We start from the raw sequence: 576,716 nt of genomic DNA, 5'->3' as shown, positions 1-576,716 counted from the left end.
TAACATACTAAATAAGATTTATTTGTCAACTATTAAAATAATATTTAATAACTCATTGCTTTAGTCAAGACCATCCAATGATGAAATATCTGAATCTATGTCCAAAAATACGTCGGCGGATAATTTGTGATTTCGTGTATCCATTAAAAATAACTTTATTGCATCCCTGATATCCCAACTGCTGAATTTGAGACGCCTGAAAAAATAATTATATAAGAAATATTAAACTACGCAGTTGTACATATCTTTTAAAAGTTAAGGTGTGGCCTCACGCAGTCACTTGTCGCTCGTTTGCGACATCTGGTCATGATGCACCCCTGTGTTGCTGATCTCCTAACCTCATTCGTACCCCGTGGCAGTGATACAAATGAAAGAAATAGGAGCCTTATCTTGACTTGTCTCACTGCTCACTCTCGGTCTTTTGCCATCAACAAAGCTCAACATTTTCAGATTTGTAGCTACATATCAGGGCTACAAACGAGCGGCTGCATGAGGCCACACCTTTAAGCATAAATTGTTTAAAAATACTTACATTTCAGCTTCTGGTCTTCTGAGATTTGTCAAATGTTGAAATGCTGACAGTAATGTTTCAACTTCGAAAGATGATGGATTCATCAGAGTTAGTGCATTCATGTTTCTTACAGGATGCTGAAAATATGCATTCAAAGATGTGTTGAAATGAAATAAATTTTGCGCTTTCCATCCATAGGCTAGCTCGACGCTACGAGCTAGATTTAAACGGTAGCTATCAAGTTGGCATGATACGTAAACTTCAGCACTCTTACAGCAATAAATAACATTTACAGGAGCGAAGCCGCAGGCAGAAACTGGCAAATGTAAAAAAAGGAGATACATTTATCTCATACAAACCAAAATTCAACAACGCCTAAAATCTTCTCGTCTAAACCTAGGAATCAAAGCCAGGGTAAAAATTCTTGATAAATTTTACCTTGAAATTACGTTCAATCTGTTCTGTGGTGGCATGTCTCAAGTTAAACATTTCATACTTTATTTGATACACAGAGTTATCTCGTATTGTGTATATGCTGAAAACAAACGTCCGTCGAAATTGGAAGTATAGTTCTGCATTTCTCTCCCTGAACAACCCGTCAATTATTATGTAAAGTGTATTTTGCTGGAACGAAAAATATTGAATTTGAAAAAAATATAAAAGTACAAATTATTAAAATTATCTACGAATAGATGAATATCTGCTTATAAAGTTTAATATTATAGATCTCAGGTTGGTTTCGCTTTTACAAATAAACTGCAGAATGAATTGATATATAATATATAATAGGGATAGCTTGAATTATAAGACGGAATATATGCTTTTACTGGGTTCACCAACATTCAAGCAAGCAACAGCGAAGACAGGGGCACAGCAAATATCACTTTAGTATTATTAAGCTCAAATCGATGGTATTTATGTGTGTTAACTCTTATATTTCGATGAAGTAAGAGATACCTACGACTAACACGTCGGCGACTATTTACCCTACAACACGGGAAAGTGCGTAATGTTTTTGTAGCGTAGAGGTGAAGACGAAGACAAAGGCTAGTTATATTTCTGATAATAATTTAACTTACATCATGTATAAGTACATCAACGGTAAATGTACTCAGATCGTGGTCAGATTCAGGGAAACTTGATAAAACGTTTGCTATTATTTGACTAGATTTGTACGTTTTGTGCATGTTACTGCTCTGGTTAGTCAAAAAGTTTCGGGCTGCTTTCGTATAAGATAGGACTGATGTATCTGATTCTGAAAATGAAAGGCGCAATTATTCAAAATTTTAAAAAATATGTATATTTTCAGACCGCCTATGTGGATAAGATTTAAATATTATTCTTTATTGTACACCATACAATTACAGCAGTGATTCTTAGAGTGTACCAGACAAACTTTGGATGGACAGAAAAGTTAGAAAGCTATTTTGTAGTTAGAAATATTAGTATGTTTATCTGTTGAATGGTAATCACAATACAAGCTTTGCTTATTTAGAGGCTAGAGGGCGTTGTGTGAAACTAGTGGAATATAATTACCTAAAAAGTCGCAACTAATAGTCAAAGTAGCTTTATCGTCATAAAGCGTTACAATTTTATTCCTCCGCATTTTAGGCGGCTGATCATAATTCGCAAAATATAAAGTCACAAATTTCTCCACAACTGACTTTGTTTTACTGTCTGTGGACACCAAATAATTCCTGAAGAAAGGAAATGATACCACACCATGTTGGTTTAATTTTATACCATCCTGTAAAAAATAATATTATTTTAACCTAACATATAAATATTAACTGTATTCATAAAATAATGAGGTTCTTTATTTTAAAGTTCTACTTATAAGCTGTAAAGTTCTTATTTTAACAATAATTACTTTTTTTGACAAAAAAAAATAAGTTGGTTAGTACCAGATGGGGTGGGATAGATAGGTTGCAAAAATGCAAAATCAAAATTTAAAACAATGTGAGAAAAATTAAACTTACTAGCTCAATCAATCTAGGGAATTTCATTGTCACAGTCTTAACATAAGTAATTGCATCTAAGTTCTCACAGAGTGGATTGCCTTCTAAATACAGCTTCTCAATTTTACTACTAACTCTTAATATTTCTGTAATTGATGGTATCTGAAAATAAAATACAAATTATACTTTGGTAAAATTAAAATAAGGAAGCTATAGTTGCTGGGGACTGACACACATTAGTATTTGAATTGGACTTTAATTAATTACATTAATAGAAGTGCACTTACATTATTGTAGCTTAGATTGACAGTTGTTAAATCTGCCTTAATAAAAAAGTTTAGTACCTCAAATGGTACTTGGCTGAAAATTAAATACAGGTATTTAAAATTTATGAAATATTTTAAATTAGTCATTTTAGTCAGGGGGCGGATTTTATGTTGGTTGCCTGTAGATCCATGAAAAATTGCGGTCCCCTTTAAAAGTATAAAACTTACTATAGGACACATTAGTTTTATACATTAGTAGGTGGGTTCACAGAAGAAATTAGTAAAACAAAAAAATATACCAAATTTTGGAGCTTACCCTAGAAATCTCATAATAAAGTGATTAAAGGAATTCTAAAGTTGTGTTTTACCTTAAATTATTGTGGCTTAAATTCAATGATTTTGTGTCTCTTCCCATCCTTATCATAAGTATTTTGAACTGTGCTAAAAGTGTTATTTTGTAAAAGGTAATTTTCTTCTTTACAAATTCTGAAAAAAGAAATTGAGCAATGTTAACATGAAATCAATAATAGTTTATTTCCAGTTAATTTGTTTCACTGTTTTAGCAGTAATTGAGTAAATATGAAGGTTTAATTTTTTAAATATTTCAAGGGTATTTTACAAATAAATCTACAAAGTGCTATACAGACCTGGATCTTCACAGAAATTAGATAAGTCCAATTCACCGTCCTCTCTGAATCTACGACTGACAACTCCACTGATAATGTCTTCTAAAGTTGTTGTTGTACCAAAATAATCTACAGCATTTTTATAATTGAACAAAACATCTACATTAAACATACTCCTACAGTAGGGGAACAAAAAGTCCTGTTTAATTAATCGTAAAATAAAATTCAAGTTTGATGTGTAGAAGGTTGCAATTTCACCCTGCATTGAGGAGTTGACTGGGATTATGACTGCACCAAAAAATGCAGATAGCCTGTCAAAAAGTTGTGGCAATGTATCCTGCCAATTGTGTATCTGTAACAGCAAGAAAAAAGGAAGAATATTATATTTTTGTTTAAAAAGCTATTCTAAGATCACCAAATACTTGCATTTGTTTTTTTTGTAAGGAGAAACTAATTTGACCAAAAAATATTATAAAGGAAAGGTAAGAAAAAGTTATTATTACTTTTCTATTTAAGTACAGTTTAATGTTTACAACAAATTACTATTCCCAATAGAAAAGTAATTTATACAGATCTAATGGCAATAGGAGGAAACATTCATTTTATTCACAGCTATAGTTGTATATCAAAGCTTACCATTATTTTATGAAATAATTGTTTAGCAGGTTTATCTTCAGTAGCTAAACAATTTTCAATGGTCTCAATCATAGCTGAAGAAGTTGTTGATCTATTAAGTAAGAATCTTTTATATTTTTCTAACTGTAAGGTTTCAGTAGCCATGGTGTAGTTTTGCTAGTCCTATTATAACTTTAGTATTGTTTACACAGATTGTTTATTTATTTCAGAAAATCTGATTAACACAATTGACATAAAATCCTGACTGACAGTCATATCCATAGACCTATCAGAATGAAATCTTTACTTTCTGTTTAATCTATGCTCACAACCACCAAAATTTCATTCATTCACTCACTCTCCTCGCACTCGTTGTCGTTGTCACAATAAATAATTCATTATTTGTTTTTCAAGCTGACTTCACCTATTGAAATTTTTAATCATCATAAGTGATTTGTGCAGAGCTAATTACCTTATTCAACTCCTATAACAATCATGTTGCCTAAACTTATTACGATTTGCAAAATTGCACTGTTCGTAATGGTCTTTATGAGTGTAATTTCTCATGTTGTTATGTCGAACTCCGCCCCGAAAAAGTTACAAATTGGAGTTAAGAAACGGCCCAGCGAGTGCCCTACAAGAAGTAAAAAGGGCGATCTCCTTCACATGCATTATACAGTAAGCATTTTCCTGTTTTTTTTTTTTAATAATAACTGCGCTCTTAACCTATATCTTCTATAAACTAAACAAAAAAAAAACAATAATAAATTGTAGTTACAAATGGTTTATTATTTGTCTTTTAATTAAACGGAGTACTAAGAAAGTTATTAGTAAAGAAATACATGACCACAACAAAATATCTAATTCAGGATTATTGGTTTTCAGGGAACATTAGAAGATGGTACGGAATTTGATAGTTCAATTCCTCGTGGTAACCCACTGACCTTCACTCTTGGTTCTGGACAAGTCATCAAGGGCTGGGACCAGGGTTTAATTGGAATGTGTGAAGGCGAGCAAAGGAAACTAGTCATTCCACCAGAACTAGCTTATGGTGAAGCCGGAGCTCCTCCCAAGATACCAAAGTCTGCTACTTTGACATTCCATGTAGATCTAGTCAAAATTGAAAGGAAGGATGAATTTTAATAGTTACATATCCTGTAAAACTTTCAGCATAATTACTTGATTACTTTAACTACATTCCATGCAAATGTAATATTATTATGAACCAGTGATATTATGTTTATTCAATTTAAGTATGTTACTTCTACAATTCAAAATATGACAAAATTATAAAATAAAGACTGCTGAAGGAGATTATTTGATGCATTTTATTTCTTGTAACAAGAAACTTGACCTCCCTAAATTATTCACTATAAAGACTTGAGAGTATCTTCCTCATGAAGACAAATACTTTGATCTTACTTTGTTCTGTATATAAGGAAAGCAACTTTAATGACTGCAATCCACCATATCATAATCGTAAATGTATGTATTGAGTTTATTTAGAAACAGCTACATAAGGAATACTAAATACCTTGCGTTAAATACTATTTAGAATTCTCCTTAAAACTTGTCAAAAATATTTTACGTTTATTAAATTAACGGCAACACTAAACGTTAGTTACGTCAATCGTTGTATTTATATTCCAGCTGTCAAAAGCCAATATTGAATTTTCTCTGCTCCGATTCATAAAATTTGCACGCTTCAATGAGTTTTTAATTACGTAGAGTACATTTCCGGTGTGATAATGGTTAAGATAATATTTCTTCACCCGGATTTGGGTATTGGTGGAGCGGAAAGGTTGGTGCTCGATGCTGCTTTGGCTTTTAAGAAGAATGGCCACGAAGTAGCATTCTACACGAACCATCATGATCCTACACACTGCTTCGCGGAAACGAGGGACGGGACCTTCCCTGTGTCGGTCGTCGGAGATTGGATCCCGCGCTCTATCTTTGGCAGATTCAAAGCGGCCTGTGCCTATGTGCGCATGGTGTACGCGGCTGTTTACATGGCATGGTACGTCATACCGGCAGAAGAACCAACACTTATATTCTGTGATCTAATTTCTCTATGCATTCCATTTTTAAAGTTGGCTAGAGGACCTTTCCGTGTTGTATTTTACTGCCATCACCCTGATAAACTATTGACCTCTGAAGGTGGAATACTAAAAAAGATATACAGAGCTCCATTGAACTGGTTGGAGGAGCTGACAACTGCACAAGCTGATAAGGTGTTAGTAAACAGTAAATACACTGCAAGGGTGTACCAAGATGCATTCCAGAGGATAAAGGATATACCTGATATCTGTTACCCTTCCATAAACACTGAGTATTTCAAGTCCACAACACCAAAGCCTCTAAAAGAGATTGTACCAGTGGGTGCAGACAAGTTTGTTTTCTTGTCTATTAACAGGTATGAGAGGAAAAAGAATCTTCAGTTAGCTCTGAGAGCATTTGAGCATTTAAAACATGAGTTAAATGAAGCTGATTGGAATAGGGTGCATTTAATCATGGCTGGAGGATTTGACCCTATTAACTTGGAGAATATGGAACATTACATTGAACTAACTGATCTGGTGTCCGAGTTGGACATTGAAGAAAAGGTGACATTCATGAAGTCACCTAAAGATGATGAGAAAGTGTCATTACTCTATAATTGTAAAGCATTGGTGTATACTCCATCTAATGAGCATTTTGGAATAGTGCCATTAGAGGCCATGTATTTCCAGAAGCCAGTGATTGCTGTGAACAGTGGTGGACCCACAGAGACAATTGTCAATGATGTCACAGGATTCCTTTGTGAGCCGAACAGCAAGTCATTTGCAAGGGCCATGAGCAAGCTTGTATTAAACCCTGAATTAGGAGTAAAACTTGGTGAGGCTGGTCTAAAGAGGTTTGAAACAAAGTTTTCATTTGATGCCTTTACAAATCAATTAGATGGTATCTTGACAAGGGAAAGGCAGTTGGTATCGGAAGCAAGAGCTATTGATTATGAGAACAGAAAACGTAAATAACAGGATGCCAGCACCCCAACAATATGTGATATTGTTTGAGTGCTAAAAAACCTTTAATCCATAGTACAATCATTGTAATATGGCAACAATTTAACAATTGCTTAAAAAGCATTTGTATTCAAAATATTTTCTGAAGCTATTGCATTGTTCTGTAACATAAACAGCTAAATGTTATGTAAATATTTGTGTGTACATAGAAAATATTGTATTCTAAGTACATTTCTTGCAATCTTTAAATATACTACTTGAAATGTTCCATATGGCTGTATTCTTAAGCTTTCATTGTTGTTAAAGTTATGATGCAGTTTACCTATCTATACTTTTTTTTTCTCATTTTATTACCCTCACAACATATGTAGTTTGTTACATACAGACATAAATAAAAATTCAAACAAAATGTAGACCATTTTAACTCTTGAAGAGTTTTCTTTGAGCAAAACTTGATATGTACTAAAATTCTGCTTTCTATATATTACTTCTTAAAGCCTATAGCATCAGCTTGTGTCCGGTTTTCTGTAAGTTTAATCTCTAGAAATCAGAGGTCAAGTCAACATCATTTAATCATACCAGTATACAGATAATTAATATTTTTATATAGTGTGAATATAAACATGTCTAAGCTGATATTTACATTGAAAATTACTTTAATATTGTATATGTAATACAAATAATTGTATTTAAGAGTTTGAAAGGTTTCTCTGTCCTTTGTATGACATTCATCATCTTTCATAAAAAATGGGTAATTACTATTGCGCATATGGCGTTGTTCCAAACGGTTGATGTCAAAAGAATTACACTAAAATGCTAATTTTATGTCTGGCCTCAAAGATGCACGTCTATATTGAAAATTAACTCAAAATTTCATGGTTTGATGGCCTTCTGTAAAGCGTGGCGAGAAAGTACGATTTAATCAGTTTCACATTAAAATTTTGTCTCTTATATTATGCTTTGGTGTGATAACAACAGCGTGAAAGATCAACTTTATACCGTTAAGTCTAAACGGGATAAAGAAGTCATTAAAATAGTTGGCATTTAGAAAATAGTTAGCATAGTATTTCGAATTAAGGTTGCAAATGTTTAGTGTATGTATGTTTAAAAGTAGGAATTTAGTGGGAACTGATTTATAATAGACTGAATGAAGACTGCATGCCCGTTAATTGATCTACCCATTTTTGAAGATCGTTTTTGGATAAGTTTCGTAGCCGGCCTCTGCCACGCTTCTTACTTATGAGTTGATTCGTCATTTTTTTCAAGTTAAATTCTATACGTGGCCTTTTTTTTTCAATCTTGTTTTGGTTTAATTATATACACTATAGTTTTCACGTTATTTTTGTATTAGAGAAACGAATTGAAATTAAAAAAAATCGTAACTATAGTAAGAATGTAGACAATATAAATGTTTTCTTGTTTATAAAGTAGGCATATTGTAATATTTAAGCAAGATAATGTAAAAAAATACCTTACCTGCTGAAAAAACAGCTCAGTCTATTTATAACATAGAATTATTGAGATTTATTCAGAGAGATAAACTGTGATTAAAAGCCGCTACCTCTTCAAAAAATCCAGCATTTAATAAAAAAAGCTTTTGTTTGAATTTAAAATAGAATTTATCTTTTCATAGCAATTTTCTTAAAGCCTTTAAGAACTTTCTTAATACCTATGTAATATAACTTGATCTTGTTACATAACATTAAAATAATAAGTAGGTACCTATGTATAAATGTAAAGTGTAGCTACTAAAACAGTAGTGTTCTGTTTGTTGTTGTTTGTATTTACTGGTGTAAATAAACGGTAAGATTAACACCTGTTGTTTCTTTTTGTAAATGTTTACCTACTTACCTGTCCCTTTGTAATCAAATTTTGCAAGTAAGTTTCACCCTCTTCCCGGTTTCCGATCGTGCTGAAATTTGACTTACTATGTATATTTCGTAACAGAGATTAGGCGGTATATTATAACATTAATTTATGATACTAATTTGACGATGGAGCTTAAGGTGGCCATTGGAGTTCCTCAATTAAACGACACAATCCGGTTGAGGTTACCACGGCAAACCGTGAGCGCGGTGTGTCGCGGGTTCGATCCCGGCGTAGGACAAACATTTGTGTGATCCACGAACGTTTGAATCTGGGTGCCTTTGTGCTTGTGATATATTATGAATGTTTGTGAGAACCCCGCAATCTTAGAATCAAATTCCTTAAAGCCGTATCAGTTAAAATTCCTGTCGGTTTTGGTTCCCTTGCAAGAGTCGAAAGAACGGATGTTCGTTTTGTTCACGAAAATAGCATAACAAAGTAGGTAATACTGGTAATATAGTTCCTAAAGAGCAAAAGTAGACGAGCATTCTTAGTATTCTTACATATTTTGCCAGAAGGTAGGTTACAAGTGAGTGTGAGTGTACAAAGGGATTAAGATGTCGCAAATTTTGTTAACTAGCTCAACCTTTGTTTCATTGCCAGATTGTGTTAACCGACTTGTTGACAACCATACGTACGATGATATTTTAATGAATATTATGTTTAACATACATCATACGGCGGCTGTTACCGAGGTTAACCTGTTGCACCGAGTGCCGTGTCCTAGATTCCCTAAAATCGATACAGCTCCGGCCGGCACTGGAGCGGGACCTACTTCTATATCAGGATAGATCTGTATGAACAATTAGTGCTTATAGTTTTTGGTTGTATCTATACAACCATAATATAACGAATTATTTATATTTTATTTTACTATTACAATAAAATAAATAATGGATGCTTAATGAAATCATATCATAAGGTTACTAATTTAAATTTAAAAACAAAAATCGTTTCTTATTCTAGTTTGGCTACATAGTACCACTTTTTGAATGCCAAAGAATAAAAATACTCCGTATCGTCCAGTTTTCACCGCTTCCTAAGTGCTCTGGCTGTGCACACGTACTTTAGGTACTAGCCTTCCCTCAATAACTAGGTAGTTTGATTGCTGCTGCTTGATTGCTCAAGTGCTGGTCACCTCATAAGGTAGGTGGTGTATGCGGTCAGACGGGGGAGGTAGACTAATTACACTATAAGACGTCGTTTGCGTCTTATCAACGGCGTATTAGGCCGTATCATCACTCACATACCTCAGGCCAAGACTAGCACTGAAAGAAAGATGTAGGTACTATAAAAAGTACTAAGACATATCCCTTATTTTAGGTAAAATAATTAGCCTGCCAGGGCAGCGGGTTTTTCCAACAGGGACACCGTGGCTCCGGTAAACGAAGGGCAAAGGAAGGAACATTGGTTTCAGTCAGTAGAAGGCTGACACTCTCTCCGGCTCAACCAAAAGCATAAGGAGTCAATTGAGGATTTCCCATCCGAAAAAAGGGACAACTAACTGCCTAGGACCAGAATAATCAACAATCAACATAGTAAATAAAATTTTAAAATCCGAAAAAGGATTCGAATTTTATGAACATGGAAAAGTATTGTACCGTGGTCTTTCATTTGACATCCGACTTGGGCACATGTTTAATAAGATGATCTACGTACCATTTATAATAACCACTCTTATTGTCTCTGTTTTGTTTATCGCTTTATTGATATGACACGTTTAAGAACCACCACAATGAATGTCATTCAATTTTGAACCCCGCTTTTTCATAGGTTAAAGAAAGCAGTTTTGTGAACGTTCTTAATATAAACCTATTTATGTTATTCTTGTGAATGTGTAAACAGGAGTAAACCTGGCGTAAATAGTTAGGTCACTATCTCCCACATATTTTTATCTACCAAATGATTTATAATTTACGGAGCCACTTTGCCTATTCCTTTTGTTATTTAACGATACGAAATTATACCTATCTGCTTGGTTGCTAGGCGTATTACGTAACGTTGTAACATTCGTAGGCCACCTATATACGCACTTAGTACAATATCGTTCGTTATAGGTATCCTAAAGGGGGGAACGAATGTTCTAGAATGTTCCATAGGGATGGGGGCGCGCAATCGCATTGCATACTGCAGTGGAAATTGCCGGAAATCAATTGCTAGTACCGCCCACATTTGTCTACATCGTCATAAATTGTACAGGCTCTTTGCAGATTTTATGGCGCAGGGGAGTTGTGACCTGCGCGTTGCATCTAGGTCATAAGATAGGATATATAAGAGCCCCCTGCAACTGCGGTCCTGCGGTAGTGCGGCCCCGACTGTGTCCCGAGCGAGATGAGCGGGCCTCCAGTCCATAGCCAGGGGTGTGGGCGCCTTTATACTTCTCCTCCGTAAAGGTAATTTGCTTCTTGATTTACATTCCTAACCCTTTTAATTCAAGTGCGTCAAAGTTTTCACAGTGCGGTAATTTTTAATTTTTGCTTGCAGGCGATCCAGACTCACATAACATCTGTACCCAAAGCAGTGTCATGAGCGGTGCTAAACGAAACGAGAGACGGGCCAGAATTGCTATGGTTCGCTCTCCAGTTCAGCTACTCTTATGACACGGGTATGATATCCTTACTATCTACAATACCTTATTCGCAAGATATCCCTAAAAGATGTTTAATCTCCGCAATACTATGGTTAACACAGTTCCCATATCTTCTTAAAAGTAACCGAAGGAGAACTAAAATATTTTCTAATCTTTCCTTTTTGTTCTCAGCTTCTCGGGTTGGCTGGCGTTGTCAACGCTTCGCTGTTCAGCGGGGCGGGGCTGGCGGCCGGCGGTTCACCTAGCTCGTAGAGACAGTCGGACCATGCTAAGCTCTTTCTTCTTCTAGGCTTTCTCAGGTTATATAATGAACGTTCATATAAGCTGAGAAAGCGGACCAGAAATATTTTGATACATTCCTTTTCCGTTTACCCTTCTTATTATTGGGCTCTTTGGAGATTGCGGGGATTGATGGCGGTGATTTCGTGTCCTGCTATCAACCCCGTCCCTTTCTTCAGCCAGCCAAGAGTTCAATTTAGGTCCTCAATCCCCTCTCGAAATATTTCTGGTCCTTCACTTCCAAGGAAATAAGTATGGGTTAACTTGTATGATGGCTGGTTCGGGTGTGGCCTGAGGAGTCGTCCTTCGGGTCGGTGCTCAGTCTCCTCAGCACGTACCAAAACCAGTTTACGAGCTAGCCGTATTTATTTCTTAAGTACTTGCAACAACAGTCTGCATTAAAGTTGCTTAAGGTCTTTAATGTAGCTGTCGTTGTGACTACAGAGATATACATTTGTGTGACACCATCTTACACAAGTGTATATGCGCATGGATGTTTAATTTATCAGTTATCTTAAATATTCATGCTGTTATTTTTGTATACCAATATTAAGAACATTTTCAAAGAGCTGGAGGAAATAAAAAAATAATAACCAATATTGGACTTTTATTTCTTATCCTTTATTTAGTTGAGGGGTATCTATGTTGATCATCCCTTCTAAAAATAAAACGTTCAGTTTGTTTTGCCTTTCCAAGCTACTACAATAAATGATCATTATCTCAATTAACACAATTAAGCTACAGAAGGAACTTTTTATAACCCATATTAATTTAGTCGGAATACTATCTAGGCTTAGTGAAAGGCGGGTCAGTTTTAGAATCAAATAGGTAGGACCCCTAGTTTAGAAAACTAGAATGCTACATTTTCCCCTACTATTGTAAGTACTGATCCTATCACTAATCTTACGTGGCTAGTAAATATATTGCTTAAAAAGAGACAAGATACACTTTGATCTTGTATAATAGCTATAATATTCTAATTGCAACTTGCCATGGCTAGGACTTGGGGATAGAAACTGGATTCAAAACCATTTGAATCTTTTGATATAGGAAATACTTCAAGGCAATGAATGGGTAAAATAAATACACAAAGCCTTCACAGAGATAGTAACAAAAGCCTATCAAATAGGAAACCTATTTTATTACTAAGTAATTCAGCATTTCGGGACATATTCTGCCTCAAAATTATCTGCATTGATGGAGAGAAAAATAGGTCATCTAAATAGTCTTTTAAATAACCTACATAGATTCTGTTGCGTAATAAATTTCAGGTAACTTAAATATCGATCTGGACATGCGCGTTGCAACTGACGTTACATAACTTCCGCAGTGCGTCATTTGATTAAGACCGTAATTTTGAGCTGGTACAGCTAGCAGTCAATGTCCTTGAACTTTTATGTACATGGTCCCTGAGTAGAATAAAATACTGCATCTTAATTAATAGTTTGTTACTGAAATCTTGCTGAACACCAATACTGTAGATGGTTTTAATCATGACACAATTATTAAGCTAAAGAATATAATTATGTGGGTCACCACTTCACAGCCGCTGAGCACGACAAGCCCTGGGTTCAATCCCCGGGTAGCAAGTCTGAGCCATGAAAGCATGTCCTGAGTCTGGGTGTCATAGTGCATGTGACTTCAATTGAATTATTCGTGAAACAACCGGCGGTAAGGATTAAATTCCTCACAAAGGGCTTTCTTTAAAAGCAAAGCTTTTTAAGAAAAGTAACAATTGGTAGATCGTTAATCAGCGTTTGTTTCTTGAATTTCGTTGTTGATGTTTATTACCGAGTGGTGGGCGGTCAGGACCGGCTTGGCTTTGCAAGGGTGGCACAGTACTACATAGGTATACCTGTTATGTAGGTACCTATTTTGGCTATGTAGCTGTGTGACCTGTACTACATATCGCACGGAACCGAGAGCCCGCTGAAAATTATTTAGCTACACGACATTTTATATTTACAAAGTCTGAAATCTGTTTTTTAGGGCAACTAACATATTTATTTAATTAAGAATGAATGTTGTATCGTTGAACATAGCTTTTGAGTAACTTCTGAGCTACGTAAAAAGTAGACAAACATCTCCGCGATTTTCTTGTAGGCTCATAAAAATCATTACATATTTTGACTAAGTATTCCGATGAAGCTTTGATAATAGCTTTATATCCCACGTTTTTAAACGGTTTTATTTAGCTCACCCCGTTTGTTTTTATACACTTTGTTTGTTGTCGTTCCCTTTCGTGTTGGATTTTAGTAACTAAATTTTGGGGCACTAATATAGGCTAGCAGACTGAAATTTTCAGGGTAGCTTCAAACCCGATGACCATGCAACTTACAATTCTAAAAATGGCTGGACCGATTTTGATAAAATTTGAGCGGAGTGACTTTTAAAAGCGTGGGTTTTTAGATTTTTTGATCTATGGGCTGGGTTTCGTTGGATGCGGGTTGCAATGAACCGGAACAAGTGGACAGCTATATGCTGAGATGATGATAAAACTCGGATTTTTTAAATGTTGTTCTTTCAGAAAAACATACGGCCTTGGATTTCGTTATACGTGTACCGAAATAGTCACAAATTTGGAGAAGGAAGCGAATCTAATAAATTTCTTGGGTACATCCGGGTATTTTTCTATTGCACCTATATATTTTTAATAGTCTGATGCGATTTTTGATATTAGGACAGTAAAAGCCAAAAAAAGACAAAGTGAAATATAAAATAATTTATTTATATCGATTATTCTAGGAATACTTTCTCGATATCATGATAAACTCGTTCGACCTTCTCTTCCGGTAGTGGGGGTAAGATCTCAAACTGCATGTCGTACTGCTGGTCTAGACCCATGTAGCTGTCGCTCATGATGTATATTGTGTAGATTATACGGCCTGGAGAAATAAAAGAAAACTCTTAATAGTATAGTTCACAAGAACAAAGGCATACTTACAATGTGTAATTTAGGTTCAAGTGAGTTTTGGGTACTTTACTTTTATACATAATACTGTTAACCGTATCAAGTTTGCCTTAAATATGCATTGAAAACTTAATAGTACAGTTAGCAAGAAAGGTTTCAAGACAAAAGCATATTTATAATGTGCCAGTAAGGTTCAATTTTGGGTACTCTACTTTTCAATCAGCAGTCAGCGTCAAGTGAGTCTTAAATGCGTATTGCGGAAGGATTATTGTTAATGGTACGTTTTTACGTAACTTCAGGGCTAAGGACCCAAATATTTTTGCCTCCTCAGTAGATTAGGATAGGTTGATATTTTGGGGTCAGAAAACTAAAATGCAGAAACGAACATAAGGTTCACACATTTTCTACATGGTAGTCTTGAATTTTTGCCAAAAAAAAAAAGAAATGAATACCCTTTTCATATACTCATTCTGGCAACCTTTCTATTTATCTATCCTAAGACGTCTTATTACCCTCTTACCTAGTGTTGAAGGCGTGTGTAGGTTGACCTGTGGATTCCCCTTGGGGGGTACACGTTTGAGTGCATGTAGTTCTCCGTCGTCCACAGTCCCGACGGTCACGATCCATCCTTCGTTCTTGCCGCGCGGGAAGCGGGGGCAGAACACGTTGTTGGGGTTACCGCCGCGACGGTTTAGTTCCAAACGGAGGGTGTATTCCTTGGATAAAGAGGTATAAATGTTATAAGGTTATGAAAACTTTACAGAAATTAAGTAAGTAATCTCTTTACAATCATTATTCTGCGATGTTGCTACATGATGGATAGGTAGATTGAGAAATATTTTAAGTTGGTAGTTAATGTTGCCTTTTTCAGAAAATATAAAGAACGGTCATAACAAAAAGGATCATCAATCCCAAAATAAATTTCAAATGCCCCTAAATATATTATAATAGATCCTGTGAAGATTTTTTTTCAACTACCACTAAGTTATTTATCCTTTATATCACGGAGACTTCACAAACATTCAAGTCACATGCACAACAAACATTGGTGGATCACACAATGTTTTTCCTAAGCAGGGTTCGAACCCGCGACCGTTCACATCCACTCGTGTATCCATAAAAATGTGATTCAATTGGTTATTTCTATATACCTGATCAGCATGTAACGGCATCCAATTGTCCTTTGAAGGATTTTCATGAATAAGTTTTTCCTGTACATTGTCGCGGTCCATCCATAGACCGCGTATACGTATTTTTATGTCTAGAGTAGGCATATCGCAAATAGCCTGAAAAAAAATACAGTAAGTAAGACTTATATTATTTGCTAGTAATGTCAATAAAAATTTATAATAAACTGCCGGAGACACTAAGAAATTAAAAACAGATGCATATATTTACAAACAAGCTAAAAAAACTTCTTTTAGAAAAATGTTACTATAGCGTCAATGAGTATTTAGAAGATAAAACCATAGCGTAGATAAATAAAGCATAAATGAATAAATAATAATAAAAAAACCTACTAACTTATAGCATATAATTAATATTTTATATATTATTGAAACATGTAATATAAATTTGTAATGCCCTCTTTTGCTGTGCCCTAACAGGGTCCATAACATTGTACCTAGTTTTAAGCATCTTTAACATCTTTTGTAAAATTATGGAATGCAAATAAATATATGAATATAGACTTGGAATTACAGGGTGGCAAGTTACTTCGATGACAAAACATCTAACAGAAATATATTTTGTTCAGTTTGATTACATAAAATATTTAAGAACAGTTTGTGTATAAGCTTGTTTTGTGATAAAAAAACATCAGGAGCATTAAAACATAAGTCCTGAAGTGTGTTAGCTTATGGTGAAGAGGAATATAACAAATAAAATAAGTTTCAACAATCTACTCACGGTATATATCTGCTCAATTTGATTCTCCTCAAACTCTTTCCTTAAATACTTGGCTAACAACTCATAATTCCTAGCACAGGCCACTTTAAGTCCATTCAACATCATACAAGGCCTATCCGTATCTCTAGACATGTGTGAGAACATGTATAGGTGTTGGGAGTCCACGTATGGGAGGGTTGTTAGGGGGGATTCCGTCGGCCATCTTGCCTGTACAATGCCTTGCATTAACATCTGACAGGAGAGACAGACGGCTAGCCAGCCGTTTTCTGCTGATGTGTCTATCATTGCCTGTGGAGAAAGTAATTTGTTTGTAGATTTATAAAAAAATCTTCATTAACACTTTTAAATAGAATTGAATTCAAAGAAATAAGGAAAAAAATATGTAAACAAACTTCTTTGACTTTCTTGTTGCTTGAATACGCAAATACGCGAATACGCGGCGGTGCCGGAACACACAACCACGAATATTGGCAAAACTTTATATTATTTTTTTTAAAATTAAAACTGCCCTTTTTACTCAATTTACCGCACAGCATTTTAAAACGTTTTTTTTCTGTTATGACCGGAGGTCACTTTATAATATTAATTGTCTGACATACCTTTATAAGAATAAAAGTAAACAAATATTACCTGTAGAATCCTAATAGTCTGATCCAGTACTGACTTGGTATCAGTGAGGTAGTCGGTGTTCGGTAGCAGTAACCTTGTCATGTGGGCTTGCAGTAATAAGAATGCTTTGACGTTCGACGAGTCAAGAGATAGAGCGTCGACAGGCAGACGGCATTGTTTGGATAATTCACTGGAAGATTACAAAAGAAATTGAGTCCAGAAAATTTGTGCGCTAATTTAACAATATGCAAAATATTCTTAAAATTTATCACTATAAAAAGAGGTTTTAAATGTAAATCATTTCAAACATCTTATTGGCGCCATTATGCGTGCTTAGTATGGTATGGTACTATGGTGGTCTATCAGAAATTGAGACAAAATAACGAAAAACGAAACCCGCAGTAAGGAATTTAATCTTTAAGTCGCACGGAGTTTTACAAACATTCAAGTTAGATCTAAATCTCTCATCAGCAAAGAAACCTTGACTCAGAAAAGCATTCGTCAATCAGTCGCGCACAGTGGGTTCAGCCTGGTGACCTCAACCATTCGGCTATCAGTGCAAGAACATATTATTATGAACTATCAAGGTTCAATTACATACTCACCCATTAAGCAGATCCTCATTATGCCTAACAGGCAGCGTCGCGTACTCTTCACAGTCAGATAGAACTCGTAATAACTCATCGATGTTCATATTGTACTGAAGATTCCTTGTGAAATGCGCCATAGTTTTGTAGGAGAGGTAGTAATATGATGCTATTCGACCCATCCAAGTGCAGTGGACTGTGCGAAGATCCTGTAAATAGGTGGGAATAGTAAGATCGTTTTTACAGTTAATTGATTTTGGCTACCGTACGCATAGGGGAAAGATATAAAAGAAAATGAAAAAGTTAAGAAATGTAGGTTATTTCTGAGGAATCTTTTTTAAAGAAGTTCCCACATTTCTACATAAGTAAAAGAAGTACGAAGTCTTTTGTGGCATTTAGAATTTGGGATAAGTAAAGATTTATAACGAAATGAGAAAGATCACTGTAGTTTCTCAGAAGGTTTTAACTTTGATCCTTATTAAAAGAGAGCCGATATATACTTTTCAACAAACTATTGTTTTCACATTAATAAACATCAACCAAAACTTGATCGTTATTTTCAGGTAACCATATATCCTCAAAATTACCATGATAAAATAGCTGTGACTTCGTCCTATAAAAAAATACTAATTAAAAGTAGTTTTTTTTAAATCTGCTTGTATATTATTTGTTGTTTAAACAATACTTTTAATCAAAATCCACAATAATCACATACCTCTTCAATCTCCAAGCAGTTAGCATCGGCCAACACATCTAAAGAGCTCTGCACCAAGTTAGACAGGTAATAGTTGACGTCCTGAGGCTCAACACTCTCCAGGTTATAGTAAGACGGGTTCTTGAGGAGACGCCGGAAGAAGTACGTCCATGTCATGTAGTCTAGGATGTCTTGTTTGGTTTGAACGGTACCTGTTTTGGGATAAGTATTTGAAAGTGAAGTATTCTAAAGTGTTTTTTTAAATAAAATTTTAAAGGAACTCTAGTATGAACAATGATGTAGAGGATTTTACTTCCAAATTGTGATAAGTGACAGTAATGAAACGTTTTGAGCAATTGCATTGTATATCTTAAACGTAAAATATTTAGTTCAGGTTAAACAATTTTGTTCGTGTCAAAAATAACACAAGAAACCATATGTTTTCGATACCTTGCCTATCTTCTAAAAACTCCCCACCCCTGTCTCATTGAATACAAATTTTAAAAATCAAATTTTCCACTTCATACTTTACATTACCTATAATTTCTCACTCGGAATAAATAGTGCACACATGTAAGGAAACATATCCACTCACCAGCCACAACCTCAGCGTTAAGATGATCAGGCAACACGTCCAGTAAACTAGACTCTACCGGGAACGGCTCATACAAGAACTTCTTGTAAAAGTTCTTCTTTTGATCGTGGACTAAGACAACTGCTACTCCTTCGTTGTCATACTGTAATAGATATGTGTGCGGTATTGATAACAAGTAGTTATTTTAATTATAATATTCATTATTACTAGGTCATCCGGAGAACTACGTTCGGACGGGCTGATTTCTGAATCTAAGCCGTGGGCACTATCAAAACGCATGAGAAAAATTACTCAGATTGTTCCAGGTGTTTAGGAGTTTATTAACATACGCAAGTACGATATAATTTAATTATTATTGTAAGACCTTGTTTATGTCATACGCAGAAATTAGTTTTCTAGTATCTAATCAAATTGTTAGGTCAGACCTTAGTCTAACTTATTTCGTCTATTTTTTTTTTGCATGAATCGATCAGTTTTATAACAATTTTACATCTGTGTACCTGGCCGAAAAATTAACACTTTGATCGAAAATGAGTATTAGGATATAATGGCCCTTCTCTAAATAATATAATCAGGATTGTTCCTCATACCTGCGGCCGCCCCGCTCGCCCCATCATCTGCAGTACATCAGTGATGGGCATGTCGACGTATCGCTTCTGCTTGCCGTCGTAGTACTCCGTTCCTTTGATGACCACGAGGTGAGCGGGGAAGTTCACGCCCCACGCTAGTGTTGCTGTGCAGATTAGCACCTGAAGAAAGGGAATGGATAATTTATGTTTTTATTATATGTGATAAGAAATTTATTGAGGGTTTTGTTTCAAAGAGTGCCAAAGAAAGTGTATGTAACGCTCAAATAATATTTATTGAGATGCACTATAATTTAGATAAAATTGCATAAAGAGGACAGCTGGGATGGTTTCATGGACAATAAAATTATAATCATCTTCCTTACAAATAATAACTTTTTAATGTGCCTTTCAGAACACATGTATGGATCACATTAACGTTTTTCCTACGCGGAGATCGAATGTGCGATGCCTTGCCCTCCTTGCTTTAGTGACAAATACATTAAAACATTATCTTTCCTACCTTTTCAAAAAAATTGTCAGCCCTTTCTGACATTAAGTTTAACGCAATGCATAAACTCTCATTAATCTCTCTTTCCTATTCTCACCTGTATCTTCTGATTAATAAACAACTCTTCAACAGTACTCCTGTCTCGCTCATGCAGACCGGCATGATGTATGCCGATGCCGAAGGCCAGGGTCAGTTTGAGGTTGGACTCGCGAATGTTAGCGAGGATCTGTTCCATCTCTGATTCATGCATGTGTAGCCATTGCTTAGGGTTGTCTTCTGCCGCTAGGTATGCGATGAGATCAAGGGCTGTTAATCTGTAATGTAATAAGATGATTTGAATTTTGTTGCCTTTTTATAGTATCTGTTTTTAGTTAGGAAACTTCGATTTCAGTTGAAAGATGTTAAAATCGCTAACTGTGTTCCAGTTTTAAACAAAAATTTTCGAAGCAATTAGGGATTTTGACTTTGGTAAAATTTTTATTTCTTTAGAAACATGAAAACCCACACATAAATTGAAAAAAAAAATCCTCACATTAGAATCATAAAAATGGATGTGGCAATTTTTTTAGACCAGTTGAGCAAGAAAAATGAACGTTACAAACTTTCATTATTTCTACCTTTGGCAAACCCAGATATCCTAAACTAAATTATCGCAAACCTACACAAAATACTACTTTTTACATACTACTAAAAACTAAAAAGCATTCTAAATACTTTACATACCTGGTCTGCCGCCTACTGGACACGAAAACTAGTGCGGGCGCGCAGGGCGAGTGCGTGCGTATCGCCTGGAACGTCGGCTTGTTCATAGTCATCATGCGCGGGCAGTAGTGGCGGCCAGGGTGGCCTGATATGTGGACCTGGGTAAATACATATAAGTATATAGTGTGGTGCCGAAAATAACGAATGTTCGTACTTTTACACTGGTAGGTGTATTAAGAAAAATCAGTTCGTCTTTGGACGGTTGACAGACGTGATAATTTCAACTAGTCTAAGTTGTGTGGAAGGAAGGGAAACCGGACAAAGTGGTAGCGTAACGTGTTACGTTACGTACCGTTTACCCATCCATAAGAAGTTATCGCTTGAAAACTCAATAACGGAATCAGAGATAGAATTGAACCCAGAGAAACCATCAGTATAATAATGTTGTGTGAATTAGTTAACGTGTAGGAAAACTGTAAGTGAATAATATCCCTTCATCTCTCATCATGTATATACGACCATAGAAAGATACTATTAATGAAACAAAAAAATGCGTTGGTCAGAAAATAATTTGGTTAATTAACTTATTATTTTTATGAATATTGAAATAATCCTAATATAGTTTTCTTCATTAATTATTTTTGTTACATACTTCCAAGGGCACAGGTCGTACAGACGGCCTGAAGTTATACAGTCCCATCTCTCCAATATTCAGCCAGTTAGCTAGATCCTTAGCGTTGGCTAAAGCCGTCGATAATCCTATGATGCGCAGGCGCCGTGACGTGTGAGACTCGATGAAATTTGTTCTAGAAGAGGATAGAAAAGATAAGGACTACGCTCTTCTTTTATTGCGCCTTGAATACTTAAGGAGAAAAGACAAAGACTATCGCAATGTAAATCAACTCTAATACATGTAAATAAGGTTGAGTTTGCAACAAAATTTCTGATAACTTTAACTTTTGTTCAGGTTGTGTATGGTCTGATTCTGTATTTTAGTGCTTTATGCCGTTTACCTTGAGACAATAACTTCCAAAACCGGTCCTCTATCCTCACCGAGCAAGTGTATCTCGTCTATAACAACGAGAGCTACGTCTTGCACGTAGTTCCTGGTTTGCCACGACCGACTGATACCGTCCCACTTCTCCGGGGTCGTCACTATCACGTGCGAGTTCCGTATAGCTCTGATGTCAGGGGATACATCACCTTTAAGACAAAAGTTAAGAAAAATGTTAAAGAATAACAGATTTGCAACAGAATTACATTATTTGTGAAAATTGCAATTTCAAGACTGCAAAACCTTACTCATGGGGTTTTGTTTTTACCTTTTGGGTACGGAACATTAATTTTAAGTTTGCTCTTAAATAAACTTATGCATGTCTTCGGTAAGCCTTAATTGTGTGCAAATTTTTCCTTAAGTATATACTACATAAACTTATCGAATGTGACTTACTTCAATCCGTCGAAATTTAGTCGAGTAATGCTACAACTCTTAAATTGTTATATCAATGTGCTAGTTTAAAATAGACTTTGCTTGAACCACATTAGGTACATAATAAGTTATTAAAAAAAACTAAGATATTCTTAGCATGAACTTACCTGTTAACTCTACGACGCGTTTTCCCAAATTTTGTTCGAGTCGTACCTTCCAATCTTTTATCCTTTCCTTGACAAGAGCTTTAAGTGGAGCTATATAGACGACCTGAAATAGAAATAAAGTATTAATCATCGCATTAATTAAACAAAAAAATAGAATAAAAATACAACTACTTTGTCCGTCAGTTCGATTACAAAAAATATTAAAACATTAGACATATAATATGTATATCTTTCTCTGAAAAAAAAAAAAACTAGCTAGTGACGTAGCGGTGTGGAAAAAACTTTAGCCAGGAATAACGTTACGATTTTTTTTATTTTCATAATTATCATAATAATAGTACATTTGTATGATGAAAGAAACAATATGAATGCAATTAAGCTAATCAACCTCTACTTACTAATACCCTTATAATCTCATACATAGATCATAGAGATGATATAGAGGATAACACTAATAGGGAAGAGAGATATAAACTATGCTATCGAGACATCTACTTGACGAACAATCAAATAAATACAAATACCGTCTTAAAACATACCTTGCATTCCGGATACTGATTAAAAACTCTAAACATGGCGACTTCAGCTACAATAGTCTTGCCCGAGCCAGTGGGGGCGCCCAGCAACACGTTATGGTCGGTGTGGTACAGGCAGTGGAAGATCTGAGTCTGGATGGGGTTGAAGTGGCTGAAGTTGTATAGCATCTCGTATGACGGGTCTTTTAGAGCAGTCACCGGTAACGGTTGTAATTCTAGGAGGTCTGTGGAGAGAATATTGTTTAAAATATTAGTTTTTTTAAAAGAATCAAGAAAGAACTGGACAAGTTGATCGATCATAGTTTAAGTTATGATTGACAGGGTCGGTTCTTAGATGGGTGAGAGTTCCTCCATGTTTCGGATGTGCACGTTAAATTGTGGTACCTGGCTGTTATACATACATCTTTGACCGTCGTTACAGGTAGTTAGAAAGTCTAACAACCAGTTAAATTAAGGGGTATCGTGTTGCTAAGGTACAGTTACCTTAGCAACGACGAGCGACTGTGTAAAAACTCCTAAACCACTGGGTTTAGGAGTTTTTACACAGTCGCTCCTTTCAGCAAAATTAATTTATATTAATGGCCTCCCACCAATGCTGCTTACAGCTTACGATAATTTTGTGAGGTTATACAAAAAAGAAATCGTTTGTTGAATACCTGTGTGAGGTGGATGCGTTTCGGGCAGAATCAAATGTTGGAATGTAAGTGGCAACACACTTTCTGATCCTAACCATCTGTAAAGAAATTTTATCGTTACTAAAACATTCGCAAATGGAATGATTTTTATATAATCTACCAATATGATGAAAATATTAATCTTTTTACCTTTCCGAAGTCGCTCGAATGTAGTATTGAGGCGGCAACGGTTCGCTAATCGGTATAGTTATTACTAATTCTTGTGGTTCCCTCGTAATTACCTAAGGAAACATAAAAGAACTTTTAGGTGTGGTATAAAGTACGATTACAAATACCTTATTCACTTGACATGGGGTACTTTCACATAATAAAGTTATTCCTGTAGGCTCTAATAGATAATAATTAAAATATGTATAAAATTAACTTTACGATACGTCCGGGGTTACGATATTGTCATTGATAATAAGTCAGATAAATAAAAGAAAATAAAAATGGGTAATATAAATTGGCAGTCAAGTTATTCCACAACGTCCAATATATTTCACACATTTTCCGCGATAAAAGATATTTAGAACATTATATCGGTACTTATTTCTCGATTATTTCTAACCATAACGTTTACAATGGTAGGTATAGTTACCTGTTTCTTGGTGATAAGGAAATATTCATGGTAGTACATGATGTCTGTGTCTGGGTCCTCCACCCAAATCCAGAATGCCTCGGGCGCCTTCGTGTGGTACTTGTCGTTCCATCTAGATTATTATAAAATATTATATAGGGATAACAGAATAATAACATCAGCTCTTTGAAACCGTTTTGAACCTTATGTGTTTCAAAATAACGACGTTAAATACATCGACCATGCCAATACTTATAAAAGTGCTTGCCTTTTCCTAGCGTGGTAAAAACAACTTTAAGACGTCTACGTAAGGTTGATTTTAGAAAAAATAAATAACTACCAGTGTTATTTCGACACTCGTTTATACTTTACTTAGTAATATCTAAATTATTATTATTACATATTGGTTGTAACACTATCTATACTTACTTGAAATTAGGTATGATAGTCAGTCGTATCCTCAAGACGGTTCTAGTGATTGGATGTAAGCTGGCTTCCATCTCTAATAGAGGAAACTCGTCGGCGCATTTCTTTAGATGTCGAGCGTTCTTTGGGTTCCGTATCAGATCACCTAAAGAGAAAAAAAGATAAATATTATATCATTTAATTTAAAATGATTTTTTAACCCAGTTTGGAATATTGCTTTTCCAAATCTCCGGGAGTCTTATTTTATCGAATTACATTATTGCAAGAAAAAATATTGCCATAAAAAATTAACGATTCCAATTAAATGTTGAAATTAAACATTATGCCACTGAAGAATACTTGCAAAACTCGCTTTAAATTTAAGAATTTACTGTGGTTTAACTATAACTGGTTTCAAGCCACCTTAGTTAGATTAAAGCATAGTAGCAACAAATCTATATCTATACTAGTTAATATATAAAGCTGAAGAGTTTGTTTGTTTGTTTGAACGCGCTAATCTCTGGAACTACTAGTTCAAATTGAAAAATCTTTTTGTGTTGTATAGACCATTCATTGAGGATGGTTTTAGGCTATATACCATCACGCTGCGACTACTAGGAGCGAAGATACAATGAAAAATGCGGAAAAAACAGGGAAAATTATTCATCTTCGAGGGCTTCCGTGCAAAAATTCCTTACTTATATCTTCTAACTACGCGGACGAAGTCGCAGGCAACAGCTAGTTGAATATAATTGTGATCAGTTTTAAAAATCTGATTTCGTTAACCTTTAACAACTTTTAATAAGTCTTACCAACTTCCTTCCAATCCATATCTCTAATCTGGTCTGGTTTCAACATCGGATACTCAATGTGTTTCAAAGTTTCGATAGTGAAACAGTTGAACTGCCTCATATCGCTGTAGAAGTCCCATTGTTGCAGTTCTAACATTTTGGCCATCTTTAGGTATAACCCGGCCATGTAAGCGTTGTTCTTACGTAGAGTGATTTCGAAGAGAGCTCGGATTATTCGAACGGCATTCTGTAATTGGACGTGTTATACTTCAGCGCTATGGAAGACTGCCTTTCAAAACTTAGACTAAATTGATATAAGTTTATTAAACCTTTAATAACAATAATCTATTTGCTTTCGTTTTTCTTTGAAATTTGCTCAGTGTTTTTATCAAGATTACCAAAGCAGCTTTAGTTCTTTTATTAACTTATCGTTGCATTACCGAAAATTGGCCTATACAAATTTCAATAATTTAAACAATCAGTTAGAGGAATACATCATAAGAAAACCTGTATTTCAAATATTGCAATCTGAAATCGCCCGCAATGAGCTAGCGTGGTGATCAAGATCTTCACTATACGGGTAGAAGCCTATGCCCAGTAATGGGTCGTATATAACGTGCATAGGGTGGCCCTTGTTTACGACCCACTATTAGGCATAGGCCTCTTCTTACATCTTCTATTATAAATAATACTATACCTGACTAATATAATTAAGATCGGACTGCAGCGAAGACCCAGACACGCGTCCCCTAGACAGGTATGTCTGCAGGAGGATGTTGATCTTCCAGTGAATGTCCTCTGGGGGGTCTTCTATCCGAAGCTCGCAGAACTGGTTCTTCAGGTTCCAAAGCTCTGTTAACTCTTCTTTACGAATCTGGGTAAGTGGGGATAGGTTAGAAACGGTAGCCAGTGTAGTGAGGACCAATAATATATTTGGGTCTAGATTAGAACTGAAATTGAACAGGGCAACGGGATACCAATATTTTGATATGAGTCTACTGTGCGTCGTTTCAAAAAGACGTTGATACGAGACAGCGCATTATACGGTGACTCTAAAAACTGCAATAGTTTTATTCTCAAGGTCATGGAAGGTCCACTGGTTTCTGCTGCCGGTTTGATAATGATATCAGAATCATATTTTTGTACGTTTAAGAGATAATGTTAAATTAGGAGAGTGACTAACCAAAACTACCCGAAAAGAGTATAAAAACATGTAAAATTAAAACTACTTACTTTGAGTTGTTGGAATTCAGAACACCTCGTCAACATTTCTAGCACGTATCCTTGGGTCATAGACTTACGCACCATAGAGTTGAACACATCCATAGTTTCACTGGTTATGTAGTAGTGACTAGCTGTGCGACCGAGATCTAGGATGATAAAAACTTACTTTAAACAAAAAGAACGATTAAATAATTATGGACTATTTACCTAAAATTGTAGGGGAGAGTACGAATGTGAACTTTATTATTTAACTAAGTAAGGTTTAGAGTTATATAGGATACAATTAAAAAATTCACGATTGAACCTCAACGGAATCATCATCCTAGCCTTTTCTAACTATGTGGGCGTCGGCCTCCAGTCTAATCAGTGTTTTACGAGTGACTGACTCTCTAACTTGAACAACCCAGTTACCACGAAACTCTAGCTTCTGAATAATATACTTTCTATGATCAAATTAAAATATTAATTCATCAATAAATTAATTTAAGTGAAATAAAAAAATCATAATAGGAATTATTGACTAACACGATATTTTATACTGCTTATTCTTTAAAAATACATACTAACAACTCTTTGATATTAGCACTTTGAATAAGACTGTATACCTGTAACATTAAGATGCCCAGTCCGTTCATTATATCGTATCATCTGAGTGTTATCAAGCCGCATGGCAGCACTAGTGATCAATTCGCGACGTTTGGTCTCCAACATCGGCTCTTCTTGAACGTCAGAGTATGTAAGACCGTAGACCTAGAAAAATAAATTAAATGTAGCTACGCAGCGTCGGGCATCGATGACCGATAATTGTGGTCGGTCACTGGTGCCCCATAAGGATGTTACTGATTAGATTTTCTTTAATACACAAGGAAGATGTGGTAGTTTACTATAATATAAGTTCGTAAATAATGGGCTTTAATTTTTTATGTGTTTGTTTGTTAGTACAAAAATTGTAAAAGACGATTTAGCCAGGTAATAAATAGTATCGGTATCAAACTTTACTCAAACTTCCTTACATACCTGGGGGTTGATTCTCATTCTCACGAACAAATATGTATAACTGAGCCATTCCACTGCTTCATCAATATTAGTTACTGTTCCAAGGGCGACCTGCAAAATTTTCAAAATCAAAACTGAGCTTGTAAAAGAAACTGACATCAGCTGTAATTTGTAAAATAATACCAAAATAATTTACAAACTTTTGAAAAAAGAAGTGAATTTAATTCCTGTATCGCGGGGGTTTCACAAAAATTTAAGTCACATGCACAAAAACACACAGACTCGTGTACTCGTGTAAGTACTCGTGGATCACACAAATGTTTGTCCTAAGCGGGGATTGAAAACGAAAGTCGAATTGCTTTAGCGTTTTTTTCTTGATTTTATAGTATAAATGGGCTTTGATGAAACATTTCATAAAGGAAAAAAGTAATCTAATAAATTGAAAACGCTATACAAACCTCAGCATTCAAATTATCAGCAAGTAAATTAATAAAGTTGCTCTCAATAGGGAACTGGTTGGTCATTGACTTCAGGTAATGTGTTAGTTTGTCATGTGTTGTTATAATGATGCCAGTACCGGAGGTGTCGAACTGCGGCCGTCCGGCTCTACCGAAGATTTGTAGGACGTCTAGTATACTGAGATCCACGAATGTACCGTGGCTTTGGTCATAGATTTCTGTGCCCTGTGGAAAGATAAGGATTTAAATTCGTTGAAAAAATACATAACTAAATTGAAGCCTCAAAACTATATATACATATACACGTGAATTATGAAAGTAATAGTTTCAAAATAATGTTAATTCATATTTATATTTATCATTTTAGCCCTTTCTCAATAATGTTAGGGTCGACTACCAGTCTAATCGGATGCAGCAACCTGCGCAACAAGATACCCCTTAATCAGACTGGTTGTCGATTCATACTAATATTATCAACACGAAAGGATACCTTTACTAGTATGATACTGTCAAAAGAAAATAATAAAAATTGTGGATGTGTGTTGTGCCTCTTACCCTAATAATTACAGCATGCGCCGGTAAGTTGACACCCCACGCCAGCGTGGAGGTACAAACTAGAACCTTTATGAAACCTTCCGCAAAGTATTTTTCTACCATATTTCTGAAAAACAAAAACATATATATCTTCAAAGTTAAGAAGGTTAGGTACAGTATTATACATACGAACATTTTTGGGTCAATGACGAAAAGAAAAACGTTTTACAGAGTAATAATCGAACATCTTATGCCCGTGATATTTAGAAGTGGAGCTTACCAGACCGACAACAAGAGTCAAGTTTAAATGCAAAATAATTCACCAAAATTCGCATCACAAAAATAGGATAAAATAATTACCTATCACTCCTCAGCATACCAGCATGATGACAGGCAAAACCACTAGCAAAGAGTTCAGCTAACAATTTATTAGGGCTGCTACCAATAGACTTCTTCGCCTTAAGAAAGGCCCCTGTATCGTCAGGTTCAAAGTGTTTTAGATGACCTTTCTTTTGTGCTAATTCTTTAAGAACCATTGCTGTTTGGTGCGTGGCGTTACGCGCATGTACGAACACCATTACTTGGTGCCCTTTTTGTACCATGTCTACTGCTTTGTCGTAGCAAATCTCGTTCATTGATTGGATCTGTAAATTGTTATATTAGGCGTGTTGTTTTTATTTATTATGAGAATCAAGAAATGAAGGTTATGTATCAGCATAACTTACCATCCTAAGATGAGCGCCTCCACCGCTGCCACTTTCCTTGACCCCGATGAACTGTTGCTCCAGAGGCACGGGCCGGAAGCGAGAGTCGAAGTAGAACAAACCTATGTTCGGGTTTACGCGAAGGAATCTGTTGGACAAACGAATAATATATTTTTGGTTTAGGTTTATAAACCATATGGGTTTATTGGAATAAACAGTAGAAGAAATATTTAGAAGCAAATTTTAACCTTTGCTCTTACAAGCACTATAAGAAAGTAATTGTATGTAGATATAAGAAATATAAGTTGATGATATTTCTGTATGCCAAGGCTTTTATTGCAAATTTTCTATGGATTTTAAAAAATAATTTCTTAAATTTCCCTCGCAAAGCAACATTTAAAACACAACCACTCATTTCTGTTACAACCTTGCATAGTCCGTCGACTCAATGAATTGTGATCACATACAAAAAGGTACAAACTAACCTGGCGACATCAACATAGTTAGGCAGCGTAGCAGACAGCCCGACTATCCGTATCATGTTCTGCGTGGACTCGACTTGTCGCAGCGTCCTCGCGACAATCGCTTCGACTATCGGACCTCGATCGCCGTGCAATAAGTGAACTTCGTCGATGATGAGCAGTTTTACGATTGATGCTAGTTCTGTGTCGGCTGTGGAAATATGGTGTGTTTTAGTTTTGTGATACATGTTTGTGGTTGGTTGAAGCTATCGAAGGGAAGAAATTATTGAAAACGATTTGGAACAGAAATAGGGTATTTGTCTAGACCTGAATAGCCGTCAGACAGATTTCCAAAAAATATTAATACATATTTTGCATTTTATACATCATTAAAAAGTAAGGAAAATAAAAAGAACTTGAGTTTGATAGTAGACCCTAAAAACATTACCTACTTGTTACTAAAAACGTAGGAACTGGTACTTTATTTACTTACTTACTTAAATGATAAATCTTTAAAACTAGAAAAATAGTAATGTACCTATAATTTTAATTTTGTCTAATGTTAATACTAATGTCTGTATCCTTAAAATAAGTTAAATTAATTATATTTCTGAAATGATAAGTCCTCTCCACTCACATTTATAATTTTTATCTTTGCTGTGCCCGACAGGGTCCACGATTGTTACCTATCAAAAAATGTTTACCACCTAAGCCTACATTGTAGAATGCAATAAAGAATTGAATTGAATTGAATTAAGTGACGCCACACGAGATTTTAAATCACTGTATCCCCTTCATTTTTTTCTTATGAGTTTTTTGTGTCAATTAAAGTATTCATGTTATTCGAAGTTATTTTACTTTATTGACTTACTTTTATTGAAGTACAAAAGTTTCTCTAGTTGGAGTCAAAATCAAACTTTGGATTTGAAGAAATACATGCTTTATAATATACATCGTTCTTTTTCGAAGTCAGTCAAAATCACATCATACTTACTGGCACCCTTCCTAGTAACAACATCCCACTTTTCAGGCGTAGTCACAATCATTTGCGTCTGTTGCACTTCAGCTTTAGTCAGTTTCATATCTCCGGTCAACTCCCGTACCAATATACCAAGACCCCTAAGTCGCCTCCCGAAGCTTGCTGTCATTTCTGACGCGAGAGCTTTCATAGGTGCTATGTAGATAATCTGGATAAAGATACATAATATGTGCTGTTAATAAAAAAAGGGTTTTAATCTTAAAAAACTTTTTCTCCGTAAGTCGGATTTCTAAACCGTCTTCTTTCAAAAAATTGTCGGATGGCTATCGACTGTTTATTATCATACTACGACCAATAGGAGCCTGAAGAACCTGACGATTGCGGGTAAAACCGTGAGGCTCAGATAGCCTGGGGTGGGCGAACAAAACCCGTTAACCGCGCGTGACGTCATCGCACACCGCCATATTGTTTTGGAGCGTGGGTACCCACGCGTATTAATAACTTGCGCCCGACGGACCGAACCTGAGTACTACCAAATCATGAGCTAAAAAACTCGAAAGTTACATTAATAATGTATATGAAATACCAAAACTGACCTTAAACTTATTTTTCATGATCACATTATTCTCGATGTGTTGTTTGATCTGATGCACGACTGTCAACAGCGCTATATTAGTTTTGCCGGCCCCGGTGGGCGCGCAGATCAGGAGGTTTTCATTCGTATGGTACGCAGTTTGGAAGACCACTGACTGTATCCTGTTGAGTTCTTTGATGTTCTCGAAGGCCATTTGACCGATCTGAAAGAGGATAGATGTAAATATTTTTCTTGCAATTAGTTCTCGACCCAGGGCGTTTCGAGACACTATAGTTACTTTTTAATTGCATTTTTTATTCAAAGGATAAATACAGATCCTTATTGATAAGGCTCAACTGTCTATCCGTCTGTCACCAACTTGTGCTAAGCTAAGTTCATAATAGCTAGATAGTTGAACTTTTTATTGTTCTGTTGCCATTTTATAATACACAAATAAAATCGAGGCTTAGCATCGATTGGTATTTATGTAAGGCCAATTTTTTTCAGCCAATTTCTACGGAACTTCCAGTGTTGTAACTTCGACTCGCTATTGACCGGTTTGTTCTCACTCACCTCATCTAATTCAGCAACAGGAACTCGCTGGTTTCCAATAGTAAGAGGGGGCGGGTCGTTTTTAGGTATAATGATCTCCTCATATTCTTTAGAGTCCTTCTTGATTGCATTTTCGGGTAATATTAACTTAAGACCTGACACAAAACCTGAAAACGAAACAAGATGTGTATAAAAGATATTATTAAGCTATGAAACATGTATTAGTTGTCGGTTACCGGGTGTTTGTCAGCATCACGTTAAAATCAGTTTCTTTTAGGAAGTTTTAAACACACGCTGTATATTTTTTTGGCAAATAGTAGAAGATCGTTCTATTTTACAACTGATTAAAATTTTGCCGTAGTAAAATAAAGCGTTACAAAACATCATTAGCTGGTAATAGACACTATTAAATAATACCCACACCAAATAAAATTAAAATATATATATATTCTTCTAACCTGCAGAATTCTTAGCTTCTAAAGCAGAATCATAAACATTAGGATACTGCACTTTAGTTTGGAAATACGATATTTTCTGTAGAATAGGGTCTATGTTGGCTGATCTGGATGTAGAAAATGGTACCACTGGTTTCGATAATTCAGCTAACCTGAAAATTATAATAAGAAATTATTATATGGAAGGAGGCTGGGTGAAAGGTTTTTTTTAATGGTTGAAAAGAGGAATAATAAGTGGTAAAAGTGAAGACTTCACTGTGAGAAGGTTCTATGGCTGAAAACGTAAATACAAGCTTAAGTGTCGTGCTGTATCTTTTACTTTAGGGTGAAGTCAGTTTTAAGAACCCCACACACTTAAAGATATACTCTAACTTGAGAACTTCCTCCAATTTGCGTAAGTGCAGGGGTAAGTAGATCTTCAGCTGTTCCGAATCCAACTAATACAATAAACATAAAAGTCTCAAAGGCTGGACCAATTCGTTAAAACAAGATATCGAGATAGCATACAAACTAGATCAATACGCGTTACAACCATGCGAGCGAAGCCAGGGGCAAAAGCTAATTTATAACAATACTAGCTGTCCCGGCGAATTACGTACCGCCTCGGTCGATGGTAATAATAATGCAGACAAAAATACAATAATTTTAGCAACTTTTCCACATTTTATCTTCCCTGGAGTTTCAGGAATATTTCAAGACTAAAATAAGCCAAATCGGTTCAGCCGTTCTTGAGTTTTAGCGAGACTAGCGAACAGCAATTAATTTTTATATATAAGATTACGGTTCACATACCTCTTAGACCTCAACTGCGCGATATTAATCTCCTGATCCTCATCATCTTCTTCCACCTTCCTGTTCTTTGCTTTCTTCTCTTCTTTCCTCACTAACTTAGCTAACATCTTCTCTTGCTCTGACAACACTGATACTTGGCATAGATACTGTGGCATTTTGTTCTCAGGAAGTATAGCAGCAACTATAAAAAATAAATGATATTTTTGATGTTTTGTGTCTTTGTAAGATGCTCTTTATTACCACAATATTATCTTAGCTCTTTATTAATTTTCATATGTGTTATAGGTTTTAACAATCATAACTGCCTAGTAGGGGTACATTTTAATTGGCATTAATTACCGGTGGATGCAATTTTTGCTTCAAATTTACTGCTTGTGCAAGACCTCCGCATTTTAAAGAATATATGCAGCATTTTATACGCTATCAGTAATAACGTTTCACAAAAAATTACAAACAATTAATTCTACTTAATAAATTTTAAGCTACACTTAAAACGGCTGTTATTCCTACATCTTTGACACTCGTTACAGGTAGTCAGAAGCTTGAAAAAGTCTGACAGCCAGTCTAACCAAGGGGTACCGTGTTGCTCAGGTAACTGGGTTAAGGAGGTCAGATAGACAGTCGCTCCTTGTAAAACACTGGTACTTAGCTGAAACCGGTTGGACTGGTAGCCGACCCCAACATAGTTGGGAAAAGGCTAGGCCAATGATGACATTTTAAGCTACACTCTTGTATTGGAGAGCTTGTAAATCGAAATAGTCAAAAAGAGATGAAAATCAACTTACTTTCAGACAACGTGGGACCAGGCGGCGGCGCCTTCAAACTATTAATGATATCCTGTCGGTGCTCCAATATGTCTTGTATAAACTCAAACTTATCGAAGCCGAGTAACTCGAACAGATCGTTCTGCATTTCGTCGTTGGTCCGGGGCGAGTTTAGGAGTGTTATAACGGATTGGAGGATGTCGACGCTTGAGATGCCTGAGGTATTCTCGTACTGTTCCTTTACTTTCGTTTCTAGCCAGGTTTTACCGAACTGCAAGAAATTATTAGTTATTTAAAGGTTTTTTAGCGCTTCATTTTGGAAGGAAAACAAGTTGTAGAAAAACTGTTAGCTTAAACAAAGGGGTAAAAATGGAGCAATACTAATTTCTAAGGCTTTATAGTCTGTCTATCCGTCAGCCACCAGGCTGTATCTATGAGCTATGATCGGAGTTTTCATAGCTGTTGCATTTGTTTGCTTCTATAACAACAAATACTCCTAATTGAGGTTTAGTAACAGTTTGTATTGGTAGAGTCAAGGCCAATTCGCACAGTACTGGATTAAAAAAAAAGGGATTTTTTTTATCTAATTTTCGTTGCTGAAAGAAAATATATCGATGTCGACGCCATACGCTAGCATAAATCTTTAGACATTGATTAATTATAAATTATAATTATTTCCCGTATTAGAGTCGATATTTGTAAATCATGTTATTATAAAAATTTGTTTAATGATAACTCAAATTATATAGTTCAGAAAGACTTAGTGTAGTGTGTTGACAACGCACAAGACCACAGCGGGGGTGCGGGGTCCGGGAGCGCGGAGGCAGTCACGACAGCGCCGAACCAGACGGCCAGTACGAGTTCACTCACCGACGCGGTGACATTTCACGCGTCAAATAAATAAAAAATGTCAAATAAGGCAAAAATGTAATACAAGGCAATAATAAAGACAGACATTTGCTTATTAAGTTAAAACGAGTAAACTGCAAAAATGTCTTTATTATTGCCTTGTATTACATTTTTGCCTTATTTGACATTTTTTATTTATTTGACGCGTGAAATGTCACCGCGTCGGTGAGTGAACTCGTACTGGCCGTCTGGTTCGGCGCTGTCGTGACTGCCTCCGCGCTCCCGGACCCCGCACCCCCGCTGTGGTCTTGTGCGTTGTCAACATACTCCCCCCCCTTGGAAGCTGAGGTTCCAAGGAGCTCACGGGAATCTCCGGTGGGCAGAACGCAGACCTTTGTCAACGCTCTTTTGATGATGCCCTTTGACGTAGCAATGTCAACAACTCTGCAGATTCCGTCAGGTCCATTGTATATTTTGGTTATGCGCCCCAGGAGCCATTTCATCGGCGGTAATTGATCATCCTTGACTACGACCATGTCTCCAATTCTTACATTGCTCCCACAGGATCGATGCCATTTAACTCGCTGCTGAAGTTCAGACAAGAATTCTTTTGACCATCGAGACCAGAAGTGTTGTCTCATTCGCTCCAGTTGCTGGTATCGGTTTATGGAGATCTTGGTTGTTGTTGGAGACGGTAATGACGATAAAGGACGCCCGATAAGGAAGTGCCCGGGTGTTAACGGCGTAAAATCTGAAGGGTCCGATGACAAAGGTGTCAACGGACGCGAGTTCAAAATCGCCTCAATTTGCGCAAAAAGAGTACAGAGCTCTTCGAAAGTTAGGCTTGTATTTCCCGCTATACGTTTTAAATGAAATTTAGCCGTCTTTACGCCAGCCTCCCAGATGCCACCAAAGTTGGGTGCATAGACCGGACTAAATTTAAAATCTATGCCCTCACGGACACCGAAATCAGTGACGGAGCCGTTGGCGGACCGCAGCATTCTGCCTAACTCGTTATTCGCTCCTACGAAATTTTTGCCATTATCGCAATGTATTGTTTGTGGCTTACCGCGTCTAGAGATAAATCGACGTAAACATAGAATGAATGCGTTAGTACTCAATTCGCTTACAACCTCTAAATGCACTGCTTTAGTGGCAAAACAAACGAAAATACACAAGTAACATTTACTTGTTTTCGCACCACGACCCTTGCGACTTGAAATTAGAAAGGGACCGGCGAAGTCGGTGCCACACGTCTCAAATGGAGGAGCCGGATTGACACGCGAGATAGGTAAGTTACCCATTATTGGTTGTACATTTTTACCCTTTAACCTGGTACACGGAACACAATTATGTATAGTTTGTGTTGCTAGAACTCTACCTCCGATGGGCCAAAATTCTTCGCGAATTAGTGACAATAATTGTGTTTGTCCACAGTGTAAAAGACGTAGGTGTTCATGCTTAAATAAAAGCTTCGTAAACGCATGTTTGGAATCAATAATAATCGGATGTTTCTTACTGTAGGATACAAGTGCCCTTTGAATGCGACCTCCTACACGTAAGACCTTATTGTCGTCTAGAAACGGATTTAAAGACGAAATTCTCGATTTACGATTAATACATCCCATTTTCTCTAAAGATTGGATTTCGTTTTTAAACGATTCTCGTTGTGACATCTTGCCCAACATAGATAATGACGTCCTTAATTCACTAACTGTTAAATTGCCTTTAATTCTATTTGTTTTAGATTTACAATTTTCTTTAAACCGTAATATGTACGCCAAAACTCTTTGCATTTTATAAAGGTTAGAACAAGTAAGAAACAAATTGAAACTAGAATTATCTTCGCTTTGTACAGTCAGACTAACTTTTGTTTCAGGTAGTATCGTATGTAACACCTTATGTACTGGCCATTCTTCCTCAGGTTGTGTCAAAAAAGGCGCACCATTCCACCACAATTTATTTCCTATTAGGTGTTGCGGTTGAACTCCTCGAGACGCAAGGTCAGCTGGATTGTCCTTCGTAGGTACATGCCGCCACTCATATTTCGAGGTAAGTTCACGAATCTCCCCTATGCGGTTACACACGAAAGTTTTTAGTGTCTTTGGCTCTGAATTAATCCATCCTAAAACTATAGTCGAGTCAGTCCACAGCATACAACGAGAAATATCGAAACCTTTAAGACGTAACGACTGCATAACCTTAGTAAGTAGGCGAGCTCCCAATAAAGCGCCCATTAGCTCCAGCCGAGGTATTGTTAGCTCTGGCTTCAACGGGGCTACCTTTGCCTTGGCACAGAAAAGATGCACTGTAACGTTTCCTATCTTATTGACAGACCTAAGATATAAACATGCACCGTAAGCTGCTTGCGAAGCATCTGAAAAACAATGTATTTCTATATTGATTGGAGCCTCACCAACAACGTGCCTAGGAACCTCTAAAGTTGATAAAAAATGCAGATTTGATAGAAACTCCTGCCATTCGTTAGAAATATTATTTGGAATAGGATCATCCCAGCCGTTTTTTAGCAACCACAATTTCTGAATCAACATTTTAGGAATGATTATAGTGGCCGACAAAAGTCCAAGAGGATCAAATAATTTTGACGAAGTCGACAGAATATTCCGTTTGGTCACCTTTGGAACACTCTCAAGTGTGGAACAAAACCGTAAAGTATCAGTTTGAGGAGACCATTTTAACCCTAAGACCGTAGATTCTTTACAGAAATCCTGGCTTTGACTAATTATTGGAATATCATCGAAAATATCCGGTACATTAGTACGAAATTTGCGCAACGGCAAGCAAGCTTCCGAAAGTTTACAGATCACTTCTTTCAAGTTCTGCTGTAACTCCTTCCGAGAATTTGAACCCGTATTCAAGTCATCTACATAAAAATCGTGTTGAATAATATTCGCGACATCCGGGTTATTACATTCTTCTGCCAACTTTAGCAAACATCGCGTACTTAGGAATGGAGCCGAGGCTGTTCCATAAGTTATTGTATTCAGTTGCAGAACCTTTAGTGGCTGATCTACATTGTCCCTCCAAACTATTAACTGCAAGTGTCGCTGTGATTCATCCACTTCAATTTGCCGGTACATTTTCTCAATGTCACCAGTAACGACAAACGCATTTTGCCGGAAGCGCAACAGAATTGAAAATAAATCATCCTGCACCACCGGCCCTACGAGCTGAATGTCATTAAAAGACTTGCCACTGGTAGTTTTACACGACGCATCGAAAACTACGCGCAAACGTGTTGTCTCACTATGTTCACGTATCACAGCATGATGCGGCAGATAATAACCAAAGACAGGACGATTGATGGGTGATAAATGACCCAACCGTTCATATTCATGAATGAAATTCTTATACTCTTCCTTAAGAAGTGTTGATATATTAAGTTTTTTCTCTATAGTAAAGAAACGACGTTTAGCTATATTATAAGAATCACCCAAAGACCCTTCAGGTGACTCACTCAAAGGAATTTTTACTGAGAAACGGCCTTCTTTAGTACGTTTTGCATTTTCAAGAAAATGACCTTCACAGAAATGTTCTACCTTTGAGAAATATTTTTTGACTGGAGGTAGTTCCTCAATGTCCCAAAATCTAGACAACGAAGCTTCAATATTTTGTGAAAAATGACAAGCTTTAATATGTGGTCCAGAACTCCTACCAGTCGGGCCGGAAATCAACCAGCCTAACTTAGATTCCTGAAGAGTAGGCTTATTTCGCCCGAGTCTTATCTGACGACCATGCACGATCTCCCAGAACACATCTACCCCCAGTAAGACATGAATATCGGAGGGACTGAAGAAACTCGGGTCAGCCAGCTCAATATCAGCAGGTAAATTTAGCTTCGAAGTGTTTATTTCAACACCAGGCAATTTACCTGTAATTTGTGGTATAACAAGACATGACACTGTCAACTGAAACGAATTAATTCGAGAATTAATTCTAAAGTTACATTTCTGTGCAGTTGCATTTACATTTTTGTTAATACCCAATATATTTATAGGAGTAATCTCAGAGACAGGCAAACTCAATTTTCTTATTAGAGTTTCTGATACAAAAGATGATTGACTCCCGCTATCTAGAAGCGCCTTAACGGTATAAGACTTCTTCGATTTTGGTTCTAAGATTTCTAATTGAGCAGTACACAGTAACACTTGGCAAGGCATTACGGCAGACAGGGACACCTTTTTATTGTCACTATCGCCTTGAGAGCTACCTGGTAAGTTACTGAACTCATTATTTTTATCTGACAGTGCATGTAATAGTGTATTATGCTTTGAATTACAGTGCTGACAACCCTTCTTAAAGCAGCGAGTGGAACGATGGCCTGGCCGGAGACAGTTCGAGCACAGTTTAAATCTGGCTACTTCACTCGATCTCGTTTCCAGGCTCATATTTTTAAACTTGTCACACTCATGCAAGAAGTGATCTTTATTACATATAACACATGACTTACTACCTTTCTTTTCATTTGACGCAACAAAAGATTTAGTGACTTTATGTTCTTTGCCGTGAGAAGTTTTTTCAAACTTAGAAGTATCAACCTTATTGAATTCTACAGTTTCCAAAACATCCGCACGATTACGTAGAAATGTATAAAAATCATTAAGAGTAGGCGACTCGTACAGAGAATTCCTGTGCTCTTCCCATTTGCGACATGTGGCGCCATCTAGTTTACTTGTCATCATAAAAATAATCAACGTATCCCACGCATCAGTTGGTTCATTTAAAGTACTAAGAGCTCGTAAATTTCGAGTGAAATAATCAATCATATAACGCAATGCTTTGTGAGATTCCTTTGCAAGAGATTGAAACGAAAATAACGCTTTTAAATGATTATTAATCAAAAGTCTAGTATTATTATACCTGTTGCAAAGAAGCTCCCAAGCTACCTTATAGTTTTGAGCCGAAAAGGAAATTGATTTAATAACGACAGTGGCGCCCCCTTCCAACGACGAACGTAAATAATGGAACTTATTTATGTCGGGAATACACTCATTCTCATTTATTAATGAATTAAACGTATCGCGGTATTCCAACCACTTTAATGCATCTCCATCGAAATGAGGCAAATCTATAGTTGGCAATTTTACATTATTGAATAATTTGGACGACTTGGTAGAATTATTATCTTCAAAGTTATTTTCATTCTCCTTATGCGCCTTCGAATAACGTTGAATATAGTCCTGCGCTTGAGCAATTAATGAACAAAATTTGTCTTCTATTACTTCTCTCTCGCTGACCTGTTGTTCAGGATCGGAAGATAATGATTCTATATTGCCCTGAACCTCGTCAAATTGCGATAATAACGATTGAAGTCTAGTTAACTTTAACTGAAGTTCGTCAACTTGAATTTTACTAACGACCTTAAGGTCAATAACTTGAACATTATTCAAGTATTTTGAAAAAGTAGTAATTCTCGCTTTAATCGTACCGCGAATATGAATTAAAGCCTTTAAATCGTCTGCCATAGTTATAAGTTAAATACCCTAACGTAACTTCTAGCGAATAACGCGTTATGCAGAACACAGCAATATGAAAAAAGCCAAACCGTGCACACCGCTATAGCTATGTAAAGCGGGTCAACGACCGCAAACTGCCCGCCAGCTGATCCCGGCGCCGCGATGACGTAGCGAGGCTCAGCGTACTTGTGCACCGGACAGGCTGATCCGTCTCGTGGCTCGTAGATTCTGGTGGCTGTCGCAGTGCCGGCAGCTGAAATAGTCGGCATATGCCTTTAAACTAACTGCTTAGCGCATTCGTGCGTATATCCTTATTATTCAAAGCAACCGTCTGCAATTCGAATAGCTAACGCTGTCACTAGCTGTATATAGATGCATAAACAAACCCAAGCTAGCGAGCAATATGACTACGAATGCAGGTTATGTATGACAAATGACTCAACTAATTCCTAAGAATTATCGAGCAGAACCATAACACATATAAGGTATATTTGCAGACAGACAATACGTGCAGACAAGCCTGAAATCTGTGTGCAAAACCATTATATTCGCATGCAAAGCGAGGCAAGTTGAACTCGGAATTATAAAATAAATTTTACGAATTTTAAATTGAAATATAAGGAAAAAAATGGCTACTTCCTTGAACGAGCTCCAATGCAGCGATCGCAGGTATATTGTACACCGTCACAATAACTGTCCGTCGCGCTTGCGGTGCAATGGCCGCCAAGCGAACAGAGACGTCGTTTCGTCGCGATGATACAATACTCGTCGATTTCTCGGATATATCTTCGCGATCACGTCGGGGTCACCAAATGTTTACTACGTTATTAAGTTAAAACGAGTAAACTGCAAAAATGTCTTTATTATTGCCTTGTATTACATTTTTGCCTTATTTGACATTTTTTATTTATTTGACGCGTGAAATGTCACCGCGTCGGTGAGTGAACTCGTACTGGCCGTCTGGTTCGGCGCTGTCGTGACTGCCTCCGCGCTCCCGGACCCCGCACCCCCGCTGTGGTCTTGTGCGTTGTCAACATAGTGTTAAAGTATCAAACAGGTTTATCAATGTTTTTAATGCTTATCAAAACACAGATAACTATCTATTAACAATATAAAAGCTTCATAAAGTGATTACGCACATCCTTGCATTCAACAATGAACTGTAAAACTATCTCCATAAAGTTGATATTCACTTATACTTAAAAATGCAAACAAAACACTTACTTTCGACTCAATTGGGGCTATAGGAACTTTCGTTTGATTGCTTGAACTAGGAGCTTGGCTGTTATACTTCATAGAGAAGTCAGTAACAAATGCGCTGGCCGTAGCAGGCTTGCTAGTCAACTTAGCAAGTGGTTTCTTGGCAGGCTTATACGGTATATAGTGACATTGTATATGTTCACCCCACAGCTTGATATTTTCCTTATTGGATTCTGACTCTTCTTTGCGAATGTATTCTTTTGTTGTCTCGTTTAGTTGCTCGGAGATTTGTGTTACAATCTGCAATTGTGTAATTTATAAATGATGTGCCAAAATACCTAGAGTATGCATTTGAGAAAAAAAACTGGGAGAATCGAGTTTCCTTGTAGAAGCCTGTCAACATATTTCTGTTAGGATTTCCTTGCTGGAATGACTGTCCTGTTAACACCCATATGTACAATGAGGTCTGAAATGTGGACAAGGATGCAACACCAATCCCAACAGTGTAATTAATTCAAGTATTTTAGTGTAAGTGCTTACTACATTCATATTTTATGTCTACATATTTTAAGGAACAGAAACAGTTACAATATATATTGCCACTTTGAAAACACAAGTTTATTTCCAGCAAAACACCAGCAAGTTTATAACTATCAACAGAAACAGTTCTCAAGTATAAACATGCTACATACCTCACAAATTTTATTAGCCGTAGTCGACATGACTTGTCCGAATGTTTGCCTCAACTGTGACATATGCTTTAGCATCACAATATCTTGGTCCAGGAACATCCGCAGAGTGAGTACTGCGGCATCATCTATAACCTCATCCGGCTGGTCTTTTGTAAGCGGTTTACATGCCTCTTTTAACTGATCAAAGAGTGTTAGTATCTCATTTGAGTTAGGCTCATTCTCTTTGACATATTTGTATATGTCTGTGTATGATTTAAACCTGGAAGATTGGTTTTAATAATTAGTATTGAATGTACTTATTAGAGGTCTAATAGTTATAATATATAATATGTTGTAATGGATATTTTATGGATAATTTCCAATTAACCTTGTGTTAAATTGGTAATTTTAATTAAGGTGTATTTTTTTGGGAAGAAAGGAATGAAAAAGGAATGAACTACCATGTGCAACTCCACCATAAATGTGGGTGTGGTGTAGTAAATGTTAAAAACGTGAAGTTTTGTACTAGCTTAATTGGCTAAACAGATGTTAGGATTTGCAAAAATGTATTACTTGAGTCAATATATTTTATTTATATAAGATTTATATTTAAAAATACTAGAAAAAATTGCACATACCTCTGTAAGGACTTCTTTTTTAATAACACCGGCTTTGTGGGGTCAGCAGTTGGCTTTAAACATCGTGGTTTATCGAGTTGAGTGTGAGCCCTTAGGGCTCGCGTAATCCGTGGTAGCTCTATCATTATTACCTTTACCTTGTAATAAAAAGAAAGATATACAATAGCACGAAGTCTAAAGAATAATAATAGTAAGAATTGCCATTGCTTGCGATTATAAATACCTTATAACAGTCGGTGAAACAATGTTGTGAAATACACCGTAATTTGTATTGTTAAACAACACTACTTGATCTTTAAATCTAATGAATATACAGTTGGTAAGTATATGTACAAATTTATTGATTAAATTGGATGTTATTAGTTAAATTATTTATAAATATACAATTATTTTGGCTGCACATATGATCGACACGTATCAGTCGCAATGTTATCAGCAGACATTGACAGTAGTGACATTGTAAAGTGACAGCCGAATTTGGCGGTGTTATCATAATGTTGGTCACACTGAAAAGTGCGTCGTCCATATATTACGTGTTGTTTAAATAAAGGTTTAATGTAATGTTGAATTTAATCAAGTGAAATAAATAGTGTTTTCTTAATACATTAAAGTGCAATAATATAATAAAAACATACTTTAGCATGTCAAGATGTGGCATTCAGAAATGTTGACCTTTATAGGCTCGGGTTTCTATGACTTTCGGGAGTTGTGCTGTTGGGGAAGTCAGTACCAGAACTGAAAGTGCATCAAATTTCTAAATGGTTTTTTTTTTTACAGAACTTTGACTTTAATATGAACACTTCAACTAAATACATAAAACAAAAAAAACTGCCGGCTATTTGCCTATATGGCTAGCGGCTTTGCCACGTTAAGTAAGTAAGTAAGTAAGTAAGTAATGTTTTTTTTTTTACCAATGAACTTAGCCTAAATACATCAAAATAATAATACAATATTGTTTCGGGCTTTCACAATAGGTTTGATCCCTGCCCTTCAAACTAGGAAAACCTGTATCTTGAAGGACAGTGCTCTTGTCGGGTACCACCAAGCATTGTAAAGAAAAGCACTAGGATTTTGATGGTTACTAAACTAGATAAAAATAGTGATTAAAAATTAAGACATATGTATATAGAAAACAATTAGCGTATAACTTAGAGTAGCAGTATGAGGATGTATGTATGTATGTATGAATGGGTGTGTGAGTGAGTGGGTGTGTGTGTGTGTGTGTGGTGTGTTGTGTGTGAGTGGTGTGTGTGTGTGTGTGTGTGTGACAGGGTATGTGTGAGGGTGTGTTAGGGTGTGGGGGTGTGTGTTCGTATCAGGGTTTGAGTGTGGATGTATGTTCGTAGTAAAGGGGCGTCGGTGTGTATTAATGAGAGTATTTTAGATGTTGATGGGCGAGATGAGTTCTTCAGTTGCATGATAGTTTAATGTTTGTAGCCAATTAAGTAATGTACGTTTTAATTTATAGCGGTTTAGCTTATTTATATTTAATTGATTTTGTAGTTTATTATATAATCGAGAACTCAAGATGTAATATTGGTGGCCGGCAAATGTTGTCCTATGACGTTCAATTTGACATATACGAGCCGGTCTACGCTGGATTTGAGACATGTCACTAAATGTGATACTAGAATGTTTTCTTAGAGTGGAACGATACACGAAGAGTTGCCTGACGGTAAGCAATTTGCAGTCTTGATATAACTGTTCTGTTGGATACCTGAAAGGTTTGCTTAGCATTACTTTCAAGACACCTCTTTGAGCTCTCTCTAGTGGGAGAAGTGATGTTTTTGTTGCTCCTCCCCACGCAGGTACACAGTACATCAACAGTGACTGACACAGCGCAAAGTAGACAGTCTTAAGAGTTTCGATGTCAGCTGAGCTCCTAAGGAGTTTGAAGATATATATAATTTTGCGTATTTTAATAGTAAGTGACGTGATGTGTTTGCTCCAGTTCAGGTTCTCATCTATTACTACTCCGAGGTACTTAATATGACTAGCTCTACTTATGCAGGGGCATTGACAGTCACTCCTAGGGTCACAGGTGTGTGATTGTAGAGAGTACTCTTTATGAGGTTGGCCTTTGGAATTTATAGAAAACGGCACAAATTTAGTCTTATCAAGATTAAGAGTGAGAAGATTACTAGAGAGCCAGTTAGAGACCGAAATCAGACTTTCCTCGGCGTATCGTTTTACTTCATCCCAGTCTGAACCATACACGATCAAGGCTGTATCATCTGCATATGAGAAGACGTCACAATTCCTGAAAGTTGGGGAGCACAACTGATTCACGTATATGAGGAATAGAGTGGGACCCAGGATACTTAATAAGTAGTATACGATAAGTAACAATGCTTATTGCTTACCCCTGTGCGAGGTTAGAGCTAGCCTTTGCGTCACGGGTAGTGTCAACAAGACGGTTAGTTCATCTTCAAAAATGTTTTGGCGCTCTGCTCCCACGGTCCGAAAGATTCGACCACACAGCGCTTAAAGAACTATCGACTAAATTACTATATTAATTCTTAGCAGCCGCGGCAGCAGCCCAAGAACAGCTCGACGAACTGGGAAGATGAGATGGTGTAAGAGTACCCACACAAGTAGAGTTCCACACTAAAGGCCCACTCACCTTCCAAGGAAATAAAGACATATCGTCCGGTATCTTGCTATCGTCGCGTACCAAATCATTAGGTTCTAATACAGCTGGTACATCGATAGCAGCTAGAGCGTGAAGAAGGTTTCCGATTAATTGTATTGACGGTGAGTTTTCCAACCCGCACTGAATTTCAAATAATTGTGTTGCGATTACAAATGGCATATTTGGGGCTCTGGTTATATTGAGTAACAATAATTTATTAACGGAGAGAATTTAATCCACTCATGTCGACTTTCTTTGAGGTTTATAGCTTTTTGTGGGATGTTATGCAATTAGAATTGAGAGTAGAGATACAGTAGGTAAGTAGATTTGATTAATGAAATAAAAGTCGTCTTCAGTTACAACATTTTTATTTAATTTAATTATACTTTATGACCATAATGCTTATAGCTATGGCTGTCCTACTTATTAATGTTGTTTAAAATGTATAGCGTAATGCGACTAGTGTCATAATTACGTGTTATAATCAAACAACGTTATAAGCAACAGCCAATTTGTTATCTAATCCCATAACATACATTCTGGTGTGTTCGCATTTTACCTTACAGTGAATGTTTCTGGGGCCATCTTTTTTGAAACACAATATAGTATTGCCATACCGAAAAAATCTCCCCTAACTTGGGCTATAAACTAGTGTAAAACAAAAGTTAGGTATTGTTGTAAAGTTTTATCAAATATTTAATTACTAGATATTTCTATAAAGTTTGTAAATTCAGATATGTTATGTAACTCAAACAGACCAGATTACGGTGTTGTTTGCTGAAAGTTCGGAGTTTGATGTGCTTGGGGTGTTTGTAGGTAATTACGTAGAAACACTCGCAAAACAAATATTTGCGTTTAGACAAACTTCTCTCTGTGATGATATTTGCGTCCTGAAGTACCTACCAACGTCTCAATGTCTCGACAAACATCGGGTATTGATAAAAATACATGTTATATAATCTTCTTGTTATTCATATTTATCAAAATTAGTACTAATAGGTCTGTATAGAACCAAATAAGAAACTCTTTAAAACTACAAATTAAAAAAATATTTTCCCCCCAATTTTATCGTTCAAGATATTGTGTTTCAAAATGATGACGTCAAACTTACATATCTAGGTTCTCTCCCTACTGAGACTGTCAACAATAACGATGTGCAACTTACGTAGTTTTATTAAAAACCGGTCGCCATACATGATATGAACCGATCTTAATATAATGCTAATGATTTTCCACATATTTCCACCTATATTATGTACTGGCCAATCTTCTCAATACTATTTCTATATCGTAAAAGTAAAGGCGCGCACATTCGGTCGTTAACGGCACCCCCTCAAGCAATGACATTTCGACAAATGGCAATCGTTAACGTTGATAGATAACGCTCGAATGTATGAAGATGATAGGTTGAAGTCACGTGACTAGTCAAAACGAAATGTCATTGCCATACATGATCAAAGTGTCACTTGGCTAGAGGGACAGTCCGTGCAAACATTATAATTATAGGTAAACGTCACCGCGAACGATGGTGCATTGCAGTTTACAGTGAGAGAAATGATATACGACAATGTCAACGGTACGCAACGACCAAATGTAAACGAACCACGAATACATGATTAATATAACTAATGAGTGGCTATTTATTTGAAACATCTAATTACCTAGTGTGAATTTTTACAATTTCTAACTACAAAGCTGTTTTTACATACATTAATACACACACAGTAAAAAGATATTTAATGTAATATTTTTTTGTAGTACATACACAGGATAGATTATATATTTTTAAAAATATTGGCCAGTTACGATTATAATTTATGTAAAAACGCAAGATAGCACAAGTCCTTAACATACTCTAATTAATTATACTTAAACAAACAACAATTTGAATAAGTACAAATTTTCGTTTCAAATAGAGATCACGGTTATAGATAACAGCTATAAAAGCGATTAAAACATACAAAGTAAATAATTTACTAAACCGCCGTAGTGCTAAGATGGGCCCAATACACGCTATGCTATCAAAATTGTTAGTACATTGTGAAACTTGGAACTTTGAATACATGACAGAAATCAGCCCGAACCGATGTCCATTTCATAAACGGACCGATCGTTAATACATTGTAAATATCTATTCGTTATAACACCTATAAAGAGGCTTAGGATTTTACAAGCAGATAAACATATTTGTATAGGTAGTACATATTATCAAAGGTCAACAATTTAAACGTTTGAAAAAAGTAGATACAAAACAAATAACCCGAAAAAAAATGCTCAAGAAACTTGGTCCAAATGGAAATAATACCATTGCAATTACTATAAACAGCCTATTTTCGAAAAAGTAAAAAATATTTGAGAAATTACTGTATTTTTGATAAGTCTTATCTAATAGCAAATATTAATTTCTGTGGTAAAATTTTAACAAAGAAAGATCATCTAAAAATACTATATTTGTATTTCACCGAGCATTGTGTGATAAAAAGGAAATCATGTCATAGGACGCGTGATTTCGAAATTTACAAAAAGTTTTGATAGGATAAATAGTTGATATATAGTAGGCAAAACATCGGATATATTTGGTGATATTATCCACAGGACATTTAATAACAACACTAATTTCTAGCAAAAACAAAAGTTGTTTCAAAGTTCTTTGCTGGTGTTAGGGCAGCTGGGATGTTGTCACCTGAAAACGAAAACATAACACTGAAAAGTGATACAAATGTTACATTAGGTAGGTGTCCAAAGAAATTGTATAAAAGTGACCTTCTAGCACTAACACTTAATGCAGTGTTCGTAACGTAAACATTTATTTTTCATCATTGTCCAAAAACATAAATTCGCTTCAAAACAAATACTCTTTCGATAGCGTTTTGGCCACGAGCAACCCCGAGTCAGCCCTCAATAATGCTAATTTTGATAAAAACGAGGTTCTCCAAATTAGGAAATGCGCACACAATTATAATAACCCTTGGTTCACAAACTAAACAGCAGTATTGTTTGGTTCACTAGTCAAATAATACAAGCTGATTCCTAAAACAAAAGCTAAGAAATAAACCTGTACCTGTAATTAATCCATACCTCGGCCTCAATCCTCCAAATAAATGGTTTACAGACCTAGAAAATATAAAACAAGTTTAGCAATCACATCCCAAAGTTTCGAAAAATTTGCGTACAAGACGAACTCACAATATGTACGATAGTTCATAAAATAATTGTGCATTAACAAGTGATTTTATTAAAAGGCCGGCACATGAGAACAAATATATCTGTGATCAAATATTTTGTTTCCCTTTGTCATGCAAAACAATTTAAATTTCCATAATAGTATTGTAAATAGACCAGAATTAATCAAACCATAAAAATCTCTAAAGGTTGTGTTCATAAGATTCTTTAGTATTTTTTGCATCGAACCAGACTAACGCCCCCAAATAATATCGATTATTTATGTACAAGCTAACAATATTGTGGCTGGCAATACCACATAAATATCAAATTGTTCAAAGCGTTAGAAGCACCATTGAGCAATTGTTACATATGTTTTAAGCTTTTGTCCAATTTATTTTGCATCCCCACCAATACCAATAAGTCGACAGATTGTTAGAACATTATTTTAATCAGTTAACACATAATATTTTATTATAAGCATAAATAAAGGGGGTTAAATCTGGGACAAGCAGGCATTCTTGGATAAAAGTAGAAACTTTATATCAAGCAATTTATAAGGTCTAGTAACTAATTCTTCACAAACTTCTTTGCATAACGTTTTTAGATATATTAAAGAGCAATCCCAGACACAAGAGTAAACACATTTGCAAAATAAAGCTGAAATTCATTGATAAGTTACTTTTCACACCAGATAACAGATGATGGGAAAGATTTTCCTTGCCACGGTACTATAGGGTTGATGACTCAATTTGTAAGGCAAACAGCAGTGATTTCAAATATAGCCTCCACAGATCATTAGGTCGCGATGTCATAATGTCGCTGTCACTCTTGTAATCAATAAACAAGGCATTATAAAATGTCCAATGTTTTTGTATAAAATTTATAATAAAAAAAAATAGTCATCAACCCAATCAAATTACAAAGCTACCCGTGGTAATGATCTTCTGATGTGAAAGCAAACTAACAATGAGCTAGAAGATGTCGAAACGCATGAAATCTTCGATAGAGACAGAACGAGGTCACAAGAGAACAGACAAAGCCAACACTCATCATTAACAACGACAAACGATACGTCTTGCCCACTTACCAAAAGAGGCTTAATACCAACGTAATCATAAATTAACAACATACTGTATATTACTAAGTATTTTAACATTATAACAAGTAACTTCTAAATTAAACTTCGGTTACCGAAACTTGTTCACACAAAGTTGGCTGAAAATGTGGAAAAAATTATGGCATGATTAGTCTAAAAATAATAATGTGTAACAAAATAGAGATGTTACTAGCATGTTGATAAATTAAGCATGTTATTTTTACTTACCGATGATTAGAGCCAAGATGATGATTCCAATGACAGCTGCGATTATCATCATCTGGAATGTTAACAGACGATATTATTTAGACTTCTTGAAAAGAGTGTTTTTCCGGAGTGATAAACTTAATGGATTCACCCCAAGTCATCGTGACTTGAGGTGAATTCATTCATTCATAGACTTGACAACCTAACAGTAAATCTTAACGCAAGGCTGATAAAAGGCGGCGAGAAAAATAGAATGAAATTGCCAAACAATATTAGTCAGTTCATCTAATGGGAATAGGTTTGAAGAGTCACGTCACGTTTTAAAATATTATCTGTAACATTGTTGCAGTTGTACTTAGGTAGTTTGTATCCAATCGCAACATACGGTATTTTAGCTGAGGTCAAGAGCGGATGCGGGCATATAGCTCAGGAAAAAAGGCAATAGAAAAAAACATTAGCCATTAGCTAATTTAGGATCTGATCAAAATTAAACTAGTAAGTAACAATAATTGTGAGTCACATAAGTTAGGAAGACTGACACAATTAAGTACCAACCTACGACGTAGAACCATGTTGAGGAGAAAAACGAGTGACTGTATTAAATAGTTACTGTCTTATTACTAAGTACTTACTTCTTACTAAACCCAAATTTGGACGACGAGTTTTTTTTTATTGAATGGAATGAAACACTTCTATATGAAAAATTCACTTTAAGCTCGCTGGAACTGTCAACATTTCCTAAGTCGAACCAAACCCAGACCAAAAGCCATGGAATTAATTCTTGGTGGCCAGTTTAGAAGAGTTTTCTCGTTAGTTTGTTTTTCCTTTTCGTTATTCAATAGCAAGTTTATTCGTTACCTTTAGATTTTGCAGCCAGAATTTGCTTTTCAGTTTCCCGGCCTGCTGTTCGAACTGTGATGCACCTTGCTGCAGAGCATCTGTAAGTAGAAATACCTCATTTTATACTTGTAGGTCAAGATTTATATCTCCGCGTAGAATTCCATGCAGCATATAGTCAAATGAGAAGTCACTTTAAAATTAAAATCCACTGCAGATTTGTAGACAAAGCCACAAAAGCAACATTAACGATATTTCTTAATTTAATACATCTAATGGGGTTTATAAAATAGCCAAGTAATTTGTAGGTTGACCTATAATAAATAAAATCCATCATTACTATGTTGCTTATAAAACCAATGCAAAACCGAAATATTTCATCGATCTTCCAAATACCTCAAGCTAATCTCAGGAGAAACTGCGGGCTTTAAGGAAACCCAGTACTTTCTCATGAAGCTATACATCGTAATTCATTGCCATATTACGCCAGCTATAAAAAATGAATATCCTAAAAGCCTCCTATTTTACGGTCTTTACCTGCTCGATCATCAAGTTCTGAGAGTTTCTGATCTCGCTCCAACACTTTCTCCACATTTGTCTTCATAATATCCACCACCTGCAAATGTATTTTTGTTTAGTATATTAATAGTGTATCAAGTTTTCGATGAGGAAGCTTAGTCGTAAGACCATAGAGCTGCCAAGTCAAAAGTCTTGGATTCCACCCCAAGGAATGCACTGATGTTTCGAATGTTGTGGGCGTTTTAAAAATAAGTACCATGGCTGTCGTGTTTCAGAGGAAATTTAAAAATGAGGAGCCTACGTTTGATATCTCTTTGGTCGTGTCAGATTGCCGTTTGAGCTGCGGCAGTAAAAGGATTGTGTGGCCCACATATGTCTTGCGCAGCTGGCTGATGTCTCGGTGACCGAAAATCGGTCAGGACACTATTATTGAAACGTGAAATTATGGTATAAGAATGTAAATATACATATTTACACAATTTCATTACAATGAACTTAATAAAAATAGTTGACTATAATATATCATCCGCCACCCCAATATCATGAGCCATTTCTCGACTGATGACGTCATCCACGCGCAGACACAATGACGTCACGGACTGGACGTTACAAATGGTTCTAGTAGTTGTGTAAGGACTATAGAAACTTTAATCTCGAGATAAGTGCGGATTTATATTATCTTGTGTTATTTGGGGACGGGGATAAAATTGCTCTATTTTTAAAGATAGGAGTTAGAAATAACTGTTACCAAGTCTACAAAGGAAGTTTTAGGATATTTTGAAATTATTCATCGAATAGCTTCTAAAGGCTATTAGAGAACGGTTAATCTTTCTACTTCCCGTTGCCGGGTCCTCAATTGTTACTCTTTATATTTATAAGTATCGATTGTGGAGAGCAAATTATTCATTGAATCTTTGACAAATGAGAAGCGCAAGTAAAATGGTAAATTTATAGATTTTACACCTAGAGGAGCTCGTGGCTAAGCTGCACAAGTTGATCGATCACAGGTTAAGCTACGCTTAACACGGTCGGTCCGTTGATTGGTGACCGTCTCTGTGATAAACGGAGGATATAGGCTAAAGATAGAGGAGATAAAGGGTAACTACATTGAGGTGGTCAAATAGGCAGTCGCTCCTTACAACCGAAACTCAACTCAATTCCCTATAACCGAAAATCCATCGTAGAATAGAACTAGAATTAGAAGCATTGTTTTAAATCCAATCCTTAAATCTCAATTAACAGCTAATACGTATAACATTACAATACACGCGTTCAGAATCATCCAAGCCATACAGCTCGGTCATGGACGTGATGGCCGACGGTAAATAATAATCCGCCCACGCTTGAGTTCAATTAATGTCACCCCCAAATGACCCTGAGTCACACCCATTTGTATACGTTTATTGCTTTGAAATATGTTGATATGTAATGTACGTTTGAATAGCTTTACCAGTAACAATTATTTTCGGCTGTCTTTAAATATTTGTTCTCTTTCTATTTTCTGTGTTATTCTAATAGCTATACTTAGTCACCGAGCACATATTCAGGATAGTAGTGGGTCGTTGTCGAAATTTAGACGGACGAAACGTAGCCGTTTTTCCGTCGTCGAAAACGGTTGCAAGAAACGGTTGTCGTTGCAACTGGTTAAGAGTCGAGACGAAATGAACGACGGGACGAAACTTGTCAAAAAGTTACGGTTGCAGTTTCTTGCTACTGTTGACGAGTTCAGTTTCATAAAACAGTTTCGTTTTTTTATTAATTCACTAATGACGAAATTATTATTACCTGTAATATATTTTGATCAGTTTTGTGAACGAATGAACTCGGAATTACGAAAGACGTCGTCGTGACTAAGACTAGTTTCGTAGTTCAAATTTTTAATTTATTTTTTACTTATTCAAAACATAGACATACAACTAATATCAATCAAAAAATCGCCAAGCTGTGAGACAGTTGAATTATTGCAGTCCGACATTCACGACTATATTTTGTTGGCCGCAAAGAACAACAAATGAGACGATGATGACGCGACAAGTGCGCCGTCGACTGGACAACAAGACTTGTCTGTGCAACGAAAACTGTTTTGCTTAAGTTGAGAAAACGGTTTCATCGTTGCAGATAATAAAACGGTTTTATAAAACGGTTGCTCGTCGCGACGCCCACCGCTAATTCAAGATCGATACCGAGCAAAATGCAATGCTTTTTAGCGCCGGACGAAAAAAGAGGGGTGTTATTCAATAAGTTTGATGTGTCTGTCTATCTGTGTCATAATAGCTCCCGAAAGTATTGAGCGATTTAAATTTTAAAGGTTTGATAAAAATTGGTAGAGCCGTTTAAAACTCGGGGGTGGGGGGGGGGGTGGGGGTGGTAAACTTTTACGTCGACGGTTTTTAGGTTTTATTTATCCTTTTAATATCGAACCCAAAGAAGAGTGAACATTATAGAACGTCACTTAGAAGTTTTAAAACACTAGATTAAAAACTTTGCCCGTTATAACCGCTGGTCTTCAATTCTTACTTTAACATCTCATGTTACAGGTTTCATTCTCACCTCATCGACTTGCGCCTGCGTCTGCTGCAGGCGACGCTGCGCCGCAATCTGCTGCGGAGTCTTCGGTCCGCCCACCGGCATGTCTCCATCGCCTCCAGGCGCCAGGCCGCCCTCCGACGCCCTGTAATATAAAATCACGTTATTTGTGGTTTGTGAGGAAACATCTTAAAGTAAAAACCTGTTCAAATCTAAGAGAAGAAAGAGGAAAAGAGACGATGCCCTTAGTTGTGGATTGATCCATTTTCCTTGAAGTACGGCAATATAAAACTATGAGAAGTAATGGTCCTCGGTGACGTCATTATATATTTAGTACGATATTCATTTAGTAAGTGAAGTGTGATGACGTCAACCCCTTCTTTGTATAGTTCTGTCATGTATAGAATGAGGAATTTGCAGAAGGTAGTAACGTCATCAAATATTTTGTGTACTTCTAGTGTTTTGGGTGGTGTTTTTCATAATTTGATGACGTCAAATATCTAACTTACTTCTATGCTTATAACTTATATATTTATCTATATACTATATTTATCCACGATTGCTAAGATGTTGACAAAACCAGGTAAAATAAAAATTACCAAAGTTAAGATAAAATATTTATGCATAAAAGGTCTTTATTAATGAGTGGCACGAATATTTGTTGCTCTAGACAGAAGATAGTTACTACCCTTATAAACAGATTCCTTTCCCAAAAGTCGTGAAATGAGTATAAATATGAAGCCTTTTGTATGATAACTTATGCCGAGCTACAAAAACATTCTAATATTCTGTCCCCGAAAATGGGGCAACGGAAAACGGGATCTCAAATCTCAATGAACAAATTCCGAACAATAAGTAATGTCAAGATCGCCGTGAATGGAAATTCGTAGTACCCGTTTCCCCTCGGGCGAAGATACGGAGACAACATATAAGTAATAAATGGATCTTGGAAAGAAATATTAGAAGACATTAATTTAAATGAGGTTATCTTTATTTAACCTCTGTTACCTAGGCGATACTACTTGACACTCTTTTTTTCCTAATTTCTAATACCCTTGAAGCTAAATTAAATTTCGTAAGTGAAAACCGCTCGAATGTATGAAGATGACAGTTCAAAGTCAAGTCCATACATTATAGAACTGCCACTTGGCTTGAAGTGCTGTACATGGTCTAAACAGTGGGGTAGATAATTTGATTTAGGATGTGTTAGTATAGCCTTTTTAAACGTTAAAACCAGGGAGCATGCCATCACTTCTTTGAAGTAGCTTTTACAGTTGTGAAAGTGAGAAACTACTATATATATCTACTTTATGTTGTAGTGCTGTCCTGTTTTCACAACTGTACCCAGTTTTGCGTATGTACCACGTTATCATGCTTCCTCTCTAAGCAGTTCTTTTGTTTATATTATGGACATGAGAAGAACATTACTTCAAGTGTGTTTACTATGAACGCTGCTAAGTTAACCTTCCCTAATTAAGAAGTTTTATTAGTTATAGGGCTACGAATCGATAAAAAGGACGCAAAGTTTAATCATTTAGGCAATTTTCTTCATCACTGGTCAAAGGAAACTAATGAAAGGTTCTTAGAAAACCACGTCATTAGAACGGATATTGGGATCAATACTTAAAATTCTTTCTTAAATTCGCAGAGTTCGACTCGCGATCCCGCCGCGTCTGCTCATGATTAAGGACTCCGGTTGGGTCCGAAACTAGTCAGGCTACCCCGATAAATACGCGTGAGTAAACCGTTACATCATTTAATAATGAATCAGTCTCACGATAGTTATTATTAAATTCTTTCTTTTAATACAAAACAAAAGAGATTGTACCTCAGGACACAAACATTGGAAATAGAATGGAAATCATAATACAATAGACGGTGTATAGAAAACATCAAATGTATGGAAATGATTTTCTTTTCAATAACACGTGATTTCGACTTCTATGCACTGTAGCATTCGGCAATATGAACTGTGTACAGATCTCATTAATAAATTGATACGATTTAATAACGTTGATATTAGAAAATGCGTTGTATTCATTGCTATACCTAATTTAAGCTACGTAATACCTTGTGAACTGCAGTGCGGGAGGAATGGCGGCGGATTGTAAAGCTTGCCACCACCCCTGACGTGACGACCACGTCCACTCTGGCAAAAGTGTAACGACAAGGAAGGAAGGAATACCTTGTGTACAGAGCAAAAACTCCAGACCTCAAGACACACGGAAACGGAACTTTCATCAAATAAAGTACTTGTAATCAGTTTGTTTTTTAAATGATCATCTTGTATATACAGTAAGCCGACTATTGACTTGAAAAATCATCAGACTAAGTGGTCTACATTGCTAATTAATTGAGTTCATAAAAATGATAGATTGCGCGGAGATTGCCGGCGGGTGCCACTGAAAGGTTGTTCCCCTCCGAAAGCGAAGAAGGACTTGTCAATAAGAGGCAATGTACTACCAATTTAGACTTAGGGCTGACTAACATCGTGAATTCGACTTTAATTAGTTTGACTTTGCGTTGGTATTTGTCTACGACCCCTATTTGACATGTTTTTCAAACCTTGCTGACTAAAAGGTAGGTATTGCTTAAATCGTCAAAATGTGTGTATCAAAAATGATAAGCGGAGAACATTTTTTATTTCTACTTCGAAAGAAGAATGAAAACTTTCAGATTTTTCTAAATGAAAACTAGAACTACCCAAGATCAAATCATTGTGTTCCTTTTTGCGTTTTTTTTTAAAGTAATTTATCTATAATATGTATGTATTTAGAAATATATAAGTAAGTTTATCAGTTGTCTGGTTACCATAACACAAGCTCTGCTTAGCTTGGGATCAGATAACCGTGTGTGAGTTGTCCCAGGATATTATTATTATTATTTCCTTTATTTCATTAAAATACATATAAATTACATTTTTAAATATATATAAAAAACAACATACATTTAAAAATATAAAAAATAGTGTCCAACCGGCAACGGGTACAGGGCCCAAGCTGCCGGTGGTCAGGGCTCCAGAGAGAGGAACCTCCTCACGATGCGCGCCGTGTCCAGAAGTACCGCTTTCTGAATCAAACCCTTGACCCAGACGCCCAACGAGAGCCTCCGAAGATGTTGATCGAGGCTCTTGGCTATTAAGCCATTGGCACTTACGACTATCGGGACAATGATTGCCGAGTCCACCTCCCACAAGTCGACAACCTCGTGAGCTAAATCCAAATATTTCAATTGTTTTTCTTTTTCTGCTTTTACGAGGTTCTCGTCATGGGGGATAGTGATATCAACAATCATTGTCCGACGCTCTGATCGATCGATCACCACTATATCAGGCTTATTGGCAACAATAGTCCTGTCAGTGATGATAGATCGATCCCAGTACAGTGTGATATGACCACTTTCGAGAACTGGGTCGGGCACATACTTATAGTACGGCACCTCAGATTCCACAAGTTTGTATTTCAGAGCAAGCTGCTGATGGATAATCCTGGCCACTTGGTTATGTCTGTGCAAGTATTCACCGTTAGCAAGACGAGAACATCCCGAAACTATATGTCTCAAGGATTCACCGGGACAGTGACATGCCCGACAGATGTCAACTGTACCATCCTTAATTATATATTTTCGGTAGTTATTCGTCATGATAACTTCATCCATAATTGCACATACAAACCCTTCGGTTTCTCCAAAGAGATCTCCGAAGCGTAGCCAGGCCACGGACGCTAAGAAATCTACATCGGCCCCGTGAAGGGTCCGATAATAGCGTCCGTGTAGCTCCTTGCTTTGCCATACATCTTTGCGGTCTTTGACGCTTAGTACGATAGGTTTGTGCCAGTTCTCTTTACCTAGAGAGAGCGGAGTGAAGCCCTTATCCACTGCCACCACATCTCGGTGCATCCCCACGTCCACTCGGAGGAAATACTCCCTGAGGTTACATACCTCGCGATTATGGAGGGTCTTGGCATTTAGGAAGCCACGACCCCCACACTTTCGCGGGATATATAACCTCATTACCGATGATCGCGGGTGGTGCATTCGATTTGCGGTGAGCAGTGTGCGGACTCTTCTATCCAAGGCGTCCAGTTCGGTCTGTGTCCACTTGAGTATGCCAAAGGAGTACATTATCACTGGCATGACCCAACCATTAAAGGCACGCACCTTGTTACCGCCCGATAAGGAACTTTTTAGTACCTTATTCAGGCGGCCAAAGAAACGTGTCTGTAACGATTGTTTCATGTCAGCGACATTAATGCCTAACGCCTCTGACATACCCAAGTATTTGTAGGTTTCCGTTGAGGAGAGGGACCTAAGGTTTATAGAATCCGAGAGCTGTATGCCCTGGGATTCTACAATCCCACCTCGTTTTACATGCATGACTGCACATTTGTCAACACCAAATTCCATTCTGATGGAATTACTGAAGCTTTCAGTAATCTTCAGTAACTTCATCAGTTGCAACTTGTTGGAAGCAAACAATTTCAGGTCATCCATGTACAACAAGTGGGAGATTACCTGGCTTCCTCTCCGCAACGAATAGCCCAGCCTTGAATTCTCAAGCAGAGTGCTAAGAGGATTCAAGGCTAAACAGAACCACAGGGGACTCAAACTGTCACCTTGAAATATTCCCCGCTCAATCCTAATAAGTTGACCGCTCTTTTGGATATCCCGACATCCTGGATAGTGAAGCACCGTAGTCCATTGCCCCATACATGACTTCAAAAAAGTGCGTAGAGTTGTATTGATTTTATACAACTCTAGCACCCTCATGAGCCATGCATGTGGCACCGAATCATAGGCCTTCTTATAATCTATCCAACATGTCGACACACCCTTTTTGGAGCGGCGAACTTGTTGGCAAATAGTCATATCAATAAGGAGTAGCTCCTTAGTACCACGTGACCCATTCCTACATCCATTCTGAGAGGCAGACATGATAGAAAACCGTTCAATATGGTCATTAATCTTTTCTCTCAGAATGGATGTAAGCAGTTTGTAGATGGTGGGTAAACATGTAATGGGTCTATAATTTTTGGGGTCCGTGGTACTACCTGTTTTGTGGAGCAGATGGGTGGAACCAGTAGTGAAGAACTGTGGGAGCACGCCCGAGTCTACGGCAGATTGGAATTGGGATGCTAAGCAACCATGTGAACTTGGTAGCCATTTCAACCAGAAGTTATGCAGTCCATCCGGGCCCGGGGCTTTCCAATTGGCCAACGGACGGACTGCATTGGCTACGTCTTGGGGACTAATATCAATAGCCCCCATTTCTTCTATTCGTTCACACGATTGCTCAACATCACGTATCCAATCCCCCTCAGAGTGGGTTACAGGCGCCGACCAGATGCTGCGCCAAAACAAATTTGTAGCGACATCATCCGGCAGGCGTCCGGCACCCTCCTCCGACGCAGGTTGCTCCCAAGATCTGTACACCCATCTTTGGTCTCTTTGGAACATACGGTTCTGGTGAAATCGGTCCACCCGAGTCTTGTACCGTCGAATACGGCTTGCCCAGGCACACACCTTTTGCTTAAAAAAGTCAATGCGTTCTGTAACTCGGGCGGTGTATTCGCTGGGGCTAATATTAGTCCCAGCAAACGCCCGCTTTACAAAACGCATGACCCTAGGGCGAGTGTTTCCGCCCCGAAACGCAACAAGTTTGGCTATGAGTGTCCTGGCCTCAGCAACACGCTTCTCAATCCTGCACTGCCAGGCTGGTGCCGCTTGCTTAGGCCGTGCAGCTGTGTTATCTCGAAAGGTAACACCAGCTACACGACACGCCGCAACAGCCGCACAGTACAGAAGCGAGTGCGTGTCACCGAGGTCTTCGCTGTTCCCAAAATAACTGGATAGCAGCGAATCCAGGACACCCATTAGCGCCTTGTTTCGGTTGTGCATGGGCAAGCGAGGTAGTCGCGGTCTCTGGTCCCGGGGTGTTGACCGATACTCCAGAACCGCCTGTTCCAATGTACTCCTTATATGATCACTGCACTGGGTACTTACAGTTATAGCACCGTCATCATCTCCCCCGTCAACAGGGTTGGCAGGCAGCGCGCTTGCAGCTGGCGCTTCCGCTATTGACGGGGTAACGACGACAGGGCTAGTCTGCACTTCAGAGCGCAATCGATCAAGCGTCGCGTCATCCAACCTGTGATTACGTTGGATAACTCGCACTTGATCCGACAAACGTTGTGCCGATACGTCGACGTCCGGTTCAAGGGCCCGAAACAGAGAGAGCATTCTGGCACGGTACGCAGTGAGGTTAGTTCCTCCCCCTGTCGCCCCATAGTAGGCGCGCATGACATTCTCGTTCATGGGTCGAGTCCACTTCATGCGCTGCACTACACCACCGGGAGCGGGAGCCCTGTTCGAGGCCGGTTGGCCTGAGGGCGCCAAGCTGCTCGGCGGCCGGCGCCTCCCCGGCCGACGTACAGGTGTTGGCGACGTCGGCGGGGAGTAGTACTCGTCGCTGGAGCTCGACGCGACTGCAACTGCCGGCGCTGGACCTCGGCCCGGCGGCAGCTGCGAGGCGGAGCTCGGCGACGAACCCGGGGATGGAAGGCGTGCTGCTCTTCTTCGTGTCAACATTTATCTATTCTTGTTTTCTGAGTCGTTATTATTATTATTATTATTATTATTAAAGTCAGCGTAAACATGTTTTCATTGGCTATTTATACACATAAAAAACATAAGGCAAAAATATTGAGTTAAATGCCATTAAAGCTACCTTTCATTAAAATACGTTATAATATTGTCTTTTGATAGGCCTCACTCCGGAATTATATTCTCAAAAGCATCAATGAAATTCGGCAAATTGCGGTCGAAATCCGGAGCCTAAGGGCGACACGATACTGAAGTGCCAACCCTACTTTATTAATATATTTTACGAATTTTTGCTGATACAGCGCTCGTGAGAAAGCATTTATTCTTTGCAAAGTACATTATGTTTAGTTATTTGGAAGATATAATGAAGACAAGCCGATGGCTTTTCGGAATTGAGTTTGGAAGGTCTTTTTTTCTTTGATGGAAAATTTATATCCAGACCAACAAAGCTGAATACTTTTTTTGAAGTTATACTGTACTTTTTGGTATCACGGTGTTCCTTTGACTAAGATTCCGGTATCTGTATCTGTATCTGTATTGCATAAATTCATTGATTAGACAGTTTAAATTATCATTGTTTGTGTATTCCTGAGGTTGCTGTGCATGCATGCATGATTGATGAATCTTCACCGATTCATCAATCATGATATTTGTGCCGTTTTTATAAATGGTACAAAAATCTATTTCCAGCCAGTTTTATACAAAACATTTTAAAATAATCTCCACCTTTAAAAGGAATATAAAAATGTACCAATTTGAAAATAAAAATAATAGGTATCCGCTTTGTACTGCGAAAAAACTCGAATTAATATTGTTTCCAGTTTTTTTCTTTTCCATTATCGGGCTTTTGGCTTCCTGTCCGAAAGGAAATTCAATTTATGCGATATAGTTTCCAGTGTTAAAAGGAAAATTCTTTGGGCTTTTCATCAACATTTTTGGGAGGTAATGAAACCCGGTGGATGGCATAGATAAAATTATTATCATCCTATATTTTACTGGCATTTATATATTCATTCTGAAATAAACTTTATGGGCCAAATAATAATTGTAAAGGGTAAGAAAGAATTATACATAAAAATCATGGTCATTTTAAATAAAAATAATTAATCTTTAAAACACGAGAACTTTTAACATAAACTATAATAACTATGTTTCTTTTCTAAAATGTAAAGCCATATTGGTATTTACTTTTCATGTAATTTGACTTGACGGTGTCTTCATTTTCCTATTTAAAGAGCCTTCAAGCAAGCTTTACCTGTCTTAATTAAACTTGTTACAATATTTACCTTTTCATAGCAATATTACATCTACCTACATAAACGTTGCTTCATTTCAAAACATATTCAATGAAATATAATTTTAATTTTTACAATCGGCGTGGGTGTTTAGAAGAATTAATTTATCGTGTGTTTCGTATAATATTTAAACTGTTTCAAACGAAATAGTATTACACATCCCACATGAAATCAGCTGAGGTTTTGCAACTGCTCTCCTAGAGGTTACGATATTTTCCGAGGTAAGGTCAAATTCTGTAAAACTGACAATTATCTAGAATCTTAAGTTCTTATAGATTTATCTATAAAGACAGACAAATCAACGAACGCAAGGTAAACACTTATGGTGGTTTTTTTTTTAACCAAAACTGTACGCCTGATATTTTAGGCGCAATCACACGTCGCAAACGATTAGTTCGCGAACTTAAATTACATACACACAGTTTGTCTACACCTTTCTAAAAAAAAAGGTTTTAAAATCGATGTTTAAAAAGCGGTATAACAGACTCTTGAAAAAGGATATCAGTGATACTGTCCTATGCCTTGGTAACGGCTGTGTTTATATATACATATATGTGCGTTTTATATTTTACGATCTTTGCAGAGCCTCGATTTTATAGTTGATTTTCCAGTCACTGAACCTTTTTTACCTTTTCTGAACGTCGAAATAGAACCGTCCTTCGTAACCGATCAATGAAAACCTGTAAAAACTGAAGCTTTATTTCAGAGTGAATGGAATTAAAAAAGGCGGAGTACTGTATAGCATACATCCCAAAGTAAAATTGTTTTCAAATAATATGAAAATATTTCATTAAAGTGATTCCGAAGCATTGCCCAAAACATCACGAAAAACAAATTAATAAAATTTAATTTTTGTTGTTGTTAAAATGTCACTTAACGTAATTTCAAAAGAGTATAGTTCAATAGGCAAAAATAATTAGTTATTGCACATTTACAATTTAAATAAGAAAAGACTTAGAAAAAAGCACTTTATAGATAAAGTAATAAAAGTATATTCAGCTTATTAAATGATGTAACGGTTTACTCACGCGTATTTATCGGGGTAGCCCGACTAGTTTCGGACCCAACCGGGTCCTTATTATAAAAATATATTCAGCTTAAATCGCATTTAAATCAAAAACAAAAAAAGCTAAAACAAAAAATCCAGATAACCTTTATACAGTGCATTAATAAATACCATAAAAGCGATTTAAAAACGGCTGTGCGTCCCAGCAAGTCTTGTGAAACGTAATTTAATTCAGCAAATGAGATTTGCTGGCAAACTGGATTCATTTCCTCTTATTTATGCTTGTATTACTTAAGTCTTTTTGATGTTAATACTGTTTTTTTACGTTTCTAATGTTGGATTATAAAATGATTATTCTACTAATCTGTTAAAATTTTTATTGACAAGGAGGAGCTTATGTGCTAAATGGCTTATCAAAACAATTGAGAATGGCACAGTTGACGTGTTCTAAGAGAGAAGAAGAACAGAAGAAGACGAGTCTTCAGTTGCAGAAGAGAGAAGATGCAGCTTATTGGACATGATAATTAAAAAATACATTTATTAAATAATGTTCAGAATTTAGAAGACTTCTCAAATGTCAAAAAAGTATTACTTGAGTCTAAAAAACACTTTAAAAGTAATTCTTTTATATTCCGTATCTAGAAAAGTGAAAAGTGTCCGTCCGTTACTAAGCTGTAGCTCATGAAACATGGTAGCTATACCGATGATGTACTTCTGCCACCGGAAATGCAAGATTCGAAAAAGAAAAAGAAGCTGAAGGCATATATTTGATGATGGGTGACAAAAAAATTGATGAGATTTAGCCTATTACGAAGTCGTCTTATCACTAGTCCGACTCACATTTGAGGGGTTTTGTTTTATAACAATTAAATGTTGAATTGTGACTAAAAAGTAATTTATACAAATTTTCACAAGCAGGTCTTTAAGTCACAAAGGTTTCAGGTCCATTGATTCAATATTTTCTTTTATACTTTGCTAAAGTCCTCTTTTTCAATGAAACCTCTTTCATTTCATTGTCAAAGAAGTAACGATGGTATTAAATCAGGAAGTTGTCGCTTTTATAACCTTCTTTTTATCCAGAGGGACATTGTTGAAGATAAGGCTTTAATTTAATAAGAGCGAACAATTAATTCATAATTACTCTGGAGGGGAAAGGCGTTAATCGGTTTACTGTATGTGGGTTATTGGATTTTAAATAGCACTTTTTTCTCGTGGTAGTCTGCTGTGTTTTCGGTTGGTCCTAGTAGGAGTAGAAGGAGTAGTAGGAGTCCGGTACGCACCTTTTCGTGTTTTGTTTTCAGTCAAGTCGTTTACCGGTTCTCCAAAAAGTAGTACTTTTACTTTTACTCAACTCTTCTTCTGTTACTACTGATAAGTAGAATCTCCTTTACCCTTCTTGGAGTTTCTTCTCCATAAGAGTGACACTTTGGAACTAGAGCCATCATCTTAACGTTTCAAAAGTGCCTGGAAAACGGCCTACTTGAAATAAAAACTTTTGATTTTGATTTTGATCCATCAGCTTTCATCAGACAGACTTGCATTATTGTTTATTTTGTTGCCCGTCTAATCAATGTTGCCAATCCATGTCTACTATTGAATCAAAGATCCTCTGATCAAATCAAACAACCAAAGATAATACCTGATATGTAAAACTGTGCACTTTATATCAACCTCCATGCTATCGTTCCAAGCTAATATAAACTTTACAAATTTATAATTAATGAGAGTAATTAAACAACATTGTCTCATAAGCAGATTGTATTCAAATATACTTTATCAAAGGAGCTGTCGTCAACAATGCTTTTAATTATGTTCTCAAAGTGTTTGTTGTTTAATGGCGAAATTTATGAATTAGCTCGTGACCTTGGAGGCTTTAAGCTTCTTGTTCTTGACATTGATTAAATATTTATTAATGAAATGGGTACCTATATCAAAGGTACGGATTTTTTTTTGACAAAATAGTAAATATTACATAGAACTCCTTTTAAGTAAGTCTTAACCTGTGCTAGGATTATAATCCTAAATATAGATATAGATAAAGTCTAATCTCAAGTGTCAAGCCGTGTTAACAAGTTAATACACTTCAAGTAATAATACCAGTCATAAAGTCCTACTCCTAGGCATTGATTAGCACGCTAAATAATACTAATATACACGGACAAGAACGGAAAAAGGTTCATATTTTGACTTACAAGATCCATATACCAACACGCACACACCAATACCTTCTTATTGAAGAAAACACGCCCAGATTGACCAAACAAGTTCAAGAAGATTTTTATTATTGCAAAAGTTTAAAGGCATGAAGAATATAACCTACTGTTAGATGTTACATTATTAGAAATTGTCGGGTAAAATGTTTTATAGCTATGACAGGGTTCAAGCGCGTACTTAAAATATGGGAAGTGGTTTGGCTCTAAGCCAAGCTTTGCATTACCCATGCAAAGCTGTTATCGGGAAAACGTTTACAGAACTGTAAAAACCGTTGGAGAAATTGTAATATGGGCCGCTAAGTTATTTGCATACAGATGTGATCTGCGTTTTACGAGGTTGGAAGACTGAGAATACATTTTTAGTAGCCATTCTTATTTGGACTTACGGGTTAATAATGTGTAAAGGATCCTAATTTTCGTTCGGATTGGTGACCAAATTTCTGAAAGCGGTGCTGTTGATTAAATATTTAATTCCCTTAAATATTTAATTGAGACATTTGTTTTTGGCTAGTCATAGCCGTAATTTAATCGATTCTTTCAACGCTTATGCTTGTTTAAATGTCAGTTATCTGGGAAAATGGTTTAAGTGCTTTAATATCTTCTGAACGGTGGAAAAAAATAGAGCAATTGCATAGTTTTTTATGAGTCCTGATATCAGGGTTGATATCCGAGTTCGGACACAGGCACTATAACACTGACCCATATGCCTTAGTTCCTTATAATTAGTCTCAGCGATGGTCCGATGAGAAGTGGAGCGTTCTGGTGAATGTTTTCAGCCCTAACTGTAAATCGGACGACGATTTTACAAAAACTGTAGTCTTAAAACTTGAATCTAATGTTAGTAGGTCAGTTAACCATTTGTTAAGTCTGTCCAGTAGTGATGGACTATTCAGTCCATTAGTCCCTTTGAGTGCCGCAAGTTGGACATCAGAACAATACTATTGTTACAACTTCCTAGTTTCAGGAAACTTTCTATGTAACGTTATCTGAACAGGTTTTGAGATAATTTCGATAGAACTTCAACCTTTGTAACAGTCTACAAAAGTTTCGAGGGAAAGTTTTTAAACAGGGTGTTTGCGTTCACAATTATGTTTGTTTTTAATTATTAATTCATGGGCGAGCTTGTAATTGGGGCAAAGGTATTGTTTTATGTTAAAAAGTATTGTTGAGGTGTTGTTGTTTTTGTTTGAATTAACTATTTATTACTGAAATATTTTTATAAATTAGGCATATTGATTTTATTCGATTCTGAGTTTTGTCTTACACTGATCAGATAAAGAAGTTTCAATCTGTTTTATTAATCATCACATATCCTTTGCAAACGCCTGCAACAATTTTTCAGATAAGCGCATATGCGCACTTTTGTTATCACCTAAAGTAATGGTTAAAACCTTGAGAATCAATTAAAAATGATACAGATAACAACTTCTATTTAATTTAAACTTTCTGCTATTTGCATAAATAATATTTTATTTAAAATTCGCAAAATTAAACTCACTCAAGATATTTCTGTCATAATTTATTAGTACATCTACAATTATACAATGTAGGCATCATATTAAATGGAAAACTAATGGATGTCGGTGTGTCAGAATGGCATACATAGTACGGATAACAACCAATCACAATATCAATCGAATTTTAATGGTGTGTGGCTAGACAGTTATTTGTTCTACCTAATGTATATGTTACTTAAATATTATCATTAAGATTTTATTATTTTGTGAGATAAACGGGTCTATACAGCGTGGCGCTAAAACGTTGACATTATTGATGTCACCATTGTCACATGGCACCATGCCATATGTTATTTTCATATTGTTGCCGTCTTTTGGTATCATCAAATAAGGTGTACGGAGGTTTGCCGGTCAGTTGTAATATGTATCTTCAAATACAGCGTGATCATTGAGAAAAGTTTAGAAATTAACTCATTACCGTTTAGAGTGTTTCATATCATAACAGTGTTGTAGAATTAAACATGTACTAACATGCCCCATTTTTTTATATTTTCTTATTTTGAATAATGTTGAACTTATTTCGCCTCTAGTTTATTTTTTGTTTACTGACACAAAATGAGCAGAGTTACATATTGTTCCGGAGTTAAAAATCTAACATAACCTAGTTCAATTATAACTTTTAAAACAGATTAAATCAGAAGTTAAATATCACTTAGCAAGCTTCATCGTTATAGGTCAAAGAATTGCAACTTATGACCTTATGATCTAAACATTAAAGTTTAATATTAAATGTCAATGTTGTTTAACTTCAATACTTATAGTTTCACAAACTCTGCTTTAGTTGTGTTATATTTTTGTTGCATAAGGAATAGGTCAGGTGGTAGGATGGCTTTTGACCTTTGAATCAAAGGGTATTTAGGGTCAAAGGTCAACTTGAGGTGACAGTTTAGGTAAATAGAACACCGGAGTAGGTACAGCTAAACATTTATAAGCTAAATGTTTTCACTACTGCTGTGGCATCTGAGAAGTTTATCATCATCATCATCATCATCATTAAATGATGTAACGGTTTATTCACGCGTATTTATCGGGGTAGCCCGACTAGTTTCGGACCCAACCGGAGTCCTTAATCATGAGCAGACGCGGCGGGATCGCGAGTCGAACATCGTTAATAATGAATCATTCTCACGATAGTTACTATCAAAATCATCATCATCATCATCCAAAGCCTTTGTCCTCCCACTGCTGGGCATAGTCCTCTCTTTTCTCGTGCTAATTTCTACGGTCCTTTGCCATTCTCATCTAGTAGTTAGTATTGTTGATTTGTTACCAGAGATTAGCTGGTAAATTTTGACGACCTCCGTGGTCGAGTGGCGTACGCACCGGTTTCAAGGTGTCGCTAGCTCTGAGGTCCCGGGTTCGATCCCCGGTCGTGTCAATGTAAAAATTAACATTTCTACATTGTCTCGGGTCTGGGTGTTTGCGGGTGTTTGTGGTACCTTCGTTGTATCTGAATTCCATAACACAAGTGCTTCAGCAACTTACTTTGGGTTCAGAACAATGTATGTGATGTTGTCCGCATTTATTTATTTAAATGATATCACATTTTTTGATTGGAAGAATACTAACAAGTTCATGTTTTAATTTGAGTAGATATTAATAACGATTTCATTTTAAATCAGGTTTAAATCTTGTAAGTCTCTACTTATTAGTTGTTTCAGGGCCTTTGTATGTGAATAGGCCAGTTATTATGTGTGCCACATATAGATATATACTAACTAGGCTGATATTATTATAGTTATGCCAAATTAAAAGCGAATAAATTAAAACATCAATTTTCAACTAAACAATGTTCGAATAACAAAAGTTAACCCTCCAATACCGATGTATTTTCGCAACCCGATCTACAGTGAAAGCTAAGTACTTAGATAACATCTGTCGGTTCGAAGCCCGCATGTTCGATACTCGCTGCGTTCGTGCTTTGAAACTTTAATGTATAGTGCATGGTTGGCCAATGAGGGCGGGTTGCCGACTTTCCGATGACGTTGTTTGTTCGTAGCGTTTTAGGGTTAGTTCATATGACGTCAGCAGTTTTGCTAGTTTTTTTCCATTTGTTTGTTATTCGAGACTTTTGACAGGCATTTGTTTTGATGTCTTTATTATTTTTGTGTTACATATATTATGGTTAGTTTATTAGCGACTATTTGTCAGTCAGATATGATTTATACACAAACAATTGAATTCAGCAAAGACAGTGTGGTAATGTCCCTTTATCCTAGCGCTACTCAAAGGGTGTTGCTTTAGATTCGAGAGATTGAATGAAATTGAATTTCTTGAACGGGTGGATGTAGAGTCGACAGAGAATATTAGTTTATTTGACAATCGCTTAGAGAAGTCGAGAAGTTTTATTAATTCAAGAAAATCTTTGGTTGGGGAAGTAAAAGTTTCTTTAATGTACCAGTAATCAGGAAATGCTGTAGCTCGTAATAATTGTATACCTTTTACTAATATTATACTTACATTGTATGCCAAATGTAGCCCCGTTTTTTAATGATTCCCTAGTTAGAGCAATGTTGATACAATAATTTTCAAAGAAGAGAATTTTATCATTCCTCTAAAGAAGTCTCGAAGTCATGGACTGTGAATTAACACTTCAATTAGTCTTCATTTTTTTAAACATTTCTTATAATCATTCTCAGTATTATTACATTATTAGAGATACACTACTTTAAACCTTAAAACCCATTCTATTTGGTCCAATTTGAATTGGCAAGAGTCGCGAACTCGTTTCTCAATTGGGATGCATTATACGACCCTAAATACGTCACACAGACATACACACTTAAATATGCAACCCTAACTACAGCGAACCCTTAAATGAAAGGGTCGTCATTACTCGGTAGCAACTGACTGTCTGACAAATCAAATGAAAAAGTTATCTCCAAACACACTAAAAGGGTGATGTTTAACGACTGAAGTGTACAAGGGTGGTTTCAAAAAAAGGATTATTACCGCGTTGTAATAGCAAGAAGCTCAAAGTTATAATATAAATCGAGCTTTGCTCATCATCATCATACAAACCAGAATAGAAGAATCGCTTTCTACATTGTACAGCTCTCTCCTTTTCTGTCACTATTTTCTATCCAGCACGTCTCTTATCCAAGTAGTTATTTAAACATAATGCATTGACTGCACGGATAGCCGAGAACCCACCCAAACGCACTGAACGCGATTTGTCGCAGGTTCGATGACCAAGAGTTTGTGTGATCCACCAGTCTTTGTCCGGAATCTGGGTGTCTTTGTGCATGTGACTTGATGTTTTTGAAACGCCCCGCGACATAAGGAATGATTTCCTTACTGGAAGTCGTTTGAAAAAGCTTCGAATTGAGCTTGGTTTCATTCTAGGTTTTATAAAGGTCCAACTGGATAATACTGTAAAGCGAATCCTGCTCCATACTCCACACCTTCAAGTTTCAATAGAATATAACATCAGACGAAATGCTATTTACCAAATACAGTCAAAATGTCAACCAACTAGTCTCTTTTCTTTTGTTACTGTGATTCGAGGTTGAACCTGTCCAAAGCTGGGCAAGACGCCAAGACTTTTCCATGTTATTTTTATTGTTATTCTGTATGTTTGATGGTAACTGGTTGTTGAATGTGGAAATGCAACAGTTAGATCCCATACTCTTCAGTGAAATTGTTTTCTTTTATTAAATTATGGCATTCCGATTTTCATTCATGTGTACTTAGAAGATAAACGGCAGGATACCAGAGCATAGTAAATGGTAGGTGTGATATCGGTAGAATTATGGATCATAAGATAATAATTTGTTTTGTTTTATTTTTATTATTCTTATTATGTTTCTTGGGCGTGCAATTGACATAGGCCTCCCATGTCAAGTGGACGAATACGGGAATCTTCCTTGTCCGAGATAACTTAAATATTGCATATGGTACGTAAAAATAGTCGCAAAAAGATGACCCGAGGATCAATAGTGAAATAATCCAGGTTTTATTACAGCTCTGAATAAACAAAGATGAATTTAATACAAGAACCCAATATGATATCTATACCTAGATGTACATATGTTGAACCAACTATACTTTTCTTTTGTTTTCGATAAATCTGATACATGTCAACTATAATTAATTACACGTCAATGAGTTAAGTTCCTTAAGTTAATATTGTAAAGAAAATCGTTTATACAGAAGCATCAATGGGTGCGTGACTAGGGTAAGCCAATGTCGCTGGCAGCCATAATGAAATGCCGGAACGAAAAGGATCAAAACCATTCGTTGCTTTACGATTCGCTGAAACGATTATATTCTTTACTTTTGTTTAAATAGCTTTGTTTTTAAGCTTGGATTTGGCAGTTCATTGTTATATGATTATTAAAGATTTCTAAGCGAAAATCCATTGTGAAGCGGTGACCACTTGCATACTTCACTTTGTAGATGAAATTTTTCATAAAAGCGACTTTATTCGCCTGGATTTGAGTATCAAATAACATACAGTTGAATTTCGTATAGTATATGTGAGAATAAAGCCAAAAACTTACATTTTTTCTGCTGTCCGCTGCTCTTTCTTCAAAGACGAATCGAATAGGTGCTTATCGATCTACGTCAGCACTCGAACGTTATCACCAACTGATACAGTCATTCACCAGTTATATCGGCCCCAACAACTGTATCACTTCACTGCCCGACACCAAATGAACGTAATTTATGAATGGAAAGCTCTCACTAGATTTCCCTACAAGTATATCGGGCAGTGATCTATTTTTAGTTACACCTTTCCCCGACGAAAAATCCCTTATGAAACGTAAATTCTAATCCCATGAACACACACAGTGATTTGACGTACGAACTAGTGTAAAAAGACGCCGAAACTGTGATGTAAAATGTGGATATTTTTCAGAAAATATAGACAGAAAGTGGAAAACCTTCCGCGACGAGGTTTCCCGATTTGTATGAGAGAGGGCGCGTCTATACTCCCTATAATAGACACGTATTGTCTAAAAATACCAACTGTCCCTTTTACCATTACAAATTCAACCCTGCACCAGTCGAATAAGGTTCAAATTCTGTTACTTACAAACGTTCGATGTGTAGTCGTTTGATAAGGGTGTGTGCGTTAAGTTTCGCGCATGCGCCCTTCGAGAGCGAGATGGTAACAAAAATCAATCCGCATCGGTAGGTGGGAGTTACGTAATGAACGAGACATGAACAGCAAACACGTAGACAACAGTACTTGCCCCTAATTGGTATTAATCTTGTAAAAATGGCATTTTATTACCACATGCCTTATAAACAAGTAGGCGGAAATAATTCATTCGAAGTACATTTCAAGTTTCATACATTTTTGATATGCTTTACTGGACTCGTCGTGTAGGCGAAAGCGTGGGTTGAAAACGATCTATATTTCTAAGACTAACTATAAAACCTTTAAAATAGTTGTATTCTTGAAACTGTTAAATAAAGCTAACCTTTTTAAATGTTATAATTCTTTGAGATTCGCTTATAATATGAGAATTTCATAGAAAGCTGTGGGCGTTGAGTCCTGTAGCTAGGTACTTGGTATTGCACACCCACGCGCTGTAAATTGCTTCACAAGCTACTAATTACTGGCTTATTTCTATGTGAATCATTTTATGAATCCTACGCGTGATTTAGACAAGTTGATATCCAACAGAATATAATACAGATATATTATACATTTTTCCTTAATATAACAGTATGGATATGTTAAAATACCATTGTTTGGTTATTGTGTTTTAACACGCATGTATTTAACTTGAAAGGGAAACGCCATCGGTTTTCTACTTTGGTGTCGCACTAAAACAATTGGTGTTATTTGGGATGTAATATGTTTAGTTTCGATTTTTATTATGTTTGTTTTTGTTTAAAATTTGTTCTTGTAAAACCTTGAAATGTATAATGATGCAAATATTTATAAAATTACGATGTGGATTACAGAAAAAGAATTTCAAATAGATTTTGTGTTCTCAAAACCAGCAAAAACTATTGAGTCTATAATAATACTAACATGATTAGTTACGTGAAATATAACCTAAAGCAGCGAGTTTCACAGCAATCATCAATTAATCACAGCTACGGAAACTGTCTGGCAACTGGCAAGAAAAAAAATATGGAGTCAAAAAAATATTATAAAAAGTTAATAGATTTAATATAAATAAATATTTTTTTAAATTGGCCCAACCCTTTTTATAGTTGTCAATTGCATTGTCATCGGGTTTGAAGCTACCCTGAAAATTTCAGCCTGCTAGCTAAAAGGGAATGATTCAAAATTCTTACAAACCGCAAAGCGAGTGTATAAAAACGTGTAAAAATACTTTTTCTTGTGAAGCAAGTTGCAATTAGTAATTATGAAATGCTGGCAAGTAGCAGCTCTATAAAAAAACATTCATCACTTCGTAAAAAAACAAATGAATAAAAAATATTCGTTCACATCGTGACAAGTTGGAAGTTTCGTCACAACGAATATTGACTTGTTTATCAACTTGTAATAGGGGCTAAAGGTCAGAATATATAATGTACTACACTTATTACGTTTGAGGTTTATTTTTTTTTCAGCTGTACTTGTCAAAAAATATATCAAAGGACTTAACTAGTAGGTTACAGACAAATAACATAAAGAAGCGTTAACAATTATGAAAACTTGCACCTCTTAAAGTATAATTGCTTTTGTGGAGGAAAGAGAAAGAGAAAGAAAACGCAATATGGGAGAGATTAAGGTTTCTTTCTCTTCTTTAAAACAACCTTTAGTGCTTGTAAGTACTCTAAATACTTAGAATTAAGTTTTTAATATAAGAAATCAGTTGTAGGAAATTTCCTAAAGCCAGTATCAATGCCAATAGTCTGGGCAGCCAGATCTACAACGAGAATAAAATGGTGCTTTACCTAATAAAATATGTCCACTTGTGGGCCATAAAAATAGGTGTAAAATTTAACGTGCTCTTCAACCTATAAAATATATAGATGCCCTATCCCTAGAACCAATAGAATATTTAGGTACCTACTTCTTATGGGAGTCTTCTGTTTTCCGGTCTAAAAGTCTCGTGAAGTTTTATCCCGTGCACCTCGTATGAGTATGAAGCTAGGCTGGAACCGACGTGGAAGCAAGACAGAGCTATATACTGCATATATAGCTGCATCTTGCTTCTACAACGACAACTTACCTAAAGCTGCTACGGAGAGTTTAGAGTACTGGTAATAGCTTCAAAAGTTCCCAGTCTTGTGGTTCGTTACTTTTAAAAACGGGAAAGCTACGAGAAAATATATTCGCATTGGGAACATAGTGTGCAATGAAATATTTAGAGCGTCTGCTAAGGGGAACCCTGTTGCCGATTTGTCTTCGACGATAAATGGACATAGCGGAGCAAACGTGCAGTAATGCAGCTGACTTAGTGCTGTTTCTGTATATGTCAGGGTAAGGGGCAATAGATTACGGTGAAGAAAATTGCATATTCCAATTTTAAAGTTAAAGAGACTTTTGAGGTGTTAGAAATGGACCTTTTTGCTCGTTTATTCTCCAAAATAAGTTCGAGCATCTAGATTAAAGGTAGGTACCGACACATAAAGGTACATTGTTATTTAATAGGAAGAACCTCAGAATAATCATTTGTTAAGAATTACTTTTGCAGGAATAAAAACTTCAGGGACGAAGGTCGTCTTTTTAGATACTCTTTCTATCGGTTTTTTAACAATTACGACTACAACATTACAACTTTGGTAATATTTCAATGTTAGATACAAATAGTAGAAAACATACAAATTAATAGTATATACTTTTTTGCGCAAATGCTTTAAGTTTATTCATTTCTAATTTGTCTTTATGTTTCACAAAGAAAATTTCGAAATTTCTGTATCCTTGTGTTATTATTTTCAAAATTAAAAATGCAAAATCATTGAATCATGACGTAGCCTTAAGCGTTTGACTTTCTATTTCTTTACTATATTTTTAGTAAAATGGGCTACGTAGTCAATTTTAAGAAATAATATCTTTTTTATTATATTTGCTGAAAAAAATTTTTTTAAACCCCAGCTTTAATAAACCATCAAGCAATCTTCTTCTATCAACACTTCCCATTCGAGAAACGCAAGTTATCAGTTGAGCTAAATTGAAACGTCCATACAAGGTCCTCTCGACTCCGCTTCCTCTTCCGCTCCGCTTCCGAAACAATCCTGAAGTTAGTTGAACATTATATATGTTTCAACACTAATTTGACGGCTGCAGGCTACAGGGGTCGTGCATCCTGGGGCATAATGTGTCTTAGTAGATTTACTTGATGTTTAAACTTAAGTGTTTGTTAAGTGTTATTTATTATTCCCATTTGAACTTCTCTGTGCAACAGATCATGATGTTACCAACATTTTTTTTAATAATACCTATATCAGTCTCTTTCGAGACTGCTAAAAATAGTCTGCTAAAAATAGACTAGATACGTAGTCCTAAAGCTTAATTATTGTGAACGAGAATTTTTTTCATTGTTATTAAAAGAAACTATATTTATTATGTACTTATTTGACGGGCCTGTTGGTCTAGTGGTTAGTGACCCTGACTGCTATACCGGAGGTTGTGAGTTCGATTCCCGCCCAGGACAAATGTTGTGTAATGAGCATGATCATTTGTTCTGGTGTCTGGGTGTAATATTTATCTATAATAAGTATGTATTTAGAAATATATAAGTAAGTTTATTAGTTGTCTGGTTACCATAACACAAGCTCTGCTTAGCTTGGGATCAGATAACCGTGAGTGAGTTGGCCCAGGATATATTATATTATATTATTATAAAAACAACATCTGCACAATTCCGAAATGCCATTTTAAACGTAAACGATAGTTCAAATTCTCTTAGAAAAACCACGGGCTAGATAGCTGATGAATTGAAATTTTATGAACTAGTTAAAGAAGGCTTAAACTTTGACTAGAGACTTATCTTAAGAATCGAACGATATATTTTGTTGTACAAAAACGGACGTACTCTACTTTATATACTATTTAATGGAAGCTAAATGTTTGGTTTGTTCGAACGCACCATGTTTTAAAAGTGTTATTACAATTTAAAATAATGTCTTTCATTTGATGACCCTTTTTAACAGAACTATGCAGTTAGCCAGAATAATTTAAACTTACGGTATTTGGAAACCTTATTCCTGAAAATGATTCCTATCGCAGAGATCCTTGAATTTCTCTCTCCTATAAGCTATTTTATTTCACACCACGTAATCTGCTTTTCTAAAAAAGCATGACAAGTGAACCCACGACACGCAATTAGTCTAGTACGATCAGTAATTACCAGTAATAAATCTAATGTGCGGAAGTTTGACGGAAGTATTACGGATCAAGCTATGTCGGTATCGGTTCCAATGTCAATTCCGAGGCGAACCGGATTGTCAACGTTCGGAGCAGGTCTGATGCAACTTTTATTAATGCGTCACGATTAACCGTATGCGTAATAATGTTGTGATCTCTTTAGTTAGGCAGTTGGTTTTATTTCCTTCCTGAACTATTTCCGATAATTACCTATCGCAGCGATTTTTTTTCTTTTAATTTGAAATATTTTTGTGTCATATTGCAGGCACCTTCGAAACGTGAAAGTCTTTCGTTCCCAATATGTTCTAAAAAAAAAAAACTTCAAGGTGCCTCAGAAATGGATGAAATTTATTGTAACCAGTGTAGATGCACCCGCTCTCTATTTTCTTCTTTGTATGAATACTTGACTTACACTTAACTTATCCATACACATATCTGGTTGATTTGAATTTGGAATGGACGCGCATGAGTCGATCTGTGCAAAGATTTCGTACTCACGCGTACTTTGACGTAAAATAGTCATAAGACATACCATTTTAATAAGTATTCGGAATGCTTAAGTTTACAACAAAAAAGCAAATCTTACGATTGGAATTCTCTAAATATTTACTTTTCTCTAAGTCCGGAGGCTCACCGCCACTCATCAAAGGAGACGACGTTATAAGCCTCGTAGAGTGCCTTCTCGCTTCCACGAATTTTCGCTCGTTAAAAGTCTTACTTTAAGAAGAGGTAGGCACCCTGATCTTTCTCAAGAGCTTCGAGAACATTCATGATTGTCAGTGAATGAATTCTTGTGCAACTGTGTTTGAACGTGGCTGAGGTCGTAATGACCTTGACATGCACTTTGAGCATCGACTTAATCGATTATTTGTTGTTATGCGTAAAGTATTTTGTAATCTTTAGTGATATAATGCAATACGTCCTTATTAACTTTTTAATTCTGTTTACGGCTAAAATGATAAACTGTGCTAAACTGTTTCCCAAATTACCTACCAATCCCTTATCATGGTATAAAAAAAAAGCTAGACTAAAACAAGAAAGACTTTATTCTAAATTTAAGAGACAGGTAACAATTTCATACCACCGGTATATAAAACTGGGGCAGTGCGATGCACCCGCTGTGTGCTGTATTATCTTGTATATTCGATATCCTATTTTCGGTCTACTTAATTTACACGTAGTATGCTAAGTTACTACTGCCCCTCTAGACAAGTGATTTTTCGCTAATCGTCAAGTTGATAGGAAACGTTGATTGTATGAGGATCTCAAATTACAGAGAAATCTGGGCCCTGTATTGCAAAAAATGACAAAGTCTTGCTTGAATAGTTTTTTCCGCAATATAGTGATAGGCAAACATACAGAGTAAAATTGTAAATGCTGCGATCCAGGTTTCAATATTACAAAATTTCAGGACATAATAAAATGTTCAGAATTTGAAATATGGAATGAAATTCCTGTGAATTTACGAGAATCGGCGAAGCGTGAATTTTTGAAGAATTTGGGTTTTAATAAATGTGTTGCGTAGCGTAAATTCTGAATACTTAATATATTCGGAGCTCTGCGTTCCAACAAGAAGTTATGTAGCTATATTGAATATTGAAATATTACTGATTTTTCTTTTTGAATCCAACTAGCCGTTGTTAGTTTCCATTTAACGCATTGAATGTAATACTAAGGTTTTATATTATTTTCATGCTTACATCTTTCACCATAGAACTATTACTAATATATTCCATGTACTTAACTGAAAACTATTGCTGTCTATCGTTTAGAAATAAGATTATTTATAATATTTTCGTAAAGTGGATTCATAATCTATTTTTTATCAACGATTTTCTAAGGCGTATTATCGAAATTGCTCGACTAGTTTCGAACCCTACAAGAGTCCATGACTAAGACACTGGACTACTTAATCGACTCCCGTTAATTAAATTAACGTTTATAATGAGTTCTAGCCAAATAAGTTTCGATAGGTTTTCATACGTAGCTACTAGCATAACATTTGAACAAGTGTGCACTATTGATTTTTAACTGCCGACTCACCAACTCAGCCTCAATCATGACAGGTCACTGCTGGACATTGGCCTATCCCAGGTTTCGCTAAAGCATTCAGTTCTCCTTTCACATACATTCTGACATTTCCAACTCACCTATTTTAGGTTCGTCGTTCCTTCGGGCGTAGTGGCGTTCCATTCTGCGTTTCACGATACGCAGTTTTCACTGAAATGTTCGACTTGTCCATGCATATTTTCAACTACCACATTTAACATTGGCACTATTGTGTAGCTAAAAATCATTTCGTTTTTTATTGTATAGTACCTACATAAATCTTTCTGCAAATGACAGTTATGGGTTTTGTAGTAGGATTTCGAATGTATACCATAGTGCATGAACATGTTTGTACGTTTTTGTACAATTTATAAAATAAACATTAAAAATGGACGATGATTATTGTGTTGCGTTGTAGCATATTGGCAGGTATGATAAAAATAATTAAGTTAAATTATATAGTTTTTTACTTATCTGTGTCGAACAGGGTTCACAATTGAACTCATATTTTCATAATATTAAGCAACGAGTCTTACAAAGTCTAAGCAAAACTATAATTCTCTTAACCGATATGATAGTGTTTAATTTCAAAAATAAATTAACATTTCTTTTTTCTTTTCAGTGATCATCTTTATACCGCTTTCATCAATCCAACATTTTATAGAGGTAAATCAATTTATCACGTGATTGTCTAGCACTGCAAGCTAAATTTCTGGTATTTACTGTTTTATAAAGATAATAAAATGTATGGTACAAGTATACTTTAGGGATTTAATTGTGAGTTATGTCCTATAACAAATTCTTTTGACGTTGACGAAGGAATTTTACGTAGAACTCTACATTTAAAAAGTAACAAGTATTAATGTCTTGCTTAAAACAACTGACGAAAATAGGTAAGCCTTGTAATAACAGATTGTTTTACTCCACAAAAATATACAAGTGTAAGTTTAAATAATATAAAAATATTCCACAACTTTCATACAACGCCATCTAGTCTCAAACTAAGCAGAGTTTGTATTATGAGTACTAGACAACTGATAAACATACTTATATATTTCTAAATACATACATAATATAGATAAATTATACCCAGACACAGAACAAATGATCGTGCTCATCACATAAACATTTGTCCTGGGAATCGAACCCACGACCTCCGGTATAGCAGTCTGGATCACTAACCACTAGACCAACAGGCCCGTCGAAATGAACGAAAGGACGAAGTAATAGGTCTTGTATTTATAAATTGTTTTGCTGTATTGAAATATTCATATACAGTTTATCGATACATGTACTGCCATTGCCGTATTCAAAACTATACCTAAATTAGAACTGTCTCAAAATCAGTATTTTTGGCTTGTCTGTTAATGATATTTGCACGAATGAAAGATTTTTTTGTTTTTTAATGTTAAAATATGGTTTCAGGTTCAAATACGTTCAAATGGGTTTAGATTTTGGGTTTGAAAAAACTCTACCAAAATATAAAACCGATTAAAAAACACAACAAAAATATGGCTCTACCGCGTTTAAAGAGGTTTTAAAAATCTCTTCATGTTCTTTGTTATACTGTACATTAATATTTCCCGGACCCACTGCCTATTTTAATGGCACGATGGCACTTTAAAATTCAAAAGGAAAGAGTGGAGCGAACTATAGGCAGCGTCGGCGACGACTCATCTCATTAGCGAGATTGCTTTTATTAACATTACGAGACAGGTAGAATAGTCTGGTATAGTTTGGATTTTAATTCGGAATTTTACGGAATTATTTAGACGGTAAATTGATGTATGCTGTCGATGTTTAATGTTCATTGACCAGAACGACTATTTTTACAGTTTCGTATCCAATGGGTAATATGAATATCTGAAATGCCTACCCTCAAATTTATTTAGAATCAATATTTTTTTTTTTGGCTATTTGTATGGGACTCACAGTGTGGCGTATCATAGTCATCAAAGTATATTGTGAAATTAGTTTACCGGGAATAAAACCTGTCTTGAATGATTTTTGCCAATATAGAAAGCACCAGAAACCAGTGAAAAAAATACTGAGAATAAGGTTTGGTTTCGCGGAATTTCCCATTTGAATTGGTAAACGGAATTTTTCTATTAGTCCGCTCATGTAAAGAGCAAATGCGTATTAGAAAGGGTGGGTCCTATTTGTGTTGTTGTTATCCAATATTAATTTGTACCTGGTTTTGTGCTATAAAATGTTACACTGAAATGAATCTAATATGAGATTTTTCTTTTCTAAAACTTTTCATTACCATTAACTCATTAAGCTTAATATAAAAAGTAGTCGTATGTGAAGAATGGACTATATTTTCCAAAAAATGTACTAAGTTAAGGAAATGATTATATAAGTTTGTTCTATAGTGAGTTCTATGTTTATTATTGTATTCATTTAACAACTTCATTTCTATCGTTCACAAATAGATATACAAATATAACGTAAAATGCACAATCTACAAAAGTTATTATCTTTAACATTCAAATATCTCGAAAACATCCCAACAATAGTTTAAAACCATCGCGTTCCTCGATCCCTGGCGTTGTTACGTATCTTGCAATAACACAGCGAAGAACTGTAATATCGTTACCGTCTCACATTACCAAGTCTACTCTTATGCCAAGACTGTGGCCATTGTGGAAGCAGGGCAGCGCACTACGCATCGTAGCGCCGTCTTTTTCACAATCGCAACGGATGTACTATGAGACGTCGTGGCCCGTACTAAGATATGGTTAAATTTTTCAGCCTCTCAGTGATTGCTTGCTAGCTGATATTTGTAATCACACCTGGATACCGGAATGCGCGGAAGACCAAGAGACAGCTCACACAAGACTTTTCATAGACGAATGTGATATCTATGAGTACAATTGTGATTATGACGTCAGTAAGTAACTTTCCTGGATCCTACTGAGTTACTTGTGACTCGTACTGATTTTCATTTTTCCTTTTACAGATTAGACTTGATATGAGTTTAAATAAATAGCATGCTCAGATGTGTTCCTTTTCAAGCCTTCCAAGAAATTTGATTCACTACCACAAAATCTTGCTTAGTTTTAAAACAACATGCCTTACGCGTTGCTTAGTAAACTTTCATGAATGATTGTAACCTTTTCAGAATATTTAATAGTGAACTACTCGGACTGTTTTGGCCCAATGACATGTCCAACACTTCCACCACAGAAACAACTTCTTCGTCAAGGAAACTACCTGTACCGAGGAGATGGCAGACTCATTTACTCACCAACCAGAAATGCGGGCACAGAGCGCTTTACTCACACTAGAAGAAAAATGAAAACAGCAAAACATTTTGACGGTAAGCGAAGATATACGCCAGAAAAAGGGAGAAAAAAGAAGAAGACTACGCCGTGTGGCCCTTGTATGAGAGCCAGGCAAGCTTTGACGCCGATGCCTGATTTGAAGCCAAAACCGAAACCGAAAGCAAAACCGAAATCAGATCTTCGTCAGGTGAGGCCCCCCAAGTTACTGGGCACGACGAAGAAGTTCACAACTGTTAAAACAACGAAACAGGTATGTTTAATTTTGTTTGAATTATTTTTATATCAACAGTAGTAGTCGTCCCGTTGAAACCTTTTTTTGCTGTCATTACGTAAAACCAATGTCGCAAATAGACGTCTTAAAATTTCGCTTGGCGTCGTATGGAATTTTAATGTTTTTTTAAAGGAGTAATAAAATAAATATTGGTTAAGTTAAAAAGTAATTGCCTTCTGTTAGTCATTAGCGCCTCGACCCAGATTTATCGAGGGTTTATAGCTTTCAACTGTCGGTTAGTAAAGTGCTCCAGTTGTCGACAGACCAATTAACTAAAGACGGGAACGGACAGATTGTGGAAAACTTAAAAAAAGATCTTTAAAATTAAACTAGAAAATAGACCTGGGTGCTTGAAGTAAATGTATTTAAAAGGCTTTAAAATAGGCCTTTCTTAATCTAATGTTACTCAATTCAGTCATATTAAAATAGGGTTCAATATTCTACTATCCAAAAAGTATAATATGTACGGCGAAGTGTGATTTATGACTGTAGATCAAAAGTGTATATCACCTAATTGTACCATGTTTCTGGCAAATAAATATAATTTCATAACAAAAAATACGAAAGTAATTGCCTTGCATGTTTTTTTGAAATAAGGAACATTTTTTGACAGCATGTTCTTCACTGCCTCACAGATAGACATAGACCTTCCTCTATACTTACATTTTCGGTTCACCACCAATTCTTAATGAAAATATCCATAATGTCTACTATATAGTACACAATCTAATGAGTGCTTTAATTAACAGGTTATAAAAACAGCAACAATCGGAACTGTAATATTAAAAAAGGTAACAGTCATCAAAGATGGGAAGAAATATTATAAGGTGGTCAAAGGATACGCACCGAAAACAACCGCCATGACGAGAGCAGACTCGGATTATTTAGAATAAAAGTTACATTCGATTTTGTTTATAATTTGTTTTACTGATAGTTCACTTGGGAAAAATAATGGACACTTTTTGGAAGACCACATCGTTATACTGTTTTTTTTTTGTGTTTGATGTGAGTTGAGCTAGTACAAAAAAATATCTTGGTATATATCGGTTAAACCATTTGATGGGGAAGAGGAAGAAAATATAAATATGGACAGCTGCAAACTTTCAATTTAATATGTTTTTTTTATACTGAATCCTTTGTTCTTTTCATCAAAAGTAACTTTGTAGTGTATCACATAAATTAAAATAGATGTTCAATTGATTACAATCAGCGGGGTTTCTTTCGCAATTGAATAGTCTTAACGAAACTGCACATGGAGTTCAATTTATAGCTCACAGTACAGACAGACTTGAATAGGATGCTAATGAAGTATCAACGCAGTTCAACGAGAAGAAACCGTATAGGAAGACATATAAGTGTTCAGTCTTGGAACAGTTGACTCAGAATTGCGTAATTCATTTGTTTAATAATTGGCAAACAATAATATAATCTCAAGTAGTTTTGTTTTCTTTAAACGACTCCCGCACAAAGGAGTTTAATCCTTGTGTCGCGGTTTGTTTCAAAGACTTAGAGCCGACATTCGTGGATCTCACAAATGCTTGTCCTACGCTGGGATCGCACCCGCGACACGCCGCGCAAAGTGGGTTTGGCGTGATGACCTCAACCACTCGACTATCCGTGCAGTCAGTCGAGAAAAGGGACTGAATTAAAAGTGATGGAAACTATTGGTTATCGTTTTTTTCGAATAATGGAGGTGGAGAACAGTGGATAGATGAGGAAAAGGACGAAATAATTGAAGGTGTCATTTTGGCGATGTCAAAGTTTCAATCAGAACTAAGTTTCAAGAACGGACTAAGTATATAATGATTGATTGTAAAAGTTTACACGTGTCCTTATTCAAGATGACAATGACCTTGGCAAGTTTAACTGGTATATCACTATAGCTATTGTAGGCGTTTTGAACAACATGTGATTTTTTTTCTTGTTTCTTATCAGCTTCACTTGGGAACCGGTGAAATGTGGGCGAATAAGAATAATATAATAATAAAGTACTGTCTAATGTCGACTTTGCTTTTCAAAAAGTGCTACTTAGTAGTCTAATATTAATAAAGGATATTAAAATGTGTTTTTTGATTTTGAAAATTGACTTAGACAGCAAGACGGCCTTTTATGCACCCAGGAATTAGTATCGCATTTCGAGGGTAGTTTCGTAGAATCTCTTCATTGATCTAGTCTTAGAAACTTGTTGATATAGCTTCACAAATAACATTCCTCTTTGAATACATACTTAGTCGAAACTGAGGCAAGAGTCAAGAAAATGAAGGTTCAAAATCGAGCTGTTATGTATATATGTTATGCTCTTTCCTAAAATATATTCTTACTTATCACATTAGTTTTGTATATGCTTATCAAAAATCACGAGCCTCAAAGGAAACATAAGTTTTGCCTGACATATAACAATATTTTATTACGCGTAATAAAATCACTATTTTCGCACTAAAACCATACTGGTTCATTCGTAACGGTTTTAAAGTAACGATACCACAGAATCGATTTCACACAAACGTGATGATGACGTAATTTAATGGACAAAAGTATTTTAATATTATTCGGGATATGACAACAGGCCAATTGAAGAAAATAAGCTAAAATGTGGCGTGAATTTATTGTAGCTCTGTGTAAGTATTATTTTAACAAATGGAGGACAGTTAATTTTCAAGGACACAAGGACAGTTAATTTTCGGTACACGGGCGTTACGTAGGCATAGCTGGGCATTAAATAGTTTGGGTATCTTAAACTTGCACCACGTATCACACGAGCACTCATGAATAGTGAGAGGAATAAAACCAATTTCAGATTAGTACACATAGTCAAATGCCTTCAACGTTACAATCGTAATCGCTGGAGTCCTTAAAGAAAATTTTTTTTTTACAGTTTTCGTGTCGATTCAACTAACAACGCAACACTTTATCGGGGTACGATAATCAATCTAAAATAGTTCAGTAGAACGTTAAGACACAATAATTCTCTTAATTACTTCCTTTTAGAATCTTGATGAATGTATATTGTCGAAAACCTGCAACCATACGTGGACACCCTCGTGTGGGTATAATGAGAATGATACAAATTGGAGATTATTTTTAGATGACTGTGATATGCATGAATACAACTGTGATAATAATAAGTGTGAGTATTGTAAGAGTCTTCATTGCTAGGATATTTTGCTTCGTTTAGATTCTTTCTGGAGGTAACTTTTACTCATACATCTGATGATGTCTCTGTCTCCATGTGTGCTTCACACATTCCAATTGCCTGTTATTTGTAAATCTATGAGATTAAAAGTATGCATTTTTGCAGTTGCAAGTACAATTTAATCTGTATAATCAAGGTGACGCTATCCTAGTAGCAAAATTTTTTGGCTCTCTAAACTTCATACCTTTTTTTTAGTAATATAATAAAATTGATATGACTGTCTTTTATTTAAGCATATAAGGAAGTATTAATTCAGGAATGTAACGGCCGCTGTACACAACCGGATTCCGATCATCAAATGCCGTCGACGGTAGCAAGCTCGACTGACGCACCTGTGACAGTGGCCCCAAAGCAAGCAGAAGTAACTACTACCATTATTAATTCTAAAACAACTTTAGAAGTTACTGAAACAACAACTGATAAAACTGATACTTCCACTATATTTGTAGCGTCGACGACCAAAATAGAACAGGAAGCAAGCAAAAATACAAACGAAGTCACAACGCAGACCACAAGCGTTCCTGATACTTCAACTGCTATTCCTTCTTCTTCATCTATTGTTAGTTCAGCAGTAACTACAACCAGTCCAGAAACAAATGAAAACAGTCAAGCTCCTTTTTCTACCACTGTTACCACTGAAAATCCAGCCTTGAGATGTCATCTTGGGAACTGCACTCTGCCATCTACCTGGGAAACTACACCTGATGGGGAAACAAGAGATTTCGTCCAAATACTAAGGGAACGGTTTGGTGACAGAGTCAAAATAATGCGGGATACCACTCATTTTCCCAAACACACCACAATGTATTATAGAAAATTAGGTGTTTTTGTGCCAAGTCGTCACAGGGAAAGACTGAGATTTGGATAGGAAAAGAATGAATATTGACGATAAGGGATAGAAATGTTGATTCTATTTTATCCCATATGAAAATCGAGCTGCAGAATATGAAGCATATTTGAAGGATAAGCCACGTATTGAATCATCCAAGTGGATGTGTTAGTGATTTGGTGTAAATTTATTTTAATTTTATTCATATCAAGATGCTAAATGACATAATTTTATTAAAAGATGTGAAGTCATGGAATGCTATTTTAAGACTTCAGATAAGATTTTTACCTAGTAGGTCCTAGTTAAATGGTAATGTCTTGGTTCTAGTATTAATGCCAGAATATTATTTAAGAACACACAAATCCAAACTAATATTATAAATGCGAAAGTAACTCTGTCTGTCTGTCTTTCTGTCTGTCTGTCTGTCTGTCTTTTCTTCACGCCTAAACTACTGAACCGATTTGTGTGAAATTTGGTACAGACATAGTTTGAAACTTGAGAAAGGACATAGGATAGTTTTTATTACAAAAAATAAAAATAAAAAATAAAATTTATTACGGACATACTATATAATAGTGCCATCTATTGGTCAAATGTCGAGCTGTTCCTATGCTCCGTAGATAGATGGCGTTAATCGCGCAATGGTGTCATTACACGTGTTCGGTTCATGTTATTGTTTTAATTCATCGGAAAATCCATCAGAAAAATGTAAATAAACAGTAAAAAGGTGTAAAAAAAATAATATTAATATAATAAAAGTTTTACTTCAAAGAAAATGCTCTAACGGAGTATAGATAATTCTATTAGTACTACGCGCAATGGTGTCGATCGTTACACGAGTTCGGTTCATGTTGTTTTAATTCATCGGAAAAAAGTAAATAAATAGTAAAAAGGTATGAAAAAAATAATAAAATAACATATAAAAAATATAATACTACTTTTAGTACAAAGAAAATGCCCGAACGGAGTATAGATAAATAATCCGAGTTGTCACTATGGTCGATAGATGGCGTTGGGATCGAAATAGATCGCGCTATGGTTTCGTTACACGCATTTGGTTGGGTATCGGCCGAGCGCTTCGGTACCGTCGTGGTAAAATTGTATTGTCGGTTGTATGGTCGTATATGTGGATTGGTCCTGTTTCGTAAATTCTAAATTGGTTCAAAAAGCTGAAGATTTTGTTTGTGTGTTTGTTTAAGCGCAATAATATCAGGAACTATGAGTCCGATTTGAACAATTCTTTCAGTGTTAAATAGAAAATTTAATGAGGAAGGCTATTGGATATATAATATCACGCTATTATTGATAGGAGCATAGCTGTAATGAAAGGTTACGTAAAAAAAAAATTTTTAAACTTTTAAGCGTTACAAGTAGCATACATACATATTTGATTCCGAACAAAGTTGCTTTTTACATAATTAAATAACAGGGAATATCTTAGGAGGAACTTCGCATCAAAATAATTATTGTTGTTGCGAAGAAACGATTCCAAATAATTGATTAAAGAAAATCTACTTTATAACTATGTTATATCATAACCACGCGGACAAAGTCGCGGGCAACATCTAGTATTTAATAAATCTAATTTAACAAATTAAAGTGGTAATATTTAATAAATATATTTTTAAATACACAAATCTTTAATTTTGTTACAAGATTTTTTAGACAAAGGAAGCAATGTGTAGGCCGCTTATATTAAACAGAACAAAACCTAAAGAAAATTGCACAAGAACTTAATTGGTATATTGTTTTTTGAAACAGATTATCTTGATTGGCCTTCAATTATATTGTAGGCGTGAGATCAGCTTTTGAACACAATACTAAAATTTAGTAACAACTTGTCTACGATACCGTCATTGAGTTGTTCCCATTTAGATCGAAAAGATATCAAAAAATTTTAAGTGCGAATTTAAATACCAAATGGTTTACGAAGGACTTAAATAAGGTAAATTCTGCTTAATGTTTAAGAACGGTTTATTCATATTGTACTTAACGCGATCGACATAATTAGTTACGGAACCAACTAGAATCATAAACTGACATGGCTTTTAACGAGTTTTTTCGACTAATCGAGGAAAAAACATGCAACAGTGAGAAACAGTTGCGGATACTAGGATAGAGATTACGAAAGTTAATGAAATATTGTAATAAATTCTGTTGTTTAGCATAAAAGATGTAAAACAGAGGCGAGGTACTTAACTTTAGAAGAAAGCTTTAATTTATTGTGTTTCTTATACCAAGCTTCTACTTTTCCTAAGCTTGAACTGTCCCATAGAATGTTACATAATTGATTTCCCGTAAAACACAAAAACACAGTTATTGCTAAATTTAAGTCAACCAATACACTGATTATACTCCGCATAATAACTCTGAGGTGTATATATTTGAGTAACATCAGGTAATGTACCAGTACTTTATAGCAATTCAATGATACATGCAATACTAATGAAGTAATCTCGCTGCAAATGATCTTAGAACTTCATATTACGAATAAAATTATAAGATTCAACGGATTGCGATATCGTTGTGTAAATTGACTTTATGCAGGTCGGTATTTTATGGGATTAATATGATAATTATAAAATAAACCTAGATTTGAAACATTTTCCAGCTACTTCTCTCGCCTAGATAATACTCATCCTCTTTCTGCTGTCGGGTTAGGTTATTTGTTTATACAGAATCGACGATAAGTCCATATCCTATTTCATAAAGTTGATCAATCATTTTGAACGTGAAGAGGTACTAAAATACTAACTCAATCTAAATCTATCGCCTTAATAACAAAATATATGATGTGATGTGATGAATGTCATTAAAAAATATATTATCAACGGTCTTTACACAACAACCGAGTCTGGAGGGATTACCAGCAGGCACGCAGCAGCTGTGGAAGCGTGACAGCGCAATATACCGTGTATAGCGGCATCTCTCTTGCACACCGGTAATGTTATTAAATACTTTGCGACGTGGCCGTAGGGCTCATAGATTTTTTTTCAGGGCTAAAATAATCTAAATATACTTTTATAACGGAAACAGTATCGAGCATTAAGCCTATCACGAACAACATTTTCAAATCTCATGATCTAAACATTCCTACAAATGTAAGGTAATGTCAAGGCTTCTATAGTTGCAATCATCAGATACATCGCGTCGAAGGTGATGCAACTGTTATTCACATTACTGCCTTATGATCAACGATCATTATCTCAGATTTATGGGCCCTTTGAAAACTTGTGTATTGCATTGCCAATGTGCTTGAAATGTTGCCGATAGTAAGCAATTAAAATAGTTAAATCATAGCTTGAAAATGTATGATGGTATAATGTATCCAATTCATAGCAAAAAACTTATTAAAAACGAATACCGAACGGATACCAAATGTTGACATTTGGAATTGGAACCCGCAGGTCGCACACCTGGTGCCCATTGCTCAATTGTTCTTTATAAGGAAAGAGATTTTCGCTAAGCACTGGGATGTAACAGTAGTGCTCCTGCTGGTGGTGGGTAAGGAACCCCACCATTCGATCCACCAACAGACCAAAAAGAAGAGGAAACCGTCGTCCAGCGTCGTTGCTTGAGAGAAGTGAGGGTTGGGCTATTTACTCTCACTTCTGAAGAAGGAGTCCATACCAAGGCTTTCCAGAGACGCCCAGAGCTTGTGTGTCAAATCTCCACATCGTACTCACAGCGTGGGTTTAAGTCATTAGCTTTTCATTCTGTAAAAAAAATATATTAAAGTCAGATAATTAAACTTGTCATATCTGTACACTCAGTACTGGATGGGCTGTATGGCTTAACAGAGAATGAAGATGGAACGCTGTGGTTGTGGCATTTGTAATCGGAGAACCTTCCGATAATGGTAACCGCGTTAAGCCGTTTTGCGTGTTATTATTTGACTGCAGATACTGCCGTTTTTTGATGCTAAACTATTGTTAAGCCTCTGTAATCAAGTCGGAAAGATATTTTTGTAAACAAAATGACTTGTCTTTTATTTATTGTTATGACATTTAAGAAGCAGTGTATAATTATATAGGTGTAAATGTTACTGTATTAACTCCTATTAAAACGTCAATTTTAAACATGATTGATGGCTTAATAAATAAGGTTCATTTAAATTGTTCTCGAAGAGTATTTAGGTTGGATTACAAAATAATTGGATGATTGTTGCTTTGTAACGTTTGAATATTTAGCTATAGATCTATTTTGCGCTTAATTTTTTTGAAGCGGTCCTGAAAATGATATTAAGATTAAACTGTACTAAAATAATATAAGCTTTTGGTTACTGTTTCATTTTCATTTAAAAGGCTTATCTTTGTCTTAACATGACTTCAGAAACTGTTCATCTGAAAACATCGTCATGATATTAATCAAAATAAAAGCTTTGAATGAATTGTATGTTACCCCTCGCGACACAAGGATTAAATTTCTTATCGTGGGAATCGCTTTTTTTGACGAAATAATATGTTGAACGACAAAAATTAAATATTAAAGAATATAGAAAATGAAGAAAATTTCACCTCTTTCCAAGCAACATTGTCAAGAATTTGAATTAAAAAGTGAAGGTATTGTTTTATTAATAAAACTCGGGAACCCACTTTTCAACTCTCCAACTTGTATTAAAAGCTAAAGTTGGCGTGTTCACGGAACTTTGCTTGATTTAACTAACAACAATTATTTAGATCAAGATTTTATCATGTTACTTAAATAATTAAATGTTTAAGAGTACTTTTGAGATAGGAATTGAGATTAGGAATTTCAATTGCGTTATTATGAAATTGTGACGTATTTATATACTTCAGATTATATTAACGGATGCTTTATCTACTTTATACTATTTCCTTGTTTTATCTGAATAATCTTTTTTAAGTATTAATACCGATTAAGTGTATAATGTTTATTTTTTGATAAGCAGCTTATATATGGTGTGTTTTAATTTTTATTTAAAACAATTGTTATTTTAAGTTACAAAGACAAATTCTACAATATTATTTGCACCTTGTTTTATTCATTCATTTTTTTTATTGCTTTCATACCTTGGGCTCAGGCAAACTGCATATCAGACATCAGTTATGCGTACCTTTATTAAAAAAAGGTAAATATTTCAAGATTAGAACTTAAACTTAATAAACGCTACATGTATTTTCAGTAGGTAGCAGGTTCATCGTTGAAAGAGTTTTCTCCTATATACACGGTGATTTTTAGTCGTCTTACAAAAGCAGCCCAGGTCATATATCCCACGTAAAATACCCCTAGGCGCGATTTTTTTTTAATCATCAACTAAGATAATAAGTACGAAGAAAAATTAAACAAGAGAATCCTGAAATATACTCTTAAAAATGATAAAAACACCGCCGCCCGTGCCCCTCACCATTGTTACAAGGCTCGGACCGCGCTCGCAACAGAGCTGTGTTTCTAAAAAACTACGAATTGCATCATAATATTGAATAAAAATTGCATTTTAAATTTATTCAAATCTCATAAATACCTATTTTTTTATCATGAACGTGTTCTAGTCATTGGATACATGAACTGGGCTGCTTTTGTAAGACGACTAAAAAATCACCGTGTATATTACTTTACTCTCTAAACAAATAAAACAACAACTAAAAAGGTAATCAGTTATCAAGTTATTATTAATATCGGTCAGGCTCGCCTTCGTCCCACTTGTTCTTATTTCCGCACCTCGACACAGCTTCCGCTCACATAATGAGCTATATCCGTACTCCGTAACTCTGTAATTGATAATTGACCTTTTATCAATTGCATGCAGTTTAGTATTTATAATTGATAATATAGGAGGTATTGTCAGGACCTTGATAAGTTTGAGATTATTCTCTTTCTGATTATGTTTACGTCTGTGAAAGGCTGGGTTCGTGAAAAAAATCTATAGTTTGGTATTTAGACACACACTTTTTTTTTTAAATTGTCTAAGTTTATGGCCTTAGTTTAATTTTTTCTTTTTTTAGACAGACTCCCGCACTATGGAATTTAAAACTTGTGTCGCGGGGGCTTCACGAATATTCAAGTCACATGCTAAAATGCATGCTGTCAAAGAAATCCAATTTTAGGACATTCATGAATCTCACAAACACTTGTTTTAGACAGGGATCGAACCCACAGCATGTTACGCACAAAGGGTTGTTATCTTAATCACTTGGCTATCCGTGCAGACGTAACTTATTTATATATAGGTAGAGTATCTTGTATAACCAAAGATTTTGTCTTCTATGATACATAAGTTAAAGTAGCTATACACACTCTTTGGAGTTACGTGAATCTCTATTTCATTACATCAACACTTCCATTAATTGACAACTTATTTTCATTTATCACATCACAAATAATTTCTATCTATGTCTACCATAGGGATGATGACTGGGTATAAAAAGAAAAAATCTCATTAGTCCCTCAGTTAGATAATTGAAAAGTATGAGACACGTATTTTTTCCTTTTTCAGAAAAACTAGAATTGACAAAGATTAACTACTTTAAAGTTTAGGAGAGGGGGCTTGTGACGTAACGATAGAGTAAAATTTATACTCAATCGTGACGTCACGCGTAAGTTTCATTCACTGTAATTTGGTCAATTTATGTTTGCGGGACAAATCAAAAAATACGTATCCATTTTTATACAAAAAACTACAAGACGGACACTGAAAAAAATGTCATCATCCCTATTCACACAGCTACCGACTTCGGCTCTGACGCGACCGCTCCCACGTCATAATCGATATCGGTTATAAATTGGGAACGAATGCACGTTTCAATGCAAACCGCAACGAAAATAAATCTGAAAACTGTTAACTCTATTAATAAATGCCATTCAATTGTTTTCCGACCACAATGCCCACAATCTATATTTACACAGGCCGAAAATAGAAATTTAAAAAACGTGGCTTTCAATGGGGATGATGACGTTTTTGTAATGTGCGTCAGAGAGGCTTCCAGTGACTTTTAAAGTTATATTATTGCAGTTGTGAAAGAGAGAAGCCTTAAGACGTTGCCACCCTCTGGTTGTTTAATGAATAATATTAGACCATTATTTGTCATAATTTTTATTTTCTACTTATAAAAATATAAAGTTATAATATCTACCCAAGCAACAGTTAATATTACTTTCATGTGACGTCACTTCGAAGTACGTAAAACTCTTGTAAAGCTGTTACATCACAGGCGCACACTGTGTGAACTTTAAAGCAGTTAATCTTTAACATTTTAAATTGTTTAGAGGAATGCGAAATAGGTACTACGAGTATTTATATAACTGGCATGCTAAATAGATAGTTAAAGTTAAGTACCTTCCAAAGCACGGAGGAACTCGTTATGACATAGATGGTCACTCGGACCAACCGTATTAAACTTACTTAACCTGTGATCAAACAACTTGCCGAAATCCCAACAATAACTCTTCAGCTTTATAATCTTCTAATATATAAAATTCCCGTGTCACGATGTTAGTTACCGTACTCCTCCGAAACGGCTTAATCGATTTTTACCAAATTTTATATGCATATTCAGTAGGTCTAAGAGTCGACAAACAATCGGGTTGCTCACACTAAAAAAAATGTTTTATTTTTTGGACGATTTTTTTTTACAACTAGAAATAATTTATTATTCAAAACAACGTTTGCTGGGTCAACTAGTATTAGTATAGAATATACTTATCCATCAATTTAATCGTTTTTCTATTTCTCGTCTATATATTCCAGTTCCAAATTAGCAGTCATTACAAGTACACTCAAAATAAATTCTATAAAAGTACATTTCGTATTGCAGTTTACGTAACGTAGATATACAGTGGATTTACGTGGTACGTGCTAGGCCAATGCCCGGCTGCCACTCGAATGCAGGTCAAACGATGTACATTGTATGTGTATGAGTCTGTATGTATGTGAGGTATTACGACATGTTACGTGTACGCGAACTTCAAGGAGAATATTGTGTTTGTAAAGTTTTAAATAAGCTTGTTTTTAAATTCAACTATTAAGAAAATCCTAGTGTTATTTTAAATATTAGTTTTATATGCAGAAATCAAGGTTTTAATTTAAGTATGTCCTTCGATGCTAACTTGCCTATCTGGCATTAGTTTAGTTAAAGTTTAGCATTTGGGATGTAAGGTCCAAATATATTTTTTTGAGAAATTATTTGGTTACCATCCAAACAAGAAGTATTAAGAATAAGTTTAAGGCTTTTTTATACAGGTTGATTAAAAGAAATCATCAATCAATTAATATCCACCATTGCTTTGAGTAAAATGACGTCACTTGTTATACAATCATACTTCATGCAAATCTACCAAAACCAACACTCAATTCGCCAACATTTCCCATGATCATTTCGCACGATCTACAAAGAGACAAAACTCGGATTCACCCAGATTAAATAAGAAGGTGTCCGTAATCAGCAAGTTTTTAATTTTTTGACCCAAATTCTTGCACTCAAACAGATTTAATCTATTTGCACATCCTCAGACCTCAAAACGTGATGTAAATAAAAGCAAGGGGCCTTAACTTAAGGTAATATTATTGCAGTTGTGAAAAAGAGACAATGCTCTACATCGTCTAATGCGCCGTCTTGCTCACACAACTGAAACAATTACTTCTTACTTGAAATGTTTGTGGTAGTCCCCCTCCCCACAAATTTTGCAAAATCCCCGTTTTGCACAAACATTGAAGTAAGTTTACTCAAACTCGTTGGATTGTTGAGAAATGTGACGATGTCAGATTAGCTGACGACAAAAGCGAAGTATGTTGTATTGCGTTAAAATGTAAGTACATTTATTATGTATGACAATTACGTTACTTAACTACAGTTTAAAAAATACTCAGTGCTATGTGCAATTTTGTGATTTTATTTTAATAACAGAATGCTTTGGTTTGTTGTGTACGCAATAGAAGATGAATCTTTATGTTAAGTTAGTCCTAAGTTGAACCTTTTTAATTGAGTATCAAATACAAATTTCATGTACTTTGGCAAACTTAATTTATGAAATTCCACGCCAAAGTCCAAGTCTAAGTGTTATTATGTTTATTTTTTAAAACGCAGTAAGCAATTTAATCCTTGTGTCGCGGGGATTGTACGACATTCAAGTCACATGCACAAAGATACCCAGACTCTTGACAAGCATTAAATACTTGTCCTACACGGGGATCAAACCCGCGACACGTTTGACGTAGTGACCTCAACCACTCGGCTATCCGTGCAATATAGGCTTTAGACATAGCTGCATTAGTCAATAAATCTATTTGTTAGTTGTAATAGCTCCTATTGAACGGATATAGATTGCGGTTATAGGAAGCTGTTGGCACGGCGCGGAAATGAGCGCCTCAGGCTGCGTCGGAAGGCGAACATCTACTGATTCACTGCTTGATTGGCTATTCACTTAGATATACGACTGGAATAGTCGTATATCTAAGTGTATAACTAAATGTCTATCTAAATGTAATATTCGTTTATTTATTAACACTCTTTGTACATGAGCAATTTGCGGTCTTAAGTACTTGGGGCGTTCTTTTAAAGTCAAGTGTAGTGTGATGCAGAGACAAAAAGAGGTACCCGGTTTAAACCTAGACTGTTTCTAATTTCTAAACAGTTTCTAAACAGTTTATTTTTAAACAGGTAAAGGTAAAAGTCTAGAAATGACAATACGACGTTACGTGCTCATACAATATTAAGCATTGCATCAATTCGTATTTCCGATTTATGAAGTTATTTTTTTTGTTCATTAATATGTACATAAACTTCTCATTGAATATAGTATTCAATTGAAAAAATACATATAAAAAAGTTATTTATTAGGTGTTTATTACGTAATACGATCCGGATTTGTGAATCTAAACCATCCAAGGCGTGGTGCCTTGGATTGCCAAAAGCATACAAGAAAAATAACTTACAGATGAAAGCTGCGAAGCGTCGCGCACAATGAATTTGGTGCGGATTACTCATCTTCTGCTTCAAAATATGAGTAAAAAATTTTTTTAATATAAGGTCAAATCGATAGTGACATACTAATTGCTCTTTTAAATGTAAACCTTCAAAGTAAAATAATAATATTTATTAAATCAAAGTATCGAAATATGCAGAATAATAAACAAATGAACGAATGCTAATTATTTAATTTTCATTTGATATACAAATTATGAACCTTGAAATTCTGATGCGTGACCATTCTTTATGATATTTTTCTTCTTTTTTAATTTTTAGGGTTCCGTACCTCAAAAGGAACAAACGGAACCCTTATAGGATCACTTTGTTGTCCGTCTGTCCGTCCGTCCGTCTGTCCGTCCGTCCGTCCGTCCGTCTGTCAAGACCCTTTTTCTCGGGAACGCGTGGAGGTATGAAGCTGAAATTTATATCAATTACTCAGGTCTACTGTCCCTTGAAGCTGTGAAAAAATCAAACTTCTAAGGCAACGCAATCAAAAGATACAGCCGTTTATGCCGCAAATTTTCGACACTTGCAAGGGAATCAAAACCTACAGGGTGCTTCCCGTGAACTCAGAATCTTGAAATTTGGTACGAAGCAACGTCTTATACCATAGATAAAGGAAAAATTACAAAAACCATAAATTTTTAGTTACATCACATAATATATTTTTTTTAATAATTTTAAACTTACTACCTATTTCCTCATAAACGCGTAGAGGTATTAAATTGAAATTCATACCAAATACTCAGGTCTATAATACCTTTAAGCTGTAACAAAATCTAACTTCTATGTCAACGCAATCAAAAGAAACAGCAATTTAAGCTGCATATTTTGAAACTCGCAAGTACTCGCAAGGGAATCAAAACCTAAAGGGTACTTCCAGTCGACCTAGAATCTTGAAATTTGGCACGAAGCAACGTTTTATAGCACACATAAAGGAAAAATTCCGAAAACCTTAAATTTTTAGTTTCATCATCAGGTTTGTACGGAACCCTCGGTGCGCGAGTCTGACTCGCACTTGGCCGGTTTTCTTTAGTTTATATGTACGAAAACCTCTGTCTCGCGAGTTCGGCTCGTACTTAACCGGCTTTTTTCCTTAACATTGATTTTTTAAAATAAATATTAAATTAAAGTTAAAGGCTTAAGAAAGGGCAGAACATAATAAAATCGATGGAATTTCAATATGACCTACGAATTGAACCATGAACCTCACCCTTGACAGTGCGAATCGCAGTGAAGACTCGTTTGGTGATGAAATAATGTTGAAAGAAGGTCGCATATCAAATATTTCGTATCTTAAAAAGTATTTTTTATTGATGTATTGATTTCAAACTACGTCGAACTTGATAGAACCTCAAAAATTTCGTTTTAATTTGAATCTCATAAAACAAAGTCAGTACATTTTTCTGCATGGAAAATAATTCAGATAGTCTAGCATATTAAAGTGATCCTATGGACATATTGTTTTTTTTTCAGGTAGTTTCAAAGTTTTCTAACAGGGATTTCATTCTTTGTATAAAAGTGATATGTTTAAGTGTTATATATCTAAAATATGATGGATTTAGAAATGTATAATCCTTTGTATCAGTTATCTAGTACTAAGTCTCATACACTATAACTGGGATAAATTGTATAACAACCCTTCTTCTGAAGCAGTCGGGTAAAAAATATCACCGGCCTAGCCTTTTCCCAACCATGTTGGAGTCGGCTTCCAGTCTAACCGGATTCAGCTAAGTACCAGTGTTTTACAAGGAGCGACTGCCATCTGACCTCCACAACCCAGTTACCGGGGCAACACGATACCCCTTGGTTAGACTGGTTGTCAGACTCTTCATGCTTCGTCGTCACAGGTAGTTAGACCTGTGACGACTGCCAAAGATGTAGGAATAACAGCCGGGATCGGCAATTTAACGTGCCTTCTGGTAAAATATCTACGATTAAATATTGTTTCTTGTTATCTTCAAATTTCGATATACCCTAACATACAACATATAAGTTATTTAGCAGACTACAGGTGTGTACATGTGTTGGCAGGTCGCCAAGTCGGTCGCTTGTACGTAAGCACCAGCTGCGCACCCCGGCGTGCTTTGTAGGATAACTTCTTAAGTTGGCCGTAATACTATGTGTAAAAGATTTTAGTGCTCATATTTAGTGTTAGCTTTGCCAGCAACTAAGTTTGCGTGAAATAGGGGCTGTGGTCAAAGTTTGCATTTTGAAAAAAAAAAATTGGATAAATATTTTTTCTTTTATCTCGTTAATTAGAAATGAATGGGATATAGTGATTTAAAATCGTGACGTCCCTTACCAGTACGCTTCTCACTAGCAAATAGTGTTTTTATTTTTCTTACTTTTTAATATGTGTTAATGAAAAACAGGTTTTTTTTTTTGGTAATCTATTTGAGGCTTCCGTCAACTGGGACCGCAATAAACTCGGACCGCGGTACCAGTTTCCAGATTCGTAAAAATTTAATATGTTCCTTTCTTGTTTCTTTAAATTCAGAAAGTAACTAGAAGACAAGACTACTATAGGTATATCTCAACGCACTTCAGTCGCGCAGCAATATCTTCCACTAATCTAATTGCCTGGTGATGCAATGGAGATCAATACCCAGTAGGCGTGCTGACGCAAACATCTTCGTACTATTACACTAGCATTTCCCCGCGGAGCCACCCGCTTGCTGGTTGGTTATTATGGGAAAATGTAGCTTATGGCCTTTTATGGACCTTTTTCATGAGTTCTTTAGTATGTGAGGGCTTCTGGCTAAAGATAAGAGCGTAATTTAAATAAAAATGACTTTAGATATAGTAAGATGTGACATATACAAAACTCTAAATATTTATTTGGTAAAGATTTTCTTACGCGTATTTATCGGGTCCAAGTAGCGACTCTTTGTTAAGGTTGGGGTGGACAAATACGCGTGAGTAAATAAATAATCCCTACTTAATATTATAAATGCGAAAGTAACTCCGTCTGTCTGTCTGTTACGCACGCCTAAACTACTGAACTGATTTTAATGAAATTTGATACAGAGATAGAGTTAACCTTGAGAAAGAACATAGGAGAGTTCTTCTGGAAACGCGATATAACCGACATCGGCGCGGGCGAAACCGCGGGCGAAAAGCTAGAGCTTTTTTTAGAAATAACATATGAAATGAAAATATTCTTTGTTAGCTTCTTAATAAAAGAAAAGAGAATGATTTGTTTATGCCATATTCTGAGTCTCTACAATTAGTTATCACATAAAATTTAATAACATACAGATAAAAAAACCATTCATTCTTTCCCGTGTCAAAATCGGTTCAGTAGTTTTGACTAAAAGTGCAACACTCATACGAAGTTTTTTTTACTATTTATGTTAGTACGGATTACAGAACATTTGCACAGCGGGTAACCTTAGACTTGACCGGTTGAATGCCAGCATCACATGACTGGCTACCAAATGTTTTGCAAATGACTATCACGAACCTTGTGATTTAAATAAACAATATTTTGTAGTATTGTGCAACTTGCGTATTCACACAGAAAAATCAAGATTTTGAAGTTTTTGAGTTCGCACAATGTTTTGATTTTCTTGAGGATACTCTGGTTTAGGTATAAGTATAGGTACCAGTTGCATTTCATCATCATTTTATTCATCAGTCCAAATTCGTCTATTGTTGGACTTAGGCGTTTGCAGTTATTAAAAATTTGGTGTTTCCAGTTGCATTTATTTGCAAGGGAAAAAAGAATAATTTCCTAAAACGAAGGTTTAAAAAAATACAGAACATGTTTTGGCCTAGAAACCTAGGCCTAAAACGTGAACCACCTTGCATTGTTATGAAAAGAACTTCCATTATTTTAAAGAACTTGAAGTATTTAAATTCTTCAATGGTAATATTAGAATGGCAGAGGTAAAATAACAGATACGTATCCCATATTTTTTGTATATCTCTCTCACGTACTAAACAGTTTTTTGGCAAATATTCTATTGGTGATTTTATACTTTGACTATATTTGGTGTTAAGCTGAAGGCGACCCCAAAATAGTTGGGAAAAGGCTAGGATGATGACTAGGTGTCAAGACTCCTTCGTTAACTAATATCATGAAGGAATCGCATTGAATTTGTTGATGACGTCATTCCTGTAGTTTAAATATTAAACTTTTGTAGTTATACGGTTGTTGGTTTAATTGTATTAACAGCCTTGCTTTGTTGATTTCTCACGTGATATATTATTATGTCGAGGATAAGACGATATGATCGTATATGTAATAGTGTTATGAACTTATACACATTATTTTTGTTGTTTTATAGTTGTTATATATTTTGTTATTTTTTTTGTTGCAAGTTGCATAATGTTTTATTAAGATTAATATTTGATTAAACAGTTGTTTAAATGTGTGAAGTATTGTATATTTTAATGAAATTTATTGTTTTAAATTGAAATAGCTGGATGTAAAAAAAAATACATTAATAAAAATACTTACAAATTCCAAAATAAAGATCGAAGAAGCAAGTCATTAATTTTTCTGTTCCCATTGCATGCTTTAAGAGAGAACGTTTTGTACCTTTATTTTCAACCGACAGTAATGGCTCCCCGTATAGATTTCTGGAGTAATTATAGACCTTTGCCTACGCAAGTGGTTTTGCGAAAGCACAGCCATTTAAAATTAATAAAACTACGTGCAATTAAACTTTATACATTGTCTTTAATATGAACCCGATTATTTTCAATCTTTTTTCAAAAACTCGTTTGACAATTTCCTCTTTGCTGCTATTATTGTTTTTACTGGTTAATTATAGTTTATTTGTCCGGTATGTTTAAAATAAGAGCAAAATGTATAAGAGTACTTGGCCGTGGTAAAATAATAGCCAGTTAGCAATGTACTTGCGAGGCTGTGTACAGGGTGTGCCGGATATCGTTAGTGTTAAGTATTGTATGAATAAGTGAAGGTTGTTTTAATATTACATGCACTTTGTAAGGTGTGGAGAAAAAAAATTTATCTTATATTTATACTTTTGTTCGCACTTTGTATAAAAAAATAAAGTGTGTTTTAAATGAAAAGATAATCGCGATTGCGGCAACTTCACGCGGATAGGATTTTATATTGTATTCTTTTTTTTTAACCATTACAATAAATTTTTCAAATGAAAAATTTCATTAAGATAGCTATCAATTTATTTGAATCGCATAGTAATATATTGAATTATTGTCCACAGAGATTGATCAAATAATAGATGTTTAGTAAATAGACCAAAGCCTGATATTAGGCTGTTTATCTGTGAACACGTCAGCGGCTTGTGTAAGCCATAGTACTTTAATACGCGGTGCACGAAAGCTTTTCCAGGGCTGTGTTTGTTTCGAAAACTACAGAAAAATATACCTTAAAAAAATTACTGTTTGTAAAGCGGTGGTAAATAATAATAATTGTAAATAATTGTAATTTCTTGGAAGCATATTATGTTACAAATATTTTCCAATCCCTAAATACAAAATAGGCATTACAAGAAACATAAGTTAATTACAATATTATGAAATATTATTTAGATTTAAGAGGCTTTATCTTTAAAGAGGTTAGCTTCAGCGTTGGCTAGAGTTGTCATTGTTTTGCAATTTCTTACTCAAAAAACTCTTGTGTTAAAAATTTTAATCTTACAAAGATAAATGCCTGCCATAGTGCAGACAACATTTCGCCTGATTACAATACCAGCATAACCAAATAATTTAGAGACAAAAAAGCGATGTGTGCGCCAACCCTACAAAAACTGCGTACAAAATCATTCAATCCGTAGTGATGTCTTGCAAGAAATCCTTGTCGGCATCGTTCTTACGTTCCCAGCTGGTCTCTTGTCCCGGAAGCGCGCAGAAGGTTACCAGCCCAAGCTATATATTGGTTGAGTTGTATGCCCGCGCGCAGTGCCGTCCGCGCATGCGCAGTTACACTGACCGTGAAATACATTGAATTGTAAGTTGTGTTATGTGTGTGTGAGTGTGTCTCGGATTTGTTTTTAATATGTGGATAAGTAGGACGCTGTTAAAGTGTATTCAAGTGAAATCAAACATATTTTTAAAGAATTGTCACGTTACATACATGTCACTTACTTTTACTTTATAATGTTTTTTTTTATAATTGTGTAATGTTGACATTTTGGTTTTACATTGCGGTTTAAGATTACTTTGTTATTGAGATAATGACAATAATATTCAACAGTGGCGTTGTATTACTAAATTATTGTAATTATATACAAGACGTTTTTGCCAAAGACATTCTAAGTCGTTTCATCTTCATCAAAAAGTGTGCATGTGAGCGTGTAAATGCAAATGCATTCCATTAATAAACGAAAAAAATAATAATTCAATAAAAAACACACACAAAAGTTTGACGATTCCATTCCCATTTTTTTTTCTAGTCAAAAATGAATTCGGCTTTCGGTCGTAGATTCGAAATACCTTCAAATGTTTATTAACTAAAACTACTTAAAACATTTTCAGAAATACTATTTTACTTACAAATTATGTCTATAATTTGTGTGTGATCCACAAACACTTGTTCCTTGAGATCCAAAGTATTCTTTGTGTGAGACCGTCGCGATTTTGTGATTCGTTAATAACTTTTTTTCTGGCGATATATTATTAAAACTCGAGACTAATATTGCCCTTTATCTGAATTAAGGTTTCATTTGTAGAATTAATTAAAAATGCTGTACCTACCTATTTAGCATATTGAAGAAAAAAGCTCGTAACACGATAAAAACCTTTACTTACGATATAGGTCTTCTTCCAACTAACATTAAATTTTCCAACTTCCAGACCAAAATGCGTTTCATCATAATCACCACCGCTATCCTCGCGATAGCCCAGGCCAGGCCCGGTCTGCTCTTCGCGCAGCCCTACCAACCACTTGGAGTGGAATACGTGTCGGGTACACCTTCAGTACACCCTCACCCCGCAGTGGAACTCAACGCTGCAAGCGAGGCCCTCCTACCACGAGGATTACTCAAGTCCAGGGACTTTTACGATAACCCCCACATCGCTGCTGGTCTTGCTAAGGAGTCTTGGTTCACGAACAAGGAGATGCAAGTCGTCGAACGTGAAGCGGAGAAGATTCCAAGGGAGAGTATTTACCATATTGTCAAGAGTGCCGGGTTTTTGGACAGGCATTAATCAATAAACTGTTGATGTGTTTATCATATATAGGTATATATGTGTGCAAGTTTTGTAAGTGTTTGTGTAAATATGTATAAAAATATGTTTAAATTTTCAAGCGACGTCGGTGTCTTCCTGGCTCAGGGCGTCGGTGTTTGTCTCACCGGATTCAACTAAATACTGTATATTATATTGAGTGTTGTTCTGACCTCCTGAGTCCCTTTACTTGCTAACTTAATGTTTCATCAATATTAATTTACCAATTATAATAAAAATGTAATATTTTTAGATCATAAAATACAGTTAGACTTAAGTTAGTCGTCACCTTAAACTTTGTAAATTTATTTTCTTTCAAATAGATAGTAATTTGTTTGTTTAATGTGTATATTGGTTAAGATTTTGTAAATAGGTTTCATCGTAATTTAAACTACAATTCTAAGTCATGTAAGTCTTAAGTTATGTAATTTGTATCGGTTTATTTATAAACATGTTTTGTAAGCCAATTATTTATGTAAATAATGTTAGTACGTAAAGGAGTGCCGGTTTAGCCTTAAATTTAATTAGGTTTAAGAATTTATATAAATCTGTGATCTCGAACAATAAGTACTTAGCGTAAGTTATTGTTCAATGTTTTTGTAAATGAATGTAAATAATAAAATGTTTGCATATAAATTGGTTTTAGATTTTTTTGTAGTTGCAGTCTGCGTTGTAGAGAGGTTTTTTGAAACTTCGTCCCCTTTTGCATGTTACCCAACATTCGTGAGCTGGTTTTTGGATGAAATCTGAAAACAAATGTCATTTTAGTCCATATCTAACTCGCTGGTTTACGAAACCGTAACCATAACCGTTATTGTAAATAATAACCGTTAAATGAAACTTTTAAGAAAACCCCAATCAAGTATCATTTAAAAATAATTCGCGGTTTGAATTCTAAAATGTCAGTTTCTCTTCTTACTTATTAAACTTAATTATAAACACTTAGATATTTAAATAGGGTTCTGGTTTTTAAGCTATCTTTATAAACTTGACCTGACCTAACAATAACCTAGAATTAAAATTCCAAGGCAAAGGTATCTTCATTCATTAAAATTTAAAATATGATCGATGTTGTGTGAACTGTTCTCAATTACATAAATTACTCAATTCGTACTCAATATTAAATTGAAATCACATTAAAATATTACCAAGCATTGCCTCAAACATAACGACAACAACGTTTGCGTAAGTGATCTGATTTTCACTTTTTTATAACGTTATATATCGTTATATATCATTTGAGCAAATAGCTTGATTACATGGTGTTCCTAATAAGAATTTTATAGGCAAAGTAATAATAATACATAATATCTTATTTCACAACACCTATTACAATTTAGTATGGACATTTGAGATAAACGATGGTTGAATAATATCTACATAAATTAATCGGTCATGGGTTAAGCTGCGCTTGATACGGTCGGTCCGTAGATGGGTGACCGTCTATGTCATAACAAGATTGATTGTATTTCGGAGAGCGCGTTAAATTGTGGGTCCCGGCGATGCTTTAGACATGTTTGATAGTCGTTACGGGAAGTCAGAAGCTAGAAAGTCTGACAACTAGTCTGTCTAAATGGTATCGTGTTGCCTAGGCAACGCGGTTGAGGAGGTTAGGTTGGCAGTCACTAATTGTAAAACACTAGCCGACCCCAACATAGTTGGGAGAAGGTGATGATGATTTGAAATAATCGATAGCGTTATCTTAATAAATTGCGATATTCCGGTAATTGCGATAATTTTATCGGATTAAAGAATTGCAATTTCAGATAAGTAAGACAGAAACGCTGCTCTACACCATATATAGCGCTATCTCGCTTACACATCTACAAAAGTCTTATTTTAAAAGGTGTTGCTTAGACAAAAGATAAATTTCGCGAATTATTTAAGAAATCAAGTAGTAAGATTTTGAAAATACAGAAGTAATAAAATATGTAAATATTATTAATTACAAATTGGGTACAGGTCAGATATCAAAACCTGAATACCTATGTATATTAAATTTGTTTTTGCAATGCGGTCGCTAATTAGAAACATAATTGTGGTTACATAAGGAACTGATATAAGATATTACCTATATTATTTAATGACACTAGTGCAGTTAAGCAAAAGGTCAAACGCATCTTAGAAACAACCAATGTTGCCGTTATAAAAGCTTCATTAAATATAATTCTTTAATTTCCCCATTTTGAGGATTTTATTAATTGCTAGATCAACTAAGCTATTCAAATTAAAAGTCATGACTTTAAATGACTTTTTACTGAGCTTTTGATATCTACTAAACTATTTAAAACATTTTTTTTTATAAACCAACATATTTAAAACATAAAATAGTTTTTTTGGTTCGAAAAACAGTTTCCTATGTCCCTTGCCAGCCTGGATTAATAAGAATCTCTTCTAGGGACACGTTTAGGTTTCTTGAAACTGGTCAAGTACGAGACGAACTTACAGATTTGCATTAGGTGCTCTGTAAAAATAGACTAAAAAGATATAAAAGAACGAAAAGCAAAAAAACAACTTTATTGTGAGGCAAATGCTTCTCTAAAACAATAATATTATGTAATAAAACTACGTGACTAAATTCCTACACGTTTACGTAGCTTAAGCATTCAGACAATAGTATTGGGTGACTAGTGAGGATGTCAAGGACCACTTAACTGTGACCCCGATTTGCCAACAAATACTCGTCATGTGTATAAAGCTGAGGTTCTGCTTATATTGGATGCGAGTACTTCACTGGAAACTGATACGTATGACGCAATGATGACGTAAGCCATGAGATATACTTTGAAAGGAGATAACTAATGGTATGTTAAGTAAGGGGTTGGCGCCATGCATGTAATTATTTTACAGTTTACTGTACACAGGGAGATGGAAGTTGTATTAGATATGTGTGGAGATATTTAAGATACTGATTTTAGTCACTGTAATGAATTCAAGTCACGTGTAAAGTTAATTTTAAAACCTCTAGACAGCATTCCGCGTCAATCAATCAAGTGGCCTTTGTCTGGGCCTTCCCCGAGCTAAGCAGTCCCAGTACAGCTTCTTTTATTAGGACAAAATCGTAACATTAAAAAAATCTTGCCAATATAGAATTAAGAACTTTGTTAAGATTATATAAATATAGTTCAGTATCAAAAACAATTAATTTCATGTTCGCATTCATCCTCAGTTTAAGTACAAACTTTTTCAATAACTTAAAATAGAAGTCGAAAACAAGCAATTCTAACCATACAGCCAAAGAAATCTAGACTCTACTGATCAAGATAAGATTACTAAAATACTAAAAGTTTCACATGAATGGAGTCTCAAATGAAAGCGGAGTTCACAATAAGAGGGGCTTGAATTGAGCTTGATTGTGGGTTATTGCCCCCAAGTCTGGGCACGTCAGCAAACTGCTCAAAATAGAAACGCTTTCCAGACTTAGTTGGTATTTATAAAGGCTTGCGTCGGTGCATTTACCTTAATCAATATTTCTTAGAAAGGACGGCTGTGTTTTGTTTCGTCTTTGTACTTGAGAACAGATACAACACAATCAACGTTCTGTTTTTGTTATGAAAAATGCAGTTTTGAAAATAATTCAACACATTTTATCATTTGAAATCACATACAAATGATTGGAATGTATAATTTTTCATGAACTGACTACTCCAACGCTACAAAAGCTTCTTGTTATTCCTAAAATCTCTATTTAACGCATATCCATTTTATCAAGTGGTTTTTTCCTAGATTGAACCTAAGAAGGGTTTGTTTAATTCATTATTTATTTAGTTTAAGCTTCCAATTCCCTCTGCCTAGCTATTTCCTCGTTCCTTTTGTGTTATAGTTTGGATATCTCATTTTTGTTACTTGTTAGTTAAATAAAAAGTTAAGTTTTACCCTTTTTGCTATCACAATTAAACTCATGCATATCACAAGTGTCTATAAAGGTTCTCATTTCCCCGCAGGAGTCTATACCGCAGATTGGAACCTGATCGTGATGACAGATGTCCGCTATCTTGCATTCCGCTTCTAGCTAAAATTAAACACACAAATTCACATTTTAGCTATATCTATAGATTATACGAAGAATACTTCGTAATCATCATCATTTTATTATCTACTTATTGCAGTATATATGTCCTCTCCTTGTACACTTCGCTGTCCGAAGCATTATCTCAAGACACCAGCTTTTTAAAAGCCTCTACCACAAGCAGTCGGTGCGTAAAATTTTTGCTTGCGTGGATCACCTCCTCGCTTCCTAAACCATTGGTCAAATTGTGATAATTCTTCCTTAGGGCCGACACGTCAAAATTTTTGACTCAAAAGAAAAACTAAACACTTTACCGGATGGATGGATATAGCCACACATACCAATATCTCTAGTATAAAAACAAAGCTTTACACACGTACATACCTTTTCACTATCAACGTGCGCATCAATATCCTTAATTAAACAAAAGAACATGATTGCATTCGCAATGTAATCGAACATTCTAGAACAAATACTTTTTATGAACAACCATTTTATTGAATTCCTATGTGTATGTTCACCACCCGAGTTGCTTTACGAGATCAGAAAATATTAAAATGAAATTCTATTTAATAAAAGTTCTGAACATTTTATAGCGTTGCCTTGGAGCTGCTGTAATAATAAAGTTATAGTTAGTTATAGGAACTTTGCTATTAAATTTGTGTCGGCGTTAAATTTAGTTACAGCCTAGAGTGGTTGAGAAATGGTATCAAAGAAACTATTTTCCTGCGGATATTGAAAGATGGTACTAAGTGATGAAAGGTCATAAAGACTGCCTATTGAAAGCTTTTTTATTTTATTAATTTTGAAAGGTTCTATTTTAATGTAAGGTCTACATTCTTTTTAACTTCAAGGAGAAGAAGGAATTTTGAAATTAGCTTTTACGTTAGCTGTGACATTGACTTTGCTGACGTAGGTGGCAGTAATATCGACGAAAAATAATTAGCTCTTTTTCTTAAATTCATATCTTCAAAATCTTACCTGACGACACACCTAGAACCAGAACAAGCATTCGTAGATCACACAAACGCTTGTTCTACGTGGGTAGCGAACCAGCGACACGTCGCGCACAGAGGTTACCTTAACCACTTCTCTATCCCTACACCCGTGGATTTGTGATGAATTTAGAATTAGCCCATGATAATTAATCATTTCCCTGGCAGCCGACCCCAACATAGTTGGGAAAAGGCTAGGCCAATCATGGAATTAATTAACCATTTCCCTATCCCATGAGCCGTATATGAACATCGCTTTTGTTTAAATATTGCCTCTATCGCTGTATCAACGAACATTTAAAACAAGGATAGGTATATTATCGTAGAAGTTTAAATAACGGTACTCAATACGAAGCTACAATATTAAATTGATTTACCTTCAGAAGTATATTTACATACTCAATACAGACTCAAGTATGAATATTTTATTTCTACAGAGTTGGTAACAGGGAAATGTATATAAAAGTAAAGTGCCTGAATTGCAGACAGCGAAAATTTGCGGGATGTATTCCCTCTGGAGAACTGGCGAAGTTCTTGAATTTATTATGAAGAAATACGAGGAAATAAATAAAAACTCATTAAAAAATTACAGTCTATTAGGCTTTTGGTTAATATTACAGTCAGTTCTGTATTCCGGTTTCTTGAAAGAACGTCCTCTCTTGCACGTCACCCAACATTCGTGGATCGGTCTTTGTTTGAAATCTAGAAGAATAAAAAATATAGTAGAATGTTTTAGTAGGTTCTAGTAGGCTTTTTATGACTTCCCTAGATGGGCATATTAGTGAGTAAATTTTTAGGAGTTGTAACTCTCGTACGTTAACTTTGTCATGCCGCAATTAATAGCCTGGACCGTAGAAATCTCATGAGGCAATTGACAGTCGTTACTGGTAGTCAGAAGCTGGAAAATCTGATAACCATTCTGAGAGATATCGTGTTGCCGAGGTAACTAGGTTGAAAAATCAGTCGATCCTCGTAAAGCAGTGGTTCTTAGCTGGATTCGGTTAGACTGAAAGCCGACCTCAACATAGTTGGGAAAAGGCTATTACGATGAGTTACCATTGTATGGAATACCTGCTAATTAGGTATTCAACTGAGTCCAGCCAGACTCATTCCAAAATATTTTTCAAATAAGTAATGAAAATCTTTGAAATAGAAAGAAACTGCAGATTGACTTCCAAATACCTGTCCTATAGTTACCTTTTTTGCTGTCACAGTTGAACTCGTGCATGTCGCAAATGTCAATGAATGTCCGCATCTCTCCGCATGAGTCTATAGCACACATCGGTACTTTGTCGTGAACGCACAGGTCTGCCACCTTACACTCTTCTTCGTTCTGTAAGAGGATATGGAAAATAAAATAAAAAGACGTAATTAATTTCTTTTGAGAAAAAAGGGCATACAGGTTCAGGGATAAATGTAACGATGGAAAGTATTACATCCCGATACTTTTAACAATATTTTCATTTGGTAGAGCTGAGGAAACAGCCGCAAGTATGGAAAGCTTATTGCTTCATTGGAATAAATTGTGTGTTTTTAACTTTTCCCAAGGATATACCTCCAAGATCACAAAGAAAAAAAACACTTCAGCTGCTTTCAAAAATTTATATTGTGTGGCAGAATGTTGAGCCAGAAAAAAAAGACCAAATTCCTCTTCGCAATAATTGATACATTATCAATACAAAAATTAACATTGATCGCTGATACGTTCATTTGTAACATAAATATCATTAAAAACTTCTACTTCCATATAAATAATAAGGTACAAACGGAATAAAAGAGATCCGAGAAACCAATGAATATGTAAAAGGGTCGAGAATAACGTATTTATAAGATGTTTATAACACGCGTTTCAATTGTTATCCGGTGGAAAAAACCGAATGAATGTAATTTCATCGGTTTCATTCAATCAAATGTAAATAGGATTTTGACGCTGAATAAAATGTGATGGAAAATAATAACTGAATAATTTGACGAAGGAAAGGAATTTATTTGACATGCGTTATGTAATTTCAGTTATTAATTTCTTTTTGTTGCACTAGTAAGGCGAAAATGCTTTTTCTGAAGATTTTGGATGTGTAGCACTAACTGCAGCAGATAAGCTGGATGGATATTGAAATGTGTACGACTGGGTGAAAAAGTAAGAACAAGTGAATTCGCCACATTGGAACATAATAAGCTGATCGACGGATTTTGTAACAAAAGTCTGCAAATGGCATTGTAACAAAAATATCACGTTCTCAGGATGCTGGTAAAAAACTTACTTATAAGAATATGATCAAAAGGAATCCAGGCATGACATGTCAATAAAGCAGGATCGGCTTTTAATAAAATAAAAAGCAGTCCATTGACCCTCAGCAGCCTCAGAACCTCTAAAAGCGACCACTTAGAGATGTAATCCGCTTTTCTGATGGGATTACGAATGTTATCGGGAAATGTATTTTTCTGCCATGTTTGAAGGAAAAAAATAATATACAGTGCTCGTCACCCTCACCATGTTTTATACAATTTTTGGTACATAAAGTGCTTTTAAGCATAATGGAATATGCGACAGCGTTATACTGAAAATTTAGCTTTTTGTATAGAATTTGGTTCCAAAAAAAATTGGGGATATTGGATGATCAACTTAACCAACTTATTGTGATGCAGATATTTGCCACAAGTGATAGCTTAGTATTTGACAAACTGTTTAAAACCATTTCCTAATCTAAATAGATATTTCATATTAAGAGATATGACCTAGTCTTTGAACAAGCATATTCTAAAAAATATTAGAGTTTTCAGGAAGGTTAAACTTAGATTTCCTCATTTTCATGTTATCAAGATTTATTGGTAAATGTACTTACTTTCAGAATTTCGCTGTGGGCGTCTGCTGATGATATTAAATATATGAAAATAGCTGAAATAATATAATGTACATGATAAAAATAGTTTCAGGATCATTACAATGTTTACCAAAAATATTTTAATACATAAAATGTATGTAAATAACCAAAAATAAGTGTGTGTACTGGTTTGACTGCCACATCGATAGCTAAACTAGCCTTTCATAACTTTGGTATTTTGACTTGAATAGTTTATAAACCAAAATTGTCACTGGACAAAGGCCTCTCCTTTTACTTGCCCCTATTTTTGGTTTGTTTCTGTCCATATCAGGTCCTGAAACTTTCGTTATATCATCTACGTTTAACACCCGGGAAATTAATATTTCTTTCTTAAATATTAACTTATCATTATCTAACACAATTATGATAATATGTAACATGAGAAGGATTCGTAATTATTTATTTAAAACGGTTAATTCGTGCATTTATTGGGATTGCCCGACAAGTTTTTTACCCAACTTCTTCTCTTAGTAGGAATCTTGAGCTGCCGCTGAAACTAGTCAGGCGATCCCGATAAACACGCGTAGGTATACTGTTATTGAATAAACTATTATCGAACACGATTAATAAATCAATAAACTTGCCTAATAATTGTATCATAATGATACATCATAGTATGTTGTTGCTGTGCGTTGTATGCATTGTCAAACCTTGAAGTAATTCAAAAAGTTATGCCTTTCCGATACGTTTTACTTCCATAATAAAAATGTTACAACTCTTTTATCATTTGAGTAATAACAAAAGGGAAATATAACATTAATAAACACGTGATTTTTATAACTTTATACGTATGTAGAATAAATTATTAGATTGAATATACAGCTACACTCATACGTTTCGTATCGAAAGGTTAATAAAGATTTGCTCTGCTCGTCCATCTGCCCCAAGCTGTGTATATTATGAACGTGACATTAAAATTTACACAAATAAGATATTTTTTTTTGCTGAATTTACAAAAAATAATACAGGTTAAGCAACGGTCAGTAATTCCACCTTCTGCATCCAATCAGAAAGTTATATCACAAAGAATTTAAGTTTAATGATTTATTTAATAGGAATGGCTATTTATTTTATTAATTAATGAACGAGAATAATGTTAAATATATTATTCAAAATAAATAAGACAAAGATAATTTGTGACATTAAAATCATGATTCTAAATGTGAGCTTTTTACATGTTAACGTAGCTAGTGTATTTTAAAACTCTTTAATACAATAATTTAAAATAAAAGTATTAGATTATCATAGTTTTTTATTTTTACATACTTGTACGAATAATTAGGTAAATAAATTTTCAATATCAATTAACTCCTGTTACTTTCGTTCTGCATGAAATTTAACCAACTCCCGGCGGCAAATCTCTTTGGTTTGGACACACGTCTTCTTCTTCTTTGACATGTCTGAAAACTAAAAAATAAAACAAATTTACGAAAAAAGAACGTTCGATGTCTACCTAGAATTATTAATAAGTATTTGTTGTATTTACGTAAACAGCTTAATGTCTTTAAATATGGTCCATAAGCAGCAAAGAGACAGTATTGTTTAATTATTGGCCAAACTTTCACTCTCAAAGGCATGACCTCTGCTCATAATGAAGGACACCGGTTGGACCCGAAACTAGTCGGGCGATTGCAATAAATGAGCATGAGCAATTTCATTGAGGCATTTATGCATTGAGATAGGCAAATTTATTTTAAGGACTTCTTTTTTGTTTTTTTTAAAAAAAAACGACTTCCTCAAGAAGGACTTAAGGAATTTAATCCTTGTGTCGCGGGGGGTTTTACAAACATACAATTCACATGCACAAAGACACCCAGACTCAGAACAAGCATTCGCAATTGACTGAGATTCTCTTAGACAAACTTCTTTATTTCACTTTACAAGAAAATTGACGGATGGTAATAAAAAACTGGACTTTTTCGAACACAGCGGTATCCGTTTATGTATTACCCATGTGGTATTCACAGGAATATTCGTATAAGTCGCAGAGATCCAGGAAGGTTCGTGCCTCATTCACAGACTTGCCACAAACGATGATGGTGTCGTGAAAACAAACGTAAGCATGCTCACAGATTTTCTGTAGTTCACTCTGGAATTAACAATAGGATTTAGAAATTAGTTAATTCACTAGTGTAGAATTATGATAACTTTAGACACACAATAAACCAGGGCTCAGCTAACTTTAGTAGTAGACTATCACGTAGGAATTCGGATAGGGGCAGATTCTAACAGCAGGTACTGCAGGTAGTGTGATAAAATAAAAGAGTCATAGTTACAAATATACAGTTTCACACCGCATTAGAATAGAATATTTGGAATCCATGTGTATTACGTTCTTTCTGGGCCCCAATACTGCTATTTGCAATGGCCGATGAATTAAACTTAGACTTTTCGTATTCTCAACACAATAATTGGAAATTCAGTGCGGGATGGTAAACTCACGGTCAATATAATGACTTTAGAAATTAATAAGAAAACTTCAAATTTAATTCAATTGCTATTCATTCATCGGCCATTGTAAATAGCAGAGTCGGGGCCCTGAAGGAGCGACGTGGCTATGACTTGTCAGGTCAATGTATTTGAGCTTTTTGTTCAGCACTTGGAGAAACGTAATTGATGTATGGATTTTTTCAAAAAAGTTTTGTATTTTTGTTGTTTTAATGCAAGCTCTCTTTTTAAAGCCAAATCTCAAAAGCCTCTCTTTATAAATCTTACCAAATGTGATCTATCCCCAATTAGATGTCCATTTACAACCACTTGATACATCAGCAATAACAAAATGGATTTAATTACAAACATTCTACTTAATTATTAATAAACACTAGAACTAGTACTAATATAAACGTCTGTCGTCATTTGGAACTTTGTATCAATAGGGTATCAGAGCATTGAACAAAGGCGGGATGTTTGTCTATCTGTCTATTCAAAGTTGGTGTCAAATTGTACCTTATTGTGTCGATCAAAACATTATCGATCGTAGGAAATAGATTTGTTGTGATAAAGATAATAATTCTTGTTAACGATGTCCCGGCTAATGGTATGAGTTTGGAATTCCTAGTTTTTGTCGTAACGATGTTTCTAGCTTTTTTTCAGAACTAATCTGACTGAATGTGATGTCGCAATTTTGGAGAGGCCTATGTTCAGAAAAATCAATAAGCTGAGTTTATTAATTGAATATCATGGCTCTAGACGTCGTTACAATAAATAGCAATGATGACCCTAATTCTTTAATCGAACAAATATACAAAGATGTTAGTTTGAGAAGATATTACACACTTCTCGAATGTTCATTTTATTGTTTAACAACTCAACTTGTGTACCATGCCGTTCGCATTGTTTTGGTGTCATCAATTCAAAATCTTGACTTTAATAAAATACTTCGACAACAGTCTTTGTGCTTGGGGCTTTGATCGCGGAAGATTATCGAATGTTGTGAAATAGTGAAAGGGAAATTACTTATAAACAATGTTAAGTATTAGTAAACGATGAAGATGTTATATTAAATCATACTTATATCGGCTTGTGGTTCTCAAGCTATAATTATTGCTCCTCAAAATTAGTCTAAAATAGTAAAGGTTTATAATCACCTTGTTTACACTTAAATAATAAAAAGAATAAATAAAACTAAGCGTCAATCAGTGATTTTAAGTCATTGTTCAACTGGAACTAAAGCGAGCGATTACATCCCACACTATCGTTCAAAAGATATAAATTTAAGACAAATCCTTGATAATGTGACTCAAGCCTTCAGTAAAGATATAAAGGTTCATAAGGATATATTGTGGTCACTTAGTACTAAGTCTCAGATTTATCTTTTTTCTGTGTATTGCCTACGTCCGGTTACGTGACTCGCACGTAAGAGCTAATGAATAAAGGCCCTGGGGGTCTACCATCATGTTTAAAAGTAAGATTGGTGAGAGGATTGAAAGAAATTGTTTTATGTTTTGTATTGCGTCATATTTCTTCTACACGAGCTGATATAATGTAAGAGCAGTGGTAGGCCTCTTGATAGTCTAGAAATTGACTTGGAATAAGCTTAGATATTTGCATATAGAAAATATCCGATATTTATTTATTGCCGATTCTGTTTCGACATAATGATCTTTGTATTGTGTCGGATAAATGGTTGCGATGAAAGAAAACCAACTACAATGATTTTCAATTGTTTTTTTTGTAGAGAAAATGTTTGAAGCAAAATTATTTTAATTTAAAAACAGATTTTAACGCTTCCTTAAGTCAAACTTCCTCGCAGATCATATGAGCCCTTATAGTAAAATTCAAACCCTTTAAGACACTTGACCTCTTAAACGGGGTGGGTAAAGGAGTAATAAAAATGTCAGCATTTTATCAGAATTTTGAAGAATTATGGCCTGGTCATCGCTTATGTGGCAAAGGACTTATGGCAAACATTTTGAAATAAAACGATCCTAACCATAGTAATACACTTTCATTTAATCAAACAATTACAATGAAAAACTAAGTATAAAAAGAAAGAAATTGGAATATTTGAATGGAGTAGAATTTTAATTAGAATAGCGATCAGTCATCGAAATAACTGTTAGTAGGTCGGCGGGACACGGAGAGGACCGATCTATCGTCCGGGCAGGCAGTCTGCTTGTAATCTGAAATTTATTTAAATTAAATTAGTTGGAAATTAATCTATAGCATATTAACTGACGTCTAAACTAAAAGGAAGTTGGTTGAATATATGCAGGTAGTTGGACTTTGATGTTTTCTTAAAGGATTTGTGTGCAAGCTTAGAAGAGACCACAAGGCCTACTATCATTTTTTTTCCTCAAGCCTGTCATCTGTCAAAGGAAAATTATAATAGCAGATGTGAATGAGAGAGAGTCGCTGCCTAGTGCCTTGTCACGCTTTCACAAAAGCCATTACATAGGTATATCAGATGGTACCTTCCTTCTGCAATGGGTTGCCACGTTGGATCATACAATAGGTTCATAAAAAAACATTACTGAATAGACCGCAAGTTTCTGAAGTATTTTAGCCTCATGTTTCTTCCACATCTAGAGAAGTTTATAGTTTGCGTAGTTTCAACTTCTAACCATTTTTATCCAGTCTACCTTTGATCATCTATCTCTAGGGTTTTAAAATTTGCTCGAGTTTTATTTTCCCGACCGATATCAACGATGTCTTTGACGTATATGTCAGATCCGAAGGGATTAAGGTTAAGTTGTAAATAAATAATGGTGTTTCCCGGAATGGGCTGATGTAATTCGACGGTCGCTTAATGCGATAGAATCGAGTTAAATTTTTTACCGTTAACCTATCATTTTGCACTTTGTGTCTCAACATTATGGCCAATAGTCTTTTGTTTTTAATTACTTAATATCACACAACCTAAAATATTACACGAGCTTAAAAGTGACGTTTATCAGTAGACTTTAAAACATTCTAAAAATAGAAAATCTTACAAAGTTTTCTAAGACAGTACAGAAGAAACTACAAGCGATTGCAATTGACTCCTAAACCTGTAATATCAACTAAAACTCGCCTATCAGCGTCGTGGAAGCGAGACGGCACTATACTACACGTAGCAGCGTCTCTTTTTCACATCGGTAACAGTACTACTGTTAGACCTCATGGTACAGGGTGTGAATATGTGTGATGTAGTGCACTTAATCATGTGTCAATCAGTCTGATGTGTTCAGCACTCCATCTGTCTATGTCTCAGTTGCAATTCCTGTTTTCCGTGACAGCTGATGCGACCTATACTTTAGATCCATGAGAGTGCTTTTGAGTAATGAAGGGATAATTAGTGAGGTCTTCCTTGTTGTTGCGAATTTGAATGAAAACTGAACAAATCCGATCGTGAATTGGGATTATTATTTTGGTGGAAAATACATGAAGAATATCTGTTAAATTAGGGTTTTTATTATTTAAATTCCGGATCGATGAACCGTCAGAGAGTTTGTTACCTCAGAACGTCAAACTGGATGAACCGATTTTGTTGATTCCTTCACGTATTGAGAAATAGCAGTCATTTGGACTTAAAAAAATATCATGAAATTTCGCTCAGTAGTATTTATTGGAAATCGGTACTTGTACGTTTTTTTATTTTAGTTTATCTTTATATAAGAGGACTTTTAACAGCAATGTTTTTGTTATTTATTTTAAATCATCCAATTTGTCTTACTATTCTAACTCGCCAAACTTTTAGGTTTGAAGACAAGAAGCGCTTGAAAGAGTTGACGTTTATACTTCCTTCATACCTTCCTCCACTTAAATACTCACTCCTCCTCCTAATACAGTTGTAATCGAACATGTCGCAGAGGTCCCTGAATCCCATGACGTCACCAGCGTGGCTCAGCCCGCAGATCGGGACGCGGTCGTGGTTGCACACCTTCGCCATGCTGCACCACTTGGCACCAGTCTGTATCAGATACTATTTGAGATATGTGATGTTTGGTGCAAGGATGAAAAGCAAGTAAGCGAGCGAATTGGTAGTACTTAAGTGTTAAAGATTTTTTGATGTGTAAATGATTTTTTCTTGAGTGTTTAAGAAAAGCTACGCGAATTATTATTTATTGTGATTTAGTACCTAGTTGAAGTATGCCCGGAATTAAAAAAGACAGCTACATTATGAAGTCATCGAGCCTGTTTTTTGTAGAATGTTAAACGACATTTACATGACATTTTAAAATTTAGTTTTTAGTTATTTCATGAACGCAAGTCATAGAACATTTTACTTTGTTACGGCTTATGCACACTACCTAACTTGGATTTTCTCCGTTTCCAAGAATAAAAGTATACTTGTTACATCTGGAACAGTAAACCATATTACAAGCTTCGTTATGTGGTTGTCATGGCAACCGGCCAACGTAGAGCGGACCATTTCTACAGAATTACCGTTTACCGACACATGGCTTCTTAAATAATGGCTGGAAAATGGATGTTTGACACGATTACTGCCAAATAAACTTCTGTGACTGCTTAACATGTTTTACTATGTAAATAAATGGAACTAGTTTTTTTGGTATGTCTGGCACTATCAATGTTCATTAAGGGAATTGCTGCTTATGGAACTGGTCAGTTTAGGCTAGGCAGAAACTAGCCAGCTTTCGTTTCAAATATATATATATAGGTTGATAGTTTGTACAGCTTTTCCAAAAATGAACTTATAAAAGTAAGTAGTAAGATGTATTTTTATTCCATTTTAGGTTTGGAGGATCGGGTTAACCAGATCTTCCAAATCCGATTTCAATATTTTCAGCAAAACACGTAAACGTATATTGAAGCCTTCATCACACCTTCAAAATAAATTAACGCGATTATCCTTTGGTTTTTCTTAAAAAGATGACTCAAAAATATTTATTAATGAATTTGTCGCGATCTTCTTATTTTTCAAGGCTTAAACCTCGGGCGAAAGTATTAATAAAGATACTTTAACGGTTCGGCGTATTTATAATGAAATGCAAGAAGCGATTCTCGTAAAAGTTTAAGAAGGGAATATTACTTTTTTTACCTTCCTCCCCATTTGGATGTCTTCGCTGTCTCGGTCTTTAGGGGGACCGTGACTCTCCACCAGAAATATTATGGAACAGAAAAGGCAGATCACTGGAACAGACACAATTAAGAAAAAATAAAGATTAAGGGGAATTTTGGAGTCAAGAAGAATGATTGATCAAAATAACTGGAAAATTTATGGAATCCATGTTTTTAAATAATAATGAATATACAACTTATAGCCGCATAATCGTTATCCAATCCTGGTTTGCTTATGCCACTATTGGATTACACTTCTAATCATACCGTGTTCAGTAATATGAAATACCGAATAAGTCATTAAAAATAAACACTGTATTTTATTAAAAAATAGAAATCCACAAAATAGGTTTACTTTGTGTTTCTTATTGTTAAAAAACTACATAACACAGCTGTTGCTGTTGCACCACAGATTAAGTTGGCTGTTTGCCATTGCACGTTCCGCAATTTAACTTCGAGAAAAATGTTATATATTTTTAATTGGTCTATTTTAATGTTCATATTTTATATGAATACAGTCATAGTGATTAAACATATATCATGAATGCTTTTCAAAAAATATCACATTTGAAACTATCCTTTCAACTAAATAATCCAGTCAGATGGTTTCTACAAATGACTTTGGTGAAAGAAATTAAATATGTACGTTATAGTAAAACTATTCCTATATAAAATGATATAAAAATATCTTACCTAATACATTTTTGGAAGCCATTTTGGTTGACAAACTTATTCTCACCACGGTTCATCTAGTAATGAGTCCTTGCCATGTTTACTTACACCGCCGAGTGTAGAATGTTCTATTGTCTTCGTGTTTAGCTAAACTTCCTTCAATACCTCGAAAGCGGCTCCATTTTGTAAATATTAGGAACAAGTTGGTTCGTCTGTACAATAATATGGTTATGTACTTTAGTTTTAACTTTATGATAAAGCTAGCTTTTGCCTGCGGGTCCGCTCACTAAAAAAAACGAAAATGATGCGAGGAGAACATAAAATCGGGGTACAACTATCTTATGTGTTAATGCTGGTTATAATCTACCTGTGTACTAAGTTTCGTCTAAATCCGTTCTGTGATTTTTGCGTGACAGAGGAACATACATACAAATTTTCGCGATTCTAATATAAGTAGGACTTCAGTGCTAGCCTTGTTTGGATAGGTTTCTTCAGGTTCAGGGAGTCTTGTTTAAGGTAAAGAAGCAAGACACGGCTGTTTATAATCTAGCTGGCCGTCTCATTTCTGTTTTACCATCACAGAGCCGGCTCAATTGCAGATTTAGGTTGGCTTTTAGCCTATTAAGTACACTCCATATCTGTTTTAGTATGCATACAATGAAATTATGCAAATATAACTTTAATGATCCTAAATTGGATGAAAATTTATATTATAGTTGTAAATCATTAAAATTGTCGTTATTAGGAAAGAACAGGTATTTCTCAAAGAAGGTTATAAAAATTCTTACTGTAAATTCTTATTTATCTACTGAAAAATTGCGACCTTTTCTTTATAGATCTCGGTTAATCTTACTGGTCACATTTTTCTTCATCCAAATAATTTTCGGGACTTTTGCGAACTGCATTTACAATCTACCACACTCTTTGGGAACTAACAACACATAGGCATCATACATTTTCAGATAAATGTAGAATATTCAACCTAACTCCAATGTACTGCCTTGTAAATTCTTGCATATGGTTACCTTGGTCCAAATTAGCAGTACGGTTGTGAATGTATCACATGATGGTCTAACATTGTTATTAAATGTAATTAGCATTCTGCATTATAATATATCTGTAATTGGAGTATGCAAGGACGGTATTATGTATCGCTTAGGTCTGTGAGAGGTTATATTATAACTAGCTGTTGCCCGCGACTTCGTCCCCGTGGGTACTAGATATAAGTTATGATTTATACCCGCCCTGTTTTTTTCACATTTTCCATTGTATCTTCGCTCCTTTTAGTCGCAGCGTGATGGTTTATAGCCTAAAACCTTCCTCGATGAATGGTCTATTCAACACAAAAAGATTTTTTTCAATTTGGACCAGTAGTTCTTGAGATTAGCGCGTTCAAATAAACAAACAAACTCTTCAGTTTTATATATTAGTATAGACTAAAGCCTTCCTCGATGAATGGTCTATTCAACACAAAAATATTTTTTCAATTTGGACCAGTAGTTCCTGAGATTAGCGCGTTCAAACAAACAAACAAACAAACTCTTCAGTTTTATATATTAGTATAGAGTATAGATTAGTATAGATATAGGTAAGCTATTTGTAATTGAATTTTTGTTGGATTGCATGTATAAAGTATGCATCTATGGTAGCTTTATCAGGTACTATAAAAAAATTAAGACCCAGTGTATTGGCAACAGAAATCAAGTGCCTAATAGGGATGATGACTGGGTATAAAAAGAAAAAATCTCATTAGTCCCTCAGTTAGATAATTGAAAAGTATGAGTCACGAGTAAGTTTCATTCACTGTAATTTGGTCAATTTATGTTCGCGGGACAAATAAAAAAATACGTGTCCATTATTATACAAAAAACTACAATACGAACACTGCAAAAAAAAATTGTCATCATCCCTATTATAAACACAGTTCTTGAGATGCAGTCTGGTGAAAGACGGTTGGATACAAAAAGAGCATTTTCGTTCATTACTGTCCAACCTATAGGCGATTGGTTTTTTTAAGGTCTAATTGTTAATATTTTTTTGTTCAAAAGGAATTATTACTATTAAATATTTATCATTAATATGAGCAATGGGACACAGTGGGCTAGAGAAAAAAAAAGAGCAATGTAATTTAATTATACCGTCGCGTTGGTCTCAGTTTATTTTCGATAAATGTGGTATAGTTTATTAATGCAATTTGTGTATAGTGTAACCTTTAGATAAAGATTCAAAAGACAAAATGTCCTTTTTTAGAAGTCGTTTAAAAATGTATATTATTAGTTCAATAGTTTTCTTGGATTGTACATTTTCTTCTCTCTGTAGCTTGGTTGATTGCTTAAAAATAAAAACATTCTTAGAAACCAGAAGTGAGGACGGGTTTTTAAAAAGAAAGCACGGTTACGTCACAAACAATTAAACCAAATCATTACAAAGATAACTTAAAGTTAATACATCAAACTCTAATTACTGCAAAGGAATATTAATGGCAATTATCGAAATAACAATATGGCTGCTATGCTGAACAAATACAACGAAGGTCACGGAGATGTTCCAGCGAGGCCAGCTGACAGTGGAGAGAGAGCGTTGCTTAGGGCGCTCCGTCTTTTATAGCGGACTGCTTGTCAAATCCCAGGTTCGAAAGAGGATTCACTAAGGATCTTGAAGGAGGTTTCACTTTGAAAAGGAGGTTTCGTTAACAACATTTTAACCATTTTAATTGAAACTATTTCCATTACAGCAGAAAATAAATGCAGTAGTTCTACGTATTTAATCTCAAACAGTCGGATGTGACCTACATGTTCTATTGTGAAGCCTGCCCTCATACCACGAGACCTTGAAACAGAACTGATGTGATTGTGGAAGCGAGATAGAGCTATACATTTGCTGTAGCGGCATCTCGCTCGCACGACAGTGACTGCGTTTCTTTTTGATGTTATGGTACAGGTTTAGTTCCGAGAGTTCTAAGCTCTACCTGAGTGGAAAGATTTGTACCGCCGTGTGTTCTATATTAAAGTATTAAGGCTGTAGAGCTCTTGTTTACTTTGAAATTGGACTTTGTTTAAGACTGGTTGTGTTTTGCGGTTTCACTTCCCTATTTACCTCCTAAATGTTAAGGTGTTTAATAGCCTTAAATCTTTCTTTGGAAATGCTAAAATACATGTCTAACTTAATCCTTTATAATCCTTTTCTTTATTTTCTTAATTCATTGTTTAAGACAAAATTTCATCACAATAAACCTGATAACAATTTACCTGTATGTTTTTCTTAAAATTTAAAATACTTTCAGTAAATAGTAATGCGAGTACTGAAATTTTCATCTGATTTGACCAAACGGACTGGAACTACAAAAGCTAGTGCTCTCAGCTGAAATGAATTGAACCGGAAATGAAAGCGTCAAAACACAAAGAGCTTTCCAGTAGAATGTGCATACATTTAACTGATGTAAAGCTGTCTTAGTTATTTTTTGGGCTTGTTATTTTTATTATATAATACCGGAATATATACTGCCCACGGCTGGGCACAGGCTTCTTTCGGCCTCTTTACTGCGGGTTGGCGATTTTACATTTCAGTGTGGGAAAATAGGTTCTCTCACGATGTTTTAAATCACGATTTGTCAGTGATGTTTTAAGATAAATAAGAAAGTACATTAAAATGTTGGAATCGAACTTGCACCTCTTTCATGCAAATCCATACACACAACCGCAAGGTCACCACCACAGAAGTATGTAGTTCTCTATCTCCAAATAAAAAAAAAACGGAAACAAAAAGCTTATATGTATATAAACTCTTTTTATAAATCTATATTGACCTATTTAATAGCCCATAAATACCAGCAACCTTCAACCTTTAAGACTAGAACTAGTAGATCTTTACACAAAGACAGTGTCTACATTAATATCGTGCAAATAATAGTTATTCCAGCAATGATTCATTGAATCCATATATTAGTATATTATCTTGTTTAATATAATATTTGACATTGTACCTATTATTTTATTTAAAACAACAATATGTTCGGCGCCAGCGTGGGTGTTACATGCCCAATATAACAAGACCCTCTTGTACTCTTATTGCGAGCAAATTTCTTTATGTTCTTGATATTAAAAGGTCTTTGTAAATTGGGAGGTGTCAGTATACTGCTTCAGAGAATTTCGGGTATGTAGGTGCGAGTCAACGAAAGCACAAATAACATTATTGCTATGTTTTTTTAATGGCCTAACTTTTTCTCAGAGGGCACGCCATATCTCGAAAGGTCAAATGAAAGTGTTTTTAATATTACAATATTTTCATAAGGTACTATTTAATTTTGAATTTGAAATTGAAAGTAACCGAATTACTATCTTACAGTTCTGTATAACTTAATTTATTTTTGTTTTTAGTAAAAAAATATCGTTTATGTGTTCTGTTCTAATCAAGTAATGTTTTTTTTTAATTTATTAATTATGCTCGTTGTTTTAAGAGCACAAAGGTACTGTTTTAAAGCTTAAATGATTAAGTCTAAATATTCGCCGCTTGTTTAACTTCTTTATCAACATTTCTAACAAATAAATATTTTCTTGGTTCATATGCCCTGGAAATGTAAGCTAAAAGATAGCAATGAACTTTCTTAATAGATTACTCTGGAAACCACGTCATCATACATGAATCATGGAATTAATGGAAAAAGCGTGGGTTGTATTCCTAGACAAATGACACACCGGTCTAGATGTTAGGGTGAGTGGCTTTATTTGCGAAAACAACAGTATGTGATAATAACAAAATCGTTATGAACGACCATGACGATATCCATTTAGGTATTAAACTTTTGTTAAAAAGGATAACCAATAAAATAATTGACTGCTATAGAACCTACAACGAAATTAAATGGAGATAGTAAAAATTTAATAAAGAGCTCACTTGGAATTTTCCTATCGTTTGGCAAACACCTCGTCTTGTATCAAGAGGTGATGCGTATTAAGGCTTTACAGTTTATTTTAGAATGCCAGGTTTCTTTTGCAGGTTTTTAGGTGTCCGAGGTCATACACGGCGAAGGTGTCGCGATGATCGTGTTAGTGCGTATGTCCCCAAAAATCGTGAATGATAGAGAGGTATGGGGGAAAAAGGGGAGACTTTTGCTCAACTGCGGGATATCCGTAGACTACCTATAAAATAAAAGAATTCTATACGATTATGATATCTCATATGTAATTTACTATTGTTAAATTAAAAAAAGTTTTTCAAATATCAATATAATCATATTGAAACTATTTGATATAAATAATAATTAATTATATATCAATTAAAGTAATATTTTTTTACAATGTCTAGTAACTCTTTTGTTAGAGTTTCGACAATTTTTTTATTAATAATCTTTCACTTGGTACTTATTCATTAATAGTGAATGGCGTGCAGAATTCAATGTAATTGAATCTATGAGAACCGTATTAACGCTACTAATTCAATCGCAACATGCCTAATTACTATAAATCATATTTGAGAGGTGAACTACCAACAATGAATCTTGATCTTTTAGGAATGTGGCTGTTGAATTGAACGCCAGATGGAGAAATAAATAAAATAATTCTTTTCAGATACGAGAGCAAAGATTATTTTGAAAATTTATTTTTAAAGTAGTGCTCTAAGCGGTCTATATGTAGAAGGGTCTTAACACGTTCATTTTGCCCATATCACAACGTGGAATAGTTAAAAACTACCAGACAATAGAAATGCACCAAAAAGGTTATTCATTATAATTTATATCTTAATACTTGAATAACTAAGTTAAACTTCGATATAAATTTCCATTGAAATTTTAATATTAAAATTTAAGCCTATTTATTAGCTCCAAATGAAAACTCCCACTCAGTATTATTAAATAAAGCGTTTAGACTTGTGACCTTTAAGTAAACAGAATTAATTAATTTGTGCCAGTAAATGCTAAATGAATGTATTAAGGATGTGACCAACGGTTTGAGATGTTGATGAAGCGGTAATTGCCAATATACCATAATGAGAATATTCTACTACGCCAGGACGAATTTGTCTTGTATCTTGAATATAGGCAAAAAATTGTGAACCTTTAATAATCCCCTCGGCAAGAATGACCTATAAATGGATCAAAATAACATTTGCTAAGCCTTTTTTTGTATTGTAAGCATTAATATAGTGCGGTAATAAAGTTATACTACTTAGTTGGTAATGAGCCAGCGATTTATTTCTAAAAGACTACTTTCACTTATTGAGTAAATTCACTACGACACTTTTGGAGTTTTTGCCTGTTCTTCTCTATAGGAATGACATTTTGGAACCGCTACAACCGTACGTCTTGCCATATTCTGATAAAATACGGTGGCGGAAAAAGCGATTCTTTTATTTTAGTCATTTCAACAGAAAATCTAGGACGAGATATAGATATTACTGCACTGGTTTCATACCACGTGCAAAACATTCGTAAGACATCGCTTATAAACTAGAATTACAATATCTCCTATAAAAAATAACTCGTCACAAAAATATCAAGTATCAAAATCGTTTACAAGTTGTAGTCAATTACCAACACTATAAGTGGAGCGTTCACCACGACCGACCTACTTGTTGTGCCCTGAAGCTCCAATACGCACCATGCGACCCTTGACAACTGGTAAGAATATTTTTTTACTTATCATTTCATATCATTTTAGGTTTTAGATGTAAGGGATAGGTAAAATTTTATTATTTCCCAAATAGCGCTGTTTTGGTGCTTGTACTAATACTTAAGAATTTTTCAGTTGTAGAAACAAGACGGCGCATTCCATTTTGGTAGTGGCGTCTCGCTTCCACGATTGTAACGATTTATTTTGAGATCTCATAGTGATCATATATTATAGATGTCGCTTCTAATTAAATCTTCTAATCTAAAAAAGTTAGTACAGAAATGATGACCGTAATAACCACATTTAGTATTATTTTTAGCGTTTGTGCTCCTCATGATTGCCTATGCTAATGGGGCAAACATTGTTGAAGCTCCAATGGATGACATTATGTATGCAAAGGGAGAAACCACGGTAAGTTGACTAAGGAACCTTTTCAAAACTACACTAAGTTACTTTAGCGATAGACGCAAAATAAAATCACTGTTATTTACAGACTATACAAAAGCGAGATACTGAAAGATCATCCATGGAAGCATTCAACAGTTTCATAGAAGAGAAATTGATGCAGCAAAGTCAGGCACTGGAGCATCTTGTCAAAAAAGTTGACGCCAGCGGAGATCTGATCAAGAATTTGATCGATAACTTAAGTAGAGGTATCGAAAAGCCAAGATTGCCAGCCAAAGCCGAACCCGAAGAGGTAGCTATAAACAAAGATCCGAGTTTAAGTGAGGATGGATCTGAAAATCCATTAGTAAGGCTTGGGAAAAATATTCCAAAGTATGGGAAGTTAGCTAAAGATCTAATATTAAAAGATATGCAATCTGGAACGGATCCGACGCCACTCTTAGAGAAAGAAGTGGACCCGCCCACTTTTCTAGAGGTAAGTGCAATGTGAATCTCTTGAAATGATTTTGAACAATCAGATAATGTAGAAAAATCGTAGTCATTTTTGTAGTTTTTTTCCGAAGTCACTTTCAAGAGATGAACATTCACTTGCCAATGAAACAAAACATGCTCACTACTATTTATAATAAATAAGTGATCTTGAACATTTTCGTTTTTATAATTTATCTCAGAGATACTTTTGAAATGATAGAAAATTTTATAGAGATCGACCTTCAAAGTTCTGCTTACTATAAAGTAATTGTGTATTATATCGATTTTGTTTAAAGTAAAGTATTTAATATTTATATTGGGTTTGCACCACGATTCAGATATGAAATTTTCTATCTTTTCAGTTAGGATCGCGACGTTCGAACGGAGTTAATAACGTGCTTATACCAAGTCGGAGAAACGATGGTAAAGACGTTAATCCCTGGTGTCCATTGGCTTTGCTCTGCCAACAGACGGTTGATCCCATTTGTGGGTTTGATGATGAATTCGGCTACGGGAAATTCGAAGACTTGTGCCACATGCTTCGTGTAAACTGTTACTGGAAATACAGTAAGTACTTTGGTCAAACCTTTTAATATTTCATTCCAATAAATTTTTGGTTTTTTTTTGGGATGTGGATTATGTTCAACATTGATTAATTATAATTTGTTTTGTTTTCCAGACTTTTCACAGGTGTATACTTGCAGCCCAAAATTATGAATGTAATGTAAAATTCTTTAGTTAGTTAAACAATTTAATTTAATAATTGTTTTATAGTAATAAATGTCGTTTTTCTATTGTTTGACTTTTTCTTAAGAAATGGATAGGCAAAAGTGACTCAGAGAGTCAAACGTCAAACTTTGCATAGATCTGAGCAAATACTTCAGTTTTTTTTTTGTTTTTGTATGTGTGTTATATCATTGGCACATGTCTGCAATTTTTCTTTATCGTTTTCTTGAATCCTGAAATACAAAAACGAATCAGAAAGAACACGAAACATTTAACTTTGTCAACTGTATTGTACTAATTAGCATGAAAAAATAAAAAACATTATTTTTTTCAATTAACAATGATTAAACCGAATTTTGAGCATTATGTAAGTACCAAGTTATGCCTGGTTGTGTTTCAGTATTCGGGAGTATTTTTTGTTAACAACTGCGTTTCTCCAGCATATGCGGGATGTGACCATGACGCATTCGGGACAACGCACCGAATGCGTCATGACCTCGCATTTGTCTTACAGTCAAATAAACGCTGCCTTAACGCGGTGCTGATGCTAAGTATAACGTCTTCGCTAGCGAAACAGTAGTATGAAGAAGCACGAAGTCTCACTTCTTTTATATGCACAGTTAAATTCCAAGATGTCACACTTGTCTAGGAACCATCGCACTTCGCCATTAGATACACTTAAGCCACATAGCCGTTTCTTGGTGTGAACACAACCTATTGCGTCAATACATGGTATCTGGAAAGAGTTTTATTAGCTTCCTATAGTAGCTACAAATCAGAGACTAACATTTCCTCTGCAATATTGATTTTACCTACTTACTACAGCCCTGTTATTATTTTCTTGTAGTGAAATTGAGTAAGGTATGCAAGCGAGAATGCTAGCAACACATCGAAGAGCGATTTCTCGCTTCTACAACTGCAATTGTCTAACTTAAAGAAGCCTTAGCAGGGGTACGCTCTGCGTAGGTACTCCAAATATTAATAATATTTAAATTTATTTTAAATTTTTAAAGGATTGCTAATAATTGGGTTAAAACTTATTTTATATAAAACTTATTAACTGTGTTAAATGAAAGGGGTTCCTTTCAAAACTATGGAGTATTATAATGCCTAAACACAAGATAATGAAATTTAATTCCACAAAATTTACTAGTACTGCAAGTAACGGCCAAAAACTTACCCCATACTTCTTCGATTGTATTGTGTGCAGTAGCAATAAAACATTTGACAATAAGGTCAATGCGTAAAGCTGCATCTATGTTGTAGAACATTAGTTAAATTTGAAACGAATAACTAATAGTTGTGAAACGGTTTCGTCAGTTATTAATTTCATAAACTGTTACACTGAGATCGATATGAGCTTAAGAAATATTTGTTAACTGAGATCGATTTTAGATTGTTTTTTAAAGATATTTTATGACATTAAATTAATATATATGTCTTCGCAATAGATGCCAATAAAATTGTATCGTTACACATTGTAATTTTCACAATTATAATATTTATTTTGTGAAATCGAATCACGTCGCTATGAAAATTGTTTTATCGAAGTTGCACTTAATATAATGCAATTTTATGTGGAAAGTTCTGTGAATTTTATTTGCAAGAATAATATATAAAATGCATTTCGTCACGATCGCGATAGGTGAGTTTTGAGAAACGTTTTGTTTTTGATAAAAATATTTTATTATTAATTATTATTTATTACGAAGTGAAGAAAAAATGTAAAAAAGCACTTAAATTATTTGTATAATTTTTGCAGTAGTCTTATTTTTGGTGTTCGTCGTTTGGCAATTAGAAGCAACAAAAGTAAGTTGGAATTTGTTTTTAAAACAATTGACTGCGATTTAGAACAACATGATTTTCTCCAAAACATAATAATATGTATTGTTTCACAATTGATATTTTTTCAAATTCGAACGTCGTTTTGAGCGTCAAATATTTTGTGTTCAGAGCTCTTTTTAAAAATGCCTATTAACCTTTAAATAAGCTATAATTGGATGCGGTCTGATTTTGGGTTGTAGGGATAAGGTCCTTGAAAATTACTATACCGACAAGGGATAAGGTTTGACATTTTGGGTCTTTCGATAACGTTTGAAGTTTAGAATTTTTCCTTGTCCATACCTTTAGGGCGTTAAACTTAATTTGTAAAGGAGGCGTATAGGTAGAATACGTATCATACATATGTGTAGAATAGAACCCAATGTCAGCTATTTCAATTTAAATAAAAAAGAATCATCAAAATCGTATTTATGTAAAAAAAAACAAAATCCGAACGAATTGAAAATCTTCTTCTTTCTGAAGTCGACTGAAAAGTATTTTGTGTAAATACTTTTAATTAAAGATTCTTTAGCTGGACTTGATATCTGTGTCATGTGTTTCATCAAAATATTATGAGTTGTGATAGAGAAATAAATTGGATGTGAAAATATTTATGTTAAGTACTATCATGTTTCTAAATTTTATTGTCATAGCCCATAAACTTGATCAATAAATTCAACTCAATGTGATATTATTTGAATCATTAGTACGCTAGTAAAATTGCATAAGGTTTCGAAAATCTTTAGAAAACGACAAAAACCCTCATATCATACACTTTTATACATGTTACACTACCAAGCGATAATTCAACTGTTAATATAAATTATTAGCTAACATTTGCCATATTCCAGGCCTGTTATAAAGCGAAAACATGCATGCATGACGCAGTGGAGAAGTGCGGTGTAAACGATGCTGGCCAACCAAGGAGGTTCCTTGATACCTGTGACATTTTGGAATATAACTGTTATTATAATGACAGTACGTGAATTTTCAATAGAGATTTTAATACCACCACCTCAAAAACTAATATTGTTGCGGTAATTTAAGATGTGGCGTTTACATTAACACTAGCTGATCAGTTAAAAATAGAAAATGATCCCACGAGTACATAAATCGGGATTAAGAAAATCCTGTGTTAATCGTGATTATAAACTATCTGTGTGCCAGGTTTCGTCTAAATCTGTTTGCGTGAAAAATTTACAAAGATCCATACATACATCCTTAAGCGATTATAATAGTATATAGATATTAATAGGATAGTAACACATATTAAAGCATAAGAAGTAAGTCATTAGGCAGTTGCGACACACAAGATCTTAATTTATCATTGAACTCATTTCTTGAAGGAAGACTCGGTAAAATATGTAGGTCTTAATGTTTTGTCTTCTAATATAGACGTTACTCAACAAGAAGTTCTTATTTTTTAACGGACTTAAGAGACTTAAATCAAGTTGTGTATATTGAAAATACACATTCAGTAATCTTAGTAAAAATATATATTAATTCTATATTTCAGCATACGGAAAGGCCCCAGCGTCGGATTGCGAACACTTGCCGCCAATAGAGAAGGAAAATGAAAAGACAAAAGTTCATAAAGAAAATAAAGATTAGAATTGAAGTCATTTTTGTTTTATTTCAAAAAACCTTTGAATTTCTTTAACCCCTAAAGTTAATACAAAGAATATTGAATAAACGATACAATACAACATACTTATAATATCTCTGAGCAAAGAAAAAGTATTAGATTGAGATAAAGTATTTATTAGTATTTGGCTATAAGAGTCCACAATGACAGAGCCCACATAGTAGAGGCCAGAGGAGATTCTCACTGTCTTTATACATACCCTTCTTTATCCGACTTCTTTCCCACTCCTTCTTTACCAGAATCCATCTGGGAATACGTAGTAAACTATAGTAACAATCCAGTACCTGTCGACAGATTACATTCTTCGAAGGCTAACGCTGACAAATCGCTCCTATGTACTGAACTGAAAAATTAGTCTCTAAGCTCTCAGAAAGCCCAAGTATCGTTACATCGCCTTAGAATACAAAATCTCATCTCTGGGAATGATGCCATTTCTACTAGTGACGTGGCTTAGTTTTTTCAGTTTCATATAACAAATCGATAAGTCAGCGCCAACGTTGCGTAAATGCACACAGTTCCATTGCCTTTTAAGATCTTTAAGTATCTTTGAACATTTTCTTTAAGGCTAAGACTAATAAGCGTACAAAGAGGACAACAAGGAGGTCAACTACGCGCTTCGAGAAAGGTCACTCAAAGGTCATCATGGAGCACTGGTGTTGGAGATCGAAGTATTGCCATAACACCGGCAAGACTGTCTGCGGGGTAGACAGGAGACGCAAACAGAGGAGATTGTTTCAGACAACTTGTAGCATGTATAAGCATAACTGTCACCAAGGACATGGTGAGTGAGAGAGATGCTCTATGACGTGTATTGTGCGGTCTCGCTTACACACATGCAACAGTCTTAAAGCGGTGATAGTAGACTGTTTAAGTATGCTGATGTTGATGTCTGGTTTTTGATGTAGGATAAAGATGAACCGCCTTCATTGTTTTATTTTATAAGTAGATCTTAAACAATACGGACAAGAGAATGAAGAAGATGAGAAATAAAATACAAATTTTAAAACATAAGACATAAGATCTTTGCAAATATTTTGAAGTTTAAAATAAAATGACATATCAATGTTATTTAAGATATAATATTGCCATCTAAAGTGCTCCTATAGGGATGAGAATGATGTTAGATCATTTTTTGAGATACCCGAGTAGAAAAGACCTCTAATCAGCAGTTAATGAGAAATATTCAACATTCGAATGGCCTTACTTACAATTTGTATCGAAGAGCCATAAAATAATCCATTACAGAAACGAAATTGAGTTGCAAATTAAAGGCATGTACAAAGTTAACTAATTACCTTTTAATTAATTTACAGATTTCGTGCTGAAAAATTGGAAGGAATGCACTAAAAAGCCTTGGATTGCTAAGCGAAAGAATAAATAAGCATTAAAATTTAAAAAATACATTTAATTGTAATGTTATAAGTGTAGTTAAGAATGTTAAAAGTTTGGTAATGCGTCCTATACTGTTTGCAATATTTTTATGTAAGTATGAATGATTGAATTCTCACTTTTTAATATAGTCTAATAAAAACTGTTATTTTCAGCATTTATTATATCTTCAACCCATATGCTATCGAAGCGCAAGCGTCATGGAGTAAGTAACTTTTAAATTGTTTTAAACAATAAATGGAATAAAATATTGCTACGTCTTGTTTATTGTGAGGAAAAAGAAAAGTAAATGAATGATAGAGTAAAAATAAATGTAAAAATTACTATACATACAAAAGAAAAAGGTAAAAAAACATAATATCAGATCTTTTCTAACTTTTTACTCTAAAATTATTTTTATTAAATGATACAACGGTTTAATCACGCGGAGCCAACAGTTGTTCAGGCTCCAGTTGGGCTCGAAATAGTTCCTATGAACTATGCCCACGATAGTAAAAATGAAAAAAATATTTTTTGTATTAAAAACCAAGTGTTCAAAATTGTCGTGTTTTCCTAGCCTGAAGATAAATCGACGGTGGACCGCGAAGCAGAGTTCTACTGTTACAAGCAGAAGATCTGCACTCCTGGTGGCGAGAAGGTCTGTGGATTCGACCCCGCGATTCCGTGGCTAGCAGTCTTCGGTGACCTCTGCACCCTGTACAAGGCGAACTGCAAACGGGTTGGAAGTTAGTAAACGTTTTTATATTTTTGTGGATTGTTCGACGAAGTCAAGAATTTTCATGATATTGTATCCAAATTCACTTCCACATTTAATTTCTATGATAGATACATAATTAGCAAGTCATCGTCAAATTGACTACTAAAATGGGTCTAAGTTGTAGTATCACTTTCCTCTGAAATAGCCGCCTGGGAAAAACCCAAAAAATATGTTAAGGTAGTTTCTTTTTCCTGATAATGGTGTTGTTTATTTTCATCATTCGCTCACACCAACATTTATAATACCAGCCTGTATACGTCTCACTGCTGGTCCCAGGCCTCTTCCCTTATCTTATAGAGTTGAGCATCACCACGCTAGCTCACTGCGGATTGGCGATATCAGATTCCAATAATTTTCATCCTGATTTTCTCACGATATTATCCCTAACCGTTTGACAGTGGTGTCTTTGAATAATTAAGAAACGACATATTACTTTGAAAACCTCACATTGGTACTTTGACTGCGATATTATTATAATTTGACTTTGGGATAGATCCTGCACCTCATGCATACAAATCCATGCATACAACCACAAGGCCACCACGACATTATTACCGCAATATTTTTGCCGAAAACCTTATTTATCTACATTTTGCAGTGTTCACCCTCGTCGCCCAAGTAGTTTGTGACACAAGAATGAAATACGACAAGGAGCATGTTAACGAAACGTTCGAATATATACATTTAAATATCTCAACAACTGAGAGGATTAGGACAACACCATACCGTCTTTTCAACTACAACTCAGTTACAACCAATTACATGGTGGATCCTAAGGCGAAGGTGCGATTAGTAGTATAGAATAAATGTCTTTTGATTAAGTTAGCGTTTTATTTAAAAATCAGATAGTTTTAAATTCCTTTTAATCAATAGATCCATAGGAACTAACTACAACATTTTGTAAATTAATGTACTCCTTGCAAAAAAGCTAAACTCTGAAAAAAAAAGATGCAGTTTGAAACGGTGGTTGCCCAAAATTTGCAAGTGTTCCTAGAAATGTACCATAACTTTAAAGATAGATTGAATTGTTATTGGTTGGCTTCAACATTTTTGAGATGTGTACAGTAGATGGCTTGCGCATGAACCCATTTGTGTTTTTGAGAAATTTAATCGAATATTGAGAACAAGGCTGAGTATTTTTGCTTGAAACACAATCTGGTGGAGACGTGGCATTGCAATCCCTTGTAATATTCGTAAATGTACACTTTCCCTACAGTATTTTCCTTCTCATTTTTTGGCAAGCGATACTTCCTCTGTGTTGCACATGAATTTGAAAGACCATGGGTATGATTTGAACCTACAACCTTTGATTGGACATTCCTACTTTAATACCACTAGGCCACTACTGCAATAAATTGAAACTGAGTTATTTTTATTTTAGAGACGTGTAGACAATTTTCCTGCCTTCTTTTGCTACAAGAAATGGCTCTGTACTCCTGGAGGAGATTCTGTGTGTGGAATCAACATAGAAACGAACGAAACAGCTATATTTATAGACCTATGCACATTATATGGAGTCAACTGCTTCAAACAGGGACGTTAGTATTTGTTTAAATTCTGATGTTAATATCTCCGCTTTGTAGTGAGCGAAATTAATCTATATTTTCATCAGACTTTCTTTAGGAATCAATTTTAGGTTATCCCTTTCACCAGAGATGTGCGATGGTAATGTGTCGTGCGAGGATGTCCGCTGAGCCGTTTCCATATGAGCTGTGCTGAACGAGGCGAGGTGAATGAAGCGATTCTATTGGTTCTTTACAAACATAACCTTCGCTACGTATCCTCGCATATCTCAGGTGGAAACGCAGATTTAGGCTTATACCTAATGATCGTTTTGTAATCAAATACCCTAAATAACCTAATGCACAGCTACTATTATTAATACATAATCTGTATCAATTTTATTCTGAATCCCTTCAAGACGTTTGACGCTTGAAAATACTTTACTTTTCGATTGATGTTGAAGCTCATAATAATGACGAAGATACTCACAGAGCTGATAAATAACGTGGCAAATTGATTCCAGGTTACTTTCCAGTTAAAAAAAAGAAATGCAATGAATCAACACTATTCTTCGGTAATGTCATTACTGGTCCTTATGGGGTGACATCCCCCGCTTATGAAACATTCACGGCAGCCAAAACAACTGTAGAAGCGTCTTATGAAGATTTTACTGAACCTGAGAGCTTTAATGTAACTGAATCGCCAGCTACAAAAATTGAATCAAGAACCATCAACCGTTTTCTAAAAAATATTATAGGCTATTTGCGGTCTGCTCTCTTAACTTGATCTGTTTTGTTTTTTATGTAATTTGATTATTTAGATATCAATAAATATTTGTTAAGTTAGTGCAGTCTTTGTTGTGATCAAGTTCATATCCACTGCTGTTTTCAACTCCTACTTATTATTATAATATTTACCTATCTCCGGATAGTTTTCCTTAGAACCTAAAAATACATTTTTTAATTCAGCTCTATTTATAAATCTGGAAGCTAAAAAATGCTATTGAATTAGATTTATAATCAACACATAACATTAAACAATCGGAATATACCTATCTTTAATAAATTGAAATAACCAAGTAAATGTGAGAATTCGTAAGACTTTTTGGTACTCGTAGCGCCATCTGTAACTTAAGGCAAACACTAAAGCTAAGTTACGGTTCCGTTCACTTTGCTTTACGTGTTACCTCATGTAACTTCATTCAGCTATGTCACACTTTAGTTGCCAGTTTAAATTGATAGATGTCGCTACAAGTATGGTTTCGAATAAATCAATACTGATTGTTTGTACACAATACTAAACATTTCAAACATTGTATTCGTTCTTCGAAAATTTTAGTTTCTTTTTAAGAGGTTTTATTTCTCGTAGCTAAGATTTAGAACACAATTTTTCAACAAAATATTGGCCATAAAAATTAGTACTTAAAAAAAAACTTACGGGCAAATCAAACTTGTTGTTGTTATTGCAGAAAACCCTAATTGTGACAATAAATATAACACACAAGTAAAACAAATAAATGTATAATGAAATATTTTTAAGTAAATATAACATGCTCATGTTGGTAATTCAATTAGTGTACAGCCTGTTTAAATATTCCGCCAGGTTTTCAAAAATGTGTTTGCAGCTAGTGTAGTTCCACTGAAGATAATCTTGGCCCTCAGACAAGCTTTGCTTCAAAATATATAATTTGTATCATTTTATTAAGAACGTCCAAACTGAAAACAGGAATAGGAGATCTTCACTGCATAGGGTCAAATCATGGCCGATAATAATAATAGGTATTCACAGATACAATCAAACTATTCTCCAAAGGAAGTGCTTTAAGTAAAAACACCAAACGTTATAATTGTAAATGCACATGAATTTCAAGTTCCATTAAATAACGGCACGGTGCAGATAGCTGGAAAAACGGACACGACACTGTGACAGGAATGTAAAGAAAAAGACTACCGTAGCTATTGATGAATATGGAAGTGGAGCCTCGGAAATACTTAAGTTTGAAGTTACGTCAGGTCACGACCACACAGTTACGGCTAATTACAATTTAATTAGAATTTTCTTTGTGTCTAGCTTACACTCTTCGACTCTTGGAATGAAGGCCTTAGGAAATGAATGTTTGTACGGTAGCACACAAGCTGTTCTTTTGTTTAATTTAAGGGCTGGTATGAGAGCTGTGGTTCGGACTAAATAAACAGTTTGATGCTGAAGTTAAATATGAAGTCGAGTTATGTTTGTCGAAAATTTATTTAAAATTCATAGTTGCTGCTTTAAGCATCCATATTACAATTACTACAAGAAGGTTTTCCAACTGTTATTGAACTGCCTGAACTGCTACAAAACTCTTTCCTTTAAGTACCAATTACGCCTTTGAAATATCTGTCAAAATGAAAACTAATATAACGGTTCCAAAATGTCCATTCCCATGTTCAGAGTTTTGAAACGGAAAGCGTAAAAACAGCTTTCATAGGGACAATGCCTCAAGTCCTGGAATACTCTAGCCTCTGCTTTAAACCCAGTAAATCTTTAATTATTCAGGACAATAACCCCTTTAACAAAAAATAAACAAATTAAAATTGTGACCTTAACGAGGGTAGTTCGCGAAAAAGTAACTGCTGTCCGTCTCTCCGTTAAGTACCGTTTAGTCACATTATGTTGATTGAGATAAGATAGCACGCCCACGAGTCCACCTGTTGTTCCCACGATCTCTTCTAGAAAAGAGTTTTCTCGTGACTTTGCTTGGGGTATTTTCATTAACACTTACATGATTACATTGTCAGTGGGTCTTCTTAGGGGCGGATTTTTGCAATTAAATACAATAAAAAAGTGTTTTTTATCCTGGTATTGACGACGTAAAAAACTTTTCATTTCCACGTTTGTAGAGTCAACATCCTTATTCTTGTCTAACAGCGAAATACAACCGAGTCTCTCAGTTTTAAGTCATTATTAACTCACATGCGCTTCTTATATTAAATATGCTTTATGTGAGTATCGACAAATCGATGTTTCTAATGATAATTTTGTGTAAGTTATAAATATAAGTACAATACTTGCTCATACTCTTGCGTAGTCGAAATAAACTGTTACACAAACAAACATACACTTATTGCTATAATATGCATAACAAATGTGTTATTTCATACCCGTTTTTGAGGAAAATAGTCAACGTAAAGTCTAAGCAAGCATAATTAATCTTTTAAATTAATCAGTGCTCTTTAAGCGAAATGTTTCACATTTTTAATGAAAGTTTAATGTTCTTTTGTTTTTGCGAATTTCTACGAATATGGATGGAAAAGGAAGCAAAAATAATATTATTTCCTTTTGCGTATTTTTGCAAGTGATGTTATGATATGGAAGTTGAATGTCTGTCGATAAAAATGCTTAAAAACCTGTTTAGGAGTAGCTATTTTTATTGAAATGAAACTACTTTCACGGATTTTATCGCGGTATCAGGTGAGGTATCATGGTCACAAGACTGATACCTGCAAAGGTGTCGAAACGTCGGAAACTAAAATCAAAAATTAAACCGCGATAAAATCCGTAAAAGTAGTTTCATTTCAATGTCTAACATTCGCGTAAACCTAAGAAACCGTACGATTTCCGCACTAAGGAATTTTATCATTTTGTCAGGCGGGTTAATCGGTGGGGGGGGGACATTACAATACAAGTTCATTGTTTTCTTGCGGTAATGAACAAAAAACTTTATCACTGAATCATATTTCCTTCCTTTCGTTTCATCATCCGCGGAGATTATCAAAAACAAAGCCGCTACTAATTCGATTGTTACGTCCCTAACGGTACCAAAAACATCGATGTTATCGATAAACCGTTATCACACCCCTTTGTATTTTAATCGATAACACTAAATTTAAATCGATTTAAATTCAGTTGCGTATCACGGCACGTGTTATATAATGCGTGCGCTTAAACAATTACAATTGGAAAGGGTAAAAATGAATAATATTGTTTCACTAATTTCTAATTCAGGGAGTACGCCTAAGTCGTGTATACGCGGTGAACACGTGGCAAATGACATGAAAATCGTGCGTGCGTATGAATGAATAGTGACAGGCCGTAGTATCGATAAACGTATGGCTAAGCTAGTAAGCCACTCAGTGTGATTTAGTTCCATTAAGAGCAAATCGATTTACTATCAAAAATGAAGATTATTCTGAGTGCATGTTCTTTTTGTTCAAAAATCGAAAATAAGTCATTTTTTTTAAGTTAATTATAAAGAGCCATGGTTGGAGATATGGTTAAGGGTATATGAAATTATAAAAAAAAATAGTAAATGTTCTTTAGTCCCAAAAACGTCTCAAAACAATGCAAAACACAATAAGCGTATTTGTTCTCAATTAGTTGCGTAAGAATTTAAACCTCAACAAAAAATCAGAACTTTTAACAAAAAATATAAATAACTCGTAATTACTTATCGACAATTCGCCATCATGTCACAGCCCTATAATAAAGCTGTCGAGTCGTGCACTAACCCTGTCGATTGTTTTCAATATCGGCTTCATTTCGATTAACACGAATAAAGGAATCGTCGTCTTTGATGGTTATCCACTTAGTATGCTGAGTTGACGCCATGTGGAGTAAGGGGCAGCATTTTTGCGCCCTAATTATAATTATTATGAAGTTTTTGCTGTATTTTTCATAGTAATTATGGCATCAATACGTATATCCGTTATAAGTAAGGTATATGGCATTATTTCAGTATTTTTGATATAAATAATTCCATTTAGTATCTTATATAAGGAAGGCTTTAAGTAAAATATTCACGTTAAAAAAGGATATAATAAGGACTTTCAAGGAGACCCTTTAAACTTGTCTTGAAATCAAACTCGTAAGTAACAAAGCGATGGATTCGACTAATACACGAAAATGACGATCTCGTTGTTATCACTAAAACTGATGAAAAATATTTTAAACAAAACTTCTTTCAAGAAAGACTACTTTGGAGACAGTCAATAAATCTAGTCAGCCTATCGCTGCCTACGGCTGGTTATAGGCCTCTTCCAAATTGCGCCACAACTCCCGGTCCTCTGGCTTCCGCATCCAATCCGAGCATGGCCCAAAAAGAGTATTTAATTAAAAATCTCCTTATTCATTGCTACTCTCCATGGTCTATAATGCAGTAAACTACACTACCCAGCTAAAGAAAAAAAACTCATGCCATTCATTCAACAATCCTCTATTACACAATTTCTTTTTGCCTACGTGACTATTCGTACCGCATCACTCAGTGCAGTCACAGTTCCCACTTCCTTACATATTCACAATGAAATGCCGACATATTTATAACACATCCCGAGCCACTTAATCTATAAAATGTCCAATGAACGAGTCACATAATCCGTTCGCGTTGATATTTTCCTTTTTAAAGGGAATCCAGGATGTGCGGATATATTTGCATGAATATTTATTGTAGATATTGTCGTTCAACTCGTAAACAGCATTTTAATACATTTTTATCTAACACTTTTGTACGCTGCCGGTTTTACATTCATGTTTATAGTTTGAAGTTATTTAAACTGTGTTATTGCTTTGTGATAAGAATGATTGTTGTGTGGTCTGAAGGACTTTAGACTTCGAAATTCATTTGAACTGGGTGTCTTGTTATTTAAAGCCGGGATTAATCTTGGGAGTCGTTTGACGGACAGTTCGGAAACCCGGGCGAATTCATAAAATTAAATGTAAAATGGAATAATGTTGAATGCTTCAGATGACTGCTGGATTGATTTTGTGAGACTTCCAGATTAAGGAATCTGCTTTATGTATTTGCTGATAATAATTCCCTTCGAATAGTATTGTGTAATGAAAGAGGAAAGCTTCAAAAATCTAAGAAGGATCAAACAACATGTTGTAAAAGTTCTTGCGGTTTACTGCTTAATGTATAAATTCATATGTGTAACGTGAATGTACTTTTCTTATACCGGTTAATTATATTCTAGACTAACTGCTGAAATATTTCACCTTTTGTCCCTGAATATTTGGCAAGCAGCCAGCTTCCTGTAGAAGACACATTCCTTGGATTAGATTTACCAACGTCATTAACTTTTTAGTATGCTTCCACTTTTCTCAATTTTTCTGACTCATCATCATCTCTCTTATGGCCTTATTGTCTGAGTATTTTTTGCTTTTGGGGCCTACGTCCGAAGATGGACCCTTGAAAGACCAACATAAGGAACTTTAGTACAACCTATACTTACAATGGAATTATAAAACTTTTAAAGCACTTTTTCCATCATCATCATTAGCCCATATTCATCCACTGCTGAACATAGAACTTTTTAATTGGCGTATTTTTAATAAGGTACAATCTTAACTAAAGTTCTTCACCACATTTAAGAGGAACTGAAGCAGTTATATAAATGCATATTTCTTGTCACTTACGACGAATCTTTCTCATTTTGGGAACATAAACATTGAACAAAATACCAAATTATCCAAATTCACTTAGCAGTATTCACACCTTATTACAATGCAACAAGTAAACTAATTTACGATATACTCCTTGAAATTCACTTTGAATGCACTGAGCAAAATCTGTTGAGTTTCTAAGTAAACGAGTAAAGTTATAGAGTAATAAGTTACAAGCAATTTATTTCACACTTTACGATATAAAATTGCTTATTCTGCACCAAAAATGTGTCATAAATTGTATCAGGGGCCTTCTACTACAATTTAAAGTGAGTTACTTGCAAATTTAAGACAGAGATGCCGCTCTACATTCTATAGTTCTCTCTCGCTTATACATCTGTTACAGATGTACTTAAGAGGTGTTTGTAGTCCCAGAATTTCATTTACGTATTGTAAACATTCTTTCTACGTACGTATCATATAAAATACTCAATGTCACATTGATTAGGTTGCATCCGATTTCGTCTGTATTGAAGTTTTTAGGTGCATACCAATTTTGTTTTGACCTTCAAATAACAGTTTTGTAAATCGTGTGCACTGACACTTGCTAACTAAAGTTCGATCCCTGACAACAAAAGCGTCTATGTGATCCACGAACGCTTGTTTTGAGTTTAGGTGTATTTGTGAATGTGATTTAATTGTTTGTGAAACCCATCGCAACAGGAGACCTTAATGCGTTAGCCGTTTTACGAAAAAAGATAACTGCAAATGTGTTTACTTACCTAGTAAGTAATAGCCAAATGGAGTAAGTCTCCTTCCATAAGATTTTTCAACTTTGATAGTTGTTGTGTCCTAACTAAAAAGTGTTAACTGCTTTACACCAAAACAAAACTTGATTAGAAAAATGTGTAGCACGGTTGATCATAACGCTCGACAGATATACAAAATTGCAAATAGGCAAATATCTAAATATTTGATAATGAGTGCTGTGTCTGCCTGTCTTCAAAAGCCTCCAACTATTGTATCTAATTTCATTCTAGACACTCGGCGAACTAAAATCACAATAAATTTTCTTTTTTTTTTCACCATCTTCGTTCACAATCGACCACCAAAGATAGCCATTACCCCCCACTCTTCAATTGTTTACGGCCCGTTTAAATATATTAGCCGAAGCCTTCCCATTTCCCACGCGTAGTGTGATCAGAAAGCTTGACTAAGGTATAATTTATTAATTTGTTTTCCACTAACGAGTGAGCTAATGCGAACCGGTGTGCCTCCCTAGCACGCTATGTTTTATGCAGTAATGAGCAATGCTTTCATTATTGATCTGCGTGCTTTTAATATCTCTTTGTTAGTTAGTGTAACGGGATTTTTGGTTGACGTCCTTAAAGCTAATTTGAATTTAGGAAGGTATATCCTACCAAGATCAGGTTTTGGATTAGATGTTATAAATGTTTTGTTTGCAATGCAAAAATGTTTTAAAAAGTACTTCATTTTAGTTGAATTATATTCCCTTAACTAATTACGTAAATTTTAACAAAAACTTGATTTAAATTTAATGTACTGTAATGCAAAGTTGATGTAAGCGACATCACTTTTAAGTAAAATTAAAAAATCATCGCAAATATTTTGACGAAACTATTTCACCATTTTCGAATAACACCATTCACAATAAGAAGCATTGGACTATTATTAATTCTATAACTGAACATATTACCCACATCTTGATATTCATGCAATCATAACATTACTCGGTACATAAATAGCGCAACCAACCTCCTTTACAACCAAAAACAAACTCACTTATTTATTTTTATATTTAACTTGTAGTTTAAAAAAATGAGTTCTAAATTATTTAAATTTATACTCATTTTACTTTAAAGGTGTCTTGAAGTATTGTACCTCGTTATAGTGCAGGTTAACTTAGGATATAGGATCACGTATATATCCTAGGCATCAATAATTCATCTGGTTGCAGTCCGACAGGCTTGAAATAACAATGGATCAAAGTTTTACTCGAGCTTATTGGTTCAAGTTATGAGAGCGAGCGATTTGTGTTTTTAGCTTTATATTTTTAAGCTGCCAGACTACAATTTGATTGCTCGGATCACATTAGTTGCATGGACAGTGATCGCTGGGCACAAATCCCTCCACAATGCGAGTCGGATGGACGCCAGTGGAGTGGTCGGCCTAAGAAGCACATGCGGGATGAATTCATCACATAGCGTGTGGTTTCAGGCAGCTTCCTGAAGGCGGTTACTATACTTGATGGTTGATACAAAAAAAGTAGGTGTAGTGATAACGAGATTATTTACAAATACGGGCTTTGATTCAGCATAGTGCTAACTGACTAAGTTGGACGCTGATTGGATCTGTGAAATTATATGAATCTAAAATATAAATGAACAACTATTTTTAATTGTGTTTTTGTTTCGAAACCAGACTCATACAGTTGTCGCAGAAAACTTGCTGGAGATCGGAAACCTGATATTTTCAGTCACTATCAATATTATCGTCCTCTTTACTAGGTTTTAATTAAGATTATTAAATAATGGTTCAGTCTAAGGGAAATTGAGAATTTCTGAGAAGATATTTTCTTTGAGAAGAGAATTTTCAGAGAATTTCTAAAGCTTTTATTTGTACCACACACTATTTGGCTTAGCTTTTGCCTGATTGACAGCTATAGCGCCACCGCTATAACTTGACCCTCCTTTCCTTTCCCCACGCTACTAAAACAGGAACACATCGGGGAAAACTGCAGCTCCACCGTAGTTCAGCTTACACTGGTTGTTTGCTAAGCGCATTACATCTATTAAGAACTTCAACGCTTGTATCTCTAATGTAATTCGCACGCATTAGACATTTAAATATAATTCGTGTAACTTATGCAAGTACTAAATGTGGCTAATTTGCCTTTGAGTTAAAATTTTAACCGCGTATGTGTCGTTTTACATTGTTCGTGGAAGGATGGTTCTCTGAGTATAGGATCGCGTCCTTGGGTACAAATGGTTGACGGGAATAACCTACAGCTGTCGATGGATTAAGTGGTCTGATTGGGTTTGGGATGTGATTTTGTTTTTTTTTTGCTCATTTTGTTGAAGAGGTGTCATCGAGTTTTGTTTCGAGTGCATTAGGATGAATCATGAAGGTAATATTAAAAGCTACTTAATGATGACTTTGTTATAAATGTCGAAAGACGTCACATTCCATGAAACATTGGTATTCAGGTTACGCAGTTTGATGAAATTCTTATATGGTTTCAGACTAAAAATAATACGACTGAAGTAACTTATCAACTTCTTTATTTAAGTTTTTTGTCATTTCTTCACAAAAGACAATAAAAATAAAATAAACTTAATATTTACATAAATGCCACTACTTTTACAAAGATATATTTACATCGAAATACTAACTTAACTATTCCTTTGGAATGCAAAAATATTTGGACGGAACCATATTCCAATGCTTAAGTTTTACACTAACTTAAAAATACTTAATTTAAAAAATACTGTAATAGTTCTTGTAATACCCAATATGACCAACAATGCCAACATTGTAACCAACATAACTTGAACTGCCTTTCTGAAACTGACATGTTTGTGACAAATGTTGGCTTTATTGGCTAACGTCATAGGCATTACATATTTGAGCTTAAATACAAAACAAATTTTAAATGCATCGAAATAGGAAGATGTTTCTACAACTACACAGAGATAGAAATATTTAGACAAGGCATTGAATAGAACAATAATTATTGATAGACTCTGAAATAGAAGAAATTCGTTTAGAACCAAAAATTATCTCGAAAAAAAAATTATTACGAGTAAGAAGAATTAATTTCATAACCTTACAGATTTGATATGTATATTTGCACAAACGCACTAAAAGACACGCAATCGACGTGTTCACAAAGACAATAAAAATAAAAACACTTGAACACTGACAAATTGACCGACAACTTTAAAAAAAAAAAACACTTCTGGCTTTCAAAGAGTCAATTACACAAAACCTTAACTTAAAACTGCACACCAACTTTTAAAGTCGCTCTCTTTGTACCTACTACCTTGGTTCTCCACCATTAGGTGACCATTGCTCTCTCTGGGGGCATTGGTACCATGTGGTTGTACGTGAACCTCTGGCTGTAATCTGGTACTTTGAGGGTTGTGTCCGACCAGGGAGGGCTGGGGTTCCATCGGTCCATACCATCAGTTTCTTCTATAGTTAACGGGGGTGGAGCTAAACGCATTCGTTTTGGGCTTGGGTAGTCCATACCTAGAGAGAGATAAGTGAGGTTAGATAACCAATTATTTAGTTACATGGTTGTCTTTTCCACATCTCTTGTTGAGGGAATTCTCTGTGTAAGGAACACAAGACATATTGATTGATATTTAATCATCTTGGCAGAAATGATTACCAGGATTCAAAATCTCGATGTCTTCCCAAACTGTCATGACAACTTAGTTTCTAAATTTTTAAAAGAGCAGTCAACGTAAGTTTGTCGGTCGACAACTTTGACTGACCCATTCTGCGATATTCAGCTTAATCAGCTTTAAAATTAAGGCATCAAGTAATGTACTGGAAAATGCAAGAGTTTAAAAAGTGTTACTTGGAATGAATTGTAAAATTACCGTCAATGGCCGTGCTGGGACAGGCCTCCTGCACATGGTAGTTGACCCTGGGGTACTGCTCGTAGTACTCGCGCTTGCCGTGGTGGGGATACATGTACATGTTGCTGTTGACCACGATGTCCGGTGGCGGGTCGTAATGGTGGGGGGATCTGGAAGCAATGTGGTCGTTAGGTTCTGTGAAGGTGATGGATAGGGCTTTCGAAGTGAAGGCGTTGGAATCCCAAACAATGACTGATCTGCTTAATGCGATTAAGTATTTGGGATAAAAAACAGAACGTAAATTTTCGAAAAACTTTTTATGGTTTTAGACGACAACTTTAAAAGAATTGGAAATTAATAGGTACCTAATGACACACTATCAATAGCGTGTGTTTTTTTTCCTAATAACTTATGCTTTTTAAGTTAATTCAGTCTAACCTAATTGATTTACACAGGCAGCCATACCAGTACCAAATGTCAGCAAGACTCGCAAATATTTAGGTTGATCAAAATAAATCGTTCGAGGCATTGTACGTTTCCGAAGTCAAATTCGATTGAACCCAATCGTGACAGGAATGTACAAACTAATACAACTCCTAATCCGACCCTTTGTGTCTCCACATGAACTACAACATCGATGCGTCAGGATTTGAACTCACGATAAACACGTGTTTGACATTTCAACTCTTTTAATCTTTGAATGATGGAGGGCTTACAGAGAGTAAGTAAAAATGTAATTCTTTTTGAAGATTCTGAGATCTCAGATCATGGAACGTTGGTATTTGAATTCAGCTTGATGAAATTCTTTGCCCTTTTAAGTGCTGTCGAATATTACTTTTTTTGTATTTAGATCTAATGTTTTACAAAAGTAATGGAATAAATAAAACAAGTTAGAAAACGTTAAAGAGAAACTTATCTACAGAAATACTAGCACGTGTAGGTGATATTACTTATCCTGAAATGTATGTGTTTACAGCTGAAGAACTAATTTAGAGTTAGTACTTAATTACTAGTAAAAGAATATCAATAAAAATTACATTACAACTCAGTAACAATTACTCTCAACATGGATGAACGTCAAAACCAATATGGAACATCATCAAAATTATAAACCCTTTCTGACCCAGCCTTTCATATTTGGTTTACAATCCTTAGACCACAAAACAGAACCACTATATCATTCAAAACTAGACCTTAATGGCCTATTAATAAGATGCATTGGTCGATGATGGTTTGTAATAGGGACTTACAATAAATATGGTAATGAAAGGTGTCAAATTACGCAGTTGGACGGACGGACCGACGTGGTGATGATTTTCTTATTTATATTCCCTACAGTGTGACATGACGGGTACAAATTGTATGAGCTGACCTTGACTTGCTTGTTTATTTTTGATATACTTTGATTTATTATTTTAATGTGTGAAAATATTAGCGGGGAGAGTTTTGGTAGATCTATAATGGTTTTTGAATTTGGCTGAGTTGAGATGCGGTCCATAGTTGCTACGCGTATACCTACATCTTATCTGGACTAATATTTTAAATCTGTGATAAGTAGTATTTTTTACTTAATACAAAAATGGTAGCTGTTTGTAGTACATTCAATATCTACCACAAGACCTACGTCACTATAATATATTCCACTATTTACTGGAAAATATTTGATACATTTATTTTAAATGTAACTCACTTTATTTAAAAATACTTTCGGGTGGATATTTAACTAAAATTCAGTAAAGCTTCTCACCTTTCTTCACTGACAGTTGACTGCGGCGAATGCGTCGAATAGTCCACAGGTCCTCGGTCAACGTACACTCGTTCACAACCGCCATAGTCTGCCACAACCTTCGGCTGTACATACGAAGACACATGGTACCCAGGGTACTCCAACTCCTGGTTCTCCAAGTAAGGATATTCCTGATACTCCTGGTAACATTGGTCCCGTCGGAAGAACTTCTGGCATCGGGGATCCAACATCCCACAAGGCTGGTTCTGGTAACCATAGTATTGGTACAGCCAAGAATTTGACAGCATTATTGTTGCCTCTTCCTCACTAAAGAAAAAAAATTGACAATTTAGTTTCGGAAATGATTAGTGAAAAGATGTCTTTAATTTATTTTTTGCGATACAATATCTCACGAATTGGCATCAGTATTTAATTAAGTACCGGTCAAGTGCTAGAAAATGGCTATATGATTGTATATTTTTTTGGCGTTTCGGAAATTATACTTGCTATTAATAGCAAAATTTTAAATTCATTGGACACTGGGCCGGAAGAGGAAAGTTAAATAAGTACTTTACATAGATGGTTGACTGAACCAAAATAGCCTAAATAAACGGGTAATTCCTAAAATCGTGATCAATAGAATCTATTTCCTTTTTAATCAATCAAGTGTAAAAGTTTCGAAATTGGCATAAAAACTAATTAAATATTTCAACAGACTTCTTATTAATCATGATTGATTGGTACTCTTTGGAGCAAACTTCAGGAATATTTAAAATAGGTAATTGCGCCTGTCAAGTGGCTATCACAGTAGATGACTGACCTTTCGGAGTGGTTCGTAAATAAAAATTAATGTTAAACTTGTTTTGCTGTTTCGTTTTACTCTAGCTTGGGAGGAGCGGAGAAGAAATTATATAACGAAAATTGCAAAAAAATACTCTTTGTAACTTTGTAACTTATGCTTTTTTGGTTAAGGATGGTGAAGAGAAATGTGAATTGAGAGGTCAAGAGGAAACAGAAATATAGTTGTTTCGGGTGCTAAAAGATTTTATAGGCTAGTTGTAGACAAATTTCGGTATGCAGCAATGTCTTTTCGAAATTCATAAGTAACTAATCATCACTCGCTAGAACTCAATACTTCAAAATCACGTCAGGAGCCTAATAGCAGAATAAAACCTCTAAACCATATTGTAAATCAACCATACAAAAAAAAAATGGACAGCCGCTGAAGGAACAGCTAACAAAACAAATCATTGTAAGTAGTGTAAGGGCTTACCTTAAAATTTGATTAGTAGCCACTATGAACTGTCGAGGTGTATCCGTCGCATCCTTGACTTGTAAAACGACGTGCACCCACAAGAACTGGCCACTCCGTTGTTGCAACTTCACTAGTAATATGCAACATTTGTCTTGTTCCGTTTGTGTTACTGTAACAAAGACAATTTCATTATCATTTTACTCTTCAAGTTTAACTTCATTCTGTTTTTTTGTGCCTCGCGTAAAACTAACCAAAAAAAAAAGGTTTTGTGCTAAAGCGTCTTTTTTTGTTGAGAACTGTCAAACCAATACAAAATGTACCTCGCAATCAAAATATGAAACGAGCCTCAAACCTGTAGATATTTAAAAAATCTCTTAAATCAGCTGTACAAACTATCTAGCATGTAAATAAGGCAACGAAAAGTAAGTCCCTTAAAGCATCACAATTAAAAAAAAAACTCCTCAAATTAACCTACAGCTAAACTAGCAGTCTAGAAGATTTCGCTGTTAACAATAAGACTGCCCTTGCACTCATAAACTATGTGATTACACATCAGGGCCCCGATTCTGCTGCTACAATGGCCGATGAATGCCTGGCAATTGGATTAAAATCTGAAATGATTGATATTCTCTTAAGAATTTTGCCAACACAATAATTGGAAGTTAATTGTTTCGATCTTGATTGTTTTGAGAATTTTCAATTATTGTGTAGAGAAGATGCTGAAGGTAATAGGAAAAGTGTCCTTTTCATTCATTCATCGGCCATTGTAAATAGCAGAATTGGGGCCCTGATGTAACTCTATGATGATGTACAAAAAAGAATATTCTAATTCATTTCCACTTAAATTAATTTAATAACCTAATTATTCTTTTCATCTTCACCACTGTTTACTTAACCTTAACAATAGCCTCCAGCATTAAAACCTTTTTGTAAAATATTTTTTATCCCGAGCAGTGGTAACTTAATTAGCATCTCATAATTGTGTTGAAGAGATTGTGAATAGGATTTTTTAATTTTGCTGAGTTCTTTTGCTCTGTCCTAACTACATCATCTTGACGCCTAGATTGTCATGTAAATTACCTACTTTGAAACAAAGACCAGACAAACTTAGTTCCAAAGAAGTTTCAATTTTAATGTCTATGAACATTCTTTGTCCTATTCATATCATATTTTGTAAAGTACCTACAGAAAATGTCCTTCCGTCAAATTCGCGTTGTACTTTTGGTAATCTCAACAGTCTTGCTACGACGGTTCATAAGACGGTAGGAAAGACCTTTACGCTATAGTACATTTTTCCACTTGGGATACGAAAATCAAAAAAAAAGAGACATATTAGGACTGTATCATAAGATCTTTGCCTCTTACTACTAAATGTTCTGTAATCCGATAATTTTATCCGAAGCTTGTTATGGCTCGTGACTCTATTGAGAAAGGATCGGCTAATAATATTTATTAATCAGCTATCATATTTCAGAGGAGTGAAGATCTTGTTTCATTACTTTATCTATATTGCCTTAATAGATCAGTGTATTCATAATCATTTCGTTTGCCCTTAGTCTCTATTTGACACTTATTTCTAACTTAGATAAAATAGGTTCTTGGTAAAAAGGATCGTCTAAAAAACTCTGATTTTTGACATAGAAATTTGGGTCTTAAGTCTAAGGCATTTAGGCATTAGATCTGTCAGGGTTAATAGACTTAAATATTGATGTTATTATGTACTCAATTGAAAAATAACTTCAATACTTACCTAATCTGTGTTTACTCTGTGCCTCCCGTAAGCTGTCCCAGTGTATAAGTTGATACCAAGATACGTCAGCTAATTCAGATTTTTTCCATCCTAAATACCATTCACCGCTGAAACAAAACGAAAAAGTGAAAATACTGAAAATTGAATTTTGGAACACTATGCTGAAAACGTAAACACATTTTTTAAATTTCAGTAATGTAATTAAACGCATGATGATTAATTTAGGATCAAAAATAAAGTTGTTTTTTTTTTTGTCTCAACTCGAACTTTTTAGTTCTTAGTAGTTACACGGTATCAATTTATCTTAGTCACAAACTAGATTAAAATATACCGCTATTCGATAAATTGGTCTTATGAATTCCGACTGTAGCAATTTTTTGTCTTAAATATTTGACTCCGAATAAGTAGGTATTTAGCGTGTTATAACTAAGAAAGCTAAAACATGGTCAATGGACTCTACCTGAATATTTTATATAAAAGAAATAAACAATCTTCTACAATTCCCACTTGCAATAAAAAAAAATACCAGAGGAATAATTAAAGTAGAGCAAAACATTTTTAAGTCCTACTTTTTCCAACTATAGACCGCGATAAGCTGTTTTGATTGGTTAGTTGGTTACTTACTTGGCATCAATATGTAATATCTTCATATCCATGGCGTGTACGGTGGTGAAGACGTTGGTGGCGCCGTGCACGACGCACTCACGCGTCTCGGGCATGGCGAGCGGCGTGCACACCGCCAGGAACACCGGCTCGTTGCGGCTGCACAGCGGCAGGTACGACACATAGTGGCCTCGGACCAGAACTACCTGAAAATATGCTGAAGTTTAACATTTGCTCCATATTTTAAACCATTTGCAACTAGTTAAAAGACTTGGTCATAAAAAGGTATGGCAATATTTTGCCTCGAAGTTCTATAAGACGACTTAGGTTTTGTCACGTTTTATGCGCTCAAAACGATGACTGAAAACTAATGTAAAAAGAAAAGATTAAAACGAAAAAAGATTTTGTAGCATCTGAAATAATAATCGGGAAAAATATTGTAAACCTACCATTGGCACATAATATATATATATATAATGATAATTAAATACCATTACGACAAACACTTCAAATTATAGCTAGTTCTATGAAGATCGATTTAGTCGTATCCGGTTTTGTAAAGCGACAGTCTAAACAGCAATAACATCTAGGTTCAGAAATAACGAGACTGCGAAAGTTTGCATGATGTTGCTAATATTACTGGCTCATAATCGTCGGCAAGTCAATAAAGGCGCTTGACTTCTAGTTGCGAATTGACAATATTTGTCTTCAATTACTTTTTAGCACTGTCAGTCATGCTTGTAAATCAAAAATGAAATGGTATTATATTTTTTGTAATAGTCAGGCTTAAAGTTGTATCCTTAAGCAATGTTAGTATTAGATCTATTGTTATATCATTTTAGTCGAATACTTACTTTTTGGTCACCAAATCTCATTTGTCTTCTTGCGTTTCTGGACACGTTCATTCTACAGAAGAAATGTCTATTCTTTGGTACGTTTTCAGTCTCTCCGTTGCCTCTGTTTAGTTCCATTTGGACTGTCTGGTGGTCTTGTCTGTCAATGATGTCATATACACTGTCCCCATGTATTAGAAGGTCCTCCTGAAATATAATTGCAAATAAGTTCTGGTGTCCAAAATTTCAATTAAATAATCAAACATTTACGATCTTCTGACATACCATCGAATGTCCTAAGTATTCAGCCGCGTTTTCTGATATGTACAACAATTTTCCGTTTTGTGTCATCATCATCATAAAACCGTTCATTGCCTGAAAATACATTGTAATGTTAGTTCATGTCACGTCAAACGCTCGTAAACTAGGTAAGTACTAGGAAAAAAACAAACCTTTGAAAATCCGATATTAGGTGTGGGAGTTGGTTGTTCTTGATACTGATAGCTGAAGTCGTGACTCTTGAGCACTAAAACGGAAAGAAAGACGGTATTATGGGTGAAGTAATAGCAACGGTAGATAAGATAGCGAACTAAATGCATTTTAAACGTCTTAATATGCCTTTTCGTGACTGAAGGTGAGCTGACAAAAAAGTTGGGGAGACGATGCTTCGAGATCAAGGATAAATGAGACGTGATGAGTTTGTCCAAAGATTTGGGCCATGAGAATATACCGGAGGAAATGTCACATGGAAATGAAGACGGACTAGACGCACGATTTCGTTATGAAACGGGGGTAGTAACTGTTGATAGTAAAGGAATTGAGGACAAAGAAATGTAGCACTTTAATATTTTTGGTGTTGTAATGTAACTGTTTTGGTTGCTTTATAAACGCTGACTGTGTTTAAATACTATGTAAGGTCTTGTGCGGCCTAGTTTGTTATACGTACAGATTTGGAAGCACGAGTGCCAGGTTAGAACTCAACGCAGACAAATACCAAATCGATATTTTCAAAGTATGCATTTACTTTCTTTGCTATGATAGGCTACTGCTTAGTGATAATGAAACCCAGTTTATAGGATTAAAATTGAAAATCGGAATCAAGTGGGGCGATCAGTGTACAAACCAGCCTTTTATTTAGCTTGGCCAGCAGTGATACATTTATAGGTATATTATCAAAACAAATGCTTCTGCACTATGAAACCGTTTAAAATTACAGCATACTGATAGTAATACGGATAGCAAGTTAACTTCAACTAAATCACAACTCCACTGTTTTCCGTTCTATGAGATGGTAGTAACTTTTTTTTTTTATTAAAGTTGCAGCAATGCTTGTTTAAAATAATCATGAAGACCGTTAAATTCCAAACTATTTTATGGCGATATGGTTCATATTCTTACGTGGATATTTACTTAACGCATTAAGAAGGAATGCTTTGTGGTTTTGAGTATCTCCATGGAAGCTATTAAAAAGGAAAAGTGAGGCTTTCACCGAATTATATGTTTTAGTATTAGAAGCCGATTCCAACATAGGTGAGAGAGGCTAGGATGATGATAAAGCTGCAGAATTATGACATTTTTGGGAATCAGGCATGGCTTATGAAGATACTCTTGTTTAAAAATCTGGAATAATTTCTACCGTTTTTTACAAATAGAGCTAACCTTTTAATTAAAACAGTAAATTGTAAATTAGTACCTGGAGAGAAACGGGATAAAAAATCTGATTCCGTAGTTTTTGGAACTATCAAAAAGCCTAGCCCAATTCCTATTGGCATGAATCATACCATCAAACCTAAACGTCATCGATCCAGTTACTCCACTGACCTACAGTTACATAATGGATCACAAATCGTCGTGTGGGCGTACTGGGAACATTCTGTTGTAGTGACTAACGCTGAAAGTGCCTGTCTTGGCGAACTAGACGCTGTCAATGAAATGCTCTTGACAGAGGCCTAATAAATGCGGTATTGAATCTAAACTCGTTTATCGTTGTACCTATTGGGTTGTGGGTATGTATTTAGAACAAAGTTCTTGTTTACTTAAGCTTAAGATTTAGAGCTATTTTATAGTGGCCTGGTTTCTAACCTTGCTTTATTTTCATTTGATAATAATGCCATTGAATTTACATGTAAAAATAATGGTATGTATTCTGCTGCTAGATTGACGGTTGACATAATTACGAGTTAAGAAAACCCTCGGATAGCGTCAGGGTCATCAGCAGGCTTTGATTGTACTAATATCATTGGAAATGGTTTAAAATACAATAAGCTACAAAATAACACACATTTAGTCTACCGATACCTTTACAAACTGCTTTAGATACGTTCTTTATAGTTTTCCCGTATTTCATTTGACCTTTTACTGGTGTATTAATATAAGTTGTTAAGGTAATGCGGAATATGGTTCACACTCAACCTACTTTCCTAAAAGTAAGTTCATTTGAGTAAAACGAACAAAGAATAACTATATTCTGGCTTTGTGTTTTAGACAAGTTTCAAGATAGTAATAAGTTCCAAGTTATCCGGTCTTAAACAAGAACCTTGAAAATTTTCTTTAAAATGTTGATGTTTACTTAAGCATTAAGTAAGCAAGCACGCTGAAACAATAAACCTTCAACTTTAGAAAGATTTTCTTCTAGGGACCCTAACACCTAAAAATAATTAACAGAATAGTGTGGTGTTGGAGTGATTCAAAAGTATGAGAATCGAAGTCTTAACCAGTGCAGTACAATAAAAAACGAGCAGTTCTGACTCAACCTCTATTCATTTGTTTTAATCGTGTACTTTTGCTTTTGAGTAAACGACCAAATTAAGGCAATTTTAGTAGCGTCTCCCAACAATCGTGCCTTAAACTGATGAACTCTACTGAATGAATCCTTCACTAACCTTGTTGGAAGTAGTTCATCTTCCTGACGTAGACGCAGACGAGCGCCATGAGCTGCAGCTGCGAGAGCCGCTGCCGGGTGGAGGGCGGCAGCGGCAGCAGGTCTCGGAGGTTCGATATCTCCGCGTTAATGAGGTCCCGGCGCATCTTGCTGGCACCCTTCGTTGATTTGGTTGGCTCGAATCTGCGCAATGGAGAAATTGGATTAGAAAATCGATCAACCAATCGAAGGTCTTTGTTATTTAAACGAACATATAAGACATTCTTTTCCTCCCTTGGTTTGACTGCGGGAACTGACGAGTTGTAGTATCAAATTGTATTTAAAAAAATATAGTTATTGATGCGGACAGTATCCTGTTAATATCTATTCTAAACCTACGTATTTGGTTATTTAAAGCTATGTCCAAAATATTGATGACGATGCAAGTTTATTCTACTTTTTTCTAATAGTATCTACTTGTTGGTTTGAGTGATTAAAAAGTGTCTGAGATTTGACATATTTTGAGAGCAAAATAACTGAGTAGGTAATTATGTTGCAATTAAGTCCTTACATTTGTACAATGAAAAGTTGAAAGTACACTACGAGCAATGCAGTGCGCGTACTTAATGTCTAAGTTGACTAGATTTAATTGCTTGCGACTCCAAAAGTATATCATTATTGAAAAAAATGGCATTGCCACATCCGGCTAGTGAGATTTAAAGTATTTATTTAGTAGATAATATAATTTATAGCATTATTGTAAACGGTACTTCTAGTACCAAAATCAACCAACACACTTCTACTCCTATATTTCTGTAATATTTTCCTTTAGAAAACCTCACAGTGATCTCATACTGAGGAAACAATAAAACACCGCTCACCAGAAAACATCTAACTTTTCCTACTTAGAAAAATTCATATTATTATAGAAAGCATTCCAAGTTCTAGGATGCAGACAATGTGCGGATGTGATGTTCCGGACAGGTGTCTCAACATCACATTAACATAGCGATCTCGAGTTGTGTAATATGCGCAAGCGCAGGATACCTTGATTTATCGTTTTGACGGATTCGCTTGATGCTTTTTTGTTTAAGTTTTTGTTTGTTTTGTGTCTTTGATTGTTTTATTTTGTTTGATTATGTCAGTAAAGCGGTGTGTGCTTATGTCAAAGGATTCTTATTCATAAGTCACTGTTTTTAACATATCTTACAAACGGATTTGTGTTTATTTATCTTACATGATAAAAATATTTGTATTTTTTTTTTCAATAATGTAACTGTCATTACAATTTACAAGTTTTACACAATAAATGCCGTCCGACGCTCTCGCAGGATATCTCTCTTATATATTTAAACGTTACCATTCATTGTTTTTACTTTTCATCCCAGTTTCTCTTAAATAAATCTTTTAATCATTTTTTATTTAAGCATATTTTTTCATAAAAACTTTTTAACAACCTTTCCTAGCCGATCTTAATTTGGACCATAAGGGCTCTCTGAATAGTAGTTTTTTGCTTCATATTTTTTAATTATACCTTTTAAAATTATCACCCTTATAGTTAGCACACTAAGTTAGTTACCTTTGAGCTATTATTTCCTTACTCCTATCATTCTATTAAAATTCACGACGTCTGCATTAGTTAGAAGCTGTTATAATAAACATTTGCGATTGATACGATTTAGATAGCTAAGTAGAGTTCTAGTGCGTATTATAGCGTTTTTTATAATCTGCGCACGCGCAGGATGCATTGATTTATAGCTTTGAAAACAGAAGGCGACTACTGTTTTATTTATATTATTCTCTTGAAATAAGAATTATTAGAAACTGTGTGAGAATTTCAATTTATGAGAAAGTTTTATACTAAGTATGAACAATTTGATTTGTTGAATGAGCGAGTCAGTGAATGAACATGTTGCTATACCATAGTTAGTCTGTAATTAATAACATTGTAATTTTAAAAATCTTTTTTCTCGTAATTAGATATGATTTTTTACATTGTAAATATTACATTTTCCTTCAGTAAATTGGTATTCAAAATAAATTGATAATCAATTCAATGATGTGTATGATTATTATATTTATAATAACTTTCGTGAGGTTGAATAGTCCGAAACTAGTGGGACAATCCCGATAAATACACGTGAGTAAACCGTAGCATCGTTTCATAATTTAAATTAATTCTTACTTATATTTTACGTGATGTATTAATTGCCCTTTAATTTCGTTTTAACCCAAATCTAGAAAATACTACCTACAAAAGTCATATGTCATCTTTATCCTAACTGCATCACACACCTAATAAAAACCAGCACAGATCCGAACACGCAATAAACAATCTTATTACATCATAATTAATTCAAACAAAATAAATTGCCTACAAAACATAAAAAAAACGTAAGGAAGTGTCTTTCCGTCCGTCCGTGGCATGTTAACATGCGTTAGCGCACCCGACGCGCTGCGCACGCGGCCCTTTCATCTCACCTGGGAGTCCTTTTTATATCTATTTATCCTTTTTTATTTCTTTTTATTCCTCTGAGTGATTAGACTTTTTTTACAATCGTTAAGTATGATTGTGGGAAACGAACGGCCAGTTATTTATAATAGTCTTAATAATAATTCGATTGATTTTTATCGATTGTTTGTTTTCAAAGATCGATTGGTAAGCGAATAAATTTTTATTAATCGATATTCGTTTGTGAGTGATTTGATTAGCGTTTGTTCATTTGATTGTATATTGTTTTAATACGTCATTTGTTTGTTTCAAGGTGAAGGTTGAAATGAGTGTTTTATTGATTCTAATTGATAATAAATTATCTTGTGTGTGCGAAATATTAATGAAATGAGTTACAACATGGTTCAGGATGAGTTTTTTTTTCAATCTTCTATTTCCTTTTAATACTTGAATGAAACAAATCCCAAGTATGTACTTGTTTTTAATTCTCGACAATGACGTCACCAAAACCTCTTGACCCGAGCCTTATTTTTTAAATATATCAAATCAAGAATGTGTCTGTAAAATCGTTTACACGTCTAGCCACAAAAACTGGCATTCCTTACATATTGAGCCGTGTAATGACGTGGACTGTTCACGCTGAATTTTGGTGGTAAAGCGTTAAAATTCTTCCGTAATACATTACTGGACATCTGGTGAAGGTGTTGATGGTGTGGTGTAGTTATTCTGGTCGGTATTGTAATTAGTGGTCAATGTAGGTACGTTATTTAGTTGATGGATAAGTAATATGTGTTGTTTGGAAGATATCAGAGCAGTGATTTTGTAGGCAACTGATTTTACTGCAGAACATTAAATTTTTGAAGTAACTGTTAATTTGTGTTCGTGTTTTATTCACCCTTCTTTTCGAAATTAATATGAAATAATTATTATTTAAATAGAATAAGGAATGAATACCGTTCCATCTTTCCTTTGAAAATGGTATTGTTAAAAGGTTTTTTTTTTAATAACAAATCGGTGTCGTAACTTCTGTTTTGTAATTAACATTAAGCTTTAAAAGCGTCAATTAATAAACTATTGTTCACAAAGTCTGCTTCTACAGGATAAAATATTTTAATTAATTTTCTTGAATAAGTAAAGGAAGGTTTAATATTTTTTTATGATTTTCTTATAATTAAAAAATAATGTATGGTGAATTATAATGAAAGCGATGTTTGTAAGGAAAACAAACCCGTCGGTACTCGTAATTTTATCAAGAGGGGTCTAGTTTAATTTTGAGATGCTGAAAAATATTAGTTATGTTGACGTGTATAAGTGTTTTTTTTCTATTAGTTTTCAGCCCTTCAAAATAAATATTAATTGAGTAAGATATTTTTTGTAGGAAAAAACAAACTTAGTTGCAATCATTTTCTGTCGTTGTTTTTAGCAACCCTTTCTTCCTCCAGTACTTTACCGTTTTTCATGTAATAATGTAACTCTATGAGATTCTACGTAATATGTAAAAAGAAGTTTTATGTTTTGATACCAACATAAAATATAAGTGTTAACGTAGAAAATATATTCTTTTTCTCTCTCTCCATATCGATCTCTCTCGTCTGAGGATCGTGGTCAGCAAAATATCATCGCAACTTTGAAAAAAAAACTTTACATTAAAACTTTAAAAAGACTTGATTAAATTTTGTTACGGTAAATATTACTTTGAAAAACAATGCCAAAAATGTGACCTTGTTTTTTATACGTTTCTACGTAGAAATAGGAAACGTTATTTTTAGTACGAATATGTAACGCACGATTATCTTCGATCGCATATTGTTCTATTTTTATTGAATTTTTTTTTTTTCATTGAATTGCCTTTGTTTTTGTTTGACGTCTTACTTTTTATTTTGCATAGCTACACTTACCTAGTACCGACATGAAAATCAATGTATTTTTTATTCGATTAATTATAATCGATTGCGCAAATTTGACTTTACAAAAACATTTTTCCTTTAAGTAAAGCCATAAAAAACTTGCAATCTAAATTATTTTATTTGTATATTAAAGTATTAAATCACGATAAATTGTTTCTTTTTACTTAGGATCGGTATTGTATGTTTTTATCTCCAGTATCTTTTAACTGTCTCAAATAGCTTTATAAGTTTAAAATATTTATATCTAAAACATTTACGTAAAAGGAAGGTCCAAAACGGCAATTGTACTTTAATTATCAAGTCCTACACGTGTCGATCAGACAAAAGCACGTGTCACGAAAAAATCCTTTTATTTTCAAAATAGCACATGCTTTATTGAGAAATCACGAAAATACTACGTAATATTTAGACGCAAATACTTGTCCATACAAGGTTACTAGCATACGACATTACCTAACTCTAGTACATACAGTGTTAATAAATACATAATATATACACACAATAAACGCCTTTATAGCTAAAATAAATAATGGCGATAATTCTGTGAACAGTAATTTTGGCTGAAATAATAAGCACTGAAAAGTAATTTAATTAACATGTATGCAACAATAGATCAAATGTTTTCATTTTCAGTTATTTTTCTTTGCTCTAAAATATTATTATGAGACTGATTTTTTTGTAGGTATCTAATCATATAGAAATAAAATATAATTTAAAATACTCAATAAATTAAGTCTTCTGGGGTTATTGTTTTAAATAGTATATTCTATAATTTCATCTATTTTTTTTAATTTTATTACTTATACATGTAAATGTAATGAGGATACTTTATAGTAATTTGATCTATGATCAATTTCAAATAGGTAATATACTTTTATGATAACAAATATTACTCCAGAAAGTTTGAATATTCCTTTTAATAATTAAGCATACTAACTAAGTAATATTCAAATTCGTCTTACCTTAAAAACATCTTGAAAATTTCAAAATAAAAATCTCCAAAACAAATTTACTATTTCTAACACTTGAACCACGATCAATCAATTCATAATTAATAAAATAAAAAGTAAACACGACCACACAGCCCGAACGTCGAAGTCTTAATGATAACTTAATAAAAACAACCCTTCGCACTTTACTTCACAAAATTAATGTTAATTGTGACAATAAAAATAACGATAAACAGCACGTGTCCGGCATTATTCAACAAACGGACGATATCACACGAATTTTCATCTTCCACTAATAAAAAAACTATTATAATTTAAATCTAATGTCAGCGCGTCAATTTATGCGTGAGCTTTTTATTAGAATGAGATTAAGGCACGATCCTGAAGCTCCGATACTTCCGTGCGCCGGCGCACCGGGAGAACGACTATAAAAACCAACTAAGCCTCTCTTTCCCGCGAGCCTTATTTTCTTTTTTACGTTGAAAAAACATGCGCGAGCGCCTTAACGAATCCCTACGGGTGGAGGGGAGTGCTCCAATTTCAAATTTTCGAGACACTTTCGTCTTGTCATTTTGGAAATGTAACTGTGGTGTAATTAGGAAAAAAGTGGACTTTGAAGGTTTTAATATAAGCGCTTTAAGATGCGAGTGCGAGGGAGACGAACGTACATTTGTGAGACGCGTTTTTCCAGCATCGTTCGTTGTTTCGCGCGAAAGAAATGGAAAGAGTTGTACGTTACTTACCTCGCTTCAGATTAATGAGTTCGAAAGAGACGTAGGTAATGGCCGGGTAATTACTGTTGTTTCGCGTAAACGAGACGAAACTATAATGATTGGGCGCAATGACAGTTATTGATATTGTCGTAATAAGCGTCGATTTGTGGCTCGGAGATTTGCCGTGTAGGAGGGGTGCGCGAGCGCATCTAGATCGCTAATGTTAATTAGAATTTAATGACGGCTTGTTGGGATTCGCTGTTTTTATGGTGGTATATGGCGTTTTAATTTGTGTTCCAAAGAGTTAGCGAGTTCTTGTTATGTTTAGGAGCTTACTGCTATTTGCTGTATAAATTCATTAAACACTACTTAGAGTGGTTCGAGTTAATTTCATGTTCGTGCATATTAATTGGTGTCATGTTTCGTTTTGTTCGCATTTGTTTGTCATTAATTTAGTTTAGATTTAAATGGAACTGTTTACTTGCTGTACCTACAAAACATTACAGGGGTAACACAGCTTCAACTAAAATACTGTAGCATTTGTAATCTAAATCCTACTACTATTATAAAGGCGAAAGATTGTAAGTATGGATGTATGGATGTTTGTTACTCTTTCACGTAAAAACTACTGAATGGATTTGAATGAAACTTTACCACAATATAGCTTATACATCAGAATAACACAAAGGCTACAATTTTTGAGGTTTCTAATGTGAGGTCGTAAAAAAACACATTTTTTGCGCTTACGTTGCAAACGCTGACTGAACCCTACAAGATAGATAGAAGGCAGATAGATAGATAGAAGGCAGGTATAAATTATAACTTATATCTTCTAACCACGCGGACGAAGTCGCGGGCAACAGCTAGTTCTTAAATAAGTTACGAATTTAAATTGTTTCTAGAAACTCCGAGGAGTAAAAGTTTTCTAATAATCCTCATAGCATCTACAGCATAAACTTATCAAATATGAAACGTTATTAAAATTTTGTTGCATAACTTTATACATTAAGTTGAGCGTGCTATCATAATATGTAGAGTTCTGAACGATGCTTCATCTGATTTTTTCATATTCATGATATTTACCTATGTATAAAAAGTTAATTTTTTATTTGTTTTTTGGATTCGATGTCATTGTAGGTTTTGACGCGACTCTATAAACAAGCAAACATTCAGTTATTGATTTATTTTTATCAAGTTATTAAGCATGTGATTGCCGGCACGCAATGGCCGATTGGCTTAGGTCACCACGCCAAATTCAATACGTGCACCGTGCTACGGGTTCTATCCCTACTTGGGACTAGAATTAATGCCTTTTTGCTGTTAATTGTATATTTGTGAAGCTCCCGACATGAGTATTAAATAATTTTGCAAGGAAGAATTTTTTTTTATAAAAAGTTGAAAAACGTGATACATATAAATTTTGTCATTACAACACTATTTTTATGGTTCTGAATAAATAACAATCTAATCTAAATTCAAAATTTATTAAAAAAAAACATTATGTAATTAATGTACGTAATACCAGCTAATTGAACAACTAACATGACCGTTTCTCCCTATCATTCACTCAATCTTCAAAAAGTTCTTAATGAAATTCTCAAAGAACACAAAATCAATGTGTACAAAATAAAAGTTTGAAGATGAGTGGTCGCCCCGGGCCGCGTGTTACGCAGATAACCGAGTAATCTCTACATCAACACTTAATGTGGGAACCTTATACCCGTAAGCTTTTTAAGTAATTACGTTTAACATTCAAATTATTTTTACGGTATGTTGTGTCGAAAGTTTGACTTGTAACTGGTGATTAGTTTTATGGTTTAAATGTTGTCACATTGACATCGGTGATAAGCATGTTAATTAATACGTAGATTAGGTAAATAGATTAAAAAAGTCCGGTTAAGTAAGAGGTTAAAGAAAAAGAAATAGGTTCTGTGACAAATAAATTCGTGGGTGTTCACTCTCAATTTTATTTGTCACCCACTAAAACTTGACAATCGTAGCTTAATCCATCTTTGTGTTAAGTATTTTCATTTGTTTAAGCGGCAACACACATACATCATCTGTGAAAATTTCATATTATTATGTCATGCCAACACGGTTTGTGAGATGCAGTTCGGTGACGGCCGGAAGGACAGACAGACGGACAGTACTTGGACAGCCTTATTAATATTGTTTGTGGAGACCGTCACAAATATGCAATGATATACATAAAGAATAAGCATTTCTGGATTCACAAAATACTTTTTCCCATCTATTGGCATAGTGACTCATCACACTACACTAATATCCATTCGATGTTTCCCCTATTAATATCTTATCCTGGATTAAAAACCCCACCAAACCATCCACCCAACACAATCACCTAAATCCGTTCCAGGAAATCCAAGAAAAAAGCTGTCCTCTCATGTCAAATGTCGGAAAATATGTGTCCAAAGCCGTTAGCATTGACTAAACTCGCTAAAAGGTTTTGTTCGGCGTGTCTGTCGGTCTAACTGTACTGTTAATAGTGACGACTTCTCGTCACCGTGTCGTAAAGAAGTAAGCTACAGGTGATTTATTATGATTCGAGGACGAAAAACATGGACGAAATTTTCGACAGAGTGACGACAAATGAGGATAGAACAATAAGTATATGAACCGATTGAATTTCAGAATTAAAGTGTAAAAAGATTGTTTTCATCACAGTTTTTAATTGATTTCATCAAAGTTTTTAGGACAATCTGTGGTCATCGTAGAACTGATTATTAAATAAAAAAACCAATTAAAGTTACAGTTCTTAACTTAAAAACAAGTACGAAGGACGTGCAATCAAGTATTACTGAATGGCCGCACACTTCAAAAATGGTAGCGTAGGATTCAACGTACAGTCAACAAACAGCTGCCTTTAGTTCCGAATTAATTAACAATAAACCTAATTCTTAGAAAAAACCTAATTAAACATACATAATAGATAATAGGGCGGCATAACGTCCGGCGCGTTCGGCGGCCGGGAGTCGAGTGACACGGTGTCATTAGCGCGCGACTCACGCGCAGGCTAAACTGCGCCACGTGCTGCGCCCGCGCCGACAAAAGCAAGCGCGCACCCTTGCTTCACGTACAGGCTGTTTTTTTAACTATTTGAAAACCTTTTTTGTTTGGTTAAATGTTTCGGGCGTTTGTAAAGCTTTTGGGTAAAGTTAAACTTATTTTTCGTTGAGAGCAATGACATAAGGTTTTATTTAATGTTGTGTAAATAATTATAAGAAAATTATATAAGAGTTCAAATTTTACGTTATTTTATGAAAAGTTGTATGGTGTTACGCATTGTAATGTAAATGTTGATGGCATAATTTTCATATTGCTTTTAGCATTAGCCTACGCTTTTATTGGTTTTGCTAATAATTTAATTATCAATACTCAATAGTTTCTTGCTATTTGTCCAAATACTTAATATTTTATATGAAGACAAATGGATCAATCAATTTCCAAACACGCTGTATACATATCAGAATGACGACGTATTTAACAGTAACAGCAGGGAGGTCCAGGCAAAGAGGCCGGCATGACCACCGAAATCACGTAGCCAGCCACCCTAATGTAAACAATAGACAAAGGACCCGACGGTTATTAGGATACCCGATTATAATCATAGTTAGTACAGGTGGGGACTATTCTCAAGGAAAAAGGAAGGAAAAATGATTTGATGAAAAAACCGTTTAAAACCTCTTTGTTAACTGACTCTTCGTATTTCTGTAGAGTTGTTTCAGTAATTGCATTGTTGAGGTGCTATGTTTCAAATTTTTATTTGCTTAAATATAAGAGCTGAAAAATGATATAGTTGTAAAAGTAAAAATTAAGCCTGGTATCTTGCCTATTGGTGTTAGTATTTAGCTAACTCGTTAAGTTGTGTAACTCAAAATTTCTGAATATTAAAATAATATAAAACCACACCAGATTTAATTCAGATATCAATTTTATATTTTAAATTCCTTATATTTTGGTTCTATCTCTTACATGATCAAAACACCTAAAATATTAACACGATACACATACAGTATTATACCTATCAAAAATAATCCTTAGTGAACCCACTATCTTGAACTCACCAATATAATTAATTCTCTGTTAAAACTTCTCGACTCGCCAGTCCGGCCCGATTTACCGGGAATCCCGAGCCGTGTAGGGTGGTGCACTGATTTTGTCAGTTCTTTTTCACTAAAGAGGTCGTTAAGATCTCATCGAGTCGTAGATTACACTTCGTAAGGCTATTTTCGTATGACAATGTTATTGTAGAGTTTTTAAGTAGAGTTTTAATTGGCAATCAGTTATCGTTTATAGTATAGTACTTATGTGCCATAAAATTATTTAAGTATGACTGTACGGATAGCCAAGTGTTTGAGGTCAACCTGCTAAATGCAAAGTGCGTGTCGCGGGTTCGATCCCGGTGTAGAAATAGCGTTAATGTTATTCAAGAATGTTTTCTTCTGAGTTTTGGTGTAGGTTTGTAAAACTCCCTGCGACCCAAAGATTAGTTCCTTAGTGCGAGAGCCTTATTTAAGTTTTGTTTTAATCGTTTTCAGTGTAATTTTAAGTGACTGTTGATACTAGAAAAAAAAATCTTAATTGAAAAAGCAACATGAACTTAATAAAAAAAGAGAAAGACATATCAACGGAATTGGAAACCTCCTTCTTTATTGAGTTGGCTAAGAATTCACACAGCGCTTTAATACAATTTTCAAAATATAATTACCAGACGGAAACAAAACTCACATTTCAATCTTTTATGTTTCACTTACCTATTTAAGTATTCAATCAACATCAAATTCAAAATCAGTCAACCTGGCCAAATTAATTAACCTTCACTAAATTACCAACAGTATTCTTTAATTAAAACTGTATCAGACCTAGTATTATCTAGAAAGAAACCTCTATAATCCATATAAAACTATTTATTATCATAAGTTTATTAAGCTAACTAACACAACCTGTAATTTTGTTATTAAAATTACACTCACCAATTTTTAAAGTGTTAAGATCATTTTTGATTCTTAATGTTTATTTTTTTCGTAAGCCGGCTTACTTTTAACTCTTTTGTAAATGACTAGGTTTCGCCCCTGACTTTGGTTGCGTTATTAATTGGTAGTATTTAATTGCTATGCCTTTTTGTAATAGCAGTTTCAGATATTGTTTATGGACAAAAAAGGGGTACAATGAAAACTAACAGTTTTTAACACAATTGCTCGGTTTGAAAGGTTGCAAATACTTTCAGCAGCGTAGGAAAAAACCTCCTTTTATTATAAATAAGTGTTCTGTAATCAATGTTTGTAATATTTTTTTTGACTGAATAGTCTATTTTAACCCTATAAAATTGAATGCAGCGAAATGTATTGTCTCTACAATTACTTGTAAGCTCAATATATATCTTTGTGTCTTGGCTGTCGTCCCATATGAAATATCTTTGACGCCATCGAGTAAATTGTGTACTTTTTATAATTTTTCTTAGAACACAGAAGGACGTTCCGACGATCACCTGTGTAGGGGATAATTTTATAATCTTTAACTCAGGCCGTTAGTTACAAGGTAAGTAAAACGGACCTCACTTAAGATGCATTTTTAACAACAGGGCTGTCGACTCTTGTAATTTTATTTGTTGAGGCAAAATTGAAAGATTACAAAGCACGGATTAGGATTACTAAGTTTTGATTGAGACCAATTTCAGGGTATAGATCGTTCACGGAATATTCAAATTCGAGATGATTCATCTTTTAATGCCTGCTTTAAATTCGTATTCGAGTTTTGTAAGTTTTAATCTAATGTGGTATTAAGGATTGCGTGTTGAGCTCTTGCAAAGTAATGCTTTAGGTTTTTGCTTTAATATGCTGTTAGATGATCGTCTAAAGGTTTTGATACGGATAACTTAACGGAGTTTAGATAAATTAGTAGAAGTGCTTACGAAGCGACTACTTATGAAAAAAATCCAAGACGTACTTCTCAATACTTTTTAAATGCAACGGTTTGCTCACACATATTCATCGGGATTGCTCGACTAGTTTCGGAACCAACTGGAGCTCGTAATCATTCTGACCTGAATTTTGCTTCTTTGGGTGAAATATGCTTCAGTTGCAGTCCACCTCGTCTTCCACTCCATCAGAATTGCCCAATTGTTGCATCTGGCCAGCCCTTGCAGCGGTCGCGGGGTCGTTGGGCGTGGTGCGCAGATGGCGCGATTGCCGGCCGATGCGTCCGTCCTGTTTACCTGCCTGGACTCCGCAAACAAAAGCTACACACTCTTTACACCTCCCGATACTCACTAGCCAAGAGAAAATCGTATAAAACAGAACATTTATCACATGGAAATACAATTTCCCATCCCATAAACTTTTACTGAATCCTTGCTTTCGTTCATATTTGCTTGATAGAGTCGGATCGGATAGAGTAAAGAAGTTTATTGGTAAAGCCTTAAACCAAAGTGATCCAATTCGAGTTTTAAGATATAAACCAACACATTTAAAATTAAGTCTATTTTCTATACTTTCTCTAGCCGTTGCAGCGACTCTACTTTTAAAGTTCATCTGTATCGATGTTGCTAAGTTTTAAGCTGAGTATTTGTTTTTAGAATAGATTCAAGGAGAGTGAAATATTAATCATGGTTTATTGCAAAATGTGGAGATTTTCACCCTTCAAACTATACTCCTCAATTATAATAATGTTAGGCATTCATACAGAGACTAGGCTGACAGAGTTTAGGCTGAAACCTGGAAGGTTTCCGTTTTGATTTATGTACTTATGTACTTTTTATGTTCCTACCTACATACTAATTGTTGTATCATTAAGATTTTTTTATTATATTTATTGGTCACAATAATTAGAATCTTTTAATGACCTCCCATAAGTATCTACGCGAACTAATTATTTATAAACGAGATCTTTGCTCCTTTACGTACGAAAATAATATTTTTAATAACTTTAACGAGGTATATAATTTAAACCTTTATCTAGATCAGCGAGACATATAATTTCTCGTGTCCTTGACCCTACAATTCCACCTGTTTCGAAGTTGACCTTAAATCGGGCTAATCGATGGAATCGTTGCGAACGGGCCGGCGCCCGCGCACCCGAGAAGGGGGGCAAGGGGGAATCCATGCCCGTGATTTAATACCCCACTCGCTAATTATGGCTTGTTCAAATTGTAGCTTTCTCACGGAGAGCGAGACCGGTTACACCGCCGGTTAAAACTTTGAGTTACACAAATTTTTATAAATAAAATTTCACATAAAATACACTATTACTATTTTATTGGATTATAATTATAGAAACGTTATGAAGGAAGTTATTAATGTTAATTGGCTTCTTAATGAGGTTTTGGTATATGTAACGTGTATTACGGCGGTATTTTTTATAAAATCTCTAGTTACTTGTTGGTGAGAAGGTAAAGTGTATTTTTGTTATTTCTTAAATGCTAACGGTGTCAAATATTTCAAGACGGTAAAAAAATCTGTAGCTATCGTTTTATCACCCCTCGACTCATAGCCAGGAATAATGAGTGAATTAACATGATTGATGTTTCATTTATATAAGCACACGTAAAAATATTATTCAAAACCTACTGGTATAATAAGCAACGAAATCTCCGTCAAAAATAATTTATCGCGATAAGCCAGAAATACAATTAATGCAATTAAACCACGTTTAATCCTAAGTTAAACTCAGATCAGGTGCACATCGTATCTAAGATGCGCCGATCCTGTACCTTACTGCATTCGCTATACTTATTCTGTCTGCCCCAACCTGTTACCCGGTCAACCTTCGAGCTATCGCTTTCTCACTCCCCCACACTTAACCTCTCATACATCTCTCCCGCTCCAACGATCTCAGGTCAGGCCGAAGCACATTACCGTAATGATACTTAAACACATATTTAAGTTAAGATTCTTTTTCTCTTAAAAAGTTGTATGTGAGTGTGTAGTCTGGTATTTTATAATTTGTAGTGTAATTCTGCATGTTTTTGAGATTGTAGACGTGTTTTATTGTGATATACTTGTTTCAGGCGATTATATTGTAATGGGAATTACCCTTATTGTCTTTTTTTTTAAACAGGTGGTATGGGTAGAGAGGTAGGTTTTACTTTTGGCATGTGATATTGGTTTATTTGTCCTCTTGGGTACTGTGCGTACACTTATGTCACATTTTTATTAAATACTAGCTGTTGCCCGCGACTTCGTTCCCGTGGGTAGAAGAAGATGTAAGTTATGATTTATACCCGTCCTGTTTTTCTTTCACATTTTCCATTGTATCTTCGCTCCTATTAGTCGCAGCGTGATGGTTTATAGCCTAAAGCCTTCCTCGATTAATTGTCTACTCAACACAAAAATAATTTTTCAATTTGGACCAGTAGTTCCTGAGATTAGCGCGTTCAAACAAACAAACAAACAAACTCTTCAGGTTTATATATTAGTATAGATATAGATATAGATTAGACCCTACTCTCTATTGTGTTGCATAAATATATGTGAACAAGGTTGATTTTCCCGTAGCAACTTTTTGCGTTTATTTTAATTACTCATGAGAAAATCGATACTTTAGCTGAATCTCATAGATTGACTTGTTACCTTATAACGTCAAGATGAGATGAGGTACATCCGTCTTCACCGCCAATTACCAATCATGTCTGTTTAGCTAGCTATTATGGTATTAACCACCCAAGATACGATGTAAAACTGCAGTATTATCTTAATTAAATACAATAGGTATATTGCATTTGTTTTTGATTTCTATTGCGTAATATTTGGAGATAAAAAAAGTGTAAAAAAAACCTTATCCTTCGTTGTATCTGAATTCCATAACACAAGTGCTTTAGCAACTTACTTTGGGTTCAGAACAATGTATGTGATGTTGTCCGCATTTATTTAAAGGAATCACTGTTTGGAATTTTCACTTATTTCATTTAATGTCAAAGAAATTTTCTAGATTCTACACGATTTACGTAGAAGTAAAAAAAAACAACGAATGATATCTTTAATGATCAGTCTGAAAGGAGTAAATCTGATGACATTTTATTCTTGGATAAGTACTTCTTAGGACTTTCTTCGTATATAATAGTCATCTTCCTCGACTTCTGGACAACCTGGCATGTCGTCGACATGGGAGAAAACTGAAAAAATAATAATTATATAGAGGAAACTTTCCCTGGCAGACTGTAAAATCACGAATATATGTAGAATACAGTAGAATATCAGTTAATTAAGTTACACTTATTTATTTAATACTGTAGGGTAACGAAAACAACCTCATTGCATCAAAGTTGTGGATTTTAAACCTTATGGATTTAAAGTTAAGTATCTTTTTTGCCGTGTATAATATTTGATGTCCTGGGGACCACATCCCTCTTTGCGTCTTGCTTTTAAGAGCAATAGTCTAACTTTAAAAGCTGGTGGTAGATTTTCCGCGCCAGTAGAGAAACTACAAAACGCTAACAAGCCTTTTATACTTTTAAAAACGTCCCCCGCACTAAGGTCTTTAATCCTTGCGTATCGGAGAGTTTCACAAACATTCCAGTCACATGCACAAATACACCCAAAATCACCCAGCCTGTCGCGGGGATCGCACCTGTGACACGTCACGCATTCCTGATACCTTAGGTAACTCATTCGGGTATCCCTGATAAAGTCACCTTGTCAAAAAGAAATATCAATCCTATATTCGAAGTTTTTTATTCTATTGCGATGCGACATTGTCTAAGGTTTCTGCCTTCCATATTCCCTTTAACTATAGCTTGTTATAGAATATATGAATTAGAGATATATAAAAATGTTGTTTACTTTGGTTGTGATCACAGGCGTACTCCAGCAGGTCACAAAGGTCCAAGAAGGTTCTTTGTTCTTCACCCATCTTGCCGCAGACTGCTATCGTATCATGTATACAAGCTTCTGACAATTGACAAAATTGTTCTATTTTATTCTGCAAAGTCACATAAAAAAAGAATGTTTATTCTAATGTCTATGTAAACACTACTAAACATTAAAAATATGTAATGTGTAAGTAAAAAAGTTTATGTAAACTTTTGGCATTAAGGGAAAAAGACTTAGGTTATCATCGGATTTACCTAACCCACTCACTAGATACCGAGCAGAAAAATGCTTCTATTCACAAAAAGTTCAGTTTTTCTTATTTAAGAAATATTATTTATCCTGTTTTAAAAATAGAAACTGCATTACCGATGGAGTCGACGCGTAGCTCGGAACGTGGCAGGTTACTGGTGAAATGTTAATGAGGAGAAATACAATATCTGAAAAAATAAATAAAATAAAACAATTATATACGTATACGCTAAGAACCACCGAGACGACTAATACTCTTGTTATTAATCAAATCAAGTTCTTTAGAAAAAACCGTGGCTTTATTACTAATATATCGCTCGCGTCGCGGTTTAATGCCACAGCCTAAAACAGGACAATATTACTAATTCTTAGTTATCTGTTTGTCTGCCATAAGGCTTTATATTGAATAAAAACAGTTTGGTTTGTTCTTCAGCCAATTTGTATAAAATCACAGAGTTGGTAGTCCGACTCCTTTTTAATTAAATTTAACCCTACCATTTGATAGTGACAATTAACTCACGAAATAGTATTATTTCAGCAATTTTCACCCACATTCCGGTGCGACTAAACTTAGGAGACGCTAACGTTGATACGTAATACTTCATGAAATAATAATGAACCACTATAATATTGTGTAGGTAGGCAATGCTTTATTAAGGGGTATGCAACATTTTGGCAAGTTGGTTATTGTAAAGATAGTTGTGTTTCTTGCAGATAATTTATAGCTTAAGCTTATTTAAATTCATATTACGGGCCTTAATAAGTACTACGTAAATAGTTATTTATTTTAGTTTTTGATAATATTGTAATGTATCAGGAATGTCTTGTATCCCCTAAGCGATGTATGTTGTTTAGAATAATAAATTTATGGTATAAACTGTAATTAAGATACTTAGATTGAGTTTTTGTAAATACTTTTTAAACGAAAATGGGGTTCTCCATCCGGGGGTTTTTGAATGTTTAATAAATTTTCTAAAGTTGTTATAATATTACTTAAAATATAAAAGATTATATTTAGATCTGAAAATATTATCACCTAGATATTTACTGGTTTTAGTGTAATTTAAATTATTATTAGCAAGAATTTCTTGACCGTTATCCAGTTAACAAAAAATGTTATCAACTCCTGCAAGTAATGTGTCAATCTAAAGCATTTTGAACCATAATATTGTGTGTTGTATAATAATTTCCTGTCCCACAGACTTAGTTTTGCTTTACAATGTAAACAAACATAGCTATTGTTAAATTAGATCGCGTCTGTTTGTTTGATCGAGTGTTCGTGCGCGCTATGATATTTAGAAAAGTTTTTACTAGTAAGTTCATTTATATGCAACTTTAAACATTTATGTAAGTAGTAATAAAGTTGCAGCGATAATCTTACAAAAAAAAATATTATTACAACTGAATTGTTTTTTTCATTCCGTTTTTTTTTTTTACTTTTATGCTACTGAGCTACTTTAAATACTTATATTTATTATTTATGAATTACAGCAGAGTTTGTTATTATTTTATTGTCGAATTTTAATGGTTTAGGTTAAAAGTAAAAAAAAATAATAATTTAAAAATAAATAAGCTTATTTATCTTAATAATATGTTATTTTTTCAGGTTTACTAGTTATTGGATTAGCGGCAGAAGTTTGGTCTCACGTTGAAATCGAGTCTGAAGATTACTTTTTCCCCCTAGAACCGGTAATATTATACGAAATTCATTTTGTTTACTATTCCTTTTCGATTTGTTTGTATTTACTTTGGTTAATTGTAATTGTTTACTTTACTTTTTATTAACAACAAAGAAATATTTTGTAACGTAAAGTTATAATGTTCACCCATCATAGAAATAACAAAAAAGGTTAAATAATATATATTATGTAAGTATTATGGTTGAACCAAATGTATATTTTCTCACGAAGTTCTTAATACACTTGTACTTAATAATTCCTACTACTATTAGTTTGCTTAAGCTGTTATTCCTACATCTTTGACAGTCGTTACAGGTAGTCAGAAGCTTGAAAGTCGGACAACCAGTCTTTTTTTTTTTTTCGCTGGGAAAAAATGCTATTACGCATCCCCTTCCCGCCGGGGGGCGAGAGAGGGGTATGTGGGACTCCCCGGTAAACGACGTTCCCGGTATACCCACTAAAAAGACCCAGCGGCACTCCGACCTCGCCTGAGTGGAGGGGGCCTGGGAGTCCATGTCGTCCAGTCCCCCACCGGCGACTGCCTGCCTTGCGGCAAGCCCCTCAAGCTCCCCCCCCAGAGGGGAGGGTGCTTTATAATGGCCGGAGCATGGGGGGTGATAGTTGTGATGCAGGCGGTGGCGCCCCCGCGCCTGTCGCCCGCTGATCATCCCCTAGGGCAGATGAGGACGGGCGCTGTGCTCTCCGTCTTCCGCCCCTTCTTCGTCTGCGGAACGCCGCCGCGAGAGGGTCGTCCTCCCGCATGCGCTCCGCTGCCTCCTTTTGTGACATGACGACCTCACAGAAGGAGGCTACCGCTTCCCATGCCTCCGCACTCCCCAGCATGGCAGCAATCACGCTGGGGAGTGAGAGGTCGTCTCCGACCGCTGCCATCAGGGTGCGGCGGGGTGCGTCCCACGATGGACACACCTCCAAGGTGTGCTCGGCCGTGTCCACCGCGGCTTCGCAGTGGTGGCACTGCGGAGTCTCCTCCCTCCCAATCCGGTGCAGGTAAGATCCGAAACAACCATGCCCGGACAGCACCTGCACCAGACGCAGGGAGAGGCAACCATGTCGCCGATCGAGCCAATCCTTGAGGACGGGCCCGATGGCGTCTGACAACCAGTCTAACCCAAGGGTATCGTGTTGCCCAGGTAAATGGGTTGAGGAGGTCAGATAGGCAGTCGCTCCTTGTAAAACACTGGTACTTAGCTGAATCCGATTAGACTGGAAGCCGACCCCAACATAGTTGGGAAAATGCTAGGCCGACGAATACTACTTTGCTTAAGCACCTTTCTTCTATTCCAGGTTATAAATTTCTGCCACATGGCGGAGCAATGCCAGCACGACTTCGTGCCAATCTGTGGCCAGGACTCGCTCGGCATCACCAGAATGTTCTCTGACAACTGCGACCTATATGAGTACAACTGTGATGAAAAGAAACGTAAGGAAAGCTTTAGAATACAGTAGGATACCTATTATCCGATAAACCGATTCGGATAATCGGACAATAGACTGGTGACAACGAAAAACGAACTGTCACACATAAAAACTGTCCCTACAACCTTCATCGTCCTAATTCTTAAATCTAAGTATGTGTATGTACTATATCTTATGTATTAGTATTATTTTCCTTAGTATGTAAATAAGTAAGTCTACATATTGCACATTATGTATGTCTAATTAGGATATATATATATTACCTTACCTTTATTTATAGGCAAACCTACCTCTTGATATCTCTGCATCACCCTATGGTTGTAAGTCCGCCATTGTACATTTAATGTATAGAAGTGTAAATAAATAAATAAAATAAACTTTTTAAAATTCAACAAAAACATTTCTACTATACGCAAGGAGTACACTAGAGATAGAGAGTGAGAGAGAGCAACTGAAACGTGGCAAAAATTTAATTACTTAAAGTACTTGTACACTTTTCTTGTTTGCTTGTCGTTCCGGTTGGATTTTAACTCAATTTTGAGGCACTTCCGAAAAGCTAGCAGGTTGAATTTTTAGGGTAGCTTCAAACCCATAAATGCAATTTACAACTATTAAAACGGCTTGACCGATTTGAATGGTTGTATTTGACTGGAGTGACTTTTAAAAAAGTGGGGTTTTAGATTTTTAAATTCTATTATTTTTTTCAGAATACCGCCACGTGAAGTTAGACGCTTGCAAATACGAGGCGGCTGCTAACGATGAACCATTCTAACTCATTGTTACATGTATATAAATTATTTGTACTAATAAATATTACTAGGCATAAAATACAGTGATTACGCAGATATTTTTTAGTAGAATTAGTTTATAAAAAAACTTATTTGTCCTTGGACGATATACGTTTGTAAGTGGTACAGAGTATCAAGAAGTATTTCTTGGTCAAATTGGCGATTTGTAACATTTCACGTCCTAAGTTTTCTGTTGCATATTATGTAGAGATACTAATATTATAAATAGGTGAATTTGTGTCGTTTTATTGCTTACCTACTTATAAACTTCAGAACCGAAATTGAAAATTATTTTAAGTAAGGATAACCACGCTGTTTGTGGGTGTCATTTACATCATATTAACAAGGAAAATACTGCCAATAGATTTTGTGACAAATGAAGCTAGATTTTTAACCTTTATGTTTTACTTACTAAAGTAATGTGTTCTAAATAGTAATATTAGATTTTTCTCTACTTTTTTCATGAACTTTTTTATTTCACAGTAGATCTAAAACACACTTATAAAAATATTAAAACATCAATAGCACATATTCTCAGCAAAATAGACTTCAAACAGGAGCAGAGGCAGCGATGCGCACGCGCAAACAACAGCCCGAGCAAACTTCACAAGTTTGACGTCACAAGCCGCCTACGCGTGTTACATATTCCTAGAATTACTTAAACAAATAATGTTGTTAGATGAGTCGACCGACAACCAGGCTTCAGTAAATACTTCTTTGAATGCAATAAATAATACTAGTACATCTGTCCAAATATAAAGTCTAAACCTCTTTACGTCACAGAAAAAAAAACAACCCTTGGAGACTACATAACAGATATGAAATGGAGACTTCTATCAGCCACTCCACCCAAACGAAGTTTCCACAATCGTCAACGGAAACAATAAAAACATGCTTAAATATATGGATTTATTTCCGACAGGTCACGTGACTGATCAATCTTCTCCATACATTGATGTGTTTTCTAATGACGATAACGATTATGAAAATGGCACTTAGATAGAACGCAAGAGCATATTGGGAATTTTTAAATTGGAATACTTAATTTAAAAATCCGATTTCATATTCTATAAATACCAGCTGTACTAAGTTTAGATGTTAAGCACTACCCATCGTTCAAAATTTTTTTTACCTACGAAAGATGTAATATAATGTATATAATATGTAAATTGGCTATTTTAATAATTTATCTATGGCATTGTACTAATCTCCAGCAAGTAAACATTACCATGGTGACACCGTGTCAAGAGGTTTAAGTATTTCAAGATATAATGTATTTCAATATCGGTCTTTTGAGACAAGGTTGACGTACTGTGACTTTGAAAAAAGATTGGTCTTGATAATCTACACATTCTGTGAAATTTTGTTTTTAATATGTGATTGGATAAATTGCAGATTATTTTCATTGTAATACATGATGACATTTCTTCTCTTTAATTAAAAAGGCAAGTCTATGCATTTCTTGCAAATATTTTTTTTTATTTTTTATTTAAGTATATAAAATTTGCAGAAAATAAATACGAAACACTAGATAATGTCGTTTTTTTAGCTATATTTCATAAAGAAAACTATTAAAACACCTTACATCCCAGGCTTACCTTCATACCTTCCGTAGCGCATGCGTCTTCATAAAGATAAAACCGAAGTGCTCTTGCGAACATCCCATTACGCGTGTACAATGCTCAATTAATAACTTCGGCAGATATCGGCTGTCTTCGGCAGACATCGGATGTCTTCGGCAATGTTCGGCACGTCGCGCGTCGTAGCCACTCATTTTACAAGGCTGATAAAATTGAAGAGTTAATTGGATCTAGTAGGCTTGAGTTATGATTGGTGCGGTCGGTGTATGATACACCGAGTGGATGTGTTGGGTTATCCTTCTCTTTTAAACCGATTTAAAAAAGAAAGAGATTCTTATATTAGAATTTCATATTAGATTAACCGATTTTTTTTATTAGTTTTTCATTTAACGGTCACATTTAAGTTTGGCCCAATAGTTTTATATTTGAAGTCGGTTGTATGTTTAAGTTGTGAAAAAACAATATGTGGCAACAATTATGATGAACGAAAAAAATGCTAATAGCGCCGTATATACTATATACTAGATATCTACTATACTACTATTAATACTACTATTAATTTATTAATTCTCAAAGACCTCCAACAAAGTGGCGCGTGCGCAACTAATAACTCTTACAAAACAAAGCGGATGTTTTAAACTGTGAATGAAAGTAAGTAGTGTCGGTCTAGGGACAAAGGCACCATAGAAGCATATTAATGATTTAATTATTACTATATGAGGTCACTTTGTTGATCTAGTCGTATTTGCGCGTTAGTAGAGTCTTGATAGACTTGTTTTTCACACTCAGTATTTGAAATATTAGTATGTCTTGTTCATATTGTTGATATCATCATCACATCATCGTCTGCTGTCCTGTACCATGAACTTTTAAAGTATAACAACTGCATGTAGAAACGAGACGGCACTACACAATGCATGTAACAGCGTCTCGTTTCAACAATGAAATAAGGAACTAAGTAGGTCTCTGAGCCAAGTGACATTTCGAAAATGTTTAGCATTGACAGAGAACGTTCAAATGCAAAAGCAAATCTGCGTCACGTGACTTATCGGAAGAAAATGTAATTTTCATACAATTTATATTTATGTATGTATGTACATATATAGAATTATGATTACCAGTTGCCTGGTACTCATAATACAAGCTATGCTTAGTTTAAGACTAGATGGCGTCGTGTGAAAATTTTGAACTAGTATTAACGCAAGCAACTATAAAAATATAACGTGGCTAAAGCGGCAGACCTCATTAAATCCATTGCACTTGTTGCCTACACAAAGTTGCATTATTTAGAGACATTTCAAATAAATGTTTAAGTAGATATCGGCTGTAAGATTCCAGTTCCTTTCCTGGTAACTAATCAGCTAGTATCGTAATAGCATTGTCATCACCTATTTGTCGTTTTAACAGAACACAAGTATTGAGTTTCTGTGTTAAGATAAGATTTGCACAACTTAATGTTTCCGATAGGCTACGTATTTATTGTTCCGACCTTTTTGTTAGAAGAAAGGTTAGGTTTTAATGTCGAAAGGAGGTTGTTTACGTTGATATTGACAGTACTGGTGTGTTAAAGGTTTTGTATAGAATCGAATATCAGAATCTTATACAAGTTTTAAAACTAAATCTTTTAAATTTTTTTGTTACTTTTTATGCACAAAAATAATGAAACACCTTCGTAATTTAAATCTTTTAATTCGTCTTTAAGTACTCATAAGTCATTAGGCAAAGGCATCACTTTTTTTTGGACTAACAAAATTCCAAAGCTTCAAAAATCGCGTTCTATTTTTGATACAGTTTCGAGTCTAGTTTGTTTGGTGTTCGTCTGTTTGCACAGATGTCGGCGCGCGCATCCGTGCCTATTACCATATATGTGATAATGTTTCCAGACGAAAATGCCGAATTTTGACTCAAAGCCGACTTCAGGTGACATTGGTCACCATGTGTTAAATTCAATTAGACAACTCGCTCTTTCTCTTTCTTTACCGTAGATAGTAAAAGAGATGCGAGATTTGTGCCGCTGTTGACATAAGGAACCAGTTCTGTCAATATTTATATGTCAAAATGAAAAGGTTATGTCAGAAATTACAGTAGCTAGGTCTAAAAGGTTTTGAGGTGAAGTTTATAGTTAGGCTACGTATAGCATTAAACAAGATGCTAAATTAACATAATTATTAATATTATGGTAATTTTCAGACTAAATATACTCTGTACTACAATGTTTTGTAATCTACGTCATCAGTTTTTCAGGTGTGGTCTAAAATATAGGCTAAAGGAATTATATCTTACAACATATCTATTGAACTTGATTTTTTTTTGCGGAGTGATGATTTCAACGTATTTTAAGCATGGTTGGCTAAAATTATTCTGAACCTTCTCATAGTTAATTTTTTTTTCTGAAATATTTGAAGGCACTGCAATGATGATAGGGAAAACAAATTAAGGATACTTGTATACTGAAATAAGTTCAAATCAACAACACGCAAATGAAGAAATCGTGCAAATAAAAAATTAAATTCTTCTCCAGATGTAGAGATGAAAAATAATCTCCTTCCTGGCGCGATTGTCTTTTTTTATTTTTATGTATAACATTTACACTAAATCATTCTTTTATTCTCATCAAAGTACTTACATATACACGCTTCCGCGACCGCTTTCGCCCCCGCTCACTCCTACACCATACCCCAAACACAGCAGCAAGGCGCTACCTCCTTGTACCAACAGCAGGCAGCGTAAACAGCGCGGTCGCCTTGTTAACCTAAAACGTTAACAAGGATCGGCCAGCACTTAGCTAAGCCATGTTAACTTGGTGGACAAAGCAGGGATTTGTTTACAACGCCTAGTTGCGGGTTAAGTGGGCTAATTGTTGATAGAATGTTGTTGCGACCTCGATGTAACCCTTGAGGATCCCTTGATCATGTTTTTTGGATAAAATAATGTCGGAGTATTTATTCATAGGCCGTCTTAGCGTGAATGCTACCGGAAAAGTATTTTTTGGAGCATCGTAAGGAATACCGGTTGTCCTTAAATTTAATAGTAACTGTATCTGCTTAAGAAACCAATAAGGCTTATGAGGAAACGTTTTTTTTCAATTACAGGTTTTCGTTTTTACGCATTTAGATGACGAATACTTTTTCGATAAACTTCATGCTATGAGCTCTATAATGATTGTGTCTTAAATATCATTCAATCTTAAACTCTGCTCTTCATTTTACTTTTAAAAGTTGCTACTTGTATGTTAAAACATTAACTAAATTTACCCAGCAGTAAACAATTTGCGTTATAGTTGTCTGACTTGTTTTAGATTTTCCCTCTACAGTGGTTCCCAACAAACTTGTATACCCAGGATTAAAGTACTTGAAAGTTTAAACTTATATTACAACATATTACCACACTTACCACTGATTTCAAAAGTTTTCCGAAAGCACTAGTTAGCTGCGTTGCGGTTATTCCAGTAACTCTACCATGAAGTTTTAAAGCACGACTTTTCTCATTGTGCAAGCGAGACAACGATAGCCTTAGGCATAGCGGCATCTCGCTTCCACTCCACAAACTGCACCTATTTAAGAGGCTATATTGCAGGTGCAGTACTAGTTTAAACTCTGGTCCGAAGCAATGTTCCTCGTGGCTCTATATTGAAAATAGAGTTTTAATCAAGAGCTTTTAGTACCCAGTCATGTATGATGTGATAGGAGTTTTTGGTGTACCTTAAACTGTTAGGAATATCAAGTCAGCTTTATAGTCCGAATTTGAACAGGATTCTGTAAAGACAGATTAACTTTATTATGAGTATGATTTATCGCAATTTTAGATAGCGAATTTCGTTGTCAATTACAATGTTAAATGATTTAACATTGTAATGAAAAGAAACAAGGTTTTTTTTATTTTTGTTATCATTAAAATAGATTATTTCTGCGAACAATTTTGTCAGATATGCGAATGTTTACAAAATTACAAAACTTTCATTTGTCGTCATCCGCAATCCTACAAAAGGCCTCCCTTTTAGCATGCTCTTGCTTTTCATCCAAACAATCGCACTATTATCTAATGAGGTTTGAAATAGCCTTCAGGATGTAAACCTGCTCGATAAACATCTGTAATATCACCGTTCCAATTGACGGGCCACCACGAAGGTTATATATTTTAAATGAATAACAACTCGTAACCTATGCACACACATCCGTACCTAGACAACCTCTCCGATCGCAGCCTCTTTAAACAAATACTAAATGCTAATATCTCACTGTGCAGTCCCACGGATTGACGCTCGTTAATTTTTAAGTCCACGTAATTAAAGATATGGTTGAAATAAATAAATGCATTAGAAGAGTGAGTTACGATGCCTCGCGGAGTCCGGCTAATAAAATAAATGAAGAGTCCGCACTCGGATCGTAGTACCACGATTGGTGAACGAAAATGGTATAACTCAGAGAGTTCATATTTTTCTTGATAGGTTTTTTTTCTGTAAAGGATTTGGAGGCCTTTGCTTGGCAGTGGGCTAAGATTAGCTTGCTAAGAAACTGGATTTGGTTCTTTTTTAAGCTGATTCGAAATCTGGTTAGTAGAAGTTACTGACGTGGATAAAATATGTTAGAGTATAAAATTAAATTAAGATTGTACAGGAAATCATGAACTGACAAGATACTGTTGAATATTTTAAATATTCAAAAAAATCTTTGTATAATTCAATGCTTATCTAATTTTCTGTAAATTAAATAATGATGTCGTGGATATTTTTAAGTTTTTTAACATTTTTGAGAAGCTTTCAACAATTCAGTGTATACACCAAAAAAGACAAGCCTATACAAACAATTTGCATTATTGTAATTTACTGACGCCTAAAACAAACACAACCAACCAAAAACATGAATTCATGTCTTACGTCACGTGTGTTCGTGTGTGGTGCGCAAGAGTTGGTCCGAAGCAATTGATTAACCGGCGTTCTTTGTGCGCCCGCGCCGACGCTCACAACAATTTGCTCGCGGCCCGACCGCCCTAATTTTAATGGCCTTATAAAATTTATATTTAATGTATTTATCATGCGTTGGATTTGTATGGATATTTTTGATATTATGATTCAGTAGACAACGAGAATTAAGATAAAGGAATGTTAAAATAGATCAGTTAATTACAAGTATATTGTACTTACCTGCTTATGGAAAAGCCTTCTCCTTTGTCTTAAAAACATTTCATTAATTCGATGAAAAAATGGCTACGTTTTGGATTTGACACCCTTGAAAACTTCATATCTCTTTTCAAACAAAACTATATTTAAAAAAACACTACAGGTAAAAGAACAGCTTTATATCATGAAAGTCATGTCTATACAATACTTTCGTATTTTCGATAACCATATTATAGTTTTATTGTGAGTACACATTGAGTACCTACTAAAGGCATAGTTAGGTCTGCAGTCAGAATCTAGGTGGTATCTGTATAAGCCTTAACGAAATCACCAGCCTATAGTTTAAAATAGATGTTTGATTATAATTATTCCCCTGCCCTCATCCCAATTCGGTGTTACATGTTTTCTTCTGCCATACCTTTCTATCTGACGTCATCTCACAAGAAACACTCTTTCCAGCTGTTTTATAAGCAAAACATTATTTAAAAGCAATGTCGGCTCGCTGTACCGAGTCCCGGCACCAACCAATGTCTTTCCTTGTATGTATACAAGGTAATTATTGCTTGCTCAAAACGGTGAAAGAAGTGAAGAAAGATACAATTGAGCTTTTTTAAGAACTTAACACAAAGTTGCTTATAAAAGAAAAAGAATTGTTTATTTATTTATTTAGTCTTCAAATAATGATAAAGTTAAATAATAATAATGATAATTTAGTCTTCAAAAAATATCAGCTTGTTAATAAGTTTATATTATACCATGGGAAAGAGTTTTCTTTGCAGTTCGCGCAAAGGAAACTTGCTATTGAACATGTTTTGTTGAACTTGTGATTTTTTTTCTATTCAATATTAAGTATTTTGAACTAAATTTAAAGAACATTGCGCCTTGTCCTGCATTGAAATAAACCTGCACCTCGTTCGTAAAAAGACACCTACATAAAAGCATTTTTTTTTTCATTTTGAAACTTCCTCACGAAAGTTTAATACAAAGGAGATGTACGATATGTCAAAGCCTAGTGCGATGTTTGGCTCCTACAAAACAATCCTATTTTCAGAGATCATAGTATTCCCCTAGAGTTCTCACCACAAACACTTTAACAAAACACAATCTACCACAGCCAGATGGGTTACCCCATGATCATTTCTGCCATATCTCGTAAACTGCTTTTATAATGTCCCACATTTCCCAAAACACTTCAGTATGGAGGTAAATATACTTTACAGTCCAGTCACGCATTAACGTGCCCTGAAAAACATAAACTGCGAGCTTTATATACGAGTAAATCACCGGCCTGTACGCACTTTGATAAATGTTACGTAAACTGAATATTTTAAGTGAAAATAACAATTGGACTAAAGGCTGAACATTTTTCTGCCTGGTTTGTCAGCGATAGTTATTAATAACGCGTAAGTATACAAAATAATACTTGGAGGTTTTCTCCTTTTGGAAATGAATTAAAATTAGAGATCGTTCAAAAACTAAACATACATATGTTTTTATTATTGTCAGTTGATATATTGATCAAAAAAATGAAATTGAAATACAATTAACCCTTCCAACACCTCAGATAGAAATCCATTCATAGCCAAGTAGCAGACTGAATGATAACTCTACATTTACGTAGACATCCTATATCTTGAAGTTAATGATAATACATTCATTGATACACGTGCGCCGGGCGCCAGACCTACCCCACGAGTGGGGGAGATCGATGGGGGTGCACACACGCAGTGCCGCGCATGCGTCGTGGGTACTCCGGTTGATGTACAGGCAGCGACAGAGGTTGTTTGGTCACTTGTATTTGTTTTTTTTGTTGAATTGTATGTGAATTAATTTAAAAATTTGAAATTTGAATTCTTTTTCGTTTAGAAAATTATTTAAAAAAACAATTACATGAAATCAATAATAAACCTATATTAAGAATTTTAAGATATAGTTTCAACTATATTTAAAGAATTTTTAATATGCTGTTTTGAGTTTTATCATTAATTTCGTTACTTTGATAAACTACTTTCAATAATTTAACGTTGAATATTTGATTAACCCAATAAAACAGTTATATTTAATATGGCATGATCTTAATGTAGTTGATCTTTATTAAATAGGTTAGCAAAGATAAAAATGAATAAATGACCCCCAAAAATCCCTTATAATTTTTCCTCACTCTACGCCCTAGAAAGATTTCTCTCCCGTGCCAAAAAAGCTTCTACAAAAGCGTTGTGTGCGCGACATTACTGCGGCCGACTCCAGTCGCACTTTGCGGCAACAACGCTGCTGAAAGCTCGCCTGAACGCTGAAACGGACCGCTGAAATAATTGAATCACTTCACAGTTATTTAATTGATTCGAAATTTCAATTCTATTTCCAAGTTCATTGAAGTGCGTGTGAAGAATATAAAATGTAAGTTGAAATTTTCATTGATTTTGTATAGTTATTTTGAGTTATCATGAACTTTCTGCGTTAAAATCATGATTTATGATTATTTTTCACTAAATTTTTTCACTTATGCTAAACTATCATGGAATACTATAGAAAAACCGAAAAAGGGTTAAGTTTTGCTCAATTTTCATAGTAATGTTACCATTTGCCGCATACTTATTTATTCCCGGCCGGCTTGTCAAACAAAAGGACTCGTTGCGTGTTGAGGCAGACTAAAACAAATGAATATCTTAGCAGCAACAGTTCAGTAGTCAATCATACATTTTATATGTATGATTTACTAGATATGAATTCTATGCTAATTTTTACATTATTCCTATTTCGGTTGTCTTGCTTGGCAAGTGGATAATTTTTGTATTGGATGTTTTTACATTACACCTTTGATACTCTCAAGCTTTTTTAAGCAAATTATGTATTAAATAATTGTCTGTGAAGTTTTTATTAAAACAATCATTTGACTAGTTCGACATTGAGTAGTAACGATAATCCTCTACCCCAAACCTTTATTTATTTTCCTAAATGTAGATCATTTTTCCGAAATAAATCGAGCTCGTTTTCCAGTCTCGCAATATTCATCCAATACATTAATTTATTCAAATAAACTACGTGGCTTCCGTAATACTTCCTAAATTTTAATCAAAGTCACATTAAATTAAAGTAAATTAATTTTGTAATATCCTTGTCAAGAGATCTCGTGTCGAAATGTAGATTTAATATCAGTTTCCCTTTTCCCGACAATCTCGAGCTGAGGCAGCTTAACTTGAGCCTCGTATAATGAAAGTAGCTTTCTTAGCTTTACATTTTGATTAGCTTGAAACTCTGAAAGGAAACCTTATTAAAATTCATCATGCGACACTTTTTGCGTTGACTTATGTCTCACGTTTTCTATGTATTTGCTCTATTTTCCGAGAAATTTCTTCAAGATATATGGGTTTCTCCTTATGTTATGTGACGTTGGTTTCTTTTATATTTAAGTTTTCCTTTACAATTAGAAAAACATCGGTGAAACGTTCAGAATTCCGACCGTAATTTTATAGAATACTTACTAAGATAGAAACCTGTGTATACCTGTGTACTGATCATCAGGCTAACAAAATAAGGACATAGCTTAATTTAGTTACTTATAACCTGAAGTTTATGAAAGTAGTGAAAAATAAACTCGTATTAAATTCAAAATGTCTACAGTAAAATTATTACGTTATTGATTCTTTATAGTATTTCTTACAAACCAAAAATCATCTCTCTTTTATTTTTTTATTTAACATTCACATTCAATTCTCAAAACAATGCATATTAATTCTATTTCTCTACAAAATAACTAATTAAATTTAAATCGCGATCCTACCTTAACAGTTAAATAATTTACATACACATAAATAATTGCTGCATTCTATACACATTTCTCGGTAAACGGTTTGGAATCGTGACGTCATCTGGCAACATGCCATTTTTCCATCGATCGGTCTTCGGGCGAGTTGTTATTAAGTGAAATCGATATGCATAAAACATTACTGATAAAATCGATATAGTTTGAACGTCAAGGTGAAAAGTTTAACGTTTTGATGACTGTATTAGGTTTGTATTGAGATGTTGTTTTCTTTAAGTTTTATGTGATTATGACACGAAGAATGGAGGTTGTAGCTTCATGTTATTTAGCTGATTGAATTCAGTTTTGTTTTTACTAAATATTGTACGATTGATTGGGGAGCTATTTCACTTAAGAATGTTTGTTGTGAGGAATATGTTTAGTTAAATTGTCTTAAATGACACAGAGTAAAATCGGACTAAGAAACGAGAGATAAAAAAGCTTTTGAAAATTAAAGCACTTTTATAACCGTTTATTCTATTAGGCCGTGTCAACCAGTTTTAATTAGAAGTAATTAAAAGCGTGGCCTTGTATTAAGGGCAGGATAACAAGGGTTTAACATGGCATTGATATTAGAAGGCATCGGTGTTACTACTGTCATTAGATATGTGTAAATGTATGAAAATCATTTTATAATTAAATTTTTTGTTACGTATGATATAGTCATAATTCGCGAGGTGCACATGGCCAGAAATTTCAGAAGATCAGAAACAGAAAGGGGGAGGCTTTTGAACAGCTGTGGGGTTTGACACAGGATAAATGAACATAAAATATATAATTATAAAAAATAAGGATCTGGTCTACCATTCCAATGAGAATACCTATAAAATTACATTCCTAACAATCGTAAAATGGGCACAAGAAATACCTACATTAAAAAAAACAAAGCCTCGTGTTAACAAAATAATCATAAAAAATAAACAAGCAAAATTTAAAGTTCAGTACAACTACCACCCTGCCAGCATGAAGACAGTTTCTGTAACTTGAAAGTAAGAATATAAAGACACTGGTTTGAAATGCCATTAAAACTCGACTTTTCCGTTCATGAGCAAAGTAAAAGTTTTAACAGCTATTGTTCTCGGGTTATGTAAACTTTAGAATTTATTTACATTTGAAACATTTATACGTACAAGAGAAATTTTTAATTTTTGTAGATTTAACATTTTTATCTAGGAGGAAATTGTTTTATTGGTGTTAGGTGACCCAAAAAAAAAGATTTATAGTTAATTTATAGTCTGTCCATAGAAACGATCTATGAAATAGTGGTTAAGGTTAAAAACAAGTTTCATGGTCAATGTTACATAATAATATATTATTTATTAAATGTTCTATTAAAGTTTCTGCAAAGTCTGTCATAACTACTAAAAAGAAAACCTTTTCAAATACTATTTACTTCAACGTACAAAAATTCAAATTTCGTAATAAATTTACTTGAAATTGGCACCAGCGACGTAGTAAACAAAATGTATGGCTAAATAAAATCACCTCTTTTTTCTCGACTGCCGCGACTTACGTAACTTATCTGTATACTTAAAGTGTTTGCCAGTGCTGTTTGGCAAGTTTTCAACCCTCAAAGTAGGTGGCTCTGTCAGCCATGTATCTGTCTAAGTGCCTTATATAATCTCTTGGGGTTGACCGACTTTGTATTTCAATACCTTGATCCAATTTTTAAATTGATCGGGATTAAAAACTTTTCGTGATTCACTTGTTTTGTTGTTGGAATTTAGGTAAGACCTAGCTCACGAATGATGATGATAAAATGCATTTAAATAGAGTGCTTGTTTAAAGAAATCAAAATCATTTTTTTTAGTTTTTTCCACCCAATGCCTACTTTTATGCCTTCAAATACCTAGTACCTTTTGAAAAAAACTTATCAGTATCCTAAATATCCATTTGATTTTTAGGCTAGATATATGATTTTTGATGTTTTTATGCCTTTTTTCTAACTTAACTCAGAATTATTTAAATTTATTCTCGAAAATACTTGTCTATATTGACACATTTTTAACCTTGATCCTTATCACGTATTTCAGGGCAGCAGAACCAGGTAATGCTCAAACTGGGCTTGCGCCTCCAGAACCTGAGACCGGTCCAGATGGCGAGATCATTGGAGGACCTCGCACGCCTCAGCAGATCGCCGCACAACGGAGGCTGCAGCAGACACAGGCTCAAGTCGATGAGGTAAGTCCACCGTATAATCCGTACAATAGTATGTCTGCACGATAACCAGCAATAAGTATTTATTGCCCTGTAGATGGTATTTTTTCTACCAGTATCGCAGAGGTTTCACAAACATTCAAGTCACGTGTACAAAGTCTCCCAGACTCAGGACAAGTATTTGTGGATCACACAAAGTCAAACTCATGCGGGGAACAACCTGCAACACGGCCCTCTCAGTTTGACGTGGAGAACTCAACCACTTTATGTTGAAAATTTTAAGAAACTTCATCGTTTTCCTCTCTTTGCATCGAGGTTCAAGTTCTAAAAAAGAGGTTCCTAGATAGAGACCTCTAAATAGGTTTATACTTAGTTCCAATTATTTTTCAATAGTAGACAGTTTGCAAGCACTGGGTCCTCTGTAGTTCTAAACGTTACCTAATGATTTCAGGTGGTGGATATTATGAAGACGAATATGGATAAGGTCCTGGACAGGGACGTGAAGCTGTCAGAACTTGATGATAGAGCAGGTACGATCAGGCAAAAATTTAAGGGCTCATTTAGACGATGCCAAAACTTCACGTGAGTTGCGAGACTTACCGAATTAAAATTGAGTCTAATTCAGCTTTAAGTTGGTATTGCAATGTCAAAAATAAAACAATTCCTTGTAGTGCTTTTATTTCTCGGTTTCAATATAGTTGGAAGCAAGTTTAGGAAGTCCAACAAGTAACACCAAACAAAACTATTTGTCAGAATAATAGATCTCAATTATTAGGGTGGATGATAATAATTTTATATGTATAGATGCGCTGCAATATGGCGCATCACAGTTCGAGCAACAAGCCAAGAGTTTGAAGAACAAGTTCTGGTTACAAAACCTCAAGGTAAGTTTTAAGTAACACTGAAAATCAAAAATAAACTTCTTAACTACCGAGGCAAACATTAAATCATACTCTATAATATTTCGTGGATAAAAAGAACATCACGTGTCAAAAATAAATAACAGACTTACAATAAAAACTAAACAATAAAAAGAAGACATAATACTGCACCATAAAACAAACTATTTCTACTGAACAAAATATTCATGACATTAAACAGTGGATCTTACCAAGACACCTTATAGCAAAACTCATTTCGTCGTGAAAGAGGGACGCTGTTATGTGTATTGTAGAGCGCTCTCACCCTTCCACAACGGTAACAGCTTTGCTTTAGGGTTTCATGGTACAGGTGCGACTTGGTTTTAGAACCATTTTATTAGTTTAGCCGCACAGCATAGAGAATTTAGTACCTTGTAGCGTTGGAAATGCAAACTAGCGGGATCTAGTAATCCTATAGTGTAAAAAACTGCACTGTCATGAGAATCGATACAATTGTGTTGTGTCATGAAGCTGAAAGAAATGTTTATTAGGTCTACGTCTGAATGGACTGCTGACGAATACTGACATAGTATGATGGTCTAGAAAATATTATAATACATTGCTTTTTGGCTCTTGCTGTGGTAACTAAGTCCAAAAAAAAATAAAAAAAAACAATGTCATGATGGAACTTTGATAACTAACGTATTATTCAAAATAGGTATTGAATTAAGAATAAATTAAGAATCTAATAATTTCCCATTACAGATGATGATTATAATGGGTGTGATCGGAATCGTTATAATAGGCCTACTGTTTGGTAAGTTTTAATGATTTTTGTTTTCATTTCTCTCCATACTCGGTGTTGTTATATAAAGCTTAGCGGTCTGTTATAGAACGTGTTTGAAAAGTAGGGAGGGATGGAATTTGACTGATCATCTTCAAATGCTGGAGATCTATGACACATTCTCTATATTATATCATCACCGTCATGAACAGCCTATATTTGTCCGTTACTGGACGTAGCACTCTTCCATATCCTTCTATTTTTTGTATTGTGCCCTCTGCAATCAGTCTTAATCTGCTTGTCTATATTATTTACCAAACTTTAAGTCTTCATCTATCTCATGATGAGATATGCTTTATGATTTCTTTCCACTTGATTCGCCGATTATAACCTATTAATTTTAAAGTCGGTCGCAAAAGGCATCACCATTTTACTAGTATCGTTAACTACATAGGTATGTTCATTACTTATTAAACACTTCTCACTAAAAAAGATTTCACTACACAGATTTTACTTCTCCAACATCTCAATTCAGTTGTCAAACATAATTTCACCACTGGTTCATTTTGGGGTCATATTTGGTCCACAAAGGGATCATATCAGGGCGGTATTAGGGCTCAGTCATCTTGTATCTCTCCCTACTTTAACATTAACGCAAGTCTTGTGATTGGCTACGTCTTGTTAGTTCTGCATCCGAAATCTTCTTGTTCTGAATGTTTAGTACTTAACCACGACCGATGTTTACTGCAATTGGCTTCTTAGCTCTTCCAAATTCTGTGAATTCTGTTCTTCTTGTTAGATAAGTCCAATGTTAGATGTTAAGCACATGTTCTATGTATACGCGGTGGAGTGGGGAGTTATTGATCCATTAACGTAACTTAAATAAGCAATTAAAAATATGTATCAAGTTTTTTTTTCAATTCAAGAAAAAAATATATTGAAAATGTTAGTGTTGTTATTAATAGCTTCATACAATACATTTTAAAGTATTTAAATTGATTTACGCAACTTTAATACGAACAGAAATTATGTAATAGCACCAAGATCGAGCTTTTGCTGTTCAGAGTTAAGCTTTGTTAAACGTGGCAGTTAACTAATTCCAAATACCTAGCGGTATTTTCCCTACATAATTATATAATTTTAATATTAAATAATTTATCAGTACTTTGGTCTCCTTTAACAGTTTTTTACTTGACGCCGACAATCACTTGGAAATTTTAAGGTATCGATCATTCGGCATGAAATATAAATAATTTAAATGTTCCACACTTGCTATAAACAATGTGTTTCAACAAAACCAGACCTTATTAAAAAAAAAGTTTTTTTTTTACCTGGAATTGACGGATATCTTAAAAGTCTATCCTATCACAGATATAAATGATAAAAAGGTGGGTCTACCTAGCACCTAGCTACCTAGCCAAAAAATAATTGTCATTAACTTTTAAAACTGCACTATTTGTCCACATGTATCTCATCAACCGTGATGGCTAGACATAGAATACCTGCTATAAAAACAAACAACAAAAAAATAATTTGGTGGGTGACCTTTTTTTGCAAATTTGATTTTCTTTAAATTATTTTTACCAACTATTTCTAGTTTTGACCGATTTTTTGAACTAATGAAAATTATTTATTCGATTCAAAAATATGTATATATTTAAAATGTTTGTTGAAATACATTGTATACACTGTACCAGTAAATAAACAAAACGCGCATTGAATAGGATATAAAAAATAGGAACATTTTTGGCCAATTGCGTCAGAAGGACATTGCATATATTCTTACCTTGTGTAACTGACATGTTTACTAATGCGTAACTCTGAACATACTAATTTTGACTTTGAGCAATTAATAAGTACCTATTCTAAAGTATCCAATTAGTTAGAAGAGTAAGATAGTGCCTTTTCAGGCCTCTTCAAAGGGCTTTCACGTATGTGCAAGTGGGAAAATACTCTGAGAAATGAGACAGTTTTGGCTAAAAGCTTTTAGTATAAGTTCAAGGTTCATAAAAAGCCTGCCATTTTCGATAAAAACATATCTTTACTAAATATCCTAACAATCCAATCTAAATAAATAGAGCGATCAGTAGAAAGTATTTGAGACACTGAAATTGGTGCACGCTAATTCCAAATAAACGTTTGTGTCGTGAAAAAACTATTGATAATCCAACCCCCTCACAAGCACATGTGTGTAACTGCACTACATTCCAAACTAACACACAGTGGCTTAAAGAACAAGGATTTTTGAGTACAAGTGCACTGGTGTGCTGAATATCTACACATGTACAAACACAATCAAAGCATGTCAATGTGTTCATGTTCTTGAACTACAAGCAATATAAAACAAATGACTATCAATGCACGTGAATCTATTGGTGTATATAAGCACAAGCTATGAAACAAATGAAGATCAACGCACGTGTGACGAAAGAATGCACGAACACCGTCCCGGTTCTTTGGTCCCCCCTCCACTGGAAATATGCATGTATGTGTAACCCCTCTACCACGGTGCACGTCTGTTAAACCACGGCTAGTATAGAGGGTAGTCGCTTCGACGCATATGTTCTGCTTACCGCTCTTTGCAGGTGATAACATTAAACAAATGTTTGGTTAGTTCGGTACCGAGGCACGCCGACAGTGGCGGCCCCACCACCGATAGCGGCTGGCAATAGCACTATGACAGCGAATACTAACCATTGTAAGTAATCTAATTCTTCTTTCAACCCTTTGTCTTTCGCATTCAGCATTTTTTGAAGTAATTTTGGGTGAAAATGAACTATATTTTGTTATCAGTCATTTACATAGTTTGATAAATCAAAGTTTCGACGACTTTTCTATTTTGTCGCATGTTTGCCAAGAAAGAAAAATAGGGAAGTCTAAAGTCGAATATCCCTCTCAATATATCAATATGCTCTTTTAAGTCTGAAAAATATAGTTCAAATTTATCAAATAGTGTTATGTACATTCATAGGCAGCATTGCATGCGCTACGCAGATGCTTTTTATCGCAAATGTTATTTCCAAAGCCTGGAGATTTTAGACTAAGATATTTATTTAAAATTATGATATCGTTTCATAGACCAAAAACAAGACTAGAAAAAAGACAAAGTTTTATATAAGTACATAGGAATATGTTCCAAATATTAATGGTCTATAAAACGATTTATTTTGTGTGTATTAACTCCCTAATATCCCAATACCCTGTAATATCAAAGCTATACACAAAAAAAACGCAGCTTTCCACATCACTACATAATATGTAACGCTTTCAATATTTTTACTCATAATACATACTCACTAAATCCATACTCAGTCCTCACTCAGCATTCTCACAAATACATCGCTAAAGTGTCTCTACTCACAATACATTGAGTGAACATTGAGTAGATAGGCTATTTTGAATTCAAAGCCATTTACACACATTCTTGTTTGTTTAGTACACGTTTCAATTTTCAGACTTTTTAAACGGCACTTTATTGACTAATCACATACTCACAAATTACACATCACATCAAGTGTAAACATTACACACATAACCGTAACTTTCAATACTGTAATTTAACTTTGAGACGTTCTTAAGTATCTATCCGTCTCTACTTTTATTCTGTGTGGACAAAGATTGTATAAGACTTCATAAATAATAGTATTAGCCTTGTTATACGCTCCATCGCTGAGTTTAGGCCTCTTTCCATACATAAAAGATGCCTATGTATCGTGCTGCCTTTATCTCTGAAACTTTGGACGTAAAAACAAATAGATACAAAAGAACGTTACAAAGCAAATTACTGTTGCGTACGGCTATGTGTATTACACACAAGCACTAAAGAGTGATATGAGGAACATCTCTACATGGTATACACTTGGTGTGAGTAAATGTGTGTTACCTTTTGTGTGCTGTTGTGTACGTCTATTTAATAAAACATTATTTTCAGGAAAATATATGTAATTTATTCACTCCGCATCCGTTGGGTTCCACTTCAAATGAGAAGCTGATTTATTATGTAATAATTTATTAATAATCTATTCTATGTACCTATTGTTATAGTTAAATATAAATCTAAAAAAGAAATTTAAAGGAACGAAATATTACACAATATATTCGGCTGTTTTTTGAATAATTCAATTATTCAAAATGCTAAAATAATTTAGATATTAACTACCAAACGTTTTTTCCCTTCACTAAAAAGTATTAAAATAATATATAACCAGTGTTTTGTCCCTTTTACTCTATCCAAGTAACCAATTGGTGTGATAGAGAGAGAATATTGGTCAATGTGTTTAAAGTTGTGAACAGAATTACAATAATATTAAGTGTGTTTAAATCATAAACTATCCGCATACAAGGTGTAGACTAAATTTTAGCAATACACTTTTTCCTTTTTTCTCATTTTAGATTAATTAATAATAATGAAACGAAATTTATGGCTGTCTAAAATTTGTTTGCGTGCCTTTTAGATACTATATTTAGAATTCTGTATCTACTAACTCACATTGGGCACTAATGTATAAATATTATGAATGCATAACTACATCGGCCTAAAGCTAAAATAATGTTAAAAATACTTTCAAATGTAGTGGAATCTATCTGATAATGTAATATAGTTCTAAACACGTTATATTTATCTAAATTCCTGACACTAATCATTTCATTCTTGTATTACACGTAATAACAGCAACAGTAGGATAATAAGGAATTGAAAAATACGAAATAAACAAATGAAATAACAATAATACAAATAATTTTGCTTATTCAATTAATTAACCGATCTTATGAATAGAATCGTAAATTAATTAATTAGTTATTTTGAATGTCCAGTACTATATATTCATAGCGTCTTAGAAGTCAATTATTTGCAATTTACACAAATTATTTACATTATAAATAAAATATATATTTTAGTGACATTGAGATGTCAATTAAAATTATTTTATGGAATGAATATTATTATTTATGACAGTGATTATTGATTTATTGTGTCGTCAATTTAAATTAATTGTATAAATAAATAAGCTGGAGATGATATGAAAGCTGTAAATGCTTACAGTTTTTATTGGAGTGCCATTTAAATTCTATGTGATACTTTATTCATTTATCTATAAATTTATTTGCAATAATTATACATTATCTATCTATAGGTACTGTAGTTACCTAGATAACGGACAGATTGAGGGGAATGAGGTTGTATTTTCTTCGTAGGTAGGTACAATGTGAAATTGTAAGCAGTTACAAATCAAGGTGCCACTGACAATATTAGTTCTTTTATATAATAAACGAGTGTGATAATTAAAATGAGAATTTGAATTATATAATTATAATTATTTGAACTATTCGATGTTGTGCTAATCGCTTGTCTTTGCAACGTAGTTAATGATAGTACTTAACTACAAGACTTAAGAGGGAAGGTATAAGACAAAATTCTATTATACACACAGTAGGAAAAATATATTCTGTCTATTTCATAGAGTATCTCATAGGATATCTTATAGCATTCCTTATAAAGTGTATACAAAATATAACATGATAAAATCTTTATGCCCCAATGGGTTCTGAAGCCGGTCTCAGTGAGTGTTGTGAAAACCGAGAAATACATTAAATGTTATTCAATTGTTTATACAACACAAACTAAGAACGACGTCTAAATCTTATTACAAAAATAATAATAATTAAATATTCCTTAAAATTTAATCTTTGACAGTTGCAATTTGCGACTACGTTCCAAGTTTAAAATCGTTTGTTCAACGAATGAATTTTTAAAACAATTATAATGTAATTCATGTTTAACTCTATTATTTATTTATTTATTATTATTGTAGTTGAATAATGAACTAGTTCATTATTATAATTTCAAGTTACACGTACATATTTCACGTGTTATTTAAAGTCACAGATTTTAACATTATAAATGTTGTAATTATTTGAAAATTTAATGTAAATGGAATTATTGATTATATAAAATGTGATGAATATATACAGTGAGCTACATTGTTTCATTTCAAACCCAGCAGTCGGTTCTATTGAGTACTCCCTGACACCTTCAGTAGATCTATCCATCTAATTGAAGTCTTCCCACGCTCCGTTTTCCAACACGTGATTTCCGTTGTTATGATATCAGTTTTCCAGTTTATATTTCTCGATCTTGGTTATTGGGACAATAATATCAGAGCTTTAAGGGAGAAAATTGGACGGTAAGTCTAATTAATTACGGGTAAGTTAGTCCAAAGGAAAATCCATAGATTTTTCCATTATTCAAAGCTTTAGTTAGTGTGACCTCAAAATACCTAGAAAGTTATGGGTCATTTAAAATCTATAAAATGGTGGCATACTTTCCAAAGACTCTTAAAACGTGCTCTAAAGATTTTCTCGCTGAAAGTAAATTTCTCTAAATATAATACATTGATTAACAACGCTCACAAACTAAGAAGTTAGCTCAATCACGAAGCCATTACGGCCGCAGCAGAATATGTTATCTGTGCACTAAGAAACGTCAATAATTTAATATTTAGCAACGATATCGCCACGAGACACGAACTTAACGTGTTAATAGCATCGAACAATCTTCGTAAATTGATAAATTTAGTCCTGTCACACTACCTTGGTTGGCACCAATGTTGGTTATCGACGATGATGATCAGCCAATGTTGGCACATCTACAGGTTAGGGATTTTGAACTTTTAAAAGTAAGCGATATTTTGATTTTATGTGATGACATTAACTGAAAAAGATGATTAATTAGCTGAAACAGATAATTTATTGACTGCCTTGTACACTAATCGAAGTTTTGTAAGAAGCGTTATGAGAATAAAACGTTGTTTCCAAAACTACACGCATTGTCCACACAATATTGGCACGCGTATCTTCCTAGCATTGGCTCCAATATGTGGAAACATCTTAAAAACGAACGAAATAAATTCAAACCTCAAGGAAAAACCATCCCTAAACAATTTAACATAAAGCCTTTACTCCATCGTTTTTAATCTGCGCTCGATTTCGCAAGTCGTAGACTAGACCATAGAGAATGATGTGAGAGCTCGCGAGCTTTCTCTTTGATAGTTGGCCGCCATTTTGAGTTACAGTAATGGTTGGTATGACGTGAGTTATGCGCCCGTGTCATTTGAACTTAACTAATGTTGGTAGTGCCAGTGCCGTTAATGCAGGTTAAATCGAAAAGTAAATAACATAATTTATAAATCGGCAAGATAGCCTGATTGATTGTTTACCTGTGCCAAGTATGAATTTTAAATGGCGCTAATTTTGACAGCTGATTTATTTCAGTGTTGGTACTGGATTCAATGCCAATGTTCAAAGAGTATGAGTTAAAGATAAAAACGGAACAATATTACTATGGCTATACTATTTGCCCGTCTGTTAATAGGCTGTATGGGATTAAACTTGATAGCTATATTGATGATTGAGATTTTCAGATATAGGTATTTTTGTTGCCAGTAAAACAACAAACATACAACTCAAGACAAGGATAAACAACGGTGCGGCTGTAAATTTGGGAGGTGGCCAATTATTTTTGCAATTTTGTTATCCTTTAATCTATTGTTTTTGCCATTAACCTGAATTCTCATTTCCTTGACAATAATAATTTTAAGAGGTGCCCAGACTTTTGTTCCCTTGTATTGTACTGGTACTTTTCAGAAACAATCTAGTCACATACGCGAAGATTTTGGACAAGCATTCGTAGAGAACACAAAGCTTGTCCCACGCGAGGATCAAACCCGCGACAAAATTTACAACATATCTACCTAACTCACTAAAGAACACTTAAATCACCTTACCTCTAAGGTTATTACATAAACGTACAAATATTGAACACAATCATGCAGTTTATAAGTATTAGAGTCTATTAGGTGATTTACTGGAATAAATACTGCCTTAGAGAAATCTCGAAAGTGATAAATTATTTTACTATGATTTAATGCTATTCGATCGTTTCCTTACAGTTATTAAAAGGTGCAATGTTGGCATTTTCTTGCCAACATTTTAGTTTGTTGTAATTGTATCTAATACTTGTAAATACAGAGATTATTTGCCAGATTTGTTGAAATAGTCTAGGCAAGGGTTTTGTTCTATCGCTGTATAAAAAATTATGTTTCATATGTTTAGTTTCTATATAATATATTTTAACATCGTATTTGTTGTCTTGTTACCTATTTACAAACTATATTTCCTTTAAGTTGTGTACCTAATTCTAATTTAAGCCAGTCGAGTCTTTTCTGACAAATTTTAATAGACTAAAGAAAAATAAATTTGTTAAAGAAATGGTTCATATACCCTATTTTTTATTTTAGCGCTGGAAAAAGAAAAAACACTAATTTATCAAGAGTTCTGTTAAAAAAAACTTATTTGAGAAGATTTAAAGCTTAAAAAGAAAAAAAGAACATGCCATTGACTGATTTATTCGAAATTCAAACCGTGCGAAACACCTAACACATTTATTACGACAAATAGAAACATCACTAGCGACAGCTTTAGTGCTGGGTTTTCCGTTGAAATTTTAGCTGTATCATAAAGTGATTCAAAAATCGAGGGCTAACACAATATTTTGTTGTACAGACAGCCTATTAGTTTCCCTGTGGGAACTGTCTGTAGAAACAAAGCGTGTTCTGTTACATACAACTGTTCTTAAATTGCGTTCGATAATTACGTACTATTTGTTCTCGTGTGTTTGTTTGTGTGTTTATGTTGTTGATTTAAGTTGTGTTGGGCATTTAAGTAATTTAAATATACAGCTTCATTTTTGTATTTTTGTAAATTTTGAACTTGTCGCACTTTGACACTAATTACGGTGTTTCTTAATTTTGCGTAAAGCTGAATTAATTAAATTTAAAAGCAAAATTAAACTGGTTCTAAAGTGTCATTGGACACATTAAATAAAAATTCTGAAATGTGTTTTCAAAACATTTGTTTTTTTAGGAAACAAATATCGATCTTGCAATCCTAAAGTGAGTATCCCTGGGTAGTGGTAACAGGATCATAAAGCTCGTAGATCCAAAAGAGTTGGCTTCAAGATATTGAATTTAGTGTTAACACTTGGAGCATTATTTAATTGCGTGTCAGTGAGGCGCCTCGCGGTGAGAGGTGATACACGGTGTCGGGAATAGACCCCCGATCTGGATATAAAGGAGATAAATGTTTAGAATAGGTACCAGACTCCGTGTGTTCTTATGTTATTAATAGAACGCATACTGATAGTAAAGAAGTGTTGTTTTGTGTTTTAATATTGTAAATAGAATTGAAATGAATAAATTAAAAATAATAGCAAATCAATTCCGAACCAAATTATTCTTCACCTAAATACAGATAGACCGAAGACTTCTTCTTCGTCTTAATTATAAAAAAAAATATTCGCAATTTAATTAATTGTAGTTTCTTAACTTTTTTGTTGTATTTTTTTCGCACTTTAGTGCAAAGTGTACCGTTTAGGTACACTTTGCACTAAAGTGCGAAAAAAATCATAACAGATTTTCATCTTAAGGTTAAATGAACGATGAAAGAAAAACTTTCTTCTGCAGGATTTTTTTTAAATAAAATTTAAAAGAAAATTTTAAGTGTAAGATGATTTAATTCACTATGTTTAACATAACTTGTTCACGTATCATTTAATTCATCTACACCCTTTTCTCTACATTCAATGTTCTACAACAATAAATCAACAAGTGCAACACCAACTCGGCTAACTCGGTGTATTGCACACTTTTATTTTGCCCACAGTGCGCAGTGATAGTTCCCAGTAATGGTACTGTCAAGTGTTTGAAAAGCACATATCGCTGTTTATTTTCATATTCTTTGAACTGTAACACTGTGCACTTGTTTATTTTTGTAACCTAGCGACCAAGCGTGTTTTATTTTATAGGTAAAAATTACAGGTTAAATTGTAGAGTAGGGTTGAAACCACGCGCTGCTGACTTTAAATTAAATCCTTTTTTCAAAGTTATTATCTTTACTGTCAAAATTATGTAATTTTTCTAGAATCACATACCTGAAAAGTCACCATTGACCAGAAAAATAAACAACCTAACTATTACGTCAGTAACAGAAATAGTATTACAGAGATTACGGTTCCAAAACGTCCATTACAAATTCTAAAGGAGGGGTTCAACACAGACCATCAACGGACATAATCCATAACCCTTATAAAATCCCGCCGCGGCTAACTGTGAGCTTATATTTTCACGGTTACTCATCCCAAGTGCCTGTCAGACTGTTGAGATTATGTGTGGCCTGTAGGTAACAGCAAATTGCGATTATTATGTTACGGGCTAACGAGGTGCTTGCGACTTTCCCTCTAATCGCATCGGTTATACCGACTCCGGGATCGCTATTGTTGCCCGCACTTATGCTTGGCGAATGTATGATGTGTGCAACGTCCAAGGTAATTTTAGTTTAGAAAATGTTTTAATGAAATTGTGATGTGAATTTAGCTGCATTTAGGGAGGTTTGGTGAAAATGTAGAGTTTTGTGTTACGGTCCTGTGGTGTGACATAACTGTTATTATTGTTAACCTGAAGGGTATTTTTCCTTAGAACGGACTTCTTTACTCTTATTTTAGACCTATTGACTCTCTCAGAATCTTCAAGTGGTCAGTTTGATGAGAACAAGTCTCTTCGCCATATTCGGTTAACAGGGAATTGAATGGTCGCTGTTGCCTTTTATTTTAGAGGTAAATTCGAATTAAACAAATAAAAATATTACCATTTAAGTTATAAAGAAATAGAAAACAAATGTTAAAGTGCTAATAATTTCCTTGGGGAAAACTTTGTCAAAAATCACTTCTTTTAAAAAGTAGAGCAGCAAGCCTAGACAGACACGAAACAGCAAAATATTATTAGAAAATGTTCTGTAATACATCACAGCTAATAAAAGGTTCCTACTTATAAAAAAGCTTGGTAAATCAAGGTAATACATTTATTGGTAAACGCAGACATAGTTGCGAGTAGTTAACTAAATTGTTTTATATCATAAAGTCAATTCTACGCCATTTAGGGATCCCGTCCAGTAACAAGCGATGCTAAAGATATGATTTGGTTATTACATGTGTGTTTACCGATTAACTAGTTGTGTTACACGTATTATATGCCGATTTTATGCCTTTTGCGCTCTGAGGTAGTATAGGGATATTGTGATGTAATGAATGATGGGGTTTTTTTACCAATTTCAGGTAAAGTACGAATATGTTTTGATAATCAATTATGGGAACGAAACTTGTATTTGGTTTTGTATTAGCTCTTGTTCTAGGTACAACTGTACAAGTTGATCGTTGACAGGTTAAGCTAAGCTTACTACGATCGGTCTGTAGATGGGTGACCATATTTATACACCTCAAACAGTGATTAGGTATCGTGGTATCGTGTCTCACACTTAACTGGTGAGAAGTTTAGATATTATTTTGGAAGTTTATAACGAGTAGATTTTTGCTCTGGAGCTAGAACACTTTGTTTGACTTTTTGGGGTATTTACCTAGAGAGACAGAACCATACTTCTTCTTTATTTATAGCTTTGAGTGGCATACCTACCTACATTTACAATCACAGCAAGGGTATCAGCGCCGACAAGAGCAACAATTGCTGCATTATTGTAATACGACTGACTGCGCTGTAATGCATTTTATATTGTTTATCGTTCTGTAAGCAGGGGAAATAAAATAAAACGGGCGTAGCTATGGGAATATGGGTATTGTTCATGCTTCTGTTACGTGTAAACGAAAGGAGCTTTTGATGTCTCGCCAGTAATGTTGCTGGTTTTTAGAGTTCCGTACTGAAATGGAAAAACAGAAACGTATTGCTGAAGCACCGCTGTCTGTCTATCACTAGGCTGTATCTCATGTACTCTGGTAGATTCACGATTGAAAAAGTCATCCAAATGAGCTATTTAAATTCTATAAATAGTATTTCTGTAAGTACTGATTTGTTTTACACAAAGTAATGTGTGTCATATGTGTTGAAAGGTGTTGTAAAATAAGTTGTGACAATTTTTCTCAGAATTTATCAACTATAATCTAATGGTTTTCTTAACTATATGTACCAACTCAGATGATAGAGATATAAATTTTTCCTGATAACTATTTTACGAAGACGGCTAATGCTACCGATGCGCCTACGCACTGTACGTGCCGACAATAAGATGAAGCATTCCTATTTCAAATTGTTGTCATTATTGTTTCAAGTACCACTGAAAGATTGTGTTTTAGAATTGATTTTAGCTGTTTCCATTTCGTTACCGCTTATTCGCAACTGTGTTGAAAAAAAATTAAGGTGCTCTTAATCATGTAGCTCTACATTATGCACTTTAAGCAGATTTTTTTAATTAAGAGAAAAACAATTTTGCTCAAACAATCTCTAAAGAGCTATAGCTATAGCAATCTCTAAAGAATAATTAACTTTGTCTTAAGACATTGCAAATCAAACAACAAATCGATAGTATCAACACAAACAGAATGTATGAATGTAAGCATCCTGTATACAAAGAACCTGCATAATCATGGTATTACAGAAACACCAACCTATTGATATTCAAATTCTGTCATTGTAAGATAAATTAAAATGATCATAATCATTTAATTGTTGGCCCCAAGATATCATCGCATTGTATTGAACTACCGGCTTTGGTCAGGGGCCATTACCCCAGAAGCTATAAATACAGGCTGATATCAAATCTAAATTACTGAACTATACAAATGATAATCAACAATCAAATGTTATTTGAATATTAGATATTGGTTTTAGAACGTATGTTGCAGATTTGTAGAGTTGCAGAATGGAGCGGAAAGTATGAATTGTGCAGTTGAAACGAGGTAAGTCTGAGGATAAGTTAATCTTTAATATTATGTGTTTTATATTTCTGTATGAATAGGGGTAAAAACGGAATTGAATGACCCTTCACTGGAAGTTCGTCTGTCAAGAAGCATCGTGTGCCACGTATCAAGAGCCATTACTGATGATGATGGTGTAGATGATGCAACTAATACTAAAACTAAAGATCTAGGACAAGCAATGTTAGCTTCGGTCGTACATTTTTGATGTCCACGTCTGTTAAACCAACAAACTTATTTGTCACCAAACCGATGAGTTTTTTACTAGCGGAACTTTTAGTGTAGGTATTGATTCTGAATCCAATAACCGTCGGTCTTCTATCTTGTTATCTGTAGCATCTTTGATGAGCTGTGAAAAATGAATAAATTTCCGCTTTTAAGATGGAGACTCAAGCCAAGTGGTTTGCCAAAAAAACTCGCCAAAAAATAGAGGGTTGTTCTTTCTTGACCGGGTATGAATAAATTTAAAAAAAATCGAAACTCGAAATAGCGTCACATCGGATTATTATTTCTAGTTTACGTTACAAATGATAGGTGAGATCACAAAGTCCTTGTAAAATATGGCAACAGCTCCAAACCATTAATTAACAAGGAAACTACCTCCACTTCTTAAAGCAACACAGCTTTATCGTGGAAGGGAGACGGAGGATTACACAATGTAGAGCACTACCTCGCTTCCACACTTCCAAGAGTCTATCTTAAAAGCTGATGGTAGCCCTCTGGGCTTACGTAATGTCTTGTTTTAAAGTAATTGCTAGCTTATTATTGGTACAACGTTCTCGTTAGCTTGAAATAACATGATTAGGAGGTATAAAGGTTAACTTAGTGAACCGTTTCCTTGTGGGAATACAAATCGTTATAATATGGGAAGTTAGGTATTGAATATGGTTGTGTTGTGTGTTTATTGAAAGGCGTAAAGTTGTTTTGTATGTTTGGTATTTGACTGTTATAAAAGCAAAATTTAAACTATGTGAAGCCAACTAAAAGTAGTTTCTTGCAGTCAGTTCCTTGTAGAGCATGTAAACAATCTTTTCAAGACATTTTGCTAAAACTACTACCTGCAGATAGCCTCTACCTGCAGTAGCAGATAGCCTCTGAAAAAAAAACTCACAATCTCTAATTCACCAAGAACCACTAAAAACCATTGTTTGGGTCAAAGAGTTGATGGCATTAAGACCTCAAAACAATGCAACAGTATGCCACAAAATCGTCAGCAGTTTAAAATCCATTCTGTATTTACAATAACGATGGGACTATTAGGGCTAAGTGCCCCTATTTGGTAGAGACGACACGTCACAGGTTAAGTGGGCCCGTAAAATAAAATTTTAGTGCCAACATTGGTCCAGACGATTGTTATAGCTAAATTGAGGAGCCAGGATTATAGTTCAAAAAAGTTTTTGTAGCTCTCGTTAATTTGAATGAGAGTGCAAAGAATTTTATAGAGTCGACTTATTTTAATATTTAATGATTCCTTTAATTTAAAATGAAAGGTTTATAATTAGTATATCTGCTGTGCAACAGTATATCAGACAAATGACAAAAAATTTGCTACGACGCAAGTAAATAAGCATAAAAATTACTTAATTAGAGCCGATTGATTTGGTCAATTAGAAAATCGGACTAAAAAACTTATCCTAGCATGTTTGTTTCCAAAACCATCAATGTACGGAATGTCTGCGAAAATATGGCATGATATGGCAAAAGACAGGTTTCTGATAAGGGCTACCACACAAGCAGTTTCAATTTTCGCGCTAAAAATTCTCGACAAAATAAGAGCGAACCGATACAAGTACATGACGCAAAGCTCGTTATTTTATTCAGAGAGACAACTTCATCTAGCGGGCTGCCGCGTTAATTAAATAGACTTATACAGGTGTCCTTGTCTGGCGTGCGCTGGCTGTATGCTCTATCTCATTATTATAACATGCTGGAGTTTGAAGGCAGGGGTTGTAAACATTTTATTATAGTCCTTTTGATAAACCAAAAATATTTTTTCTATTTTGGTATGATGTGATAATTATTACAATACATGCGGTATTATATATTAAAAAAAAAAACAAATCATGAGAACTACTTAAAACTGTACGGCAAATATTTGACTCAATGGAAAAGAAAATGTTAGGTCAGCTGGTAAGAGGCAACAGGAGCATGGATTTAAAAATAACGAAAAAGTATTATTTTAAATGTCAGATAAACCCTAAATGAATCCCTAAAAACCATCGAAGGCGGAATCAAAGCAGCTGTAAGGCAGTAGTTGCATATCAATAATAAAGGCGTTTAAACCAAAACTTTGGCGATCCCTGCACGGCAGTATGAGTAGCCGCATTTGCACATTTGATAACATCGTCAAAGTGACATAAAATTGTGCCAGCAACGTTCAGAATAGCTACCTCATGTCGCGTACGTATTGTATCGTTCAGCACAACAAGTGTTTCGTACATTTTGCGATATAATAAAATAAGTAGAGCGGGTGATTGTGTGGAGAGCAGATATTTGGTATCACTGAGCGGGTACACTATTATAGGGTCATTGTCAAAGTGTTTCAATAGTAAAACTCCAAGGATTTTCTTAGTTATTTTTCTTAATAATATTTTTTTTTCTTTCACCTAAGATTTTTTTTTGTTCTTTGGTCGGGATACACGAAAGATAAAATACTAACAAAAAAGAAATAAGTTTTCTCAACCACCACAGAAAATTGACAAAGGATTTTCAAAACTTTAGAACAACAGCAAGAGTACTTTTAAAAACAAGCTATTACTGACCCCTACATAACTCAGGAATTCAATAATAATACTAATTATTTATGCCCCAGAATTTCATGTTAATAATTATTCTCGGAATTCACTTTGCGCGTGCTTGTACTCTATCCTAGTTATAGGTCTCGTTAGGTCACGTTTCTAAACAAAGCATATAGGTTTTATGTCTTAATTTAGGGAGCCACTAGCCAAGCCTCCATATTTATATGGAATGCTCGGCATTTAGGTGTACGAGTAGTAAGATACATAGCTACGTGGGTAGGTAGAGCTGTATAATAGTGGACTTGTTAGTTGTAAGTTTTGCGGTAAGAAAAGTTAGAGCAGTTTTGCTTCGGTTGGTTTTTTCTGCTATGTAAGGCTTTTAGACATCAAATATTTATATGAAAACTGTATTAAGTTAATTAGTTTCGTTTAAAAATACCAAACCAAGAAAATATATTTACATTTTTTATTTATTTTTTGTAAATTTTTATTTTAAAGTAATTATTAAATGACTTTGTTAGTAAACTCTGAAACTAATTGGGTTAAGGTTTTTAAAGAGACCGTTTTTTTAGAGAGTTTTTTGCAGAAAGGAGATTTTTTTTTAAAATAACAATAACGTGTACAGTACTTTGTCATAATTTTTTTGATGTTTTATATATTTGGAGTTTATCAAACTAATAATTAATACATACTTAATTGGTTGTTCTTGCTTAAACGGTGTAGTCAAGTGTCGACCATGTTTCATTGAAAAGATATAATATTAGACTAAACCTGATATAGCCAATCTAACCTCACTTTATCATACCTAAGCTAAAAAGCTTATCTAGCCACAATGCCTTACCGCTTACCCAACACCCTGTAACACTTAACCGCCATATTTTAAGGCTTTCCTCAATAATTATGGCATTTGATATCGAGTTGATTTTGTATCGATATTGATTTTATATCGATATAATACTTTATGTGAATGAACTGTTTAGTTTTGATGTGTTTCCATTGTGTCTACAGATATTATCAAGCCTACTAAAGCTACTGGATTATTATAACTGTTACTGTCTGTAAAGCCCACTTTAGGATATGTTAATAGATTTTCTTGTTTATAGGTATTTGATTTTGGGTTTTGTACTTTAAAGACTAAAGTCGGACTTTAAATCATAAGGTTGTTTAAGTAAAACCTAGTAGAGTATTCACTGCTTTACCGAACTATAAGTGTATAGTATCGTTATAGTGATCATGGGCAGAGACTTAAATAAATGTGTATTTATTATTTAAACTTTTCATTTTCTTTAACAATTAAGATATGTAATGTACAATGGTGTCTTGAAACTAGTTCACCTATATGTTAAGACAAGAGTGTTCTTTTAAAGTCGATAATGTTTTATTTTCCTTAGCCTTTAATCTGATAGTATGTTTCCTTGTTACATGATGTTTCTTTTACATCGACATGAGCTAATTGACACATAAAAATTGCTCGTACTGAGGTATAAAGATTGCTTAGTCTATAAGGAAGCGAGTATGCGCTTTACATACACAAGTGCCCTCACTAAGATAACTGGAAGGCTCGATTTTGCATTCTGTAGGACTCTACATTTTATGATGATTTTGTATTATTACATCACTCTGTTTTTTTTTAATTTGCAGTATAAAAATACTATTTTTGTGTCTTTTAACATATACCAAGTCAACCACAATTGTTTCTCACTAACACAACCTAAAAGATTTTGAAGAAATTCTTAGTGCTGCTCAGTCCAAATGTAGTTCAGTGTTTGATTTTTTATGTTACTGACTTAGTTACTGGCCAATGACTAGTTCAACAATACATTCAGTATAATCGTGTGAGTCACCAAGCCAACATGCATTTCGACAGCCAAACTAAAATATCGTGTGTCCATAATTACAAACACTAACGCAGTACACTGATTAATTGATCCAGGTGTAGGTCTTAATTACTAGTTGGACAGCCTATATAAAACTACCACTGCCTCCTAAAGTAATGCAGTTGAATAAGAGGGAGAGAGATGCTGCTCTACAAAATGTAGAGCGCTGTCCTGCTTGCACAATTGCCATTGTCTTACTGTAAAATTTCGACATAGAACCCCTGAACTTTGTCATTGCAATTTGCAACGCCTCTGTCTAGATTGAACGATATATCTTTTGATATCAGATAACGGTACAATTATGTTGGCGTGGGGTTAAATTACCGTACCAGCCTGATAACACGAGGGTATGGCAAGCTGCCAACTGTTTAGTGGGGATTTGATTAAATGACAATTTAATGGGTGGTTTGATTAATCAGAGGTAAATTGTTGTTATGCTATTCAAGTGTTGTTTAACTGGATAAGTGGAGTTTAAGAGACAGTGAGTGACTGTGTTAAAATACAGTTATTTGAATTGGAGAAGAACGGAATTGGTATGACAAAACACCTCCCAAAATCAAATTACGCACAATGCGAAAATTCGTGATTAGATGGCCGTAAATGGAACTACAACCAAGTCATAACGCACAACAGTATTTTTTATAAATGCTTTGCGCAGAAAATCAGTGTACATTTTTAAGTTGATGTATTATAACTCAAAAAATAAGTATATAATCTATTATAGTTGCAGATGTTATAGTTAAAAAAAAACATTTCTACTAATATCGTACTACCTACATGTTGCTCGTTGCTTCGCCTGTCTGGATGTCGGTTACAAATGCACAGTAAAAATTTTACCGTTCTTTATCGCAGCCGAATAAAGTAATTTATTACCTCCATACCGAATTTCATCAAAATCGACTTAGTGGTTTGAGCGTAAAGAGGTCACCAACATACACACACTTATAATACTAGTGTGAAAACACATATTAGGTTTTGAAAGTAGAACCAGTCAAGTATTATGCTGCTAAACTTAACAAGTCGTACACTACAATGCCTCAAACAACAACATAAAACAACCATTCCTTACCAACTCACAAAAGACATTCAATCGTCTTTGAATCCGACTCAGAATTTTAATCGTACTCTCTCAGCTACATAAAATTCGATTGAAGACAATCAATAAATAATCACCCAACATTGAATAGAGAGTTACTTAGTTAACACTTGAAATACTCGCTTCTCGGTCCATAAGACCGCAGAGTTACTTTTTCAGAACACATAAATAAATGGCTAACTAAGACGTTGGGACATACAATTTTATGGCGCGGCTTCGCAGCACAGTTTATTGTGTTCAGATTTGCTTGTAGATCTGTTGTAAACTAAAGAGCATTCGATTTAGTGAAGAAAAAGCGCGAGGAATTTATTTATAATGACAGGTGTTGGTGTGAACTGTATTGAGTTATTTAGGCAAAAATGAATATTTATACAATCAAATTAGAGCTCAATTTTGAGTAATTTTCTCCGTCAAATAACACAAATTCATATTTGTTTTAAGATATCATACATAAGTTTATTATTTTCCAGACCTTTTTCTTGTAAATGCAAAGAGTACTTAGAACAATTATTAAAGGTACTCATTACTTAACATTAACCATACAAAGCAATAAAAAAACAAAATCCAATCGCCAACAGTTATTTGTATACACATAATATTTGTCTTCATACAAATTATGACATTGCCGCACAAAGGGTTAAGAAATTAACCGACCGTTTACGGTCATCCTTTTAACTCGAAAACATTAATTATAACACCTCTTTAAGTTTAAATTTATCGCGTTGTTTTGTTACTCATTACAGGGTTTTAGTATTTTTTTATGTGAACTTGCTCGCGGGCCTATATCGAGTGTTTAAGTTTGTTATAATTTATAGCTGAGGGCGCTTTATGTAGCCTTACCTTTAAAAGGCGCGCGTATTTATGTTGCTACGTTTCAATCTGGGAGATCTTTGCTTGAGCTCGTTTATTTCTTTGTGAACTATTTGCTCGAGTTTGCGGTTTTCGATGTTTCATTAGCAGGTTTTAAATTTGAATTTTCGAGTTATGAGGAGTCTAATGAGTCGCGAGAAACGTATTTTTTTTAAACGGTTTCGTACTTAAGGGTTAAAACCGAACCATTAAACTACCCTGTCCGTCTACTAAAGTATTTGGTAACAAATTAAACAACATTTGTGGATTTTTAACCTATTTTTATGAGAACCTCACTGTCTTTAGTCCGACGCGCCCATGAATCTATCATATATATATTCTTGTTATATACGTAATAATATTTACGATAAATAAATAGAACAGGTCCCAAGTCAAACATAGAATTCTCAAGTGAAGACAAAGATGTAATGATGACATCAAAATCACAACTAGGTTTTCCTGAACCTAGTCATATTATAACTTGCAACAAATTAAGTATGCGATTTCATTGTAAATAATATAACAATCATGGTAATTTATTCATTGATTCATTCGATCTAGGTTTTTCCTTTATTTTGAAAATATATTATTATGAGCAATTATGATATTCTTTGAAAGTAAGATAAATCTGAGTGAATCAAATAAGGAAATTATTCTGGCGCCTTCAATGATTATTGTTAATTACTACGTTGCACCTATGTCTTGGCCTTATTGTCAGATTTGTAACTAGATATTACGTAGCATATATTATTTTGTTTCTGGTTTTTCTGACTTTATAACAATTGCAATACGATTTTCTGTTCAACTGTTTTGCGTAAGATCGAACACTTTTATACGTAATAAATTAAAAAAATAACAAACACCACAAGTTTTTGTAGTTATTTTACAAGAGTTGTTTGTCTAATATGAAATGTTGATAATTAATTTCATCTGTGTGTAAAACAGCTTTTTTAATATGTTCTTACCAAATTACTATTAAAATGTTTTTAAATATTGCTAATATTTGAAAACATTTTGATATCATATTTAATAAAATAAAGTTATGGAAAAATTTAAAAGAGGTTGCTAGAAAAACAGAAGAGAAATAAGAGGCAGTGCAAACACCTACATTTTTGTGCACATATTTCCCAGAAAACAATTAACGTAAGAAACCAAGTCATCAAATGCGTAAGTATTATGATGCAGTATCGAGAAATAAGGTCATATAGGCTATGACGTCATAACTATGAGCTAGAATATCTATGGCGCAATAATCTAGGAAACCACAGGCACTTCGGGGAACACTAATTAAATCAGTAATTGTAAGACAAAGGCATTATATGCTAAAAGAATAGGTATTATCATAACCTGAATATGCACTTGAATTTATAATTTTAATTTTCCAATAACTGACAGTAGGACGAATTAATTTTTGTTTTCATTATAATACAATCATATTAGTGGAACAATGAATGTGAGCCATTATGATTAAAGAAGAATGGTGAAAACAATAGGTGCCTGCAAGGAGTTCTAAGTTTATTTCGTAATTAATCATTTGCATAATAAGTTATGGTAAGTTCACAGTAAAGAGGAGTTCGTAATTTAAAATATAATTATTAAAACTGAAACGTTGTTTTGGATTAAGAATTAAATGTCTGATTTAGAAGTTAGGGGAGGAAGAAATAACTAAAATCATTGCTGTTAATGTCAAATATAAATCAAGTGCTTAATTATCGCAAAATACCGTCGGTGTATTAGAGATTCCAAGAACGCAAATAAAAACCTTTAATTGATTAACAAAAACAATAAAAAATGCATAATCATAATAATCGGAAACGGCGTTTGCAAAAAGGAGACGCTGAATCAATAGAAAAAGAAGGAAGGATATAGCAAATAAATGGCCTATATTATGAATTAACTCATACAAATCGTGCCTTTAATTACTAAAATTTCAATACAAAGGCCAGGTAAAAGGTTTCTGTGGCATAAATTATACGATAGAGTTTGTTCCGTCCGTGATATTGGTGACAAACAAACAAACGACAATAAATTAGCAATTCTGTAGGGTTAGCTTCAGTAAATCACTACTTTACACGCATGCCCCTCAACACCGGACGTTAATGCCTTTTTGTCGAAGATTATGGTAATAATGGATAAGTAAAATTAAGTTGAACTTGAATTTTGTTATCGTTATTTTTTTTTCTAGAATCTTGTCTTGTGTAATTATGTGTTAGGTGGGTTTTCCAAAATATTGCTTAGAACCGAAATGTCATGTTCGAAAAGCTACTTTAAATTTGATTAAAATTATATTTTTTGCAACAGGTACCTAACTATTTCTTATTTACGAATACATACCTACAGTTGCTTTCACATTAATGTTTAAAATAACTAACTATTTACTCTAAACAAGTATCAAGTACCATGAAACAAAACAGCAGTTTCTTATCCAGTATTCTAAAATCCGCCTCATGAATACACATTTATAGCAAGAAAATGTAAATATAAGAACACAATAGATTTCTGCTGCCGATACCGGTCGATTGATATCAAAGCGAATAATTATCGATACCAGTTATAAAACTGACATATACCCATTATTATTAGTTAAATAACCAATGTTGTAGTTGCAAATATGAGTTACGATAAAGACTATGGCTTTGTTTGAGTTTTGTAGCGAATTTTCTTAATTGCATTGAAAAAAGGAGAAGGGTTTCAATTCTTTCGGTTTTTTTCGACCTTAATCAGTGACGTCAAAGCGTCACTATAGAAAAATACTGTATAGAGTAGGTCCAAGACTGAGAAAAGACCTAAGCTTTCCCATTACCTATTTTTCATGATTAACAAACTGATACTTAATATGTTTAATCCATCTATACTATCAAGCAGAAGAGTTTGTTAGTTTGCACGCGCTTATCTCAGGAAATACCGATCCCATTTGAAAAGTTATTTCAGTTTTAGATAGCCCATTTATTGAGGAAGGCTATAAAATGTATTGTCACGTTATGATTAATAGATGAGAACATGTTACAAAAAGAGATTATGTATGCATCGTAAAACTGTAAATTGGTGTGTTTTTTATTATTAACTTACATCTTCCTAAACACATGGACGAAGTCGCGCGCAACACGCTATTACATTGATATAATCTTATGTTAATTAAATCACTTTGAATAAACACATACATTTATCATATTCTTCTTTACATTTATAACATTGTTAAGGCTTTTATTCAATCATGAGATGATACTAATACACGTCGGGTGGAAACGTGGGTCAGTATCGTGAGATTGATGTAGATATACAATTAAGGCCATGATCTAAAAATAGGTTTATTAAGGACTGTTATTAATCTAAAGTCGACGTTTTACAAGAAAAATATTTTTTTGAAAGCCTCCCTATTGTTCTTAATCCCTACTTTAGGGCAAAAGACTTGCTTATTCTAAAATTGTATATTGTCGTGTATGAAACCATATTTTTTGTAAACTCTTAAAGAAGCTTTCGTATTAAAAACATCGCTTTACTTTCTATGATACACTTGTGACTATTCAGTCTAGTCTACCAGACCAATAGATAATATAATGCGCTCATTTATGCAAGGATCAAAATAAGGTAACAACTTAAGTAAACAAGTTAAAGCAAAAGAAATGTTTCAGGTAAGAATTTGTTTAAGTTACAAGATTTTTATTCACGAATAATTATGCTAAACAAAACAATTTTTTTAGGTTATTATAAAACTACGATTAAAACTGTAAATTAACACAAAGTTATATTGTTATTTTTTATTAACTATCCGATGCCGATAAACAATCGATTTCACTCAACACAAGAACCCATTAATAAAATATCACAATGGATGCGCGGTTACTTGTACGTCAGACCACCAGCGCCGGCACGGTAGCCCGGGGTCGCGGGTTCGGATCCCGTGCAGGACGCGCATAAATATTGTTTCGTCTACAACAATCCCGGCCATTTTTGTCTTTATTTATTGAAAGCATGCAGTACCATTGTCAATGGTGAACGTGATCTTCTTACAATGTTCCTTACGTAAACACAATGTTATAAACTTATTAAGTTTACGACTTTTCTTGAGATTGTTATTAGATATGAATATATCGATGATTAACGAGTTTTTTGGTAAGTATGTCAACGCAGTTTCCTTTGTGTATGTGCATGAATGTTTAAGAGTTCAAAAAATATTGTTCGACAATCTATAATAATTTTCTTTGAATTACGATACAGGATATATTAATATGCTCTGATTTGATGATAGAACACTCAACTTTTTTCACAACTATATGGAAATTCTTAATTGTAAGAACTAAGTAAAAGAATACATATTATAAGTTCTAGCTCAAAGTTTTGACAGCAAATGATAACTATTGAATAGGTGGAGTCTGGGATTAAAATAAATTAAACAGAATTACTGTGTACTTTAATAATCTCAGTTTCACAGAAAGTTCTCAATATAAGAAAAAATTATACCAATCGAGTTGGAGTGCAGTAAGTAAAGGCAGTGGCACATATTAACAAATAAGAAATTGAAATAAACATTTCAATAACAAGTATTCTGAGTTTTTTGGTACCACAGTTTTCACAGTCGAAAATGTAAAATCCCAGACAATCGGTGTTGCAGGACACGATACACGTAACTTTGTTGTATCGCGTATGGAGTGACGACGTGACAGGCTCGAAGGCGGCCTCTCTGTGACGAGCCCAATCAATTTGTAGGGCCACAATACGCAATACATCGCGCCAAACTAACTGGCTCACACCGATGTTGGGTGATTCTGTTTATTTTTGTCGGGGAATATTTTGAATTTGGTTTGATTTTTTTGTCTACGTTTAAATTATTTTTAAACGATTGAGATGTTCTGTGTATCTAAGATAAATAGTCCTTATTTTTTGTTTTAAAACTTTTATGTTTCTTCAAATATTAACTTTTTTTTAAATTGGTAAGCATTATTCTTTTTATAGTCTTTGTCAATTGATTTAATTTTGTAATCGGCCCTCGTGCTCAGAAAGATCGCTTAAGTAGGTTACTTTAATAAGAATATTTTTAATAATTAATATATTTTTATGTACAACTTTATAACTTTTTTGACAGTTAATCTTACGTAGATACATCCTTTTAAGTAAACATATAACAGTTCTGGGAGTCACAATTCTTAGTAAGTAGGTATTATTTGCATAAAATGCGAATAAATTTCGTGGAATAGAAACAATAGGTTTACCGAACACTTGAAAGCGGGCGCCGGTGTTTCTGATGTAAGTTCAATTTGTAGGTCCATAAGAGGTATCGCGTTGGGCAGACAACAACTCGAATTTGTGGTAGTGAGAACAAAGAAACCGCGTATTATTGTATCCATGTAAAACTAGAATTGGAATAAAATCTAATATCCAGTTTAATCGTCTAAATAGGAATATGTTCTTTTTTGGTTATTTACACAACACCATTAATTTTAAGAAATAAATAACAAATCTAAAGCAATTTTTTCCCAATTTATCTAAATTTATAATTTACAAAAACGCGTGCAGAATGCCCCACCTCACCGGGTGTCTCATACAAGATGCATAGAGGCTCTGCGACGCTGCGCAGGCGCTGTGTTGTGCCGCTAATGAACGCAAGCGCACTCATTACTACGCGTAACGAGACCGCACACATTCGATTCCCGGGTCGACACGTTCAATATTTAGATTGACGTACTTGTAAATATATGTTTGTTTCTTTCGTAATGCTGGCAACAGCACCGTTTGCTTTAGAAAAAATCTGTCGAGAAATAGAACTTGGAAAGCATGAATGCACATCATTGAGTAAACTCAAGTTTGTCTTACTCAATGAAGAAGAATAAGGCACAGAGATACTAAGTAATAATGAGAATGATGTCTTTGTCTAAAGAGCTAAAAACCTGTTTTAATTAAAAGGTGCTTAACGTATGTATAATCAAAGATAAATAATATAGGTTCTTATTATATTTTGTGATATAAACAAATAAGACAATAATAATTTTTAAAATCATTTATATTCGTATTTCAATAAACAGACATACCAGTTAATAAAATAATCAAAGCTCAATGCATCATGTTCCCAAGCCAACATTTAACCTTATGTTAAAAAAACAAGTGTTAAGTTACGGTCCATGAACCAAGTAATATTTGCCCTTTAAACACAAACCGAACTCACAAATATTACGAATAAATAACATATCAGTAATAAATTAAACGTGAACGAACACTATTATTATCGTATCGGCCGTAGCTTAGCGTAGAGTTATGAGGTATAAATATTATAATTTGTACTAACTCGCAATAAGATTCACTTATACACAACAACGTCTAAATTTCAATGGGTAAGTATTTTAGTTGAAAAGCTGAACAATATTAGTTGGTATTAGAATAGATGGATTGTCCGGTATCGAAATACAATGACGAAGTTGGTCGAGCAAGCAGTGAATGCACGGATAGCTGAGTGATTGAGGTTATCACGCCAAAACCCACTGTGCACGGTGTTCGATTCTCGTATAAGACATGCGTTTGTGTGATTGAATGCTTGTTCTGAGTCTGGGTTTCTTTATGCATATGACTAAATGATACGGAATAAATTCCTGAGTACGAGAGACGTTTAAAAAAAATGATGCAGAATTTACCAAATAATTTGCACTTTTTTTTGAGTGACGTGCTTTCATGCGGGCTTAAAAAGCCCGTCTTGCTACTTAATCAACGTCTAGATATACTCATATTTTCCAGTATATTATCATCTCAGCTTGCTTGTTGGTGCGCAATATAAAAACATATGTGAAAATTTTCTTTTTTCCGCAAATAATGAAAAATTCAAAGAAAATCTGTTAGGCATTTCATCTCAGCTTGCTTATCGGTTCGCAACATTCCTTCCCCGTATATCTCCGCTCCACAAGGCTCGTTGATCCGTAGGTGGTTCTTACGTTGCATAATATCAGTAATTTCATCTTATCAACTCGTTCCAGGGGAGAAAATCGGGATGTGACCTCTGTCAGCGCTGAATAAAATTACTGTTCGACGCTTACAATCATATTACAGCATGTTTATTATGTGCTCGATGCGAAATAATCGTTAGATTTTAAGATGTGTATAATACGGTGTAATTTTATTGAAGAAGAAAAGGAAACATGAAATGACAGAAAGATAAACGAATTATTGTTTATTTTCTGGTAGTTAAAGTACTAACTGTTATTTGTATCACAATTTGTGTGTGTTTGTGTTTCACAATGTGTTTTAAAGGTTTGCTAAACAGCGCAGTCAATATTTGGACACATGTTAAAATCATACGGTACAGAGATTTGGAGAAAAATCACATGACATGTTAAAATCTATAATTTTTATCTGGGGATTGGAATGGGATTTTACCTTCATTGAAATAAGCCTATTTCATACCGTATTCAACCACCACAATCATTTTTCTCTTAAATAATACACCAGTGAACATCCTTTCAACTGCACTCAATACAATTCAGCAAAACAGTTAACCAAAACAATACCTAAAAAAACAAATTAAAAGGATGCATATGATAAAATTCCTGAAGCGCATCGCATTGTTTTTCGAACAAGCGTCGATATAAAAACGCTATTGTTATGCGTGAGGAAATGGAAAGTGGCATAGCTGCGTAACGCGAGGCTAGTGAGGCAACCCCCATGCGTCCGCGACGTACGCGCCGCTATGCGCGATTCATACGCGTAGGGATGCGTCGGATCGAATCAAAATGTTTCTCGATTTGATACGGATACGATACTAATCGATTAATAGCTTAAGTGTTTTATGTATTATGTTGTCGATAATGGATTTTTTTGTTTAGTATGTAAAGGCATTCAATATGTGTGTTTTAAAGTAGAGCTAATATTTTAGTTTGTGACAAAGTTACTGACGATTTACGGATTACATTGCTGATCACTGCTCAAGCCTTCCCTATACTAGAATGTGCACTGTGCGACGTATTGTATAAAATGTGACAATAGGTACCTACGAAGGAACTATTGATAAACCTACATAAGAATTCGTCCTAAATGTTTTAGACTGGTTTACTCACACGTACTTCTTGGGATTGACCGACCATAATCAGCAGCCGCATCAGCTTATGATTAAGGAAAGCTGGTTATTTATGAAACGATTAGAGCGATACCTAAATATAATGCGCGACTAAACCGTTCTTACACAATTCTGAATCCGATTCACGAAAATGATTTTTAATAAAAATTAATTCTAAAGTTTATTATAACAACACTATCCCATATTCGATGCTTCCCAACCCTATAACATCTCATATGTTTTATTGTATCGCAATGTGCGTTGAATACTTAGGAGCGGGATAAAACAATCCAGTGTGCGCGTGCCTTTATTGCCACCGACGCATTATTTGCTATTTTTACGTGAGATTACCCGATTACTTTGGATATTGGATTGAATTATAATTTTATATATCAATGGAGGAATGTAGGGTGTTTTGTTTCAAATGAAAATTTTATGATATTATGATAAGTACTTAGAAAATCCCTACTGCATTATTTTGTAGTCGTAAAAAATGAGAAATCTGTAGTTGTTGTTTTTTTTAATTATCTAAATCACCGGCTGTTTTACAATCAAGCAAAGTAAGTAAATAAAAGCCAGGGTTTAGAAACAAAATATTACCAAAAAATATGTCTATACTCTACTATACTCAATTAACAAAATTAAAAGCAAGAGGTGAAAACTATTTTATTACAAGTTTATCCTTAAACAAAATGAAAATAACATTGAAATACAAAAGCAAACTCACTCAGGCAACAGTAGATGATCATTTTATTCCTACATAAAGGCATTCTAAAAATCCTCCATGGAGTTTTTGTAAGGGCTTATAAAGCATTCTACTCTATCTCAATTGACCATCCTTTTTATAGTTCGAAGCCACCATCATATCGAGACCTGTAATAACAGTGAGTTTACCCCGATGACTACCAGTTTCCTTAAGATGGAGAGGGGTAAGGAAGGTCCTTCTGGATTGGCTGCTCTTCAAACACGGATTGGACGCGTCGTTCCAATTTAGTTGAAAACACATCGGTATTTGAAGAATGCCGGAAGTAATTCTTAAAGTCAATTGTTTTAGAATTATTTTAATTTAATTTCCAAAAGTAATTTTACCTAAAAAATTACACTTAGTGGGTTTCCGAAACTTTAAAAAATCATTTTCTTGGTGAGAGTTTTCTTGATGTTAAGTGGTTTACCAGAAACCACTTTAGCAAAGATAGAGCAATAAAAATGCATGGCTATAAAAGTCAAATTCGGGTATTAAAAAGGAGAGTGAAATTGATAGGGTAGCTATTCCGTAACAAAAAGGTTAAAACGGAACCCTGATTAAGATTCTGATGTTTGCACCCCTTTACGTCGTTCTGTCACCAAGGTGTCTCTCATGAACCGTGATGAAAATAAAACTTAAAATTTTCAAAGTTGATGATAATAAAGGCAATGATATTACGAATACATTCAGTAGAGCCCATCAAAAATTAGGTAGGTAATCGTTTAATACTGGCACTAACATTTACTTTTTTCTGTGTCTAATGGCTCGGAATTTAGTATGCAGGTGAACGTCCTCAAGACCTAATTCAATTTGAATCAGGTAAATTTCGAGTGGGCTAGTAAATTAAAAAAAAATCTATATCATGAAAATCTAGTAAATTAACATTTTATTGAAAACACATACATAAATAAAAACCCAGTAGTCCTAAAAAAGTAATACAAGCAATTTATTGAACAACATAGAGTCATTACCAAAACTGGTACTTATACTTTTTTCTCGTGTCTAATGGCTCGGAATTCGGTTGGCGCGCAAGGCGTTCCAAACGCGTAGCTGTCACAGTCCGCTAGGTGGCAGCAATGTGCGTGTCACCGCTGCCATCATAATTAATTTCATGGCGGCATATTATGGGCGGTTTTTATTACGACTCTACTAATTGACTTAATTTTAGTCGAGTTTGTTTTGAAATAGTAATTGGAGGTGATTGGTTGATTTGTTTGTCAAGTTTTGTTTTTAGAGGTGTTGTTTAATGTATCTATTTTAGAGTTTTCTGTAAAAAGTGTGAAAGTTTTGTACGAGTTTTCTAATACACATAGGTTAGGTGCCTAGGTTTATTAGCAAGAAAAACATTACTTTACTTGAATTTAAATTAATTACAAACTGCATGACTATGGGATAAGATTTACTTTTTTAGAATTATAATAATGTAGTTCTTAATCATACACTTAAAATATTGCATAAAAATAATAATTAATTAATACATTTGGTTTAGTAGTAGAAACGAAGCTCATGAATACTCTGCTTTTTAACCCCATAATAAAGAGATCGCTCTTTTAATTATATTTTATGTTACGTAATAATTACAAGAATACTTTTACTATAATTTACCATTTACAAGTACTCACATAAACGAACATTTACCATTGTTGGTACTCCACTTTTCGTAGTAAACGCCTGGTATCTGCAACGCAGTAAATCTCTTTGTAACACGAGGCTACAAATTACGCTCAATATCGACGGTGATATGGCGGCCGTATCGGTTGCTATGGCAACGGGCGTGAGAATCCCTCGGTCACTGGTGCCCGACGACCTTTGTGCGATGCCCAATAGAATACAGGCTGTTGTCGACTTAGAAATGAAGTATGGTTGAAATGTATTTTTTATGATCAGTGATTTTATTTAATGACTATTTTTTCTCCATGACTGACGTAACGAATAGATTAGACAATTTTTTGAAAATTTCCATATTTTTTTATGAATTTCTTGCTATTTGCAGGCAGTAATACAATTTTCCGTTGATATGTGCACACTTCAGATATATTTTCAAGGCGTCCTAATTTCGGTTTGTTATTAAATTACGATTGTATTAAATTATTAAACATCACAATATCACATCCACCTCGTGGTTGTTCAGAATTAAAAAAATTCAACATTCTATATAACCTCATATATTTTATTATGTACAACGTGTTCATTTTTAAATCGAATCAATTAAAGCATCACTCTGTATACTAGACTGGGTCTGCGCAGTAAGCCAAAGGTACCGAGCGCACCTTAGAAAAAGATTGGAAATCTTTTACAACGAGTAGTGTGATTTTGAAACTTGTAACAATTTATCTGTGCATTTTACTTTCGATTTAACAGGATACTGATAAACTAACATACCTGTGTTACGTTAATATTACTTTTAGCATTTGATGGTACTGTATATTCATATATTAACTTATCTTTCGGTATTCAACGGTGTTTAACTGATCTAGAAAGTAGAAATTACAACTATTTTTTCAATGTCCGCCAGGTTGTTTTAGAATAAGTTTGCGTATTTTTTTTGGTCCCGCACAAATAAACTGATCGATTTACAGTAAATGGAGCCTACGCGTAACGTCACTTACACCTATAATATAAAACCTCAGTCATTACGTTACAAACATCCACGCGCACACTTGAAGACAGTGTTTTGTGAAAATTTTGATTTTATAGAAGTAGGCAAAAAATATGTGTAACTGTTTTTTATTTTCCTTTTGGACTTAATTTTTTTAATTTTTACACCCACTTCTATTATCTTACCGCAGAAAGCAAATGACCTGCCCTTTGATAGTTGGTAAAGAAGAAATGAAATATGTGACATTCTTAGGTGCATGTCAAAACTCTACTTTTGATAAAGCAACCCATTTAAAAAGCTAATATCAAATCAATTAGAGAGATTTCATATAATTAATACACACATTTCATTCGCATTACGCAAATAAAACACGAAAAAGGAATGAATTATACTGTTCAGTAAGGCTACAAATACAATACAATACTGGAATCATTTTCCATCTTAATTCTATCACATCGTTTCATTTTTTTATCTACTATTATAAGTTAGTGTGGCGATTTTTGTCGACGTGTTATCCTTTATCCAAAGGGGGTAAAAAATAAATAACAGATAACAAAATGGGCTACAATTAAGTAACTTTGGCACAGATCGAGTTCCGGAAACCGCAGGCAAAAACTAGTCTATACAGCCTATAGCCAATTTTAAGACCAAAATAAATACCGTAAAATTCACAGAAGAATAAATGGGTATCATTTTTTACCGGCTTTTTCTAGAAATAAAATTTGTATAGTAACACTGCTATTTGGTCCCGTTTTTTCATTTGCTGTTATATTTGATTCAGTTTATTTGCAAAATATGTAGGTATATTTGTTCAATAAACATTTTGAAAGATGACTGCACCGGCTGTGGCAGAAATTAAATTATTTAAAACTGTTTATTTTATTTTAAAATAATTATCAGACTTCTAAAATAAACATATGAAAAGTTCAAAATTGGATAATTCTCTATAGCAGAGCATCAACGCAGATTTTCATTTATTATAATTACAAATGTTAGGTTCTGTTTACCTTTTGAATTATAAAAGGCGTCATAAAATAAAGAAAATCAACCAAATAAATAAATAAGTACGTGTTGTACACAAAAAACTTTTAATAATAAAGCATCTTATTTTCTTTTTCTAATTTGTATGTCCACTGCCATTTTACCGGAACTCTGGGTCAATGACATATTATTTTAAAGTTGATCTATATTTCACAAAAAACTAAACAATTCTTCCAAAAAACGCGCTTGCTTCCATCTCGTTCCGTACGTTATAACCCATTTAATTGCGTGAGAGTGAAAGAGATAGGTATACTTTGTCAGTGTGTCGCTACAATGGGCCGGCTTTAGCAGTGATCCGTGACGACTGTTCGCTTTGAAGTGGAAGTGACAACGCGGCGTAACAGACACACTGCTGTTGTCTCCCTCGCTCGCGATTTTTTTCACTCGAATGTTTTGTGACGTAACGTTTACGAAATTATCAAGGTTATGTTATCAGGGTGATAATTTACAAGTGGTGTGACGTTTTCACACGTACTGCTGAAGAATTCCTAATTCCTGAATATTTGAGTATATTGTATTGTTATGATACCAACATTTCTCTAGATTTAAGTACATACTTTTATAATAGAAAATAAAGATCAAAAATGAAATATTATTGTTTTATTCCTTGATTTACAGGTGATAAAACTTATTTCTTTTTTCTGGACTTTAATCTGGGAATGAAGCTTGAGCGTTGATGTCTTTTGTTAAGCAAAAGCTTATAAATACATTTGAGCCTCTATTTGTAACTTTACGTTAAATCTAGTTAAGCTACTTAACTGATTTTTGACGTCTTTTGAAACAAAATTTCATCGCTAATGCAATATTTTGTGATAAATAACAATTTGTAGGAGTTTAGCGTTGAAAAGGGCTGTAGTAGGTGAAATTAGGGTTTATATTTTAATGTTATATTGTTATTCATTCTTATTATTTTTATTACAACGTCACCCACTTGTTCATACCTACTTATCTAAATTAAACGCTCACTTCGCAGTGAGTAAATGTATATGGTTTAAGAAACACCCATTAGTTACTTTCCATCCTACAAACGTCAAACATACAACTCTAATGAATAAAAATGAAGCCCCTTAAAGTTATAAATCACCAACAAATCGATCAAACGCCTCTAACCGAAACACGTGGACGCGTTTAAACTCGTTACACAACTAAATACAATACATTTTCATTGACAGAACTACTTTAACAACAAAAAGCCTCTACTTCGATTCAACACGGTCCATAAGACGCATTCATAACACGATAGAATCCCACTTCAAAAATAAACCAACCACTCTGGCCCGTCAAAATTAAAAACAAAACTCATAAGTCGAGTCATCAACATCAGTCAGCGATGATGCGCTGCACCGTTAGGCCGTCGACACAACGATCTACATATCGAGAGTCCTTTCCGTGAGAAAATCTTTAGAATCATCGACATCGACAGTTCTAATACATCCTATGCTCGGAGGCTGAGCGAAGGTTTCGTAGGTCGAAAAGCGCGCGAACGCAGTGTGGCGCCGATGCCCGTGCGCACAGCACGCTCACACGACTGCGCGTGCGCGACCACGCGACCACGCGACCTGTCAGCCGCTGTCAGTTCCGACTTCGAACTCGGAACGCGAACCTGGCAAATTGACTTTTAAAATGGAACGGATGACTTTCGACCTTTTTGCCGTTGACCTGACTTAAGGAAAGCTTTTTTTTGTTCAGGAGTGTTTCCTAAAGGGTGAAGTGACATTATTTTTAAAGCTGCTGTATTAAGTATTTCAATATTTGCTCGCAGTGTTCCGAATTCAGTGCTAAACGATCTCTAGGTCTGTTTAATATTCTGTGCGAGGCAAGGCGAAAATTTGACTGGAAGTGTGAACTGTATAGGTGTGAACTGTTGATTTGCTGAAAATTGTGCATCTACTGAACAGAATCTTTTTTTGCACATTTTTGGGATACATTTTTGGATTCAGGATTGCTACAGAACTTACGCTGCTTGGTAAGATCATGATTTGAATAATTTGCAAATTTTGTAAGCTAGCTTATAATTAGCACATTTTGAGAGGCTGCTGTTTTACATATTGTCCTCTTTCGTCTGCTATGGTCATAAGACTGTTAGACATAATATTCATGACCATTGTTCAGGATGTCATGCCATATATGTTAAAAATATGTATTTTGAAAAAAAAACCCTTTGTAACACATAAAATCATAGTTTTATTTAAGGCCACTCGGGTAAGGCTAGTATCTAACAAGCAGAAATAGTATAACTCATAAGATCTTTTTTTTGCAAACTATCTGTCGCAAATAATATTTTTAATTATTATGTTTCAAATATTTTGGTGTGAAATTCAAGTTCCTTGCAAATATTTCAGTTTCACTGAATTAACAATTGAACTCGTCCAGTTTACCAGATGTTGTTTGAGCATGTACTTCTGTCGAATTTTTGCTTATTTTTTTATTAACTTATTACATTAATGCTGCTTACCTACCTTTCTTAAAGAAGCTACAAATGATTCCTAATGGCATTATGAGATGGCTCTGAAAATTAAGGTCAAGGTAACAAATATATTTCTTTGTCATCGTCAAGACTCAATACAGTATGGTATTACGTTTTGTTCCTCTGATGCGGAATCCATATAGATATTATGTTTTGCAACAGTCATTACGACAGCAGTAGAAGTATTTTACATTTTCATGTTAAAAGAAACTGAGTATGGTACAGAGACAGGCGTTAAAGGATCAGCTCCTACTATCTTCTCTTATTTTTCCCGGATGGAGAATTTGCTTTGGACCAAAAGTATACTCATAACAGTTCAGTTGATCACAATAAGTCTAGTATTTTGAAGACTTCGTTTTCGACGTTTGTTCGTTTTGTCTTAAAGTACATGCTTATGGAAGAGAGTTTTAAATTCTGCTTTCTCACCTCTCTTTCGTAGGGCAACCTTCACTTAATCAAATGCTGCATTTTACCAGTTACCAGTAAAGTCAAAAATGATTTAAACTTAATAGAAATAGTATGAACTTCAGTCTACCAATCAGTCACTCTACAAAGGTTTCAAAGATTTTAACCTTGTCTTTTACATAATCACTTAATTTTCAGCCGACTGTCCTGCAACAGTGCGTTTATCACATCACGTGCAGGACTATTATTATATAGAACATACAATTAGACTACCACAATCAAGAACCATTTACAAAGCGTTTATTTTCGCACACCGACGATAAAGGAGGCTCGTACACCTACCTACCTAATTGACATAAAAAACTTAGGCACATAAGAAAAATAATACGATGCTATAATACTAGTCTATTCTGTTAGTTTTTGTGGTCTGTTATTTAATAGGTCAAACAAATGACGCATCTATTCGTTTTGTAGCCGATTTTTTTGAGGTGTTGATTGTAGGATGTTGTGTGTAGAGCTCATTTTGATATGAAAGGATGGTAAACGTTCGTATTTTTCGTCCTTTAGATTCTTCTTGAATATTGTTTGATATATCCTTTTTGGCAACCAGTCTTACTATGAGGTATCGTGTTGCCCAGGTTACTAGGTTTGGGAATTCAGATAGACAGTCATTCCTTGTATAACACTGGTACTTAGCTGCATCCGGTTGGATTGGAAGCCGACCTCAACATGATACTGAAAAGGTTAGGCTATAGTTTTTTAGAATACGATTATATAGCCATCATTTAATAACATAGTTGGAACTCTCATAGATTTCTAAATTGTTTCATTATCTCCATTGTCTCAGTACAATACAGCAAATTTTGAGACCTAGTTACTTTAATCATCTTGAAAGTTTTTGTGTTGCCTGTCTTTAATATTTTATTCATTAATTTTACAAATACTCGATAAATAAATATTGTTATTAACATCTGCTCTACTACTAACATTGCAAGAGCACCGTTTCAGGATGCGCAGTAATGTGTAAAGACGCAAAGCCGTCGGTAGATGCATAGAGTCACAGTTAAAGAATAACATTTCTCTTGTGGATTTTTTTAATGTAAATTTTTTAAACTTATTGACTAGATTTTTAAATTTGTGTAAAGTTATGTGTCGTTATGTAACGTTATGTACGTTGTCAATTAACAGTCTTATTAAACTGACAGTTTCAGTTTGAAAAAAAAAATCGTGTAACTGAATCAACTTAGAGCCATTATTTAGTACCTTACAAGGCATATTCTATTCAAGTTCAATATTATTATAAAAATCTGCGGATCTAAACTACGAAAATTACGAATTCGCGAAAAAAACAATAATCACAAAAGTGTCGGAAGTCTTGTTAATTAAAAAGCAAATCTTAAGTATACCAATTACAAATTAATCTTACCACCTCAATAAAATTAACTAGGTATATTTGATACTCAAACTTTACAGCTAAAACGTATTTATTTTATTAGACACTCATTAGTGTGTTTAGTTAACTATGCTCATCACTCAACAGTGATAAAGTTATAAAATACTAATCGGGTTCAAACGATACTGATTAACGATAATAAAACCAGTTTAAATTGATGTAGGCTCTTATCTTTGAACTCAAGTGTGCCGAAGATTTGTGGGAAATTAAAGCAAATTGATAGCAAATATTTGTGGAATCATTAACAGATTGAATTTAATGTGAACGTGAAATCAATTTCGGCTCTACGGCTTAATTCTGAAAGAATAATTTGGTGAGCGTGTTATTTTTAGCGAATCATAGTCTAGTTAGTTCTCTTTGGTTTATTTTAGTTTTAATCACGGCTGATTTATGGTTAAATTATAACAGTTTAGGTTTTTTTGTGAAGACGGTTATAGATTGAACTTGTTCGGAGGATCAAGACGATGACGTCGTTTGACGTTTGAACTGAGTTATGGAATTATGATGGGACTAACCGATAATAAACGATTAGATACAAGTCTTTAAAGTATTGGTTTGACGTAAATGATTAAATTATACTTTGAAGTATATTTGACTTTTCGTATTCTTTGGAATTATTTAAATCATTGTTTCGGTAGTTCCCAAGTTTTAAGCAGTTTATACCATCGAGAGTCCATTTCATAAATGTTTCGTATGTAATTTCTCGATTGACATTTATTTTTTATTAGTAGGACACAAACCTAAGAATATTATCTAAACTTTATAATAAAACATATAAAATGCCATGCTCTCAACTTGTATTACGCCAAGCATTAAGACAAGATCACCTCATCCTTGGACTATACTCAAATTTAATGATGTTGACCACTTTATCAATATTTATACCAAAATAGAGTCATAGCCATAAATCTTCTTTCTCTACGACCCCATGACCTATTCGTCTAGACTCTACATGACTCCTAAATTAAATTTGCCACCTCAAAGCCGCCGAAACTGCTTGTAAAACATTAGTACGATAATGAACATCTGCATTAGAAGCTAATTTCACCAATTATTTAGAACTAGTTCATATAGAAGGTACCGTTTGTATTAATCATCTACTATATCACTTTCAAAAGTGAATTTAAGACGTTAAAAAGTGATTGTTGTTGAACTACTCTTCATTCATTGTTATGGATAGATGAAAATATTTAAAAGTGCCCTTCCAAAATCAGTTCTTTTCAGTTCAGTGAAGATTTTTTAATAAGCCCATATGACTAACTATTTCGTAAAATTATATGAAATCGGCACTGACATAGATTGTTCTAAAGAAAGGTTTGGTGAAATGATAAATAAAAAAAAAATGAAGAAGAAATCCAATATACCAGTTACTTTTTTGAACGAGCCAAACTTTGCAAAAGTATTGAAATCACATGTAAAGTGTTAGTAAAACATCGATTTTCAAAACACTACGTTATTATGAAATATTAAGCAGTTTAAATCTTCCAGCATTGAGCCTTAAGGATTAAATTTAAGTAACAGATTCTCTGGAAATATTATTTTTCCTTAACCGCAATGCTAAAAAAACCTTAACATAGTTTAGCTTTATTTTTGCTTCAACAAATATTGTTCTACATTTCTCTGGTTAGGACTATAACCTAACAGTTTTGGTTAAAGGAGTAGATGGTTTTACTAGCAGACACATGTATTATGTCAATGTAAATGATTTCAGTAACAGCAAGACAAAAATTTCAATTCATTTCCAAAATTATAATATGCAACCTTCTCCCACATCATTGTTTTACGAAACCTTCTAAAACATTCAGCAAGACCTATAAGCAGGTTACAATATTAAACCTCAAATGTCGATCTATATGTCATAATACTCATAATAAAAGTATTCGGTATAAGAATGGGAGTGAAGCAGTTACAAGGTTAATAGTCGTTACTATAATGTCAGATAGTCAGAATTGCCGTGACGTAAAGATGAAAAAAATGCGATCGCCTTTGTAATGGTCGATTTGAATTGGTGTGTCATCTGTGGTGGCTGGAAGTGGCATGTTATTGTAGAGCAGGAAAATATGAATTATGACTAGATTAAATTAAAATTTATGTATAAAATAATAGTAAAAACGAGGTATTTAAGTGTGACAGTGGGTTAAAATTCACCCTTAAGTGTCTTTCTGGCTTTGTCTCTATAAAGTGGAATGTAGAGCCAAATAAACGTCACTTAGGTATAGTTAAGTATCGGTCTTGAAAATGGCCGTTAGTCTTATTACTCAAACTGTTTACTCAATAACGAAAAACTTCCTTAAAAACGCCGAAGTAAGAAATTTGTTTAATATTGGCTAGCGTTACTGTTCTTGTAACGAAGAAAAGTAGCCACTTCCAGTTAATCTATGGATTATAAGAGAAAAATTTTGCTTAGTAAAAAGCTTGGTCAAAAACACTCATTGGAACGAACAAATTTAGCTGTCGATGAACTCCGACCTGTATTCCGTAACACATAATTAAAACTATACGGTCCTACTCTGAGTATTATTACTATAATTAAAAAAATAACCGCAGAGTAGGTAAACTGAAGTCAACTTCAAAAACGACCTATAGATAACCATTTAAAATTTCTTACAAAGGAAAATCTTCATTAACTTGTTAGTACAGATACTAAATGTTTAAACACGTACCTAGGTATCTGCATCTTTATGCGTAAGTTAAAATATAGAATATAAAAATAACTCTCTCTATATGTAGAAAAATGTAGTGTTTACCATCAATTTATTGAAGGCGACGATCAGCAAACAAAACGTATTTTCAACAAAACCCTTTATGCGTACTCGCGGTATTTCTTGAATAACATAATAAAATATTAAGATGGAAACACAAAGATCTTTTTAAAAACAAAATACTCGAGATGAGACCCGTCGCGGATGCGAGCAAATATTTAAATTTCAATTCGAACGTCGCATATCAATGGAGAGCCATAAGCCACCGGATTTTTATTTTTTTTAGTCAGCCAGCACTGAGACAATAAAGAAAAAGCCATAGGGGGAAAAGGAAAAAAACAATTCGAAAACAGCATCTAGATTCGAAACACTGGCTGATTCGAGGTTGGAAACAAAAGAACTCGGCTCCTGCCTGACCGAGATCTTGGCTTACGCGGGCGCATCTCGTTTACTTTTTTATTTTACTTTTTTTTTGTTACGTTGCATCCATGTGATTTCTTTTCTCAGATGCATCACAATGAGACGGCCTATCGAACGTCAGTAGCTATTTTTGTAATAATTACATACGAGTTGCAATGATAAATATGTGTTTGTTCAATGAAAAGTAGAGATTAAAAGCATATTCGCAAAATGAATTTCAGCATTATCCGTATACAAAAATCGAAATGTATAATTGAAACTGAAGTATAAAAATTAATACAAAGTCATGGATGTTTAAATAAAATACTATAGCAAAAATAAAACATTCAGAGCATGAATAAAAAGACCACTTCAATTTGTTAGTAGTAAAATAGTGATCTCGAACTTGTTACCGCGAAAAGGCTACTGGACTTTATAAAACCATATAAAATATCTTAATTCAACCTTTTCTTCAGCTAATTAAAAACTGGTCACTTCATTAATATTATTTGAATATATAAAAAATATCGTTGCTACTTTGTTTATTAGTAATTATGAGCAATAGCTATAATTATCTGTATTTAATACCAATGAGGTTGTAATCTTGATCGAAGGTTAGATCATCGCCGCATTTATTTATCTGTGCATGGGAAATATCGTAAAGGAACAGGATTCGAATTCGTATAGGATGTAAGCTTACTCATCTTTGCCTGTAATGAGTAATAAGTGTTCTTTGAATTGTTGAAAATTAAAATGGTATCTGAAGTTGTTGTTTTGTTTCAAGCAGACTAAGTGTTTTCCTCGTTTTGATTTTGTTTTTTTTTTATTCCTATTATTATTTTTAGTTATGTTGAAAAGGTATTTGGTGTTTCGTGAAGTTTTTATTCAAGTTCTGAAGATATGACTCTTAAATTTATAATGCCCATGTTGAAGATGACATAGAAGAACTAGGTTTATTTCCCCCGTTTACCTTCTATACAATAACAATATTAAACGTTTTAAAACTCTGATTTTACATTATAATCTGATTATTTGTAGAACTATATTTACAAGCTGTTTTAAGTAATATCAATAACATTCTATAATATAAACAAAAAAACACAGAAATATTGTAATATTTCCATAACCCCTTATTACTACATTTACCACCACCACTCTGAAAAGGCTCAAAAACCATACCTACCTAAAAAAAAAAACTAAAACATTCAAACAAAGACCACCTGCGTCCAACCCTGTAAGTAAGTAACTGCTAAGTGGCAGTGTTAATACGCCGGCTACTTACCACACAACACCCTCTATAAACATTGAAAACATTGAACAGTCCTACTTGCTAATGTCCGTGTTAAGAATTTGGGTACAAATATTTGTGAAGAACAGTTTTCGGTAAATTAAGGAACTTGGGTATACTGGTACAGGTGTGAGTATTTTGTTTTTTTTTTGGAACGTGCTACTGTTTATTTGTTTTGTTTCATATGAAATTGTTTTTTTTTTTCAGTAGTAGTTCTAGCGTAGTACATTTGATACTTTGGAGTTTTTGATATTTCGACACTTTTTCTTGAGTTTATCAACTACATTTTAAAAATACGTATTTATCCTGGAGTGCGTCAATTTTCCTTTTGTTCTCAGGCTTCTTATCAAAAATATTTATTTTGACAATGGGTACGATCGAAAATCGGTCATTTTCAACAAGGTGCAACTCGCTATAACTCATACATAAATTCGTGTCAACAGCTACAAAATCATAATCTTCGACTATATCACAGCATAGAATACTTCTTCAGGGTTATAAAAGCGACTTTATGTGACCCGACGAGCTACATCGAATCATTCACCGCGCTTCTATGAGTATTACAAGGAGCTAAGAATGGGGATGGACTTGGCATTTTGTGTACCGTATCTACTGTTATCATTAAAACTGAAGATACATTAAGACCCGGAACATTATCTTACGAAGATACATATTAACGTATCTGCCTTCATAAAGAAATGAACAATTAATTCCCAGTTAAACAATATTTAACAGCCTATAGCCAGCGTATCACAAGCGTTCATAAAACACCAAATTGAATTCAAATACCACATCCAAAATATTTTAGCATTATCGCTCCACGTAACAAACTCAAGCTAATCGCGCCCATTATATTCTACCAGAACTAATTCTTTCTTATCATAATTCGAATCGACATTCTGTATGAGTTTCGTATGACAAACCTCTGTTTTATTGTACGGTTATTAATTTTTGTAACGTTGGTAGCTGTACTATTTGTGTCATTACACGGTCAGGTAAGGGCCGGTTCACTCAACTTGCTCTTGGTTTTAGGTCAATTAAGTCAGGCGTCGAAGTTTTAAAAATAGAATATGATGATAGAATAAAGCGTTTTTAAAATTGTACATGAAGGTTGACATATAGTTGATATAGTTTTAAAAAGGTTTTAACAGTTTAGTGTAGATAAACTGTGTTTATACAATTAATCAGTGCTGGTTCATGGTTGCTTTGTGAGTAATATGCCACCATTTTTTTAATATAATTATATTACCTACACCGATACTTTGCTTTCCCCTATAATACACTAATATACATAACTAACAATAAATATACACAAATACCCACTTGTTTTTATTAACGAAAACTTTATTCAGTTCTAAACATAATTTTTATTTGATACAATGCAACAATTAAAATAACTAGGAAGTAAAGGAAGGTTTGACGAGTAGAGCCTTGGAAATATAATACAGAGATCTGTATTCGCGTGCGATTAATTTGACCAATCAAATTGATAATTAATCAAATCGCATGCAGGTGTTGATAAATAATGGTCATAAAAAAATTAGGTTTAATATAAAACTTAGTTTAGCGGAAATTTAAAAACTATCAAGAGACTTCACTTCACAGACTACATCTTGAAATAAAATGTCACAGTAACTTACTCTTAAGTTTGTGGACTTAAATCTAAGTCAGTAAACGTTTACAATACTCATCTGAAACATTTAAAACGTAAAGTCTGCGTGAATACAACCTATTCAATGCTTAGGAGAAGAATCATGTATGCATTCATGCTAAGTATTTTTGATTTGCCAAAAACACATCATTTTAATATAATAGCAATCTGATCAGTATATAAAAAAAATGTTCTTTTAATGTAACAAAACACTTCTCTGAAGTTAACTCTCCATTTATTTTTTCTAAGGGTGCTTAAAGAGTATTTAAATTGTATATGTTAGTCTCCTTATTATTTCAAAGAACAATAGTTAAACAACAGTCGTATATCAACGAGCTAAGAACTTTCTCTAGAACAATTAATTTCCAGGTATGTCTGGCGTTATCAAAGTCATCTACTGCCGCTCAGGTCATCTACGCATTTAGCTTAAATCTTATGTCCAATAACCTATTGTTAGGACCAATACAACCACATACAAAAGTCACGGCTGGCTTCCATATTGGCATATTGCAGGCCCTACATGGTACGGACCTAATGACCTACGACATTTCAACCAGTAACGCTAGCCTGCTCTATCCTTGCGAGGGTGACAAGGAGAGACGATCACCATAATAGAATATCAGTGTTTGTTTTATTCGATTTGTAAGTGGCTAGGATACAGAATCTGCAGTTTCTCATATTGTTTCTTTAGTGTGTGAGGGTGTTTTGTTTTTTTTTGAGTGAATGATAAACTTTCCCATGGGTTCTGATAGGAATGTACAAGGTGAAATAATGTATTTGTATTAGCTGGTATTGGGACATTATTAAGCTACCTCTGAAAGACTTCTCGCCACATGTATTTATACTTAGGTATATTGAGAATTATTACGTTAACGATATGAACAGTATCAAAGACTTTGTACGATGAAAAAAAAATACTGATTTTCTTACTAAATAACGTACTGGTTCCTAATATCGTATGGAAAAGAAATAGCTTCTTACCTAGAACTAATTGAGCAACATTAATAAAATCCCTCCTACACATTAATAATCGTTCTCGTTTGTATAAAGAAAATACTCCATACTTAGCAATATCAAACAAAATAACCATTTATTGAAATCTAAATAACGACGCATTTAACTTGCACCAATTATATTGCTTTTACCAATAATAACACGAAAAATTACACACTAAAATATGTCCGATCACTCCGAAAGTGGGTGTAATCACTTTAATGTGCGTCCTTAGTACACATCGGGCCAAAATTATTGGTGCTTTGAAAACTATAATTTGTTTACGATGAAAAATGTGCGTAAAAGGTATGCATTATGAAGATAACGTTAATATAATTGCATATCATGACAAGTATGGTATTTTGTGAGCAATATCGTTGTGAATTGGGTTGCGTCATAGATTTAGGAATGTAATGCCAAGAGCGGATCGTATCTATAGGCATTTAGCGTTGTCGTTTTTTTATAGTTTATTATACAAGGTTTATAAAGGGAACTTGTCCATCTGTCACTAGCCTATATTTCATGAATTCTGGTAGCCAGACGGTTGAAATTTACACGGATGACATATTTCTGCTGCCGCTCTAACAAGTAAAAATCAAGGGTTTCAACTTTTTATCTTAATATACATAATTTTCGAATTTTCGAAAGTGTTGCTAAATTAAAATGTACGCAATACCCCTATCTATTTCATAGGAAATAAAACATAACCTTGACTCTAAAGGCAGGACGGCAATCAATCAAAACATCGAAAGTCGTATTACCTTGCAGTTCACAACCATACTTCGTCTGTTTGAAAAACTACCATTAAAGTTTCAACAACCTTTTATCCATTCAAACCTACCAATTTAAGCAAAAACATGGTATTAACGAAATATAAATCAATCATCGATCGACACCAACCTCATGTCGGCTTAACCTTTGCTCTTTATATCCTAACCCTCAACGCAGGCACTGCAACAAAACCTTACATTACGCAAAGAGACATGACATTTAAAACATAATCAATCATTCAATAATTCCACAAAAAAGGAACAAAAGAAAACCGGTATGTTATGATACAGTTAATAAAATAACACTCGGTAACCGATGCCAGCTTCACATTGGCTCGTTGAGGCGAAAAAGGTAATAAATGCTTAGCGTTTTATGATTGCGGTTTGACGTTCCATATAAGTCTTGCTTTGTCAATAATTAGCGCTCCTCCCATGCCCATTTATGCCAGTTTTCTGGCGCCTGCCAATGATTGGCGTAAGCCCGCGTTGGAACGCTAATGAAGAATGTTTAGCATACCATTTTTGTTTTACGGACTCCATGTGTGTTTCCATAAAAGGTGTCGTCAACTGTTTGTTTATTTCTTTTAAATGGTGGCTACTTTTTGTGGGCAGGTGTGTTTTATAGTATGAATATTCAGATGTTGTAAACATTTTGTTCAATTTATGTAGTGAGAGCATATTTACTTTAAGTATATATGCATTTTCTTCGGCAAGAATTTTAAATGGTTTGATAAAATAAGGAAGTCTCAATTTTGCACTTAAATAAATTGTCGGTGTTGTGTCAATGTTTAAGCTATTACTATGGTATATTATTTATGCTACGTAACAACTACGTCAAAATCTATCTAATTTGTGAATCCCGACTCATGACGTATTTTATTTCTTGGTAGTTTAAAATCTACAACCTTGTTAACACATTGTATTCTACGCGTAGACTATGATTATTTTGATAATTCAATGACAAATGATTTGAATCTAGAACATTAGGTCTACGAAGATTTTTTATTTTATTTAGGCAACTGCGTACTTACTTTGCTGATTTAATTAGTCCTTCTCTTCTATTACTTAGAATAGACCTACATCAATGCTCGAGAGACAAGAAATTCTTCACTAAACCGCTGTCTTGACCTCAGGTGTGACGTCAGAGGAGCTGCGGTCGTCGTGTCGCCAATGATGACAACGGGCGGGGCGCGCGGGGACGCCGACCAGAGCGTGCCGATATACCTGACGCACTCCACAAGCCAACATGTTCACGAGGTATGGTAAGATTGGAAACCTTTTACAAGCATTTTAAGAAAAATTATATTTGTACCATAAACGATACTAGCTTGTTACCTAATTGATACAACGACTTACTCACGCGTATTCATCGGGATTGTCCAACTAGTTTCGAACCCAAAAGGAGTCTTTAATCATGAGCTGACGCTAATCTACTGTGTCAGCACATGCAGGACTCTGGTTGTATCATTTTAATTCATTCACACGAAATTTACTCCAAAACAACCCCTACATATTTAGCATATTACTGTCCCAAATGAGGACAAAAGCCTCTTTATAGAAGAGAATAATTTGAGATTGTTATCTACGCATTATCAAGAGGGTTTTGGGTTATGGGAAAAACCAAGTCGCATTTCCTTTCAATTATCTTACTTAAAATTTTCGTAAATTATTAACAGTAAAGCCTGTTGAGAAAAACTGGCAATTAAAATAACAAAATCAAAAGCCATAATAAAACAGTCATTATTATAAAGAATATTACTGAAAACAAAATTAATTTAATTGGAAAAGTAACAATCTTCTCTCTCTGACGTAGCTTGTGCAAAGAAATTAAAATCGTATAAAATACCAACAGAAATATTGCATTAAGGAAATATACGTGTATTTATGCTTAAAGGTGTAAGCATAATGAACAATTAAAGTCCACGTTCATAAAGGAAACGGTATTAACGCGTTAATTCAAATATAATGGTGAAAGCTTCCTGACTATGAAATTTTACGATGACGAGGATATGCGCACACGCATTGTCAACACGTCGTTAAAATTGTATTGACACCAATTAGTGTATACCACGGATTGTTTTTTTTAACTAAATTAACGATATTAATAAAAATGGATGTAAATCTATAAAATGCTTTAGGTAATTCCAAAGCAGGCTAAGTACCAATGTCATTTTCAAAGTGAGAAAACGGTGAAGGAAAATATTGAGAGGGAAACCGAGTGAAAACGATCAAATATTGGAATCTGAAATGGCCAATCGGCCGAGAGATAGGTGATCAAACGCTTAATGCCTCCTTACATGGCAGGAGAATTCTGAGTAGTGGGATGCATATAGGCTGGTATTCACTCTTTGATTTTAAAATTTGTCTATCTTATTCAAAATCTAAATTTCATTTCCTTAATTTTTGCGCCAATTAAGCTATGAGACAGGGCTATTATTTCTGTCGTCATACTTGATTATATTAAAATAAAAATACAAATAATGACTCAATCCAAGGACTGGTTCGTTCACGTAAAATTTTGCACAATTTTGCGTAAAACAGTCACGTATGTACACGCCACGTGGAACCCAAGATCGTGACAATGAAACAGGAAAATTGCCTTCAAATACCGTTAGAAGAACAATTTAATTTACATATATTAAGTTTTATATTCCAAGCCTTTGTCAGCCTTTTCGTGTGCTATGTGCATGATTTTTTATTTAAGACCAAGGCCCCGATTCTGCTATTTTATAATGACCGATGAATGAATGGCAATTGGATTAAATTTGAAATTATTCCTATTCTCTTAAGCATTTTGAAAATAAAATAATTGGAAATTAATTGTATTGTCCTTGAGTGTACCGTCCCATACTGAGTATTTAATTTTAATGTAGGAAAAAATGCGAAAAGTGTCGTTTTGAGGGGTCTTGGGGCGTTTCGCACAACGAGTTATTAGAACCCCGGTCCGAATCGCCCAAGTACTATTTTTGAATAGGTCGATTAACACCACAGTGGTTGCAGCGGTGCGAATAGCCCAAGGTATCTTTTGGAATGGGTCGATTCGGACCACTGCGCGAAAGTACTTAATAATCATATCGTGTATCTTGATTTCAACTCATAGAAATAATTAAAGATTTCTAATCATTTGGACAGACGATTAGAAAAGTGGTAAGTGTAAAAAAATATGCGATTTAAAAATCATGTTTAATATACAGTCAGTTTCATCAACATAATTAGCCTAAAGCAGACTTGCTTATCACAGATTATGATTTACATAGTAATTTACTTATAACTAGTTAAGTATGTACAATCAAATGGTAAAACAAGTGTATATTAATATTAGCTATATTTTGGGTTGTTCTATTGTTTATGTGACCGGTAAGTCAACTTTTTACCAAAGGGATAATAAAATTTTACCTGAGATTCTTGGAATGTACTTGCTTGTGCACACCATCACCTTTTTTCATGTATTTAATGTATGTTTACTACATTTTAAGCCAATCAATATATTTAGTAAGTAAAAAAAATGTAAAATGCAAACGCATCAATACTTAATATGTAGCGGGCCTACGATATCTTTTATCATTTTGTGCCTGGTTGTACTGTACGAAATGTACAATAAAAACTACATCTCTTCTATCCGACTTCACGTATCCAAAATTAGAAATGTTTTTTTCCTATATTGTGGTCCGAATCAACCCATTACCAAAAGTTCTTGGGCGATTCGAACTGCGGTGCGAAAGGACACATTCAAAAAGAGCTCTTGGGCGATTCATACCGCGGTTCGAACCGGTCACGGTGCGAAACGACTATACACCCGTTTTGAGCCCATTTTCATTCATTCATCGGCCATTGTAAATAGCAGAATTGGGGCCCAGAACATTGAACACGTTACTTAATAGGTTTGGTAGAAGATTTAGACTTTAGATTCCTTTACTATTCTATTCTATGGCACGAAAGTTTACTTATTTATTTGATTTATAAAATTAGTTTAGCCACAAGTACATAATAAATAAAAAAATTGACGTTAGCAAAACGCAAAATAAATCTCAAACTGATTTTTAAATTATAATGTCTCTAATGCTTGATAACAGTTTGTCTCTCTTTTACTAATAAAAGCATTACGTACACGTATCACAGCAGAAGCGATACAAAAATCTATGTGTATTTTATTATACGTTTACTATAATTTTAAACAAAAACCTGTTCCGGGATTTAGCCATAGAAACGTAACTAATACACTCACATTCATAACATTAGAACGACTGATGCAACTGACGCCACAAGGAACGACGGTTGCGACAAATATTCGTTTCAATCTTAATTACTTCCCTCATTAAGTATTGGACAAATATCGGATTAGAATTATGATAGCATTGAATTTGCTAATGGTAAACTGTGGGGCTGGTGACAGGTCGTTAGCAAACGCCTACGCCGTTCTGAAAGCGAGCGGTGAACGTTGACACTTGCTCCACTCAATATGCAAGACGTAGCCTGGAAATATATCAAATATTCACCTTAGAATTGAAATTAAACTACGAGTTATGTGATAGATTAAATCAGTACATAGGTTTTATATTTGAAAAATGTAGCCTGAAAAGAAAGACATGTTTTGTCTTAAAATGTATGGCACTAATTTGCAAAAAGCGCCCTGTGAAAGACTCACCAGAATACCTCATCCCACAAATATTTATCTTGAGTGGAAATCAAACTCAGAACCTCGGGTGTAGCAGTTAGAGCCAGTAACTACTAGACCAACAGGTCCGTCAAATCAAATCAAAACAATTTGGATAACTTTTGATCCAGTCGAATCTAGACGGCGAGAGAATAAAAAATAACCAGAGTTTCACAATACTCCCAATTTGATAATAACTACTTTAAATACTTTAAGTCAATATTAAAGTTCCAAAGCCAATATTTTCAATTTAATTTATCACATGCCTACGTCACTGCGATAAAAATTGTAAATGTACTAATGGAATTTACAAATAAATGGAAACGAAATTTTAAATATAACATTGTGAAATTGAAATGCAGGCGGTCTTTTAATTCAAGCGTTTTGGGAACCAGTAAACATTGAATGAACCTTTCTAAAGTGGTTGTCTTATTCAATGATTAGTTTCAACCTGGTCAAGTGCAAAATGGACTCGCAACACTAAGGTTAAAAAACAATTGTCTATCAGCCATAGTAGTTGTCGTAAAGGCAACCAAAGGTGTTCATCTTCTGTGATAACTTCAACTGTCTTGCTAGCATGGTTTATAAGTTGCCTGGTGACAGCCAGACTTATAGACGGACAAGCAAGTAACGGAGTTTCAGCAAAAGGGCTCCGTTTTTGTCCATCTTTATTTATCCTAAATAAAATTAAAATTAAATTACCTTTTATTAAACAAGACGTTAATATACACTCGATTCATCTTCATTATCTTACGCCAGTTGCATTCCACTGCTGAACATAGGCCTCTATGAAGTGACGTCAATACGAGTTACGATTAAAAACTAAACAGTCCGTTAGAACCTAAATTTCTGTGTGACGTCAAAATACAATACAAAATTACCGAGAATTTGTCTTAAATTCCTACAATTTTTCTTGATAACTCAAAATTATCATAAAAATAACTTTTTATGTCAACTAAGTTGGTACATAGTGATGTCAAATTGGTTAGCACTAAACGTCACAATTGAGTGTCAAACGAAACGTCATTTCACACGTTATGAAAGAATTGTCATGAATAGTATACCTAACATTTGAAAATCTATGACCAATATTACTGTTCGATTTTTATATTAGTATTTCATGACGTTGCTTTATGACTGAAATCATATTAAATTTGCCTAGTAACAAAAATTGTAAGTCATTACAGTGGTGAAAGCAAGTCGTGGAAAGGTAACAAATAGATAGGTGCCAATGCGACCCATTTTAAATTACAACATTGTCTCATAAAAATCTAAAAATTGAAAGCTGATGTATTTACAACTGGCCTTTACTATAAAGTATCCGTTATAATATGTGTAAAATACTTATTTGTGAGTCCCGGCTGTTATTCATACATATTGAACAGTCTTTAAGGGTAGTCGAAAACTTGAAATTCTGACAACCAATCTATCTAAGCGGTAAAGTATTGCCCAGGTGGGTTTAGGAGTTCAGATAGGCAGTCGCTCCGTAAAACACCGGTACCCAGCTGACCCCAACATAGTTGGGAAAAGGCTAAGCTGATGATGAAGGGTTAGTTCAAATACATAACATGTAGCAAAAGAATTATGTGCACACACTATTTAAAACTTTCCAATATCGCAAAAATTACTGGCCCCAGAATAATATAACAACATAATATACGTTTTAAACTCCAACTATAAAAGTAACAAATGAAAAATAGTGGACCTTCAAATTGTTGACTAAAATGGTCTGCGCCGGCGTTCCGCGCATAACTCAAATTGTCTTTATATTTTTTGTTCAGTACAAACCACTCAAAATAACGTAATGCTCGTAAGGCCATTACGGAATCGAGTACACGTCTGGCCACAAAAAGTTGTTGACAGAAATAGTTTAATATAAATAGTAGTTGATTTTTAGGCTGGGAAAAGTCAAATCTGGTGATGGTTTAAGTTTTGGATTTGTATACGTGAATTACGAAACCTTAACATCTACTTTCGCCATAAATATCAATTTATACCAATAAAAAAAACAATATTGAATTGAAATCACCGCAAAATCATAAAAAAGTTAGCAATGATGCTTATGGAACGTAAAAATAACTTTATCATCTTTGAAAATGTAAGAACCTTTTTTTACGAACTTTTAATATTATCGCATAAGACAGTACTGTAGCTCGCGTCTACTCAATCCTTCAATATATATTTTGACAACTTCCAAAGCACGACCTATTAAATCAAGAACTCTAATCATAACATCCCGTTACGTGTACTGCACCATTAATCATACACTGCAAGTACAAATAAGTGTACAACCACATGTCACGCTAATCCCGGCACGTGGACAGACGTCGATGGTCCACATGATAGCCGACGTAAGCCGATCAACGCGCGCAGGTTTGTTTGCTCGGAAGTGTACCTACATTCGGGGGAAATTGTGCTGAGTTTTATTGTGTTGTGTTTGTTTTTAATGTTTTTTAAAAGACTGACGAAATAATTAGGTAGAATACTCTTATTGTATTTGTAAAGTTTAAATTTAAAAAAATATTGAGACGTTCGACAAATATGAAACTTGTTTTTCAATACATTTGAGCTTCTTGATCTGATCAGCAGAAAGGGTTCTCTGCACCAGACAATGCACAATGTAGTACAATACACAAAACTCTTAAAATCACGTTAGTGTTAGAAAATTTGCGACAAAATACATATATCTGCTCCCTCTGACTTATTATACCAAAGCATTGTCGGAATAAAATCAAAACGATACATAATATCGATGACTGTACTCGCCTGTACATTACACAACTAGCCAACATCAGTTGCCCAGCGACACATCTTTGACAGTTAGTTGACAGTCGGATACGACAGAACTGAGTGTTTTGACACAATCACATGTTAATGAACAGGTTCGGTGTAATTAAAGCATTGTATTACAACTAAACTCATTAAGAGTATAATAAAACGGTACATCGGTTTTAATTAGTGTCGGAGAGGTTACGAATTAATTTGGTAGCATTTGTATTTTATGTAGCAATGAGGTATTGATTCGAGGTAGAAATAATATTACTTACAGTAAATTTAACGTTAATTTTTTTTTAGTTACAAAGTGTTTTGCAAACTCTAGAACTTTCCAAAAACAAAAAGGAATTGTGTATGTTTTTTAATTCACAAACCATGTTGGACTAATATTTGTGCCACAGATGCTTGTTTTGAGTCTAGGTGTATTTATGCTTGACACAATTAACTCGCTTGAAACAATTAATTATTGCAAAAATGTATAAGTTTTAGAATAGGTTGAAGACTCACAGCAAAAGCACTTAGGAAGCGGTGAAGGGTGGGCGAAACTGGGTGCTGTCCAATGTAACCTGACCTTCAAAAAGTGCTACTTAGTAGCCTAATTTGAATAAATGAATTTTGATTTTGCTAGCAAAACAAAATAATAATAATATTTTTTATCGGAATCTTAGAGGAAGACTAGAATAATTTGACACTTAAAGGTTTCTATTTCTCATACTTATGGCTTGTAAGTAATAAATATCGTGCAAGTGCTAAGTTAATGTAATACTCATGTAAGTTAATTCATAACATGACTGTATTATGTTCCGATGAATTCATTCATTATATTTCTGTTCATCCTTATAACCGCAACACCACAACATGAAATACATTAAACACGATTTGTAAATAAATGTAAACTGATTACGTAATTTAATTTATATTTCTAATTAACATTTTCTTAGTTGTTTCCATAAAATCACGCTTATTTTTTTTCTGTCTGAACCTAAAACATAGATTTTATTGAATTAACTTTGTTAATACTCCGCCGTACTAAAACAAAAAGCTATCGCTAAGGGTCGGCTGTCGGTCTGTCTTTCCATCCAACACCAGGCTGAATCTTTTGAATTAACTTAAAGCAATATATGACATTCAGTAAGAGTGTAATAAAATAATTATCAAAACAATTTAGGAGTGAAATTAATATTGAGACTAGCAAAAAAATGAATCTACCTTTCCAAAGCTAAATAAGATTATGAAATTAAACCCAAGCACTTCAAACAGTTCTGTATTAATAAAGCTGAAGCAATTAAAAAGTTACTCAAAACTTAAATCAAGATCAATCAGAACTAATGTTACTAATGCACAACAAATTAAAAGAAGAAGACTTTTAATATTTTAGATCCTTAATGCGATGAAATCTTTTTGATAGACTATCATTCTGCCGAAATGATTTGGGAATCTACACATCCTTGGCGCATACAACAAACACATTCAAATCGGTCAAGCCGTGTAGGATAATTTAGTGAGATACACATGAACCTTAACGAACATCACTAAAAAACAGCTGTCAATAATTTCAAGTTGCTTTCTTGAACAGTGAAACATAAAGCCCACCCTGAATTGTAAAACACCCGTAACAATACAAGCAAACATTGATTACGCCACCCACCTAAAAACATTAACCCAATCATTCCCAAACTTTCATTTTAATTGCCCAATACGAGATCACAAACTGAATGTTCAAATCACTCTAAAACTCGGATGTATCTGACAGCCGTAGAAAATACACAATTAACAAGCTCATGCGTATTACCTTAATGGATTTATGTACTTATTGATGAATCAATCAAGAGTCCACTCACGCCTCTTCTGGGGCTTAATTGATCGGTACGGTTAGAATGTATTCGCTGTATCCCCTGTATATACCGTACACGCCGTATGCGGATTGATCGCTTTGTTTTGCCGACCGTACAGCCTCGTGTGTGTACTCAGTTTTGGTATTGCCTCCCGTAATTGGTTTGTTTTAGATTAGAATTTATGTCTTTGTACAGTTTAAATTGTTTTACTATATCATTATTGTTCGGTGGTTAACTCGTAACTTCGTCGAAAATGATATAAAAGTTTGTGTAAATGAAAATTTAGGAACATCATACAAATGTGTAGTTAATAATAAGCATGTGAAAACTACACACTATCGTAGATGGTTTCTAGTAAAAAGTATTGAAATCAATTTGTCACTTGTCTACACTGAAAAGTTTTTATTTAATCAAATGTTTTACTTTATGTCGTCTCATTAGAAAATAATGTTTTGTATGTGTTGTTTCCTTAATATTATTTGTTAGTAATAATATTTACTATCAAATGCGACTAATTAATTTATATGTTGTTGTCAATGAATATTGATAGGATGTCTAGCACACCGCCGTGTAATATTGAAGATAGTAAATTTTACTTTTATGTACAGTCACAGTTATTACTTTGATTCTATTTTAGATCCTAATATTAAATGCTAACTTTTTAACTAACGCATTACATGTTTGTATTAAATTCAAAAAACGATAAATTAATGCAAAACCTTGTCAAAACATCAAGCCTTCGAAGGTCAAAAATTAACTAGAACATGCTTCAATATTCGCGTTAATTTTCTGTTTCCGTATTTTGCAAGAAAATATATCAAAAACAATCCACAAACAACAAGTTTTACAGCTCGAAACGACAATTAATTTTGTTCTGCCGTAACACAGAAATTCCCACACCCTTATCATATCGACAAACAATAACTTACATCGTATCAATTGTACATTTAATTCTCCAATTCCAATAACTCATATTTAAGCTAGAGTTAAGTTCGATAAGCTAAATATTTTAAACCCGTAGATAACCTTACAGTGCGGTGTGATAGCAGTCTAAGTACCTCTCGTTCCCACGAATGCAGATGGTCATAAATTATAAGGATCCAATAACAGTGACTATTAAATCAGTTTCCCTACGCGGAACTGTTTCATATTTAATAATAATGCACTTTGCACTCGGAGCGGGGATTTAAATTAGAGCATTCGTATTTATGAAGTGTCGTTGTGAGGTGATTTAGTGGGATTCGTGTGTTACGTTTTTACGATATAATATATATGATTTCTATTTACAATAGAGCTGATGGAGATTTAGGTAATAAGTGGTAAAGACTAGAATGATTGACCTCAGAAAGGATTGACGTGTCATTGTAATTTATAGCAATCCTTATGAGAAGAAATGTATTTGAAATATTTTTTTTTAGTTTAAGTCACCTCGAAGAAAAAAGAAAACATAGACTCTTGATTAGATTCACGTCGTTTAGTATAAATAAAGAAAAAAAATATAGTCAATATAGGTACGTGCTCTCTATAATAACTAAGTTGAAATAAAATAAAACCTTTCTCATCTACACTGTTATACAATATCGAAGTTTGATCGCTTTACTATTTAGTATTTCAGTAAGTTGTTTTTTTTAAGTAATCGCTACCTCTAACTTACCAGGTTGATGGACTATTATTCTAATTGATCCGAAGTTTTATAATACATTTGGTGTGTAAAGGCCATGAGAAGCAACGCTTAATGCCTTGTCAGTCACTCTGATAGGTAGCTTTTAGTGTTTGAGAAAAGTAAACGGAATTTCGCAAGTTCCGTTTCGTAACATTATTAATAGTTTATTTATATTAACTGTCGGAGTAGATGTTTTGTTTCCGGACGTTTTTTTTTTTCAATTATTTTCAGCTGTCTTCGTCCATCTTTGGAAGTTAACAGAAATATGCAAACATATTACAACTGATTTTAATAATACAAACATGTGATCGGGTATGACAACTAATGTAGGTAACAGTTGGTTTGTCAGATTTTTATAAATTGCAAATTACATCAAAGTTCATCAATAGATACTTCAACTTTGTGCCATCTACCAAATTAATAGAAAAATACTTAGGTGTACCTATACTTAATACAGTATTTTAAATACGCCGTATTTTAGGTATGGTAGGTAAATTAAATCGTTCGTATTCATGCTGTATCATGTCACTTTACAATCTGCAAATTCAACATTACACTATCATAATCAGCAAACATAGACGATCAGACTCAACCATCAACTTTCTTACACACATACAAATAAAAAAAACAAAACACAGATTAAAAAACTGCATACAAACTATTCAAAAGTAGTTCACAGACGAAAAACATTAATTTGACAAAGGATGAAACAAACGCTGCTGCATTGTACGACGATTATAATCGTGAAGACGTCCTCGCCAATTAAAATGTTATGCCTTTACAAATCAAGTCATAATAGGTGACAGATTAGTCGCCCATGAGACGCGGATGTTGGAGACGTGTTGTAAGTTATGAGAAATAGCGGAGTGGCAAATATTAAACGGTGTTTTTTTGTTTGGAGATTTATTGTAATTAATTTATTACAACATTTAAAGGTTTTTTTTTTAAATCTATATACATAAGTACTAAAATAAAGCGAAATATGGCAATTTCAGTAGTAGTTTATGACATTACCATACATTCTCAAAATTTGACCGAATCGTTGGATGTTTTTGTGGTGATGACAAGACAAGATGTTTCCTGAGAAAACCCGCAAATAGGTATGTAAGCTATAACCTTTTTCTGATGTATACTGAATAAACATTGCTAATTGTAGTATATAATACACAAGGTGCCGAGCAAAATACCGTAATACGTTTTTAACGCATATTGTCTTAAGGTCCTACATCTATGTTATTTAATTTCATTTTCAAACCACAACGCAACACACTAAGCCTTTAGATGTCAAATGACATAATTTCTTTAAACATTAACAATAATTACTTCCCCATGCCTTGTTTCCTGCTCATCAATTGAAGGTCGAAACCACAAAGGAGGTTCTTACAACATACAATCCACCACACATATTTTGCCTAAGAAAACTGCAAAATTAATCTTTACTGCATTGACATAAGGTGTCAAATTTTAATAGCATTGTTGAATATGTGTGTTACACTGTACATAAGTAAGTACTTCGCGATGATTACTATCAAGCTTATGATTTCGGTTCATTGACTATATGAGGCTTAAATTCAAGGTGTGGGAAGGTTAGCGTTGTATTGTTAAACTGTTTTGTATGACATGTAGATGTTTGTTGAGGCAATTAGAGTCACACCTGTTTTGTGGGCTAGGTACTGGTAACCTACTGTATAAAGCTGTGTTGCTCCACTGGCATACAAATATTATTTTATTTTTTTATCGTGGCATGATTTTATTGTGAAAATTATTTCGTTTACTTAAAAAAAACCATATGGCATCGATCAGTAAGAAAGTTGAAGATTCGGTTTTTGTATTTAGTGTACTTTTTCTTTTAACAACCAATCGAGAACTAAGGAATTTGAACCTAGAAAAAAATTAAACCTTTTGTCGTAGGGGATTTATTTTATTTAATACTTCTTACACAAATATGTACAATGGCGGACTTAATGCCAGAGGCATTCTCTACCAGTCAACCAAGAGGTGGTGCAGAGAAACAAGAAGTAGGTGTACTAGCAAATAGAAAACACAAATAATGAGATAATAAATCACTTGTGACTTGAATGTTTGTGCAGAATGACACTCAGACTCAGGAAAAGCATTCGGGGACCACACAAACGCAAAGTGACCTCAACCACTAGGCTATCCAAAAAAAATACTGAAGGTAAATATCTAACACAATAATAAATACAAATCAACACCAAACATGCAAAGCAGGCCACAAACAATCAACGCCAAATAAATAATAAATTAAATATTAAAACAAAAGATTTATTTCAATAACGCCAAATAAGCGTGAAAAACAATTATAATCCAATTTGCGATGTTCGGTGCGGGGTGCTAAATAATGCAGTCGGCGCCGCGGTCCCCCCCACCATGATACATTAACGAAAATAGTTTACAAACGTGGAAGCGAGAGGCTGTTCTTCACGTGTAGTGCGCTATCCCGCTCGCACAATTGCTCCAGTCTTATTGCGAGGTGTGGTGGTAGGGCCGTGGTTATTAGCTGACAGATAATTTTAATCTTCGATTAAAGCCTAGCTATCTGTCAGTTGTAACCAAGAATAATGAGCCGAGATACTTTACGGCTTGACGTTGATTAGAGTATGAAATTATGTTTGTTCTTATTGTAAACGATTTTGAATATTTGTTTCTGATTTATGTATGTAAGTCATTTTTATAATCTGGTTGTGTGTATTATGTGTTACGTATTAAAAATGTGCTTCAGTCGAACAGATATTCTGACTACGATAAAATCCAATTGGAGCTAAACTGCAATAGAACCACTAAACACATTATTAAACACAATTAAACTTTAAGACTTCGTAAAAACAACCTAATAAGTCCATTGACACCATAAATCTATTTTAGCAACGTAACATGTAAAATAACTTATAATATAAACCTAAATCTAAACTAATATATAAAGCTGAAGAGTTTGTTTGTTTGTTTGAACGCGCTAATCTCAGGAATTACTGGTCTAAATTGAAAAATTATTTTTGTGTTGAATATACATTCATCGAGGAAGGCTTTAGGCTATAAACCATCACGCTGCGACTAATAGTAGCGAAGATACAATGGAAAATGTGAAAAAAACAGGGCAGGTATAAATCATAACTTTGATATAATCTTCTACCCACGGGGACGAAGTCGCGGGCAACAGCTAGTAAATAAATAATAACTCTTTAGAGCTGAAAGGATTTTTGTCTGTTTGAATGTTACACGAACGGGAAGAAGATACGTTAGTCGTTGTTTCCATCAACATAACTACGCAAGCAACAGCAAGTAAACAAATAATATAAATAAAAATAAACTTATTGAAATCTGAGCCGTCTGGGTCATCGACTGCAGACAATAGAGCACTCATTAGTACACCGCCGGCATTTGCTAATTACTGCCACACGGACAAGGGCCACGTGTCTTGTCACCTGCTTCAAGTAACTACGTCACTTCTCGTAGGTCATTTGTTAATTAAATTAAACTGGAATATAGGGAAATGATAACAAAAAAATCATAAAAAATGATAAAAAAAAAATGGGAAATGATAAAAACAGAGTGTGATCACACCTTAAACTTTCCTTATATGGTAAGAGGTCTGTGTACAGCACAGGGATTTCTAAAGGGAAATATTGACAACCAGTGACCTCCAACATCTATGACAAATAATTTGAATGTCAAACCTGATTTATTTTTAATTTGCGCTGATTGCTAGCAAAACATGCACAGGAGCGATAATGCCGGTCATAATGTCTGCAAGCGATTTGTGTTCCCGGTGACTTCGGAGGTTGTGCCAATCTTTGGCATACATAGCTGCTCCTCCTTTAACGCAGGATGATAAAAGTAGCTAAGTAGAATCCAAGGTATCGGCTATCTCCATTCTAAATATCATCGAAATCAGTCCAGCCATTCGGGCGTGATGAGGTAACAAACATTCTCACATAATTTCACATTGATACTATTATTTAACGAACCCAATATCTCACAGACTTTTACAAAACAACTACACAAGCCTTTCCGAAAATCACTAATTACGCTGTAACAAAATATTCAGTGTAACTTTCTCGTCACAATTACTTTGTGAAGCGTGACCGGCTTAATATTATATTCCCGGCAGGCTTTGTAATAGTTTGTAAAACGTCCACTTATCGTGTCGGGGACCGCTTTAACTGAACTTTGAGAGCATTTGCGATATGTATATAGTGGAGGAAGTAATTTGTCTACGATGTTACGACTGATTTTGGTTGTTTTAGAATTTAAAGTAAGTTTGCTAGTAGCTTATGTTTATGCATTTTAAAAGAAAATATTTTTTATAGAAAATATTGAAAATTGATCTGATTTTTTGTCACTAACGCTAACCTGTTCTCTTCACCAAGTATAATAAGTAGTTTACTATAGGTCCAGTGGCCTGGGTTTGATCCCGGAGTTGAACAAGCGTTTGTGTGATCCACAACTGCTTGTAGTGAGTCTCGGATATTATTTTTAGGGATGCTGTCGTTTTATTTGTTAGTTAAGAGACACATAACATAAATAAAATTAAACCAATTTCCCAACATATTCACATAACAAAATGAGGTTAAACAGAACACAAATCTATCATCGAATACAAACATAGGTACATATAAATGATACACAACTATTATTCTGCAAGTACTTAACAGTTTCCATTATAGCGTTGACAACTCCATTTGCATCTATTTCAAAGGCAGAACAAAACAAGAATAGGACTTGTAAGGACACTTTCTGTCTGTATGTATCTGTGTGTGTGTTTTATGATGGGAAATTGCGCTGCCGCTTCAGGGCACAGATTCCTTGGTAAGACTATTACGTGTGAGCTAATCCTCTACCACCATTTCTTCAAGTGATGTTATTGTGTGTTGTGAAAGAGAGACGAGACTACGCCATGTAGAGCGCTGTCCTGCATCTACAAATCTTGTACTTTTACAGCGGTACAGGTAAGCCCACAGTACTGTAATAATCTTGTTATAAACGTGTGATATGTCAAGTCTGGCTATTGACCGGCAAATGAGGTTTGTTTGAACGTTTACATAGTGAAGCGATTTGTAAATCAATGTTATTTACTAACATGACTTGAGGTACAAGATCGGTACTTGTCAGCTCTGATTTTTTCGTAGTAAAGTCAGAATCTTTCTAGACTGAGATTGTTTTAAGGGAGTAAGTAATTTGGGGAACAAGGAAGGAAAGAGTGATAAAGAAAAATAGCTCATTCAAAATGCAAACTCGAAAAAAAGATTCGAAAAAATCCTTCACCATTTAGTTACATGACCGTCTCCTTAGCATATTTTATTGCATTCTAATAAAGAAGCCTCCTTCAATGGAACTTAGAAACCATATTTTTGATAAACATCAAAGAAACAAACAAAATAAACAGAGAGATTCAATAAATCTATGAAAATCGTACTAGGATAACATAAACATGCAGTAGTAATAAAGCTTTCTATGCACTAACATGGTATTAGAATTTATAGGGCCGAACGAGATAGAGGTATGGTCCTTACGAGGTAATGCGAGTGGCGTGTACTGAACCACCGATACGCTGTTGCGGTTACTATACACTACCCTTGGTGGATGGTCTAAGATAAGAAAGAAGAGCGGGAGTAAAGGCAAGTTGAAAGAAATCTACGAATAACTCTACTACTTTTGTAGAAGAGAAGTTTATTGGATTTAATAAGCAAGTGTTCCGAAGAGGGAGTACCGAGTACACAATGTGTCTGTTCGAAATAAGTGACACTATTTAAATGGTCATAAAACTTTTGTATTAGGAGGTAAATTTACTAAAATACTTATGGAGGGTAAATTTAGTGTTTGAACACTTTTAGAGTTTATGTATGTTGGTTGAGTGCCACTATTTAAGATGAAATAAATTTTGCAAAACAATGTATATTTAATACCTACACCGCATAAAAAACTCAATCTACATGTAATACATCAAGCTATAAACAATATTTTAATCTAAATGAAGTATTAAATATCTCTCCGCTTTTAACTTGGACCACGCGAAGGCTGATATTGGAAAATTGTCTAAATTATTAGCTGCCTTTGTAACGGCTCGCAGCGTGGGAAAACAGGCTAAGTTTTCACAGGAAATTATACTTACAATACCGAAAGCTGTTGCGGTCACCTATTATGAAAAGCCAGGTGAAAATTCTTGGACATGGCCAGTCTAGGTTTTACATGGAAGGTCATTCAAAGCGTTAAGTACTGTCCAGTGATTTCGGGGTTTTATTATTAGTAGTAAGTATTATGTCATCGTATTGAGTGACAAAAAATGCAGTGAAAAAGCAAGTACATAAAAGTCAACAAAATAGCGTTGCCAAGAAAATGCGTTAAATGTTACACGTACCAAGGACGTTAAATTAAATTTATTCACAATTACCATACCAACTTACGAATTGTATTTTTTAGATATTAATAGCATACGGCTAAATTTCAAAACACTGAACTGACAATTCAACAGGACGGACAAAACAACAGAAGTTAATAGAGCTCCGCTTTACTATTTGAATATGGAACCCCTAAAAGTATCTTCACAATTGCAGAAGTAAAAGATGCTTTAAATGCTAGCTCGGCGAAAACTATTTACACCGATTTTCTGTTGGCATCCCGAAGTTTCAAAAGGAAAAAGGGCTTCATTCAGTGATAATAAAATGAATAGCATTCGAAAATAAATTACTTACACTAAAAACAATCATCCTTGTACCATGTAAATAAGGTTCAAAATCGAACACCACAAGCATTACTATGCAACACAGTATTTATACCATGTTTGAAGCCAATATCTCTCAACTAACATTCCGTCTGTGTTCATATAAATTGGGCGCCTTTGTTCTGCGCACGGAATTTTCGTTAAAATACTGAAATACGGAAAGTGCTTGAGAAGTGAGGATGGCCTTATATAAAATGGGTTAGGAGTTAGAGCTTACCGCCGGTAATGTATCTCGTTCCCACGATGCACATGAACTGTAGGTGTGTTCCACTTTGCACTGGAGAAATAACAATGATTTTCTTTTGTAAAAGTTTAGAACTTGTTACAAGTGATTAGGTTTCTGGGAGGTTCATGAGAGGATCGGTATGGGGTAAAGGAAAAAAATCTTTGTTCAGCAGTGGTCCTGCTTAGACCAGGCAAAATAATTACGGATACGCTATAGTCAGCGGCCCGATGCCAAAATATAATCAACAAAAATCATTTTACATGAATAATTTTTTTAAATGCATTTGTAAAAATTGAACCAGCAAAAATTGTGCACCATGTTTTGAAATTATTTATCAACCGTGAGAAAACATCGAAAAAGAAACCGAGTTGCTATCAACAAAATATTCCGGGAACCAAGTGAAACACACCATCGCGCTGCGCTCGCGCATCGCGTGCTGAACTATATTAGCTAATAAGAGTTCCGCTCACTCACTCATTGATTTCACTCCTTTATGCCACTGATTGAACGCTTCACAAAATCACAAAAGAAATTCCTTTTTTCCTTTTCTACCTTTCTCAACAAAAAAATAACTTTACGAACAAATTTTCGTATTTAAATTTATGGAATACCGACGTATATGGTATTGTACCAAGTGGAATAAAGCAAAAGAGTTTTTGATCTTATTATTGCATGAAAACGTGACTTGAGAGTTCGCGAAAATACTTACATAAAAAGGTATGCTACTGATTTTTATGGCGTCATTAAATGAGAAAATGATTTGTTAGTACGTATAGTAGATTTTAGTACGTGATAGATGCAATGCTTATTAATAAAAGTGTTTTATTTTAATAATAACTCCTTCGGTACAAAAGCGTTAAGAGAAAAATATGCTGAAAGAAATGGTCATCCTTCAAATTTATGATCGTAACATGGTGGAATTTTTTACTAGCTTAAAGTGGTGATAATTATACAGCTTGGTGACAGATGGACGGACAGACAGTCAGACGAATAGGCAGCGGAACCATAGTCAAATCAATAGGCAATTCTAGAACAGGATGTTTGTTAAACCAAGATATAAACCTTCTCCCTTTTGCCTGATGAATGATGATTTTTATTTAGAATATACAGGCATATATAATATAAAAGCACTGAAAACAAATTAAACACATGATATGGTTTTTATATTATCATTTAGCAAACTATATTTTTTCTTGGCCTTAATCTTTATTTGAAGTTTAAATGCATTGTCAATTATGCTCAAAAATGATTGCATCAATATAAAATGCATACAAGAACTGCCAAATAAGGAACTAGGAACATTTCCTTGATCAATTACAAACGGTTAAAACATTTGCTTCATAATTAAGATAAAATGACATCATCTGTAAACGTTATTTTGCAGCACTATATTTAATTCGACGATAAAAGAGAGGTTATATTTTGAGGTTTGGTAGTCTGTGCTTCTAGCATACTAGCTGTTACCCGCCGGCCTGCCCGCTACCAATGGAAAATGATCACACGGGAATCCTATCTGTTCATCCAGGTTATGAAGTATCTGTGTACCAAGTTCTTAAGTGGATAAATCTGTTCAGTGGTTTTTACGTGAAAGAGTAACAAACATCCATACAATCAAACTTTCGCCATAATTTTTAATATAAACGCTTTTGTGTATATTAAAAAAAGTTCTCTTAAGTGTCCATCTGCATTTTGAATGGCAATGTATCTGCTGAATTAAGCTTACCATTAAAAAGGTTCTAGCGTTAAATAAATCCTATTTAAAAGGACTTGTCTATTTTAAATGATATCTATGGAACAAGCAGCCTGGGGCAGAGTTCATACAATATTGCAACAGTATCTTATAACAAGGACCATGGAATATTCAGACGGACAGTCTACAGGGGTCACGGGTTAAGTTGTTCGTAACTGGACGGAGTGCAGCTAATGCGTTTATTGTGCTGATAGCTTGAATTGGCTCCTGTCAGGATTAACTAGCGTTGGACTATAGCGTTATACACTGTGTTTATACTGTGCAGTATATTTGTTCGGTTAAACAATGGAGTTCAACATTGATTGATTTCGGTTTTATAAATTTGAATTATGATACTCAATACTCTATATTTTTATTGCACGCCATTATGTAGAAAAGGTGTGACCCTGTACGGCACGGCAATGTAGAATATTTGCGGCAATATTTGTATTTTTACTTTTCGTCATGATTATTAAAAAAATGGCTGACATTTTTTTTTTAATATTTTTGAACCAACAATCCATATTTTTGTATTTGTTCTAAAGGGCTCGTCGTGGAAAATGTTAGGCCTTTATTTATAGGTCTCTTCAATAACATCCGCTGATGAAGTCTGTGATATTAGCTACTTTATTTTTAAAATCAGGTAAGCAAAGTCGCGAAGATCGACTAGTGCAGTTTCGACAGTGAATATGTAAAATAACCGTAATTTTGTTCAATATTTTATCAATCAATTCTATATGAAATCATCACATGATTAAAAATGACATTTAAATAATTACGTTATATTGATTGGTATGTAAACCAATTAACCGCCGTTTTTACAATTAATTATGTGTATTTATATGATTGCAAATATTTCAATTACCAGATAATTAACTGATAAATTTCATTGCGGTTTTTTTTCTACCGACAAATTGTTTTTGACTTTTTAAAGTGACCTTTAATTATGATGATTAAATGTAATTTACGCTTGTTTTTATAGCTTTATTTATCATGATGAATTCAATTACAAACTACTATGAATACATTAGCAATAGTGAACTATTAAAAATTGAATTATTTGTGAAAGTATGTTGACTTTTGACTTCTTATTTAATCTAAAAATTGTATCAATTGAATAAATAATTATGAAAGTTAATTGAAAGTTTTCTGCTGTCCCATTCATGTACAAAACACTATTGCAACCTGCAAAAACATTAGCCTCATCATCTAAATCGGATAAAAGAAGCTTATAAGTCAGCTATGCATCCAAAGTGTCAGCTATCTCTATACCAAATTTCATTAAAGTCGATCCATCCATTTGGGCGTGAAAAAGTAACACATTCACACAAACCCAATCTCTTTATAATGTTGGTGTGATATTTTTGTTGAATAACTTGTCCTTTTTAGATGTAATAATCATATTAGGAAAACTTTAACACATAATTTTATTGTATTAAAATAATTTTACATTACAAACGATTTAAATTTAACCAAACTCAACAAGTTAGTGATGTTTCAAATCAAATGGCAGTAACTCTGACCTCTATAACTAAAAATATTACTTCGATAACTTTCAAGGTGATTTCGTAACTTTAGGAAATATTCCGCATATACGTAATATAATAAAAATCGTAAAATTATATATATCTACGTGTTGAGGATGAATGACGCCGAAGACTGCTGGCAATAGTGGAACTAATCTTAGATGAGTCTACATAAATATGATATAGACAGCTCCTTAATCGTATTGTGTGTTTCTATTTCAAGTTATGTAATACAAAGATGTATGTGACGTATGTAACACTGAAATAAAGGACATAAAGCATTTGGGGATCACACGAATGACGAAAAACTAATTAAACTACGTCTTAAAAATTACTTTTAACGATTCGGGATCCGGAACTCTAGCTATTGAAGTAATTATATCATATGGAATTTGAACCAGTCTGTGTAGTGATCGAGTTTATGACAACGAATGACAGTCAGTATGAACTAAAGTAATAACACCAGCCCAAAAATGTCACATGGTCCGACTCTTCTTCTTTCCAAGTACTATACCCGCAAATCGCTAATGCGCCTCCCCACCATTTTAGTGACATTTATTGACAATTTAATTCTATTGCACGCTCTTTTTAATACTGCTTTTTACGTCACTATGACGTCATTTGCCTTTTAATGTGACAAGGTTCCTACACTTAAGCAATTTGCGAGGATTATAGAAACAGCACTAATCTTACTTCTGTTACCCAGGTTCGACCAAGGCAAATCAACGAAAGGCGCGAGCAAGCTCCGACGCGACCTCATCAACGCAGAGATAGCGAACCTCCGCGACCTGCTGCCGCTGCCGCCCTCCACCCGGCAGCGGCTCTCGCAGCTGCAACTCATGGCGCTCGTCTGTGTCTACGTCAGGAAGTCCAACTACTTCCAACAAGGTTAGTGTTCAATCTAATTACGAGTAAAGAGTTCGGAAACTTATTGGATAGGCATTGTAGACCACGTAGAGTGATTAAAAAGTAGAGAGTGTCTTAGAGAGCTTTGAAAAAACTATGTTTACGTAAAAATAAATTCTGGCAAAGTTTAACGCACCCAAAAATGAGTATTCGCGTTTGACAAAAAAAATCCTAAGCAAGGCTATAAAGTCGCACGGTCACATCAAATGTAGAGCCAATTTTTTTAACAAACTCTACAGCTTGGGCAGCATGATTCGCTTTATTTTATCCCATGAGATGGGTTGATAAAGAAAACTTGGCTCTTACTAGAAGTCAAATTAAAAAAAATAATTACTTACATAATTCATAGTTGCACCACAGGAAACTGATAGCAATTTGTTTCATTTCAAGAAATGAATACCTGTTAATTTCTAGCACTTCAGGTAACGCCATTTCATCCATAAACTTAAGAAACTCGCCCACACGTAACGCTTAGTAAATAAAACATGACGTCGATTAGAACTAAAACGGAATGGGCTCCATTTAAAGGATAACACAGCATTGATTTAGTACTAACTCTACATAAAATCTACATTGAAATATGAACTCTAAGTGTCACTATATACAAATCATTTTTGTATAGTTAATTACAACAGCACCACATGTCCTTTCATTGTAAATGAAACTGTACCGTTTATGTTATAAGGTACATATTCAAACATACTTTATTTTATGAGTCGGTGTGTCAATGTGGTGTGCCTACAGCCTTAAGAGGTCCAGTATAACATGACAAGCACTTCGCATCACTAACGAAGCGTGTTTAAATTAATACGTAATATGAGCGGCCACTCCCCGTAACGTGTGCACGCGCATCATAACATGCATGTGCATGTGAATATAGGACATGTGAATCTCATATGATGTTTAATATAAGATAAAAGGCAACATACCAAAAAAACTTTGACGAAAATTCATTTCACAGTGGCATTTGTTTTGAATATCGTCACGTGTACCCTCTAAGATGCATACTCAGTGAATTTACTAAATAATAAAAGACCGTAACTGCAAATAAATTTGAATGTTTGTTATTTTTGATACGCCAAAGTGATGTAAAATGATACACGTGTAAAGAAATACAAAAACAGTCAATTACTTAAATCTATGAAAGAATGCACCAAAACGAAGGTCACTAACATATTAGTTACAAAACTGGAACCTTGAATAACTTTATTCACTTAAACCATGATAGGTAACTATCACACGTCGATACGTTAACCATTCAGAATCTCTCCTTCAAGCTCGATTTAACGCATTAACGCAAGGCCGAATTTCACACACGAAACATGCACGCAAATATCAAAGCACAGCCTTGAAGACAGATAAAAAAAACAGCGAAAAAAGCAACAATTACGCAAGAAACCAAAGTTCTCACGATAAAACAGTTAGGACGCTACTGTCGGTACAAAAAACAATAGCGTTTCGGTTTTGATAGGAAAATTAGACTAAATTAGCGGGCTGAGGACCGGCTACCGTCTGATGGTTATTGGCCTTAATGGTGCCTGCAGGGAATCGAATCCGAGTTGGGCTGTCACGCCCGTACTGCACGCCAAGCGACGAGGTTCACATGGTTACCCCGCGAAGGAATGCCAAACTGAGGAACTGTTTTTGATCGTCAATTGCTTTCATTTATACTGTAAATTAATTTGTTTTTCTTTCTAAAGATACAATTTTTTATGGGTTACTAGATGACCCAGCAAACGTTGTTTTGCCGAATATATTTTTTCTAGTTGTATGTATATTTTAACACCACATTATAAAAAGGTAAAAACAAAAAAAAATTAATGGTGGGCAACCCTTATCACTTAGGGGTATGAAAAATAGATGTTGTTCTATTCTCAGATCTACCCAATATGTAGACAAAATTTCATAAAAATCGGTTGAACCGTTTCGGAGGAGTACGGTAACTAACATCGTGACACGGGAATTTTATATATTAGAAGAAATATATACATTTTTATTTGAAAGGGATGCTGATATACATTTGTATGACTTCATCCCTGTCTGTCTTTGTAGCCAAAGTTCTCACGAACGTTTGCTTAATAGTTTTATTACTTTAATTATAATATTTTCGAAGTTGAATAGTACGGAATTTGCTTGAGTCATAGACACACCTAAACATGCAAGCTGAACATGCACCGGCTAATTACCGACTAAATCAAATGGGAATAACATCGCGGCCATTTAATATAATTGGCAAAACACTTATATTCATTATACATAACAATTTTGTTCTTAGACTTAATATGTAAACTTAGGACTTTTCGCATTTCAGAACTGTTTTGGATTTATGGCAAAGAAAAAACTCGTTTAACGTTTTAAAAAACTCCTACTGCTTTTAAAAAATCTTACATTTTTAGTCTTAAGTATTTACATTTCAATGATGGACACACTTCAGACATTCTATAACAGGTAATTAAGGGTGTTGTAAATACTTCTTCTACAAGATCTTAAATAGAACTTGAAGTAAAGAAAGCGAGAAGCCACTATGTGCATAGTAGTTGCCAGCCTGCTTTCACAATAGCGACATCCCTAGTACCAGAGCTCTGAATATAGCCACTTTTTCACCTTGTTTTGGCTCTCAAACTAATTATATCATCATCATCATCCACACCCTTTGTCCTCCCACTGCTGGGTATATGCCTACCCTTTCTCGCGCCAATTTCTATGGTCCTGTGCCAGCCTCTTCCAGACTTGACCCGAGACCTCGTCTTAGTAATAATAATCAATCAAATTTTTGAAATTGAAAATATCGACGAAATAATATATGTACTCTATACGTATACCTTGAATAAATCAGTAATCATCTTTAATACATTAAATCTGTACATCTGGCATCTGTACTTGCAGATACTTTATTCAGTCATGTAAGCCTACTTTGTCCATATTTTGCGAGGCCCTCCTCAGGACTACTGAGTTACTGGCTACAGGAATACTACCATCATTTTTAAGAAACTGCCTATTCTGAACGATTGAATCAAGTTAGAAAATGAAATCTTGGATTACGTGTGTCTTATTTATTAATTCCAGTCGTTTATCTTATTCGACAACAGTTATTAATTTTCGCCGAATTTTTTAATAAAATTTCAGATAAATTTAGACGTTTGTTTTGATAGCTGCTAATAAAAATAATCCCTTTATTAAAGAAGTATTTTAGATATTTCAGTATGAGGCAAAAAATGTTTACCTGGTATATAAAAAACATGAATTAAATCACTCAAAGACCTTTAAACATTAACTGTTTAATGCAAGAAAATATAGGTAAAATTGTTTATTTTTATCACATTAATTGTCCGTGAACATTAATGAATGGGCGTTGCCCCTTAATGTTCACAAATTGTAGTTTATTTTTATTCATACTAAAACATTTAAGTGCTGTCAACATTTTTTATCACGCTAAAAACGATTTAGATAAAATGGAATAGCTTAATTTGTCAAAGATAAATATTTAAACACCGATAGATTTATGATAACGGTATCGCAACGTTCGTTTAAGTGAGATTGATATTAATTAATCAATTTCTGGGGCATATTAATTTGATTTATTGTTTATTGATCGATTTAGTTTTTGAGGTATTAGTGCGCTCGCATTACATTTTATTTATGACTTAACCAAAAACAAAAAACAAAAACTGGCATATAATATTGAACGAAACTCACTTATTTTTCCTCTAATTTTGGTTGACTTACGAATTTTATCTTTTAAAGTTCAAAATACATATTTTAACTCTTTTCATCTTGTTTTTTTTTGAGGGTGGAACTACTTGAGATATGAAATAATATCGATACGGAATAGGGGTCCGGACAACTCGATAAACGTTCGATTGTCCGCGGGTCGTGGGAAACGCATTTTGCATATGATTTTACAGAGCTCGCTTCTCGATGATTCCTGACTCCATAGTTTAGTCTCTGCTATTTTATTGGTATCTGATAGATGGCCAGTTTTATAACAATGATAGGCTATAAAAATTAATATGCTACTTCCTAGGGGCAAAAAGTTTTATAGACTTGATCTATTCTTTCGGCAATTGTTTGACTAGTTTTTTTCTGTTTTAGGTGAATCCGTAGGTATTTGTAGATATAAAAAGACAATGAAATATTTCGTAATTTATTTTATTTACATTTTTGTTGGAGCTTTTAAGATAAATATTTCGATAACGTATTAGATAAATGGTGCCATTAGTTATCTGAAGTGTTAATTTGCACTTTGTACATTTAAAAAAATATCTTGTAGACTGATTTTTTACCAATATGCATAACAGTTCCAAGCATCTCAAAATAATGGATAAAAACACGATTTTTAGTCGACCATTAATTTATTGACATTCTTATTATCTCACTGAGTCAACAAAATGCAACATAGTAGTCTCCTAAATACAAACAAAAACAAAAAATAAGAGTCCTTAAACCTAACTTAAAAACCAGTACTGCCTTAGAGCAGGAAAGCAGTGAGTCACAGGCTCCGTTCGAGTGCGTAACACCGATATCCAGACAATTACAATTCCCAGTCTTATCGCTCTAAATGGTGAAATTACGAGAAGGCCGCGAATTATCGACCACGCGATCCCGTGGTATTTTCTCAACAATTTTTGCATACCTCCCTGGGAACTATTGATATGTGAAATCGTTTCTCCAGGGGGCAGAACAACTACCGCTGAAAGTAGCCGCTGTAGCTGTGGAAGCAAGACGGAACTCTACGTCATGTAGAGCGCTCTCTCGCTCCCACATTAAACGAGCTAATTTTAAACGATGTTGGTAGCTTCCCAGCTTAATTAACTTGCACTTGGCGATCGGTTATTTGCGTTTTGTTATGCTTTTACGCGCTGTCTCGTAATTTCGTTTTGAAATTACGTCGAATGTTTTGTTTTTTTTTCTTTGGATTATGATTTCGTGTTTTATGGCTGACGATTGTGCATCTTGTATGTGTTGTCATTAAATGCAGATTTTAAACTTCCAAAACGTCTAGGTTTTTGTTGTGGCTATAAAATCACTTTTCTAGAATATGTAATTACAGATTCGTAAGGAAATGATTCTTAAGAATAACTCACTTACCAACCCCCTAAGGGCAAATGGCGTGAAGTTGATTCAACCGTCACAACTAAACCTGTGACCTCACGATCTCACTTATTGACTGCCGATACTAGCACCCTTGGGCTATTGTCGCTTCTTGACCCCTGCTTTCCCACACCGAGAGAATAATTATATGTTAAACAAAATAATTAACGGTAATTATCAGCTGTCTGTCCGTCAAAGTGAACGGCTTATTTGTAAATTAGGATTTTAATGAAATATTTTGTCAGGTTGAATAGAGCCTTAAGTGAAAGGTTTTAAACTAAATTATATAATAGGTAATATTTTAGGGTAGAAAAATGATAAAGTAAATAGTTCAAGTTTGGTTACTGGAAAAATTTCAACACTTTTCTGTGATTGATAATATTTAATCACGAAGGTTCTCGTTCTTAAGGTTATAGTTCAAGATATGTTGAATAGAATCGAAATCTAATTAAAGCTTGAGATTTGACAATTCTGCGATCTATTAGCCTATGGAACTCCCATAAATGACCATATTAAATAGGGAATTTCTGTATTTATAAAGGTTTGAGTATTGATCACGACGCTAGCTCACTACAGATGGGCTATCACAAATTCCAAAAATAGGATATCTTAAAATTTTTGCCTAGTCGAAAAATTAATAAACCTACTTTATAAAGTCACATTGTTACTTTGCCTGCATTGGGATCGAACCTTATCCATACATAAAACCGCAAGGCTACCCAAACTTTCCTCTTATAAACCTTTAAAATCCATCAAAGCAACATTTCGTAACAAAAAAAACACCAGACCAAAAAAAAACTCAAAGATTTCCTCTTTATAACATTAGTATAGGCAACATTAATACTAGCAAAGTGCAAATAAACAATACTTTGACAAGCGCGCTTGGCTTCAAATAAATCGTTAAAAGAGAATATATATTGAACACAACTGCGACATATCATAAACAAAGACATATTGGTAAATTATTGCCTATTACCGCGAAGGTACTATGAACGAAGGTTTTATGCCCTTCTTTGGAAATCTTAAAGCACCGTGATATATTTTATTGGTTGAAAAAATAGTGTTAATTGTTTTATTGTTCCAATTTACAGATTATGAATGGAAATTGAGGCTATTGTATCTTAGTGGCTAGTTCCATTGCAGTTGTATCAAAACCTATATAGCATGGCCCTTTGGCATGAACATTGGTACAGAATCTTGTGACCGGTATTTGGATCAATGTCAAATGGGGATAGTAGAAAAGAAATATAAATAGAACAATACATGTTCTATGATTGTCAGAAGAAGTCGGTTAAGGATTCAGGAAAAAATTACCCTCTTTAAACCCAGTCGGTTAAAAGTGCCTGTGTCAAGTTGTTAGAAATTGGTTCTAGTGTTTGGGCGAACCGAGCTAACAAATGTACACTCACTCGCCGATAAACCATCACGTTTGTTAAAAAATAATTTCCAGGCGCTTTTAATAAGGTACAGTAATTACTCTAGTTGCACTATTTTTTAGCAAAATCAAATCATCATCGGCCTAGCCTTTTCCCAACTATGTTGGGGTCGGCTTCCAGTCTAACCGGTTTCGGCTGAGTATCAGTGTTTTACAAGGAGCGACTGCCTATCTGACCTCCTCAACCCAATTACCTGGGCAACACGATACCCCTTTGTTAGACTGGTTGTCAGACTTTTCAAGCTTCTGACTACCTGTAACGACTGTCAAAGATGTAGGAATAACAGCCGGGACCCACAATTTAACGTGCCTTCCGAAATACGGAGGAACTCGTTTTTGACAAAGATGGTCACCCATCAACGGGCCAACCGCGTCATGCGTAGCTTAACCTGTGATCGATTCACTTATGCGGTCAAAGCTTAGATTTATAGCAAATCAAATGCTATATAAAATTCAGAACGCCCTTTGATTTTGGCATGGTTTAAAAATTACTAGGTACTATTTTTCGTAAAATGACAATGAACTTTTTAAACAAAACGCTTGTGTATACGAGCCTTACTTTAACCACATACTAAAAGTTAATAATTTAAAAGTTGTATATTATGATTTGTTTTAATGTTCGGTATGTTATTTATACATCATTTATCTCCGCGTTATAAAAAATAGTCTGTCGGAAGTTGTGTTGTAAAGGTATTGTGAAGGACTGTCTATCTAGCTACCATGTATCATTGGTGCGTAATACAATATTAATAAATAATGATAAGGCTATTTAAATGTTGTTAAATCTTAGTACAAAATATTAAATTCTTATATCTTCATAATCTTAGTACAAAATATTAAATTGATTATATAAATGTAGGCTATTTTTTGTGAGGATGTAGAGATTTCAATTTTAAATTTTAGCAACTTATTTAATTTCTTTATACACTGCAAGGAAAATGGTCAAAAAAAATATATAAGCATATGATAAACATTAAATATTTTAAAATAATTTGGATATCTGAAGATGTGGCATTATAAATTCATTAAAAAATTTACAGCATCAATATTCCAATTACAAAATGAATTTAGGACAAATGTTAGTGAAACCGTAAATAATATCTCTACCTCAATTCTCTCCACATGTTTAGACCCTACAAGTCAGCCACAAGGCCGATAAAACCGATAACATATTCAAGTATTCACCCATATAACACAATAATAATTACAATAAATATAATATGCGAGTAATTTACGATTCGTCACAAGTTGACCTTGTTCTCAAATTTTACCAGAAATTACCTTTTGTTCTCAAAAATAACATCAATTTAATCATAATACTACAGAATTGTAGCTTTTGTATAATAATTTTAAGTTTTGTATACGTTATTTTGTATAAAAATATATATTTTATACAATATTATGATAGTGGCTGTTTATTTGCCCGGGGCGACGTTTACTGTCGAGTTTTATTGTAATTTGCGTTAAAAGTGATATAATGGCACATTAAAGCTGTTAAACAAATACTGTGCTATTAACGAATTTACATTAAAATTTATAGTAGGTAAAAATATAGGTATTTGTTCAGAATCAGATTTCTTTTTAGTTATTTTTTGTTAGTATTTGGGGGTTTTTGTAAATGAATGGACTAAGGCTCTGTTTTCTTGATCTAATCTTATATTATGCGTTAAAAACATTTGTAGGAAAATTATACCGTATTTCGTGTCTTTTAGCTTTTGGAAAAGAACGAAATGACGTCTATAAATTGGTACATACGTATAAATTGCACTTTTTTTGGGTGTTAATTCTAATAACTGAAAAATATCTTTCAACTAGTGGTAATTCAATCATTTGACCACCGAAAAACAGAGGACGAAACGACGTGGTACAAAAAAGAGTTCCAAAACAAAATGTACAGAAGAATCGAATTGATCACTCAAAACTTTACACTTTTTATCGACGTATCAATTACAATAATGACGTCACAACAAGCCATCTCTACATTCGGCATTGACTAACACAAAAATGCGCTCCTATCCATTAACAATTAATTTCCTACAAAATGATTGACACATGAAAACACTATTAATTTTAAGATATCATAATCCGATAAAATCTAATGTTTATATCAGTTGCAAAGTTCATAGTTATTGCTATTACATATGTTATCATTCATCTTAAGTTCATCAAATTGGTAGGAAACTGATATAGCTGATCGTTTGATAACCTCTACTTTTATTGGGCGTTGAAGATCTGTGAATAAATATTTCAAGACAGACATTTATCAACTAAAATATAGAGGTTTATTAAAAATTGTTTTTTGATCGCGTAGTTTTGATTGCATATATTTATTAGCGGTGTGAGAACTATGATTTATTTAAAAAATATGTAATAGTAAGCGGTTTATTAAACACAGGTGGTATTTTGTTTCCGCGCGGAATTTGGAGTTTATAAAAAGGCCGAGTATTTCTTTCAAGTAGAAAACGTATTAAAGAAGTTATTACAAAACAAGCACATAAAATAAAAAAGTTTTCTTTGAAAAAGATATCCATTTTTAATGAGAAATTGACAGAGTCACAAGGTCTCCATGTTTGCAAAAGCAATCTTTATGGTTAATTTTACAATACAACTTATTAATTCAGGTATTATACAAAACACGTCGATACATTACTGCCAATATTAACTAAAGCACACAACTCAGTCATATTGTTTCGAATAGAAATATCGTTCTCACGATAATTTTGACAGCGATTCCAATCTAAATAGAGTCACTAAGAACTCTACAATTAAGTAAGCTACAATCACGACAAATCTGAGAAAACATAACCTGCAAATCGAAGATGTAACCGTGATAAGCGCTTGCGCATCAACGTATGATTACAGATCGGTTGCGCGGGCGCAGAATGCCTACCACCACATCTTAAAATAAGATTGAAGGAGTTGTGGGAAAGAGATGGCGCTCTACAAGATGTATTACGTTGTCTTGCTTGCACAGTTGAAACTGTAATACTTTCAGATGTTTTGGTAGGCAGCCAGGGAGCGGCACCGACACTTAGCGGTCTATTATCGACGTATCGCAATTGTTTGTTCGTTTGTGTTTACAATTGCACTATAATTAGAAATAATTACTGAAGTAGGTAGTAAATTGTGGTGTACTGTCGTGTTGTGATGCGTTGGGAACTTTAACACTTTTTTTTGTAAGGCTTAAGTAGCATGTGCGTAAATGGAACGTGTTCTGCGCTTATATATCGATGATCGTATCAGGTATTACATTGCTACTAGTAATTCTACACATAAAAGTTACTTACATTGCATCTTTTATAATTTTTTTGTCTTTAAAGACTACTTCAAAGTAATATAAAGATGTAAATATTTCCTGTGCGGTTGTTTTTGGGCACCTATTTTTAATTTTACATTAAGCATTTCGTTTCAAATCCTTACGAAATATTTTGGCATCTAATATTCAAAAGACACACTCCTGAAACGGTTTATTTTTTAATAATGAGATCTAAAAATTCTTACACTGATCTAGGAATCTCTTTCAATGTCAATCAATTAACACATAAAAAACTCAGTCGCAAAGAACTGACGTAAACCAGTCTAATCATTTAACTCTACAAACAACATTAGCACTCGTCGCTATCACTAAGTTAACACTCAATACACATGCATAAGTACTTATACTTTAATCCAATTAGCGTCCGCGGGCATGTCACATTAACATATAATTTAAATTTTAAAACAGGCAGGAAATTACACGCGGCAATGTAGGGAAGCAGGTGGGTGATAGCGTTTAATGTTGCCTAAATATCTTTAATTAGTTTAATTTAATTATTACAGTTATACATTGATAAATATGTGGTGGTGGTTTGTGGTTATAATATATGTTATGTTTTATATGCACAGGGAATTCGTTCACACTGTGCTGGCAGCTTCTCTCTGGCTTTTTAAAAGTTATTGTTGATTTTTTATTTCATGTATATTAATCCAGGATTTCCGATGATGCCAACCGAGTTGGTTTCAATGTTTCTTTAAAAAATAATTGACATACAAGAATGATATCATTTATCCTATTTGTAGAGTTAACTATTTAATTACATAAAAAAGTCCTAAGGGTCTTTAAATAAGTCCTACTTAAATTATACACGTAAATGTTTGTTAGTATGGACGGATGTTTGTTACTCTTTCACTAGATTTGGATTAACACAGGATAATTTTCATCCCTAATTTAATGTTCCCTTGGGATCATTTTCGATTTGTAGAGGACGGACCCGCTGGCAACAGCTAGTATTTCATAATCTCGAAACTACTTCTAGCTTACGTTACGTAACACACACTAACATACATTAGTATTAAGCCCTCATATATCATTCTGTAATACAATATGGCCGCGAGTACTTTCTTTCACAGCTCTATAATTTATTAATGTCTTTGTTATCCTTTGTTATTAAAATGTATTGAATAATAGTAGAGTTAGCCTATTTATATCAAAATATTGTAAGATTTTTTTTTATAAACACTTTAATGAGTAAGTTTTCGTTTAATGAATTTCCATATAACTAGAAAGATTTAAAAAAAAAGGTACTAAATATTTGACCTGATCTTATGATCTGATATGATTGACAAATTTTTGTTGTTTAAAAACCAAAAAACTCTTTATAACGTAACACATGGTATTCGAAATGAAATTTGTAACTAATAGCATAAATTTGTAACGTTACCTAACAATAACCAGTACAAATTCATAAAGCGATACATAACCAAACCACTAAATCACAACAAACTCCAAGAAACCAATTTCACTTCGAAAGCTTTTACTACGCAAGCGAAGCCGGGTGGCAAACTAGCTTACTTGTAGGTCAAGGTTCCAGCAATCTGGGTCCTATTCATACCATACGCCCCAAGAGATTTATGGCAACATTAGTTCACTATTATTACGTACCAACCTTACAATTGAATATTATTTTAATAAATGTGCGTTTCTTATGACTGTTGCATCGAACCTTGAATTGATAATAGGAATCGCAATATATAATTTTACTTGACTTTATTAGGGGAATAAAATATAGACTGCTTATTACTTAATAACATACGATGTCATACACAGTCATGTATGCGTTCATTTGTTTTCATATGACTACTTATCTAAATAAATGCAAAAGACATTTACATGCGGCAAAATAGCGGATAGCAGAAATCGTCAATCGAGATTTATTAACATTACTTTCAATGGTAACACTCAACAAAATCAAAATTTTGGTGCAAATCAATAAACCTAAAATAGGGTCACAATTAACTCTGACTCTACCTCCGCCTCCTAGAGTACAACTTATACCGTTGTGGAAGCAAGACAGCGCTCTACAAGGAATATAGTGCCGTCTCGTTTCCGTTTTCACTAGTCTCATATTAAGAGTATTTAGTACAAGCACTGGTCTACTTTATTACTCAAACTGACCTCCCTTAGTGAACCACTTAAACAACAAAACTTTACAACATTCTTAATTAAATTAATTGTCAGTAAACTATTCTAGCAACAATTAACGCCTTGGGTAAGGTCGGAAATAATAATTATTTTTTTATCACATCGATTGATACAATCGATTTCGACATGCGTTTAAGATTCAATACAATGGCCGATTCGAATCGATGAAAGACGTTTGACGTGGTAGTGTACACGTGTATTAAACCTCTTTGTTGTGAATTAAAAGTTTATCAATCGATTATTGTAATACTTTATTGTTTTGAGCGATTTATTGTTCGATCGCTCAAGCGTATAGGTAGCTATTGCGTCTGTTTGGTGATGTAAGCTAATTACTGGTAGCTTCTAATAAAGCGTTTTTGGACGTAGTTGGGCATGAAAGTAAGGGGATGAGCATTTCCGTACCGTAAAATACTTTTTATACATTACTTAATGCCATAGGCGAAAAAAACATTTTTTTGAGGTAATAAACTTCTTCTTTGAGTGAGATGAGTCTTTGCAGAAACAGTAAAATTGCAGTAAATAAAATTAAAACATATTGGTTAAAACTATATGGTATGTAAATAACATTGAACTTATTTCTGTTATAATATCAATAAAATTTTACGATATTACACTTTGCATATAAATACATATTATTATTAGTTTTACGTAAATAAAGTAAAACATTACTTTTAACTGGTTTTATTTGTTGTTACAAAAATGGAAAGGAATTCAATCAATACATTCGTATTTCTTTGCAAAGCTATGCAAGAAAATAAAAAATGTTAAAAAACTAAGTCTCTTTTTAATTAAGAGCATACCCTTAATCGAAAAAGAGACTAAGTTTTTTAAGAAATTGTTATATCTTTTAAGTGGAAATTATTCTGTAGATTAATCTGACTGCTTAGAAAATTTACCGGAAAATTATATAATACACGCCTAAACATTTCTTCAACATTAAAACACTAATAAAATACAGAATTAAAATCTTGTTGACTCATGAAAACAGATAATTTTGAATATCAAACAAATAATACCTACTTAAGTTACCCATTACTCATTATTACAAAATCAATTACAATAATTATTCATCACTCATAATAAAATCGAACAAAAAGTATTGGACATCAATCGCAGTCATACATGACCTTAGCTTCAAGTACCGATTACACTTTCAATTGTTTTAATGTAAAAAATAATATTTAGTTGCAAACGAAAGGTCAATACAACCGGTAGTGATGATTTCATCAATGTACACTCAACCTTACAAGTCATATTGTTATTGATCTGAAGAGCGTCTTATTGTGAAAGCAGGAAGGTTGATTTTTGGAGTACGTATTGGTTTTTTAGATATTGGTTATTATTACCGGTTGTGGTTGACTATACCTTCACATATGGAGACGCGGAGTAGGATGTAGGCTAATGCATGGTTTTGAAGTGGTATCATAGTTTCAATGTCAAATAGTACATTACATACATTGAATCTTAGTAGGACACAAAGTACTAACGAAAAAAACTAGAGTTTAAACAGACACATTTGGAACATGTTAAGAAAGGAACAGATAAAAAAAAAGTCAACTCGATTAAAGTATATGGACATAATAATATATTATATGATTTAGCCAAAAAAATGTTTATCAAATCTCTTTAATATTTCTCAAGCTTAACAAACACCAATCAACTTAAACGCTTGAATTCGTAAAATTTAATAAAACTCTGGTCGAAAAACCCCTTGAAACAACATAACACATTGTGTTACAACATAATAAGGCTTCAGGGCTAAGATTGATAGCACAAAAATTACACAACTAAGTAATTGCGAGAGTGATTGATTGACAACAGTTGATGTGTATTTGTTTTCAATTAGAAACCCATAAGTTATATCAAAAAGACATCAGCATGCGTCAGCACGAGATCGTTGTTGTATATGATACTCAATTACTGTGTCATTTATTACAGAATATTACGTGAAGTGGTTTAGAAGAGAGTAAAATCATTTACAAAAATTTGATACTTTAAGATTGCGTTGTTTGTTTTTTTCCCGTCTTTTCCATTTTCTTTACAGCTGAAATGTGGAAAATATATACTTTGTTTACATACAAATAAATGTCAGAAATGAAAAATTACTTGTTTCTCTAAACGTTTTTGTAAATTTACCTTTTTATAGTTTTTGATTTGAGTGAAACTAAATATTCTCTACACGAAATACTCTTCTAAAATATAATAACTTCAGTTAAATATTTGAGTAAGTCAAGCTTAGTTATTCAAGCTAAAAGCTTCAAGCTTAGCTTAGTTTGAATCAACGCATAAACCATGACACATCCGTTACACGCTCTTTCTGTTGGTCATATCGAGTATTGCGACATTACTCGTAACATTGAATTAAACAACGCTTGTTCGAGACCAAAGTCAACGAACAACGCAGCCCTGTCAATACTATTGCCAATGTATTATAATTAAAATTGATGACTTAATCATCCAAAACGCAGTTTCAGATTATATGTAGATAGATGGATAGATTAATGAAAAGGAATACAATATTTCATTCATATTTACTTCGCAATTTTTATTTGTCAAAGTTGACAGCTAATCAATCCGGAATATATGATTTATTTAGAAATTAAGTGCTAGTGATCAAATGCTGTGTGTTTAAATAATTCAAAGGCAATTGCGGTTTGGCTAAGACTAGCGATTCTAAAATCTTTTAAGCATCTTTGTGCGAAGGTAAAAAACACTATTTTGTAGCACAAAAGACATCAACGCGCTAAAAGTAAAGGTGCCCATTTCATAAATAAAGTAATAATAATAAAGATTCACCAAAATTTTATGTTCAAAATAACCTTGAACCACGCATATACTACATAAAAAATACCAACAGGTGCTTATGTTTCGTAACCTTTTAATAAACAGTTAGAGTTTTCCCGAAGATAGTCAAGGCAATTTAAAATAACATAATTATACGTTTGAAAAAAAATATTGAGTGGCATCGAGTTTCACCAGTTCACACCTCGGTTCCGACTGTTGTGATCACTTTAAAGTTCCGATAATTTTAATAATAGATCCCATATATTAAGTTACGTCGCCGCCCAACCGCTGCTCTATCTAATTTCTAATCTAACTACAACTTAATTAATAGCCACTTGTTGAAATCGATTTCAAGTTTGATTTATACATCGAATGACCTGTATTTATACGGCCTATCGAGTCAAATATATTATATCGATTAAAATAACATGTACGCACTTCTTTATTTTTTGTAGAGTTCATTCGTTTATTGGAGTGTTTATTTTTGTAAAAAAGTAGAATGTCAAGGAGATCTAATAATTATCGGTTTATAGTAAAAATAATACACTAATACGTTAAGATTAATTGCACTCAACGTGTTTAGTTAGTAATTAATGTTCCTTGACATAATAACGAGGGTTTTGGTTGCAAAGCATTTTTTATAAATATCGATTTAAATATTATTTTAGTAAATAATTATTTAGTAATGATGTTGCTAGAAAAAAGTAATTATTTCAAATATTGGTGTAATGGTCGTGGCAAGCCTTTTGTAGCAATTTAACATTCGTATCGTAATGTCGTTTTATTCATGAAAAATATCGAACAGTGCACATAAATCTGTTTATATTTTCGGTATGATACTTAAGATCAAAACAAATAGTACCAAGTGATACAAATCTAATCGTTTTATAAATTTGATAAAAAAAAAATTGAAAAATTATATCAAATCTCGGCAACACCAGGTCGTGTTTTAGGATGATAATAAACTTATGTATTTTTTTTTTTCGTATAATCTTTAATTTTTTTGGGTAATTTTCTACAATTTTAATAAAATATTTCTCCCACAATTTACGCGTACCCATCAAACTGTCAATTGGTAAAGTAACCGCCCCACACGAGCCTGTTGGCATGACAAGCCAATTTGTTTGACGCGTTTGAAACGTTAATTGCGTCTAAGACAACCAGTGTGAAGAGAGCCTTACGATGAAAATGTTTTGTAATGATGACAGCGTGTTTATTTGCTTGTTCCTTTTTTATTTATGTCAATTCGTTATAAAAACGAAGGGCTAAGTAAATGTCATTAATTTTATTAGTATATACATAAGTTTTTCTTATCACAAAAGAAAAACAAAACAAATAAGGGAACCCGAAATAGATTTAAGAAATATTTTTTATTTAAATGTCATTAAGTATGAGCAATACAAGTCAAGATACGAAGAATTAGTTATCATGAAAACATCGACAAGGCATGTCCTAAGTAAAACCAAAAATTGACAGTCAAAATAGTCCAATATAAAAGCAGGCAAGTGGATAGATAGATTAATTGACACTATTTTCAGTAATAATCAATATATTGGCTTATAGGTTAAAAAAAAATCCTACACCAATTTCCTCCTGAAATCAAGCTGGATTTTATAATAGCATTCTTGCCTCACTTTTGACGGACGAGGCTAGAATGCTTTTTTAGCATTGTTATTATGGTCATAACATTGCGGGCAGGCCAGTAATTATATCTAAGTGTTAATTTTCATAAAAAAATTGTATAAATCATCGGGGTGACATTTTTGTATAGAAAAAACCCCGTAAATAAAATAAGACAAAAAAAAAACACTACAAGCTGCAACTCTACCTTGTTAACAATTAATTATCACACCCGTATCGACATACACCCTGACTGACAGACAATAGACTCAAGAGAGCAACCCGAAAAGGCATCGCACGACCTGCCTCGCGAGCAACCTGAAACAATCTCCTTTGTAGTAATTGACTGGGATTTGCATAAGTGGGGTGGTACCAAACTGTTCCGCAAACCATTTCGGATGGGGACAAATGTTTGGAAATTGTTCTCGTGACTTCAGACTCCTTAGTCGAGTCTAAGGTAGACTGATTTCACGGATTGGGAATCTTCCGCAATTCAACGGTAAATTCTTTAACATTTTTTGGTATTTGCTTAAACGTATCACATTAATTGATCAGTGAACTGTATTAGTGAGAATTTGTCTCTACTTAGCACTCAATACAATTTGATAATTTATAAAATCTCAATACATCCAACATTTAACTACAATAAAGTTGAATAAAGTCAATTATTTAAATAAAGAAGTTAGAGCTCGTAGGTAAATTACTCTCCAAAAAAAACTATACATTTCCAATCCCAAACTCAATATATCAAAATTTCGTGCTCATTATTCTTAAAAAAAAAACCAACCATCGCTACCCAACTACCCACAACACATACGGGGAGATGTATTAAAAAGTCGGTGCAGTGACCAAGAGGCCAATACCTGGGCGACAGAAATAACAGGCAGCGATTGACGAGATACATACTATTAGAGTTAACGAACATCTCAATTTAGCTAACCACCTGCGAGCCTTGCTTGGAAATAAAGCCTTACTGTTTATACTAAAGGAATTCGGCATTAGAATTGTTTTATTCAATTTTGTTCAGTGTTTATGCTTTATATTTTTGGTTTAAAATTTCATATTTATTTGAATGAATTTGATTAACAAAAGCCTTTTTAGTGGCTTATTTTTAATAGATATTTCCCTATTAGTTTCATAAAGCAATTCGTCTATTGATAAACAAAGCTTATTCTTCAGAAAGTTTTTATAATTTTGTCATTTTGGGTTAAGAGCCTTGGGGTTCAAAGGACTTTTTCATTTTTCAGATCCTTTCCTTCAAACCTTCAACATACCAACCTGTTTACATATTTCGGCCCGAGACCTATCTTTTTACTTAAAATGTCAACAAAAATCCTGAACGAAATTAAAAAAGAGGACTACATTAAACAAATGCGCGCCACATTAGAATTGATTAGGCGGCGTGCGCAGGCGCAGGGGAACGCGAGCCGCGCAGCTAATTAATTAGTGTAACGATTATGGTTCTCAGGCACGTGCTTCGCCATTATTTATGGTGCCATAAAGTCGCAGTCAACGTTGTGGGAACATTGTATTGGTAAATAAGTTGTTGCTATGGAGGAAATATGGGATAATATACCTATATATGTGTAAGAGTAAAAACAAAGGTCGACTGAAAGAAAAATACTTAGAAAGCGCAAGGTAATTTTACGGCGATTAATATGGGCTTATAATTACCTCCTGAATGGCCTTTTTTACACTTCAATATAACCGTTTGTGTAGCGTAGGGTGCAGCAAAGTTAACTTAATTTCATTTTTTATTAAAAAAGAGAGCAAATTTTCAGGGCAATTTAAGATTTAAAATATGTATATTAAATATTAAGATTATTTAAAACAACACTATAACTATTGCTCAATACACCATAATGTCATTTAATCTAAAACTTAGTTCACAAGATTCGGTATCTCAAAATGAAACCCACGTCCAAAACAATTGATTGTTAATACTTAAACTTTTCGTGTTAACGTTAAGTTAATGTAACAAAACAATTTGTGTAACTCCAAACGTTCTTCACTGTTTAAATCTGTTAGGAAGTTGTATAAAGGTGGTGTTATACTGACTGAATACGACGATTTCAACATAACTTTAAGTCGCATTGATCACGGAAATTATTAATTATTTTCTTAGAGATAGTCAGATTATTTAGAGCGCGATCTTGTAATACTTTAGAATATAGGCAAAAGATAAACAACTTAATTGGTAATCTTGTCAGCTCTACTAAAAGATACAAACATGTGCTAGTCGAACTCTTTACTGATCCAACTTTACAATTCTTTAGCCTAATTGTGTCCTCAGTGGTACAATTAGGCTAAAAAAATACAAAGTTGTACAAAAATGGTCACATCATATTTATGAACATACCAATCATTACTTATTAGTAGTTAATGTAGGCAGAATGACTAAGCAGCCTTAACTTAATTGTGACCTTTAATACTACTGTCAAAGATCATCATGTCATGTAGCACTACAATTCACACATTTAACCAATTGCTCACATAAAATTTACATCGAAATTCAGCTTCACCGGTATCACACCACCTTAACTTAACTCGCCTTGCAGCCCGAGGCGCGACTGTCATTATATTGATATTACGTGGATTCTCCACAAGTTTTTATATCGTTTTATTAAGTGTTGGACATTAATATTGTTGTCTAATAGATTATTTAATTTTGAATGAGCGAATTAAATGGGTATTTAGTAGATTTTTTATTTATGTAATGTGATCGTTTAGTTAAATCGTGTGAAATTATGATTAGTTGTGTTTGTGAATGCAATTAGATAAACGTACGTACATGCTAAATATTTCTACCTATGGTAGTGGTACTACATATGCTAACTAATTTATGAGTAAAACTGCTAACATTTCTACCTATTGAAATTCTGAATGTCACTGAACTCCTTATCCCTTACCCATTTAAATGTTTTTTTTTTTTATCGCGTTTAGTTGGGCCTGTATAGTTTAGATTCATAAATTAGCCCGCTTCACCGAAGTTTAAGTTTAGCTATTTTAATAAACATATATGTAAATAGACACTACTGAGTCCTTAAAACCACTTTCTTGTGCTTTTTTCAATCGTGGAAGCAAGATGACATATTTAACGCCTATCCTTCTGCAGTGGTTGCCTCTACCACGATAAAGAATCCCTAAAATACAATTATTTCATTCTATAAACGTAACTCTTGTTAACAGCACGTCATAACTTGAAAACGTCAGGAACGTAACATAACAAGAACGTCCATCTAGTCTGATTTGATCTCTAACCTTTACTTCAGCAGTGGGACTCTACCAAGAAGTCTTTAATAACACAGTTGCAGATGTGGAAGCAAGACAGCGCTCTACCGCGTGTAGAGCGGCATTTCACTTACACGAGTATAAAAGTTTAAGGTTAAGTTATAGTGGTAGAGTCCTTTTACTCTAACCGAGCACTGAGGTATAACTCTAATATAGTTAATTTTAGTTCGCAGTTTACTCAAACTATCTGCTCGTAACATTGATTCAGTGCGCCATTTGAGCGGCAATCGCACGCATTAGTGCGCGCCGCGGTTCCATCTGTCTTCCTCTCAGACGGTTTGCTTGTGTTTACTTTGCTTTCATGAGTATGAATAAGACAAGAATTTGTGTGAACATTTAGGCGCGTACATATATATCTTTTGTTCAACACTCATTGAAACGGATGCAGCTTTAATCATCTTTTATAGATGTTATCAGGCCATAGAGAATTGAAAGTTTTGGTATTAACCACAAATCGATAGATGTTTTGCGATTATTTATTTATGCTTGCCATAGCATGAATTACGCTTTTAACGAAACAAAAAATAGCTTTAAAGCGTAAATAAGGAGAGAGAAAATTAAGGTTATGACATTTTTCAAGATTCAGCTCGTTTACAAAAACCTAATTTCTTATAAAGTCGTGAACATAATTACTTCCACTTTATAACTGCGCTCTACAATTCCTCCATACTCACAATCCTGGCAAAATCTTCCGAACACGTGTTCGAGTAAAGTAAATCGTAATTGATTATGTATCTATTACATAAGTGTTTGTATTTGTCAAACGTAGAGCTATGAAAGTGAAGAATTCTGTGCAAAATCAAGTTTTATACTTCTCGTTCTTTATTAACTTAGCAAAGGCAAGTTATTTAACTTGACCTTTTTCAGGGAGTTTTTGTGGATGTGAATGGAACACTAAAAGTTGCCCGAATTATCAAAAAGCCATTAAATGCATATTCTCTAATTCATTCAAATTATAATCGGAAGATTATTCAACAATTGTCACTTTGACTGCTAAACTAGAAGTCATGGGTTCAATTCCCACACAAGAACATTTTTTTTAAATATGTAATGTGTAGAGTATTCTTTATTTTTGTAATTTAAATATGTACAAATAAATAGTGAAACAGTTATTTTATATTCGTTACTAAAACCAACCTTACTGAATCAAAATGACAGATACAATAACCTATAGCTCTACACCTATACTATATACGAAGGCTTCCACAAGTACATCATAAACAGCAATTTTCGCATACATATCGTATCTCTCGGTATGTAACGGTGGGGAATGCATTATTAAAACGTAATGTATACAAACGGCGCGGCGCGGACAGGGCGCGGGCGGGGCGCGGGCGCGGTGCCGCGCGTTCTGATGTTTATCGCGCGTCAGAGGAATTCTGGCCGTGTCTTGTGTGGCTCAGATGTGCCAATACGTTTCGGTATTGATATTGGATTTTGGTTCTAATTGGTTTCCAACTTAAAAATTGCGAGCTGCATGTATTTAAGCTGAGAAAGGAAATTTAAAGCGCCAAACTATATTTCTGGTATGCATCAAATTTATAACTCAAAATCCAATCTAGCATTGGGTTATCAATACATAATGTGAATTAAAAGTTACTGTGTAAATTTCGATATACTGATTTGGAAAAAATATATACTGGCAGTCATAAAATTGTACTGGCAGTCAGAGCATTGCTCTACATTCACAGGAACTTTACTCCATTAAACAACAAACCGTTCAGTGTGAGTCAAGCCTATAACTTATCAATATTCTAATCCATCCTCCACTGAAACCCTTTTGAGATAATTTAGAAAGTGTAAATCCCCTTACGTTGAGGCGGGCCCATTAGAGACGAGAATTATTCCACAGATAACTTATCGATATAATCGGGTGGTCGCTCGCTTATTGTTTATCGATGCTTCCTGGCCGCCGGTCGAGAAAGTATGGATCGATACAATCGATTAATTACCAATACTGTTTGTCCTGTAAGTGCGCAATGACATCGATTTGAATATGGAATCTGAGTGTCACAATTCTGATTGGCTATCTGTTAACCATTAATTTTGTTGCGTCATTGACTTTGTGATGTATTGGATTGCTGTACTAATGTTTTTTGGACAATCAAGATAAAACAGCTACCATAATTAGGTACCAAATGTAATAGACACTGTTTTTTGTTAACTAAAGAGTTTGTTCCACTTTTAAAATCGGACCTCATTTAGAAATGTCAGATTTAAATAATTGTTATTTAAAATAGGTAACGTTCGAAATGTCATTGCGTAATTCTTTATCGAAAGAGAAAGATTTCACAATAGTCATGCGTTGCACCGGTCGTTGAGAGCACAATACTTCACGTAGAGTATCAATAGAGATGTGTATCAGTTTGGAGAACGCTCTGAATTATCGATTGTTCGTTTATTACGCGTGTATCGATATTAGAGTAGTTTTACATAGGAACGTATGAAACCTCTGTAGTTCCAAAATAGAAAAAGTAATCGTTATTTTTATTATCTGTAATTTGACTTTAAATTAATTAAAATAGTGAAACCATTTTCTTTTTTAATTACGTTATTATTCTACTGTGGAGTAGATTAATTGAATTCATTGTTAAAAATATTTTCTTGTTTCATCCAATAATTGAAATTTCTGTTTTTGTTCGCAGTTTTCAAACGCTTTGACATCAACCAACAACCGTCTACTACCCTCAACTTTGGATTTTCAAAGGTCAGTCTACAATTTCTTCTCTGTATTTTTTTATTATATGGTACGCACTTGTATAACGTAACTTTATTGTTTTTAGTTAACTAGCAATGTCATGCCATTCTGCCTAACGAGATTTATTCCTTAACATAGGCCTTCCAAAAGTTATGCTAAGAACCAGGTCCTTGGTATTTTGCATCTTTATAATTTAGAAGAAATATATATGACCATGCTGTTTCTATTTGTTATCTGTTAGTTACAAGTAAAAGTTTCTAAAACTGATAGTATAAACAACAGATCAAAACGAAAAACCCCAAACATAACCCTTAACTTAATTAATTAAAAACTCCCAAATTTCGTTTCCCACGCCACGTAATTTCACATTTACAAATTCTCAGTTCTTTTCAAAGTACCCGATACCCCCTTCTCTTTCACACTCGTTAAGTTAATGATTGTGCGACAGGGATACAAAATATGTTTGAATCATTGCGTAAGGCTGTATTAGTGGGGTGTGGTCAGTTGCAACCACTCATTAACTTTAATTCTAGGGGTTTTAATCATAAGTTGGGAGCTATTTTTCATATTAACCGGTATATATCATTACGACCTTTTTTGTTTGTGTACAGACGAAATTTAAGGTCAAATGTAACAACTATTAATATTTAAATTGTTGACCTACTTGTCTGTTCGTTTGTCACAATTTTAATAGCAAGCAATATATTTGTTATTACTACGTAAGTGGAGCAAGTCAGGTAGTTAAATAATAAATTTAAGATACTTGTTCACGACCATATTTTTTTGTTCGGTTATTGTTTCGGTGATCATATACACTTATTATACTTATTATTGTATGATACTGAAAAAAAACTAACTACTTAAATGTTTTTGGCCGAAAAGTAGGTTTTGCACTGATTTTTTTCAAGGTTCTTGACCCAAAGGGAAAAACGGAACCCAAATACTGAGTCCTCGCAGTCCGTCTGCCATTTCATCACCAAAAAACAGCCGAAATTTTCACCCTCATATTTTTCTTCGCCGCTATAATAACAAACACTACCGCCCTTTTTTGTGGTCATGATACTATTTACCATTCACATACAGCACGTTTTGGAACAACTTTAAGCTATATTGAAACACACTCTAAGACTCACAAAAGCAGCAATAAAGCACAGGCGCGGTATAAAATAACGGTACCTCCCAGTCACATTTTACAATCTGCAATCCTTTATCAAATCTTAGTCTAACATCCAATTACTAAACTGCACAACACTACTTGTAAATAAATCTAATTGGTAAGGTCTTCATTAAAACATTTACAGTATCTGAGACGTCTAGTAATAATGTAATTATTGTTAAAGTTATAACCCATACATGGTACCGCAGCCTTATTGGACATTCTTACACGATTTTTTAAAACCTTTTTCTTTCAAACCTCTTTATCTTTATTTATTTTTTTAAGTATAAAAATAGAAAATATACAATTTACAATGATCTGTTAATTTGTGTAGTAAACAAATTATGTAACAAAAAGTGACTTCAGTTACTAAAAAACTTATCAAAACTAAAGATACTATACATAAATTGAATATAATAATATTTTTACTAACGATATAACGTAATATTTGTTAATGACTAAGTCAAGGCAAAGAAGAATTTAAACATAAACATAATAATTTGCAAATTGATTACACACATGATTATTAAATTATTGTTTTCCGTGAAAATAATTATTATCTTATGAATATTAACGAGCACAATTCAATGTCACACCTATTTAATTACGAAATTCATCAAAGTTCAAGAACTCTTTAAAGATATTTTTTCAATACGAAAAATTATCTTTTAATATTAGTTTAACATCTTTTTTTTCTATGCTTTCTAAGCCCACATTTCACGTGAAGATTAAAAAAAACCTAGAACTAAAAAAAGAAAATAAATTCTACGTATACAGGCTGTTGTCTTTTTGATGAATTCTAATTGTTGTTCCCTTTTTAGGCACTAAACGGGTTTCTGATGATGATGACACAAAACGGCAAGCTCCTATACATATCGGACAACGCAGCGGAATATCTAGGACATTCTATGGTAAGTAATCTGTTCTGAATTAAACTAGATAAATAAAGTTCAATACTAAGCAGGCGTAATTTGAATGTCCAATGTGTAAAATTAAAAACTTTACAATAATGACAACGAGCCCCTTTATTTTTTTTCGTCATTTTTAGTTAAATTTTTTTAAACACCATATTTATGAAATTCTGTAGCTACACTGTAATGTTTGTAAAAAGTAAGCATTCAACACTTTTTTGCGCCAGTACACTTAGGCTAACAGTCATTGAAAAAAAAATAGCGTCATATTTTTTAAACTCCATAAAAAGTTATAAACGCTATTAAAAATAGATACTACATTTAAATTTGACAGATTCCATTTGACATAACATCTAAACGTCAAATTTGGCAGTACTTTCAATTTTTACAAATAAGCTCGCCGGTGGGCTCGCTAACGTAGCCGTCTGACCCCAAATAGTTCCTCGTTAGCGTGCGCCGCCGCACATAAATTAATCACTATGTTTTATTGTTTGCCGCGCTTGCAATGTACAGGGTGATTTTGGTTTAAAAATATTTTGGCGTGGATTTTAAATCATAGTTGAGTATCTCGTTTTGCGAAGAAATTGTAGACTTAATGATTATGAATTACTTAATTAAAGTATTTTTAAAAAAATAATTTATTGTTGTTATCTGATTAAGTAAAGGAGAATTTTAGAACATGCTGTATAATTTTGCCATTTTCGATCAAAGTAATGCCCTGATTATTTTTTACAAAATGTCATAACTTCCAACAAAAATAACTTTAGACAATTTTTTTAAAGCACAATATTAAACAACCTGTATTTCTAGAACTTGCGGCGGCTCCATGAAAACCCTACCACAGCTATTCCCAGTCAATATCTCCAAATTGTGATTAATATTGTGTCGGCATTACCAAACGGTTCTTATCAACTAAACTTGATATTTTCGCTCAAACGCACCCGTTGCTTGTTATGACCGGTCCGTCTTTCTAATGTCGCTGTGGATTATATCGATTTGATAGAGACTCGATAATCTTAATGTCTTTGAATAGTTGGTGTGTTTTGACAAACGTTTCCTGTTATGTGATTGGGGTCTAATAGGAATATTAGCGTTAAATGCGAAGGTTTTAGGAATCACTCTTGTACTTTAGGATCATGCAATGGACTAAGTTTTTTATAAGCGTACAATAGAATATCTCTTCTTCTCTTGCTCTACAATTTACACGCCAAACTATAGATAGACTTTCAGTTGCTTTTTCTATGCTCTATGTGGTATGGCAGCGCCTAGAGCCTCAAGAAGCTTAACCCTTGTTCATAAAATGCCTCCATTTATGTTTTACAAACTGATGAGTCACTTTTTGATGACCAAGTATTTTTAAATAACGCTATATGGTTCTGAAAAGACACATTTCTTATCTTGTAAAAAAATACTTTATTTGCCTTTGCTGAAGGCTTCTAAAGTATCGCTAAATAGTAAGGTATAAATAATAGGAATAATAATATATAGCCTTTCAAAGACCTAACTCTTGCTTTGCTTGCTCGCTTTACTGTCAAATGTATGGTATGATGTTAACATAATATATACCGCTACATCCGGGTAGTATACAAATGAGTCAGCTGTTTAATATAGTTTTAAATGCTCTGGTTTATCTTGGACTGACGTCACAGCGACGACGTAGGTCTGGCACTGATCTATATGACAACCATTGGAGTGATATGATTCCGCATTGCATGAGTCTTGTGGTATCAGTCTTTCGGCATGAATGTGAAAAACTAAGTGACTGATGCATTATCTAATGACCAATGGAATTAAAACAATTAAACTAATTTAAACACTACTGATGGAGGAAGAGGAATTATATGTTGTAAAAACAAAAAAATACTGCCGAAGGAATTCGAAAAAAAAAATGTAATGGTACCTTACAATAGAATTTGAAAATGGAAATCATTCTTCCGATATTGTCTTCTGGAACAAATCTAAAATGGTACATTAAAAAATTCTGCTATAATTAGCACTCACGAACTGACAGTAATACAGTACTTAACAACGATAAAGCAACATTACGACTTTAAAATTAGGTACCTACATTTTACGATGTTATAACAACTATCATTTCAGTCAATTAAAAATAACCGGTACCGATTATTTATCCCACGATAAGTGAAAGAAATCTCTTACATATAAAGTTTAATTACCACATTTTAATTTCTAGTGTCTCATATGTAATATATATTTGAATATATCATATCACTGTATTCCCGGCGGGCCTACTACTAAATGCAGTATCAATTATTCCGCTAAACATCTGACACTCAATTAACAAATGATTTACGATATAAATAAATACAACCTTCTTGTAATCAACTTTTTTATTTAACCTTTAAGGCTATTGTGATGTACAATTACATGCAGCCAGTATCGGCAATCAACTAATAAAGGCTAAATAGTATCCAAAGATAATCCTAAGTCCATCTTTTGACCATAACTCATCTATCGTCAGAGTTCCCACGATACACTTCTTATAAGCCAGTAATGTATCGACTGATACAACTATTATTATCTCCTCTCTCAACCAAAATTAAACCTTGCAGTCTCTACAATAAAGTCGAGTTTTAATTGCTCGCATCACAAGCTTCAAGCAATATTTTATTGTTATTCCGCAATTAAGATTAATGATAAGATTCTCAGTAAGTACTTAATCCAAATATCTAGTTTGAAGATTTTTAGTACGAAGTTGATTAGAACGGTAAGGAAGAAGTCGGTTTTCTCTCGACAATTTACTGGGATACTGCAACAAAGTAAACGTATACATAAATACGTAATAAGCGGTCTCTTGAAAGGAAAATGCAGGAAGTATTGGATGTATGGAGCTATTGTGATATATGACGACTGTACAGTTATATTTTACATATTCAAGTTTATTGTTGTCATGTAGAGACAGTTGAAAGAGATCATCAGCGTAATTTGTCTTGTCTTTATCGATAGCCTTTTTCAGATGAATATGAGGAATATTTTTCCAATAACATGTTTACATCAGGAAATTTGTGCACTAATCAGGGTGGTTAACATTACCGCTTTGAATTAGACTGATGCAAAACAGTGCCAGGTTTTTTTCAGAACTATACAATTGATACCGAAATGGACGGAACGCGGACAAAAGCTACTGCACGATCATCATTGGCCTAGCCTTTTCCCAACTATGTTGGGGTCGGCTACCAGTCCAACCGGTTTCAGCTAAGTACCAGTGTTTTACAAGGAGCGACTGCCTATCTGACCTCCTCAACCCAGTTACCTGGGCAACACGATACCCCTTGGTTAGACTGGTTGTCAGACTTTTCAATCTTCTGACTACCTGTAACGACTGTTAAGGATGTAAGAATAACAGCCGGGACCCACAATTTAACGTGCCTTCCGAAACACGGAGGAACTTCTTATGACAAAGATGGTCACCTATCTACGGACCAACCGCGTCAAGCATAGCTTAACCTGTGATAATTACACTTCTGCAGTTATAGCTTAGCCAGGAGCTCCTCCAAATTTTTAAATAACAACGATTGATATTCAACCTGGTGTCAGAGTTTTCATGCCACGGCCCTCGAATATTTCTTAGGTGTGCTTATCTCCTAACAATGTTTTTCTTCACATCGTATTTTTTTATTACGCACATAAATTTGAAGACATTGGTGCGCACTAAGATCAGAATCTAGGAACATCGACTCATCATCCATCGGTCGTACCACTAAGCTAAATACACAGCCAAGATAAATACTCTCTTACTGCAATATTTTAGGACGAGAATATCTCCCAAGTACCAGTACATTGAAATTTAGAATCGGGAAAGCATGCGTCAATACCTGATCCTTCTTCACATGGGAAGCCACTCTTAACTAACAGTGTGACATTCTCAGGCAGCGGTATCATAATAATAAACGCTTATATAATAAATAGATCTATGAAATACCTCGATACGGAACTCTAACAATGGCGATATGGCTAATGTTTATAAGATCAAATTGATGCGTAGGTGTGTCTTTATAACAGTATCTTTATTGTTTATAATTTATTACTTAAATGTCAAACAAATACCGCTTTATCTTTCTTCACCTTAATAAAGTAGTCTATTCAACATACGATAAATATTTAAAACTAGCTGTTGCAAGCGACTTCGTCCCCGTGGGTAGAAGATATAGTTATGATTTATACCTGCCCTCGCTTTTTTCACATTTTCCATTATATCTTCGCTCCTATTAGTCGCAGCGTGATGGATTATAGCCTAAAGCCTTCCTCGATTAATGGTCTATTCAACACAAAAATATTTTTTCAATTTGGACCAGTAGTTCCTGAGATAAGCGCGTTCAAACAAACAAATAAACTCTTCAGCTTTATATATTAGTATAGATTTTCTTTAATTACACTTTGAGTAGTTGTAATCTAGTAATATATCGGAGGAACTTTCAAGTCTTGGATTTGAAACCTAGCACATATCTACGACATTTTTAGATATTAGTTTTCATTTGCTAAATACGCATCAACCATACGATAAGAAGAACCCGAAGATTAGAATTGTAAAATTATTTGTGTGAACATTTAGGTTCAAGGTTACAGTATCAAAACCAATCAGTGTTCAGTAATAGGTAATAGAAACCTTCTTATTTTTCTTGGTTAGGTGGGGAAATCCTCATGGACCCCCATCTCGAGAGAGGAAGCGGTTAGTGTCATACTCTTACCGACTAAACCTGATACGCCGAGGAAGGTCTCCCGAATTTGGTATGTGTGTGGCAAATGCAAAGTAATTCATCACACCTCGAGTACTAATAGTGGGAATAATAGGCTAGAGGTATAAACCTTTAATAATGAATCATTTTAAACGCACTATACATTTTTGTAAGCAAAGACTTGCCACGAAAATTCTGAATAAAAAGTAACAATACACCACCAATTATTACTGGATTTTTACCAAATGATGTATCAAATAATGACTCAATAATCGCCCAGTGAACAGACAGCTTTATTCATAGTAACCATGATTTAGGGCTTATTAAGAGATTATCAGATCATTTGAACTTTAATTGGGTTCATACAAATGGTTTTTATTATAACTTATGTTCGCCATACTGCAGCGATAACCTTTAGTTAATGATCGAGCTTTATAATTATGTCAATTTAAAAGCAAGCGTGGCTTTCTGAACATTCTTTTGAATGTAACACTAGTAATGGGTATCAATACTGAGAAATATGCGATATTTTTCTTATGCATCTGTATTTTTTTATAAAACTTTATCCTACTCTACTTTGGACCAACCCTCACGGTCGCCCTTGAAGACCGCCATCCATAGGTATTGATCGAATCTTCTGCGGCATTAGAATTTTTAATAACAATCTTTTTCTTTTTAATTTCATCTCGTTGTCGCCAATTGAAATTCGGGCTTAATTTTCCGACGATTAATATTCATATTTCATTGATGAATTTCTCAATGTTATGCCCTACCCAAAAATGCAACTCTATATTTCAAAACCACATTCAATTGTATGTGGTTAATTTTAATCCCTTCAGAATGACTATATCTCAACTAATTAACAAAGTACCAACAAAAGCGTATACATAAACACGTCTAAATAATAACGAAATAATTATTACAAACAGAAACGTTTGTATAAATCCTATTAAGCTTCTTTAATTGATGAAGAGATTCAAGATTAACCCTTGTTCTAAGAGACAATATAATTATCTGCAGACAATTATTCGAGGCTAAATTAATGGCTTTAATTAAATAATTTATGATGCCCGCTCACTGAGGAATGTAGGATTTTGTTTTTCATCTTGTATACAGTATGTTTACTAGTGTTTGTTTAATTGTTATTGTGTAAGATGTTTCACAATTTCTGATTCAATTTTTTTAAAAGGTGTGTCTTTTCTACTATTTAAAAAGAACATGATTTTTTTAATATATAAAGCTGAAGAGTTTGTTTGTTTGTTTATTTGAACGTGCTAATCTCAGGATCTACTGGTCCAAAACAAAAAAAATATTTTTGTGTTGAATAGACCATTTATCAAGGAAGGTTATAGGCTATATACCATCACGCTGCGACTAATAGGAGCGAAGATACAATGGAAAATGTGAAAAAATAGGGTAGGTATAAATCATAACTTATATCTTCTAACCACGCGGACGAAGTCGCGGGCAACAGCTAGTAGTAGATAAGAACAGCAGTTAAAAGACAAGTTGTTCAAAGGTGCATCTCTGTCACTGCATTTTTGAGGTTTTCTTTTTTTAAGTGCATGGTTGAGCAATCCTACTATGCTACTAATATTCTGAAGTCCAAAGTTTGTATGTACGGATGTTTGTTCCTGTTTAGTAGTAGGAGATAATTTATACCAACCAGATTTGTAGCGTGCGGATCCGCGGGCAACAGCTAGTGAAATATAAAGTTGATTAGATGGACATCTTTAGACTGTATAATATTCAAAATATCATCTTAAAATAAAGCATCAACAAACCTATGACATTAATCCCTCCCTCTCATCGATCTACCCATAATTACAAAACCATTGTAGTGAATAACAATTCAATACATCTTCCATATCGCCCTGAGATTCCTCCATTCAAACGGGGTCTTTCTCCGCCAGATAATCATATCTCCCCGTCGACACACGTTAACCACACACATAGCAAACCGGCCAATAAACAATAGAAGAACGCACAATTCAATATGCAAACCGAACAATGATAATACTTTAGACAATGCACTTTTGTCGCTAACCACCGTATCGATTTATTGATGCCCAGTATTAAATACTTGAGCAATAAAACTGTCCAATTTAAGACGACCTCTCAAACAAAACTCACCTACCCTTCGAACATCTTTAAATGTATACACAAAGAGCGGTGGGGAAGGTCTTCGTGAATGGTTTTCCGTGTAAGGAATGGGCTCCACCGCGCCTAAGCCTTTAGCAATCCGGTATTTATCATTGCCATTGTATATGCGCCCTTTGTGGCTCTGAAGTACTAAAATGACTTAACACACCGATGATGTGTCGTTAATGTCAATTGTTATTGCAAATTTAAATGTTAGTAGGTAAGATGGTCGGTCAATATTTTGATGGATTTATGTGTGACGGTGTTTTATTTATATCTTGTTTAAAGGAAGGTATTTAGTTCGTCCTTATTAACCTTTGGTAAGGTTAATTAAGTATGCTTCTGTGATGTCTTGTTAATTATTCTGTGATTCTCATTAAACATGGACTGTTTCCTGAGTGATGAATCTCAGTTAGGACTTTTCCGCATAAGTCTTGTCAGAATCATTTTATGAGTGGTGTTTATGTTAGTTTCTAATATTTATGCATCTACGATTACCTACATGTGCATTAATCATTTTTTTTATATTTTACGGTCGTATTTTACCAATTTAAATATTGAAAAGTAAATGTCTGTTCACACAATAGATACATGTTAAAACTACCATTTAAATATTGAACAACTTTAAAAACACATTATCGAACCTCCGGCATAGCAGTCAGGGCCACCAACCACTAGACAAAAATTCCTAATTCCTTTTACCGGAACTAATTTAACCCATGTGTGTTTGTTTAATATATTTGTATACAGCCCCGGACACGTGTCCAGTCGATCGATTTGAAATGACGACACAATTAATCAAACGAGACGTGTATTCATTTGTAGCGCAATTAGACTGTGTGTTTTCATTTGTGAGTCATTAATCTATACGTCTGCAGGCTTGTTTGTTTGTCTGTCATACATTTGTATGGACGCTGAATAGAGTGGAGAGTAGCACCTGTAGTTAATTTAATGTTGATTAAATTAAAAAAAGAAACTATTGAGCTAGTTAATTTATTGTAGCCATTCAAATATTTGAAATTATTATTTTTAATTATGTTAAGAGTAAAGAACGTCCCTATCCAACATCAAATTAATTTTCATTTGTATTAGTAAAATTATGTTTTTTATGATATATACTTTAAATAGCTATGATCAGAGTTTAACAAAATATCCACCAGTGTTTGTCATCGATACATAAGAACTAATCCCCGAATCAATATAAAAACAATAAAAATATATCACACAATCTCTACTAACATGACCACATTTAAACTCACATCTCGACTAGTTGATCAACAGAACACCTCTATTAACGCACAATGTAAACCATGTGTAAACATTTTAATAAGCAGGTACGCAATGATTTATAACAACAGAACTGGAACAGAACTACCAAACATACATTCATTTATAGAGTTCCATATTAAAAAGGTAAAAACGGAACACTATAACTGAGATTCTATTGTCCGTCAGACAGTCTGTCCGTCCGTTTTTTCAAAGACTGTATCTCATAAAATGCGATAGCTAGAGCTCCGGTACCTAGACAATTGAAATTTTCGTAGATGATTTACTTATATTGCCGCTTTATTATAAAAAAGCTTAAATTAAGATCTAAATTAAACATCGGTTGTTAGGGTAACTATGCTATGGTTTAGTCACAAGTATTTACTGGGATTTGCTGACTAATTTCGGTAACCGGAATTAATAATCGGTTATTACAGCTATTATTAAAAAAAAAATTTAGCCTATTAGTACGGGACCTTCAGTACCGCTAGTCCAACTCGCACTTGACTGTTTCTTTTCTACATTCAAATCAAGATACATAATATTTGTTTATGCCATTGCAGTTTCTATTTTCTATTTGGTCAAGAGATCAAAGATTAAGATGACAAGAGTATATTTAGATTAAACTAAAGCTTGGCTTAACAATAGATAAATGTGATTTTTAAACTTTATTGCAAGGTGTCGAAAGTAATTTATAACTTAACAATGGATTGCTGTAATATATCGATACAATGTATATTGTAACGTATTTTGCCTTTGGCTTAGATTTTGTAAGGCAACGTATAAACTGTAGCTTTTGATATTTAGGATTTATTAGGTGTACATTTCTTGATAATTTTGTCTTACTTACATATCTATACTAATATATAAAGCTGAAGAGTTTGTTTGTTTGAACGCGCTAATCTCAGGAACTACTGGTCCAAATTGAAAAATTCTTTTTGTGTTGAGTAGACCATTCATCGAGGAAGGCTTTAGGCTATAAACCATCACGCTGCGACTAATAGGAGCTAAGATACAATGGCAAATGTGAAAAAACAACCAGGCAGGTGTACATGACTCATAACTTATATCTTCTACCCACGGGGACGAAGTCGCGGGCAACAGCTAGTATTATTATAATGATACATATATAGAAATACTTATTTAATGACTGATATGAACTCTAATCAATATAGGTACAATAAACTATAGACACATCGAGAGCCGAATGTTTAAGATTGCGTGACGTATCGCGGCTTCGATCCCCGTTTGGGACAAACGTTTGTGTGATAAATAAATACTTGTCCTGAGTCTGGGTGTCTTATACGTGCGACTTGACTGTTTGTGGAACATCTAGCGATACAAGGCTTCAATTCCTTAGTGCGGTGTCGTATAAAAATAAATGTAAAGTTTTTTTTCTGGTCATAGTACCTACCTTGTTATCTAACTGCCAGCTGCATTTAAAAGATGACGAAAGTTTTAAGTCAGAGTCATGCTTGTTTTTGTCACATTCAAGTAGAACTAAGAGACAATAAAAAAATTAATAAAGTAAGTTACAAAAGTGTTTATAGAGGTGATCGTAATTATCGTTCATAGAAGAAAGTACTTGAAACTTCATTTTCATCGCTTTAAATTGTTTAATATTATGTCCGTACCCGGTCTATTCAATATCTGCAAATTAACCTAAAAAGTATCAATCAAAAGAGATAAGAACCTCAAAGGGCAAAACTCTATAACACTAATAAAAAATAATGATACAAAAAAACAATTCTAAACACCAACAATAAACTCAAAGATTAATAACTCCGATTCATACAAAATTTATAACTGCACAGCAATATTAAATCAAGAAAATCAAGATTGTAAGATGTGTAATAACAGATACATTAGTTTATTGAAATCAATTTCAAAAATCTAAACAATTGGACTTAACTGGAGCAATCATTTGCTGTATCATCGACTCTCAATCGAATAGAGGTCTATAGATCATCGATAAATTTGGAATCAATCGAAAATAACGAAATATTATTCATGTTCTGTGATGCATGCAATATTTTTTTTTATAATTATGCTAAACTACAAACGTAACGTTATAAGGCTGGGCACACGCCTTTTCCCATATAGAAAGGTTTGAACATTGAGCAACTTAAGTATGCTGTAAGTCTTGCATGTAATAGAAAAAGTTCGCGTCAGCGTGATAGTGACTTTCCAATTAACAAAAAAAGGTAATTCATATGCTTAATCCGTTTAAGGCTATATCATATATATTTATTTTTAAAACGGTCTAAATAGGAAAACTGATACACCACTCAACAACAAAAGTCAACTCAACATAAAACTACTGCAGATCACTATCAATTCATCCAAATAACTAAAGTATAACTAATTCCAACATAAAATAACAGTCATTAAACAAAAACTCTTCACTTTCGACTCAAATAGCGCAAGCCCTAAGTGAAAGCAACACCGCACAAATAATTCAAAAGGTACTAATATAAATTCAATGGCCCACCGCGGAGTCGAACCCGTATTAATGTTATAAAATAAACAGAATCAGTAAGTAATGAACTCTCGCGTTCCGTTTATTTATTGTGTACGTTCATTGAAAGCGAAAACGCATTTGTAATACAAAATAGCTTTATTTGGTCCGAACAGTTACTATGTTCTCTAAAGTTTTCAGGGCCGATTTCACGAGCAACGGCTTCTAAACTTTAGTTAGTCGAGATCGAGTTTAAAATTGATGAAAGACATTTTTTTTTTTACACACATAAAAATATAAGCGTTATTGGAAAAAAACGCAGGATTTCATATTCAGGTTCGAAAGAAAAGAAGTTCATGTTTTATATTTGTAACTTAACTGTGTTCAATTAACACAATTAAATAGAAATAGAGGCAATAAAGAACTCGATAAGGCGAAAATCGAGATTAACTTCCAACTGTTATAATAATAATATAATAATAATTTATTTCCTTCAAAAGTACAATAAGCAAATCAACACAACACAAAGATAAGCATATTAATTGTACAGTGGGGTAATTAAAAATAGCACACTGATTCCCAAACTGAGACTAGCTCGTATTTCGGGAATCGGCGGCTCTCCTCTCTAATGCTATTATAATTAATCCCGTTCATAATATTACCGTGAAGTCCGTCTTAGTAGATATTAGTAAGGAACTAAAGTACCTTTCTATTCAACCTTGTATTGTTCTTCGGTGAAATTTCTTCATTTATCAGAGTCGTTAGCTTGTCTGGAATCAAATTGTATTGTACTTGTCTCGTTGTGCGTTTTATTTGGAAATTTGTGGACAGTTGCAGTTGTATACGAGTTTGTTTCAGAGCATGCCAATTGTCCTTATGAGTTAATTCGGTTGGAAATTACTTGTGATTGTTTGTATAGGATCATTGCTCTGGTTTTGTTTAAACAATCGCTATACACACTTGCCACCACGTCCGTGCCTGCAGACAAGGTACATTAACTGATAATTCAAAATTCACGAATTTTAAACCGTTTTTAAGAGTGTTACCCCAAGTAACACTCTTACAGGGTCAGGGGAATGACGATGATGTGGATTTTTAACCGTTTTCTAAAAGGAGGTGTTTCTCAGTTCGCCTGCACCTTTTTTTAGGTAGATACCTCAGAACTTTGTACTGAGTTAACCAATTTTTTAATATTTTTCATTTACTGTGAAATAGCTGTCATTTGCTACCATAAAAATGTTATCCAGTTTGGCTCTGTAGTTTTTTATTTGAAATCTGTTGTACGTTTTTGTTGCTTAAACAATGTGTTGTGGTGTCTATTCAATTTCACTTAGTGCAGTTAGTCATCCTGTTTAAAGTAAACCCAAATCTAAATAAAATTTATATGAAGCCCTATGTTTACAGCTTTAATTTGAGGTTTACTCACGATGTAATATATTAAATTAGAAACTGTACCAAATTAATATATTTCACATCACTTTCACCTAAAATGAAAAGCTGTGCGTTCAAATATATCACTTGCCTCGAGGCTTACCGTGCGTATTGAGTACAACCTACCGAACTATACCAAAATGGTAGTTGAAGTAGTAAGTACAGTCAGCAGCAAAAGCAAATTAATAAAATCATAAATTCAATAGTAATGAACGGGCGTTCGCCTCAGAACTGTTCATGTCGAAGTGATTTAAAATGAACCGAAGTACCAGCCAACCCAGTTCAACCCAAAACAGCAGAAATTTGATTAAAATGACACTATTTATATTCTCATAGGCATTTTACCATCATAATAATTGGAAATTCATTGTATTGGCAGTGAGTGTTGCGCCCCGTACTGTATTTTGATCATTTTTGCTGCTGCCTGTACCAGTCCAGGAGAAATTAAATTAAAAAAAGAATAATGTCATAATCAACCAGCAATTAATAACGTTATCTATAAAAATCAAATTGAATCACTTAAGGTGTCAGTGATGTAATTCACTTAGCTTTAATTTATTGCTATCACAGTCAGGTGGTTATTTCTGAGTGAAATCGTGCGCTTGAGGTTTTAGCACATAATTTACGGTCCCCTGCCCAATAGTTGTGGGATTTATTGGTGCCCACGGCTATCATATGGTGTAATCCACCGAAACTCGCAATTTTACAACACAATTATTTTGTGAGTTATTATCTGCAACGCTTGTTGTTTCGATCCGTTGTTAAACTTGAGTAAGCTTGTTATATTATGTTTTTGAATTAGAATGGTATTGCGAAATTATGTTGTATATAATAAATATACATATGTACATATAATTTCGCAATGAATTTATACATAAAACATTATTCTGATTTGTTAAAGCTTACCCTTAGAGAAATCACATTTCTTCAAGCGCTATTGCAGATCGAACAGCTCATATAAGTTGAACTGGCAAGTCTCGGAAAGTGTCGCAATGAAGCCGACATTGTCAACGCTTAGGCAAACTTCAAAGTCGCGCCTTTCTTGTCCAAAATAAATGTCATTACAATAGATATAAGGTTTGCCTGCCAAAAGCACTGAATCAAAGCTAGCAATAGAAGAACTAAGTATAAAAAAAACTATAATAAAAACTCAGGTTCTCTTGAAAAAAATACCATAAAAACCTCTTAAGCCGGAATCTTAATAATAAAATCTTAATATTAGCAAAACTAATCTAAATTATGTTGCATCTAGCATCAGTTTCCTACACCACAATGGGTCTACAATTAGTGGCTCTTAACTGACGTATTCACATTACAGTGTTTATATATTGACCACCAGGGGGCGGCACCGCCTGCGGCAATTAGCTCAAATGTGTGCGTATAATTTAATTTTACAATTCCCTGGAGTAAAGTTCAGGCAATGTTGGTGGTCTAGGAGTTAGTTTGTGAGCTAAGGAATAAGTTGAATTAATATGAGTAATGTTTAATAGAAACTAAGTTTAACAGTGGCTTTTCAGGAAGTCATGATTTTTGCCAGGAGATCCATTTGCATAAGCCTCTTCCATTCAAGTAATGCAGGATTAAGATGACTCTGACGATACAAAAATACATGTAAATTTTCAAAATTTCAGCTCAGTACCATATCTATCTCTACATTAACTCTCTATGGATAGTTCTTTGTTCTACGTTTCAGTGGCGCTAAGGTAGAATCTAGTTAGTGGTTGGATCAACATTAACATAGTCTCAAATTCAGCTACGTCATCACCAAACAAATATCGAAGACTCTTAACGCCTTAAAGTAACCATTCCTGGAATATTTCCCGCGCTACAAATAAAAAAAAAACAAAATCGGTATCAAGAAAATATAGCTTATATGAAGCTATCATAGAGGGATTATTACAATATTTTCGTTCGCGTAGACCCCCACGGCTCGCGTGGGCGGTGGTGCGCGCTATTATGTCTTAACGCGGAGGGCTACGACAGGTGGGCGGGGCCAGGTGACGTGTGACGTCAGCGGCAGGGGTGACACGACACTGTTATTGGAATATATTTATTGATAGATTTGTGGGACCAAAAAATTGAGTGTTTTTAGTCAATGAAGTAATTGAAATTGGATATTTGAATTATAATATGGGTGTGTAACTTTGAGTAACTTCTGCTTACATGCGCCTTTCTGGAATTTTTTTGTTATGATAATTAAATAAATTCTTAAAACTGCGGTCATTTTCAGACCCCACTCAGTCAAGAATCAGATAGTGGATTTTTATTAGACATCAATTTAGTATTTACTATATCATCAAGAAAAAAACTATTTTCATCGCTCCATTTTTATACTTAATAAAAGCACTATGAGTACCTGACAACCCTAGGTAAATCGCAGCACTAGCAATTTAAAGGAAATTCAGCTGTGCTTTAGTTTGCCCGAGAAATATGATTTAATTAAAGTTATTAAAGCTATCCCGGGTTAATTGAAATTTGTTTACAGGGAAAGCAAGTATTAACGTACTATTTTATTGACCTAACTGACCCTTACAATGTAGGAGTCTGTTAAGGAGTTATCAAGAAATAACCGTTGGTTTTCATCTTCGTAGAAGTATTAATTAAATTGTTATTTTCTGTGGACGCAAGCAGTACATATGTCAGCCTTCCTTACTCATGAAACGAAATATTTGTACATACATAAACGTAGGAGACACTTAACGCTTATTATACTGAAATACCAATTTATAATATCATCGTTAAAGTTATCGGAAATGTCACTTAATTAACTGAAACTCAATTCCTTCAAATTAAACCTCGACCGCTGTGGATATGAGAATCGATCTCAAAGAATTGAATCAAATATTATTAGTAGTAGTATTTTGTATAAACTTCTCTCTTATTAATATTTTATTACACGTAATAAAATTCATATTTTTATGTTAGACGTGACTTTATTAAGCAGTTAAAACCTAAAGTCAGCTTTCATTTTGATTATATTTGCTCTCGTTGGTGGTCAAATCAGCTTCCAATACTTTCTTTCCATACAGAGAAGATTTGAGCAGATCTGAGATTTTAGAGAGGTTGTGAGCATTGATCACCACGCTAGCTCACTGCGGGTCGGAGATTTGAAATTAAAATTTTGGGAAGCAAATTTTCTCACGATCATTTCCATCACCGTTTGTCATTCGTGTCTTAGAATAACTTCAAATCAAGAGAGTACGTGTAATTTTAAAAACTCAATGCTTCCTTGGGATCAAACCTACACCTCGTGCAAACGAATCCATACATAACACAGCAAGGCCACCATGGCTTAAAATCAATTCAATAATAATCAAAATCTGTCCAAGCAAACAATAATATTAACAAAAGAAAGGCTACAGGCTGCACACGGAATGCTAATTGCGGAACCAACCATCTGTTCAGTCGCCGCAAACTTAAAGCAAACGCTTTTATTTTTAAAGAGGCGTATACTTAGAGAGATTGCCTCGACATTTTCATCAGAACGCCGACCGCAGACTGTATTATTTTAATCGCAGCCCGCCACCTTGCTTTTTAGTTTTCTACGCCTAGAATTATTTGTAGATGAATGAACGTACTGTGATTTTATTTGTGTTAAAGCTGCTCGAACTGATGGGCAAAATACATAAGTGAGTTACTTAGCGTTTTGAGGAAACGTTACACTTAAATATTGTCAGAAAATTATATAAAATAATAATCCCGAAAAAAAATTCACTGACAACAATTTGAATAAACAAAGGACTTTTTTGTTAAAATGAGCTCAATTTTCCAAATTTCGACCTCCGCACTACAATTTACGTAAACAAATTCGCGTGGTTTCGCACTTATAAGAAACTGAGCAAACATGATTCAAATCAACTCAATCACTATCAAATATTGACCAGAAATTATATTTCTTATAACCATAAAATCCATTCTTGTCAACAGGAGGACCTCCTAATACACGGTGACAGTGTTTACGACGTGATCGATAAGCAGGACCAGCAAGCGGTGCGCACCGAGCTGTCGCGAGCGCCGGCTGATGGCGAGGACCGAGTCTTCCTCTGCCGCATGAACGTAGCCAGGAATGCTCGGAGACAGATGCGGTTTGGAGATCAAAAAGTAAGTGGAGTATTGATAATGGGCACGTGCTTCGGGGTTGTGGTATTGAGGGATCTGTACAAACAGTTGCTGATATGTTGTTATAGCTTGAACAGATATTATCGACTAATCGATTAATCTGATACACAGCCTAGGATACAGCCTGATGACAGATAGACGGGCAGATAGCAATACCATAGTAGGCCCTTAATGAGGTTTATGGTAGCGTACCCAAAGGTACCTTGTGGGTACGAAATCCTTTATGAGGAATGATGATACGCATTGACGAAGTTATTCGTGAACTTAAATGAGAAGTTGTTACTAAAAACTGGATAAATATTATCGCTATCTCAGTCATTATTTCTGAAAGGAAATATCATTGAGTGCACACGTATATTTCGACAAATAGACGGCTTTATTTTCAAACGTCATCGAAAATGAAATTAAAACGCGATAGAAGAGAAAGCATAAAACATTAATGCTTATATGGAATGAAAAGGTGATATTTTAATTTTGTTAAAAAAAATGATAGTCACGGTTAATCAAAATTCAATAGAGACTCGACACCTAATTAACAAACTTAAGTTAACGATACAGGTGTGTACTATACGATTTGATTTCCAATAATATTGTGTCAAAATTCTAACGTCACTCAACGCTAAACGAAATTAATTTTTGAGGTGCTGTTCTAATGAAAGCGGACATAAAACAGACCAAAAAATAATTAATTCATCTGGTATTATTTGTACTTGGCATCTTGTAACCAGTATCCTAATATACTGTAAAATATTATTAGTTCGTCATACATTTTTTTTTCTAAGTAAAATACCCAATTGTTTAAAGATTAAACTTTAATCCCCGGAAATAAATATTCTTACCAATAGATGCCCAAAATATAAAATGATTTTAAAATACGTCACTTATAAAGAATATGATTTCGTCTAGCTTATTTTAAAAGCTAAATACTAGTCTTGTTCGTTTTTAAATTCGTTTATTTGTCTAATACTGACCTACGGACCTACGTGAAATCCATGCCAACAATTGGCAGGATACAGCGCAGGACCGCGCAGAATGGAGAGTTCTCGTTTCGGAGGCCAAGACTCACTTCGGGTCGCTGAGCCGAGAACGTTAGTTAGTCTAATACTGAGCTAGCAAGAGAAATGTTCAATATATTTTTTTTTCAAATCTCGCTTACACTGAAAACCGACCTCAAAATATCATACGAAATCGATGAGAGCATAATTAACAAGATTACTTTCAAAATGTTTAAGTGAATATAAAATGTATAAAGAGGTTACGGACAGACTGACAAATTGATAGGCTTCGATACACTCGCGTTATTACCGATAATTGAATAATCACGCGCTTATAAACTCATCTTTAGTCAAGGCAATTTCAACCTTATTTTCAAGGTGATAGCGTATAGGTTTTTTGTAAGATCAATTTTATTATATGGATTTTATTTAGATATTGGTCGTTACATAAACGTTGAAGATGGTTTCGTATTAATAACTCAATATTTCGTGGAATTTTATTCCCTATTCAAAGTGTATTGCGTGGGGTAAATTACATTATTGTGTATTTTTACTTTTAAACTGAACTGTTAAGAAATTGTGTGCCATAGCATAGCATACAATTTAATAAAAATGAATATGAGACATATGTATGGAACTGTTTCGTTCAATCTCAATTAATTGCTTTAACATACTACATATTCTGGTAAGAAAAGTTTCAGGCATTTGACTGCTCGGATAGCCGAGTGGTTGAGGTCACCAAATCAAACGCACTATGCGCGACGTGCCCCGGGTTCGATCCCGGCGAAGGACAAGCGTTCGTGTGAACCGCGAATACTTGGCCTGAGCCTTCGTGCATGTGTGTGTGCCAACTTTAAATTAAAATCATGTCAAGTTTTAATCAATTCATAATTTCGCGAGAAAGCTTTCACTAAACATTTTTATATAAGATTATACTCATTAACAGCTTATTTAAAATTAATAGTACCTATCATATTTTAACCTAAATTAACACTTAACAAGAAGCGAAAGAAACACTAGTTTATAGTTTAAACATAATTAATATTTCATCTCATAACCACATCACGACGTATAAGTTTTTATATAAAATTAATTAGATCCCATTTGAACTTGCTTAAATCAAAGCGGCTAAAGCTAGGAGAATATCGGAGTAATTATATCGGAGTCATAAAACGATCATATTATCTGTAATCAGTCTTATCTGATTCCGTATAACGAAGCTGTATACGCAGTCACTTAACACTGTATCGTGAGAAACTGACGGACCGTTTATCCAAGTTCCGGCCGGAAAGACGGTTGGCACATCAATTTTTTTGTTTATAACTTTTCTATTGCTAATTGAGAAGGATTTATGTATCCCGCTTGAGTGGGAAATTATTGGAAATTGAAATCCCAGGCTGTTAAACTGACTCACTGTTAAGTACAAATTCGGAGCCTCCTGTGTATCGAAGTTGTCAATTTTAAACAAAGCTTATTTAGATACACTGTCCTTGGTACAAATATTTTCAAAGATCAAAGAAAAATTTTCCAAATTTGGCTGGATTCATATATAATTTAGGTACTGTTAACAATAAACCAGCTTATTAAGTATACACATTTAATACAACTTGTCGGAAAGCAATAAATAAACAGTCAATCGAAGAAATTATTACAATACAATATCAGAAACGGGTACCGCAGCTATTAATTTTAAATATTACTCCATTTTCTATATCAAACTCTGTAACAACATTATTTCATACTTACCGGCGATACATTAACCGAGTTTCAAATAGCCTCAAATATGGATAATAAATAAAGATTATTTTAATCCTGACACCCACAGCTAAGTGGCTGGAAACCATACCACCACATCCCAAAGTAATATTATGGAGACGTGGGAGAGGGATGCAACTCTGTACCGTATAGAGCGCTGTCACACTTTCACACTTAGAGGAGTATTTCCTCTAAGAGTGGTGGTAGGTTATTAGATAAAGGGAGAAGTGAAACACTTGGGAATAACAAATGCGAGCGATCGGTGCGTACGTTGTAGGCAATTAATAAGGTGCACGTGCATTGCTATTTGTTTCGTTGTACCAAAGTGTTGGAGTTGCTTTACTTATTGTGCATTTATCACGTAATGTCTGCATAAGTAGGTACTTACTTATTTGAGGCTTGCAGTAGACAAAAGTCATGGTTTGGTTTGTTAAAAAATAGTTTTGTTTCGGATTATTGGAGTTCTGAAACTTTTAGCAAATGAAAAGTGATAAGTTATTCTCTCCGAGTGGCCAGAAGGTACGGACCTCTAAGTTTGTATCAATATTTTTTTTCTTAGATTAGTCAGATAGAAAATATCGACTTATATACAGCGACTTACAAATTTGTTAATTTGTCAGTTAGTTTATCACGATTTGTGAATGAAAAGCCTTTATTTTTGAGGCATCCTTCTTTTTAACTGATCGTCATCTCCAACAATGTATCGGATCACATTCAGCAATAATTTTTACATACGCATGAGACTGTAGAAGTCCGTTTCCTGCCCACCTTTAGCCTTCTCGGTCAATTACAAAGTTTATTGTAAATTTAATCAAAAGAAAAGGCTGAAACTAACCTTCGCAGGAAAACTCCCATTTATTATACCGCTAAATACAAAACGTGTGCTTAGATTACGTAAATCACCTCATAAAATAAGCACGTGAGCATAGTTCTATACTCATAAATACAATTTAAACGGTTTTCCTTAAGCCGGCTGTTAGTGTTCGCTGTCAAACTAGCACCTACTTATAGCAGATTTATTAAATGTTGAATAAATCCTCGAGTATTTAGATTGCCTGATATATTGTTGACACGTTTGTATTGAGCAAAAATATCCAATTAAATATATTTATGAGCGCGGGCAATACTTTGAACTATATACTCCATGTGGTATTATCCATACTTCCATACTAATATTATTAATGCGAAAGTGTCTCTGTCGGTCTGTCTCGCTTTCACGCGGAAACTACTGAACTGATAGCAATGAAATTTGGTGCATAGTATTTCTAGGGCCTGAAGAATTACATAGGCTACTTTTTAACTGAAAAGTAGCAGGTTAAAGGTTTCAGAACTTTTTTTAGGAATGCACAACGGCTTTGAAATTTTCCATAAATATTGTTTAATTTAAGTCAATGAAAAAGTATCTCTGCCTCTCTCTGTGAACAAAAATCCACGCGGACGGAGTCGCGAGCAATAGCTGATTACAAATAAGTAACAGAAAGCTGTAGACAGTGTCAGACAAGTAGTTGTAGGATCCATTAACGCTTGTTCTGAGTCTGGGTGTCTTTGCCCATGTGACTACAACGTTTGGAACCTCCGCGAAACAAGGATAACTGAAACTTATAAACAACTTAGCTCAAGAACTCAACAATATAAAACGCACCAAATGAATGAAGGATTGCAACTTTATGCCACATAAATATTACTATAAACTTAACAATTGTAATACTTTAACTACAAAGGTTAAACTATAAAAGCCTTAAAGCTGTTCTGATAAATATATATTAGTTAGCATTTAATGTAAATACTGACCATAGAGGTTTAACTTGTCATGTAGATTTATAGTGAAACTAGTTCGTTCTGAAGGTTTTATAACATTGCTGAGTAAACGCGTAACTTTTATATCTATCTTTATTAAAAACTAGCTGTTGCCCGCGACTTCGTCCCCGTGGGTAGAAGATATAAGTTATGATTTTTACCTGCCCTGTTTTCTCACATTTTCCATTGTACCTTCGCTCCTAGTCGCAGCGTGATGTTTTATAGCCTAAAGCCTTCCTCGATGAATGGTCTATTCAACACAAAAATATTTTTTCAGTTTGGACCAGTAGTTCCTGAGATTAGCGCGTTCAAACAAACAAACTCTTCAGCTTTATATATTAGTATAGAGTATAGATACGCAAGTTTTATGCGACTTGCGGCTAAGTTTCCGCTCGCTACAAATGTAAAATGATCCCACAATCCAGGTTGTGAACTATGTGTGTACCAAATTTCCTCAAAATCCCTCCAGTGTGTTTTTGCGAAACAAACTTTCAAGAAAGTAGTAGAGACGCGGAACGGTTGTATGAAAGATATTGTATGAGAGTAAGAGGCATGGACGAACAACTTGTATTTCTGGTACACAATAGGATGAAATCTATGAACTAATGGGTTTCTAGAAAAGACTACAGGTGTTATTATCCTGGCAACATTACACCTCTTTTTTCTCTGAATTACTTTGACAGAACCGACTTATCCGCTTTATCTGAATTCCATATTTTTTACGACGCTACATTATTTTTAACTTTCTTGGCCAGTTTTCGAAAGTGACACAAACTATGACATGATATAATTATGATAGGCCAAATTGTAAAAATTTAAACTGACAAATCATGATTTATATTTGGTAATTTTCTGATCAGGAAGTGTCTTTGCGGTTTCGACGGCCTGAAGCAGTATACCCACTTAATCCTAACTTAAAACGCCAAACAATATCTCAAATCAGAGACACTTTCCTTATTCATTAATACAAGTACAACTGTCACCGAATGACCGCCTTATATACGAGTCGGACATGAATTAATGTTTATTCAGCGAGTCAAGCCTGTGGGCAAAGCACTGCGTATATTATACGACGGAAAATTATTTTGAAAATACTATCGAAGTAACGCCTACAGAGCGCTGGTATGTGTGGTCGTATGATAATGAAGCTGTATTCATAATCATATGTACTGTAGGTATATCAAGTTGAAATTAATTGTTAATTCAATCTTAGTGCTTTGTAATAAGGGTTGTCGGTGTTTGTTGTGTGTAATGGTCTATATTCTAGAATTTTTGGTTTTTAGGATTTTTTAGGAGCCTTATTGCTAAGGCTTCGTTGTCCGTCCGTCTGTTGTCAGGCTGTTTTTTTATGAGCTGTGGTAGTTAAACAGTTGATGTTTTCACAGATGATGAATTTCAGTTATCATAAAAATAATTGAGCTTAAACCACAATTGGCACGGTCATGTATTGAATGGGTGACTGTTTGGGTCCCTCAGTATTACAGCCACTCTTCTATCTGTGCATTCAAAATGTATTTGTCATCATCAATTGGAAAGTAGAGAATAATATGAACTTAAGCCCCACTTAGTCAAGTATATTTTTGCCACTGCGCTCTAAAAGTGCTTACCAATATTTGATTCGTATTTGCAATCAAAGTTTATCCAATCACGCCTTCACGCACCTGGAGGCAACGCAAATTGAGTTGCTAAAATAAAACATAACAATTTAACTTGACAGTCAACTAACAAACTTTATTCTGACGTCTAATTCTCATAACGCAACATAAATTATAATTTACAAAGTAAAAGACATTCTCGCGGCGCAATAATACGGAAACAAATGCAATTTCAATGATAATAAGGCTCTAAATAATAGTAATTTCAAACTGAATGTTTCTTAAGAAATATATCTAATAAGTAGTTATTCATTCGCTGACGTACCGGGTGTCTATGAATAAATAATTGTATTAATATTGGCGTGAAATGACGTACCTAGTACAGTGGTGTTTTCTTCATGAACCCATATTACAGTGGCTGTGGACACTACTGATACTGTATACTTCATACAAACCTCATGGCATTTTTGAACCATTTTATCCTTCACGTTCAGTTATACCTTATGTAATTTTTTCTTCAAAATCGGCATCAACGGTAAGAAATTCAGCAAGCGGCGAGAGTTCACTCAATGACAATTAAATGAATTTCCAATTATTGTGTTGGCAAAATGCTTCGAAGAATACGAATAATATCGAATTTAATCCAATTTCCATTTAGACATCGGAAATTGGGAATTGGGAATTGGGGTCTGGTACGTAACAATACACGAATATCTAACAATAATAAAATTTGAGGATTTTTTTTTATACTTATTACAATTGTCAAATTCCATCGTGTAACATGTTTGTCAGATTATTTCACGACCACTTCATTATAAACAAAAACCTTAGTAATCAACCACAATTACATTTCGCAATCAGTCCTACTGACAACACCCGTCAAATCACATCATAAACAAAATAATTTACAGTTATTACTTTTGGTATTATAACTAAATTATTACAAACAATGACTTCAACAATCCATTCTAGAACACTAAGACAAAACGGAGCAATTGCAATCAAATCTCTATTTTATGTTACTAATACAAATTCAGTATAACAGTTAGTGTTTATTTCATACAAGTTTCGAATGCATAGGTTTGCCATTTAGCCGGTTGTTCGGCCCAGTTGGTCCGATATCCCTAGTTAATGGTATCGCTTGATGAAGTTAAGAAGGACGGCCCTAATGAGGCTTATCGGGGCGCGCGCCGATGACACGGCCGATGGCTGCGTGCGCGCATTGCTACACACCGGCTTGTTAGCGACAGGTAGCTGTGCTTTGATTCAAGGAATTAACGTACAAAATGTTAATTGATAGACGATGGATAATTTTGTATGCAAATGTTATTGGGTATTAGCTGTGGGAGTTGTTAGATTGATGATAATTTAAATCATGACGGATTTTAGGCAAAGGTTTATTATGATGATGAAAATTTTAATTAAAAGTAATTCAAGATGGAACGGATGGAAGACAATTATGATGAAAAAAATTCTATTTTGTTAGACTGAGCATAGACGAAGATTTGTATATGGTATTTGATTATTTGGTGGGCAAAAATTAAAAAAAAAGAAAACAGCTTTATATCATTAAAAATAAATCTATATTAACATAATATCTTAGTACCAAAAATTACCGTATTTGACACATACTGGTTGATTTTGCGACGTCGACATTGTGTTGGGTATTCTTATCCTCGCTCTCATATGTCTCCTGATCACTGTCCACGGATCCAGCACTCAGCAGGTCTATCATTTCCTCTTCATCCTTGTCTTTAGACGAGGACGACTTCGACCAAGACACACTCAGCATTCGAAGAAAAGCGGATAAGGTGACAACAAGCAGTCCCATAAACAAAACACAAAGTATGGTATCAATAGTCGTCCAGCCCTCACCAAAGTGCTTGCTACTTTTATCCTTGAATATTTTTAAACCTTTATGTTTCCGTTTATCGTCTATAAACACAGGATCAGCGTGTGTTCTGTTCAGCTCTTTCCCTATATTATGGAACACAGTCTTTCCCAACCAGTCCGCGATGTCCGACTTACCCATTTGGCGTAATCTGTGTTCGATGTCATAGTGTGTTTTCCTCTTCCCCTCATATTTCTCATCTCCACCGTTCCATTGCATGAGTAGCTTTATACACGGTACGTCTTCTGGTATTTGTTTTTCAGCTTGGGGAAAATCTTCCGGTAGTTCGTAGGATATGTAATGTAGAGCAGCATAAAGTTTACGACACTCCTCGTCCGTCAGATGATCAGCGATGTAGATATATTCTGGTAAATTGACATCAATAGCACACTTTTTAAACGATATCTGAAAGTATAGAATAAAACATAGATATTCTATTTTCATATTATTTATAATCTTTATTTGATAAAATTATCATCTTAACCAGCTGTCAACAAAGCTGTCATGGTTTGACGTTTGTCAATCATTTCGTATTACCGATTTTAGTAAAAAGGTTTTCAATAGAATAAGTTTTTATTTTTTGATGAATTTTAAACGGCAAGAAATTGAAGCCTGGAATAAGTAATAAGCCGAAATGTGCTAGTACATACACATACACACATACGAAACTGTACAAGAATTTCAGTTATGTATGAAAATTGAAATGAGGGAAGCGGGCCACTGCACAGCTCATAAATAAGGAATGAGCTAGGAAGCTATATATTTAAACCTCAACCAGTGGCTGTATTTTATAAGAAGTATAAGAACACATTCTTTCTCCTTTCCATGTAATCTTTTTTCTTTTTATCAAGTAGATTCTCAACTATTTACATTGTAAACAAACTCTACATCTACATTTAAAAGCTAATTACGTATAACAAGTTCGAATGATTACAATACTAAGGGCAGTCTACCTCGGTGTACAAAATTACAGCATTTCCCCAGAATCGCTTGTAACTATTGAAGTAAATGCGTGTTGCGCAAGCGCCGCTAATGGGCGCGAGCTCACGATACCGACATACAAGTATCGACTTTACACTATCGTACCTGTAATGGACTAAATATTTCATAAACGGCTTTAATTCGAAAATTTATAGCCGGTTCATTATCATTTAGAAAGTTGTGTTAATATTTTGCGGATATTCAGATTTGGAGAAAATGTTTCTTCCTGAATTAATTTACTTGTAGATGTTACGCGTTCAATTTGAGTCTGTAACTTTTTATTCTTATATTTTTTTTGCACCTATAAATTTCTGTAGTAGAATCTATATAAATTCTGTGAAGCCAGTGAAAATAATGGACGATGCCGGTATACACCATCTCTACACAATACACTCATCCTGCCGTACCTAAAACAACATCAATCGGTATCAACGAAAATATCAGTTACTTATGATAGATTTAGCTTTATTGGATAACCTTCCCGTATTTCATAAATGCAAGCATCAACATAACCGTCGCAAAATAAAATGTCAAAATTCAATCTGTTCTTGTATATCATCATGACTTCTTCATTCGCAATACGTGTATTCAAACAGCTGATACAAAGATCTAACAACTTTATTGACACCATTTACAAGGATTGTGTCAGATCATTATTTCATACAAGTTTACGAAGATGAATGTGACTAATGCCATTCTCGACCTTTTCAAACCTTCTCGTATATCAAAGACTCTTCAATTAAACGTAGTAACATCGACATTGCACTTAAGTTCATAAAATTCATAGTTAATTTTTATAATCATTATGTTTACGTTGATGAATTATTAAATTTAAAGTGCTTTAAAGGCCGGCAATCGTTTCCAGTTTCTCAACAATAAAGGAAATCGATTTAAGTACAGGCTTTTTAAGATTAATTTCTTATTTTTATTCCTTCTGTCGCGGGGTTTCACAAACACTCAATTCACATGCACAAAGATACGCAGGGTTAGAACCTGCAACACGTCGCGGACAGCAGTTTTTTCGAGGTGAACTCGTGATGAACATACTAGGCTGTATAGAGATGTTATATTAAAATATAATAATGATATTGGCCGGAGCAGTAATCTTCACACAAAACCCTTTTGTAATGTCTTGCATAGTTTTGAACAATGAGATCTTAATACCGCAACGTGTCACAATATCTCCAAAAATTAAACAAACACCGACCAAGAAACCTCATAAGCCACATGTATATAATATCAATACATGTAGCACATCACTGTTTTGCCTCCACAATCACTCGCGACTACAATACAATTTGCATAAATTGCATCTAATATTCCTAGAACAATATCTCGAGACATTTGAACATCATCAGGCATTAAACAATACAGTTGTAATAGTCGAGTATTGCAAGAAATGCTTGGAAATGATCCGATATCATTACGCTACGGAATAGGGTTAGCGGTGGAACAGATCAGTACCGTCCGCAAAGGTATGTGGGTTGACAATTGTCATTATTTTTTGTTGTGGATTGTCATTTGTCTAAATGGCTTAGCCATGTATTGACGGTATATGATGTTTTGTCGTTTCAGTGATCATTGTTGTAGGTTGAATACTATTCGCAAGCATGTACCTACGTGTAGTTTGACGGCAACCGATTTTTTAAATATTGGTCAAATGCTATGTCATCTGCTATTTTCAGGTGGTACTGTTTTGGCTATTCCACCACAGATAATTCATTTGATTAGAAATTTATAACAAAAGCGATCAATAGTAGCACGTGTGTTATGGTTTCAGCCATCTCCAAAGTAAATACCATCGAGTCGTTTTGCCGTTACAGGATGACAAACATACAATTTTTCTTATATACTAAAGGTTTTATTAAAATCTTATTTCGTATACTCAATGATTTGTTAGCCCGTCGGTACCAGGAGCGCATACATTTTAAGTAGTTGCACAAGGTTCTTTTGTCATTGTATAATGATGCCCACCGCCCGATGTTTTGTGTATCGGAATGTGCCGCGATTACTATTAGCACACGGATACACAGCTCTCGCACATATTAACACATTGACCAACTTTCGTATTATGTACAATATGGGTGAATAGTTATAAAATATTGACGTATTGCATTACGTAATAAAAATGCTTTTAAATCTTACATGTAACGTTATCGACGCCAAGTCATTCGCCACCCTTTGCTTTAGGAAATCCCAAATACAATTAAAAATTTACCAATTAGGTACATGTATTGTATGTCCTAGGTTTTCCTCGCAGCTTCGCCCGCATAGAGGTCAGTTATGACTGTGAAAGTATAACCCTCATTTAACGCAGTCGGATGAAAATTTGCTTGTGTTAATTTAGTTTCCAGTTCATCAAATTTGGCCTAGCTGTTTGAGCGTTAAGAGATAACAAACATACTCACTCAAAAACTTTCGCGTCCGTTACATTACTGCAATAGTTTCTTGAAATGTACAAGAACACACCAAAAAAATACTTACACACACTCACGTGTTCTAAAAAACATCAATTCCCGTGACATTGGCAGTTTAATTAGTACGTATTCGACATTCGTGGTCAGTTAGTCGATTAGTATGTCAATACTCATTCAGCACATCACTAAAAACATTTCACAAGCAACACCAACCTTCGATACCGGCCTTCGTAATTAAAGAAGACGATTCAGAATTACCGTAGTTTATAGATGCATGTAATTATATATATTTGATGTTTTCTATACAAGCTGTGACGAAATAACGCTCATTCGGACGGTCATTATTGGAATTAATATACCTACGTGTCAGTTCATGAGGTTCCTTATAATGATCGGTACTTGATTTTTACGTGTGCGTGAGAAAATACAAATGATATGTCTCTACATGTGAACAATTTGGTTAATAGCCGAATATGACCATTGAATATGAATTTCTTTATATAATTGATACGGACGCTAATGTGTATAGAATTGTGCAATTTGTAGGCAATTATTGATAATAAAAGTAGTGATGTCAGTTTTTTTGACCTCCGACTTGTGTTCATTTTGTTTTTTTTTTATTTGTTCCTTCTTTCTTGTTTGTTAGAATGCAAACGGTACTTTGATACTCATGTGTTACGTTTTGAATTTATTAACTTTGCTTATGGGGTAAAATCAAGACGGACTTCTTTGGCTTGTATCAAAACAAAACTTTAGTTACATTTATTAAAAAAAATACGACTACTTCTAAAACTTAAAGCGTATTACGTATCACTATTTATTCAAGAATTATCTTAAATAATTAATTAAACATAATATTTAGATATACATACTGGAAACTTTTAATTGGCTTTAGTTTCGCAATAAGCTTGTTCAATCTTTGTTATTAGCTGTAAGTTTTCCTAATATAATAAAATAAAATAAAATAAAAATAAAATACCTACATGGATTCTTTATATATGCCCACTGTTACTGTCTTTGAATATAATTGTTAGTTTACTGTCGCTACTATTTTTATTCGTCACTGAGGAATAATAATTATTTTCTTAGTATCTACCAACTAATACCTTGACTTAAACAGTCTTATCACTAAGTAGTACCAGTGGCTTTTAATCCAAAGCTTTATGAGTACAACGCAGCTGTGAATTTCGTATCCACTTTGGATTTTGTATCGTTTTCACAAAACCATTTATAATTCCGCCAATATTTTACATCTACCTATGTCCTATGTCTTTCCTATATGTAAATTTTCTTTTAATCAAATAATTGCCTACAAGTTGCTAAGCTATAAAGGTACTTAAGTGAATCGATCACAGGTTTAGCTACGCTTGACGCAGTTGGTCCGTAGATGGGTGACGATCCTTGTCATAATGAGACCGTCCGTATTTTGGAAGGCACGTTAAAGTGTGGGTCCCAGCTGTTATTCGTACATCTTTGACAGTCGTTGCAGGTAGTCAGAAGCTTGAAAGTCTGACAACCAGTCTAAGGAGTTTGTTGAATCCAGTTAGACTGGAAGCCGACCTTAAGATAGTTGGGATAAGGCTAGGCCGATGATGAAGTGGAAAGGTTCAAGACCGTTCTCAAGTGGTCACTAAAGTTTTGCCTAACCTCGTATACATCCAGCCTTCCATCTGCATGCCTTTCGTTTAGAGATCCTCATAGTATTAGAAAAAAAAAACTTTGATACCTAAAATAACATAAATAAGTACGTATTCTATTAAAGGCCTAGTAGATATTATTCTAAAAATAAACTAGTTATACACAAAATTCAAACCTATTTAAACGATCTTAATTATTGTAGTTATTTAGACCTATTTTTCTAAGTATTGCACAATTTTCTAGTCCAATTAGCGCAATTAGTGTGTTATGCAAATCTTACGTGGTTACAATAAGTGAAACTATCCGGTACATATGATTGGCCAATTAAAATATTGCTCATAATATTACACTCTTACGCAAAGTGTTGAACTATGAACCGCTTTTAAGTGAATTCAAATTATAATACGTATTAATTTACAAAATTACAGGGTCCGCGCACTCAATCAATATAGAAAGTTTGAAAATAGTAACTAGCATTTAGTTCGTTTCGTTAATTGTGTCAGAGATTTATATACCAATTAAAATGTAATTCATTTAACTTGTCACTAGATTTGTCTTTTTATTTAATTTCACCTGTCCATCTTTCTGTAAAGACTTGTAAGCTCAGTTGCAATTAGATTAATCGAATTTTATGTTTAGGTCACGCCACTTCTGTCGTTCTGAGATCATATGACACCTCCATTCATTGTACCTTTGTACTTACATTACGTTTCAAAATATGTTTTTTTTTGTTCTTCGAAGATGAAAACATTAAAACAGCAGCTGCAGTATCAACAGGCTTACGATATGGTTCACAAAATTTAGATAAAACGTAAGTTTTAAATAAGGTTATTAACTATCTGCTCACTAAGGTTTGTCCAAATCTGAGTAGTGGTTTTTGCGCGAAAGAGTAACAAATATCCATCCATTCCAACAAACCTTCATAGTATACATAAATAGGATAAAAATTTAGTTCAAAAGGCTTAGTCACCCACCCTACACATATATCTAAATAACTCTATGGAAACCTTTACTATCAAAACACTTTAAACATTAAGTTACTTACATAACATTTACACCAAACTAGAGGACACCAAAGAACGTGGCGTTATTTAAATTAAGCCACTCATACAGTTTATGTGAGGCAAAAACATTCAGTGTGGCGTCGTTAGGGGCACAAGAGATGCATTTATTTATGAAATGTAAATACATCTGATTGTAATAACAAAACTCGAGCCACTGCTCTCTATATTAAGATGTATTATTTGCATACTGTATACTGGAAACGTGTGACCGAGTGTGTTTCTTATGTTCAGTAGAAGCGCTCTTTGAAAAATTATTGTCATTACGACTGTTTGTTTGGAAGTTTTTGGTTAATAAAAAAAAATAGACACTTTTGGTTATTCAAATAATTTTGGAGCATTATTTGAGTTAAAAATCAGATCATTCGATTTCTTTAAAAAGCAAACATTGATAAATTATATGACATGAAATCCCATAAATTATCAGACTTTAAATTTAATATAATTTGTGACACTTCATAATTTACTCGGAAATTAATATTTATCGATCTGGTATTTGACAAATCTCCGAAACACGAACTGTTGCAGTAAATTAAATACCGAATTATACTTCGCACGACAATTCTGATACTATACTCATTATCTTACAATGCAGTAAGTCCAGTAGTAAAACATTCATCAACTAACAATTCAACCACAGACAATCGGTCAAACTTATCGATATAAAATCGATATTAATCGATCAACGTTAATATAATAAAACACATGAACCGCACACGACATCTGTATCGTGAACCGGCGCGTGCGCACACCGTTATAAAGGATAACTTTGAAAAAAGAAGTTGTGACGTAACGATTCGTGACTCCACACGGCTGAGCGTGACTCTTGTGACCACTTGCAGACGTTTGTGGTGTGTTTAATCGGTCTTGCCCTCAGACGATATAGATAAACAATAGTAACGGTTGTAGCGGTATTTTCGGCCAGTTTCATATTTTGAACACTTTAAATTAAGAACGATTTTCGCTTTTTGCGAACGAGAAATTTTAATTTATGTTTATTTTTAAACGGTCCTATTATTTCTGTTGGTAACATTGTTCAGTGCCAAATGCAGTGATAACAATTGACAGCAGTGCGTTTGTTTTCGTATAAATCGGTTTCCAATTACAGAAAGGACACATAGAGAACACATACGGATGTCGTTACTCGTAATAGGTTATATTTCCTCTACAATCACACTTAACTTAAAGTATATTTAGGTTATACATTTTACTTGCAAATTAGGTTTTTGAGGTAGTTGATAACTTCTTAGTTATAGTAGACTGAAATAATAAAAGATAAGTTAGTAGATTATGGAACGCCGCATTTAGTTATTAAAAAATATCAGGTGTCACAAAAAAATATAATATGTCAACATTTTAATTTCCGAACAATATTACGAAGCAAAAATATACTATACATTTATAATGCTTGTCATAGAAAGAGCAGATCAAAATTTACAAATTTTCGTTGTCAATTGCAATCACTTTTGCCAGATGCCTAACAACATTGCTGAACTAATTGAGTAAGAAAGAAAGTATGACTTGTAGAGCCATTGTCAAAGGTAAAGTTGTTGGTCCGTCGGGTCACGATCGACAGTATTATCTTGTAGAAAGTAGTTCACTGTTGTCTTCATGATTCGGTATAGTTCTGATGTATTTCGGTTACGTACGCAGCAGATAATAAGGCACGATTGATTGTCCTATACTGTTATGAACCCATGCTGTGGTGCGGGTAAGTTAGGAGGTATAGCGACAAAGTAAAACATTAGTATTTCATCTATATCGAATAGTTTTTCAGAGTAAGATATATGACTCTACTTTATGTAATTACTGCATACGTATATCTTCTTCTGCGTAGCTTTATCATGATATGTTTTTAATATTATTCTGTCCCTAATTTCCAGTTTACGGGCCCACCATGTACCCGATGTTCCCATTGAGAAAGGGGCTAAAATGGTTTACAAATATGTCTGGGTTTGAAACTTTTGGACTATGGGGGCCAAATGCAAATATTCTAATGACAAGATCTGGCGAAGCTTAATTTGTATATTTTCTCGTGCCCGGCTTGATTTTCCCTCGCATTTTTTTTATAGCTTTTACGTACTTTTTATTTTAAGTGTTAGTTATTAGATTAGTTTGTAAATATTTCAGTTTCTATCATGTTTCATTAAGATTTGGACTTTTCTTAGATTTAACAATGGAATCGAATTTTTAATTTTAGATGCTAATAGTCTCGTATTTAAAAAGAAATAGATAAATGAATAAATGCGGACAACATCACATACATTGTTCTGAACCCAAAGTAAGTTGCTAAAGCACTTGTGGTATGGAATTCAGAAACAACGAAGGTACCACAAACACCCAGACCCTAGACAATGAAGAAATGTGAATTTTTACATTGACTCGACCGGGGATCGAACCCGGGACCTCAGAGCTAGCGACACCTTGAAACCGGTGCGTACGCCACTCGACCACGGAGGTCGTCAGTATTACTCTTATATCTTAGACCAAACGAGCATATATTTGGGCGTATCGGTCGCGCGATAATCTCCGTTCGTATCCGGCTAATCTACCGACTCTACATTTTGTTTGGTGGGCGGACGCGTTGACGTAACCAATCGGTTAATACCTCACATTTTTTGTTAGTAATCCCTTAAGTACTTGTATGTCATAATTTTTGTTTTAATCTGTGACTTGACAAGAGATCTTGTTTTATAGGAATTAGGAACAAGTTATTAAATTAAGCTGTAAAGTGGACCTCCCAAATATGGGAATTACATTGATAGGTGTCGATTGAAAGTAATCCGTTGTTCACTAGAATTAATTGAAATGAATATAATTTATTTACGAACTTAAAGCCTTAATACAAGTGCATAAAAAATAGATGAAACATGAAATTAATAAAGTTCATCAATAATGAATTCTAAACATTTTTATATATTGCTCGGTAAATATTACATTAAAATAATAAAATATTGTACTATTTTCACACACATTTAATCAATCATTTTCGTATTTTCTACATCTTATAGCCTCCTAGCGTCCTAGCCTTCCCATAACTTCTTGAACCACCTCTAAAACTTACTCCTTTTTAAACTCCTCACAATACACTCTTGCATGCCTTTATCCGAAATAGAAAAATATAACCCCAATTAGCATTTCTAGACATTCAAAATTGCATTTGAAACATTGTTGTCACAATACCTCACTGCTCTATTTATGTTCATGATACAATCTGACCTACAGACGCAGACATCATTTAAATATATCTTGTTAAGTAGATTAAACTTTTTACGCAACCATGCAATGATATTTTGTTCCACGTATTGTTTCCTGGCGTATTCATAGTACAGAGAGCTTGCGAGAATAGGTACGTTACACCTTTTTTTATCGGCTTCAAGAGGAGGCATAACGTTCATAGGTATTTTCTGTTAGCAAGTTGATATTTTTGACATTTTAAATCTATTATGTTCTGGATATTGATCAAATGGCTTTTAACCAACTTAAAAAAGGACGAGTTTCTCAATTAGTCGTTAGTATTTTGATGTTTGCTACCTCAGAATTTAGTACTGGATAAAAAGATTAACGTTCTTATAAAACTTATTATCTTATAAAAAGGTTGTATGAATGTTTCTACTGATAATGGAAAATGGAGAGTCACTATCATGTTGGAATATTATCAACTTCGAAATTGCTGTTTATGCATGTTATAATTTCAATAACTAACTAAATGATTTATTATTTTTTTAATAAACAAACCAATGTTATTACTCCGCAAATTTTCCTGACCCGGAGTCAAAGGACTATAAACTTAATACATTCAAGTTAATAAACAAGTAATCACACAAATTCACATTCAAACAAATCGATTATATTAAACGATTAAAGGAAATCGATACTATGAATACGATTGTAAATATATCGTCCAAGGTTATTCGAATCCGGATTGAAGATCGCGTCAGTGAACGGGTGAACTGTGAACTATAGAGTTGGTACCACTTCGGTACTGTGCGGTACTTAGCTATTGTAGTTAAAAGTTTAAAGAATGTCATAGTGGCACGCCCAGCGAAGCGGGTCACAGTTGAATGTGTCAAGTTATAGAGCTTTTGAGTTTGACGCCGGCCTTGGTGTGAACACTCTATAGTTCTCTTGACTTTTTTATTTTGTTTGAGGTTCTCGTATTATATTGTTGACTAGCTTATAGCAGCGTCTCCCTTCCCTTCTTAAGTTATTTTGGTAGATTTTTATTATTTTAAGACTACTTGATCCTATGACTACGGTCTGCAATTATTCTAAAACTATCTTTTTTGTCTAAAATAACATGATGAGGACTCAATTTCACAAAAAAAGTAGTAAAATAATTTGTTACGATGAATAGCTCAATTCTTTTGTTTTACCTTAGCCTGTAGGTATCTTTTAACTTTTACGCTTATAAACAAATAGTCTTTTTACGACTTTAGGAAGATACGAAATTGGCCGGAATTAAGATTTTATCCATATTTTTAACCTAACACTCTACCCTACCTCAATTTCACCCTGTATTTTCTTTATAACCAACTTCTTTCTTTCTATTCTAGGTGATATTAGTTCGAGGCCACTACGTGTCATACCTGCCGCTGTGCAGCCGCAACGAGCCGGTGTTCCTGGCGGTGTGCACGCCGCTCGCCATGCCTGAGACGCGCGAGTGCGTCGTGCACGGCGCCACCAACGTCTTCACTACCGTACACGCTATGGACATGAAGATATTGCATATTGATACTAAGTAAGTTAACTATTCCCTTGTCACCACCAAAATGTTTTAATTTCGTCCTCCGGAGTTCAGCTCCTGTCCTAAACCCGGTTTTAGACACCCCGCTTATATTATGCGGACAACCTTTCTTTCAAATAACTTCGGCTCTTGTGAGGAACATAGCAAGAATATTGTAGCTACGAGTTTGGCAAGGAACTAGATATATTTTCGGTCGGTGGCTCTACAGATGAAGTATACAACCTAATCTCCGGGTTTCTTAACACTCTTTTAACAACAGGTAAAGAAGAGTCCAAGTAATTGAGCTAAAGGGACAAGACTATAATTACCATGATAGCATACTGCCCTTTTAGCGAAACCATAACTATTTTTAAGCTTGCCTAAATCCTTTCTCGATTCTATATCCTGAGACAGCTGGCATCAGCTCACGCAGAATGAGTTGAAATGAACCCCCCACTTCTTCCTAGACGAATCAGAAAAACGCCGTTTTTCTACGCGCGTCGCATTCCTAGGTCTACTAATATCTTCAAATGCAAAAATATAACAAAGTGACAAGAGTGTGAACTAAAGCACAGTAATATTACAAAGTCGCTATTCAGTATGTTAACTTTAAAACTATATCAGTATAAAAAGAAAAATATACATAATGTATATTTACTTTTAAGTCAAAAATTTAAATTCGATTAGCAACTCTTATTAGCACTCTTCAGATTTCAATGCTAAGCAAGCAATGGATACAAAAATTATGAACACTGACTCATGCATACTTAAGTGACGATGACAAACGAATATTGTTACTTGGCGCCAGCTTTTTATGCGTCAGGAGAACACAATCAAGTCTTAGAGCAATATTATCGCAGTTGTGGAAAGGAGACATCGCTCTACGTCATGTAATGCGCTATCCTGCTTCCACAATAACCAACATATTACAAGACTTGACTATAGGTTCCCTAATAGTATATTTCCTACTATTAGTATTAATAATTTACACATAATCAATTAGAAACTCTTTGAGATTTTGATTTGATCTCCATCAGTGACGCTGTGTGCTAATAGGTACATAGAAATACGGAGCCAGGTATGTAGAGTAAACTTTGTAATTAGGTAAATATAATTTTGTAGTTCGTTCACCCGGATAAGGCAAGTCGTACTTACTAACAGATTTTTTAGGGTGATCTAATAGACAGAATTTTCTTTATTTTTGCCATCTCGATTTTACAGTAAATGGAAAAATGTTAATCCATGATACAATTTTTCCCAAATCGCTCCGCTACGTGATGAACTCTACTGAACTTACGCAGTTAAACCTAAAAAGCAAATAATTGTATTTTTCACATGTTTTAATCGGGCTAAATAAATTTAGGCTTTCAATTATTTTCCTTGGTCACCCCAATTACATCATCCAAAATAAATTAAATAAAGATCAATTTCAATCCATTTTGTCCAGTCAAATCGAAAACAAATAACGAACAAAACAAAACCCGATCACAAAAACACCGTACACGTCGCAGCATCCGCGTAAACAATAAACAATGTGCTATGTGTATCTGTCAGCGGACTAGTCCGTCAAAGGCTGAAACGTATGACAACATCTCTATTGCGGGTATTTCATATTCATGCACGTCGTCACCGACTTTCAATGGTATGAAATAATAAGACGAGTTGCAATGTATGCAATGGTCAGGAGATCGGACGCACTCGCACTCACAACATATAATCTGACATTTTTTATTCAGCTGTCCGCTTGAAACTCGATTCATACGAGTTTTAAGAATACATTGAAGTGTAAAGTAGGTTTTATGTTTTAATGTACTGATCTTAGATATTATGGTATGGCTTGTAAGACTTATGTTGGTACGTGTGCTATCTGTGGTTCTGCGTCTCTCGTTTTAAAACTTTAGTAAGGATGGCAAAAAGCAAAAAGAAAAGGGGCGGAAATGTTTCATTGTTTTATTAGTCTTTTTTTTTTAATTTATGGCAGATCTATATCAGACATAACTCGAAATCTCACTCAGACTTTACAATTCTCCTCTGAAAACTTTTCATTGGCTATCGAAAATATTTTTATAATGTGATCGCGTAAAGACCTAGAACTGTCTTTGATAAGGCGATACAAACACTCAGTATTCAACATAACCTCAAAACGTAAACCATTCAAATTCAAATAAACTAATAACTAGCACATTGAACATAATTAATATGTAATTTATTCAAATGCTCAGCCATCGGGCCTTTCATTGCACTATATTTCCGCGTTATGGTGTTGAAATGTAAACACAGACTGTCACCTGCTCGACTCCGGACAAACTTTGCATACAATGACAAACTTACAAGCTCCCGTGAAACTCACTTGTAGGCTGTATGTACATCGGCGATGTGGAATTGATTTTAGGGAATGATGTGGCTAAAAGGTGAGGTGAAGTCCTCGTTTCAAATAGCTAAAGAGAAACTTGAGTAAAGAAACAAAAACCTTGTATCATGATGCAATTTAGCTATATTTGTACGACAGAAGAAAATTTCGCTGTTGAGGAAAAATAAATGTAAACTCACGTGACTATTTTTTTTTCTCTACTTTTGTATAGTAGTATATAATCCAAACGCCATCATCAGGTTCATTACTTTAAAAAGCTCTTCTTATTCTGTTTCTAACGGACGTTTGATGGTCTAGCGCTAGTATAATCAATACTAGGATAATCATTTATCTAGATGTCAAAATGGCCTAATGACAAGTGTCCGTTGTGATCTTATTACCCTCATTCTACTTTTGTAGATGTCGAATTGTGTGTAGCTTGAAGTGTGACATTACGTTGCTTGGATACCAAAACAACTGATTAAATAAAGCTGTATAAGCATTATGCTGTATAATACTACAGTGCAGAGTAAGGTAGTCTGAGGAAGAAAATGTAGGTATGTTCGAATTTTTCATTGACTGTCAGATTTTTCTTACTCTTAAAACGTTTCAATACGATAAATTAAAGTAGACATCGAATTGCGTTTGAAAATGGGATTAAAAAAAATAGTTCTAAATTTAGATGTTTTTTAAATAATCCAGTTGAGTCGACTCAACATCGTAATTAAACAACAAAGGTTACAAAATTCTTCGTAAACTACGAAGTAAACCAAGCTTGTTATCGGATATGATTGTAATAATCCTTGTAATAGCATAAAATAATATCACTAATGCGATGCATGACGCCATCGAAGGTACCAATTAATTAGCAGACGTGTCTGTACGTACCAGTCTCAGCGGCGCGTATCCACTTGGCGACCAATATTGGTTACCAATATTCCAATATGTGGGTTGTTGGGAATGATTTCAGATGCGTCTTAGTTTAACTGCGTTTAGGGAATACAATTTGGGTAAAGTTAATTCGATACTTAATCTTTAAAAACTACTTGAACGGTTTTGATAAGATTTGAAAGTACTTCGATAACTTGCCAGTTTTGTGAAACAGTCAAAATCTGCGCTTAGAATATCTTCATCTGATCTTAACGATTTTCTCCTTGTATGAACCCGTCATTCTTAAACATTGATCTTGTAATAGTTTTGCTTCTCAATTTCGACAGTGGAAAATCCTACTACGAATCTTCTTTTTCCACTCTTAATTGGGCTATTCTTATAGCAGACATTTTGTTTCGTGACTATAGATGCCAAAAAACAATTCGATATTTACCGTCACCAGTGAATATGCAGCTTAAAATCATCTATGATTTATATGTTAAACGTATCACGCACAGCCATATGTCACATAGTCTATAATGGTCTATTGCATCTGGTAGTCGTAAACATTATTGTTACTTCTCTAAGACATTATGCGGTTTTCAATGAGCTTGGGACCTACCAGCATCTTTCGAATAAGACGTGTCTTATTTAAGAAGCGAGATGGAACTATACACCGTGTATAGCCCTGTCTCTTTTCCTCATCTCCTACAATCTCGAAACCGAGATAGGTGTACGAGTGTGTCTCATAGATGCAAATATTTTCTTGTATTACTTACGACTTGTGTTGTGGTTACCTTAATGGTTATTTAAATATTGAATATTAATACTGCATTTGATTGCCGGCGCTTGATTGTTAAGTTTTTATGGTAGTTTTGTTTGTAATTGGAATTTATATTAATATCAATTATTTTTTTAATAAAGTTGTTCCGCTTAGTATATTGATGGCATTGATTGTTTACTTAACTGACAAATAAACTTTTTACTGGCGCAGTAAGTCACACATTTAATTGAATCTCCCAAATCAATAAGGGATAGTAGATCCGATAGTAGGTTTGTCGATCTGGGGTCCTAAGACCGTCTTGATGCCTTAAAAGTTACTTTTGAAGCCTTTTAACGTTAGAATGTTATGTTTGGGGTAGCGTGACACTTGACAGCGCATTGCACAGCTTATAGCGATGTCTCCCTTCTACAACCGTAATAGTCAAAGTTTAAGATTTGTTTTTTTTTTCAATAATGTTAATATGTTTAAGAAAACATAGTTTCTCTTTAAGCCTTCTTCAAAGCTGTTTTCGCAGAACTTCGTAAACTCTATTTTTTAATTATTTATTTAAACTTAACCTTACTAATCGCAACAGTAGCGATAAGCTCATAAATGTAAGTGTTTTATTTGATAAACTCTTTAAAATCATAAGCGGATCTTTTTTGCACGTACCATGGCAAAATCAACCGTATCGTTTAAGATTCAAAGTTTATTATGTATTGACAATTTATCTCAATTGTAATCGATATTTAGTTAGTACTGAAGAGCGTCTCAAGTAACTATTTAAATACTTTTTTAAGTTTTTTTTTAAGAAGTAGGTCATTGGCACCAGTTAAGTGGTATTAATAACTCATTATATTTATCTTGATAATTGTGTCCGTCAGTTTATATTTCGGTGATAAATTGTAGATTAATAAGAAGTAAATTACTTTTAATTATGTATCAAATTTGTATGAAGATATTTATACTCCGATTATTTTGAATACAATTACTAAACCATTACATTAATTTGTTTTACATAAGTTTTCTAGACTTAAACAATTTGCGGTTCTACAAAAAAAAATCAAGTCAATCAAAATCATTTTGCTGCAAATTAAGAATCAGTAATGTTAATCAATGAGTATCTAATGGATTTGTGGTTTTAAAACAATAAAAAGTTCGTCTAATTGATAAAAAAGCTGACAAGAAAAATTAATTACTATATTAATAGTTCTTTGAGGTGATTAAGACGAAATTTGAGTATTTTTATTGTGAACAGATTTTTTATGGTTACGATAGCCTAGTGGTAAAACCGTAAAACTAAGGCATGGGTCTCGAGTTCGATCCCAAGGCACACACCAACTTTTTGAAACGCTATTAATTACTCGTTTTGACACTATTATAATTGATAAAGACACACACTACATTCCAAAAGTAACACATTTAGTATTGACCAGTTTAGCTCCACCTCTATCATAAATTATATTATTCTTATTGTCCATCAAGTGCAGACAACTATAGGTACAAATTCGGCTTTGACCCTCTACACATGGACAAGGTTAAATCAAATAAAACCTTTATAACACAACTATTAAAACAAGTACCAGAAATTACCAAATCGAAACAATTAAAAGTAAAATTAAAGTGAACTTGACATAAGCAAACACAATCAGTTGGGGTCATCGCAACCATCAATCATTTGAACCTTGAACACCACAATAGCCGGTTCGATTCCGTTCTGTAATGTTTGCATCACCCTAATGCTGTTCTAATTTTATTTTAATTGTTCCGTATGTAGTGTTTGCGGTTTAGGGATGTGTAAGTAATTCGGTGGTTGGTATATTAAAATAAAAATATTAAGTTAAATCAAGTAGCTTTTCTCGAAATTAGGAACGATATGGTAGATCGAAAATTAACTTTTCCTACTTTCTGTCCCGTGCAAAGTATGAAGTCAGTTTCACGTCCTAAAAGACAGAAAATAAGGATTAGAACCAACTTCATACGAATAAGTGAGTAGCTAGCTGATGTAAGCAATGTGTGTTTGTGTGGTTTGAGATAGATAAGAACAAACGGTCCATCAAAATTAAATATTAAAATCGCTTCAGAGAGGAAAACCAAGCGACAGGAAAAATTTGCTGATGTTCAAGTTTGTTTTCCCCTATTAGGGGTTGTTTTCTTTTGCAGTCCGTTTTTAATTCATTAATATTTCTTTTAATCATTACTTGTCGCCGCATCCTTAATACCTCAAGTTATACTTGTATAAAAAAAAACTACTAAAATGTGTGTCACAATCTAATTGAGAGTGTTTTGTTTGTCCAGTAGCGAATGGCATCTCGGGTGGGAGAGGAGCTCTCTGCACGGAGTCAGCTGGTACCACCTCCTGCACCCAGACTGTTGCAAGGAAGCACAGAGCAAACATCGATTAAGTAAGTATTTAGAGGTAACATGGAGAGTTAAGAAATAATGTAGATAAGATTTCTGTAAGAGAGTTTTGATATTTTTTGTCCTTATTCAAATGGCAGACGTTGAAATGTTAACTTAGCACAGATCACGGTACTACAGACCAAGCGTGCAAACTAGACGAATGATTAATTTTCAAAAAAGCAATTTTGCAAAAAAATATGTACAATATCCAGAGACGATAATCATCAGCAATCTAAATATCGTAGCAATTACAGAGTAAAAGATACATTTCACAGCTAAATTTTATCACTGATAAGGCTTTTATCTGTTACTAAATTAAAGTATTTGTAATATAATACTGAAAGTTGAAAAGATGCCAAATTTAAAACTCGAATTCTGAACCCATACACTGTAAAATTCCTTTTCAAATAACATATATTAAGACCATCACATCAATAAGCACAGAGGAAGTAATCCCATACCGTCAGATCGTGCTTTAACTGAACCCGTCAATCTCGGAAACCGCGCGCTTTAATAGATCTGAACGACGACTGCGCATGCGTCCATTGTTTGTGATTAATGATGCAGCTTCGATGGACCACGAGTGTCCTAAAACGAGACCGTGGGAACTTCTATGGGGTTGCTATTATTCAGTAAAACCTCTCTTATTTGGTTTCAAAATTCAAATGATTTAATGATTTGCCATAAAGAAACAAACAATTTTAAGAATACGTCAACAACTCAGTAACTCGATTTTAAAATTGTGTAACCTATGGTCGCTTGTCATACTTCAGAACTTGCAAAAGTAAAGTACCAAAAAGATGACAATCGACTATCGCACATCGCATGATCACTCGATAACCTACGACAACACAAAAACGTTTAACTAAGACTTATCTACGTCAAGCACACGCTAGAGAAAGTCGACGACTTGACACGACGTGACGCTCGTGTGTGAACGCCTTCCCTTACGTGAGCGATTAAATCGGCCTAATCGAGAACTCGACTACACATCACAAAACCAAATTAAACTCTATGCCCAGAATATAATGTTCCATATTTAAAATAACACCGAAACCGCCCGAGATGAACTCGTGACTTCGCGCTTGACGCCAACTTGGTAAATTCAAAATTGGAACACTTTGGACGCGCGCTAAAATCTTCATAAGGCAAAAGTCCAAGGAATAGAATAGACAGCATTTACTTCTTTAGCACTTTGGTTTTCTTATTCAGTAAATCAACATTAATATTTACATAATGTTTATCCTGCAGTATATTCAAAGGCTAGCAAAACAAATAAACCGCCTTCGCCGTCACTGAAACAAAACGTCTACTGAAATTAGAAGCTCATAACTTACACGTCAACCACTTAATCTAAATCTACGCCTATTTCTAGTTAGCACGAGAATTAATTACAACAATTTACATTCATATCATTATGTCATTCGTTAAGGTGCGCGTAGGCAGATCTCTGAATACAGCTCACAAATCAAACCCACTTTAGCTAAAACCATACCGGTATAGGGATACACACTGGCAGATTGCCGACCTACAATCGCAACGGTCTTCAATCTCTTCTTAAACCAACAGTCGAGATTGCACAAATGATCGGCTGGCATTAACCCTCATTACTCCTCAGCAAACATGTATTCTTACTTCGAAATTTGAATTTTACTGTTGCTGCGTTGACATAAGACGTATAATCGAGTAACAAAATCGATAAAGAACTTTGTTGTATCGGAATCGTACTTGGCAATGCATCGTAGTCGAGTCATCATTCGAATGATTCGATAATCGGTAATGACAAGGACGGCTCTCGGCTTGTGCGGTGACCTTTGGGAATTATATTGGGCTTGCTTTGCCGGTATCTGCTTTGATTGTGTTTTGTTATTAGTTTTTGTTATTGATACTGTAAACAGAAATGTGAGTTTAGTTGCTCATGGAACCTCTGTTAGTGATGTGTTTAAAAATTTAGTTTTTTAAGTTCTTATTCGATGACTTTATTTTTTTGGACGAACCTTCAGTTTTGTTACAGGTAAATAAGGTTGCCCTAATATGACATGCCATATATTTTTACAAGTGTTTTTTTAACTCTAGTGATTTTATTCAAGGTTTAGTTTCCAAAGAGTAAAAACAATTGAACTGAGAACATCCTTTTTTGAAGTCGCTTAAAAAAATATGTGTATTACTGAGGCACTGCTGTCACTGTTTCAGAATCCATGATAGCTAAACAGTTAAAATGGTAACAGATTATGTATTCTGTTGCCGCTTTAACAACTAATACAAAAACGCAACGGTTGTTATGGTCACCAAAATTGAATTCTTGCTCGACCAATGTTTGTATTGTATTTCCACTCTTCCTATTTAACTTTTACAGGCTAACAAACACAACATATTTCGTTTAAATCATCGAGACTTTCAATAAACTATACTTTCATAGAACCTTAAGCAAATATTAACGTTGATTATTCTTTGACGCAGCGTGTTGTGAATTTATTACGTATTGCAATCAGATACAAACGTCTTTGGCTCAATTAATTGTCGTGGAGTACGGGTAGATACTGTCGTTTAGAATATTTCATTTACATAATATTGTATTTAAGTTATTGTTATTGTTGCTTTTGCGGCGATGGCAAAGGGTTGTGTAGGTTGAGAATTGGTAATTAACCTTTTTATCCGAAATTGAAAATCTGTTTTCAAATTTCTAAAAAATTTAGAGACAGTTGCCTTAAGAAGGCCGGTGATTATACCGCTAAAGAGTTAAGCTAAGTTTTCGTCAAACGATATTTTCATGTATTTTTTGCTACCTGGAACTTTTCGTTTCTTTCTTTACAAGTAGTTTAGGATAATTAAAAGCCTTACTTTTTTATTTTTTCTTCTAACTAATAGCAGCGAGATTGTCGAAGACTAACTCCCTTCAGCTCAAACCGAAGCTCGAGGAGTCTTCTAAATAAGGGGTTAGGAAAACAGCAATCTAATTAAGCGAAAATATTTTTTTAAACTAAATTGATTCACAATTATAGTACTCACATGAAAAGAATCCACAGTCTTGATAATAACATACTTGTACTCTTTGGATAAAATGCAGATCCTGATGTATAAGAATATATTATGCTCTTCAAACCCAGCAACATGACAGCATATTACATACTTAAGTTAGGAATTCCCTGCTTAATATATTATTAATGTAAATAAACATTAATATAGGATGTGACAATCTTAGCAAAGATTCTGTGGAGGCAGAGCTTGAATTAATTACTAAAGAAAATTAATATTCATGACAACTAAGGCTCGTCAGTTCAAATGCCGGACCTTTGTAAGTGAACCTAGATATATTTAATTAAAGTCGGATATACAGTGTGTTCCAAATATGGACTTCATATAGTAAGTTTCACAGAATATAATTGAAATCTATATCTATATTAATACTAGCTGACCCAGCAAACGTTGTCTTGGGGATTTTTTTTTCTAGTTGTATGTATTTTTAATGCCTCATTATATAAAAAAAAAATAAACAATTTCGTTCCAAAAATAAAATATTTCTTTTCAGTGTGAGTAACCCTTAACACTTAGGGGTATGAAAAATAGATGTTGTTCTATTCTCAGACCTACCTTATACATATACAAAATTTCATAAAGATCGGTCGAACCGTTTCGGAGGAGTACGGTAACTAACATCGTGACACGGGAATTTTATATATTAGAAGATATAAAGCTGAAGAGTTTGTATGTTTGTTTGAACGCGCTAATCTCAGGAACTACTGGTTTAAATCGAAAAATTATTTTTGTGTTCAATAGATCATTATTCGAGGAAGGTTTTAGGCTATAAACCATCACGCTGCGACTAATAGGAGCGAAGATACAATGGAAAATGCAGGGTAGATATAAATCATAACTTATATCTTCTAACCACGCGGATGAAGTCGCGGGCAACAGCTAGTCACTTATAAGAAGGTTAAAAGTGCAAATGTGCGGAGCATATTTTGAAGACCTTTTTTTCTAATTTCCTGAAAAACAACTACTAAAATTAAACAGTAACTGCAGTTAGTATCCCAAGCTATTTGACTTGAAGAAATTTCCTACACAGGTTAGGTAAAACTAAAAAGAACTATTAGAAATAAATGTACGTTTTATGAAAGGAGATTAACTGAATGGTTTTTTTTTAATCACAGAATTAGTAAACGTTTTTTCCACACGCTGTAGAGTTATAATTCACGTATTCCAAGTTATTTATGTGTAAACAGTGTATTAAATCAATATTCCCGATAATACTTGCAATAGATACTTTATTAATAGGCCTCCTGCATATTTAAAGATTAAGTATTTGCCTAATTATTCGAGATTGAAGTTATCTTAACCAGTGTTAACGTTTACAAAATGTTTAATAAAAATCATTGATCATGTTATATGAAAATTAAATTTAAAATTAAAATATTACAATCGTGTACTTTTTAAGGTATTTATAAATACATAAACTGATATAAAATACAAGAAAAAAATGCTTTCGTTACATTTGTAAAACATTATGTTTAAAAAGAAAGGTTAATTGCGAGTTGGACAGGATATACAGGGTCCGTACAAATTTGCAACAAAAATTATACACCCATTAATTTATAGACATTGCCAACCGTTGCTAAACCACGATATTATTAGGTAACAGACGGATTGACCGTGGAGCCTCAGTTAAAGGGTTCTATTATTAACCCTTTTGTAATAAAGTAATAAATAAAGACCCATTTCCATAAAAGCAGTCAAACTAATGACTATTTAAAAACACATATAAAGGGCTATACAGTTAAAAACCCACAAATAACTATTAAACCTATTACACTCATAAACTTATTTATAGAGAAAGCCAACATAGTAAAACACAACACAATAAACAAATAAAACTAACTAACGATGATCGCCGTATTAGCATCGTTACAATCGATAAACACAACAAATCGATTGCGTAAATATCGATAACACGAATCGATGTTCGGTAACTTATCTCCAAAATGATCGACAAACATTCGAGAGCCATTTATGACGATTCGTTTGTACCCAATCGATTGCCTTATTTGGGAATCGAGTATGATCGACCGGCCCATTCCTGGCGCATGTAAATTACTATCATAACATCATTGTCAAAGGCAAACACCTTGTATACAACCCAAACAGGTACAAACAAATTTAAACTATACACAATGAGAATACAGTTGATTTTTGGTTGTATTTTTATGTCTCGTTAAGAATTGTGTTTGTAAGTTAGCCGCACCTTGATAATCTCAGAATTAACGCCTTACTAATTTTAGGGCTATTCAATTATAACAATTGACACTGTATTATTGCCTGTGTGTATCTAACAAACGACTTCTATTTTAGGTAACAATAAATTTAATGTTCTTTAGTGTATACAAACACGATAAAGCATTATAAAAAGCTAACAGGTATCAATTTATCGATATAAATAAGTACTGTGAGTAAAAAATTTGCTGGAACACACAAGATGATAAAAACAATGCGCATACGCAGTTGAGTATTGCTCAACGGTAAATAATATTAAATACGATATCTATTGTTTTATTATTTGATATAATTTGGCTCTTCCTCTGTAATTTGAGTGTTTATATATCATACGCTGACGTACCTGGTATTTAAGAGCATTGATTAAGTATCTAATAAATCAAAATTTGAATGACCATTGATTAAAGATATATAAAAATTCGTTGTGCAATATTAGTCCGTAAGGATTAATTAAAATCCAGCTCTTTTTTCCACGTTGCGGTTATTAATCCATGTGTCGCGATGTGTTTCACAAACATTCAAGTCACATGCACAAAGACACCCAGACTCAAGACAAGCATTTGAGAATCACACAAAACGCTTGTCCTATGCGGGGATCGGACTCACGACACGTCGCGCTCAGTGGCTTTGACATGGTGACCTTAACCACTCGGCTATTCGTGGAGTCGAACTCTTCTAGGGTACCACTGATATGTTTGGCTTTAATTTGATCTTTTAGTTTAAGAAAAATCATCTCTAACTTGTATTAAAGAAATACTCACTATCAAAATTTAAAGAAATATAAACTTTATTACCAAGCACTAAAGTTCATTTTCTCCTACCCAGTAACCCAGTCGGAACAAGAGCGGTCCTGCATAGCGTTACTGCGTCTCCAGCGCCGCTCCGGCCAGTTCCTGTGGGTGCATGCTGTTCTGCAGCTGAAAGACAACCTGGAGAACTCACAGAGACCCGTCATTGTCTGCACTAACCAAGTGTTAAGGTAAGGAAATGTACAATAATTATATATTTTACGAGTTTCAAGAGCTCTTATGTCGCATCGTGGTTTTGGCCTATGCATTGATTTGTGTGCAGTAGGTGCAGGTAAATTAACAATGAGACTTTTTAAAGTTATGTATACGTTCTGACATACCACTTGCATATGGTGAAGGAAAACATTGTGAGGAAACCTGGATTCCAAATATCGAAATCTGGTGATCAATGCTCGAAAATTTCCCTATACAGAAAGAGGTATGTGCCTAGCTTTAAATCACAGTACCTATAGTAAATTATCGAAGCACCAGCAAACATATCTTGTAATTATTAGTCTTATTACCCAAGGAGGTCACATGTGGTTATGGACGTGACGTGGTTTATATCTGAGAAATGATAACAAATGAATACAAAAAGGGATGAACGAAAGCTTTAGGATTCTCACATAAATGCCATCCATGGCCATTTTTTTTTTGTGTGAGAATAAATGGCTAGAACTGTACACTTTACAAAAAAGAAACAACAAAACTTTTCCTTTTAAATGTTATATCTAAAAAAAAAACAAGTTTTTAATATCTCCACACATTCGCCACGTCTAACTTAATTGCGACTGTAAAAAGGACTGGTAGCAATTATTTAATCTATGATATTGCTGTAGCCAATTTACCTACAACAGAGTCCAAAATTACCACCATAATTGTCTAAAATTCTACGAGGGAATAGCCATGGCTATTTAAGAAACTATCCGTTGAATATCATGGTTATTTCGACGTAAAGTTCAAAATAATTGTATTTAAAATTGTAGGAATAATATTAATATACCCTGCATGCATATTTTCTGTCAATTCGTACATTAATAAGCTTGAAATTTTGTCAAAAGCGAAATCGACATTATAGTAGTGCTTGAAATTAACTTCAAACATTTGTCTTTTTTTAATAGTAATTAACATTCCACTAATTTATTTCCTTCACCTTTTAAGAACTAGCTTCATCTATTGTTTACTTTTACAAGTCTTATTATTAGCTTTGAAAGGTTAAACTTAAAAACAACATTTATCACCATTCTTACAATTCACTTGATAAAAATATTGCAAACCAAATCAACAAAGGTTTTTCCTTGACATTTCGTATCGAAAGCTCGTATAAAATCAGTAAACCTATACTAAAAGTACTAGGCAAGCATAAAACCAAGCCGGTATCAACTCTCATCAAATTAAACCGTTTCATCACCAAACAATATCATGTAAACCAATACTAACGTCGTATGATATTTATCTTCAAGTTGCTCGTCTAAAAAGGAGCAATTATGATTACGGCTGTACGGTCCGGCCCGGTAATTATGAATTAAACTATAATTGGAGATAATTTTACAAGGTATTCCGTTCTCGTCTCGCTAACATTTTTTGAATACCGCGATCCATCGTGCAATATTACCATTTATAGGATGACCTGACGGTTCTAATAAATCTAGTGAAGGTTACTTGATGAGCTGAGTTAGTTTCCTTACATGAGCAACATGAGTTGACGCGGTCTGAGATTATTTGATTAATTATTTTACCAATAAGCGTATTTAAAGCCAGTTGTTTAAAAATATGTCTGGTCGCCTTAAAAATAAAAAATCTTATCATCCTTGAAATGTTGAAAGGATAGTTCTGGTTGTAACAAGGACAAAAGCGAGATCGGCTAATCACACAACCCAAGAATTGAAGCGCCAAAAGCACTTTTTAAAATAGCGGTTAAATTCGCCACAGGAGTTTCTAGTTCACGAAAAGATATTCTAAGTTACAACCCAATAAATCAAACACAAACCGAGCAATAAATCACAATCGCGTCAAAAAAAGGAAAGCTCCCAAGAACAATAACTCCATGGATCTCTAAAAGTCAATGCTTGCGAACTAATTGAGCCCAAAGCCATACTATTAACCGAACCGATAATTCTGCGGGCCCACGGTGCAGCGGACTTTGAAAAATTACGGCCATAACTTAACGCGGTCACTTACAGACTTCCCTATTGAGATATCAATACTAGATGACGCGGACGACGTACGCCTCTCGCGTAAACATAACCCTTACCATCGCTTCACACTCGACAATCCAAACGAGCTGGATATCACGCAAAAATGTTGCCAAAAATATTTGGTACATACGAAGGCTTGTCGTTGAGAATTTTTTGGTTATTCGGAAAAAGAAGCTTTAATTAACTCAATGAAACGCATCATACTTTAAATAATTAAAAGAACGTGACTGCAATGTAAATTAAACATGAATCTAAATACACTATCTACTAACTGAATTGTGAAATGATTGATTTAAAAACTTATTCATATTCATGGATTCTAAGAAGACAGTCCATTTTATGGATCCCTCATGAGTCAAGCATTACTTTTCTATGTCTCGTTAATTGGCGTTAATAGGTACAATCATAGGCAATGCAATTTAAGGCCAATTATGTTTCATTTTGTTTACATGACTTGATTGATGTAACCTACATTCGACTTACACACGGAACGCTAACATTTTTAAATTCAGAGCATAACCTTGTCTTTTTATTTTCCAAATCCAACAATCCATTCTTTTGAGATATTTACTTTGTTTTTGCAACAATGCATTTATTTAACTAATGATCATAAATATTCGAATGGCTCGAATGTAGCAATACTGCGGCAATATCTAAGGAACATTTTTCGGACCTATCTAATCGCTATGAGGCCGTCACTTTAATTCTCCCCGCATATTATCTAAGATGCATCCGTGAATATTTATCTGTTCTGTTCGAGTGTTAAAACTCGATCGTACAGCTTAGAGAGTTCGTAGTGAAGCTTCACAGAGAATAAATATTGTAAGGGGGTGATTTATAGAGCCGGGGCGAGGCTCGCTAGCCGATCGGCCGGCCGATGTTGCTATCGGGATGGCTTGAAATATGCCTGCAAAGGGCTATTGTTGTGATGTGAGAAACGGTGTTTAACAAGCGCCGCGTTTGATCGATGGACCCGGCGGATACAACCGTCTATATTTTATAGCACGAAAATACACGAAAACTGTTGCTAATTTTGTAAATTTGCTCGAGATGTATGAGAGGGTGATTGGTTGAGTGAACTTTTGTTTAAAGAGTGTAATTTGATGGAATGATCCCAAAATTCTTTGGAATACGTGGATATCAAGATTGAAGTCCACGTGCGCAGGGCAGGCATGCGAGGTATCTAAAGTGAAATATCTTAAGGACTTTAAGTACCTATTCAGAAGTCCAAGCTATTAAAGTCGTATCTAATTAAGATACCGTCTGACTTAACACTTTCCTTAACATTAAATTCAACACCATTCTCAATCCGGATTAGGCATCTAGATAATAATCGGCGCGAACAAAGTCATTATGCTTCAGCCTACAGTGACATAGGCCTATTCATATTAGTCGTGGTAGGCGCTATTTAGATAGTTAATCTAAATTAATTTGAATGGGCGAGTGGGTGACAGTCCAGCTGACCTAAACAATCAGGCACAAAGGGCGGTGGCGCGCTGCCTAGCCACTTAGTTCGCGAGGGAGCGCGGTACATTACACAAGCATACACTTCGTCTATCTTAAATTTGCAAGCTTTTCTGCTTTAATAACTGTTATCTCGGTTATGAAATTTAAAAAGCTGTGTGTATGCTTTGTTGTAAGAATTTGGTCCATATTTACTTTTACTTTTTGGTGTCTTTCATTCTTGGTAATCGTAATGTAATATATTTACTTACATTTATGCTTATTTAAAGAGACATACTTTAGCAAGCTACTACCAAAAGTTCTAATACTAACTAAAACTTCATCTGAAGTGAACTCATTTCACGATCAATTTTACTAAGGCTCAAAAAACCAGATAAGTCATTTTTATTAGTTCCTGAACATATACAAGTCTGCAGATTTCTTTTAACTTGTTACCAAGTGTTTAATCACCGCTATATTTTATAAATTGTACCAAATTTGATCCGGTGGTGACTATAACTCCGCTGTGCTCACAAGCTCAGTTGCATTGTTCGCAGGATTGCGTCATTTGTCACGTTTCTGCGCTGATGCGCTTGCGCAACCTACTCATGTTACTTCGTGCTCTCCACTGACAAATACTGTTGCTTTTAATAATGAGCCCGGCTTACGTGAATAACAGATTTAATGGCGTCGCGAGCTTTACTTTCCAGTCTTTACCGATAATATAACATTTTAGTATCTAGTATTCGTACATTAAATACTTCACTGCTTATTTTATTTTATGTTTTAAATAATTTTTTTAAACCTCTCCATACGTTTCCATCATCATTGAATTTATATCCGAGTTGCGTGCCTTCAACAAATACATCAGAAACACAAGCATAAATTATTATAAGTGTATGGCCGACTAATTTAAGGCTCGCTTATACACACCTATGGTATTCAAGTGATACAGTGAACGACAACAAATTGTCAACATGTCGGCCGCCTACGTCACGTCATGTCGCTGAGATTTATGCGTTCGGGCTGCGCGGACGCACAAATTGGCGGGAAACTGAGAACACGGACGGATACGTTGATTTCCAACATTCCATTAACTCGGTTATGCATAACAAGCACCGGATCATGTAGACAATATAAAAAGTCTAACTAGATTGCTTGAACCTTGAAAATTATCGTTAAAGGATCTTAGTTAATAAGATCTACGACATTTTATTTTATAAAGTTTGTAGATTTACATTAGTGCAATTAACTAAATACGTGTTCAAACTTTATGTCATTATGTTAGATACGTTTGATGGTTGTATTTGAATGAATTTTTTTTTGGCTTCATGATGTATCAAATCTTAGTTTGGTTTAGACGGATAAGGAAACTAGAATGCGTAGGTTCAACATAAATAACCTGCTGCATGTTAAAACACAATAACTCTCAACATCTTCATAATACATTCTAAAATATCTCAATAACAAAATAAATTATTATCGAAATTAGCATAAAATTAATGGCAACAAAATGCATAACTTACCTACTGTTCCAGCGATATCTAAGAAACGTTCAGTAAGGCTTTTAGCATAAATAAAATGTTACAAGCATGCTATAAATCACGAAGGTCACCGGGGTCAAGTTTATTAATGCAGGACGCGTGTAAACAGGGGGAATAGCGTTTTATCCAGTCGCCCTTTTGATTCTTAAGCCTTCACAACAGTATCTGCTCTTTGCTTGCAGTGAATGCTGTAGCGATTTGTCGCCGTCCAACATATATCTAAACTTTGATGTACTGTCGGCTACGGAACGGTTAGGACAAAGGAGTTTTGATGTGAGAGTTGGAGAAATTAAATGGCAAGCAAATTACTTAACGTAGATATGATTTTTTTCACGTAACAGGTGAGCATAGAGCATAGTCAAGATGATAGGTGCTAGAAATAGGTTTGTTGCAATAAATTACAAAATTGTAAAAGAGACATAACTATTTAATACCCATTAAAAACACTTTCACAAATTTTACATCTACCTGGTACCTACAAAAAATATATTTATTATGAAATAAAGATACCTGCTTTTAGGCTTTAAGACTGAAATAACATGTAATATATTTATTAACTTAACGCAGGTACTGCGTTCGTCTTAAGTCCATAACATTCCCACAATAATTTCTCTGAAGCGTTTTCAGCCGATCTGTACCTATGTAGGTCCAGGGCTGAGTCCAACTATGTGACATTTCCCTGCATCCACTATCTTAAAGGTTGCAAACACAAACGTTAACTGAACTCGCGCGAAAGGTTACATTAAGTACAAATTCAATACTTGCCTGTGTATTCACCTTGCCTTACTCGCGCAGTCATTACATGTCGTTTGTTTAAATGTTCCTCATTTTGTCTACAATCGGAGATGTGTGACGTAGATAGCATACGTATGTATCATTTGTTAACCAGTAACGAACATGAGGTTGTTAACTAACTTTATTGGCAATACGTTTATCTCGACAAGACTATTTTAGATAAAAACGATTTAATTGTTCAAACAAATGAACGTGGAATTGCTTTGATAAGCTCTTCTTAAGTACTGCGTAAAGAATGTTAACTCGTCGGCACAAAGTGCTTTTAGAAGCGAGGTGATAAAGATCTGGCCGCTTGAAATTGTCGTTTAATCAGAAAATCTTAAACAGCAAATACTTAGTGTATTTGAACTATTCGCGAAGAGGCCGCTAAAACAAAAGTGAACTGTCGAACGCATTACAAGTGTAATATACTGTTGCTATCAACGATTAGTGTAATGGAACAGACTCTGAACTACTTTGGAACATAATTAATAGTTGGCCGTAACACATGGCGAAACGAAATTCTACTAAATATAAACATTAAGCTTTAGTGGTCCCCCTTACTGTTGCTGGTAATGGGCAAAGCGTGTAACAATGTCGTAGAGTCTAAAGCGAATTCTTTCAAGTTATATGCAATCACCATTTAAAAGTTATTTTAATTGTTTGCGGAGCTCATAACTTACGACTCGTTTCGAGTTCAAGGTTTCTATTTACTTGTAGGTACGTACAACCTACTGTGTTAATGGATAACTAATACAAGAATTCATAATCGCACTATGTAAATCAGGCAAATTTATTGTCGATTGTCATGTTTTATAAAATTTCCTAATCCGGTAAAATAAACTAGCTTATTAAGTTCCTAGATCCAATCAACTTGCAATAATAATTCCAGCTTATGGGCGTATATAAGCTGGAATTATTGCTACTGCTGCTGGACACAGGTCTCTTCGTATAGGGAAACTTTTGAGCATTTAACACCACCAATATTTGGATTTCATCAGGATTTATTCAATGCCTAGACATGCTACGTGTCTCTCTTTAAATCAAACTGACATAACGTTTTGTCCACAGCGAGCAAGAAGCAGCAGTAATGAAGGCAAACCCTTGGCTCTATCACTACTACGCAGTACAATCCAAGCTGCACTACGGGCTAGCATACGAAGCCGCGACCAGAATGTACGGGCCACCGCCTCCTGACATCCAAGTCTATCCACCAGCCATGCAGTACACCCCAACCCCGCCAGTCTGCATCAACGGCAACCAGCCCGTTATGATGCCCAATCCTGGGATACAATCCCATATACCGCATGTCCCGCCCCACATAGCACCAATGCATTACGCCTATGAGAGGCCAGATAATGGACCCGTTGATTACTCCGTCTCACTACAAGAGAACAGGTACCTACGATTATTTATGGTTTATAGTTTTATTTGTTATATAAATTCCAATAGAATAGTATAAGTTTACAAAACATCTCATAAGTAGTTAAATATTTTAATGACTTATTAATCACATTGATATTCTATTCTATTGACGGGTTAAGAAACAAATCAGTATCTATTTATTCAACTGCACTATAACCTTATGCTCGTTCAAAGGGTTTCGGGATGCAGAAGTGGAATAGATTAATTAGACCCTTTGATTTGATCGTGACGATCGACCTTCGTTAGCTCTATTGCTATTCCACATGTGTAACTTTAGCTTTCTCTTGCAGATATCACAATTTACGGATAGAAGATACCAGGATCCAACCTAACGCTAAACGGAAAGGGAAAAACGTAGACGATAAACCAAACACGCCCATATCAAACATGTCACCTCGTTGTACACCTTCAACTGTCACATCAGTAGGAGACACACTAGTAGCTGTCTCAGCTGGGTCCATAGCCAGTAGGCGACCTGGCTCGAAGAACTTCAATATAACTGAAACCGAAATGGTGGATCAATGGAACCCGAGCCCCACGTGGTCAGAGTCAGCTCTACAAAAAGTCCCGGACGTTTGTCACCAAGATCTAAGTCCTTACGTGACGACCACGCCGCCCACACCATCCGGGACACCTACAGCCTACACACACAACTACAGTCATACGTTCGTATTCGACTGGTCACCTGAGCAATATGTTCCTCATACTAACAATAGATGTAACACAATTACTACAGAAAGTTCCTATCAGCAAACGTGGAATAGGAGTCAACGAACGTTCGCTAATAACGCGGAGAGTTCGGTAGATGAAAACTCCAATCCTAATAGACTAAGTTTACCAATGAGGGTCAGTAATCCACCGCCAGCCTATAATGCATCTAGGGAAGACGTACTCAGGAGGCAAATTGGTAAGTTTCTATATTTGAATAGAATAAATAGAATTTTCAGTTATCGTATCTACTGTTGGAACCAATATTTCGTATCTTAAGATAGTTGGAATCTGTTTCGAAGTGCAGAGATTGTAGATACATAAATAAAGCAAGATAAATTCACGGCAGCAATGCGTCTGCACTACCTACACCAGATAAAACATCAGAATAAAATATCCTAATGTATCCTTTTCTTATTGTTCTAGATCGTCCACATCCCGATTCACCGGATGCCAAAAAGCCAGCGTTATAACTTTAGCATAATTCCATGTAATTCTTCGTGTAGTTAAATATTTGTTACCTTGTAATAATAAATTTTATTAATTATAGAAAAGCTCTGGAACTCTCCTGTGATCTTTGTGTTAATATATTTGTATAGGTAATGCTAATTATTTGTACATATTGTCAGGTAATGAGGATACTGTACAAAATAATAGTAGGTGATAATGAAGTAAAACGTATTATTATTCACATAGAATGTGACTTGTTTGTGTATACGAAGTGTATTTTTGTAAATATGTAAGTAATAATGTAAGTTCGTATTGTACTTAGGTAAATCGATGACTTTGTTTCCGTGCTCCTTTTATTCCCAGAGCTATTCATAAATTATGCGCAAACGCAATATTGCTTTGGGTACCGTTGAACTACGAGGTTGCAAATCCCTATTGAATAAAACAATAGTAAGTCTGGTTTTAGCTCGTTGTTCTAATTTCTCGTTCTGACTTTTAAATTTCAAAACTGCATAAGAGAAATTCCTTACAAATGTTTTTTCGTACTGCTAGTTACTCGGCGGGTTTGGAGTATTCTTCATTTGTCAATACTTTGCATTCATAAAAATTGTGATTAATTAAATACTTGTACTTGTTTGTTTTGCGTATAGGACATCTCATATGTTGTGAAATGGATTTAGCATAAGTTTGCTCATTTGCCACGCTAAGTTCCTTTGATTATCACTTCTAGGCTTACGCTGTAATTTAATCACATCAATCAATTCAGTATCGCAACTCATAGAATTAAGAATATTGTACAAAATAGTCTTAAGTATGTAAAATATGAAACTGGAACAACTATTTGTAACGGAAGTATCTAGTATTAATTTATGATCACTAGTTTGTTGTGAATTTTGCGAAGTAAAGATTATTTTGACCTTATTAAGTGTATTATTTTACATAACCCTAGAAAATACCACAAAAACGGAGTTCTTAAGAAATGGAGAGGAGTTTGCAATAACAAGATAGACGCATTATTTCACATAATAATTTTATTATAGAATCTACACTTATAAATCAAAAAGCACAATACAAATTCATTTAATCTTACAACGAACAATTAGTCTGGTCTTAGACGCATATTTCTCATCAGACATAGATCTCTAGCAGTATCCTTTCTACCATAAGGAGTAGACAAATCATACAATCTGAGGATAAGACTAATATTAAAACTGTCTGGCAGGCATTTTATAAGTGTCGGTACAAGCTCACTTGGCATCTTTTGCAACACCAACTGCGCCCTATCCTGCCCACATTGTACTACGTACGTAATGAACTGAAGGATAAAATCAGTTTGGGGGGTAACGTCGCCGTTCTTTCCCGCCAATTGGGAGAATGACGTAAACAGTGATTCTAGCGAAGACTGTAAAGGCTCTTTCAGGGTGATCCCAGAAATACTACGCCCTTGCGAATAGTACATGTTACTATCAGAGGAGTTATCATTCAACCTGCGTACTTTGCTCGATGTAACCATGCCTTCTAAGTCTTCAGAGTCATCGTGACGACGTTTTCTTGAAGTCGTCTTATTATTTAAGTTGCTGTGTTCAAGAGCAGCGTAAACGCAATACACTGCTAGTTTAGCCAACATAGCAGATTGAGGCTCTACTAAATCCTCGCACAATTTAGCGTTATACAAATATTGAGGTAAGACATGCAGTAGAAGAGCCTCTGTACATTTTTCGATGTCTAAATGAAACATAGCGAGGACAATATCAACTGACCTATCCAAGTCCTCCTGATAACGGAATTTAAGTGTTTCTTTCACCAAGTTTGTGACGAACCAAATAGGTCCCGTCGTATTCAATAGGCTTTCTATTATATGAGTAGCATCAATATGGAGATATCCGCGAGACTTGATATCTGCCCAAACACTTTGCAACTGCTCAAGAATAGGCTGCCGTGATATTATATTGTGTGTCAAAGCTAAAGATTTCGATTTTGGTACTGAGGGAGGATGAATATCGTACTGCATCTTTCTAATAATTTGACACATCAAAACAGTTCTCTCCTTAAAATTATCAATTTGCGATAATTCCACCTCACTCGGAGGCACTAAAAATTGCTGAACCATGTTAATGGGCTTGAAAAATGCATCTTGATGGACTACATTTATGTAAGAACACAACCACACTGAAGCACACACTGCTAAAGATGCCATTTTTTGCCTCAAAGAATCCAACATACATTTAACCTCGGCAGCTGAAAGTGATCCTTGTTCCCAAGCAAATAAGATCTCTTTTACAACCCCACTGACATTCATACATAGATCATGGGGCTTGATATTGGTGTTTTTAAAGTCAAATTCTGGAGCGCTTAAGTGGTGAATAAATATATCTACAAGTTGGGAGTCACATTTCTGTAGTATCTGATCAGGAGATTTATGTACTCCATGATAAACCATGCATTCTTTGACCCATTTTTCGAAAAACGTGTCCCCATTTTCTTCGAGGACAGCATCTGCTCCATAATCTTGTACAATTGAATAGAGAATCAGAAATGAAATATCGAAGATGTAGACCTTGGATTGAGGGGCACCCTTCTCACTGGCAGCAAGTAAAGCAAATTCATTGAACTTACTCAATCTTGACACAAATAGCTTCAGTTTTCCCTCCACCGTTGCCACAGCCAATATTGTATCTAAAGTGGTCCCGCCAACAATTTGACACAGCATTGCATAGAGTGAATCTTGTGTTTTATGGAAATCACCTCCCATAGTTTTAAGGATACCAGCCAATGTTGGTTCAGCTTTAGTGATGAATGAAGGCACAGAGCCTTGTAAGCCTGTTGGCTCTAACTTCTGTAACTTGACATCTTTATGTTCACGCTTCTGCTTGAAATATGCTAAATGATTTTCTGATATTACATTCAATTTCACCAATGGTTCTAATAAAGAAATAACACTGTTACATGAGTTCTTTGTATCAACCACATCCAGAAGTGGAGTAGACTGCAACAACTTTTCAAAGGCTTCTGCTAACTCAATAGAGTATTCACTGTCCTTATTGGTAGTACCGCAAGTATTGTGCAAGTAGTGCAAAACTTGCGGGATCTTCAAGAAAGTAAATGCAGCCCATAATGACTGTTTTGTAGCATCTTTGCTTGAATCGTTGAGTGAAATAAAACATGCTCTGATTAATTCACAATACAATCTTGATAGTGGGTACCCTTTGATCCTCTGTACCATGAGAAGCTGGTTGGATAGCTGTTGTGTATCGGCACTGGGGTTTGATAAGACATCAATGGCTATTAGTGCTTGCAAACAATGAGTTACAGGCTCTGGTTTATTATTCAATGGTGCTATTTTATCTATTTCCAAATTACAAATCTTCTGTAATGTTTCATGAATTGTAACAGGCGCTTTGAACTGAGTATTCATCATCATAAATGCTGTGATCTCTTGACATTTCTTTGTTACTTCATTGTATTCATTGGGATCATTCTGTTTTGCTAAATAAAACATGGCTAGCAAAAAGTCTGTGTTCACTATAGAATTGAGGAGTGATGTAGACTTTTCAAGCAGCTCTTGACTTTGAATAGGGTTTGATGATGGATATTTGCTTAAGGAGTAGTGATATACTTGTAGCAGCCATAATATTATCGACGAAACCGCAAACGATAACATTTCTTCTTCCATTTTCCCGCGACAAGTAATTCCATCGAGGAAGTATTCTAAGAACTCAAGCAGACTTATAATGCAATGTGGTTTGTGGAAAGCGTCGAACTTTGATATTCTTTGCAGGACTGCGGCGTACGACACTAAATGCGACGCCAACGAATGCTTCAGGTAAGAGATTACTAACTGGTTGGCTCCACAGCCAACCATTGCTTGTTGGAGTATACAGTCTGCTAGGTTATACAAGTCGCCGCTCACCCCTCGGGGAAGAATAGTCTTGATGTTAATGCCCCATTGAATGTCAGTCCACCGTTCCCTCCAAGCTTTGAGAATCAAAGCCTTCAACGAGCTGGTTTTACTCGTCATTTTGGATGCATCCATCTTCACCATATTTCATTGATATATAACTCAAAAGTAAAAAGTTCAATTGCAACACTAGTCACAGACAGTCATTTTTGCTTGTTTACAGTTTTGTTTATATGAGTTATTCGTATTTTTTTAGAATAAACACAAAAATGTAAACTAAATCCAAGTGAGAGCAACGTCAAATCAATGCGTTCTTAAAATTTCTATCAATTTTCTATATATCAACCACTTACAACGACTTGAAATTTAAGAGCCAATGAGAACGCGTCAATGTATTTATTGAGAACGAACTAGAATTGTACCACGTTTAGTTATCATATTTATATTTCAGTGAAGATCACTTTAAAATAAATTAGCGACCAATTGCAACCATTTCTTTAAAGGGATGATATAAAATTAATAGAAAAAGTGAAAAATTATTATTCAGACTGCTTGTTGTTGCTTTTAAATTTTATTAAACAATCACTTGACGTTAACCTAACAAACGGCTAAACGGAACGTAACGTCAAAACTTAGAACACCCTCGTGGTTTGTTTACAAACTTTTCACATCTTAAAAATAACAAAACTAAAATGAGTTTTAGAAATTATAAAGATAAAATTGAAGAAGGCGATACTGTAATCCTTTATCTAAGTAACAACCTGTATGCATTAGATGTACAGCGTGAAATTAAAAATAAGAAGGGTGAAATGATTGAAAATGTGTACCAAACTCCTTTCGGGGCTCTTAAAGTTAAAACTCTTATTGGGGCTGACTATGGGACTAAGGTATGGTTTAAATTACTGCTGATCTTAGCTGGCTTAACTATCCAAGAGTACTCTTTAATTCAATAACTTTAATTTTCTAACCTTATCAAAAATGTTAACCTCACCCTTCCTCAGCTGTTTTATAAATTGTTTTTTTATTTTTTAACCATATAACCTATACCCAACCTACCAGAAAATAATTGCATTAAAAGAAAATCCTTGAAAATGTTAACATCTATTTTAAATGTTTCTTAGATTGAGCTAACGAAAGGCTGGGGCCATGTACTCCAACCAACTCCTGAACTGTGGTCGCTGACATTACCTCATCGCACTCAAATTATCTACACTCCAGACATTAGCATGATCCTATTACAACTTGATTTGGTGCCCGGATGTGTGGTAGTAGAAGCTGGTATGTAGTTTGCAATCTTTTTACTTATGCGCATAGTAGACATGAGTTTTGTAAAGAAAGTTCTAATTATTTATGTTACTCAAAATATAAAAAAATCCTACAATAATTAAATCAGTGATAAGGAAACTCCACACCCAAGACAAAAAGTTTTGCTGTAAAGAATGAAGAGAGTTTTGCCTAGCTCTTGAACAGTACAGCAGAGTGCAAATATAATATACCTAAGGACACCAAGATTCTTAATACTGTAATCTAAAATCACCAACCCTCTGACCCAGCATTGTGATCAATGCTCTAATCTTCCCTTTTTAGAGGAGGCTTGTGCCCACGCTTGTGGGCATATCTATTGATTGCCATAATCATGTTTCCATTTGTAAAACTAATTTAATTATATTCTGTGGTTGGAAGATTATAAATTGACTTAAATATAATTATCAGGTACTGGCAGTGGTTCATTGACCCATGCCCTTATAAGGAGGGTCAGACCACATGGTCACGTCTACACATTTGACTTCCATGAACACAGAGCTAAGATTGCACAAGAAGAGTTCAAAGATCACGGATTAGCTGACTTTGTTACTGTAAGTACTAAATTATAATTGTGTACATTTGACATACAGTATTTTAACCTGTTTACATCTGAGCTTTCAACTTTCCATGTGATAGGCCTTGTTGCTTTTAAGAGTCCATGTATTTTGATTATCAACATACACACACATTTGTGTTGAGAAAATAAGATCACGTCTCCACTCTGTCAGTTCCATATTGAACCCAATGTATTTCTTTTGCTTATACAGACAAACAATATTGCTTTAAGAACATTTAGTTTTGAATTCATAATATACCTGAAAATTACACTTCAATTATACATCGATGAATCTAATGTATATTTTCGCCGTTGATAGGCCAAACACAGGGACGTCCTTGCAGAAGGCTTTGACAAAGATTTGAATGGTAAAGCTGATGCCGTCTTCCTGGACCTGCCCAGTCCGTGGCTCGGAGTCCCTCACGCTTTAGCTGCTATTAAGGAAGAAGGTAAGTTGATGTTGTTTTAATTAGTCCTATTACTGGGCGTTTCTTTCTTTACCAGACCTCTCAATCTTTTGCGATTACTGGCCACGTGCGCCCAGCGCATTTAAATAGATAATCTCACCACTGTGGCCTCAGGAAGGATGACCTTCCTCTCGGGTCCAGTAAGTGACCATTTTCCCCAACGGTATGGCTGCATTCACGCGACTTGACCAGCCCACTCCCACTATAGCCTGGCTTTTAATTCCCCGATATCTGTTACTTGCGAATACTATTAAGGTATTTTTTACTAAGCCAAGGTGCGAGGAATACCTATTCAATCGTAGTTTTACCTTCTATCTATTCTATTCTATTCTATGTAGATAAAGATATGAACGTCTAGAAACAACTTTCTCTGCAAACAAAAACGAACATTACAAATAAAGCAACAACAACAGCGATTTGAACCACTTGACAATTTTACGCGCATTTTATGGATCGATAAAACCTTTTAACTTCAAACCAACATAAAACCATTAAGATTCCAACATCAACAGATCTAGTCCTCGATTTGTATAGAATACACATAAAACCATACCAAAAACATTTAAAGTAAGACGGTTTCCGATGTGGGAAAGAGATGCCGTTATACACAATGTAGTACGCTGTCTCACTTCTATGATGCTAAAGGTATTATTTAGGAGTTCGTGGTAGGTCCCAAGATCAAACAATTTATAAATGGTTACTACGAGAGATACGATAAGAGATCGTTTGTACGTAAGCGGAAAACGGCAGATCCTTATAAATCGACAAAAGAGATTGCGATCTGATTACACAGTGTCGATTATTCAGATCCCCATGTAAGTTATTCGAGTCTATTCATTAATCTGGATAGTAGTGGGCCAGATAACGAATTCTCAATCGATACATCGATTTGTGTCGATTTGAAAGTAGCTGTGAACTCCTGGCATTGTGTAGGGTTGCCGGTTCCACGATTTATCAGCGTGCGTGAACAATTATACAAACAATGAACATGGATGTTGCTGATTTATAATTTACTAGTTAAAGATCGATATAGGTACTGGGTACATATGTAGGTACCTTTGACTTATTTGCAATGTGATTCCAAGCAAAGCTTTATGTAAGTATGAAAAAAAATGAGTAAAATGTCTGAAATTTGGAAAAAGCCAGTCATTCATAGAAAATGAAAGGCGAGCATCATATAAATTTAGTTATTAACTACAAAAATAATTACACTATGACTATCAAAGCGTAGGAGACCTATAGGTTTCCAGATAAATAACTATTAGAGGTTAACAAAATTATACCGAATAAATATAAATTTCAAGTACCAATACAGTGGTCGTTTTACGGATATCTGTACAAAGGAGAAAACCAAACTCCATAGAAACTTGGGCCTGGCGTTACAGAGCTGGAATTTTGCCATAAATTAGAGAACTTAGGAAGATTTCACGAGTCCAATTTTCACGACACTCAACAATGGCCAAATTGGTAAAATCAGACAATGTTTACACTGATTGTTAGTCTTAGCGAAACCTCCTTTTTAAAGTGAAACCTCCTTCTCAAGATCCTTAGTGAAACCTCCTTCAAAATCTGGGACCTGACAAGCGGTGCGCTATAAAGGACGGAGCGCGCTTAGCAACGCTCTCTCTCATGTCTCTCTCTCACACTCTCTGCTGTCGAGATCGCTGGAACGGAACATATGGCCGTCTCCTGCGTTGTATTTATTCAACTGTAGCGCTTGCAATCTACCATGATGAGGTTTAGGTACCTACCTACTTACTTAAAAAGCGATAAACTCAGATTAATATTCGTGAAAACTTCAGCAGAAAACTGTTTACTAGATAAGGCCTACTTAGATCAATAATGACATATTTAAACATTGTATTTACTACCAGGGGATTTTTTGATGCTATCTGAAATTACAGTAAACTGAGATTGCAACAATAGGTTTATTAAAATAAAAACTGTATTATTAAGATCGTTCTTTATTAACCACCTTCGTTAGGATTATCGTAATATAATAATACAGGAATTGTGCAGGAGTAAAATTGGTCCATGGTGTGGGCACAGCACCCAACCAATCTTCGAATTTCTATTGTGTTGCAGCGGTCTGTTGCTATTCCACCATTAATGAACTCATGATACAGTATCCACCAATCGTCAGAAGAGCAATATCCAGATCCGGTTTTCCAGCAAAGGTCAGCAGGAATCCAGGCATCCAATATGCAAGCAAGGGTCAGTCAGAAGGCAATCAGTTTCGGAGTCCAGTATTCGAGCAGAGGTTTAATATTGTAATAAATCTCGAGAATTTGAAAAACACATTCACGCGCTCGAAGATACGAAAAGCGAATGTCACTTATGAAAGCACGATGACAATTATCAGACGTTGACATTGGCATTTGACATTTGCTAGTGTAATCCATGTGAAATAAATGAATCGATGCGTTAAAATCGATTTTTTCTATTATTTATTTCCTTTAATGATTTTTTAATCGTGCTTACATAAACAAGTTATTAGACACCAGATTTTTTATTTTACAATTATTTGAATATAAAAAAAGGAATTACACTAAAATAAAGGCTAAGGCTGATCTATATTTTGCCCAAAGAATTAGTATTGCCATACAACACTGGCAATACTAATTCTTATTCTTCTGGGTACGTTTCCCGATTTTAGCACTGATGAAGATGTCTTTTTTGACGCTTTGTAAATAATGTATATTTTTCATTTTATATTGATATAGTTTTAAAAATATAATATCCGCTAAATCGATTATATCCTAGGTACACTCTATTGTTTAATGCTAGTGTTTGCAAATGAAGTTATGTACAATAAAATAAATACTTTAACGGTTTACAAAGGTTGTTTTAAATAGAAAAATAGAAATGTACTTTTTTTTAGACTTGGCCATTGTAATTGAGGCTAATATTTAAATGGGTAAACAAAGAAAAATAGTAGAATTTTTTGGTACATATTTCATTCGTGTAACGGCTAGGCCCAGAATCGGGTTTCTCCTTTGTTCCAATGTCAAAGCAACAAGCAACCCTAAATTCATTAATCTAATTGATATAGCCGTTATAACATAACTAAGCGACTTAAACTGAGATACGCATCTGAAAGATCCGGGCGACAAACACAATAACTATATCCTTGAGAATGCTTTTAGCTGGACCATTGTCAACCGCAGTCGAGCGATGAATGGACCACCTCCTACCACGTCTTTAAAAAGTAAAAACGATTGTCGCTGCCAAAGGGAGATGGCGCTCTACGCCGTGTTTTGCGCTTTCTCGCTTCCGCAACTAAAACAGCCATACGTTAAGATATAGTGGTAAGGGTCACCGGTCGACATTTTTTCTAACGCCTTTTATTCTATATAATTACGCAAGAGCGAAAGCTTGCCCATATAATTGGTGGTTAGAACATTATTAATCATGCGTGAGCCGTAATTGACTGTCTGTCTGTACTTACTGAGTTATTGGTACTTTAATATCTGTAGTCGTGTACATAAACACATCAAATCTGTTCTGTTACGTAATTAAATTAATTTAATTGTACCTGATCATTCAACGTATTCTGATGGTGGGTGTCTCCCGATCTCTGTCTCTAATTAAGACAGTTGATACTTCGACTTTTATGGCATTGTATCTGAAAAAGGAAGTCCATGATGAATTATTTGAAGACAGTCAAAACTGTTTGGTAGAATTGCCACTCCACAACGTTAAAAAAAGAATGACCAACAACTGTAGACCTTGTCGGGCATGGCAGGAATAGAAGAGTAACTAAAATAATATTTTACCATTATTGCACACTTAAATTAGATAAGTGACCAACAACCATCTATAAAATAAAAGCTTTTTAATTATTCGTTACTATTTAAAGAAATCTCAAAGTTACGTTAACAGTCTCGGAACAATTTTCTTTTTTTAAACAGGAATCTTCTATGTAGGCACCTATCATACACATCCCTGCATACAGATACGGCATCGCTGCAATTACACCTATTATACTTAAGTACTTGCTTAATCTTCCATTCTCTTGTAATCGGCCCTTTATTTTACTAAATTAGTTCTATAAAGCCCAAAGACTTCCTTACGCCATGAAATGTTCAATATTGGATAATGCTCTAATGGGTATACTTAGATCATGACATAACATCGTATGGTATTCAACACAGCCACCAAATGAAGTATGGAGGATGAAACTTTTCATGTTGAAATTCTTTTGTTGTAAAATGAACTGCCAAAGCGATTGCTGCAAGCAATAAGTACCTACCTATAGGTGCAGAACTCGAAATCCGTATACATACACGACAGCTGTTTGCTGTTGCTGTTTCTGCTGTTTTTAATAGTCATTTAAATGATAATGATGCAACTCATTCGTTTTCCTATTTTTATATCGGTATTCTCCTAACCACTTATGTCGCGGAACACTCAATGCCAATTAATAAATTATTTTACAATGAAAGCATTGGCAAAAAACTTAGAAGGGTACGAATAGTGTCAAATTTAAGTCATTTTCCATTTAATCATCTGCAATTGTTAATAGCGGAGTACAGGTCCTGCTTAACTGCATGGTCTCAGATTTCAATCCTGACATTTGGTACAAGGAGAACGCAAATCTTTAGGTTAAATGATGCCTCATATAGATTCGACCCAAAACTCACTCCGTTAAACCCAAATGGCCAGTTTTAACATGTTATAGCTTTACAAATAAATAGAATCCAATGTAACTTGAATTATCCTTCAGAGTTATACAATATTGTGTATCTTGCCATCAACAGTATGCGTTTACTCAATATTCGCATTATTCTACATGTAAGCATTAGCATTACAATTTAAGTCCAGCTTACAATTGCCACAAGTTTTACTGGGATAATACATTCTGACATTCACAAAGTTCTAATGTATTTATGGGAATCACTTTACAATGTTTTGTCCACAAATGATCCTTCTATATTTTGTTCGTTCTAAAGATTTTAAGCTGGAATCTCGCTTCTAAATTCTGCAGCAACATTTTGCTCATCACTTTTCTTTTCGTCAAAAGAAACTTAGAACTAACAGAGTAGCTGGTTGTTATTTACGTAATCTTGATCAAGATCAAATGCATGTTAGCATAGAACTTTAGGCTCTATTTATAACTCAATACCACCACTAAATATTTCAATCCAAACTAACGAAACCTTCAAAATTCTCGTCGGAACCGCCGTAGCTAATACATTTTCGGTTCAAATTCGACGTTGTATGCCTTTATTTATTACATGTCGTTTGCTGTCCAAATATGTCCTATTAATAAATGGGCAGCCGTACTGTGATGTATGCTGTCTACAACTATAACAAATGCTTGAGAAATGTACCAACTATTCTCTGCTTAAGTAATGCTGTAACGAAGCTTTCGTACTAAACCTTTGTATTAGTGTTGTGCCGTTATGTTATCGTCAATGTATCAGTACCCTTTTGTTTTGTTGCTTACATTTGTCATCGTGATCGATTGTTGGTTTTCTATCTATTTGTGACTTTATCGATGTTACTATGGACGTACTTACAATAATTGTAATAAGCATGTCTATCGCAGTGATTTGTGTTAATTATATCAGAAATTCCACTTAAAATTGATATTTCCCATGAAATCCATTTAGTTAGAAACGGATGGTGTCCAGTTTATCGCATACATTACCCTCATTCCAACTTCACTACACACTAGCCCCTTAAACGCTGTTAAATACAATCTAAACATTTAGAAACAGTAACAAATGTGGTCTCGCGAAACATGACTTATAATATCTGCAACAGAATCCCACCGCGGTGGTCCTCAAGAGAACGGACGAAAGTCTAATAAGACAGCCCTTTAACTCGAGTGTCTGCCACGGGACGTTATCTGGCAATGAAAAATAGCGCCCTTTGTAGAATTACTTGAAAGCTTAGCCACGGCGTATGAAAGTGACCTGCATTTTAAAATATCGCGAGCCATTTACTTAATGTTGTATATTTTTAAGTGGATTGTAATTGTTGCTATAATATGTCTATTTTGTCTGTACTTGCAAAAAATAATTAAGTTGGTAAAAAATTATCAAGAAAATTTTTGGACTTCAAAATGGTTGGGAAAATCCCGATCTCAGGTAGGACTGATTCGAACACAAGATAGTTAAACGTTGATGTGGAGTTGTAGACTTAGATTGAAGTACTGTCTATGTACTTTGACTACTGACATTGATTTAGAACTGTGTCCATTCTTAGGCCAATACAACAACGTATTAAATTTCAAGGAACTGAAATAAATTAATGGTTGCCATATTGTGCCTACCTCACATTTTTTCCGGATCTTTTTAAGTTACTCAATAAAGACAAGAGTCTTAAGTTTATCTTCAAATTCTGGTAGTCAAATCACGAATAATCAGTACAAAGTTGCACCAATTAATAAATTTGAATAAACTTTAATCTAAACTTTGAACACAGCCTGATTAATGTTGTTACTTGTATCGAATACTAATCGATGCTAAAGGTTTAAGTAACATGACCTTATTATATGTTGATTGAATTATTGTTAGACAGTAGCCATAAATACGCGTATGGTCTTCAATGACTCAGGAGTTACATCAGGTATCATCCATCTGTGGATGATGTCATGAACAAACCTGATTCGTTTGAGGGTTGTGGAGGTCTCGAAACTATGAATTAAAAATTTATTTTCCTAAATTTCCTATTCTAAGGCAAAGGTTTTGGTGTCATCTTCCAACCTTCCATCTTCCGTCTTTTCCACTCTATAGTACGAAAATTGCCTACAGGTGAAAAAAAAAATTCGGAGGTTGGGGTCCCAATAAAAATTACCTGAAAAACTCAATGTAAGGTGTTTTGTTTTAATAATACTTTCCTGTGTTTGAAGTAGTTACGCCTTATGATACTAGGAAGTCAACTGTTGACAGAAAATAAATAGACGTAATATAGTACTTACCTATTGATTTATTAGCAGTTTATGTGTTGTAGGAAATAAGAATAAAATAGAGTGTTTACGACTTCGTCGTATCAATAAATCGATTAGACCAACTGAGAGTCTGGAAAAAGTAGAATTACGAATGTTTCAATTCATCATTTAAGATTTTGATAATTATTGAGAAAAAGAATACATTTTTGTATTTACCTGGATTTTTAATTTATTTTATTCCAAACAAAAAGCCCTTAACAAACACCTTAAATAGAGAAAAGAAAAGATGGTAAGCCCGAAAAAAATAAATTTAAACACAAAGTTTGTCTAATACCCATAATACTTGCCTACACCAAACTAATTAATCCACACATAGGCAAAGTAATCACAGTCCTAGAACTAGTACTTAAACAAGTTCCTACGAGGTAAACCCTGACATTTGGATGGGAAAACACAGAAGAAGATCCAGTGATAAATATGTTCTTATAGTAATTAAAGGTTACAGAGATATCGCTGAGATAAAATAAAATAATGCTTGACGTCACAAAGTCGAAGAAGGATTTAATTATTACTGGTTGTGTATTTTGCAAAGCATTTTTTATTCAATGTAGTTTGTATGGGCATTTTTTTTCGTGTTATAAAATAATACCAGTCTATATACGTCTCACTGCTGACCGCAGCCCTCTTTCCATACAGGGTAGATTTTTGAGCACAGAACAAGACGAGTTTTCACATTATTTTACATCACTTTTAAGTCAGGTGTGTATTAGAATAAAAGGCAAAATCACTGTTGTACTTTATCGTTAACGTTTTGATTTTTTTTAATATATATTTATCTTTAAACAAAAAGGTAGGTAACTTATTAACTAAGCCCCACAAAACCGTTGCAATGGTTTGACTGTGGGGTCGATGAGTCTCTAGACATAGTTACTATCTTACTTGAACCCGCACCTTGTGCTAAGAAATTCATGCATAAAGCTACAAGGCCACCACAACATTTTGTATCTAATAAAAGTCTAAATTGTGTCTACCTATCGACTAAAATTGCAAAGAATTAGAACAAAGAATGATTCTAAAATTTCAGGGTATTAAGCTTTGTCTACATCTTACATTAATGCACGGTCGTTGAAACATGTTTCACACGAAAACAAGATCAATTTCTCACGAACTTTGACATATCAATGAATCATCAAATACCCCAAAACCAGTTTTCATTTATATTTATATTATTCAAAGAACAGGCAGTTAATAAACAGTGGTACAAATCTTATCGTATCACTCGTGATAAATTTATTTGCTGACAAGTTTCATTTGCTAAACCAACTCTACTGATAACGATCAAGGAGCGAACTGCACACTTCACTCGGTTATTTGCTGATATTAGTACATAGAAATACCATTTTGGGGTCCACTAAGGACTAGCAATAGGTATTTGTATCACCTACATCAAACAAAGAACCCACGAGTTATTCTAATTTCACAATGATACTAACTCACTGCACCTATTATAAATTCAATGCAGCCTTAATTGGAGCCTTAACTAGCATTCATATATTCATAGTATGCCCCCTGAACTTCAACCAAATTCAGTATGACGCGATACTAATCTTATATCCTTGTTACTTTCCTACCAGACGTGTTGGACAAGAAATAACTGTGTGACATAACTTGTCCCCTTAGGCGTTGCTCACACAATGCTTTTTGACAGCCTCCTACAACCTCCCAACACCAATAATCTCGATCTTTCCGCCTATAGTAATAAGATTGAATTTTCAATGTCATATATTTTTCGGATCGAACCGGTAGATTGGCGCGTGCCTTAAAAGACAAAGTTATGTGTGCTGTCGATAAATATATTTGGTAATAAATTTCGTTGGTGTATAGGTGTTAGTGTGTAGCAAATGTAAGTTGGTAAGCGGTTGCGCCACTAAATCAAATTGCAGTCAATTAAGATAAAGCGGCGCGAACGACAGCTATGGACAATAGACCATATGACTAATACAGCGTTTTGTTTGGCTAACTGAATTACAACTGGGCCGGTTGTAGTGAATAGAATTCCTATTAATATTAGAGGTGTTACGTGCTGACCGATAGAGTCGGTCAAGCTCTTGTCTCGTTACATATTTTGGACAGTATTATGCTAAAGGGTGACAGCTGGGATTGACTGAAGCTAAAGTTCGGAAACTAAGACTTTAAGCTTTTCAAAACGTAGACACACTTTTTGCATCAGAGTGAAGTGTGAAGGGTGTGCTGCTTTGCATGAAATTAATAAATTTTAATATAAAGTTGCAGTGACAGGAACATACAAAGCCAGTATAATTTCTACCGTAAATTAGACTATATTTCCTCAACTCCAGTTGTAAGTATAACATAGTTCCTACTTTTATAGTTTGCAATAAATTATTTTACAATGTATCAAATCATTAGCCCAATATAATGCAATTATACTTAGACCATTTATCGATTGCGTCACTTTTACTAAGAATTAACACTAACCCACTAACATAGGTGTAAAATAAACCAATAAACTTTATATCTCACTTCTATTAGGGCAATGTTGTCAGCACAACGCGAAACATTCAATAAATTAGTTTACATGCAAAATTGGCAATAACTTTGCATCGTACAGTTGTCCAAACAACTATTGCAGCACTTCAATATACCCAAAACCCTTATCACAAAGCAATAAGATAGATTATTGTGTATACTGGAAACGAAAGACTCGCGTTAGACTGTACATGTTTGCTGTAGTTGTAAAATTTTACAAAACGGACTGTCATAACATAGGAATTTAAACCAATTAATATAATGAACATAATAGTTACACGGATGCCGTACTCTGATTGGCCAGCAAATAGGTCTATAAATCTAGTAAGTATTTAATAAATAGCTAAATAATAAGACTAGAATTACACGCAATGTTGACATGTTAATTTCTTAGTTATTTAAATATTGCAAAGAGAAATATTGTCTGTCGTTCTGCTTGACTACTTTATTGCGTCTTTAATTAATATTTAAAATACGTTGTAATAGTACATGTTTTTGAATTTAGAATCGTTTAGATGAGGTAAGGTAAAGTTACATAATATTGCTCGCACGTAGAATGCGTAATACATAATCTATAGCATTAAGTTTTGTATAGGTCTTGCAACTTACTTGGAACTGGTCTCGAATGTGGATCAAAGCACAATGTCAACAGCTGGCCGAACTCAGAGCTTTACATGTAGCCCGACTTAAGATACCTAGCTATGAGGTAGGTACTTAGCACGCAACTTTATTTACCAAGAAGGGAAATGTTTTGAGGTTTTATGCTCCTTTTTTCGGTATAAAATAGATGTACAGAGATGTACAATCATACTGGTTTTATGGATGTTAGACCCGGATTCCATTTAAAACAAAAAACAAACGCTCATTCTATTTCGGAATCTCAAAGTTTTAATTTTGTTACAATTTTCTGTTATTAATCATTTAATTTGCGGGTTTAATGTTCCAACAGATAATGTCTTCTAGATTCTTAATGAAATAAGGTCGTTAAGTCAACTATCTCACGCCACGTTGTTAAAATGTAGTTAAACCAGAATTCTTACGCAAACAACAATTAAAACATCAAACAACGACAATAAATAACCAATTTTCACTTTACAACACAGCAATTTATGATTACAATACTAATCTATAAAACAACAACTATTTTAAAGTTGTAATCGACAACCATGTAACAATATTATAGGCTAGACTTACAGTGCGGCCGGTGTAACCTGGTACGTCGTGATAGAGCTGCAAAATGTCGCCGTCTCTCTCTCACTCAACATACACGTATACGCTGCGTCACTCCAACAATCTATCATCTTTTTTCCGAAGCGCCAACTTATGTTGTATGTACCGTAATTAATTCGTGCTAAGCATTGCCGCCACAAATTAAATTTTAAATAAAATACATTATAATGATTTATATTCTGTAATGACATTAAGAATTACGTTAATAATATGGCTGGTAATTGGTGTAGGCTATTACCCCGCCCACTACCTTATAGGGGTATGCCAAAACACTAGGTGCGGTTTGCGATGATTTTATTTATATCTTGGTTTAAATTGATAGGACTGGATGTTGCTTGGGAGGCGGTGTGGTGTCTACTTTGTTCTTGATACTATGCGGATCTTCTTTTCTGTTGCATAATTTGTTAAACCTCCTTTTGCTAAACTTATTTTTCCGGGTGGGAACTCATGAAATGTATGCGCTTTGTATTTTATTTCATGTCAAAAGTGAATGCGGAATATGACGCATCATAAGTCTACCTATTTATCATACAATTTACTGGGTAATACAGCAATTAAGTTACTATTACAAAGACACAGAAATCAGAAAAAAGTTTATTAATAGTTGTTAGGGTGTTTATTTTTTTTTGTTTTTTTCATAGATTAAGTTAAAATAGTATGTCAAATTTAGCAATGAATTTGTATAAATATTCGAAATACACCGTTATCTTCCTCAGACAATTAAATAGATCAATAAATGGAATTCAATTCGTTAACCCTTGAATTTAATGTGTATAGAGCCCCTGTAAAGTTCGTATTTATGCCGGTTGAATTAGAAGGCAATAGTTGCAAAACTTTATAGGCAAAATGTCAAATGGGCCATCTCTCTATAAACGTAGTATAAATTGATCGTTCTTACATAAATAACTCAATGATTTACAAGTCTCCCCGTTCACACTTTGACTTGAGATCTAATCAGTAGTAAATTACTGAAATATTAACGTTCTCGCTTAATTTAGGACTCTGTCACAGAATCGATTAACGAGAAAATTGTATGTTTGATCTTAAGTTGCTATAACCATTTTTACGACTGATGATAAATGTAAAGATGTTCACTTGTTATTTAGATGAATTCAAGCTCTATTTCGACAAGACATCACAGCAGTACTTTAAATGCCTAATTAAATTTTCAGTTGGTTATACAAATCATCTTACCCACGTTCATACATGTAGAGTCAACCAAACTGATTCAAAACCTCACCAACAAATATTGCTTATATCAATTTTACGGTACCTAAATATAATACCGAGGGAGTGTTACAAGCAAATTAATATGTGTAACAACGGACCAAGACAAATGGAAATGAAAAAGGTTTATTTTTCCCTGCATTGCAATTTATAGCAATTAATAAAGGTATTCTCTCATATCAACTAAACAGTATATTTCTTGTGTTTTACAATTAATCTGTAACTCTCTACTATCGTACTGATCCGTAATACTGGAGACTTACAATGACTTACATAGACATATTGCATCTTTAAAGTTCATGTGACTAATTACTTATAATTGCTAATTAGTACCAAGATGAACCAAGTCGTGTCAATCAAAGGTACGTGACCTCAAGTTCATGTTGTTTTAACAGCTTTTATGTCATAAGAGTTTTATTTCAACGAATGACTTGACGTGAAACTTACGCAATATAACTTTTCTGATTTGTTCATTTAAGTTGCGAAGTATTTTTAATATTTTGGTGATTGTTAATGCCACAAATATAGTACCGACATAATTGATTGGTAAGATAATGTAAATTTCTTGAAGGATATTCAACCTCTTTGGTTTCGGACTATTAGAACCTATTTTTAATTTCAAAGATACTAGTTTAAAAAAAATAATTGAAAAGCAAATATAAATTACATTTGAAAGTACAAAAATATTTATTAATTTTAGTATGAAATTAACACAGACACTCGTGCCTTTCTCTTGGTGACCCCTTACCTTGACTCGCCGCGCCCTGCGGTTCGCATTCCGGTCAGACGTCACTGCGCCTGCGCACTATATTTGTTTTATATAGATAACATTGTTATAATTATTATACGGCGTTATGAGTACGCTTGAGGCCGAAATTTCGGGTGGCGCGAATGTCAGAACTAATTATGAAGTGACATGAGTGAAGGAATGCCGGGGTTAGCCGGTTTTGGATTAATTTTGCCTTTATTTTGAAGTGGAAGAGAATATCGTAAAGGGACTAATTCCATTAATAATAATAATAATAATTCTTTATTTGCATAAAATGTAGGTACATAATGGTGGTAAAACATTGTCAAGGTGCCATATACATCTTGCCGCTTGGCGACATGCAAATTTTTATACAGTTCAAATATATAGTATTATCACAGAAATAGAACATTTATAACAATTCAACTTATTTTAATTTACAGTCTATACCTCACAGATCGTTCACAATTGTAGAATTTACATGGGTTTTTTGCTAAAAATTCATCAACTGAGTAAAAACATTGCTGACATAACCATTCTCTTAACATTACACAAAATTTATTTGGAGGTAGACCGGTTATAGTTTTTGGTAAAGAGTTATATATTAAGGGACCCATATAAATACAACTTCGTCTAAATAACTCTAATCTAGGAATAGGTAACTTAAATTCTAAATGAGTAGCTTTTCTTTTATTTATATTATTGTTGGACACAAAAAATTGAGGATTATTTTTCACAAATTTAGAAATCTCGTAGATATAAATACAGGGAACCGTTAAGAGGTTATTTGATTGGAATGCGGGTTTACATGTATCACACCAGTCAATATTAAATAGGGATTTATACTTTAGGATATATACTTTAAGTAATCCATATAGAAATTGGTGAAATTCAGTCATTAATTGCTGATACAACTCTACTTTCTTGCTCTACAAAAGCCATAACATTTGTTTCATCCATTCAAATATATGATCTGTACGCATCTTTTAACCTTAGGAACAATCATTACCTGACAAAGGCAAGTAATTTAAGTATCTTCTAATGCTTAAAGCTAATTATGAGCACTGAATGAATCGAAGCTTCAATTTCCATTATCAATATTAAAAACATAAAACCTTCTTTTGTAATTTTCATTGGCCTAATAAGAATTATATAATTTCGCGATGACGCCGATGACCCAGTAAAATGGTACCCCCTACGCAACACCAAGTGGGGTCCACCTGGCAGGGGCCCACGCAACATAACCAACATTCAAATATAAGATCATAATCTATCAATCTGCATAGAATTATAAGAGCAATCAATTTATGACATGATACACTTAGATACCGACGAAAGTATTATTAGGCCTGATAACCGAATTCCCAATTAATTACTACAACTTCGGCTTACGTGACTGACAATTATAGCAATTTTCTTGTCACGTTACAAAACTAATGAACTCTAAAACTAGATGTGTTAAGATATGATCGTATCGAATTATATCAAGACTTGACCGCCTGAAAGCGTGATATCTAAATCAAATAAATTAATAACAAATAAGCCTTAAGCCGGATACATAATTTAAAAATAATAAATTAGTTTTTAATCAAACCTCATTAGTATTGTTATTTGTATTTTCTCTACTACTAACGAACGAGAGTATTTGTTTCGAAATTTCGTTGTACTATCCAATGCCGCGTTGATTCATAGGTTGTGTTTGAGTGGGCGTATAAGGCAGTCAGTGGATTTCTAGATATGAATTTTCATGATTCTCATTTTGAACGTCGAGCCTATAACTCGGGTCACGTTGAAATGATTTAGTTTCAATATTCACAACCGTCGGTGTAAATACGCCTGTCGTCCACCGCTTAATTTATACCGATTGGCCCTTGTTTATTATTGCTGCTTATGTAATAAACCCAGTGATTTTGCAAGGGAATTTATTTTAATGCTAAGCAATGCGTATAGCGTTAATATATGGATATTTTTCTCGTTAAAACATTACGACCTTTGGTAACATTTATAGGTAACTGTCGGGTGATTGACTGGTCGATTGACTAGCAAGGATACGTCATGCGCCTCGTTAGTTAAATTGCAGGTCAATTATAGTGTAAAAACATTGTGTTACCAGGATGTGACACGGCCGCGTTGAGACGCGTGTGTCATGCGTGTTGTCAATGTTGGAGTTTGTAGGGAGGTGATGGTTTTACCAAGGTGTTTGCGTAGCTACTGGAAGAGCAAACAAATGCACTAAAATTCCGTTTATTTTTCTCTATTATTTTTGTTAAGATTTGAATACTTGTAATAATCGGGTGTGATGTAGGTAAAATAGGTGTATAATATTTTTTAATTACCGTTCTGAGGATTTTTTTATACTCACTTATCATCCTTATTTTCAGGTGTAATATCTTTAGAAGCTCTTTTTGGGATATTACTGAATTATAACTATTTTCATTGACATCTTCCGCTTTAAAACATCTAATAATCTATGTATCCAATTTCTTGAGTAATATCTGTCAATTTCCAAGAAATACAGGGACAAAATATAACTAATAAATAAAACCGCTAAGTAGTTAAAGTACTTGTGATCTATGAATAGACCAGCAATAATCATTGAATAAATTGCATGATTATATATCTAACATACTCTTGTATAAAAACCCATTCAATAAGTACAGAACAATTACGCAGAAAATCCAATGAATAAATAAGATAAATCACTCACAGTACCGCATAAAACTAAATTTTATTAAGTGCATAGACTAATGTACTGCATTAAAATCATTTATGTTGGCAATTAATACGCGTTGTTGGATGTTTCCCTGCGTTTCGTTTGATCCTCGAGGCGGTTTACCTGCGGTGTGCGGGCAAATGGACCGTAGCACGCTATACCCGAGCCGTCTATACAAATCGATATTAGTATGAACTTCGCAATATCTAGACCTAAGTATAGAATGTGTAAGCTAGTATACGTTTTATCTACTAAAACGCCGAAAGCTAGGTATTTCAAATTTGGAATTCATAGTTGGTATTATGTTCAGCCAGTCTGCGGTAGGTATTGTGAATATTTATTGTGATAGGTACGTAAGTATAGCCTTAGACTAAGACTTGTCTAGTTGTCTACAGATGTTGCTTTAGCCCCAAAAAATTAAACCATATGAAACCATGCAACCTTCTTTGGTAATTTAAACATGTCTAAGGGTGGTGTTCCACTAGATCATTTTCACGAGCTTTTCCTTGTAATGCAACTTTCTTGCGAATGTTCGTAGCTGTGTGTAGCGTAATGTACATAGCGAATTAGCAATTTACTCGTAACATTTTGTTATTTTTGTTGAAATATTGGACCTTTTTTCCGCATGGGAAATCGTCAAATGACTCCTTCCGCTTTGTGTTGAGCGACAGCGAGTTTTACTTCTACTGACTAAAACTCACCCAAAACTTTGGCTTCGTGTACCGGGGCCACTGTAACCCTTATGGACAATCCCGCTGCCCCATAGTTCCTATATTGGACTGTGGGCATCTCTTAGCGCACAACGTTCTTGAAAGACACTAGAATATTTTGGCAAGGAGCTCTTTGTTCGGTTACAAGTATATGTCTCATCTCCATAAAACTGGCTAGTACTCGAGGAAACTAATTTTGGAAACAACCTTATTTGTTTTCCAATACTTGCGAAAATGAATTAACATATACTCGCAGTCACAATGAACTTGATTAACTTCGTAGATACAGCAAACGTTTAACTCAAGTTATTGGTACTTAGTGCACTTACATAAGTTTTATCGTTCCAACAAAACGCCGAAAGGGTGAACTTTAGTATTGTAAGTCGTACCGTTTTATTGCAATAGATTTAAACAGTCTACTGAATATATCATACACCGTATTTTAAAACGGAAACCTCATTTTACATATTTACATTTTAATTTAAATTATTATACAATTTGTCTGGATATGTAATTAATGAAAATAAATTACAATTGCTGGACATGCGAACAGTCGGACAATTTAGTGTAATTATAATATTGCTAACTAAAAAGCTCTATTCTCGGAATGCATTACTCTACGTTCTAATAATTGAATTAATATTTATTACTTATAATTATGTCATATTTATTCACATTTATAAAATAGATAGTACTAGGTTTAATCATTTATCTTAACGTTTTATCTTTTAAATTTCATTTCGATTTTAAATTCCTCGATGCTTTTGTTTTAGCGCTTGTGTGTTCAGGCCCTAATATATTGTGAATGTAAAGCTTGCATCTGCATAAATACAACATGCATTAATACACGCTTAGAATAGGTTAAAGTATAGTTAGGCACGTAAGCGTTAATGATATAGAACTTCCATATGTTGTGGACGTAAAATAAATTATTTACGTCTTATAAGAGTAGTTCTTCTGATAATGCATATTAGGGCGGATTTAGCACTTGTGTTTTTAATTCTACTTATCATTATCTGAAATGAAATATGCATAGAAAGATTTCACACTCAACAAAAATCCATACTTGCATAAACACACATCGAAGTTGAGAGAACTTTCTTCTGCCAGCTAGGCGGCAGATTCACACAATATTCGCAACACATGATGACACTAATCACACGCCTCCGATACCCGTAACAACATCATTACAGGCTCTTCATTACCTCACCGATAAGTGGCTCATAAACGGCCCCTAATACCACATTTCGAGCGTCCCACTAATTCATGTTCCAACAAACTGTCAATTACCAACAATGTAGTATTATCCAACGTTCTCTGTTATCTTCCTATCGTTGTAAATGTCGCCAGCAAAATACTGTTCGTTTGTTGAACTCCTTAATTATCAGCAGATGGGATGTATTGCATCCTTAAAGGCTTAATTACGCATTGCCAACGCTAAAGGTTCCCGCTAAACGCGATTGACGCAGTTTCTATGGCTATCCGCGAATGCGTGCGACTATCGATTAGACTCCGTAATTCGAGCAATAATTCCCTATTGAACTGTTACCTCGGCTAGTTAAATGAGTTTATATCTTTGGTTAGACCGTTCCCACTTGTTTGCGCTTAAGTTTCGTACTTTATAATAGTGCCTGAATTAAATAGGATTTTAGAAGCTCTTTATGTTTGTGAATTGTCTGAGAATCGCGATTTATTTAAATGCTGCTCTATATTATAATATAATTATACTTGGGACATTTATTCGTTTATAGGTTTTAAGTGCCCATTATATGGACGGAATCAAATGCAGATTAAAGCGGACCCGCTTTACTTGACCCGTAAGTTAAACGGAAAGGATTTAAAATAAACATTTAAACCGACCTAAAAGGATTTTGTATTAAATAATCTAGACCTGCGGGAAAACTCAAATTAGTGAACGTAGAGGGATCTCAAACAATGTCAGTGTTTAACGGTTATAGTTCGTCGAAAATGTATGGAAATTGCAAAGTTGTCGAATTAGCATCGTTCGCATACGTTGTGGATCATCCCCGTAACGGGGACGCGTGTCTAACGTCGCATAATAACACGTCCGCTCTCATCGCCGACCGTCGCGCGACTAATCAATTGGCGCGCCGCGTGATGTCTTCATCAGCCGCCTGGGGGCGTAACGCCCTGCGCTTGCGAACCTAACATAGCTTTTGTGCTTTCCTTACCAATATGGTGCTTCTATTGTAATTTCATGCGCCCGTGAAAATATTGCATTAATGTGAGATAGAATTATTACTCGTGTTATGAGAATTTATTGCAAAGAGTTTTGTTTTTGCAACTGACTTTAGTTGTGAAACCGTGATTTTTCCTGATTTTATATCAAACTATTATTTTTTAAAGATTGGTTTCATTACTTGGTACTGGTTCTTTTTATGAAACATGCTAGCATTTAAGACACCTATGCTTACCTTTAGATAGCATTTGAACGATCACAACGACATTTACATTTCCATCATTAAGGCTAAAAAGCTTCTCTGAATTTCAGTGTAAACAACACACAGTTTGCAACATCAAATACCGGTGAAAAGGTTAATCTTATAAATAATATCTAATCTGGCTCAATAAGCAACAATAAATCAGGCTATTTCGCCGATATTCACGTTCGGCACCGCATTCCATCCCATTAACATTTAACAATGTATGAGAAATAGTATCGGTTAGGTCACATAAGTACGCATGCGATTTATTTAGCAATTGAGTGTAGCCACTTAAAGGAATCACAGCGCGGAGAAGCAACAAATTGAACAGGGTTGGCAATTACTGAAGACAATGCGTGCGTGAGAGTCGGGCGCCGCGCACGCAGCTCGCGAATTAGACTCGTTATCTGGACCCGGGTAATTAGGGAAGGTTTCCCACGCGCGAGCCCTAACACTCACAGGTGGACCGACACCGTTTGTTTTTACTTGAACGTTCGACTTGAGTAGCTGGTCATTGTTATCGTAGGGGTAGATGTTCATCTTTTTGTAAGTGTGTTTAATCTTGTTTATTGTTTTGACTTTGTATTTTGATGCTAATTTTCGTACCTTTTCCATTTAATCCTAAAGCTAGCTTGCTTCATTGGTTTAGGTACCTAATTTAAAAGATTAACAATCCTAGTGTTAATCTTTTCTTTAAATTTTGAACACATTTAAACCCCAGAAAAACTAATAAAGACTACCAAATCAGATATATCAGTCGTTCATTTATGTAATGTTTGTACAAAAAGTCACATTAAAATTTTAAAATTTTTTGAGTGACTGAACAATGAATTTGCTGTGCTAAACAATGAAAGTGGCAGTTCTTTTGGCCCTTGCAAGCGCTTATATTTTCATAAATATTTAAATCAAGAATGAGCAATTAAGCTCAGTGCACCACGCGATCATGAACCTGTCTTGAAGGGCCGAGATGATTATTGCACTCGATCCAGTTTTAGTAGCGGTGAACTCTACGAATAGGTACTCAACGTATTCTCGTACTGTGCATTATTTTTCTAAGTAATAAATGGTTTTTGATCTATGTGACATTCTTGGCTAATTCAAATCAGCAGGGAGTATTAAATGTATTCACAGTAAACAAGGAGTTCCTATTAGTTATGACACGAATTAGCGAACTCGCATATTGACGCTTTATTATCGCCACTAAACTAAACATAATTCGACTAACTTAATTGAGCTAGGAATAGATATTGCAATTTACTTGGGAAACTGAATTGTTAAACCTATTAATAATCAATTAAATACACATCCATTTGAAATAAATCATACAATCGCCGAAGTAAACATAGGAAATAAACACTCGCAAAATGGGACACGAATAAATTTAAATATTGGAAAACTGGAACTTAAATCAAACGTACTTGGCGCGTAAACGCAGCTGCCAATATTAATTTGAATCGAGAACATCGGTGAATAAATCGATTCGCGGATCGAGTAAAGTGAATCGATTCAATTCGTGCAGTGCGTTTTTAATAAGGCATCTATTAAGTTGACGAACGTGTGAATGAGTTTTATTGCCTTATCGGTTTGTAAGTGAGGCGGGAGGCATTGGCACGTCCTTTAATGATTTACTGGAGGTACCAGCAGCAACACAGGCGTGTTTGCTTAGAAAATACACGTAATGCCTGTACCATGAATGAATATTTATATTGTTAGAACATGGGTCTCCGTGTTAGACTGATGCTTTTAGTATGAAATCATTCGTGTTCATGCCAATTGTAGTGATTTGCTCAAAGACTGTGTCCGCTAATGGTCTATTTAATATTTATTACCACTTAGATTTATGGCATCTAACCTTGACTTGTCTTTATAATAATGTAGGTTACCGTTGAAGTTATAATGAATATTACCATAATTTGTAAACTAATTCCTGTGTTTACGATTTCGTAATCCTTGGTATCTTCACTTTTAACATTGGTGACTCATAAATAACCTACTGTGATTAAAACTCCTTGCTGAGATTAAAATCAATTTTTAGAATGCTTTTACTTCTTTTATTTTTGTTGATCTATTTTCGTTTCTTAAATTACTATGCCTTATCCGCACCTTAAGTACAACCTTTAACATCCATTCAATTCAAGTTGAATGACCGTACCCTAAAAGAAGCAACCAAATGGTACTTTTCTAATTACATTAGCTTAGTCCGTTTAAGTGTGCACGCACATTCTCGATTCATTGCGTATAAGGTAGCGACATGTCGGGGCGACACGCGACACGGCGCGCGCTGTCGCCTTGCCGCCTTGTCGCGCGAGCTACCGTACCTGCGCGTACGCACCTGATATACGACTGAGATTTTAATAGGAAAATGCTGGGTATGTTGTTGGATACTACCAAAATGGTTATTATAGTGTCTGAAAAAATGTTTAAATGAAATAAATTTATTCGAAACTCAATATCCTTAAAGTCAATTATGTATTCTGTTATGTACTGGTCATGCTGTTACCTAAATTGTGGTCTTAAAGTTATATAATTTTCGTCATCATCATGAGCCCGTTTCAGTGCAGTGATTGACAAATGCGCACAATTAGGCACAAAACGGTTTGATTTTCATAATCAATGTAGCTTTATGCAACGTTTTGTTTGGGCTTGTTGGCAAGAAGACTTGAGAAAAAGAAGCCTTATTTAAAAAGGAAATATATGTATAATTTTGTCATATCAGTAGGCCTTGTAGTTTTCGACCGGCAAATTAATGCTAATGATCAAGTTCTTCAAGAACTTTTTGCTCAAAGATATTTTGAGAAATACACGTATCCAAAATATCTGTTTCTTCCCAAGCTGAACAATTTAATTTTCGTTCCCTACAACCATAAAATTAGCTTCTCCGAACAACATCCGAGCAAATTGATGCGCATACAGATTTCCAGAAATAAATAGCGCAGTATTTATAAGGTTAAGGCAACGGGAGATCCGGCGATCGATTCGCGTTCCTGTATCACTTGTAAAATACTTTATTGCCGTTGTGGGCGGGACGAAATGTGACCGTTGAACACCTTTGGCATTTATGAACAGCAAATTCTAATATAAAATTACTTACTAAGTCTCAAAGTTCCAGTGGTATGCGATACGAAACAGGTGTCCTAGATTTCCAATTCATTTGACACTTTAGCATAAAGTACGGATTAATTATTATTGTTTTATATCCTTGCAGTAAATTAATTAGATTGTGCTCATGATATTAACATACAATGAAATCAATGACACGATATCGCTTGCTGCGGTCAACAAATCCTGCGAATAAATATGTCTTTGGAACACTTACAATGCTAAGATCCTGCATCTGTGAACTTAATAGGCATTTGTTCAAGTGTTTATGACAAGGTTTTATTGTAGTCTCGTATTTAATTTTAGGTTATAAACGGGTCCACGCATTGTAAAACAGCGACAACGCTGAACCATGTTACACCTTAATCATCGCTATTTTTTTAGTGGAATCACTCTCTTCTAGTCATAGGTCTCCATTCTTTGAAAATTTCTGTATCCTACATTCCAACCCACATTACAGCAAGTGCCACCAACAAAAGTAAAACAAATGAATCGGGCTCCTTCGCGTTTCACCATCTACGAAGTGATCCTAATTATCTTCTTTGCTATTAACTTCAATAACATACATCCCGCAGTATGTAGTATCCTACTATACTACATACATACATATATTATGTATATGTATTAGCGCAAGTGAAACAGAGCAGTGTATCGTTTTAGTATTTATAGCAGCGCCTCCCCGTTAGCTTTATCTAAATCGCTGTGCGCTATGCTATCGTGCGCCCGCGCAGCCATCTCCGATACATACGAACTGAATTTTGTGTAAAGCTTACACTTATAATTTTGTTTGTTTAGATTTTCAGCTTTATAGATATTTTTGAAGAATTCTGATAGTGTCCCATTTGCGTTAGAGTCCTTTAAGATTTTGAAAGGCACTTTTTTTTTGTTGCACTCCAGAGAGGGTACATCATCATGGTTCAGACAAATAGAAAGTACGAGCCAGTCCATAACCATAGAAATAAGCGTTATAAAAACCTCAAGCCTTACAGCTATATGAGGCCTAATTTAGGGGACTCCGAATTTGTGCTATAAAGAAAAGGCGAAACCTTTTGGAGAGTTACACAAAAAACATAGAATAAATTCTTATTGAATTCCTTTTACAAAATCGTTTAGTGTGTGTCGTACTCCCGAGCTAATGATACACTGATTAACAATATTCGGGGCAGATAGCAGTGAGTTACTCGCGGGGGGCGGGGCGAGGGCTGCCGCGATGTTAGATTGCGCGCGCGCCGATTTATGCCAGCCTCTCCGTATTAACTGATATCGCCCACTAAATATGCCATTATTATATGCGAAACAAATAATGCTCTCTCACATTTACGATCCCGATTGCGCATTGTTTTTATTTATTGCTGAGAGTGGAATTTGAGGGCGGTAAAGATAATAACAATATTTTGTTGTACATCTTTTGGATGGTTGCTGCTGATTGTGCTGCTATTAAGTAGATACTCATACACCACATGACTAATGTGGGATGCTCGCTGTCTTGTTCGTGAATAGAAATATGAGACTGTAAATTAGTTATAACAACTTCATCGATATTATTGGTCTGTCGAATTACAAAGTGAATACTTGCTACTATTACATGCAAAAATATGCCATTATATTGTACTGTAATACTTATTTGTAAATGTAAAATTTATGATTATTATAATGAAAAATTTGTACGCTGTATAAACAGCAAAACATGAAGGTCAATAATATATTGTTATAACATCTTACATTACCCATGTATACTCATGTTTTACAAATAAATGTCTTTTATCTTTGCTGGATGTAATTTACGGTTCGTTATCGTTTTCATATTACTGAAGTTTTGATTTTGAGACCTAACTAAATCGCAAATAAATTACTTTATTAAATGCCTATGGAAACGTTTTACCATTTTGCCCTTTAATCTCCTAATGTAGAAATAACAGGAAAACCACATCAGATGCTTGGTAAGTTTTGTCGAAACTTAAAACTAAAATTGTACGAGTAACTCGCAGCAATAGCTGCAATTGCAAAATAAAATCAAAATCATTTTTAATAACATAACATTGCCATTTCAAAACTACCAGATATAAGATTAATATTCAATAAACTTATACCAATAACAGTATTACTAAACAACAAACAGTTTACCGGCATCACATAAAAACTTGGAAATACAAGAGGAGCGACTCAGAATTAATATAGTCAGGACTCAAGATGTTATTGCTTCGATAGCAAATTGGAATACTATTATAGTCTAGCATGAATTCTGTTACTTATTTTCTTATCCACCATCATAGAATTGCATAGCACTTAGCATTTCATATTGTAAAACTAAGTTGCTTGAGTTAAGCTGTTTGGACTACAGTTTGTTTATGAAACTTTAAATCTAAGCTCTGTTATACGGAATTTCGAAAATTTCTTCAAAAAAATATATAATTACTAGCTGTTGCCCGCGACTTCGTCCGCGTGGTTAGAAGATATAAGTTATAATTTATACCTGCCTTCTATCTATCTTGTAGGATTCAGTCAGCGTTTGCAATGTAAGCGCAAAAAAATTGTTTTTTTACGACCTCACATTAGAAACCTCAAAAATTGTAGCCTATGTGTTATTCCGATGTATAAGCTATACTGTGGTAAAGTTTCATTCAAATCCATTCAGTAGTTTTTACGTGAAAGAGAAACAAACATCCATACATCCATACTTACAAACTTTCGCCTTTATAATAGTAGTAGGATGAACTGGAAAAATAACTGGGATCGTTATTGAAAAACATGAATTTACAAAGATAACCGTCATAAGACAATGGGTGTAGGATAATTTCGGATTGCTTTTCATAAGTTATCTCTGAAGGAGAAATGCAGAGCAAATAAGCGAAGAGTAGAAGCCTATAACAGTACGTACTAACCAACTTCGACGTTGATATTTAGCTTTTGGTTTACTACTTTAGCATATTTGCGAAGTCTTTGAAATCCGATTGATTTCAAGAAGAGCTCAAATTTGCTGCAGTCTCACTTAGCCTCCTCCATTTTTGGCAACTTGTCTAGATATTATAGAAGTATGCGAAATCTCTATCATCGTCTTTCATATATCTGATTTTAGAAGAATCAATATTGACTAATATCATCACACATAAATCCCGAAACGATTCGCTAATTATGTCGCATTCTCGTAGATTTGCTATCAGTCCTATCACACATGTCCCTTTGTTAAAAACGGAATAAAGCCAATTTATAAATTCGTCTCCAACACGAACATCATTAATTATGTTGCTGGCTGGGTGGCTGAGAAAAACTTACTCCACTCATTTCGCTATCAATACCATCGTGTATTGTCCCTTTTGCTCCTTCAATTGTATCATCTCCTTATTCAGCTCCAATAAGACTTATGTCAACTATACTCCATGCTACTTTCGAACCTTAATGACTACAACATAAAGCTATTTTTAAAACATCGATTGTGCCAAATTAAACTTTTCGGAAATGAAGCAATATTAGCGTCCCTTTCTATTGTTTTGCTCGCCAGCCTCCCCGGCGTTAATGGTGTTATCTGGACCCTCGAACGCAGGCACCTCTTCGTATATTTCTTTATCTTGTCCACTCTGTTGGCGGTTACCAACATTTTGTTTTTTATTCATTTGCTAATTTCGAAAATGAGAAGGCGTTCGCGATCACATCTCTCAGTGATCGTAGATTTAGGTTCGCGCACATTAATAAAATTAACGAATGTTTTTTAAATTAATTGAACGCATCGTACTTGGAATTTTATTATCCTTGATCGGATGCCTTCTCGGTATTAGCCCTTAATTTATTTTCACTAAAAACGTAAATTGTATGTGATTATGTTTTAGTGAGTTCACTTATTTTGAACTCTTGTTAAATGTCGAGGCTGAAACTTGAACTAAGGAACTTAGAGATGACTCATCGCTAGATAGCGAAGTAAAACTCCATGTTCTAATCATGATAATGTTTCCATAATAACAGTTATTCAGCATTTATAATTTAGCAAACGTATGTATGTTATTGCCGTTATTACAACTTAGGGCATGACTTCGATTACCTTTATGAGTATATCTTACAATAATACAAATAAATGAATATCATATCGCAAACAAATATGACAGAGCAATCCTGGCCACTTCCCATGATTGTTTACATTAAATTACAACATTGGGTTTATAGGTGGTATGTTGATAATAGTACGAGTTGTCGGCGCGAGCGCAGCCTCGGGCGGGGGCGGGGCCGACGCATGCGCGGGCCACCCCGACGACGACGCCCCATGCCGCACGCGGCCCCAAACACTCGCCCTATGTACGAATTGTCAAGAAAATATATGTTTCTCTTATGATAAATATGATGTAAACACAGACTTCAATGCAGATACAAAAAGCTTTATATGAGCTTCTGAACATGACTATGCAAATATCTAACCTTGAGGTAACTCGAAGTTACGAAGAATCAGTTTTTCAAAAACGTCATTGCCATTTAAGTTCCATTGTGCTGTGTGAGTTACATAAATATATTTCCACAATTGCAATTACCCAACGCACACAAAGAGGCGAGGTATCGACGTAGCTTAATTTCAATCGGATCATTGAAAGAACAATACGGTATGCGCACGAGTGGATTGCGAGCCGACCTCATTACGCTGCGTACGCGCAGGCTACACATGTGATTTCACCGCGTTATCTTTACTAATACATCAATGGCTTGTCCAGTATTGTTAGTGACGCGTCTCGGGGCTATTGTGATGTGTTGCTTTACATCGACTTGAATAGTGAGGTGATGTACAGAATGTCGATAAATATGTATCATCAAGTCACGGAATTTTTTTGAAACAATAGCTTAGGACATTTTTTGATGACAACACTCATTACACGGTTTCATTTTCACCATAAACGATGTGGACCTATTAAAACGACCTAACAGGAAACGGAGTATACTTCTACCCACAGTTAAATTAATGAAATACTGATAAAGTCAATAAGTTAAGAAGTCCAAAACCTCACGCCAAAGTCTACTCTCTTCCTTTTCATACCAATTCTTCAAAACCATCGAAATTCAAACCGATATTTTCACATCACTAAACTACAAGTGAATGGGGGTACTTATGGCACAAAGCCCTTGTTACGTAACGCATATTGTTACAGACTGCCAGCGAGGATTAGACTTGTGTCGATAGCTTTAGTTCTAGACTTGACATTTAGATCGCTTCACATCTCCGCCTAGATATAGCTAGCCAACTAGCAAAGCCGACTGCAAATTATTGCCTGGCTATATTTCGTTGTTATTTTGGATGTAGGTATTTTAGTTGGGAGCTACGAACAAAATTACTGATTTTTCCAAGGTACTCGTATTCCTGAAGGAAATATTTATCTTTGCAATTATTTTAAGAACTTTCCTGGGAGTCTTAATACCTTTACCTAACTTAATATTAATACATACTTATAGGCGTAAAAAATATTTTTCTGATAATCTAAATAAATCATACTTAGCAATTAACATCACGGAACAGCATCAACATAGATAGTCAATACCCTATCATACTCAATAAAGAACAACAATAATTTCCTATTTACAGCACTGAAGCTCACAAATCAAAGCAAACCCATTTGTTAGGGTATGATTTCATAATGATCTAGTTAAAAGCGCCTCAAGGCAATTAGTTGGGCAACAAAAGGGTCGTTATTAAGCGGCAGTGACACGGCCAACCCACCTCATTAATTTATCAATTAGGCGACATTACTATGTCTTGACCCAAGGTTTGCATTATATTTAACCTCGATTTACTATTACTTTATGACTGTGTTTTGGAGATCAAATACGAAGTAATAGGTATTTTTGTTTGGACGGACCTTAATCATAATTATCAATTGTTTCTTATTCTGCTTTATAATCATATTCAAAATGTGCGAGTTTGCGAGCCGTAAATTGAATTTATTGTGTTCAGAATAGCGACCCTACCAATTAAAAAAAAGTTGCTTGAAAACATATTTAAATTTGCCTTTGTATTATGTATTGTATAACAGAAAACGATATCCTGAACATATTTATGGCATTTTTAATAAGCCTTTAAATAAACTACTGTAGGCATCGCAAACTAATAACTCTTCTAAAACTGAAACAAACACCAAACTTCCACCATCAATTTCAACATTCTAAATTCAACTTACCTACACTAAAATACCCAACATACTGTCAAAATTGGCCCCAAAGTTGCACGAGAATTATTTAAGCGAGAGGTTTATTAAGTAGCACCGACAAGCCCGTCCTCGGCGATCTGTCAATTAGGTGGCATTCCTGTGCCCTGACCTGGCTTCGAAGCTGGGATGACTAACGACCATGTTCAATTCACCCTTTACCTTGTAATACGTAATCTTAGACAATAAACGCAAGCTAGGCTTTAGACTTTACTACGCTATTTTGGTGTCGTATATTTGATACATGCGACATGTTTAAAGACATTTGTTGCCTGTTGATTGCTTGATATGTATTTAGGTTGAAGTCTTGAAGACATTTATATCTCAGAAAAACTGGAGCAATTCTGATAGGTTTCCGTTTATGTATGGCTATAACTAAATAACGTATGATGATTCTTTATAAAAGTTCGGACTAGTTTCCATGACTAAGGACTCCGATTGGGTCCGTATCTAGTAAACCGTTGCATCTTTTAATAAATAACCTTTGTTTGTTATAAGTAATGTACCGTGCGCTTTGCTTACTAATAAATAAATAATAGTTAACCTCCTGGTACGACAGTAACCTGAGAACATTGAGCTTCTCCATTTTATAGTTCATAAAACTCCAATTGGATATAATAATATACTCAATAATTACAACAATAAATCAAGTATAAGTTCAACCCTACCGAATCTCCGAACACTTAACTTTCAAATGCCCGCTAAATACTAATAAGATAAACAGCCTTCATTTATCTACAAACAACTAATCAAATCGTCATCAGTGATTAATTAACTTTAATTGAACACTTCGAATCATGTTACTAAGATAACTCGATACTCGAACCAGACGCTATCGAGCCGAGTCGAGTCGACTCGAAGCGACTACGTGACTCGCGATGCATTAAGATAGTGTATTACATATTTCGCCACCTATACGACCTTTCCTAGGAACCTTTGCAGTGACAGTTTGCAGACAGCGCCACAAAAATTTTGAAAGTAAAAATATTGCGAAAATCTACGATGATTATCGTTATGAGGGCGTGTGAAAGATCTTATTTTTTTGACAGATGACGATGTTTTTCTTGAAATATTTTGGAACGTATGATGTTAAATCTCGCGATTGTGAATCTCGTAAACTCTTTAAATAAACCTTACTTTACCTCATTAAATTCAAATGGAAAATAATTATAATACAAGAAATACAACCACTGAAATGTACCAAGTTGCCTACTGGTACCATATTTTTCATTCTATTCTTGTGGCACAGTGTGTCAAGGCTCGGAGATTATCCTCTATAATGGCTTCATTACGAACCACAAGCGACTCCAACTACTTTATGTTAATAGACATGCCCGGGTTATACCATCCAGGCACGCGATACATTAAAAAAAATGGAACAATTTAAAATTCACCCCCCGCAGTGAAGCGTCCGGGCCTCTCAGATTGGCAGAGTGAGTGACGTTCGCTGTCCTTATTGGTCGATAAGATTTGACAGATAAGAGGAAGCGGCCCACATAAAAGACGATGTGTCTCTTCCCGAGCTTTTTCGACTTGTAAAAATTTCAAAACGGTATCGCGGTAACAAAAAGGGAACGCTATCTGTGCGCTCAGCCCGGTCATCTCGTATCTATCATATGAGAATGAAAACATCTGTCGACATTTTATGTCTGGATCTTTTTTACGTGCGCGCGCATTATGAAGTGGTAAGGCGTCTTGGTTTTGTTTGGGTTGTGTAATAGCGAGGTCGATCGCCCCTGGTCCGTTTCAAACATTGTTATAAACTCGAACAGGTCCAGACGAGCGAGGAATCCCTCTGGACATTATCGAGTCCTACCATTGTGATACGAGTTAACACAATAAGATGTCTGATAGTTTGGCGTACGATGGAACTTCGTCATTGCTATTTTTAATCTACGATGCACAATTGTATATGAATCGTTATGGGGTCAATAGTGTAGTTAAAATTCTATGGATATGATCTAGAGCAAATTCTGTATGACCGTGATGCCTTTAAAAGTTGATACATTAACCTAAATATATTGATTACCCGGTTTTACAAATCTCCGGTCTGTTGTTAAGTTTCAGAGTTTTCTCACTTGGCTCAATGGAGGAATAAAGGTTTAAGCATAACTGCTAAAGATAACCAAACAAAAACTCAATTAATCCAAAGCTGAATTTGCTTTTTGTTTCAGGTGGCAGATTTTGTTCGTTCTCACCTTGCATCGAGCAAGTACAAAGAACATGCCTTGCGTTACAAGAGCACGGGTTCCAAGAGATTACTACTATGGAAGTGCTGCAGAGTGAGATCAAAGTCTCCAGAAGAACTGTTCCAGTCAGGGATCTATCCTTCCTGAAACAAAAGGTAAGATTCATAACTGTTTTAGTTTCGGGACTACTTTTTTTTGCTGCAGGATTTAATATTTTGGTCGATGAATCTATGAACGTCAAAGCCCATATAGCTTACGCTGTCTACTATGATAATGATTTCGATTAAAGCTCCACTTATATAAATAGGATGCAATCATAAAATAAAACAAACATTTGATCCAGTTCTTGCTTTAATCGTCGCAATAAAATTACCAGCTCCGCAGAAGCATAAAACCTCGTAATCATTTTGTATTTCAATAGTAATTCAAAGCTACTAATTAAACACTTTACGACACCATTCCACTTACAGCTAATTATCATACGCCCCGCAAATTTACAACTAAATATCACGCACAAAGATGCAATACCAGCCATGCCTTATTCCATTACTTAATATACTCTAATTAAAGCAACGTACTTAAATATTCATGCAAACAAAACATAGCTCAGGCGTATCAGCAATCGGGTTTTAATTTACTAATGGTTAGATCTGGGCCATACCAGTGACCTCCCGAGCTGACACATTAAGTCCGTTGAGTTACGAGTCTTCAACACACGACGAGGATCGATCAGGTCTAACGAGCAGATAATTGACAGTATCACTTGGAACAGCCTACTGTACTATGTGCATGTACCGGTTTGAGGCCATTCAAATAATTGTGGCGCGGTCGTGTTTTGGGATTGCAATTTTAAGCTAGTTACAGGGAATTTATGCAAAGGATCTTATTGATTTAACGATGTCTGAATTACTCGGAATATACAAAGTAGAGCCTTTGTAACTTGTATAAATTGGTCTTCAATAGGAAATTATCCTTAGAATTCCAAACCATTATCACTAATGCTGATTCAAACTATGAGATGTCAGTGAAAACAAATGATTCCAAAACGTATCAGCAAACAACTGGTTTCCGGAATTTGTATCCAGAAAAATCCTTAAATCTTTTTCAATGTCTTTTTCGAAGACTTGGACTCTTTAATTGGTATATGTCGGGTAATAGTAATCATTTGAAGATATTTATAAATTGATATAATTCCATGTCCAAGTGATTTAATGTTCAGCTCTGCAATTACAACTCGCTGAAGAACTGACGCGATCCATCTTACTAAGTACTTCTAGGATGACATATAATTCATCAATTAGGAATGCCAGACGCTTGAGAAATTGATCTCTATTAATAATTATATTTTTTTCTCTGGTAAGATTCTTAAGGATGCCAAAAAAGGTTGCTATCTTTATTTTTTCTATCTTTATGTACATATGCATAACGCTAGAAAATGACAAAAGAAGATCACCGATGAGCATTCATAGACTCAATCGTGAGAAAGGAGTTTTCAGTATATGACATTCTTAAAACCAAATATTCAAATCCTTAATCCTTTATCGCTTTATATTTAAACAGTCCGTGAATATGGATAGGTTTTCTGTGGATCTTAAGTCGATTCGGCGGGTAATTGGGTCTGCGCTGATAGGTACGTGAAATGCGTAGTGGTGAGTAAATGCGGTCATAACTCTTAATGGTGGAGCTCCTAAGACCGCGATTCCGCTCTAAGTGTATATCTATCGAATAAGAAAAGCTTTAGAGATTTCAATATTAGTATCTACGTTTACGTAAGCACTTATGGGTAACTTTAACCTTATGTTTCAAGGAAAAAATCGATATCTCCTTGATGAGAGATATATTAAGTCTATATATTATATTTTCGTCGGATTGACCAAATTGGAGTCCTTTGCCAAATACAGCGGCGAAATTTGAAATTTTCGAAATAACACTTTTCCACCGACTTTAGAAAGTTTCATTCCAAACGCGGTTTTCAAAGCCCCTGTACCAAGGTACGAGAGTGACGTAGATTGAAGTTGCAGAAAGTTGAGTTGGATGGTGTACTAAACCTCCCATCACAGTGAATAGTGATCGTGTTCCGAATCAAATGGAAGTAACTTAGGTAAACTCATTGATTGATTAATGTAAATTGATTGGCTACAGCCACGATATATGTGAGAATATTTCTATTTCCTTGAATCACTTGCGCATTTCAAATGATTACGTTCTTGTTCGCTTGTGTGGCACTAATTGCCTTGAAAACACTGGCTAAATGAAGGTTGAACTGACAATGTTGGTACAGATTTATAATGCGTTGAGAATATACAAAGGTTAGTAAAGTGCTTATATGTTTATTCGCATTTATTATTAAGAAACCATACTCTACTTCTAAATCGATATGTTAGATTTGCAAAGCTACTGCTTTTGTTCCAAGAATTAACAAAGGAAATAAAATTTTATAAAGAACCCTATTAGGTGGAAATTTAAAGTATAACTGCATAAGCATCTTAATTGCTTAATTCACTGAATATAGATAAAAGTAATAAAAAAACATGATGATGTTAAAAATGCTTTGTATGAACAATCAACAGCACACCACAATTATTATTATTTCCTTAATGAGCCGGATTCATATTCTTTTATTAGGTATTTTAGGTAACGCTTGTTTATTGGTTAGCTCGACAAGTTTCAGACTCAACCAGAGTCCTTAATGATGAGCTGACGCGGTGGTAGCAAGCGAAATATGCGTGATTATACCAATTTTTTGTTCCTAAACAAATACACAATAAACATATTTTTGAAAAATACCAAAATAAAAGGTCATATAATGAGAGCTCGCAAGATCTATTATAAAAATAAACCCCTGTCTGCTGATTGAGAAGCTTCTTAACGACATCTTTTAACAAAAAAATACAGTCATAAATTCTGTTAAACACATTCCCATTTCTGCATACAAGCGCTTGCATTTATTATGACGACTATATCCAAGGCACGGGTACTGTATCTCATTCCAGGTGTCTCATAATCAGATAGAGTGAGCTTCACTGCAGCGATTGTCTCTTTGTTAGTCATCATGCCTGTCGACAGTTGTCAACCGACCGTATTTACAGGGTATGCGAAGGGAATGTTGTGAGGCAGGTGGGGAACAGAAGGTTTACTTGTTTCAAATGTAGTAGTTCGTATACTTGTTACGTATGTTTTGTGTATTTTCGTAATTGATCCAGCATAGGTTTTAGTGAAATTTCAACCGAAACTTTAGTTCGATTTAGTTCTTTTTTATTTTGGTATGATACTACCGAACCAAAATCGAGTAGCGATGCAGTTATATCAGCTTCGTTAGCTGTCGTCGCAGCGTAAAAGGGCCGTTTATGGCTTCGTCATCATCATCATCCACAGCCTCTGTCCTCCCACTCCTGGGCTTAGGCCTCTTTTCTCGTGCCAATTTCGACGATCCTGTGCCTGTTCCATCCAGACTCGACCCGAAATCCTCACTTATAATATCATTGGGTAGCATATGGCAAAGGTACTACAAAATTTATCCCTAATCCTATAATTTTACCTTATAGAAAGAAATGCGCTTGGTACAAACACTTTTATAACATTTGTAAAAACCCTTGATCATTTATCTTTACATGCAAATTGTGTGGAACTTCTATTCCTTAACTGTTTGGTACGCACTATCGGCGATCGTAACCTGAATGGCATACGACTGTTCGGAATTGAGATAGTTGTGACACTGCATGATTTGACGCAGAAAGTGTAGGCTTTTCAACTGCACGTTATTTATATCTGAGTGTTTAACAATGAATAAACATGTAGCGCTCGGTAAGTGGGCACAGGTAATGATATGAATGTGTTAACTTAGAGGCGGTTGGGAGGAATAACATGAACAAAGTATCTTTTTTAATTTAGAATGAATGTTCGTGAAACCCCTGCGACACAAAGAAGAAATTATTGAAGTCGGTAGTCCTTTAAGAAAAATACTGCGGTGCACCTATGTATGTTTAACAACCTTATTAATATGACACATATTGTACATGCTTTAGTAGGGGGTTATGTGTATTTCTTTTTAATGTTAAATCCGTGCTTATTATGACACAAAACTATTATCTGCATAACTCCAATCCTACTGATTGAGGAGTTTAATTAGCAAAAAGGCTAATTAAACACTTAAATCAGTTCACACTGATTCCGCAACACCTAAAGCAATAAAATTGGTGTACTAACGCTTTTAACATGAACTTTATATCAACTTTAAATAATACGTAGGAAAAATATGTGACGTGACACGAGCTTACGGGAATATGGTAGCTAATGTTCATGTAACAAAGATCATAGTTGTGTGTAGTGATGTCCCTCGTATCGGCGACATATCGGGCTGCGTTCGGAAACGTCACGCGCGCCGTTTGTCGCGGGCGGTCACGTTTCGCGAACGGTAGCCGAGTGTTGTCGATACGACATGTTTAGTACTATCGATTGTCGATAAAATGCTCGCTTACAATAATACTTCAATTAAATTACAGCTGTTTGTAATTTAGAATAGCTGTTGACAGCATTATGAATCGTAAATAGTTTTTATGCTCAAGTACTTAGTAGTCGAAAATGGAAATGAAATCGCTTTGCTGTTATCAGATATGCAAAGTGTAGTGTTAAAGTGACTCAACCTGAACATTAATAGACAGCTCAGTCACTTTACTAAGATTGATATCGGGCTCCTGATAATATTCACGTTCATGCTTCATTTTACACTTTGAGACACTATGAGACATTAGTATTCAAAGAAAGTCACATTTTACGCTTGTCAAAAATTCTGCATGAGATTTGAGTTTATCGATAACATTCTTTTACTCGTGAACGTGCCTCACAACAAAGGCTAAGCATCCGTGGGAAAATCAGCAGGGCTTTTTAAAATCTAGCTAAAAGCAGGCCCGGGTATGCCCATAGTCATATATTAAGACTGCATTACTAGATTACCGAGGCAGGATCTTATGGTGTTTTACCTATTTGGGTTAAGCTGATTTATAAGTAGTGCGGTACGTTGTCGGCCTAATGACGATGGTCTTATGGGTGATGCATATCATTGATCTAAGTTATGCTCGTGAGTATGAATATGGATGAGACGACTCGGCAATAAGTCTCAGATTATTAAATTGTTGCTAGAATAATCAGCGTTAAGTAGTACATCCTTATTCTGAAATAATTGTATACAAGATAGGCAATTGTTTCGAAATGTAGATCAACTAACACTAACATGATACATAAACAAAGATGATTAATTTTATTTCAAGCTCAAACATGTCAACATATTTAAATAAACAATTACTGCCAAAACTATGGTATGTAACTGGTTTTGAAAACAATCACTAGAAAAATATCAGTTTTGCTATTTAAGCACAACTTACAAAATACAATTTCAATAATTTACAATACAAGTTTATTATTATAAATAAATGTCATTATCGCAGAACAATTAATCTGACAATGGATATCCGCTAGTCAAAATATTCAACGAACAGTATAAATCAGGTACAAATATTTATATGCAAGCCGCAATTTCTACAGCTTTTAAATCATTGCGAGACCAGACAGCTAGTCGCCTACTATCCCTTGTGTTTATAAATCCCTTTAAATCTTAAGCAACGTATCTGATAAAGTTGAAAGTAGCCAATCTCGCACAATTGAGTGGCCGGACATTGATAAATAGCGAAACTGGATCTTGTTGGTCGTTTCAGTATTTAGTATTCATAAAATTTGGTGACGCCGTTAATACATTATGTACACGTGCGTTCTGCTGGTCGTGTTTCATGTTAAGTGGAAATAAGTCTGATGTTTGGATTGTTTTCATGTTAAATACATTGAGATTTGTATTTTTTTTGGCGGCTGGTGTCCAGAGGACTGCTAAAGGCTGTTCATTGATTTGATTAATACATTTGTTAAAGTGATAAAGATTCGGTTCTCTGCTTTTGATACTAATAGCAGTATGCAAAGACCTATACCCATAAAAAAAATAGTCCAAAATTCCATTGTGTCAAATTCAAATTCCCGCATTGAAGGCTTAGAATAATCAGCTGTTGTCAAACATATAACAGTTGTTGTAGCAATACTAGTTCTGCCCATTTTAATATATAATGCGATTCAGTACTTAATGATATGAGCTGATATAAAATTATAATTTCACTGAAACCATTTAAAGGCTTCTATTAAAGGTCAGGTCTAGTTACTCCGTTTGTGAACATAATGTGAATTAAATTCAAAGAGAGCGTCTATGGATATCCTATTCTATGTTATAGACTTAAGTGTAAAAAAAATGGTCAGTGAGATTTCAGATGATATTTTTTAAATTTGAAGTGCTTGGGAAAGTCACAAATATGCTTTAAAGTTTTAAATAATGAACTTGTTTTATCCATGTCAAATTAGATGAATACCTTATTACCTTACATTTGGACCAAGGCAAATTAAAGTCACAGTACATCAACCTACCCCATATTATCTATATTTTCTATTGTTTTCTCGTCATATTTTTGTGACAACTAAAACCTTGACAATTTGAACAGCCTCTCCACATCATCCTCTGTTTAACATGACTCCTAACTCATTAAACTGGCCACGGCTGCCATCCTGACGACAACAGACCTTGTGCTCACATATTTGCGGCCCTAATAGGGTCCACTTGAGCCGTTTATGCCAAACGAGAGCGGAGCCCCCATCGCAAATCAATGGCCGCCTAATAGCGCTGTCACCATTATACCACCATTATAGGACGGGAGGCTTGTTCCTCGCTAGTGTATGAGGGGCGTTATGTGTGCCTAATGTGGCCTTATTCTGTGTGCGAGGCCTTAATCTAGTCTAGCTTATAAAAGGTTTTAGAAAGTGTCGTTTGAGTCGATCTGGTGTTTGTATCTGTTGTGTTTACCGGTCGACGCAAAAGCGATCCTTTTTTGTTTTTATCCCTTAAATAGCCACTTTATTATCATGTTATACCTTTTTCCCTTACAGATATAGTTTAAAACTGAAAAAAGAAACGGAAATAGTTGAATTCCCAATATTGATCTCCAATGGTCCAATGTTGATTTATAGATGGAAAGTCTACTAAAACCATCTTGACCAAACTCCAATCTGATAAAGTAACTTAAAATAATTATCTAATTACAATCAACAAGCGTCTGTCCTAATTTAGATAACGCATTATTTACGAAAATGATTTATAAGTCGACGCAGCTGTGCGAGACAAAGGCTCGCTTGCATTCCCACATTACTTACGAATATGAATGATCACAGTACTGTTATGTAAGCTTTCGTGTCACTAACTATCTTAAATGATCTAGTTATAAGTTTTCTTTAACTAAATTTACATTTAAATCATGACTTTGTAATTGCTTTAGCTAAATTTATTAGGTAAAGTATAGAATCAAGTCATGGTAATGCAAATTATCTGATACCTGAACTTGATAAGAGATTACATCTTAATTTTCAATAGAGGTGTTTATATTATTATAATTAAATTATGCTTTAAATAAATATTGTCTTTCGTGGTCACCTGCATTACGAATATCAAAAATTTACATGTCGGTAAATTTAATTAAATTTAGTGATATTATTGATTACTGAATCTACAAAGACGTTAAAAAACCTTTTTTGTCAATTAACCTCATTAAATACGTCTTACATATTATATTCCTTTAGAAAAATATAATCTTCCATCCCAAAAACCATAAATGTAAATGTACCGCTCGCAGTACTCTCTCCATAATAACATCTGTTATCTCTTAATTCATGTTGTAAGGACCCTTCAAAATTCAAACAGCTCAAATAGTCAATAGAGCTCAAGATTGGTGATGCGATAGACGCCCGAACTGACTGTATCTTAGCGACTGTCAAGTCAAGTACGTACCGCACAAACGAACACTATCATGTTGTCATTCTCATGGTTAAAAAAACTAGAATAAACTTCGTAAGACTCTGATTGTATTTAGATTTGGATGATATGGGTTCATTACGTTAGATGTAGTTCAGATATACACGGTGTTTGTAATTAAGTGTTGCTTTTGGGTTAAGCTTTCTACTTTAGTATTCAAATATCAGTTTTATCTCTCAATATATTGACCGTACAGCTAATTTCGTGTAATACAACAATGAATTCATATTTAGTTAGTAAACAAGTTTATACGTTCTTGTTACATTCAAAATGTTTCAAATGTTTAACATTCTATCAGTCATCAGCTACCGCACTAACCGCACCCAAAATAGGCAATACCAAAAGTGTAAAGTCACCAACTCGTATAAATCAAATTCAATCACTCTAAACAAGCCAAATCCCACTCAATACCCACTTAAATAAATAATCCAACATTAAACAACGTTTCTAACAATTAATCCGTAGAACCATTAAGCACAACTATAAATCGCTTTTAATTTCACGGTCCAATCTAAACCGGAGCTCGGCGCGTGCGCACCGATACGATCTAATCGCGCGATCGAGACGCAACTCATTGTCGCTGTCGCGCACCCCGAGCGCGTGTCCAAACATTGTCCCCTGTGGCACGCCGCGACCGCGCGCGATTGTGTATATGCTAATACAAATTAGCTTGATAACTGACATCTTGGTGATGGATTTCAATGACTATGTCATGTTCCTACGTCATAATTAATACGATTATTTGATACCCTATTTCGAAAAAGCACGCATCAATATAAGTCAAAAGCCAAAAGCAAATCCATACTTAACAATATGATGATTTCATGATAAATGAAACTCATGCTGCAATGACCGAGCTTAAACAATATTCCAAGAATGTTAGTTAGATGTAGATGATCGAATGAGATTAAAGGAACGGAACTTCATAAAAATCTGATGAACATCTTCGTCTTATCTAATCGCCTATCGACGTCAAAAAGATTTAGAAAACAAGATTCTTAAAGAGCAAAATGTGTCATGATTGCGTCTTAATTATCGTGTTTTTTTTATATTTTAATGTTGATAGGTTGTTTTGGTACATTTAGTTTTCAAGCGTAGAAGCCCAAATCACTCTTTCAATTAGACTGCCTATTTTAACACTACAACCGCAAAAAATAAGAGAGCGTCGTACTCAATTACTCACCTACATCTAAAATTACTTGAAAGCCTAAGACAAAAACTCGTTGTTTTTCATTCAAATTCTATTATTAGCAGCAGAACAGGGTACAATTACACAAAAGCTCGACAGATTTACTTTATGATCGTAATCGTCATTATGAAAATCGCGTTCGCAGTTATTGTTAAGATATTATCTAGAATTAATGAAATCCAATTAATCGATGATTTATTAGCACTTGAAAGTAATTCACAATCAGAACAGTTTGTTACAGTGTAAATGATATGCGCATGCTTAAAACGCTATTGTTTCCAGTAGTGCTAGAAACCAGGATAATAATGTTAAAGTACCAGATACAACAACACAAATATAGCATTAATATTTCCATCATACTGAACAGGTAATATAATATAGAGATACTAGAAATAATGAAGTTACGTCACATATCGGCCGCAAAATGAAACATCTCCATTATAGAGCAACAATACTGCAATAGTGCACAACGCTAGCTAGACATGTACACATGCAAATCAAAGAACAAAGGAGATTTAGGGCAGTGTAACACGATCCTCTCTATATTGTTGGTGTGATGCAACGTATCTGTCGCATGCGCAGCCAACATGGCGGCGTGATCGAGGGCCGACAGCCGTGGCGAAAGGATGCGCTTGCGCCGTGAAATCGCTCGTTACGGCTCTTGTATACAACACTCATACACTATCCCATACAACTTAAATTATTTGATTAATAGTGTAAATTGGACCAACCGTATCTATAGATCGTGGAATTTTAATACAGAATTTTAGAATTTCAAATAATTGAATACATTCTAACAGTGACGGGGTTAGAGGTGTCTCGTAAAGCAATGGACAGATTCTGTGATAAGTATCTATCGTTAGGCAGGTCGTGCTTGTTAGTTATAAGAAAAGATTACCTCCGGATTATTAATATTATTTGTTCTCTGTTGAAATATAATTTGCTCTAGCTGTTAATGGGCAAATAGGATAAATCGAAAGTAGGTATCCAAATATGAGTAACGATCCCTTGACTGGAGGTTAATGCGTCGAAAGGTTGTATGAGGGACTTATATTAATGACAACTGCTTATGTTAACTGATTCAGAAAATAGTGCGTTATCTTTCCCCTATTATAAATTTCTTTTATAATCAGTAAAGTGAAAAATTTTCTCCTGAAAGCATTACAAACAACAAAGACTACAGTTACCCAATCTAGAGCGTAACTCAATCCATTCAGAGAGCACAAGTAACCTTTACTTAAATCCTTATCCTGTTCTGATACAATCAACGAATTGTACAAACGCCCTATATAAGAGCATACACTGGCAAATGTTCATAGGACTTCGACACGCCCGCACCGTTACACGCGGCAATCGATAAATCCCAACTTGACAAAATAATAGGCTAGCCGATAGGTTCCTCGCTATTAACGCCCAGCAAGATATATTGAATCTACTCTTCTCAATCAGATACCTTAATAGAGGCTGCTTCGTAATAGAAAGTAAACTACACTTTAATGTTACCGTAACGGTCTGTTACAACCGCTGTCTCACAAATCTTAGGACCCCAGTTGTTATGTACTGTAATTGTTAACACCTTTGTGATTGAGTCGCATTGTGTTGGGGATGGATTATTATCAGTAACGTTACTTTCATCTTCAGCTGGTCTTGTGTAACTAATTAGAGGTTTTATTATTTCATTGATAATTGCAGCACTTACGTTAAAGACAATCGAATGTGGTTAATGTAAGTGCAGTATAGTCTTTATATATTGAAAGTCTAATTGCGATGGTTGCACTACCAATTCGTAGCTCGTCATCATCTTACTTACCATTACTTTTATAATACCTACTCAATTCTTCTAATTTTACCTACATAGTTCACAATTGTATTAACACAATTGGCCATTCTATACTGTGGAATCCAAAAAATATATTTGTAATTATCATCGTTTATTATTATTTTGGGTGTCTTCATGCATGAGACTTGAATGTTTGTGAAACCCCCCGCGTCACTAGGACAAAACTCGTTATTGCATAAGTCGTTTTCAAAGAAAGAAAATCTTATATATGCTCAACAGAACATTCGTCATATAACCATTAAATATTATTTTTTCTGTATTTACTCTTCAAGTGTTGATTTCACATTCACGTGTTTCATTTACGACGAACTAAATCACCACAAATTTTATACTGACTAAACAATTAACATCATCTTCATACGTGTAATTTAAATGTTACGACCCACAATGCCTTAAGATTGAATGTGAAACACATCCAATGGATGCTCATAACTTGGACTTTTACGTTCAACATAACATTTATTATTTATAGACGATATATTTATATCTTCATCGTTTATGTTATTAATATATTCGTTATCATCATTTACTAGCAATTTACTGTACATCCCATGTTAATTTATATTTCATGTGCAGAATAAGTTAAATTGTGATTTATAAACTATAAAGTCATTCAAGTTTCATGCAAGGTAAATTATTTGTACTTGGTTTTATGTGGTTGTTTTGATTTCGTTAAACCACTCGGTTTATATCAATAGATTGGGTTATTTTATAGTTTTATGGTGTTTTTTGATGCATGTATGCAATACTGACAATTTTTATTGTAATTGTAAGCGCTCTCGCTTGCCACGATTGTCCTATTACACATGTGGCTCTTTGATATGCACACAACGAGAAAATTTCCTGAAGATTTAGATTAATTCAATGGAAAGTCTTTGTTGGTTATTTATTATCATTACAAGATTTCTATTAAGCTTTATGCTAGCACAAAACCTCCTTCTATAATCAGATTCCTTGCTAAGCATTTCCGTATTAGTATTTATTCCGCAAGTTCCCCATCCCTACAAGTTGGTTTTACATGGAATGACTTTAACAGTATTTATTTGTCGTCCATGTATACAAACATGTGAGATGTGTAGTGCGATGTAGACATCTTGTATCTAACGTGTGAAATGGACATCTACATCAATGACACGCGACACGGAATCAAAGCGACCAGTGTGTGCTGGTATCCGCTATGCGTTGGTATTGGGGCTAGTTTACATAGCACGGCAATTCAATTCAAATCCATCCAATTCTTTATTTGGTTGACAAATAATAAGTAAGTATTGGTTTTTGGTAAAAAACTAAAGCACAAGGTAGTGCGTATGTGAAGTACGTGCGCACCACCTTGTGCTTTTGTTTTTGATTAAGAACCTTCGAACTAATATCACAAATGTGACAGTATCTGAGTGTGTTTGAGTGTATTGAGGTAGCTAAAACTGTGGCTTATCACATAAGCTAATTTTATACAACTTCTTTAATTGTTATGTTTATGAAGCTGTAACTGAAATGCAAGCGAAAAGTCGCGACTTTCGTGACTATGATTCATTTTTAAATCTCGCGACCCCACCACTGCATCAGCTATCAAGGAAACTAGTTGCACCATTTAAGAAAAAAATATAGTTTTGAAAATTACAAAAGCTACATATAAAATATGAATAGACTACATATTGCATGATGGTCGTCATGGCAAACAAACTTGCTATCTGAACCGCAAAAACGCAATCATTTAACGACGAGGTCAAACACAGCAGATATCAAAATTATAGGACTCATTAATTGTTTACGATATCGGCCTACAACCTGCACCATTTCAAAGTTCTCACAATATACATAGGTCATTCTGTTTATAGGTCATTTGCAGTTAATGTCAGTGTCGAAGATTAGTTCATGGCTAACCGTAATTGCCCTTCCATATTTTGATGAGCCCAAGAGAACTGGGAACAAATTGTCCAGGGAGAATTAATGTAATAACGGAGTAAGACCATGTTTCAACCGTTTCAATTGTCTGCAAGGATAGCCATGCAATACCAATTGTTCGCGACGTATCGCGCGTTCGATCCCCACATGGGACAAGCTTTTGTGTGATCCACGACTGTTTGTACTACATGTTTGTGAACCCCCACAACACAAGGATCATAATCCAAAGTGCGGGAGTTATTTAAAAAAAAAAAGCATTGTCACTTGTATGATCATGATTTTGTCGAGTTGTCTTTGTCTATGTGAATACGCCTTTATGTAGTACTGCGTTCGGAAATGTGAATGTCAAGGTACGCTATGTGAGACAAATCTGTGTGTTTGTGTACGGAAATCGATTCCTATATGTTTTAACACTCCGATATTGCCTGAATACCTACGATTACAAATCGTTATTCGTAATGTTTGGTATTTTGAAATGGGTGTGATTTTTTAAAGTTCCGTCCCTCAATGCTATAAAGGGAACCATATTCCTAAGGCTCCGCTGTCTCTCTGTCCGTCCGTAACCATGCTGCTTCCTATAACCGTTAAAACGATGTATTGCTGTTGCCGCTATAACTGAAAAGAATACTAATAAACAATAATGTTACGGTCATCAATTTAGCTGGGTCACCAAATGTAGGAAATCCTGTGTGAAGCGATTCCAACTCGCACTTGCGATTCTATGCTTTTAAGCGATCTTCCTATGGTTTTTAATATTCTTGTCTGAGTATGTTTTGTTTTCTGGACCTTTCTCGGCGATAGCCCAAATTGGCTGATATTAAATGTAATAAAATAATATATAGCTTAGTTCAAAATTTCACGATTCCTTTAGTTGAAAATAACTTGGATGGACTTTAATTTTAAATTATAAGTTCTAATATTATGTTTGTGCCATGTCCAGCAGACAAGTATAATAATAGCTGCATTGGACTGATAAAACTGTTCTAAGCTCATAACATAATGTGTTTGTAAATTATTTATGTGTGAAACGAATAAATAACAAGCTCTCGTGCGTGATTAAAGTAATTATTATAATTTATTTAGCGCATCTTCGTATTATAACCGAAAGGCAGATTACATCACCGTTGATCGCAATCCCAGTATTATAGAATTGTATTTATGACTGGAGTCCTAAGGTTTGGAAGGTAACATGTAACTATTGTGTAAATGATTAACGTGTAGTGCGAATCGTGCATCATTTGGCACGTTCGTATTTATTTATGCCACCGGTTAGTGAACGGATTGACTCAATTTACTGCTTAATCTGATTCACTGAGGATGATACGCTCTGATGTATCGTCGGTTACACAAGTTTATAAGGCTTTGGTTTTTAGAGACACGAAAGTTTTGCGAGAACGGTTTCTCGGACTTATTGAATTGACTCCAGTGAGACTGGCTATCCCATCGCGTTAGCTCATGATTAAGGACTCTGTTTCGGGTCGAAGCTAGTCGGTCAATCTCGATAAATACCCACGGAAAAATATTTGCTTACTGAAATCGTTAATTCCCATGTTTAGAGTGTAAAGGTCCATTCAATGAAAATGATTGAGTATTGATTACACAAATATTAGATAGTGGACCTTGGCTTGAGAATATAGTAGCTGTGTTGAACCGCGACCTAGCAAGCCAATTTAGTGCATTGTTGCGACGCAGTGAGGCGACCGCTACACATAATTGACGCACTAAATAATCATATACGCATAACCAATGTCGGATGTCGAAACAAAAACACATCAGGGTATCCGAAGTATCTTAACCACAGAACGGCATTAACAATTTGCTTAGCGTTACCCAACTATATAACTCAATACGCTGTGACAACGTAGCATCGTTTGACAGCGCACTTGTGGATTTCGGCTCGCGAGCTCTCATTTGCGATGTGAATTTACGAGGTAATGTCGTGGCAGGCGGGATAGAGTCGTCAGTCCCATGTAGTGCAACGCTAGGCAATAAATTAGCGCTCCGAGAGGTGTGTTCCCACGAACGCTAAACCGTATCAAGATGTTGGTGCGCGGAACAGCGCTCGCGCCGCTCCAAGCCCGCTCGAAACGGGGACACGGGCGAAATGCTTTATTTTCCCCGCGATTTATTTTCTCTATGTGACATTTTGTTACGTTTTGTAAGCTGTCACTCGCTCACACTTGCAGCGTACATTGTTTCAATTTATGCAACAGCGGTTTCTGTGTTCCATGGCAGATTATTGAGAAATTTTTGTTCTAACAATGTTAAAACAATTTCAATTGGACCCGTTCTGTCCTTGCGTTATATACCATAAACGGGTATCTCTTAAATCATTGTCTCCTTTTTAATGATCCGTATGAATCAGCCTACACATTCCTACATGTTCCTGATAGCTCATTAAATGCAATCGAAAATGAGACAATGAAACCAGCGATCAAATAGAGGCTCACACGAGCAGGGCAACCTTGAGCTCATTGAAATTAATTAATTGAATAAATATGATTAAGTACCACATCCGTAATTGTGATCGATCGTGTGTCCGCACTCCAAACAATGGTGTTCGTGGGTTCAACCGGATAGAAATTACAGCGGACTAATATCCTTGTATCACGACATGAAAGTGGTCATTGATAGGTCATTTGACGAAATCTCTTGTCAATGGTCTAGTGACAACTTGGGAAAGTGTTCGACGTACGCAGACTTTGATGGCAAAAAAAGAAATGTTCCATGAGTAATATAAGATCATGCTTTGTTTAAAGTAATATTTGTCTTCTTTATTACTGTAATGAGTGGCGATTGGCAATTTTGATTCGACATTTGATTAAAACCGCTCGTACTTTTGGTATGATACGAGTATATCGTATATCTCACCAGCGTCAGATTTTTCACTTAAAAAAAAAATAAACAACACAATCGGTTCCTCCAGCCCGAAGATCTGAAATAATAAACATAAAATACAGACAAAATTGAACCCCTCCTTTCCGAAGTCGGTTTAAAAGGATTAGTTTGAACAACCTACAATCAATCTTACTACCCTAAACCGCTTAACAACATCGTACTTTCGATATCAACAGTCGTCCATTTAATGACCTGTATTGTTCAAGCTGACCACAAGCCTATGCCTGGTGTCTCATGGTAGCTAGAGCCAAAACTGGCGAGACTCAGTTCGTGACCCGCCCTGACCCCGATCTAGTAACCGCTCCGAAGCATTGTCTCTACTCGGATGGTGTAACTTATAAACTTTTAATTTACTGTTGCAAGAGTGGAGGATAGGTATGTGGTTATAGGGGCAGATATCTGATTGAACATAATGCACATACATATATAAGTGTTACTTAACTAAAAGATACACTGGACTTTCAAAGTGGTTGCTGTTATAAAGGGGAGCACATGAAACAGATCATGTCACTGTCTCGCTTCCACAATAGCGACTGTCTTTGATTAAAAACTTATAGTACAGATATTGATTCTGCATATAATTATGTTATAATATGGAAGTACTACTAGTTTCGATATGTGTCGGGTAGGGCTACTAGCAACAGGCTAGCAGGTGCGAAAATGATTGCACTTGAACATAAAATCTGCATAAAGATGGAGATGAGAGAGATGATCCTATATGTTAATCCAGGTTAGGTATAAACTATCTTTGTACCAAATTTCGTCCAAGTCCTTTCATTGGTTTTTGCGTGAAATAGTAACAAACATCCAGACATCCCTCTATACAAACTTTCGCGTTTAAAGTATATTATGTAGGATGAACGAATTTTTGGTAATAAAAATTGAAAAAACATCACACTTAAAGTATATATTTTTATAATATTGTAAACATATCGAGACCACTTAAACAAAAAACATATAAAATGGACCTCCAATTTGTGACCTATTTGTCAAACCGAAGGCTCTAAACGTTTAATGGAAATTAAATGGCTTAATATAAAGTTAAATTATCAATTAATAAGCAATTCCAAGTAACGTGGGTGTAAGGAATCAAGTTATTCAATAATAATAATAAAAATAAGATAATATTTTACAGCCGCTTGGTCAATAGCGGTTTACGACAAATTAAGCAATCCGCATTTGTATGTTAAATAAGTATTAAATATTTTATTGATTTACTTTATAATCATTATTTTATATTAGATTAGAAACTTGAATGACGGAGTACTTTGATAAGTAGGTCCTGAAGCGAATATGCCTTTGACAAGTCTTAAGCTTTATGTTCATTTAATAATTGTTAAAACGCCCGAAATCATAATGAAACTCTTTGCATTGCGTCAAAGGAATAATAAAATTGTGAAAACGACAAATGGTAGCTCTGTTTCTTGGTCAATTGCAAAACCATGTGGTTCTTCTACCTGTTGATACCTATGGACGGGTGCTTTCTTCTACTTACTAAACATCGGAGTACCTCAAAACTTCCGAAGATTTGAACTCCTCCGCATTTTCCTGATATATTGGACGTCAAACATCTTTCTTTTCCCGCGTCTTCATTCCACTCTGTCCACTATCTCATGATAAGTACATCATTTAAGCCAATACCTAAGCTTAGATGATGGTATGCAGTAACTCCACGCACTATTTGTCTACACCCAATCTAGGAACTACTTCAAATACGGAAGTTATAACAATTACAATAAGGTATGTTGTCCAAATCAATATCTGTTTGCTCTCGTGACTTGCAGTACAATCGCTGATAGCGCCATCAACCGGATAAATCTCGTAATCTATAATTGAAATGTGTCGTTTTGACAGTTCAGTCATGCATAAGAACATTGCTCAATAAAAATGTATTGTGACGAAATTATTATGTGCATTTTGCAAGTCTGTTAAAGAGTCTTAAAAGATTTAAGTAATTTGCCGTGAAGCTGTTAACACTTAGTATTTTGTATAGTTCAGAGAAGGCAACAGTCTTTATTTTTTTTAGGTTCCTTGATATTCTTGAGACTTTCTTGCATAAAGTTAGGAAACTTAGTAGCTAAACATTAAATATTCTTTACTCAAGAGTGCAAGTATGTATGCGCCCATAACATGATGAGCAGGAGGAGGGCAGAAAGCAGTATTGACACATTTTTGTTCAGGCTGTTTTAGACATTTCGCTCCTAAAGTGTTATGCTATTTATGTCACTTTCAAATATAATTTTCAGGTATAGACATTTAGGGTCTTGAATACGGAAGTAGTAAATGTCTCTAAGCTTATCTCCTTAGTATCCATATATTCTTAGTAATAAACTTATACTGTAATCATTAAATTAAATTACATCACTTAGAAGGTGTATCTGGATACTGATCCTTTCGAAAGGGATAGTCCCAACAGTCTGAAACCATATTCAGGATACCATTCGAAAATGAACATAGGTGAAACAAGGAACCTAAAAGTTTACGCATGATAACGGCGAACCCGACAACACATGCACTCGCAAATATTCCTTACTCGTTACATCACCATGGCAACCCCAAAAGTATCCTTATACAAACCGTTGCTAAACCCTCACACAATCTACATAAATCTAACCATAGATCGTCAACTCGAATACTCCCAAATGGTTACAATTTACAATGATATAAAACAAAAGCTTGCATAAACAATAAACGATCTGATTCGGACACCATTGTTTAGCCGGCGCCAGATTAATGATATTGGAGCAAGAGACACCGATTGCGTTGAAGGATGATGATTGCATCTTAATATCTGTTGCCATCACAACTATCGTTTGATAGATATTTGTATTAACCTCAAAACTTGTCAAGTAAACACGTTTCCTTAAAAAAATATATTCTAATTCTTGTAAATTAAAAGACGTCCTATGGTACTACTACGATTATCAAAATCCAATATGTATTAATTGTCTAAGTGATAATAATTTAGGGCCGATCTTATAGACTTCACTGTTTTTTTTTTTTATAGTTTGATAACCGAAGTCTAATTTATTGGTGTAAATTACACAGCCAAGTCACAATCGTAAGCCTAATATTGAGCTGTTTTAGTGGTTAGCCTGAGAAGTACTTACTATCTACCATAAAACCAGACCAAACGCAAGTAACGGATAAAAGTCGACAATATTTCAAGAAAACTGTTATATAAAGAGTAATAAAAGAGAATCAAAGTAGTTACCAAAAAGTTTAAGCCGTAATCATTACTCTCTGCAGGGTATCAATTGCAAATATTCAAAGAAAAGGACTAGGAAATCTATTTTTTAAGCTAAATAGTAATTGAATATAATGTAATTTGTATGAACATTTTGTAACTACGAATTTCTAACATTTTAAAACGACAATGAACGCTGAAAAATTCAAGAAAAATAAATAACTTTTGTAAGACTCCCGCAGTAGCGAATACAATCTTTACACTGCAAGCAGTCTTACAAGAATTCATATTATATTCATAAAGATACCAAAGTTAGAACAAGCAAGTGTGTAGTCTGACATTAAAATATATAGACTATGGAAGACGAATTTAAATTAAACATCGATACTGGGTCTAGATTTCATAAATTGTTAAAGTGCTATTATTAACTAAAATTAATGAAGAATATTAAATAACTAAATATCATTGATCTACGCAAATATAGTGCTGGTTTCATCATATCAGTTAATTAAGGAATGCAGTTATAAATTATGCATATTGCATTACTAATTAAGTGCCTTTTAATTATGCTTTAAAATTTAGGTGTTCGGAATTCCAGGTCGCCATGACTTAAAGTATTTTATTGAAGTTATAGAAGCGAGACAGTGCACACGGCCTATATCGGCGTTTCTTTTACACGTCTGCACTAATATTGCTGCTATGTAAGCACCAATTTTGCTATTTACCATTGCCAATTGGATTTTGGATTACATTGAGACTATTCATATTCTCCTAAGCATTTTGCCAACACGATAATTGAAAATTTAATACGGGCGGAACACTCACTATAAATGAACACCCAATGGATTTCCAATTATTCATCATTCCCCTGCCCTTATCCCAATTATTGTAACTGGGGTCGGCGCAACATGTCATCTTCTTCCATACCTTCCTGTCGGCCAAATTCAGCCTATGGATTTCCAATTATTGTTCATTGTAAATAGCGAAAATGGGGCCCTGATCTAATCACCGATGCCAGAAAATTTGAGGAATCTCAAAAGACATTCCGAAATTTATTTTTCTAATAAGTAATACTTCATCCATCGGTCATCGTGATTGCACGGTTAACAAAACAAAAGGATCTCTTCATTTCCACGGGGATTTAGAAGCTTTCTACTTTTTGTATAGTTTTTATTTATGGAAGGCTAACTGGAGATTCATTGAAGAGTTGGAGGGAGGGGGGGGGGCTCGTGACCGCTGGACCGCGTCGGGTCACGCCGCGGCTGACGACCGACGACCTGTGTGTTTCCATTGGAATAGGACAGTGATTATTGGATAAAATGCGTTGGATAAAATTTGATGTGTACAAAAATAATTTAAGTAGTTTTTAGTAAAGGTTGAAAGAAATTGCAAATCTTTGGTCTGACTATCTAAATCTTACTGTAAAAGCGCCACCTAGCGGATTTTTGGCGAAACATAAATACTGAAAGCGTTTTTTTTATTAATATGAACCCAAACTTGCTGTTAAGTAAAACACGTTAAATATGTATTTTCATTAAATGTTAAAAATCCATTGACCTACCCTTTCGATGCAGTGGGGTAAAATTAAAAAAAAAAAGTTCAAGATTCTTTTAATCCTTTAAATATCGATTCCCTATTTATCGTTCAATGGTCAGCAATGGACACAGTCCTTCAATCCGACCTCCGACACGGAAGGCGAAACGTCACGACCCGACAAAAAATCGTCACAATAAGAGCTCGTGACCAACTACGTTCCATTCACGAGACCGGCTGAGAATAGACTACGTGAAACTATTTTTGCACCGAAACGCATTCGATGCGCCACGCAATGAACCTTTGTTGACGCCGACAATTAAAGGAGATCGATTCATTGGATATTTTTGGATCTTTTGTTGTTTTTTTTTTGTACAAAATGTTGAAAACAAATATTGCAGCTTACATTGCTTATGGTGCTCTCTGAACTCTACAAAGTCACATTTTTCGGAAAAAAGCAGTAAAATACAATTTCAATGAATCCGAAATATTTAAAAAAAATATATTTTTTTTTAAAGATACCGTTTACGATGTTATTTTGACATAATCTCTTTTTCGCATGTTTTAACAGACTCTACCTTGTGCCAAAAGTTTGACCCCTCGCTCGATAGATGGCGTTGACGTCGAATTAGATCGCGCTATGGTTTCGTTACATCGATTCACCTAGTCGGGCCGCGCGTCGTACTGAGGTTAACTTTGCGCAGAGGCAATATCGTAACCAATGAGGTTAATCCGAGGTGCGATTATTGCTAGTTGAAAACTTTACCAATACCCCGCCGTGTGGACGTGAAATACCGTCCGCGATGGCAATTTTTGAATGGCCGTAATAGGCCTAAGAATTCCTTAATACAAGAGTCTCGCTAAGACACTAGCGCCCTCTATGACGTCGCTAATCGTTTGTATTTACTAAGTAGGTACTGCTTCGAAACGAACAATTCCTTTGCGAATTTTTTAATAACTACCTGTAGTAGAAAATAAATTGTACTTATTTTGCGATTATAGAATGAAAGTAAAAAGAATGTGTTATCTTTACGACGAAATATGTTTGTTTGTAGCGCTCATCGCCTTACTATATTTTCCTTAACATTATTCAAAGCAAAACAATTTGCATATAACCGACGGCCGATCAATTTCATAATGTATAAAACAATATTTTTGTGTATAATTATGAGCAATACTTTTGACACATGAATGACTTATTAATCAAGTAAGCTGGTGGTAATATTGCGTACCGACTGGTGCATTAGGCTTCATTTATCTGCCTGTCCACGTAAACTGCACACGTTTCTGTTGAGATGTTGAAATTATATCCATTAAAATAATTGTTGATAACGTAAGACTGGCTTTATTGATGTTTAATAAAGACATGACCAATATTGTTGTAATATTAACAGTGTAGCTTGGTCATAGCTGAAAGATTGCGGTTTCTGGTGACTAGCTTCAAGCGCGAATTACTTTACTCAAACTAAAAAGAATCGCGTCTGCGTCTGCTCATTATTAAGGGTTCCGATTTGGTCAGATACTAGTCGGGCAGTTCCGATATACACGTGTGAGCATAGCGTTATCAAATAAATAATTATGAATCCGCCTCACGAAAGTTATTACAAAATAGTATCAAATATCTTCAAGCTTTCGTTGAAATGGATTTTTAAATACAAATACAAAAGGGGTAGTGCTTTATTCAAACAGCACTGTCCTTAAAAAGTAAATAAAATATTGTTTATAGCATTGAATTGTCAAACAGTGTAGAATTGAAGACTTAATTTCAGTTTTCACCTGCAATAAGTAAAACAATTTCAGAATAATTTCACAGCAGGTAGCTTTCAAACTACACCTCTTGAATTCATGTCCTCATAAATAAAAGTATAGAACAAACCAGTAATATTAAAGTTTAAGTAATAATAATCATACTTGTAATCATAATATAAGATTTTGAAACAAACGACCATCACTAAAAGGATTTAAAATCGATACAAACACTCGAGCGGATTACGTTTCGATCCAGATTTTATACTCATGATTTGACATTCATACTCGGTGAAAGCGCTCGCTTATTACCAATCGATTTAAACGATAATCGATTGCTCGGTTCGCATAATCGCATTAACGTCACGGGGGGTCCACCCGTACGCGTGCCATTGCACTTGGGTTAGTGTGAATAACTTAGCCGTATGATCTAAACTTACGATTTATTTCAATACAAAATAGATGTTTTATCTTCATGTTTAGACTTACTTATCAGATTTTACTCTAGTTCTTACTAACTAGCTGCCTTAAAAAATTGACAGCTATTTGTTATCCGAAATTAGGCAATGTTTTGTCTGTTAAATATAATTGAGAAACATGGAATCAATCAAAGCTGTACTTATCGAAATTAAAGGACGTTTCAAACACGATCTCAAGCCTCAGAACGTTTAATACCAAAATATTAATTGCATACTTCGCGTCCATTACTTCATTTGGAGTACTTATCGAAATTGTCAGAGATGTTCGTGGTATTAAAATGTCGCGTCATTTGAGCTCTGAGTGAAGGGTAATGAGTGATTTAGGTGGCTGGTTGAGATAAGGTGTTGGCGTCGGGCGGAGGCGTGCGAGGAATGTCTGACGGGAGCTGGACCTTCGGAGACGGTAATCAGTTGCTGTGGATGCGTGAAATTACTGTAGAATGACTGAGTGGATGAGAGTCAGCGTGAAAATAATACGAGAAAAATTGTTACGGGGTAGGTGTGTTGTATCTAGTTCAATGTTCTTTTTAAAAGCGAAATTTTCGTATATTACATTTGATTTTGCTTACCAAAGCCTAAAAATAATATTGCCTAATATCTTAATTTTATATATAACTTTTTACGTTTCTCGTAGAAGAGCCATGTCATAACTCGAAATCTTACTATGAGTAATACACAAAGAAAATGTTTAAATCCTTACATCTTACAATACTATTTCAAATTTTAGACTGTTTTAAGTCACAATAAAATTTTTAAAAACAATTATACAAAATCTCATAAATATTCAAGATCCACAAATTCTGTAATATAAATCTTTGCGTATGATAGCGCGGGCGGCATCAGGCGTGATTCATACGCTCTCATTATTGACAGATGGCAGCGTAATAGCTCGATTGATTTACGATACTGCTCGATTTAATCCTTGCGTAATCGAGTATCGAATATATTCGATATATCGATACTCTTGACGTGCCGATCGTATCGTCCTTTTATCGAATAAAACACACGTTTCGCTGTGGGTTTATTGACTGTTGATTATTTGTGTTGCGGCTTCAATTAAAGTTTTTACTTTGGATATTTCTTAGGTATATCAACGCCTATTTTGCAAGCGTCTTTTCTTAATCAATTTTCTGTTCATTGTCAATTAGCAGAACTTAGGAAACGATGCCCATCTGTTTGCTGTATACTCGTATGTATCTTCACTATGACCGCCAACTGGCCTGGCCTTTCGACCTACCATTCTCATCAATCCAAATTGAAACATGCTCTTAATACTAACACCTTGTTCTTCAGCCGTGTTTGAACCTCATTTCTTTAGCCTTCTTGTTCAGTGAGTAACACATTAAAGACAAATGCTCGATGTTAACCCGTCAATCACCCGCAGGTGCTGGTTGCGTGTGTCCTATCTCTCCGGGCCGCTACTGATGCCATTTACCGTGTCTTACCATATCTTCAATATGTAGGGGGACCAGCTATAAATTATTTGGTTGGTAACCAAATTCCTCATACAATTTCAACATTAGAATTTTTCTGTTGGTTAATCTTTTGGCTGCTCATAAAGTAGGCGTTGTCAATGTTTTCTCAAATGGATAAATCTGAGTTTTTTTTTTATAAAGCTCTTTAGTGCTTCTGGTGATCAAATAAGTGCTCTAATCTTTCGTTCTAAAGAGAAAAGTGAATATTATTTCGGATAAAAGTGCTCCTTACCTGCTTCGATATAACATCATACGAAACATAAACATCAGCAAAATATTTACAACCCAGTAAAAGCCATTTATGCGGAGTCCTAAATTTCGATCTGGTAATCCTACCTCAGCAGGCTTTTATTTCTCATTTATTTGTCCGCGGGATAAACGTCTAAATCCGTCGTCCGTCCGTTTGTCACCGCGGCGACAAGGTACATGCCCAGCCGATAACACTTGTTTATTGTAACCGTTTTGGCAGCTGGGTGACGTTTTATCGATGTTTCTTTTACGGTTTTGTGGGATCATTTGCATATCGTATTTCTTGGTATTGTGTCGATCGGTTCTTGTTTTATTTTGTGTGTACGATTTGTAGTAAGCTTCGCGTAAGTTTGAGGAAATTTGATTCGGATAGCTTTTTTACTGGTAGATGGATAATCGGTCCAAAATCGAAGAAAAACCTTTATATTGGGATGTTAAACAGATAAGAATGATCTGATCAAATTACGGAAATAAGCTTTTATGACAAGTCAATTAGTCCTATAAATTAATAAGAAAAGTAAAGCATGGGTACTGATCACAGTTATTCTACGCACTCCTATTTACTACTTACGGCCACTTGGCTAATACCATATCTATTATGGTTCAAACACATCGGCGCAAGGTCTTCGACACGAGAGCCACATTCGGCACGGGCCAACCGGCCGGTAATTATTTTAAGTGTCAATAAATAATAAAGTCGGCCGCGCGCCGTTGAGTGCCCGTCCATCTCTCTTATCTCAATTCTTAATGCGCCTCTTTGCTCGTTATTCTTTTTTCAAACCATTTTTATTTCCTTTTTCGTTTATGTCATCCAGTGGAGAGGTTAAATTCTGTGTTGACAGCACGAAGGTTTTATGTTTTAATCTGGGCTTTATGAGCGTTTAATCGCTTGTATTAGAAAGAGTACGTCGTCGTTTATTTCTTTATAAAAGCTTATCTATTTTATGTTCGCTGATGGAGGTAAAATGGAATGTGTGTTATTGTATTTTAATATATTCAAAGTTTAATAAGGCAGACCTGTTGGGTTAACTGTCGAGTAATAAAATGTAAGAGATACGGTTGACTAAAATTAACAATGCGATCTAAATAAAGTTGATATAATAAATCAAAATGTAACAAGTGGACATGGTTTTGTTGTGTTTGGGAACGCAGCGGTCCATCGATCACGGCACGTTCGACTCTGGATTTATGTTACGTAATTGCGGTGCGTGCGCGCAGCTTATGCGCACAACGAGCGATGCCTTCGACATTATGTTGTTTTTCAACGGTTAATGTCTTGATATCTCTGTTAATGTGGCAGGGAAGTGCAAGTTTATTATTGTACCTTGAGTAATACCTTCACACGTCGAATAAATATTTGTTGAGCCGTTTAACTCAATTGCAGATCAAGACTTTAAATAAAGCATACAAAAACGGAGCAAGGTACAGAAAGTATTGAAAAACAAAAGAGACTCATTACTGTCCTCTTCGTGCTGAGGTGAGTGGTTGATATTTGGAGGCCAATATTCAACTAGAATCCCATTCTATGTTGTTTACTTGTAATAAAAGATAATTCGAATTTGAAATATAAAGAAATTCCCAAATAATATATATCCTGCAAGTTTTACTTTATAGTCGGGTGAAGCATCCATTGAGTTGCGTATCTCTTTATACCTGATCTTAAGACCATTGTTGTTTTATCTTTTCATTTAGAATAGTCAAGTTTTAGAAGAGGGCAAGGTCATGAGATAAGTTCAGTTGTGGTTAGCGAGACACTGCCGATGCCGCGTCGGGGTTAAATTAGTGTAATCTTTACCACAACTCTGTCAAGGTTCACAATTATGATTTTATACACTTACGTGGCCATCAGCGCGATTGAGCTTAGGGCTTAGCTAATTTTACTTAAGTAGTGTTTTGTAGATCTTGTTTTTATACTGTCAGAAACATTACATTTGTTGACAAGTTTTGTACGTTGGAGATAAGTCGCCTTCATCAGACACGTTTGAGTAAAACTGTCCGGTTTCGAGTTTTGAGACGTCAGCTCATGATAATGGACTCCAGTTGGATCCCAAACTAGTCGGCTACCCCGATAAATACGAAAGACAGATGTGGCATTAAAATAATAATTGTAATTCCGCCTCGCGAAAGTTATTTTAATAAAACTTTACAGCCAGCTTAAGCACAGGCTCTGTTTCACCAGACGGATGGCATAGCGTATTACTACGAACATAAAATATTGGACTTTTTGTAAGACTTCGAGAATTTAATTGAATGGAGTTGATGTATATACTTTATGCCTAGTTGTGGAATTCTGCCACCTGACGAACAATATCATATTCTGTTAAGTATAAAACCGTAATAAGTTTTCAATCACCAGCAGCAGACAAAACTTTGTACATATCCCACATGTCCCTGTTTTAAGTCTATTCAATTCAGCTCCACAGTACTAAAGTTTCTATAATAGCAAAGTTTAGGGCTCATAAATCAATCTCGGAACGTCCACTGTTGAGCTCAAGCCACAATCACCGCGATTGACAAATGGATCGATGCTCGTAATACGATTCTATTAGTGTACTTACATGTTATTGCCGTCCATTATATCTTAATCTTCTTTTACGAGTACATCTATTGATACAGAAATCGAATTAATGTCGTAAATGTGTGTGAAGTTATTACTTAAGGTAGTAATCTGTTGAAGCGATATTTAGTATATAGGAAAACCAAATTGAAGACCTTATTTTGTAGTTGCGTTTCTAGGTACATATAAGTTACAAAGAAGCAATAAAGTATTGAGTATTAAGATAATTTTTCGTGGAGTGGTTGCAATGTAGATTAACATTAAAGTAACCCTCGTGAGCTTAGAAGTAAGACAGGATTTTCCCGATGACCTCCTGACTGCCCTGAGGTTTGGTAATGGGGATTGCTTATAATACCGTCAAGCTTATTTATTAAGAGCTGGTAATATTCTTTTATAAGGCAAATTCCTTCGTAGGTCCACACCTGTCTTTGTAAATGAGAGGAATGCAAAAAAAATTTGCGCCGTCATCTACCTATCGTGAGAATCATTAATTATTAAATAATGCAACGGCTTACACGTATTAAGGACTCCGGTTGGACCCGAAACTAGTCGGACAATCCCGATGAAAACCGTTGCATCATTTAATAATTACTTAAAAATTCAAATACAGCAGTTTAGAAAATCATATATAATGCACCGTCTATCGCTTGGAAATGTTTACGTCACAAAACAAAAGCCGTTGCTGGGTGCAGTCGCGTTTAGTAATCTTGCTAATGAGAGGGGACATCTCTGGCGCACAGCCTCTCTGTTATTAGCGCGCCGCGTGGCGCCACCGCAAGCGCCTTGTCATTTCACCGGTTGGGTTGGACAGACGGGCGACAGGACCAAGGACATGCATTACCTGTGATGTCGTCGATTTGAAAGAGGGGATTTTTTTAGTGAATGACATTCGATTAAATTGAATATACTGGTACAAATTGTCATAATCCTAGTCCAGATAGTAGGTACCCGAGCTATTGAACAAGTAAAAAAGATTAGTTGCTTTTAAAAATCGGTCTCAACACCCGAGATTTCCTTTGCTTGTATTATTAAATGTGATATAAACTCGAACATTTAGTGTTATGTAGTCCTTATAAATACTATTATATTCTGAATTGATTTGGCTTCACTTAACTTGGCTCTTTTTCGCCATCATCACCAAAACTATCCTCACTCTTAAGTCCATTTGTCTTGCAACTAAGTCGTTCGTATGTGTCGGTCCTTATTACGAAAGGCGTTTTTCGGTGGGCATTGTCGGTGCCGCTAAATTTAAACGCGACTGTATCTAAATCTGTCTCCCTATAATCCTTTTGTTTTGTGTTTTCTAGACGTTAACTATTACTTTGTTGCAATAGTCCGTGTTTGCATTGTGTGATCTGTTCCCTAAGTTTATATGCGCTTACTTAAATGTGCTAGTTTTTTTATATGTCTTGACGTTTTGTTGAAAGATTTTGGAAATATGTCTTACTCTGTAAGTTTTTATGAGATCATAATGCCATCCGTGCCAATATGATCGAAGAGTAATAAAATTATTTTTTCAGTGTTATCTATTAAAATGTAATACTTACTGTACGGTTTGTATTAAAAATATTAAATGACATCTTTTGGACTTTTGAATGTGGTGTAGGTCGATTTAATCAAATGATTATTTTGTTGTCAGATGCCTGCTTATATTATAAAAATCTTTTCTTACTTATACGGGATAGAAAAGATGCTCGACACAAGATAAATTAAATTCGATTCCAAATGTTTTTCTTACATAAAAAGTGCTTCTGTGAAATTCGTTCACACGGCTTTACTTTTGAAATCGATTCCATATTGCAACTTACAAACAATAGTATTATCAATTTCGCGTGACGCCTAAACAACTTTATTTTAGTATTTATGAATTCACAGGCTCTAGAATAATCGATAACAATTATCTATGTATAGTTTTATATTCAATGCAACGTTTATGTGTGGATACAATCTGCGGTTGCGCAACATTATAAAGTAATTATTCTGGAATTTAATATAATTGTGCTTGGATTATGTAAAAAGTGTGAATTTTAGATAAATTTAAACAGATAAATGTCAGAATATATGCATGTTTGATAACAATACAATATTATAAATCAATTATTCAGGAATTTAACATAATTTTACACAAATTATGGAAAGAAATGAATTTGGCAAATAAAAGGCAAATAATATTTAACATTTTTTACATTAAATCAAATACAGATTATTGCGCACAGGGATTCAAACCAACGACCTTTGGCTAGGCAGTCCGACGGTATTACAAATATGTGGTCTTAACTTAAATTTAATACTTTTGAAATCTATCATAGGAATCTTGTTATTAGACGAACAACATCCGTTTTGCACTTACCTAACATTTTATTAGACCACATACTGCACAGAACTTTTCTCCCAACTAGACTAACCTACATAGATACCATAACTTGTACCCAATACCGAGGCTAAAATAAACATTCAGGTATTAGTGATAGCTATGATTGAAGGACGAGATGCAACGAGCATGGAGCCGTAACATCGATAATTATGCCCGCGACCTGACCCCGCGTACCGTCGACAGCATAGCTTGGAACTTTGTAAATAATTTTACAGCAATATACTCTTAAGACTCGCTTTGTATTCAAATTTGCGTGATATGTTGCCGTAAAACCAGTTTTAGTAGGGTTTACTAAAAACTGGGTAAAATGGAAGCCTTTTACTGAATCTCTACTGTCCATCCGTCCGTCCATCTATCCGTCCGTCCTTAACCAGACTGTGTCTCATGAACCGCAATAGCTAGACAATTGAAAATTTTACAGATGTTTTGTTTCTACTGCTGCTATAATGATATAATAACAAATAAATACTACACGGTTAGCCAAATGGTTGAGGTCACTACGCCGAACGCAATGGTCCCGAACGCGGGAGTTCAATCTTCGCCTAGGACATGCATTTGTGTGATTCACGAATGCTCGACTTGTCCTGAACCTAGGTGTCTTTGTGCATGTGACTTGAATGTTTGTGAAATCCCCCGCAACGCAAGGATTAAATTCCTTACTGCGGGGAATCGTTTTTTTTTTTATAAAAATAAAGGTCGATAAAATGGCTCTTAAAATTAGCCCTTTACACAAGTCTTTTTTTTTATTGATCTACCTCTAAAGTGGCTCTGTAAGTGTCCTCACAATTTTGTTAACAAAACGATTCGTGTTTCCGTATTTCTTTCTTCAACATCATCATCATAAAAATTCCAAAACTTTATTTGGTTTTATAAAATACGTAATTTGAGGCCTAAATGAAGCCTATGTCGTTAACGATGCTTGAAACACGGAACGGAACCTCTCCACGAAGAGCTGATGATGTGTTACCACTAATGAAGATGTGCGTAATTCGCGGCTAGTTTATTTAGGCTTTTTGTCGGTCATTTTATTGCCTATTTACTCATATTTTGGCCACCATAATGACCTAGGCCTTGGTGAAAAAATTAAGCATCTGCGTGCTTACGTCACCTTCTCAGAAAAGTTAATTTACCACGTTTTCGTTTCTCTAATGTGACGAAGACCTGATTGTTATTCTAAGTTTTGGTCATGTCCCAGAATAAAATCAGCATTTCTTTGGATTGGAAAATATCCTCACACCCCTTTTAGGTGTTATTATTGAATCCATCTAATTGCTAGAACTTTCTTTTAAAAAAAGCAACCATCTTTAGTAAAGTATAGATGGAAGACGGAGTATCATTCTCTCTGTAGCGAAACTTTTCAGACATACCTATAGTAAACCCAGGATCAAATTAATTTATACATTATTTTTGTCTCCAGAGCTCAATATCTCCAGTTGAAGAGAAGCCGAGCAGTGAGACGAGCTACGTGGTGGGCGCCTTGCCGCAGAGCAACCCCGGACACACTGGCTACCTCACCGTCGCCACATTACCGCCGGTGTATGTGCGCGGTAAGTTGTCATACTTACTCCATAGTTGATAACTATAAAGCTGACAGGAACCCACTTTACGAATCGTCTTTAGTAGTCTGAAGTATATTCTATTTAAGTGCGCTTTCAGTTGAATTCCGATTCGAGTATATTTGTAAACATTCTGTCAGTGTCCCCCGTTTCACTCTCCAGTACTTTTTTGAACGGCTTAACCAATTTTTATGTCATGTCTAAGACAAACAATTATGGTGTAGAAACATTTTTTTGTCCCCGATTTAATCAAATATTCATCTCAGAGGAGTATCGTTACTACACTTGCATAAATTTTATAATTTTTATCTTTCTATGAATAATTTGTTTATTTTTTTACAGGTAAATCGAAGAAAGATGACGACAACATATCATCTGAAAATGGCGAGAAGATGGTTGTTGATGAAAATGTATGATTATTGTAAATGTTAAGACTACATTAAGTATTAAAAATGATTCTAAACTCTTTTGGTTTTTTCTTAGCCACAACTTACCAAATAATGATCATTTTTAATAATAACATTTCTTTGACATGATTTGAATCAAACAAACATGTACTATGTTAATATACTTTATTGAACAAAAAGCTAAAATAGGTACAATGTTTTGCAACTTAAATCTAAATAAATATATTCTCCTAAACAGCTAAATATAATTGACTGGCAAAGACAGAATAACTTAAGACAATATGGAAGCTATAAAATTATTATAAAAGTCCGATTAGGAACGTGAAGCACTTATAATGTAATGCATTTGGAAGTATGTAAAAATATTTTGTATACCATTAAAATTTGGCAAATTCTGTTCTTTTTCGCCGCATACACAATACTAACGAGGGAGTTGGGATTATGTTCCAAACTTAATCTATACACATATATTGAAAGCATAAAAAAAAGCAATTGAGTAGCAATTAGAATGGCACTAAACTGACACAATTAAGAAATATGGTTACATTCTTCAACTTTCGTTATTCAGGACATTTAGACAAGTTTCATTTCACCATGAGCTAGACAAAAGGCAACGAATCGCTCATATGTCAGTATGTTAAACTGACATATTAAAGTCACGTCATTTGGAGATACCGTCAATATTTTTTTCGGCTCCCGCACTAAGGAATTGAATCCTTGTGTCGCAGATTCTTGAGAATATTGTGGGATTGACATAATGTGTTATAGTATAGTCCTAGGCCTAGCAAATGAGAATATGCATATCAATAAGAATTACTATGTTTGAAATATAATCCCATCTCAAACTCTACCTGTCATACATACAAACTGACGGATTTCTGTTTCATTTATAAAGGAACTATCACAGGGCCGTTTGATTTTGTAGGTTTTATTTCATTTACCTTTATTGTTATAATTAATTGTAAATATAGATATGAGTATTTCATAATTTTATATTTTTTTTTGCTACAAATATTCTAATCGTATATATTTATTATTTTAGTTAAAACGAGGTCTATGACTATAATTTCGTTTTCTCTTCTAGTCAATCAAATAGTTGATAGGGTCAGCAAAAAATATGTAAGTGAAAAGTATTATAACTTAACGTGGTCGTGTATAATTTATTGTTCCATTAAATCATTATTTTTAAGTAGGCCTTACAAAAAGTTTTTTCTGTTTTTTTTGTTATATTTTTTGCTGACCATACTTCACGGAATCTTAACAGCTACGATATAACGAGATTGCTACGCTTCTCTCTACATCTTAATATGTTATTGTTCTAAAATTTATTAAAAGTCTTATATTAATATTACGTTAAATGAGGTTTTAATCGTCGCAGGATAAAATATATTGAAATCCTCAGATTTTGACTGTCAGGTGTCAAATGGTGCTTCGGAAAATTACATTTAAAAATGTCTCTATATTTGTCGCGTACAAAATGCAGGTCACTATCGCTATCCTCACGCTACTTCCCAAAGGACGTTCCCAGATTAACAGACATAAGCGACGTACATAATTAATTTTATTCGCTCTATAGTCAACACGCCTCTTTATTTTATATGCAGTTTTGTTTTTAATAGTCATGGTCAATAACATAACACTGGTATTGCACACTCAATGTTTTACGAAAGTCACTTTTCAAATCATGTTTACAATTAGTTACTGCTTTGAAATAGTGCCACTATAGTGTCAAACCATGCCAGTTCCCGTAACGGACAAAGAGAAAGATACTAGGTAGGTAGCGCCTTCTCTTTCTTTTTTGCCTAAGTTTTGTAAGGAAATGTTTTGATAACTTATTGTTATGGAATGGTTAATATAGTCTGTGTATTGTCTACTTGTGCATTCATTCCCCACCACAAAGCTGAAATTGAACTTTATTGCATAGTACATTAAGGCTCAATTTTAATTGGATCACATGTTTCGTTTAAATTGGGAATTAATGTTATGAAATATGGTCTTTACAAAAAAAACGTTAAAAAGTGAATGTTTGAAACTACACAGAATGGGTAAGTATTGTGTTATTTTGTTTCGATAATTTTTTCTTCTTCATAATTATAATTTAATGAAATAAACTGAAAGTTACATAGATAATGAAAATCATACTATCCAAGGCTACAGAGTTTAAACACATATGTTTATACAAATATTAAATACAATTTGTAAATAAAAGTTTACTATTTAAATACACAATATTTCGTTATTTACTAATTAGTTGTTATAATCTAAGCACACTTTTATTCATTCTCACAATAAAAAGAAAATGTTAATTTATTTAAAACATAATACGCAGCTTAATAGAAAGAACATAACACGAGAAAATAAATATTCGAAACGATGACGTTATTTCTCGATCAATAACATAATTTGAAACGAAAACACATTTTATAAATCATAAAAATCTGTCACTCAATTCTGAATACTGTTTCGTTTAGGACCTACAATCTCAAATTAGTTTTAAATTTTCTTTCCAAACACCTATTTTGTATAGATTTACTGTCAAATCCTAATACCTTCAAACGGAAAGTCATCCGTATCATAGTTTAAGGTTCAAAAAATAACCCACGAGTCAAAACAATTCTTATGTAATTTTGTATTTGGAGTTTTTAATCATAAGACAAGCAGGCAAGTAAAATTCTTGCGGATGTGGAATAGAGACTCAACACCGTGTAGTGCCTATCACGCTTCCACAAGTTCAATAATATACTTGAGTAACTGGTAGTTTACAAACATAAGTTTAACATACGGTGACTTTTAACATATCATACTTAAATAAAAATTGATCCGTACCTACATTGTAACAAGGTCCAATTTTCAAACAACGAACCTTTATCAATTTTCAATCCATATACCAGTTACTTATGATTTGATTTAGTTACAGTTTTCATGTAATACAGTCACAATTTATGCCATTTTGATCTTTATAGACCGTTTACCTAAAATCACTGAAGTCTGTCTTCAACTGTATGGTAGGTTTGGCTGGCTTGGCGTCGAACACTGGTCTCTGCGCCTGCGCAGCCCGGCCGGACCGCACGCTTGCCTGATTGGCTTTCAATGCGTTCTCTAGCTTGTTGCGCAGTTCAGATGATTGTTGCATCATTGTTTTGAATTCCTGTAACGTTAGATAGTAGTAAGATAAGTAAGTAATGTACAATTAAATAATCAAGGCAAGGATGACCAAGTTTAAATCTTGTGCATGAGACGGAATAATAAAATAAATGATAGTGTAATTGTTACATCGATAAGTTAATATAAGGAAGCTAGTTGTATATATTTTATTTAGAGACTAACTTAAAGACTTTAATTCGTCAAAGATTATGAATAACACAGGATTTTTTTTTTACCATACCTATTCAATTAAAAGGCTTTGCTTCACTCTGGCATAAGCAATCATATTATCCTGAATACCACCTAAAAAGTCATCATACCTGTGGATGTTTAGGTCCGACTTTAGTTAGCCATTGCAAGGCGAACTCGTGGAGTGCGCGGACGTGTGGCGCCGCGCGCTGTAACTCTGCACCTTCACGCAGGTAGGATATCACGATGGGGACCAGCAGCCATAGCATCTTGATACCTGGTATTATAAATAGCGGATTTTTTGTAAGAAATTTCTTTCAATTTGAAGGGATTCCATAAAACCATGATCGTTACCTTTGGATTCATCTTCTACAGCAGCATAAGAAATAATATAAATATTATAATTAGTGTATATTACATTTATACAGTGCTTATTATATTTCTTTTTACATGGGCACATTTAATTAGGACGTGATAATTAACTAGAAATTGTTTCTTTGATGATGGTTGACTCACGCATATTTATTCATTCCTTCTCAGTTCTTAATCATTATAAAAGATTATAATATATATATTGTGACTAAGAAATGGGTCTGCAATCCCGTTAAATATAAAGTAAACCGGTATATAAATAATTATTAATCCGAATCATGAATGTTAGTAAAATCATTAAAACATATTTTTGATTGATGATTTTTCATTCTTAATCGTCCGGAAGGAAGATGAGTCGACGGTATAGTTACCGTAGTGTATAGTCGAGACTGGCATAGGGCCGAAGAAATTGGCACGAAAAAGGAGAGGCCTATGCCTAGCAGTGGGAGAACAAATGTTCTGGATGATAATGATTTTTGAGTGGTTGAGGTCTAACACGAGAAACCTTCAGAGCGCGACGTGTTATAGGTTACAAACGTTTGTGTCCACGATTGTTTGTCACGGTCCCCAACAAACTCTTCTCGGGTGAGGTGAAAAAAGAGGATCGTAACGAAACAAAGAAGCTACTGACGTGCAGAGTCCGGCGCAGCGTTGACGAGTTCGTCGAGCGCCGTGACGGCGGCGACGGCGGCGCGCGTGTGCGGCATGTCGGCGGGGCGGCGCGCGGCGGCGGCGCGCCCCACCAGCAGCGCGCCCAGCCCGCGCGCCCACCACGACACGCGCGCCGCGCCCTCCGCGCCCTCCGCGCCGCCCGCGCGCCACACGCTGCGGACCACGCCGCAACACTCCGCGAACGTCTGCGGAAATATATACATTTGTATAAATACATTCCTTGCATTGGTGCACAGAAACATCATCGGCCTAGACTTTTCCCAACTATGTTGGGGTCGGCTTCCAGTCTAACCGGTTTCAGCTAAGTACCAGTGTTTTACAAGGAGCGACTGCCTATCTGACCTCCTCAACCCAGTTACCTGGGCAACACGACACCCTTGGTTAGACTGGTTGTCAGACTTTTCAAGCTTCTGACTACCTGTAACGACTGTTACAGATGTAGGAATAACAGCCGGGACCCACAATTTAACGTGCCTTCCGAAACGCGAAGGCACTCGTTATGACAAAGATGGGGTGTCACCCATCTACGAACCAGCCGCGTCGAGCGTAGCTTATCCTGTGATCGATTCACTTATGCGGTTATAGCTTAGTCACGAGCTCTTCTCATTGATGCACAGTAACAGCTATACATATTTAAACACACTTTACCAAAATTATTTGTTATTGAAACTGACTGGTACTAAAACCTAAACTGGCCTGTATATAGGAAAAATATAAGATTGTTCGATTGAAAAAGATGGTAAACATAATGTTTTTTAATTATGATGCTAGTGTTTGTAGGTATGATAAAAGAGTTGAGTAAGTTTTATGTAATAGGTAAGCTAAGCGCTGTATAACGCTCTATGCTTCTATTACGCCTGTGCAGTAGCAAGGATTTAGATGCAAATTTATACATAGACAGTTTATAACTTGATCATTTTCGATTAGTAGCGGGCGGGCAACAGCTAGTAAGTACATTATAGAAAAATTACACCGCGACACAAAAGAAAAATATCGTATTAATTACAATCATATGTCCAGGAGAGCTTCTGATATACCAGTGCCTATAGCCACCAGATCAACAGTCCTGTCAAAATACAATTCAGACAATTATTATTCCTAGCAACACTTACTTCATTATCATTGGACTCGAGACACTGTCGGAAGTGGTTGATGCAGGGGTAGTGCAGTGGCGGCGAGGGCGCGGCGCGGTTCAACACGACCGCCATGCCGCGGGCGCCTATCACTGGCTCAATACGCTGGTCTGGCTCGTCTAGAAGACAAGGGGTTTGAATATGGGTAGTAACTGGGCATCGCTTTTAGAGACAGAACAAACAGAAACAAACAACTTTCCCGGTTAGGAAAGTTATTGGTTTCTGTTTCATGCAAAAAAAAATTATGTGGTTTGCATAAAGAATAATCAATCTTCTATCTAATTATAAAGTAGGAATCTTTTGAGACCATAAGATAGATTATATTAAATATTGGAGTTTTTTGCTTTTACCGGAACATTAAAAAGTGACAAAGATAAGCTGCTTTAAGGCTTAGGTATTATGGCGTAATGATTAAGCAAAATTAGTACATAAAATTGGAGTCACGCGTAAGTTCCTTTCATCGTTTTTGATCAATGTATGCTTGCGGGACAAAAGATGAATGAAGCCGAAACTAGTCGGGCACTTACGGCGTGAGTGCTTGCGGCCGGCGTGTATTTATGCCACGGCCGGCGGCCGGCGGCCGTGGCATAAATATGCGTGAGTAAAACTTTATTCTTTTTAACTCGCGATGTACGTTTTTTTTAGCTTTTGTGTACCGAACACAAACCAGATCCGACCGAGGTTATAAGAACAAATCACCATACCACTCTTGACCCTCTCGACGAGTTTGGCGAGAGCGCTGTGTAACAGCTGCCCGTGTGCCTGCTTGGTGTGTTGGTGCAGCCGCACGACGCGGCAGTCCGCGGCCCGCTGCAGCAGCAACACGCCCGCCTCCGCCGCCGCGCCGCGGCCAGAACACAGGCGGAGGACCTCCGTGCCCAGGTATAGGAGAGTCGGGAGGATAGATAGGGCACCTGGGAGATATTAAAAAAGGAATTGTATCATTGGAATTGTACTTATCAGATGCATTGGTAAATAGAAGAGATAAAATAAAAAAAACCCACGTAACTAAATGTTATGGTTAATCGACCCAGTCGTTTTTATAATTTGGAAATTTCAGCTCATCGGAAAGTGCCTCAAAATGGAGTTGCAAAAATCCACCCGCACGGACAAACAAACAAGAAAGTGAGTGTATAAAAAAATGTGGGTAAAACTAGCTCTTAACTTCGAATTGGATCATACAAGACTGGGTGTCAATCCAATTTGTCTGTTACATCCATACTAAATTTCATCCAAATTGGTCCAACATTTCAAACGTGAAGAAGTAATAAACATACATACACAATTCACAAACTTTAACGTGTGCGGGCATTAGTGAAATTGACTGTGTTTTGGATTACAACAATATCGAACTGGTATCGCTTCTTACCTATGTTAAGTACTGCAAATAACAAACTGGAAACTCACCTTGAGGACTTGTCAAAGACGGCAGTTCAGACATGGCGGACAAACTCTTGACTAGCAACATGTCACCGTGTACGCCCAACCCTTTCGGCACTCCGATCACGCCGACAGCGCCGCCGTGTTTCTTCGGCGAAAGCGCAGGGAGTCGGCGGACTAACAGGCAGAGGCAGGCCTCGAGGCAAGCGAAGACCACGGACTTGCCCGGAGGTAAGTCCCCTGTGGGACCTCCCTCGCCGAGAGTGTGAACTACTTCTAGTACAGACTGTGGGGTCGATCCCTCTGAAGCTTCGTTTGGTGCTAGTTCTGAGAAAAATAGTTATAGAGAATTAAAAGAAGATATAGAGGTAGAAAAAAATATGTAAAAATAATATTGACCACGGGTAGGCGATGAATCACCTACATAAGGCCACCTACACAATAATAAGCGATTTCGCCCGTTTAAAGGTATTTTACACACTTGGAGTTTAAGCTATCCCCATACCAACAATTACTATCTTTTGATATCGTTTAAGTGGTCTGACCAATATGAATGTAGATTTTTAACGGATCTTAATCGTTCGATATAACTTACCTTTAATTTTCGCCTGCATGGTAGCATGCAGTTGCTCCCTAGCGCCATCTATGACCAGCCTGAGAACATCAGCAGCAAGTAGCAGTGCTTCAATACTCTCTTGGGTCAGACCAGTACGATGGATTATTTGACACAGTTCTATCGCCAAAGCCCTGTGAAAAACCCAAACGTATCAGAAAATCACTCGATATTAAAGAAACTCAAGGTCTTTATGATTTAGGTTGAATGAAAAAAAGGCAAATTATTCGGAATACCGTTTGCCAAATGACAAAGTTAAGAACACATACAAAAATATAGGAAATACTACATACCTGTCTTTCAATAACCTGGCCCTATTTTCCGGGGCATCAAGTAGTGTGACCAGAGACAGTAGAACTGATATTATATTCTCTTCAGTCATATCTCGCTGCGCGCATAGAGCCTCCGTGCAGATACCTGATAAAATGCACAAGAATTTATAAACTCACATACTATATCAGAGGGTTATGCTAAAGTATTCATTTAGGAATTATTATTATAACTTTGGCCATTACTAACCCACAGCAGGGCAAGGCAATACAGAACCTACTAAAAACCTTCTAATTTATTGTTACTTAACGATGGAAATGCTAATATTAAAAGAAGAAAGCTCGGTAAACTTAAACAACACAATTACACTATTACACAGTAAACTATTTGCTATAGACCGGGATTAGATAAGTGAAAATAGGAAATGGGGAGGGATTCGTCTGCTGTAGGACTATAATGGCTAAAAATAATTATTCATTATAAGCCAGACTCTTACCAAACAATAGATGGAATCTTTCATCAATAGGTTCGAAGAATTCAAAGTTTCCATTCTCAGTCTTAGTGGACCTGTTGTCCAGGTTAGCCTCAGTTTGTTCTGGAATCAAATTGTTACCGATAAAAATACAAAACACTAAATGATAATAAGCTAAGAAAACTGTATGTTAAAGTCAAATATTTTAATTAAATAAAAGCGCAAAAGCCTTCGTAAGTAAGTAAGCATAAGTCAAGTGCCAAGTTTAATATTTAGTGGTTTATTTTTATTTTTAATTAGTTTAGTAGTTACGTTGTATGAGCATAGTTGACAAGCCCAATTATGAGCACCCTTATATGGACGAACTAAGGTCTAAAATGTATGTTCTGATTTATTTATTCCGCAATATACACATACCAGTACTCTCAGTGGGGGGCTGTGAGATGTTAGCATTGAACCTCAACGACGCCGCGTACAGTAGCGAGGGCCAGGCGCGCGCGTAGTGCTGGCGGGACGCTTCCGCTGTCTCCGCCGAGTAGAACGCGCCGCCGCCGTGAGGGAGTTGCGAAGCGAACTCTGAAACGAGTAGATGATTAGGAAGTTAAACTCAAGTAGGTATAAATATAAATAGGAATATATACAATAGGGTAGCCCCCCTATGATGGAAAATTTAAACAAAACTGCTGACCACCGCACCCTTGTAAAAATGGAATAAAAAAATGCTATATTCTTTTCTTTTGCGAAATATCTGTATAGCCTGTGTCGCTCGCTGTTTTGACAGAATACTTACAATACATTAAACGTCAAAATCGGTTTAGGGGTTTATAAGTTAAGGTGGCATTTATGTAAAATTGACAAACATGTAGTCTATGTGAATTTCCATGAACTATTGTATTATATTAATTGTTGTCGTGTGACACATTGTAATACTGTTACTTGCTCATTAAAACAATCACGTACAAAATAAGACTAAATTTCAGTATTATTCTACTTCACGTCTACCCTCATCGAGTATGTCAATACCTCCTTACACGTATAGCAGTGGACCGCAATATACTGAAATGATACATCCTACAACACCATCAATAATTACAAGTTAAACAACACATACCTGGCGGCAAGCTCAACAGCGCATGATCCTTCAACGCAGCAATCCAATTCTCCCCCAAACTTTCCAACTCAGGTTCAACGAGTTTCAATAAACTCTCCCCTTTAGACTCAAATTCCCCATACTCCTCGTCCTCAGGCGTGTCGGGGGTTGAGTTGTCGATCTGGTTGTTGTTCTGGAGCAACTGGTTGCGCCACTTAGCGAGTTCTGCGCGATCATTGCACGGTTTGGAATCGAGTTGTTTGACGTAACTGCCAGGTGCGCTGCCGTTGCTTACCATCGCTACTATGTATACCTGTGTGGGGAGAAAGTTATAATAAAATTTCATATGGTGTTACCGGTTAGCGAAGTGGTTAAAGTACCCACGCCAAACCCACTGTACGCAATTTGTTGCGGGTTCAATCCCCACGTATGACAAACGTGCTTGTCCTGAATCTGAGTGTTGTTAAACTTTTGTAAAACCCCTGGGACGTAAGGATTAAATTCCATACTGCGGGTACAGCAGTAAAAAAAACCTTACAGATTTGGGATCTGTAGTCATAAAGACAACGCTTTAAAGACAGTACAGATAGAAATTTATTTAAATTTTGATAGTGTCAAAGTTATTTATTTTATTTTATTTTATTTATTTATTTATTTAATAATCACACTAATCTACCATTACAGGTTACTTAACGTAATGCGGTAGCTAGGACTAAACAAAGGTCTAAGTATTTATGTGAACTAGGGTTTCAAAGATTCAATTATTATGCACATAGTTGCAGGTTAGGAATAGTGTATATGACAGGTTTAAGATGTTATTATTTATAGGATGTCTTACCTCTGCCCAAGCCTTCAAAATGGACAGCTTTTCCAGTGTTGCCATGCTTTCGTTGTAAATCAATGTGGTATTGCCTTTCGTATTTAATTTGTCCAAACTTGAGACCAGAAGTTGATGAACTCTGTGAGCAAAATACAATATTTTCGTAGTGAATTTCTAATTCGTCCACGAATAAAACATTTAAACAGTTTTGTACTTGTATTAAGATCAATAAAAAACAAAAATGCAAAGATTTTGAGGATAAATGATGAAACATTATAAATTAAATTTATTTCACGCGTAATTATCAGCGGGTTCGACTCGCCAACTAGCCACGGCTTCATCTCATGATTAAGAACACCGGTTTTCCGAAACTAGTCGCTCTATCCCGACAAAAACGTAAACCGAAACAATATATAGATCATACCGTCTAAGATCGTTTATATCTCTGGCAACACCACAGCCGATCCAGGCTGAACAAACATCACAAGCGGCCGCGGTCACGTGGGAGGCTGTGTCGCCCGCAAACGCCGGTCGAACTGCCGCTCCCACCTAGATCAATATGAACGTGTTACTACATATAATATACAACGGGAATTAAAGGTTCAAAAGTTACGATAAGTTAGTCTGTAAAGAAGAATACTTTACCTAATGTAATTAGTAGATACTATTGTATCATACTTTTTGTACTTTATACAAAAAGATTCGAAGTTCTTTATAGAGAGATATCACTGATCCATTTATTATAATTTTACTGTCACCGAGAAAATAGTCCTTCCCGAAACAAAGCAATATAAAAATAAACTCTATGTCCACAGACACAAAGTTCATTATTGCAAACCTGAACTTTAATACCACGACTTTTCTCAACACAAAATACACTCTATTCACAATGAAACAAAGTCTATTATCAAACAACAATCTCCCACCTGTGCCTGATACTGTTCTAGCAACAAATGTCCAGGGAAGTCAGGTTCTGGAGCTCTCGCGTACTGCTGTATGATGATCTGTAGCGTCTTGAGACCGCACAGGCGTAGCGCGTCGGACTCGCCCGTAGCGCCTACGAACGCCATGCGAACGAGGTCCGATAGGTGTAGCGAGAGGTAGTCACCTAGAAAGATGTTGTTAGTTATTGTAGTGTTAGATATTGCTATTACAATTTATGTAAATAATAATCACACATAAGCATCAAACTAAAGTGCAAAAGTGGTAATAGAAGAAAGAAACAAAATGTCATCGTGTGATTGTGAAGATGTTCTGAAAATATAAGTTGTGTTGAACTGATTAATTGTGGTCTTTACTATGATATTATTTACTATGGATAAAAGCTAAATGAACAACATTTTTTTTCCTAATATTTATCTGATTTTATATAGGCAGTTTAATGCAAGAGTTCAATTAATTAAATCTCAACACCTATCTATAATATTCAATTACATGACGAACAATCTATGTATACAAAATTGAATTAGAACTTAAAGAAAACATACCATCCGGGTCATTCAATAGCTTCTCCTTGGCTTTGACGAGATCGAAGTGAGCGCTCTCCCCGGTCGCCTCGCAAGCGCCCATTATCTTCTGAATACACTCCATAGCAAACACCTACGCATAAAAAGATTTAGATTATTATTAGTCCTAACGCTTTTCTAAAACATGAAAATACACAATACAATAAACATATTATACGAAAAAGGCAATAATATTCCATAAAACATTTTTGTTTTCATCATGTACATTAACATTTTTTCCGAATCTCTGCCTAGTGGCATTCTTTGGTAAGTGTCATTTTTAAATGTAAATAAAACTAACACAACATTTTCTCTCCGACCGTAAGTTAACGAAAGGGTAGATCATTTATTGACACACGGACAATATCTAGCAACATTTTAATGTTATACACGTACCCGGGTAGGCCACCGGGACTGCACGGCGGGGTGTGTGGAGGTCTCGGACTCGGCGTGGAACTCCGCCTGGTCGTCGTCGCCCTCGCCGTCGAAGTCCGTCTCGGGATTGTTGCTGTCTTCTATAATAATAAATCAGACAGTTTTTTTTATTTTTGCGTGTCTATTTACGAAATACGGTTTAATGTGAATGAATTACAGTCAAAATAAAAACTAGTACCATACATACATTTATTTATACATGTCTTCGCAAATAAATTTGCTATCTTTTTTAAATAAAACGGGTACTACGTAGTTTGCCTGTAAACATTTTTTAGTAAGTCGAGAAAAATACGTACAATTAAAGTCATATATATATTTTCTGTACCTGAATTTCTTATGACTGGTAACGCTTTCAGTCTATTATCATGAAAACACTGTCTTTCAAGTGTATTTACTCACCCAATCTTATCGTAAGTACTCGCTTAGCTAACGCCAGCCAGTCCCGGACATTCCGATGTGTGGCGGCCGCCAGTAGACAGCAGGTCAGTGTGTCCCGGGCATAAGACAGCGCCATGTCGTCTCTCTCGCTGTCCAGGAACGTGAAAAGGGCTCCCGGGAGACCTGTCTCCGTGATAACCACTCCTGGGAATAATGAGTGTGGTTTGAATTTTTTTTTTCAAATGTAGTAAATCGATTCGATTTTTAACGATTAATAACGATTTTTTAACGACTGAGTAAGTGGAAAAGAATGTGTCAAACCTTCAATGAACAACTTTTCTACAATAAAAGCTTTTTCGTTTCGGGATGTCTCTTTAGGGATCATGGCTTTTAATTTTTATTGACATAAAATACAGTCCACCTTGAATGTAACTCTGACGCCTGTGCTAGGCTTTAAGCCTGTGTTACAGGAGCCAGTGTCTTCGCTCAATTAGGTTATAATTTTGTCATCTTAATATTAACACTTTGAAGTAAACAGAAAAATAATAATTTAGATAAACACTTGGAATCCTCTGTCTAGCCGTGCTACACAGTAGTGAATAGCATTATTAAGCAAATCTCGTAGTTCATTGTAACTTACCGCAATAAGGTTTGGCAGGAACGTGATCTTTCGCCAACAACGCATACTTGCAGACTTCGGCGGCTTCCTTCTGGGAGAGCTGACGGAGGCAGCAGAGAGCGGCGCGGCGAACTGTCAACTCCGAGCTTGATAAGTCGCGCTATACAACAAAAAAATACATACATTCGTACACAATCATCAAAATACTATGTAGATTTTGGTATGTTTATTTTTCGTTGTTAATTCTATGATTAAATACTTAGAATACGTCGCGCTGGAGAACTTATGGAGAGGCCTATGTCCAACAGTGGACTGCTATAGGCTGAGATGATGATGGTGAAATACTTAACGGAATAATTTATAAGAGGTAAGTATAAACAAAAACAACCATGTTGTCCAACTAGCTGTAGCGGGGTCTCATTCTTTTAATAATTGCTTGGACCTTGGACTCCCAACTTGACCAACATATAATTTCGTTGCCTTTATATTCTCTTAGTAGTAACAAAAGATTATCTCTTCAATGAGATAGCTGGCTAGGTAAAAATTAAGCCAGTTTGTATCATCTACTTCCAGTCCCAAACTTTCACCTATACTTATATAATAACACGATATACATACACAGAGATGAGGAACAAGCGTGTGCAGATTGATATGATCAGGCGCGAACATCTGCAGCTGTTGCAGGCAGCCCGTGGCCTCGGCCCGCGCGCCGCCGCCGTACTCGCCCAGGGCTGCGCACGCGCATACGAACCGACCCACTGCTACGACTGTGGCAGAAATATTATAACATTTATAGATACCATATAAAGTCTAAATATTGTGAAGTGAAATGAGGCAAAGCGATCTAGTTATGGTCGAATTTTATCAATATGATATAGAGTCATGTACTTTTGCTGAACTCTAAGACATACCTCAAATGAGAATAAGGCTAAGAGTAGAAGTTTTGGTGATCAATGTAGGACGGAAGGAATTTGTGACGATAAGAAAATTGACATTTTCCAACAGACAAACTATGTAATTATAGTTTTGTTGGGCTCTTTATATTTTTTAGATGTTCCTTGTGCCTTATTAAATAAACAGTAAACAATTATAAATAAATATATAATTATAATTTTGCTTTAATAAAAGGATTTATCTAAGAGTTGAATGGAGCTACTAAAATAATTGTAATGATACTACATAATCATTACAATCTTCGGCAATACTGCAAAAAAACAATACTTAAAGCCAATTTTTGAAAAACCATACAACAAACAAAAAGTTTCAAATAAATTTTACAATTATTCAAAATTGAACATAGTGTCTAGAGGCATAAGCATCATAATTAATTAATAAAAGTAGTTACCACCTTCACCTAATAGATACTAACAGTTACCTTGCAACTCTGGACCGACCACGGTTATAAGCGCGGACAGTAACCTGCCAATGCTCCGATGCAAGTCCTCCTGGAACGGTGGCGCTGTGAACAGCAGCTTGAGTGCCAGGTTCAGAGTCGATTCCACGTGGCTTCGGAACATTGGGCCGGATGCGTCGACGAGCACTGATAGCGCGTGGAGAGACCATACCTAAGAAAAACATAGTAGGTAATACTGAGTAAATTTTTTTGGAAGAATTTTCTATTTTATTATTAATTAAATATGAACTGTAGTGCCTTGTGTTAAGACTTTATTTTCAGAAAATTAACTCGCTTGATTCATTAATGTAGCAAATTGTGTAGAGCAACAGCAATCAATCAAGATCACGGCATCCAAAACTAAGACTTCTTACAAAGGATACCAGTGTAACGTTTTGATTTACTTAATTGTTAAATTTAGGTCCACTTATTAAGCAAAAACATAAAAAATGAATGGTGAACCATGAAATACCATTTCTTAAGCATATTTTTAAAGGTGAAGATGGGATGATATCCATAATCAGTTTAATGAGCAAAAAGGAAAACAAAAAAAAATTATAATACATATTTTTATTAATAAACTGGTCTATTGCTAAAAAAATAAAATATAATAAGCTTATCAACATACAGCTTCGAAGATATATCGATTAATTATAAATCATGCTAGTATGCTAATAGCTATCATCACAGTTGCTAATAATACTTCTTTTGCCTTCCATAAGCCCTCGCATGACTTTCAGCGTTTATGTGGCCGATGCAATGATAAATGCCATGTCTGTCTGCTCGAATTCAACTCAATTTCCATGGTTTTCGGCTTTAAGCATGGTCTCAGAGTTTTGACTTTATCCAGCTCATAGATTTGTCGAGCTGTAAACAATTTATGTGTGGTGAGATCTCTTTAGGAAACTGAGAATATCTTTTTTACCTTGCATTTTGGTTTTTTGCGTGTTAGAATTAATTTGTGTAAAAGGACTGCTTCTACTGCAGTAGGCATGTTTATAAAATAAATCTTACTAGTAAGAGCTAATGGAAATAACGTGTAGCAATAGCATAGCAAGATCATGCAAACATCGCAGTCACTATATTTTAAGGCTTGAAGCACGAAAAATTATTATATACAAATATTACTCATACAAATCCATTTACCAGGCGTGAAAATTGTTTACTCTATAACGCGGAGTATGTAGAATGTATATACCAACCTGCAGGTCAACAGCAGCGGAGTCCTGCGCCAGCGTCCTGAGCACGGGCAGCGCGGCGGCGGAGGGCGCGGCGCCGCGGGCCCGCTGCAGCGCGCCCAGCGCGGCGGCGGCGGCGGCGCGCGCGGGCCGGGCGCCGCCCGCGCGCGCCGCGCCCAGCACGCGCTCCGACAGCGCCGCGCTCTCGCCCGGGCTCACGCAGCCGCACACGCGCCCCACGCACGACGCCGCCGCCGCGCGCACTGTCGCGCTCGGGGCCGACAGACCGTTCTGGGGAGGAGGAACGTATGCTTGTCACACTTTCATACAACGCCATCTAGCCTCAAACTACCATGGGTACTAGATGGATACTAGTTTAGACCCATACCAGAGTAAAATGTCGTAGTAGTGAAACAAACATTTGTCTTAGGTAAGAATCTTACCTCTAGGAGTCTAAGCAGTCAGGACCAGAAATCACTTCGACTAATATTAATTTAGAAGCTAGACCTTAAACTCATATCAGAAATCAAACTATGTTTAAAACCACTTTTCCTTTCCACAGCGGCCAAGGTCTAACGCGAACAATATGTATTCAAAAATAAAAACTTAACACTCTACAAAAAAATATGCACCTTAATACATAAAAAACAAGACTCACAATAGCAAGGTCGATAGCAATGTTCTTCACAGCATCTTGTCCTAAAGAGCTCTTCAGTTCAGCCAGCGACCGCAGCGCCAACAGTAGCGCGGTGTAAATGTTTATTTGTATGGCTTCTTGACGAGCGCCTTTAGACATCTTGATACATTCCGCAAAATGTTCTAGCATTTGTTGCCTGAAAATAAAATCATAAAAACTACATGTAGTAAGTTAAAAGTAGTTTTGACAGTTTTGACTTCTTGAGCTTTTTCTGTATGACTAGTCTCCAAACGACTATTGGCATATCAACTTAGCTTCAATATGCAGTAAATTCTAAATACTCAAGCGGTCATGATGGGTAATACATAAGTCTTACGGAAAGAGTTTTACTCTCGGTCGATTGTCGATCGCCTCGATTGTTTTGTGCCGCGACTTTTGCGTTTAGGCAATAGACTTAGAAGATCAAATCGCAGTTTATATCTATCCTAAAGTTTAAGCATTTCCAAAAAAAAACATAAAATTCAAGTCCGAGAGATGGCACATACCTCTTCTATCTTTGCTTTCTATTTCCTAATCTAATTTTATGTGGGTTGATAAAAATCCATCGTATTATTAGTGTTTTTTTTTTCTAAAATTTCCGTTTTAGCCGTATCTCAATATTAAATAATTTAATAGTAAAACACAATATATTTTTTCACTCACCGATGCTTATTAGCGGCTCTGGCGAATATCTGCGGGAACAGCATGACAGCGGCGTCAATGACGGCCACGCCGAGCGGCTGCGCGCCCGTCAGGCCGCGGTACAGGCAGCAGGGGTCGTGCTCTAGCGCGCCTGAACCACTCGCGCTTAGAGGGGAGATTAGCTAGAATGGGGGTATTGGGTTAGGTGTTTACTTACAAAAAAATATCCATATACATGGTGAAATTATTTTAGTTTTGTGTACGCTTTTCATCATCATCATTATCGTCATCATCGGCCCATATTCGTACACTGCTGGACATAGGCCTCCCCAATAGCACGCCATTGAGATCTTTATTGTACGCTTTTATTACGGTTTATTTGATAATTTATGAACCAGTAAAAAAGCTGAACATATTATTTAGAAAATGTACAATCAGACATCTCGCAGATTTCCAATCTCGCCAGAGTAATTTTTTTTTAGAACCCATTAAAATATTTCAGACAAAAAGAGAAACAATATTTTATCTTTATTTGAGTTGATTATACATAAAGAGAAAATCGCAGCTTTCGGTGTGTAGGCTAACATGTATAAATTTTCCACTAGAGGCGCTAACGGTCAAGATACACGGAATTGCTTGAATCCTATACATTTTGTCATGTAATGTAGGGAATCGGTGTGGGGTTACATACCTGTTCCTCAATATCAGCGTGGTCGGTCTCATAAATCCATCCTTCCTCACCCAAGAGTATTGTGTCGCGCGGATGCATCGCACTTCTTAATACACCTGAAACAAAAACATATACTTAGTGAGCTATTCTTCACTTGATTTTGTTTCTTGTACGTTGAACGCACGGGCCTAGAGGCATATGCCACGCCAGCGAAAAAAACGATAACCATTCGTGTGTTCTACAAAATGCTCTTTCAGGTCTAAGTATGTCTATACAGTTGGCTTGAATATTTTGCATTTTGACCACGTTTATATAAACTAACTTTTCTTGTTTGTTTGACGTTCCGGTAGGATTTTTGCAAATCAATTTTGAGGCACTCAATTTCAATTTTTTCAACTCAATTTAGGCTAGCGGGCTGAAATCTTCAAGGTAGCTTCAAACTCGATGACAATGTAATTGACAACTATAAAAACCGCTGGAACGATCTTAATAAAATTTTAATGGGTGACATTTCAAAACGCGGATATTTTTATTAATATCATATTAATACCAGCTATCCCACCCACTCAGAAGCAGGTACACCACTCACCAGTAGCCACATTGGCCCCGCTGGGGTCAGCGGACCCGGCCAGCTCGGCCGCCAGCAGCCGCAGCAGGGGCGCGGGCGGCGGGACCGCCCCGCCTCCCAACGCGCCGCACGCCTGGTACACGCGCAGGCGGAGTAACGCCGCAGGGGCCTTTAGAGCGCCGCCGTATGAACGGACTACGCTGCTTACACTGTAGCGGGAAAATTGTATTAGAATATTAAAAGGAAATATTTTTTTATTTGAGCTTTTACGTATTGTTGTAGTACATAAGGCGTTGGCATTGTCTACCAATCAAACTTTGGGTCTAATGGAAAAGCAGCTGAAAATAGTTGGTTTGTGTTGATTGTAGTGTCAATCCCACAGATTGACGATAAGTGTGATAGAATACTATTTAGGCGTTAGAAAAGATAGCTGAGATATGACATTGAAAAATGAAGATGTTTTTTCTCATTTGCTAGTATAACTATTTCATTTCAAACTAACTAAAAACCCTACTGTACGCAAGAAAAGGACCCATCGAATCGGGTGCGGGTTTGATAGGCTGGAAGCCCTAAGCAAACCACCCCTCAACAAAAATTTCAAATGGCGGCAATATTCTTTCGTTTTTACTTACGTTATTATACTTTCGTTACGAAATTTCAAATCGATACGACATTCTTAGGAATAGATTACTTACTTAGTAAGAACTGCAATAGCGCCATCTATTGGCTGCGACAGTCGTTTAGCAGTGTCATCGTTGTTGACTAGCGACGGGCAGTGAATGAGCAGGCTGTGTAACGCTGATAAAGCGCCCGCACGACCTTCCAAGGTCACCTATAAAGTATATTTTAATAAAGTATTCTTATACACACATATGGTCCTGAAGTAGGTTCAACCTGTACGATGATACAGCAATTCAATGTATCAATGTCTAGAGCTAGACATATGCCTCCCCTGCGAAGTTTTGCCACAATACCGGTTCATTTTGATGATTTTTTATGAATACCCATACTATATTTCGGTCACCGGTGCCCGACGCCGTACTGGCGATGCATTAATGATATTAAACTTTTTGGTTGTTATTTAGATACTCTTAAGACAATCTATAATTTTAGTAAATATTGTGCCATTTATTTATAATTTAGATTAATTTGACTAAGATTAGCACTTCATGTAAAGGTTTAGTCAACTTCCAGTCTTGTTGAATAGCGCATAGAGCTGAAATTACCGATTCTACTTCCATGCAAGTAACAAATTGTAACCCACCTGCCAAGTAAACGCATCCCCTCTAGACTTCTCTGATTCAAGTTCTTTAGCTGACCGCGGGAAACTGTTGCGCCATAGCAACAACATTCTAGGCAACAATCCGCGGACAACGGGTACTCCTGTATTTTTAAGTGAACCTTATTTACATTATAATAGGAATGACGATAAAGGAATAAATCTGTGTAGACCGTCAATTTGACAACAAAAAAACAATCGATTCATTATTCGTTAAGGTGTGTAATTATATCAAGGTGTGACGTGACGCGAAAGACCATTTCATCTTGATAATATTACTTTTACGATGGACAACAAAACCAAATTGCAAAACGCAATATTATTATCTATTCTACCTGAAGGAGATAAAATATCACCATCTATATTCAAGTATATATCAGTGAGCACATTATACATTACTTGCTTACCTAGCGTACATATAGCGCCGACTATAAGCCAGCCCGCATTGGTCCTCGCGGCTGTAAGTCTGCTGCTATGTCCCGCAGACCGCAGTAACTGTTCCGCGGCGTTAAAAGCCACTTTGCCGCGCCCGTGCGGCACGCCTAAAGGTGATAGACGAACCGCACCCAGAATAGCTGCTAATGCCGCTGAATAACCTGGGAATTTAAACTGGAATTAGTGTTTTCTTTTCTTTCTAGTTTGTCTTATTCAAGCGCCCGCCCCCGTTTTTTTGCCGGAACCTGCGTTTTTGACAGGTGTCTTTTTCATTGTGTAAGTCGTGGAAGGACAAATAGATGAAATAAATCAAAGTTCAGGAATGAGGGTTTACGAAACGTGAGTAAGTATACCAACACAATTGCAACATTTCATTTTGTCATATTATGTAACTATATAATGTATCGTCGTGGCAACAAGTAAAGTATTACTAGAGAACCTAACTACCTAAAAATAATTTTAAATGAGTAGTCGATTAATGTAGGTGTCAGGACGATCGTCAGGATCGATAATTTAAAGTAATCTAATTTGAACTAGTCAAACAGCTAGCGCTGTGGGTTAACATATAGAGGAGGACTACTACTTCTGCCGTATATGTGAAAAAAGGAAAGCCAGACAGAGTTGGCGCAGTAACGCGTTACGTTACAAAGTGGTTTACCCTCCAATATAGACATACTTCAATAAAACTTAAATCTTCTTGATCTACCAGATCCAAAAACAACAGTTAATAAATAGAGTATGTGATATTACCAGAGATATGATGCGGTGTAGGCCTGGCCGCGTCGAGCGCGTCCACGCACTTGTCGATGAGCGGCGTGATCTGCGACGGCAGCGCCACGCACACGCAGCGGACACACCAGGCCGCCGCCAGCCGCGCGGCCACACACGGGTGTTCTAGTACCTGATGGTGATTACGTGAGGTATTAACTATTGTTAAATGTTTGTTTCTTATTATAACCCTCGATCCAAAATAAAATAGGTGTAATAAGTTTGACGGGTCTGTCTTTCTGTCTCTTGCATCATGGCTCCCGATTAGATTGAAAGATTTCAATTTAGTTTGTTTGTAAAGGGGTTTTGTATTAATGGAGAAAGTTGTGGGGGGTGAAAATATTTAATGTAGGGTTTTTTTTTTGTTATTTGTGTTTTAACACTATTTAACGTTTGATAGATCATTCAGATTTTTCAAAGCTATCATTGCAGAAAGGTATGGATTAATAAAAATCTTGCTTTATGTGGAATTCAAATGATACCAATATCAATTATAATACAAACCCTGAAATTTCATTAAAAAGTATCTCTCTGCATACAGCACAATATAAGAATACAATAATTACTTACAGTACATATAGCATCAACCATGTTCAAAGAGGTATCGGACACCAGGTTTTGCACAGAAGTACCGAGTTGCAGTGCCAGTTCACCTGCCTCCATTAACGCACAGACTAGCAAATGTTGGCTGAATAATGTTTCCTGGAAAGAATATTCATTTTTTTTGTATTATTATTACTTCAAATCAAAGCAAGGCTCGCTAGGTATGAGATGTATAGACCAGGAAGAGGTTAAAGATTTCGTTGTGTTGGAACGCATCTTGGAGCACGGCTCTGTCGAGCAGTTGACTTCGATAAGCTGAATTGATTGAATAAATTGATTTAGAGCATGTAAAATATAGCTCGGGAACTAACTTGTAGGATTCGTTACATCACGTACGAGACAAAGGAATCACAATAATCTTACTAGTGGGAACATTGTTACAATCCATCATCTGTCTTGCCCATAATGCCCAACCTATGTCGCGGTCGCTTCCCAACTTTACCAGATTCAGAATCACTTACGTCAAGCGACCTATCTGATCTCTACAACCCGTTTTACCGAGTAATATTAATAATCTTTAACATTTTGATTCCTATACAGGGATGAAAAACTCATTTAATCATTCAATATTTTCATTGTTATTGTTTTGAATATAATCGCAAATGTTATCCGATTCGCATCACTTTCTGCATATTAAAATAATTAAGATATATTTTTCTCTCGTTACATACCTGGTTGCAGTCTTTAGCGTTTTCAGGGTTGAAGTCGATGCTGTTCATCTGTTTGATGACTATCTGAATGATCTCGCGACAGGCTGACGCTTGAGCTTTCTCGCCTAACATCTTGCCCAAAGTGTTGCGTAGTATAAAGTTTATGCATTTCCTGAAAAATTATTATGTGTGAAGAGACTGTTTGTTTTAAAATTATGATGAAGCTGAATTGTAATCAAAATTGATTCATAAAAAGAACAATTATTATTTATCTAAATTATATACACATCCGTTACAAAAAGAAATGCACACATGTTTTCAAATCATGGAGCAGTGATTACTTGTAAATAAAAATTAGCGATACATCAATCTGACTTATGCACTGTAATATAATTGTACTTAGACAGTAAAAATATAGTTTTTGTATAATATCACCGTTATTACTATATTTACCTTGAATAGACGGCGTCGACGTGTGAGCTAGCTGCTTTAGGATTCGCCACGAGATCAAGAACGTGGTTCAGGAAGGTAGTCATGTTGCGTTCCAACCACACGCCTCCCATGTTTTGTACGAAGACTACGTATGCCTGATAATAGATAAACAAATTCATGCCGTAAATTTTGAGAAGTAACGTTTTACTCAATGAGAAAAATAATAAACAGTACCCATTAAAAAAATAAAGTGTAGCAAGATATTCTACGTTTTACCGCCGCCACTTTTTACTGTTTTTAACCGAGTAAATACACCGTTACACACATTAGAAAGAAGAAATAAAAAGTTTTTGATTACTACATACATTACATACATACATTACTAAGTACCTTATGGGTCTCTTAAGTACCTCATACACCTCTAACATAAAGACGATTTTGGCTTAACTTCTCCAACCGTCTCACTTACAGCGCCATATTTTAATAAATCATACTCACATGTGTCACAGAGACCCTCACTTCCCTATTGACTCCTGACCCTGACTTGATGATCTCTCCCTTCAGGAAGGAGGTGCCTCCACGGAGGAACGCCCCCATCAGCAAGTTTAGTGCTTCGTCAAGAGAGACTACGTTCTTTGGCGGGTCTTTCTTTTGTTGAACTTTAAAAGAAAAGTTAGATTAGCATTTTTAAATTGAATAACATTATGCTGCTTTTTGAAACGCAGACAATAATTGGCTTTATATGTTTATTTGTATATCTTGTGGTATACTTCCACAATTTTTTATGACTTAAGTTCTACAAACATCTTAAAAAACAGATACAAGGTTGCATTTCTCGAACGTCAATAGTCAATAACACTCTAGCTAGTCGGCATCTTAATTCGCCCACGCTGCACCAATGAAGTTCAAAATATGTATGTGTATTATATGTGATTACAAAAGAAACATCAGAATGATAAGTACCTGATTGCGCTCCACCTTTCATTTTCGAATTTAAATTAGTGACTTCGCCGGCCTGCGTTATCGCTATCAACGCCCCGAGGAGCTCGGCTATAGCACATCTGTTAAACATAAACATTTACAGATAAGTACGTATCGAGATTGTTTACAAATATATAGAAATATAGTAAGAAACGTGCAAGGGTATATGGGCTATGATTGTTGATCTCTATTCTTTGTTTGTACTATGTTAATTTAGAGATGCCAGCAAGGTCTATTTAGCCCATTAGGGCGGATGCATGCCGAGCCAACGGGATTGTCCCAAAGACGCGGCCCCGGAATAGGAAGGGTAAAACATGGGTGTTGGTCAGTGAAAGTCTTACACTCCCTTCAGCTCAACCTAAACTGGAAGAAGTCATTCGACCAGAAAAAAAATGCTTTATTTTTTTACATCTTAAAATTCTCTTTATGGATGATGTTTTTGCGTTAAGCATCAGTTACATTACGTACTCCTTTAAAATCAAAATCGAATATAAAAAATTTGCCAGCCACAAATGAAAGGTTCATCAATAAAGGAACACATTGTTTGAAAACCGGATCACGAACTGCAAAATGCAAAAGAGAAACGAATTCTGCACCTGCCCGATTCTAAATATAGAACAAGACAGGTGCTAAGATTCGTACTAAAACTTTGAATAAACATTGCCTGGCGCTGTATTTTGAGGATTTGCAATACCAGCAACCAAATACAAAAATAAACCTTATTGCAAGGATACAAAGAATAATTTTCAATGTGTTACAGATCTGGTCTCCATTATTTCGTGTTATGATGTCAACGGCTTTGTTTGAACTTTTGAACAATAGAATAATGTTTTTAATATGCCCTACATCGCAAATGTCAAAGATAAACCTTTAACGTGAATCGACCTTTTCGTCTAATAGCAAAATCAATGTCCAACCCTCGAACCATATGCTAACCTATTTACTTTCTGTCTTTTGTTCAAGAACAGGCTTTTGTACACATTTTTAATACATTTGTATGTACTTAATAATTATGAATTTTTATGGTATCAGAAGTAACAAATAACTTCATTACAAATCAATCGAAACTCCTGCAAACTACAATATCCTTTTGCTATTTCTTGAAAAATGTGAAGTTTTCAGAGTACCATTATTTCTGAGTTACATACTTAAAGATTACATGCTTATTGTTTTACTCTAGAAGCAGAACAAGGAGAATGATTGTTTACAGTTTTTTTGATTGTGTACAGTTTTTTTAATTGTGTAATTTTTTTTATACTGACTTTTGCTGTTTTCTGACTATACTAACATTGTTTTTTTTTAACCTACCGTAAGATATAGTCACTGGGATGCGCAGCCCTCAAGCAAGCTGCTGCTATAGCATCCAAGTCTGCTGGTGTGAGTCTCATGAGGGGCAGCAGATGACGCAGCGTGTGGGCAGCGGCCGCGCGCACCGCCGTCGCCCGCTCCGAGACCAGGGCGTTGCGGGCAGCGCGGGACACCTCGCGGACGGCCGCCGGGGCTGCCGTGCCCATGCCCACGCAGATCTGATGTGTAGGCATATTATAGCAGTGTTACAGTTATATTAGATTATAGTTTATAGTACCCTTTTTCTTATAGCCTGATTGGATATGGTATCCGAAACACGGAAACAACGTTCCAAAATTCGATGGTGGTTCTGGACTGGGTTCTCGTCCTACCTTATGCCATTCAATAATCAAATTAATTTCGTCGAAAAACATTAAATGTTCTGCGAAGAAGATTTGGCAAAAATAGCATTGATGTTTAATAGTCTGGGCTTAGCCTACTACGGTTTACTCGTAGAGGGCTACGATTCTGCTATTTTACAATGGCCGATGAATGAATGGCAATGGATTAAATTTGAAAGTATTCCTATTCTCTTAAGCATTTTGCCAATACAATAATTGGAAGTTAATTGTATTGACCTTGGGTGTACCGTCCCGTGCTAAATTTTCAATTATTTTGCAAGAAAAAATACAAAAAATGTCATTTTAAGCCAATTTTCATTCATCGGCCATTGTAAATTGCAGAATTGGGGCCCAGATAGTACTGTTCATCGACTACATTGCACTTAAGTATATGATTGGAGGGATTGCTTCAATAATAGTGTGTTCAATATTAAGTAATATGGACAATGCTATTCTCGGAGGCATACTCATTAATCACATTGTGCGTGTAAAAAGATATTATCCGTTATTGTCAACACATGTTTAGAGTAAACTAATAACAAAGTGTCGACAATAGACAATGCACATATATTGATAAACAGCTTATAAGTGTTAATAAGCAATGTTTCAAATGCAATTAATAAATTAGTGTTACAATCGTCATATAAATCTATTAACAGGAGAATGTTCATAATTCAGTAAACTAAGGTTAATTAATCAAAGTTAACTTAAGGATGTAATTAAAGTTTAACGCTAACTTAAAAATATCGTACATGAGCTGTCTAACGGTGAAGTTTATTGGTTTAGAAACTGACTACGTGTGTAATTTATTCAACAGATAATAGAACTACAAACAAAAGATCTTAGTGCTTAAGTTTGAGTTGGTTTTTACCTACAATACTTATCATTTACATAATTACGAGGCTTTTACGAGCTTGGAACGAAAAAGATTAAAAGGCAATATTATGTATACTTATGTTATAAAGAGATAAAGTTTGTGACATTGTCGAGGGTAATCTCAAAATCAATTAAAGCAAATTCGTAAAATCTGGGACCAAAAGAAAGCACCCATCTATACTAATAATATTATAAAGAGGAAATATTTGGTTGTTTGTTTGATACGAATAGGCTTCGAAACTACTGGTCCGATTTGAAAAATTCTTTCACTGTTGAGAAGCTACATTATCCCCGCTGAACATAGGCTATAATTTATTTCAAAAATATTAGGGTTCCCTAAGGAAATTGCGATATTGTAACCCAAGGTGTCATAGCTTATTTATCTTCTAACTACGCGGACGAAGTCGCGGGCAACTGCTAGTAGAGGATAATTATGTAGGTATTAGCCAGTAGATAAAGAACCATATTTTTTACTTGCTATTAATATTTTTACGACTCTGTGGTAAACGTCTACAATAGTCTGTCTTTCTATAGTTTTATATTAGCACACATCAAACATTATAGCAGAGTACTCAACTTTGTTCTTACTATGAAACTGTCTAACAAGCTATAACAAACTCTTCAATTAATAAAATGTTACAATACTGGCTCAACTAAGTGACAAATCCTTACCTTTTCCAAAGTGTTCATGATCTCAAGCCTTGTCTGCGACTCGGCGTTCTTCAGAGATCTAACAAGCGTTGTCACAGTCTCCTCGTATGATCGCCCCATCATCCTGCCGAGTTTCTCATACATACTTCCCAAGCAGCATATAGCAGCCCTAAAAACAAACTTAATATAAGGAAACGAATAAATATACTAAAGTGAGCATGAATAATATGCACAGTCAAATACTTAAGAAAGACTGTGATAAGATTTTTCGCGGTCTACATTTTATTTTCAAGTAGCCGTTGCCAGCGTTCCCGCCTGATACAAATCGGAAGCGATCTCGCGGTAACATTAAACTATCCAAAAAAACTATCATTAAACTATATAAAAGCTATCCTATGTTTTAACCCAGGTTATAAACTATCTATGTACAAAAATTTCGTTCAAATCCTAGTAGGATATTTCTCTTTTAAAGACACATGGAGTTGATTCGATGTGAAGGAAAAGTGAATTGTATATGTAATGCAACAAACTGATTCAAACTAATAGGAACCCTATTGGTTTGAATGCAGTCTAAAGATCAGTTTGCCAAGCAACATAGCTGAAATAGCTACATGTAATCTTTATCACTTGAGTAAGTTTGAATTTTTATTTTAAAACAAAATCGTTTAAGTAAATATCTTTCGATTTTGACCAAGGCGGTTAGTGTAGCAAGACCAGCCGCGCGGGACTTATTACAGTGCGTGTGCGCCCACACAGGTGCACTCTTTTCCCTAACTCTCACGGCCAGATGGGTCGGCAATACAACATCACCGGATACCAAGCGCAGGTCCTACATATTTACGTGCATACGAAACACATAGTTGTGATATTTATTACATACATTTGAAAAGTCGGCGTGTCTTAATATCGAAGTTTCGAATCATCCAACCTTTGACTGTAAATCCTGTGCTGTTACTAGTACATTTTCAGTTTTTACAGATATTAAATTTTATGTAAATGTAACTGAAACTGTAACACAAGGTTCACTTAACTGCAAGACGAGGTGGGTTAGTGACATACTTTTCGGCATGTAGAAAACGCACATACATGATAACAAGTTTACGAGACCAAAGTCAAATAGTTACTTAATATTTCGTAAATATTTACGAACTTCATAGATTGCATTTTCAAAGAATATAAAAGCATAGAAAAAAACAATATTACTAATTGATCCACCAGAATCACCACTTGCAAAGCAATTAATCCTTTTTATAATTTTATTATAACAAGACATTTTGCTGAAGAACAAAAAGCTTTATTTCCCATCTTAATCAATTTCAATTAGCTACTCCACATGATTATGCCCTTGCTCAGCTGTGGCCGGTTTATATGCTAATATTCTTATTAATTCCATTTTATATTAAACAATATGAGAATAATAAAATATATGAATACAACTTACAGTCTTGTCGGCAGATATGATGGGGAGTCATCCTTATGCTTGATGATATCGTTGCATTTGTTAACAGTATCAAAAAGTAGGAAGGCTTCCCCAACAGAGAACAGTGTTGCCAGGTTCCTGGCTAACAACCTCCTTGCTGGACCACCAAGGTTCTTTTGTAAGAGGTTCACTAGTTGGGCTACTAGCTGCTGCTGGCAACTTTTTATGTCAGACTGTTGGAAAAAGGTTTAATTAAAAAATATAGTCATATTTTTCTCTTCTTAACAAGATGTAGTATTTCTTAGATTTACAAATATTTAATGCTTTAAGGTAATATTGCATACATATTCAGTCTCAGAAGCATGATATGTAAGCACTACGAGTCGATTTTGTTCACAAAACCAATAACCGGCTAACATGAAGCTAACATACCCCAAGAAAAGTTTATTTTAGTTGTTTATTTGCATTAAGGCAGTATAATGTTAACTTTACTATTGATTATTTACCTATCTATTATAACAAGTTTCAATCTCACCTTATGTGCAGCAACAAGCACTTTGTCAAGGAATCTAAGCCATTCAAATATAAAGTGCGGCTTCTTGTCGTCAGGCAGCTGCTGGAGAGCTGCCTCATTCAACGTCAGGGAGTGGGACACCTCCATGGTTCTACAATAACAAATATACTTTTAACATTATTGTTGTAAAACAGCTGTTACTTATATGTGGCATATGACCTAGTACAACAAGCAGTATTGTATCGTTAACACAAATGTTCGCGACCCAATAAAACTTTATAGACTATGTACAGAGTTTGTTTATAGTTAATTATACTCGGCAATGGCGTCAACGATGAATCAACCGGAGATTGATAATATTGCGCTCAATTCAACACAGGGCCATATGGCTCGTAGAACGTTGCATGCTCAACGTACCCATTAAAATACACAATTCTAATAGCGAACTCAGAAACAATTAAAAGGTAACAAACCAATGAACGTGGGTTACAAGTCTAACGAAAGAACACTTTCACATATTATAATTAAAAAGTTCCGATAAAGTTCGTGTCCAATCACTGTAAATATATCACTTAAAACTATAACTCATCCACTATATTCCAAGAATGTAACTATCAATAAATGATAAATAAAAATATTAATGCACGACAGCGTACGTACAGTGTACACTAAACAGGCACACACACAGGCAGACAGATAGATAAGACAGCAGGTAAATGAACGTCAAATTAAATGTCAACGAAACCAATAGAGTTGCTTGAACGAAAAAACAGGAAAACCGGACATAGCATAAACCGAAAAAAAAATTATTGTAAATATCTATGTTATATACTGCTCAATATAAAAACTACTGTGATACATGTGGTAAGATTTATTTTTTTTGTAAGTTTGTACTGATTCAATTATTTTTGTTTTTTCAACGTATGTAAAAACCACTTTACCACTATTTGGCCAATGAGACCTGGCTTTCTTCCTCTATGCCTGCGCATTCAGCTTGTCAAACGTCTTTCTAGTCAATGTCGTCGATTGTCCATGTCCGACGCGTTCGAGATATAGTATTCTTGAATTTAGATTTCTTAGCAAGTATTATAAGTTTATTCCGCATTGACCAAGCAATAAATTGACATATGGTTCTGTGACATTTTAAACGTTTACACAAAAATACAATGAATTTAACCTTACACGTAGCCTACGTGTATTGTAAGAAGCCACTACCAGAGCATTAAAACGAGACCAATGATTAACATGAGTGCCCAGCAGAGCCCGGCGAACATGCAGTCCGTGGACAGGGAAAAAATATTTACATGGATCCTGGAGTTGTGTAACCCTGAAACGCGAGAAAATGCGTTACTTGAACTGAGTAAGAAGCGTGAGAATGTGCCCGACCTGGCGCCCATGTTGTGGCACAGCTTCGGCACGATTGCCGCGCTGTTGCAGGAGATCACCAACATTTACGTGGCCATGATCCCGCCGACACTCACGGCTCATCAGAGTAACCGTGTTTGCAACGCTCTGGCGCTCATGCAATGCGTCGCCTCTCACCCCGAGACTCGCTCCGCCTTCCTACAAGCACACGTACCATTATTCCTTTATCCTTTCCTCCACACTGTGTCTAAAACACGTCCTTTCGAATACCTACGCCTTACTAGCCTCGGAGTCATTGGAGCTTTAGTAAAAACTGATGAGCAGGAAGTTATTACATTTCTACTGACCACTGAAATAATACCACTGTGTCTTAGAATTATGGAGAATGGATCTGAGCTGTCTAAGACTGTTGCTACTTTCATTTTACAAAAGATATTGTTAGATGACAGTGGGCTCTGTTACATTTGCCAAACATATGACAGATTCTCCCATGTGGCTATGATATTAGGAAAAATGGTATTATCTCTTGCCAAAGACCCATCGGCAAGACTATTAAAGCATGTTGTCAGATGTTACCTGCGTCTGTCAGACAATGCAAGAGCTAGAGAGGCCCTAAGACAATGTTTGCCTGACCAGTTGAGGGATTCCACCTTTGCTGCATGTCTACAGGAGGATAACTCGACTAAACACTGGTTGGCCCAGCTGATTAAGAACTTGGAGGCTCAGCCGCCACCAGCCAGTCCGGCACAACAAAACATGTGAGCCTTGACTTTCTGACACATACCCACTATGGACAATATACAATAAGTAGTGCAGTTTTATACATAATAAATTAATGTAGGTAGCATAATTATTGCATCACAGCTGATGACTGGTTGATGGTAAAGTGTATTTATTACAGAGATGTTAAACTAAGCCTCAATAATCTAGGCTAGGATGATTTTTAATATTTAGTATAGTGCACACTTGTTTTAATAATTGTTTTCATAAACAAGCATATTCATTTTTAATAAGCTTGAATAGACTGACTAGGGAATGATCAAATGCTGTGCACTGAGTTATTGTCAAATAGGTTAATTGGTTGTTATTGGAATCCTGGCGATTCTAAAAGGAGAAGTATTGTTAGGCATGACAGCCTAAGAGTAATAAATATTACAAGTGCTACTTTTTGTGATTGTTTATAGTGGGCCTGTGAGCCTTATCACAAATCTGTTTATTCTAGACACTTAACAGATTTGTTATATTTTATTTATGGTTAATGGCATATCCAATGATATTTCTAAATAGTAAATTTTTAATGTACTGACATCTAATATTGCCTTTTAAAATGTTATTATGTATTGGTCTTACATATAATTGTATTATTTTTTTAGGTACAAAACAAGATGAAAGCACTAATTTTGTATGCAGTTGTAGTGGACTAGGAATAAACCTTTTTATTATTTCCATTGCATTTTAATTTTACTTACAATTTATGATAAACGTTTACGCCATCCATACATTATTGGAAGTTTTGAAGAAGTTATTTAGTGTTCCATTTATGAATAGTCAAGAGACAAGTGTGACAAGCAAATATACTATGCATACAGCCAACTGTTTTTTTTATTCTGATTTAACAATCCCCTGATGCCATCTTCCTTTCCTAGTAATAAATAAAGTATAGTACCTACTCCATTTGTTTAGATATACTTAAAAAAGTAGGTAACAAACAAAAGAGATTCTAAATCCTGATGTTACTTCAATGGTATATTTGATATGTAGTCTTTATTTTTGTAGTCCAGTTCCATTTCATAACTGACTTTTGAAACCAATGGATTATAACTTTTCTTTTTTAATAGTCGTTGATTTACTTTATTAGATAATAGCCTTAAATATTTCTTCTTAGTACCTACTGCTTCAATTTACAAGAATAGCAGCTGTTGTGGAATTGTTGTCCTGGTTTTGCTTCCAGAAGCACCCAAGCATTTGGGGTCTCGTTGATTTCCTGAGTCATCATTTAGTTCCAAAAAATTAATAAACAGTAATATACAAATAAATACGCGACTCCTGTCTGTATTTATAATATTTACAATGAAGATAATTTCTATACGTATCTACGTAAGTTTTAAAGCAGCCAAAATAAAAAAGGAAGGTAGAAGTGTGCCTAACCTGTACAATTACCGTCATTCATATCCTGTTTTTTAGCCGGGCTTTGTTTAGGTAAATTAATAAGCAACGCCGAGGTGCAATCGTAAATTTATAAAATTAACCTTAACTTAAATCTACAGCAACGAGGCTGCGGGTATAGGGATAAAAAAGTTGGGTTCGCATAGATGGTTAAAATTATCAAATCGGACTGCAATAGCGAGGACTTGTAATAGCAAATGTGACTGATGTAATAAAATCAAGTAAAGCATAGTATGGACCATCTGTAGGTACACCTAATAGAAAATGGAAAACTGACCATAATGTTTCTTTTTTTAACTTGGTCAGTCCCTCTTTCTGGGCCCCAATTCTGCTTTTTACAGTCGCCGATGAATGAATGACAATAGGATTAAAGTTGACGTTATTCATATTTTCCTAAGCGTTTTGGATAAATATCAGAATTTGGGCCCAGAATGTTTACTAATGAGTCAAGGTTTGCCATGTTTTTACTGTTCGCACATGCCACTACTACTTGGCCCCCCTGGGATGACTGTTTTCCATGCCACATTATATATATGTATACCCAGTTAATAGAGATGTTTTTTTTAATTCTTTATTTAAAAAAACAGCTTACTTTTAAATGATAAAATAGCGAGAGTGGTTATTACCTATTAATGTATTAAAAAAAAAAACCTATCCAAGCCCTATTCACCCGTTCTACGGTACCCTTAATAGTATACCTTGTTTACGGGTATCAGTCCTGTATCGACGACCTCCCCGGTTTTCCACCGGCACCACAATATAAGTTTTTTTTTACTAACCAGTGTAATATCTATAAAAAATGTATCCTTTTTGTATCTTTTGCAATTTCCGGCCACGCGTGCCTTGCATATCGGAAAATCTGATCTGAGCGTCACACCGCCACAAGAAGACCTCGACGATGATTTCCTCGGGAGTTGTGAAGGCGACGCTCTTTGCCCATCTTAGTTAACTACTTTTAAATGGTAAAAACGGTATTGTAGGACAACTAGTTTAGTCCAATTTAAAGAAAGTTGAAGCTATAATTTCTGTGATAGTGGCGTCTATATCGGTGTGAGGAAGGGCTGATATGAATGAATTATTATTAACCCAAGCATAAGTTAGTCAATCGATCATAAAGGTAATGATTTCACGAATTAAGTCCCGCGGGTGTGTCGCTAGTATCTATGCTTTAGTATTGAAATATTTTAGTTCCCACTAATTACACCACATACATTGTTCTGAACCCAAAGTAAGTTGCTAAAGCACTTGTGTTATGGAATTCAGATACAACGAAGGTACCATAAACACCCAGACCCGAGACAATGTAGAAATGTGAATTTTTACATTGACTCAACCGGGGATCGAACCCGGGACCTCAGAGCTAGCGACACTTTGAAACCGGTGCGTACGCCACTCGACCACTGAGGCCGCGGGACTTCTTTCGTGAGACAGAGTTTAGTAAAGTTGGTGAAGTTTGTCAAGACTCCCCTCAGAACCACGTAGTCTTTGATTCTCTAAAGTCTGTACTTACATCTAAGGAAATCAAAGGTTGAGAACCTGCATTAAAAAAAAACGTAGACAGTACTTGACTTAATAATTTATGAAGATAAATAAACATTCAAGCAAGTAAAAAAGAAAACATATTTAAATTATTCGAGAACTTATTAAAAGTCTGGGCCACGGACTGGATATGGAGACATAGCCCACCGTTTAGTAAGGAAATTTGATTGAGATGATGGTCGTACGGAGGTTCGGTTAGTACAACTAAAATGTGCTTCTTGGCAAGGCCTTTCGATTCTTGCACAATTTGGTGTTATCAATAAAGCCATCGTTTCTTTATTTGCCATTGTCCTCGAGCATAGGTTGTTCAGGTTAGTAAATTGTCCAAGTTTATCCAGGAACTGTGTACCGCAACTGACAGTTTCCACAATTTGTGCACAGGCTTTATCAGCATTAAAATAGCCTATGTTATTTAGAGTTTGTATACGTTTTGCACTTGCTCTACAATTCGTAAGACGTCCGTGAGAGCATTTACACACGCAGCGAGCGTCACGTTTGCGGACGTTTGTCACACAATCGGTGTCGCACTTCAATGGCCCAGTTATATATGTATTGACAGCGGCATCGATCAAAAGTTTGTTATTTAACGTTTCCTTTGACTTTAATTTTTGTAGGAGGATACGACTACCTTCAGAATCACGGGGTGCGAGTTTACTCGCCTTCTTTTTTTGAGCAACGATTGATCTGCAGCCTGATCTGTGATGTTTTGCCGAAACAATGGGACTGTGGTAGTTCTTCTTAGATGTGTTAAATGTGCTAAAGTTTTGAGGCGTATTAAAAACTGGCTCCACGATCTCGCTACACAGTCTCTGAGCTATAGACATTGATATGTGCGTTCGATTCTATAGGTATATTAATTTATATCACTTTCATATCTGGTTTTATTTTAAACTACTATTACTAAGGAAAATCATATTGTACAGGAAATTAAAACTGGTTTAATTTTGATAACGCATTTTTTGTGCAGTTCTGTCAATAATGACAATAAGAGGTACAAGATCAATTGTCCACGTAGGTTCTGTTTCATATTAGAGTAATTCTAAGACATTATTAGAGTATATTATAATGTCTTTGGAGTAATTTTGTGATTTTTTTTTGGAGGTGTTAAGTAAATGAGCATTAGAGCTACTTTCATTTTGCTTCATTTGCAGTATGAAATTATTCTTATTCTTCTTAAATATCAAAATTTCTGATGCTATATCTATATCTATACTAATATATAAAGCTGAAGAGTTTGTTTGTTTGTTTGTTTGTTTGTTTGAACGCGCTAATCTCGGGAACCACTGGTTCGATTTGAAAAATTATTTTTGTGTTGAATAGACCATTTATCGAGGAAGGCTATAGGCTATATAACATCACGCTGCGACTAATAGGAGCGAAGATACAATGGAAAATGGGGAAAATTCTAACCACGTGGACGAAGTCGCGGGCAACAGCTAGTAGTTAGATAAAAAAAACCCACGAAAAGGATTGCAATAGGCAACCTGCTTGTGGCTCCATTAGTAGGTTCCTTACTAACGTTTTATTGATGAGTACTATCATCAGAGCTTCGTAAGAAATTGCCTACTCCTATGATTACTGGTAAGAAATAAATGGAAAACTAATTCTTACCTATTTTAAGTCACTCGGAACTACCCTACTAGATATTATAGGGAAAATAACCATAAACCAATAACCTTAGTAGCAAACACACTTTCATTGTCTTATTAAAAACTTAATTTGTCATTTTCTTTCTGATGTCATCGTCAGTGTTTCAGTCAGTGTCATACAGGCAATGACCAAAGCCGCATGGGCCAGCTCTACCTACAACTCTAGCGTGTTTCACCATCCACCATCATACATTCATCATCATTTATGATGATCAAATTACAAATATTCTCTCAATAAAAAAATATCTTTCGCCATCTGCTCTCTGGTTTTGCCTCTCGCTGGATCTGTAGGTGGACCGGTCCATTGGATTACAATGTCATTGTTTTGTTTTCTTGACACTTGACAGCTCCACAGTTATGTACTGTGCACATTTACAATAACATACATAGTTTTAAATTCTTGTAAAGCCGACTATAATTATTCAAATTCAAATTATTACGTGGAGTATGTTATAAATAATTTAGTCATAATGTGGATTTTTGGATACGGGTCTTTGGTGTGGAAAGTAGATTTTAAGTACGAGTATAAGATCGTGGGTTATATTAAAGGTTATTTCCGAAGGTTTTATCAACACAGTATAGATCATCGTGGAACCCCTGAAAAGGTAATTCAAATCCTTTATTATAATTTAGAATAATACTCCAAACTTTGGTTATAGTAAGTGTATATGTCACTTTCCATAGTAATATGACTAAAATTAATATATATTTTAAAAAGTAGTGGTGGACTTATGAAATACATACAGGTTCTATGTAGGTTCAAAGTACTTTATTTTGTTTAATTTTATATAATATAGTTACTATTCATCTCTTTAATAGAAAATAAGTGGCTTTAGTCAAATAATTTACATAAGAGACTTTTATTAATTTTATAATAAATAAATATTTTGAAATTTGAATTTGAATTATTTTCCATCTCCCATTTTGATTAGAATCCCATAATCCACATAGTACATTTTAAACATTCTAATTTCAGCCTGGCCGAGTTGTAACATTAGTCCAAAGTGATGATGTCAACAGTAAAGTGTTTGGAGTAGCATACAAAATAAGGACCGAAGATGTTGAACAAGTTACCAAACATTTGGACTATAGAGAAAAGAATGGTTACACGAAGAAGACTGTCACATTCTATCCAATAGATTCAAACCATGAACCATTTAAGCTAACTTTGTATGTAGCGACAGAGGATAATGACTCTTATGCAGGTATAAAGCTTATTTATGTACTAGTCGTTTCCTGCGAGCCCACTCAAAATGATCCCACATTAACATAAAATCAGGATAAAAACTACTGTCAATGCTGGTTGTAAACCATTGGTCTACCAAGTTTCGTCTAAATCCATTCAGTGGTTTTTGTGTGACAGAGGAACAAATATCCATACATTCATAGATACAAACTTTCATGTTCATAACATAAGTGGGATAGTAGGATTTGTAGTACTGCATAAAACTTAATGTCTATATCCCTTTTAATTTTGGCTGAACTAACCACCTCAAAATGCCCTGTGCATTAGTTAATGCCATTCAATATGGAGGATGTTAGTATCTTTCCTTCAAAAAAATTCCTGTAGATTTTTATTTTTATTTTTTTTAATTTATTGTAGAGGCTTCAGTACTCTCAAGGTGACTATGCCAGCCCCATGGGTGCTTTATTTTTTTTTATATAATTCACTCTTCTCTCTCAGGCACATTTTCATAAAGCCATTCCTGAAGAAACTTAATACTTATATAACTCATGGTCTATGAGGATGTTTGTGCAATTTAGCCTTACATAAGTTTTAAATCATGTGATGACTTAATATGTAAAGATCTGAGTCATTGATACTAACTGCCATATTTATGTATGTTTTAGTAATTTTGTTAGTTATCAGTTTATCACTTTTTTTTTGGAGTGTCAAAAAAACATGCATATCATCTTTTTTTTAAACTGATCTGTCAAATACCATATTATATGGATTTGATTCATGATTTATTTCTTCATTTACTTATTAGAAAATAAGAATAAGTTTATTGGGAAGAATTTTTTAAAAGAAATTATAATAATGATCATCATCATCATCATCATCCACAGCCTTTATCCTCCCACTGCTGGGCATAGGCCTCCCCTTTTTCGCGCCAATTTCTACGGTCCTGTGCTAGCCTCATCCAGACTCGACCCGAGACCTTTATAATGTCATCGACCCATCTTGCTCCCGGACGACCGACGCTTTTTTTGCCTTGTCTTGGCCACCATTTTGTCACCGCCTTAGTCCATCTGCTATCACTTCGTCTGGCCAAGTGGCCTGCCCAGGTCCACTTCAGCCTTGTTATTGTGTCACCGACGTCTCGAACTTTGGTTCGTTTTCGGATATCCACATTACGGACTCGGTCTTGGAGTTTGATGCCTAGCATAGCGCGCTCCATGGCTCTCTGTGCTACTTTAATCTTAAGGACAGCCTCATGTGTAAGCGTCCATGTCTCGGCACCATAAGTCATAGTGGGCAGGACGCACTGGTTAAAGAGATGAGTTTTAAGGCACTGCGGAATTTGGCGTGACTTCATTATGTCGTCCAGCTTCCCGAACGCCGCCCATCCAAGTTGCACTCGTCTCCTTAAGCTGGTGCTCCTTGCTAAAAGATAGAATATGACCAAGATACACATAGCTGTCTACAGTCTCCAGGACTTCATTGCCAACACTAATGGAATTGAAAGAGCTGGAGATGTTCGACATCACCTTGGTCTTGGACATATTCATTCTAATAATGATGTTATCAGATACTGATAATTAGGCTGATGGTCTAAATTTTAAGTGACTGCTATACTGGTTGTTGTGGGTTTGATTCACATGCAGAGCAAATGTTTGATAATGACAGTAATTGTCCTGTGTTTGTGTAATTTATCTTTAATATTTCATTTCATTTCATATGCATTTCAAAATAAATATCCTAAATTTGGGACCTGATGTTGTATTTTTATGGAATATTAATAAAGTTAGTATCTAGTTCAACAATACCTAGGAAACACCTCTATACTCATATGATTGACTCTTTGAGCATGGGGCTTGTTCTACAAGCCCCATGCTTTTAAAGTTTTCCAAGCCCCAGAATATCACATCACATACTTACCAGCCTACCTGTAATTTCCAGGTCCAGCAACAATAGAAGATTTAGCAAAGCAAGTGATATCCTGCCACGGGCCGAGTGGTTCAAATAAGGAGTATGTATACAACCTCGCGGCTGCGATGCGGGAACTCGCACCAGATGTGGACGACAATCACCTCTTTGCATTGGAGAAGGCTGTGCAGACGCTAGATCCGGATTTCAAGACGACTTGAGGGTGCCTATTTTAATTTTATGTAGGTAGATAGTATATATAAAGTAGGTAGATAGTATATAGGGCAGAGCTGTCTGAATCTATACTATGCTGTGTTTACTCTAACAAAACTTAATTTTAAATGAGCATTTCTCCACTTGTCGGTAGTGGCAGCTCTATTTTCTGACCCTAACTTTACTTACAAATACCTAATGGTAAATATTAAATTAAGAATTTATGATAAGATTAAATTCATAGGTATACATAGTCCAAGTTTCCACAGGAAGTAAAGATCCCATCATTGACCACATTAAATATTAATATATTTCAATTTATAATTACTGACTAAAATCACATAGCAATACACTTTCTGAAGTTTCTCAAGTATTTAAAGAGGATGGGGAAATGTCTATTTAATATTATGTTTTGTTTGAGTATTTAACCATAACACTTAATATAGGTAGCAAAAATCTAACAAATTCGGTTGAATTCACTCTGAAAAAGCGACGGCTGACAGCGTGTTTACGAGCGTATTTGAAAAAGAAACTAATCTTATTCATGTGAGGATTAAAGTAAATTGTGAATTGACCGCAAGGAAGAGGTAGCGATGCGCCGCAAGTCACAGGAGCTGTCATAGCTGTTGTGGCACCTTGCTCTTAAGGCCGCTGCTTTTTGAGTGGAGTTTGACCCTTAATGTTGCTATATACCTGTCATGGTATATGAGCAACATTACCTGAAAGATGTAAAGAGATTCATGTCAGTTGGTACATCCTAGATTCAGGTCAGCTATGTCTGTGTAGTAGTAAAGCCGTTTGTACACGAGGTACCGCAAGTCACTTCGCATACTTGAAAACTTTTTATCTTTAAAGCCTTCCTCGATGAATGGTCTATTCAACACAAAAATATTTTTTCATTTTAGACCAGTAGTTCCTGAGATTAGCGCGTTCAAACAAACTCTTCAGCTTTATATATTAGTATAGATGTCTACCATGCAGGAGGGTTTAGCTTGCCCAGTGTTGTAAACTTGCGATGCTTTGTGTATGATATGATAGTTAGGATTGTTATAATGTGATCATTTTTAGCATACATAGAATATTAGTAGCAACTTTGTGATATTGCTTCTTATTTTAATTACTTAATGAAACTAAGAGAATGTGTTTTGACTTTGTCGTGAACATTGAATGTTTACATTTTTGTTGCTAATTAGCCAATGTTTATATATTTACTATTAAGTAAAACAACGAATGTCTCGAATAGCAATATGTTAGTGTGATATTCTTTTGGGTACCAGGCAATCATATAACTTCTTCCTCATAAAGGTTTTAGATTAAATCCATTGATTAACTTAAATTGTTATGTATTCCTATCAGATATCAAAAACTTGCATACAATTTCAGCCTTTATTTTGTCATATGATGATTTTTAAATCTTACTAATCTTACCTACAATTTACTTATCATAAAGTAAATTGTATTTACATGTCTTAGGCCCTGTTTCACCACCGCCACATAAGTTCCCGTTAAATTATTTGACAGTTTTTTTCATACAAAGATTGTCAAATTTTTCAATTTATCTGCCAGATAGCGGCTAATCAGTGATTGTGAAACAGACGCTTATTAGGGTCGATTTTTCAATCATCAGTTAACTTTTAGCTGCGGAATAAATATGGCCGTTTGACATATATCCTGTACAAAAGCTGTCAAGACGTCAAACATATTCGTCGAATAAAAGTTATCTGGCGATTCAAAAATCGGCCCTTAATCAATAGAACTCCAATCCCCACTTCTTATTACTATAAGTATATAATGGAAAACAAATAGATTTGCGTTGCTCTACACAGCTATGGTTTAATAGCAGACTCCAAACATATTCTCTTATAATGTGTCAGTAATTAGTCCTCAGTAGTTAGTTAATAACTCGGCTGTGTTAGCATCAGGGACCGGACAACCCCACTTTAGAGTTAAGCCGTTTGACAGGGTAACCCGTACACGGGGTAACTCATATCGCAGTGTTACCTTTTGTTCGAGTTACATCCTCGAAACCCAGCGAAATGGTTAACACCTTCATTAGGGTAACCACGTGAAGGGGTTAACCCCTTCAATAACTTAACCCTTTGAAGTGGTTACCTTCACGAAAGGCTTTTATTCGTGTTACCCTGAATTACCCACTAAACTTGAGCTGCATACTTGCACCCTAGCGGCCCCTCATTGCTTTACTAAGACTACAGCTGATTTTCTTCTATCGCCGACGTGTCGCGCCGCGACTCGCGCCTCTCGGACAAACTACCTACGCGCGAAACTTCATATAGGTAACTAGCTGTTGCCCGCGACTTCGTCTGCGTGGTTAGAAGATATAAGTTAGGAATTTTTGAACGAAAGCCCTCGAAGATTGATATTTTTCCCCGTATTTGCCGCATTTTCCATTAAATCTTCGCTCCTATTAGTTGCAGCGTAATTTTATATACCTAGCCTAAAACCTCAAATCAAATTTTTTTGATGAAATTATTTATAATAATTTAAAAAAAAATCAAGTTTTTTTCATTTTTTGCATTTTCTGAGAAGATTTGACGGGTGAATTTTCGATTGAAAATTAGAGTGTTTTTTATATTAATTCAAAATAAGGTGAAAAAATAAATATTTTTTATCAAATAAATTACAGCGTATTTGGGACACAAAAAAGTAAGCTTTCACCAAATTTCGTTACAAAAATAAATTTTTGTAAAAGATAAAAATAAAAAACCACAATCTTGGTTTTTTGGATCTTTCACATAAATTTTGAGGTTATGTGAAAAAAATGTAAACACAAAAGTTTTAGATCTTTTTATTACCTACAACTTTGCCATTTGACTTTTTTTTATACGAATTTTACTTTTGCCGGAAATCGAGAAAAACCGTTTTTTACTCTTCAAACGTCACTCCCACCCCCTTCCCGACCTCAGATCGCCCGTAAATTATTTTTCCTTTCATTTTTATAATATTCCCCTACTTTTCTAATGGGTTTCATCCTACTATTTTTTTTTTGGTTTTAAAAATTATCGACCCTGGTGTACAAGTATAGACACGAAAAATATATATCACAACGTTTGAAATGTGCGACAAGAAAAATTAAACTGTAAGGTCATATCCACAATGATTTTTATTCCATGTTTACAAGTCGCTCGGTAAATGCAACAATGGCGCCGCTGGTCGGTAAGATGTCACGTGCGCTCGTGGTTATACTATTTTCAAACTAATGTCTATGATAAAGAGTGCATATTACATTGTCTTAGGTTTGAGTGGGTTACCCTGTTACAGTGTTACAGGGTAGTGAAAGGGTAACCTGTTCGGAACAGGGTTCCAGTAATCCGTTCGAAGGTGTAACATATGTCATAGGGTTTTTTCTTGAAGCGCTTAAAAAAACCCCTTCAAAAACCCTTTCAATGAGTATCCGGCCGGTCCCTGGTTAGCATTACCAGCGTTCCTAATCTGTTGACTTTCTCACCAACAGCCTGTACTCATAGTTAGCTAATTAGTATGTATACTATATATTGTAATTTAATGTAACCTAAACACACATGCACAGGAAACGATAACTTAAAGTTATATCATTGAAATCTCACTGTAATATATTCTTTCTTAAAAATCAGAACGCCTTATGTTCTGATGTAAAGATGCCGTTGCCTAGCAACAGTAGCAACCGGATATCCAGAGTCTATAGACTCGTATTATTAGTATAATTATATTTATATTATCATTATATGTATATACCTGAAGTATATGGTTATGTATGTTAAGTGGCGGTGGACAGTTGTATAAAAATATAGTGATAATGTAAAATGTGGGTTAGCAAAATTGTGAACATAGTTACAATATGTTCAAAAAAATCGATAAGTGAAAGGGAAGTAAATTTTATAAGGTTTGATACTTGTATATATTGTGTAACGGTCGTGTTTAAATTTTACAAGATATTTTATATATCATTCTTACATAATGTGTGTATGTATGTCAATAGTAAGTAACTACATATATACATTAAACACTATACGTATTTGACGTACTTTTATGTAAAAATGCAAGCACAGCTAAGCATTGTACTAGGATTACGAAAATGCGATTGCGGAAAGGTAGTTAAAAAGAAATATGACGGCTCGCATGGCTTGCTGATTTGCGTAGGTTGACCTCATAGATTCGTATTTAACAATAACCTTGATACACCTTATTCGTATTTCATTCATAATATAATTTATCAAAATTGATGTTCTTAATTTAGGCAACAATAGTTTATGCATCTATATAAATAGCACAAGCGATGTTCTCGTAATTACTATTCAATATATAAAATATTCATTATCCATAGAGTTGAATTTTTTGTAATTTAGATTATTTAAATTATTTATTTTTATCAGACTACCAGTATTATGTATGCCAAACAACACACACACACACACATACACAAATCCCATTTATTATTACAAAATGTCACAAAACAATAAACCTAGTCTTTCTAATGTTGTTACACTTTCATGTGCCTAAAATACAACGTGAACAATCCAAGTGTTCTCAATTCACTTGTTTCCAATTCTTATAAAAAGGTGTCATTGGATTCGTTACAGTTATGCAAATAAAACAATGTAATTACACTGTCTGTTGTGTGTACTGTATTGTTGCTATGTCTAGACCTGATTCTAGACTGAAATTATGACCTATTTCTGAAATAGGATGAATTTAATTCTTTTTAAAATGCTTTCGTTAACTCAGTAAACTTTAATTAACGAAAATGAGAAATTGGAAAGGTTCTTAAGCACTAGGTGCTTATCCTTTCCGCGGTTATTGATTAAAATAATCCAAATATCAGAGTTTGTTATGAGATTTTAGAAGTTTATTTATTCTTGTTTTGGTCACCTATTGTTTCATATGTTATATAGATTTATGGATGTTTAAGTCACAAAAATATTGCCTTTTTCAATGGAATAATAATAATATAATATAATCCTAAGTTGATAGTTGCTAAGCGTAAAACTGCACCTAATATTTAACAAACCCCTAAATTGATTGTTGCAAAGCGTAAAATAGAATTTAAAATTATTTATTTTCTTTAAAGTCTTAACTACGATGACTGCTCATTTTTAATATTAATTAAGTTATATTTTGCATGTTAAATGTAGATTCTACAGAGTCTAAGGATATGAACATTTTCTCGAATCAACACCCAGAAACATTAAAAAGCTAACATTTTGCTCACATACTTTTAATGACCAAATATTGCATTTTGGCAATTTTAATATTCTTCTCACAATCCTCATTTTCAATAATAATTATATTATTTTTGATCGTATGTTACTTGACATGAGTTCCTATGCAATATTATTTATTTGTTTCCCTGAATATCATAATGTTTATGTAATATGTTAAATATATGCAAACCTAATTTATTTAAATAATTTGTTTTTGTTTTTTGTATATAATACCATTTACTATAAGTAAAGCACTGTGATACAACTATTGCTATTTAAACTTATATCATATTTTTGTTGACAAAATATAGATTTGTGTTACACATACTATTGTTTTTATTTACACAGTACCTGGACATTTTTATCACGAATAAATAAAAACATTTTTATAAACAGAAAATTTATTAAGAAAATATTTGGTTCGAAGGCTCACTAGCTTCATTCTGGAATTATGTACATTATTTATATTAGAATTATGAAAACATTTATATAGAGCGAGTTATTAATAGTTTTATGTGATAATGACATCATTAAGTTGTACCTATTGATAACTGAACGACACGTTAACGGAAAATTTACAGGAAGTATTGCAATTAATTCAGCCAATAATAATAATAGCTAGTCGCATAATACAAGTCACCTCGATTAATAGTCTCCATATTAGTTTCAAGCTATTCACATAATACATTATTTTGTTATAAAACACTTTGAATTTGGCAGATAGGGCGTGTCACTTGGCACTTAGTATTATCAGCTAGTGATAACCCAACCAATGCATTACGATAAAAAACTGAGGAAGACTGGCCTTAATTATTTTAGATATAAATAAATCTATCGGTTTATTCCTTTGCAATGTAAAGAAAAATATCTACATATCAAAAAGATTACAGAAATGACGTCTTCTATTAATCTTTGGCTGGTCTGCACCATGTTGCAGTATATTCAATATCACATCAATGTTATAACTTATATCGCTACTATTTATCTTTCTTGCGACCTAGCAACTTGTCTAAGAAGCTACGTTTTCTCTTGACTTTCTTGGACTTTTTGTTGCTACTCTCCAGGTCGTCGCCTTCCACATTCATCTTCTGTATTAGTGCTGGTATACTTAAATCTACAATTTTGTCTAAAGGTGGCTTTTTAGGGGTCTCCCTGCTAATCTGTCTTTGAATATTCGACAGCTCCGGCACTTGATCCTGTTTCTCGTCTAATTCAGATTGTGAGGTTTTTAATTTACCATCGCTTGTTGTCTCAGCACCTAGCGACTCCGGTCCGTTCTGCACAGCCCCTTCGGTGTTGTTCTTGGATTCGTCACTAGATTTATCACTGATAGCCGCGGGCACTTCACCGTTTTCCTTCTTGTTAAACACGTCATCATCACCAACTTTGTCATGTTTCTCTTCATTTAACTTTTTATCTCCACTATCGATACTATCGGCCACACTAGAACTAGACTTGGGGACGGACGCGACAACTCTCGGCTTGGTCGGGGGTAACTGCCAGTCGATCGGCTTGCGCTGAGGAGAGTATCTCTTCACCAACTCCTCGAATAACTTTTGTTGATCAATTTTTGGAGTGGTCTCGGCAGACAAACTCTGATGTTTAACTCTTTCCGGATCTTCATTCTCCTTGCCGCCATCTACCTCTGACGAGCCGAGGTCAACAACAACTCTTCGAACCGGCGTCGGTGTAGAATAAGGCTCAGCAAATGGGAACTTGTATAGATTAGGACTCTCGATTTTATATTTAATAGGAGAGGTACTGTTAGCCGGCATAGAGGCCCTGGTCCCAGAGCGGTTGAAAGGACTGGTACTACCTGGCTCGTGTATGTTGGACGTCATAAAATCTCGGCGAAGTTTTGACAGGCGCCGCGTTCTTTCAGTCATCGTATGTCTGTATTCCACATCGTCACTTTGATTCAATTCTGAAGTAAAATTATCAGAGTACTTCCTCGGCCGAAACTCGAAGAGTCGCTCTTCGTTCCGTGACTCCCTCATGCTTGAGTATCCGGGTGTGTTACGTTTAAAGTTGGCGGTGGTTTTACCGTGGTTTGACGTGACTATGGGCTCGGCCTCCCGGTAGCTGACGGGCGACGCCGGCGGCAGGAACACCGTGTCGTGCTTGCCGAACACTTCGCGCCGCTGACTGAACTGTTCCACTCCGATCATTTCCCGCGACTTCACACTCATCGTAGGCGATTTAGCTGCCATTTCCGTTCAATTACAAACCGCAACACTTTGTTATTGATACTATTTTCCTGTAAACACTGTATTTCTATTTTTGAACGACGCACATTATGACTTCACCGGTAACATCGCGCCTATAACAGTACACGTCTATATGTTAAATTGGACAATAAAGGTGGCACGGTCGTCCGTATAAGGCGAGCCGTTCGCGATATGTGTCGAGTGATCAATAGAGTGGATGCGATAAGATACGGGCGTCGTGTAGCGCGCCACTTTAGCTATTTCTTTATCTTTCAGCAGTCGAAACAGTTGAGTAAATATAACCGACTGAACACAATCGTGTACGTAATTAATAGCGTACCGAGTGAAAGCGCGCAAGGCGGCGACCGATCGCGGAGCGCCTCATTATATAATGAATATTAAAACAAATGTCCCGAATTCGTTAGGACGACTTTTCACCTCATTGTTAATTTTATGACACACAAATACTCTGGAAACACTTTCGATAATGAATGTCAATATTTACTTGAGAATTTGCTTTTATCACTATAATTCACAGTCATTAGATAATTGCTAACTGAATAGAAACCCCGATTCTCACAAACAGCGAGATTATTGTTGCAACAATATCTTACAACAGATAACGTAGATTATACACAGCGTTGACTCACACATTCGGGATTCTAAGAAGTATTACACTCCGGTAGAGACGAGAATCGAATGCACACTGATTTCGAATATATTCAGCTACTCATACGAGTTTTGTTGGAGGAACCGTTAGAACGAAAATTGTTCAAGTTGTTAGCGCTCGCGGTGAGAAATATTTGTGTAATACAATGGATTCCGAACTCGAATCAACTTTGCTTTGCTTTTTTTCTTTACACACACGAGAGAAACGAACATGTTCGAATGCTTCTCAAGAAGCAAGTCTGTTCGATGTAATTTGAATTAACACTAATCACTAAAGATTATTTACATCCGAAGAATCACTTTGTAATCCTCAAAAATAAAAATTCGGTCGTAATCCGTCCGTCTCTATGTTGTGACTACAGAAACAAACACGTAAAAGGATAAATTTACAACACCCTTCACTTTTGACGGTGGTTAAAAATAGCTCATTAAATATAGAATTAGATAGAGGAGTTCATAGGACGATATAAGCATCTATTGCTAGAAGTTTCACCGGTAAGATGAAGTATTTACAGACTGCCGACTTCCGGGAGTTTGTGCGCATAGATTATTCTGCAAATATAGGCCATCCGATAATAATATGCATATAGGCAAGTCGCTAAGTCTGGGGACTTCATTTATACCGCGTAATTAGTTTAAATTTATGTCTCTTTTACATTTATTCTTAAAAGAAAGAGACAATTCCATTCCGATGGTTTCTTACAATTATTTCCATTTGAAAACAGTAAAATTAAGTACGCAACACAAAAAATCTAATCCATGATTTTTTTGCAGAGAGAAAAATTTGCGCGCTCTGAGAAATCCTGAAAGAATTTCTCAGTAAAATACATTGTAGTATTCCTTACTTATGCTCAGTATCGGTAAAATAAACTAACGATAATGCAAGGAACTGATGATAATAATGCTTTAATGCTTACTTTAGTATTCCATATAGGTATCGATAAAACATTTCGCGTACCTTTTCACGGCTAATTTATCACGTATTTGCTTTGTACATTACTATGCTATTATACTTTTTCTATGATAACATTTGAGGGGCTTGATAAAATACTGATTATATTATTAGATAAGTACTAGGATAAATAGATTTTGCGGGTTTCTCCTCAAAAACCAGATTTTTTCCATTTGTTTTTTGGTATTTTTATACGTAGCAACTCTACTTAAAGATCTGTAAATACTTATTTTTAAATTTAATTCTGTTATCCCCTAAAGTGTTCAGGCATTTCACCTTTTGCATTCGTTAATAAGTGCTGATAAATACTATCGGTACAAGGTCTACAGTAAATTATGTATGTTTTAATCTATATCAATACGGGCTTTAGGTGATAAATATTTGTATGTACGGCCGCGTACGATACTTCACTATAAAACACCTGCAGATTTATAAGAAAGTAGGTGAACAGGTTAACTGGTGACCTTATGGTAATCGAGTATGTGCTGCCAGTTGGCAGACGTTAAACCAGATTCATTCAGGTCTTTGGTAAGACAACCACTTCATACATACTGAATTTAAATAGTAAAGAACAAAGTAATGAAATCTCGATATTGTGTTGCGAGTGAATCGGAGTGAATGAAGGGCGAAGCGCACAATAAACTGAATTCAACATTGATTTAAGAATAGAAGAAAAAAAATGAGGGCCGGATCCCGCGGATATCCGAAAATACACCTACAAGGCTTACAAAATTAGAATTCCGATGTTATTTTCTCAAATGATGACATGCTTAAGAATGTACGGTTAAGACCAACCTGTTTTCTCACAAAAACACCATTGTTTTAACGTAATGAGGTGTGTTTAGGTCCTTTAGAACGGTACTTTGATGAACAAAGACGTTATTAAACACTTATGCTAATGAAACCCTGGACGAGTTTCGAGATCGACTAATTGCAAGTACTTTAACGACCATTTAGAATTCCATTGAACTAATTACCGATTATTAGAATTATGATTACAAGTACTTAATGATAGAATTTTAAAAACTAACGGCAACTGCCAAAAAAGTGACGTTTTGGATGACTCATGCGAATTTCTTCGGGATAATCCGAAACGAAAGATTTCTTAATGTGACAAACATTTCACTTTAGTTATGTGCCCCAGTTTTCTAACGTTATAATCTCTTTACGTTCCTGAAAATAATTATAATTTGTAATTATTCTCTTGCTTAAAAATACACAGGCGATGTAGGGCATAACGATTAGGCACGCGGTATCTATTCAACATGCAACAGAACTGGTCTCGACCTTGGAATGATTTGATATTATTTGTGTACCTACGTTAAATGCAGACGATTAAGCATATAATGTACTGAAATGCGAAGGTCATACACAATGTGGTGATCTCATTCATGTTAAATTTACATACAGATTTGGGGTTTGGCCTTTGCTTTTGTGGTCACTTACACCTACATGGTCCGTGGAAGTTTCAATTTATTGCATGCATGGGAGATGGAATGTCTGGTTTTGTTAAAATCTATTGTGGATATGTTAACAATGTGGGTGTATAAAATAGCGATTGGTTCCATTAATTTTGATCAAAGAACGAATGAGTAACGTGTTAGAGTCATGCTTAGAATTATTAAGATATCCGCGATGGGTAAGCGGAACAAATCGAGTGTCAATGATCCCTATTGATTTTTGATGGCTTCCTGTGACTTGTGTGTATTTTGTTATCATAGTTACGGTTGGAAGTATTATTTATTTGTAGACTACATTGAAACACTCAATTGATAGAGGCAAATTTTATCTAAGAAAAGTGTTTCAGTGTCTTTTGGTACATAACGAGTTGGGAAAGGATTTTTGTTTGTTAAAGAGTATTTTCTGTGGACAGGGAAGCTGAAATATCACATCTTTCCTTACTAACAACCCGAAATTGAGATATCTAACTTTCATAAGCATTTTCTCAACAGTAGTTCAGATAAGATTTGTTTATATCCCTTTATGCATCAAAAATAATACTTCTCAGTACCGTAATATCAATGCATTGATATTTTGTTACCGACTGCATGATAAGCTGTAGTCATGTTTATCTGTAGCACTGAACATGTTGTTTAGTCCTCAAGTTGATAACAGCGATGCAGAATGTTATGAGGTTTCATGTTTTCGGCGTTAGGTTTTTGAAAAACTCTCAATTGTTATTAAATGATGCAACGGCTTCTTTCTTCGACTCGCAATGCCGGACTCGCAATTAAGGACTCCGGTTGGGATGGAATCGGGAAACTAGTCGTGTAATCCCGATAAATACGCGTGAGCAAACCATTGTATCATTTAATAATGTATGATTCTCTCGATAGTTACTATAAAAGACGTAACTGTTTTTATAATATAATTTATTTTCATATTTAATTTCAGGTCCGATGAAAGGAAAGAACTTCTACGGACTATTAATGAGGCAATGATCTAGAAATTTTGTGGTGATTGCCCTTCATGATCCCGATTACCTGGATGGCCATGTACATCCTCCGCTCGTACGTAAGGTGGTACAAGGATGAAGAGGTATGAAGGAGACTCATATGGAATTAATCAGGGTTGACAACATTAAACCATGGGAACATTAGCATCTACGATGATGTTCAAACAGATTGTTCCCTTGGTATAGAAACCCATTCTTGAATATGTGAGGATCCTATGACCAGCTAGGAATATGTATAAGGAAATTGCGCCTTTCCGGATCTGAATAAAGGTCACGTTTGCAATTGTCTTTTTCTTTTACTCGCTTTGCACTGACAAGTCCATTCAGGCGAACGTGTTGTGACGTACATTCCGTGTCATGTCACATCTTAAAGGTTAGGTACACAATGACTAGTAGCGTTAGGTGACTAAGTGGCTAATGCTAATCGATGTAGCTGTAACTTTGTATATTTGTGACCACGGCCGTAATCATTACTATCGGTAGTAGGTACTTGAATTTTGACTTTTTAACTGATGAATACTTTGGGCCATGACCGGCTAAAATCCTGCCTTTCATGTGTACATATTGTCCAGCATTTACTTAAGCGATGTCTCAAGCGAGGGCTCAAGGGGTTTTTAAAATTACTTTGCAGAAATAGCAAAACATCCTACTAATTAACTTAAGTCTATCAAATAAATAAGCTATCTACTGTTAAAACCAATCCTTCTAATCTACAGCCGCTATCGCGAGGTCAGAATGCTAATTCAACTCTTGATTAATTCATAAAGTATAGAAATCATATGACTGACCACAGACGACGACTGCACCTATCGTTTCACAAGAAATCTTCAAGTAATTAAGATATGTGTTTATCGTGATAATGTTTTGATATACTGAAGATAACAGTGTATAAGGTTATGCAATTACAACATTGATAATTGTATGATAGCTTCTAGAATAAGTTGAAAACGTCACGTACACAATAAAATTATAAGTTTATTACTGAATGGAAAAATGTTTGGATCGGTTCGGCTTTTCGGTTCCGTGCGTAAATTGGAAATTGTAAATTCGGAAACAAACAAACCAGAACGTTTTATATCTTCGTTTTATCTGTTTTCGCAATTATCATTTTCACGCGCTATTATTTTTTTTTACTTTACCGCCTATGGGTATTGATGAATGGTGAGTCATTAAAATGAAAAGACGTAACAAACTGCACTTCAAATGGACCGTAGTTTTTATTCATTATGCTTTCTTGCAATTAGTGATAAGTATAACAAGGGTCCAAATTTTAAAATCAGACTTGTCATAAAATCACGCAAGAGGTAGTGGCTTTCGTACGCAGACTCAATCATTCAGTATAATATAGGGAATTGATATCGTTTTAATTATTATGACAAGAAACCCTGAATACAAAGTGAGTAGTGCAATCTGCACTGTATTATCTTCATACAATACAGCTGCAAAAAGTGCATTAAGTCAACTTACAATGTTTCAAGTATTGTAGGTAATATTTAGAATGTATGTATGTTGCTTGTGTATTATGTAGGTGCTCATTACTTTTCAATTGTTTCTATGTACGTCAAAGACAGTGAAGTGTACGTCAAAGTCTAGTGAAGATCGCGATATTATATAGCCTTTTAAAGTGTATTGAGGGTTCTGGGGATTTGTTCATACTAGGACACAAGGCTGACATTATCTATACTAATATATAAAGCTGAAGAGTTAGTTTGTTTGAACGCGCTGATCTCTGGAACAAACAGGGAAAATTATTCATCTTCGATTGCTTCCGTTCAATAAATCCTAACTTATATCTTCTAACCACGCGGACGAAGTCGCGGGCAACAGCTAGTTTGTTATAATTGGGATCCTTCACCAAAATGTTGGTATCATCAGAAGGTTCCAGAAAAGAAGAAAGAAAAACAACGAGACTTAAATCCCTTAATAAGAAGTAAATTGTTAGGTGGGAATTTGTGCCGTTTCTTCTCCCGCAGGGAGCAAGAAATCTTGAGGAGTGGATAAGGGGGCTGGCAATTGTATTTTGACAATCAAAAAGCACTATTTAGTAACCATAGTAATTTGCATGTTTTTTTGGAACCAAACAGACCGATGAAGCAATTAAGCTTATGTTAAGCGCTCAAGCTACTATGAGATCTTCTTAATAACAAAACTGTATAAGACAGGAACTGCGTCTATGAGCTCTATAATTTTCCGTTCTCTGTAAGCCGTATGCCGCTGTATTGCCGTTGCTAAAAAGCAATTCGTGTCATCCAAACAAACGACATTGGTCTAATCGGACAACTGGGAATACTGCATATTGTTGAGATAAAAATCTTAGAAGGTGCAGGGTGATTCCTTCACTAATCTTGGTCTATCTGACGTCATTAATTAGCTAGTTCTATGTACCACTAAACAAGGAAACTAGTTTTGTTAAATAAGCAATTAGCGGACTTTGACTCATGTATAGGTATGTTGTTTAATCGTGTTAATTAAATGTTGCTTTTGCTTGTAACTACGGTTAAGGGTACTTTAAAGTATAACAGAGTAGGTATTGATAGATAAAATGGCGTTTAATGTAATGTTTAGTCTGATATAAAGTAGATGCAAACTTCTAGTCTATCTCGCAGGTTTGCCCGCATAGAGTTCGATTATATAATTATGTAAAAAGATTGCTAAAATCAGTCATATGTTAACCCAGGGCGATGTGTTGATTTAGTTAACTCCATACCAATTAAATCAAACTTAGTATAGCCGTTTCGCATGATAAGACAATAAACATACAAACAAATTAACAAACTCGCCTTCATAATATTTGTGTGAACAGGTCCTTGAAATTTATACTTGCTTCATACAGCGAAACACTCAAGGAATATTTTCCCGTTAAGTACAAGTATCTTATGTCTAGATCGTCATTAAAACTAATGACTATAATTATATACTAGACAAGACTTATTCAGTAAACAATGTTTAACTAATTAATTTAAGCATTTGGTTAAAAACCTCGATTAGAAATTCAAACAGGATTTTTTTTTCTGGAAGAGGTAATTAATTAATTAAATTGTTTGTCGTGTTTGAACTAGAACTGAATTCAAAATAACAGAATTTCCCGATCATGATAATAACAAATGTAAACTAAGTTGTGGTAAAAAGTATTTAAGGTAATAATAATTTTAGGAAAAAACATTGTCGCTAGCTTTCTTTCGCCCTGTACTCGTAAAAACGGCAAAAGCGGGTCAAGACTCTATGCGGGTGTGTCTTTTTATTGCGGAACTCCTATGGCCATCATCCCAATTTCATGCCCTCATAATATTGTCACGCAATTTAAGTAGGTATGTGCTTGCGTAGGCATGCAACATTTCACCTCATTCGGAAATAGAGAAGTGGGTTAAAATTGAACTTGAATGATTTGATTTTAGACACAAGGATAGGGAAATAAAATTGTAATAAAACCATTTTATTTACATTTATTTCATCAATATAATTCGATTAGTACAATAAAATGTATCTTCCGTGACTTATAACAAATATTTAATAAGGAAAAGTTTATTTATGGAACTGCAGGTTATTTTATTTGCCTGTCTGTGGGTTACGTGCAGTTAGAACATTTTTACGACTGCAATTAGCAACAGCATGACGTAGTGTCGTTGCTATGCGCTCTTAAGCATCGCAATAAAACGGTCTGACACATTTTTTTTGTATTTAAGTATGTTTTCTACACTGTAGAGTAAAAATGGATTTCATATTTCAAAAAACGTAGGAGAATTAAACTTGTAATTTCTCTATTTTGACTGACTTCTCAGTACTTATACTCAATTCGTTTAGGTACTTAAAAAGTCTTGGTGACTTGTCAAAACAACTTCCTAAAATACAAACGCGACTTTTAAATCGAATATACCACTGAAATAATTCAGTCGTTTATTTATATTAAAATGACACATTAAGATTAAGATTCTCTATCAGAATTATAGTTTACATGTTTTAGGTTCCTACAACCGGATTATAGATTTGTTTTTGTAAAATGAACTGTACTTCTACACAAATAACGACCACATTAGTGTGAAACGTAGACACAATATTTAATTACAGTTACAGCAAGTAGCTTTCTAGAACTTGGTACAGGTTCAGTCAGATCTATACAAAAGCATTCATGATACCAGGCAGGTAAGGTACATGCATAACACAACACTTCCTCAAATAACTACAACAGTTTTCAATTATCATAATTTATTTCTATAATCTTTTAGCATATAACTATATTTATAACATATGTAATATAGAGATATTACTGCAGTCTTAACAATGCGATTTCGTGAGATTAGATAGCATGAATGTGTCAATTACATAAAGTCCAGTAAGCATTCGATTACATACATTTTACTTGCTAAATAATATATTAACATGCAACATTCGAACGTCATAAATAACTTATTTATATTTGAGACTAATATTAGTTAACGAGATGTATGAAGTTAAGATTTCGATAGTATTTCCTTCATAGCTAGTTCTATTTTAAGTTGAATACAAGCTACTCTTTCTTGGAATATCTGGTTGATTAAGTTCACTCGTTTTTGTTCCAACAACGCGTTTTCTTTGATCAGTCTTTGTCTGAGCTCCTGTTCCTCCTGCGTATTATTTTCTTTGCTGTCTTTAGTATTCTGTGAGCACCCTTCCTGCTTATTCTTCAAGGCAACATGACTCCTAAGTTTGACTATTTCGAACTGTTCAGAGTTGATTTTTGCTTGCAGTAAGGACTTGAGTTGAAGGTATTCAGCGTTTTCGAGTTCTAGTCTTAGTACTTTGAGTTCTTTTTCTGTTAACTTTGGTTTCTCTTTGACGGGTTCTGCTGGTGGGATTTCTTGTTCGGGAGTTTCTTTTGTTTCTAGGTTAAAGTCGAAATTGTCTTCGAATTCGGCCTCGAAAGTGGGATCTATAGTTGGGGACTCCTTTGGTTCTGGGATGGGTTCGCTTGGAGTTTTAATTTCAGATGTTTCTTGTGGTGTTTGCTGTGTTTCTGCTGGTTGTGAATACCTTCGTACTGGTTCCTCATCGTGTTTGTGGTCCGGCTTCTCGTCTAAAGACTGATGCTGTGGCTGCAGAGAGTTCGACGGTTCCACCGATTTCTGTACAGCGCGCAGTTTCCTCTGTAAATAAAGTGATGAAATGATTACATAATTTGAGATGAACAAATAGAAAGCTATGATAGCGACGTTTTTAGTGACTATTTATAATTTTATACCGTTTGGTATAACTCAAACAATTATTATCTTGGTGGTATTATTTGATTACACATACCACTGTTTTTCACGTTATTTTTGTGTAATAATGATTTTATTTGATAGTTGCATAAATACTCATAGTAGTTAATAGTAGTCTGAGTCGAATTGAATGAGGACGGAATTTCAATTAAAATCCTAATGATGTACAAATAATTATATTCATTAATAAATAAATAAATTATTTTTGGAATTTCACTTTTTATATTAAATAAGATAGTACCTATGTATTGTTAAAAATATATATATTTGTTCAGTCTAACCATCAACCTTCACTAATGAATTACGAACGCTAATATTTGCAAACTTTCTGCCTCAAACTAGTTTGTCTAGCTATTTCGTTACGCAAATTTCAAAATTACGTCATTCGATACTTTAACGATCATTGTTTCAAAATTTTGTAATTACTTTTGGACCAAGTCTTTTAATTAGAATTCAGTGTTTTAATTAATAAGCTTTTTAAAAGGAAGTTGTTGTAATGATTGATTTTTGAGTTGCGTAATTTATTACTTTTAATTAAGTAGTTTAAACCTACTTGAAAATATCGTGAGAAAGAAAACCATGAGGAAAGTAAACATGGTTTCTAATAATTGTATATTTATTATTATTACTTTGAATTTATGGAGTATTACTTTATATCTAAAGTAATCACAAAAAACTTAGTATATCAAATAACTAGTTTACGAGTAACAAATCGAATATTTAATTAGTAATATCTTGGTAACATTACTCAATATCGATTATAAGCAGTTGCGGTTTAACAGATAGTGTACAACGGCTATTTGAAACTGTGGTCACTAGTCATTACTATTAAAAAGTAAGCTGTTCTTGTGACCTAATTTGATGCACAATGGTCATATAAAGTAAAGATACGAAACATTTCAGAGAAAAACGAATGAATTACTGCATATTTACTCTTATTTTGGCATCCGTATAATAGGAATGCGTTCATGCAAAAGCATCGGTCTCTAGTTGCTACACGAAATATGTTTTAACCTAATTTCTGAGAGGAATATATTATAATTTACATATAAAAATAAAGTTAGAATGATAAATTTTTTTGGTGGTTGAGTTAAAAATAATTATAATTTAAATAGCCTAGCCTTATAAGGTCCGTTGATTATTCCTTAAAGCTATTTATGGCGTTGATATCTCTCATACCATAAGCTTGAGGTAGATCTATAAGGTGTGGTCCAATGCTTGGATAAAACTTGTAAGTAACTTGTAAATATTGTAATGGTTATTGGGGTGGTGACCTATTTTGGATCCGCCGCCGCGCTGTTGGTATAAAAACTCTCAAAATGTAGCGCATTGGCATTCTACGTTAATTTTGAAAAGCTAAGTTTAGCGATAATAATACAGGGTGTAAGGAACACCGTACCACCAAAGTCGCATAATGACTTTAAAATAACGTGTTAATTAATATTAAAGAAGTCGCTACCGTCGGAGATTAATATTTATAGATTTAGTCATTTTTGAGCACGCAATGAATTGGTTACCGCGCGATCCTTACGCTCAGCGTACGTACTTACACGAACTGTAATGTGGTAGGAGGGCGACACTCGGCGACACGATCGAAACATTCGAAACGCGCGCGCATTTTATAAAAATGTTGTGATGTAACGAAAAACAATCACAAAAAAATACCAATCAATTTACACTATTCTGACTTCAATCTGTGTCTTGTGTATTATTAAATCAAACCTACTCCTACCTTAATCTCGCTCACTTCTAACCAGATAAGGTTCGAAAATTTCGAAATGTCCGCCATCTACGTGCACACAAATTTTGGCGCGGCGAAAAATCTGCTGCTGAACCCGGGGCAAAAAGTACCGCGTCCAGTAAATGTTCATCGCGAGACTTGCATTGCCACGTGCTTCGCCATAACACATTAGCATGTTGCCATTCTCCCGGGCGGTAAAATAACCTATCGAGCTACTAGGATCGTAATTTAAATAATACACACACAACACACGCACTTATATCACTAACACAATAAAATTGTCTGCCTACACGATAATTAGTCCGCGAATTACCCGATTGCACATGCACATTCGATTAGCGTAAGGAACAAACTGAGTAAAAATAGGTACTATTTTGAAAAAAGCCGAACTTTCGGTTTTACCTTTGAGTAGTGTTGGACCTAGGTACCTATGATTCTTTATCGATAAATTACATGAGGTCGAAGTGAATATCGTAAAATTATTCTTGACAATAAAGTACTTAACTTAAACCTTTAAAATTGATTAATCACAAAATGTACTTTTGTGTAAGAACATAATTGTTTTATGTGACTGGAATAATTATTCAGCAGTTCGTAGGAAAAAAAATGATAAAAATTTTTAGGCAGGAATTTCATTAGTAGATGATGGATATTAGTAACAAAACAGGGGTTAATTTTAGAAAAAATAAATTATTGTTTATAACAACATGTTTTAGAACTACAGAATTCTAAACAATAACAAACTGTTAATAATAAAAGGTTTTAATAAATTTCGTAGTACGATAAGTTGATAAACGCTGAGAAGGTGATTTTCTATTTTATAACATGGAACCCGTGTAACAAAAATCGATGTACTATTTTATCCAGTGTCACAGGTACGTCACTCGCCGATACCGCTGTAGGTGTCGGCGACGCGCTGGCGGTGTCGACAAAGGCGGCTAGCGGTGCCTACAAAGCGCGCGGCTTTTTTTAAAGGAATAGTAGGCAGGATTACGAATAATGCGTGCGAGTGCGCGCGCAATAGTTGCGCTATCTCTTACGCTTGTCGCTCATGAGTATTGGTTCGGTTTTGACGTCACTTTCGGTTAGATTTGCAAGAGAGCGATGACCGACGAGTACCTTGACGAATCAGCTGATCAGGAGCAGTTTTTAGTGTTTCATTTACATTGCCTTTTTTTGTGAAAACGGCTTAATAATGATTTTGTTTATGAAAATATTATTGAAATACGTAGGAAAAATGAATTTATGACACATAAAATTAAAAAAACGCGAAAAAAAACTGCAATTTTCATGAAAAGACCGATGAAAAATTCCAACGCAGTGGGGTCTGGAATCATGTCTAGAACTCAGGTCCCACGGAAAAGTCACGGTGTTCCTTACACCCTGTATATGTATAATCATTGCTGTTAAAATTAAATTTATATTACGTAATACTATACACTAACTAAATATCCGTGTTTCGGAAGGCACGTTAAATTGTGGGTCCCGGCTGTTATTCCTACATCTTTGACGGTCGTTACAGGTAGTCAGAAGCTTGAAAAAGTCTGACAGCCAGTCTAACCAAGGGGTATCGTGTTGCTCAGGTAACTGGGTTAAAGAGGTCAGATAGGCAGTCGCTCCTTGTAAAACACTGGTACTTAGCTGAAACCGGTTGGACTGGTAGCCGACCCCAACATAGTTGGGAAAAGGCTAGGCCAATGAATGACTATACACTAACCCAATATTTAAATAGAATATTAAGTCTATGCATCACCCTTTGGTTTACTGGTAGATCATGCCTTAGGCATTAAGTCCGACATGTCACATTGTTCCAAAAGGTATAAGAAAAAAAAATCGTTTCTAAACTAATTTAAGAGGACATCTTTTCGTAGCTTGATATTATGAAAACAAATTCCATATTTTTTAACCACACTTTTACCAGAACAATCAATCAAATATATCCCTTATCTCCAACCCTCGTGCAGTTACCGAAAACAAATTATCTTTTCTGAGCACACTTGTAACACAAGAATAAACTACACAGATCTCCCCCCAAGCCTCGTACCTTGAGTTGCGTGACGATCCTCTGCGCCTCCCAGAGCTGCTGGTCGCGCGCGGGCGTGATGAACCCGGCGTGCATCTCGGCGTGGATCTGGCTCAGCAGCGACTCCTGCTTGCGCAGCTCGCGGGCCAGCGCGCCCGCCTGCTCCGGGAAGTCCGCCGGGATGGACGCCAGCGGGGGCACGTATCTGGTACGAGGATTTGTTATAGACCAGTGGTAGGTGGTTTTTGTTGTACTGGCAATTTTTTGTATTGAAAATAGTTTATTAATAATCTAATGTAATTCCGGTAGAACGTTTAATGTTAAACTTGGGAATTTTTTTTCCCGGGGCGACTGAAGCTTGGAAGACTTTCTCCGCATTTAGGAAGTTTCAATTTCCAGGGCGACTGGAGCTTAGCTTAACAGGATTAGAAATGGCTAGATTTTGAAACTAAATAAAAAAAGGTTCGTATTTGCAAAATATTTCACAAAGAAGGCAGTACACCTGAAGAAAGATTTTATTATTGTAACATCAAAGACACACGAAGGGCTTTTAACCACTAACGCAAAGTTTTCCAATAAACATGCAAAAAGAAGCCTTTGCTGCTGGTAATGTAATTTTATTATATCAATATATCATATCCTACCAGTTGATGTCTACTTATCCCTTAAGCAATACAAATAAAAATATATATACTTACTTCGTTAACTCTACATCGGGGAAAAGTTTCTCTGCCTTAGATATGAAGTACGTGAGCAGATTCAGGGACATGTTCAGCGCGGGGCTCATGGCTGTCGCTATGGTTTGAATATTTGCGTGATTCGACTGAAAATAGTAAAATGAAAAGACATAAATAATAGAACATAATTTAAAATTTATATGTAAGCACATGTTGTGATTGTATGAATTTTAGTTTTTTTACGCCGTTCCAATGTTAATTGCATCATCTTATAATTCTCTAGCTTATTATCTAAAAGTATGTTCCTGACACCATCTTTGTAAGCCATCTATAGGACGCTTCGAGAGTTGTGGCAATGCGGATTCGTTAGCGAAACTTCATAACGGGCGATAGATGGCGCTGATACACAATTATTTACGTATTTTAGCCATCGGATTCACACCCAAATTGTCTAATCAAGTAGCCTAGCAGCAGTCTGGACTTTTATGTCCATGTTTTCAATTGATAGGTCATGATAATTCAATACATCAAACCGATAGATGGCGCTCTCTAGATATTCCAAAATAGCATTTACACATTAAACTAACCTGTTCATTGGCCACAACGCATTCAAAGTGCCTCATCAGCCAGCCCAGCAGACTGTAGTTGGGCGGGGGCAGCTTGGCTATGAGAGCTAGCATGGTGGCTTCACGCTGCGGCTCGGCTATCGCCGTCGCTTGCTCGAACTGGCCGTGCAACTCTTGTGTCAGAATAGAGTCCGGGAGTTCGCTGGAAAATATAAAGAAAAAGACTAAATTAATTATTGCTTGTTTTAATTTTTCTTTTACTTAATAACTGTACGTACGCTGTACGTTGTACGGTATGTAGTTCAGAATTAACTGTATTCAAGAACCAGACTAACTTTACCATCGCCTTTAGGTATCATGGTCTTTTTGACGTTGCTATATACAAATTATAAAAAAAATAAACGCGTTCTACGCGGTGATCGAACCTGCGACTCATTGCGCAGATCGGGTCGGTGTGGTGCCCTCACTTCAGTCACTTAGCTACTACTAATCGGTAAAATAAGTAATTGTTGTACAATATGTTACCTGATAAATCCTTTAAGCATAGCGCAGGCGACGGGAACATCCCAGTGATAAGGAAAGGTCGGTCCTCGGTCCGTGAATAATTTCTTTAACTGCTGCAGTTTTATCTTGTCGGGCTCTTGACGGTAAATCAGGTTCGATTTTAATCCATGTGCCTGTAATAATAAGGATATAAATTAATTAAATTACAATTCATACCATGGGAGATAGAGTTCCCCAGGGTAACAGTAAATTTTAGATCCATGTGAAATTACTTAGCAGAATCTGGAAATACTTGAAGCTGTGTTCAAGATGACACAAATAGTGACGGGAAAAAGTTAAACAGCGTTTTCAATCATGGATGGAATAAAAAGTGGAATATAAAATGCAAATTTTATGGACCTCGGATTAGCTCAAGATGGGGCACTTTTCCAATAATATTTAGTTCGAGTGTAAGTGCTACAATATAAAATTACCGTCCTGACACATGATTGATTTTAAGACGTATTACAATCATTTGTTGTAATATTCGAATAACAAATACTGCAAACTAATTCTTTACAAAAATATACAAATTATTTAACTAGATTTGTTCAAACATCAGCATGAACAGCTATCATAACAATTATCACTCACTATTTAACGACGGGCCGGTTTTTCAATAATTAGTTAACTTCTACCTGATGAATAAATAGGGCCGTTTGACATACCATACAAAATTAGTCAAAACGTCAAACATATTCGTCAGATAAAAGTTATCTGGCGATTGAAAAATCGGCCCTAGTACGACAACTTATATTCTATAAAGTCTTATAGGTCTCAACGACTCTCTGTAGCTCCATTTTGCGACCCTAAGCGTCAAAGGTCAAGCGCATAGCCACTTCGCCAATTAGGTCAGTTGCAGTCACAGCGTTGTAGGTACTGATTGATGTGGCAATAACGTTAATTCTTGCAATAACGGATCATTACCACAGGCCACATTAGTATGCTTAGTGAACTATAATCATGTGAAATTAAAAGAATACGGACGATATTTATGTGAGGAAATGCGTTGTTACATTTTATATATTGCCTTTGGTGGTGAAAATGAATAAACAGCTTCAAGGAAGCCGTAGTAAGTTGATTTATGGGAACGGTTGTATTTTGTGGTTCGTCTTTCGGAGTTTATGTTTAATTCAATTTTAAGTTTATAACACCAAAGGAGCTGCATTTTAACCTCTTCAAGTATCGATCGATTCATAGTAACCCTGGTTTCTCATTGCAAATAGAAATCGTAGACGATACTCTCCATCAGTTACGGGCATGGATAAACTTATAACGTCGTGTTCACTCTGGGATAAATATCCACGATCCAAGTAAATTCAAACCAAGGTGTAGTCTTGGACATGCTAAGTACTTTTCTTTAATGGTAATTAATTAGTACCTAATATTTTTTTGTATCTAATGGCAATTAAGGATTATAAGTACCTGTAAGTAATCGATGCTGTCTCTCACAACGAGGGGTAGTCCGGTATCGTCGTGGCATCGTGAGCGTTCCACAGACTGCGCCAGCGGTACTCCAAATATTGGCAACGCGACTGAAACAAAACAATTACCTAATCTCAATCCAAAAGATTTAAAGGTACTAAAAAGTATTCGTCGACAGCGTAAAACCTACACAGAGGAATTTTACATTTATTGTTGTTTTAACCTACATTTTATTTATTTACATTAACCTACATTTTGCAGAAGTAAGATTTCGAATTGAATTGTTTGCTAAGGTGATTCCGTTGAAATGATTTGACATGAAGATTGGCATCGTTTGGCAAAACATGCAACGGTAGCATGCATAAAATAATTGTTTTTAGAAAACTTCGATAATATGCTCGTTTAAAATTTTCACAAGCCTTGTAAGTAATCAATAAATCTATTATAGTTATTATAGTAACGAATTTATCGGAGTATAGCGCTGTCGTTTGAGAACATTTACGCTATATCAAAACATTGGAAATGTTAATATATGTTAATATTTTGTGACGACGATTATATGTGGGCTTCAAATCATACACTCAAATGGATAATTGCTGAAATAGGTAAACTTGAGTTCATTATTAAGAAAGGCGGACTAAATCTCAAAAAGTTGAATTTAAAAAAGCGGGGCATGTGTAAATTAATTTTATTACGTTTATATTTTTATGTGTGCATCAAACGTGCTTGCAAAAACACTATAAACCTAATTTTAATTATACTTTAAGCTATAAACCTCGTGGCAAATTTCACTAAAAACATGTACAATCACGTCCAAAGGTAATAAACATGAAACAATATAAATATGCACAGCGGAACACGTCATGTCACACACCAATCGAACCGTGGGAGTGACTGTACACGCGACATTTGTTTACATCAGATATTGCTGTTTTATGTTGTTTTTACGATCTCCTACATAACAATTTCACTGCAGTCCACACTATATCCAGATTGAACTTGAATGTACGTGACTGAACTGTTTCACTATCCTGAGTCTGGACGTCTTTGTGAAACTTCGTACAACCCCCCGTGACGATAAGGATTAAATTTCTTCATGATGGAGCCCTATAGTTAAAAAAAAACTATTTTTATTTTTAATCTATATACTTTTCTCACAAAAATACTAGAATTCGAAAGCAGGTTTTATTAAGCACTAAAAACTTACCTCCTATCGTAAAACCGTGAAGAAAAGGATTCATAATAAAAAAAATACTGCAGTAAAATCACAACCAGAGCGTAAAATTGCTTGATAGTAACTAACTACAAGCACAGTACGACAATAGTCTGAAAGAATTCATGTTTACACAGTGTGTTATCAATCACCTTGAAAGAATGCTCCTTTTAGGCATTCAGAGATAATTCTATTTTGATTATGGTTGTACAGATAATGTTTAAGTTTTACGGTTATTGGAAAGCTGGTTTAGTCTTAAAGGAGATGAGACGGTGAGTCGGCGAAGGTAAGTGGTAATTTATTAAGGAAAATTAGGAAAAAAATGTAAAAATAAGGAGCGCAAAAAGTTTTTTATGAAAGGAAACAGGTAAATCTGAAGTTCTACTAGACTTACTACAACTGCACGATAACAGTTATCATAAAAGTAAGAAAAAAAAAACAAACTTCAACCGAACTTTTGATCTTTTAAAAATATTGAATCAATAGTATTATCATATATAGTATTGTATAATCAATAATATTTCAAAAACTGTAGCCCTAAAAGTTACCTTTGTTTAAAACCATTACAACATTAGTCTTATTTAAAAGAATCACCCTGAAAAAAAATGCTGAGACATTAATCCGATCGTGTTCAATAATTGAAACGATAAACAGAAGAATGTTAAAATAACGATCAAATAGTGGGTGTTAACCTATACACGTCACGGTCAGTCGATTCTGTGATACAATGAGATGGTTAAACATACTATTGTGTAAGAGATGTACGCAGAAGTCTGAAATCTGATTGCCAGTGATGCAGGATGAACAGTGCCAAACAAAGTGGCCATTTAAAATAAACTGCATTTTATGGCTTCATGGCCAACCCTCCTACCTATACCTATCAAATGGTCAACCCTTTCCTAGTATGGTAAGAGGCTTGTGCTCAGCATTGGGACGTAAAAAGGTTGGTATTATGGCTTGTGTTATTTGTTGTTGGCTGTTTTAAAAAAACCGATTTGAATTATTTTATTTCAATTGTAGTCCTGTTTTCTTTGTACTCTACGGGAGATTGTACGATAACAATTAGGTACTGTTTTCTCATGCATTATGTGTGTATGGAGAAATTACAAAAATATTAATTTGGACCGAAACTACATACATATCTCAGTAGAACCTGTTCTTTTGGCAAAGGAATCGTCTTAAAAATTGTTGCAAATACATTCTATAATCAAACAAATGTTCTTTACTCTTTACGACTAAAACAAACGGATTTTCCCACAATGTGTTTACATAATTTTGAATATCCAGATGACATTATACGACATTAGCCAACATACTCGTACATACCTAAACATGATGCATACATAATGAAGTTTGCACTTATTCGCAAAACAAATCGTCTGTATGCTGACCTTATTTCGTTAGAAACCACAAATAACAATTCATAATACAGAATATGGCAAGACAAAAAAGTAATTTAGAGTGACATAAACAGAATAGCTTTATGGGTGCAAACATAATCAAACTATTTCCTTCGGTTTTGAGCCATGTTGTAACTTCTATTCAAAATATTATTAGGTTTAGGTAACAAACTCCTTCCGTCCTTATATTTTTAAGCAAAAATGCTAAATATCTCTAAACTTACCTCCCAAAGTAAATATCTCTTCAAAAGGTATCCCACAGGTGAATGTAGAAGGAACTTTCGTCAACTTCTTATCTTTCTTATCTTTGTCCTTCTCCTTCACTTTTTCTTTTTCCTTATCTTTTACTTTTTCTTTGTCCTTATCTTTAGTCTTTTCTTTTTTCTCATCCTTCAACTTCTCCTTAGATTCTAGTTTAAATTTCGCTTTTTCCTCCTTTTCCTGTAGCATTTACAAATACATTAAAGAACCGCATGTAAGTAAATAAATAACAGGAAAATGTATATAACGAAGGTAAAAGTTACTGTTAAAAAAAGGAACATCACTTCCTATGAAACCGTAAAAGCTTATTTATCGGCAATAGATAAAAATCCACTAGAATCGTACATACAGATACGATGAAGTACTACTAACTAGGAAACGAATGCTAACGTACAGAAAACACTTCAGAATATATCGACTTCAAAAACATCGTGACAAATTTTATTTTTTAAAACAATCACAAGTTATAAAAACAACCACAACAAATGATAACAAACTCGTTCACGTTAAAACAACATCGAGCACCTTATTAAAAACATTGCGCAGGTGATGCATGTCGCGAATTCAAGACCCAACTGAATAAACCATGATCTGCTAGCCGTGTTCATCCAAGGTCGCAGTTACCTACTGAACAGTGAAATTATGCAAAACGTATCAACAGTTCAGGCGCGAAAATTAAAACTGACATGTAACAAACACGCCATGTTTGTTTTTGCTTTTTTTTAAAGACTAGGGTTGATCCTGCTCTGTGACAAATAATCGTAGAATGCAAGGTTGTAGTGACAATAGACGTGGGTGATTCATACTATTGTGCAATATGGTCTTTATTGCGATTGGATAAGGATTGTTTCGGCGCTTACTTAGTGCAAGGTCTTGTGTCTAGTGTAATGCATGTCAGCAGATGTTTTATGTGTTAAAGAAGATTGGATTTATTTTCAATATAATGTTATAGAAAAGTTTGTACTTAACTATAGTATAATAATAACTTGCTAGTAGACTTTTACTATTACTGATTGATTAATATTTTCTTACTTTTTATAATCCTAATATTATTTACACATATCCACTTATTAGTTGAAGCTTATTGATGAAGCTTATAGCTTAGTTGGTGATGTATTTATCAAAATTATACCAGCTGATTATTAGCAAAAATTATGAAAAACTGGTATTGAAAAGTTACAGCTAATGCATGTGGGTAGTAGCAGTATGAATACACACAATTGGAATCTACAGTACACTTTAATATTCTTGTAGAGTCGTATGAAAGTGTTTCACTGGGATTTGTAGACCACAGGCACAAACTGCAAGAATGCAGATGAAAAAGACAAGGTCACCAGGCTATATACATATTATTATGTATAATGTTAACCCTCTTCAGTTCAACAAACCACTTTAATAAGGGACTGATTAAAATACATTGGATATGAAGTAACATGTTCCAGTCATAATATACTGAATGTAACTGGACCACTAATATTTTTGATATGCATTTTCCTCCCTGAAACCTTAATTGCTTGCTTTGCAATTAATTCGATATTTTATTTCAATCTTTATAAATAAAACTCACCTTATCCTTCTCTCTTAACTTCTCACGCTTTTCTTTCTCCTTCTTTTCTCTTTCTCTCTCCTTCTCCCTTTCCTTTTCCTTCTTTTTCTCCTTTTCTTCTTTCTCTTTCTGTTTTATAGCATCTTCCAATACCTTTTCCTTGTCACGAGATTTCTCCCGTTTCTCTTTGCTTTTTGTAGGGAATTTGAATGACTTTGTCTTCTTTGATTTTGAAGGACTTCTAAAACAAGTACTTATTAGAGCATCTTGAAATATTGAATAATAAAAAAATCCGTAAAATTCTCAATGAAAGACTTATAGACAAAAATAAATCGCCTATAGTTTAGTTAGGCAAATAACTAAAAAAGTTCAATCTGGCACCGACATCTTTATTTTTGGGGTCAATGCTGGAAGCCTTTATTTTGATTTTATATTAGTAATATTCATATAAGCTATTGAAAAGCTATAAGCTATATACCCACTGAAACTTTCTTGTTGCAGATGTTGCGGCATCATAATTAGCATGCTAAACTCTACTACTCTCCTATGTTTAAGCATGTACATACTTAGAAAAGGTAAATCAGTGGTAAATTTAATTTGTTAATCTTATTGTAGATGGACACCAGTAGGTATTGCTGTACTTTTTTTATACCTTAACAAATGGTATATAGTACATTTCTTTTCTAGTTACAAAACAATATGGAATACAATAGTCGTATTTCTCGTTTAGAAATGAAACCTACTTCGTGTCTGTATCCTCCTCAGGTGAACTCTCTCCCTCTAGCGCAGCATACCCCCTATCTTTCTTCTCCTTTTTATCTTTTCGCCGACCAAGTAGATCCTTTTTACTTGGTTTTTCATGATCTGCACCATCACTGACTATGAACAGAAACACAGAAAAGTTAAGTTAGAGTCTTTAAAGGAATAAGGGATTTTGAAGAAGGGAGGGGAAATTTGGTGCACAACTGGGACACAAATCTTGTTTATTTATCTGTTCAGATTGTAACAGACACAAGTTGCACCATAAAATAAGGTAGAACATAGCTAAATGGTTGGAGGTGATGTAAACACCATTTCCTAATCAAGGAATTGTATATATACTAAAGTATTTTGTTTATTAAATGTAAAGGTAGTCCTCAAAGACTAATTTGAAATAATGATAGTATGAAGTAAAATGTTTTAAACACTATAAACTTTTTCCTGATGTTTATGTCATGTTTTTGTCCTTACAAGTTCATGATTGAATTGGTTTATAAGTTTTTTTACTTGAAAAAAGTTTTTGATATCTTTTACAACTATTGTGACTTTGTCTTTCCCGTGGTGTACGGTTTACAACCCTAATTATGTTCCATTCAGTGAGATCAATTTAGTTTGAGCACATACTTACAATCACTTTCGTTGCTTTTCCTGCCGCTTTCAGACGCATAAAGGCCCGGAAAATCTTTCTCTACATCTGGACTTTCGAAATCCATTTTTGTAATTGCGTAGGACACTTATGAACATACGACTCTTTTCTTTTATTATTACAGGAAAATCGGCAAAACAAAACCCATTGATTAAAAATGACACAGGGTAAGGTCATGACAGTTGACATTCTTTATCATTTTGACACATGCGAAGTTTTAGAAACCGTAATTCGGATGGTGTGTACTCTCAGTAAAGTTATTTTTTTTGGCATGAGCCAAATTAATTAATTCTGTTAAAAAATTATGAAACAGAAATAATTCGAGCAAGATGGAAGGTGCCTCTCATTTCGTAATATAACAATGCTACTAAAATCGCTCAAAAGACTATACTTCTTCACGTTTTGCATTTCTAACTTCACTTTGAAAAAAGTATGGTCTTGACATATTTCATTTGACATTAATGGATGTTTACGTGTCAACAACTGTCATGACGATGTTTTGATTTTGAAAAATAAAATCGGAGAAACCTAGTTTAACTCGGCCTCCCATATTCCTGATGTCCGGTATGTGTGTCCAAAACAATCTTGTTTATTCTATTATGTTAACAAAGGCGGATATATACTTGTTTTCGTCCAAAATGGTGATGTAGAATAAGCGATGTCTTATTTTTCTTTTCAGGCATAAAATAAAAAGTATAAATGTCATGGTTCGCGGACCTCGCCGGGAAGGCGGAGAGCCTCCTTAACAACTTGGACGAACAAACTGGCGCAGCTTTGCGAAACCATAATGTTACAACAACTAGAAAAAAACAACGTGAAAATACAGTAACTGATTATGGTGTCACTGTAAATTCTGAAACCCCGTGGTTGCCAAAGAAACGACCAGTAACGCGAAGTCTAAAAAAAGCCATGCCCATACCAGAAACCAAAACTATTTATTCACCTAGTCGGAAAGCTTCACCCACAAACCACCACCAGTCCCGTTCGCAAATGAAAGATAATACCCAAGATTCCTCGAGAAATGGATCCATTAAGTCCAGAAGGTCACCATCTAGAAAGCCCAGTCCACAGAAGCAGTACAACTTAAACCATTGCCCAAAAACATTAGTTGGGGATGTCAAAGAAAATGATATGTATGTAGATCATTTTGGTTTGAAACACAGAAGTGAGTATATATATTTTTTAAACTATAAACAGTAGGCTATTATGATTGACACTAGCTTGAGTTACTCCAATATTTTTTTCCTACTTACAGATCGCCGTTGTAAGTAGAAATGTAAAAAAAAAATACTCTGTTAATTACCAGATGGGTTCTTCTCTCTTGTTCTATACATCTGTTCCATTACTATTTCAAAGCCTTTGTTGTCACACATTGCTTTTTAAAATATAACTATTTTCTTGCATTAAGAAGGTTTAGTAAAAGAATAATCACTTTATGGCTTAAATCTAATGTCATTGTCATCAATATTCAATGTTGATTTTAATCACATATTTTTGTGTTTGATAAATGTTGTGCCTATTCATAATGACGTTTTTACTATTATTTTATCTAGTGCAATATTTTTTAAACACAGCTCATACATATAAAAATAATTATTGTGTTGTATGAATTTTAGAAATGTTTTTTAAAATGGGTAAGTTATGTAGGGGTAACTTTACAGAAGTCTGGGCCTTTGTAAGTCACTGTGGATGCTTTCTTTAAATAGGCCAGTATAGAATATTTTAAGCTCTAACATTATTGATAGTACAATTATTATTTGGTCTCAAGTTATTTGCCAGCAATTAGTAACCACAAATCATATTTCTGGTACTTTACTGTGACTAAACTTTTGTCTTCTGCTAGTTGCAGTAAAGAGAAAAAATAATACAAAAAGTCCTTTTTAGCAATTGTAATTGTCACATTAATAAACAGAATGAAAAATGCAGGATTACTTAACCAAGCTGTTAATTTTATTGCATCTAAAATGTTCAACACACCTAAGTAATAAAATGACAATAATAACAGTTGTTTAAGCTAAAGCTGTGGGAACCAATACAATACCTGATTATGAATAACCTGAAACATGATGTATTTACGCATGATAATAATACCTCTCTCCATAGAAATAGTGTCACGGAAATAATAAAACTCTTGAGAATTGAGGCTTCTGCCTTTGTAGCTTTACCAGCTAGGCTTCTGAAATGACTGGGAGTTCAAATCTCCATCACATGGTGGAATATTTTCAATATACAATTTGTGTATAATTAGCAATATTGTCTGATCCATGACGGAATTTTTTTCTTTTCAAAAGTCCTAAGAAAGTCCCCGTAAGATAGTCATAACTTTGAAGGTTGACTCACTATAGCAATCTTTATGGAAATATTCTTCCTATATAAAACAATACTTATTTCTAAGTTTTTTTTTATAAAACGGTCTTAATCCTTATCAAAATAAATACGGTTACTTAATTGATCAAACTTGCCTTGTACATCATTTTGTACATATTTACACGCCATCGAGATCTATCTTCGGCTGCTCGCATCCAGCTCCTGCCAGCCATATGTCATCTAAAAACATTAATTCCTTTCCAGGGTTCAGTCTACCATCAGATCTGGAACTGCTTAGCGGTGAAGACTGGAGTTACAAAATGCAGAATATGGAAGTGGAAAACGCCATGTTGAAGAACGAGCTGAACGTTATGAACCGGGAAGTTGCTGAACTGTTGGACAGACTGCGGAAGACGGAGGACGGTAATGACGTAGATAGTCCCTCAGGTAGATATCACACTTTTATTATAGACGCATGCTGGTTGTTGGTTGGTGGAGTGAGTTTTTCTTTGGTTTTATTTTTATTTTTGTTGCTTTTAGATCTATTTTGTGTGAATTGCTTATTCATATGCATTACTTTATTTTAATTTCTTTGGCTATTTATTTAATATTAATTAGTCTTTTTTGGGATTTATGTTGTTTATTTATTAAGTTACGTTAAGTATGTAATATACCTTACCAACTTTTTAAATTCATTAAAAAAACTTTGATATCCGCGTTTAATGAATGGGCTGAACAAGAAGTTAAGCACTATCGACCTTAGTTATATGGTCGGATTTCTCAATATCAGTTACCGTTTTTGATACTTAGGATTAATATCCAACTGGAAATCATTATCTTTAATTGTTATTTGAGAGTAAACACATACACATAAAAGCCATTGCCAAGCAGTGAGATTAATGGTCGTAGACAATCAAGCAACACATCCCTAAACTAGAAACTTGCAACAAATTCATCAAAATCTTTTAAATTGCAGAAGTTACGAAAACCCGCATCAAATTGGAGACCACAGAAGTACTGAACCACCGCTTGAACCTGGAGAAACAATCGCTAATGTCACAAATCAAACTCTTGGAAGTAAAGATGCAAGAAACGAATAATGCAGAAGTAGCTCAGTTGAAGGAACAGAACCAGTGTGCCGAGTCCGAAGCTATTATACTGAGGAGTAGGAATAAAGAACTGGAAGACAGGTAATATAACGATACCTTTTCCGCTGCATTACATGGTCATCTGGTTCTAAAGTAGGCAAAGCCAAACCTAAAATTGATGAAAATAGTTATATTTTCGAATCCAAGAAGAAGACGAACAGAAAAAATTCTTTAGCACATCGCAATAATATTTGTTCTGTTTAGACATGGAACCCAGAAGTATAGGTATAGCAATCAGGGTCCTAACCACTACGCCAATTGTTTAGTCAAGCTGAAAATTTACTTTAATGATTGCGGAGTGCAAAGAATTGATTATTAAAATCGGTATGACATTGTTGCCACATCACATACGTAATTCTTGTGATGGCCGTAATGAATGACTAGCCAATAAAAACGATTGTGTTAGTGTAGGTGGATCTAAAATGCTACTTTTAAACAATGCTTAAAAGAAATTCTTTTCAACCACTTGACGGCCGTATTGCGTACGATAAATATAAACTTAGCTCGTGTCTGTTGCTTCCAAACCAGAGGGAAAACAGAAGATACCTACATCCTATCAACTATGCATATAAAAATGTAATCTAAATGTTCCCATGTACTTATTTCCAGATGTAAAGAAATGTTAGAGAAAGCCAGAGAGAGAGATGGGACACAAATTAAACTAGAAAATGATTTAAGACACGCACAATCCACAATAGCCGATTTACAGAACAATTTGCAGAAGACAACGGACGAATGTAAGAGGTTAGAGAAAGACTGGGAAGCTTACAAATTGAGGGTGAAGAACATGTTGCTTGCTAAGGATAAGGAGATCAAGACCATGAAGGAAGGCATGCACTTCACAGAGGATACCAGGGTGCTGATGGAGCAAATTGATAATTTGAAGTAAGTTTTTTTAGGGCTGTTGTATAGGATCTATATTCGTAAAGATTATTAGCATTGTGAGAATGCTGTTACTCCAGAGTAATTTGTATGTTGCACTTTGTTTGTAATTTTAAATACAGATACCATTTCAGGATGAAAGGATATTTTAAAGCGATGTCTTGTGTCTTGATTATGTTCAAAAATTAATTATTAGTTATGCATACTAGTCTTTAGTTCTAATAATCTTTACTTTCCATGATCCAACCTAGGTCTTTCTATATTTTCCCCTAAAAAGGGTGTCGTTCACACAAAATCGACATTTCTACAACATTAATTATAACAAACTTGATACATTATAGGGACGAACGCGACGAACTATCAGAAGCTGTAGCGGTGATACGAGCGGAATGCAACGACATGAAGGCTTACCTACAGCAGGTGGAGTCGCGGCACAACACAGCTAAACGCGTTGTTGCCGCGCTTCGAGACGAGCTCAAAGATGAGAGGGCCGCTAGGGACCGGGCTGAAGTGCAGTGTGCTGCTGTTGCCAAGGTATAGTTTTTTATCACACATTATAATTATGGCCTTGTTAATTTTGGATATGGAGTCAATAATTTTCTTTAATAATTTATTGACAAATTTCTTACAGGACATGAAAGCCATACAAATGGAAACGGGTCAAACGATTGCTAGTTTACGTACAGCTTTACGAGATAAGGAAAACGAACTAATCCAACTTCGCGAGACGACCTCCACGGTCCGGACCACAGACACGAGTGCGCTGAACGTAGCGGACTATGACGTCATGCAGGAAACCATAGACAACAACAAAATTCATCATCTAACACAAACACTTGTGCAGAAGCAAACGAAGATTGATAACTTACTGGCTGAAAATAACATGCTTAGGATACAACTGGAAAAACTTGAGGTGAATGTTTTTCTTTGTGTTCTCTTTTTAATACACATTGAATATGTGATACAAGCCTTTTTACACCTTATAATTGTAAAAACTGGTACAAAAAGAAGGTTCAGTATGATCTATTTGATACACAGCGTACTGTTTGTTGTAATACCAATAGTGTTTTCAGCTTTCAACGTAAAAAAACACTTTTTGTCGGATTCATCTATTAACCATAATTTTTCTCTCATGGGTAATAACAATAAACATAAATGTTAGTATACATATAAAACATGATTACTAACTCATAAGATTTGCATGAATACATTTAACAAACTAAAACCTTTTTGTTATATCCAGTGTAAATACAAGACGGAGGTAGCGTCCCTCCGCGCTAACTTCAGCGTGGTCCATTTGGACGGCGACGCCAGAGCGCGCTCAAGGCCTGCCAGGTTCGGTTACATGGTCAAGCGGTATCCCGTCATCAAGTTATTCGTCTTCGCTTATATGGTAAGATAAAGTCCTTACTAATGAACACGACAGCTTGTATGAGCTTGTAATGAATGTGAGTGATGTGACGCTGGTTCGATCCCCGCGTAGGACAAGCGTTTGTATGTGATCTATGTATGCTTGTTCTGAGTCTGGTTATCTTGTTGATGTGACTTATGTTTGTGAAAGCCCTGCAAAAGAAGTTGTAGAGTTGTTTAAAAAAGGGTATGGAGTTAGCCAAAACTGGGGTACTTTTGATTGGTGACTAACACTGAGGAGCGCAGTTAGTATTTATTACCAGAAATAAAAAAGTAATAGATATCAAATCCAGTCTTAAATTTTAATATCAATTCAATGTGAATTCAAGTCAATGTGAAGTTGAGTTAAAAAGAGTATACGAAGCTCCATAAACGAAATCCTTATACCGGTCCTTCTTGCGGACGTATAGATGTATTGAGAGTTATAAAGGGCATCTGTTAGCACATTTCAGGGTACAAAACAACCCTGTTTTTCGTACACCCAAATCAGCATAACCTTGGAAATCCCTGGACTTATTTCTGCATTATACTTTTGACGTCATCTTATCTGGCAACGATCGTACAATAACACGATGCGTTCTCGTTGTGTAATGATACAAACGTACGACGGCTAAGCGTAATCCAACACGGGCGTGGCCTTGAAAATCGTCTATCAAAGGTTCATCCAAATCGGGATCTGGGGATACGAGCGCTGCTTCAACCCTTAATGATACTGTACTGTGTGTGCTTTGTCGTTTTATTCGAATTCCCTTGTACGCCGTGTCTCCTGATTTTACCGTATCGTATGTATTTTTTAACTTATCGCATGACGAGAACGCATCATATTATCATACGATCGTTGCCAGTAACGACGAAAATATTCATTGACAGAATTGAGTTTCTATTTTTCGGTTTTTGTAAATCTGTGTGTTGTTTTAGGTAATGCTACATCTCTGGGTCCTCACAGTCTTATTCAAAAGCACGCCAGAAGACTATATATCGCAATCCACGTCTTAAATTAAGTCCTTAGTAATTCAATGTGTATATAATTCCATTACGATTTAGTTAAGTTAAATTATTGGATAAAGAGATTCTGTCGAAAGAAATGAAGCAATAAAGACTACAGCTTTAAGTAGATACAGTACTTTTAATTATTTTAAGGAAAATGGGGATATTTTATTACAACAGGTCGATTCTTATTTGGTGTCTCGGCAACATCCTGTAGATGTATACAGCAACACCCTGTAGTTTCATATCGTAATTCAACTGACAGAAACATTTTGTACAGGGGGAGGAGGGAGGGATTATCATAAACTTTTTGAATTAATTCTTGTAATAGAATATCCTCATTTTACTGATATAAAATATTTTAGGACTCATAATCGCCCAAGTTAAGTAACCTATTTGTAACCTAGTGAATTTGACATTATTTGCATGGCAACATGTGTCAACATTTTTGACAGATGAATAGTTTATTTATTTTGGTAGCGTTTTATTATTTATTTATTAAGTGAGCGACAGTATTTTCTCTTAATTTGCCTAAAAGTCTTATTTTTGGATAATTATAATGGTTTAAATCCTTGTTAGACTTTTGGTACAATATTTTAATTTTCTCATAAGTTGACATTAAATTTGACAGCTTTACAGAATACTCCATGGTTCAAACACAGGGTTGAACAAGCAGGCCCCTGGTGTTTCGGCACCATTTTAACCTAAATCTATACAAGCTTCGTGACGAAACTGTCAACTCTCCTGATTTTTAATCTGGCAACACAAGAATCTTGGGTCGCGTTTTATTTTTATAAAAAAAATGTAACGTTTAGTGCTTGTTCGTGTTATTGTACATAATGTCCGTCGTTTCGTTATGTGATGTCGGTTTTACTAAAAGTAAAATTAACCCAATTGTAAATTGATAAGTGTAAAATATGTAAATAAGTCCGTTCTCGCCATTGTTATAATTGATTGGCCATAATAATGTACCTAACTGTTGTCTATCCGTATTTCTAATGTTTGTTTTTTATTCACTTAAACTTTATTTTGTGAAGCGTATTGTTATTTTGTCGACGGGAACATGGGCTAATAAAGTGTTTATACTAATGACAGTTTTTTATTTATACCAGAAGCTCATTTTTAAAAATCACGATGTTCAGCAATGTATCAGAAAACTGTAATTACAGGAAGACTATTTTCGATTATATATTTAGAAAAAATAAATGAATCAAGTAATTAGTACAACGGAACATCTTTTAAAAAAAGTACGTAATATATTTATGCAGTTTATTTAAATTTAAAAAAGTAAATATAAAATAATTATTCTATTATTTTATGTACTAAAACCGATGTCTTATAAAACTGCAAGTGAATTATTATTCCTCAAAATCTGTTTCATTCTACCGTGAAGGTGACACCAGAGTAATCACCTGAAAGCAGCACGTATGAGTTTACGACTATTTGACCACAACTTACGTTCAAGTACGTGGTCAAAATCCATGATAGGAGCTCAACTAAAAACACTGAGTCACAATTTCAAAACCTTTGCTTTAAGAGGAGTACAGTAAGAAAGTAGTACCTATGTTATAGAGTAGTATATATTTACAGGTAAAAAACTACTCCACACTAAAATTGCTGAGGTTTAAAATCGCCGATGACACATGAAGAAGGTCAGAATTGAAAACTAGTCGAGCTATCTCGATAAATATAAGTAAATAAATAAATATTTAAACATAAGCATAGCGAAAGTTACGAAGCAAAGTCATACTTTTTGACGAATATTACTAGTATCATTGGCCCTTTTGCGAGCAGCCGAAGATAGATCTCGATAGTGTGCAATTGGGGAGGCCTAAGTCCAGCAGTGGACGAATATGGGCTGGATCGATCACCGCGTAGGATAAACATTTGTGTGATCCACGAATGCTTATCCTGAGTCTGGGTGTCTTAGTGCGTGTGAGTTAAAAGTTTGCGAAACCCCCCGCGACACAAGGATCAAGATCCTTAATGCGGGACCCGTTTAAAAAACCGTAATTTGTACCTACTGCCTCAATATTTTGAGTCATCTCTAGGGACTGGTAAACCCAGTTTTCATTGTTATGCTCGACAATTCGCTTCCTAAGAATTTCGTGAGCGCAATATCAGATAAGTAGGTACCCAACTACCTACGTATTTATTCATTTCGATATCTTTAAGTTTCGCTTGTTTATTTTCCCTGTACATCAAGTTTGTCTTACTGGGAATTTGTCATGAATAAATATCGAATTATGTACTTTTTTCATATCTTCATATTGACAACTATGTCATGAGTTATTGGTATCGACAATTTTTTTTAGAACGATTCGAGTTCCTGTTTAATTTTTTTTGCAACAGTATTTCCCTAATCTTCAAGGATTGACAAGTCTTCTAAAAAGTATTTAAGGTCGAAGCTATGGACAAAACTCATACCCATTGAACCAACATATTGAGGTTCCCACCTATCTTCTACGTCTTTTTCTACAATCAACATTGACACGTTTGTAAACAAGGAGTAACACAAACATATGCCAGCGGCATCTACCTATGTTGGGATTTAGGTAACCACAAATAAATTCCTTCGTTGCAAAAAAGAAAAAGAAATATAATACCTACCTACAAAATCTTTATTTAAATAAATATTTAAAATAATCTGACCGTAACGAGAACAGGAAAAGCATAAAAATAAACTTGAGTTATTTTTTAAAACGAGGGCAAAGGACTTAAAATTATACTGCAACGAAGAACTGTGCCAATCAACTTTCTTTTTGAAACTTTCAAAGTATTATAACTTTGCCTCTCATTAACCAACTAATTTAATGCAGATTTTAAATATTTATACTTATTTTAAGTATATATAATATCAGCGGGTGAGTGAGTGTGTCGGTATGCGTTACTAGGTACCTCAATATGTTGGATCTTTCATGTAACACATATGTACATCTTATGTGAAACAGTGACATATATCCTTAGCCAAATTGGTACGAAACCCCATCCAACCTAAATGTCGCGACTCCGGTTGTGCTTAATTTTATGTTTTTTTCCTCATTTTTTTCTTAAGCTCTGCAATGTGCGGTCGATTTGCTAACCTTAAAAGTTTTGCCCGCTCACCACCCATAGATAGATCCAAAAAGAAAACTGACAGACGGCGTATTTCTTTTATTTGAAAGGATCTGCCAATATTAAATGCATTTAGGACACATTAAAAGGTACTGTTACTATCCCAATTATTCCAAAACCAGTTATGTGTGCCGATGTTCTCCTTTCAGAAAGAAAAAGGCAATTCTGAGGAAGATTTTACAAGAGCAGGATTTCACGATCAACATTAATATATTCCATACTTTCTAAAGTCTCATATAGATGTTATAAGACGATTGTGTTCAGAATCTATACAAATTGTCATACTTTGAGAACTGACTAAAGTAGAGTTAATATTGTAGATTAAATTTATAAGAAGATAAAATAAAAGATTAAAGCCCCCGACAAATAATACACTGAGATGTGGTAATTGATACTCCCACTAGATATAATTTTACTATCCAAATTTATCATCAAACAACAAACATTCTTCCCCAGTTGCACCCCTTACAAAATTTAAACGTTTTTTTTGTGATTCCACAGACAGACAGACAGACATTTTTTAATACATATGTGTAAACGCGGTAAACGCCTTAATGGGTATAGCCCAAACAAGATTGTTTTATTTTTTTCTAAGCTTACCTTCCTTCCCTGTATTCAAATACTGAAATTCCCTACTACTTTCTTATACGCCACCTGTAAAGCCAAGATGGGAAATAGTTTCTGATTTCTAGCTAAGTACCTGTCTACATATAAAATCTGGTAAGCTGACGTCCCACATATATGGATATGTGGGACGTCAGCTTACCAGGTGTTGTACGATGTTAAATTTTATTTTCCCTGATGTAGAGTCCAGCTTATTCAAAGCCGCTTAACATTTCACTTGTCATATTAAACCAAAGCTGCTTAGGTCTTTTTCGTCGTATATACGCATATTAATGAAAATTCAAGTCAATGTTTACCGAGATGTACTTAGCCATACTATTCAAATAATCATGTTTTGTTAGTAATATTTGCTAACCGAGAACAAAAGGGTATTTCCCAAATGTATGATTTAAAAATCAATCGTAAAAATCCATGTCTCACGCGAAAATTTTGAATGATATAGAATCTTATCTGCGGCTTGATTATATATTAAGTAGAACATTGGAATTTACTCTTATTAAAAAAAATTGATATGGTTTTTTAGTAAAGATGTTGAAGTAGTTTGAACCATGTGTAGTTGGAAGGTGGTAACGAAATACTTTACATCCCAAAATACTCTTCGTGCAAATATTTAACCTTCAGGCTTCGCGATGACCATCGTACTTTAGGAGGGTAAGGATAAATAAAAGTCTGTAGTGTAGTCTCCAGTAGAATTGTCCGAAAGCTTTACCGCGGCCTCGGTACATTCCGGGCGAAAGAACATAGGCGAATTTTAGTCAGAATAAGTCGAACACTTCCTTCCACTCCGCCCAAAGTGGAATGTGTCATTTGATAATTTCTCTTCCTAAATTATTGGGTTTTAGTCCTCAATAGCCTGAGTGTGTTTGGATGACTTCCTTGCAAACAAAGAAAAAAAAATAGTACCCCGTAGCACATGTATTCCAAACCTTCTGATTTTAAAAACACGTATTACCGATTTCTATACTTATCTCACTTTTTCCCACAATTAAGCACGTTAAGTTAAAATACTCTATTGTAGTAATGAAGGCAATAAACAAACATTCATTGGCAATACGGGCCGACGTACGTTGATAAACCGGTCGCGATGTCAGTACAATAAAAACGCTTCTCGTCACACAAACGTTGTGGTCATTGCTTAGTCGCGAACAACGCTTTGGTAGGATAGCTCGCGTCGCTATGTACGTAAAATAAACGTGAGTGCAGTACATAGACATAGTGATAAAAGTCAGATGGTCTCAGCAAATTCCGGATCCTAACTCCGCGTTGAACTTAAATTAAATACTATTTTGTGGTTTTCCTCATGGTTAGTGTTTCCACGATGGCTTCTAAAGTGTTTGTGTTGTTTATCGGTGAGTTTGTTTACTTATTTCTTGTAAAACAAGTTAAATACAATTCTAATACATTGTATTATTCCTTCGGCTCAGTTTCCCAGTAGGTTGGCTTAAAACTGTTTGTCCTTTAACATGTGAAAGGTCAACGTTATTGATTATACGTGGTCTGTTTGCAAAACTTACTTTTTTTGCGAATACATGATGTCAAGGAACATTTAATCCATAGACAATTCAATTTAAAATAAACATACAAAATAAACTCTGTTTTGTTCTAAGTTTTTTGACATGCGAAGACATTAGGAAGTCATTAAGTATTATGACTTGAGGACTTTGTGTGATTCAAGGCTCAATCAAGTATATTTTTGTCTTTATCACTATCGTCCACTTGTCGTCCCACTAGTTTCTCTTTATAAAACCCGAAATCCTCATGTCGTCGGTGCTAAACTTGTGCAAACTCGGACAATAACTTTTAACACATTCTTTATAACCGTTCCACTTCAAAGTTCACGTCATCTCTTGCAAAAACGACGGATGGTTCATTTAGGTACAAAGACTGCTACGTAACATTTTATCCCGTAAACAAACTATAGCAACGTTTTCCTTGACCGGTTTTATTATTATCGAAATAAGTAAACTAAATATCCACTCTATTTTCCTCATAGCTTCAAGCTAGAGTTTTAAAGTTGTCAGAGCACTTTGAGATACACTGCCATTACTTGCCTTTTTTGCAAAATAATTCAAAGCTTCATTAAAATTTTTCGCTAGTATCTACCTAAGTTTGATACTGGCCGTTAAAATAACCTGGTTTCTGTACACAGGTGTATAGACATGAAGAAAGTTAATTTATAAAAAAAATATTTGGAAATAGATTCCTTATAAAGCGTTGAGGCAAATTCTAGAGGAACAGATTTTAAGCTTGTAGCCTTAATAATTTAACTAGTCAAACTTGCAGTTAGAGTAAGCTACGTCATCTCACATTTATGTGATTTGAACAAAGGTTTTTACACTCATCTAGCAAGGACGATAATGACGATGTTTTAAACATTAGAAACCGCAAACACTATAAAAAACATCAAATATGATTAAGTGACTGCAAATAATGGTAAAAAACACAATTGAAAATCAACTGTAGGTGAAGAACTGAAGGTGGTGATTCCCATGTCTGTCAATAGTTAACATTAATTTAAGACAACCAGTAAGAAAGAAACAAATTTGGACTTTCTCACTAGCGTCAAATCGTGCAGTGGCACGAGATCGAACTACATTCGATTGCCTAATGGCAATAAAAAAGAACCTAACCAGTTTCGGAGTTTTGTTAAAGCAGTGTTTTGGCACTGTGTCTCAAGTTCGATTTTTGTTGTCAACTGTTCGTATAGTTGATATCATAATTTTGAACTAGTCAATATCAAGTTTTGACTTTTGGAAACCTGTTCCATTTTCTGGTTGGACGGGTTTGTCACATCCTCAAAGTTTTCAAACGGAACATGTTTAATCTATTAAATTAAACCAAGTGTTTACCATCTACAGTTCATTCTTTGGAGTTACATTTACTCGGCAGCGAGGGCTCACATGAAACAATACCATTGTATGTCTTCTGCTATTGATAAGTATTTGAAAACCTGCACAATGTCTAGGAACAGTGAAACGAAAAATCAAATAATAGAGAATAGAGGGCGAGAAAAGACGTAAATTGTATGTCACCAATGGGCAGTCTGCTTTAGCTTACAATGGAATGACTTAATCTATCGTCTGATTAAGACTTTCATTTACAATACTTGTATTCTTATACTAAGAGTTATTTGTACTGAACCCACATTTTCACGAGTCCGACTCGCACGTGACCGGTTCATGTATACCTTGTAAGATATAAAGTATATTATGTATAAAAATTTCAAGACTTGCCTTCGTCGACATCTGCCAGTTTCCTCAAACCACCGGAGTTTAATAGCACCTTAATTACCCAGTAATAACAAATCGATTTAGTAACACAATAGACCTTTGCGGTTTTTATTTATCTTAGAAATATACTATTCTCATCTGCACACGTACGTAATTACATACACTTGTATAACAAAGTGTGTTAGTTCATGTATTTCGTAGAAATGTACTTTATTCCTTACATTTGAAACACTTTACTGAGAGCCTACTACTCGTATAAACTTATTATAAACGCAAAAGTTTATAAGGATGGATGGATGTTTGTTACTCGTTCACGCAAAAACTACTGAATGGATTTAGACGAAATTTGGTGTACAGACAGTTTATGATATGGATTGACAGATAGGATAGTTTTATCCATATTTTATATTCCTGTGGGATCATTTTTGATTTGTAGTGGGCAGAGCCGCTTTCAACAAATGTTTTGTTCATAAACGAAGGTGTACACCATCGTTGTAATTATACTCCAACTCCTTTTCTTTGTACGCCTTAAAGTAAATGTATTTTGGTAAGGAAAATGTTGTTTGATATGATTTGTAATGTTTATGTGATAGTGACCACTAATACGACAGGTTATCACCGGGTCAGGGATCACGCGAATGATAACACGGAACGCATATTATAAAGACTACCGTCGCATTTTTGTTAATCTTAAATACTCTGACAGTTGTGTATGCAAGAACAATTAGGTAAGAGAGGATTATATCAATTTGTACAATATTTTTTAAAATTCCGCTTGAAAAAGTCAAATGATAGGCGACATTTTGCTATCCATCTGCTGTTCGTCGATCTTGTATGCTGCTGTTAATACTTTTACTTATTGTTTAAGGTTTATATTTTATCAATTACGTAGGTATACAATTCTATTCTCTGATGTTGATGAAAAACGATGTATGGAAACTTAAATTTCAAATGATGTATAATCGTCGATTTGCAGTCCTTGAAATCGTGAGATTTTCACCACTATTGGTATAATTAAGAACTTTTCAGTTCAATAAACTATCGTCCTACGCGGGGATCGAACCTATGACACGGACAATAAGTTTGACGTGGTGATATAAAGCGCTCGGTTATCCGGATCGTCTGTAATTCATCTTTATAGACCATATTAAAGTTCTAGAGGTAATAAAATGATGTCGCAATTGCCTTTCTGTTTAATTACAACTCAATACCATTATAACAAATTGATTATTACATCACTAGTAGCCATAAATCTAAGGTACTTTGAGGACATTAACCTTGCCATATTGTGTAGGTATTGGAAATAAGTCAACCTCTTGTCACGTGCAGAAAATAATTATGTTAATTTTCACGTGATAGACTTATTTACATCAGAACATTAATATACAAGGTGTTCCGCGGAACATAGATAGGCATTCGAGTAGGTACCGTGTTTCGGAAGGCACGTTAAATTGTGGTCCCCGGCTGTCATTCCTAAATCTTTGACAGTCGTTCCAGGTAGTCAGAAGCTGGAAAAGTCTGACAACCAGTCTAACCAAGGGGTATCGTGTTGCCCAGGTAACTGGGTTGAAGAGGTCAGTTAGGCAGTCGCTCCCTGTAAACACTGGTACTTAGCTGAAACCGGTTGGACTGGTAGTCGACCCCAATATAGTTGGGAAAAGGCTAGGCCGAAGATGACCTATCAGGTCCACCGTCATTGCGAACCGGTCATTACTACTTTTCCAAAAACCATGTATATTCGCTATCAGTATCGAAGCTTCATAATTTGAATGGAGGACAGATGAAACCTTACTGTGCCTACAAAATTATTATTATTGATGTATTCTGTTTATGAGGATAATAACCTATACGGTCAAAATTATCCACTTTGTATGTTTTGATTTTTTAATGCGTCATTACATTTCGACGTTTACCTATAGGTGCCATTATTTCGCAATTCTCGAAACTGTATAAAGTTAAGTCCCTCTTACAAAAAATAAGGAAACTTATTTGCATGTTACATGAACAATGAGTATGTCACTGACAATGTAGAAAATAGTATTTATTTGCGTTTTTCTGGTATAATTGTTGGACTTCGATGGGAAGGAAAAAATGATTGTAGTAATCGGCTTATTTATTACGAAACATAATTGAAAATAAAACATTCGTTAGTTAAGCTAAAACGCGAGAACGGGTGACAGATTTATCCTATTTTAGTCCTGAAATATTTGTGGAAGGACTTCAAGAAAGGATCGGTTTAAACGGTATTGAAAATACTTATAATATTAATTATAGGTTTAAACGGTAGTAATAAAAATGTTAAAGTTGCAAAAAAATGTATTTTATCATCGACTGTTAGGCGGTACGTAGTTCGAAAGGACAGTTAGTCAGAATATAAATAAACTAAAGAAAAAATAACAATCAACTAACTTTATATTTAAAGTCTTGTGTTGCCGCATAGTTTTTGTTGACAAAAAAACGAAAAGCGTATTTTGTTTTTTCAAACAAACATTACGAAAAATAAAACTAGCGTGTCACAATTAAAGTAAACGTCAACACACGCACTATATCGAATCCTTTTAAACACTATTTCTATTATACATGCAGGTAAATTATTGGTTTTCCCCGTGGAAAACCCAGCATTTCATTGCAGTGCCGGTGATTTATTACAATTTTACTTTACCTAAGTTTTACTGATAGTAAAATAATGTGTTCTCATTATGCAATGTACTCATTTAGGTCATAGAGATATTGTATAATAACTACTATTATTATTTTTCACTATTGAAATAGAGGATCTTGAAACCTGAAACTATTGATGTAGTACAGGATGTAAAATTGCCTCCTTTTGTTTTTTTTTGCTGACTGAAGATGACGATTGATAAAGAAAAAAATCCTAATAAAAAAAGGGTTATGTTTGTAAGTTTGTAGGCAGCCACGTCACGAACTACTGAACCGATATTGAAAATTATTATACCAATAGAAAGCTCATTACTTCTAGGAAGGTTCATACGCTATACAGCTCGAGTCAGTTATGAAGCTATTAATATCTAAAAGTGAACATAATAGGAAAAAAGGTTACATAACGTACTAATCCATGTTCCTTTCACACAGCCTCTCTCGCAGTATGTTCGTCCGCCTCCCCCCCAATCGACCCTCAGCTCCTGCAGTCCGTGTTTGGTGGGGCCGCACCAGCTTTCGCCGCTCCTGGCCAGGCCGCACCTGTCCGCCCTGCTACTGATAATAACACCCTAGTAGACTTGGACTATTGGGACTCTGCTGACAACTTCAGTCCAGCGCCCGCAGATTATGATAAATTTGATTGGACGTTGACGAAGGTAAATTGAGAGTTCCCTTAAAAAAAAACACACACAAAAAATAATTGAAGAGCATGACAAGACAATACAATTTATGCATGCGGACTTGAACTTTCTCGGAGATTTGTTATTATTGCATGTCCTGGTTTACCGTATTTAGAATGTAGACTGAGAGACTGACGACAAATAGATAATTGCCAGCAGTCAGAAATTCATATCAAACGTAATTCCTTTTCAGCGCGTAGCTGCATCATCAGACGCTAACTTCCTCCTGTCACCTCTGGGTTTGAAGTTAGCTCTGGCTATCCTCACAGAGGCGGCCACTGGAGTCACACAAAACGAGCTCTCTTCTGTTCTGGGCTTCGATCTAGACAGAAACCTGGTCAGGAGGAAGTTCTCCACCATCATCGAATCGCTGCAGGTTAGTTTGGACTACTGTTTTAAGTTATCTAGAATTTAGGGACAGGATGACGCGTGTATTAAGTACAACCTATCGACATCATTATGATACACATGAAAATCAATAAGCCGACCATTATATGGAGTTTATTGTGTGTTCTAGCGGTCTCCAGCAACTTTGCCAATTTGTTTATTTATTGGGATGTCTTACTATATGACAGGTCTTCCAGTATCCCTCAAAATGTAAGGAAATTACAAGTCTTATCCACGTTCTTTTAAAACGTAATTTCATTGACATACATTCGAACGTTTCTAGAAATGTCATATGACTAGAAACCCATTTCTTAAGAATACGGTAGTCTATGCCTGAAACCAAATGCTAAATCTGCAATCAAAATGACAATTGATATTAAAGCTAAAGCCGGCACAAAATATAAGGCGGGGTATCAAATCTCTGAGTATTTATTAATCGTCAATCAATTTATAAACAGTCTTCTCAGAGTAATTATTGAAACAAGTAGTTTTAATAGGCTTCAGTGTTTTGCTTAATAGTCATACTTTGTAGCGATTGATTGTAATTATATTTGATGTAGACAAGGTGCATACAATGTGCTAAAGGTTTTTGCAAATCGACCTGAAAATGTTGAGAGATGTATTTGTGCTTTTTATTTAGTTAAGTGATGTAGCAAAAAATATAGCTTTAAAATATGCTTACTTATCAAAATATTGATAAGCAGCAGGGTTTTTCCTCGTCTCTTTCTTAGAATAAAATAAAATTGTAACAAATCAATTCTACATTAGGGAAAACCGGGTATGATAGGAACAAGGTCAAGTTAAGTCAATATCAGGTCAAGTTTGGAACAGGGTCACTTTTGGAACTAATAGGTACTATATTTTGTTATACCTGCCAATATTTTTGATAAGTCGGGAAATCCTTGTAGACACCCATGCCCTCTGTGGTGTCAGGCTCTTTATGATTAAATCTGATCCGCCGTGCAACGTCTGCCGCATTTAGTCGGTGCTTGCTTACCTGCGGCTGGTTGGCCTATATTGAAAAGCTTCCTCAGTGCGTCCTTGCCAGAGTCCATTTGCAATGACTACCACTAGTAAATGCTTTTGAAACACGTCCCTGCATATAATGAAGTAGTTTTTTTATCTAGAAAACCGCGATAGAATTTAGGGTTAATTTTGGAATAAACGGATAACACTGGCAATTTTTTACTAAAGATAGGTTATAGACCATCTTACGTCCTAAACAAAAGAAAATGGTTAACGGGGTCATTTAGGTCCAAGATCCCATACAGTAATAATTTTACAAGTCTCGTTGAATACAGTAGTCGGTGACTTCAAAAACCGTCTGGTAAACCCTGAAAACGCGGAGCCTTCACATCGTGACGTCACTCAAATGTTTTATCTCGTCAAACTGGAATCGCTCGGGTGCTGGTATTTAACTAGCTTATTTCCTCTTGCAGAAGGTAAATCTGCATCTATGTATAAATAAAATGATGTAGAAGTATTGTTATTTCTGTTTAGTTATGACGATTTGTAATGAAGGATTATACCTGATTTACTTGACATTGTATGGGTATTGCGTGAAACATTATCCTTATCAAATTTGTTTTATTTATTACAAATTTGATCGAAGCATATTGAGATGACAACCAGGTTGACTGACCAACTCTTCACCTCTCTTAAGTCAGTCAAAATCTTTTGAGACGATAGCTTACTGAATGACTTATGTTGTTTTCAGAAAAAGTCACCGCAATACATCCTGAACCTGGGGAGCAGGATCTACATTGGCGACGATGCCCAACCCAGACAGAGGTTCGCAGCCATTGCGCAAGAGTTCTACAAGACTGAGCTGAAGACGGTTAACTTCAACGACCCTGCTATAGCCGCCAAAGAGATCAACAATTGGGTCTCTAATACCACTCAGGGAAAGATCCCCACCTTGGTCGACGAAGGTTTGTTGCATTACCTCTTGCACCTAAGTGTTCATGGGACTACTAATTTCTACAATATTTTTTTTGCTGTAGTAGCAAACTCCGTGATATCTAGTGATTGCTATCATTTCATTGTACTATGATTGTATACAAATAGCTGTTTGAGGGAAAAGTAACTCATGATATGGAATGAAGGTATTTGTACCGTTTAGTTGGAAGCAGTAACCGAAAATTAACAAAGTCGAAAAACAGCAAATGGATTGTGAAAAAAAATAGGTATACCGAAATAATTATAGCCTATCTTTGAACTATCACTTGTACTAGGGAGAAGAGGTGATGTCATTTGATCAATACCTCTTACTGTTTAAGTGAAGTATTTAATCTATCGCAATTTCATCGTGCCTATTTTGAGTCACTTCAAAGAAAATAAAAGTTAATCAATGTACTGCAAGGCTTACCTTTACCGAGTCTAAAGAAGGTAATTTAAAGTGAGTCACACAACATATGTACAGAACATGAATCATAATTATACTAGTTTGTCACCAACTTGGTTATCTGATCAATCTTTGTACAGAACTACTAAAGGTAGCAGTCAGAATACCTACATTAGCTACATTAGTGCTTTGATGACTCGTTCTGCATTGCCGTATGAACTAAACGCGTAAGACGTTTAAGCTAAGTCACTAAGAGTCTGACCCTACCCGCTTCTTACCGGTGGCGGTTGGGTGTCTATGAGGATCCCCCAGTTGTTATTTATTCATTGATAAATGTAGCAACTTTTTGTACGATATGTTGTTCGTGTCAACAGCGGATAGTTTTAATATTTTTTTTTTACATAGCAAGTTATTTATTACTATAAGCATACGTGTTTTACATGAACATACTAATTTAGCATCCTGATAGAACTCGTAACTTATGGGTATTGTTTGTGAAAAAATGCTAATTTTTATGGCAGTGTTAAATTGTGGAATTACGCGTAGTGTAAAAAAGGTAAAAATAATGTATAAAAGACGGATGTTGACATAATCACACAATAGACTTGAAACATAAAGGGGTCAATGTTATTTAATAGTTGTCCTTATGTAATTTTTATGAGTCATCTAATGTTTGTCGTTGCGTACTTTACGGGGTTATTTGAGTGACTTGTGTTATACTGTAGTTCACACACATACATTCACTGTTTCGTTCATAGAATTTCATTATTTATCGGTTAACATTCGAAACCACTTAAATACAATAGTAATAGTAATAGTCCTTATTTTTATCCTTATCCTTAGCATCTGTATTGGATATTTTTACATTCCTTTTTTACTTTTAACTTTAATCCGATGTAGCAGTCAAATTAAGAACTCAGGTTAACTACATAGATTTGGTAAAAAAGAGGGCTAAAAATAATTAAGAATCATTTAATTTTATATCCAAAGAATTATTATTATTACCTAAAATCACAAGGGACCAAGTCACTTTCAACCTTGCGGATTCAACTTAAGCTTTACTTTCCATTACCCAGATGACGTCGCTGGCATGGTGGTCCTGGTTCTCAACACCCTATACTTCAAGGGGAGCTGGCGCCACCAGTTTGCCCCCAACGCTACGAAGAACGGCCAGTTCTTCGTCTCTCCCAAGATACAGAAGACCATCCCCTTCATGAACGTCAACGACAAATTCTATTACGTCGAGTCTGCGAAGTATGACGCTAAGATCTTAAGGCTGCCCTACCTTGTAAGTACTAGAAATGTACTTTATATAGTCATCTTGAAGACCATGGTCATTGGTCATATGTTTTCGACTCGGTCACGACGTGAAGTCATTGACACGGTTAATGTTTACGAATATACGTGAAGGGTAATTTCTTGGAGGATTAACAGCTGATATATTTGTTCGTTTGATGATTAGTATAGGTATAAAACGGGATTTCAATTGCATTAGAAAAAAATCCGTACTAGACGCTTAGCAAATCTGAACACGGCTGTCACTTGTTTTACTGTTATAAAATGCGGCCTTGATACGATTCGCAAGAATCGGGTGTTGTAGCCCAATTTGGGAGAGGCAAGCATTGGCTTAGCAGAAGATTCCCACATTATGATTTTTTACATGATTAAAATTACTGCTTAGCCCATTCATATATTAGTTTTACCTGGAATCTACATACTACTTTAATCATTCTATAAGTACTATTCCAATTAATCCAAGTTAACCAGCTGTCAAAATTTATCTTTCTAATCGTCACTGAATTTGCAGGGCAACAAATACGCGATGTACATAATAGTCCCCAACTCGCTGACGGGTCTTCCTCGTGTGCTGAACGACCTCAGCGACCTTCGTCTGGAGCTGACCAACCTTCGAGAACACCAGGTCGACGTCACCCTGCCCAAGTTCAAGTTTGAGTACACTTCTCAACTGGACGGCGTTTTAAGGGAGGTAAGTCTATAGTGGTTTGTCAAGCATGAGCAAACATGGTCATGATTGAAACTTCTTTATATTAAAAGAGTTTGTGGAGTAGAGCAGTAGGAAATTTATAGACTGTTATTGTAAGGATTTTTTGATGAATACATGGATTATTGAGCAATAGGAAATTTTAGGAGTAGCCTTAATACAGTAAAAAATAATTTCATTGACTGGCTGTAGCATTAAGTTTCAAAATTTGTAATATTTTGCTCATAAACCTTCATATCAACAGGTAAACCTAGAAACTACCTTTATTTTGTATTTTTTATTCAAACTCCATTTATGTCGAAGACAAACGATAAGACTAGCTGTTACCATGTATTTTTCTCATATAATTCCGCAAACTGGTCGAATAAGAATAACTAATAGCTTTCAAAGAAATATAATTAATGCAGACATTAGCTCTATGAAGCAAAATCAAATATGACTAATTAATCTAAGTAATTAACTGGCCGTATTGACTTATCTTTAAGTGTTCTGGTGATTACCAGCTGCATTCATTACTAAATTGCTGGTTTTACCGTTGTTATAATCCTTTTTGTAGTTCTTTTATGAGACTACATCACTAATGAGCATCATTTGCTTCTTTAAAAAAACATCAAGTATGGACTTAACTTTGTCTTGTAAAATTTTTTTTGATTGAACGTTACGAGATAAGGTGCAATATTTTTCTTATTGTTTGGATGATGAACACCTGGTGACAGAGTTTAAAATGTACTGTAGGCAACTCGTGTGCCGGCTTCACAATGTTTTCCTCCACTTACTTAACGGGATTTAAACCTTGATCGACGTTCCTACCACTAGGCGAGCACTTCTTCTACAATATAAAATTAGACTTAGGTTCATTATAAGACCTCATATTTACCATAATACTTCAAGCACCTGATATTGAAAGCTCACTAAGTGTGTCATAATTTCCAGTTGGGTGTAAGACAAGCCTTCGAGGAAACTGCCTCGTTCCCCGGCATCGCTCGTGGTCAGCTTCTGCACCAGCGTCTCAGAATATCCAAGGTCCTGCAGAGGTCTGGCATTGAGGTCAACGAACTTGGCAGTGTAGCGTACTCCGCCACAGGTAAATTAAATATTCAGAACTGACATTACATTTTTACATAATGTTGATGAGGGTCAAAAGTCCCAAGTTAAACAAAAACAATGGCCGGTTAATTTTAACTGTACCTACATTATGAACAAAATCTCTTAATTTGGAATTAATTGTGTTTAAACTAATATTCTTCTTTATAAATAAGAAATATACAATAGGTAAGATTATATCTAGGATTTTCGTAATAATAATGTAGTGGTTTCTTAGGTTTACGCGAATGTTAGACATTCTATATGGATCCATATATAGGATTTTCTCCTCTAACCTACTTTTTTGAAGACCATAAAACGTATTGATAGTGAAATTATATTATGAGAAATGACTACTATAACCTCTCCTTTCCAGAAATATCGCTAGTGAACAAATTCGGTGAGGACACCGAAGCCAACGCGGAGGTTGTTGCCAACAAACCCTTCCTGTTCTTCATTCAGGATGAGGCGACCAGGCAGCTCCTCTTCACCAGCCGCGTGGCTGACCCCTCCTCAGCTGACGGCGCCTTCAAACTTGTATAAAAGATGACCGAAGCACATAAGACATAGACATGAGAGAGAAGATGGCGTTTTAACTTAAAACTTATTTGTATAAGCGATAGATGGCGTTGTTTGGCCCTGGAGAAAAATCTCCTTCGCTTATTAAGAACCTCATGACAAGTTTTGGATTCAAAATAAGAATCAGATATTGAAATACAAGTGCATCCACTATTTAGATAATTTATTTAAGTACTCTTTTTTAATTAATAGCGTTTTTTTTGTGCTTAATGGCGACCATTTCTTAAGCTATCACCTATTAAGTATTTGTTCCCAAAATCTCAACAAAATAGTAATTAAGTATCTACTATAGACATGAATAGTCAAGCTTCTTTGTGTTACTTGCCGATTGTACAACATATCTGAGACGGAATACCTAAACAGTGCCATTGTACGTCGTTCGATGAATTTGAATAAAAGATGATGATTGTGATAGTATGTGTTTTATTTAGTCCACTGGCTTTTGTTTTAGGATTTATATGTCTGTCAATAAGTGATTACACATAATTTACAAAAACCGACTCCAAACTTCCCTGTACGTATTAAAAATTACATTATTAATCATAACTCAACAAGAAATATCAATGAAAAGAAAGCTTTTGCATACAAAAAGAACCAGTCAAATCGGTAAAGAATGATGAGGTTATTTAAGTTTAAAAAAATATCATATTTGAAAAGTCATAATTTTTAAATCTTTATAACCTGGTTTATTGTATGAACATAATGTGCACAGTATACTCTTGATACTTTTGGGGAATTTCAGCCTCCGGAGTTCGCAGAAAGATGCGAGAAACCCAAGGTTATTGAGGCGTGTTATCAAAACACGTTGTTCGGCATCTCTCTTCCACACCCTAATAACATCAATTAAGGACTTGATGGTAGGCTCCTTGAACAACCCTGTCACTTGATCAGCTAACAGGCCACGAAGGACGAGTGCGTCGTGAAGCGCATCCATTCTTATGAGGAGTGAGGGATGGACTCTTTACATCTATTCTTCGAGGAAAGACACTCAGATACGTGCAGCAATCACATGACTTAAGCAGAAGAAGAAGAGAGTTTTTAGTCGGTGAAAGTCTGAAATGTTCCCACGCCTTGCCTTGACGTGGGTTTGAAGTCATTTGCGTTTCACCTTGGAAAACACAAAAAAGTAAACTTAGAATACTAGAAGGAGAGGATGGATAATTTTCAGTGTGTATCTGTACCTTACATATATAATAATATGATATACACAACAGCTGCTTTGAAAAAAGGCCTTATAACAAATCAATCTACACACTCGGTTAGACCGATTAATCGTGATAAATTGAAATACTTCCGCATGTAAGATTTTTTCTCATATTTTTTTGTTAGCTAGCAATTATCGCAGTAAAAAAGGATACGATTTGTGCCTAAGCCTTGGAAATCTCGTCTCTCGCGTTAAAGATCAATTCTTGGATAGACTTACCACCGAGAATCTTAGATTCCGTTAAAACTGATCCAATTAACTTCACTTTCCTTTATCTTCTACCAACGCAGAACTAAGATTTGTTTCGGTATCAGGCTAAAACCTGCAATTACCTACATAATTTATTTCTTGAACCCTAGCGATATCCTGACTGCTTTCTTGATTATCGTTTTTTACTCATTATTTATTATTGATTGGTATATGTTTACATGTAGATATGAATTAAATGCGGAAACAGCTCGAATTCAAATTATCGACCAAAATTAAAATCAATATTATTTCTCTTAAAACATCAATCAACATATCCGTTATGAATTATAATAATATTTTTGAAAACAGACCTATAAAAAAAACAAATAAAATTGAATTGCAATCAGTTCGAACGTAAATACCCCTAAGTTTATAACTCGTTACTGTAGAAAAAAGGTCGCATTAGTCATTAATGCGTCACACTTGTTTCTGGGCTCACAAGATTTCCAAGCCAGTCTGTTTACAAGCCATCGTGCAAATGGTCGCTTATTCAGCGCACCTTCTTTTGTATTGTTTGATTATGTGAATATTGAAAAAAAGGTTAACGAAATGAGGGCTGTTGCTATAGGTAAGTTTTGCTTTTAATATAACACTAAAAACTGTTGTTTTGAAGTGGTCGAACTCGTTTTTGTCATTTAATTGAGATTGGATTTGTATGGTATTAATATTTTATAATGTTTTCCTTTATATTTATATGCATATAATATTATTTTTTTTGCTTGTCACTACTTAATTGATTCCATTCCTCAAATCGTTATAAATAATACATCAATATTAAAACGCAACTAAAATCGGCCTCGTGTGCATCAGTCTGTTAGTAAGTTTGAGGAAAGTACATAATTTAACATAAACTTTTACATATACAAATGAGTGGGAAAATCCGCAATATGTAATGCACTGCAATGTTTGACATAATAAGGATATTATTCGTTTGTACAATTCGTGATACAGACTGCTCGGCAAAAATTAATTGAGCCGCATTGTCGCATGGATAATAAGCAATTAGAGACCTTTGCCAAGCAGTCCCGCGTACGGTAGCGATGTAATAGTAGCAGGGGTGAATAGACCCTGAAAGAGAACATCATCAAGGCACAGAAGAGCAGAGTTAGAGTAGACGTTACATTAGAGTAGACGGTTTCAGTTGGACGTATGTCCCTACTTAACCCTTTCAGAGTAGGGAAATTGCATAAAACTATATAAATACAAATAACGAGATATATAAATACAAGTTTTAAAGTTTGCTTCCGTAGAATTTATCTCGGCAATTGTACTGTGCCAGTGAACCTACCAAGAAATGGTGATTGAACGAAAACCGCGGCTTTCGATTCTTTGGTCGATCAGAAGAATCACAACTATCTTTAAGATCTTGATAAGAATGTCGGTTTTACTTTCGTAGTAAAAAGACCATAAACTGTTTTAAGTACTTACTTCTATGAGACTGTACAAGTTACTGTGTCGATTTTGTAGAGGTTAGAGTTTTAAAGTAAGCAATAAAATAAAAGGACGTAAGGTGAAATAACTTTTTGCTAGACGTTTTATATTCTTCCTAATATAAAGAAAATACTATGAAAATATCTATGCAGTGCTTGCAGCACCAAAAAATATTTTCCCCTTTCAATTTCTAAAATGAAAAACTGAACATTTCGCCATAAAATAATAGAAATAAAAAATCGACATATTTTTCCATTCCAGTTTTAATCTTCTCTTCATTCCAAAGTCTGGACTGTCAGAATGGAAAACCAAAATCTCGCCTCAGTTTTTTCGACATCGATTTACTTCGGTATGCCGCCGAAGACAGAAAGGGGAACGTGATGATATCTCCGGCTAGCATCAAGTCTACCCTTGGGATGCTGTTGGAGGGTGCTGAAGGGGCAACGGCTTCGGAAATCAAGACGGCTTTGAGACTTTCCCCGATTAAAGCCGACTTTAGGGAGGAATTGAGCATGTATTTGACTGCTTTGCAGGTAAATGGGATGTTTTTTTTCTTTTAGTGATGTGAAATGTTTGTTTCCTGTTGAAATTGGAGAAAAAAAAGACATGTTGACGAGAAATCCTAGAAAGAATAACCTTTGTTGTTTCTAGTGCGCGAGTGCTTTTCTGCCAAGTTCCCGATTATAGACAATTAGGTTAATCAGATCATACTATAGATTATATTATTAAATTAATTATTTTAATTGATGATTGTGGTTATTTTTAAGCTTACATCGGTTTCTTTGTAAAGTCCGCTTATGATATAAACTTATCCAGTTTTTTTAGCTTTACTTGTTAAAACTAGAAATGCTCGTCCATATTAATTCTGGAAACTCATGTAATTGCAGACAGGTTTTGACGCAGAAATTCCAAAAATAGACTTGATCAGGTACAAGTATTATGAGTATTATGACTCATATATTCGACTAAATATTCATTTTTTTTGTTATATTGATAAGGTCACATTTACATGTAGATAAGTAGGATTCTTTTAGGATTTTAGTTTAGGATTTTCTTAAGTCATTCTAGAATCTTTAGTAATAATAACATTTATTATAGACTCGATACCATAAGAAAAATAACTCAAAGCCCCGCAGTTTGCAGACTTTATCGGTGGATAGTTTAATCACTCTGTTAATTAATCTGGATATGTATGAAAATACGGATATTATGCCGATTTGGTTTTGGCTTGCAAATGTGTTTAATGGTTTTCAAATTAAATTATCGATCAACTGCTTAATTAGTATGGTTGCCACTTACGACAATGATGGAATTGATCCACTGAAAATAAAAAAACAATTAGCCCACAGTTTGTGACTGGGATGCACCTTTTATGGATAAAACACATGACAGATTTTTTATCGGTCGATAATTTATTGCGTCAAGCAAACTACATGCAATCTGAAAGGCTTTTCTTCACGCTCTTAAATCTTTACACTGTTAAACTATCGTCTGTCTTGGGCCTTATCCAACATATTACAACATAGTTTAGCAAAATTCTAACAAACTTAAGACGTATATCAAGAGTGATCCATGTTCGTTTCGCTAAATTTGGTTTCTAGGTTTGTATTTAGAAAATAATATAAACAGTAAAAGTAGCTTTAATTATGGAAAACCTTTAGGATATAGAGAAAGCTAACGTGATTGGAGGATATTCCGAGCTAGTATAGTATTTACAGAAATACTACAGAGGTACTGAAAAATCTTACATGTCTATTGTTAATTTCCAGGCAAATGGACCTACCGCATCCATAGAGAATGCAAACGGACTGTTTGTGGACAAGAACCTGAAACTGAAGAAAGATTTCGAGATGGTTCTGAAAAGAATGTATAACTCTGAAGTGAAGAAAGTGGACTTCAAACAGCCAAAGCATACTGCAGAAGCCATTAATGGATGGGTTAATGCAAAGACCAAAGGACTAATTCCGTCAATCGTTGATGATGGTAAGTCCATAGAAAATGCTTCTTCTACTGTGAGGCTTTATTTCCCCTTGGAATGAAGTAATTTGTAAGAAAGTAATTTCCAAGATAAGCCTTTATGACAAAACTAGCTAATGTCCGCGGGCCCACGTCCCACGTCCAACCATCCCATATGTTAATTCTTCTCATAAATTATATTTGTATCAAGTTTCGTCTAAATCCGTTCAGTGGTTATTGCGTAAAAGAGTAAAAATCCTCGCCACATACAAACTTACGCGTTTATAATACTAGTAGGCTGATTGGATTATATGATAATTCACAATGAGATTGGTATTGTTCTTATGGTTATGAATTAGATCAGGTATTGAGAGAATCGAGTGAGCTGATTGTCCCTTCTTTTGTTTATATCCGGTTAATGTGTCATCAGCTATAGGGCCTGTTTGGTTTATATTGACGATATCTTCGTCCATACAAATATCTCAAAACTGTAAACTGAGCGTAATTCAATGGCTTCTAAATCCAATTGTGAAAAAATAAATATGATAGATCTATCCCTGATAATATCAATTTATTTTCTTCTTTACTCATATAGTTTTAAACTTATCAGTTTCTTTTTCTTTCTTATTTTCAGGCAACATCAATCCATCCGCAGAGGTTTTCATAACGAATGCTCTTTACTTCAAGAGCAGCTGGTTACACGAGTTCAACCCAAGTTTGACACATGGGGATTGTTTCTATCAGGATGGCGTCTGCAAAATTGTCGCCATGATGGATCTTCAGGCTGAGCTGAACTACGCCTATATCGAGGACCTGAGAGCACATGCTTTGGAACTCCCATACCAGGTAGGGAGAATAAAAAATAACAATGTTACCGAATGGTTTCAGAGTTCAATCTTAACGTTTTGGATAGTATTTTTCATTCGCAGATTACAATTAAATTGTTGTAAAATATTGTGTGATTTCGAGGAATAAATTTTTGTCTCAAACATTAATTAATTTAATAAGTGTTTATGGGCACGGTACATGCATGCTTTTAAACTTTTAGACTAGTAGGTACCGATGCATTATTTTAAGTCTAATCATACATCATTCTATCTTACACGTCTTAAGTTGTAATTGTGATCTTTCCTACTATCTTTCCTTCTTAGATTCTATTATTTTGTTAAACCTTTCATTGCATATTCATAACTGACGTATTTAACAGACCAGTTATTGGACTGGGGAGTAAAGGAAACATTGCTTCTCCATGAGTAAGGCTTTCAAGGTGGATTACTATATTTTATAGTTGTTAGTCATTACTATGCTTGCAATTATACCTTATGGTTTAAACTTGTTTTCTATTGATGGCTTATCGAAAGAAAGAATTTGTGGTTCGGTCGACACCAATTAGTAGACTGCCGTAGATGTCAGTTTTGCAGTTGTAGCATAGCCACGGGCTCCTCAAGAAAAGTTATGGAAATAGTCAAACCTTTCATAGTTTTGTCTGGTAGGAGAATGTTATATCGAAGAATATTATCTTTACCTTCACTATTCACAGGGTCGCCGCTATTCCATGATCCTGCTCGTTCCTCAAGACCGAAGCGCGGGCGTGGCGCTTATTCGAGACCTTCCCTACATCGGACTTCTTCAGATCTCCAAAATGATGGAGCCGAATGACGTCATACTCACCATGCCGAAGTTCGACGTCGAGTATAGCGATGATATGATTGCAACGTTGAAAAATGTGAGTAATGCTGGTTGGAAGTAGATGATGAAAAAAAAGAAATTAGGCTTTTGTTTCTTCGTGAATCATCAAGCCAAAGAAACAACGACTAATGCAGCACTTAATATACCTACTTTTTGAAGCGAGATTAGCAATTGTTGATTATGAGCAGGATTTTATGTTTTAGTTCGAAGATTCGAAAGCATTTTTTGAAGAACATTTTGATCCTATAGCTTAAAGTTTTCAAACACTAGTTTTGTTTTGGAGGATTAACTTGTGGTGCAGTAGTAACTTAAATTCTGAAATAAATTAAATCGATTTATAAAGATACCTCCTTCATTTTAATACCTCTTTAACCCATACAACATAACTATCATCATATTGTATGTTTATCATATCCCAAAAATTCATGATTTTGTTTCAGATGCGTATCTCATCTCTATTCTCCCCATCGGCCAACCTGTCCGGCATTATCGAGGGCAACAGCTCCGCCCACATAAACAGCTTCTACCACACCGTCCATATGTCTGTTGATGAGAAAGGCACCATTGCAGCCGCAGCGACCGCCGCCATGGTTGTTCCTCTCATCAATGACCAAGTACAACTGAGAGTTGACAGACCTTTCCTCTTCTTCATAAGGGATAATGAACTTGGCCTTATTCTGTTTGAAGGGAAGATTGAAGAGCCTACTGAGTTTAAAGGGGATGGAGGAATTAAAGCAGGTAATTGTTACTGTTAAGTTTTTCATTGCGAAGCAATTAATTTATTTATTTATGTACACACAACAAACACACAGTAAAACACGTATAAAAAGATGAATTTAATTCGATGTTAAAAGTAATATCGTAAATAATTTTCTTAAACAACAATATTATACGAAGGTATATTAGAGCCAGAGATTTGAAATAAAAACCGGTCAAAAAGGCAACCTCGAGTACAAAGATTTTCGTAAGATGATCAAATCATGAATTCACTAAATTGAATTCTTGGCCATATCTTACACTAGAATATAGTCTTTCATTGCACCTATACACACTACACGTATAAGCTAGAGAATAGGGTTAAATTCATTTATTCTGTAATGCTTAGTAATTAATTTATCTCACAGCCTACATTTTTCTAAACATTACATATTCTGCTAATTCCAGATCAAATTCCATTGAAATCCCAAACGCCTCCCATCAAATCAGTCCCGAACGCGCCAACTATAATCCAACAGCCATTGGAGCCGTGGGTTGCACTACGGCCTATTGTCAGTCAGCCGGCGGACAGCCCACCCATCTGGAACCGAGTACCTTTTACCTCAAGTTCTACTTCTTCTCCAAGTTCACCAATCACTAGTCAGTCTACTTCAACTTCGAATTCGTCATCTTTAAGTTCTTCACCAGCTTCTTCTTCATCCGATGCGTCGCAGTCCAGTCAGTCAACGGAAGCCATCCCGATTGCTACGACGGAGAAAATCAGGAGTGGTTGGAGAAAATGGTTCTCTCGCTATTTTGATATTTAATAGCTTTTTGTAGGTAGGTATAATTGTGATTATTATTTTATGACAGTAATATAAGATTAGCTATGTGTAAGACTTGTATTCAATAAAGTTAATTAAGGCACGTATTAACCTTGTGTTTTTTTAGCCAAAAAATATGAATTGCAAGAGTGCAAGTAAATTAAACTTTGCCTTTGAATTATTATTATTAATCCCAGGCTTTATAAGACCCACTGCTGGGCAGAAGCTTCTTCCTAAATGAAAAAAGTTCGAGCATTGATCACCAGGTTAGCACCTGTCGATTGACGAATGCATTATTCTAATATTTGGGTGTCCAGGTGTCCTTACGATGATTTCATTCACTCTTTATCACTGTTATTTTAAAGTAAAGTACTTAAAAAAGTACACATAAATTTGTAAAAATAACATTAGTACTTCTCTGCATATACATTGAACCTGCACCTAGGGCATAAAAATCCAAACCAACCGGGACTTACTTTGATTAAGTTTCTGGTTGAGTAATAAGTATAAAATAACGATGAGCTTCGCAATATTTTTATTGCAAATGACTAGAATGAGATTTCAAATAAATACTTTCATTGTTAAAAAAAAGGGATGTAAATGCCAATATTTTTGCGCTAAAGGGGGTCGATCGCTATCATGATACTGCAATTATGTTAGAACGATACTCGTACACAATGGGATTTATAATGATGCTCAACTATATCCGGTGTGGTAACACTGGTCATTATTATTAAATACACACAGACACCTTGATTACACCATGAAATGTTGCATAGGGGTACTTGTTATGTTTTTTACATTCAAAGTTTTGTCATTTTTTATCTATAGGATGAAAATATTTTTGCCGCTGTTTCGTGCAAAATGGATTGGTAAGATCATAGCTATAGTCGATACAAATTATTGTCTAAAAGAGCTAATTAGTCAGATAAGAAGATTTCTTAAACATAATGGATATGTATTTTTTTAAATATAAAAAAGTGTTCTCACAGGAGATTTTAACTAATTGATTCTGCCGAATCTTAATATTTTTTAAAAGATAAGAAAACAATATTATTGGAAATGTATCTACGACTAACCCAATCAGTAAATACAGTTTTTGAAATCGGGCACTACCTATGACTAGCAGTGACCTCAGCCAAAAAAAAACGAAGACGAAAAAAGTTCGAACTGAAAAATATCAGTCATACTTACTTAACAAATAAAAACTTTACGAATTTCGGATTAACGTAAACACAAAGGCTTATTTCTTCAAATCTGATTCTGTTGTACCTTAATATAGCTTTGGTGACTTCGAACCAGTTTTCTCTCTTTTATAAAAGAACATATAAAGTGTGGAGATACTTTCGTATAATTATGTCCATTACCACCTTTCCACCTTCCACCTTTATCCACCTTTCCTCAGCAACTGAAAGTTGAAAGATTAAAATATACCTAAGTCGCCTCGTTAGCAACCCGTTACTGCTTGCTCTAATGATCTCTGGACGACCTACATTTTTTGCGTTTTCTATCTGCGAGCGTTAGAGACGCTTACTGCTCTGCTTAACCTTTGCAAATAAAAGCTGTGCTTTGACGTGACACAATCAGAGCACTCAGATGCTAATGATCTATAAAACCTTTAAAGTCCTCGTCAAAAGCATAATCTATTTCTATTTACAGTTCGTCGAGTGCTCGATTGTTTTTTGCTATCAATATGAACTGGTTCTTTATGAGAAAAAGGTGATACTATATCTGCACATCTTTAGATCTGCAAAAAAGTCATGGATTTTAAGTTAGGAGCTGCAGCTTGCATAAAAATATTCCGTAGGTGCATAAGTAATTGTAACGAAATATTTTTGTGAGATCTGAAAATTTCTGACTATTTAAGTCACTTTTGCCAAAACATTCTTCAGGATTCATATGTTGACGCACAACATCAGGTTAGAGAATTTATCGATTGAATAGAAAACAAACATCATAACTTAGATAGGAAACATTAAACATGTTTTGCCAAAAAAGTGAAACACCTCTGTACCTTCGAAAATGCAAATAATGTGAAAGGGTAATTTATCATCACTTGGGCCCATTCTAAATTGATGTGAAACTGGTATATTTCTGGAAACCAGATTCAATTTTGGTGAAACCAAAACAACATTAATTGAAACACTCCTTAAGACTTGTATGCTAATTAAGGCTTTAAATAGATATTAATCAAATGATAATGGAACTAGAAAAAATAGCTTTACAAATATACGTGTTAAATCAACTTTTGTCGTTTCTAATACCGTTGTTTATCGTACTTACTTGTTAAGATTATCCACATCTATAGCTATTTAGAAACCCTTCTTGTGTCAACGTTCGACACAGTGTCTTGAATGTCCTATCACCTTACTATGGGCTTAACTTTTATAAGTGCCTTGATAGTGAAATGGTTAGAAGGGGCACAGCACTGACACTGGGCAAGGCAAAAATAATAATAATTCTTTTTTGTTCGTTTCGAATAGGTTCAATTATTATTGTCATTTCCTTCAATTCCATCAGTCTTCGAAAATAAATATTCTATCATAAATAAGCCTCTATTAATTTCAGTATTGGCGCTTGCAAGTAAGATGCATTATCAAAGTAGAATTTGAGTACAAGCCTTCATATTTACGATGTATTTTAAACGTTTTTTGTTGTCAGTAAAAAAATGGCATCCACTTTATTTGAATCCGCTCACGAAGTTTTAAAAAAGTGATGCATAGTTTTTTTTATTTCACTTGTAAGTGGAGCTTTTTTGATTACATTTCTGAGTAGCAAAAAGAACTTATTGCGTGTGAGATAAGAGCTATTTTTCAGTAGATTGGAGACTAGATTACAAAAACTGCATTGAGTAAAAGTTATAAGTTTGATTTATTAGACTTTTTGAATAGTAAAAGTAAAATTTATGTCACGTGAAGATATTATTTTACTTAGTACTTATTTTCCTTTCGATGCTCATGGTCCACAAGACACTTTTTTATTTTATTTTTCTGTATATATTCCCAAAGGGGTATTCCCTTTGTGGATATATGGCCATAACCTTAGAAATGAGAGCCAGTAATGAATCCTGGACTGTCTCTATTTAGTACAATACTTTTTTTCTCTATCTAACTATGTCAGTTTATACTCAACTAACAAAACCTCTTTGCTTATGACCTTAAAAAATAAAAATACATTTCAAATTGCATTCCATTGAAACACCTAATCTTTCAAATCGACAATATACACTATACAAGTTTATGAAAAAATAAAAGATCGCTACTAAACCCTCTGGTATTTGCTGACATGAATTTTGTACATGCAGGGGTAACAAACAAAGCGATTAAGATTCCAAGAAGGGCATAGAAGTTGTGGTTCTCGGCCTAACAGCAGACTGCAGGTAAACGGTCAACTTTCGTTGTTTTGTTTTGTCACATGTAAACAAAACTATAAATAAGAAGTGGATTCCTTAAGCTTGCGTTCTGAACGCTCGGTCGTAAACTTTGAACTTGGAATCGATTTTCAAAGATACTAGATATTTCTTGTTTTTTTTTCTTTTAAAAGGAATGCAGACGTAGAATCTTCATTAGCTTTTTACTACCTTAAAAGGCAGTACCACAGACTTTGAACATTTTTGTTTTGTGTTCCCAAATATTCTGAGCCAGCAAAATTTTAGTTGTTTGTTAATTCACTTTTACACGAAAGCTTTTTACTTTGTTTTTTCAAGCACTCACTACTAGTATTTAAGCATATACGTAGTTTAGATTGGTCATCGGTATAGACGACAAAGCGACGGACTGAATACGCCTTTTAAAATATAAGTTGTATTGAATCCATACTTACAAATATCATCATAGGTTTTTAACACCGCGGATTAAACAAATAAAGAAGTATAATTAACATTACAACTTTTTCTAAGAAAATTTGGAAATATTTTACTAATTAATTCAAAATTTGTGTGGCGGTTGTTCTATCCTCAAACCATAAAACATGCACAGTGCATTGAGGCTGTATAGGTACTAAACGTCTCTTAAACTGTTTGACCAGATTACTTAGAGGCCTGTGTCTTGGCGTACCCTTTAGTACTTCTAGTGTTTATTCAAGGTCGCTATCTAACAATCTATTACCAACATTACGAAATTGCTTTGTTTTCATTATTAAGTCGTTCTATGGGGTATTTAGGTCATTATTTGAACAGCTGTCAATGGTATATATTTGGGCTTTGATTACGCCATAGTGCATATTAATACTTTTGTGGATACAAGTGAATAATATAAGGTTAAAGTCAGCTTGTTTGGATTTCACTGTAAAGTTGTTTTAATAGGACATAATCGAATATTAAGCTTATCTGTAAACATCTAACTTCATTTTAAGAAATTTGAACTGGTCTGTAAATTGTATATGCTCATCAGAAAGATTGATGAAGAACGCAGTGAAAAGCGTAGGAAAATGACAAAAGATGATATTACTGGATATACGAGAGACAATAGCCAAGTATTATCCATTTAAACAAGACACTCGATATCTATGCCAAATATTTTTTATTCACCTCGGTAGGATAATAAGACATTCGTGATAATTAAATTACGCTTGAACATGCAAGGAATCAATCTAATATAATAAGCAATCTTGTTGATAAAGTAACTGTTGAATACAGGGGCTACCACTCACTCTTAAAATACTCAAATTGCATTTGTGAAAGAGAGACGGCGCTCTATGGTGTGTTCTCTCGCGTCCACACCTAGAATAATATTATTATAAGACGTTGTGTTAGGTCCTAGGCTACAGACACTACTTCCTAGAAATATGAATATGCTGGAATGACTTCCGCAGGAACAAATGGCATGTTAGGCGGAAAAAACGAATGGAATTTATATGTAGCAATAATTAAGATGTTTGAAACATGAAAAGTCTAGAACACTTAAATGGATTTGACTTGGGAAGTTTATTTTTGTTTAGTTTACATTTAACATAACAGAAGATTGAGCTTCTGTTATTTAAAAGACGATTTTTTTTAAATCAACTCAATTTTTTTCATTGCCCATAAGATTGGAAAAGATAAAAAAATATTTTTTATAAGCTAAAATTTTAAAATTAAACAAGTTATTATCTTAAAGGACCATCAAATGAAAGCAAGACGAGAAAAAACAAATATCTATGCCGCATAAAAAACATAAATAATTCACCTACTTAGTTAAAACATTCGTCAAGAAAGATTGAATCCGATAAATGGGCAGCAATAAATAAAAAGAAATTGATCGTTATGTGCACTGGCTATCTGAGTGGCGCTTAATTTTGCAGACCTTTCTACCAGAGGAGATTTCTTTTGTTGCGTTTATCGGTTTCGCGTGCCCGATATCTCGGTTTACATAGACTCATTAATGTTTAGAATAGACGCGGTCATCAGCTCTTGTTTGAAACCTTCTGATGTGAGGTTGTTGATCTATAATTTTGCTTATTGTTCTATTCTTTGATTGAGTTTTATTACCCATTAGAGTTTGGTTTAAGGAATAGTGCAGGCTAGGTGTTATTGCAAACAGGTGGCATTAAACCTTTTTTAATGAAAATAAATAAATTAAAGGATTTTTTTTACCAATTTATATTGGTTTAAAAAAAAAAAAAATTAAAATTAGAAGTTGATTGATATTTAGGTAGTTAATATTTTGTTTAATTTTATTTTATTTTCGTCTATTACTTACTACACCATTCTTCGCTAAATAATGCCTGATGTAGAAATCAAATAAACCAACAAAAGGTATTAAAATATTATTATAGTCCTTAGTAAACCTGTAAATGTATTAAAATATAAATATAACATGAACAAATAAAACATCACGATGCGACACGATCACGTATTTCGAAATAAAAAGTTAACGGGAAAGTGAGGATCAAATAAATTTTGTTTAAATATAATTCTAAAACTTTGGGAGTTGCTGACACTGTTTAATGAACGACATACCTAGATACAATAATTAAAATATATAACTTAATTACTAAATAAAAAAAGAGGTTACATAACTAAAGAGATCCAATAATTGCCTTACATTACAAGATGATGAACGAAAGCCTCACACACCATCGATAATAATCATACCTCACCGGCATACCAATACACCATACACATGTACGGTACGGAATCACAATGCCTATTCTATGTCCACCATAGCTTCTTCAAACATAACTGTTAAATGTCTAGATATAAACGCTGGCGACCAGCTTCCGGGCACGTCATTCTATACCGAGCTCGGCGCGAGCGCAGCCGCATGCTTCCCGCGCTTTTTTGACATTTCACAAAAAAAATAAAAAGTGTATTTACTTTTTTTAAGTGCCTGTGTTGTTGTCATGTAAGTAGTAAATACTCTTTTGTCTTATGTTGACGTTTGACATTTTTAAAATGTAGGTCAGCGTTGCATTGTTGGGTTTGGTTTAACGGCTTTTGTGCTAAGCCTTTTAGATTAAAGGTTTAGATATACAAATCAATTTGATTTGTGAATTATTTTAGTAATTCGATCACAATAAGCGTTACACTTTGCAATAGAGAGATGATACTAAATTTTGACCTACTTTTTATATTTTCAATTAAATTTGGAATAGGAACATGTGAACTGTGAATTTATGAAGAAGACATAACAATGGCATTTAAGACTTTGACTATTAAATATAATTAAAATCACAGTAAAAACTGATGTTAATGAGTTATTTTTATTTGATTTAAGCGTGTGGGACTAGTTTTATAATTATACTGCTTACCTCAATGACTTTGTCCTCCTTGGGTTGGTTTACTTGCCTCATAACGAGTTAGGACGTATAATTCGATGCCAATGATGATTTTGTGTGTCCTTTAAAAATCTCGTTTTAAACATTGAGTCACTCGAGAGGCTTTTGAATATGGAACGTATTTAACATGAGCACATTACTTTAAAATAATCCTTTTTGTGCTCGAATTGTTTGTTGGTATGACTTGAATATTTAATTGTGTTTATTTATCGTTAGGATTTGTGGATTTAATGAGTCCTTTTACTGAGACTTAAGAAAGGAAATTTTTAAGGACTATAAAGACGCAAAATTATACCTACATTATTTTTAAAGACTCAGTCAGAAGCTAAAAAAAACTCACCAAATTATATAGTTAAGCGTGTAATAAAATTTTACTACCGGCGCCTACCTACTTAATTTTATTATACTTAGTTGACAAAAGTTCAAGGTTATATTTCATCATTCACTGTCAATAAATCATGGGATTGGTTCCCAACACTGAGTAATTAACGCGAACATAAAATAACCCGTTTATACAAAACGATTATAATTCTTAACTCCAACAAATAAGGTTTAAAATCGCAAGTCTGGGAAACAATCGATCAATGTCAAAACTCCAGCAATATTTCGTTTTCCCATCCCTATTTCTGACATTTGCTATTAACTATAATAACTAGTTTTTAGAATTTTAATATATTTTTTACTTGTTTTGCAAAATCATATTTTGCGTCTCAAAATATAAAATATCTACTGGTTTAAGGTAAATTAAATTATATATTTTCCGTACACACAAAAATTACAAAATTTTTCTTAAGATTTCTTAAGAAATCCACCAGCGGACTCGCGATTGGAAAAGTTATATTATTTTGTGAAACAAAACAATAATATCGAGGTACCAAGTCTTTTTTGCTAAAGACTGATGTATCCACAATCCGTCAATTCCTTAAGTCCTCTGGAGATGGTGAAGACTGTCCATTTAAACCAATCTATGCAGTTGTCTTAAACATAGGACTATTGTCTCACTAGAAAGATATTTATTTATCGGCTATTCATTACGGATCTTCTATCAACTAGCTTCTTGGAGTTAAATAAAATTATAATTGTTGTAGACTATTCTTCAGGATTGTGGGTAGGTAATTAACTGCCTGGGATCGCAATCAAGGAGTTGATGTAAAAAAACTTTTGTATCATCTAACGTAGATCACTAGATCCTTATTCCTGTGGTAGATCCGGTATTGACTTTTGAAGGAGGGCTGGACACCGCTGCTGGTAGAATTAGGCACAATATACACGCAGTAAAACTAGTAAGAAGCTATATTTTTGATGAAAATCTGATTTTATTTAAGCTGTGTATCTTGCACTTCTAGATCTTGAATTGAATACACTGAAATTGAGCCCTCAAGCGCAAATGTTCTCAACTTTCGTATCTGTCGATGACTTCACTATAATTACTATAGATGTCAAATATTTATTTATAATATGTTTAATTATGCCTTCAAATATGTTTACGAAAACAGTTTATCGTTTAGTAATCAATATTTAGTCAACAAATACAATAATAATAAACATTTTGCCTACTAGTTGACAATAGTTAGATCACGTTATAAACAACACATGTTTCATTTCGTTTCAGATATACAACGAGAACAGCTGAATTGTGAAAATGCGTCCATTATTATTATGTAAGTAAAATAATTTTTATTTTAATACTAACACTTGTTTTTTAGGTTATGTTTATCGTATTTTTGTTTGTTACTAGTATAACATAGTTTAGTACATACTTATATTAGTAATACACGTAGACCGTTTTTTTTGCTCCTAGAAAGTATTTGTCTTTATTAATCGAAGCCTCCATTCATGTAATTATTAATAAAGAAACATTTTTCTTAAATAGCTTTTCGAATGGCGTAGTTTAAATCTGTCTGTTAAAATGTGTCTTAGCGGAAAGGCTTTTTTATGCTAGATTTTATATCCCAAATTCAATGAATTTCTAATTTAAACTGTAATTTAAAATGTATTTTAACCAAATTCTTTTCTTTTTTTTTCTTTTAATACTATATTTTTATATAGGTAGTTGTTCTCAGTGAATTGGAAAACGATCCATTAAAAGTTCCTTTTTTAAAAGCATTCTGTTTTGCCTGTAGGATATCAACAGGCGGCTAAAAAAATTAAAAATTGTCATCTTCTTAATATCCTGGTATACGAGTCTAGATTGCAACCGTGACTATAAAGTTAGAGGTTTTCTAGGTTATAATATTCTATTTGTGTGAATTATCTAAGTAGTGATGTCATGATGTCACCACGCGATCGATCTCGCGGTTGTAAGGATGTTTTCGTTCATACGCCGAATCGATTTATGATTAAATAGTGTTATTGACATTGCATGTTGAACTCCTTGAGGCATTTGAGTGTTTGAGTAACCATGCGGTATTCAGGCATGAGGATTTCTTTTTTATTTCGTAGAATATTTTGCGTAATATTTTCGAATAGACCAAATTAAAGAAAATGTTCAATGGAGGAATAGACAAAAAACCCTCGAAACAAATACAAAAAGGAGCGTTTCTTCGCAATTCTACCAATAAAGAGTGTAATTTTAATTGCCATACAAGGTTTCTAAACTAATTCAAGTTTGTAATATACTCGTACAAGTCTGTAATTTCGTGTCAGATCGTAATATCCACAAACTAAAAACTGAACAATTCACACGGATTGAAGCAAGTCACATATTTGTAAAGTCTTAAGAAGCGATGTAGGATTCTCAGAAACTAATTTAAATTACAATGTTTCCGTTGATTTAGTAAAAACTAAAGACAAAGGCTCGCTTGGACATAGCTACGTGACTGCATTTTTATCTGTCGTTGCAGCCTTATTCGATAAAGAAAAAAAACTTTTTTTTTTTTACGTTTTGGTATTACTTTGGCTGTATATAATAATAGCTTTGTGTGTTTTTTTAAACTGTGAAATGCAACGAGATCTTTCAAACAGCATTTTTAAATATAGAATGGAATACGTTACGTTTTAAAAATTGTTTTTAATTGATGTTCACTTATCAAGTTATTAATGATACAGTGTTTCTTGTGATGGTTTTCTATAAGACATACTTTTTGTTATTATTATTTATTTGTATGTTATTATTGAACAGCTAGCAAAGATCAACAATATACAACAATACTTATAGAAGACGAAAGTAACGATGCCTTGTTAAGGTAACAGCCATATAAGCAATCGCTTTTACTCGAAACTAATTCGAAAAGGCGTAAAATCTGAAAGTTTTATGTTGTATAGAATTGAACGAAGTAAAGTACTGGACAAAGATGGTTGCGCACGCGTCGAACTTGTCCCATTAATATTAATGCCTTGTGAGTGAATAATAACGTGCTGTGTCGTAATGTGTGAAACTTGCAATTGTAATTATAGTGATTGAGGAATAAAAAGCTATCCGCTAGAAGACGATACTGATAATACACCGTTATGTTTGCTTTTATATTGGTATCATAAACTTAACTTGAATTAAGTGTAAAAGTTGTATCAAGTTTCTTTAACTTTGTTTATTATACGAATTTTATTAGATAATCTTTTATTTCCAAAAGCAGGCACAAAACACAGATTTTAAAACAAATGGCATTTCGAAAAAGAAAAAGCATCCAGGCAGGATGTACAAATCACATTCCTTTTTCAAAAACTAGGAATTCTCATTGTTAGATTAACCGGTCAATTGTCAATTCCACATTCCGTCTATACTTTTATATTTGAAAAAGGAACATGACAACAGACAATAGAATTTTATTACTCAGCCAATATTACCTTGTAGTCGGAATTTATCGAAGTACAAAATAGCCGGCGGTACAGTCGCGTGCAATAATGTGTACAATTATACAAGTACATAATATTACAAGTTTATTATTTTGTTCTGTGGCCGGCTGTGATTACTTTCGCGGGAGGTATGCACTTAGAGAGTAAAGTATGGTTCGCAAAATAATTTATTGATTAAATATTTTTTCTGGCTTTTCTTTTTAAGTTTTTTAAATCAATCAATGAATTGATTTGTTTTTGTATTAATTTGGTCTGTTACTTGCTATATGCTTTCTATTAATTGGCTTAAAAGGAGCTGGTGGTCCGCTTCCAAAATGTCATTCCCGTGGAGAAGAACTGGCAAGAAGCACCAATACGTTGAATAAGTACACTTTAGATCAAGTTTAGTAATCATAGCCAGTTGTCTTCATCACATTACTAGTTCAGTGACCACATTTGTCGATACATTAAAGTAATACAGGCATGGTTCTCATTTAGTTTGTATTCACCTTCTCCGCAATGTCATCTGCAAAGCCAATAAATTCCTCACAAAAACCTTTAGATTTTCACACCCATGTGTGACATTCTTATGATAAATTAATGCTACTGACAAATGCTCATATAGAAAATCTCAGGGAATAACCGTGGATAATTCAAACTTGACGTAAACTTTTGTCTCTTAGTAAAATACTGGACCGATCGTCACGAAATTTTAAAAATAGTAGTCTATGATTTGAAAAGGATCAAAGAATCTGCAGAATTCGTTTTAGTAAAATAGTGATCTAAGGTGAAAAATTTGAACAAGTCATAAAATAACCTTAAAATCGTTTTATATCTTCTTACATAGGTATAACGTTAATTTTCTTAAAAAAAGTAAAATTCCCACGAATAAAACACTTCTAAATCTTCATATAATCTTATATCTTAGATATACCATTAATAGAAGCACTGACACTATATACCGTTTGTCACTTGCTAATGACCAAACTACACTCTAGCGGCACTTTGTTTGCTGACGGTATTAAAGCACAATAGTGTAGAGTCAGCATGATGTGACTATACTAATGTATATTATTAGCTTAACTTACAGTTCTGCCTAAAAGTATCTCAAACCGTTTCTTGGCAATCAATATACCTCTATACATTTTTTTATGAAAAAATGTTTAATATCTGAGCCAGTACAGCCACTTACGTAGATTTAGATGTAGGTACTAATTTCGCACTTAATAACTAACGGTATATTTACTTAAAAACAAAACAACACATCAGTCCTATGTCATGTCATAATAATACATTGTCACGCAATATGCTGTCAAAATTTTAGCTTAATCGGAAAATAGGGAACCCGATCAAAGTCTACCTGTAAGGTTTGATAACAGCCAGACTTTTTTTTACATGAGCTTTGCCAACAAATCTAAAAATAGCTAAAACAACACTAAGTTTATTTGCCGACGGTACGCAGCACAATAGTGTAGGGTCAGCGCAGTGCGTTCACCGCGCCGTGCTTTACTTTACCTCACATTGGAGCAATCCGGCGAGCGCGTGCGCATTCCCAAGCTTTGTACAAACGTAATGTCTTCGAGACTTGGACCTACAGTGAATGCATGAAGGCTAGGCTAGTTTTAAACAATGGAACTTGTTAATTTTAGAATTTATTGCTTTTGTCTGAGGTTTGTTTAGTTGTGTGGAGTTTATTTTCGTTTTATAGTTTATGTTTAGACTTAATAGTACTAAAAGACAATATAAATATAAAATAAATTATATAGAGCTTATTTCACGAGAAATGCAGACCTGCGAAGGAAGAAGTAATTTAATTGTATAAAATTATTTACATTGATTCCACACTAACAATTCTGTAGATAGTCTATGCAACATTAAGTAAATAATAGTACCTAGAGTATGCTGAAATGCATTTAAGACCTCATTATCGTATACCTCGATGCTGTCACTTAATGGCACAGAAATAAAATAACAATTGAAAGCCGAAGCTCGTTCAGCACAAAACATGATTTGGATATACGGTACAAACTTATCGGCCAAATTTTGTGCCAATTTTCATCGCCAGCAAATATACATTTGTGGGGCTTTGAGTAGCAAAATCTGATAAAAGCTTAACTATTCCATAACTTAAATGACTCAATTTTAAGTGTGAAGTGTAAGTGTTGAATCAGCAACGTGTGCCTCATCACTTTCGTCATCAATTTTACGATCTGTCAAAAGGTTCTTCTTATAACGGACAGAGACTAACATCTAACATCTTCATTTGCTTTCCCATTGTTTCATGTTGCATCAGATAAAAAAGTATTATCTACTTTTTAAGCGATACTCATTTCTAACCACCTTACCGTTGCAGTGCTCTGCAACCGTGACTGGTGCTATACGTTCCTCCGTACCGATTTATTATGGAGCTACTACTATCTCTTAAAGCGATATTAAAACAGTTGTGGGAGAGAGATAACACGTAACAAAGAAAAGAGCGGCGTCTCTCTTCCACATCGCTTTAATATTACTTGAAGATACAGTGGTAGTGATCTATTCGTAATCAGATTCACTCGATGCACACAATTACGGTAATGCATTTTATTAATACTGCAAAGATATTTGCTTAGATAATTACAATTGATAAGCGTTGTTGTTGGTTGTATTATGTCCTAGAGATTTGTATAAATTATTTTAATTAATACAATTGCTAACGTCTGTCTATTCAGAATGGATATGTAACTGGTGAGTGAATATGAAATGAAATAAAAACTGCTTTTAGGATTTTGTCACAAAGGGGTAAGAAAACATAAGAGACTCATAGTAAACCTCGGTTTAGTGACAATTAAATTCGAGGGTATTCACAAATTTATTTGTCTTGCAACCGATTTGTTTATTTTACGGATTTCTTTGAACTGTTTGATTCGCGCTATACTAGTCATTACATGAGGAAGTGTATTCCTAAGTGCTTCGAATTAATCTCGTATGATGTGTAGGCGGGCGGATAAGTAGAAGATAGGCGGTGATTTTAACATAATTTATTTAATTAACGTTATTGGTGCGAACAATACTAAATTTTTTAATTACATATTGTTTTAATTTAAGAAAATAGGTAAAAAAGATGCGAAAACACAAAACGAATCAATACTAAAAGTAAGATATTAAATAGCACTATTTGAGAATTGAAATTGAAATTTACTCTTTTGTTTCGTCATTTAATCGTGATTTTATGCATATATTGTATGAAGATTTTATATATGTAAGAAACTTTCACAGAGAAGTCACTTTCACGAAAGCGGCGCCTGCGCAGTATCTTCGGAAGATTCCGCGAGTAATAATTAATGCGACACCTGATTGGCGTCGCTGGTTTACGATTTATCAAGACAGCTTTATTTATTCATTTTACTGACTTTCTTTTCTGGCCTTTGCAAATAAAATCATTAATAAAAGTTGAAACGTCAAAAAGATAAACTCATTAAGAATTATTTCGAGAACTGCGCAGAATAATAAAATCTTATTGATAAATGGTATCCCGGTCTCTCGTCCCTTTTTAAATCAAAGTTTTGACCGGCGATTCTGATTCTTGGGTATATATCTAGGTAAGCTAGGTATTCTTTGTTGTACAAGAATATTATTCACAGCTCAAGTACTTAAATGTCTGTTTTTTGCTGCTGAAGTTTTAATTCATAACTATTAATTAATAATAACTAAAAAATCATGATCATGAACGATTTATCTAAAATGCTCCGAGTTGGATGCATACTTAGGTATGTAAGGAAACTAAATGCCTGTCCATACACGACACTACATTTATTTACTCATTACGGAAAACTACATTGTCTGGGCTTTAAAAGAGGCGATGACCCCTGAGTTTGTTCCGATGTTTTGACTATTTACTCTCAGGGTAGCCAGTTAGGAAATGTCGACTCCAGATGGCTTGGAAAATAACATGTAAGAGTGATGTCGTCTATTCTATTTGCAGAATAAATTATTTCATTTCATTACTAATGGATTTACTTTCTAGTAAATGTTTAACGGTACTTGCTTGTTAGAAATTAAACAATTAAAATGGTTTTCCATTATAGGTAAAACATTAACTCAAGCTCATCTGACGCTTGCCAAATAGTTCCTCATTTAAAACGTAACGTCGGTGATGATGCTATTAATCTTACGAATCTAGTTTACAGAATGTCCTAGAAATAAACGTTGCAACACTAACAAGGAAAACCTAGATATGTTATAAATATAAAGCTTAAGTAATAAACATTAACGTTTTCTAGATGCGAGATGTAAACCAGGCCGTAAAAAGCCGTTTTAATTTCATAATTGCTCCAGTGGAAGAGGGATGGTGCTATGAATGGACATAGTGGTGTCACTTTATTAACAACTAGCTGTTGCCCGCGACTTTGTCCGCGTGGTTAGAAGATATAAGTTATGATTAATACCAGCCCTGTTTTTTCCACATTTTCCATTGTATCTTCGCTCCCATTAGTCGCAGCGTGATGGTATATAAGACCTAAGGCCTAAGACCTTCCTCGATGAATGGTCTATTCAATACAAAAATATTTTTTTTTAATTTGAACCAGTAGTTCCTGAGATTAGCGCGTTCAAACAAACTCTTCAGCTTTATATATTAGTATAGATTTAGTTTTGAGGTTACTGCCGTTCTCGTTATTGCAGTCTCTTTAGTTGCATATCCCGGTGACGAGATTCTAAATTTAAAATCAAACAAATGAAGATCGGAACTTGATCAAATATTTGTAAAAACTAGTACAAAAACATTTGTCTCAAGTGAAATCGAACCGCACTTAGCGAAGTGGTAGTTGCCAGTTGCCTATACCACTTATCTATTGATGCTGTTCAAGACATCACCTTAATGTCTATAAATAAATTGTCCTGCAGCACAGTTACAAGCCGCGACATACGTTACGTGCATCGATACCGCTACATGTATTCGACCCACATATCGAGATGTCTCGAGAACCAGTCTTGAATCGATATCCGGAACATTTACATCGAGAATTAATCGATAAATATTAAGGATATTATCTTGTTTACTGCTTGCAAATAAGGCTTCTGTACCAAATGATTACGCGTATACGTGAACCTTGGAAGATTTTCGATGTTTCATCTAAGACTTATATTTCTATTTTTCAGTATTTTTCGTCGTTGGTCTGAGCAGTGCGAGATGGCTCCGTGGTGGACGCTCCAACCAGCCTAAGGACACCAGCTTTGTAGGAGAAGCGACCAGTGAACTCTCTACAGCTATTTTCCAGGTAAATATGACAGACAAGACAGTATTGTATTGTCTGACAGAAGGCGAAAATGATATCCCCATTTTTCAGTATAAAATTATTAGTTAAGCTACTAAAATCAGTTTAAGAAAATATCTTTAACTTTTATCCTGTACGCAAATTAGTAAATGTAAATACACATATAAAACCCCATACAATAAACCAAACAGGTCCATGTAATGAGATCCTGTAACGATGCAAATTCACACGTGAACAGCTCGCAGCTAGACTCGTGGTAATGGGGAGTGTTTGCGATCCACATGACACGATTTCCAGTACACGGTATGGAGACGCTAATTGTATCGCTGTAGGCCTAATTGATGTCGACGATGTACATGCACTGCGTTTACTCAAGAATGTGGGTATCGAGACCGCGGCGATTTTCACAAACGCTAATCTTTGCGACTGATATTTTGCTGCTATTGATAGATTTGGTAAAGCAGTGGTGGAGCATATAGATATTTGGAAGAAGTTTTCATTTTAAGAGAAATTCTGATTTCTTTTATAGTGAGAAGAATAAAATATTGAAGTATTAATTTACAGAAGAAAAGAAACTAAACAGATTTACATTATTCGACAAATACCCTATTTACGCTAGATTATTTACAATAATACCAACATTTCAGCATTTTTTTTTCATTTTCAGGGTTACATCGACGATGACAGAAACATTGCTTTCTCACCTCTTGGTTACTCGGCGATCCTTGCCATCCTTGCTGAAGGTGCCCGCGGAGAAACAAGAGAACAGCTGGTATCAGCATTACATCTGCCCCAAGACCCTAACCTTACAAGGAAAACATACAGATACATTATGGACAGACTGAAAAACACAAACGAGTACAAATACAACCAACCAGAGCTGAAGAACTACTTCTACATCTACAAGAACTACACGATCAACGATGATTACAAGAAGATTCTTGAAGATTACTACCTAACTGAAGTCAGATCCGTTGAGCGTTACAACCCTGAACAGCAGATACAAATTAATGACGATGATGATACTGATGGTGAATTCACCGTAGAGATCTCTGACAAGAATGAATATAACAAGAACGAAGAAATCCCAGAAATGATGCCTCCTAAAGAAACCGATGAGAAACTTATTTCCTTCGCCGTCGATGATATTCCCGAGAAAGTTGACATCACACAAATGGAATACAAACCCGCTAAGAACATTAAGGAGAAGATTAAGTTGGTGAAGACTTATCCTAAGAAGGTTGAATCTGAAGATGAGGAGGAGACTATGGTCGCCGTCGAAGCTAGGAACCACGCCAGGAGCCTGAAGTCCCTGCAAGACATGCACGATACCTCGTCCAGCCTTTCTGTTAACAGCGTAGGAAAGAAATCAAGTGAGTTCATAATATTTCTCGATGTTTGAATAAAGTTTCTTCAAAAAACAAAGTTCAAGTTTAAACTTTAAAGTGACATAAAATACCCTTTTACAATTTTCAATGGTTCCGTTACTGGCTGAATTGATTGATCTATCTTATTGTCATTGGGTTTTTGTTCTTTTTTCATTATTTGTAATATATTTTATTATATTTGTTATATTATTCTTTTAGCCTCAATCTCGGACTCGTTGATGATCATCTTTAACGGCATGTACTTCCGCGGCTCATGGGAGCATCCCTTCGAGGTCACTGAACCTGGCGTCTTCTACAAGTCTAACGTCGAAAAGAAGCAGATACCTATGATGAAGACTAAAGGTACCTTCAAGACTGGAATCCTCCCTGAACTCGACGCTGAAGCTATCAAACTGCCTTATGACGTAAGTATTTCATGCCTCTTCATAATCAAATGTGGTGTTGCTAAAGTTAGCCAAATACATCATTTTATTCTAATTCTAATATGATATAAATTATTTAACAGTATCAAGCATTTAATAGGGTTTAGTAGGGTTAGTGAAAAAAAAATTGCATTCATATTTAATTTCCCCTGTACTTGCCATTCGCACAAAAATAATTGCTTCAGTAACATTGCCGTTCCTCACCGACGTCAACTAAATGAACAACAACGGACTTACTAACGTTGACTATAATATACCTCATTTAAACAAACTCCTTTGTCCCAGGGTGGTCGCTATGCCCTCCTGCTGGTGGTCCCGCGCACCCGCGACGGCCTCACCCGCCTGACCGCCGACCTGCCCATCATGCCGCTCTCAGATATCCAGGATAGCCTTAAGGACCAGGAACTGCAAGTCTCCATGCCTTCCTTCGCTGTTGAGACTACTACCAAGCCTGTTGCTGCTTTGGCTAAGGTTTGTTACTCTTTTTTATTTACACTTCAAAGTCAAAGTCAAAGTCATTTATTCATTTGGGCTGGAACTTAAAAGTTCATGATAAATTCTTTTTTGTATGTATTGGCCACTTTCCAATAACAGGAGATGGAAATACTAATCAGCCAAGTTAATTTTCTATGCTTTTGTTTCTACTACTTACTAAAAATAAATTTTAATTTTCGTCTTAACAACACGGCCTTTTGTTTCAATCTATCTAAAACTCATTTCGAAATTTTTCCTTAAATATTATTTGGAATATTCTTTAATAAATACTAATAATATTCTGTTTATTTTTATAGTTTGGCGTAAGCAGTATCTTCAGCCGTGAGGCAGACCTGACAGGCGTGTCTTCGGACGAGGGTTTGTTCGTGCAGGAGCTGGTGCAGCACGTCTCTGTTCGCGTCGACGAAGCTGACAGCTCTGCTTCTGAACTCTCGGGTAATTATTAATTACCTCTTTTATATTGTAATTTGCTATCCTGCAGAATTAGTGTTTAGAGTCTAGAAAATTCTATAAATTTAACAAGAAGTCCTCTACTTAATGCGTTTATTTTGTACCTACAGCGTCCAACGGAGCCATGGAATTATCGAAGAACCTGCCCCTCTCAACACCTACCAGACGCTTCAACGTCGAGCACCCCTTCATCTTCTACATCATGGACACCCAAGACAACCTGGTTGTGGTTGCCGGCAAGGTCATGGACCCCGAGAAATCATTCCTGGTTGACGACGCACTCCCCGTTTAAATATCTCGAACTCTCGTCACCACGCTTTGGTGTTTTAATTTCAAATTCTGAAGACATTCACGTTTCCCACTTTGCCTTCAGCGTTCTCGAGAACCCACCCGTCTAACTCGTCATTATTTATTCATTTTGATGTACTTTTATACTTGCTGTGAGATGTACAAGTTTTCTAACAAACAACCAGATGCATTTGATAATGAAAAAGTACACAGCGTAGATTGTAAGCTAGTTTTAAGGTATTATTTATTTTTTGTAATGTTGTGATATGGTTAAGATTAAATTATTTATTTGAATTGGCAACTACTGTTTGATTTATGAACTGAATGATAATAAGATTGAGGGTAACTTTATTTTTTCCACAACAACTGTCATATTTTGTAATCGGTACATTAACGGTCGCGCTGGTCGTGGTCGAATGTATTCTAAAATTGTTGTTTTAAATTACTGCACTCGATACTTTTTAAGTACTATGGCGAAATCAAATATGGAAGCCGATAAAGAGAATGTGTACAGAACAAGGATACCGTTACCGAAGGAGCCTTTACCTGCTCTGCCAAGACATTTGTTGACAGAGAATAAGAAACACCAAGAGAACCTTCATCAAAGATGTCCACTGAAACCTTTAAATTCACAGTTTGTTCCTCGGGCTGGGCCAAGCAAAGCCATTTTACAGAAACCGAAAAAGCCTTTGAAGATAGATGCGAGATTCGTTACACTAAGACAAAAGAGTGAAAACTTGGATTGGAATTACAAGGTATTTAGAGATGAACATGTCAAAAATGACACTAGTGTTATCTCTATAAGTGATGATGAAAAGTATTTAGATGAGAGACAGAATGAACGGTACTTTGTAGAACATAGAAAGAAGAATAATTTAGGAGAAGCGTTGAGTGCAGTAACGCCGCAGGTAAAAGCGTGTTTGGAGCCAAACCCCATTAGGAATATTAAGAGGAGTTTGAAAAGGCCCCACAGTCGAGAGCTCCAGGGCCTATCACCAAATGTTGCAGCAAAACACGAGAAACTCGATGATAGAGTAAAACGTCGTCTGCAGTTCAACGAACGTATACAAGATAGATTGGCTTCACCTGATGTTTGTAAGTACTCCTAAAGAATTAAATGGTCTTTGAGAAAATCTTTGCTCAATGATTTTATGTAGGACAAAATCGATGGCATGATGTCTAGATAAAATACAGATTTTGTTATTAACTTGTAAAAATATTGTTTTGAATGTTTCAATCCGGGACGTTTATGCATAAGTTAGGTTACCAATCAAGTCATCTAAATATCGGTTTGAGTTTTAAACATGTAACATTTCTGTATTGTAGGTATTAAGACAAAAGTAAAATAATCACAACCCGCAAGCTTGTTCTAGCCGAAAAGTTTACATGCATATTGGTTCGATTTTTCTCATAACAATTACGAACATCTATAGAAAGATTATTTATTTACAAGCCTGATAGATGTTTAAAAAAAATGCTTGGCATTATTTTGTTTTGAGCCCAATTTTTCTTTATTTGCCTGTCGATGCTGCTGGCATTCATTGTCTTTAATTGAACTTGATGACTTGTTAAATCGTAATCACAGTTACATATGGATTCAATGTTCGTGGTGTTTTAGGGAAGAGGTCGTATATGCGGTGTTTGAACCGTGACTATACGACGGATGTTTTCGATTACCTGCTGGCTGTGGAGCGGAAGCCACTTGGTGAACTGAGGACGTCGAGGATTACAAGAGCGTGTGTCGTCAATTGGCTCATGAAAGTTAATGTAAGTAAAAAGAGTTATTTTGTTTTATTTAAAAACACTCACAGCTCCTGCACTAAATTATTTAACTTGTGCCGCAGGGGGTTTTGCAAACATTTCAGATATAGGACGAGCATTCGTGGATTACACACACACTGTGGGTTTGGCGACCTCAACCACTCTGCTATCCCTGCAATAACACGGAAAATAGTTACAAATCATGAGATGTGGTGTGTTTTATTTGAAGCAAATTTCGTTCAAAGCAAAGTTCCTACCGAAGTAGACCTTGCTCCTAGTATAGCTCTCATAGCAAATATTCTCTAACTCCAATTGAAAGGAAAATGTTAACTGTCTTAACTTACTGAAATATTAAAGTTTAATAAAGGAACTTTTTAGTAATCTTATCTGGAAGTAACCCAGTTAGGGACTTCACATTTGCCCTTTATTCACATAGGTAAATGAAGAACTGTAGTTATAGATAACATTGTTTATTTTCAACCCAGTTATTACAGAAGTAATGACAAATGTGAGTAATATTTATAATTTATTTCCAAATGGGAATTCCCAGGGAGATATTAAATGTAGGAACAACAGATGACCTACATTATATCTATGTTTTAACAGATGCTCTCTACATTAGTTACAAAATACAAACGGTAACGATTATCACCACTAACCTCCTGAAACTCCTATTTTTTGGTTTGGCGGGAAAATCTTCATGACCTGGATGGTCCTCGGAGGAAAAATCGAAGAAAGCATTGTCGGACTTACTGCCTAGACCTCAAGCGCCGTACAAAGCCTCCCGGATTCGGTCGGTGTACGGCAATTGATCATGCACCGACCGCGGAAACCTCCAAACTACTCCTGCCTCTGGCGTACACCTTCACATGCTTTATTCTGAAACTTTTTTCTAGGGTGCAGACGGGAATCCAGCTATTATCCAAGCAGCCTGCTGGTACCTGGACTCTATCCTTGGAACCGGCCACGTCCAGCTGGACAAGCTTCAACTTGTCGCTGCAGCTTGCTTCTGGATAGCTCAGAAGCTTAATGGCCCAGTCATACCAGCGATCAGACTTGTCAGATACTCTAATGGAGCGTTCACTACAGAGAAGTTACTAGCTGCTGAGAAAGCAGTACTTTTAAGATTAGTAAGTATTATTTTATTAAAATGAGTTTGCCTTTTATTAAAATAATTTAGGTTCTGGCTTTTAAAATGTTAATTTAATTACAACCACGTTATTATTTAGTCACATGTCTCCAAACTAGTTTTTCATTAGCATCACTTTTTAAAACGTGTAGTAATTAAAATATTAAAACGATTAATATTAGCTTGAAATATTTTTTTAGTTTTTTCTTAATTAAAGTTTTTAGGTATTAAAATAACTTTTCAGAGTAGGAAATGTTTCATTTTCTCTTATTTGATTTTTTTAAAATAAACTGCTCTTGATTTTCTTTTTGAGGTAACGTAACCCTTTTTGGACCTAAGCAGTCCTATACAATTTTCATTGTAGTAGCTATATCTCGAACCCATTTCAATCTCAGAACTACTGCATCTTAACCTAGTCGGCCATATTTCACTGCTTTTTAAATTTACTAAATCTTTCCATAAGCCTAGTTAAACGTAAGTCATCACTATCTGACTGTGGTACAGAGATCCTCTTGAAGTCGGTCGTGACGGAATGTCACGATTTAAGCTTACCTTGCCTCATAATTCAACTTTACTCAAAATCTCATTTCTATTAGTAGTACTGACTTAATAGATCCCTGTAAAGACCAGGATATCCATTATTACCAGCAATATATTGTCGTTTCTTCAACCCACACAGATCAGCTTTAGAGGACACTCAAAAATATGACTTTTCAACAGAGTTTCCCCCAACAACCGGTGGTGGCCCAAGACTACATAACATACCTGTCGTGGTGGTGTGATAACCGAGGAGGGGAGGTCGAGGTCGCTGCGACCTTCCTCTGCATGTGCGGTCTGATGGTGGACCCCAAGCTCTGTGAAGACTTCCCCTCCGTGATCGCAGCGGCTGCCGTGAGGAATGCCGTGCTGTTGCTTAGGAAAAGCGATCTCTTGGCACGGCTGCATATGAGTCATGTGTAAGTTAATCTTTATCAGCTGTTGTTGGCAAAAGACTACTAGGGGGATTTACAGGCAGGCGTTATTTAACCATTAAAGCTGACTTGTTGTGAGTCTGTAGTGTAAAGTGTTGCGGTAGTGATAAAGTGTGTGCATTAAAAAGTTATTTGTACCTGTACATGTGAACGTGGATAAAGCGAAGTCGCCCAAAAAAAAAACTGTTGTCAAAATTCAGACTCGTTTATACTTAATCGTCATTATTTTACAAAACATGACATAATTAGTTATTATTGAAAAAAAGAACTGGATTTTGAGCGAATTTTGGGAGTTGTTTATCTGGTTTCGCTAAGACATAATTAGTTGCTATTTTTCATTATTAGTTAAATGACTTAAAATTTGGACAACTTTTTTCCGATAATTTATTCCTAATTCTTTATGTTGATTTGTCCAAAATAATAATTTGACATTTCTTCCAAAGTTAGTACATTGCAGCATAGTTTAGAAAGACAAATGAATATATCCGGGGAATGGGACCAAAATATTTATTTTCCCAAAGCATTTTTGAGTTTTTAAATTATTCCCATTTGATCAATAAAGAGTTTCATATGGTTTAACAGAAGTTCATCCTCATTATTCTAGATACAAAGCCGCCGAGAAGAAAGCTACGAGTTTCTCCATTACCTGCTCCATATTACGGCGAGCAGTTCGCACGGTAGCCGCTCCTATCTACGAGTACAAAGCTCCTTTCGAGCACTACGGATCGCCGCCATGTTTTATCGCTCAAAAGATCATCAACGTGGTCAATGAACTGTCAGCCATGGATACCAGAAACATAGATAGAAAATAGACTTTATTTTTAAGTGTTTTAAGTTAAGCTGCTTACCACAAATTCGATGCTGTAGATATAATTCATGTTACTCAAATATAAATAAGACTAGATAGATTTGAAAGTAAAGATCTCTTAGAAAAAAATTAAAATGACGACTGACATTTGACTGTAATTTAAATTAAGGAATGCAATTCTAAGATTTTTGACGTGAGTGATAATTAAAAGCAAAATTTGCGTCTAAAAAGTCTGATGACAATAATAAAAAATACAAAACAAATCTTGGATCCGGATTTCGTAACTGTACCGACTGATTCTATATTGACATTTATTACATTTATTTAAATATTTACTTGACGAATTTTAAGTTGACATTTACTTGACTAAACATTAGACTGCATAATTTTATGAAAAAAATATTTTGGAAATTGTGGTTAGGAACTTGCGGTAAAGGTTTTTCTAAGTTGCTTATTACAATACAAAGAAAAATTCTGTTGTAAGCCTGTTTTCACACAGCGACACAAGATTCCGATACCCGGCGACTTAATACTCCAATGAGGCTTCTATCAAGTTGTGTTGAATAACAAACCTTTTTTGAGTCCTTATAGCGGCAGTTGCTTGGATAGGTACTAATATCGTCGGGTATAGGAGTCTCGCTTTGCCTTGTGTAAAATAATTAGATATAAGTCTTTGATGTATGTTAAGTAATAATGTAAATACCATGATGTCATAAGATCTCTGAAGAAAACAAAACGCCCTGCATACTTCTAAAATTAAAAATGTTTTTGTATTCAAAATTCGAGTTTTTATTCTTGGAGTGGTCGTTAGCATTTTATTTATTTACATATTGTTGGAGTTCGAATAATACAGGCATCAACCTTTCAAACCGGCCATTAAAGATGTAACTGTGTGTGGGTTTTGTAAATTAAAGATTACTGTTTAATTAAATGATCTTTTAATGTTTATCCTGTACCATTAAACTGCATCATCGAAATTGAGAGGATCTATTTTCAGCTCAAAAACTTTTTTGTAGAAAAATATAAATTCTTCTCACGTTTACGTTTTCGAAGGACTTATAGTTACATAATTGTGGTTGTGGAAGCGAGACAGCGCAACACACAACGTAGAGCAGCATCACTTTTTCAAATTCATCATAATATTACTTCAATATGTGGCTATCATACATCTGGTAACATATTTCCTCTTTGGTCGATATCTTTTGCCTGAGAAGAACTGCCAAGATATGCTACGAATAATAAGGACGATAAATTTTAAATAATCATCATCATATCCTTTTCTCAACTTTGTGTTGAGAAAAGGACATATGAGGTTGGCTTCCATTCTATCCGTATGTCCTATTCCTTTGCTAATGTAATGTACATTATGATGTCAAATTTGTTGTTTTGTTTCATTGGAATCTTGAAAAACTTGTTTCTTTAGAGACACTTGTCCACCTGTGTTAATTTTCCCTGTATTATTAAAAAATATATCGTTCAGAAAAAAAATATTGCTTCTAGTACCTATACGTCATAGAATTCGATACGTTTAATTTAAAAATAATGGGAAGTGGGTAGATGCAAAAGACCCTTAGTAATATTATTTTCCAGTTATGTGATTAAAAATAGCGAATCAGCTGCTAGGTTACAAGTCGTATGATAATAATTATATTCAAAATATTTTAAAGTTGTTTTAAAAGATTCTCAAGGAAAAACATAAACCGGCTGGTCTTGGGAAAACCGATACGTGAGCACCAAGCTTCTGTTGTCCCAAGATATTTAGTAAATCACAAAAGTAGATCTTAAGGGTGAGGCAAATAAGGTATAAAATCAATTGTTTTTAAAAATGTGATTTACCTCAACTATTGAATGGAATGCAAATTCAAAGGAAAAAGCACTTTGTTTCAACTGAATAAAGTCGAAATTGTCTTGATTGTATAGGCAGTGTATTCTATGAGATCTTGTTTACTGCCATTCGGCGAACAGTGTCAGTGGTTAGTGCATGTACGTGAACTCGGCGCACGCGCACTATGATAAAAGTGATTAATAGAATAATATAAACACGTGATTTAATTAGATTAGTGGGTGAAATAATAGCGGAAAATAAAGTTAAAAAAAAACATGTTGCTACCAAGTAAGTACTCAAAAGATTTTATAAAACAAATTTAGTTTAAAAATAGACTTAGATGCGGTGTAAAATGAGAAAATCATTCCCTAGCCAGTATAACCTGTTTGCGACTTAAAGATGAGTCTTCATGCTAGCAAAATACTAAAACTTGTCAAGGATAATGGAGACAAACAAAAATGATCACATCATATGAGTTTTGACTTATAAAGTTACGTATGATTTTTTATATAAATAAATAACCCTAACATGGATATGGACTTAAACTCTTGTTTTTGTTAAAACCTAAAATTCACAGCCTCTGGCCATTTTTTTAAGTATTATCATTTGTTAAAAACGGGTTTTGTTTTTAATTATGCAAAACGGAATAACGCCGTCAATACCAAAGTTCATGTTATTATTTTTTTAGTAAACGCGCCTGTTTTGTGTGTTGAAAGTTGAGAATAATTTGAAAATTTATATGGAAGAGCACTTAGAACTTATTAATATAGGATTTTTGACTATCGAATCGATTCTCTCACCATTGTTATCATTTGAGTATCACGTTTTTGGATTCTTTTATTTCTCAAAACGTGATGACAGATATAGCGTTTTCTTTGTCTATTAAGTTGTTTTTTTACTTAGAGAAATTATCAAAAAAAGCATTCATAATACGGTGCATTTTTTGCTTCCGTTTGGTTCGACACACAAATAATATACATCTTATTTACAGGTTTAACATTATGCTGCCTCATACTGAATGCCCAGTCACAGAATTTTTTCGCCAACAGTCCACTTACAGCCAAATTCTTAAACCCAGATCGAATATATTTTAATGACAATATTCCACGAGCACAGCCTCTTTCGCGACCATCAACAAGTCAAGTTGACGACGATGCTATCAGACAAATATTTGGTCCTAAACCAGCAGAAAATAATAAGAAACCTTCCACTTCAGTTGAGATCGAAAAGAGTAATGAGATAGGTTACAGTACGAGTGTGGAACAAGTGACAAATAGGAATGTCCCAGTTAGGAATGATAAAAGTAAAGAGACCGCCAGTAGGCAGACATCAGAACAATTTGGTAATAGGCAAGTAGGAACACAGCAAGCGTCAAAGAGGCAGCCTACAGTGCCACAGGATGTACGGCCACAGGGTTCATTGAGTCTGCCGGAGCCGCCACCGGTTTCTGGATCAGGTTTCAACAGTTTATTGTACTCTGTCACCAACTTCGGAATCAGTTTACTGAAGGTAAATACTTTAAATACTTTTGTTGAATGTTAATAATTTTTGTGTGCAGCTCATTGTATCTGTGAAATATTGAAAATATCACGTACTTCGTATATCTCAAACAAGGTTGGAGAAACATTGAAGAAACATTTTGGACTTTTTTTTGGTTTCGTTGAATCGATAAACATTTAAATACTTTAAAATTTCTGATAAATATATTTATTATTTTCCTTATAATTGTCGCCACCTTGTTAGTTCATCGATTCTCTTGTAACTATTTCAGAATGTGAACGCCGTGCAACCAGGCAATGTGGTACTATCCCCATTCTCTATTACCACTCTATTGGCGTTATTGCAACAGGGTGCGCTAGGACAGACACAGGAAGAGATAACTGCAGCTCTTCAGATGACATCTGCTAATTCCGCCTCTGCGTACGCTACAATTTCCCAGGACATTAAAGTAAGTAATGGAATACATACTCCTTTGATGATGGAGGATGTGATTACAGATTTTTTCACTAAAGAATGTTATTGTTAAACGCTTTTAGACTCAGTCACAGGTATAAAATATTGACTCGCTTAACTATTATCTCTAAGAGTGTGGTAATATTTTTCATTATACAGTACTTTGTACTTTTCTTTTATAATGTTGTCCTTTATAAACTTGTCCGTCAATAACTATTAAATAAAAAAACTTAAAAGACCCCCGTCACCTGACTTCATAACTGTTTAAGGTTGCCTCATGCGGGGATCACATCATCATAAAGATTACTCGACTAGTTCCAGACCCAACAAGCTTCGGTTCTTGACTCAAGACTCCTATTAAAAAAACCATCCAACAACCATCTTGCTTGTTTTTAATTGACTAGCTTACTATATTTATTAATGTTTTTTCCTCAACTCCTAAGTGTTTTAATGTGTGTTATGCATCAGTTACAATGAAATAAACGAAACGCTTATAAAAACTTTCAATATCCTAATTAAATTTCCAGAAGCGCAGCTCCCGCAACATTCTGAAGACAGGCAACCATTTGTTCATAGCTAATGGTTTCTCAATCAACCCTGACTTCAAGAGGGTGGCCCAGAACAGCTTTGACAGTGACGTCACACCGCTCAGTTATAACAGACCAGAGATGGCAGCACAGGAGATCAACAGCTGGGTTGCTTCGAAAACAGAGAACAAGATTAACAAACTCATTTCACCAGGTAAGGAATAGTACAGGAGGCCTTTCGTCACGTATAAAGTGTATGTCACGTTTTCGCAACCATAATAACATTACTTTTGGACGTGGTGCGCAGACCTCCAGGCAGATCAAACTAAAATTATAAAATAATATTGCCCAGTAGTGGGATCAAAAGCAGGCTGTATATATATATAAAAAATGTATAGCGAGATTTTCATTAATAATCATGTTGGACATGTATGCATCGCATAAATTCTTGTCCTACGCGGAGTTCGCAGCCCGCTCCACGCTGCACACAGTGAGTCCGGTGTCGGCTCACCATGTCAATCATAGTTGAAATAATGTGAAAAAAAAACCGTTTTAACCGAAATTACTTATTGTCAGTTTATGCGTTAAAGATCCAATCAATCACAGTACAAATTGTACTCAATTAAACATTTTCCACAATTTCAGATACTCTCTCTTCGTCAACTCAGATGGTCCTAGTAAATGCTGTCTACTTCAAGGGACTCTGGGAAATCCCGTTCAGAGCCGAATCGACTATTGGCCGGAATTTCCACCTCAGTAACGGTCAAATCAAAACAGCCCAGTTCATGAGAATGAGAAAGTTGTTGAGATCCGGTAGGGATCCGGCTACTAATGCTAAAGTTCTTATTCTGCCGTTTGAGGTAATTTACCATACTTTCCACCATAGTGTATAATATAAAAATTTACTCAGAACTCATTGATCGGTAATGTAAAAATTACTATTTATATATTTATCACGCTTATGTATGGGACTTTGAGCAAATTTTACAATGCTTGTAAAATATTCGAATTATAAAAATCATTTGTTTCATGCTTATACATGATTTTATCAATTTCTGGTGACTTAAAGTAAATCCCCTTAAAATATTACAATTTCAGCGTGAAGAATATTCTCTGATGTTGATACTGCCATCAGAGTTGGTGGGAATGCAAAGTACTCTGCAGCATATGACGGATGCCAGGCTCTTGAGCTATCTCAGCTTCCCTCCTTTGGACACAGAAGTAGAAATTCCCAAGTTCACAGTCCGAGCTGATACAAATTTGAATACAATTTTGAGGACCGTAAGTACTGAACTAATTAAAAAATGCTGTTTTCCAAGAAATGTATTTTATAACCTTATGACATCAAAAGAGTAAACTGTAAATCCCCTTCTAAACTTATCTAAGCATATCTAAGTAATGAAACAGTGTAGTGTTTTTGTTTCCATTTTTTGCTTGCTGCACATTGATTGATTAGGGGATTCCGTCACAGAAAACCACCTTGAGAGATAAAACCTGTTTCTCATTGGAACCTAATCAATCTTTAAGTGCAGTTAGGTGACCTTATTCATCTTTACGAATTAATTATCTCGGTTCAATGTACTCCAAGTAACGTGACGACGACTGATAAGTAAATATGACGTTTTATGTCTTCGAAATTGTTTAAAACAAAGAGTTATCAAGTCAACCTCAGGTTGTATTGGTGAAGAATATATAAATAATGTCATAATTAAAGTAAACTCGTCTGTGACGCGCGCGACCTTTTACATAACGAAGTTTTTTATCAAGCGTTTTCCTTATTGAGTGGTCGCTCTGGTGGTCATTTGTTCATTGTACAGCATGTGTTTTATTTAACGCTAAAGTTAAAGTAAGATTTAGCTTTTCAGTAATTTTATTAGTCTTGTGTTGTACTTAACGAAAATGTTGAAAAGATAAGTCTCAAAACCAAAAACTAAATCCTGTACTTTGCCAAAAGTTAATTTTTGTTATATTTATATTTTTTACTTCTATTTACAGATGGGCATCACAAAAATGTTTGGGCCGTACGCTGAGCTGAACAGACTAGGAATGTATCGAGCTTTTTCACCGCAAATCTCGTCGGCAGTACATTCTGCAGTCTTCTCTATAGACGAAGAGGGAGGGTCAGCGGCCGCCGCTACAGCCTTCGCTGCTGTAGCACTTTCATACGACGAACCTGCTTCAGTATTTAAAGCCAACAGACCATTCATAGCAATCCTCTGGGATTCTAAAACTTCCCTGCCCATATTCATGGCCAAAATAGAAGATCCCCAACTGTAATTTCGAAGACGTAATTTATAATACTCACTTCTAGATTTATTTAAGGACTGGCATTTTGACTAAATGAAGCGACAGTAATAAAATATTAATTATATTTAGGAAGATTTAAAATCTAGTCTAATTTGTACTTAGTCTATAAAATTATAAAATACAAGATAAGAGTCATCTTTTTGATTTCCTGAATTTGTTGATGAACCAATCGTCGGCGAATATTCTGAATTTATTTTCGTAGTAGGATTCCACTTCTTGGAGGGATATTCCTTCTGTTTCTGGTAAGAAGAAGTAAAGGTAGACTGTGCCAACAAACGCGAATGCAGCGTATGCGGCGAAGGCACCCGTTAATCTAAAGTTCAGCTCCAGATCTATAAGGGTTTTGGATCCAAGGAACATAACCACGTAGTTCCAAGCTGCTGCTGTGCCTTGGGCCGACGCACGACTCCTGAAATTTCATACAAGAAGTATTAAAACAGAAAAACAGGATCACAGTTTTCAATTCAATGCTGTGAATAACTTAATTGCGAGAATTGCAGATTCCAGACGACAAAGCAGTTTTCTATTTGGTCAAAATAATAACAAAGTTAACATTTCAAAGTTAACTCACCTGAACGGGAACACCTCTCCAAGAATAACCCAAGACACATTAAACCCATTAAATATAGTCAGCAAATAGAAAAACACCAACGGAACCAAACTCTTCTCTTCGGGGAAAGTGCTTGGATCGTACGAGAACACAGAGTCAGCTAAGTGGTAGTTAGCGTAGACACTGAGAGCAGCACAGCAGACGGCTGATCCAAACATAGCTGAAATCCCCAGTTTACGCTTCCCGAGGAACTTTATGACCCCAATGACAACTATACTTGATAACAGAGTGATGACTCCGACCATTACCTGAAAGTAGGAAATATTTTTACTTGAAAGTGCTTAAGATGTGTTAAAGCCATAGCAAATTGTTTAGATAGAAGTGCATAAATATAGAATAAAAAAAGTAAAATCTAATCACGTAGCACGATGTAAAAGCAATAGACCGGACAAAGCGGAACAATCTAAAGGAGGCCTTCGCCCCTGCAGTGGGACAGTAATGCCTAAACAAAAAAAAATCTCAGTCTATCTTAATCTTTAAACAAACGCCGATAAGAATGTATATGTAAGTATGTATGTATGCGTACTTACCACAATATTATTACTGTCATCTGCCATTCCGAACGCAGAACACACATTGACCATATTAGGTTTAACCGGGGTGAGCCCACTCATTACAACGAAAGTGAAGTATAACATGGTCAACAACAACGGCCGGAGGGTTTCCTTACATAACATGATGATGTTGAACTTCACGAAGAATCTGAAAATAGTACAAGGGTTTAATATGCTGCTGGGGAGTTTGTTGCTCCGTTTATTCTCTAACAGTAAGAGTTCTTAGGAAGCTGTGAACGGTGGGCAAAACTGGGTGCTCAATGTAATGACTTTACATTTTGATTGAGTAGACAGAATTTAAAAAATGAAACTTGAATGAAAATGAACTGAATACACTAGAAACTTTCAAGCTTGAAAAAATGCGCAAAATAATAAAACACTTTAACGGTTCCGTTTACCTCTTAAAAACGTTAATTTTGTCATGATCGCAGTCCATATCCAGCTTGTTTTCCTTCCAGCATACAACACAACCCTCAAGACTCTTGGAGTATACCACGAGCTTGTCAAACTCTTCCCTCACATTGTCTTCAGTGGTCCATCCTCGAAGGTAGCACAAGGACTTGAGAGCATCTTCCTCTCGACCTTGTGACAGCAGCCACACGGGTGTGTCTGGCACCTAATTAAATAATTGGGATGAATTATTACTACTAGCCTGAAATGGCAAAACATCAGACTATTCTTCCAACTGGCTCATTTATTTGGATTAATATTAGCTTGCTGCGCTCTAGGGTTCGCTACGCCATTTCTTCTCTTCGCCTTGATCACATAGGAATGTCACTATCCAATCTCCAGTATGACTTAGAACAGCGCTATCTTTAAGACTAACTAAAAATAAGATTTCTTTAAAGACAAAATATTTTCTTTTTTTCAGGACACCAGTTTGCATTCGTGGTTAATTAACCTGCATAAATCGAATGATTATTTTAACCAATAAAATCTCATTATACTGTAAGGTATTTGATCAGTCGAAATGCATGTATACTCACAGCACCTATTATAACCAGGAACATGGCGGTAAAAGGTATTGCAAGACTCATTATCGCAGCAGTTTGCCACTTCACAACTGAGCCCAGAAAGTACATTCCTGACACGCCGATGGAGAGGAACAACTGAGTGACCGTGCATAGAGACCCACGTATTGATGGTTCACTGAAACAGACATAACAGAGGATAAGGTTTATGTTAATAATTTGCTACAGCTTCGTCTATGACGCAGGTGATTTAAATTGAAAAAGACATCATTATGAGAGGAGGACGAAGTATTGGGATGGAATCGTAAAAAAATCTGATTTTGATTTGCCGTTGTTAAGATTATTTAAAAAAGGTTACAATTTGTTTGATAAGATTTTGAATGATTTTATAACACCATCTCACCTGATTTCTCCAACGTAAGAGTTGATCGGTGCTTCCATAATTCCTGTCCCGATGCCTAGCAGAGCATTCGCAATGAACAGTGTGGGGACATTCCATGCGAAGTACATGAGAATCCATGCGATCACGTGCGGGATGTTCACTAGAAAAGTGGCTTTCTTCCTACCAATATGGTCCACTAGGGGTCCTGATAGTAGTGCCCCGAACGGTTGGGTGAGAAATGATAAGCTACCTGAAAATGTTTATTATTCAAATTAATTAAATTACAGGAATTATTGTTTGGATGCCATGTTTTTTTTAATCTGACGTTTCAAACTTGCCACGTGGTTTCTATTGAAATGGATTTCATGAGACTCTCCGGTCAGTAATTTTATTTAAGTTACGGTAAAATATCATACATATCAGAAATTGGTGCATGAGGGATGATATAGTTCATAGGTAATGTATTTCTTACCGAACCACGACGCCTGGGTATCAGTCAGGGAGAGATCACTGGAAGAGTTGAGTAGTTCAGGAATTACTATGGTAGCGAAACTGATTGCCATACCCAGGTCGAGGAGGAGCAGGTTTGGTGCCATACTTGCTAATAGCTGAAATTGTTTAGAAAATAATATTAAAGCATTTTTAGGCTTGACAATGTTTGTTTGTATGAATGTTCTGCATTTACGTTGACTCTCATTTGAATGTGGTACAATTTGGTTGACAGTTCAGAAAAAAGGTGGGTTTATACTATATTTTTTTCAATATACAGTTCCGTACAATCTGACTAAAAATGTAGTATTATTCTTAGTGTTTTAATACTATGTATAAAATAACTGGTCAGTTGTTTTTTTGTTGTTAGAGCGTCAACAACAAAAAAAAACAACTGACCAGTTATTGTATTTAATAGGATACAATATGGTGGTGACGGAAACACAAACAGACAGCGCATCCTTATTCAAAAGTTCCGATTTAACCCTTTGAGTGCGGAACCCCTTAAACACGGCACGGACGACAATCGTCAAGGATGATGGAGAAAACATGTACATGATGGCAAAAATAATGTGATTTTAGTAAGTTTTTTTTCTATAATACAGTGGAAAAGCCAATGATGAAAGACATCACATTTTCAAGGCTAAAACGTAAACTATCATGTCATGTTCTAAATTATACTGCTCAAAAATTAAAGCATAATTTCTTTAGTCTTGAATAATAATATGGTAATGTTATTCGAAAATATAAGAATTAAATAAAATTTGTATGCTATAATTAACATAAATTTATTTAAACAACATAAATATACACAATAATTTAATTGTTACGACTTACAAAAACTCGTAAATTATTTCTTTTAGACCAACAAAAAACCAGCAAAAAATAATAATTTACTGTTTCCTAGTCATGGCAAGTAAATATAATGTTACGTCTCTATTCTCTTGTGTTAGGCCGACATTGTTGGCTGCACGTTTTATCTAATAATTCAGGATAATCAGATCTAATTAGCTGAAACCAATTTAGTGGGATCGTCAAGCTATTGTTGAAGAACGCAGCGTATAATCCCACGTAAGTGATGCAGACAGCTAGATATTTGCATAGTTCTGCGTGTCTATCAACAAATTAAGTAACATTATAACAGATGTGCAAGCAGGACAGCTACTACATGGCGTAGAACGACGTCTCTTTTTCACATTACTGGTGAGGCTTTTTCGTTTTGTCTAACACCTGTGGTTATGATCCAATGAAATTAACACTGGGCTTTGGTCCAGTTTTGTTTAAATAACGACTCCCGCATTTGAGCCTTGTGCGTGGGGGCTTTCGCAAGGTCCTGCGCGGGTTTCGAACCCGTGACAATTCGCGCACAGTGGTATGAAAAGTAGCATGTGTCCTTTCTCAGGATTCAAGTTTATTCCAAACATTATACAGCCTTTCACCATTTTAAATTGGTTGGTGGTGTTACCGTCGAAGAACGAAATTTCGAATTATTTTGCATTATTAATATAGAAACTGGGGAACCAACTACGATAAGTACTTTATAATTAAAAAAAAACGAAATATTTTTGATCTTGAAAAGTCAAAACTCACGTTTTCACTAGAAGGTTGCTGAAAAACATTTTAGGTGCAACATAGAGTTTGTTCCACGTGACGTCCAACAGGGCGTAACATAAGGCATGGCATATCATATGTATCACGTTTTTGTTGCTTTTATATGGAGATTAGCAATTTAACAAATTATATTATGTTTAATAGCCCAGTTACATTTCCTTTTCGCGGAAAAGTCATGGAAACGGAATTGAGAAATAATTAATTCTCTGAAGAGCAGTTTCGTAACAAACATTCAAAGTAACTGTATCCGACTATCTAAATGTTTAGGTAATAGCGAAACTGCTTAACCAAAATGTATTTAAATTATCATACAGAAGTTACAACTAAAACAAAATGCCACAGAGGCCATAGGTCATGAAAATGGGAAGTCGCCATGCATGGTTAGTCGCATGGTTTTTGCTTGAAAGACTAATAGCTTTGCGCGTTTATAATATTTGTAGGGCATTCAGGTAATTTCAAACAATAAGGTTGTCAACAGCATTAAATCGTAAAAAAGCGGTTTGAAAAAATAATAAAGTTGACGGAAACTGTCAAAAGGAAGATAAACGCGACATTGAACTTGAAATCAAACGTTTTTTACCAGACGCCTTGGTAAGTACAACTGCCTAGCATTGAGAGAGCCAAGAAGTACAGAAAACCTCTTTTTTTAACCCGTAAGTTGATAACTGATCAGACGTTATTTTATGGATAATAATAGAGAGTCTCGAGGTATAGATAGGAGGCCTATATCAGCGTGGTATCAGGTGAGGCCTGATACCATAGGGTAGTGGGACCCATCTCAACTAGAGAGAGAGACTCTTCCAGTTGTGTACTCCACGGTGTCAATGGTGTATAACAATAATCAAGAAATGACATTATATCTTTGAAAAAGTCATTTTAACATTATGCTTCCATTGGAATCGAACCCACAATTCGTTCATACAAATCTATAAGTATGTACGTAGAACCGCCAGGAGACACCGATAATTCACGAATTTATTAAAATATCACATACGACTACAAAATTTTTGTTACGATTATGTTGCTACAGGTAATGCAACATAATATTTTTGCAATACATTGTACTTGTAATTGCATGAGTTTCAGTCAAGGTTACTGAAGATCATGGGTAATTCAGTTTTATGCCTCTTGTCCGTCATAATATCTTAAATAATTTTTTTAGGATAATAATCGAATCGAAAGAGTAAGGTCTAATATTAAATAAAGAAAAATGAGAACAACATTGACTAAGAGCGGCGGATTCTTAGTGGACTTTTTAATTTTTTCACTTTGTATCACTTTTAAAACACGGGATAACTATATTCAACGATAACAGGAGTTTTTGAATTGGTTACATTATTATTATTTACCCTAGATGATACCCTGGGCAAAAAAGAAGAAAAAAAGGGATAAATACTTACTTGTGCAGTTATTGATTTAATCCTGCTGCTAGGTAGCGGCTTCCCAACCTTCATTTCTGTGATTTTGTACACCATTTTTAAATCTTTTAATTAAATAATTATTTATTTAATTTAATAAAATATAGCATTTTCACTGTGTATTCAAATGCAAAAAGACATCCGAGAGCGACTTTTCGGATCACAAAACACGCCAGCCTTCTACTGGCAAAGCTAATAAAATGCTACAGAAATTATGAATCACGCGACAAAGCCAACTGCTAATGTATCTCTTATTGTATTAAAACACGTGGATATTAGCATGTTTTTAGTTGTACAGTAGCTTGCATGAAAACTGCAAAATATTTATAGACCGTAATTGTAAATAGCATCTAATAGTCGTTGAGCATGGATGTGGATGGATATTGGGGAAAAGGACCACATAAATGATGGATGGATTGTGTAAAAGACAATATGGCTGCAAAGAGTGTTTCTTGTGAGATGACGTCAATTAGAAAGGTATGGAAGAAGAAGACATGTTGCGCTGACCCCAAATAAAATAATTGGCATAAGGGCAGGGGAATGATGAATGGTAAATAGCTTACCCCTAACTCCTAAAGTCATATTTATTACATTTGGCAGAAGGAGAGAAAGATGGGACCTTACACTGTGTAGTGCGCTGTCTCACTTAACACCTACACTAAAACTAGACTAAACTAAATGTCCTAAAGTAATATTATATTGGTTTTGGAAGTGGGACACCGAAATCCACGTAGAGTGGCATCTCTCTCCCACCTGCAACTATATTACTTTAAGACCTTTAACAGTGAGGTAGTAGTTTGGTTTAATCATCATTATCAGCCCATATTCGTCAACTGCTGAAATAAGGCCCCCCCAATTGAGCCATTGAGATCTATCCAGTTCCTGCGAGCTATCTTGCACAGATCATCACTCCACCGTGCCTAAAGACGAGGTGTGGTTTTTTTTAATACCATATACTAAATCAATTGATGCTATCAACTGTACCCTTGGTGGATCTTTTCCATAAGTATTTCTAAACTTATGATAACATTATGGTACTGAACAACGTTCATCTTTGTGCAGTTCTTGAGCTAGGTTTGAATGAACATAGCTCCATTGGTAAGCTAAACGTTTCGGCCATTAGTTTGTGAATGACGTAAACGTGACATGTAATCAGTTGTCCACGTGTGTTCAATGGAAAATGTAGGAAATGTAGATCAGGAATAACAAAGTGATATAACAACTTAATGGTGAATATTTTATTGCGAGGAAATTTACTCGTGAAATTCTCGTCTTCTGATCAGGATTTTTGATCCTTTCTAGGTATATGATAGGGTATATGTTCTATGGTAACAATCAATCATATGGATACCATGACTGACTGACTAAAAACTACTAAGTACCAAAATTAAATGTAAGAAAGAAGCAATTTGTTATATTTTCTCCTAGCACAGGTAAATACTTACCTAAATAAGCTCTCCATGTAAGATTTAATGTTTATGTTTAGTCATGTGTCAAATAAACTTTTTTTTATATAACATACACCAAAGAAAAAAAAAATTAAAGCAATGCATCAATAAATTCATCTGCATCACCATTTTTATCCTTTACTTCAAGGTCATGCTCATAGGGACAATTAACGTAATGAAAATTTCGATGGCACACAGATGATGTATTTCTTAAGCCGCTAAACAACAAGCACTAATAATTGTAACGGGCATACATTTGCACGCACACCTTCATTCCTCTTTCTGAAATCAAATTGCTTTTTAAGCCTATTTATACGGAACCCTAGCGTCGCGAGTCCCAGTTGTGCATGCCCGGTTATTACTATCACGTGTAACTCGTTCTTAGAGTTAGGTACTCTAACACCTGACACATAGTTGGTCAGTATTAAGGCTTTATTTACTGTCAAACTAAGAGTCTACTCTTTGTGTTCGAGAAAATTACATTTTACTAATCGACTCGACACTGATGCAAAATGTAACAATACAAACAAATAAGAACAATGTAGTTAGCTGTGCAGTCAATTTTGTTTATAACTAAAAAGTAAGAGAGCAGTAAATATTTTATGGTTTAGTAAAATATTTACAGTCGTCAAGTAACCGCGCCACGGTAAAAACAATACACGGAACAATGTTAAGATAAAATGTTTTTATTAATTTTACTGGGTAAGCAATGCATATAAATTAACGAAGTAGGTAATTATGTTTGTGAAAAAATATTACTTTATTAAAATTTTATAAAGCTTTGGTGTATTTTCGATATCGACAATTTACTGACTTGTTTTGCTATGCTCAGCACATCAATTCACGAAATTATATGTAGGTATAGTGCTTGGGACTTTAAAAATAGTTAGGCGACGCGTTTTCTTATTCCTTGAAAAAAATCTGGCCTTTGGGATAGAACATCGAATGACCTAACTTAAACTAAAGTAAACGAAGAACGAGAAGTAGAAACTTGGTAAATGACTGGTCCGGTTGACGACTGGGTATAAAAGTGAAATTGCATTAAACCCGTCTGATTGATAGTTAAAAAATATAACAAGCAAATTAATAAATCCAATAAGTAGGTGCTGTTCATAAAACTAACCAAAAATTATATCTTTGCGACATCCTTATCACTTGTAAAGCACAATTTTACTTTAAGCAGAACAAATTATAATGTTTATTGTGTAGTACTATTATAATATTTGCAAGTCCACACTCATTTAGTCAATGCAATTGTAACAATAAGCGTTACATATTTGACTGCTAATTACCAAGTTATGACGTACATGCATTGAAAGACATCCGTGAATACTTTTTATATATTTCTAAAGTTTTTACCGAAGATACATTTTGTTTTGTACGTTTTTCAATGTATGTAGACCCATAAATAATATTTTAATTGTGAATGTGAATGCACTTTAAGTTGAAGTTTATAAAGTGAACGGAGTCACTGAGTGATGTCTAACATACAGGTGAATGTAATCATAAAACAATTGAAGCGCTTGTGTTTACACTGTTTTGATCGATGGCAATTTATTTTGTTCATTGACTGCGAAATACTTTCGATTTAGAAAAATAAGGCTGTCTTGTGAAAGTGTTGTTATTAAAATAAAAAGGGTTGATCAGTAATCTGACTTAATTACACGGTTTTCTTTGAGAGACACACATAGGTTTCACTCCGCGTTTTGTCACATTTTTTTTACTGTTGATTTTTAAGAGATAAAATTGGATTATAATATCTAACTTACTGCTGTTTTTCTACAATAACCTGTATTAGTTTTGAAAGTGTTAGTATTTTGACATATTTTGTTACAGTTCTATCATCACCAGATTGGACTCAGCAGCATTTGACTTATGTAAATATTTTAATTATTTCTTGCATATTTCATAAGTTCTTCATGCACTGCCAGACACCGGCTTAAAAGCAGTAAATTTACCGAATAATTGAGAAGTCAATAAACCTACTGACTTGATGTTTTTGAAAAAAAAAAATCTGTCGATAATGAATTATGTTATTAAAAAGAGTTTTCACTGCTAATACCTGTTATATTGTATACTAAACTAACTCCAGAATGTAATATATCAAAATTTTCATTTAGCCGGTGGACTATTGTAAATTGGCAGCCGTATGCATCCACGACAACCGCATGGTGTGCGCGACCACGGAGGACGGGTGCAGCCGACGAACGTTCATCGATCAGTGCGACATGTACGAATATAACTGCGATTTTGGAGCAAGTAGGTATACGAGTATTTATAGAAACTTAAACATACCTATTCATGGTTATTTTGTACTGTAATGTATATTACTTGCAAGACATGGTTGCATTAGTGTAAAAATATGAATTGTATATGCATATACATTTGTATACGTTTAGTTTTAGATATATCATTTACTGTTTGTTTGTTCCAAATAAATAAATAATTATTAATTAGGTATGCCTAGAATGTGTGCATGTACCTATAATAATAATTATTAAAATTAAAGATTGATATATGATGAAATTAACAGCTGAAAAAATCTAAATCCATACTTGTTCATCGGTCATTGGTTTCGAATCAATAAGAACTTGGGCGGCAAATTCGCGGGAATCAATTATTGAGAGAGAGTAGAGTTAAGCAAATCGCGCGTTTTCATAGTCGGGTAAATTAATATCTTACTTTCAGAACAACTGAAATTGCCGTGGTTAACTTGCCCACATTAAATATTATATTAGAATTTGCAATGGGTTTACTTTATATTTTATGCAAACTCTTCATATAAGTGGTACTAAAAATAAACGTATGTAGGTACAGAGGTACTAACTGCAGTAAGTAAGTAGATAAACTATTTGATAGAAAAGTACCTGTATGTACTCGAATAATTTTACCAGTTAACATCTAAATCAGTCCTAACAAGGGGTAATCGATAGAATAAAACTAAGACCATGCGTAAAATAGCCGTGACTGCTTGCATCTGGAATTATTTTTAGGCATAATATTTCAATAGGTAGCTACAGATATCTTTTTACAAGAGACTTAGTGTAATTCTACAATATTATGTTTTGGAGTAAAACAGCAGAAAAACTTAATATTAATTAAAATGAATCTTTCAGGGTACAGAAAGTACACGGGAGTGCAAACTGCGACTTGTAAGGGGAAACAAGATTTTCGATGTAATTAATTTAATTTATTATAATTTGTTTATGTAATAAATTAATTGGGAAATTATATCTGTTTTACTCCAAACATAATCCTGATAATAGTTTTTAAATCGCCTTAGTACCTGTAGCTTACTAGACACTTGAGTGTGTTGTCAATTCTAGTTTTGTTCCGTTGCACTTAGCAACAATTTTCGAATGAGAGCTAAATGTAGTACACGCTTTTTTAAAGATAAACAAAAGGCGTTGTGAGCGTAGCACTTGTTTTAACAGATTTATTCATACTTCTATGTTCCCAAAAAGTAGCACAAATGAACTAAGTGAATTAGGTATGTGCCTTTTTTTTATAATTTATTTGTGGAAAATTGAGTACGTAATAAGGCACTTGTAAGAAATTTATCTTATGCATTTCAAATAAATATTAAATTAACGCATACGATTTCAGATTATCATGAAACCTACACACTATTTTGTCTAACTTCTGAATTGGATGCACCGCATCCAAACCTTGTACCAACCTCAACTTTAATACCAGCGCCTTGTGGCACGACAGTTACAAACTCATTCATTGATGAAACATTTCTAACGCATAAAAAGAATTCAAAGAAACACAAGAAAACCAAAAAACGAAAATCTTGTGAAACAACTGCAGAACCACCGTTACCAAATATTGTGCCAGAAAACTATCATATCCGTAAAGATGGAGGAACAACTTTATCTCCGCAACAGAATGACGGCAGCACTAATATTACATTTAACGATACAGATCCAACAAATGACAAAGGTCCCAAGACACACGAACCTTCAGAGTCAGATACTACACAAACACCGTTGGAAGCAATCACAGATAACGAGCATATTCGTACTGCCTCCAACGAAATAAACTTAAATGAGGAAGTGTTTCCACCCCATCAAAGTCATGTCTATACATCGCACACACTGAATTCACCCATTTGGTTAACGGGACGGCATTCAATATGGACAATAGAATCAACCGTACCTTCGACAGAATCAGTATGGCCGGATTCCACAATAGTTTACATTAACAATCAGTCTTTAGAGCAGCATTCGATAAAAGACGAAATTACAAACTTTATTGATACATCAGACCAGCAAGTGCATAAATATTCAAATGAATTAATTTCAAGCAAAGAAAACCATACTCATATTTCCACACAAGATCAATATTCTGGGTCTACTCGTGGTAGTTTGCCCGAGCAAAAAACTGAAATATCTTTAGATCCTTCGCCTATTACGAATCCTGACAATTCTCTTACCACAACTCGCGAATACCATATTGAATACAATACTCCTTTTCATCATCTTGAATATTCCCCCGAATTTACGACTGAACGTCCTGAAAATACTTATGACCCTAACCCTACCCATGCTCATGATGACACTCCTCAGTATTTTACTAAATATCATGACGAATTAACTACTAAAAACCCTCAAGAATATACACCTGCATATCCTTACGTTAATGATCCTACCACAAATTCTGAACACTCACCTACAACAACGCGTGAATATACTCATTACACTCATCCTGAACCTCCTCATTTATTCCACCATGACTACCCTAAGTTTACATCTGAGGAAAGTTATTATCTATCGCCATCATCGTCATCATCACAGAAATACGTCCTTTCAACTTTCTACACTCCCCATCAAACGTTCTCTCATGTTTCCCATCCAAACATCCCTTCTATGGGATATCATACTACCCAACAATCTTCCAAACATGTTTATCAGCCTACTACACATAAAATGCACCATGATCTATCAACGCCTTCACATCCTGTTTCTCATAAACCAGCAAATGTAACTTCGAAATCCACAAGTGAAAAATCTACTGAAACTCAATTTTCGTACGAAGAACCGACTTCAGCATCGAAAGAAACTTCAAATGATCTTCACAGTGACCCTTCATATGATTATTCCAATCTACCTTCAAGTAAATCTTCGCACGAAAATACTAACGACCTTTCACATGAAAATTCAAAAGAAACTCAATACGATCCCTCGCCAAATGACTCGACTGAAATCCATGATGATTCATCAAATGAATACTTGACTGTATCTATCGAACCTCATAATGCCTTAGAATATGACGATGATTCTACACAACTGCCTTCCCGTGAACAAGGATCTATTCCTCCTATAGATAATGGAATAACTCCTCAACAAATAACTGGGCCATTAAATTCGGGTACACCTGAATATACGCCTTTGGACACTAAGCCCGAGTTTTCTAGAAGTCCTTTCACTTTGCCGGCACAGAGTCCTCATGATGAATCACAGGAAACATATTATGAACCTTCTAGCAATGTTCAAGAGAGTTCTTTTCATGAACCTGAATCCGAGCCATCATTTCAAGGTGAATTGATCCCAGAAAATTCTTCTAAGACTCCAGTTGAGATGAATCCAGAGAACTCACCACAAGATGAGATGAAGCCGGATAATTCATATGAATATGAAATTTCCCCAGATAATTCCAATGGCAATGAATATGACATGACCCCAAACAATTCCTATGTAAATGAATATGAGGTAATCCCGGATAATTCATATGTTATTGAATATGAGGTGAGCCCAGATAGTGCATATGAATATGAGATGCATCCAGATAATTCATATGAAACTGAATGTGAAGTTTGTCAGTATTTTGAATATATAGAACATGAACATATCCACGGAGGAGAAGGAGAGTGTAAAGAATGTGAAATAGTGGAATGCGACGTTTGCGAAATGAGATCGGGGAGGAATGGTACAAGAATAAAGAAACTGCTCGGAAAAACTACAAAACACCGAAAGGGTAGAATGATAGAACTGCAGAATGGTACAAGAATAAAAAAAATATACAAAACAAAGTTGAAAAATCAGAAAGGCAGAAAAATAAAAAGACAGCAAAAAAATATAAAAATAAATCCATATCCAATAGCAAAAAGAAAGAAGGGAACAAAAATCGAAAACATGAGGCGTAAAAAAATTGAAAAACGTAAGGGTACAAACAAGCTGAGAAAAGATCTTGTAACAAAACAAACTTTAAAATATGGTCTTTTAAAAAAAAAGATAGTTGGATCTGGCCCTGTCTTAAGGAATCCCACTGAAGTAACTCCGTGTTGTGAAAGACCTAAAACGTGGGAAACTACAACACATCCAACGCGGATTATTTATATTACCACCCCAGCGCCATCTACCACAGCAAAAACAGAAGTTACATCAGATTATTACTTGGAAACCGAAACACCATGTAAGCACCAGCATACTATTATAAATCATACCTTTGGCTATACTTGGTACCTTAGCATTCAAGTAAAATTGCAAGCCTATTTCGTGATGCTAATCTATGTTTAATCAAACTTAGAAAGAAAGCTTTATTCATAAGCGTTTATGAAGGAGAGAGTATTTAAAGTTCTTGAATTCAACTTACTACAGTTGTACAAGCGTATCAGCAAACATAAATATAGATCATCATCACAGCGTGGATTTGAATTCTTATTCAAATACGAATCTTTTAGTACTCAGGTCAACTTATGAGAGCTTTTTAGTTTGATATGGAAGTTATAATACTTTAAAATAATAATAATAAAAACATCTTTCATTTGTACAGTTGTGTAAATAATTCGGTAAATAAAAAATACAGTGAAAATTCATCAAATGCTTCTAAGCAATAACAGCTACTTAAATAGATATTACCTGACAACTTTATATTTTCACCTATAAAGCATTAAGGTAAACCAAACATTACAGCAAAAGTAAATTCTGAGTTAGAACAATTATTACAATTGTTTGTCATTTTGCCAAACAGCTGCCACCACAACTACCTCCACAACTACCACTCCATTTACAACAACCTCTACCACACCCGAAACCACAACAAGATCTACCACACCCGAAACCACAACAACTACGACCACAACTACAACCACAACAACAACCACAACCACGACCTCAACTACAACCACAACAACCACATCTCCGACAACAACCACTGAATTTATACCTTGGTGGGAGACGCCTACTGAAACTACAAGTACCACAACAACACCTGCTCCCTGGACAACAGAAACAACCACAACCACACCACAATATCGAACTACTCCAAGACTTGATACAACTACTTGGTGGTACCCAACAACGTGTAAAGATAAAATATGTGAAAGACCTCACACGTGGGAAACTACGGCCAGGAGAAGATATCGAAGAAGATATGGATATCATTAATAATGTATGTACTAAATGTTTTCTACTTGAATACATTAAGTAATCTATTATATATGTATTTTATTTTGGTACCTGCTAACAAACACTATTAAAATAACTTTTTTTTAAAGCACTGCTTCGCTTTTTCCGACTTAGTTTTAATATATTTAACAATAAATATTTACTTGTTACAGGATACGTTTTTAGAAGCTACTGTGAAATGCACCAATTACCGACACCACCTGAAATTAACTTTTGTCAAACACCTCAAACAACTCAAAAAGATAACTCTGATTCGGACTATCTTGAAAATACAGGTGATTCTAGTACAGATTACAGTGATACATGTGAACCACCTTGTGAAGTCCCATCGACATGGGTGACAACCGAAGTAAGAACTCATCCATATATAGAAATTACTACGACACCTTTACTAACTACCACAACCACTGCTACAACTCAAACTATAACCACAACTGATAGTCCAACTACAACCACAACTGAAAATACAACTACAATCACAACTGAAAGTACAACTACAATCACAACTGAAAGTCCAACTACAAGCACTACTACAACTACAACCACAACAACCCCATCACCGCCACCACCGACGACAACTCCTAGTACTACAACACATGTTGTTGTGTTTACAAAAACTGAAACAACAACAACTCGACCGCATGAAACTACTACTGAAGACTCATCTACGTCTGAAGAGATTACAAGTGTTGAAACATCACGAAGTATAGTACATACACAACCATTAACTCACTCACATCTATGTGGATCATTAAGATGTGAAAGACCCGTTACATGGTCTACCACAACTAAAAGGCTCTTTAACAGAGCTTGGAGAAGGCATCGATTACGACGCCGACGTTATTTAAGTAAATTAAGAAAACCTAAATAAGGAAAGTCCTAGATTAAATTTACGTCAATTATTTTGATTAAACCAGTTTATAAACAGAATGTATTTTAATTGATACCCACAAAATTACTCTCAAACATTATATTTCTCTTCGTAATTTTAATGTACTTAATAAGTCACAATTACAATCACAATGACAGTCTAAACAACTTATCTTTGCAACTGTCTATGCATGGGAAACCCTTGTAAAAATACACAGTTAATGTCACCCAAAAAAAACATCAATAATAAACTACAGATAGATGATGATTAAAAATTTAGTAGTTATGTATTTTTTGCAGGATTTGACATATCACCATGCGATATCGAGAAAAATGAGGTGACAGAACGACCAGAAGCAACACCTGTCGACGAAAATAGACCGGCAAAGAAATGCATGAGACCCAGCTCATGGTTCACAACAGTCAAAGGGGAAACTAGAGACTTTCACAGAATTATAGAAGATAATAAATTAGGACAGAATTTTTAACATTAAAGCAATTTTTAAATGTTTCATGCCGTCGTTGTAATAATTATGTAATATAGGGTTGTAAATTTAAGCTTTTTAATTAATAGGGAAGACGAAATTCAGTTATCTATAGTACTTATATACGACGATTGGATCTTTCGTGGTTGAAAATGTAACTTAACAATGGAATAGAATAAAATAAAATATAACTTTAAAATATCATCCTTTTATTCTTCAATACAAATATCTCACAAAAAAACAAGAAAACATCAGTTTCATACTGTAAAAGTCGTACAGAAAAATAACAGTAAAATTTTAGAAAGATCTTTACACAATCTCATTGTTTTTATAATTATTATTATAACTACAATCAACTAATAGGTATGTCTTACTTACCAAAAGTCGAATTAATTAAAAAGAAACGTTACGTATCTACGGATATTATTCGATACTACTTTCAGAAATAATTTACAGTATCTTAATAATAGGTATCTTAATACTGCGTTACGCCATCTAAGTTAAATAAGGTAAATGAGAATTTACAAAATATTTTATGATCCATATAACACTTGAATATCCAGTGGATGTGGTCAAAAATTATTTTAGTAGTCATTTTAGGATTTAAGAGAGTATTAGTTAAAATGGCCTACTACCACAGCTGTGTTGAATTTCTTCGATACGTGTCCGATGTATATTTCATCCAAAGATATTTTCTATCACATAATTTTAGTTGTACTAAAGAGAATCTTTCAAAAAGATTTTTACGTATATAACTCACATGTCCAGTGTTAGTTTTGAGCAAATCGATGACGTTAACAAATAAATTCTATAATATTTTTCATATTCATATCTTTAATTCAATATAGTTCACTATAGTCCCAACAATTTCGTATACGGTTCAATATATTTCACATCTCAGTTGATCGTTAAATCCTTCTCAAGTTGATGTTTTGACTAGCATCAGTTTGTTTGCCTCAGTGTCTGTGCTCGTCTTTTTCTTAAAGGCGTTGATGAGGAAATCGTTAGCAAATATTTTTCTATTGCTTTTGTAGTAAGCTTCTATTTCTGCTAGAGTTTTCTTTTCAGTCTCTGGTAGGAAGAGGTAAAGGTACAAGGTGCCAATGAAGCCCATGATCCCATATAGCGCGAAGGTGCCGCTGAGATGGAAAGCGTATTCGATGTTGTAGTTGGTTTTGGCTGCGGCGAAGAAGATGATGTAGTTGGCGGCAGCGGCCATGGCCGTGGCGATACCGCGACTCCTGAGAATGAAGAATAAAATTATTAAATAATTTATTCTATCAGACTTTTGTATTTTTTTGGGTATCTAATATTTATCTTAAAAAGCAATCAATTTAGACGAGTGTAGTAACAAAGGGACATCTCATCATAGAGATAAACAGAAAAGCTAATTTGGAGTAAAAATGGGAAATATTTGGCGAGCAGCAACACACAAATAATAGGTTACAAAAAAGTAGCTAACCTAAGTGGAAACTGATGACAAGTAAGTATTAATAAAAAAAGGAAATTACCTGAAAGGAAACACTTCAGACAAAAGCACCCAAGGTATTCCAAGAGCATTGAAACAAATGTTTAGCAGGAACAACACGACGGGCAAAATGGCCTTATCCTCTGGGAAAGTACTGGGTTCGTAGGAGAAGACAGTTTTGGGAAGGTTGGTCCGAGAGTAAATACTGAGGGCGATGCTGCAGCAGGCGGTAGCGAACATGGATCCGATGACCAGCTTCCTTTTTCCGATGAGCTTGACGATGAGAGCGGATAATAAACTCATAACGATGAATATGACGCCGACGAAGACCTGAAATTGAAAACATGCATACTAGGTTTGTGGTAGCTTTAAGGTAAATTGAGAATTTCAGTACTCATGATGTATTGTATGGGCTGTTATCTAGTCACAATGATTGTAAAACATTAAAAGCTAAAAAAAAACGTCGTCTTAAAAGTCTGTTTTGTCTGTTGGATACTTACAACAATAGATTTCGGATTATACTTCATCCCTAAAGCTTTGCACACATTCACCATATTAGGTCTGACTGGCATCACTCCACTCGTAGTATGGAAGAAGAAATATGCTAACACCAACAAGAATGGCTTCATTGTCTCTTTAACAAAAAATATGTTCTTAATCTTAAGCAATGTCTCTTTCAAAGTGCTGGTATTGTAGTGTTCACAAGGTTCAACTGTTTTTCCCTGTTTAGCGCATAGAACACACTGGCGTAATTCCTCATGATATTCTTTGAGTTCGTCAAATTCTTGTTTGACATCTTCCGGTTGAGCCCAACCTCGTAAACGGCAGAGAGATTCCAAAGCATCTTTTTGTCGTCCTTTTGATAAAAGCCATATTGGAGTCTCGGGAACCTGCAAAAAGATTGTAAAATAAAATTACTATGGATTACTTGTTTCTAGATGATTAGTCGCAATATATTTAAAATCACGCGACGTTGATTCATGTCTACGGAAGTCATTATTGAGGTACGAGTCGTTATAGAAGTTTAGAGTAAAAAAAATTGCCAGTTTGCATTTGGTTTTTAGTCTGAACATAAAGAGGGCAAAAAAACATCTAATGATAGTCACGGAAATCGGTTACGTCTAAGGTCTAATATAAACGGATTAAAGCCATGATATTAACCCTCATGAATCAAATTAAAAAAGAATATAAGTAGGTAACTATAATCGCTTCTGGCAGCAATAATTAACTTGCCTGGACTGTGTCCCTGACATGGTCGTTAGTAATGACCATGCTTAGTCCGACCAAGTCAGTAGAGCTGATTTGTAGTAATTTGTTGAGCAGTCAAATCACGCAACGTCATTCAGGGTAACAATTCTTATTCTTTAGAAAAGAAATGTTCGAATATAATTGTGATAATATTAAAAACCTATTCAATCTTAATACAGATGTCTTTAGTGAGAACAAGACATTACAAAAGACGCCAATTAACGCTGCCATTAATTCAGTGATCCCGAAATTAAAGATAACATTAAGATTAATTTTGGTTCGTTTAATGAAATAACTGATGATAAAAATGCAAAACGAAACAATCTTTTTTATCAAGTTTATCAATAAGAGGATACCGACAATGAAGTTGAAGATAAACATACAAAGGTTACTGTTGAAAACGAAAACTAAGCTTGGACTGTGAGCTTACATCCGAGTCTTTGTATGTCTTGATACAAAAAGTGGTTAGCAAGAAACCAATACTTGTTTGTAATGGTTTCACTGTTCATAGGCAGCTCTAGGTCATGTATTTTAGAAGCTTGTCAAGTGTTAATCGAATTGGCAACGTTGACGGTGCCGTAGGAATAGGCTGAAGAAAGAAAAAATAACTCGCTTAAAGATTGGTCACCAATTATACCTGTTCCAATCTTTGCAAAACAGCTACATAAATAATGAGTAGGTAAAACATTTTAAATGTCACGATTCGCAATGATACAGCCTGTCAACAGGCTGACAGACGAACAGACAGATAGAAGAGGTTAAATAATTAGGTTCTGTTTTTAACCTTATCGTACGAAACCCTAAAAAGAAGTAACTGATCTTCTACCTACATTTATATCAACCTTGTAGAGTATAAAAAAATTGTAGGCAGATTTATTCATACAATTTGTCACGACGACGCTCAAAATAACAAAGAGTACCTATCATCTGTCAATAGTACAGCGATATCATCATTAATTTTATCAAATACTTAAATGGTAGGAACACGGAAATAAAATGGATCTAAAAAAAAAAGTCAGTAAAAAGTATCGGTCTTTCCTTTTATAAAAAGTTGTCAATGTATTATTACGCAAGTACTTGATATTCGTGGATGTTAATTAAGTTACACCTCTCTAAAAAAAAGTTTGTTAATGTTTTTATGATTATTTTTAATTAGCTCAGCGATCAATCTTTCAACAGTATTTCGACATCTTTGAACTGGTTCTGACTATTTCTAGCCGGTATGGAAAATTACGTAACAGGGATTTTTTTAAAGCATTTGATACTTATCTTCTCAAAACATCGGTTTCTTTTAGTTGAGATATTAAGTTTAATCTTAAATAACTCATGGAAGCAAAGAGCAATTATATTAAAAGGTATAAACTATTAAGAAAAGACGATCTAAAGTTTCAATTGAGACCTTGGACTTGAATTATACTAAACAAGGCCAAAATAGTTCCCCAAGGCCCTGTTCTGGGTCCAGTAGGCCAATAGAGTAACATAAATAAAAGTAAACGACACTACATATTTTAAATTATACATCATTTGAATAAACAATTAATAATCGTTATAGTGAAACGAACAGATTCTATTAAACCCTTTGAATATACATAATGATTTATATACAGATTTATATTAATAAGGCATTTAAACCACGTTTTGGACCTATGTGGACAATCCGATGTCGCTATTTCACTTTGCCAAAAATTTACCAGGGGCCAATTGGTAACTGGATATTTGAGGACGTGGTAACGTGAAGGTAGACGTATGCGTATATCGCCATCACTTTTCCACAATTCAAAGAATATTATTTTTAAATTCATGTTCCAGCAATATGTTTCTATGTAGCGGAGTTACCTCAGTTTTCAATTCAATTGAATTCGAAAAGGAGGTTTTCTATACGTCTGTATTTTGTTTTATGTTGCTGCTTTGGAGAGGATGAACCACCAATATTGTTTATTGACTTTGACTTGAAGTAGCTGTTATTTAGTCCCATAAAATTCATCAGTTTATCTCAGTATTTTTTTTATTATTAGTCGGTTGTATCTTTTTATTGTTACAAAACATTATACTTACAAAAAGTACCAGGAACATTGTTGCTAGAGGAACAGTAAGTGCCACGAGAGCTGCCTGCCTCCACGGCAGGACTGACCCCAAGAGATACGCAATGAACATTCCCGTTGAGGTAAATCCATTTGTAAGGGTAGTCAAAATACCGCGTACTGAAGGATCACTGAAAAAAAACAGAAAAAGATATTGCATTAATATGATCGTATGATAATCGGCTGGCGCATGCGACTAGAAATCGCGAAAAGTATAGGAGGCTTTTGGCCAGTAGTACAATCTAACACCGGCTAGATAATAAAAAAGTGAACGTGAAATATCACAACTTTTGAAAACCACAAAGGCTAAAGAAGAGAACAGGTGCTTCAGTGATAAGGTTGTATTTTGACCTGACTTTTTTATTCCTATTAATAGCCGTCTAGAAAAATCGTGGGAACCTAGATTGGAATTTGTCAACAGCAAAATAGTTTGAAAGCTTTGTAAAACCGCAAACCACAAACGTTCATTAATATTCAAACAAGAAAAGATTTACTTACGTAAATGTAAAGCAGTTTTTTGTAAACCAGCGGATTCGCAAGGTTTTGAAAAATAATTAAATGATGAAATTGATACTGGTACTAACCTTATTTCACCAACATAAGTCACTGAAGGTGCTTCCATGATTCCGGTCCCGATCCCCAATAAGGCATTACCGATGAACAAAGAAGGCACGTTCCACGCGTAGTACATCAGTAACCAAGCGATCACGTGGGGTATGTTGACCAGGAAGAGGGCCTTTTTACGACCAAAGTGGTCCAGTAGAGGTCCTGAGAAAATACTGCCTAAAGGCTGGCAGAGGAACGCCATGCTACCTGTAAAGAACAAATATAATTGTCTTAAGTTCTTCGTATGTTGTCGTGTCGAGTTCAGAGGGCCTAGTCCTGCCTATATTACCAGTGTACATTCGTGTCACTGCTGGGCAAAGGCCTTAATGTTTTAAACATTTTGAGCGTTGATCACCACGATTTCAGATTCAAATATTTGAAATCCAAGTTTCCTCACGATATTTGCCTACCTCTGTGTTTTTCAATTATCACGTGTGTACTTATAACTTTGAATTTATATTGGTAATTTGTCCTCGTTGGTATGGGCTTGTGTGCAACTCATGCACATAATTTCATACATTGAACCTCAAGGCCACCACGACGTCACCTCGTACCGCCTATTAAAGTATCATTTTGTGGAAGAGGTCGCTGCTCTACATACTGCAGTTTGTCGTCAGTTTTCCACAACTGTAATATTAGTACAGTAAGATGTTACCTCCTAGTATGACTAAAGAATACCTTTAATAATGAATAACTTCCTCTATGTAAGATTTATTCTCACATACGATACATTGTATTAAATCAAGTCTTACGTTAAAACGATGTCACATAGCCATGGTTCTAAAAATGGCACGAAATAACTTGGTAACAAAAATTCGAAGAATCGAGCATCCATATTGTCACATTCCTACAGAGAAGTGATATAATATTTCATGAGATTAAAATCTTTAATATGCTAGCTATATAATTTATCATAGTTACTTCAATGTCATCGCGAGGTTAATTTATGAACAAATCTACTAAATCATGTTACTTGGTAATCGTTCAACAGAACAGAGATTTTAATTTCTAGTTGTTTTTACATTCATTACTATCAACGTTCGTGTACACTATTCGAGATTTTGAACAAATCTTCAACAGGGAGCCTTTCACAACCTCTTTAAGTAATATTATCAGGTGTGGAAGAGAGACACAGCTATACGCCGCGTAATGCGCTGTCACGCTCCCACACCTAGGCAGGTCCTTTGATATCGCTCTTTATTAGTGAACTAGCTGAGGCCCGCGGTCCCGCCCACTACATATCACCACGGGAACTTAAATCGGGATAAAAATCTACAGTTTCTGTAAATCCTGGTTATAAACTGTGTACCAGGTTCCGTTTAAATCCGTTCAGTTGTTTTTTCGTGAAAGAGGATCGACATATAAACATACAAACTTTCGGATTTATAATATTAGTAAGATTTGTGGCCTTGAAATTGTTTTTATACAAAGCATGTAAAAAGATGTTTATTAATAATGCGACCTAACTTAACTATTCTCTTGGGAAATGTGACTCACTTCATGAATTATAACGATGTCCATAACTGTGAGGAATGTTGTGTAATCAAAATAATAATATTATGCTTTTTCTTATAATTATTAATTGACGATTATTTTTATCTATTAATGTATATTTTAGTACCTCTATTAATACAAAATGAGCTCGTTGTATATTAATGTCGTAATTCACATTAGACATTCATTTTTTAGCTAATTAAAAAAGTTGCTAATTGTTACAAATTATCTTGAGTTAAGTAATACATAAAGAACAATGATCTATCCTTCGTATTTCCCCTACATTCTATTTCTGTTTACTGTGATATCATTCCATTATTATTGTTTTAAATGCTAATGAAACAATTCTAGAATAACATTTATTCATAGATTGCAGCGCGATCTCAACAAGCAAAGAATATAATCTGTTTTATTGACAGTAATCACACATTTTCATGATAAACGATAAGAAACTGAATATATAAACATAACTTAATATTAACGAAATGATATTTTAATATTAAATAATCATTAAGATTAGATAACATTTAATAATTTTAAGGCTTTTTCCACTAGGAAAGCGAAGCGAGAGATGTGTTTTTTGAAAAATAAAGAAATACTTAAAACGGCTCCCGCGTGTGTTACATAAGTCCTCGTGTGGGTCACAAACATTCAACGCACATGTACAAACTCAGGACAAGCATTTGTGGACTGGTGGATCACACAAATGCTGGACCGACGCCGACGCGGGGTTCGAACCCGCGACACGTCGCGCTCAGTGAGTTAGGCGTGGTGAACTCAACCGCTCGGATATCCCTGTGATATTTTAAATAATGCAAAGTCGGTCTCATTCACAGTGATGCAAGTATTCGATCGATAGAGCAGCTAGCAGGTAGCGGCGAGGTGACTGTGAGTGTTATTACTGAATTTCCAAGAGATATGTTTTAATAGGAAACCGATCAAACTCAGTTCAGAAATTACAACACTAATAAATTTGCATGAGAAAATGGTCTGCCATTAAATTTATGACCGTACTAATGTTTTTATTAGTTAATGCTATAGCGGTAAGCGGCCACAGATATAAATCATCTGTCAAAATTGAAACGATCTTTCTACCACGGTTTATGAGATACAGCCTTAGTAAAGGTTTGGTTATTACTCCTTGTGTATTTATCCCTTAAAATCAAGATATAACCCGATATGGATCCTACTAATATTCTTCTACCGATCCTACATCCTAATAATATTATAAACGCGAAAGTTGAAAGAGTGCGTTCATGGATGTTTGTTCCCCTTTCACGCAACAACAACGGTACAGATTAAGACGAAAGTTGGTACACAGATTGTTTACAACCAGGATTAGATAGTTTCCATTTCGATTTTATGTTGAAGTGGGATGTTTTGCGGTTGGGAACGCAGGCAACAGCTAGTAAACCATAATTCTATTTCTAATAAAAAAAGGGAGTCCGCAGGTCTTTGGAGAAATAATAATTGTTTTATTTTAATGGTTTCGCAAACTTTGCAAACCATTTCTAGGATTCATTTTTTCGACTTGCGTAGGTAGGCTAAACTAAAGATCGCCTACTGAAAACGTTAGAAATTACGCGAATTGTCGACGTAACATGACGTAAGCTGTGAATTTACGATACTCCTGACATTTATTTATACCGTAAAATTATCTCAAAGTCTACATTTAATGGTGTGTTTTCAAATAAAATACAGTTTTATTTTAGTTATCCCTAGATTGTTCGAAATTTGCATTTAATCACACATTTGTTTAAATATGGTAGTTTGCATAAAATAAGAATCAAAATACGCGTTATTGACGCGTAATCTATTATTAAAAATATGCGCACGTTACTAGATAAAGTTCTGAGCTTCTATTTTGGAACAATCACAAAAAAAAGTTTAAATGTTAAATTAAAACATCAAATAATTTATTCACATTTTAATATATAGCCTCTTGCTCTAGTTTTAAATGATTTCGGCTGCCTTCCGACTGCAGAATTCCAAAAACTTAAATCATTTTTCGACATTTTGAAAAAGTTTCTACATTTCAAAAGAAGTGGAGGCTTAGCAGTTATTAAGTATGTGCGGTGGTGATCAATGCTCAAACCTGCCCTATACAAAACGATGAATGTGCCGGTTATAGCTGCAAACACAGCACCCTTCTTAAGGTGTCGGCTACCTCCATATTGTATTTCAACTGAATTGGTCCACATTGGTTTAAGCATACTTTCGTATGTATATTAATGTGATATATTTATTTTTTTCAACAAACCGTTAAAGTCTAAACATTTTCAATCGTGAACCAAACTGGTTACATAATAATTATTTAATAATATTTTTCTCAGTTTCAAATATTATTTAATAATATAAATTTATGGAATGAAATATTAAGATATTTTAATATTCTTATGGATTACAACGTTTGAATTTTTATTATAGTTAATAGCAAGCCAATATTGTCAAGATTAGATATTATTCATTGAGACCAAAATTGAAACTACGATATGCATACACGTTACGTAATACGAAACTTACAAATAGATATAATAAATTTATTAAACTAATAAATTAAATTATAATTAATTAATCAGTCAACGGTTACACCATTAAAAAGGAAAATAAATTGTTTCTTAAAATTATCAATTTTAGAATCAATGAGAAGTATTACAATTTAAAACAAGTTTTGTTAAATATTTAAACTATTTCAAATTCCGATCCTTGGCGTCGATTGGGCAGTATTGCTTTTCTACAAGTTGTTTAAACTTGTAGAAAAGCAACAACTGTCCATTCTCAAAAACAAATATTGAAGTATCATGAAAAATTGTTTCTTTTAACAATTTATATAACAAAGCGAATAATTTCAAATTAGACCAGTCCTTAATTGGAGAAAGTTGTCTAGTGCTCATGATAATGCTTTAATTCGCCACTCATGATTAAGGACTCCGGTTGGGTCCGAAATTAGTCCAGCAATCTCGGTAAATACGCAAGGGTGAACCGGCTAACCTGCTATCTAAAATCTGAATACGTACATACTAAAAACATGACCGCATACATACCGAACCAGGAAGCTTGTTTCTTAGTAATAGACAGCCCTTCTTTAGCGTCGAGGACCTCAGGTAACACCATTGTTACGAAGCTGATGGACAAGCCCAGCCCGATCAGCAAGAAGTCCAGTGCCAGACATGCTAGTACCTGGAAACGGGGAAAGTATATGCTATTAAACATGGACCTTGTGTTTCTAACTTTAAGATTGCAACTTGCTTAAATGGCAAACTTATTTGAAGATGGAAACTTAGAAGGCTCTAGCTTGAGACTTCTGGCTCAACACACAAGTCACTTTGCCTTAGCTACTAAAGTTGCTTGTCAAATGTTTCCGTTTAATTCACAACAATATTTTTTACATGTTTCGGTGTCAGCTTTACCAAAATTTAGTAGTTATCAATTTGAGAAGTTTTGCCCGATCTTCTTAATGAGAGTGACATTTAGGAACCGTGTACTAGAGGCATTAATGTGCCGTTTTTAAAAGTGCCTCGAAAACAGCCTAATTCCATTTCGATTTTAGAAAGAACGTTTGAAACTTATTCGATAGCTTAATAACGAGTTAAAGGATTGTTGAAAAAGGAGAGGTTAATGAAACTGCGGGTCGACAGTCTGGTTTGTAGTTTCTTCTGTTACATTTATATCACCTTTCTTGTCACTGTCATATGATATAACATCACACGTAACGATTTCTAATGAGAAAGATGTAATCACTATTAGAAACTAGATATTATGCCAATAACTCTTGATGTCTGAGTGGTCATGTCTCTTAGTCGGAAAGAAGATCAGATCAACTTAGGTATCCTCGGACAAAATTATCGGACATCGTGTTCTGAGTTTTATGTGACGTAGACAAACGGGATTGACTAAAAAAGTGACCGAACCTGGTCCACAAGGGGCAAGAGTCTTTCTGTGTTTCCGTCTCTTTCCTTATAGGCTTCTCTTCCGCTCAACCCAAAGCCTGAGAAATTATTTAAAGATTTCACATCCGGAAAAAAGTATGCGACAGTTACAATGTCAATTCTTGTGAATGAACGATAGATCAAAGTAAATACTGATAAAAGTTGGACAGCCGGACATTGTCTTATTCGGTCGTTAACCCAATCAAAAAATCTGACGGTGTACGGCATTAATGAGCCGACTGGTTACATGCAAAAAAGAAACATACTACACATAACATAACATCTAATTTAAAACCAAACTTTTTTTATGATACCGTGCCACTATCGGAAAAAACACCATAGCTAAAGAATATAACAACATCATATGATTTTTGATAGAAATCGTTTTATGACACAAAATTGTAGATCCCATTAAAGTCATTTTAGCATTGCCTTGCCTAGTTTCGGTGTTCCGGTACTATTAATATTTATAGATAAACATTAAATTTTATTATATTAAACCTACACGTGATCCTACTAGCAGATGGAAATATTATACTGTGAGAACTTGTCTTACTCTATAGAAAAACGAGGATTTATTATTTTGATAGAAAATAATTTAGGCTTTCGTATCAAAACAGTGAAAAACCATAATTTAAGGTTCTGTTGTCTTTTCGACTCAAAATGTCATGTCAGTTGAAATTTTCATAGATTTATGACTGACCCAAGAATTGGACTTAATTCAAACAACGTCTCAACGTCGTCAACGTCGTTCAAGGTCGCATTCACATTTCCCTTGGACATATCAAAGGGCGAAAGGACTCATCTATTTAGCGACTTGTAATCCATCGCAATGGTGATAACATGGAAGCACTAGATCACTAATGCGATGGACGTACCAAGTCAAGTCTGCTCTAAATGGCACATTCCATACTATGATGACCACACCCACTCTTCCAAGATCACTTTAAATAAAAATCGAGGTAAGGCAGCGGTTGATACGGTTTACATTAATTTGAAGTGTTACCAGTTTTTACAAATCTGTTATTCATTATCCTACTGGTACTTAAACTTGAGTGTCACGAGTCCAACTAGCAGTTGACCGGTTTTTTATCTCAATGGTAATTCAAGTAGGTGTGTCCCAAAGTAGCGGGTAATCAAAAGGTTTGGAAAGTGGAAAGGGAACCTTCCTCTGTAGAGGCCTCATCATCGGCCTAGCCTCTTCCAATTTATGCTGGGATAGGCTTCCAGTCTACCCGGATTCACCTAAGTGCCAGTGATTTATAAGGAGCGACTGCCTAGCTGACCTGAGTGTTGTCGGACTTTCCAGCTTCTGACTGCCTGTAACGATTGTCAACAATGTATGAATAGCAGTAGAGGCCTAAAATCACTAAAAATCTTAAAGTTACAATACATCACTGTGGAAGAGAGACACCACTCTATGCCGTGTAGTTGTCTATCCTAATTTCACAACAACAAAAATATTTCTTAGAGAGATGGTGGTAGGCTCATGGGTTTTTTTAATGAACTCATTAATTATTCGCAATTATAGATAAACGATACCTATCTATAGAATATTCTGAATATCGCATCCATTTGGTCCCATGACCAACTTAACCGGTTTGCAAATACAATAATAACCGTTCTTAGAACATTCCGCAGGCATCTTGCCTCTAGCAAAACATTCTGACAACTGACTTTAGCAGACAGACCGTCTATCTACTGAACAGGTTTCGTGTAAAACCTTATTGAAATATCAGGGTCATGGTTAAAAAAATGTTACTGTTTACGCTTAGGTAGTGGTGATATTCAACGGTAACAATTTTGAACGACCAAAAATGGGAAGCTCCTTATATGTTTTGGAGTACGTAATAGTGGGTATTGAGTTGTTTTCTTGAATAATCTTGTTCATTATTCAGTATTGAAAATATTTACGACTACTAAGATAATATTGAATTTCATCTAACCATTTTTGACAAACAAAACAGTTTTGCGTATGTTACCGAATCATCAATTAGTTCGAGTAGAAATAAAATAAAAATCGGTATTCAGTTACTTGTTTCGTCTCCAGTTCAACAATTTTTTCCTCATTAATGAAAATTAATCTTTTAATGGTACTACGCCTCAAGGGCGTCAATCAAATGACGATAAATTATGTTAAACAAACGGAGGTACATATTTATATGTATATAATTGGTCGGACCTTAATGCTTATACTTGTGTTATTTATAACTATTGAAAGGTCGTTGTTGTCGCTTCTATACGTACGTAATAAGATGTTAGGAATGTTCGTCTCAATGCGTGTGTTCGCTTCCGATAGATAACCTACAGCAACTAAGCGTTCGTAGTTTAATAAATAATGAATCATTGAAATGCAAGTTCTCTTTACGACGCCATTTTGTGTATCAGGTTAATTTTCATTAAGAAGATTTTTTAACCCCAACGCAAAAAGAGCTGTAGCAATGAAACAGAAGAACCGATATGGACTGTTTTTTTTAATCGGTCCTGCCATTTAAAAGCGGCTCTTTTCTAAGAGAGGAAAAATTATAAGTTATAATTTGACCTGTTATTTGTGTCTGTGTCTAGCACTGTAGCTCCTAATCGGGTGAAGCGATTTGGATGCGGTTTTATTTTTCTTCGGGTTATATTTCTTAATTTTGCCATGCATTAATTTAAAGATTTATCAGAATCATTGAGTGTTTTACCTGAATACGAAATGTTAGAACGAAAATACGAGACGAGTTGTGATTAAGGCACAAAACAAACACAGTTAAATTCAATCTTCAAGGCTAAAGTGTACGTACGAAATAATTGCCTGAAGACGCCATGTTATAAGACGTGCCACGATGCAATGAAAAAATTGGACTCTTGGTCAGTGACCTCGGTAGGTCCGTTGGTAAAGCGACTGGCGCGTATAGCCCAGAGTCGCCAGTTCGAGTCCTGCCCGAAGTTTGAACTTTTTCATTGTTTTATTTGTGTTTGTATTTAATTGCCTAAAGTTCATAGATCGCTATCTTTTTATTGCTTATAAAATATTAATATCACAGGGCGAAGTTGCGCCATTTATTGGGTACAATTTCATCACCCGAGCAACTATTGACTGCCTATAAAGAAATCAATACTGATCAATTGATTCCTATTAAATTCGACACAGACGATTGACAGATGATATTATTATTTCAATGACTTTATTATTATTTAAGGAAAATATCAGGCAGATGCTTGAGAGTTCTTAAATTAAAAACAATTATACTTTTGAAAATTTGTTCGTAGTGTTTAAATATTGTTCTTAAAACGATCTATTGAGTTATTCATCGCTAAATCTTCTCTAAGAGTTATGGAGACAGTTTTCTGTAATAACCTTCACATTACATCTACATATATCGTGCACACAATAGATTCTAGTTTGTTTAACACATCCTAACAATTATTATATAATGATAGGGATGACTCCATAGTATTTCAGATAAAAATTCTCAACAAGGTCTCTACCTTATTCGACCTGTTCGAATAAAAATAACCCGGGCTTTTCTCTTAAAGTCGTCCGTTTACTGAAAGAGATACTAATAATATAATTACATGATATAATAATCGATGCGGTCTTATTTCGAGTTACGGCTCCGAGGTAAAAATGAAAAAAAAGGTAAAAATTCTATCATATTTCAGTTTTTCTTTGCGCGACTACAAATACTACTATTGCATGCGAGCACTCTAAAACGACATTCCGATTTTACGTAACTTATATCTTCATTCACGTGGACAAAGTCATGCTCAACAGCTAGTACATAATAATATCATCATCGACTCACTTCAGAATCAACAGTACTTGATCCTAGATTTCCTGATCTCAAGAGAATGAACTCGTATAAAACTCGTTGTATATTTTACATACAATATTATGTTACCGGGCGACGATGTGTTACCGGTAAAGTGATAGGCATTGTATAATTGTAACCTAAGCATATTTGTTGGCAAGTGCGTGCAATCACGTTTTGACATACGCATACAGATCTCTTGCAAATAATTTCGTAATTAGCTTAGCAAATAAGTGCAGCGTTTTATTTTAGAAATTAGTACGACCATGCAAAATAGACAAAATTCGTAGTAAGTATTTTTATAATGCCCCAATTTTAGAAAGTTTCCGTTCGATTTGTTTTGAGTTGTTGCTCTATCTACGTGAGCCCTTGGTGTTTTTAAATCAGAGACTTGTGTAAAATCTTACGGAACTGCCTTAAAGAACGCTCAGTAGATTTTTTTTATACATATTAGGCAGAGCATTTTTTTTATTCTTTCGAAACTATGGTTGATGCGCCGTATGATGATAGGACGTATGCGTAACAGTTTACATATTCCTTGCCACACAGATTTCTTTCAAATAATAAAAAAAACGTTCAGTATCTTCACTACGATTGTCAATTAGTACCAGTGCACGCATATCATCATACGGCGTATCAACTATAGTATTTAAGGGATGGCAACTCATTTCCCTTACCTACATGTTGAACTCTAATATTATAAACTATAAGTCTATACTTATAATATATTAAGCTGAAGGAGGAATGAAGGAAAAAGGTTCAAATTGAAAAAATATTTTTGTCTCGAATAGACCATTCATCGAGGAAGGTTTTAGGCTATTATCCATCACGCTGCGTCTAATAGAAGCTAAGATACAATGGAAAATGTGGAAAAAACAGGGCAGATATATAGGTATCATAACTTATATCTTCTAGCTACGCGGACGAAGTCGCGGGCAGTATCTAGTATCTAGTATCTTTAAAACTGGTTGCACTCGAGTGTGTAAAGACAAGTACATTAATCATACGATAAGATCTCCAAAAGTATAAAAAAAATTAGCTATAAAATGTAAGAATGCAGATATTTACAATATGGTAATTACAGTAACATTAAGATTCCGAGATTAAAACTTATCATCCAAGATCTGCTAAGATACACGAATTAATTTGTCTCTTTCAATTGCCACTGCAGTGCACTGCTCTCTTAACGATTTAGGAATATAGTTATTGATAGCCAATGACATAGCAAAATCTCTTATACACGAGTTGTTGCCCGCGACTTCGTCCGCGTGTTTAGAAGATATAAGTTATGATTTAAACCTGCCCTGTTTTTTCCACATTTTCAATTGTATCTTCGCTCCTATTAGTCGCAGCCTGATGGTATATAGCCTAACACCTTTCTCGATGAATGGTCTATTCAACACAAAAATAATTTTTCAATTTGAACCAAGTAGTTCCTGCGATTAGCGCGTTCAAACCAACTTACTCTTCAGCTTAGATTAAAAACAAAACAATATTTTATCAATGTTTTGTAATATTTTCATAGACGATAAATCCTTAATACTTTCTTTTCCTCAGTCTTATCTTATTGTTTATTTACAACTTTATCAGAACTAGTACGAAGGTGACCTGGCTACTATATTTAACAGTATCGGTTTTGTTAACAACAAATTGTATTGTTTGATCGATATCAGATACGATTACTTTATTATCTTGCTCAGGGTAAAAGTAAAGTCATCTTCAGTCTTTTGTAGTTGAAAATGGTGATGAAAGTTTGTTTATTCTTTTGTTCTATTTAAATAAGGTCAAGGTCATTTTTAGATGTCCATCTATGCAGTTAGATTAAACGCAAGCTGTGATTATTTCATCGGACTAATTTGAGTCGAAATTAATGTTCGCCTCGAAAAAAATCTGAAACATTTTGTTTTTGAAAAGATAAGAAATAAAAAATCATATTAACAATCGCATACGCTACCAAAAAAAAAAAAAACAAAATCTGTATTTTACTTTATAATCAAAAAGGTTATTTGAGGTTACACGCGCGGCAATGAAGTTTGGTAAATAAAATTTCAAATCGGGTCGTAATTTTTTTTTTGTAACTATTTAATATAGAAAGAAAATAGCTCGTATTACATTTTATGCAGTTTTATTAGCTCACTTAAAAACAAGAAGAACTGGATCATCGTATCTATTGGTCAACGAGCAAATTAATATAATAGTGCACTTTATGTTTCTATTAACGTTTACATAAATACAAATAAACAAGTTTTTTACGACTGCAATTTGTTTTACAACGATTATTTTTAACATAAAAATAAAATATTGTAAATCATATTCAGGCAGTATTTTTTTTGTTCAAAGAATCAAGGTCCACACTTTAATTATAAATTTATTTTTTATTTATAATATATTGCAGTTGTAAAGTTTTCAAAAGTAGAATTGAATTTTGAGTTCGACGACGTTCGATTTTTATATGTATGTAAATTAATAAATACACAATGGCATGTGGCTCTTTATTCTACAATAAAATTATTTTTTTTACAAAATATTTCTAACAATATTTTTTGTAAATTAAATAATAAGTATAAAAAAAAAACGCTTACCTGTGATGTAATAATTCGTGCTCGGCTAATAGGCTTTTTACCTTCGTCTGTCATTTTACAGTTTTAAATACACAATGGCACTGCACAATAATTACACAGAATGATACAACACTACAATCTAGTTTTATGAACGTATTGACACTGTTTTATGCACCATGTTCGTAAAAGATTTATTGTTTCATAATGATAACATTTAGATAACTATCTAATGCATTTTTTATGTTGCTGGTAATGAACCCTTTAAACAGTATATCAGAATGTACTCTGTGCCTTTAAAAAAGTGTCGATTAACTAATACGTACGGATATTAAGAGCAGTTAAGTGCGAAGTTTTTTTTTTATTAATGCAAAGAGGTTTGCATAGGACAGATCTTCTTGTCAGGAAGGTATAATTAGTATGCAAATGTCGTTGTAATTTGCATCGTAGTTTTGTTACGTGCTTAGGTAACTGCATTATGTTGATCGGTGGTGGTGGTACTCAATTAATATGATTTTAATGTTATGATTACGTGTGTTATGTACACTGTGAACTTATGTTATGCGAATTCATTAGGTGTAAAATAATCATATATTTTGATAGTAACTATCATGAGAATGATTCTCGTTACTCGCGTATTTTGGACCCAATCGGAGTCCTTAATCATGAGCTGACGGGCGAACTCGCGAGTCGAACATCTACGAACCGTTGCATCATTTAATAATAATAATATACTTATAATTGTTTTTGTTAGTTTTTGCACATTACAATTAAGTATAGAGGATTTTTAACAACCGACGCAAAAACGACGGAGCGTTATGCGTTTGGAGAGACTTTGTGTATGTATGTGTATCTGTCTACAAAATAGTAGGTAGTGCTCTGTTAATATACGTATTGATTAATTATCAAATGAAAAGGCTTTAATAGTAGAATACTTATACACTAGGGGAGAACCAAGTGTCTCGGAGTTTTGTTTCTATTTATACGTGTCCTATGATGTTGTAAAAGAGGTTAAACTTTTAAAGTTTTTACTATACTTGCGGATATAGAACCTCCTTTATTATAAAACTTGAATAAAAACTTATTACTGAGGAACGTCAATGACATCAACCTTGTTATACGATATGAAAACTAGGTTTCAAGATCAAATGCATAAATAAAAATATACATAGTTGTAATAATTATTAATTATACATTATTTACAGTGTTTGATTTATTAATTTAACTCTTGAATAAAATTGTAGTCGTAAGAAGATATGAAATTATTTATTCTGAAGTAAATAATAAATATTATGTTCACATTTAATTGCAGATTCGTTTTTTATTTTTCTGGAGTCGAAAAAAATGTTGTTTTATATTTGCATAACACCACCAAATTGCCAAGACATAGTTATGTCAAAAGTTTTAGAACAGCCATTAAATAAAAAATGTTTCTATCAACTAGGCGGCAATTTAGTAGCCTTTAATGGATAATTAGAGTTAAAAAACTGGAATCTGATAAAAAAACATCTGCCTACAACAAAACTAGTTTTTGGTTCCGGATGCAAGTGTGGCAACACAAACCAGTTGGACCTTTAACACATTAAAGTTATCTATCAAATAAATAAAAAAAATGTAATGAATTGAAAGCGTAAAGATAAAACGTTAATAATAACCGAGAATCAATAAGTTTTCTTTTTTATTATAAACTATTGTTTTTTATTTATTATAATATATAAGTCCTTGGAATACAATAACATTACAGTTATAATTATCGGAGCAAAGTAAACGAACTTCCATTAAACGTGAAAGGCCAAGCTAGGTTATCTCATCCTTTTACAATTTGACACGAATCAAAACAAAAGAAACCGTAAATCAAAACATTACAATGTATGAAACCTCATTTGTCAAGATGCATTATAACATATGCGACATAAACGAAAATCATTTTTTTAAGAATAATTTAATGGTATCTCAAGGAATTTGGTACCAGCACATATGAACCCGATTCTGCTATTTACAATGGTGATGATTGAATGGCAATTGGATTAAATTTGAAATCATTACTATTCTTTTACGCATTTTGCCAAAACAATAATTGGAAGTTAATTGTGTTGACCACGAGAGTACCGTCCCGTACAAAATTTCCAATTTTTGTGTAGAAAAATGTTTAAGAGAATACAACAATTGGCATTTTAAGCCAAATTTCATTCATTCATCGGCCATTGTACATAGCAGAATTGGGGCCCGGGTTATTTTGCATAGTGTTTTATATTGCATTCATTTTAGGCTCTCAAATACTTTAAATAAAATTGCGAAGAAACTCTGATGAAGACGAGTATATTTTATTTTGATTCTAAGATTATATTGGAAGGCTTTACAAACATACTGATATACGTCTCTTATCAACTGTTTCAGCATTTAGACTGCATGCACTAAGTCAGTGAGTTATAATAGAGGTGTCACGAATATTCAGCCACATCTCGCCTACTATTCGGTATTCAAATCAATATTCGTGGCAACTCTATTTCATACTCCCCCGTTAAGACGTAGCTAATTAATTAGACGAAAAAGACGTTAAAATTTTCAAGTTCAACGATAAATATTAACGACATTTATGTTTAAACCTTAATGGTTATTTTAAGAAACCGTCCATCATTATATGGGTCATAAAATTTCCATGACCATGACACACAAGTTTCAACTGTTTTGATCACGGAACAAATCATTGTCGTCATTCAGATGATTGGCATTCAACAGGTTCTAATAAAACTCATTTGTAAATAGGCTTAAAAAAGATAAATACTTTTCAGGAGAACATTTTAGACTTATAACGGGACTTTTAAAAATTTCGAAAAAGATCGGTGTAAGTATTCAAATTTGTCAGCACAATATTTTGGACTTATTGCTTTTGTACATGTTACTCATTTCTTTGCCCGTAACATTCAAACTGATCAATAATCGATATAAATGTATGTTTAGTTCTAGATTTATTTGCATACTGGCTTTTAAATAAGGAATGTCTCCGATTTGGTCTAGAGTTCGATTTCCGGCAGTTTATTTGCAAGACACTGAGCAAGGCCGTCAAATTTATTAAAAGTGACTTTTCAAATAAAAAAACTGCTAACCGATGAGATATAATAAGGTTGCCACGAGTTATCGTTTATACACATATTAGGGTTTCGTAGGGTCAATTCGGTATTCGGTATTGGGTATTCGGTATTTCACTAGGTCGTATCTTATTGCTAAAATAGCTATAATATCTACAGTAAGTAATCAAATTTAGGTTAAGCAACAGTTGATATAGTTTACGGTATACAAATTTGATGGGTGACATTTTTTTTTGCAAATTATTTTTCAGAATTGTACGGAACTTTCAGTCCAATTCACACTTGGTCCGGTTTTTTTTGATGATCGGATGATTTTTATAACTAGAGGATGACTTGTAATTCCGTTATCTCAAAAATCAGCAATATTTTTAGTTTTCGATATCTAGTCTATCTTTACAAGTTTGACGTCATTTTACAAAAATTTACATAAAAAAACAATTTACGATGCAAAGGATAGTTTTATGAGGCATATTAACAATTTGTAAAAAACAAACAAGTTTGATAGTCTGTTGCGGCATTACAGAGTGAGTGTCTATGTCAGTTTCCCACGATATATTATATGCCGTAGAAAAAAAACCGTGGACCAAAGACAGCGTGTCTGTCTAACGTATGACTTTGTTAAATTCGTTCTAGTCTGGACTTCAGTCGTAAGACAATTCAACAAGATCGACCAAAAAGTTTACATTGCGCACATAATAAGTAATGACAATTCAAAAACAGATCGAACAGTTTTCTTCAAAAAAAGAATAATTTAGAATTCGAATTTCAAAACTACAGATGCAGGTGAAGCTCTATAAATCGAATCAATATTTAAAACGAAGAACTGTTTTTTCTACGAATTTATAAATATTAATATCATAACAGTTGTTATTTAGGTGTAATAAAAAAATGCAGACGCTAAAATTAGTCGTAAATTAGCCAAGAATGTTTAGAGTGGGCATACCTATGCACAAACGAACTTGTCTGCCTCCACGGGCAGGTTCTAACGTTTTTTTATTTAAATTTAACTTAAACCTACATTCAAGGAACCGTTTTTACACTGTTACAGTCATGGCCGATGATAATTACATACATTTTCATTGATCAGCTTGCATATTGTTAACGGCGGTGTCAATCCAAAATTTAGAACACTTTAGAACCGTGAGCTGTTACATTACAGATTGAATACCGCTTTAATACTATCCGTAATCTCATTCTGTATTACACATACAAAAACATTTTACGTTTTTATTTCCTTGAAAAAAAAAAAAACGGAAAAGGAAGTTTCACAAACATTTAAATCTCATGCACAAAGACACCCAGTCTCACAACAAGTACCGGTGGATCACACAAACGCTAGTTTTAATCGAGGATCTCACCCTGCGACACGTCGAGCACAGTGGGTGTGGCGTATGACCTATACCACTAGACTATCCGTACAGTATTAAATTTACGATTTGGAACAACAAATGAACACAGGCAACTACTTTTTTTTTTAATTTTATTCAAGCAAACCCTTGGCAGAGAGAGACATATTGTAGGTGGATAAAAAAGTATATTAAACTACATTACTGGCTTATAAATGCTACTTAAAGAGACGATAAGAACTTACTTAGGTAGAGAAACTCCCTAAAAATTGTCTCAGGAGGTTTATTAAAACGAACCGGTTTTACGATTTTGTTTGTATAGCAGACGCAGATAAGTGGAAGCTTTACTCTTCAAAGCTTTCTTTTTCAAATAAGTTTTATAACTTACTAGCGTCAACCGGCGGCAAGCAATTTGAAACTGATCCAATCATGTTAAAACTATACTATTATGTTTATCCTGGTTATAACTATCTGTGTACTAAGTTTCTTCTAAATCCGTTCAGTAGTTTTTGCGTGAAAGAGGAACAAATATCCATAGATGCATACATACAAACTCCCCAGTTTATAATATTAGTAGGATTTAGGGCATAGTACATTGTAGTTGAAATACAACTTCGGAATATACTATATTATAGATTAGATTTAGAGATACACTTAATAGGTTATTCCGAAGTGGTATTTCTCTTACAATGTAGGCTGTCGCGAATAGAATTAAGTAGTTCATTCCTTGACACTACTTGGATAGGTTATTAATTACTAAGTATTAATAATAAATACAGTTTTAATAATAAACACGTTTGACTACATCTTTCCATATATTTCGCACATAAATAATTTTTGAAATTTGTTTTTTTTCGGATTAAACTCGATGTAGAAAATATGCAAAATCATTATGTATCCAGTAGGAGTGGTTTTCAAAAATATATATCCATAAATTACATTGAAAAACAGAAAAAAATATTGTTACATATTTACATAAATAGAATTAACAGGCTCGTAAGATACATAGGAATGTGAATTTTATGCTTATGTACAAAATGGTTATCAATGTAACATCAAAATAAATGTCTCTACAAATAAAAAAAACAACATCGGTTTTGTTGGCTTTGCCGCTAATGAGTTATTAGTTCGAAGAAATATTTATTTTTATGGTGATATAAAAGAAGGTTACATAGTGGTTTCTTAGGATTACGCGAATTTTAGACATTGAAATGAAACTTCTTTTACGGATTTTATCGCGGTTTAATTTTCCCGACGTTTCGACACATTTGCAGGTATCATGGTCACGGGCAGACTGGGACCAACATCGGGAACTAAAATCTATAATTAAACCGCGATAATATAAATAGTTTCATTTCAATAAAAAGAGGTTATTATTTTATTATAAGTTAATGCTCAAAGGCATGAAAATAATATCCTTAAACTTATATAAGTATAATATACCAAACTTTAGACGTATAATCAGAGCTTTCCAACACGATTCAAACTAGCCGGACTAGACAGCAAGACTACTTTTTTATAAGAATTCATGGGCTAATGTCGAAAGCCAAACCAATGGTAACTGTTGTTTGTCTACTAGACCACTATTGCACAATATTTTCATAGTCTTATGAAAACTATTACGCAATAGAAACGGCCTTAGAGCTTTGTACCAACAATTTAAATATTAAGTCGAATTAAAAGTAAATGATGTCAGAAACAAAAAAGTTTCTTGTAAAATTTTTAATTGATAAGAATAGAATGCGTGTTTGAATTCAAATTTCGTATTAAGATAACATTCTTTACATGATCATTTAGATTTATTCGATAAAAAGTTGTTGAACCTCTTTTACCAAATCTGAATTATTTTTAAATTAAGAATGCCTAAATTGGAGATATGTTTATAGCATCCCGTGACGTCTTTGATTCACGATGTGCCTATTTCGATCAATCATATTTGTTAAGTAATTGGAACCCACGTGTTGTCAGTTGCTATGGTCAGAGGGCCTATGGCCACTGACTGTTGTGGGAGCGTGACAGCGCTCTACACAGGATAGAGCAGCATATCTTTCCCACAACTTCAAAATAAGTGATGTTAGCATCTCAGAGCTGTTACTTCCTTTTACGTGTTTATTCACTTTCATTTATTGTAATTAACTACAGATAATATTAAAATGTTTATGTAAGAGGATCTAAAATTAGATTCAAATACATTATTTATAAGTCTATCAAAACATGTTTTAAACAAATTAATAAACTTCACATTCTGGAAACATTAACGTAAGCATTGACAAAGCTTACTTATTTTCGCCCGCACTTATTCAACTTTTATAGAGAGGCTAGCGATCTCAGATTTTTGTTCTGAAGCCACAACAAATTTCCTTCCATAATTACTTCACACGCGTTTCGAAAACCGGACCCTAATTTCTATAAAAAAACAAACACTGATGACTTGGTAACAGCCTTGGAAACATACCATTCCATAGTTCCAAACATTTATCTTTTTTTTTATAAGGTGTCTATTACTTAATTCTCGGAGAGACCTTGTTTTACCGGAGGCCTACCACTGACTCTTACAGTAAGACTGTTTCAGGTGTGGGAGGGAGGTAGCGCGCTACGAGACGTAGAGCGCCATCTCTCTCTTTTACAACTGTCTCTGTCTTACTAAGATGTTGTCGTAGGGCTATAGGCCAGTTTAACCGGGCCACCACTGGGCCATACATCATTTTATAATGCCGAAATAATGCCATAATGAGAATGAACAGCTTATTAAATCACTTAATAAACAATTTGAAGTTTGAATTTTGATCAATATTCAAATTGACCACTGATTTATGGTTCTAGAGTGTTGTTTTTCTCTTTTACTAAAATCGTTGTTATGAGAAATTACTTAAAAGTGTAAAAAACTTAAATAGCACTTTCATTTAAGTTGTGCTTGACTTTATGAATGGGTATAATCTCATATATTAATCTTACAATATACATATCTGTAATCTCATACTTTATAGATATTTAAAAAGTTTTTAATTAAGATTTGACACCACTTAAGCCTGCCTTATCTTATCAGAACATTATATGTGCGAAATATTATCTAGTATACTTAAACTTTTTTTGTCATTTTGTAATTTTTATTGTATTATGTGTAGTTTTAATCAGTAAATCGCGTACTTAGAAGGATATCCTGATTCCTGAAAAAGATCTGTGCTGCGCTAACCTTATTTGCTATTATTACCTTGCACTTTATAATATTAGTACGTAATTAGTTAATTATTCTGATAACTCTAAACGCACTTAAATATTTAATCAAAAAGTCCAATAAGTACAAACCTATTAAAAACTCTTTTCTTTCTTTAAAAGATATTCAAAAAGAGTCACTTTAAAAATATTAAACTAAATAAACCATCTGCAAAAATATAACCTACAATTAATTTTGTCTATAAATTTATTCCTATTTTTATTGCACTATAAATATCGGTCATAAAAACTGCATGGTTAAAGTACTACAGTTGTAGTTTTTCACTAATAACTCAAAAGTTCACAAGCGACGCGAGGGCAATCGGTCCGCGATGGCCGATGTGTAAGAGCCGACCGGCCGAGACACAGCGATGACTATACTGACTAAGGTATAGCCACGCTTCGATAATAAATATCGTGATAATTGTCTCTGCTTATAGTATGTAAAGGAACTTCCGTTTGTAGTGAGAAAGTGTGGTATGTTGTAGACAAAAGTGCTTGATAATTACGAAGCGACAGGAGAACAGGGCGGAAGGTCTCGTAATGAAGCTAAGTTTTACAGATTGTGTTAGAGAAATGGACGAAATTCAACAGTATGCTGATAAAAAAAAAAAATTTCTTCATGGTAAAGTCGAATAGGCTTTATAGTTCATTTATTTTTGTCGACCGGCAAAAAATTTGATGATTGACGAAATTTTTTATAACTTTGTTTTTCTTAAGCAATGGTTGGTACTTGGTACGGTCATAAATTGGATCATTGACCGATGTTTGTTTGTCTTAAATTGTGCTGATGTATGGAAAAATTGCTTTCGAAATATCACTTATCATGGGCTATACTTATTATGACTTACGAACTGCAGACAGCGGAGCTTTAGTATATATTTTTTTCTTATACTTGTCCATATTGGGTAAGGTAATAATTCCTTCTGCGCCACTCTTATTTAACTAAATCCTGGCGCTAATTAGTGCTGTACCTAGCTTGAGTTAGATGATTCTTTATTTATACATTGATAGATACTGTGTTAAATATTTGTAAAAGATAAGTTATTTATCGTATTCATTTGTTTCAATGACGATGATTCGTGGGAAATTAGTCTTAGTTACCTTATGCCAGTTACTTATGTCTATCTATCAAATTAACGGTTACGGTCAGTTTGACTCGCGACCCTACCGCCGCGTTACCTCATGATTAAAGACTCCGCTTGGATCCAAAACTAGTTGTGTAATCCCGATTTGACTGCATGGATAGGCGAGTGAGAAAGGTCACGCCAAACCCAGTGTGCAAGCATTTGTGTGATCTACTGTATGCTAGTTCTAAGTCGTGGTGTCTTCGTGCAAGTGACTTGAATGTCGTAGAAAGACTTGTCAGACTTTGCAGCTTCTAACTACTCTTAACGCCTCTGAAAGATGGTATAAATAACAGCCGGGACATACCGACTAAAACTCGGGGGACCTCGTAATGTTATAGGTGGTAACCCATCAACTTACGAATAAGCAGAGCTTAACGTGTGATCGATCAACTTGTGTAGTTATTGCTTAGCCTCGAGCTAAAATTATTAAGGTTATATTTAACTTTTAGAATTTTAAAGTTTCCTAGAACCTTTATACACCACTGCCTAAGTTACCTGTTAACCAGTTATTTGGACCTTGAAAATGTTTCTTTTTCTAATTGGGCCGCCTACTGTAATGTGTGGTACGACGAACTAAGATCAGTTTTTTGCCTTAGGTACATAATATCTGTGATCGTATTTTTTAACTAAATTAATATCAAGCAATGCAAATGCAAGTGGGCCGAGGGTCCTAATACATTCCTATAAGTAGGTAGGTACACAAAAATCGTAGGATAAAACCGTGAATAAGTATGTAGGTTACTTTGAATATAGGTAGCTAATAACCTACCTTCTCTGGTTTTTAATTAATCTAGCTTTTCCTAATTTTTAATGTAAATCAAAAATCAAAAATGTCTTTATTTTTCTCATCATCAGAAAATTATGGTTACATAAAAGTGTTGTATATGACATAGAGACTGGAGACTGTTTTAGGTAAAACCTGTATCACAGATCACCAGTAAATTATTTATATGGATATATTGGTGATCTAAATATAAATTATTTATATTTAGCCTCAAATTTCGTGATTCGTTTGTAAATCTTCTAGTGACTGAGTCACAGCCTTCACCTCTCAAACAACAGTCTTATCACTGCAACTAAGAAGAATCACATGTAAACAAGAATGCGATTAAGCCACTGCATTACAAACTCTCTAACTAAATGTTAGTTTACTTAATACCAACCAGTCTCCACATATAATGATATAAAGTTATAAAGACTCCTTGTCTTACCTTAGAAGTACTTAGAACTTAGTGAAGCGGAAATATTATCCTGACACTGATCTCGATACCCTTGACCTGCCTGTCCTTATCTACACTCTTTAGTAAAGATATTTAGCGCTCTGGCTAGGAGATTATATAGCTAAGTACATATGATTCGAACTGTTTTTAGTTAGGAGGGGTAGGTAATTCAATGTGCAGATTCCAGTAGATAGATCCTTATAATTTACTAAGTAATGAGAATAATAAATATGTTTTTTTTTTAATTTGTCGTTTTATTTACCGACACTTCCCGCCACCTAGCGTTTAAAGTTCTTAACTATTCATAGTTGGTTATGTCGCTACTTGTCAATAGATGGCGTTGTCTCGATAGATAAAATTTTAACGTGAGAGCGACATAATAATTTATATCAAAAAGTCGAATTACTGTTACATTACATAAATATAATAAATTAAAATTGTAAAATGTTTCCTTTTTACAGTATTTTCAATCGAATGAAAAATAACACAATTATTTCTCATTAATTGACAACATAAAAAACGTAGTGTTAGAGAACTTCGCCGGAAAGATAATTGCTGTAACTTTCCTAGCAGGCGTTGGCGTACGATCGATCGGTACTTAGGTTGCACTTGCAATTTGCTCAACATGGCAAGGCACGTGCTTTGAAACGTTATTTACGTAATACAACAATTCAAACATTCGCTTTAGCCAGCTTATAGTACCCTACAGGCTAAAGTTATTTTTATACCTTTCAGTGGATGGCGAAAACTATGAAACAGGCAATAAGGCCAATAAGGTTGTTAGTTATTTTAGTTTCATACTTTACTACCTACATGGGCGCCTTACCATTTTAACAAGCCATTATCATTAAGAAATAATTATTTGGTAATCTGCGCTCGTAATGTAGTTTGATACTTGTATTTCATATAAGTTTTATTACATCTATACTAAATACTAATAGTATAAAGCTTCCTTTATTTTTTATTTTTGTTTGAAGACCCTAATATGAGAAACTACTGGTCTAATTTCAAGATTTTTTTCAGTTCTAGCTAGCCCATTCATTGAGGAAGTCTACATAATTATTATCGATAGCATCAATATGAGCAAAGCAGAAATGATACAAAAGCGGGGTGAACTTATGACTTTTATGCGTTACGTAAGTCATGTCTGACGGAATTGTTCCTCATGAAAATGTCTTTATTTTAAAGTTCATTCACTAAAGATTCACAGTCAAAGTTTTGCTCTATAACAACGCATTTTTTTAAGGTATTTCAATAATATGTTAATCCTTATCAATCAAATAAGCACGCAAAGCGTTAAAAGTATTTAATTTTGAACGGAGTTACTCCTGAGATATCTTTGTTTTAAGGTAACTCATCAGCAATATAGCAAAATATTACTGTTGGGGGATAGTGAGCCCGGTTAGTTGATTTGAAAAAAAACATATCCTTACTTATTATTATTTGTCTGTTTGTTTCGAAAATATCATCCTCTTCAACGTTATTTCAATCTGAATATATTGACAGGTCTTGTCTAAAGAAAGTTGCGTCAAATATACTTACGATCAATTCCCTGCGAAACTTTGTAGCCATCATGAGAATTATGTCCGCCGTGGTTAAAGTACCGGTATAAATGAGGGTAAAACAAAACAATAAAATTTCAAGAGACTAGTGTATTTTTCAAAATTGACTTATGATCTAAGTTAACCACAAAAAGCCAAGATTTTTAGGTTACATACAAACAAGAGGGAGCCTTGTGCAATAAATTATAAATAACAACTTAATTAGTCGTTTAATACT

General features: G+C 34.7%; 33 protein-coding genes, 4 long non-coding RNA genes and 1 other non-coding gene across 57 annotated transcripts in view; 22 read left to right on the top strand and 16 right to left on the bottom strand.

Moving 5' to 3' along the window:
• Positions 1-4,246, bottom strand: LOC113499526 (nuclear RNA export factor 2-like). The gene is made up of 10 exons (XM_026880038.1): positions 3,998-4,246; positions 3,383-3,713; positions 3,104-3,221; positions 2,757-2,829; positions 2,491-2,631; positions 2,048-2,258; positions 1,591-1,766; positions 950-1,135; positions 533-648; positions 1-196 (listed from the first exon to the last, which is right to left on the bottom strand). Exons 1-10 carry the CDS (start codon positions 4,139-4,141, stop codon positions 61-63), a joined length of 1,632 nt encoding a protein of 543 aa, XP_026735839.1. The 5' UTR covers positions 4,142-4,246; the 3' UTR covers positions 1-60.
• A 117-nt stretch (positions 4,247-4,363) lies between these two features.
• On the top strand, positions 4,364-5,293 carry LOC113499530 (peptidyl-prolyl cis-trans isomerase FKBP2). Its single transcript, XM_026880043.1, has 2 exons — positions 4,364-4,654; positions 4,862-5,293. Exons 1-2 carry the CDS (start codon positions 4,472-4,474, stop codon positions 5,117-5,119), a joined length of 441 nt encoding a protein of 146 aa, XP_026735844.1. The 5' UTR covers positions 4,364-4,471; the 3' UTR covers positions 5,120-5,293.
• Positions 5,294-5,598: 305 nt separating this feature from the next.
• On the top strand, positions 5,599-8,787 carry LOC113499527 (alpha-1,3/1,6-mannosyltransferase ALG2). Its single transcript, XM_026880039.1, has one exon. The coding sequence runs from the start codon at positions 5,725-5,727 to the stop codon at positions 6,988-6,990; it is 1,266 nt and encodes a 421-aa protein (XP_026735840.1). The 5' UTR covers positions 5,599-5,724; the 3' UTR covers positions 6,991-8,787.
• Positions 8,788-11,127: 2,340 nt separating this feature from the next.
• Positions 11,128-12,324, top strand: LOC113499388. The gene is made up of 3 exons (XR_003401098.1): positions 11,128-11,237; positions 11,329-11,449; positions 11,606-12,324. It is a non-coding gene; the product is annotated as an uncharacterized LOC113499388 (long non-coding RNA).
• A 2,096-nt stretch (positions 12,325-14,420) lies between these two features.
• Positions 14,421-43,149, bottom strand: LOC113499178 (activating signal cointegrator 1 complex subunit 3). Its single transcript, XM_026879545.1, has 39 exons — positions 42,930-43,149; positions 42,707-42,843; positions 42,090-42,348; positions 41,422-41,697; positions 33,893-34,142; positions 33,108-33,288; positions 32,319-32,467; positions 31,882-32,027; positions 31,331-31,531; positions 30,750-30,942; positions 29,780-29,966; positions 29,316-29,442; positions 28,951-29,234; positions 28,612-28,717; positions 28,057-28,281; positions 27,620-27,709; positions 27,208-27,352; positions 26,612-26,748; positions 26,076-26,252; positions 25,400-25,625; positions 24,612-24,753; positions 24,204-24,315; positions 23,753-23,844; positions 23,585-23,661; positions 22,932-23,152; positions 22,393-22,495; positions 21,810-21,999; positions 21,449-21,602; positions 20,818-20,954; positions 20,192-20,408; positions 19,608-19,766; positions 19,018-19,159; positions 18,444-18,634; positions 17,747-17,937; positions 17,163-17,331; positions 16,533-16,820; positions 15,776-15,910; positions 15,145-15,340; positions 14,421-14,598 (listed from the first exon to the last, which is right to left on the bottom strand). Exons 2-39 carry the CDS (start codon positions 42,829-42,831, stop codon positions 14,450-14,452), a joined length of 6,549 nt encoding a protein of 2,182 aa, XP_026735346.1. The 5' UTR covers positions 42,832-42,843; positions 42,930-43,149; the 3' UTR covers positions 14,421-14,449.
• Positions 43,150-45,689: 2,540 nt separating this feature from the next.
• On the bottom strand, positions 45,690-71,731 carry LOC113499344 (vesicle-associated membrane protein 2). Of its 6 annotated transcripts, none has more exons than XR_003401093.1 (8): positions 70,822-71,731; positions 53,713-53,833; positions 51,181-51,259; positions 50,665-50,744; positions 49,828-49,879; positions 49,695-49,718; positions 48,400-48,452; positions 45,690-48,021 (listed from the first exon to the last, which is right to left on the bottom strand). XR_003401093.1 is itself a non-coding variant. In XM_026879788.1 (8 exons), coding segments are annotated over exons 1-6 (348 nt in total). In that variant the 5' UTR covers positions 70,824-71,731; the 3' UTR covers positions 45,690-48,021; positions 48,417-48,452; positions 49,695-49,704. The 6 variants fall into 6 exon arrangements, 3 of the variants coding, with proteins under 3 accessions (XP_026735589.1, XP_026735590.1, XP_026735591.1); XR_003401092.1 differs by having other exon boundaries at positions 49,591-49,718; positions 70,822-71,730; XR_003401094.1 differs by having other exon boundaries at positions 48,417-48,452; positions 49,591-49,718; positions 70,822-71,730.
• Positions 71,732-77,204: 5,473 nt separating this feature from the next.
• Positions 77,205-82,201, top strand: LOC113499653. The gene is made up of 5 exons (XM_026880193.1): positions 77,205-78,077; positions 78,271-78,314; positions 80,403-80,541; positions 80,773-81,185; positions 81,956-82,201. Exons 1-5 carry the CDS (start codon positions 78,044-78,046, stop codon positions 82,097-82,099), a joined length of 774 nt encoding a protein of 257 aa, XP_026735994.1. The 5' UTR covers positions 77,205-78,043; the 3' UTR covers positions 82,100-82,201.
• Positions 82,202-84,081: 1,880 nt separating this feature from the next.
• On the top strand, positions 84,082-85,291 carry LOC113499623. Its single transcript, XR_003401120.1, has 4 exons — positions 84,082-84,122; positions 84,195-84,333; positions 84,633-84,760; positions 84,849-85,291. It is a non-coding gene; the product is annotated as an uncharacterized LOC113499623 (long non-coding RNA).
• Positions 85,292-100,878: 15,587 nt separating this feature from the next.
• LOC113499385 lies at positions 100,879-102,948 on the top strand. 2 transcript variants are annotated; one of them, XM_026879855.1, is made up of 2 exons: positions 100,879-101,098; positions 101,944-102,948. In XM_026879855.1, the coding sequence occupies exon 2, from the start codon at positions 101,950-101,952 to the stop codon at positions 102,295-102,297; it is 348 nt and encodes a 115-aa protein (XP_026735656.1). In that variant the 5' UTR covers positions 100,879-101,098; positions 101,944-101,949; the 3' UTR covers positions 102,298-102,948. The 2 variants fall into 2 exon arrangements, with proteins under 2 accessions (XP_026735656.1, XP_026735657.1); XM_026879856.1 differs by lacking the exon at positions 100,879-101,098 and adding an exon at positions 101,130-101,436.
• A 4,638-nt stretch (positions 102,949-107,586) lies between these two features.
• On the bottom strand, positions 107,587-111,197 carry LOC113499430. Its single transcript, XM_026879908.1, has 4 exons — positions 110,786-111,197; positions 110,163-110,215; positions 108,517-108,652; positions 107,587-108,021 (listed from the first exon to the last, which is right to left on the bottom strand). The coding sequence occupies exons 1-4, from the start codon at positions 110,799-110,801 to the stop codon at positions 107,906-107,908; spliced, it is 321 nt and encodes a 106-aa protein (XP_026735709.1). The 5' UTR covers positions 110,802-111,197; the 3' UTR covers positions 107,587-107,905.
• Positions 111,198-114,573: 3,376 nt separating this feature from the next.
• LOC113499366 lies at positions 114,574-118,486 on the bottom strand. 3 transcript variants are annotated; one of them, XM_026879817.1, is made up of 4 exons: positions 118,398-118,486; positions 117,676-117,776; positions 116,454-116,604; positions 114,574-114,823 (listed from the first exon to the last, which is right to left on the bottom strand). In XM_026879817.1, the coding sequence occupies exons 1-4, from the start codon at positions 118,417-118,419 to the stop codon at positions 114,741-114,743; spliced, it is 357 nt and encodes a 118-aa protein (XP_026735618.1). In that variant the 5' UTR covers positions 118,420-118,486; the 3' UTR covers positions 114,574-114,740. The 3 variants fall into 3 exon arrangements, with proteins under 3 accessions (XP_026735618.1, XP_026735620.1, XP_026735621.1); XM_026879819.1 differs by having other exon boundaries at positions 116,454-116,592; positions 118,398-118,484; XM_026879820.1 differs by having other exon boundaries at positions 116,454-116,592; positions 117,685-117,776; positions 118,398-118,484.
• A 6,209-nt stretch (positions 118,487-124,695) lies between these two features.
• LOC113499650 lies at positions 124,696-126,704 on the top strand. Its single transcript, XM_026880188.1, has 5 exons — positions 124,696-124,992; positions 125,304-125,395; positions 125,478-125,864; positions 126,223-126,427; positions 126,540-126,704. The coding sequence occupies exons 1-5, from the start codon at positions 124,974-124,976 to the stop codon at positions 126,575-126,577; spliced, it is 741 nt and encodes a 246-aa protein (XP_026735989.1). The 5' UTR covers positions 124,696-124,973; the 3' UTR covers positions 126,578-126,704.
• A 40-nt stretch (positions 126,705-126,744) lies between these two features.
• On the bottom strand, positions 126,745-128,009 carry LOC113499651. The gene is made up of 3 exons (XR_003401122.1): positions 127,767-128,009; positions 127,162-127,322; positions 126,745-126,819 (listed from the first exon to the last, which is right to left on the bottom strand). It is a non-coding gene; the product is annotated as an uncharacterized LOC113499651 (long non-coding RNA).
• Positions 128,010-142,972: 14,963 nt separating this feature from the next.
• LOC113499454 (neuronal PAS domain-containing protein 4B-like) lies at positions 142,973-160,220 on the bottom strand. The gene is made up of 11 exons (XM_026879938.1): positions 159,017-160,220; positions 153,718-153,899; positions 151,288-151,361; positions 151,121-151,210; positions 150,857-151,042; positions 150,024-150,208; positions 149,400-149,506; positions 147,668-147,818; positions 146,416-146,721; positions 144,690-144,838; positions 142,973-144,333 (listed from the first exon to the last, which is right to left on the bottom strand). Exons 1-11 carry the CDS (start codon positions 159,025-159,027, stop codon positions 144,140-144,142), a joined length of 1,635 nt encoding a protein of 544 aa, XP_026735739.1. The 5' UTR covers positions 159,028-160,220; the 3' UTR covers positions 142,973-144,139.
• An 8,397-nt stretch (positions 160,221-168,617) lies between these two features.
• LOC113499538 lies at positions 168,618-170,378 on the bottom strand. Its single transcript, XM_026880051.1, has 4 exons — positions 170,314-170,378; positions 169,911-169,981; positions 169,515-169,653; positions 168,618-168,847 (listed from the first exon to the last, which is right to left on the bottom strand). The coding sequence occupies exons 1-4, from the start codon at positions 170,345-170,347 to the stop codon at positions 168,771-168,773; spliced, it is 321 nt and encodes a 106-aa protein (XP_026735852.1). The 5' UTR covers positions 170,348-170,378; the 3' UTR covers positions 168,618-168,770.
• A 610-nt stretch (positions 170,379-170,988) lies between these two features.
• Positions 170,989-174,810, top strand: LOC113499537. The gene is made up of 4 exons (XM_026880050.1): positions 170,989-171,106; positions 171,400-171,482; positions 172,778-172,913; positions 173,617-174,810. The coding sequence occupies exons 1-4, from the start codon at positions 171,082-171,084 to the stop codon at positions 173,679-173,681; spliced, it is 309 nt and encodes a 102-aa protein (XP_026735851.1). The 5' UTR covers positions 170,989-171,081; the 3' UTR covers positions 173,682-174,810.
• A 7,771-nt stretch (positions 174,811-182,581) lies between these two features.
• Positions 182,582-192,749, top strand: LOC113499712 (vesicle-associated membrane protein 2-like). Of its 4 annotated transcripts, XM_026880279.1 has the most exons (7): positions 182,582-182,793; positions 186,232-186,379; positions 186,807-186,885; positions 187,160-187,239; positions 187,981-188,032; positions 190,614-190,697; positions 191,931-192,749. In XM_026880279.1, coding segments are annotated over exons 1-7 (447 nt in total). In that variant the 5' UTR covers positions 182,582-182,791; the 3' UTR covers positions 191,933-192,749. The 4 variants fall into 4 exon arrangements, with proteins under 4 accessions (XP_026736080.1, XP_026736079.1, XP_026736082.1 ...); XM_026880278.1 differs by lacking the exon at positions 191,931-192,749 and having other exon boundaries at positions 190,614-190,758; XM_026880281.1 differs by lacking the exon at positions 190,614-190,697 and having other exon boundaries at positions 182,584-182,793; positions 191,931-192,094.
• A 27,919-nt stretch (positions 192,750-220,668) lies between these two features.
• On the top strand, positions 220,669-335,298 carry LOC113499710 (neuronal PAS domain-containing protein 4B-like). Of its 3 annotated transcripts, XM_026880275.1 has the most exons (12): positions 220,669-221,762; positions 233,058-233,186; positions 253,778-253,959; positions 276,305-276,366; positions 278,335-278,424; positions 294,346-294,519; positions 313,224-313,408; positions 319,675-319,781; positions 325,873-326,026; positions 332,866-333,192; positions 333,510-334,126; positions 334,354-335,298. In XM_026880275.1, the coding sequence occupies exons 2-12, from the start codon at positions 233,095-233,097 to the stop codon at positions 334,398-334,400; spliced, it is 2,037 nt and encodes a 678-aa protein (XP_026736076.1). In that variant the 5' UTR covers positions 220,669-221,762; positions 233,058-233,094; the 3' UTR covers positions 334,401-335,298. The 3 variants fall into 3 exon arrangements, with proteins under 3 accessions (XP_026736076.1, XP_026736075.1, XP_026736077.1); XM_026880274.1 differs by having other exon boundaries at positions 333,510-334,411; XM_026880276.1 differs by lacking the exon at positions 220,669-221,762 and having other exon boundaries at positions 233,111-233,181; positions 333,510-334,411.
• LOC113499711 lies at positions 301,322-303,091 on the bottom strand. Its single transcript, XM_026880277.1, has one exon. It carries the CDS (start codon positions 303,012-303,014, stop codon positions 302,292-302,294), a length of 723 nt encoding a protein of 240 aa, XP_026736078.1. The 5' UTR covers positions 303,015-303,091; the 3' UTR covers positions 301,322-302,291.
• A 90-nt stretch (positions 335,299-335,388) lies between the features above and the next one.
• Positions 335,389-338,586, bottom strand: LOC113499709 (mediator of RNA polymerase II transcription subunit 24). The gene has a single exon (XM_026880273.1). It carries the CDS (start codon positions 338,417-338,419, stop codon positions 335,477-335,479), a length of 2,943 nt encoding a protein of 980 aa, XP_026736074.1. The 5' UTR covers positions 338,420-338,586; the 3' UTR covers positions 335,389-335,476.
• Positions 338,587-338,863: 277 nt separating this feature from the next.
• LOC113499542 (tRNA (adenine(58)-N(1))-methyltransferase catalytic subunit TRMT61A) lies at positions 338,864-401,926 on the top strand. The gene is made up of 7 exons (XM_026880056.1): positions 338,864-339,162; positions 339,397-339,553; positions 339,989-340,131; positions 340,456-340,585; positions 370,567-370,736; positions 401,322-401,451; positions 401,803-401,926. The coding sequence occupies exons 1-7, from the start codon at positions 338,968-338,970 to the stop codon at positions 401,874-401,876; spliced, it is 999 nt and encodes a 332-aa protein (XP_026735857.1). The 5' UTR covers positions 338,864-338,967; the 3' UTR covers positions 401,877-401,926.
• Positions 391,717-391,856, top strand: LOC113499742. Its single transcript, XR_003401137.1, has one exon. It is a non-coding gene; the product is annotated as a U4 spliceosomal RNA (small nuclear RNA).
• A 90-nt stretch (positions 401,927-402,016) lies between the features above and the next one.
• LOC113499540 (HEAT repeat-containing protein 5B) lies at positions 402,017-431,101 on the bottom strand. Of its 2 annotated transcripts, none has more exons than XM_026880053.1 (39): positions 430,857-431,101; positions 430,405-430,534; positions 429,891-430,102; positions 428,471-428,618; positions 426,543-426,760; positions 425,217-425,314; positions 424,752-424,912; positions 424,275-424,408; positions 423,843-423,993; positions 423,139-423,270; positions 422,551-422,701; positions 421,773-421,961; positions 421,351-421,469; positions 420,782-420,918; positions 420,108-420,295; positions 419,540-419,634; positions 418,870-419,030; positions 418,189-418,363; positions 417,555-417,821; positions 416,335-416,524; positions 415,578-415,726; positions 414,981-415,119; positions 414,362-414,544; positions 413,924-414,042; positions 413,510-413,621; positions 412,949-413,130; positions 412,447-412,571; positions 412,041-412,161; positions 411,224-411,515; positions 410,530-410,688; positions 410,137-410,235; positions 409,664-409,787; positions 409,353-409,504; positions 408,785-409,084; positions 408,082-408,291; positions 407,357-407,496; positions 406,204-406,429; positions 405,332-405,477; positions 402,017-405,015 (listed from the first exon to the last, which is right to left on the bottom strand). In XM_026880053.1, the coding sequence occupies exons 2-39, from the start codon at positions 430,528-430,530 to the stop codon at positions 404,836-404,838; spliced, it is 6,210 nt and encodes a 2,069-aa protein (XP_026735854.1). In that variant the 5' UTR covers positions 430,531-430,534; positions 430,857-431,101; the 3' UTR covers positions 402,017-404,835. The 2 variants fall into 2 exon arrangements, with proteins under 2 accessions (XP_026735854.1, XP_026735855.1); XM_026880054.1 differs by having other exon boundaries at positions 431,044-431,098.
• A 266-nt stretch (positions 431,102-431,367) lies between these two features.
• LOC113499543 (CCR4-NOT transcription complex subunit 9) lies at positions 431,368-433,341 on the top strand. Its single transcript, XM_026880057.1, has 2 exons — positions 431,368-432,506; positions 433,122-433,341. Exons 1-2 carry the CDS (start codon positions 431,620-431,622, stop codon positions 433,135-433,137), a joined length of 903 nt encoding a protein of 300 aa, XP_026735858.1. The 5' UTR covers positions 431,368-431,619; the 3' UTR covers positions 433,138-433,341.
• Positions 433,342-437,195: 3,854 nt separating this feature from the next.
• LOC113499207 (putative glutathione-specific gamma-glutamylcyclotransferase 2) lies at positions 437,196-452,170 on the top strand. The gene is made up of 4 exons (XM_026879584.1): positions 437,196-437,707; positions 438,079-438,307; positions 440,227-440,416; positions 451,827-452,170. Exons 1-3 carry the CDS (start codon positions 437,573-437,575, stop codon positions 440,412-440,414), a joined length of 552 nt encoding a protein of 183 aa, XP_026735385.1. The 5' UTR covers positions 437,196-437,572; the 3' UTR covers positions 440,415-440,416; positions 451,827-452,170.
• LOC113499206 (nucleolar protein dao-5-like) lies at positions 445,988-448,287 on the bottom strand. Its single transcript, XM_026879583.1, has one exon. The coding sequence runs from the start codon at positions 447,812-447,814 to the stop codon at positions 446,582-446,584; it is 1,233 nt and encodes a 410-aa protein (XP_026735384.1). The 5' UTR covers positions 447,815-448,287; the 3' UTR covers positions 445,988-446,581.
• A 3,903-nt stretch (positions 452,171-456,073) lies between the features above and the next one.
• LOC113499180 (ralA-binding protein 1) lies at positions 456,074-470,124 on the bottom strand. Of its 3 annotated transcripts, none has more exons than XM_026879549.1 (10): positions 469,904-470,124; positions 469,260-469,395; positions 468,538-468,757; positions 466,934-467,150; positions 464,097-464,206; positions 462,654-462,805; positions 462,150-462,330; positions 461,584-461,708; positions 460,907-461,090; positions 456,074-457,007 (listed from the first exon to the last, which is right to left on the bottom strand). In XM_026879549.1, the coding sequence occupies exons 1-10, from the start codon at positions 469,986-469,988 to the stop codon at positions 456,336-456,338; spliced, it is 2,082 nt and encodes a 693-aa protein (XP_026735350.1). In that variant the 5' UTR covers positions 469,989-470,124; the 3' UTR covers positions 456,074-456,335. The 3 variants fall into 3 exon arrangements, with proteins under 3 accessions (XP_026735350.1, XP_026735351.1, XP_026735353.1); XM_026879550.1 differs by having other exon boundaries at positions 468,538-468,754; XM_026879552.1 differs by lacking the exons at positions 468,538-468,757; positions 469,260-469,395; positions 469,904-470,124 and adding an exon at positions 467,496-467,621.
• LOC113499181 lies at positions 467,860-469,092 on the top strand. The gene is made up of 2 exons (XR_003401086.1): positions 467,860-467,926; positions 469,018-469,092. It is a non-coding gene; the product is annotated as an uncharacterized LOC113499181 (long non-coding RNA).
• Positions 470,125-470,276: 152 nt separating the features above from the next.
• Positions 470,277-477,744, top strand: LOC113499179 (golgin subfamily A member 5). 2 transcript variants are annotated; one of them, XM_026879548.1, is made up of 9 exons: positions 470,277-470,485; positions 470,601-471,086; positions 472,493-472,651; positions 473,205-473,418; positions 473,986-474,261; positions 474,600-474,792; positions 474,890-475,171; positions 475,502-475,651; positions 476,587-477,744. In XM_026879548.1, the coding sequence occupies exons 2-9, from the start codon at positions 470,621-470,623 to the stop codon at positions 476,662-476,664; spliced, it is 1,818 nt and encodes a 605-aa protein (XP_026735349.1). In that variant the 5' UTR covers positions 470,277-470,485; positions 470,601-470,620; the 3' UTR covers positions 476,665-477,744. The 2 variants fall into 2 exon arrangements, with proteins under 2 accessions (XP_026735349.1, XP_026735348.1); XM_026879547.1 differs by having other exon boundaries at positions 470,281-470,485; positions 472,493-472,675.
• A 3,329-nt stretch (positions 477,745-481,073) lies between these two features.
• On the top strand, positions 481,074-501,519 carry LOC113499599. Its single transcript, XM_026880112.1, has 16 exons — positions 481,074-481,742; positions 486,717-486,940; positions 487,158-487,340; positions 489,069-489,282; positions 490,772-490,983; positions 491,503-491,682; positions 492,631-492,781; positions 493,157-493,317; positions 494,072-494,137; positions 495,149-495,380; positions 496,505-496,776; positions 498,013-498,226; positions 498,834-499,045; positions 499,740-499,925; positions 500,329-500,626; positions 501,053-501,519. Exons 1-16 carry the CDS (start codon positions 481,694-481,696, stop codon positions 501,409-501,411), a joined length of 3,213 nt encoding a protein of 1,070 aa, XP_026735913.1. The 5' UTR covers positions 481,074-481,693; the 3' UTR covers positions 501,412-501,519.
• A 7,484-nt stretch (positions 501,520-509,003) lies between these two features.
• Positions 509,004-520,531, top strand: LOC113499188 (serpin B6). 2 transcript variants are annotated; one of them, XM_026879560.1, is made up of 8 exons: positions 509,004-509,447; positions 509,777-509,825; positions 517,072-517,190; positions 517,855-518,560; positions 518,774-518,979; positions 519,283-519,468; positions 519,789-519,927; positions 520,053-520,234. In XM_026879560.1, exons 2-8 carry the CDS (start codon positions 509,807-509,809, stop codon positions 520,232-520,234), a joined length of 1,557 nt encoding a protein of 518 aa, XP_026735361.1. In that variant the 5' UTR covers positions 509,004-509,447; positions 509,777-509,806. The 2 variants fall into 2 exon arrangements, with proteins under 2 accessions (XP_026735361.1, XP_026735362.1); XM_026879561.1 differs by lacking the exon at positions 509,004-509,447 and having other exon boundaries at positions 509,807-509,825; positions 520,053-520,531.
• A 62-nt stretch (positions 520,532-520,593) lies between these two features.
• Positions 520,594-525,824, top strand: LOC113499189. The gene is made up of 5 exons (XM_026879562.1): positions 520,594-521,325; positions 521,849-521,997; positions 522,888-523,121; positions 523,841-524,076; positions 524,696-525,824. Exons 1-5 carry the CDS (start codon positions 520,647-520,649, stop codon positions 524,901-524,903), a joined length of 1,506 nt encoding a protein of 501 aa, XP_026735363.1. The 5' UTR covers positions 520,594-520,646; the 3' UTR covers positions 524,904-525,824.
• A 357-nt stretch (positions 525,825-526,181) lies between these two features.
• Positions 526,182-531,640, top strand: LOC113499186 (antichymotrypsin-2-like). The gene is made up of 7 exons (XM_026879558.1): positions 526,182-527,012; positions 527,716-528,233; positions 528,496-528,672; positions 529,205-529,418; positions 529,850-530,064; positions 530,303-530,485; positions 531,200-531,640. Exons 1-7 carry the CDS (start codon positions 527,000-527,002, stop codon positions 531,479-531,481), a joined length of 1,602 nt encoding a protein of 533 aa, XP_026735359.1. The 5' UTR covers positions 526,182-526,999; the 3' UTR covers positions 531,482-531,640.
• On the bottom strand, positions 531,628-537,753 carry LOC113499187 (facilitated trehalose transporter Tret1-like). Its single transcript, XM_026879559.1, has 8 exons — positions 537,529-537,753; positions 534,501-534,636; positions 534,050-534,278; positions 533,662-533,824; positions 533,074-533,291; positions 532,652-532,823; positions 532,083-532,369; positions 531,628-531,920 (listed from the first exon to the last, which is right to left on the bottom strand). Exons 1-8 carry the CDS (start codon positions 537,601-537,603, stop codon positions 531,644-531,646), a joined length of 1,557 nt encoding a protein of 518 aa, XP_026735360.1. The 5' UTR covers positions 537,604-537,753; the 3' UTR covers positions 531,628-531,643.
• A 1,699-nt stretch (positions 537,754-539,452) lies between these two features.
• LOC113499288 lies at positions 539,453-547,799 on the top strand. 2 transcript variants are annotated; one of them, XM_026879707.1, is made up of 4 exons: positions 539,453-539,696; positions 540,831-540,871; positions 541,115-541,253; positions 547,577-547,799. In XM_026879707.1, exons 1-4 carry the CDS (start codon positions 539,675-539,677, stop codon positions 547,762-547,764), a joined length of 390 nt encoding a protein of 129 aa, XP_026735508.1. In that variant the 5' UTR covers positions 539,453-539,674; the 3' UTR covers positions 547,765-547,799. The 2 variants fall into 2 exon arrangements, with proteins under 2 accessions (XP_026735508.1, XP_026735510.1); XM_026879709.1 differs by lacking the exon at positions 547,577-547,799 and adding an exon at positions 542,111-542,362.
• On the top strand, positions 546,534-547,459 carry LOC113499287 (salivary glue protein Sgs-3-like). The gene has a single exon (XM_026879706.1). It carries the CDS (start codon positions 546,585-546,587, stop codon positions 547,275-547,277), a length of 693 nt encoding a protein of 230 aa, XP_026735507.1. The 5' UTR covers positions 546,534-546,584; the 3' UTR covers positions 547,278-547,459.
• A 150-nt stretch (positions 547,800-547,949) lies between the features above and the next one.
• Positions 547,950-565,201, bottom strand: LOC113499286 (facilitated trehalose transporter Tret1-like). The gene is made up of 7 exons (XM_026879705.1): positions 564,964-565,201; positions 557,703-557,838; positions 553,143-553,371; positions 552,533-552,689; positions 549,730-550,119; positions 549,273-549,559; positions 547,950-549,002 (listed from the first exon to the last, which is right to left on the bottom strand). The coding sequence occupies exons 1-7, from the start codon at positions 565,015-565,017 to the stop codon at positions 548,681-548,683; spliced, it is 1,575 nt and encodes a 524-aa protein (XP_026735506.1). The 5' UTR covers positions 565,018-565,201; the 3' UTR covers positions 547,950-548,680.
• An 11,373-nt stretch (positions 565,202-576,574) lies between these two features.
• Positions 576,575-576,716, bottom strand: part of LOC113499284 — an 11,023-nt gene continuing 10,881 nt past the window's right edge. The window contains exon 2 of the mRNA XM_026879703.1: positions 576,575-576,716. This exon is cut by the window's right edge and continues 1,924 nt beyond it. The gene's annotated coding sequence lies outside the window, so the exon portion shown is untranslated.

The sequence above is a fragment of the Trichoplusia ni genome, chromosome 12 (assembly GCF_003590095.1).
Source record: "Trichoplusia ni isolate ovarian cell line Hi5 chromosome 12, tn1, whole genome shotgun sequence".
NCBI lineage: Eukaryota > Metazoa > Arthropoda > Insecta > Lepidoptera > Noctuidae > Trichoplusia > Trichoplusia ni.
This window is presented reverse-complemented; position numbering and strand designations above follow the sequence as displayed.

What these genes read in the sequence shown, in the direction of transcription:
- LOC113499526 (XM_026880038.1), bottom strand. Translation starts at nt 4,141, where the DNA reads ATGGCTACTGAAACCTTACAGTTAGAAAAATATAAAAGATTCTTACTT. An exon ending in TTAAGCCACAATAATTTAAG is followed by an intron (nt 2,830 to 3,103) that starts GTAAAACACAAC and finishes TTTAATTTTCAG; the next exon opens with CCAAGTACCATTTGAGGTAC. An exon ending in TTGATGTACTTATACATGAT is followed by an intron (nt 1,136 to 1,590) that starts GTAAGTTAAATT and finishes TTTTCGTTCCAG; the next exon opens with CAAAATACACTTTACATAAT.
- LOC113499530 (XM_026880043.1), top strand. Translation starts at nt 4,472, where the DNA reads ATGTTGCCTAAACTTATTACGATTTGCAAAATTGCACTGTTCGTAATG. An exon ending in TCCTTCACATGCATTATACA is followed by an intron (nt 4,655 to 4,861) that starts GTAAGCATTTTC and finishes ATTGGTTTTCAG; the next exon opens with GGAACATTAGAAGATGGTAC.
- LOC113499527 (XM_026880039.1), top strand. Translation starts at nt 5,725, where the DNA reads ATGGTTAAGATAATATTTCTTCACCCGGATTTGGGTATTGGTGGAGCG.
- LOC113499178 (XM_026879545.1), bottom strand. Translation starts at nt 42,831, where the DNA reads ATGATAGAGCTACCACGGATTACGCGAGCCCTAAGGGCTCACACTCAA. An exon ending in CTGATAATTTGAATGCTGAG is followed by an intron (nt 27,710 to 28,056) that starts GTTTGTATAGCG and finishes AAAATTTTGCAG; the next exon opens with GTCGCCCTTGGAACAGTAAC. An exon ending in TTATTAATCAGAAGATACAG is followed by an intron (nt 19,767 to 20,191) that starts GTGAGAATAGGA and finishes CCCTTTCTTCAG; the next exon opens with GTGCTAATCTGCACAGCAAC.
- LOC113499344 (XM_026879788.1), bottom strand. An exon ending in CGCAGGCGCAAGTCGATGAG is followed by an intron (nt 51,260 to 53,712) that starts GTGAGAATGAAA and finishes ATACATTTGCAG; the next exon opens with GTGGTGGATATTATGAAGAC. An exon ending in TCTGGCTGCAAAATCTAAAG is followed by an intron (nt 49,880 to 50,664) that starts GTAACGAATAAA and finishes TTAACATTCCAG; the next exon opens with ATGATGATAATCGCAGCTGT.
- LOC113499653 (XM_026880193.1), top strand. Translation starts at nt 78,044, where the DNA reads ATGATTATTGTGTTGCGTTGTAGCATATTGGCAG. An exon ending in CAATTGTGATTATGACGTCA is followed by an intron (nt 80,542 to 80,772) that starts GTAAGTAACTTT and finishes TAACCTTTTCAG; the next exon opens with AATATTTAATAGTGAACTAC. An exon ending in CTGTTAAAACAACGAAACAG is followed by an intron (nt 81,186 to 81,955) that starts GTATGTTTAATT and finishes TTTAATTAACAG; the next exon opens with GTTATAAAAACAGCAACAAT.
- LOC113499385 (XM_026879855.1), top strand. Translation starts at nt 101,950, where the DNA reads ATGCGTTTCATCATAATCACCACCGCTATCCTCGCGATAGCCCAGGCC.
- LOC113499430 (XM_026879908.1), bottom strand. An exon ending in CCCACAGCGAAATTCTGAAA is followed by an intron (nt 108,653 to 110,162) that starts GTAAGTACATTT and finishes ATCCTCTTACAG; the next exon opens with AACGAAGAAGAGTGTAAGGT. An exon ending in CAACTGTGACAGCAAAAAAG is followed by an intron (nt 108,022 to 108,516) that starts GTAACTATAGGA and finishes TTATTCTTCTAG; the next exon opens with ATTTCAAACAAAGACCGATC.
- LOC113499366 (XM_026879817.1), bottom strand. Translation starts at nt 118,419, where the DNA reads ATGGCTTCCAAAAATGTATTAG. An exon ending in GGCTTCCAAAAATGTATTAG is followed by an intron (nt 117,777 to 118,397) that starts GTAAGATATTTT and finishes TGTCTGTTCCAG; the next exon opens with TGATCTGCCTTTTCTGTTCC. An exon ending in CAACTGTATTAGGAGGAGGA is followed by an intron (nt 114,824 to 116,453) that starts GTGAGTATTTAA and finishes AATAAATTTCAG; the next exon opens with ATTACAAGCAGACTGCCTGC.
- LOC113499650 (XM_026880188.1), top strand. An exon ending in ATGCAAAGGGAGAAACCACG is followed by an intron (nt 125,396 to 125,477) that starts GTAAGTTGACTA and finishes TGTTATTTACAG; the next exon opens with ACTATACAAAAGCGAGATAC. An exon ending in AAACTGTTACTGGAAATACA is followed by an intron (nt 126,428 to 126,539) that starts GTAAGTACTTTG and finishes TTTGTTTTCCAG; the next exon opens with ACTTTTCACAGGTGTATACT.
- LOC113499454 (XM_026879938.1), bottom strand. An exon ending in CTAATATCGGATTTTCAAAG is followed by an intron (nt 151,211 to 151,287) that starts GTTTGTTTTTTT and finishes ATGTATTTTCAG; the next exon opens with GCAATGAACGGTTTTATGAT. An exon ending in AATACTTAGGACATTCGATG is followed by an intron (nt 151,043 to 151,120) that starts GTATGTCAGAAG and finishes ATTATATTTCAG; the next exon opens with GAGGACCTTCTAATACATGG.
- LOC113499538 (XM_026880051.1), bottom strand. Translation starts at nt 170,347, where the DNA reads ATGTGGGTGAAAATTGCTGAAATAATACTATTTC. An exon ending in GCTACGCGTCGACTCCATCG is followed by an intron (nt 169,654 to 169,910) that starts GTAATGCAGTTT and finishes GTGACTTTGCAG; the next exon opens with AATAAAATAGAACAATTTTG. An exon ending in CGCCTGTGATCACAACCAAA is followed by an intron (nt 168,848 to 169,514) that starts GTAAACAACATT and finishes TTATTTTTTCAG; the next exon opens with TTTTCTCCCATGTCGACGAC.
- LOC113499537 (XM_026880050.1), top strand. Translation starts at nt 171,082, where the DNA reads ATGATATTTAGAAAAGTTTTTACTA. An exon ending in ATTTAGAAAAGTTTTTACTA is followed by an intron (nt 171,107 to 171,399) that starts GTAAGTTCATTT and finishes TTATTTTTTCAG; the next exon opens with GTTTACTAGTTATTGGATTA. An exon ending in ACTTTTTCCCCCTAGAACCG is followed by an intron (nt 171,483 to 172,777) that starts GTAATATTATAC and finishes CTTCTATTCCAG; the next exon opens with GTTATAAATTTCTGCCACAT.
- LOC113499712 (XM_026880278.1), top strand. An exon ending in CACAGGCTCAAGTCGATGAG is followed by an intron (nt 186,380 to 186,806) that starts GTAAGTCCACCG and finishes TAATGATTTCAG; the next exon opens with GTGGTGGATATTATGAAGAC. An exon ending in TATAATAGGCCTACTGTTTG is followed by an intron (nt 188,033 to 190,613) that starts GTAAGTTTTAAT and finishes ATGTTTGGTTAG; the next exon opens with TTCGGTACCGAGGCACGCCG.
- LOC113499710 (XM_026880274.1), top strand. Translation starts at nt 233,095, where the DNA reads ATGATGACAACGGGCGGGGCGCGCGGGGACGCCGACCAGAGCGTGCCG. An exon ending in TGCGGTTTGGAGATCAAAAA is followed by an intron (nt 294,520 to 313,223) that starts GTAAGTGGAGTA and finishes TTTCTATTCTAG; the next exon opens with GTGATATTAGTTCGAGGCCA. An exon ending in ACAGAGCAAACATCGATTAA is followed by an intron (nt 319,782 to 325,872) that starts GTAAGTATTTAG and finishes TCTCCTACCCAG; the next exon opens with TAACCCAGTCGGAACAAGAG.
- LOC113499711 (XM_026880277.1), bottom strand. Translation starts at nt 303,014, where the DNA reads ATGAAAATAGAATATCTATGTTTTATTCTATACTTTCAGATATCGTTT.
- LOC113499709 (XM_026880273.1), bottom strand. Translation starts at nt 338,419, where the DNA reads ATGGTGAAGATGGATGCATCCAAAATGACGAGTAAAACCAGCTCGTTG.
- LOC113499542 (XM_026880056.1), top strand. Translation starts at nt 338,968, where the DNA reads ATGAGTTTTAGAAATTATAAAGATAAAATTGAAGAAGGCGATACTGTA. An exon ending in ATGTGTGGTAGTAGAAGCTG is followed by an intron (nt 339,554 to 339,988) that starts GTATGTAGTTTG and finishes TATAATTATCAG; the next exon opens with GTACTGGCAGTGGTTCATTG. An exon ending in GATTAGCTGACTTTGTTACT is followed by an intron (nt 340,132 to 340,455) that starts GTAAGTACTAAA and finishes CGCCGTTGATAG; the next exon opens with GCCAAACACAGGGACGTCCT.
- LOC113499540 (XM_026880053.1), bottom strand. Translation starts at nt 430,530, where the DNA reads ATGGAGGTGTCCCACTCCCTGACGTTGAATGAGGCAGCTCTCCAGCAG. An exon ending in TGCTTGTTGCTGCACATAAG is followed by an intron (nt 430,103 to 430,404) that starts GTGAGATTGAAA and finishes TTTTTCCAACAG; the next exon opens with TCTGACATAAAAAGTTGCCA. An exon ending in CATGCAGGCGAAAATTAAAG is followed by an intron (nt 409,085 to 409,352) that starts GTAAGTTATATC and finishes TATTTTTCTCAG; the next exon opens with AACTAGCACCAAACGAAGCT.
- LOC113499543 (XM_026880057.1), top strand. Translation starts at nt 431,620, where the DNA reads ATGATTAACATGAGTGCCCAGCAGAGCCCGGCGAACATGCAGTCCGTG.
- LOC113499207 (XM_026879584.1), top strand. Translation starts at nt 437,573, where the DNA reads ATGTGGATTTTTGGATACGGGTCTTTGGTGTGGAAAGTAGATTTTAAG. An exon ending in ATCGTGGAACCCCTGAAAAG is followed by an intron (nt 437,708 to 438,078) that starts GTAATTCAAATC and finishes TTCTAATTTCAG; the next exon opens with CCTGGCCGAGTTGTAACATT. An exon ending in GGATAATGACTCTTATGCAG is followed by an intron (nt 438,308 to 440,226) that starts GTATAAAGCTTA and finishes TGTAATTTCCAG; the next exon opens with GTCCAGCAACAATAGAAGAT.
- LOC113499206 (XM_026879583.1), bottom strand. Translation starts at nt 447,814, where the DNA reads ATGGCAGCTAAATCGCCTACGATGAGTGTGAAGTCGCGGGAAATGATC.
- LOC113499180 (XM_026879549.1), bottom strand. Translation starts at nt 469,988, where the DNA reads ATGGATTTCGAAAGTCCAGATGTAGAGAAAGATTTTCCGGGCCTTTAT. An exon ending in ACAGCATCGATTACTTACAG is followed by an intron (nt 462,806 to 464,096) that starts GTACTTATAATC and finishes TTATTATTACAG; the next exon opens with GCACATGGATTAAAATCGAA. An exon ending in GCGTTGTGGCCAATGAACAG is followed by an intron (nt 461,709 to 462,149) that starts GTTAGTTTAATG and finishes TACTATTTTCAG; the next exon opens with TCGAATCACGCAAATATTCA.
- LOC113499179 (XM_026879547.1), top strand. Translation starts at nt 470,621, where the DNA reads ATGTCATGGTTCGCGGACCTCGCCGGGAAGGCGGAGAGCCTCCTTAAC. An exon ending in TACAACTGGAAAAACTTGAG is followed by an intron (nt 475,172 to 475,501) that starts GTGAATGTTTTT and finishes TGTTATATCCAG; the next exon opens with TGTAAATACAAGACGGAGGT. An exon ending in TATTCGTCTTCGCTTATATG is followed by an intron (nt 475,652 to 476,586) that starts GTAAGATAAAGT and finishes GTGTTGTTTTAG; the next exon opens with GTAATGCTACATCTCTGGGT.
- LOC113499599 (XM_026880112.1), top strand. Translation starts at nt 481,694, where the DNA reads ATGGTTAGTGTTTCCACGATGGCTTCTAAAGTGTTTGTGTTGTTTATC. An exon ending in TTGATTGGACGTTGACGAAG is followed by an intron (nt 486,941 to 487,157) that starts GTAAATTGAGAG and finishes ATTCCTTTTCAG; the next exon opens with CGCGTAGCTGCATCATCAGA. An exon ending in TGTATTTGACTGCTTTGCAG is followed by an intron (nt 496,777 to 498,012) that starts GTAAATGGGATG and finishes GTTAATTTCCAG; the next exon opens with GCAAATGGACCTACCGCATC.
- LOC113499188 (XM_026879561.1), top strand. An exon ending in CAGCGTAGGAAAGAAATCAA is followed by an intron (nt 518,561 to 518,773) that starts GTGAGTTCATAA and finishes TTATTCTTTTAG; the next exon opens with CCTCAATCTCGGACTCGTTG. An exon ending in CTATCAAACTGCCTTATGAC is followed by an intron (nt 518,980 to 519,282) that starts GTAAGTATTTCA and finishes CCTTTGTCCCAG; the next exon opens with GGTGGTCGCTATGCCCTCCT.
- LOC113499189 (XM_026879562.1), top strand. Translation starts at nt 520,647, where the DNA reads ATGTATTCTAAAATTGTTGTTTTAAATTACTGCACTCGATACTTTTTA. An exon ending in ATTGGCTTCACCTGATGTTT is followed by an intron (nt 521,326 to 521,848) that starts GTAAGTACTCCT and finishes GTGGTGTTTTAG; the next exon opens with GGAAGAGGTCGTATATGCGG. An exon ending in AAGCAGTACTTTTAAGATTA is followed by an intron (nt 523,122 to 523,840) that starts GTAAGTATTATT and finishes ACTTTTCAACAG; the next exon opens with AGTTTCCCCCAACAACCGGT.
- LOC113499186 (XM_026879558.1), top strand. An exon ending in TCGGAATCAGTTTACTGAAG is followed by an intron (nt 528,234 to 528,495) that starts GTAAATACTTTA and finishes TAACTATTTCAG; the next exon opens with AATGTGAACGCCGTGCAACC. An exon ending in TAACAAACTCATTTCACCAG is followed by an intron (nt 529,419 to 529,849) that starts GTAAGGAATAGT and finishes CCACAATTTCAG; the next exon opens with ATACTCTCTCTTCGTCAACT.
- LOC113499187 (XM_026879559.1), bottom strand. Translation starts at nt 537,603, where the DNA reads ATGGTGTACAAAATCACAGAAATGAAGGTTGGGAAGCCGCTACCTAGC. An exon ending in TCTTACGTTGGAGAAATCAG is followed by an intron (nt 533,825 to 534,049) that starts GTGAGATGGTGT and finishes TGTCTGTTTCAG; the next exon opens with TGAACCATCAATACGTGGGT. An exon ending in AAAATTAACGTTTTTAAGAG is followed by an intron (nt 532,824 to 533,073) that starts GTAAACGGAACC and finishes TACTATTTTCAG; the next exon opens with ATTCTTCGTGAAGTTCAACA.
- LOC113499288 (XM_026879707.1), top strand. Translation starts at nt 539,675, where the DNA reads ATGTTTTTATTAATTTTACTGG. An exon ending in CTCAGCAGCATTTGACTTAT is followed by an intron (nt 540,872 to 541,114) that starts GTAAATATTTTA and finishes ATTTTCATTTAG; the next exon opens with CCGGTGGACTATTGTAAATT. An exon ending in TAACTGCGATTTTGGAGCAA is followed by an intron (nt 541,254 to 547,576) that starts GTAGGTATACGA and finishes TATTTTTTGCAG; the next exon opens with GATTTGACATATCACCATGC.
- LOC113499287 (XM_026879706.1), top strand. Translation starts at nt 546,585, where the DNA reads ATGCACCAATTACCGACACCACCTGAAATTAACTTTTGTCAAACACCT.
- LOC113499286 (XM_026879705.1), bottom strand. Translation starts at nt 565,017, where the DNA reads ATGACAGACGAAGGTAAAAAGCCTATTAGCCGAGCACGAATTATTACA. An exon ending in GAAACAAGCTTCCTGGTTCG is followed by an intron (nt 553,372 to 557,702) that starts GTATGTATGCGG and finishes TGTTCTTTACAG; the next exon opens with GTAGCATGGCGTTCCTCTGC. An exon ending in ACTTATGTTGGTGAAATAAG is followed by an intron (nt 552,690 to 553,142) that starts GTTAGTACCAGT and finishes GTTTTTTTTCAG; the next exon opens with TGATCCTTCAGTACGCGGTA.